The sequence below is a fragment of the Mobula hypostoma genome, chromosome 27, assembly GCF_963921235.1.
Source record: "Mobula hypostoma chromosome 27, sMobHyp1.1, whole genome shotgun sequence".
Taxonomy (NCBI): domain Eukaryota; kingdom Metazoa; phylum Chordata; class Chondrichthyes; order Myliobatiformes; family Myliobatidae; genus Mobula; species Mobula hypostoma.
In genome coordinates this window covers 630,492-1,207,207 of record NC_086123.1, presented here as the reverse complement: position 1 = coordinate 1,207,207, position 576,716 = coordinate 630,492, and the positions used below count along the sequence as shown (strand labels likewise).

The window sequence follows — 576,716 nt, the reverse complement described above, 5'->3', positions numbered from 1 at the left end:
TGTATAACAATACACTCAACTCAACTCGACTTGGGGTCAGGGAGCGTGGCAGCAACAGTTGTCTTGTCTCTCATACACATGAGGGGAGGGAAAAGTCAAAGTGAGTGGTAGTGGTAGATGTAAATGACACATTTCACTGTATGTTTTGATGTACATGTGATAAATAAAGCTAATCTAATCTAAAAATGGTAGGGGTAGATCTATGTCAAGTTAATCTGATGTGAAACTTAATTCTGTTTATTTCTCTCCAGCAGACGGATGCCACCTTACCAGATGACTACTTTGATCACTTTTGAGCACAGAACAGTAAAGCCCTTTGGCTCATCGTGCTGTGCTGACTCTTCAACTTACTTGAAGATCAGTCTAACCCTGCCCTCCCCCATAGATACGAGAAAATCTGCAAATTCTGGAATCCAGAGCAACACACCCAAAATGAGATAAAAAGAGATAAAGGTCTGGAGAAAGGGGAATCTGATAGGACAGGAGGGATGACCATGGAAGAAAGGGAAAGGGGGAAGAGCACCAGAGGGAGATGGTGGACAGGTCAGAAGAAAAGGTGTGAGAAGGAATCAGGAATGGGGAATGGTGAAGTTAAGAAGGGAAATAAGAACTGGCTGTCTACTCTATCTATGCTTCCCGTCATCTTATACATCAAAGTTTTAAGTTCAAAGTAAATTTATTATTAGTGTATACCATATAAACCTGAGATTCATTGTCTTGCAGGCACCCACAGAAAAATAAAGAAATACAATGGAACCCATCAAAAACCATGCATAACAAAGACAGAGTCCCTGAAAGTGCAGTCAGTTCAGTGCTGAGGTGAGAGAAGCCACCTACACTGGTCCAGGAGCCCGATAGTTGCCGGGCAACAACTGTTTCTGAATCTGGTGGTGAGGGAGCCAAGACTCCTGCACCTCCTGTCCGATGGTAGCGGCGAGAAGAGAGGGAGATGAGTCAAAGACAAGCAGGAGAGACGGGGTCAGGTGGAAGATCTTCTGTAGATGTACCGTGGAGAGCATTCTGACAGGATGCATCACTGTCAGGTGTGGTGGGGGGGGGGGGGGCTACTGCACAGGACCAAAAGAAGCTGCAGAGGGTCGTAAAGTTAGTAAGTTCCTTCTTGGGTACTAGCCTACAAAGTACCCAGGACATCTTCAGGAGCAGTGTCTCGTTAAGGCAGCGTCCATTATTAAAGACCTCCAGCACCCAGGGCATGCCCTTTTCTCACTGTTACCATCAAGTAGGAGATACAGAAGCCTGAAGGCACACATTCAGCGATTCAGGAACAGCTTCTTCCCCTCTGCCATCCGATTCCTAAATGAACTTTCAACCTGTGAACACTACATCACTTTTTTAATATATATAATTTCTGTTCTTTGCATGATTTTTGATCTATTCAATATACGTATACTGTAATTGATTAATTGATTGATTGATTTATTTTCACTGCATTGTACTGTCTATTGCATTGAACTGCTGCCGCCAAGTTAACAAATTTCATGACACATGCTGGTGATAATAAACCTGATTCTCATTCTGATCTTCACTGGCATGGAATGGTAGGGCTGAACACTGGTTTATTTTCTGCTCTCGGGCCTGTGGTCCACCCCAGCACTCTCTCTTCCTGCAATTCATCCACTTTGAGGTGGAATTGGTTTGTTATTGTCATCTGTACGGAGTACAGTGAAAAGCTTGTCTCGCAGACTGTCCATGCAGAGCAAATCAGTACAAGGCAAAACAATAACAGAACGTAGAATAATTTGTAACAGCTACAAAGACTGTAACAAGGTAAGATGAACTTGATTTGTTACAAGTACATCAAAGCATACGGTGAAAAGTGTTGCTTGCATCACCAGCCAACACAGGGGGACAGCCCACACATGCTGCCATGCTTCCGGTACCAACGTAGCGTGCCCACAATTTACTGCACGCCTTTGGAATGAGGGAGTAAACTGGAGCACCCACAGACCATGGAGTGAATGTACAGACTCCTTACAGACAGAGGTGAGAACTGAACCCCAGTCTCTGGTGCTGTAATGTGTTCTGCTAACCTCTATGCTATTGTGCCACCTACAATCATGTCAGTAGATTGTGAGGTCAAATGTCCATCTTATTGTACAGGTGAACTACTTAGTAATCTGTAACAACTGATCCTTGAGTCCTGTGGTACATACTTCCATATATTTTGCCCAAGGGAAGTGGGGAGAAGAGGGAATGTTTGGGTGTTGGAGTGGCAGACAGCAGGGTTCCACCGGCCCTCCTGTCACCAAGGACATATATACAGAAAGGTGCAGGAAAGGGCTAGTAACATAATGAAGAATCCCACTCACCCTGCTTACGGACTGCTTGTCCCACTCCCATCAGGGAGGAGGCTAGGTAGCATCCAGGCCAGGACGACCAGACTCAAAAACAGTTACTTTCCCCAAGCAGTAAGGACGATCAACACCTCCACCCATGAGCACACCTTCCCCCGCCATCGTTACTTTATCATTTCCTGTCAGAGTCACCTTATGTACAGCCACTCCCGTGCCTAGCGTCACTTCATTGGCATAAAATCAGTCTGTGCATATGCTATCTCATATATTTATATTTATTGTGTTCTTTATCTTATTGTTTTTTTGGGTGATGCATCATATCCAGAGTAACAATTATTTCATTCTCCTTTACACGTGTACTGAAAATTACATTAAACAATTTTGAATCTTGTGGGAACAAGATGGTATTTATTAGAATGTTTACAGTAAACAGCCTGCTTTACAGCAATCTTTGTACTTACATCGAAGGGGCTGTATTTAGTCAGAGTCCCTATAAATTGTACTTGTGACTAGGACTGTGCCAGGCCCCTCCAATCAGGGAAGGGTCAACAAGTGGAAGATAATTGATTCCAGTGACAGACCGCAACAAAGAACAGGGGTGGATTCATTCTGACTGAGAACAGTGGTGGTCCCTCATTTGGACCATCCAAATTTAAATTAGCAAAAGTGAAGGTAAGAACTGGGAACCTGAAGGGCAGCTTTTTCACCCAGAGGGGGGTGTGTGTATGGAATGAGCTGACAGTGGAAGTAGCTGAGGCAGGTACATTAACAACATTTACAAGATACTTGGACAGGTATGGGGATCGGAAAGCTTCAGACCAGAGGGATATGGGATGAGCTTAAATGGGAAACACAGGAGATTCTGCAGTTGCTGGAAATCTTCAACAACACATGCAGAGTTGGAGGAACACAGCAGGCCGGGTTGCATCTGTGGAGGTGAATAAACTGTCAACGTTTCAAGCTGAGACCCTTCATTGGAACTGGAAAGGAAGGGGCAGGAGCCAGAATAAAATGGAGAGGGGAGGGTAGAAGCACAAGCTGGCAGGTGAGTCCAAGTGAAGGAGAAGGTAGGAGGGTGGGGGGGGGGCAACGAAAGGGATTAATGTGAGAAGCTAGAAAATGGTAGAATCAGAATTGGGTTTATTATCACCGATATATGTCATGAAAATTGTTGTTTTGCAGCAAAAGGACAGTGCAAAACATAAACAATTGTAAGTTACAGTAAGAAATATATAGCAAGTAAATGAATAGTGTAAAAAGAAAGCAAAATAGTGAGATAATATTCATGGGTTCGTGGATCATTCAGAAATCTGATGATGGAGGGAAAGAAGCTAAGGGACGAAGAACGAATCTGATAGGAGAGGACAGTGGACCAGGGAATAAAGGGAAGGAGGTGGGGAACCGGGGGGGGGGTGATGGGTGGATCATGAGGGCAGGATAGGGGAAGAGACAGGGTGAGAGGGCCACCAGAATGTGGGAAAACAAAGGAGAAAAGGAAACAGAGGGCACAGACAGATTAGATAGGAATCTTGGTCAGCAGGGACCAGTTTCTTTGCTCTATTATCTATGACTCCAAGATGTTATTTCTATTGATTTGTTCGCATGTTACAACACAACTTCATTGTTACCTTGTGGCTGAATATCGTCGATTCCTGGAACCTATCAAGTCAGTCTTTTCTAACCATTATTGAGGGTACATTCATCTTTTGGAGCTGGGATTTCTCAGAATCTTGTAGCTCAGCTTATTAATGCTTTCACAATATGAGATGCTGCTGGAAGATAAACCTGAAAGGAAATTGCCTGTGGCACTGACAGCTCAGGAGATGAGCCTGAATATCTGACTGTGTTCTTATATATTCACCGCAGTGTCTTTTGTTGAGGTCTGCAGTCTGGTTGTTCACTGCATCTGTTCGTTATTTCTTGTTTCGCTCGTTTTTTGAATTTTCACCATTAATTAACAATAACAAAACTTTAATATCTTCATTATAATCCAACATATTTTAACTCTCATACCAGCAGCTCTTAACTTTTTGTTGAACCCTTGTCCATCCAGCATATGATTACTCAAACCATTTTAAATCTTATCCCCATTCTCTTTCTGACATGTCAGTCCACAGCCTCCTTTACTGCCATGATGAGGACACTGTTAGGTTGGAGGTGCAACACTTCATATTCCACCGAGATAGCCTCCAACCTGATAGCATGAACCTTTGGTAATTTCTTCCCACCCCCCCTTCTCCTTTCCATTCCCCACTTTGGCCCTTTACGTCTTCTTCTCACCTGCCTGTCACCTCCCCATGGTGCCCCTCTTGCTTATCTTTCTCCCATAGCTCACCCTCCTTTCCTATCAGATTCCTGCTTCATCAGCCCTTGGCCTTCTCCACCTATCACCTCTCAGCTTCTTACTTCTTCCCCCTCCCACACCCACCTCACTTAACCTTGTTTACCCTCCTTGCTACCCCCCCACTTTCTTACTCTGGCATCTTCCCCCTTCCTTTTCAGTCCTGATGAAGAGTCTTGGTCTGAAATGTTGACTGTTTACTCACTTCCAAAGATGCTACTTTACCTGCCGAGCTCCTCCAGCATTTTGTGTGTGTTGCATATGGTCACTCTTGGGAGATTTCTTTGAATATCTTTCTTGCAGTTTTTTAACAGAATTCTCTCTCCCCCTCTCTCTTTCTCTCTCTCTCCTTCTCTTTATCAATCTATCTATCCATCCATCTCTTTCTTACCCTTTCCTACCCTTTCTTGTTCTCCTTTCCTCTCACTCGCACTCTCTCTTTACCTCCTCCTGCACTCTCTATCTCTCTGTCTCTGACTCTCTCTTTCCTTCCCTTTCTTTGCTGCTCTTTTCCATACTCTTTTATTTCACAACATTCTTATGATTCCACAACCTACATACTCATTTTCCAGCACTTTACAACAGATGTTCTCAGTATTATTTTTTATTAATACTTTTTTTTTCATACTCTCACAGCTTGTTTGCTTTTGCAGGTTGGCTGTTTGTCAGTTTTTGTATATCGATCCTCATTGATTCTGTTATATTTCTTTGTTCTACCGTGAATGCCAACAAGTAAATGAATCTCAGAGTAGTTAGTGTATGGTGACATATATGTACTTTGATAATAAATTTACTTGAATTTTGTACTTTTTGTCCTAAGATTGCTTATTACGACATATACAACTGCATGCAGTTGTTGATCTAAAGCTTGGGAATAATATTAAAATAAAAAAAAACATAAAGCAGGCACTAGTCATAAGTCAAAAGGACAATCATTTCAATCCCATTTCCTCTTTTCTTATTTCCATGTACTCCTGAAACATATTTTATTTTCTCACATCTTTCAACTCCCATGTGATTCTTTGGCACATTGCTTGTCTGGATTTATCTGTGTGCAGTTTTTCATCGATTCCATTGTATTTCTCTGTTTTACTGTGAATGCCCACAAGAAAATGAAGCTCAGGGTCGTATATGGTAACAATATATTTAAGCTTAGTTTGAACTTTAAACTTTTATTACCCGCCTACAGTAAGAGGTAATTTTTACAGTGGCTAATTAAAAGGAGGAGGAGAAGATGGCGACGCGACGCAGCGCGCAGCGGCCTCTCCAGTGAATGAAATCTGTTATCTGTCAAGTAGGGTGCTGTGCACAATCCTGATTTGATGGAGACAGATGTGAGAGCACGGAGGAACATCTGGAGAAACTTCTGAAATGCCCGCTTCGCTGCTGCTGCTACTGTGTGATCCAGAATCTCCGGAGGAGAAGGCCCCGAGTCCTCGGCTTTGCTTGTTGCTCAGCGGCCGGGGTGGGGTCGAAGCGCTCGGCAGAGGATGGTGCTCATAGAGGCTGTATCGGAGGGGCTGGTTGGAGGCTCGAAGTTTTTGGATGGACTCAGAGTCAGCTGTGGTCAGGTGCTTCCAATGCATCGGCAGTTGTCGGCACCTGGAGGTTTATGGCAGGGAGAGTTTCTCCCTTTTGCCGCCTGCTATCGGGACTATCGGGAGTCGATCGGAACTTTGAGCCTTTTTATTTACCGTGCCCATGGTCTGCTCTTTATCAAATTATGGTATTGCTTTGCACTGCTGTAACTATATGTTATAATTATGTGATTTTGTCAGTGTTAGTCTTTGGTTTGTCCTGTTTTTTTTGTGATATCACTCTGGAAGTACATTGTATCGTTTCTTAATGCATGCATTTCTAAATGACAATAAACGAGGACTGAGTGTCCTCATAATCTAATCTAATTAACCTACCAGCATATCTTTGGGATGTGGGAGAAAACCAGAGTGCCCAGTGAATCCCACATGATGACAGGAAGCTCATGCAAATACACCGTGGACTATGCCAAAGGTCTGACAAATCCTGGGTTCCTGGAGCTGTACCACAACACCACACCATTGCTGCAGACTGCAACTAACACCACAAGACCTTTTAGGGCTTTATCTTTCAGCTCACTCTTCTAACTAACCTAAATCTCTCTGCAAGCTTTGAAAACCTACTTCATTATCCACAACACCACCTATCTTAGTATCATCTGCATACTTACTAATCCAATTTACCACCCCATCATCCAGATCATGAATATATATGACAAACAACATTGGACCCAGTACAGATCCCTGAGGCACACCACTAGACACCATCCTCCAATCTGACAAACAGTTATCCACCACTACTATCTGGCATCTCCCATCCAGCCACTATTGAATCCATTTTACTACTTCAATATTAATGCCTAATGATTGAACCTTCCTAACTAACCTTCCATGTGGAACCTTGTCAAAGGCCTTACTGAAGTCCACATAGACAACAGCCACCACTTTATCCTCGTCAACTTTCCTAGTAACCTCATCAAAAAATTCAATAAGATTTGTCAAACATGACCTTCCACGCACAAATCCATGTTGACTGTTCCTAATCAGACCCTGTCTATCCAGATAATTATATATACCATCTCTAAGAGTACTTTCCATCAATTTACCCACCACTGCCGTCAAGCTTACAGGCCGATAATTGCTAGGTTATTAAGTTAGTCTAACCTCAGTGACTGGGAAAATGTTGCTGTTATTAAGGTTGGGGTTTCGAGCTACTTGGAGACTAATCATAACATAAGTCAAAGGCAGCATGGTTTCTGTGAAGGGAAATCTTGCCTGACAAATCTGTTAGAGTTCTTGAGGAAATAACAAGCAGAGTGGACAAAGGAGAGGTGAAGGATGTTATCTACTTGAATTTTCAGAAGGCATTTGATAAAGTGCCACACATGATGCTGCTTAACAAGATAAAATCCCATGACATTACAGGAAAGATACTGGCATGGACAGGGGAATGGCTGATAGGCAGGATACAGTAAGTGGGAATAAAAGGGGCCTTTTCTGGTTTGTTGCCAGTGACTATTAGTGTTCCTCAGGGGTCAGTATTGGGACTGCTGCTTTTCACATTGTTTGTCAGTGATTTAGATAATGGAATTGATGGCTTTGTGGCAAAGTTTATGGATGATATGAAGGCAGGTGGAGGGGTGGATAGAGCTGAGGAAGCAATGCGATTGCCGTAGCACTCAGACAAATTGGAAGAATGAGCAAATAAGTGGCATGTGGAATACAGTGTTGGGAAATGTTTGATAATGCAATTTGGTAAAAGGAACATTTGTGTGGACTATTATCTAGATGGGGAGAAGGTTGAAACATCCGAGGTACAGAGGGACTTAGGCATCCTCGTGTAAGAATGTATTGCTGAGATTTTGTAAGGCATTGGTCAGACTGCACTTGGAGTATTGTGAGCAGATTTGGGCCTCTTATCTAAGAAAAGATGTGCTGGCATTTCCCCTTCTCGAGCCCTTTATTTTTTCACGAATCCCCCCTCCCTTCCTGGTTTCACCTGTCATCTTGTATTTGTTTCTCCCCCCCATCCCCCCTTCTTACTCTGACTTCTCATCTTTTTTCTCCAGTTCGGATGAAGAGACTCTGCCCAAAATGTTGACTGTTTACTCTTTTCCATAGATGCTGTCTGGCCTGTTGAGTTTCAACAGCATTTTGTGTGTGGTGCTTGGATTTCCAGCATCTGCAGATTCTCTCTTGTTTGTGAATATTGAAACCTAGATAGAGTTCATGTGAAGAGGATGTTTCCTGTAGTGGGGGTGTAGCATGGGGTGACTGAGGAGAACCCAAGTGCAGGACACCAGCACGTCGACTGAGTTAGGGATGCTGGCGGAGACGTGAACGTAGAACAGCAAACTGGAGGAACCTTGACAAGGAGACGGGATCTATAGGACTATCTTGAAACGAGAGCAGAACTTGGAACTAAACTTAGAACTAACGGTTCCAAGAGGACGAGAGAATGAAGTATCACACAAGAATAGACCAACAAACTGGCGACCTGTGTAGCAACGCCATCATACTTATTTCACAGTCTCTGATGCAAACCAGGTGTACCGTCATTAAATAAACTAGCAGCAATTGGAAATCTAATGGCCAGAATTAGGGCATAATCAGGGAGAAGGGAGCATTAAAGGGGAACAGCCAAATGGAACCATGACAGGGGGATTCTGGGACTAGAGGGTATAGCCTCAGAATAGAAGGATGTCCCTTTAGAACGGGGATGAAAAGGAATTTCTTTAGCCAGAGGGTGGTGAATCTGTGGAAGTCATTGCCATGGATGGCTGTGGAGGACAATTCATTGGGTGTAATTAAAGTGGAGGTTGATAGGTTCTTGATTAGTAAGGGTGTCAAAGGTTACAGGGTGAAGGCAGCAGAATCGGGTTGAGAGGGATAATAAATCAGCCATGGAGCAGACATGATGGGCCAGTGGCCTTATTCTGCTCCTATAGCTTACACAAGCGTGAAGCCACTGCAGCAGACTTAATGGTCAGAGTCCCCATTCCCTACTTAACCGTCAAGGAGTCAGTCGTCCCTGCTTCCCCACTCTCTAGAAGTGAGAATGAAACAGAGCAGAGGCTGAAAATGAAAGGAAATCTGTCCTTTATAAATGGCAGTGTTAAAACAAACAGCATTTCAATAAGTCTCTGTGTAAAGGAAAATGATGGTGATGTGACACATGCAGAATCAAGAAATATACCTTAGTTTTTTCAGAAATGACAGCCACGTGCAGTAAAGAGAGATTCCATTTCCTTTTCCCCTTTGAAACTTGCAGAGTTTTGAAAATGAAACAAAAACCATGTGTAACCATAAGGGTTGGAGAAAGATTACAAAATCTCTGGAGCCGACAATTTGCATATTCAGTGAAAATGTTGCCCACAGAACTCATTACAAGCTGCACAATGCTACATTCACATTGTAATCAATTATTCAGAATTTATTGCTGTAGCAGATGATTTTTGCATCTGTCAGTGGAATGATATGTTTTCAGTGAGAAGGTATGTCATAAAGTCGTTTTAATTTCGATGCTGTCTGCTTTATAGCAGTTTTGCAAACGGTTCTGCAGTGTGTTATAATTTGAGTTTAAGTGGCTCAGTGGGAAATGTTGAACTCCGCTGTGTTCAAGGGCTGCAAATCTCCTTCCCACTTGAGATCAGAAGCAAACTGATCAAACAGAACTGAGAGTGTGCGACATAGCCAGAGGTATTATTATTTTGGGTGAGCTAACATCAAGAGGTGCCCTAATCGCTCTCTCAGGTGAACTGAAAATGAGGTGCTTTTACTTTAGGAAGATTTACTCAATGAATAACAAGAGTCTGCAGATGCTGGAAAGGGCAACAGACAATCTGCTGGAGGAAATTTGAGGTCAAGCTGCTTCTGTGGGGGAGAAAGTAATTGTTGACAGTTCAGGTGGACACCCTGCATCAGGGCTGAGAGTGGAGAGGAGAGATGGTCAGGATAAGGAAGAGAAGGGGAGTGGTGAGAAGGGATAAACACAAAAGATTCGGCAGATGCTGAAAACCCAGAGTAGCATATACATTATGCTGGGGGAACTGAAAAGGTCAGGCAGCATTTATGGAAAGGAATAAACAGTCAATGCTCGGGCTGAGACCCATCATCAAGACTGGACGCCTTTTACCTTTTCTACCTATCACCTCCCTGCTTCTCATTTCTTCCCCCCTCCACCACCCTCCTACCTTCCCCCTCATCCAGTTTCACCTATCACACTCTAGCTTGCACTCTTTCCCCTCTCTCCACCTTCTCATTCTGCCTTCTTCCACCTTACTTTCCAGACCTGATGAAGGGTCTTGGCCCGAAACGTCGAATGTGCATTCCTTTCCGTAGATGCTGCCTGACCTGTTGAATTCCTCCAGCATTTTGTGTGTGTTACTCAAGTGAGCAAGGATTCTGAGGTGACTGATGTACTATCCACTCTCAGTGTTAACCTGAGAATATGCACCAGTGGGCTCAATGATAATTTCCATCCACTGTTGGAAAGGACTGTCCACGTGCCATCCAGGTAGATCATGCCATACATACATTAAGTGCTTCACGGTGGTCCAACAGAAAAAAAGATTATGGAATATGGTGTTACAGTTACAAAGAAAATGCAGTGCAGACAGACAAACAAAATGAAAAGGCCACGACAAAGTAGATTGAGAGATCAAGAATTCAATGTCATCAAACAAGAGATCTGTTCAGGACTCTTATAAAGCTGCGATAGAAGCTTTCCTTGAGCCTAGTGATACCCATGTTCTCAGTCTACCAGTCTTCCAGTTTCCCACTACTCTTGGCAAATTGGTATGTATGAGCTTGCAATCTGATGCATAGTTATCCAAAGCTGGTTCTGCATGCCCTTACTGTCCTTGCTTTTAACTGGAATATACTTCTGTTGAGCACTGTGAAAAATCTCTTTGGAAGTGTTCCGCTGTTCCTCTAATGAAATCCCTTGCTTGCATGAAGATTAGAGAGCAAACAGGATACACTGGGAATAATGAATACAATGAGCACAAAACAGCAGGATTGGTGCAAAGATTGCAGCGTCATTCTGAAGTAGAGCAAAAAGAAATGCTGAAACAACAATAATGGAATCACAGAGACGGGTAGAACTTCGAGCCTGAGAATGTAACAGCACCACCAGGAAAGGGATGTGGAAGAGATGATTGGTTCAGATGCCTGAAAGAGGTGATTAGTTCTATAAGTATGTAAATTGGTTTATTACTACCGCATGTACTGAGTTACAGTGAAAAACTTATCCTGCATACTGTTCATACAGATCGGATCAATACAATATTGAATTGAGTAGAACAAGGAAAAACAGTGACAGAATGCAGAATAAAGTGTTGCGAACAACATACACAAAATGCCGGAGGAACACAACAGGTCAGGCAGCTTCCATGGAGAAGAACAAACAGCTGGGCTGAGACCTTTCAGCAGGATTCTGTAATTCCAGCATCTGCTGAGTTGATTATGTTTATCAGTCGCAAAGAAAGTGCAGTGCAGGCAATAAGGTGCAAGGTAGATTGTGAGTTCAAGACTTTAAGAGTGCATAAAATGTGTAGATCTCTGTTTTATGAACTGCTCAGTACTCATATTCCTTATTACCTGATCTGTCAAAACCTGTTTCCTCGTCACTCCTCCTCCTAACTCTGAAGACTGTAATCCCTCTAGTCTACCTTCAGTTCTAAGGAAGAGACCCTGACCGGAAACATTGACTAGTTTCTATTTCCATAGATGCTGAGTTCTTCTGGCATTAATGTTCTCTTTTCAGCTTCCGGCATCTGCCATTTTATTTGTTTTCCAGTTTGAAATAACTCTGAAGACAGATTAATTCTACCTCATCCAGGGACCTCATTCGTCATTACTGCTGAGAGATCAAGAGTCCTGCTAAGCCCTGGGTTGGTACTGAGGATCAAAACTCAAAGATTGACTGGAAGTCCAGAAGTTGAGGCCTGATAGGCAAAGCCCTGAATCTGAAAGTCTCTGCAAGTCCTCTGGGGAAGTTGAAGGCCTAATGTTTGTGAATTCACCAGTCAGCTGAAGGCTAGAGGCCAAAGGAGATAGCCTGTTCTGTAGTTAGAGGACTGTACACGTTGTGGCTGAGTGGGGCGTGTTATGCTGTTGTTGCTTTGCTGCTTGGCACGTCCTGTTTCGTTGTGTTTTGTGTTCTGTCTTCTCCGGCTTAAGATGGCACTACCGCAGACGTGAGACAGCTTGCTGGTAGTTAGAAAGCAAAGGAATTTGATTAAAACCATTATTAATAACACGTTTTTTGCAGTAGATTGTGGTAAACACCAGCAATGAAGAAGGGAGCGAAAGCAAAGCAAATTCATGGGATGTGTGCTGCAAAATCAATGCATTTGGAGTTGGAGCCGTTCTGGCTGGAGTGAATGATTCAGAGGGGAGAAGATGGGCCAGAAGAGTTCCGATGCCCACCCAACTAAACCGGGTACAAGGGTGAATCGCTATAAACGCCAAGCCGAATTGGAGAGGTCGAGACCGGCTTCTTCAGCAGTGAAATCCAGATCCGAAGTAAATTGTTGGGTGGTGAGTTCAAGGCCCGGAGTGACTCACCGCAGCGAGGCCTGGGTCATAATACGGGTTCTAATCCGCTGTTTGGGCAATCTAAATGCCAGCCTGGAAGGGCAGGGTGTCAAGAGCTGGACGAGGTTGGATTGCTCTGGGTGCTGAGCCGACTTGGAGCGGTTGAGAATGTCTCCTTTGGTAGTGAAATCGAAGCCTGGAGCAACTCACTGGTGGTGGGGCTGGGTCCCAGTGTGAGGTTCAGGCAAGTTAAATGCTGGTCCAGATAGTCTGGAGGCTTCTCTCTCCGTGATGCTAAGGCTGTGAAACTGCCCCGGTTGCTGTGCTTCGCATCTATGAACTGGGTGGCGATTTGCCCCGCTAATATGATAAACTGAATACTGAGCCTTTGGGCCGACTCCGAGCTGCTCCAGGGATTTGGATCTAGGTCTCAATTTTGTTCGGAATGTTGTTGTTGTTTCTTGCTTCTACTGTTTATATGATTTGTTTTGTTTTTTTTCTCTTTCTCTGTGGGAACTTGGGTGGAGGGGGGGTTGGTCTTATATTCTTTCAGGTTCCTTGCTTTGTGATTGCCTGTAAGCAAACTGATCTCAAGCTTGTATAATTTATACAACTTTGTTGTTTGGCCAAGCATGGTGGGCAGTGGGACTTGCAGGCTTCCCCCATCACATGCTTGGGTTTGTTAGCTGATAACATAAATGACAGATTTCACTGTATGTTTCAATGTACATGCGATAAATAAATCGGAATCTGAATCTTCCGTTATTTTCAGTTTCTTCAGTTTGCACTGTTATTCTTCAAACCATTTTGTTGCTTTGAACTTTATTCTGTGAGATTCAAGTTTCTGGGTGTCAATGTCTCTGAAGATTTTTCCCAGGTCCAACATATTGATGCAATTGTGAAGAAGGCATGCTCATGGCTATACTTCTTTTGGAGTACACAGAGATTTTGTATCTCCATAGGACCATAAGATATAGGAGCAGAATTAGGCCATTTGGCCCTTCGCAACTGCTCCTCCATTTCATCATGGGTGCTCCAATTTTCCTCTCAGCCCCAATCTCCTGCCTTCTCCCCATAACCCTTCACACCTTGGTCAATCAAGAATCTATCAACCTTGGTTTTAAATATACATAAAGACTTGGTCTCCACAGCTGCCTGCGGTAAAGAATTCCGCAGATTCACCAATCTCTGGCTAAAGAAATTCCACCTAATCTCCATTCTAAAAGGACACCCCTCTATTCTGAGGCTGTGTCCTCTGGTCGTAGAGTCTCCCATCATAGGAAACATCCTCTCTACATTCACTCTATTGGGGCCTTTCTTTGATTTTATGCCCTCTCTTTGGCTTTTATGTTGGGATTGACTTCTCTTGTTAACCTGCAGTCTGTAATTTTTCCTTTAGAATGCTCTCTCTGCATTGGGATGTGTATATCTGATGCCTTTTGAATTGTTTCTAGAAACTCCAGCCGTTGCTGCTCTGCCATCGTCCCTACCAGTGTTCTTTTCCAATCAATGCTGGCCAACTCCTCTCTCATTCCCTTTACTCCACTGTAATACTGATACATCTGACTTTAGCTCCCCCTTCTCAAATTTCAGTGTGAATTCGATCATATTCTGATTACTTGCCTCAAAGGGTTCTTTTAACCTTAAGGTCTCTAATCAATACTGGTTCATTCCACAACACCCGATTCAGAATAGCCGATCCCCTGGTGGGCTAAACCATGAGCTGTTCTAAAAAGCCATCTCGTAGGCACTCTAGACATTTCCCCCTCCTGGAATTCAGCATCAACCATTTAGGTATGCATTTTCTGTCTCCTGTTGTAATTTGTAGGCCACATCCTTACTACTGTTTGGGGGTCTGTATACATCTCCCATCGGGGTCTTTTTACCCCTGCAGTTCCTTAGCTCTATCCGGAATGATTTAACACCTTCCAACCCTATGTCACCTCTTTCTAATGATTTGATTTCATTTTTTACCAACAGAGCAACACTACCCCCTCTGCCTTCCTGCCTGTCCTTTCAATACAATGTGCACCTTGGACATTAAGCTACAATCTTCTTTCAGCCTAGATTCAGTGATACCTACTGCATCATACGCACCAATCTGCAACTGTGCTACAAGTTCATCTACCTTATTCCATATACTGCGTGCATTCGAATATAACATCTTCAGTCCTGTATTCACCCTTTTTAATTTTGTCCGCTTTTACATTGCAACTCATCCTGTTGACTGCAATTCTGCTCTATCAAAGGCCTCTCATCACTAGACATTGCCTCCGTTTCTAAACCATCTGCCTCATCTTCAGCACTATCATCAGCTTTTCCTATGATACTTCTTGCGTTGAAATATACACAACTTAGGACACTAGTCACACCATGCTCAACCTTTTGATTCCTAACTTCGTCTGAGGTCTTACAAATCTCTGCCTCCATAACTTCTCTACTAAATATTCTGGCACCTGTAGTTTAAACCCCACCGTGCAGCATTAACAAACCTTCCCACTGGGATATTAGTCCCCCTCCAGTTCAAGTGCAAACTGTCCCTTCTGTACAGGTCCCTACTTCCCTGCAAGAGAGCCCAATAATCCAAAAGTCTTATGCCCTCCCTCCTACACCAACTCCTTAGCCACATATTAAACTGCATAATCTTCCTAGTTCTGGCCTCACTAGCACGTGGCATGGGTAGCAATCCTGAGATCACAACCCTGGAGGTCCTTTAACTGTCCTTTAACTTAGCACCTAACTTCCTGAACTTCCTATGCAGAACCTCGTCACTCATTGGTACCTACATGGACCTCAACAGCTGGCTATTCACCCTCCCTCGTCATCTCATTGGTACCTACATGGACCTCAACAGCTGGCTATTCACCCTCCCACTTAAGGCTGAGGGCTTGATCTGAGATATCCTGGACTCTGGCACCCGAGAGGCAACATACCATCTGGGAATCTCATTCTTGCCCACAGAACCTCCTGACCATTCCCCTAATGAATGAATCTTCCATCACCACAGTGTGATGTACACCAGATATATTCACTACATGGACATCCAAAGCATAGTAAATTTTAAAGTGTCCAAGTGAAGATGCTACTCCAAAATTAAGCCTATTATAGTGATTTTGAGTGCTTACGGTGAGAAACAATTTGGACTCTTTTTCCACCTCCATCTGTAGGTAGGTCTCAGCTAAGTCCCCTTTGCTAAAGTGTTTCCCTGCAGAAAAGTTTGCAAAGATATCCTCGATCCAGGGCAGAGGGCATTGGTCTACTTTGATTATTGAGTTAATGGTGACCTTAAAATCAGCACAGATCCTGACAGACCCATCCTTCTTGGCTACTGGGACCACTAGTGCTGCCCATGGGCTCCATTCAGCCTTGGAAAGAATTCCTTCTGCCTCCATGCAGTTTATCTCATGGGCTACTTTTTCCCGATGGCATTAGGAACCTGGTGGGTTTTGTAAACTTGGGTGTAGCACTTTCATTTAACACTGTATTACTCTTGATATGTTTGAGTTTTCCAATGCTATCCTTGAACACTACTATGACATCATCCAACAGCTTTCTTAATTTTCTTTCTGTTGACTCTATTGCAGGGGACGTGGTATGCAAATGGTAGATGGATCTCCAATCAAGTTGTAGTGGTCTCAGCCAATCACAATGCTGTTCCTTCTGTTTTTATCCTATACAAGCCTAATGTGGCTTGTTGGCTGTATTTCATTGTTATAAATGTCATTCCTAGTATAAGTTCCTGGTTGGATATCTGCAGGCTTCAGTTCAGTATCTTTGAAGTGCTGTTGAAACTAATTTTATGGAATGACTGAAACAGTTGAGCCAATGTCCAATTTCATTTTAATTAATTTGCTATAGACTTTTGGTGTAAGTCATATTGCTTGTCTCTTGTTTGTTGTTACATTGAAAACCTTAAAACTACATAGTCCTGTGTCACTCTCATCATTATCAGAGTTTTCATCAACAGGCTGCAGATCAGTGCTCTTTCTGAAACTGCAGCTTGATATTTTATCCTTTTCTCTTCCCTGTGCAGTCCATTTGTTTTCATCTGCCCAGCATGCTCTTTGTGTGTGTCCTACTTTGTTGCAGTTTCTGCAAGTTTCACCCTTAAACCTGCATTGGTCTGGTGAATGCGAGCCCCTGCCACAATAGTAACACAACTTGTTCAGCCAGGCTGGTTTGTGTTTAGACGCTGTAAATTTGTTCATGCTCACTTTGATTCCTGACCGCAACTCAGCTGCATCTCCGGCTTCTGCTTCCACTGATGAAGCAATTTCTGCTCTTTTTATTGGGAGTTTTGCTTCAGTTAGGAGCGTATTCTTGTAAGATCCCCAAACTAAATGAGACTGAAATTTGAGAAGGAGAAGCTAAAGTCAGATGTATCAGTATTACAGTGGAGTAAAGGGAATTACAGAGGCATGAGAGAGGAGCTGGCCAAAATTGATTGGAAAAGACACTGGCAGGGATGACAGCAGGGCAGCAATGGCTGGAATTTCTGGAAGCAATTCGGAAGGCACAGGATAGATATATCTCAAAAAAGAGAAGTTCCAGGCAACATAAAAACCAAAGAGAGGGCATATAATAGAGCAAAATCTACTGGGAAGTTGGAGGATTGGGAAACTTTTAAAAACCAACATAAGACAACTGAAAAAGTCAAAGAAGGTAAAGATGGAATACTAGGTAAGCTGGTCAATAATATTAAAGAGGGTAACAAAAGTTTCTTTAGATACATAAAGTGTAAAAGAGAGGTGAGAGTGGCTATTGGACTGCTGGAAAACAATGCTGGAGAGGTAATAACGAGGGGACAAGAAAATGGCGGACAAACTGAATAAGCATTTTGCATCAGTCTTCACTGTGGAAGGTACTAGCAAATATGGTGGAAGTTCCAGGTGTCAGGGGTCATGATGTGTGTGAAGTTCCCATTACTAGAGGGAACGTTCTTGGGGAACTGAAAGGTCTGAAGGTAGGTAAGTCACCTGGACCAGATGGTGTACACCCCAGTGTTCTGAAAGAAGGGCTGAAGAGATAGTGGAGGCATTAGGAATGATCTTTCAAGAACCACTAGGTTCTCAAATGGTTCTGGAAACAGGAAAATTGCAAATGTCACTCCACTTTTCAAGAAGTCAGAGATTCAGAAGAAGGGAAACTATAGGCCAGTTAGTCTGACCTCAGTGGTTGGGAAGCTGTTGGAATTGATTATTAAGGATGAGGTCTCAGGGTTGTAATAAAATGGGTTGTAGTCAGCATAATTTCCTCAAGGGAAAACCTTGCCTGACAAATCTGGGAATAAAGGGAGCCTTTTCTGGTTGGCTGCTGGTGACTAGTGGTATTCCACAGTTGTCTGTGTTGGGACAAATTATTTTTACATTATATGTCAATGATTTGGATGATGGAATTGATAGTTTTGTTGCAAAGTTTGCAGGCGATATGAAGATAGGTGGAAGGGCATGTAGTTTTGAGGTAGTAGAGAAACGACAGAAGGACTTCGACAGAAAAGGAGAATGGACAAAAAAATGGCAGATGGAATACAGTGTTGGGAAGTGTATGGTCATGCACTTTGGTAGAAGAAATGAAAGAGTAGACTATTTTCTAAATGGAGAGAAAATACAAAAAGCAGAGGTGTATAGGGATTTTGGGAGTCCTTGTACTGGATTCCCTAAAGGTTAATTTGCAGGTTGTGTCTGTGATGAAGAAGGCAAATGCAATGTAGGCATTCATTTAATGAGGACTAGAATATAAAAACAAGGATGTAATGTTGAGGCTTTATAAAGTACTGCTGAGGCCTCACTTGTATTGTGAGCAGTTTTGAGCCCCTTATCTCAGAAAAAATGTGCTGAAACTGGAGAAAGGTTGAAAGGAGGTTCACGAAAATTATTCCAATGGCCTGTCATATGAAGAGTGTTTGTTGGCTCTGGGCCTGTATTCAGTAGAATTCAGAAGAATGAGGGGTGACCTCACTGAAATCTATTGAATGGTGAAAGGCCTTGATAGGGTGTATGTGCAGAGTATGTTTCCTATGGTGGGAGAGTCTAAGACCAGAGGACACAGCCTCAGAATAGAAGGGCTTCCTTTTAGAATGGCAATGAGGAGGAATTTCTTTAGCCGGAGAATGGTGAATATCTGCCACAGAGTAGAGACCAAGTTCATGAGTATATTTAAGGAGCAAGCTGATGGTTTCCTGATTGGTCAGGGCATCAAAGGATATGATGAGAAGGCAGGTGTATGGGGTTGAGTGGGATCCGAGATCAGCCCTGATGGAATGGCGGAGCAGACTCGATGGGCTGAATGTCTAATTTTGCTCCCATGTCTTATGGTCTGAAGATCATTTCAGCTGACTTGGTTGGAGCAGTCAATCTTCTCAGTAAATTACACTCAGTAACACTGGCACTCGTTTCTTATTGGCTATTCCATTTACTTTAAAGTACTGCTCAATTCGTTCAGTATATAACATCTGTTGTGCAATCGAATGTGTCTAACTTTCCGATGTAGCCAGCTATTTCTGCTTTATTTTTAATTGTTATCAACCGGTTCTTAGTGTTTATGAACCCATGGATTTTGTCCACTTTCTGCCTCTTTTTTAACTTGACCATCTCACCCTTCCCTTCTGAAGAAACATGTGCTGCATTTTTTTTTACTCAAATGTCTCTCTCTCTCCTTCTGAAGGAAGGAAGAAACATGACTCCCTTTTTTAAAACTCTAATGATCGCTGCACTTCAACAGGTAGGTCGTCGTCTTGGATTTGTTTGAAAATACCTTGCTGCTATTGTTATATTTTGCAACTCCAGAAATTAATTGAAAGAAAAACACAGGAGCTGGGAAAAGGGTCTACTCTTAGCTTTACTTTTGTGATGTGCTCGCATACGCTGTGCGGGTGTAATGATTTTTACCATTCATGTACTTTTACATATAACCTGTAATGAATTATGTAAATAACAAGGAATGCTTAATCAAACAAAATTGTGACAACATTACTGAAAAGCTATACGCACAACAGTTCACAAGTCTTTCTTAAACCCCAGCTGTGGTGAGAGCCATCTGGCCACTGGGGGTCTCTTCGAGAGAGCTGCCATCACCCTGAGATTCGCAGGGAGCGTGGAAAACTAGAGTGGGGACTTGACTGAGGTAGGGAGCTCAGAAACTCAGTGGAAGGGTGAATAGGGTGAGCTGTTGCAGGAAGATGCAAGGAAATGGAATGCTGAAACATTGACGCTTCCCTTCTGCTCCACAGCTGAAGTTTTGGCCCGCCCTCCTGCAGCAGATCGTGTGTTGTTCCAGATTCCAGCATCTGCCATCTCTCGTGTCTCCATGGAAAAAGAGTGACCCTACAGGACCTGCAAGCATAGGTTGGGTAAAAGATTTAACAAATCTGCCTTTTATTTTGAAAAAAAAGAATTAATTTAAGATTTTGTTTGCAATTTCAATGGCAAGAAGCTATTAAAACTTAAACCACAATGGAGAAAAGTGAAGAATTCAATTAAATGAAGTCCAGGAAGGTGAGAATGTTTTAAAGAATTAATTTTTGACCTGCACAGAACTGTAGTCTGACCTCCACTGCAGGACCAGGGAAGCACTGCACAGTTAGATGTGTCAACATTCAGCTGAAGTGTTAAACCGAGGTTCCGTCTGTTCTCAAAAGTAGATGTGTAAGATCGCCTGGTGCTACGGTGAAGAACAGCAGATGAGCTGTGAGTGGAGCCTTGGCCAATATTTATTCCTCAATTAACATCGCTAAAACAGATTATCTGATCATTATCACATAGCTCTGTGTGTGAGTTTACTGTGCCAAAACTGCCTGCTGCATTTCCTGCATCACAGCAGAGGTTCTACTTAAAAATAATTTCTTTTCCTAATATTGAGAGAGGCAGGAGACTGCAGATGCTGGAATCTGTAGCGACAAAGAACCTGCTGGAGGAATGCGGTTTCAAGCAGCACGTGTGTGAGGGAAGGAAATGTTAACATTATGAGACAAAATTCTGCTTCTTTATTTCTGTTTCTAATCGCTTTATCTGTTAAACCTCAACCTCAGTGGTAGGCCAGACAGATAGATTTCCTTCCTAGTAGGAGGTTTGTAAATCAGATGATTTTTTAAATGACTACTTTAAAGAGATAAAGATCAAAGATAAGCTTTATTTGTCACATTGAAACATGAAAATATACAGTGTAATATGTAGTTTGCATCAGTCCAAGGTGTGCTGAGGGGAACTTGAGAGGGTTACCATGCTTCCAGCACTAACAGCATGCTAACAACTTCCCTGACCATCCCTAACCGGTAAATCTTTGGAACGTGGGAGGAAACCAGAGCACCTGGAGGAAGTCCACACAGTCACAGGAAGAATTTACAAGCTCCTTACAGAGAGCAGTGGGAATATATCTGCAGTCACTGGTTTCTGAAAAGTGTAACACTAGCCTCTACGCCACTGTATCACCCATACTTGCTGCTATCCTAGTTGTCATTCCTGGTAAGACCTTGGTGAGTTTCAGAAATTCAGCGTTTTGATTTAAATTCCTCAGCCGCCCTGGTGGAACTTGAACTCAGTATCCCTAGGTCAGGGGTCTGACAATCACAATACTTCACCAGCTGTAAAGAAACTTGGCATGTCTTAGAATCCTAGCCATTGATCTATGCTTCTATGAACAGCCCATGTGACCATATCATCCAGGATATATAGTCAAGTGCTCTCACTTCCCAGCACTTGGCTCATGTCCCACCAAAGGATCAAGGATCAATTTTATTTGAGGTGTATGTTTACATGTATTTGAAATTTGCTGTGGTGTGTTATGATATGCAACGTAAAACAGCAACGTTCTTAAAAAAAATCGGAGCCTTTGTACATGCAGGGAGTAGAGCTCTCTCACTGAAAGCAATTGATATCAGGTGAAGGATTAATTCAAAATTTAAGATTGAAATGGGAAATAGAAAACGTGTATGTGTTTCAGCTGATACTTGTTCACTTCAATGGATCGCCATGTGCCAGCTGATGGTTTAATGCAGGAACCCCAAACTTCAATTAACCAGGGGCATAAAGAGGTATTGATCTGGGCATGTGACAGTAGGTTTGATCTATCGTAAAGATGGCAACTTGAGGGGCTGAATGGCCTCTTTCTGCTTCAATGACTACTTGATCAGATGGTCCACCCTGGACGTGATGATATCACTGTGTCCCATCAATGTGTCATTGTGGACACAATAGCCTTTGTATCCAATATAGTGTTAGGTAAGGATATCATCTCATCGTCACCAAGAAATGACCTGTCGTCACCAAACACAAAGTGCTGGAGGTACTTAGCAGATCAGGTAGCATTTATGGAAGGGAATAAACAGTCAGTGTTTGAAAGATCCTGATGGTGCGTCTCAGTCTGAGACATCAACTGCTTATTTCCCTTCATAGATGCTGCCTGACCTGCTGTGCTCCTTTGGAATTTTATGCATGTTGATCAAAATTTTAAAGTTTAAAGTAAATTTATCATCAAAGTATGTATGTGTCACCATATACTTCTGAGATTCATTTTCTTGCAGGCATTCACAGTAGTACAAAGAAATACAATAGAATCAATGAAAAACTACACACAAATAATCAAAGTGCAAAAGAAGGCAAACTGTGCAAATAAAAAATTAATAATCATAGTTTTCACTATACCTATATTAACGTATTCTTTTGGCATAATATCTTGGTCTGAAAGTGATCTGGGAAATTTACAAGAAAGAACTGAAATGACAGATTTCAGATACGCATAGATTAACACTACCTAGGATATAAGGAAGAGTAATAACAGACATTAAAAATCTATACACCGGTCAGATAAAACTTCAAAGGATATATTTTCATCAACAGAAACAGGAATAAAAAACACTCCACGCAAGCATATGTGATTCTGATAAATATACTCCACCAAACTTAAGTGAGAGCACAACTCAGAAAAAATGAAGACATTATCATTACAGAAGAAAAAGTTAACCAAAGAGCATGACCATTCATGGAGGACATTCCCACAATCTGGGCAGACGAGATGTTGACATGGAAGCATTGAACACCTAGCTCAGAGTTGGAGACCTCTTCCCAGAAACAGAAGGGTTCCTTGTGGCAACACAGGATCAGGTGCTAAACAAAAAAAAATCAAAAAAACAAAATGAAAGACCAACAAATTCAAGATGATAAAGGTAGAAAATACCAAGAAAAAAAAACAAAAACCCAACACATTTCAGGATCCTGTTGCAGTTTAACACAATCTGATTACTTACAAAGGCACAATCAAGTGGCAAACATCATTCATCAAAATCTTGCTTTAAAATACAAACTGAAAAGAAATCACACTTTATTATAAATACAAGCCTGTGTCAGGATGCTGGAGAGGGGATCCAATCACAGACCCAGTACTGTGCACAGTGTGATACTAGTTGAGTAACAAATCCCGAGGTGCAAACAAAGTTGATGTCAAAGTTCAGGCAGAGATCAAAACACCCAGAGAGCTCCAAAAACCAGAATCGGGAAACAGGTAGAGTCGATATTCAGACGGACAGAGTACAGATACAAATGCTGGAAAGTCTCAGGAAAATTCACTGGCGCAATCTGGCAACAAATAGGTGAAAACGCAGGACTGAAATACACTGACAATAAACAGAGAGGCAGATGATAGGTGGAGAACAATGAGACACAAGTAGCAGCAAAACAGATAATAATGAGAAACAGGTGAGAGACGGAGTACTCAGTAATACAGGGGCTGGAGTAGAGCAGGAGTGGGGACAGGAGCACGTGGCAATACAAAACCAAAGACTGACAGCTGGGGGGGGGGGCGGGGAACACAGAAAAAGACAGAGTTCATCTGGAGGTACTGACAGCCTGATCCAGTTTTAGAGTGAGAATACCACAATCTATATTATGACCAATCAATTATTACAGATAGGATAATCCTTAATAACTGTCTGGATATAATAATGTTGGATAAATAAGTAAGAACAACCTGCTTAACAGATATAGCCATTCCAAACTCACATAACTTATAGAAATCAGTAAGTGAAAAATACCAGAAATATGCTGAATTAAAAGAGTAAATTGAAAGACTTTGGATCATCAGGGTATACATTGTCCTTTAGTAAAATCCATAATTGGTATCGTCCCAAAGGCACTACACAATAGCACTAAGCAATTAGGACTACACAGCAATATCTATGTAAATCTTCAGAAACCCACAATACTAAATACCACAAGAATAGTCCAAAAGTTCCTAGCTGTTGACAAATGTGTGTGCTTGGATATGACCATACCTCAGGTTTTACCAGCTTGAGCAGAGAAAAAATAAAAATATAGCAATAATAATGATAAAAAACAAACAAATTAATAAATAATACTGAGAGCATGAGTGGTAGAGTCCATGAAAGTGAATCCAGAGGTTGTGGAGTCAGTTTAGTGTTGGTGAGTGAAGTTATCCACACTGGTTCAGGATGGCTGAGGGGTAATAACTGTTCCTGAACCTGGTGGTGTGGGGCGTAAGGCTCCTATATCTTCTTCCCAATGGCAGCAGCAAGAAGAGAATATGGTCTGGATGGAGTGTGTCCTTGATAATTTATGTGGCATTCTTCTGGCAGTACTGTTTGGCATGGCTTTTCCTGTGATGGACTGGGCTGTATTCCAGCATCTGCAGAATCTCGTGCGTCTATTGCCACCAAAAGTGGTATTAGAATGAGTTTAATCACAGACAGAGGGCTTAGCAGAGGCACATAGCTTAAATGAAAGGGAACTGTCTAGGACTTAAATGTCAGGTACTAATATTATGCAGGTGGTCACATGCACAATACTGAAGGAAAGTATAACGGCTTCTCAAAACTACGGTATTTCACTCCCAATGTGCTCTAATGATGGGTCACAGCCAAATTGTTAACCCATCCTCTCTTTTGAAACCAGCAGCCTCTGGTAGATAATTACTAATTTACTTCCTTGTGTCATTGCCCTGAACAGTGTTGATTAAGTGCACGAAGATGTTCAGAATAGCTGGGACAGAACCGCTGAATTTCGCAGAACTAAGGGTTGCTTCTTTACTCTCTGTAATTTCGTTATTGTGTGTTGCCAGTTCAGGTCAAGCATCCCCAAGGACCAAGGATCAACTTTATTCACCATATACAGTCACAATAAAGCATTGTATTTCTCATGTATGTGAAGGATGTTAGTAATAAAGACAATTCAATTCAATTAAAAAGTTAATAAAGTTAGAGGTTAAAGGATGAAGATGGAATAAAACATGCATAAATAAATAAATGGCAGCATGTATTTACAATGTAAACAGCATTATAAAAGTGGTTTAAAGTGCCCACAGTGCAGAACAGTGACAGGGGTAATAGACTCTAGATTACTAGTGTTACGAGAATACACATAAAATTAAGATGTTTGCTGGCCTGGGCTAGCATCAGTGGCATCAGCAGTTGGTCTGCCACCTGCCCTCAGGGGAAGGAGAGATAAGGAACAATGGAGCAGCGTCTGGAGATGTGTAATGAAGGGATGTGGGAGAGAGAGCTGTCTGGAGCGGCTCCCCCCTTTGAACCCTGAACTGTTTGAAGTGATGGACAGGCGATACCCCAGCAGGGGGATAAAAAGGGACAGGTTCGCTAAGACAGACACACACGCCACCCGAGGTAATGAGACCCTGGAAGCGGTACGCTTCTCACGAGTGGGTGAGAAGTACCAGACAACGACCAGGGTGGAAAGGTACGATCAGCGGGAACCCGGTGTGTGTCCGCCCTTGCCTGGGTGCCGGGTTCACTGCAGAGGATCGACCGCATCTGGAGGAGGGGTCACAGTCGGTGACCTCAGGTGACATCACCAAGGACCCGCCCAAATGCTGTTTGTGAGCCATCCCGCTGGTCTGTGAGTGAAGCCGTTCTGAATGATGAGTTGTTCCTATTCTATCTCTCTCTTCCCCCACGTTGTCCACCGCCATGGCAACGATTACTGCGAACTGAACTACTAAACTGGACTGAACTTTGAGTCATTTTGAAATTGGTCATTTACCCCTAGACAACGATAGAGCTTGATTGATGCTGTTATCTTAATTCTGTGCACATGTGTGTTTATCATCACTGAACTGTTGCATTTATTATCCTTTCGATTACTGTGTTGCTTGTTTCTTTAATAAAACTTTCTTAGTTCTAGTACTCCAGACTCCAACTGAGTGATCCATTTCTGCTGGTTTGGCAACCCAGTTACGGGGTACGTAACACTACGTATATGAGCGACGGAGAATGAGAGGTGACCTGATAGAGGTGTATATGATGTTGAGAGGCATTGATTGTGTGGATGGTCAGAGGCTTTTTCCCAGGGCTGAAATGGCTAGCACGAAAGGGCACAGTTTTAAGGTGCTTGGAAGTAGGTACAGAGGAGATGTCAAGGGTAAGTTTTTTGTGCAAAGAGTGGTGAGTGCGTGGAATGGGCTGCCGGCGACGGTGGTGGAGGCAGATACGATAGGGTCTTTTAAGAGACTCCTGGATAGGTACATGGAGCTTAGAAAAATAGAGGGCTACGGTTAACCCTAGGTATTTTCTCAGGTAAGGACATGTTCGGTACAGCTTTGTGGGCCAAAGGACCTGTATTATGCTGTAGGATTTCTATGTTTCTAACTAAAAATGCAACAAAACCATGCAATCAAAAGTTCAAAAGTCAAATTTAATGTCAGAGAAATGTATACAATATACATCCTGAAATGCTTTTTCTTTGCAAACATCCACAAAAATAGAGAAGTGCCCCAAAGAATGAACAACAGTTAAACGTGAGAACCCCAAAGACGCCCCCCAGCCCAAGTGTGTGCTAAGCAATAGCAAAGACACAGACCAAAGTTACCCCAAAAGCTTTGCATTTTATCTGAAATTCAACAAACCACAGGTTCTCTCTCTCCTTGGCAAGGGAGAGGGTGGTGTCCCCCAATTTTACAGCAAGCGGGAGACATGACAACAAACTGCTGGCTTACGATCTTAAAAGTCTGCTTTGTCGCTTTTTTCGAGCTCTGTGTCCGAAGATCACAAAGGTCTCAAGTCTTCGGGCCCACAGCGAAAGATCCCTGATGATACATGAGTCCTCTGCCGTCTCCAGAGCCCCGAGATCTTAGGCTTCCGAACACGATTGAGACTCTCAGGCCAAACCCTTGGCATGTCGAATAACGGCCAGTCGTGAAACCCCGCAAAAAACCGAAGCCTGTGTGACTCCAGGTCAGGGTCTTCAAAAGAACCCTGGAAGGGACAAATAAATATATTAAAGGCAGAAATTGAGCTGTTTCCGAAGATGCAAGCAAAGGAGTGACCGTTAGGTGCCACCATCCCTCCGAATCTATAACATTCTGGGCACCATGGTAATGTAGTATTAGCATAATGCTGTAGCAGCCTGGGGGAGTCAAAGTTTGGAATTAAATTCTGCTGTCCCCTATAAGGAGTTTGTACATCCTCTCACAGTCCAAATATGTACTGATTACTAGGTTAATTGGTCATTGCAAACAGTCCTATGATTAACCTCGAGTTAAGTAGGTGGGTTGCTGGCCGAAAAGGTCTGTCCTGCACCGTATCTCTGAACACCTGTCCTGCACTGTAACTCTAAACACCTGTTCTGTACTGTAAATACCTGTCCTGCACTGTAACTCTAAACACCTGTCCTGCACTGTAACTCTAAACACCTGTTCTGTACTGTAAATACCTGTCCTGCACTGTAACTCTAAACACCTGTTCTGCACTGTAAACACCTGTCCTGCACTGCAAAGACCTGTCCTGCACTGTAACTCTGAACACCTGTTCTGCACTGTAAACACCTGTCCTACACGGTAACTCTAAATAAATAAATAATTCATGAAATTGATCCAGTTCTATTTAATGATTGTACTGATGTTATATTAGCTACCTGCACTAATTTAACTTGAACCAGTTATTAAATAAACACAACACTAGTCAGATACAGTTCTGAGCTAACACCAGTTATTTAGTAAAATTAGGGCAAGATTAATGAGCAAACTTACATGATGCCAGTAAATTTGAAAACCATTATACGTTTGTAGCTCTTATTAGTTAATAGACTGGAATAAACCAAATTAATGATTAAACTGATGTAATCTGAAAAGCTTTTGCACTGATAAACCTGAGTTAATTATAAAATTAATTGCTAATTAAAATTGTTAGTTATATAATGATAGGTAATTGTTAAACTATTATAACTTGTTAATTAATTGCCTGACAGAGCCCAAGTTAGGTGTTACACTGAGAAGATGCTAGAGGAACTCAGCAGGTCAGGCAACACCTCAAAGCTCAAAGTAATTTTATGCTACATACGAGGGGTCATTGATATGTTCGTGGCCTCAGGTAGAAGGAATCAATTTTAGAAAACCTAGCACATTTATTTTTCAACATTGTCCCCTCCTACATTTACACACTTAGTCCAGTGGTCGTGGAGTATACGGATCTTGGACCTCCAGAAAGTGCGATAAGTTCGTGGCCCAAGGTAGAAGGAGATGAGTTATACAGCTCTCGTTACTGCATATGAAGGTCAACTCTTTGAGCGATTATGCAGAAAGTTGAAGTTAATAACTCATCTCCTTCGGACACTTACTGGAGGTCCAAGATCCGTATGCTCCACGACCGCTAGACTATGTGTGTAATTGTAGGAGGGGACTATGTTGAAAAATAAACGTGCTAAGTTGTCTAAAATTGATTCCTTCTACCTTAGGCCACGAACTTATCAATCACCCCTCGTATCTACCACTTTGAGATTCATTTTCTTGCAGGCATTTGCAGTAAAAAAAAAGAAATGTGATAGACTTTATTAGAATCAGAATCCAGAATCCGGTTTATTATCACCGGCATATGTCGTGAATTTGTTAACTGAAACAATACATAAACAGACAGAGTCCCTTCTGTCCAAATGAAGGGACTTGACTCAAAATCTCATGTGTGCATTTCCCGAGATAAACTCTGCCTGATCCACCGAGTTCCTCCAGCATGAAGGGTCTCGGCCCGAAATGTCGACTGTTTATTCTTTGCCTGGCCTGCTGAGTTCCTTCAGCATTTTGTGTGTGTTCCTTGAGCATCTGTGTGCTAGTGTCCAGTTCCCAGTGTCCACGGTCTCCATAGGTGTTAAACTGATGCTGGCTCAGCTAATGAATGTACTGATTCAACCCTCGTTAATTATTCAACTAATGTAGTTCCAGTTCATCAATGTGCTGAAATTATCCAGGTTCCTTAACTTACTAAAGAAATGAACTCAAATAATTATTGAATTGATATAAAACTAGTAAATTATCCATGAACACTACCACATTATAAAGATTGCCCTTATTTCTCACATTTACATTGAAACATACAGTGAAGGCATCATTTTGTGTCACCAATCAACACCATGTGAGGATGTGCTGGGAGCAGCCTGCAAGTGCTGCCATGCTTTGGTGCTGACATTACATACCCGCAACTTATATCCCCAACCTGTCCATCTTTACAATGCCACTACAGACCCGCAACTTATATCCCCAACCTGTCCACCTTTACAATGCCACTACAGACCCGCAACTTATATCCCCAACCTGTCCACCTTTACAATGCCACTACAGACCCGCAACTTATATCCCCAACCTGTCCACCTTTACAATGCCACTACAGACCCGCAACTTATATCCCCAACCTGCCCACCTTTACAATGCCACTACAGACCCGCAACTTATATCCCCAACCTGCCCACCTTTACAATGCCACTACAGACCCGCAACTTATATCCCCAACCTGCCCACCTTTACAATGGCACTACAGACCCGCAACTTATATCCCCAACCTGCCCACCTTTACAATGTGGAAGAAAGCAGAGCAGCAGGAGGAAGCCCACACAGTTACGGGGAGAATGTACAAACTCCTTCCACCCAGCATCGGGAATTGAACTCCTGTCAGTAAAGCATTGCATTAACTGCTATGCTGCTGTACTGCGATAAGAGTTCACTACTGTTCTGGTGCAGTCCAAATTATCACTATATTAATGCAACATTGATTGATTACTGTTCTGATGTCATTCCCATTTAATTACTGTTAAGTTAAATATTCCATTGATATAGGTAGGCTAATGACTATTTCAGTGTAACCCCAGTTAATCACCACATCAATGTAAGCCCACAGAACATCTGAATGCCTTTCCTTTCCTTGCCATTTTGGCAACATGTCCAAACTTAATAGGTTGCAGCCTGCATTAAAATATCAAAAGAAAGTTAAATGAGCACATTAAACATTCGCGCACTAATATCTGTAATTTCTGCAGGATGAATACAGACATTGTGCCTGCCTTACGTTTATTCTGGGTCTCAATTCTTTATCCTGGCTCAGCATGCATCCTTGTGTGGGTGGACATGAAAGGTTACGTCCCATTTATACTGCAGGCTTCCAGGCAATTCTCATTTTGGAATTCTCTGAAGCTTTCATCACAAAATGTCAAGCAGTGACGGCAAGAAACTGCTTTGCATCCCAATAATGTTGTCTATCAAGAGCAATGGGCTTCTCCTGAAGACACCAGCAGGACTTCTTTATAAACAACTGTAGTGTACATTTACATTTTTACAAATTTGTGGTGGAAAAACTCATGTTTTAAAAAAAAATTAATCCTGATAATTTACTTTAACCTTCTGTCTATTTCAAAATCAACACGAAGTTTACTGTCCCATGCACAAGTGCATGTTTGCACAGGTGCAACAGAAAACTTGCTTGCAGGAGCATCATTGATAGAAGCAGTATAGTGTAAGTCATCATATAAGCAGTATTCATAAGAAAAGCATAAATTAAACACATTTTTACAAGAAACAACACAAAAAGAAAAAGCAAAGTCATTTTCATGCAAAATGGACCGCAGCTGTTTACAATATATATTAAGCTATCATTATGTGATCATGTTTGCTGTTGTGTGCTGGGGCAGCAGGCTGAGGGTAGCAGACACCAACAGAATCAACAAACTCATTCATAAGGCCAGTGATGTTGTAGGGATGGAACTGGACTCTCTCACGGTGGTGTCTAAAAAGAGGATGCTGTCTAAGTTGCATGCCATCTTGGTCAATGTCTCCCATCCACTACATAATGGACTGGTTGGGCACAGGAGTACATTCAGCCAGAGACTCCTTCCTCCGAGATGCAGCACACAGTGTCATAGGAAGTCATTCCTGCCTGTGGCCATCAAACTTTACAACTCCTCCCTTGGAGGGTCAGACACCCTGAGCCAATAGGCTGGTCCTGGATTTATTTCATAATTTACTGGCATAATTTACATATTACTATTTAACTATTTATGGTTCTATTACTATTTATTATTTATGGTGCAACTGTAACGAAAACCAATTTCCCCTGGGATCAATAAAGTATGACTATGACTATGGCTAATGATTTAGATGAGGGAATTAAAGTAATATTAGCAAATTTGCCATTGACACAAAGCTGGGTGGCAGTGTGAAATGTGAGGAGGATGTTATGAGAATGCAGGGTGACTTGGACAGGCTGGGTGAGTGGGGAGATGCATGGTAGATGCAGTTTAATGTGGATAAATGTGAGGTTATCCACTTTGGTGGTAAGAACGGAAAGGTAGATTATTATCTAAATGGAGTCCAGTTAGGAAAAGGGGAATCGCAACGAGATCTAGGTGTTCTTGTACATCAGTCACTGAAAGCAAGCATGCAAGTACAGCAGGCAGTGAAGAAAGCTAATGGCACGCTGGCCTTCATAACAAGGAGAATTGAGTATAAGAGCAAAGAGGTCCTTCTGCAGCTGTACAGGGCCCTGGTGAGACCATACCTGGAGTACTGTGTGCAGTTGTGGTCTCCAAATTTGAGGAAGGACATTCTTGCTATTGAGGGAGTGCAGCATAGGTTCACAAGGTTAATTCCCGGGATGGCGGGACTGTCATATGTTGAAAGATTGGAGCAACTGGGCTTGTATACTCTGGAATTTAGAAGGCTGAGAGGGGATCTTATTGAAACATATAAGATTATTAAGGGATTGGACACGCTGGAGGCAGGAAGCATATTCCCGCTGATGGGTGAGTCCAGAACCAGAGGTCACAGTTTAAGAATAAGGGGTAGGCCATTTAGAATGGAGTTGAGGAAAAACTTTTTCACACAGAGAGTGGTGGATATATGGAATGCTCTGCCCCAGAAGGCTGTGGAGGCCAAGTCTCTGGATGCTTTCAAGAAAGAGGTGGATAGAGCTCTCAAAGATAGCGGAATCAAAGGTTATGGGGATAAGGCAGGAACTGGATACTGATAGTGGATGATCAGCCATGATCACAGTGAATGGTGGTGCTGGCTCAAAGGGCCGAATGGCCTACTCCTGCACTTATTGTCTATTGTCTATTGGTTATAGTGTTGATAACTACTACTGATTACGTACTGTTGTTACTAGTGCTGTGATTACTAGTTGGTACAAGAACCAAATTTTGTTGCTCTTTTCAGTGGCATTCTACATATTAGCCAGATTCAGATTCAGGTTCAGCTTTAGATGTCATGGGGTCATAGAGAGGTACAACATGGAAACAAATCCTTCAGCCCACCAGATCTGCACTGAATGTCAAGCATATGTGTACACTAATCCAACACTTATCATTTTTATTCTCAATACAAGAGATTCTGCAGATGCTAGAAATCCACAGCCACAAACACAAAATGCTGGAGGAACTCAACAGGCCAGACAGGATCTATAGAGAAGAATAGACAGTTGATGTTTCAGGCCGAGACCCTTCATCAGGACTGGAAAGACTCCAACCTGATGCCATGAACACCGCTTTCTCTAACCTCTGATAATTTCTCCCCCTTCCCCTTCTCTCTTTTTCCATTCCAACTCAGGCTCCCCTTTTACCCTTTCTCTTCTCCTCACCTGCCCATCACCTCCCTCTGGTGCCCCACCTCCTTCCTTTTTCCTCATGGTTCACTCTCCTCTCCTATCAGATTCCTTCTTCTTCAGCCTGTTACCTCTTCCACCTATCACCTCCAACTGCTCACTTTATCCTCCCTTCCCCGCCCACCCACCCACCCTTCCCTTTACCAGGCTTCACCTATCACTTATCAGTTTTTACTCCTTCCCCTCCCTCCACCTTCCTATTCTGGTTTCTTCCCTTTTCTTTTCCAGTCCAGATGAAAGGTCTCGGGCCAGAACTTTGAACTGTGTATTCCACTCCATAGATGCTGCCTGATCTGCTGAGTTCCTCCAGCATCTTATGTGAGTTGCTCCAGTTTTATTTTTCCCACATTTGCAACAATTCCTCCCACCTAAATGCTGATTCATCACCACCTTTGATTTGGTCAATGGCAGTGGTGTCATCCGCACTGGAGCTGTGTTTAGCATCACCATCATAAGTATAACGTGAGCAGGACAGGGAGCTAAGCACACAGCCTTGTGGTGCATCTGTGAGGATAGAGATTGTGGAGGAGATGTTGTTGCCAATCTGAATAGTCTGTGGTCTGCAAGTGAGGAAATCAATGGTTCAATTGCACAAGGAGATATTGAGGCCAATACCTTGAAGCTTATTGATTAGTTTTCAGAGGATGATAGTACTGAATGTCGAGCTGTAGTCGATAAAGAGCATCCCGATGAGCATCTTTGCTGTCCAGATGTTCCAGGGTTGAGCGAAGAGCCAATGAGATGGCATCTGCTGTGGACCTGCTGTGCTGGTAGGCAAATTCGAATGGATCCAAGTCACTTATCAGGTGAGAGTTAATATATTTCATAACCAACCACTCAAAACAGTTCATCACTGTGGATGTGAGTGCTACGGGACAATAGTCATTGAGACAGATTACCATGTTCTTCTTATGCACCAGTATAATTGAAGCCTGCTTAACTTAGACTGCTGAAGCGTGAGGTTTAAGATCCCAGTGGACACTACAGGCAGTTGATCAGGACATGTCTTCACTACTTGGCCGGCTACCCCATTTGGGCTGGATGCTTTCCATGGGCTTACCCTCCTGAAAGTCTTTCATGTCGGCCTCAGGGACTGAAATCACTGGATCATCGAGGGCTGTGGGAGTTTGTGATGATTTCTCCATGTTTTGATGGTCAAAACATGACCATCATAGACGTCACCTGGAAGTGAAGCCCTGTTGTAAAACCTGTGTCACTCGGTTTCATTTTGTAAGAGATGATAGCATTCAAGCCTTGCCACAGTGTTAAGTATTCTTCACTGATTGAAGTTTAGGCCGGAATGGCCACTTCGTCTGCAAGGTGGCTTTCCAGAGATCGTACCAGACCTTTCTATAACTTTCTTGGTCATCAGACCTGAATGCCTCTGATCTGGCCCTCAGCGGATTGCGGATCTCAAGGTTCATCCAGGGCTTCTGGTTCAGATGACTCTGAATGATTTTGTGGGGACACACTCATCTACGACAGTTTTTATAAAGTCTGTGAAAACCACGGTGTATTCATTCAGATCCACAGATGAGTTCGTGAACATGGCCTCGTCTACTGCTTCCTCATAGCCATTCCTCTGCCACCTGTGACCACCTCTTTGTTGTTCTGATCTCTGGAGCCTTGCTCTTTAGTCTCTACCTGTATGCAGGTGGGAGGACAGGCAAGTGAGCCGATTTCCTGAAGAGCAGGCTGGGCATGGAATGACAAGAATTCCTCATCTTTGTAGAGCAGCTGTCTAGTTTGTTGGGACCAGTGGTACTACAGGTTATAAGCTGATGGTAATTGGGCAGAAATTCTTCAAACAAGCCTGACTAAAGTCCCCAACTATGATTTGAAATATGTGGGGGTGGACTGTTTCTTGTTTGGTAATGGTATCATGCAGTATCTCAAGTGGGGTGACGTGGTTGTGCGTTCATTTCCTGTTGCTGTCTGTAAGGAGCTTGTATGTTCTCTCTATGACCATGTGGGTTTCCTCCAGGTGTTCTGGTTTCTTCCCACAGACCAAAAACATACCGGTTGGTAGGTTAATTGGTCAATTTAAATTGTCTCATTATTAGAAGAGGGTTAAATCAGGGTTGCTAGGTGGTGTGGCTCGAAGGGCCGGAAGGGCCTGTATCTCAAAGAATAAATAAAAAGTGCCTGATTACAACCGGCCGACGGTGATGGTGATATGTAAACTATGGTCAGGATATCGGGGAAAACTGGCCGATGGTGACGGTGATATGTAAACTATGGTCAGGATATCGGGGAAAACCTGCCGATGGTGATGGTGATATGTAAACTATGGTCAGGATATCGGGGAAAACTTGCCGATGGTGATAGTGATATGTAAACTATGGTCAGGATATCGGGGAAAACCGGCCGATGGTGATGGTGATATGTAAACTATGGTCAGGATATTGGGGAAAACCGGCCGATGGTGATGGTGATATGTAAACTATGGTCAGGATATCGGGGAAAACCGGCCGATGGTGATGGTGATATGTAAACTATGGTCAGGATATCGGGGAAAACCGGCAGATGGTGATAGTGATATGTAAACTATGGTCAGGATATCGGGGAAAACCGGCCGATGGTGATGGTGATATGTAAACTATGGTCAGGATATTGGGGAAAACCGGCAGATGGTGATAGTGATATGTAAACTATGGTCAGGATATCGGGGAAAACCGGCCGATGGTGATGGTGATATGTAAACTATGGTCAGGATATCGGGGAAAACCGGCCGATGGTGATGGTGATATGTAAACTATGGTCAGGATATTGGGGAAAACTTGCCGATGGTGATAGTGATATGTAAACTATGGTCAGGATATCGGGGAAAACCTGCCGATGGTGATGGTGATATGTAAACTATGGTCAGGATATCGGGGAGAACTGTCAGTGAATAGAACAGTTGGCATTTGATTGTTAGGTGTTCAAGATTGGGGAAACAAAGTATGACAGAACCACCACAGAAAGTTTGTCATGAAACACATTTCTCCACCTTTTGTCTTTTCTATATCAGTACTTTGGTCCATCTTGTGTTTCTTCTGTGCTCCGGGGAATACGGTCCGAACCTATTCCCTATAATTCTGGCTCTCAAATCCTGGCAATATTCTTGTAAATTATGTCTGTAATTAGCATCTTGCTGCTAAATGGTTAAAGCTCCTCACCTTTGCAAAAGAGAAATGTAAATATTGGATTAGTAATTTGTCAAAAAAAGTGTGGAGCAGCAAATGCTTTTTTAATGGCTTTTAGTCAAGTCTGAATTTATGAGAAACAGTAAAGCATTTCTAATAGTTTAGCTGGACGCTGGAGACCCAATTTAACACTTGGCTGAGCTAAGCCATAATCCACCTTTCACATTTATTCTGAAATCTTTATTTAATATTTTTCTTTGTTTGAGATGTGAGGATCAACCTTTTCAAGTACAGAAATGCATTTTGTTTTCTTGTCCCTTTGTGGGAAAGAGCTAAGCGGGTTTAAGTGTTCCTTGTGGGCACCTTTGCTACAGACAGTGGATACAGACTTTGTGATTAATTAAGTCTGACTGCTCATCAAAGCATTCTGTTTGAAGTTGTGCCACTCAGTAAAAGTCAAGAAAAGAACAAACCACGGGCTTTTCACCAGCTCAGGATCTCGCAGGGATGTTTGCCTGTAGGGTGCAGGGTAGTGTAGCTGTTAGCATGAAGTTATTACAGAGCCAGTGACCTGGTTTCAATCCTGGACGGAGTTTATACGTTCTCCCTGTAGTTGTATGGTTTTCCTCGGGATGCTCCGGTTTCTCTCCCGCAATCCAAAGACAAATGGGTTAGTAAGATAAATGGTCACATGAGTGTAATTGGGTACTGCAGGTTTGTTGGGCCAGAAGGGTCTGTTACATCTCTAAATAAAAAAAAATATATTTGACATTGTAGGACAAGTGGTGGCCAGTTTTCACACAGCAAGATCCCATGGGGAACAATGGGATAATTACCAGAACATTTGTTTTGGGAAATACTTTGTAAAAATGCCAGCTTGTAAATTTTAAACAAAAACTAAAAATGCTGGAAACACTCAGCAGGTCAGGCAGCATCTGAAGAGAGAGACACTGAATGGCTTGGACCTAAAACATTAATTCCAATCTGCTAAACATTTTTGTTCTCACCTTAGACCGATACCCTCTTGTTCTACACACCCCCATTAAGGGATAAAGATATTTACAACACAACCTGTCTCTGCTCCTCATAGTTCGGTATATATCTGTCAGGTTACCCCTCAGCCCCTGCTCCAGGGAAAATAAACACAGCCTGTCCAATCTGCCCTTATAACTGACAAAGCCGTCCATTTAACACCCTGGTAATGCTAAATAGCTGTCTATGCCTTTAACAGAAAATGATGTTGTTATGCCTGTGCAGAGTAGAAAGAAGAGTTACCATGTTCTAGAAATAATGTTGAGTACTGGACGTATGGTGAGGGAAGATTTTCATGAGTAAGATATTGGTGCTGGATAGTGTGGTTGTATGAAGTCCCTTATTGGGCCAGTAGCATGAGCAAGGAGAACTTGTTTCAGGGTCTAGCCTATATGTGTTTGGAAGTTAAGCATGCGTGCCAAAGTGAGTACACCTCTTAGTTAAGATGAGATGCATTTATTTATATTTTTCAAGTGTGTTGGTTTTGTATATTTTGTTTTATTTTTCATACTACATATGTAACTAGTGTGTGGACTGAAATTAAGCTGAGACTGTAACAGCAGGAACTGTGTTTTTTAAATTCATTGTGTTGTTGTTATTTTGATACCCTCTTTCTCCATTAAAACATCTAAAACAGATAGAGGAATTAAAGATCTGGAGAAGTATTTGTTGTCCTGAGTGTGTATTTTTCTCCAGGCTACATTGATAAATTTTTGATTAGCAAGAGTGTCAAAGGTTATGGGAAGAAGGCTGGAGAATGGGTTTGAAACTGATAAAAAATCAGCCATGATGGAATGGAAGAACAGTCTCAATGGGCTGAATGGCCTAATTTGTCCACTGTTTATGGCCTTCTAGATTTATGGTCTTACGATACTTCCAAAAAGAGATTGCAGCCAGTAGAGACTTATCTGCTAATATATGATGTCGTATTAAAGCTTGAGGTAGGAAAACCAGCTGTTATCCTTTCAGGAAAAGGTTTGGAGACTTAGCAACAGTTATGGAAACATTTATCAAAATTGATCATAGTCAGTGATAGCTTGCATTGGAGATAAGAAATTAAATCAAGTTGAAAAAAATGAGATTTCAGTAAGAATGTCATGTCATCTGTGGGCGGAGAGCCAGAGGATATTGTACATCTTGATTTCTGAAAAGCATAAGATGATGTTCTTCTCAGTGTGGAAAGTATTAGGGGTAATGTTTTAAGATACCTCTTGTATAAAGAGATTGATCCTTGACTTCACAATCTGTCTTGACATGGCTTTGCACTTTAGTGTCTACCTACGTTGTACTTTCTCTGTAGCTGTAACACTACACCAAGCAAACACTTGATGTACTGTACGTGTGAGAAATAAAGCCAGTCTTCTGCTATACTCTGTATTCTGCCATTGCTTTTCCCTGGACTTACCTTGGTGTACAATGAGATGGAATGATCTCTATAGATGAATTGAATTGACTTTATTTCTTACATCCTTCACATACATGAGGAGCAACATTCTTTGTTACGTCTCCGTCTAATTGTGCAATGTGCAATCATAGTAATTTATAATAAATAGAACAGTCAATGTACTCAAATCAGCGTGAGTTAATCAGTCTGATGGCCTGGTGGAGGAAGCTGTCCCGGAGCCTGTTGGTCCTGGCTTTTATGCTGCGGCACCGTTACCCGGATGGCGGTAGCAGTTGGAATAGATCATGGTTGGGGTGACTTGGGTCCCCAGTGATCATTCAGGCCCTCTTTTCATTGTACATGCATTTATAAGCCAATTTTCTTGTAGTTTAACTTATTTTGTGCTGGCTTATATGTTTGTATAATCACCAGTTTGTCTGTAAATGTTCAGTGGATTTTCAGTAATTTGTAGTATAGCTGGTTCTGTAACTGAAGTTTTTTTTTCTGTAAGCACGCACCATGGCAGTGTAAACAAAGACTGTCTTTGCTGTCTCACGGGCTGTTCTTATCAGGGAGATACCCTTAACCATCCAGCTTGAATCAGCTTTCATTATAAAGAAAGACATTTTCTTTGTTAGTGAGTTGGTTACAGTCAGGGACGACTGTGGTGGGGAGGACATTAGGTACAGCATATTTAAAGTAGAAGTTGATAGGTTCTTGATTAGTAAGCACGTCAAAGGTTATGGAAAGAAGGCAGGAGAATGGGTGTGAGAGGGATAATATATTTGTCATGATGGAATGGCAGAGGAGACTCAATGGGTCAAATGGTCCAATTCTGCTCCTATGTCTTCTGGTCTTGTGAACACTGGGTGAGGCTGAATTTCGAGAACTTTGTACAGTTCTGATCACTTACCTACAGGAGATATTAATGAGTTTAAAGAGTGCAGACAAAATTTACAAGAATGTTGCCAAGACTTGAGGATCTGAGCTATAGTAAAATATTGAATAGGTTAGAATTTTATTCTAAGGAGTTTAGGAGAATGAGGGGAGTTATGATTAGATTATGAGATTATTGTCATTTAGAAATGCATACATGCATTAAGAAATGATACAATGTTCCTCCAGAGTGATATCACAGAAAACAGGACAAACCAAAGACTAACACTGACAGAACCACATAATTATAACGTATAGTTACAGCAGTGCAAAACAATACCATAATTTGATGAAGAACAGACCATGGGCACAGTTTTAAAAAAAAGTCTCAAAGTCCCGAGTCGATCGACTCCTGAGTCCCCAATAGCAGGCGGCAAAAGGGAGAAACTCCCTGCCATAAACCTCATCAACTTGCCGATGCCTTGGAAGCAGCCGACCACAGCCGACACTGAGTCAGTCCATCCGAAAACTTCGAGCCTCCGACCAGGCCCTCCGATACAGCCTCCCGAGCGCCATCTTCTGCCGAGCGCCTTCGACCTCTCCCCGGCCGCTGAAACAAGCAAAGCCGAGGATTCGGGGCCTTCAGCTCCGAGGATTCTGGTTACCACACAGTAGCAGCGGCAGCGAAGCGGGCATTTCAGAAGTTTCTCCAGATGTTCCTCCGCACTCTCACGTCTGTCTCCATCAAATCAGAATTGTGCACGGTCCCCTACTTGACAGATTACAGATATCATTCACCAGAGAGGCTGCGCGCGCTGTGTCGTGCCACCATCTTCTCCTCCTCCTGAGAGAGGTAAACAAAATTATGAGGGTTAAAGGGTAAATGCATGTAGGTGTTTTCCCACTGAGGCTGGGAGAGACTAGAACTGGAGGACATTGGTGAAATATTTAAGGGGAACATGAGGTGGAACCTTTATACTTAGAGGGTTTTGCAAGTGTGGAATGAGCTGCAGTGGAGGTGGTTGATGCAGGTTCAATTTCAACATTTGAGAGAGGTTTGGATAAGTATATGGATTGAGAGGAGTATTGAGGGCTATGGTCCAAGTGTGGGTAGATGTAGGCAGAAAATTAGGTAAGCATGAAAGGAACACACATCAAAGTTGCTGGTGAACGCAGCAGGCCAGGCAGCATCTCTAGGAAGAGGTACAGTCGACGTTTCGGTCCGAGACCCTTGATGTGTGTTGCTTGAATTTCCAGCATCTGCAGAATTCCTTGTGTGTAAGCATGAAAGGCCCTGTTTTTGTGCTGTAGTTCTGTTCTGAAGATTCTATGTTAAGTTTGAATCAGCCGCTGTTGCTCATGCTTTATTGCAAATGATTCAAAAAGGAGGAGGCTCTTTGGCCCAGCCCAGCCCAGCCCACCTATGGTGGCCAGTAAAAGGATGAAGCTATCTAATCTCACCTTCTAGTCCATAGTGTTGCAGGTCAAGTACACTTCCAGGTGGTTTTTAAATGTGGTGAGCATTTCTGACTCCACAGCTCTCTCTGGTGACAAGTTTCAGACCCCATTACCTGCCCTCTGGGCAATATTTCTCTCTCAACACCCTTTCAGTTTTTCTACTTTGATATAAGCAAGGTATTCAGCAGTCAGGCAGCTTCTGTGGTGACGGAGGTCAGTGTAAGTGACAGGTACACACCACCTGGGGTGCAGGTCCACAGCTCCCCGACAGTGGTAATACTTGTACATCAAAATGGCAAAGAAGGTGATGAACTTAAGAGATTCTACAGATGCTGGAAATCCAGAGCACCTCTCGATTCAAAATGTTGACTGTTTATTCCCCTCCATTATTGTCGCCTGACCTGCTGAGTTCCTCCAGCATCTTCAGTGTGTGTTGATAAAGAATGAGCATGGCATGCTTCCCTTCCTAGGTTGGAGGGTTGGGTATAAATTTGGCAAGTTATGTTGTAGTTGTATAAAACTTTGTTTCGGGCACTGTTAAGAGTATTGTATTACTGTGTTGTGCTGTTTTATGTTTTATGTCTTTAACTTCATGACTCAGAATCAGAATCAGAATCAGGTTTAATATCACTGGCATGTGTCATGAAGCTCGTTGCTTTGCAGCAGCACTGCATTGAAATACATAATAATAATAATAAAACTATAAATTACAACATATATATAAAATTAAATTATGTAAGAGCAAAATCAGAGTAAAAAAAAAGAAAGAGAAAAAATGGTGAGGTAGTGTATATGGGCTCATTGTCCATTCAGAAATCTGATGCCAGAGAGAAAGAAGCTGTTCCTGGAACATTGAGTGTGTGTCTTCAGGCTCCTGTACCTCTTTCTTGATAGTAGCAATGAGAAGAGGGCATGCCCTGGGTAGGGCGGTCCTTAACAATGGATGCTACATTTTTGAGGCATCATCTTTTAGAGGCGTCCTCGATGCTGGGGAGGTTAGAGCCCATGGTGGAGTTACTTAGTTTACAACTCTTTGCACCGACACTCGTTAATCTTCTTCTAGCACCTCCCTGTGAAGCCACAGGAGGCACAACACCTGCCATTTTATCTTTTCTCCTCCTGCTCTCCATAGACCCTATCACAATATTCAAGTGAAGCAACATTGGTCAGACCACATTTGGATTACTGTGAGCAGTTTTGGGCCCCATATCCTAGAAAGGCTGTACTAGCATTGGAGAGGGTCCAAGGAGATTTACAAGAATAATCTCAGGAATGAAGGATGGTTTGATAGTGCTGGCTCCGTACTCTCTGCAGTTTCGAAGAATGGGAGGGGAATCTCATTGAAACCTACGGAATATTGGAAGTCCTGGATAGAGTGGACGTGGAGAGGGTGTTTCCTATAGTGGGGGAGTCTAGGACCAGAGTGTACAATCTCAGAATAGAGGGATGTCCCTTTATAACAGAGATGAGGAGGAATATTTTAGGTGGAAAATCTTTAAAATTCATTGCCACAGATGTCTGTGGAGGCCAAGACATTGGGTATACATAAAGTGTAAATTGATAAGGGCTTCAAAGGTTATGGAGAAAAGGCACGAGAATGGGGTTGAAAGCGATATTAAATCAGCTGTGAATGGATGTTGGAGAATACTAGATGGGCTGAATGGCCTAATTCTGCTCCTGTCTTATGGTTTTACCAATTAAGACCACCATATTTTCAAGGAACAGTCTGTACATGATCTACATCACTCTATTCTCTGCTTGTTCATTTGCCGTCTAGATACCTCTTAGAAGTTGCAATTCTTCTTGCTGCCCTCCCCATTCCTGGCAGTACGTTCCATGCACCTGCCATTCTCTGTAAGAAGATGCCTCATACCCTTCTACCCACCTTCTTGCTCATCTTAAGTTTATGTCCACTTGTCACTTCCACCCCAGGCAAACGACTACCTACCTGAGATATGCCTCTCATCATTTTATACACTCGATGGTCCCTTACACCTGGCTTTATCCCACCTCTTCTCCTTCAATCTCACCCAACCGCATTCTTTGACAGTCCTTTGGCTTCATTCTATCTGTCATTACCATTGTTTCTGCATCTTAAAGTATTTTAACTCGATCTCCCCAAGGTTCTGAAAGAGACCTGAAACATTAGCCATCTCTCTCTAAAGAAGATGCTGGCTGATGAGATTAATTTCTGTTTCATTGCGGATGTTATCAGAGTTTATTATATATGTGACTGATTCACATGCTGCTAAAGCAAAGTTCAATATAACAGAATTGGTCTCACAAAGTCTCACATCGCCTATTATGTAACAGAGCAACCCAGACAAAATGCTGGCGCAATTCAGCAGGACAGGCAGTATTCTTGGAGAGAAATTAACAATCTGTGTATTGGGCTGAGAACATTCATCGGGATATGAAATGTCAATTGTTTACTCTTCTCCACAGATGCTGCCTGACCTGATAAGCTCCTCCAACATTTTGTGTGTGTTGCTTTGGATATACAGCATCTGCAGAACCTCTTATTTATGTAACAGTCCTTTACTCTGGATCCAGAGGAGGAGAAGATGGCGGCGCGACGGCAGCACGCGCAGCCTCTCCGGTGAATGATATCTGTAATCTGTCAAGTAGGGGACCGTGCACAATTCTCATTTGATGGAGACAGACGTGAGAGTATGGAGGAACATCTGGAAAACTTCTGGAATGCCTGCTTCGCTACCGCTGCTACTGTGTGGTAACTGGAATCTCCGGAGCTGAAGGCCCCGAATCCTCGGCTTTGCTTGTTTCAGCGGCCGGGGAGAGGTCGAAGGCGCTCGGCAGAGGATGGTGCTGGGGAAGCTGTATCGGAGGGACTGGTTGGAGGCTTGAAGTTTTTGGATGGACGGACTCAGTGTTGGCTGTGGTCGGCTGCTTCCAAGGCATCGGCAAGTTGACGGTGCCTGGAGGTTTACGGCAGGGAGTTTCTCCCTTTTGCCGCCTGCTATTGGGGACTCGGGAGTCAGTCGACTCGGGGACTTTGAGACTTTATTACCGTGCCCATGGTTTGCTCTTCATCAAATTATGAGATTGCTTTGCACTGCTGTAACTATATGTTATAATTATGTGGTTCTGTCAGTGTTAGTCTTTGGTTTGTCTTGTTTTCTGTGATATCACTCCGGAGAAACATTGTATCATTTCTTAATGCATGTATGCCTTTCTAAATGACAATAAAAGAGGACTGAGTGTTCTCATAATCTGATCTAATCTATTCATAAAGTATTAATGGTGTGAACTTTGAAGACACCAAAATCACTTTATGAACACGCAATCAATCCATGTATATAAGCTATCTTTTAAAATTAGATTTATTGTGTATTTTATGGCTGTATTCCTTATCTTATTTTTATTGTGCTGTATTGGATCCAGAGTAACTTCCTTCTCCTTTACACTTGTACTGGAAATCACATTAAACTATCTTGAATCAATAATCTGCACAATGACGATTAAATGGACTTGTTCCCCATCACATGAATCCAAACTGGCCAGTTAAGTGTACAATCTCAAAATGCTGGGGGATCTCAGCAGGTCAGGCCACATCTATGGAAAAGAGTAAACAGTTGATGTTTTGGGCTGAGACCCTTCATCAGGACTGGACAAAATAATGAGAAGTTAGAGCAAGAATGTGGGGGGGGGGAGGAAGAAGTACAAGGTGGTAGGTGATTGGTGAAACAGGGAGGGGGAGAGGTGAAGTAAAGAGCTGAGAAGCTGATAGGTGAAAGGGCTGGAGAAGGAGGAATCTGATAGGAGAGGGTGGAAGGCTATGGAAGAAAGGGAAGGGGGAGGAGCACCAGATGCGCAGGTAAGGAGATGAGGTGAGCGGCAGAAATGGGAAAGGCAGTGGTGAAGTGGGGGGCAATTACCGGAAGTTCGAAAAATCAATGTTCATGCCATCAGTTTGGAGGCTACCCAGAGGGAATATAATGTGTTCCTCCTCCAACCTGAGTGTGGCCTCATCACGACAGTAGAATAGGAATGGGAAGTAGAATTGAAGTGGGTGGCCAACGGGAGATCTCGCTTTTTCTAGTGGAACAAGTGCCATACCTACCCCTACACCTCCTCCCTCATTACTACTCAGGGCCCCAAACAGGACTTCCAGACGAGGCAACACTTCACCTGTCAGTCTGTTGGGGTCATCTACAGTATGTGGTGCTCCCAGTGTGGCCTCCTGTATATTGATGAGCCATGTGGTAAATTGGGAGACTGCTTTGCTGAGCGCCTACCGGAAAAACACAGAAGCAGTCTCCTGCCAATCTTCAATCCAAAGACCTATTTTGCATTATTGTTTAATCAGTCTTGGAAAATGTTGGTTCTTCAGAAACAAAAGGGGCCAATGTCATATTACATCTGCCCTGGGAATGGATGATTTAGCTGCTGAATTATTGGTGAAGATGTTGCAGAATTTAATTTGGTTCTAATTGCACCCACTGGAACTTCCTGCAACAAACCGGATTTAAACTGAGGATGTGCTGAGGGGAGTTGGGAGAGGAACTGGTTGAATGTCTTCTTCTGGAATGGCAGAATGGACAGAATTATCGCAAGTTGCAAAGACACCCAGATGTGTTGCAAAGTCATCACCCCAAAAGCTAATGTAAAATTCAAGTCAAAGTAAATTTATTATCAATGTGCGTTTATGTTACCACATACTACACTGAGATTCATTTTCTTACAAGCACTTACATGAAAAGTGCAGTAATGCAATAGCATTTATGAAAACTGTACATAAGCTAAGACTGTGAAACAATGTGCAGAAGAAGTCAAATTGTGTGATTAAAAAATTAGTAAGCTCGTCAGGAAGGCTGGTTCTGTTCTGGGGTGGAACTGGATCCCCTGATGGTTGTGACTGAGCGTAGGATGCTGCAGAAGCTACAGAGCATTATGGACAATCCCTCTCAATCACTCCATGACATACTGGGCAAACAGAGGAGCACCTTTAGTAACAGACTGATTCCACTAAGGTGCACTTCTGAACGACACAGGAGATCCTTTCTCCCAGTGGCTATAAGACTCTACAACTCCTTGATACACTGACAGGAACGTATCCTCACCGAAATGTCAGCCTGTTCCTTTGCTGGGCCCCTCCGTAATTTTACCTTCTTTCTTCTGACTTACTTAACTGCTGACTTACTTTTCGAAGATTTTCCTGTCCTTCACTTTCCTGCTTGAAACGTCCATCTTCTCCACAGTTGTGACAGAAAATATTGGTCACTTCCCTGGTCCAGGGACCCTGCTCAGTAGCAGCCCTCGCCTTGGTACTTCCCAGCAGTAGTGCAGTTTCCTATCAGCTTCGTCTGGCAGCACCAACTGATATCATCCAAAATACCTCTGCCCTCAGAGCTTTCCTGACATCTTGTGTGGCATCAGGGGTTGCTTTAGTAACAGAGGCTACTACCGAGGACTTTGTCCTGCTGATGGAGGCCTCCCGCTTCTCCATCATGTTTTCCTCCTCTCTCACTTCTCTGAGTAACTTGGTAAAAGATGGAGAAGGACGTATCTTGTGGGTCATTCGAATATGTAGAGCAATCATCTCATGTGACAGCACACCCTTTACAACTTGCTCCAACCTCAAACGTTTCTATCAGACAGCTGAATGCCTCCTTTGTGGCACAAACAGTGCAGCAGTTTCCCCAGCCTGAAAACGAAGGCAGACAACTTAGAACATAGAGCATAGAACATAGAACAGTACAGGCCCTTCGGCCCACAATGTTGTGCCGACCCTTAAACCCTGCCTCCCATATAACCCCCCCACCTTAAATTCCTCCATATACCTGTCCTGTAGTCTCTTAAATTTCACTAGTGTATCTGCCTCCACCACTGACTCAGGCAGTGCATTCCACGCACCAACCACTCTCTGAGTAAAAAACCTTCCTCTAATATCTCCCTTGAACTTCCCACCCCTTACCTTAAAGCCATGTCCTCTTGTATTGAGCAGTGGTGCCCTGGGGAAGAGGCGCTGGCTATCCACTCTATCTATTCCCCTTATTATCTTGTACACCTCTATCATGTCTCCTCTCATCCTCCTTCTCTCCAGAGAGTAAAGCCCTAGCTCCCTTAATCTCTGATCATAATGCATACTCTCTAAACCAGGCAGCATCCTGGTAAATCTTCTCCATTGAACTTCTCTCATTCCTCCTGGAATGTGTGCCTAAACTTCACCCTGAGATCAGCTGCATTTCCAGCAGTGCCGAAAGCATCTTCCAGAGCTTGCAGATAATTAGCTGACGTGGTTAATGGATTTCCTGCCTTGAGGAACCTCACGATATCAGGCGCCAGCCCCTTTAAACTCTCTACCACTCAGTCTTTTCATTTATCTGAGCCCTGCCATTCATCCAGTAACTAAGCTGTCTGCTCAGCCCAGGCGTCATGTTCACTTCCCCATCGGGTGTGGGTTTGACCCCTGAGAACTTTTCAGGCTCCGTACGTTTAGGGTGTGTACGACTTTGATCCTGCCAAACCCGTGAGGATGGGATGTTTTGCCCATCCAAACCCTGGTTTGTGTGAACGCTATGTGATTTATCGCCTCCCCCCGCCGCCCGCAATCGCCATTGGCAAGAAATAACGGATTGTACACTGTATACAATTATAAAGAGAATATATTTAAGAATGTTAAATTAGCCAAAGTTATTAAAGAAAAGAAAGGATTATTATTTTGTCCAGGTAACGGGAGATTGAGTGTTAACATGGTGCTTTTGAACAAGGAAATAGTTGAGAAAGTGCAGAAAATATTTTGAATTATTCCCAGCTTAATTTAAGCTCTCTTTAGTAAAAAGTTATAGTGTTGATCCAATCATCTGATTTTCATGGTTCCCCTGCTGATCCCGTGTATCCTGCTTCCCAAAGGACTCCATCTGTTCTCCCAAAGCCTCCCTTACCTTCTGGCTTTGTCATAGATCCTTCCTCCATTGATGAGAGGGATCAATCTGTTCCATTTTCCACAGGGATGGAAGAACAGCTGCAGAATAAACTGATGGATTTTGTGCTCCGAGTCTGTCATGAATCATTGACCGTCGTACGGAACAGAAACAGGACTTTTGCTCAACCGGTCCATGCTGCTCAAGATGCCCATCCTGCATTGTCCCTCTGCCAGTGCTTGACCCATAACCTTCTAAAGCTTTCCAATTTGTGTGTCTGTCCAACTGTCTTAATGTTTGTTTGTGTACCTGCCTCTGGCAACTCATTACACATATATACCACCCACATAAAAAGCTGCCCTCAAGCTCCAATGCACTTCCTGTCCAAGTATAAACTCAAGACATTCTGCAGATGCTCTAATCCTGAGTAACATACACATGATGCTGGAGGAACTCAGCAGGCCAGGCAGCATCTATGGAGAGGAATAAATAGTTGATATTTCTTCATGACCATTCATTGAGATTTCTTAGATCTTGTAACTATAACTACTTCTTCAACCCTTCCCTGGCAGCTCATACCAGAGAACCACTGCTCTCTGTGTGAAAAGTATATTTCTCGGATCTCTGCCCCTCACACTAAACCCATGCCCTCTAGTTCTGGGCTCCCCTGCCCCAGGAGAAGTGCTCTATCTACTTCACCTGTTTCTCTCAAAATTTTCAAACTTCCGTAAGGTCTCCCTCAGCCTTCTACACTCTGTAGGGTTTCACAAATAAAATGGTGGAGGCATTTTATGTTTAAAAAAACCCGTAGCAACTCATTTACTGAACATCAAAAACTGAACACAAAGCGTACTTAAAACCCTTTACGTAATTATGTCATCATGTTAGACCAGCCTTTTAAAGTGAAACCCCAACAGAATGTCGATGGTTGTGAATTATGTACATTTTTACCAATTACATTACCCTTCAGCTCCAATGAGAAGAAACCCAGTCAATCCAATCTCTCCCTATGAGTAAAATCTTCTAATCCAAGTAATATCCTGGTGAATTTCTTCTGTTCCTTCTCTACTGCTAGCACATCCTTCCTATAATGTGGCAACCAGAAACATATGTTTAGGATCCAAAAATTGTTTTGTACAGCTGCAACTCTTATATTCAATGTTTCAGCATATGATGGCCTTCTCCACTACTCCATCTGCCTGCTTCTACATTCTTTAGGATGCAAAAATACTCAAGGTTCAAAGTAAAATTATTATCAAAGCACAAGTACAGTACGTCATCTTACACTACCATGAAACTCATTTTCTTGCAGGCATTCACAGTAGAACAAAGAAATACAATAGAATCAATGAAAAACTGCACACAAAGACTGGCAAGCAACCAACATGGAAAAGAAGACAATCTGTGCAAATACAAAATTAATTAATTACTTAATTATACTAGGAATATGAGTTATAGAGTCATTGAACATGAGTGCATAGGCTGTGTTCAGTGCAGAGGTGAGTGAAGCTGGTTCAGGAGCCTGATGATGGTAGGGTAATAACTGTTTCTGAACCTGGTGCTGTGGGACCCAAGGCTCCTGTATTTCCTTCCTAATGGCAGAAGTGAGAAGAAGGCATGGCCCAATGTTGGGGTTCTTGGTGATGCTTTTTTTGTGGCAGTGCTTCTGGTAGAGGTGCTCAATGGAGGGGAAAGCTTTACCTGTGATAGACTGGGCTGTATTTATCACTTTTTGTAGACTTTTTGGTTCTTGGGCGTTGGTGTTTCCATGCACCAATCAGCATAATCAGCTGTTGTCATGGTGAATTTAGCAACAATGAGACAATGGCATAAATATTTGAAAGAATGGGGCAACAAGGAAAGAACCAAGAATGCTCTGAACGCATTCATAAACAATGAAGACAGTTTCAGGAGGAGCAATAATTTCTATTGACATATACCTCTAACTTAGCAAAGAACTTTGTACAACAGACACAGACACTTCAGACAATATCAGGGTTAATGATGAGAAGCTTGTTCAAAGAAATCCGCTTTAAGAGGCATCTTAAAGGGGCAGAGAGGGTTAGGGAGATGGAAAACTAGAGAAAGAGATCTCAAGGAATTAGCAATCAAAGCTAACTGTATGGCTAATATTAGCAGAGTGATTAATATACCAAATTAAATTTTATTCAAAGAAGAGAATTAAGCTTTGAAAAGGCTTGAGGTGTTCAGAATAAAAATGGGCACTGTAAATGGAGACCAAGTCATTGGGGATATCCAAAGTGGATGTTGGTCGGCTCTCGATTTGTAAGGGCATCAACGGTTATGGTGGGTAGGCAGGAGAACGGGGCTGAGGATGGTAATATATCAGCCATGATAAAATGGTGGTGCAGACTCGATGGATTGAATGGTCTAATTCTGTTCCTATTTCTTTTGTTCTTATTGTCTTATAGTCTGTTCTGGAGCAAACCAAGTCAATTTAAACAGAAAACAGAGCCTATTAAATGACCTGCAGAAAATAGACCATAGCAACTTCTCTTGAAAAAGCAGATTCAATCATGTTCCGTAGAGAAGGAAATCTGATTTTCTTATCCAGTCTCTCTGTGATTGCAGATGGAACTCAATGTGATTAATTCTGAACTACGCTCTGAAAATGAACAGGATGAGCCCGTCAGTTCGAGGATAACGAGGGTGGAACAATATACCCTCAGTGGTCAACTTTATTAGGCTCACCTGCACATTTGCTCATTAATGCAAGTATCTAATCAACGAATCATATGGCAGCAACTTAATGCATAGAAACATGCAGACGTGATTGAAAGGTTCAGTTTTTGTTCAGACCAAACATAATACTGGGGAAAAATGTGATCTCGGTGACTTTGACTGTGGCATGATGGTTGGTGCTAGACAGGGTTATTTGGGTATTTCAGAAACTTCTGATCTCCTGGGATTTTCACATACAACAGGTTCTACAGTCTACTGAGAATGGTGTGACAAATGCAAAGCATCCAGCAAGTGGCAGTTTTACGGGCAAAAACGCCTTGTAAATGAAGGAGGTCAGAGGAGAATGGCCAGGCTGATTCAAGCTGACAAGAAGGTGACAGTAACTCAGATAACCACAGATTACAACAGTATTGTGCAAAAGAGCAGCTCTGAATGCACTACGTGTCAAACCTTGAGGTGGATTGGCTACAGCAGCAGGAGACTACACACATACACTGAGGCCACTTTGTTAGGTACCTCCTGCATCTAATAAAGTGGCCACAGAGTGCATGATGCTAACATCCTCATCTTGTCAAATAATTTAAAAATATTTCTGGGAATCAGTATTCTCTCAGCATCCATGGAAAATGTAGAAGATATCTACTGCAGCTTTAGGATCAAGGTGGCTTTCAAAGTGCAGGAACTACTTGAAGAGTCATGAAGATCGACTGAACAGCGGACAGGATGAGGTAATCGAGGAAAACGCAAGAGACTGTAGACGTTGGAAATTGTACCAACGGACAATTTGCTGGGAGAACACAACACAAGATTGGAACAACTCAGCAGGTCAGGCAGCCTCTATGGAGGAAAATGAACAGTTGGCATTTCAAGTTGTGAGCCTTCATCTGGATTAAAACATGGGGGGGGGAGATTGTCTGCATGAAAACTTGGAGGGAAGGGTAGAGGCAAGAGGTGGTAGGTGATAGGCCAGCCCAGGTGAAGAGGAGGGATAGACAGATGGAAGAGTGGAAAGTGGAGATAACACCTGGAGTTGGTAGCTGAGAGGTGGAATTGATGGTGATGGAAACTGAGGAAGGTAGAGCATAGAGGGTGATGGGGAGGACAGAAGGGAACAGCGGGGATGGAGACTTAATTTGGAGTACAACTTGGGGGGGAATGTAAATTTAGTCTAAATTAATAAAAATAAAATCTGACTTAAAAAGAAGCCTGTTTTTAGGGCAGCAAGGTAGTGTGGTGGCTAGCATAATGGTTTACAGCACCAGCGTTTGGGGTTCAATTCCTGCTGCTATCTGTAAGCAGTTTGTACGTTCTCCCCATGAACAGGAGTTTTCCTCTGGGCACTCTGGTTTCCTGCCATATTCCAAAGACGAATAGGTTAGTAAGTCGTGGGTATGCCATACTGGTGCTGGAAGCGTGGTAACACTTGTGGACTGTATTGGTTACTGACGCAAATGACGCATCTCACTGCATGTTTTGATGTTTCCATGTACAGTACATGGGAGAAATTAAGCTGATCTAGGTTTTTTAAAAAATCACAAAGCTACTGGTTGTTGTAAAAAACCCAATTGGTTCACTGCAAGGAGAAAAATCTACCATCTTGACAGGGTTTGGCTCAGAATCAGTTCCATCAAATTAAAAAAAAATCAAACTTTTTGACTCTTCTAAGACGATGCATACACAGGAGTCGCAGCAGCTTCACGGACCAGCTCACCAGTATCTTCTCAGATGCTGATAAAATAAATGCAAGCAGGCTTTTACCACCGAGCTTGTGTGAGACCAGCACTAGGTGTCATCATTTAAGGGAGAAAGATGAAATATTTGAGGGGAACATGAGGGGGACTTCTTCACTCTGAGGGTGATGAGAGTGTGGAACGTGCTGCCAGCGTAAGTGACAGATGCAGTTGAACTGCAACATTTAAGGGAGGTTTGGATAAGGACAAGGATGGGAATGGTATGGAGGGCAGTCCAGGTGCTGTTCTTCTCTGGGACTCTCTGACTATGATTCTATCATCTCAGGGGCAGTCGGAACAGGAAATATATGCACCTCTTGTCGGTGGTTTGCACTTCCTGTGAACAAGTGAATGAACGAAAAAAAATAGCAGCTGGAGTCTGGCAGGATTTTTACAGTTCATCGATCTTCCTGGCAGCTTTGAAGGTGGGATCTTTATACAGATTGTTCCACTATAACTGTCAAAACTGATATCAGCTGCAAAAATCACAGTATACTCCAGCTGTCTGCAATGATCTTTGCAATTACAAATCTAGCTGCAACATAAACCCTTTTTCATGACTTTGATGATTTTATTAACAGGATTCAAGGCTAGAGCTTGTGCTAGCCCTGATCTGATTGCGATAATCTGGTGATCAGGATGTCGTGATTCTAAAGTATGTACCAAGAATAGGATTTTCTCAGATTAAACTTCAAAAAATTGATAATAAATTTATTATCAAAGTGCATATACTGTATATTACCATAAACTCTATTACCTTGAGATTCATTTTTTCTGGGTATTTACAGGAAAAATAATTAAGAATGTTACAGTTCAAATCAAGATGGCATTGAGCTGTGGCTCAAATATAGAGATAGAGGTCAGGTCTACACACTGAACTCTGCGTTCGACTCCAATATCATGGATGGGTAACAAAGGATATCTGCAGCCTAGGCCTCTGCTCTGTGCCCAGAAGAGAGAAGGATATTTCAGTCCATGCTGAAAGGCCAGCAATGGTGGGTCTTGGGATCAGATGACCATGTGGGTAGTAAAGATGAGGAGGCAGGGGGGCCAGTGACTCAGTGCAATCAGAGTTCAAGCATGGAGTTTGGGATCCTGTCATCAGCTAGTCTGAAGGTCAATGTGGAAAATGAAAGCCTGGATTTTGAAGGAAGGTCATTCATCAAAGCCCAGTGACCCAAGTATGGAGACTGGAGACTGAAGGCCCGGAGTCCAGTCCAGGAGTTGGAGGACTATCCTTTTGTGTGGCTGGATGGGAGGGTTTGCTGCTGCTGCTTTGTTGCTTGTAGTGTTCTGTGTTGTTCTGATGAGCACTGTGCATGTTATGTTGGTGCTGGAATGTGTGATTATACTTTCAGGCTGCCTCAGCACATTCTTGGGTGTGTTGGTTGTTGGCGCAAATTTTATTGTATGTTAATATGTGCATGTGATAAATCGGAATCTGAATTTAAGAAAATCTAAATATAAACAAATACTGACTAACAACCAAGGAGCAAGAGAAGACAAACTGTGCCAATAAAGATATACATGAATTGTAAAGAGTCCTTGAAATTGAATTGTAGGTCGTAGAATCAGTTCAGAGTTGGCTTGAGTGAAGCTATCCAAGCTGGTTCAGCCTTCTGTATCTCCTAAAAGATGATCTAGTAACAAAAGCGTAGTCCAAAGCTGCCTTGTTACCAGGCAGATATGAATACCAGGCATGTTTCACACTGTCTTAGGGTGATTAAAATTATCTATGCCGAATTGCTCCAAAACTCCTTGGGCGTACTCAAGCTCCACAGGCATATTGGTTCTCCATGGGAAACGCAGCAACTGATTTTCACACAGCAAGCTCCTGAAACCACTGACACCACAACTGAAAGTATATTCTACATTCCAAATATTGCTTGAGGAAAAATTCCCCTGCCCTATGAACATACAAATTAAGGAGAGGAGGCAACTCAAGCCCTCCACCGTTTCATAATCTTATGGCTGAGCTCATTGTAAACCTTTGGCCTTATTCCAATGTACAGCTAGTAACCATTCACTCCCTTTGCTTATGATGCATCGGCCAAACTATCTGATACACATTTTATTCCACATCCAAACTTCTACCTTTATATTTTATATAACTCTTTATTCTATATCGTTGTTGAATATTGGGTTTTGTTGCATGTCACTGTGAATTCTGAATATAAGTTAATGTATATGGCGAATAATGTTGATGCACATTTTGGACAGGGAGGACAGGTGATTTGAAAGGGCGGTTAAAGAAGCCATTGTCAAACTGGAAAACCCATCCCTGAACAGTGGGGACGGGGTATGAGACCACCTATCGGCTCCTTACAATGCAGTCCTAACCCAGTCTCTACCCCGGCGTGGATGGGAGGGAGGAACGGGGCGTGTTCTCTGCTGTTATTGCTTTGTCGCTTGGTATGTTTTGTTTTGTTGGGTTCTGTAATGTTCTGCTGAGCATTGTGGGTACGCTATGTTCGTGTTGGAGTGCCTGGCAACATTTGTGGGCTGCCCCCAGCACAGCCTTGAGTATGTTGGTTGTTAATGCAAGCAATACATTACACTACATGTTTCAATGTACATTTGATAAATAAATCTGAATTTGAATCTGCGACAAATGTGACAAATAAAACTAATCTTTTTTCATAATTTACAGTTTTTCCTTCAGAGTGCTAGATTTTGGGCAATCTTCCTTTCACTGCCATTGAAAGCCTTGAAAAGTGTAACAAATGGGCTTAGAATGATGTAGAATTTTAAATGCAAAAAGCAATAGATGAAGATATCACAACTGTACTAGTTTGGCACAAAATCTCATCTGTGGTGTACTGCAAGTAAAAATCTCCATTAACCTGATTTGTTTTGACTCTTACAGTAATTGCTGTGGTTCAATATTGTCACACCATTTTAGCATCAGTAATTGGTGCCTGTCAAGTAGCCACTGTGTTAAAACAGGATGCCAATCACATGGTTAAATATTGAGATACCCAACAAAGCCTGAAAGTCATCAGTGATAAAAGCTGTGCAAGTTGTACCACGTGAACGGTGCTTGTGAAGTCAACAATGGAAAGAAGAACAACAGAGAAGCTGAATAGTAGGATGTGAATTTATCTTCCTACAGTTCTAGTTAGGAGTCATTAAGAAGTAACATCTTTATACTGAAAAATTTCTGTCTGTTTCTCTAACTCATAACTAATGTTATGGATACATATGAATCCAACAGTAACATTTGTTTCACAATAATCCTGACTCAGACATCCCACCCTGCAAAAACTCATTTCAGGGAGGTAGCACCATCAATTTTCAGGAGACTCCTGGAACTTCCGGGAGAGGTGGGATGTCTACAATAGAGTAGCTCCTTAGCAGCTAGCCAGCTAGTTGAAATAACATTAGCTATGCTAATGAATGAATGACACCTGTTAAACTCACCTCAACATGTCTTTTACAGTCTTAACCCACCATGGGCAATAGAAGAGTTACTGTTGCAAACAGTGCAGTGAGCAACACTGTCATCATTTTTGACCCCTATTAGGCAGGGGTACACTTTAGGGTAGTCTGGGGTGAGGTACGTTTTATATTTTCTTTTCTTGGATCTCTCTCTCTCTCGCGCTGTCTCTCCCTCTCTTGCTCGCTCTCAAAAAAATTGATTTCTGGGATATTGTATATAATTTACAGGCATCAGGGAGCCACTATTAATATGTGGGAGACTCCCGGAACTTCTGGGAGAGGTGGGATGTCTGCTGACTGACATACCCAATAATAACATTAAACTTTCTGAGGAAGGGCCTCTGACCAAAATGACAACTCTTTACTCTTTTCCATAGATGCTGCATGACCTGTTGAGTTCCTCCAGCATTTTGTGTGCATTACTCTGGATTTCCAGCAACTGCAGAACCTCTTAAGCTTTCTGTTCCCTTGCTATTCTTTCCCCCTAGTTTCTGAACTTGGCAGAGACACACCAAGCAAGGCCGATCCTCATGCAGACAAAAGGCCTGCTCATGAATTCAGTGCCACGCTGCCAGAGGTGCTCTCTCTCGGCTGAACAACGAAACAGGGGCTCCGCCTGCTCTGTTAGGCAGACAAATGACATCCCATTAAACCATTGGGAAGAAGAGGGGAGGAGTTACTCCTGGCGTCCTGAACAACGGTTGCCTGTCAGTTGGCCACAAGAGATTATCAGGTCAGTACACTCCTCTGTGTGGGAGCTTCCTGTGCACAATTCACTACCATATCCTCTACCTTACAACTGCATTGACTTTCCATGCTGCAGGGGCTGTAAGTGCATTATAATTCTAAGACGACATGTGAAGAAGATAATTCCAAGAATTTTTTTCTTTTAAGATTGAACAAGTAAGGTTCTCTCTTCTCACTGCATAATTCAACATTTGTTTTATCATAATCAGGTAGATAATTATGCTAAGTTTCAATAAGGAATATAAAAAACTAAACAAGTAGTGCAAAAAGAGTGCAAGATAGTGAGGTAGTGTTCATGGTCCAGGGACCATCTAGAAATCTGATGGCGGAGTGGAGGAAGCTGTTACAAAAATATTGAGTGTGTGTGTCTTCAGGCTCCTCCCTGATAGTAATACTGAGACAAGGGCATGTTCTGGATAGTGAGGGCCCTTAACGATGGATGCCGCATTCTTGAGGCATTACCTTGAGAAGATGGTTTTGGTGGTGGAGAAGTTATTGCCCATGATGGAGCTGGCTGAGTTTTCAACCCTCTGCACCTTTTTCTAATTCTGTGCATTGCTCCCTCCATACCAGATGGTAATACAACCAGTCAGCATCTGTACATCTGTAGAAATTTGCTCTAGTCTTTGGTGACGTACCAAATCTTCTCAAATTCCTAATGAAATAGAGCCTTCTTTATAATTGCATCAATATGTTGGGTCCTGGATAGGTCTTCAGAGTTTTAGTTTTATCATTCACAGAATGTAGGTATCACTGACACGGCAATACTTTTTTAGTCTATCCCAAATGGAGCTAAACTAAGAAGGCAACAAAGTCAACTGCTGTGGTGCATCTGGATTCACATGTCCAAATGAGGATAGCAGATTTCCATCTCCAAGGCAGGTGAATGAACCAGGTAAGTTCTTGCAATAACTTGGCCTTTGTTTTAAATGCAGTTATTTATTTGAGTTTAAATTCCCCAGCTGACATTGCTGGGATTTGAACTCGTATCTCAAGATCAAAGTCCCAGGAATTTGAATGCTATTCCAGCAAATATTGAAGAAAGATTACAGTATTTTTTTAGAGTTTGGCTTTATTTGTCACATGAATTTGAAACACACGGTGAAATGTGTCAAATCAACTCAGCAAGGATTGCACTTGGCAGCCAGGCTTCCTATGCCCACAATTTACGAACCCGAGCCTGTCCATCTTTGGAACGAAGAAGGAAGCCAGACCACCTGGTGGAAAACCATGCTGTTGTGGGGAGAACGGACAAAATCCTTACAGACAGCAGTGGGGAGCAAACCCCAATCTTACACCTGCTGCTGTAAAGCATTGCATGAACTGCCACGATACCATGGCATATTCTGACATGACAGACGAGTGTTCTGAGGGTTCTCTGTTCTCTCTATTAACAGCCATTGTATTTCTGCAGAGGGTAACCAGTAAAGCAGGAGGAACGTCCATTCCATAAGACCATAAGAGCAGAATTAGGCTATTCAGCCCATCGAGTCTGCTCCACAACTAAAGCAGACTGTCACTCCAGGGACCAGGCGTATGCTTATCTGATAAATGGCCTTCTTTCTTAACCATCTCACTGCAGTGTGCTTTCAGAGACATGCAAGATTCGAAAACATTGTTAATGAAAGGACCATGAATAATGTAAACTCTGCAGATATGCCTCAGTGACTTTGCATCAGTTATACTTGTTTTTACTGTAATGATCTTTTATCAGTGTGTATTTTAATTTCGCATTTTGACAATTATTACTGTTCATTCCTAAGGTTTCTCCGCCAAATTTATAGTGGCATCTCTTTGAGTATATGTGAAATCTTTTTTAAAGATTGGTTCATGATATTCCCTAATGAAACATTGCAACACTGATAATTTTCAGTGTTTTCTAATTATTTGCTCTAATGCTGTGTATTTGATTTGTATTGCTTGAGATAAGCAATAAAATGTAAAGCTGTGAAGGTATAATCATCAGAGCTTTTTCCTGTTTTTATGTATTTTAGCTTTCGAATGCACTGACAGTTAATTTAATTTATAAATATATATACCTTGTTTTGTAATGAAAATTCATCAGCTTTGTGTGCTTTAGAGCAGCATTTCTTCTTACAACCTTTCTGTTGCCATGGCAATCAGGAACCAATCTGTCACTGTGAAACCCAAAAGGCAGTGAGTTTTAAACAAGGAGAGCAATTCCTTTTGGATCACCCTGATGTTATTATAAATATACATAATAAATATGTGATACTTTAATACACTGTATATTTTGCTGTGAAGTCAGAGAAATTAAAGGAACACACACCTGTCCTCATGAAGGAGTCAGCAGTGGAAAGGGTGAGCAGTTTCAAGTTCCAGGCTGTCAATATCTCTGAATATCCCAACATATTGAAAAAGGCAGACCATTAGTAGGCATTTGAGGAGATCTGGTATGTCCCATAGAGTCCAGTAAATTTCTACAGATATACCACGGAGAGCATTCGAACTGGTTGCGTCACCATCGGGCATGGAGGCATCACTGCACGGGATCAGAAAAAGATGCCGAGGGTTATAGGCTTGGCCAGCTCCATCACGGCCACAAACCTCCCCAGCATTAAGGACATGTTTAAAAGGCGATGTCTCAAAAAGGCATCCATCATTAAGGACCCTCACTGCCAAGGGCATGCCCTTTTCTCATTGCTACCTTCAGAGAGGAGGCACGGGAGCTGGAAGCCACACTTAACATTTTAGAAACAGGTTGTTCGCCTCCACTGTCAGATCTCTGAATGGACAATAAGCCCATGAACACTACATCACTATCTTTTCTCTCTCTTTGCAATACTTCCTTATTTTTAGAATACTTATTTCTTAATAGGATGCCATCCTTTCCCATGCCAGAAAGAGTGACATATTCTTAGCCATAGTGGAAAGCAGTCCCTACAAGGCACTATTGACTCCCTCTATAAACAAGATGTTTTGGTAAAAGACCATTGTTGAGTTAACTCACCTAAGTTCGGTGTAGCAAAGCCTGATGAGTGATGGTGACTGGTCATCGACTACATCATCCTGGATAAACACACAGCACTCATTTGGCCCAGAAACAGTCATTACAACAAATGCTGCAAGAATTGACTTATAAAAAAGTATAAATCTTGCATAGATCTGGCCAATGGCTTGAAGGTGATAGATATTAGAGTCTTAACATCACCCGATGGCTCCATAATACCAGTGGACCAGACTCCCACTGGTTTCTGGACAAGTCCACAGATGTTTTCTGCAGGAGTCATTCAGACTCTGCAAGGAATACCAGGAGTTTGAGTGTACATTGATGACATATACCTGCACCGCACAGCAGATACTCTGGGTAAGTATTTAACACGGGTTGAGACTGTCATTAAGAGATTGATGGATAGAGCCTATGTAAAAATCTCAACTCTGTCATACAGAGTAAATTTCCTAGGCATGAGTGGTTGAACCCTTGAATTTAGACAAGAAGTTGCTTGAGTAGGATATCTCAAGACACTAAAAGCCTTACTGTCAACCCTAGGCTTATTGAATTACACTAGAACTTTCGTACCTGACTATGTTCAATTGTCAAAACCATTACACGCCAGGTGTACGCTGAAAAATGCAAAGCCTTTTGCTTTGACCCTAAAATATTATGAAGCACCAGAGAAATTGATGAAGGCTGTTCAGTAAGTGATAGACCTCCAGACAAGAGACCTAACAAAATCTCTTGTACTGTGACTTTGTGTTTCTCCAAAAAACTACTGTATCCATCTGCTAAAAAAAATCATTGAAGCTGATCAAAGAAAAACATCAACCACCCCCTCACGTTGCAAAAGGGTGAAGAAACTGCAAGCCCCCATACACTATGCCTCAGATAATTTCACTCCAATAGAGCAGAAATTTTCTGCCTCAGAGTGATATCTTACTATGGCATTATATATGTCCGCTGTAAGGGATAAACTAATTATTATACAAATAGAGTTTGTGGCTTTGAAAAATTATAGTAAATTACCGATGAATGAACAGAAAGTTACCATAACTAGATATTGGGAATTGTAAATACTTATGCAAGACAACACCTTAAAGTTGGAGTTTGTTGCTGAGAGTTTTGACTTAAAGCCTTTACTCTTCATGGAAGATGCAGAACCATCTTCTCCATGAACTAAAATAGCATGATGTTCATTATAGCATTCTTCTCAAATATTGAATCAGTGATGAAAAACCAGAAAGATAGGTTCACTTTATTATAGGCAGGAGCAGGGATTATAAAAGGAAAAAATTGAACCAAATGAGTTGCAAACTCATCCTTTAGGGAATCATACAGCTCAACTTGTAGAGGCTAAAGCCCTAGAATTATATCTGAAACAAATAAATAAAACAGAACCTGTACTGACTCTAATTATGTTAGAAATGTGGTAGAAAGAGATCTTCCCATTTGTTCAACTACCAGACAGAGAACACACTGAGATAAACTGCTTCTACATTTGTTCACGTGGATGAACATTTATGAATTATTGTTGACTAGACCATTAGTACAAGTGTTAAATATTCTGGGACATACTGCAGGCTTCTTACATAGCTAAGGTAATAGATTAGATGATGAACAAGGAAAACAAGCTGATCTTACTACAGTAAGGGAGGCCAAGGTTTGGATAGTAACTAAGCAACAAATAATAGTGACCAAGTTCAAGGTTCCAGGTATATTTATTATGCAGCATACAGCTCTGAGAATGGCAACAGAGGATCAAACTCCCCTCATGTGCAAAAAACAAATCGTGTAAACAGCAACAAGCACATCAAATCCCCCAGCACAAAAAGTACAAATAAATCACGCAAACAGCTACAAGAAAAACAGAGAATATAAAAACATTAAAACTGAATGAGTCCAAGTGAACTACAGTCCAATCCATAAACTGCTGAGCCCGAATTCCGGTATCATCCTTCAATGCCATTGAGGGAGAGAGAGAGGCCATTCTTCAGGAGTAGCGAGGAAAAGACCGTCACTCACAAACACCTTCTCCGGCAGCAGCTAGTGAGAGGCTGATAGACGGCACTGAACACTCGCTCACCTTCCACACTCACCCTGATGTTTTAATCTTCCTTGACATTTTAATTGGTGAGAAATGGATTCGATCATGGGCTTGCACTCTATCTCTGTTTCTAGGCTTTGAGGCTGCTCGTCTCCAGGAATCTTCTCGGAGCCAGATCACTCACTTGATCTTCAAACTCTAACAGTACCAAATACACTTTTAAAGTAAAAAGGAAGTGTAAAAGAAGTGAAAGAAACTGTTTTGTGGACTATCTGGAAGATGTGCCTGAGCTAGTGTTGTTTGCTGGTGCCATCTTGATCTGGATGTTGTTTTAGGAATTCTCCTGGATACTATCCCAAAAGATTTCCAATGCAGTACAAATACAAAGCTGATAGTGAAGTAAGGTATGGGTATACCTCCTGAAAAAATAACAAGCAAATACCTCCTGCCCACAAGTGGGAAGCACTGATTCAAGAAGCCCAACAAAGATGCAGACACAATCATGGTGGCAGACAAGCTACTCATGCAAAATTTGCTGTGTTATACAAGCTGAGTGATTGTAAGCAATTCATTGCAAATTATAAAGAACGCCTGGGCCATAATAAAGGACCAGTCACAAGAACACCTCCTATAAGACAAACAAAACCTAATGCACCGATGCAGTTCTGGCATATTGATTATGTCGGCTCACTTCTGGCATCCCAATGCAACCCTAACAGGTATGTTCTTGTGTTTGTTGATGTTTGTATCCACAGCTTCTTGTAATGAGGATGCAACCGTCACAGCACTCCAAAACTCCATATTCCCATGTGCTGGCATCTCTGGCCGCACACATCCTGACCGAGGGTCTTCCTTCATTGGTAAAGGCCTTCAGGCCATGTGTGAACGAGCAGGCATACAAGTGTAGTACAGCACTCCATTCTACCCACAGCTGAATGGCATGGTGGGGTGAAGGAGTCACCTGAGTCAGATGCTTTCTTCCAGGATTTTAATGAGAAAACTTTGTGAAAAGATATTGCCTTTTCAAGGGCAAATAAAGAGTGATGGAGATGGATGTCTTTCTACCGTGTTTGCTCCACTTTAAAATTCAAATGAACCAGCACAGGAAATGATGTAAAAAACAGCTTACAAACAGGAAGTGGTTTGTACAGAACAAACTACATACAAACTGATCAGTGGCTCCAGTTGTCAAACTTAATTGCTGAAGCTAGAAGTCAAATGATCGTTTCATCAAATCTTTGGCGAAAGAAGGACAGTCTCAGAGAATGGTTTTGAAAGCAAACCTACTGCACAATCTTTAACCATACTTGTTTTGAAACTGTCATCCTTGATGACATAGTACTTGCTCATGGTAATGTCTGATGAGCAGACTGGTGACAAGGTTCTCACCCAAAATGATGATAGGTGAGGTACCTCTGAAGTGAGTTGTGTGCTTTCTTAGTACATCCTCCAACTTGCTGTAGCCTCTTAGAGCCAAGAAAAGGACTAAGGTAACTTTGGATTGGAAGAGGTTCTTGCTTTGTGATACACTGCAGTTCCTCGGCATGCACCTGTCTTTGAATAACAAGAAGGATTGCCTGTTTTAATTACTCTGCGCAGAGAAGTTGCTTACAAATGTACAAAAACTGCAAAGTTCACCTCCACCACCACTCTTCTCCGCCTTGTCATCACTCTAAATAACTTCTCCTTTGGCTCCTCCCACTTCCTTCAATCAAAAGGTGCAGCCACGGGCACTCGCATGGGTCCCAGCTTTGCCTACCTGTTTGTTGGCCACGTGGAACAGTCTATGTTCCAAGCTTACACTGGTGACCAACCCACACTTTTCCTACTCTGTATTGACGACTGCACAGGTGCTGCTTCCTGCATCCATGCTAAACTCATTGACTTCATTCACTTTGCCTCCAACTTTCACCCTGCCCTCAAATTTTCCTGGTCCATTTCTGACACCTCCCTTCACTTCCTTGATCTCTCTGTCTCTGTCTCTGGAGACAGCTTATTTACTGATGTCTATTACAAACCCACTGACTCTCACAGCTATCTGGACTACACCTCTTTCCACTCTGTTACTTGTAAAAACACCATTCCACACATCTTCCACCTTTCACTGAAGAAAATCCTCCTTGTCTCTGTTGTAAATGGATATCCCTCCATTCTGAGGCTGTGCATTCTGGTCCTAGACTCCTTCACTGTAGAAAACATACTCACCACATTCACTTTATCTAGGCCTTTCAACATTCTATAGGGTTCAATGAGAATCCCCCCTCATTCTTCTAAATTGAAGTGGGTATAACCCCATAGCCATCAAACGCTCCTCATACGATAACTCTTTCTTTCCCGAAATCATTCTTGTGAATCTTCCCTGAAACTTCTCCAATGTCAGCACATCCTTTCTTAGATATGGGCCACAAAACTACTTACAATGCTCCAAGTGAGGCCTCACCAGTGCCTTATAAAACCTTTGCATTATATCCTTGCTTTTATATTCTAGTCTTCTTGATTTGAATGCTAATATTGCATTTGCCTTCCTCACTACCTACTCAACCAACAAGTTAACCTTTCGGGAATCCTGCACCAAACTCCCAAGTCCCTTTGCACATTGAATTTTTGAGTTTCCTCCCTGTTTAGAAAACAGTCTGTGCTTTTGTTCCTTCTACCAAAGTACATGACCATATACTATTCCATCTGCTACTTCTATGCCCATTCTCCAAATCAGTCTACGTCCTTCTGCAGCATCCTTGCTTCCTCAACACTATCTGACCCTGCTGGTAGGTTCCAGAGAGCACAGCCTCAAAATGCAAGCGTATCATTTTAGAACAGAGATGAGAAGGAATCTCTTTAGCCACAGGATGCTATATCTATGGAATTTATTGCCTAGCCATAGACAGCTGTGGAGGCCAAATCATTGGGTATATTTAAATCAGAGATTGATAGGTTCTTGATTAGTAAGGGTGTCAAATGTCTTGGGGAGAGGGAAGGAGAATGGGGTTGACAGGGATAAGAAATCCCTGACATAAATTCATGACATAAAGCCGGCGCACACTCGATGAGCGGAATGGCCTAATTTTGCCCTATGCCTTTAACTACAAATTATTTCACTGGAAAAAGACCGCAAAGTCAAATAACATTCTTTTCTTTCATTTAGCTGCCTACTTTTTAGTCATTTTGGTATTACTTTACAGTTTAAGAATGGATTACTGATAATAATTGCCATAATAACAAGCTTTATCATATCTGCAGGAAGGCTTGGTGCTTTCATAAGACTCTCCAAGTACTTCTCTTGTAAAATGTCCAGCTACTCTTTGGTATAAAGGGTGATCACTGATAATGTTCTGAAATGTTAAATACAATTCTTCTATGACACATAGAATCTAAACTGTAAAGTACACTTGTATATTGAAAAAGGGTTGATGGAGATCTTTTAACATTGGTGGTTTGCAACTATTCTGTGTTATGTGTGTTTACTTGCTATTCTCTATGTGTTATATGTGCTGTGACTGTCGGTAATGTGTTTTGCAACTTGGCCCCAGAGGAATGTTGCTTCGTTTGTCTGTATTCATGTATGGTTGAATGATAATTAAAGTTGAACTTGATAATGAACCTGATTCTGATTCTGTGCCTTGTGACAGAGAGCAGCATAGAAACAGGTCCTTGAGTCCAACCTACGTGCCTATGTATTCTAGTCCCATTTGCCTGCAATTAGCCCATATCCCTCTAAACCTTTTCTAGCTATGTAGTTTATCTAAATGTTCTTGTAAAACTAATTCCTAATCTATAATGATAAAAGTAATACATTGCAGCAATAGTAACTGAATGCCATCCATTGCTACCATCCACCCATATGGGGATGCACCTGGATGACAGACTGGAGCGGAGCACCGACACCAACACCATATCAGCAGTGGTATAACAAAGGCCAGAGTCACCTCCACTTCCTGAGGAGACTTTGGTCCTTTGGAATATGGAGGCCTCTCCTTCACATTGTCATCAGTATGATCTTCTATACGGCAGTGTGCTGGGGCAACTTACAGCCCTCCTGTTAGACTTATTTTTAATTGTTTCTTACTCCTCTTCTAATATTTGTATATCGGTGCACTTATAATGCTACAGTGACACTGTAATTTCCTCTGGGATCAATAAGTATCTATCTATCTATAAGCAGCTTTAATGACTGAGGTGTATAAAATGATTACATTGGACAGGGGAAATAAAGTGACTGTAAAGTGTGTTAATTGCTTGAAAAGGGAACACTAGCAAAATTGCAGCTAGTCTATTCAGGGATGACATCAAGATGCACAAAGGATTTTTCAACTCAATCCTGTAAGATCTATTGGCTAGGGATCAAATGAAAATTACCAATCTGAGACTGATGGATTTTTATTAGGCAGTATTAGAAAGCCATCTGAACGTACAATGACAGTAAAGTATGAACTAATCAAATATCAGAAGAGATACACGTTGATAATATGGTTAAAAAGGCATACACAACACTAGCTTTCATTATCCCAGGCACAGAGGTGCAGGGAGTTGTGAATCATTTTCTAAGACATTAGTTACGCTATAAATAGAATATTATTTGAGGTTATGAGGGACACTTTATAGGAAGGATGTTTGTTCCCTGTGGAGAGGGCAGAGGAGTTCATCAGGATGTTCCCTGGGATCGAAACACTGGGTTGTTTTCCTTGAGCAGAGGAGACTGAGAATGAACTGACTGAGATATGCAAAATTATGAGGGGCAAAGGTAGAGCAGATATTGAGGAAAATGCTTCTCAGGTTGAAAGGCCTTTGCCCAAAATGCTGACTGTTCACTTTTCTCCAGAGACGCTTCCTGACCTGCGGAGTTTCTCTAGTATTTAATATGTGTTGCTTGAGGTGTCTGTGACGCAGTTTAAAGTAAGAGGTTAGAAGGTATATGAGGAAGAATTTTTTCACACCGAGGGCGGGTGAGATCTGGAAAGTGGATGAGCTATTGAACTATCACGGCAGAAGAGCCATGTATTGTGAAACAGTTTGGACGGGCACTCGATGACCCTGTAAGGCTTGAGGAGCTGAATGTTCTCCTCTGGTTTGCTTCCCAGAACCAACGATGGAAGCTTCAAGCTTCAGTATCACCCTTCAAGTCACCATCTATTATCACCCCTCGTTCTGCTGCAGGTGTAGCAACTCATCTCTACCAAAGCCCAGCGATATTGGGATCACTTTAACTCCTTTATACCTGTGATTTCATGGCTAAGTACAACTCCAATGCCATATTTATGTTTACTGATGACACCATTGCTGTTGGCCAAATCAAAGGTGGTGACAAATTGGCATAAAGGAGGGAGATTGAAAATCTGCCTAAATGGTGTCTTAAGACCATAAGAGTAGAATTAGGCCGTACACCTCATCAAGTCTGCTCTGCCATTCCATCATGGCTGAATTATCATCCCTCTCACCCCTCATTCCCTTGCCTTCTCCCGTAACCTTTGACACCCTGACCTATCAAGAACCTATTTGTCTTGCCTAACAACCTCTCACTGTTTAATTATAATTTTCATAATTTCTATTTTTTCTTTATTTTTCTGTAAATGCCTGCATGAAAATGAATCTCAAGATAGTATTTTGTGACACATATGTACTTTGATAATAAATTTACTTTGACTTCGCATTCCATACAGAATAGAATAATATAGCATGCAAATAGGACATTCAGCCCAACTGGCCCATGCTGACTACAGCATCCTCCCCACTTGTCCCTGTTGCTGTGTTCAGCCCAAAGGCATCCAAGTCCCTCCCCTCCACATACATGTGCTTTTGACTTTGAATCCATATTCCAATGGACTTTGCCTTTGGTTTTTCCAGTTGTGTGTTGTTTCTTATAAAATTTGACTATAATTTGTATTTAATATATGTTCTTTTTCTTGTGAACACTGCTAATGTGATGCTATATGCCCACGATGCTGCTGCAGGTAAGCTTTTCATAGACCATGAGGCATACGAGCTGTAGGTGGATCCCCCACCCCACCCCGTCACAACAATAAGAACCAAGGTTACTTCATTTGGTGGCAGCAGTACGGTGCAATACTTCTGAGGTCAAGAGTGGAATTGCCCCAAGGCAACAACTTTTCCACTTTAAAATCTCTTCTGCACAGGTTTCCTGTCATCGTCAGACGTGGCAATCAACCACGCTGTGCAATATGTAAAGGTGTTACTATAAGTCAGAATAAGAAATGTTAAAAAATAAATAAGTAATGCAAAATTCAAACAAAATAGTGAAACAGTGTTCATGGGTTCATAGACCATTCAGGAGTTGGATGGCAGAGGGAAGAAGTTGTTCCTAAAACTTAGAGTGTGTGCCTTCAGGGTCTCATACCTCCTTCCTGATGGTAGTAATGAGAAGAGGCCATGATCTGGATGATGAGGGTCCTTAATGATGGATGATGCCTTCCTGAGGCATCGCCTATTGAAGATATCCTCAATGGTGCAGGTGGTTGTACAGGTGATGGAGTTGCTTGAGTTTACAACCCTCTGCAGCTTTTTCTGATCCTGTGAACTTGTGCCTCCATACTAGACAGTGATGCAACCAGTCGGAATGCTCTCCAGAGTACATCTGTAGAAATTTGCTGTAGTCTTTTTGACATACCAAATCTCCCCAAACGTCTAATGGCATAGAGCTACTGGCACACGTTCTTCATAATTGCATCAACAATTTGGACCTGGGTAGATATTCAGAGGTGTTGACTCCCAGGAACTTGAAGCTGGTCACCCTTTCTACTGCTAATCCCTTGATAAAACTGGTGCGTGTTCTCCCAACCTTCCCTTCCTGAATCTACAATTAATTGCTTGGTCTTACTGACATTGAGGAGTAAATAATAACTCCATTTGAAAAATTCTTCATTGACTTAAAGCACTTAAGGGCATCTGAAATTGTAGAACATACAAACTCATTATAGACAGCAGCAGGAATTGAACCGGAATCTTACAACTGGAATTGTAAGGCATTGTACTTAACCGCTATGTTACTGTACCAACCTCTAAGTACTGCAGAGAGCTGTGCAGACTGTGTCATTGAATATATTAAACACTGTGATAGATAGAGATTTTGGACTAATAGGGTCTCAAGGATTATAAATAATAAATCAGAAGATTGTGTTGAGCAATTATGATCCTGATGAATCTCGGAAGTGCACTAAAGCCTCCTCTTACTTCCTTTTCTTATGCTTTCATGTTCTTATCAAATGAAATGTTTCCATCTGACAGAAAGTTTGAAATGTGCATGGGGTGGAGAGTTAACAGTTCTAATTCCTCAAATGTACCTGTAATGCCCTGGTTTATATTTTCACTGCTCTGCTGTAGGTATTTCATTTTAGCAGTTCTGTAAGAGTAGTCTGTTCTGCTTTCAGCATTTTTGGGTTTGACCTAAGGATAAGGGGCTGTGTTGTTCAACTTAGGAATGTTGTGCCAGCCAATCAGGATGGTGGAATTGGAAGAAGGTTCTAGAGAAGGCTGGGCGGAGAGGTTCTCATGATGGACACTGGTGTGGTCGAGCGGGAGATGGGAGAAGACAGGAGGGAAGATAGCTGAGGATGCAGTCCCTGTAGCACTAGCTGCTTTGTGCAGATGAATGGCTTCAAGGAGGAAGAACCAAGACTCCCATGGGGGAGTCTATTTGTTCAAGATAGATTTTGAGCAACTTTTGGAAGGTGGTGTGAGCTTTCACACTGACTGAAGGTCTAGTACGTCAGTTAAAGACAGCTTCAAGATGAGCTCAAACTTATGTGCATATTTGGACTGGGTTAACTGTAATGGGCCCTTTTAATTTCTTTTCTTTTTCCTACTAAATGTTCGATAAAGCTGACATTTGCAAATATCCTTTCTTTATAATTGAGTGCAGTGTACGATCTGTTATTTCTTGCCAATGGCTAATTGCGTGGGGCAGAATTTACACAGCATTCACACAGGTCGGGGTTCAGATGGTTGAGGCATCCCAGCTTCCTGGTTTTGGTGGGACCCAAGTCACACCGATCCTCGATGAATGGAGTTTGTCAAAGGTGGGTTTCTCACCGCTGAGTTCAGTGGCTATTAGCGAGGGGCAAATGAGCCGCATCTCTAGAGACGCCTGGTAAGGAGGGGTTTTGTACAACTCCATATTGGCTTCACAAATAGGGTATTTGAACAGAACTATGTTAAGTGAGCTTAACATGTGCACAAGCATATTGTCAAGATCAAAGTAAATCAAAGGTTCAAAGGTCGAATTTAATATCAGAGAAATGTATACAATATACGTCCTGAAGCCGATAATCAAAGCACTTATATCACCATGAGAATCATTTCCTTGCAGTCATTTACATGAAAATAAAGAAGTACAATAGAATTTGTGAAAAATTATACATAAACTAAGACTGACAATCAATGTGCAAAGGAAGAAAGACTGTGGAAATGAAAAAAAAATACTGAGAATATGATTTGTAGTGTCCTTGAAAGTGATTCCATAGGTTGTGATTCAGTATTCAGTGAAGTTACCTATGCTAGATCCGTTAGCGTAGGGTAATACCTGTGCCTGAACATGGTGGTGTGGGACCTAAGGCTCTTGCCCAATGGCAGTAGTGAGAAGACAGCATGGCCTGGATGACGGGGGCCTTTTTGATGAAGGATATCATTATCTTGTGGATGTGAGGTAAGATGCACAAAAAAACTTGCTTGCAACGGCATCGATATGAAAGCCATAGTTATATTGTATAAAGAACTAGCTGAACTACAGGCAAAAATACTGTAAACACTTCTAGTTGCTCAATCAGCAAAATGATAACCACAGATTTTTACACATTAGACCCATGCCAAGGACTGAAAATAATAGGGAGTTCTGGAAAGTGAGGTATTGGAGTTATTTCTAGCAGTAGGCATGATGAAAAGGACACATAAAAAAGAATTTTGATTAGGAAGTGTTTCAACTGAGCAAATAGACAAGGCCACTTCCCCCTGTTGAGGAGTCAGTGATTAGTGGACTTCAATTTAAATTTGTTAACAGAAGATTGAGCATAAAAGTGAGAAGAATTGCTTTTAATGCAGGGAGGCATAATGGAGCATGGATGCTTTGTCACAGTGAGTGCTACAGATGGCACAGTATCTTTTAAACAGACACTTCAAGAAATATTTGGAACAGAAGATTACTATTCATGCATAAGAGCAGGGTGGTTTTGTGTTTGCATACAAAATTATATGTGAAGCTTATAATTTTGCTTACAGTAATACCTTCACTTACTCGCCTCAGTACTGAACTGGCTCCACAGCCTGTGAATTCTGGAGCTCATGTATTATATTACTTGTTTACTTTTTTGTTATTTGCATGATTGGTGCTCTTTTGCAGATTGGACGTTTGTTGATCCCACTCAACCTCATACATCTGCCTTCTCACCATATCCTTTAATGCCCTGACCAAACAGGAAACAATCAACTTCTGTCTTAAATATACGCACAGACTTGGCCTCCACCACAGTCTGTGGCAGAGCATTCCACAGATTTACTACTCTCTGGCTAAAAAATTCTTCCTTACCTCTGTTCTAAAGTGTCTTCCCTCAGTTTTGAGGCTGTGTCCTCTAGTTCTGGACACCCCAACCAAAGGAAACATCCTCTCCACCTCCTCCCTTTCTAGTCCTTTCACCATTTCGATGAAATCCCTCCGCATTCTTCTAAATTCCAGTGAGTACAGTCCCAAAACTGCCAAACACTCCACATATGTTTTAAACCCTTCATTCCTGGAATCATCCTCATGAACCTCCTCTGGACTCTCTCCAATGACAACACATCCTTTGAGATATGGGGCGATATCTCAATACTCCAAGTGCAGCCTGACTAGTGTCTTATAAAGGCTCAGCATTATCTCCTTGTTTTATATTTTATTTCCCTTGAAATAAATGCCAACATTGCATTTGCCTTCTTTACCACAGACTCAACCTGTGACTTAACCTTCTGGGAGTCTTGCACGAGAAGAACCTCTCTACACTATTGTTCCTTTTACCAAAATGAATTATCATACATTTCCCAACACTATTCCATCTGCCACCTTTTTGCTCATTCTTCCAATTTGTCTAAATCCTGTTCCAACCTCTTTGCTCCCTCAGCAATACCTGCCCCTCACCTATCTTCGTATCATCCACAAAACAATCAATTCCATTATCTAAATCATTGACAAACAATGTGAAAAGTAGCGGTCCCAAAACTGACCCCTGAGGAACACCACTAGTCACCAGCAGCCAACCAGAAAGGACCTCTTTTATTCTGTTCTATGTCTAAGTTCTAATTCAGGCTAAGTCTGGCTTTTCTTCTCCATTGTAATAACACACCATGTTCAGTGTGATGAATTGCACTTATATAGCACCTTTGAAATATGCCAAGTCCTTTCACAGAAGAGTTAGCAAACTTCATTTAACATTAAGATAGATAAAGAGACTTTGAAACAGGTTTTCCAGTCAGATTAACAATGAAGGTAATGATGCTGAATGTTATTTATACCCACATGGTTGGAATCAGAGTTAAAATCAGGTTTATTATCTCTGACATATGTGATGAAATGTGTTGTTTTGCAGCAGCAGTACAGTGCAATACATAAAATGCTATAAATTATAATAATGATATATATATAAAAGAATAAGCAACTAGTGCAAAAAGAGAGCAAAAATAGTGAAATTGTGTTCATAGCTTCATAGACCATTCAGAAGTCTGACGGCAGAGGGGAAGAAACTATTCCTAAAGTATGGAGTGTGGGTCTTTGGGCCCTGTACCTCCTCCCTGTTTGTAGTAAGGAGAAGAGGGCATGTCCTGGGAAGTGGGGGGTCCTTCAGGGTGGATGCCGCCTTTTCTGAGGTCCTGTTAAATCTAAACATACAAAAAGTTCACTTTGGAAATAGATACACTGGCTGCTCCTGTACGGGGTAGTCTTTTCCATTGTTCATGTAGATCTTGTCCAAACATCCACTTTGTTCATTTTCCCACCTGATCACCATATCCTCCAATTCCCTCAGTGTCCAAAACTCTTATTATTAGATTAGATTATGAGGACACTCAGTCCTCGTTTATTGTCATTTAGAAATGCATGCATTAAAGAATGATACAATGTTCCTCCAGTATGATATCACAGAAACACAGGACAGACCAAGACTATTATCCCAGTCTTGAAGACACTCAGTGACTAAGGATCCACATTTCTGGTGACACATTAACCAACAAAGGAAATTGTTAAAAAAGGATTAAAGGTGAAAAGATTAAAGATTAGCATTATTTGTTACATGTAAATCAAAATATCGAAACACAGTGAAATATGTTATTTTTTGTCAACAACCAACAGAATCTTGTGTTGTGCTGGGGCAGCCTGCAAATATTGTCATGCTTCTGGCGTCAACATAGAATGACCCCAGCTTAGTAACCTGAAGCTGAACCTGAACCCATATCTCTTTGGTATTGGGAGGAAACCAGTCACCCAGAGAAAACCACAAGGTGACTGGGAAAATGAAGAAACTCCATACTGTGGTGGGAATTGAACTCTGATTGGTGTTTGGTGGCACTGTAAAACATTTGTAGTAACTGCTGCGCCACCCTTGTTGTAAAAGAGGCTGAGAATAGCGAGGTGGAGACATTCCGGAAGGGGATTTTTGAGCTTGGGACTTCAACTGCTGAAATCTTAGCTACCAGTGGTAGGTCAAAGGAAATCAGGTGTACACCTCAGGCCAGAATTGCAGCAGCTTTGAACTCTTCGTGGCTTGTAGGATAATGGAGGTTACAAAGCCGGACATGGAGGTCTCCATGAAGAAATTGGACATTAGATTGTCAAATATTATAGGACAAAAAGCATTTGGTGAAGGTGACCAGGATTTAGCAAACATGGACACAAGAAAACAGGAGCAGGAAAAGGCCACATGACCCCTCAAATCTCACCCTAGTGTCACACATTTCAATATGATGATAGCTGATATGCTCTAGGCTTCATTTTCTCTACTGTGCCAATGCTCCAATTTTTTGACCTCTGCTCTGCATATCTACAATGGTCCAGCGTCCACAACTCTCCATGGCAGAGGATAGCAGAGATTCACCACCTTCCGTAATAAGAAGTTCCTGCATACTTAACTACTTCTATGTTGTGTCTGCGTCTTATTGCTGGAGCTCTGAGGTCATCATCTACCTTGTTGGATGTTTCAATAAGATCACCCCTTATTCTTCTGAACTGTGAAGAATAATGGGCAGCAGAGTATTGGTATTGACATTGTTATTGGCTTATTATTGTCATTGGTATTGGTTTTCACATGTACCAACATACAGTGAAGAGCTTATCTTGCATATTGTTTACACAGATCAAATCATTACACAGTGCATTGAGCTAGAATAAGGTAAAACAATAACAATGCAGAATAATGTGTAAAAGCTACTGAAAAAATACAGTGCAGGTAAACAATGAAGTGCAAGGTCATAACCAAATAGGTTGTGAGGTGAAGAATCCATCTTATTGTACAAGAGGTCCATTCGAGAGTCTGATAACAGAGGGATAGAAGCTGTCCTTGAGCCTGTTGGCATGTACTTCCCAGTTTTTGTATCTTCTGCCCAATGGAAAAGGGAGAAGAGAGAATATCCAGGTGGGTTGGGTCTTTGATTATGTCGTAGAGAAGTACCATACAGAAACAGGCCCCTTGGCCAATGCTGAAATCACTTAAATTTCCTACTCCCATTGACCTGCACCGGGACTATAACCCTCCATATCCCTACTATCTAGGTACCTATCCAAGCTTCTCTTAAATGTTGAAATCAAGCTCGCATGGACAACTTGTGCTGACAGCTGATTTAACACTCTCACAACTATTTGAGTGGGGAAGTTTCCTTTGAACTTTTCACTTTTCACCCTTAACCCATGACTTCTTGTTGTAGTCCCACCCAACTTCAATGGATAAAGCCTGGTTGCAGCTGCCCTATCTATACCCCTCAAAAGTCTGTATACCTCTATCAAATCTCCTCTCAATCTTATACATTCTAAAGAATACAGTCCAAACCTATTCAATATTTCCTTATAACTCAGGTCCTCCAGACCTACAACATGCTTGTAAATTTTCTCTGCACTTTCAACCTTTTTTACATCTTTCCTGTAGGTAGGTGACCAACACCGCATACAATTAGGCCTCACGACATCTTATACAACTTCAACATGACATCTAATCTTCTGTACTCAATGCATTGATTAATGAAGGGCAAAGCTTTCTTTATGACCCTATCTACCTGTGATGCCACTTTCAACAAATTATGAACCTGTGTTCCCAGATCCCTTTGTTCTATCACACTTCTCAGTGCCCTACCATTCTCTGTGTAAGACCTACCCTGGTTGGTCCTACCAAAGTGCAAAACCTCGCACTTGTTTTCAATCTGCTGGTAGTGTTCTCCATTTTGTCTGAACTGAGCACTGCCATAACGTTTTCTCCAAATCATAAAGTCACGCCTCTTGCTGTCACGTCTAAAACAATGGAACCCCAGAACATTGAGCTGCCAGTTCTGCCCCTCCTGCAACCAAGTCTCACTACTGGCTACAACATCATAATTCCATGTGTTGATCCCTGCCCTGAGCTCATTTCTTGCATTGAAATGTACGTAGCTCAGGACACTAGTTGCACCATGCTCAATCTTTTGATTCCCGACTTTATCTGAGGACTTACCAACATCTGCCTGCACAGCCTCTCCACTATCTGTTCCGGCACTCTGGTTCCCATCCCCCTACAACTCTAGTTTAAACTCTACCGTGCAGCATTGACAAACCTTCCTGCTAGGATATTAGTCCCCCTCCTGTTCAGGTGCAAACCATCCCTTCGGTACAGGACCCGCTGTCCCTGGAAGAGAGCCCAATGATCCAAAAATATTATGCCCTCCCTCCTACACCAACTCCTTAGCCACGTATTAAACTGTATAATCTTCCTAGTTCTGGCCTCACTAGCATATGGCAGGGGTAGCAATCCTGAGATCACAACCCTGGCTGGTTTACTGAGGCAGTGAGAAGTCTAGACCGAATGCATAGCAAAGGGGTTGATTCCTGTGATGCACTGAGCTGTGTCCACAGCTCTGAGCAATTTCCAGCAGTCTGGTGCAGAGCAGTTGCCATATAATCCATTATGCACCCAGACAGAATGCTTTCTATGGTGCATCAATAAATTTATGGAAGTGTAAAGTAATATCTAGGTCAGGAAAGAATTGGAACAGTCTAATCTGAAGGTAGCAAGAGCAGGAGCAGAGATGGGCAACACACATGAAATACCGGAGGAACTTAGCAGGTCAGGCAGTATCTATAGAGAGGAATAAGCAGTCAATGTTTTGGCTGAGACCTTTCATCAGGAGCAGAACTGTGTTGGAGGGGTGGATCTAGTGCTGAAGTAAGGGTCAAATCAGGGTGAGATTGATTGACAACACTCTGGCCCAGCCTGAAACATTGGGCAGGGAAAGGGATGGGCTTAGCAATTTGCAAATGGGGATGGTCACCATGTCAACTATTAACCACCAGACAGATGTCTGCATAAAGACTGTGGACAGAGAAATATCATTGCAACTCCCAGGTTATGATGACATATTTGTGATTCAGCATGCAAAGTATATCAAAGCCTAATGAAGTTTTGACCCAACACAAGTCCAGCAGAGATGTAAATCATATTCTGTCTAAGTGCAGAGCTCACATCATGCTTTGTAATGCAAGATTTTACACTGACCTGAAATGCCTATTAGGTTAATCAAAGTAACACACATAAAAGTTGCTGGTGAACGCAGCAGGCCAGGCAGCATCTCTAGGAAGAGGTGCAGTCGACGTTTCAGGCCGAGACCCTTCGTCAGGACTAACTGAAGGAAGAGTGAGTAAGGGATTTGAAAGTTGGAGGAGGAGGGGGAGATCCAAAATGATAGGAGAAGACAGGAGGGGGAGGGATGGAGCCAAGAGCTGGACAGGTGATAGGCAAAAGGGATACGAGAGGATCATGGGACAGGAGGTCTGGGAAGAAAGACAAGGGGGGGGACCCAGAGGATGGGCAAGGGGTATATTCAAAGGGACAGAGGGAGAAAAAGGAGAGTGAGAGAAAGCATGTGTGTATAAAAATAAGTAACAGATGGGGTACGAGGGGGAGGTGGGGCATTAGTGGAAGTTAGAGAAGTCGATGTTCATGCCATCAGGTTGGAGGCTACCCAGACGGAATATAAAGTGTTGTTCCTCCAACCTGAGTGTGGCTTCATCTTTACAGTAGAGGAGGCCGTGGATAGACATGTCAGAATGGGAATGGGATGTGGAATTAAAATGTGTGGCCACTGGGAGATCCTGCTTTCTCTGGCGGACAGAGCGTAGATGTTCAGCAAAGCGGTCTCCCAGTCTGCGTCGGGTCTCGCCAATATATAAAAGGCCACATCGGGAGCACCGGATGCAGTATATCACCCCAGCCGACTCACAGGTGAAGTGTTGCCTCACCTGGAAGGACTGTTTGGGGCCCTGAATGGTGGTAAGGGAGGAAGTGTAAGGGCATGTGTAGCACTTGTTCCGCTTACACGGATAAGTGCCAGGAGGGAGATCAGTGGGGAGGGATGGGGGGGACAAATGGACAAGGGAGTTGCGTAGGGAGTGATCCCTGTGGAATGCAGAGAGAGGGGGGCAGGGAAAGATGTGCTTAGTGGTGGGATCCCGTTGGAGGTGGTTAATCAAAATTATTTCTTTCTGATAAGTCAACTGCCTTCTTTACATTGCAACTCATTGCCCCATTTTTCTTCACTTTTGAGGTTAATTGCTCCGATATTTCTCATTTCCTTTCCACAAATCTATTTACTTCTCATTGAGAATCTTCCACAAGACTATACTTATCTCAAACATCCTTATGTTTCAGAACGGCTCTAAAAATAAACTAGGAAATTATCAGCTGGAGAGCCTGACATCAGAAGTGGGAAAGTTTTTGAAAGGTATTCTAAGGGACCGGATATGTGAGTATTTGCATAGACAAAGACCGATTAGGGATAGTCAGCATGGTTTTGCATGTGGTAGGTCATGTCTAACCAACTTCATGGAATTTTTTGAGAAAGTTTCTGGGAAGGTTAATGAAGGTCAGTGGAGGTTGTCCACATGGATTTTAGCAAGGCATTTGAAAATGGGAGGTTAGTCAGGAAGGTTCTGTCACTTGGCATTTAAAATGAGATAGTAAATTGGATTAGATGTTGGCTGCTTGTGAGGAGCCAGAGAGTGGTGGTAGATGGTTTTCACTCCGATTGGAAGCCTGTGACTAGTGGAATACCGCAGGGACTGGTGCTGGGTCTGTTGTTGTTTGTCATCAATATCAATGGTTAACTGGATCAACATTTGTGGATGGCACCAAGATTGAGGGTGTAGTGGACAGTGAGGAATACTGTCAAAACTTGCAGTGGGATCTGGACCAGATGGAAAAATAGGCTGAAAAATGGCAGATGGAAATTAATACAGACAAGTGCGAGATGTTGTACTTTAGTAGGACTAACCAGGATAGATCTTATACAGTGACTGGTAGGGCACTGAGGAGTATGGTAGAACCAAGGGATCTGGGAATACAGGTCCATAATTCATTGAAAGTGATGGCACATGTAGATAGGGTCGTAAAGAAAGCTTTTGGCACATTGGCCTTCATTAATCAAAGTACTGAGTACAGGAGATGGGATGTTATGTTGAAGATGTATAAGATTTCGGTGAGGCCTAATTTGGAGTCTTGTGTACAGGTTTGGCCACCTACCTACAGGAAGGCTGTAAATAAGATTGAAAGAGTACAGAGTAAACTTACAAGAATGTTGCCAGTTCTGGAGGACCTGAATTATAAGGAAAGATTGAATAGATTAGGGCATTTTTCCTTGGAACATAGAAAAGAGAAGATTGGTACATACATGCATGGTAGGGGTATGGAGGGCTATGATCTGACTGCAGGTCAACGGGAGTCGGCATTTTAAATGGTTGGCACAGACTAGATGGACTGAAGGGCCTGTTCTGTGCCGTATTTTACTATCAGTATGACATTAATTGTTGTGAAAACCATTCCCACCGTCTCCTTCCTGTCTTCTGTCAAGCTGAATGAGACTCTTCTCAGTCTTAATATCCCAGCTGATTTATTGTGCTCTCCACTATTTTCTCCTCTCTTTCCTGCTTTCTCCTCTGCCTCAGCCCATTCATTGCTGAAAGCATCATTGCCAGCTCTCTGGCTTCTTGCAGGTTTCCTAACCTCCAAGAAAATTCAACTCAACCAAGCATCTGCTGCTCATTACCAACTACACATGACCAAACTGGCCTCTATTCTCTCCTACACTCCTCTTTGTTTGGCCCCAGTGCATCTTCTCTCTGCTGCTTCCTCCATCCCAACAAGATTCTTTTCAAATCTGTGTGCTCCCCACCATTGATATCCTTCTGCAACTATTTAGATCCCAATCATAAACACAAGCGATTCTTCAGATGTTGGAAATCCAGAACAATGCACAGAAAATGTTGGAGGAATTCATCAGGTCAGCTATTTATTGCCCTCCATAGATGCTGCCTGACCTGGTGAGTTCCTTGTGCATTTTGTGTGCGTTCATCTAGACCCCAATCTTTTGAGCTCCCCCACTAAACTGTTTATGTCTTAATTTTCCTTACCACATAGAACTGCCTACAGCAAAGGGATTTTAGGTTGACTTTGTATAAGATGTTGGTGGAATGTTATGTTCAAATTGTATAAGATGCTGGTGAGGCCAAATTTGAAGTATTGCATAAGTTCTGGTCACCTACCTACAGGAATGAAATCAATAAGATTGAAAGAATACAGAGAAAATTTACAAGGATGTTCCAAGGAGTTGAGTTCCTGAGTTATGGGGAAGGGTTGAATCGGATAAGTAATTCTCCCCACCCTTCCTCTATTCCACACTCTGACTTTAATCTCTTCTCACCTGCCTATCACTTCCCCCTGGGTCTCCTTCACCTTCCTTTTGCCTATGGTCCACTCTCCTGTCCTGTCAGATTCTTTCTTCTCCAGCCCTTCATCTTGTCCACCCACTTGCTTCAGTTATCACCTTCCAACAAACCTCCTTCCCCTCCCTGCAACTTTTCATTCTGGCATCTTTCCACTTCACTCTGTGTCCTGAAAGAGGGGTTTGGCCCCAAACGTTGACTGTTTATTCATTAACCCTAATGCTGCCTCACTTGTTGAGTTCCTCCAGCATTTTGTGTGTGTTGCTTTGGACTGCCAGAATCTGCAGACTTTTTTGTTGTTAGGTTAAGAATTTATTTCCTGGAGTGTAGGAGAATGTGGAGAGATTTGAAGGAGGTATACTAAATTATGAGTGGTATAGGTAGTGCAAATGCAAACAGTCGTTTAACACTGATGTTAGAACTGGAGGTAATAGGTTAAAGGTGAAAGGTGTATGGTAACATAATTGGGAGAAACGTACATAATTCACAACTACTGACATTGAGTTGGAGTTTTGCTTTAAGAAGCTTGTCTGACGTGATGACGTTGTTACATAAAGGTTTTTAGCACACTCCTGTTGTGTAGGTTTTGGAGTTCTGTTAAATATAAAACAACCCACTTTGTTTTATTTATATAAACTTAGGTTGGTGACCCCGCTGTTCAAGAATGATTCTGGAGTTATTGAACATGCTGGCCAATGCAATTGCTTTGGTAGGAACTTTAGAAAGTGCTGACCGCCTCACAGCTTCAACAGTGAAAGTGCATCGGGACATCAGAGGTCTGTGACAATATGGGTTCCAGCCGCCAGGTTCGTCTGCTGGATATTACGGACACCCTTTCAGGGCGATGCTTCCTGTGTGACATGAGTGCTCAGGTGAGTGTGCTGCCAGCTTTGCTGGTTGATGAGTAGGGGAAGAGTAATGAATCCTCGCTGGAGGCTGCAATCATCAGCAAAATCCAGACTTACGGGAAAGGACGGACGGGCGATGTTGCACATGGGGTGTTGTCCTGGCTAAGGTGGTTAGACCCCCGCTGAGTGCAGATTTCCCGTGTGCCCAAGGACTGTTAGTCGATCTTAAGAACTGCCAGCTTGAGGATGTCAAGGACTTCTGGTTGTTACCAGAAAGTTCCCCACAATGACTCTGCGTAGGACATGCATCACCACACGTGAGTTTACTCAACCTCTAGGTGAATTCCCAAACCTCGTCAAGCCCACATTCCCCACGACAGTCACACAACATGGGATTGAGCACCACGTTCTCACAAATAGCCCGCAAGTCCATGCCCGTGTGCTCAGACTGGACCCAGGAAGGGTGGCAACAGCGAAGGCTGAGTTTCCCAACATGAAAGATTTGGCATTGTACACTGGTCAAATAGCCCCTGGGCTTCACTTCTCCCCATGGTCCTTAAGTCTGATGGTTGTTGCCACTCATGTGGTAATTGCTGATGCCTTAATCCCTGATCGTTACCCAGTCCCACAGATCCAAGACTTCTCAGCTCATTTTGAGTTTCTGTGTTTAAATTCTGTTTAAACTGAAAAATGTAGCACAGACATTCCAACGGCTGATGGACTCTTTATTAAAAGACTTAAATTTTCTTTTTGTTTACCTGGATACTTGTCACCAGTGCATCTAAATCTGAACACGTACCTCAACTCCACATGAACCAACATGGGTTGATTATTAACCCTGCTAAAGGACAATTTGAGTTGTCAAATGTTGACTTTCTCAGCCATCACATCTCTGCAGTAAGTCCAAATGCCCTCCCATCCATCAAAGGTAGCCACTATTATGAATTTCCCACCACACCACACTACAAAAAAACGGCGCGAGTTTCTAGGCATGGTGAATTTTTATCACTGCTTCATTCCGCAAGTGGCTGAACTTATGCTCCCCCTGTATAGTGAGATTAATGGCAATACCCCTAATCAAGTGCGTGCTGGTCAGCAGATGTGACTAGGGCATTAGATTATACCAAAGAAGCTTTTTCTAATGCGATCGTACTGGTGCACCCACTCCCCAAAGCATCCATAGCTCCTATCACATGATGCATCAAAATGAACCCTTGGTTCTTCCTCTTCGCAATGAATGTTTCATTGCTAGAATGTTACTCCTAGTGTCCCTGCCAATATTCACCACTAAAACAGATGTCCTGATTATTATCACATTGCTGTTTGTGGATTGGCAGCTTGCCATGTGCAAATTAGCCGTTATGATTTCCAATACTCCAGTGACTAATAATTCTTTGGTGATACCTCCCTCCAGGATATGCTGCAATGGTGTGAAAATAGCCACATGAATGCAAGACTTAGCCTTTGTTGTGGGCATGCTACGATAGTGCCAGAGTTGTGGTGACACTTGTGCGTTGCCCCCCAGCACAATCCTTGCGAAGTTGATTTGACACAAACAGCACATTTCACTGTATGTTTCCATGTATGTGTGAGAAGTAAAGCTAATTAAAAAAGTCATTTATCTTTATAATCCTTTCACTAACTCTTCTCAGGTTGCTCCCTTTATCATTGCCCATTTTTGCCCAACTATGCCTCAGTGTAGTGACTCGGGATACCTTTACTCTAATGAAGCCATCGCTCCAAAGCAGGCTCATCTCCTTTTTGTCATACATTCTGAGTGTACTCAAACTGTCCAAGACCCAGACATAATTTCCAAAATGATTCATACACTTCAACTGCAATTTTAATCAAGTAAAGTACGGCCGTTGGGTTGAACACATATTAATGGGGGAATTAAATAAGGTCAACACTGTGAGTTTAATCTTCCATTTTCTAAAGTCAATAAGTTGGCTTGACTTCAGACAAGGCTTTTCAATTAACAACATAATGAGGACTATGACACTCAGTAATGTCTTCAGTCTGACAATGATGCTTGCCACTGACTTTGTGAAGAACATTTCACTTTCAATTGACTCCAACTTAAAGGCTGCATCACGATAATTGCCTTTAATTTAAAACTAAATAAAACTAATTAAAACAAATCCATCTTTTCTAATTTCTTTTGTCTGCCTATCCTCCAGTATAACCACCCAGTTCCACAGTGTTTATTTTATGTTCAAAGACAATGAGTGTTGTAACATGCGTGCCTGTGAGACTAGGTAAACTTGTGTACTTGTTCAAAGTTCAAAGAAAATTTATCACCAAAGTATATATACACCACGACATTCATTTTCTTGTGGGCATTCACAGTAGAATAGAGAATACAATAGAATCAGTGAAAATCTACACAGAAACAAAGAACGACAAACAACCAATGTGGAAAGAAGACATACTGTGCAAATCAAAAAAAAAGTAATAAATAATACAGAGAACATGAGTTGTGGGATTCTTGACAGTGAGACCACAGGTTGTGGAATCGGTTCAGAGTAGTGGTAAGTGAAATTATTCCTGCTGTTTCGGGAGTCTGCCGATTGAAGGGTGATGACTATTCCTGAACCGGGTGGTGTGGGACCTTCTTCCTCATGACTGCAGTGAGAAGACAACATAGCCTGGAGGGTCCTTAAAGGTGGATCCTGCTTTCTTGTGACAACTATTCAGATTAACTGAATAACTCCCTTCCACATGAACGTCAGTAAATCTCAATTACCATTCTTGGGACAGCAATTTTTGACTTTCATCATGTCTGTTTGTTTTGTAGCTTCATTTGTGTGAGTTCAGTCTTTTCCTGTGACAGCAATTCATTCTTTTAGACTCATCCCAATGCTTCCTGGTCAAATTTGAATTAATCGGAAATATCTTTTGAATATGTTCTTTCGTTTTGTTCTTTCTGAGTTAAGTAGTTGTGCTATTTATGGTTCTACCTATAAATGCACATTAGCTAGGTGGCTGGGTCTGTATAGAGCTATAATTTGGTTTATGCAGCATGGTGCAGCCCTGTGAGGGCATGTACAGGGGAGTTAGAGGAGCAGGACCATTCAGTTCTGCCTTTCAATGAGATCACGGCAGACCCAAACTTGGCCTGAGTTCCACTTTCCTCCCTGTTCCCCAGAAACCTCTTCATTATAATCCAAAACTCTATCTGCCTCAGCCTTGAATATATACAATAACTCAGACTTCAGGGATAAGGAATTCTAATGATACACAGCCTTCCTCCATGTCCCTCACCTAAATAGGTGACTCCTTATTCTGAAACTATGCCTCCTAGAACTCAATTCACCCTGCTGGGAAAAATCTTCTCAGCACCAACTTATCAATGGCCCTCAGAATCTTATATCTTTCAATAAGATAGCCTCTCATTCATTTAATCTTGAATAATTATAAATCAGAGGCAACAGGAAAGGGATCAGTAACTCACCTGGGTGTTTTTTATAGACAACCCAATAGTAACAGGGACATTGAGGAGCAGATAGGGAGACAGATTCTGGAAAGGTGTAATAATAGCAGGGTTGTTGTGGTGGGAGATTTTAATTTCCCAAATATTGATTGGCATTTCCCTAGAGCTAGGTGGGGTGGAGTTCGTTGGGTGTGTTCAGGAAGGTTTCCTGACACAGTAGATAGGCCTACAAGAGGAGAGGCTGTATTTGATCTGGTATTGGGAAATGAACCTGGTCAGTTGTCAGGTCTCTCAGTGGGAGAGCATTTTGGAGATCGTGATCACAATTCTATGTCCTTTACCATCGCACTGGAGAGGGATAGGAACAGATAAGTTAGGAAAGCATTTAATTGGAGTAAGGGGAAATATGAAGCAATCAGGCAGGAACTTGGAAGCATAAATTGGGAACAGATGTTCTCAGGGAAATGTACGGCAGAAATGTGGCAAATGTTCAGGCGATATTTTCATGGAGTTCTGCGTAGGCACGTTCCAGTGAAACAGAGAAAGGATGGTAGGGTACAGGAACCGTGGTGTACAAAGGCAGTTGAAAATCTAGTCAAGAAGAAAGAAAAACTTATGAAAGGTTCAAAAAACTATGTATTGATAGAGATCCAGAAAATTATAAGGCTAGCAGAAAGGAGCTTAAGAACGAAATTAGGAGAGCCAGAAGGGGCCATGAGAAGGCCTTGGCGAGCAGGATTAAAGAAAACCCCAAGGCATTCTACAAGTATGTGAAGAGCAAGAGGATAAAATATTAGAGAGTAGGACCAATCAAGTGTGACAGTGGAAAAGTGTGTATGGAACTGGAGGAGATAGCAGAGGTACTCAATGAATACTTTGCTTCAGTATTCACTACGGAAAAGGATCTTGGCGTTTGTAGGGATGACTTACAGCGGACTGAAAAGCTTGAGTGTGTAGACATTAAGAAAGAGGATGCGCTGGAGCTTTTGGAAAGCATCAAGTTGGATAAGTCTCCAGAACTGGATGAGATGTACCCCAGGCCACTGTGGGAGGTGAGGGAGGAGAATGCTGAGCCTCTGGCAATGATCTTTGCATCATCAATGGGGATGGGAGAGGTTCCGGAGGATTGGAGGGTTGCAGATGTTGTTCCCTTATTCAAGAAAGGGAGTAGAGATAGCCCAGGAAATTATAGACCAGTGAGTCTTACTTCAGTGGTTGGTAAGCTGATGGAAAAGATCTTGAGAGGCAGGATTTATGAACATTTGGAGAAGTATAATATGATTAGGAATAGTGAGCATGGCTTTGTGAAAGGCAGGTTGTGCCTTACGAGCCTGATTAAATTTTATGAGGATATGCCTAAACACATTGATGAAGGTAGAGCAGTAGATGTAGCGTATAAGTATTTCAGCAAGGTATTTGATAAGGTACCTCATGCAAGGCTTATTGATAAAGTAAGGAGGCATGGGATCCATAGGGACCTTGCTTTGTTGATCCAAAATTGGTTTGTCCACAGAAGGCAAAGAGTGGTTGTAGATGGGTCATATTCTGCATGGAGATCGGTGACCAGTGGTGTGCCTCAGGAATCTGTTTTGGGACCCTTACTCTTCATGATTTTTATAAATGACCTGGATGAGGAAGTGGAGGAATGGGTTAGTAAATTTGCTGATGACACAAAGGTTGAGGTTATTGTGGATAGTATGGAAGGTTGTCAGAGGTTACAGCAGGACATTGATAGGATGCAAAACTAGGCTGAGAAGTGGCAGATAGAGTTCAACCCAGATAAGTGTGAGGTGGTTCATTTTGGTAGGTCAAATATGATGGCGGAATATAGGATTAATGGTAAGATTCTTGGCAGTGTGGAGGGTCAGCGAGATCTTCGGGTCCGAGTCCACAGGACACTCAAAGCTGCTACGCAGGTTGACTCTGTGGTTAAGAAAGCATATGGTGCATTGGCCTTCATCAATCGTGAGATTGAGTTTAAGAGCCGAGAGGTAATGTTGCAGCTATAGAGGACCCTGGTCAGACCCCACTCGGAGTACTGTGCTCAGTTCTGGTCACCTCACTACAGGAAGGATGTGGAAGCCATAGAAAGGATGCAGAGGAGATTTACAAGGATGTTGCCTGGATTGGGGAGCATGCCTTATGAGAATAGGTTGAGTGAGCTCGGCCTTTTATCCTTGGAGCAGCAGAGGGTGAGAGGTGACCTGATAGAGGTGTGTAAGATGATGAGAGGCATTGATTGCGTGGATAGTCAGAGGCTTTTTCCCAGGGCTGAAATGGCAAGCACAAGAGGGCATAGTTTTAAGGTGCTTGGAAGTAGGTACAGAGGAGATGTCAGGGGTAAGTTTTTTACACAGAGAGTGGTGTGTGCGTGGAATGGGCTGCCGGCAATGGTGGTGGAGGCGGATACGATAGGGTCTTTTAAGAGACTCCTGGATAGGTACGTGGAGCTTAGAAAAATAGAGGACTATGGGTAACCCTAGGTAATTTCTAAAGTAAGTACATGTTCGGCACAGCATTGTGGGCCAAAGGGCCTGTATTGTGCTGTGGGTTTTCTATGTTCTGTGTTCTATATGTTCTAACAACCAAAGGTACCGGAAGAATTCAGCAGGTAAGACAGCAGGTGTGGAGGGATATGGACACTCGACATTTTGGGCCGAGATCCTTCATCAGGATTGGAAAGAAAGAGGATGGAGGGTCTCAACATGAAACATTGACTGTCCGTTTCTCTATGCAGATGTGATCTCACCCTTGTTGCTTCAGATTTTGGAACCAGAATCAGAATCAGGTTTATCATCATTGACATATCTCATGAAATTTATTGTTTTGTCGCAGCAGTCCAGTGCAAAACATCTACAAAAGTGTATGTTAAAAATAAGCAGTGGAAAAAGAGACCAAAAATAGTGAGGACATGTTCTTGGGTTCATTGTCAGTTTAGAAATCTGATGGCGAAGAGGAGGAAGTTGTTTCTAAAATGTTAAGTGTCTGCCTTTAGGATCCTGTACCACTGACCTGATAGTAGTAATGAGAAGAGGGTATGTCCTGGCTAGTGAGGGTCTTTAACAGAAACATAGAAATCTACAGCACAGTACAGGCTCTTCAGCACACAATGTTGTGCCAACCATGTAACCTACTCTAGAAATGCCCAGAATTTCCCTACCGCATAGCCCTTATTTTTTTAAAGCTCCATGTACTATCTAAGTGTATCTTAAAAGACCCTATTGTATCTGCCCCTACCACCTTCGCTGGCAATGCATTCTACACACCCACCACTCTCTGTGTAAAAAAACTTACCCCTGACATCTCCTCTGTACCTACTTCTAAACACCTTAAAACTGTGCCCCCCCATGTTAGCCATTTCAGTCTTGGGAAAAAGCCTCTGGCTATCCACACGATCAATGCCTCTCATCATCTTTTCCACCTCTATCAGGTCACCTTTCATCCTCTGACGCTACAAGGAGGAAAAGCCCAGTTCACGCACAAAATGCTAGAAGAACCCAATGGGTCAGGCAGCATCTATGGAGAGGAATAAAGAGTTGATGTTTTGGGCCGAGACCTTTCAAAGGGATTGGAAAGAAAGGGGAGGAACCCACACTAAGAAGGGTGGGAGAGGGAAAAGAGTACAAGCTGGAATGTGATAGATGAAGACAGGTGAGGGGGGAAGGTAGGTGGGTGTGGGAGGAGGAGTGAAGTGAGAAGCTGGGAGGTGATAGGTGGAAGAGGTAAAGGACTGAGGAAGAAGGAATCTGAAAGGAGAAGAGGGTAGGATGGGAAGGAGGAGGAGCACCAGGGGTGGGGTGATAGGCAGGTGAAGAGTAGAGAAGGGATAAGAGGGGAGCCAGGGTGTAGACGGGAAAATGAAAGAAGGGGAAGGGGTTGACATTACCGGAAGGTTGAGAAATTGATGTTCATGTCATCAGATTGGAGGCTATACAAAATAGTTACAGTATGTTCAAATTGGTTTCAGAAGACTGACCTGCAGGTAGTTATTTACCACCCCGAGACTCTTCAGTTTCCTTTTGAGATGCTATTACTGTCCATTTGTTTCAACACAGCTATTTACATGGATTAGAATTTTCATTTGCACAGAGGGATTGAAAAGCTTTGATAGATTCTAATCTTCCTGTTCTAATGGAAATCACACTGTGTGCAAATAAAATTAGCTATTCGATAAAAAGCATATTTCAGGTCCCAGCCTGTCTGAAATAACAAGGTTGCTTGTGTTCTGTTTTATTTATGTGGTTTTTCAATTACTTTCTGAGGCGTCAATCTGTTTACTGCAAAGGAGATTAAATCATCAGTGCTGTGCAAAAGATCTCAAGTCTCTATTTGCTTTGGGACCGTGGAGATTCGGGGTACTGAATGGGGCCATTCAGCCCATTGCACCTACACTCAATGGGCACTTTATTGGGTATACCTACACACCTGCTCGTTAGTGCAATTATCTAATTAGCTGATCATGTGGCAGCAATTCAATGCATAAAAGCATCCAGACATGATCAAGAGGTTCAGTTGCTGTTCATACCAAACATAAAAATGGGGAAGAAATGTGGTCGAAGTGACTTTGTTCCTGGAGTGATTGTTGGTGCTGGATGGGGTGGTTTGAGTATCTCAGAAACACTGATCTCCTGGGATTTTCATGCATAACGGTTTCTAGAGTTTACAAAGAATAGTTCAATAAACAAAACCATGCAGTGAAGCTGTTCACAGGCGGCTGTGGAGGTCAAGTCTTTATGTATATTTCAGGCAGAGATTGATAGATTCTTGACTGGTCAGGGCATGGAGGGATATCGGGAGAAGGCAGAAGACTGGGGCTGAGAGGAAAAATGGATCAGCCATGATGAAATGACAGAGCAGACTCGATGGACCAAATGGCCTAATTCTGCTCCCATATCTTATGGTCTTAGGTCCTCTAATTATTGAATTCTGCTAAAACAAATCCCATTTTAACTAGACCACTCATATTTCTGTACATTTTAATTAAATCCCTCATCAGATATCTTCAATCCAGAAATAACCTATCCTCATAGCAAAATTTGTAAACACTAGGTAACATCCTTGTTAATCACTTTTATACCCTCAAAACCAAGTTGAAAGAAGTTACAAGCATTAAAGAGAGTGGGAGTATAAAACCAGCAATGCTAATAGTAACTTACATTTATATAAACACAGGAAATTACAGAGGAGATGTCAGGCGGCAGTGGTGGAGACGGATATGATAGGGTCTTTTAAGAGACTCCTGGATAGGTACATGGAACTTAGAAAAATAGAGGGCTATGGGTAACCCTAGGTAGTTCTAAGGTAAGGACATGTTTGGCACAGCTTTGTGGGCTGAAGGGCCTATATTGTGCTGTAGGTTTTCTATGTTTCTATTCTGTAGATGCTAGAAATCCAGAGTAACACACAAAATGTTGGAGGAACTCAGCAGATCAGGAAGCATTTATGGAGGGGAATAAGCAGTTGTTTTGGACTAAAACCCTTTATCAGGCTTGATGTGGACTTCAGGAAGGGTAAGACAAGGAACATGAACCAATCCTCATAGAGGGATCAGAAGTGGAGAATGTGAACAATTTCAAATTCCTAGGTGTCAAGGTCTGTGAGGATCTAACCTGGTCCCAACATATCAATGCAGCTAGAAAGAAGGTAAGACATCGGCTATATTTCTTTCGGAGTTTGAAGTGATTTGGTTTGTTACTTAACACACTTGCGAACTTCTATAGATGTACCATGGAGAGCCTTCTGACAGGCTGCATCACTGTCTGGTATGGAGACGCGTGGCGCTACTGCACAGGACCGAAAGAAGCTATAGAAAGTTGTAAGATTAGTCAGCTCCTTCTTGGGAATTAGCCTCTGTAGTATCCAAGACATCTTCAAGTAGCGGTCCCTCAGGATGATGGTGTCCTTTATTAGGAACCCCCTCACCCAGACATGCCCTCTTCTCATTGTTATCGTCAGGAAGGAGGTACAGAAGCCTGAAGGCACACACTCAGTGATTCAGGAACAGCTTCTTCCCCTCTGCCATTCAATTCCTAAATGGACAATTGAACCCATCAACACTACATCACTTTTTAAAATTTATTTCTGCATTGCATTATTTTGAATCTAACTATTTAATATAGATTTATATGCTTACTGTAATTGATATAAATATTTTTTCTTTCTATATTACTATATATTGCATTATTCACAATGATAAAGGCCTTTAGAGGGGCAAACACTGCCAACCAAATGCTATCTGAGGGAGTGTCATGGAACACAGGGAGCATGAACACTAGTACGGTCAGGATGGACAGAATGGACAGCTCCTCCACTATAAACTCAAGGCATCATTTAGCTGCAGGGAAATACAGTAATATCATCTGCAGGCAGCCTCCACAAAACACCATGCTACTGGACTGAATCATTGCTGATACTGAGGACGGTGAGCTCAGGCAGATGCAAATACACTAATGGGAAATGAATGTCACCAGCGAATAAAATATGATACATCCAGTCTGATTTACCTTATACAGCTCTGTGTCTGCCATCCATCACCATAATTGGCTAAATGAAACACTGTGCCTATAAACCATCTATTGAATCCTGATCTCGCTGATTTTATTATGCTATCGAACCACAATACGCAAATGAATTTCGATTACTAATGAAAATTGCATTAGAAATTAGAGGCACAAAGGCAAGATGTGACATGCTGGGATAGATTAATCTTCTCATGAATTTATTGTGTAAATTTAAATATATCTATGTGTTGAAGGTTTAATTAATGACACATATGCTTAAAGTGATAAGACTAGCCTCACAAATGACCTCAGTTATGAATGAAACAGGGAATATTCAGGGCAATTAATATGCTGATTGATTCATGAATTTGTAAATTGCAACTCTTGAAGACAGCTTCTCTTCCTCTTATTGCAGGAACATTTAAACTGATTTGTTATTTATGCTTTGGTTCCCTGTAAATATAATTATAATGCATCTATTTTTTGTTAACAAATGTATTAAATGACCTTATTAGTATGTTGAATATTCTTATGCACATAGTCCAAACAAGATGTGAGTTGATTTTTTTTCACTGACAATTTTAAGATTCGCAGTGGAAATCAGATTGTGGCAAGGATCCCTCACTCCTGTGTCTTGCTGTTGCATTTTTATAGTCATAGTCATACTTTATTAATCCTGGGGGAAACTGGTTTTTGTTACAGTTGCTCCATAAATATTAAATAGTAATAGAACCATAAATAATTAAACAGTAATATGTAGATTATGCCAGTAAATTATGAAATAAGTCCAGGACCAGCCTATTGGCTCAGGATGTCTGACACTCCAAGGGAGGAGTTGTAAAGTTTGATGGTCACAGGCAGGAATGACTTCCTATGACACTCTGTGTTGCATCTCGGTGGAATGAATCTCTGACTGAATGTACTCCTGCGCCCAACCAGTACATTATGTAGTGGATGGGAGACATTGACCAAGATGGCATGCAACTTGGACAGCATCCTCTTTTCAGACACCACTGTGACAGAGAGTCCAGTTCCATCTCCACAACATCACTGGCCTTACGAATGAGTTTGTTTATTCTGTTGGTGTCTGCTACCCTCAGCCTGCTGCCCCAGCACACAACAGCAGGAACACACAAAGGAAGGCTTGACTGTGTTACGGGGATTTGCATCCCTCAGAAGTGGGTCTTTGTTGTGGCAGTAGGGGAAGCTGCAAACAGACACGTCAAAATGGCAATGGGAAGTTGAATTGGAATAGATGGCCACTGGGAGATCCTCAAATGAGGCCACTCTCAGGTTGGATGAGCAACACTTCAGATTCCATCTGGGTAGCGTCCAACAGAGTGGTGTTTTCTAACCTTTCTCTCTTTTTTTTCTATTTCTCAGTCAGATTATCTTCTCAATCCATTCTTCTTCACACCTGCCCATCCCCTCCCTCCAGTCACACCCCACCCTTCCCTTTCTTCTATGGTCCACTCTGCTGTCCTATTAGATTCTCCCTTCTTCAGCCATTTACCTCTTCCACCTATCACTTCCCAGCTTCTTAATTAATTTACCTTCCTCCTTGCCTGATTTCACCTACCACCTACATCTTGTATTCTTCCCCTTCCCCCATCTCTGCCCCCTTCCTTTCCATTACTAATGAAAGCTCTTGGTCTGAAACTTTCAACTGTTTGATTCTCTGTACTGTATAAATGTTGCTTGACCTGCTGAGTTCCTCCACCATTTGTATGTGTTGTTTAAGAGTTCTAGCATCTGCAGAAGCTCGTGTCAATTTACTTCCTGTTTCTGTGCGGATTCCATTAGTATGGATTTTATTCCATATCTCAGATTATTGGCTGGTACATAAAGGTGAATCCCTGTAACCCAGACCGCTGTCATATAGGAGTTGTTGCTTTTCTTTTTCCCAGGACATTGCAAAAGGAGTTATGAAGACAAGCCATTATTTTAATGTGAACAGCAAGTTCCCACCATCAAAATGATAATGTTCAGAAACTCTGTTCTAAAGATTTTGTCATAGGAGTTATTGATTGTGGCATCACAGAATGATTATAACACAGAAGAGGAACCATTTGGCATTTTGAGACGATTCTGGCTCTAAGCAGAACAATATCATCAGAATCAGGTTTATTATCACTGAAATTTGTTGTTTTGTGGAAGCAGTACAGTGCAATACATGACATATACTACAATTTACAATAAAAATATATATAGTGTATATACAGTACGAGGCTTTCCATTGGTTGGGGTTGACCAGGGATGTCTAAATGATGTGTCAGCCAGGGTAATACAATATAGAGAGCAAGCTTTTGCCCACTTAGCGGGCACCCCTCTCTACGTAGCTGATGAATCTAAAGGAATGGCAGAGACTGATACAATTTGGCACCAGTGGCATTGCAGGAGTTGCCAGTCGGCGTTGAACTCAATGTAGGCACCTTAGGGACTCTACCTCGGGGAATTTTCCTCAAGGCATACTCCTGAAGCCCTCCCCATGAGTGGGCATAGTCACAAGGCAGCAGAGGTTTGAGATCAGCGTTTTCTTTCTAGATGAACTGCCAGCCATGGCTTACAAGCCCCATCTACCCAGGGGGACTGGGTTAAGATGCTAGTAAGCTGTCTTTGCCCTTTTCCTGTTAGTAGAAACAGTTCCACTGTCCTTAGTAGCTAAGCCACATGTGGATGTCAGGAGCTGGACTTAGTTGCCAGAGGCTATTTGAGATGCACGTCATTGGGAGCATTTAATAGCTGGTGGGAGCCTATCTCAAAACCTTGGAGGAAAAGAGAGTGAAATGTAGTGTTCAGGCATTCATGGACCATTCAGAAATCCAGCGGTGGAGGAGAAGAAGCTGTTTCTAAAATGTTGAGTGTGTGTCTTCAAAGGCTGCTGTACTTTCTCCTTGATGATAGTAATGAGAAGAAGGCATGTTCTGGTGGTGAGTATCCTTAATGATGGATGCCACCTTTTCATCCTTTCCTAATAGATATAACTTTTTATATTAATGGCATTAGTCTTGACAATCTCATTTTCACTCTCTACTCCAAGTGATACATCCAAAGTGTGATTTATGTTTAATCTATTAGATTAGATTTGATTATGAGGACATTCAGCCCTCGTTTATTGTCATTTAGAAATGCATGCATGCATTAAGAAATGATACAATGTTCCTCCAGAGTGATATCACACAAAAAAAAATTCCACTTCTCCGACAATTCCTCCACAAATAAACCAGAGTGCCTGGTTTGGCATATTTTATAGCCTTGTTAACCTGTGTTGTGCACCTTTGTTCTTGACTGCGGTTAGGTTCCTGCTTTCCAAAACAATGTGTGACCTCCTTATTTTGCTTGCATTATCATTTATTTACATTAAAATAAATTGTCTAATTATATGCTCAATGTGATTAATGCAGTCAAACCCTGTGGCTCTGTTCCTAATCTGATTTTTCTTCCTTTATGTGCCTGTAGTATATGTTGCACACTTTATACTGCATTTTGCTGCTGTCTTCCTCTCGTACTACCTCAATGTACTGACGTGATGAAGCTATCTGCATGGATGACACACAAAACAAAGATTTTAATTGTAGCTCAGTACATGTGATAATAATAAAAAAACAATTTTCCACATCAGTTTCATTTCATGTTCCTTAATGTTTTGCTTTTTAGTTTCTCCCTTTTAGACAAGGTTGCTAATTTCTTTGCATTATTCTGTACACAGTGCATGTGGACAGGATATGTGAGCAAGACAATGCCCTGCCCTTGCCTCGTTTTCTTTCCTTCATGCCTTTGCTGATTATTTATTCATTACTGCTTAATTTGCTCTTGGCTTTCAGTGGAATATGTTTCCTGAACATCATTCTTTTTATTCATTAATGTTTTATCGAAGTATTTGCCTTTTAATTTCCCATGATATCTAACACAGCTCCTCGAAAGATATTACCATGATCTTTGTCATCCTTATCAATTATTATTTTAAAGGGGATTGTGTTATTGTCATATTATTTAGTTCAGAATCAGAATCGATTTATTACCACTGACTTCACTTCTACTTACCTTGCTGAAGGTAGCTTGCTTTACTTAGCTTGCAAAGATCTCAGCAAATTTCTACAGATGGACTGTGGAGAGCGTTCTAACTGGATGCATCCCTATCTGGTATGGAGAGGCCATTGCATAGGATCAGACGAAATTGAAGAAAGTTGCAACTCAACTAGTTCCATCATGGGCACTAGCCTCCCCAATATTGAGACATCTTCTAAATGTTATGCCTCAAAAAGGTGGCATCTATTGTTAAGGGCCCCATCACCCAGGATATGCCGTCTTCTCATTGCTATCATCAAGGAGGAGGCACAGGAGCATGAAGACACATACAGCACACACAAAATGCTGGAGGAACTCATCAGGCCAGGCAGCATTTCATGTGGGTCGCTTGGCTTTCCAGCATCTGCAGATTTCCTCTTGTTTGTGATGAAAACACATACTCAATGTTTAGGAACAGCTTCTTCCCCTGTGCCATCAGATTTCTGAATGGACAATGAATCCATGTACACTGCCTCACTAATTTTGTTTTGTTCTCCTTTTGCATTAATTATTTAATTTAATTTTATACGTTGTAATTTGTACTCTTTATTATTATGTATTGCAACGTACCGCTGCCACACAGCAACACGTTTCATTGTATATACCAGTGATTCTAAACCTGGTTCTGATTCTGAATCTGGTCCATTCTCTATGTATAGATCATCTCTTGTTGGGCTAAGAGTCATAGAGTACTACAGCAGAGAAACAGATCCTTTGGCCCATCTAGTCCATGCTGAGCTATTATTCTGCCTAGCCCAATTGACCTGCACCCAGACCACAGCTCTGCACACTGCTCCCATCCATGTACTTATCTAAACTTAAATGTTGCAATCAAATGCACATCCACCACTTCAGCTAGCAGCTTGTTCTACACTTGCACCACCCTCTGAATGAAGAAATCCCCCTAAGATTCATCTTAGATATTTCATCTTTCACCCTTAAGCTATGACTTTTTCTAGTCTCTCCCAACCTTTGTAGAAAAAGCCTGCTTGCATTAAATCTATACCCCTCATAATTTTGTACACGTCTATAAAATCTACCCTAATTTTCCTTTGCACTAGAGAAAAAAGTCCTGACATCGGAACCGTTTCTTCCCCTCTGCCAACCGATTCCTACATGGATATTAAACCCTATGCGTGCACAGCCCTCTGGTGAAAAATTATATCGTATCTGTTAAATAGGGGTCGTGGACAATTCTGATTTGATGGAGAATGGACGTGAAAGCACAGAGGAACATCTGGAGAAATTTCTGAAAAGCTCGTTTGCTGCTGTCGTTACTGCGTGGTTGGGAATCTTTCGGAGGGTAGGCCTCAAAATCCCCGGCTTTGCCTGCTGTTGGCGACAGAAGTTGAGGTGGAATCGTTTGGACAGAGATGGTGCTCAGTACTCGGTGTTGGAGAGCTGATCAGAGCTCGAAGTTTTCGGATGTCTCAGAATCGGACTGTGGTCAGCATGGCAGGGAGAGTTTTTCTTCCTTCTCCCATCTGCGTGAGATGTGGGACATTTGAGAGACTTTGAACTTTTTACTGTGCTCATAGACTTCTTCATCAGGTTATGGTATTGTTGCACTGTTGTAACTATGTGTTATAATTATGTGGTTTTGTCAGTTTTTTCAGTCTTGGTCTGTTCTGTTTTGTGATATCACACCAGAGGAAACATTGTATCATTTCTTAATGCATACATTACTAAATGACAATAAAAGAGGACTACGTGTCTTCATAATCTATAAATCCATGAACACTACCTCACATTTTTAATATATATTATTTCTGTTTTTGCATGATTTTTAATCTATTCAATATATATTAACTAATTGATTTACTTACTTATTTACATTTATTTATTTTTTTTCTCTTCTATGTTATATATTGCATTGTACTGCTGCAGCTAAGTTAACAACTTTGTTGACACATGCTGGTGATAATAAACCTGATTCTGATTCTTATGGTACACAAAACAGTAAACAGAGTACCTTTAAATTGTAAGAGACTGGGTAATGTTTACGTTCAGAGTGATCAGGATGTCATTGTATGTAAGACATTGAAATTCAACATGCTCGTACAGAAAGTGATTAGAAAACAAATGGTTTTATTTATTGGGAGATTATTTAAGTACAGAAATAAACGTTTGGTTATAGAGGTCCTTGATGAGACTGTACCTGGAATATTATGATCAATTTTGGTCTTATCTAAAGATGAGGAACATAGGTACAATTGACTGGTTCCAGGCGTGGTGGGTTGGCATATGAAGAGAGACTGAATGAACTGGGCCTGTATTTTCTTGAGTTTAGAAGAATAGAGATCAGATTGATAATTATAAAATTCTTATAGGACTCAGCAGGTTGGCTGCAGGAAAGATACTTCCTCTGGTTCAGGAGTCTAGAACCAAAAGTCACAGTCTCAAAATAAAGGGTAAGACTACGACAGGAAGAAATCTTTTCACTCAAAGGGAGATGAATAGATCACTTAAAACTAAGATAGGAAGAAGTTTCTTCATTAAGAGAGAGGTGAGTCTTTGGAATTCTCAAACTTGGAGGGTTGTGGAGCATTGAGTTCATTTAAAACAATAATCGATGAAGTTTTAGACATTAAGGGAATTGGAGGTATTAGTATAGTACAGGAAAATAAAGCGGAGGCAGAGGATCTGTCATGTGGTGGGGCAGGATTGAGGGGCTGAATGGCCTGCCACAGATCTAAAGCATTAACCACTCCTCTCCTTGCAAATCCTGCCCAACCTGCATTTTTTTTTACTGATAATTGCAGTATGTTGGAAATTTTAGAATGTCGAGCTGGAACAAGCTAATTAATGCAAGAGGCACATATATTCTTGGTTGAAAAAAATTAATAATCTGCTTTGCATCACTTGTTTAGCTTAAGTGCAGTTTCACAAACAAAATCAGCCTTATGCTGATATCTGAAGTTACACTTAAGGATGAAACTCATTAATATTTAATCACTTGTCACATTAATTATAACAACAAGGATTTGACTTGACAGGTAAATGAGTTGTTTGGCTTCGGTTTTGTGGTATTTATTGCGAAAAAGACAATTGCCAAAAGCAGGAAGAATAAATTGCCCAACCTGTGCAAGCAAACAGATGGAAAATTAGATACATGAATTAAATATTTTATGCCATGTTACCAAGTTTGAATAAAATAGGAAGATAGATCACTTCTTTGACAAGCTGCACTGAAGATATGTCGGTAAATGTTGCATCTTGTGAGTTCCTCAGCCAGCACAATGCTGAGTTCTTCTTCCGTAGCAACCATCACTGAGGCCACTTTAGCAAGAATTCCCCACCCTGCACTGTTGACCCATCTGTCTCCAAACCTCCTCCTCTTCCTGGGCACCCCGCTCTGGATCTTTTCATCTCTAACTACCGACAAGACATCAACTGGCTCAACTTCAGCATCCCTCTCTCCTCTTTGAACTTTACCACCTCCGAATGCACTGCCCTCCACTGTCTGCACCAATCCCAACCTTACCATCAAACGTGCAGACACAGGAGGTGCTGTTATAGTGTGGTAGATTGACCTCTACCTTGCTGAGGCCAGGTAATGACTCTCAGACACCTCATCTTACTTACCTCTTGAAAAGGACTCCACTCTGGACCATCAGAAAACTTTTCCCACACTATTACTAACCTCATCAATTCTGGAGAACTCCCATCCACTGCCACCAAATTCATAGTTCCCTTACCCAATACTGCTCGTTTCTACCTTCTACCCAGGATCTGCAGACTTGACTATCTGGGTAGGTCTATTGTCTCTGCCTGCTTCTGCCCCATTGAACTCATGTCCGCACACCTCAACTCTATTCTACTTTCCTTGGTTCAGCCCCTTCCCATCAACCTTCACAATACTTCACATGCTCTTGATCTCCTTGATAACTTTCAATTCCCTGGCCCTGACCACCTTGTTTTCACCATGGATACACTTCTATCCCCCATCAAAAAGACCTTAAAGATCTCCACTTCTTTCTCAACATGAGATCCAACCAGTTCCTCTCCAGCACCACCCTCCTCCGTCTAGCAGAACTGGTCCTCACCCTCAAAAATTACTCCTTCAGTTCCTCCCACTTTCTCTGAACTCATAGGTAGTCATGGGCACCCTTATGGGCCTCAGCTAAGCCTGCCTTTTTGCTGGCTACATAGAACAGTTCCAAGCCTTCCCTTGTAATGCTCCCCACCTCTTCCTGCACTACACGACGTCTATGTTGGCGCTGCTTCATGCACCCATGCTGAACACATCAATTTCATCAACTTTGCCTCCAACTTCCACCTTGCCATTTCTGACACCATTCTCTCTTCTCGATCTCTCTGTCTCCATGTCTGGAGACAAAATGTTTACTGACTTCTTTTATAAATCTAACTATTCCCACGGCTATCTTACTATACCTTTTCCAACCGTCCCCTGTAAAAATGCGATTCCCTTTTCTCAGTTCCTTTGCTTCTGCTCCATCTTTTCCTGGGAAAAGGCTTTCCTTTCCAGGACATCAGAGGTATGGTCCTTCTTCAAAGAATGAGTTCCCATCCTCCAACATTGATGCTGCCCCCCTCTGCATCACTTCCATTTCCCAGAAGTCCACCCTCACCCTATCTCCCTGCCGCCTTTACAGGGATAGAGTTCCTCTTGTCCTCAGCTAGGACTCCATGAGACTCTGCATTCAATACACCATTCTTCATAACTTCTGCCATCTTCAGTGGGATCCCATCGCCAAACACTTCTTTACCTCAAACACGCGGAAGTCTGCAGATGCTGGAAATCCAAAGCAGCGCTCACAAAACGCTGGAGGAACTCAGCTGGTCAGGCAGCATCTATGGGAAAGAATAATCAGTCGATGTTTCGAACGGAGACCATTCTTCAGGACTGAGAAGGAAGGGGCCAAGATAAGACCGCCCTCAGAGTGGAGGAGCAACACTTCATTTTCAATCTAGGTACCCTCCAATCTGATGGTATGAACATTGATTTTTACTTCCAGTAATTTTCCCTGTTCCCCTCCCTCTTCTATTCCCCACTCTGGCCTCTTACCTCCTCCTCACCTGCCTCTACCTCCTGCTGGTGCCTCTCCTTCTTCTCTTTTCTCATGGTCCACTCTCCTCTCCTATCAGATTCTTTCTTCTCCAGCCCTTTACCTTTCTACACACTTGACTTCACCTTCCAGCTAGTCCTCTTTTCCCTCCCCCATCTTTTCATTCTGACACCTTGCCCCATCTTTTCCAGTCCCGATGAAGGGTTTCAGCCTGAAACGTCAACTGTTTATTCTCCTCCATTGCTGTTGCCTGACCTGCTGAGTTCTCCAGCATTTTGTGTGTGTTGCAGTAAATGTTGCAGCATGATAACAGAATTAAAATGTACATTGAGTCATGTTCTTTGCAGTGCCAAAGGTAACTCCAACTCCAAAATTTGTAGCATATACAGTATACTTGTCAAATGAGCTTAGCACAGTTTCCTGGGGTCACAGGCAACAGACAGAACAGTATGAAGAAAGACAAACTTTGTACAGACAGCAGAAAGAATTATTTTGCCAGTTGGAATGCGTCAGTAGAAAGGGTAGAAAACATCAGGAAGCAACACTTCCATAATGTGCAACTTCTGCAACACACATGTGCTTGACACTGCCAATATCCAACAAGAGCTGAGAGAGGTAGGGATTAGCTTTATTTGCTACATATACATGGAAACGTACCGTGAAATGCATCCTTTGCGTTAATGACCTAGCACAGTCGGAGGATGTGCTGGGAGCAGCCTGCAAATGTTGTCACACTTCTGGCACCATTACAGCACAACTTACTAACCCTAACCAGTAAGACTTTGGAATGTGTCAGGAAACCAGAGCAGCCAGAGGAAACCCACATGGTCACAGGGAGAAAGTAAGTACAAACTCTTTACAGATAGTGGTGGAATTGAACCGGGGTCACTGGCACAATAAAATACCAACCGCCACGCTACCATACCACCCACCACGTGGTACAAGATGATTCTGAGGCCATATTTGGGATATTGCATTCAGTTTTACTCATCCTGCTGTTGGAAAGATGCCATTATGCTGGAAAGAACGCAAAGGTGATTCGTGAGGATAAGGACTTGATAGACTGAGTTCTGGAGCGAGGTTGAGCAAGTTGGGACTTTATTTATTGTGGTGTAGTGGAATGAGGGGTGACCTTACACAAGTGTACAAAGATGTAAGGGGAATGCACGGAGCCTTTTCACCAGGAGTGGGGAATCGGAAACTAGAGAGCACAGGTTTAAGGTGAGAGGGGAGAGATTTAATGAGAACCAGAGGGGCATCCTCTTGTCTGGATTAGCATAACAGAGAAATCATTTTTTTAAATTTTAGAGATATGGCATGGAACAGGAACTTGCAGCCCTCTGAGCTGTGTCACCCAGCAACCCGTTGATTTAACCCGCCTAATCACAGGATCATTTCCACTGACCAATTAACCTCCTAATAATTGGGAGTGGGGGTCTAATGGCTCTATATTTCAATCTTGTAGACCAGCACACTTTTCTCATTTCCTTTTTCTTAAAGGGGAACTGCACTTGCAACATGTATCTGCATTCTGGAGCCTGTCGATTTTAAGGATTGATTATTTTTTTAAAACATCTTAAAACAATGTTGCCTACTGAACTACCCATGGTTGTGACTGTGGATTTCAGCTGTAGTAGCCTTAAATAGGAATATTTGATGATTCTCTTTGGAGCTGCACGCTAACAGTCACCAGTTATCAGCACCATCTTTGAGACAGACCTGACATAACATGAAAGAGTGAAACAGGTAATGTTAAATTGCAGGGAAGGGAGTCAGAAGGGTGGATAGGATGAAGGGAATATCTGTGAGAGGATGAGGTGAGATTGAGATTGAGATTCACATCACTTTATTGTTACATTTAGCAGGGTGCAGTGAAATTCCTAACTCCTGTGATGCTCATAAAATAATAGTATGCATGTAATAATAAATACAATAATAATCTTACCATTCAAGAGTGAGGTCGAAGCTGGCCTTCAGCCTGGTTGTACATGCTCTCAGACTTCTGTAATTTTGCCTGGCGGGTGAGGGGTGAAGGGAGAATATCTGACTGAGGGGGTTCTTTCAGTGCCAGTGACCCAGGTTCAATCCTATATGGAGTTTGTATACTTTCCCTGTGACCACGTGGGTTTATTTGAGATGCTCTCACTTCCTCCCACACTCCAAAGATGTACAGTTTAGTAGGTAAATTGGTCACATGTGTGTAACTCGGTGGCACGGGCCGATTGGAACAGTGCTAATGCACTGTTACCATGTGTATCTCTAGATAATAATAGTTTATCAAAGCAGTGAGAAGTGTAGATGGAGTCCATGGAGGGGACACTAGTTATCAAGAGGTGACACTGGGCTTGCTCACCAGATTTGTGCTGTGTTAATTTTAGCTGTAAGTCCTCACAACTAGCAACTATCTTCTTGAGCTGGACAAAGGAGCAAGGGCCAAACCAGAAATGCCGGCACCTGTCCGGAAAGTGCACACAGTCAGGTGGAGAGTGAACTGTGTCAAGCTGCCAGCCAGACTTCTGCTTCTAGAGGAAAGGAAGAGTTGAAAGGAGGATGTAGAACAGGTACATGTTCAGCAGCACGATGACACATTAGGAAATTACTCTTACACTTCCTGCCTAACAGAAGCACCAAGCTGCAACTTTCTCCGAGAGAGCTTGGAAACAAACTTCAAACTTGATCTCAACATGGAACATACAATCGGTGGCCACTATATTAGGTACACCTGTTTGCCTGTTATTTAATGTAAATATCTAATCAGCCAATCATGCAGCGGCAACACATGCATAAAAGCATGCAGGCATGGTCAAGAGGTTCAGTTGTTGTGCAGACTAAACATCGGAACAGGGAAGAAATGTGGTCTAAGTCACTTTGACTGTGGAACGATTGTTGGTGCCAGACAGGGTGGTTTGAGTACCTCGGAAACTGCTGATCTCCTGGGACTTTCATGCACAGCAGTCTCTGGAGTTAACAAGAAATGGTGCAAGTAAAAATCATCCAGTGAGCTGCAGTTCTGTGGGCAAAAATGTCTTGTTAATGAGAGAGATCAGAGGACAAGTTCAAACTGACAGAAAGGTGACAATAACTAAAATAACCGCACATTGCAACAGTGGTGTGCAGAAGAGCTTCTGTGAACGAACAACATGTCAGATCTTGAAGTGGATGGACGACAGCAGCAGAAACCATGAACACACACTCAGTGATCACTTTACTAGGTACAGGAGGTACCTAACAAAATGGCCACTGGTGCAAAACATCCCAGCACTGGAACAGAGCCCCGTCCATGCCGAATGATTATAGCTAATCCTTCTCCTCCACATATGGTCATAGAGCACTACAGCATAGAAACAGACCCTTCGGGCCATCTAGCACATGCCAACTTGGTCTTTTGCCTAGTCCCATCTATCTACCTGCACCTTGACCATAGCCCTCATACCTCTCTCTTCAATGTACCTATCCAAACTTCCCTTAAATTTTTCAATTGAGCTGTCATCTATCACATCCACTGGCAGCTCGTTCCACACTCACACCTCCCTCTCCATTCTCTGCACATTCATGCACCTGTCTAAAAGTGCACCTTAAATGCCTCTATGCTATCTGCCTCTGCCAGCACCCCAGAGAACACATTCCAACCACCCACCCCGTTTTGAAAGAAAAACCAAGCTACCTTGCAAAAGGATTTAATCCACTGCTCCATTGGGACTGCATTATTCCATCAACACATTTTATTTTTTAATGTAACAGGAAGGAAAGGAAAGATTTGTACACTTTGTTATTACCTCCTGACCTCTCCCAGCAGCAGTGACATCCATTTGAAGTCTGGAAGCTTTATTGAAGATACATGTTTTTCTGTTGCCCTGACCTAGGACAGCATGTAACGTTTTCCATTGTATTTCCTTCATTGTCCCTCTTTAAATCATTGTGATATCCCACGAGGTTACTTCCACGTTCATCAAAGCATCAGTACTTAATGTTCTTTATCACTTTCCCAAGGATACAGAGTTCTTGCATTACAATCAGACGATAATGAATAATTAAATTCATGACTCTTTGCTGCCCCTGCTTGAGCTGTCATTCACTGGAATATGATGGTGTGCAGTCCACCGCACCCAAATGGACAATGTCAACATCAGCTGATTTATTCTGGCTTCTCCCTCCTCCTTTCTAAAGTGGAATGGAGGTACTACAACACAATAGGCCCTTCAGCCCTTCAATCCATGCCAGCCGAGGCTCCCATACAATCTAGTCCCGTGTGACTACTTTTACCCCATAACCTTCCAAAATGGTGACCAAAACTCAAGATTCAAGATTGTTTATGTAAAGGAAAACAAAATGGTTGTTACTCTAGATCTGATGCCACATTAAAACATAAGTATACAGAACACAATGAATATAAATGCATAATATTAGCTGATATGCATAGACTGATTGAGAAAACATACAGTGTCTGTAAAGACCGTGACTTTGACAGGAAATGAGAAAATAGAATTAGAGACTAGCGACTAGAGACTAGAACTTTAGGCTAGACGTAGAGTTCATGGGTTATGGTTAACAGGTGAAATATTTAAAGGGAACATGAGGGGGAAGTTCTTCACTCAAATTGTGATGTGAGTGTGGAATCAGCTGCCAGCAGAAGTAGTGGATTTAGGTTTGATTTCAACATTTAAGAAAAACTTGGGTATTAACATGGCTGGGAGGGTATGGACGGCCATGGTCCGGGTGTAGGATGATATGACTAAACAAAATAATAGCTGGGCATGGACTACATGGGCCAAAGGGCCTGTTTCTGTGTTGTAATGTTCTATTACTCCAGGAATCTAGTGGTGTGGTGCGGTGGGGGTGTGTGTTATGTGAGGTATGTTAAGGAGTGGAGGACTGAACACAATACTTAAATTTGGTTGAGATATTAAGATGGTGTACATTTTAAATATCATCCACTAATGCCCTCCATCTGTAGTGAGAACTGTGTTCTGTCTAATATCATTTTGATGCCCAATACACTCAAACGGATGTGTTTGTTGTAATTTAATTCTCAGAAACAGGAGGATGAATGAACTAAGTCTTTATCCCAAGATCTGGGAATCTGGAACTGGAGGGCATAGGTATAAGGTGAGAGAGGAAAAGTTTAATAGAACTTCAGGGACAGCTTTTTAGTCCATGAGCCAGTAGGGTTGGTCGGTACCATCTGAGGGGGATAATGCTCACAGTGATTTTTGGCAAGGTATACATCTCTAGAGTTAGAAAGTATGTGATAGCATTGCACCAGTGGTAGCTTTATTACTTCAAATAAGTCATCACTTTTTGTATATATTCCATATTAACATTAGTACAGCAGAAAATGTTACCCCACCCCCTAAAGGTAAAAAACCTCATTTGGAGAGATTTCTGGAGTTTTATCAATGTCATAATATTTTCCATATTGTTGTATCAAATCAAAACAATCTTAAGCTTTTTTCATAGCATATAGAATTACAGTACAATAATTCAAATGTGGGGTTCCACATACTTTGTTTTCCATACTTTCATAACCTCAGAGCCATACCCAGAATTGGTGTGGCAACATCTCTGAAAGTAACTTGATCCCCTTTCACTCTTTGGACCAGGTTCATTCCATCAACCACTGTAACAGAGTTTCCTGGGAGTTACTCTTCTACTGCTACATTTTTCTGCAAGGTTGTGGCTAAAGTAGCTTTATTTGTCTTTCTCAGCGATCCTTCTGGTGTGGACAGGGCCCAGGGCAATAGTCCAAGGGGCTGAGAAAGGATATCCTCCATACCTAGACTGCGGCCTTGTGCCATCACTATGATGCGTCCAAACAAAGACCTATCTGCTTTCAAGATGATCGCCCTCCCATTTGATTTCACTTCTCTCTTCTTACACATATCACTGAATGTTTTCAGCTTGTTGGTTTTCATCGGGTCATGGAATTTCTTTGCTGGTGGGGTTTCCTCCAGTCTCTCAACCCTGAAGGTTGCAAAGCATTGCTCACCAATCTCATATGCCTTCATCAGGTCGGAGGCAATGTCCTTGGGCGCTGCCTTTGCCGTAGAGATGCTAATGAGGTCCCGCTTCTCTGCAAATGGGTTGACCCATTCATGTATAAGGCTAACCACTGCTGAAATTGATTCCTCACCTTTCTGGATTCTTGACCGCTGTAGCTCTGCATGACAAAGCTCTGATTTGTTGCCTTGCACCATCTCCCTTAACTGTCCCAGGAATGCACTGTGGTGCTCAGCTGTTATGCAGTAATGCTTGATAGCTCCAGCATTCAGGCTGAACAGTGATGTGCCTCCAGGAGTCTGTGTGTCTCTGTTCACTGTGGCTTCAATAGCCTGGTCCACAGGGATCTGCCCAAAGGGGTTGTTACTTGGCAGCTGCACTGAGAATTGGCCTGTCTTGAAGGCCTCATACACAGAAGGATTCTTCTCTGGGAGGCTCATCATCTGAGCAAAGTAAGGGGACAGGTACCTTAGGGGACAGGTAATTCATCTTATCATAGGCAAAGCACCTTGGGATCATGGTTCTTAAAGCATGGAGGTGCAACTCCCAGTCCCCCTCACGAGAGGCGCACAGAAGCCCAAGTACTCCGTTCTCTACCATGTCAATGTATGATATCCAGAATGCGGATAACTCTCCATTGTTGTGATGGAGGTGTTCCAGAAAGTCTGTCCACAGGGTTATCAGCTCAGCTAAGAGTGGACTTTGCAGCAGTTTGTTCAACTTCTGTTGGTTCAAATCACTGGACATGTCGTTCACATGGGCCTAAGGATGATTTGATCATCCCATTCCTCTCTGGAACGTTGTCCTCGACCCATGGTGTGAACTCTGCCCATGCGAGTCTCATCAGTGCTTCATAGATGTTCTTGTTGACCCCGACAGCACGATTGTACTGTTTACCATCAGGGACTCCATTGATGGACCCCTCTGCGACAATCCCAGCCTCTATGCATACGTCCTTTAGACCAGCTTCCTGAAATCGCTTTCCTAGGATGGCTAAGGCCTTACATATGGTATGGAATGTCCCCATCCTGACCCTAACCCTAACACACAGAAAGCTACCATCGCTGCAATGCTTTCACATATTTTCTAGCACTAGGGGTGTATACCTTGCCAAAAATCACTATAAGAATTATTCCCCCAAGATGGTACCGGTGGCCCAAATTTGGGGTCCTGGCTCACGGACTATTTCTGCACAGCAGGTAGTATATACTGTACATGGAACAAACTGCCAGAGGAAGTAGTTGAGACAGGTCCAATAACAACATTTAAAAAGACATTTGGACAGGTACATGAACAGGAGAGGTTTAAAGTTTGATGGGCCAAATGCAGGCAAATAAGACTAGCATTTTGGTAGGCATGGATTAGTTGGGCTGAAAAGCCTGTTTCATTTTTGTATGGCTCAGTGATTCTATGTCAAATGGCTTCTTCAGGGTTATTGGTCTGGCGATTTGTTCAGACCTCCCCATTACCCTCCTATTAGTCCACAAGCTCTCACCTCAGTGCTGTGTCTCTGGGGAATCTTCACCATTAAAATCACAAACATCATTGTTCATCTCCTTCTCAACAATATTTGCCATTAGATGGAATTATTCATGGCTTTAGTGCTTTGTGTTGTCAGAATATGACTGACTTGATAACGCTCAGCCGTGGGTGATCCATGAATCATTAAATTAACCATAAATAACACGATGTTCATTATTTTCATGATGACAAGGGGGTTCTGTAGGTTTTATTATTAAGCAATACATCTCTGCCAGGTTTGTAATGTCCCTACTTTAATTCCTTCTCTTTACTTTATGCACTTGCTTAATGCAGCAATGCTGCTGATAGTGCTGGCTGTAAGGCCAGCTGATCAGATCTATGTGGACAGTCGCACTTCACAAGCTGTCCAGTCACAGTGGATCTGTGGGTTGGACAATTGTCCTGAGAAGGATCCCACTCAATGCCCTGAAAGCAGGCTGGTGAAATGTTGACGCAATGCTGCAGATACTGAAATCTGGAACACAGACAACTTTCTGGAGGAACTCAGCTGGTCAGGCAGCATCTCTGGAGGGAAATGGAACCCAACGATCCAACTTTCCGGGTCTCAACCCAAAACATCAGTTGTCCATTTGATGCTGCCTAACCTGCTGAGTTTCTACAGCATCTTGCTTGTGACTGACCAAAGGGTTCTTTTTTCAGTGTTAAAATGGATTTGAAATAACTTTGAGGTATCTGCAGAATTTCCTGTACAATCAACGATAAAACCATAATACATGGGAACGGAATTAGGCCATTTGCCCCATTGTGTTGGCTCTGCCATTCCATCATGGTTGATTTACTATCCCTCTCAATCCCGTTCTCTTGTCTTCTTCCCGTGACCTTTGATACCAATACTAATCAAGAACCTTTCAACTTCTGCTGTAAGTATACCCAATGACGGTTTTCACAGTCAACCATGGCAGTGAATTCCATAGATTTGCTACCCTCTGGCTAAAGAAATTCCTCGTCTTCTCTGTTAAGAAAGAACATGCTTGTATTCTGAGGCTGTGCCCTCTGGTCCTAGTCTCCCCCACTATAGGAAACTTCCTTTCCACCACCCACTCTACATAGGCCTTTCAATATTCAATAGATAGCAGGCACAGTAGACTTTGAGTAATGCCTCATGCTTTCCACAGGCAGTATGGAGAGGCCCTCTCGCTTCCAGCTGTAGTAAGAAGCTGCTTACTAAGATTGCGCAGTAGCGGATGTTTGAGAGAGGTACCAATCTATATTCAAGAATGACGGATGGTGGTTCCTCTTGATAGCTTACACTCTCTCATCACTCAGAAGTGAAAAAGTTTGGGTTGATGCTGGGGATATTTCACCCACAAATATTATGAAATTATTTACCTCAATGGGTCTTTAATCCATCTTGCTAACATCCAAGCTTTGTGCTGCTTAACTCTGTTCAGTAAGTTCTGGCAAGATGGCTGCGCGTATACACAGAGTGGCCTCTTGGGGGCCAACCAAAGGTGCTTTTTCTATTGATATATGTGTTTTTACTATGTTATTTTTTCCTCCTTTCTTGTTATTTTGAGTGTGTATGTATGTTTTTGCACCGTGGCTCCAGAGAAACTCAGCTGTATCCATGTATGGTTTGAATGACAATTAAACTTGATTTGATTTGATTCTCTCATGTTCTTGTCATCCTTTACCTCATCTGCCTCTTGGCTCCCCTCCAGAGACTTTCTATTTAAAGGCAAGCACTGAGGGAGTTGCAGTTGTGGATCTGATGTTGACCTATTGCTCATTTTCACCAGAGTGCCTACCGACTGTAACTCTGAAGCAAGGCAGGAGCACAAAACAACATGAAGGTTAAATCAAGGTTTGATCAATTCCACAGGAAATTGTTACCAGCGCACTTAATGTTTAAATTCCTCAGCACACTGTGATCAGGTCACCGACTAGCATGTTGGCTGTGAATCTCTATCTTTGCCATTCTAGTGGGATGGACTGTGTTCAGACAGAAATATCACAGGGATTGAGTTCAAGCTGGGCTGGTGAATGAAAGTTAAGATGCACGTCAGCTGTGATCTGACTGAACAGCAGAACAAGCTCAGGGGACTGAATGCCTTCTGTGATCGAACGTGCCAATACCACGGCACTGGGGTGCTCACATACTCTGTTATACCTTCCATTGCCATGTATGCTGCAAGGGGATGCGGCAATCACTCAGCCAGGAGTGCAGAATCGCAGTTACCATCCAATTTCCAACCCAGCATTGAGTCCATATCGAGAGTTCAGAATCCCACAGTTACATTTAATACCCAATGGTGATATGAGCAAAAGTACTTGTTTTCAAAGAGAGGGATATCTTTTTTTATTTAGCTAACAATTTATTATCTCTTTGTAGGAGGTTATTTTATGCACATATATTTAAGGCAGAGTGCCATATTATTGATTGTGAACAAAAAGTAGGGTGATAGGAAGTAGAATTAACCCCCTCCATCCCTAGGTGATGGGAAATAGAATTAACCCTCTACATCCCTGCATAATGGGAAGCCAAATTAACCCTCTCCATCCCTGGATGATGGGAAGTAGAAATAACTCTCTCCGTCCCTGGGTGATGGGAAATGGAATTAATCCTTTCCATCCATGATACTTATGTTAAGCTTGACAAGAAATATCTGAATGTTCCCAGCGAAAGGAAGTTATAGGGTGTAGAGGAAGAAGTGTTAAACATTGATTCTGTGTGAACGTAGCGGAGAAGATATGCTTTTGAGATTAGAGAGGTATCAATGTGTGGTGGCGAGTATATTGACTGGTATAGAAACACCAATGCTCTTGAACAGCAAATCATACAAAAAGTTGTGGATACAACCCAGTCCATAATGGGTAAAGCATTCCCAACCATTGAGTACATTTACATGGTGTGTTGTTGAAAGAAAGGAGCATCCACCCAGGTCATGCTTTCCTTTTGCTGCTGCCATCAGGAAGTATCAGAGCCACAGGACTCACAGCACCAGGTTCAGGAACAGATATTACTCCTCAGTAATTAAGCTCCTGAAACAGGAGCGATAACTTCACTTCGTTGAACTATTCCTACAACCTATGGAGTCACTTTCAAAGACTCCTCACTCATGTTCTCAATATTTATGCTTATTTATTTTATATTGTTATTTTTTTCTATTTGCATTTGCCCAGTTCCTTGTCTGCATTGTTGGTGCGGTCTTTCATTGATTCTTTTATGGTTATTGGATTTATTGATATACACACAAGACAATGAATCTCAGGGTTGTATATGGTGACATATATGTACTTCGATAATAAATTAAATTTGAACTTTGAATGTCAACCTACGACAACTTGCCTACCTCTGAAACAGGTCAACAACAGATGCGTTCCACTTGGCCCTACACTCATCTTTGGAATATCACGTATGATAGACCAATGTTTATTGACCACAACTCTGCTCTCAGTACTATAATTCCAAGTTAACCCAAATCCAAACTCCTAGACCTGGGACTAAAGCCTCCCTTTGCAAATGGATCCTTGACTGCCTAATCAACGGACGGCAGTCAGTAATGATTGATGAACACACTTCGTTAGCCTTGCAAGAAGCAACACCATCAGCTATCAAATGCCAGCTTTGCCACTGATGCCAACCAATGGGAACTAGTAAAATTAGAGGAATTTACGAATGTGAATGGATGAATTGACTTAGGTGGCATCTCCAATGGTCAAAAGTTGAAAGTAAATTTGTATTCGAAGTACATATATGTCACCATTTACTACCTTGAGATTTATTTTTCTTGCAGGCATTTACAGGGAAAAAGAAATCTCTAGAAATTTTACAAAAAAAAATATATAAGCAGACTGTGATGAGAATCCCTGACAAGAATGGCTTGGACCCTATTGCTGGAATATTTGAGACTAGGGTCGAGACATGGTTTCACACTGGCTCGAGAATCTGAGCACAAAACAAACACTAGACGAAATCATGAGTAGGCTTGCAATTGAGCACTGAACCTCAGTTCAGGTGCTCCATAAATGCTCAATCCTTGGGGCCCAAAACATGACTGCCAATTAGTGGGACTGTCTTGAATCTTTAAAGGGGCAGTGCCAGCTATCCATACTCCAGGGAGTCAGAGTGTCTAAATGGGTGCGTGTCATAACATAGACAAAGAATGACAAACAACCAACATTCAAAAGAAGACAAACTGTATGAATAAAATTAATACTGAGAACCTAAGTTGTAAAGAGTCCTTGAAAGTGAGTGTGAGGGTCATGAAGCAGTTCAGAGTAGTGCGATTGAAGTTATCTATCTTGGTTTGGAGGCCTGATGGTTGTAGGGTAATAAATGTTCCTGGTGGTGTGGGACCTAAGGCTCCTGTACCCCCTGCCCAATAGTGGCAGCAAGAAGCAGGCATAGTCCAGAGGGTATGGGTCTTTGATGATTGATGCTGCTTTCCTGTGGCAGTGCTCCATGTAAATAGAAATTCACTAAATCTAAAAACTCCTGTAGTTTTTCAGTAGTGCAGGGCAGTGGGAAATCCATTATAGTGGAGACGTTTGATGGGAGGGGTTTTGCACCTTCTGCGGTGATGCGATGGCTGAGAAAGTCAATGGCTAACAATCTGAATTGGCATTAGCGGGATTAATAATCAACTTGTGTCGTTTAAACACTCAAAAGGAGTGTGGAGATGTGATACATGTTTGGATTTGAATGCACTGGCGACAAATATGTCATCCAGGTAAACAAAAAGAAAATCTAAGTCTTTTAATACAGAATTCATCAGCTGTTGGAAAGTCTGTGTTGCATTATTCAGCCCAAACTGCACGCACAGAAACTCAAAGAGGCCAAACAGGGTTCTCAGAGCTGTTTTGGGAATGTCCTCCAAGCACACAGGCACCTGATGGTAGTCCCTAAGATCAGCTTTGTAAAAAACTAACTTTCCAGCTAAACATGACGAAAAGTCTTGGATGTGTGGGGCGGGGTAATGATCGGAGTTGGTGACCTCGTTAAGGCGTCGGTAATCCCCACGTTGGCAGCAACCTCCATCAGACTTAGGGACCATGTGGAGGGGCAAAGCCCTGGGGCCATTTACCGACATACAATGCCAAGTCTTTCCGTGTTGGCAAACTCAGCCATCATGCTTGCCAGGTTTTCTGGGTACATCCTACACGTGCGGGCATGGACTGGTGGGCCAGTTGCAGAAATGTGGTGCTCGACCCTATGTGTTGTGACTGTAGTGGAGAATGTGGGCTTGGTGAGGTCTGGGAATTCGCCCGGCGGTCGCGTAAGCTGACATGCGGTGGTGCGTGAGCTTGATAGGGTCGTTGTGGGGAGCTTATTGCGGGAGCAGAGTAAGGACCAAAGACCTTGACATCTACAAGCTGGCAGTTCTTATAATCGACTAACAGTCCTTGGGCACACAGGAAATCTGCTCCAAGTGGAGATCTAACTACTTTAACCATGACAAAGTCCCATGTGTAACATCACCCACTGAAACAGAGGTCGCCCGTCTTGTCTCATAAGTTCGGGATCTTGCTGCCGTTGGCGGCCTCTGGTGAGGTTTCGTCTCTCATTGCCTTCTGATTAATAAGTGATGCTGGCAGCATACTGACTTGAGCACCTGTGTCTCACAGGAAACGTCACACTGAAAGGGTGTCTGTAAGGAACAATAGATGACCCTGGCAGCTGGAACCCCTGGTGTTCACACACCTCGGATGTCCTGATGTGCTGATACTGTCAAAGCCGGCTCTTCTTAGCGTTCATACCAATGTGAGCTTGGTAAAAGCACAGGCCTGAAGTTGTCTGTTTTGAAGACCCGGGTGTCCGTATGATGGGGGCCTTGCTGTCCAGGCTTATTGAGACAGAGAAAGGAGGAGAAATGAGGTTCCTCTGCCAAGTTGAGTGTTGACTATCAGCCATTTTAGCAAGCTCCGTATAATCATTCACAGGTGCATTAGCAAGGGCTATGCAAACTGGATCAGGCATTTGCTGGATGAAGATTTCCTGAAAATAAAACAAGGATGGTGATTTCCCAGGAGACAGCATAAGGTTTATTTGCTCTGACGGCTTAGCATCCCCAAGGCCAGACAAGGAGAGCAACTGTTTGGCTTGCTCAGACTCCGATAGTCCCAAAGTCTGTAAAAGGTGAGTTTTCAGCCATCGGTATTTATTGTGTTCGAGTAGGTTCACCACTCTCGATGCTGTGGAACTGCTGAGTGACGCTACCACATAGTAAAATTTGGTGTCATCCGCAGTGATTTCGCGCAATGTGAATTGGACCTTGGCTTGTACAAACTAAACAATGGCATTTTGCTCCCAAAACTTCAGCAATTTCAAAGTGACTGTGTTGGCCGACATGTTCAATAATTCCTGAATTGTCCTAGAGCACTGTGGTCACCAATAAAACAGCATGACGTGTTTTATGTTTGAGAAAAATGGTAACCACTCATTTATCTTAGTCTGAGCACTGAACACAAAAGCGCAGTGAAAGAATTTCACATCATCACATCATCACATCAGACTGACCTATTAAAGTGAACCCTCAACTCAGTGTCGGTGGTTGTGAATTATGTTCAGTTCCACCAATTACGTTACCCTACAGTTCTCCTTCCCCTCCTCCCACCATGTTATCCTGGCACCTATTCCCTTCCTTTCCTGTCCTGAAGAAAGTTCTCAGCCCAAAGAAGAAGCTGTTTATTTATTTCCATCAGTGCTGCCTGACCTGCTGAGTTCCTCCAGCATCTTGTGTGTGTTGCTGAGCAGTTAAGCCTTTTTAGTGGTGGTAATTGAGAGAGACCAGAAGTAACTCTTCAAAGTATTGTTCCTCAAAACAGTAGAATTTCCTTCAAATAAGGGGCGGTTGTATTAAGAGGAGGCACAGTAGCTTGGTGGTTAGCGTAATCACTTACAGCACCATTGATCACTGATCGGGGTTCGATTCCTGACGCTGTCTATATGGAGTTTGTATATCCTGCCCTAACCTCATGAGTTTCCTCCGGATGCTCCAGTTTCCTCCTCTATTCCGAAGACATACAGATTAGGATTAATGAGTTGCAGACATGTTATTTTGGCTCCAAAACCATGGTGACACTTGTGGGCTGCCCCCAGAATATCACAAACAATGACACAAGCAATGCATTTCTCTGTATGTTTTGTTATTTCAAAGTACTTGTGACAAATATAGTTGATCTTTCAATTTAAAAAATGTTGCCATGGCATTGTTTCTAAATGATTCAATGTTACATCCAAAAGATAACATTTACAATGGTTCTCTCGGTGTTGCACTAGAGTACTGACTTAGATGAAGACAGACCTACAATCTTCCTGTCAGAATGTGTTGATTGCAAAAACACAATTAGCTCCATTGCAATGAAATGTGGTTTTAGAGATTGTAACTTCTGCCTAATTCTATAATTACCAAGAGAATGGTTAATATCCGTAATGGGATTCTTGAATGCTCATTATGAATGAAAGCTAGATGACATGTATGCAGCAACATTGAATCCTACCACTCTTGAGAAGCCAGCTGGTTAAGATGAACACAAATTCAGATCACCACACATCCATGACGCCAAAACTTCCTCAGAAAACTAAACTGCAAACGTCAAGTTCAATATGCACCATCATCATCATTATGCATCTTGTCGTATGATGTGGGCAATCATGGTCTTTCCATGACCATGATTGTTCTTGACAAGTTTTCTACAGAAGTGGTTTGCCATAATCATCTTCTGGGTAGTGTCTTTACAAGACAGGTGGCCCCAGCCATTATCAATACTCTTCAGGAATTAACTACCTGGCGTCAGTGTTCTTGTAACCAAGAATTGTGATTTGCACCAGCTGCTCATACAACCATCCACCACCTGCTTCTGTGGCTTCATGTGACCCTGATTGGGGGCTAAGCAGGTGCTACACCTTGTCTGAGAGTGACCTGCAGGCTAGTGTAGGGAAGGATCTTTTTACACCTCCTTTGGTAGAGACCTGTCTCAACCCAACCACCCCCAATGTGCAACAATCAAATTATATTGTGGATTGTGCACAATAACATATTTTTATGTATATATTTATTTATGTACTTATTTACTTGGACATATAACACAAAATAAGCCCTTCTGGCCCTTTGAGATACACTGCCCAGCAACTAGAAGGAATCCATTGAATATTCAATACTGGTGTCTGTTCCAAAAGCCAGATGCCCAAAATATACCCTGATGAATGGTCTCAGCTCGAAATGTCAACTGAGTATTCCTCTCCATAGAAGCTGCCTAACCTGCTGAGTTTCTCCACCATTTTGTGTGTGTTGCTTTGGATTTCCAGCATCTGCAGAATCTCTTGTGTTCATACACCTTTTGCTGAGGGATGGGTCCATGAATATACAATTAACCCGAAGGTTTAAGAGACAAAAGAGATCTTCTAGTATTGCTATAGGCAAGAGATAAAAGAGGACTGTTCTGAACCTTGCATTAAGTAGCAAGGATACATCTTTATCGACAGCAGGAACGTTCATCTGTTGTATTTCCCCATGTAGTTTCAACGAGACAGAGAATGTCCCACAGCCATATATTCAGTTTCATAGGTCACAGAATGTCAGTTGGAGGTTAAAATGAGTACGTTTTATTTTCTGAAGTCTGGTTCTCATTTTACTTATGCTATCTAAGACTGTTTACCCTCCAAATAATGATCCCAAACATTGGCAACTACTTCTTTCTATGACATGTGAACCTCTGGAGCGTGAGGAAGATTTATGACACAACTCAGCTGAAGGAACAGTCTCCTCAGAGTCCTGCTCTGTATTTACCTCTCAACCACAACACCAAAGTGCATTACAGGTTTCCCCCGCCATCTGAAGATAGAGCGTTCCTATGAAATGGTTCGTAAGCCGAAATGTCGTAAAGCAAAGAGGCAATTACTATTTATTTATATGGGAAAATTTTGTGAGCGTTCTCAGACCCAAAAATAACCTACCAAATCATGCCAAATAACACGTAAAAATACACAGCCTATATAAAGTAGAAATAATATATGTACAGTGTAGTATCACTTACCGGAATCAGGAAGACGGCGCCGAGCACGCTGATGATGGTGTGTTAGGCTGAGTCTGAGTTTGGGTGGTTCAGTGGCCCCCACCCTCCAGGCCGCTGAGCGATACACTGCCGCGAAGCATGCAGGGGTACAGCGGTAGCCGGAAGACATACAGCACATCTTTAAGAAAAAAGCCGAAATGAACATTTTGATTAGTTAGGTGCCGCCCGACACGTAATTGTCGGCCCAGATCAGTGCCGATTTCCGATTGCGTCGTCTCTAATCTGGGCCGACAATTAAGTGTCAGGCGGCACCTAATTAATTAGCATGTTTAGAACATAGAATAATACAGCACAGTACAGGCCCTTTGGCCCACAATGTTGTGCTGACCCTCAAACCCTGCCTCCCAAATAAGCCCCCACCTTAAATTCCTCCATATACCTGTCTAGTAGTCTCTTAAACTTCACTAGTGTATCTGCCTCCACTACTGACTCAGGCAGTGCATTCCACGCACCAACCACTCTCTGAATAAAAAACCTTCCTCTAATATCCCCCTTGAACTTCCCACCCCTTACCTTAAAGCCATGTCCTCTTGTATTGAGCAGCGGTGCCCTGGGGAAGAGGCGCTGGCTATCCACTCTATCTATTCCTCTTATTATCTTGTACACCTCCATCATGTCTCCTCTCATCCTCCTTCTCTCCAAAGAGTAAAGCCCTAGCTAATGTTTATTTCGGCTTTTTTCTTAAAGATGTATTGGGCTACTGTTGCATTCTCCGCGAATCGGTATCTGTTCACGGCCTGGGTGTTGGGGTGGTGGGACACTGGGGTGTCATCTCCTCGTCTGTTTCCATTAGAGCAGGCAGCTCATCTTCTCCTATGACTGCCCGCCTCAATGACGAAGGTCCAGGTTCGTCATCTGATGTGAAAGGCTTTCATAGAAACATAGAAACATAGAAAATAGGTGCAGGAGTAGGCCATTCGGCCCTTCGAGCCTGCACCGCCATTTATTATGATCATGGCTGATCATCCAACTCAGAACCCAGCCTTCCCTCCATACCCCCTGACCCCTGTAGCCACAAGGGCCATATCTAACTTCCTCTTAAACACAGCCAATGAACCGGCCTCAACAGTTTGCTGTGGCAGAGAATTCGACAGATTCACCACTCTCTGTGTGAAGAAGTTTTTCCTAATCTCGGTCCTAAAAGGCTTCCCCCTATCCTCAAACTGTGACCCCTCGTTCTGGACCTCCCCAACATCGGGAACAATCTTCCCGCATCTAGCCTGTCCAATCCCTTTAGGATCTTATACGTTTCAATCAGATCCCCCCTCAATCTTCTAAATTCCAACGAGTACAAGCCCAGTTCATCCAGTCTTTCTTCATATGAAAGACCTGCCATCCCAGGAATCAATCTGGTGAACCTTCTTTGTACTCCCTCTATGGCAAAGATGTCTTTCCTCAGATTAGGGGACCAAAACTGCACACAATACTCCAGGTGTGGTCTCACCAAGGCCTTGTACAACTGCAGTAGTACCTCCCTGCTCCTGTACTCGAATCCTCTCGCTATAAATGCCAGCATACCGTTCGCCTTTTTCACCGCCTGCTGTACCTGCATGCCCACTTTCAATGACTGGTGTATAATGACACCCAGGTCTCATTGCACCTCCCCTTTTCCTAATAGGCCACCATTCAGATAATAATCTGTTTTCCTATTTTTGCCACCAAAGTGGATAACTTCACATTTATCCACATTAAATTGCATCTGCCATGAGTTTGCCCACTCACCCAACTTATCCAAGTCACCCTGCATCCTCTTAGCATCCTCCTCACTGCTAACACTGCCACCCAGCTTCGTGTCATCCGCAAACTTGGAGATGCTGCATTTAATTCCCTCATCCAAGTCATTAATATATATTGTAAACAACTGGGGTCCCAGCACTGAGCCTTGCGGTACCCCACTAGTCACCGCCTGTCATTCTGAAAAGGTCCCGTTTATTCCCACTCTTTGCTTCCTGTCTGCTAACCAATTCTCCACCCACACCAATACCTTACCCCCAATACCGTGTGCTTTAAGTTTGCACACTAATCTCCTGTGTGGGACCTTGTCAAAAGCCTTTTGAAAATCCAAATATACCACATCCACTGGTTCTCCCCTATCCACTCTACTAGTTACATCCTCAAAAAATTCTATGAGATTCGTCAGACATGATTTTCCTTTCACAAATCCATGCTGACTTTGTCCGATCATTTCACCGCTTTCCAAATGTGCTGTTATCACATCCTTGATAACTGACTCCAGCAGTTTCCCCACCACCGACATTAGGCTAACCGGCCTATAATTCCCCGGTTTCTCTCTCCCTCCTTTTTTAAAAAGTGGGGTTACATTAGCCACCCTCCAATCCTCAGGAACTAGTCCAGAATTTAACGAGTTTTGAAAAATTATCACTAATGCATCCACTATTTCTTGGGCTACTTCCTTAAGCACTCTGGGATGCAGACCATCTGGCCCTGGGGATTTATCTGCCTTCAATCCCTTCAATTTACCTAACACCACTTCCCTACTAACATGTATTTCACTCAGTTCCTCCATCTCACTGGACCCTCTGTCCCTTACTATTTCTGGAAGATTATTTATGTCCTCCTTAGTGAAGACAGAACCAAAGTAATTATTCAATTGGTCTGCCATGTCCTTGCTCCCCATAATCAATTCACCTGTTTCTGTCTGCAGGGGACCTACATTTGTCTTTATCAGTCTTTTCCTTTTTACATATCTATAAAAGCTTTTACAGTCCGTTTTTATGTTCTCTGCCAGTTTTCTCTCATAATCTTTTTTCCCCTTCCTAATTAAGCCCTTTGTCCTCCTCTGCTGAACTCTGAATTTCTCCCAGTCCTCAGGTGAGCCACTTTCTCTGGCTAATTTGTATGCTACTTCTTTGGAATTGATACTATCCCTAATTTCTCTTGTCAGCCACGGGTGCACTACCTTCCTTGATTTATTCTTTTGCCAAACTGGGATGAACAATTGTTGTAGTTCATCCATGCAACCTTTAAATGCCTGCCATTGCATATCCACCGTCAATCCTTTAAGTGTCATTTGCCAGTCTATCTTAGCTAATTCATGACTCATACCTTCAAAGTTACCCCTCTTTAAGTTCAGAACCTTTGTTTCTGAATTAACTATGTCACTCTCCATGTTAATGAAGAATTCCACCATATTATGGTCACTCTTACCCAAGGGGCCTCTCACGACAAGATCGCTAATTAACCCTTCCTCATTGCTCAAAACCCAGTCCAGAATAGCCTGCTCTCTAGTCGGTTCCTCGACATGTTGGTTCAAAAAACCATCCCGCATACATTCCAAGAAATCCTCTTCCTCAGCACCTTTACCAATTTGGTTCACCCAGTCGACATGTAGATTGAAGTCACCCATTATAACTGCTGTTCCTTTATTGCACACATTTCTAATTTCCTGTTTAATACCATCTCCGACCTCACTACTACTGTTAGGTGGCCTGTACACAACTCCCACCAGCGTCTTCTGCCCCTTAGTGTTACGCAGCTCTACCCATATCGATTCCACATCTTCCCGGCTTATGTCCTTCCTTTCTATTGCGTTAATCTCTTTTTTAACCAGCAACGCCACCCCACCTCCCCTTCCTTCATGTCTATCCCTCCTGAATATTGAATATCCCTGAATGTTGAGCTCCCATCCCTGGTCACCCTGGAGCCATGTCTCTGTGATCCCAACTATATCATAATCATTAATAACAATCTGCACTTTCAATTCATCCACCTTATTACGAATGCTCCTTGCATTGACACATAAAGCCTTCAGGCGCTCTTTTACAACTCTCTTAGCCCTTTTTAATGCTTGCCCTGGATTTGTCGGCCTGCCACTTTTACTTTTCCCCTTTGTACTTTTTGCTTCTACGCTCACTTTACACCCCTCTGTCTCTCTGCACTGGTTCCCATCCCTCTGTTGTGAACTAACCTCCTCACACCTAGCCTCTTTAATTTGATTCCCACCCCCCAACCATTCTAGTTTAAAGTCACCTCAGTAGCCCACGCTAATCTCCCTGCCAGGATATTGGTCCCCCTAGGATTTAAGTGTAACCCGTCCTTTTTGTACAGGTCACGCCTGCACCAATAGAGGTCCCAATGATCCAAAAACTTGAATCCCTGCCCCCTGCTCCAATCCCTCAGCCACGCATTTATCCTCCACCTCATCGCATTCCTACTCTCACTGTCGCGTGGCACAGGCAGTAATCCCAAGATTACTACCTTTGCGGTCCTTTTTCTCAACTCCCTTCCTAGCTCCCTATATTCTTCTTTCAGGACCTCATCCCTTTTCCTACCTATGTCATTGGTACCTATATGTACCAGGACCTCTAGCTCCTCACCCTCCCACTTCAGGATATCTTGGACACGATCAGAAATATCCCGGACCCTGGCACCAGGGTTTCTTGACTGCTGAGCCTCGCGCATTTTTCTATCACACAGTTCTTTGTAAGGACTCAAACTATCCTGTAAATATCCCCTAAACTGACGTACCCTTTCAAAATTAAAGTCGTACTTTATCATTACTCATTCGGTTTCGATTGTTATCCTTTTTTCTTCCAATTGCATCAGCTCTTCATCTATCAGTTCTTCGTCATGGGATGACAAAACCTCTTCAACATCATCTTCATCAGCTTCCACAAGCCAATCTCACTTTGTCCTTACCGTTCACCACGATCGAAATGCTTAATTATGTCTAGTTTTACGCTAAGTGTAACACCCTTATGAGCTCTTTTAGGCTTTTCCGATACCATAGAACTCATCTTGCAAACGACTGCTCATAGGCACGAGTTAAAGCAATGCTGTTCCGAATCCGGGGGAGAGCGGCTGCTCAGGGCGCGCGCTGTCTTTTATCGCGCGCTGCTTTTTTTTCGTAACAGTGAAAACACCTTCTGAAAGTGAAAACAGGGTACTAATGTAGGTCTTTCGTAACAGTGAGGTTTCGTAAAGCGAACGTTCGAAAAGCGGATTATTCAGTGATTGTGAATGAGACAGTTATTCCGTTGAAGCTTGACACTGGAGCCTAGGTAAATCTGTAATCAGTGGATTCTCAAAATAAAGAGCAAGATTTACTCAGTGAAGTTAAAAGTGACCTTCAAGCACAAGGGGCAGCACCTAAAGGCACAGCTGCTGGTTATTGAAAAGCAAGTATGGTCAATATTAGGTCTGATTGCATGTGCTATCTCAACCCGCTAAAAAGAGCTTTCGTAGTTGCTTCACAGACCAAAGGTGACCAGTACACAAATGTCTTTGAGGGGCTTGAGTGCTTACCTGATGTAACTTAAGAAACTTATAACAGTATCCATGAGAGCTCCAGAGGGGTTATACAAAGAGAAGCACAAGACCGCCACCTTTCATAGACATGTGTACCAGCTACACTAACACGACAGTCGGGATGCCAGTGCTGAACAGAGTGATCATGGTGAAGAAGTCATCAGTCTTGCTTCCACATCATGCGGCTTTCAGTCGAAATCTATCTGCCATTGACTTCCAGTTGAAGACTGGAAATCAAATATATCTCCATGATCCTCTTTGAAGTTGAAATGGAAAAATAAAAAGGAAGATGGGGAGACCATGAAATCCCCAAGGTCAGAGCAACAGCACCAATTCAACGCAAACCAAGAGGAGGAGTTGCTGTCTATGATATGCAGCCAATAGAAAGAGCTCTGTGAATTGAGACAGACTCAGTTGGAAGTTATACAAAGACTCGCTGATCATATGGATGTATTTCAGGGCTCCATTATGAGGCATGTGAAATGAATTATGGTCACACAGCAAGACCAAGAACAGAAAGGAATAGATAAGATCTTGGCAGAAGGATGTGGAAAAAAAATGAACATGTAGATCAGAGTTCTCAAAAATACACTAATATTAACACAGCAAGAGAAAGCAAAACATCTGTGGAAACAAATAGCATACCAAAATAGATCATTAAACCACCTCAGAGATTGATTATTTGCTTTAAAGGGGGAAGATATGTTATTATGCGTGTACATAATAAAGAACTTCGGTCCCCACTGTGCAATGTGGGAGGTTCACCAGGAATCAGAGGTAGAGTGTGGAGCTAGAAGCCATGACTGTCTCTTGTTAATAAATTTGTTAACGTTTAAACCCGCACAAAGTTTGTCTTTTATCAAGAACAAACAAAACACTTACCATCCAGGACAAGTCCTCTTCTCATTTCCACCATCATGGAGGAGGTACAGGAGCTTGAACACACCCTCTCAACACTTTAGGATCAACTTTCTTCCTAAAACCATCAGATTTCAGAATGGAAAATGAACCAAAACCCTGAACACTACCTCACTATTTTTGCTTTCTTTATGCACTACTAATTTATTTAACATTTTAAATATATATTTCTTGTTGTAATTTATAGTATTTTTATGTATTGCACTGTACAAAACAACAATTTCATGACATATGACAGTGATGATGAACCTGATTCTGATTTTAAGCCTCACCTCGGGAAGTTGGATTATCCTTCAGTTATCCAGATACCACTGTGTTTCTCAGTCACTGCTATTATTTTATAATCTTCCTTGCGCACACACACACACAAACACACACACACACACACACACACACACACACACACACACACACTAAAAATGTTAAAGTCTCGACTGAAAATCATTACTTTCAAGGTCCTTTTGCTGAATTAGAACTAATCCATATGTCTCCCTTTAGGATTGGAAGCTCAAGGGCGCAAGGTATTAAAACTGTTTTTACCCACCACTAATCTTTGTTCAATAGGGTGGCCATGAAAGCAAAAGGAAAGAAATATAGACATTCAGCTTTTAACTACAAGGCATCATGATACAGCTTACTTTCAAATACCTAATTTTGGCTCAGAGCAGACAATCGTGCACTGAGGCTATTCAAGGTTATGGGGACCATTTGTGACATAATTTTATCTCTCTCACTTACCATTATCAACCTGGTCTGAGTGAGTTGCTATTGCTTCTCTAAATCCAGATGCCTTGTGGAAAATTTGAAGGTCCAATAATCAATTACCTCAGCCATTAATGCAGTCAGTGCCTATGTACCTGCAGCTCCATGAGTATCAGATACAGAGAGAGGCCATTCAGCCCATTGCTTCAGTGCTAGTGAAAGAAGAGCCACCAACATTATCCTGCTAGGCACACATCTTCTCTGAGGACCATTACCATGTTATGGCCAGAGGCTTGTGAATTCCTGAGTTTCCAAGTGGGGTGCTGTCTGCAGTTCAGCCGTCTGGTGCATAGCTCCTTGCAGGGTCACCCATAGTGGTAAGGTCAAGGGTTAGGTTCCATACAAAGACCACAACAGTGGAATTGGTGGAAGATGATGACATAATCAAGTTCAAAGTTTGAAGTATGATGCTACACAGATGTGAACTGCAGAGTCTCTGAAAGTGAGTTCATAACCATAAAGCTAGTCCAGTGCTGAGGTGAGCGAAGCCGGTCTAGGAGCCTGCTTAGATTAGATTAGATTATGACGGCTGCAGTGCAACAGTTACTCCCGAAACCTGGCAGCATGAACACAACAACTTGGTCGCAGTGAGAAGGGAGGGAGCTATAATGACAGGGAAGGCAGAGGGAGTCTGCAGGAGTGCACGACCCTCATTTGTCTTGCATTGCATGCCACTGGACCCTGACCCTGACCCTGACCCCGATCCTGTCAAGGACCTTGTGGTGGCTGCCTGTGATTCAGCCTCTCCACTTTAAGCAAAGTCACGCACAAGTATTCTCCATTAAGAGAATTCACCCTGCCTGGTTCCTCCCTCTCCTGTGGCAGAAGAACCCTCTGTTTGTGCTCCCCTCCACTGGGCCCTTGCAGTGGCTGCACCGAGCTTCAGTGTGAAATTTACAGGGAACACTGCCACAAGAAAGCAGCACCCACCATCCAGGCCATGCCCTTTCCTCACTGCTGTCATTGGGAGGGAGGAACAGGAGCCTTCGGTCCCACACCAGCAGGTCCAGGAACAGTTATTACCCTACAACTAGCAGGCTCTTGAACCAGTGTGGAAGAACACGAATCTTGTTAGTATATAGTAACACATGCATACTTTGGTAGTAAATCTGACTTCGACTCAGCACGTATTCCTGCAGCCTGGACTGTGCCAGTCAGCAGCATCGCAGGGTGCTGTCAAACCAGCAAGTTTCAGGCCGACCAAAGGGCGTCTTTCACTGAATTGGTGATCTTCCGGCAGCAAGATGTCTGTCTGTGCATCTGCATCTCTGGGAGCAGCCCATAGATCAGAGAGTCCTCATCACTTCGCTAAATTGTGACACAAGCCATAAGGCTGTAAGACATAGGAGCAGAATTAGGCCAATGGCTCATCAAATCTTCTCCACCATTCTATAATCGCTGATATTCCTCTTTACATCCACTCTGTCTAGGTCTTTCAATATTTGATAAGTTTCAATGAGATCCTCCCTCATTCTAAACTCCAGTGAGTGGAGACCCAGCACCATCAAACACTCCTCGTACCCTTTTATTCTTATAAACCTCCTCTGGATCCTCTCCAATGCCTGCACATCTTTCTTAGATAAGGGCCTCAAACTGCTCACCAAATTCCAAGTGTGGTCTGACCAAAGCCTCAGCATTACATCCTTGCTTTTATATTCTATTCTTTGCACCCGGCTCCACTAAAGCTTCCCCTAGGGCCCTTTCATTTTTCTCCGTACCTTCTTCGTAAACATACAGTCCGAAAAGAGGTGGGACTGGGATGTCCAGAAACCTAGAGTCTGTAACCAGGGAGGACCCAGACTTCCCACCTCAGCACTTATCCCATAGCTGTGGTTCCATTAAACTCACTTGACCAAACTGCCACCTACATATTATCAAAGGGTGTGAACTCATCTCTGCCAGTCCCTAGCCTCAGCCTCAGATACCAGTCCAGTGGCTTTGATACTGCCAGGGCGAGAGATGGTGCAGTGGAGAGAACTGCATAATGTAAGAGTGAATTGGATAACTGTTGGGAGTTGAGTAGGTAACAAAAATGTAATGGAATGAGAGCAAGGAATAGACTTGATGGGCCAAATGGCCTAATTCTGCTCCTATGTCTGATGTCTTATGGATTAATTTTGTCCTGTAAATGTGAGAGCTTTGATGGCAAATGGGTTAAATAAACTGTATTTTCAAAATAACTCCACAGTTACGCTTATAGACTGACGTCATCTCAGGCCTGTAGTCAGTGTAGTAAGGCTGTACAGCGGATCAATTATTGAAGCTGGTAAAATGGTTTATTATTGTCACATAATCCAAGGGACAGTGAAAAACTTTGCTTTGTATGCCATCCATGTAGATCATTTCATTGCATTGATAATTGAAGTAGTAAGAGCAACAGCAGAATGCAGAATAAAAGATATGTGAAGGGTCCTGAAATTTTGGCCGTTCCACTCCCTCCACAGATGCTGCCTGATCCGCTGAGTCCCTCCAGCAGTTTGTTTTTTGCTCCTGATTCCAGCCTCCACAGTCTCTTGTGTCAGCATTATGGGGATGCCTTCAACATTAATGCCTTAATCTGTATGAACAGTATGCAACTACTTTTTTCATTGTACTCGATACATGTGACAATAATAAACCAATTTAGGCAGTTTCTACAGTAGGTTACAAGGTCAGCACAACATTGTGGGCCGAAGGGCCTGTAATATGCTGCAGATTCCTATGTTCTATGTTCTGTGTTCAATTTACCAATGTTTGACACGTGGAATTATGACGTTATAGCGATTAGTGAAACTTGGCTACAGGAGGGGCAGGACTGGCAGCTTAATATTCCAGGGTTCCGATGTTTCAGATGTGATCGAGGCAGAGAAATGAAAGGTGGGGGAGTAGCATTGCTTGTTAGGGAAAATATTACAGCAGTGCTCAGGCAGGACAGATTAGAGGGCTTGTCTACTGAGTCCTTATGGGTGGAGCTGAGAAACAGGAAAGGTATGGCCACATTAGTGGGATTGTATTACAGACCACCCAATAGTCAACGAGACTTGGAAGAGCAAATCTGCAGAGAGATAGCAGGCAACTGCAGGAAACATAAAGTTGTGGTGGTAGGGGATTTTAATTTTCCATACATTGATTGGGACTCCCATACTGTTAGGGGTGTAGATGGTTCAGAGTTTGTAAAATGTGTTCAGGAAAGTTTTCTAAATCAATATATAGAGGGACCAACTAGAGGGGATGCAATATTGGATCTCCTGTTAGGAAACGAGTTAGGACAAGTGACGGAAGTCTGTGTAGGAAAGCACTTTGTTTCCAGTGATCATAACACCATTAGTTTCAATTTGACCATGGACAAGGATAGATCTGGTCCTAGGGTTGAGGTTCTGAACTGGAAGAAGGCCAAATTTGAAGAAATGAGAAAGGATCTAAAAAGCGTGGATTGGGACAGGTTGTTCTCTGGCAAAGATGTGATTGGTAGGTGGGAAGCCTTCAAAGGGGAAATTTAGAGAGTGCAGAGTTTGTATGTTCCTGTCAGGATTAAAGGCAAATTGAATGGGAATAAGGAACCGTGGTTCTCAAGGGATATTGCAACTCTGATAAAGAAGAAGAGGGAGTTGTATGAAATGTATAGGAAACAGGGAGTAAATCAGGTGCTTGAGGAGTATAAGAAGTGCAAGAAAATACTTAAGAAAGTAATCAGGAGGGCTAAAAGAAGACATGAGGTTGCCTTGGCAGTCAAAGTGAAGGATAATCCAAAGAACTTTTACAGGTATATTAAGAGCAAAAGGATTGTAAGGGATAAAATTGGTCCTCTTGAAGATCAGAGTGGTTGGCTATGTGCGGAACCAAAGGAAATGGGGGAGATCTTAAATAGTTTTTTTGCGTCTGTATTTACTAAGGAAACTGGCATGAAGTCTATGGAATTGAGGGAATCAAGTAGTGAGATCATGGAAACTGTACAGATTGAAAAGGAGGAGGTGCTTGCTGTCTTGAGGAAAATTAAAGTGGATAAATCCCCGGGACCTGACAGAGTGTTCCCTCGGACCTTGAAGGAGACTAGTGTTGAAATTGCGGGGGCAGAAATATTTAAAATGTCGCTATCTACGGGTGAAGTGCCGGAGGATTGGAGAGTGGCTCATGTTGTTCCGTTGTTTAAAAAAGGATCGAAAAGTAATCCGGGAAATTATAGGCCAGTGAGTTTAACGTCGGTAGTAGGTAAGTTATTGGAGGGAGTACTAAGAGACAGAATCTACAAGCATCTGGATAGACAGGGACTTATTATGGAGAGTCAACATGGCTTTGTGCGTGGTAGGTCATGTTTGACCAATCTATTGGAGTTTTTCGAGGAGGTTACCAGGAAAATGGATGAAGGGAAGGCAGTGGATATTGTCCACATGGATTTCAGTAAGGCCTTTGACAAGGTCCCGCATGGGAGGTTAGTTAGGAAAATTCAGTCGCTAGGTATACATGGAGAGGTGGTAAATTGGATTAGTCATTGGCTCAATGGAAGAAGCCAAAGAGTGGTAGTAGAGAATTGCTTCTCTGAGTGGAGGCCTGTGACTAGTGGTGTGCCACAGGGATCAGTGCTGGGTCCATTGTTATTTGTCATCTATATCAATGATCTGGATGATAATGTGGTAAATTGGATCAGCAAGTTTGCTGATGATACAAAGATTGGAGGTGTAGTAGACAGTGAGGAAGGTTTTCAGAGCCTGCAGAGGGACTTGGACCAGCTGGAAAAATGGGCTGAAAAATGGCAGATGGAGTTTAATACAGACAAGTGTGAGGTATTGTACGTTGGAAGGACAAACCAAGGTAGAACATACAGGGTTAATGGTAAGGCACTGAGGAGTGCAGTAGAACAGAGGGATCTGGGAATACAGATACAAAATTCCCTAAAAGTGGCGTCACAGGTAGATAGGGTCGTAAAGAGAGCTTTTGGTACATTGGCCTTTATTAATCCAAGTATTGAGTATAAGAGCTGGAATGTTATGATGAGGTTGTATAAGGCATTGGTGCGGCCGAATCTGGAGTATTGTGTTCAGTTTTGGTCACCAAATTACAGGAAGGATATAAATAAGGTTGAAAGAGCGCAGAGAAGGTTTACAAGGATGTTGCCGGGACTTGAGAAACTCAGTTACAGAGGAAGGTTGAATAGGTTAGGACTTTATTCCCTGGAGCGTAGAAGAATGAGGGGAGATTTGATAGAGGTATATAAAATTATGATGGGTATAGATAGAATGAATGCAAGCAGGCTTTTTCCACTGAGGCAAGGGGAGAAAAAAAACCAGAGGACATGGGTTAAGGGTGAGGGGGGAAAAATTTAAAGGGAACATTGGGGGGGCTTCTTCACACAGAGAGTGGTGGGAGTATGGAATGAGCTGCCAGACGAGGTGGTAAATGCGGGTTCTTTTTTAACATTTAAGAATAAATTGGACAGATACATGGATGGGAGGTGTATGGAGGGATATGGTCCGTGTGCAGGTCAGTGGGACTAGGCAGAAAATGGTTCGGCACAGCCAAGAAGGGTCAAAAGGCCTGTTTCTGTGCTGTAGTTTCTATGGTTTCTATGGTTTCTATGGTTTGCAACAGAACATGAAAGCTCTGTGCACAACTATAATCTATAGCAATAATCCCTCTTCTAGTAGTTCACATGACACTGTTACAGCGCCAGGGATTAGGGTTCAGTTCTGCTACTGAACTGGTTTCCTCTGGGTGCTCCAGTTTCCTCCCACATTGCAAAGAGCACAGGTTAGTAGATCTCATTGGTGTGGTCTCATTGAGCCAGAAGGGCCTGTCACGATGCTGTATCTCTAAATAAATAAATAAACACAGAGAGTTTAAACCCAGATACACAAGAGACCTTGAATCATGTAGTCACTGTCTTCTATAGTTATAGAACAGTTATTTCCCTAGAACCATTTATTTCTTGAAGTAACAGACACAACCCTGATCACTACAATTCAGAAACACCATGACCACTCCGATCACTTTGCAATTGAAACTGACAGAGCCTAAAAAGCAATGCTCCAGAGACTAAGACAACTAAGAGGTGGTCGCGGGAGGCAGGGGAATGATTTCTGGATTGCTTTGAGCTGGTGGACTGGGCCGTGTTCAAGCACTCATCTGAGGATCTGAATGACTACACCAAGGTTGTACCAGACTTTATTAAAACAGCTCTAGGTAAGTATGTCCCCACAAAATCATTCAGGGTCTTCCCCAATCAGAAGTCCTAGATGAACCATGAAATCCAGAATTTGCTAAGGACTAGACCAGAGGTCAAGAATGCCACTGGAGGTATGATCTCCAGAAAGCCACCTCATGGGCGAAGTAGAGTTTCCGAACTAGACTGGAATCAATGAGGGAAGCTCTACGGCTGTGGCAGGGTTTGAATGCCATAACCTCCCACAAAGTTAAATCAAGCGACACGGGGAACGGCACTGCTTCACTTCCAGATGAGCTCAATGCCTTCTATGCTCGCTTTGACCATCAGAAAATGGAGGAACCATCACTCACCCCACATCTCTTGATAATCCTTTGGCCTCAGTATCTGAAGATGACGTGCGGGCTGCCTTCAAGAGGGTGAATCGGAGGAAAGCATCCGGTCTGGATGGAGTACCTGGCTGAGTACTTGTACTGACCGACTTGCTGGTATTCACGGATATCTTCAATCTCTCGCTCTGGCAGCAAGTGGTGCCCACCTGCTTCGAGCAGGTTTCAATCATACTGGTGCCCAAGAAGAGCATGGCACTCTGCCTCACTGACTATCACTCGGTAGCACTTACATCCACTGTGATGAAGCGTTTTTTGAGAGGCTGGTAATGAACCATAACAGCTCCTGTCTGAGTGGCGACCTGGGTCTGCTCCATTTTGTCTACCGGAGCAACAGGGACAAAGCAGATGCCTTCTCACTGGCTCTTCACGCAGCCCTGGAACGTCAGGACAGGAAAGATGCATACATCAGGATGCCCTTTATTGATCACAACTCAGCATTTAATACCATCATCCCCTCAAAAAATCAGTAAACTTCAACACCCAGCCCTCAACACCCCCTTGTGCAATTGGATGCTAGATTTCCTCACTTTCTGATCCCAGTCAGTCTGGGTTGACAAAAACATCTCCTCCACAATCTCCATCAGCACAAGAGCACCACAGAAACGTGTTCTTAGCTCCCTGCTCTACTCACTTTACACCGATGACTGTGAGGCTAAGTACAGCTCCAACACCATCTACAAGTTTGCTGATGACACCATCATTATAGGCCATATCAAAGGTGGCGATGAATCAGCATACAGGAGGGAGGTTGAAAATTTGGCTGAGTGGTGCATTAGAACAACTTCTCATTCGGTGCCAGTGAGACTGAGGAACTGACTGTAGACTTCAGGAGAAGAAAACCAGAGGTCCATGAGCTAGTCCATTGGAGGGTCAATTCCTGGGTGTCACTATCTCAGAGGACCTGTCCTGGACCCATCATATAAATATAATTGTAAAGAAAGCATGATAGTGCCTCTAGATCTGTAGGAGTCTGTGGAGATTTGGCATGACATCAGAAACATTGACAAACTTCTATAGAACTGCAGTAGAAAGTGTATTGACCAGAAACATTATGGCCTGGCATGGGAACATCAATGCCTTTGAACAGAAAATCCTACAAAAGGTAATGGATTTGGACCAGTTTGCCACAAGCAAAGCCCTCCCAACTACTGGGCACATCTGTATGAAATACTGTCGTAGGAAAGATGTACTTCTGCCTGCAGTGTTGGATGAGACCTTCGGCCGCAGGAAGTCAAGTCTTGGTCTCCTGCACTGGGAAGAGTAGCAGAGAACACCCAAAATGGCACTCAAATGGTGACAGCCCATGTACCGACTGATGTAAGGTGTTGTGGGGGACCACTGCCACAGTCCCGCCAAAGGGCTTCGGCCTGAAACGTTGACTGTATTCCTCTCCATAGATGCAGCCTGGCCTACTAAGTTCCTCCAGCACTTTGTGTGTGTTGCTCGGATTTCCAGCATCTGCAGATTCTCTCTTGGTTGGGATTGGTGGCTGCTAACTTCACAGTCCTCCTAACACTGGACAGTCTTAGCAGTTTTCCTGACAGCTGCAGCCTCAGGCATTCATTTTGCAGGTGACCTATCTCCCCGCAGTAATAGCAGCAGCCTTGATTCCAACGCCAGGACCTTTCATCGGCGGACAGGCTAATGTAACTGGTCTGCACGGGCTTGACAGGGTCCCAAATGATATACAGGCTGGGCATGGTCTGAGATTGGGGGTGGGGTCGGGTGGGGTGGGGTGGAACTGTGATGGCTTAAGGCTAGGTCAGGCTAGCCTTCTTCAACTTCTTTATGTAGTCCCACTTACACTCAGCCAGACGATTATCGAGGCAGATGGACTGGTCAATCAGGATCTCTAAGGATGGTCTTGCCTTGGGAGAGCCAGCCAGAGAACTAGAGGTCCTGATCAACCAGTTCATCTACCTTGATAATCATCTGGCGGTGCATAAATAGGACTACATCAAAAAGTCGAAGAGGGCAATCCCGAGTCCGTCTTCAGCGCATCGCAGTTCCACCCACCAGATCCCAGATTGTGGCCTGCCCTTCTCCTGATCAGGACTCAATCAAACCCATGCAGGATGGTTACACAAGTCTCTCTGCCATTGCGAGGTCCCAGCATCGGAGTCAAGGCTGCTGCCGCTATCACTGCAGGAAGGCAGGTGACTTGCGGGCCGAATGCCCGAGGCTGCAGCTGTCGGGAGACCATCCTGCGTCAGGAGGGCTGCGACGATAGCAGTCACCACTCCCAACCCTATGGATTCTGGTGTATCTCCTGGGGTAAGAACTGAAGAGAGCTGAAGGATTTTGTGGACTCTGGGGCAGCTAGTAATTTCCTGAACTTGGGGACTGGCCACAGGCTCAACGTACCACTGCGAGAGTTGAGCCCGTCCATGCCTGCAACCGTCTTGGACAGCCGGTCCCGCAACAGATGAGGTTTGAGGATCCTGTGGAGGACATTAGTTTCTACATCATTGACACACCACTCATACCCCTGATCCTCAGACACCCTTGCCTGCCCCGGCATAACCCTTCCATGAACTGGAAGGAAGGGAAAATCATTGCTTGGTCCAGTCATTGTAAGAGGGTATGCTTACAGCATGGGGATCGGACCATAAGCCTCACCCGAGACCAACGACCAGCAAGGGGGCAAACTTCAGTGCAAGTTAACCTGAAGCTTCTGGAAAACTAGACCTGCCCTCAAAGACTGACAAATCAGTCTTGGCCAATGGGACTGTGTGAGTCCTGACCCTGCCTAGTTGGGGGCACGCTGGAACTGGAGAGGGAATCTATTGCTCAAGTAAAGACCCCTAAACACAGACCCCTGGAGCCTGATCCCGAGGGTGCAAGGACCATCTGTAACATCTCGTTGCCATCACCTGAGGATGAGGACGAGGATTTCAACTCTGATTCAACTGCTGGCTCAACAAAGGAGTCTAGTGAACCTCGGGAGGACTCTGAGGTCTGTCGAGTCATCCCACCAACTAAGAAGCCTCAGGAGTCGTCCTTGAGGGAATGTTCTGAGTGTTGCAAGTTCCTCAGAACATTCCTTCAAGGATGACTTCAGCAAGGGAAAGGCCTCGACTCTCGCTGCATCAACCCTACAACTGTTCTATTGACCTACTTGTCCTCCACGGGGTCGATTATATGCACTCTCAGACCTAGAGGGAAGCCCAGTGGAGAAGTATATAAAGGAGGCTCTTTCTGTGGGTTTCACTTGGCCCCCCAGCTCGCCAGCCACTGCAACCTTCTTCTTTATACAGAAGGAGGATGGGAGCCTGTGGCCAAGAATTGATTATAGAGGGTTGAGCTGCATAACGGTCAAAAATTGCTATCCCTTCCCACTCATGAACACTGCCTTTGAGATTCTCCAAGGGGCAAGAGTATTCACAAAGCTAGACTTACAGCGCATACGATCTAGTCTGCATAAAGGTGGACGATGAGCATTCAATACACTGATGGGGCACAATGAGTATCTGGCTTTGCCTTTCTGTCTGGTGGACACTCCAGCAGTTTTTCAGCCAATTACTCTGGGATACTCCTACAAGTACACCTTTGTCCACTTGGGGATGATATCCTAATCTTCTTGGAGTCCATAGGGGAGCACGTTGCTCATGTCAGACCAATGGATTTTATGTTAATCTAGAGAAGTCTGAATTTCACGTGACAACCATTTCGTTTTTGGCGTTCATCATCTCCAATGGCAATCTCATGATGGATTCTACCAAGATCCAAGCAGTCAGAGGTTGTCCACGGCCACCCAGTGGTGAACAAGTCCAATCATTCCTGGTATTTGCTGACCTTTACTGGATGTTCATCAGGAACTTCAGATCAGTGGCAGCTCTGCTGACGGCTCTAACTATGGCCTAGGCACAAAGCTCTAACTAACCATGGGCTCTTTTGTCGGGACTACCGAAGTGGAAGCTGCCTTTGCAAAGCTCAACCAACGATTCACATTAGCTCTCATCTTGGTTTCACTTAATCCAGTTCTTCCCTTCACCATTGAGGTGGACGCCTCAGATGTCGGTGAGGGTGCAGGGTTGTCTCAACAGCTATCTTCAGTCAGTAATCTGCACTTGTGTGCATTTTTCCCTGGGCTTCTATCGATGGCATTGGGAATCGGCTGCGACTTGCAGCGAAGCTGGCCTTGGAGGAATGGTGTTACAGGCTTAAGGGGGCCAAGAACCCTCTTATTGACTAGACAGACCACAAGAACCTGGCTTATATACAAGAGACTAAGAGACTGAATTCCCAGCAGGGCATGTGGTCTCTTACTTTTAACTATTTTCATTTTGTCCTCACCTTCCACCGGGGTCAAAGAACCAGAAACTCGACACCTTGTCTTGTCAGTTCGACGAACCCAAAAGAGGTGAGCAGCCTCCCACCATTTTTGCCCCAGACCAAGGTGATAGCCCCAATTGGGGAATTGACAAACTTGTTCACAAGGCCCAGGCAGGGCGTCTGTTTGTCCCAGGTTCTGGCAGGCCACAGGTACTCCAATGGGGACATTCACTGAGAATGACCGCTCCTCCGGGAATTGCCAGAACGCTCGAGTTCCTCAGAGAAGGTATTGGTGGCCTGGAATGGTGAAGGAAGTGTGACAGTTCATGTAGGCATACGAGGTGTGTGCTTGGAACAAGGAGCCCCATACCCAACCTCAAGGGTAACTGCACCCTTTACTGGTTCCAGTCGGACCATGGGTGTACATTTTCATGGACTTTGTCACAGGTCTTCAGCCATCCAAAGCAAAGACTGTCATTATGCTAATTGATGATCGGTTTTCGAAGGCCTGTAAGCTCATTGGTTGGATGAGCTACCACCTGAGGTGGAGACAGCTGGTATTATCTTTGACGAGGTCTTCAGGATCCATGGATTCTAGTTCTGCCTTCTAGATTTTGAATTCCTTTCCCCATGAAACAAACTTTGTGCTTTTGCCCTATCACTACCCCCCATAATTTTATATACCTCCTAAAAATCTTCTATACGCCAGTAAATGAATACTCAGCCTGCCCAGCTGCTCCCTGTAACCCAGGTCCTCGAATCCTAACAATATTCCCCTAAACGCAAACATGAGGAAATCTGCAGATGCTGGAAATTCAAGCAACACACATAAAAAATGCTAGTGAACGCAGCAGGCCAGGCAGCATCTCTAGGAAGAGGTACAGTCGACGTTTCGGGCCGAGACCCTTCGTCAGGACTAACTGAAAGAAGAGGCAGTAAGAGATTTGAAAGTGGGGGGGGGGGCGGAGATCAGAAATGATAGGAGAAGACAGGAGGTGGAGGGATGGAGCTAAGAGCTGGAAAGCTGATTGGCAAAAGGGATATGAGGCTGGAGAAGGGAGAGGATCATGGGACAGGAGGCCTAGGGAGAAAGAAAGGGGAGGGGAGCACAGAGGATGGGCATGGAGTTATAGTGAGAGGGACAGAGGGAGAAAAAGAGAGAGAAAAATTATAATAAGTAAATAAATAATTCTCTCCCTTCTCCAGCCTCGTATCCCTTTTGCCAATCAACTTTCCAGCTCTTAGCTCCATCCCTCCCCCTCTTGTCTTCTCCTGTCATTTCGGATCTCCCCCTCCCACTTTCAAATCTTTCTATCTCTTCTTTCAGTTAGTCCTGACGAAGGTTCTCGATCTGAAATGTTGACTGTACCTCTTCCAGACATCCCACCCTGCAAAAACTCATTTCAGGGAGGTAGCACCATCAATTTGCGGGAGACTCCGGGAACTTCCGGGAGAGGTGGGATGTCTGCAATAGAGTAGCTCCTTAGCAGCTAACCAGCTAGTTTAAATAACGTTAGCTATGCTAATGAACGAATGACACCTGTTAAACTCACCTCAACCTGTCTTTTACAGTCTTAACCCACCATGGGCAATAGAAAAGTCACAGTTGCAAACAGTGCAGCGAGCAACAGTGTCATTATTTTGACCCCTATTAGGCAGGGGTACACCTTAGTGTAGTCTGGGGTGATGAACGTTTTATATTTTCTTTTTTTGGAACACTGGCATGGCGCGCGCTCGCTCTCTTGCATGCTCTCTCTCTCTCTTTCACGGTCGCTCTCCCGCTTGCTCTCTCTGTCTCTCGTAGTTGATCTCGTGCTCGCTTCTCTGTCTCTCGTGGTCTCTCTCGCGCTCACTCTCTCTCACACTCTCTTGCTCTCTCTCTCTCTCTCGCTCTAAAAAAAATTGATTTCCGGGACATTGTATATAACTTGCGAGCTTCAGGGAGCCACTATTAATATGTGGGAGACTCCTGGAACTTCCGGGAGAGGTGGGATGTCTACTCTTCCTACAGATGCTGCCTGACCTGCTGCATTCACCAGCATCTTTTATGTGTGTTGCTTGAATATTCCCCTAGATCTTCTTTGCACTTTTTCCAGGTTAATGACATCCTTTCTACAACAGTGTGACAAAAATCCTTGGCAATCCAGCAAGCACAAACTCAGCAGCGTCCTGTGCAGCAGCAATGCAGTTCCAGAGTTCTACCTGTAGTAACGACAGTAGAAAAATAGAGGGCTGTGGGTCACCCTAGGTAAATTCTAAAGTAAGTCCATGTTCGGCACAACACTGTGGGCTGAAGGGGCTGTATTGTGCTGTAGGTTTTCTATGTTTCTATGTTTCTATAAATTCCTTTCTTCAGCAGACAGTAGTAAACAAGATGAATTTTAATAGTGATCCATTTGGTTCATGCTCAGACTTATTCAATTAATAATTATTTATTATCAACTAATTAATTGATTTTATTAACATAAACTGCTCTATAACTGAGTGAAGCACGACTTGAAATTTCCGTTGCTAGCAATGACGTTGCCAAGGGTTGCTGCAAGCTTTTTAACGTTGTTGTTGCTATAACCCAGGAGGTTCTGTATAACAATTACCTGGGACCTGAAAGAAAGACTAAAAGCCGATGCTTAACTGATGTATGTGATGGATTGAAAGGTAAAAAAAAAATCTATACTGTGGAACTGCACAAGCTGCTTTCATCAGTCAAAGTGAAGGGGAACTTGAACAGCAAACACAATGCTGGCTGCACAACACATCAGTGGAACTTGTTCTCCCAGAGCCTTGACAGGCATGGGCTGAGGCGCAGGAAATACGCCCAAGGTTTGAAAACTAATTTCTAGTCAGCATCTAAGTGATCGGTAAGCCAGAGAGTAGCAGGCAGCACGGGAGATCTTTATCAAGCCACATAGACATTAATCATCCTCTGGCAGGTGATAGCTATTTAAGGAACGTGGCTATACTTGCATTGCGGCCAAGTGTGCGGTGTGGGCGGGGAGGGGGGCGGTGACCGGGACATACTTCACCACAGAGAGTCTTTGGGAGCTAATTTCAGAACAGAGATGATGCCCTGTTGTGACAGCTGCTGCAAGTGCTTTTTAAACATGCTCACAGCCAACAAAAGCCAGATAACTGTATTAGCAGTGGAAGTATGGCAGGTAAGGCCTTGCCTTGTATTAACTGAAGATCTGACATGTACAGCAAGAGAATCAGATAAGAGTTAATTTCTCTCCTTAACATACAATATAGCACAATAAGGCCCTTCAGTCCACAATGTTGTGCCACACTTTCACCTGCTCTAAGATCAATCTTACCCTTTCCTCTACATTACTCTGCATTTTTATGTTGTCCATGAGCCTATCTGAGTCTCTTAAATGCCCCTAATGTATCTGCCTCTACCACCACCCCTGGCAATGCATACTATGCACCCACCTCTGACAGTTCCCCCAACACTTTCCTCCAATCATCTTAAAATAATACCCTCTCATACTAACATACATCAAAGTTGCTGGTGAACGCAGCAGGCCAAGCAGCATCTATAGGAAGAGGCGCAGTCGACGTTTCAGGCCGAGACCCTTCGTCAGGGTCTTGCTTGAATTTCCAGCATCTGCAGAATTCCTGTTGTTTGCGTTTGATGTATGTTGCTTGAATTTCCAGCATCTGCAGAATTCCTGTTGTTTACCCTCTCATATTAGCCATTTCTGCCCTGGGAAATGAAGCCTCTGGTTGTCTACTCTATCCATGCATCTTATCTTGCACAACCTCTTTCAACTCCTCACCCCCTCCTTCACTCCAAAGAGAAAAGCCCTAGCTTGCTCTTACTTATCTCATATGATGTCTTCTCTAATCCAGGCAGCATCCTGGTAAATCTCCTCTGCACCCTCTCTAAAGCTTGTACAGTCTTCCTATAATGAATCAATCAGAACTGAACACAATACTCCAAGCGGGGTCTAACCTGGGTTTTAGAGAGCTACAATGTTACCTCATGGCTTTTGAACTCAACCCCCTGACTAATGAAGGCCAACAAAAATGGAGTCCTTCCTCAACATACGCTGGAAATGCCTGGAGTTATCTGTTCATTGTTGAACTTTTCTCCTTCACTAAGACAGCAAGTTGTGAGTTCGAGTCCCACTTCACAGACCAGTTCAAAACCTTTGAGTTGAGGTAGGGGAGCTGATGGTGTTGCTGCTGTGAATGAGGAGGGGAGGCATCCCTTGCATCCTGCTTCCCAGTAAACACTGTAAACAAAAACAGCCTTAGGACACAGGGCACAGGACACAGCCAGGTGCAAACCAGTTGCTACATTTGACTACAGTGAACACAGACAAACACAGACATTCCGTCAAGCTGGAAGACTGGATTTGGTGGCTGTAGTCATCTTCTGCTGGGTTTGTCGGGAATATGTCCACATACCTTGATGGCAGGAAAGTAAGAAGCTGCAGAGAGTATTGCACTCAGCCCAACACAGCATGAGAACATTCTTCCCACCATAGTGATATCTACAGGAGGTGTTGCCCCAAGAAGGCAACGTCCATCGTCAAAGTTCTCCACCAGGGCCATGCCATCTTCTCACAGTTACCGTCGAGCAGGAGGTACAGAACACTGAAGTCCCACAGTGCCAGGTTCAGGAACAGCTTCTTCCTTCAAGCATCCAGCATCAAGGGGCACAACCTTAATCACTACAGTTTAGCATCATTATGACCACTTTGCACTAAAGTTGACGGGTTTTTAAACACGAGATTCTGTAGATGCTGAAGATCCAGAGTAACACATACAAAATGCTGGAGGACCTCAGCGGGTCAGGCAGCAGCTATTGAAATGAATAAACAATTGACATTTTCCTTCAGGACTGGAAGGGAAGGGGAAGGGTACCAGAATAAGAATATAGTGGGAGGAGAAAGAGCACAAGCTGGAGGTGACAGGTGAAGCCAGGTGCGTGACTGAGGAGGGATGAAGTGAGAAGCTGGGAGGTGATAGATAGAAATGATAAAGGGCTGGAGAAGAGGGAATCTGACAGGAGGGGAAAGTAGACCATAGGAGAAATGGAAGGAAGAGAAGTACCAGTGGGAGGTGATAGGCAGGTAATGAGAAAAGAAGATGTAAGGGGGGAGGCAGAGTAGGAAATTGAAGAGGGAAGGGAGAGGGGGAGAAATTACTGGAATGTGAAGAAATTGATGTTCATGCCATCAGGTTGGAGGCTACCCTGATGGAATATATGTTGTTGCTCCTCCAACCTGAGTGTGGCTTCACTGAGGCCATGGACTGACACGTCAGAAGGGGAACGGGCATAGGAATTAAAATGGTTGGCCACCAGGAAATCCTGCTTTTTGCGAATGGAGTGAAGATGCTCAACAAAGTGGTCAACCAATCTACATCTGGTCTCACCAAGTAGAGGAGGCCGCATCAGGAGCACCGGATACAGTATACGACCCCAAAAGTTCCCAGGTGAAATGCTGCCTCACCTAGAAGGACTGTTTGGAGGACAGAATGGAGGTGAGGGAGGAGCACTTCTTCTGCTCATAGGGATAAGTGCTAGGGAAGAGATTAGTGGGGAATGATGGTGGACAGGTATGGAAAGGACTCACAGAGGGAACAATCTCTGTGGAAAGCAGAGAGTGGGGGGGGGTTGAGGTAAAGATGTGTCTTGTGATAGGGTTCCATTGATGATGGCAAAAGTTGTTAATAAGTGGATACATTTTGGGTTTAATTGTTCTGCTCTTTCTTGTAAAAGTTGTGCTTATTTTCTGCTTACTTGATGTTTTTCTTGTGAATGCTGCTCGTAGAATGCTATGTGCCTGAGATGCTTTTCATTGCATCTGTGCATGTGACAATAAACTCGACTTTGAATTTGAGTTCTCTGTTCTTCTGCCTGAGCTGCAACAATCAGAATCGGTTGACTATCACTGACTTAGGTCATCAGATTTGTTGTTTTGCGGCAGCAGTACAGTGCAATGAACAAAAATACTATAAATTACAATAGGATGCATAGTTCCTATTTATTTCTATCAAATTAAATAAATAATGCTAAAGAAAGGGAAAAGAGCTAGGTAGTGCCTGATGAATTCATTGTCTGATGGCGTAGGGGAAGAAACGGTTTTTAAAATGTTGAGTACGTGTCTTCAGGCTCTTGAACCTCCTCTCCGATGAAAGGAGAGCATGTCTCGTGTGCTAGAACACCCACAGGGTCTGGGTTGGCCCAGGCAGTGCCGGGGGCACTGAGCAGACTTACCTGCTCGCAGTGAGTCGGAGAGACCAAATGGCGGCCACTCTTACTGTTCCTGCTCACTCTCTTGTCATTGCTGTTTCTGTCATCTGCTCCCACAGACTGTTTCTCTTTACTTCTGACTTACACACAGTCTGGATTACAAATAGTGAACACAGGACACAAAACAACGCACAGAAAATGCTGGAGGAACTCAACAGTTTAGGCAGCATCTCTAGAATGAATAGAAATTTGGGGAGGGGCGGAGAGAGGGTATGAAAATGCTTCAGGGTAGTGCATTTCACTGATGATGTTCCGATAAACGTGTAACAACTAAACCTAATCTTTTGTCTTAATTCTAATCTCTTAATTTTAACCATTCAATTCTCCATCTCCTGGTAAACTTCTCTCACTCTGTCCCTTTTCTCTCTGCTCCTAATCTACTTAGTTCACCTACCCTTCCCCCAGGCTTCCCTTCACCTTGTTTCTTTCCCCTCCACTTATTCCATCTGCCCATCACCCACATGCTCCTCCCCCAGTCCCATCTCCCCTCCCCACCTCCATTATTTGGTTCCATGCTCCACTTTTCTCTCCTATGAGATTCCATTATCTTTAGCCCTGTGTTACTTCCTCCTATCATCTCCCAACCGTTGTCACTATTTTGTGTCCTGACCCAAAATGTCAGCCATCCAGTTTCTGTCCGTAGATGCTGCCTGAGCCACTGAGCTCCAGCTGCACCTTGTCCGTAGTTATCAATCAAGTTGACTGGCAAGCAAATCCATTGTTAAAAAGAGCCATCAGGTTGCACGAAGCTCCTTAAGATGAGGCTCTGCCACTTTCTTCCTGTTTAGCCCTATTTATAACTTCTGTTCCACACTTGAATGAACTCTCCTTTGAAATGGCTTAAAATCTAATCAATTGCAATGTGGAGGACAACATCAACTCTTTTTAAAAATGCCAAGTATAATATTAGGCGTCTCTGTGTTGTACTCCAGTCTTAAATTGAGTCTATTAGAACCAAATTTCAAAATGAAGTGCAGTCCCATATTTTGTACTGAGTGTTGCTGATGGATGGTGAATTTCTGGATCAGAATCAGGTCAACATATACAATTGTTTTGCAGGAAGAGTTTGGTAATATATGAGTGAGTACTTATTCTAAAGGTACATGGTGGTAGGAATATAATTAATCACTTAGAGACCAGAGAAGTGCTATAAAACATGCATCTTGTAGATTTCACTCTCTCCAGCTACAGTGCCTGTCTCTGTATTTTTCATACATGTAATGTACTCAGAAAAAGTACGATTCCTTCCCCTTTTTGAAATTGCAATAATATATTCCTTATTTCTTATTTATAGATCTAGGCTCACTTTGAATTTCACAAAGAAATGAGTTGGACAAGCAATGTCAGGGGTATGTAAAAGAGCTACCTTTTCATCAGGATTGCAATTGAGATTTTATAATAGGCATTAGTCTTGAGACCATGGATTTGCACCTTGGAAGGTTTTCCAGGGCACAGGCCTGGGCAAGGTTGTATGGACGGCTGGCAATTGCCCATGCTGCAAGTCTCCCCTCTCCACGCCACCGATGTTGTCCAAGGGAAGGGCACTAGGGCTGATACAGCTTGGCACCGGTGTCGTCGCAGAGCACTGTGTGGTTAAGTGCCTTGCTCAAGGACACAACACACTGCCTCAGCTGAGGCTCGATCTAGCGACCTTCAGATCACTAGACAAACTCCTTAACCACTTGAGATTTTAAATGCAGAGCTTTGTGGTAGTTTTTCTGAATTGAGGAGCGACTAATTAGCAAAGGACAGTGCATAAAAAGAGCAACCTTTCAGTCAGGCCTGCCTTCAAGATTTAAAAAGCCAAGCTTTGCTGCAATTCTCTTTGAGTGGACGAGCAACATTAGGGGTGCTTATGAAAAACTACATTTTCATCAGTATGGTGACTGAGATTTTAAAGGCAGAGTTTCGCGACAGTTTCTCGGAGTCGAGCAGTGGCCAATCAGCAAGAGGGATTCATGAGAAAGGACCAATAAAAATAATGCAAGTGCAAGCCAAGCAGCCGTTCGTTTGGAGTGTGCCAGTCTTTAGAGTAGCTTTGGCTCAGCAGGCTTGGCTTGGGTGAGGTAAAGTATCACAAAAAGAGAAATAATGTATGAGATCATGAAAAGGCAACATAACTTCATTGGACATGTGATTAGGAAAGAGGAGTTAGAATGCACGGTAATTATGGGAAAGATTGAAGGGAAGAAAGCAAGAGGAAGGCAAAGACAAATGATGATGGAGACAGCAGCCAGAGAACTGGAAATGAATACCAATGAATTGATCCACTTGACCCAAAACAGGAGTGTGTGGGCCATGGCAGTCAAAGCTCAAACTGGGCACGGCACCTGATGATGATGATGATGACGTTACTTTTCATCTGTTTTATTTATTCATTCCTCGTCTGTTAGAGCGTAGTAGTTGAGTGAGAATGGCTCCAGGGGAAGTGTTTTGTACTCTGTGTGGGATGTGGAAAGTCTGGGGGCCTCCAGTGTCCCAGATAAACACATCTGCACCAGGTGCTCTGAGTTGCAGATGCTGAGAGAATGTATTAAGAAACTGGAGCTGCAGCTCGATGACCTTCAGCTCACATAAGAGAATGCCAAGGTGATAGACAGAAGCCACATGAAGGTAGTCACTCCTAAGTTGCAGAAGACAGATAACTGGGTGACTGTCAGGAGAAAGAAGGGAAATTGACAACTAGTGCAGAGTACATCTGTGACCATTCCCCTCAATAATAAGTATACAACTTTCGAAACCACTGAGGAGAGCAACCTATTGGGAGGAGCAACAGTGACTGGGTCTGGTGCTGTGGCTCAGAAGAGCAGAGAGGTGAAGAGGACTGTAGTGTTGATAGGAAATTCTTCGGTCAGAGGAACAGGGAAGAATTTCTGTGGGTGCGATAGAGGTACCCGGATGGTATGATGCCTCTCTGGTGCCAGGGTTAGGGATGTCTCTGATCAGACCACTTGCATTCTCAAGGACGAGGGTGAGCAGCTAGATGACTTGGTGCATATCGGTACTAATGATAAATAAATACATAAATAAAACTGAGAACAAGAGTTGTAGAGCCATCAAAGTCCAGTATTAAGGTCAGTGAAGATATGCACGTTGGATCAGGAGTCTGAATATCTGGAGACCCGGGATCCCTGCAATCTTCTGGCACAGAGCTCGTAAAAAGCGACGTAACGGACTTTTAACATCATAAACCAGCAAGTTGTTTGTTATGTCTCCCCGCTCACTGGGAAAACAGAGACGCTTCTTTCTCCCTTATTAGGGAGAGAGAGAGAACCTGCGGTATGTCCAGTAGCAGGTGAAATGCGAAGTCTTTGGGGTCACTGCAAGTCTGTGTCTTTGCTACTGCTTTGCTCACGTTTGAGCGCTCAGTAGCGGTACCTTGCTTGCTTGTTTTTGCCAGTGGGGGAGGGAAGATTGTTGCTTGCTGCTGCTTACACATGGGAGGGGAGCTGGGGGGGACTTTGGGGTTCTAACATTTAACTGTCGTTCATTCTTTGGGGCACCCCTCTGTTTTTGTGGATGGTTGCGAAGAAAAAGCATTTCAGGATGTATATTATATACATTTCTCTGACGTTGAATTGTACCTTTGGACCTTTGGTGATTGAAGGAGTAACTGAGTTAACAAGTGTGACCTTTCTTAAGTCAGGAACCTGATGCAACCCCAATAAGACTATAAGTCCATAAAATATAGGAGCAGAATTAGACCATTTGGCCCATTAAGTCTGCTCCACCATTTCATCATGGCTGAGCCATTTTTCCTCTCAGCCCCAATCTCCTGCCTTCTCCCAGTACTCCTTCATGTCCTGACCAATTAAGGATCTATCAATCTCTGCCTTAAATAGACATAAAGATTTGGCTTCCACAGCTGCCTGTGGCAAGGAATTCCACGGATTCACCACTCCCTGGCTAAAGCATTCCTCCTTATCTCCATTCTTAGACGCCCCCATATTCTGAGGCTGTGTCCTCTGGTCTGAGACTCTCCCACCACAGGAAACATCCTCTCCACATCCACTCTATCAAGGCCTTTCAGCATTCAATAGGTTTCAATGAGGTCACCCCTCATTCTTCTGAATTCCAGTGAATTCAGGCCCAGAGCCATCAAACGTACTTCATAGGACAAACTATTCAATCCTGGAATTATTTTTGTGAACCATCTTTGAATCCTCTCCAGTTTCATCACATCCATTCTAAAATAAGGAGCACATATCTGCTCACAATAGTCCAGTGCATTATAAAGTCTCGATATTACATCCTGGCTTTTATATTCTAGTCCTCTTGAATTGAAAGCTAACATCTGATTTGCCTTCCTCACCACAGACTCAACTGCAAATTATCCTTTAGGGAATCCTGCATAAGGACTGCCAAATCCCTTTGCATCTCAGATTTTTGAATTTTCTCTCCATTTAGAAAGTAGTCAACCCTTTTATTTCTTCAACCAAAGTGCATACCATACACTTCTGAACACTATATTCCATCTGGCACTTCTTTGCCAATTTTCTCCTAATCTGTCCAAGTTCTTCTGTGGCCTCTCTACTTCCTCAATACTATCTTTGCATCATCCGGAAACTTTGCAAGAAATCCTTCAATTCCATCATCCAAGTCATTGATGTATAATGTAAAAAGGATCAGTCCCAACACAGACCCCTGTGGAACACCACGAACACCACTAGTCTCTGCAGCCAGCCAGAAAAGGCTCCTTTTATTCCCACTCTTTGCTTCCTGCCAATCAGCCACTGGTTTATCCATGCTAGAATCTTTCCTGTAATACCATAGGCTCATAGCTTGTTAAGCACCCTCATCTGTGGCACCTTGTCAAAGGCCTTCTGAAAATCCTCAATCACTAAATGGCCTATAATTTCCTTTCATCTGCCACTCTCCTTTCTTGAAGAGTGATGTGACATTTACAATTCTCCAAACTTCCAGAACCATTCCAGATCTAGTGATTCTTGTGAGATCATTACTAATGCCTCCACAGTCTCTTCAGCCACCTCTTTCAGAACCCTGGAGTGTACACCATCTGGTCCAGGTGACATCTAATTTCAGACCCTTCCACGCCAAAATGCTGACTTTGAGATTCTCCAAGGGGCAAAGGTATTCACAAAGCTAGACTTGCTGAATGTGTACAGCCTGGTCCGCATAGAGGAGGGTGGCGAGTAGAACAATTCACAGATTACACTAAGGGTATAATTTCATGTCTAGTCATCCCAGATTTGGAAGGATTTGGAAACTTTAGCGAGGGTGCAAAGAATAGACACCAGGCCAGGATGCTGTATGGTTTGGAGAGCATGTCTTATGAGGCTGAGTGCGCAAGGGCTTTATTCCTCAGAGCGATGGAGGATGAGAGGCAGTTAGATAGAGGTGCAGCAATTATGAGAGAAATAGATAGACTAGACAGCCAGCACCTTTTTCCCAGTGCAATGATGGCCAATATCAGAGTCAGAGGACATCTATTTAAGATGAGTGGATATCAGAGCTAGGTTTTTTTTTTACACAGAGATTACCTAAAACACACTGCCAGGGATGGTGGTAGAGATTGTTATACCAGGGACATTTAAAATTCTCATAGTTTGGCACCAGGATGTAAGAAAGATGGAAGTCTAGGGGCTATGTAGGATGGAAGTGTTCAATTGATCGTGGAGTCAGCTTATGTTGGTTAGGACAACTTTGCGGGCCAAAGGCCTGTGCTGTGCTGTACTGTTCTGCATAGACATCCTTTATTGAAGGCAGAGAGTATCAACTATCAACAGTGCCTAGTACGACAATGTTTCAATAGTCATATCACATTAATAGAAACATAGAAACATAGAAACATAGAAAATAGGTGCAGGAGTAGGCCATTCGGCCCTTCGAGCCTGCACTGCCATTTATTATGATCATAGCTGATCATCCAACTCAGAACCCCGCCCCAGCCTTCCCTCCATACTCCCTGATCCCCGTAGCCACAAGGGCCATATCTAACTCCCTCTTAAATATAGCCAATGAACTGGCCTCAACTGTTTCCTGTGGCAGAGAATTCCACAGATTCACCACTCTCTGTGTGAAGAAGTTTTTCCTAATCTCAGTCCTAAAAGGCTTCCCCTTTATCCTCAAACTGTGACCCCCTTGTTCTGGACTTCCCCAACATCGGGAACAATCTTCCTGCATCTAGCCTGTCCAATCCCTTTTGGATTTTATACGTTTCAATCAGATCCCCCCTCAATCTTCTAAATTCCAATGAGTAGAAGCACAGTTCATCCAGTCTTTCTTCATTTGAAAGTCCTGCCATCCCAGGAATCAATCTGGTGAACCTTCGTTGTACTCCCTCTATGGCAAGGATGTCTTTCCTCAGATTAGGGGACCAAAACTGCACACAATACTCCAGGTGTGGTCTCACCAAGGCCTTGTACAACTGCAGTAGTACCTCCCTGCTCCTGTACTCAAATCCTCTCGCTATAAATGCCAGCATACCATTCGCCTTTTTCACCGCCTGCTGTACCTGCATGCCCACTTTCAATGACTGGTGTATAATGACACCCAGGTCTCGTTGCACCTCCCCTTTTCCTAATCGGCCACCATTCAGATAATAATCTGTTTTCCTATTTTTGCCACCAAAGTGGATAACTTCACACTTATCCACATTAAATTGCATCTGCCATGAATTTGCCCACTCACCCAACCTATCTAAGTCAGTCTGCATCCTCTTAGCATCCTCCTCACAGCTAACACTGCCACCCAGCTTCGTGTCATCCGCAAACTTAGAGATGCTGCATTTAATTCCCTCATCCAAGTCATTAATATTTATTGTAAACAACTGGGGTCCCAGCAATGAGCCTTGCGGTACCCCACTAGACACCGCCTGCCATTCTGAAAAGGTCCCGTTTATTCCCACTTTTTGCTTCCTGTCTGCTAACCAATTCTCCATCCACATCAATACCTTACCCCCAATACCGTGTGCTTTAAGTTTGCACACTAATCTCCTGTGTGGGATCTTGTCAAAAGCCTTTTGAAAATCCAAATATACCACATCCACTGGTTCTCCCCTATCCACTCTACTGGTTACATCCTCAAAAAATTCTATGAGATTCGTCAGACATGATTTTCCTTTCACAAATCCATGCTGACTTTGTCCGATGATTTCACCGCTTTCCAAATGTGCTGTTATCACATCTTTGATAACTGACTCCAGCAGTTTCCCCACCACCGATGTTAGGCTAACCGGTCTATAATTCCCCGGTTTCTCTCTCCCTCCTTTTTTAAAAAGTGGGGTTACATTAGCCACCCTCCAATCCTCAGGCTTTTAGAAGTGCAGTTATTATCTTATGTACTCTAATAAATAGGCAAAAAAGTAGACAAGATGGACCAGAGAGTGGTGAATCTGTGGAATTCTTTACCACAGGCAGCTGTTGAGGCCAAGTCCTTGTGTGTGTTTAAGGCTGAGGTTAATAGATTCTTGATTGATCAGGGCGTGAAGGGATATGGGAAGAAGGCAGGAGATTGGGGCTGAGAGGAAAATTGGACCAGCAATGTTGAAATGGCAGAGCAGACTTCATAAGCCAAATGACCTAATTCTGCTTCTATATCTTATGGTCTTACCTAAGAAAGTGGCCACTGAGGATTGCATATGTATACATATTTCAATTTGAATTGCCAATTGTAGATACTATACAACACAGGAATATTTTCTTAAATAATGCGAGCAATGTTTGCAATAGAGAATAACAGATTGCTTTTCATTAAAAAATTTAATTATTCATAAGTTATAACCATTGCGCTGCTAATATACTGTGAACCTGATATTAAATATGACAAGATTATACATGTTCAGATGAATCATAAATGGTGGAAGTGTCATTATTATATTTGCACCTTAATAGGAGGAGAGTGCTTCCAATTCTTTTTCTGTGATAGTTTACTGTAAACTATATTCTGTAACATCTTTGATTACACTCACTAGTAATCTCCCTAGAATATATTTGTCTGAAAGTGATTTATACACAATTTAATAACATTATAAATCACCATTAAAGAAAACAGGACTTAATGGGGTTCCTTTCTCCTCTTGTGTTCTCAGCATTCATTGTAAATATTGATTACTAAATGCATTGGCACCTACATACAAGACAATACCAGTCTCCACACTAAAGAAGATCTTTTATAGTGCAAATGTTGTGAGGAATTACCTATTATGTATAAATGAACTATCTTTCCAATCAAAACCCTTGAGGAAAAAACCCGAGAGAATGCAAACAAAGAGCTAACAGACCTTTATATGTGCAGTAATATACACATTGTCAAAGCTACCTGCAGGAACCAAAAGTCTGCCCAATGCACCAAGAGATTCTGTACCAACAATAAAGAACACAATAAAGAAAATGTGAATTCTGTTACATCTTCTATAACTGTGAAATATTAATATTGATGTTTAACAGCCAATAAAGAATTTTGGAGTGTTGTGATATCCAACATTCAGTAGGAATTACACCGATCTTTTCTATGGGAAACCCACACAGGTAGGAATAGTAGTGATTTTGACCTTGAGGTGAACGTCTCAGTTTTTTAAAGTAGTTCTTATTTTGGACCCAATTGAAGGGGCAGGAAGGAATGTTTTAAGTGCTTTGATATAAAACAAAACTGATAAAATTGTTCACTTTTTATTATTGTCACAATTCTGTGGCATAGTAAAAAAAAACTTTGCACGCCATTCAGACAGATTCCAAAAACTAAATTTGATTTCTGCTTAGATTGTGCAAAAGCGTGTAAGACAAAATTCTGTCAGCTGGGAATGTGTGGAATGTTTTGATAATGTTCAGTAGTCCTAGTACCCAGCCTTGAGGGTAGATAATGTTGAAAACATGTTTTCCTGCAAAACCTGATGACTCTGTCTTTAAGTTACATACGTAGGCTGAAGGTCAGAAGTAGATAAGAAGGTATAACCTGGTAAAATGGAAAAGTACTTTGGTTGTGTTTTTGAAAGGTATAAAAAGGAGCTACTTCTTTGGGTGAATCAGAATTTTACTTTAGGCTGGAATCAGGACCAGTGCTAAGGGGGCAGAGAGAATATGAAAGATTCTCCTTCCAAGAAGCCAGGCATCATCATTAAACATTTGATCTGATTACTTTACCACTGCTATCTTAGGCTGTTCATATGTTGGCCCTGTTGTCTTCCTATATAGGGAGGTGAGTAAACAAGTGTGTTTCTTTGCGGGATGTCCTGTGCTATGTGAATACCTCATTACCGTACATGGTGCCTTACTTTGCCTCGTGCTTCGACTCCTCTGTTCGGTATCTACTATAGAACCATCGAAACTACAGCACAGAAACAGGCCTTTTGGCCCTTCTTGGCTGTGCCGAACCATTTTCTGCCTAGTCCCACTGACCTGCACACGGACCATATCCCTCCATACACCTCCCATCCATGCATCTGTCCAATTTATTCTTAAATGTTAAAAAAGAACCCGCATTTACCACCTCGTCTGGCAGCTCATTCCATACTCCCACCACTCTCTGTGTGAAGAAGCCTCCCCTAATGTTGCCTTTAAACTTTTCCCCCCTCACCCTTAACCCATGTCCTCTGGTTTTTTTCTCCCCGTGCCTCAGTGGAAAAAGCCTGCTTGCATTCACTCTATCAATACCAGCTATGGCACACAACTGGAAACAGCTGTGATAGATCTTCTGGAGGCTGACAGAAAATTTGAAAGAACCCCTCAAAATTGTGAAAAATTTGATTGAGCAGCATTACACTGACAGAACAGTCAGGTAAAGGAGCAGACAATCTTAATAATGGACCATAATTAATAAAAAATTAAATCAAGGGTGTGGTCCATCATGCTCCTGTCCCAACGTGGACATCTTTATTTATTTAGAGGTAGAGTGTGGAACAGATCCTTCCAAACCAATGTGCTGCACTGCCCCACAACCCACTTATTTAACCCTGGCTTAATCACAGGACAATTTATAATGACCAATTTACCTACTAACTGGTACATCTTTAGACTGGGGGAAGGACCCAGAGCACCCGGAGGAAGCATACATGGTTCATGGAATGAATGTACACATTCCTTACAGAGGGTGCTGGAATTGAACTCTGACCTCTGGAACGCCCCAATGTGTAACAGCATTCCGCCGACCGCTATGTTACCGTGGCGACCACAACACCATACTCACAACGTTACACACGAATTATGGACTCACTTTCAAGTACTCTACAACTCATGTTCTCAGTATATTTATTTTATAATTGTTTCTTTTTGCATTTGTACAGCTTGTTAGATTTTGTGTGTAGGTTTTCATTGATTCAATTCTTTGTTCCCTGTGAATGCCACAAGAAAATTAATCTCAGTGTAGTATATGGTTCTATATATGTACTCTGATAATAAATTTACGTTGAAATTTTAATTTTGAACTTGAAATTAATGATTTGAAAGGGCATTCGATTAGTTTAGTAGTTCAGTGCTGTAACATTTCCACAACTCTACACATTCTACGACTCTGCAATGGTGATAACGAAGTTCTCCATCTCCTGCACACCCACACCACACAGCTCACGATGGGCAGTCCAGCTTGTGCTGCTGTCGATTGCTTCTGCAATGGCACCACAAAGAAGCAGGAGCAGCGTAAATAAGAAAGTGTTCTCCTTCGCTTTATTTCTACAATAGTACATGTCAGACAACACGTCAGAGCTGTAATGAGATGGGTGATTAGGAAAGGTCTTTGTGGGTCAGCACCGTTCTCCCTTGTTAATGGTAGCAACCAGTTCATCAGAACCAACACTCCTTCAAATGACAATGATTGATGGCACATCAAACTCACCAGGGCTGACCTAATTTCTTATTAAATTTGAAATTGCAGCAAATTGTACTTCAGAGAGCTGCCTGATTATGTATGCAAAAGAAGTTAAGCATACAGGAATGTATTGATGCTGAAGAAGGCGTCAGTGGTTAACAATGCAATTAATCTTTGACACAGAATATACCCTTGCAGGATAATTGGTTATATTATTTGCGATGGACACAATTACAAATGCCATGAACAGAGCTGATTACTACAGAATCTGGTTCTGTCTCTCATTTTATTACCTTTCAACCGTCAGGCTCCAGAACAAGTGTGAATAACTTCACTGACTTCAACACTGATCTGATCATTAACCACAACCTATGCACTCACTTTCTGGAACTCTACAACACATGCTCTCAGTATTATTTATTTATTATTTTTATTTTGGAAATCTACAGCACATTACAGGCCCTTTGGCCCACAATTTTTTCTCAGCTCAAGCTGGTAAAACCGGAGGTACACACACACTCATTTCTCAATTGCTAGGAACTTTCATACTATTTTTGTGATGTTTAGCATTGTGGCTTTCTGGAGTTATACACAAATATTACTGGGTAGGCCTAATTGTTAAATTTTATTGTGTAGTGATTTTATGATACCAGTTAATCACTAATGGGAAAATACATACCCTGTTCATGTTCCATAGTTTTTCAATTTCCTCTTTAAATTCACCATATTTCTGGTGTTTTTCACGTTGATTTCTGTATATTATGTGTGTTTTGAATGGCTATATTTATTAAGTAGCTTGTTCATTTTTGTTTATCCGGTTATACCATGTCCAGACAGTTATTATGGATTACCCTATGTGTAATAATAAATCGGTCATAACATAATTTGTAGGACTATGACTCTAAAACTGAATTAGGCATGTATTTATAGTACAGTATTATTATTATTTTGTTTGTACAATTCGTCTTCTTTAGAACATTGGTTGCTTGTAGTCTTTGTCTGTTTATGTATAGATTTTTCTATAGGTTCTATTGTATTTCTTAATTTTCCTGTAAATGCTTACAGGTAAATGAATTTCAAAGTAGTAATTGGTAACATTAGGTACTTTGATAATAAACTCAGCATGGAGGATAAACAGGGAAGTGAACTAGTCTTTGAAGATTGGGTATTTATAGTATTTTAGTGAGGGTACTTGCGGATATCAGACAGGGCTTAAGGTCTTTGTTTGAGTTGATGACTTTGTGGTCAACAAACCCAATACCATCACAACCCCAGTGAATATCCCATGCAACATCTTCAACACTGTCATGTTCTTCCCATAATGCAGGACCAGGACTGCAGGCACTACTTGAACTGTGGTCAGATCAATGTTTTATAAAGTTGGAGCACAACCTCCCTGCCCGTACCACATCAGATCAATTGTGCAAATGTGGCAATTGCGCATGCGATCGATCGATCACGTGGTGGAATGGTAGCATAGTGGTTAGTATAATGCTTTACTGTACCAGCAACCCAGGTTCAATCCCCACTGCTGTCTGCACTGTCTCTACAAGGAGCCTTTGACATAAGTGCCAAAAGCCCCTGAGATCTTCCCACAAGTGATCAGGAGTAGGATCCCTGCCATGCTTAGGGACGTATTGGCTAAGCTGATAAATCCATTGCTACCTTGGATTTACATTCAGCTAAGTCATGACAAACTAGGAATGGGGAATCAGTATGAAGGCAGATTTCACTGAAAATTACAAACTTACTTCAGGGTTCCTTTGTTCGGACGCTGGGAGAATGTTTCTCTCAGCTGGAAAGTCTACACCGGGGCACTCATTTAGAATAAGAGATTGAATTCAGAACTGAAATGAGGAAAAATATCTTTGCTCTGAACAGTAGAACTTCTTTACTGAAGACTGAAGGTTCAGTCAGAGTTTATTCAAAAACAGAGATTAAAAGATAAACACAAGTGATTCTGCAGATGCTGGAAACCTTGAGCAACGCACACAAAATTCTGGAGGAACTCAGCAAGTCAGGAGGCATCTATGGAGAGAAATAGACAGTCAACATTTCAGGCTGAAACTCTTTATCAGGAAGGGAGCAGAAGCCAGAGTAAGCAGGTGGGAGAGGGAGAAGAGTACAAGTTGGCAGGTGAGGGGGAAGGAGGGTGGGGGATGGGGGACAGGGTAAGAAGCTGGGAAGTGATAGGTGGAAGAGGTAAAGGGCTGAAGAAGAAGGAATCTGATAGGAGAGGACAGTGGACCATGGACGAAGATCAGAACATTTCAGGATATTGGAGATTCCAGAGAAGTGGGGCAGGAAAATTGGTAATTGGTTTATTATTGTTACATGTACTGACAGACAGTGAAAAAACTTTGTTTTGCATCCATCCATACAGATCATTTCATCACATCAGTACATCAAGATAGTATAAAAGGAAAACAATAAAATAATGCAGAATACAGTGTTACAGTGGCAGCGAACATACAGACAGACAATCGAGTGTGAAGTAGATTGAGAGATCAAGAGTCTTTATTGAACATGAGGTCCATTCAAAGTCTCATATGAGGTGTCGTAACAGTGGACTAGAAGCTTTGTTTGGGCCTGGTGTAGGTGTTTTTAAACCTTTGTACCTTCTGTCCGATGGAAGGTGAGAAGGGAGAATGTCTGGTGTGGGAGGGATCTTTGATTATGTTGGCAGCTTTTCCAAGGCAGCAAGAAGTGTAGACGGGTGTTTATGGAGGAGAGGCTGGTCTCTGATGTACTGGGCTACGTCCACAACTCATTGCAGTTTCTTGCAGTCTTGGGCAGAGTCAGTTGCCATACCAAGCCGTGATGCATCCGGATCAGATGCTTTCTGTGGTGCTTCTGATTTAAACCGGCGAAGGCTTGTAGTTGAAGATAAGCCACATTCCTGCTAAATGGTGGATCACGCTCAAAAGGTGAATTGGCTTCCTTGAGTGTTAGTTCTTAAGCTCTCATAGTCCTGTGACTGTGTTCATCCTTTGTCTGGGCTTCTGAAACTCAAAGCCCCTCGAACCCAAAAACATTAAGAGTATAAGACTATAAGACATAGGAGCAGAATTAGGCTATTTGGCCCGTTGGGTCTTTATAGCTAATTTGTTTTCCCGCTCAACCCTATTCTCCTGCCTTAACCCTGTAACCTTTGACACCTTTACTGAATAAGCACCTGTCAAATACCCAATGATGAATCTACAGCCGTTAATGAAAATGAATTCCACTGTCCTGCCAAAGAAACGCTTCCTCATCTCTCTCCTAAAGAGACATCCTTTTTTTTTTCTGTTCCCTTTGGTCCCAGACGCTCCCACTATCAGAAACTTCCCCTCCATGTTCAATCTATCTAGGCCTTACAAAATTCAATAGGTTTCATTATGATCCCTCCATTCTTCTTAACTCCAGTAAGTTTTGGCCCAGGGCCGTCAAACGCGCCTCATACATTAACCTTTTCATTTCTGGGATCATTTTCATAAACCACTTCTGAACCTTCTCCAATGCTAGCACATCTTTTTTAGATATGGGGCTGAAAACTGCTCACAGTACTCCAAAAATGGTCTGACCAATGCCTTACAAAATCTCAACACACTTTAAACACAATCTAAAACCTGAAGGAACATGACAGACTTTGGACTCAACAATGAGTTCAATGATTTTTGGACAGGCTGCCATTCCAGCTATTTGCATCATTTGTCCTTGTGTCTCCTTATTTTTCCTTTTGGGTATTGTTCTATTTCTCCGGCTTATCCTGACTGGTTGCATCCCGGCTTGATATGGTATTTCCGATGAAGAGGAATACAAGGGGTTGCAGAGAGTAGATGACACAACCAGGTCTATCATGGATATTGCCCTCCCCAACTGAGAGCGTCTATGGGAGGTGCAGCCTTGGAAAGATCCCCACCGTGCAGGCCATGCCCTCCTCTTACTGTAGGAGGTACAGAAAACTGAAGTCGCACAACACCAGGTTCAGAAACTGCTATTTTGCTACAGCCATCAGAAGCTAAGCCTGCCTCAGCAGCAGAACACTATGGACCACCTCTGCACTATCACGGACTTGTATCTCTTTTTTTGCAACAATATCTTGCTTTTTCACTGTCTATTATTTTCTCTCTCTTCACTGTCTTGTGTAATTTTATGGAACAGTATAGCCCAGCATGGGCACTTTGGCCCACAATGTTATGTCGACCTATCTGAATCTACTCCACAATCAACCTAACCCTTCCCTCCTGCACTGCTCCTACTGCTCCATTTTTTTCTTTCATGTGCCTAAGAATTGCTTAAATGTCCCCGATGTATTGCCTCTACCACCTGGCAGTGCATTCCAAGCATCCACCACTCTCTGTGTGAAAAACCTATGTTGATGCATAGTTTATATTCTCTGTACCTATGTGCCTGTGATGCAGCTGCAGCTAAGTTTCTCACTGTTCCTGTACCTCACCACACTTCTGCACACAGCAGGAAAATCATCTTGACTAGTCTGCGCCACCCTTTCTCAACCAGATCCACTGTCATCCAAAAACATAAGACCATAAGATATAGGAGCAGAATTAGACCATTTGGCCCATCATTTCTGCTCCACCATTTCACCATGGCTGATCCAGTTACCCTCTCAGCTCCAATCTCTTGCCTTCTCCCCGAATCCCTTCATGCCCTGACCAAACAAGAATCATCAACCTCTTCCTTAAATATACCTAATGACTTGTACTCTACAACCAGCTGTGACAACAAATTCCATGGTTTTACCACTCTTTGGCTAAAGAAATTCCTCATCTCAATTCTGAAATGATGCCCCTCTATTCTGAGGCCTAGACTCTCCCACCAGAGGAAACATCCTCTCTACATCCATGTTATCGAGGCCTTTAAACATGTGATAGATTTCAAATAGGTCAACTCCCCTCATTCTTTTGAATTCCAGTAAATATAGGCCCAGAACCATCAAATGCTCTTCAAATGACAAGTCATTCAATCCTGGAATCATTTTTGTGAACCTTCTCCGAACCGTCTCCAATGTCAGCACATCCTTTCTTAGATAAGTGGCCCAAAACTGCTCACAATACTCCAAGTGTGGCCTCACCAGTGCTTTATAATGCTTCAACATTGCACCTTGGCTTTTGTATTCTGGTCCTCTTGAAATAAGTGTTGACATTGTATTTGCCTTCCTCGCCACAGGCTCAACCTGCAAATTAACTTTTAGAGAATCCTGCAGAAGGGCTTCCAAGTCCCTTTGCTCCGCAGATTTTTTGAATTTTCTTTCCATTTAGAAGATAGTCCACACTTTTACTTCTTTTACCAAAGAGCATGATCATACAATTCCCAACACTATATTCCATCTGCCACTTTGCTCATTCTCCAAATCTGTTTAAGACATGTAGCCCCGCCACTTCCTCAAAGCTACCTGCCCCTCCACTATCTTCATATTGTCCGCAAACTTTGCAACAAAGTCATCAATTCCATCATCCAAGTCGTTGACATATAACATAAAAAGAATCGGTCCCAACACTGACCCTAGTCACCAGCAGCCATCTAGAAAAGGCTCCCTTTATTCCCACTCTTTGCCTCCCTCCAACCAGGCACTTCTATATCCATGCTAGTATCTTTCCTGTAATACCATGGGCTCTTAACTTGTTAAGTAGCCTCATGTCAAAGGCCTTCTGAAAATCTAACAAGAGGTTCTGTGGATGCTGGAAATCTTAGGGAAAACACAAAATGCTGGAGGAACTCTGCAGGTCAGGCAGCATCTATGGAGAGGAGTAAGCAGTTGGCATTTGGGGCTGATACTCGATAAGACCTGAGGTCACGATGGAGTGTCTCAGCCTGAATTGTTTACTGTTGACTCCTTTCCACAAATGTTGCCTGACCTGCTGAGTTCCTTTAGACTTTTCATGGTCATCCATGACTCTTGGCTTCTCCTGTTCTCCACATTATTACAACATCCCTGATCCCTTCCCACCCCTTCGTGTCACACCTTCTTCCACTTTTTTTTACCTGCAAACTTCAAACTTTATTTCTCTCCAATTTTGCCTCGAATTGATGATAGTCCTGAAACAGTAACTCCTGTATCTGTCTTTCCTGCTGCTGCCCGACCTGAAGGGCATCGTCAGTACTTCCCGTTTTATTTTTAACTTCCATCTTTCAATTTTGATTTTTTTCTACTATTATCATCTTTCTGACAGTTTCTATAAAATTGACAAAGCCTAGTAAAAATGTGATCCTGGAATTATGGAGATTCCTGCAGCTTAACACGTGAAGTGCTTACTCAATGCAATGCATTTTTGTTGCGGTGTATTTAAGCATCCTGCACCGCACCATAATTCACTCTCTAACACATCGGTGCTGACTCAGCTATGTCGGCTTTCTGCAGTGAAGCGATGTAGTGCGTTTTACACCCCGCGTTCCTGCTATTATTTACTGCTCCACAAAGTGGAAAAGGCATTCCGTTTTACTAGTCAGTAGCAAAAAAAATGTTCGAGTTATTCAAATTATAATCCAGGCATTAAAGTTGCAATCACTCAATAAACTCCTAGGATGGATCGATGAGTTGAATGTCATTGAACTGAAATTTATAAATGTTACTTTGTATATCATTCTATGTCACTTTACAATTAAATCTTTTTTCCTAACAAATTAATTTTTCAGGTTGTAGATGTTGCTGCAACTCTACCATTTATTGGCACTATTCCAATGTCCTCGAGAAGGTGACGGTGAGCTGCCTTTCTGAACCACTGCATCCTTACGGGCAAAGTGCTTCGACATTAACCGTTGAGGGGGAATTCCAAGCATTAGACCCAGTCACCATGAAAGTATATTTCTACGCCATATGGTGGGTAACTTCGAGGGAACCTGCGGGTGGTGATGTCCCCATTCTGAGATTTGTGTCTGGAAAGGAATTTGGATGGAGTTTTACAATTTTCATTCAATTTGGTTCCAAAATCCCTTTGTAAAAATTATTAACTTTGGCAAACATGCTATCTTTCAGCATGACTAAGGGACAGGATCTGGGCTTACACAGGAAAAAGCTTGGATTCCTTTTGTATTGAATTCTGCCTAATGTCAGCCACAAAAACACACAAGACTGATGAGAGAAAACAATTACGAAAAATAGAGAGAGAGAGGGCACTAGTTTTGCCATTCATAGGAACAAACATATTTATGTGTGTTGAATTTAATAATATTGTGGGAGCTTGTTGGTATGAAGGGGTGCTCATAACTTGGGGATGGCCAGTCCTAATAAATCATACAAAGAAATAACAAGGCTATTTATTCATAAACAAGACAAGATCTACAGACGCTGGAAATCCAAGCAACACACACACAAAATGCAGAAGGAACTCAGCAGGCCAGGCAGCATCTATGGAAAAGAGTACAGTCGATGTTTCGGGTTGAGAACCTTTGAAAGTTCAAGCATTCAGAGATGCTCTTCTGCACACCACTGTTGTAACAGATGGTTATTTGAGTTATAGTTGCCTTCCTGTCAGCTTGAACCAGTCTGGTCATTCTCCTCTGACCATTGAAACTGTTCAAGTTTAATTGTCATTCAACCATACACATGAATACAGCCGAATGGAACAGTGTTCCTCTGGGTAAGGTGCAAAACACAGGGACCAACAGTCACATACAGCACATGTAATTATCATAGCAGAAAAGGATGGTTACATCCTGAGTGTCAAGGCCTGTGGATTTATGGTGCATGGACGTTGTCTTGGAGCCAGGTTTCTGTAAGAACAGCTGACAGCTGTTCCTCATATCACGCAGTACAGACACAGACGAACGCAGTCCAGCTTGTCTCCTACTGAATGAGCACTGGAGGGCAAGTCCACCAGGAGGGCCAGCCTCTAACACAGCGTGCAGCCCAGCAGCCTACACTCAGCTCTGGGGTCTCCTTCCTGGGCAGCCACAGCAGACAAGCTCAAGGCCTGGTCCATGCCACAACTGAGGCCGCGCACCTAGCCACTGTTGGTCTTGCCAATGGACCAATTAGTTAGACTTGCAGAGTTCTATTTACCAACATTCAACAGGGTTTTGCAATCTCAACAAAAATGTCCAAGAGAATCATTCGCACTGTCTGTTGGAACCCGCACTGCCTCCATGCAGCAACACTGATGCCTTCTCCCCTCAGTGGCTGAAGCGCGTAGCAACCTGATTCACAGCAGATCAGCTCTACCACTATCCAGCAACTTGCTAGTAGGGTAAATCTGCTGTACTTGATGTTCTTAATATCCAGCAGCGTCTTGTGGTCGTAAAAAAGACATCAACGAAGAATGATTGTAGCTTTGGTTGGACCCAAAGAAGCTGCTGCGTTTGAACGTGCCACCATATGGAGAGGGAAACCTCCTGATTGCTTTCCTCTCCATATATCATTTAAAGTTCTTCTACCCACGTTCTAACTCCCACCATCTCTGTTTCACCCATTGTCACTGTCGTTGTTCACCAATACTGGCTTCCACTTAAATAAGATCTGGATCTTAAAATTCTCAATCTTGTTTCAAAAGCCTCTACTTTATCAGCCTTGTCTGTTTTGTAACTCTACAACACTCCAAATTCTCTATTCTCCTCCAATTTGGGGATCTTGGCCTTAATCAAATTCAGTTGCTCCACCATTAGCAGACGAGTTTTTAGTTGGCTGAATTCAACTCTCTGAATTCCCTCTCCAAACCTCTCCCACTCACACTCTGCGCTTACGATGATTCTTAAGCCATAGCTCTTTGCACCTGTCCTGCCATCTCAAAGTTCAAAGTCAAGAGTAAGTTTATTATCAAATTACGCATATGTCCTTATCTACTACCCTGAGATTCATTTTCTTACAGGCATTCAGAAAAGGACAAGGAAATGCAATGGAATTGATGAAAAACTACACTCTAGGATTGACAAACAACCAATGTGCGAAGAAGACAAACCGTGCAAATACAAAACAAACAAACAAATAAATAAATAAATATTGCTGGAATATGAATTGTAGAGTCTTCACATAACTCACATTTTATCTGATAAAATTCAGTCAAAACACCTTGCTTCATCATACGTATTCCAGAATTGATTTTTTTTTTGATAACCAAATGATTCCATTAGTTTGATCTTGCGAATATAAAGAGATTGCTATTTCTGACCATGCTCCTGTGCTTTTGTCCATAAATCTTCCTGGTTTTCCTCAAACAGATTCTGGCGTTTTAATTTAACTCTTATCTGACAAGGATTTCTTAAAGTTCTTGGAGAGGCAAATCACTGTTTTTTTTGAAGAGAATACGGTGGAGGAGACTTCTAGCCTTGTCATATGGGATGCCTTTAAAGCATATATTAGAGGACAAATCATTTCTTATACTGCAAGTGTTAAGGAAAAAGCTAATAAAGAGAGAATTAATTTAGCCCATCAACTGAAACAATTAGATGAAGAATATGCTTTGACTTCAGATCCTGTTGTATATAAAAGATGGGTTGAAATTAAAGCTAAATATGATTTTTTATTAACATACCTTATTGAAACTCAACTCCTAAAGGATAAAAGTCAATTTTATATTCATGGAGATAAAACAGGTAAATTATTGGCTAACCAAATTAAAACTTCTAGTGCTAAATGACAGATTAAAGAAATTTATAAAGCTAACTGTATTAGGGCAACTGATCATTTAGAAATAAATGATACTTTTACAGAATATTATTCCAGATTTTATAGTTCTGATCTTCTTAAAGATAATACTGTAATGGATAACTTTTTAGACCAAATAAATATCCTTACGCTTTCTGTTGCTAACCGAAAACAGTTGGATCAATGTATTTCTCACGAACAAATAGCTGAGGCTGTACGTTCGTTGCATTTAGGGAAAGCTCCAGGTCCTGACGGATTTTCTGGAGAATTTTATAAGACTTTTTCTTCTTTGCTCATACCCCATTTATGTTCAATTTTTTCAGACTCTTTTAAGTCAGGTAGGTTGCCGCAATCTTTTTAATAAGCTTATCCTTAAAAAAAATAAGAACCTAACTGGATGTTCTTCATATAGATCAGTTTCCTTACTTAATGTTGAGGCTAAAATTTTATCTAAAGTTCTGGCCCGTAGGATGGAAAATATCTTACTATCTAACACTTCTGACGATCAGACTGGTTTTATTAAAAATCGATATTCTCATTTTAATATTCGTCAATTATTAAATGTTATTTACAAACATTTGTATTCTCCTTCTTAGGAGATATTGGAGTGTGTGATATCCTTAGATGCTGAGAAAGCTTTTGATCGGGTTGAATGGCATTATTTATTTAAAATCTTAGAAAAATTTCATTTTGGCTCCAACTTTATTCAATTGGTTAAATTACTGAATTTATTCCCTTTTGCTCGGATTCTTACTAATTCTCAGAATTTTAAACCATTTAAACTTCAACGTGGAACCAGACAAGGTTGCCCTTTGAGTCCTTTGCTTTTTGACTTGGATTTAGAACCTTTAGCTATTGCTTTTCGAGAATCTATCGATATCACTAGTATTTTTCGGAAGGGTACTATCCACAAAGTTTCACTTTATGCGGATGATTTATTGCTTTACATTTCTAATGTTGAAACTTCATTACCTTCTGTGCTTTCTTTACTGTCTTGTTTTAGTCAGTTTTCTGGATGTAAACTGAACCTACACAAGAGCGAACTTTTCCCTTTGAATATTTTGCCATTAACTGATATTAACCATCCTTTTAAAATTGTAAGAAACCAATTCACTTATTTGGGTGTAACAATTACGAAGAATCATAAATTCTTACTTAAAGAAAATTTTCTTACTTTATTAAATTATATAAAAAGAACATTATCAAATTGGTCGCCCCTTTCGTTATCATTGATTGGCCAAATTAATTCTATTAAAATAAATGTTTTACCTAAATTTATATACCTCTTTCAGGCATTACCATTTTTATTCCTAAATCCTTCTTTGACTCTCTGGACTCTATTTATCCTCCTACATATGGAAAAATAAATGCCCTCAATTGAATAAAGTCCATCCCCAGGAAGTTAAAAAGAATGGACGTTTAGCTTTACCAAATTTTTGGTTTTATTACTGGGCAGCTAATATACGGAATTTCACGTTTTGGTTATACTATATTAACCATGAGGACTGTCCCGGGTGGGTTTCTTTAGAAGCTAACTCGGTTAATAAATTTTCTATTATCTCTTTATTGGGATCTTCACTTCCTTTATCCTTAAGTAAGATAACTGAAAATGTGGTAGTCAAACATACTTTAAGGATTTGGATACAATTTAGAGAACACTTTGGTTTATTGAGATTCTCCCTTTCTAGTCCCATTTTTTAGAATTATTTTTTAAGCCTTCTATGACTGATGTAGTCTTTAAACAATGGGAAAGATTGGGCATTACATGCTTCCAGGATCTGTTTGTAGGAGGAAGTCTTTCTTCGTTTTAACAATTGTCAACTAAATATAGTTTACCAAAAACCCCTTTTTTTCGGTACTTACAAATTCGAGATTTTCAGCGATCTCAATTATATGCACTTCCTAACAGACCTGATAAGAACATATTAGATGAAGTTCTTAATATGATACCATTCTATAATGATTCAATATCCAATATTTATGATATGTTGTTGGGAATGAGAAATGATTCTTTAGACAAGATTAAAAATCTTTGGGAACAAGATTTACAGACCTCAATTTCTGAAGAAACTTGGAATGAGATTTTTAAATTGGTTAATACTTCATTGCTATGTGCTCGTCATTCCCTCCTACAATTTAAAGTGGTTCATAGGGCTTATATGACCAAGGATAAGTTATGTCATTTTTATCTCCCCTCTGTGACAGGTGTAACAATGGAGAAGCTTCATTTATTCAGATGTTTTGGACGTGCCCAAGTCTTGGAAAATATTGGAAGGAAGTATTCCAAACTTTTTCTGTACTCTTTAAAGTAAATGTTAAGCCTAATCCTTTGACTGCCCTATTTGGTATTGTTGGAAGGAAAGATATCATTTTGAAGACATCCGATCTGCTCATTCTGGCTTTTATCTCTCTTACTTTTGGTGCTTTTGTTTAAATGGAAGGATGCTGTTCTGCCTAATCGTGCTCAGTGGTTACGGGATGTTATGGCATGCCTAAATTTAGAAAAGATTCGTTGTTTAATTTCTGAATCTAACCAAGATTTTCAAAATTTGTGGGGGCTGTTCTTAAATTATTTTCATAATCTTTGACTTCTTGTTAAAGTACAGAAGTTGGTTAATAGTATATTTTATTATTTGATAGGGTTTTTTCTTTCCCAAACAGCTTCGACTTTGGTAGTGGGTGTAGATCCTTTATTTTAATAAATTGTTTATATTCTAATATACAAATTAATCTAATCCATATGAATGTGGAGTAAGGAGTTCGTCAAAGTGATTCTATATACTGTATTTGGTATTATTATATTTTTTCTTTTGTTTTATAATATGTATCCTCTTGAACGCTATTCTTCTATATAGAAATCAATAAAAAATATTGGAAAAAGAAAGAAAACACCTTGCTTCAATCATAAATGAAAACCATTTTTACCGGATCCTGTTGTCACAGTGATAAAGGCATTGTTGTAGCATTAGTAATTTTTCCACACGTTTAAAAAGATTCATGCACTCTGTTAATTAGTTATGTTAAAAATAATCTTGATTTAATTTATAGTGATCCAAGTGAAGCTTTGAAAGGTTTGTACATGGTTTTCAACAGATCAATGTGATTAATAGTTGAAGCTTATCCCTGTTGAGTCAACATTATCTGTTTTGTGTCTGGTAAATTGCAAACCAGCAATGGGTTTACATGCAGTGCTTATCAGAGAAAATATCTTGTCTTGCAGACATGAAAGACTAAGCTTATAGTCACAGCAGTGAGTTGGGAAGGAGTGAGCAACACACACAAAATGCTGGAGGAACTCAGCAGGCCAGGCAGCATCTATGGAAAAGAGTACAGTCAGTGTTTCGGGCCAAGACCCTTCAGCAGGACTGGAAAGGAAGATGAGAAGTTCGAGCAAGGAGGTGGGAGGAAGAAGTACAAGGTGATAGGTGAAATTGGGAGGCGGGGTGAAGTAAAGAGCTGAGAAGCTGATAGATGAAAGAGATAAAGGGCTGGAGAAGGGGGAGTATGACAGGAGAGGGTAGATGACCATGGAAGCAAGGGTAGGAGGAGGAACACTAGAGGGAGGTGATGGGCAGGTAAGGAGATGAGGTGAGAGACAGAAACGGGAATGGGAATGGTGAAAGGGAGGGGCAATTACTGGAATTCGATAAATTGATGTTCATGCCATCAGATTGGAGGTTACCCAGACAGAAGTATTCTGTTATTGCTTTATCTTGTACTACCATGTAATAATCTGATCTGTATGAACAGTATGCAAGATAATCTGTTCACTGTCCACGTGACAATGATAAACCAATTCCAATTCTGCCATTTCCTTGGCAGAAGGACCAGTAAGCGGGTGACCAAAGGGTAACCTGACAGCAGTTTATACAATGATGATGGGCACAGATAGTGGTGATAGACATGGTCTTCCTCTCATGGTTGGGGTGTATAAAGCTGGAGGTATAGGCTTACAGTGAAAAGGAAAAGATTTAAAAGAGACTTGAGGGGAAGGTCTTCACACAGAGGTCTGTGGGTATACAAAATGAGCTGCCAGAGTAAGTGGCAGAGGAGGGTATAACTGCAATTCTTAAAAGACACTTGGGCAGTTTCATGGACTAGAAAGGGTTGAATATGGGCCAAATACAGGCAAATGGGAATAGATGAGATGGGTGTTTTGGTTGCCAGGATGGATTGACCGAGGGGCCTGTCAATATACTGCATAATTCTTTGATCTCTATGAGTCTATACTTTAATTTATCAGCAAGAATTAAGAGGAAGTTGAGAAACAAACTGATTCAGTTGTTGAGTGGACGGCTGACTGGTGGAAGCATTTTACAAAGTGCGCGGATGAGCTGGAATCTGCAAGTACACAGAGCAAGAATTAGGTTTCCAACATAAAAGGACCTGAAGGCACAAAGTTTCCATTCTTATGTAATGCCCTGGGATTCACATCTTACTGCTATGCTGTCGACATTTCATTTAGCGGCTCTGTAAGAGCAGTCTGTTTGGGTTACTGTTGAAGATACGGGATGATGTGAAATGTGTGCCATCCAATTAGTGGGAAGTATTCTGGGTGAGGGACAATAAGGTTGGTGGGCTTGTGTTCGGCAGGAGATGGAGAGAGAAGATGCTGGGGAGAACCAGACGTAGCATACAATCCGGTGGGAGACCCGTTCATTTGAGATGGATTGTGAGTGACGTTCAGAAGGCGGCGTGTGCTTTCACAGTGGCCAAGGGCCCAGCGTGTGAGTGAGACAGAAGTTCATGATGAGCTTCAACTTGTGCACATTTGACTGTTTAATTAGAATGGGCCTTTTTGTTTTTGTTATTTTTTTTTTTACTAACCCTTTAGTTAAGTTAAAATTCATAAATATAATTCCAGGGTAGAAAATTACAGAGCATCCACACAAACCGGGGTTTGGGGTGGAATGAGCCATCTCAATCTAACGAGTTTGGCAGAACTTGAGTGCGTCTTCCCTAGACTTACGCAGCCAAGGAAACAAGGGTGTTTCACTTATAAAAACATCAATGAATAAGGTGGGTTTCTACAACCTCCGTACAGCTTCATTATCTTGTCTACTGTTTTTAACTTTAAATGATAGTGAATTTACTAACACCTCAGTGCTATGGTGGAACCTGAGATGTTTCCAGACCTTACCATAGGTATCAAGGCTACTGGTTCAGTGTTTTAGTCAATGTACCGCCACATCCATGAGACAGAACATTGATCTTGTCTGACGTGGAACTTGTGTGGCACGGTAGCATACTGGTTAGTGCAGTGCTTTATAGCGCCAGTGATTGGAGTTCAATTCCCGCTGCTGTCTGTAAGGCATTTGTACCCATGACTGTGTGGGTTTCCTCCAGCTCACCTGGTTTCCTCCCACATACATTCCAAAGGTATACAGTACTGTGCAAAAGTCTTAGGTACATGTGTACGTAGCTAGACTTTTGCACAGCAATGCATTTCCTAAATGTTTACCAATATTAACAAAAAAACTTCAGACTCAGATATTGCTGTTTCACTGGGTAAATAAAGAGAGGATGGAGATGGATGTGCTTCAGATCAAATCAAAATTAACTCACCCAGGACATTAAACAAGAACAGTTTACAGTTCTGTGCAAAGGTCCTAGGCACCCTTGCATATATCTGTGCCTAAGACTTTTGGACACTATTAAATGTGTTAGGCTTCATAGCTGTGGGCATACGATGTCTGTTCCAAAAGCAGTGCGACTTGAGGGCTGTCCCCAGCACATCCTCAGACTGAGTGTCATTGATGTAAATGATTCATTTCTCAGGATGATCTGATGTAAATGTGACACATAAAGCAAATCATATGCACAAGTACATGTATGCACAGGTGCAATGAAAAGCATAACTTACAACAGCCTCACAGGCACAAGACATCAGATACACAACATTCAGAAGAAAAACAAATCAAATATCAATACGGCACAATTTTTACTTCACCCCACAGTAAGAACAAGAAGAAAATCCATTGTAGTGTGAAATGATCACAACCTGGCTAAATTGTAGTGATTATGGTATTGACGATTGGTTCCAAAGTTCATTGTAGTGCAAAAGTCTTTTTCTCTAACAATGAGGTTCAGCTCTTACGGACACAGTTTGGCAGAGTTGTCAAACCGGGTAAAGACGACCTGGGATATTTGGTTTCTACATCCCTGTGAATTTTTACTTTTTGCAACTTCATATTCAGTGCAGGACTGAAATCATCTTCCGTTCCTTATTTTTAATCAGTTTATATCACCTAAGGAAGTTTTAAATTTGCCAGGATTTCTGCTTTACTGTGGCTGAAGCCTTCGATGTTGTGGTTAACGATTTTCATGATTTTTGGTGGGCTGAGGGTTTATCCTTTTACCACCCACTGGTAAGGCCCCACAGAAACGTTGCCAGACGGGGCACTGCTTGACAGACGGAAGTGGTGCGCTCTCAACAGAGCGAGAGCGGGAGTTTGTAGGACGGGAGACAATATGGTGAAGTGGGGTTTAAAGACCAGCAAATCCTGTGAGTGTGGCGAAAGGGTGTAGAACATTGAACATGTTCTGCGCAAATGCCCACTCTCACCTGATTTAGCTGACACTGACAGCTCAACATCAACCAAACAACACTAGAGTGGCTGTCTGTCTGGTGTGACAAGCTATGAATGAACCTAAAGAAGTGAAGGGAACTAAAGGCACGGCTCAAAATGCTTTAAGTAACAAAGTTATGTAATCAGTATCCCTTCCTGACATGATGAATGAATCAATTTGTCCTCTCTATATCTGCACACTTCTATCTGGAATTTCTTTCTGAAGAGCAGAATAAATTTTCTGCTCTTTATGGATACTGAACATTTTGACGAATAAACTTTGCAGTCTCTGATCAGAACATCAATTCACCCTTCCCCTCAACACCTTGTATTTCTTCTCCTAAAAGGACATCTTAGGAATACAGGAAGGAGTTCACAGAATGTTGTGGATGCAGCCCGGTCCATCACAAGCAAACACCTGACCATCACTGAGCACATCTGCATGGAGCACGGCCTCAAGCAAGCAGCATCACCCAGGCCACGTTCCCTGTGTTACTTCCCTGTCACCCAGGCCACGTTCCCTGTGTTACTTCCCTGTCACCCAGGCCACGTTCCCTGTGTTACTTCCCTGTCACCCAGGCCACGTTCCCTGTGCTACTTCCCTGTCACCCAGGCCACGTTCCCTGTGCTACTTCCCTGTCACCCAGGCCACGTTCCCTGTGTTACTTCCCTGTCACCCAGGCCACGTTCCATGTGCTACTTCCCTGTCACCCAGGCCACGTTCCCTGTGCTGCTTCCCTGTCACCCAACCACGTTCCCTGCGCTACTTCCCTGTCACCCAGGCCACGTTCCCTGCGCTGCTTCCCTGTCACCCAGGCCACGTTTCCTGTGCTACTTCCCTGTCACCCAGGCCACGTTCCCTGTGCTACTTCTCTGTCACCCAGGCCACGTTCCCTGTGTTACTTCCCTGTCACCCAGGCCACGTTCCCTGTGCTACTTCCCTGTCACCCAGGCCACGTTCCCTGTGCTACTTCCCTGTCACCCAGGCCACGTTCCCTGTGTTACTTCCCTGTCACCCAGGCCACGTTCCCTGCGCTGCTTCCCTGTCACCCAGGCCACGTTCCCTGTGTTACTTCCCTGTCACCCAGGCCACGTTCCCTGCGCTGCTTCCCTGTCACCCAGGCCACGTTCCCTGTGCTACTTCCCTGTCACCCAGGCCACGTTCCCTGCGCTACTTCCCTGTCACCCAGGCCACGTTCCCTGCGCTGCTTCCCTGTCACCCAGGCCACGTTCCCTGTGCTACTTCCCTGTCACCCAGGCCACGTTCCCTGTGTTACTTCCCTGTCACCCAGGCCACATTCCCTGTGCTACTTCCCTGTCACCCAGGCCACGTTCCCTGCGCTGCTTCCCTGTCACCCAGGCCACGTTCCCTGTGCTACTTCCCTGTCACCCAGGCCACGTTCCCTGTGTTACTTCCCTGTCACCCAGGCCACGTTCCCTGTGCTACTTCCCTGTCACCTAGGCCACGTTCCCTGTGCTACTTCCCTGTCACCCAGGCCACGTTCCCTGTGCTACTTCCATGGGGCAGGAGGTACCAAAACCTTTGGTCCCACACTAGTGGGTTCAGGAACAGTTATTACTCTCCAATTCTCAGGCTCCTGAACCGGCGTGGACAACTTCACTCACCATTACTCTCAACTGCGTCTATGACCTGCAGACTACAACTCATGTCCTCAGTATGTGAACATTGGTTAGTTGTCAGTCCTTGTTTCCATATTTTTTTGAAAATTCTATTGTGTTTCTTTATTTCCCTGAAACACCTGCTTGAAAATTAATCTCAAGGTAGTATATTGTAACATATACACATTTTGATAATAAATTTGACTGTGACTTACAAAGGGAAGAATATTTAAAGGCCAGAGTGGACGTGAAGAGGATATTTTCTGTAGATGAGGAGGCTAGGACCAGAGGGCACAGGCTCAGAATAGAAGTACATCCCTTTAGAACAGAGATGAGGAGGAATATCTTTGGTCAGAAAGTGGTGAATCTGTAGAATTCATTACATCATATGGCTGTGGAGGCCAAGTCCTTGGGTATATTTAAAGTAGAGATTGGTAGGTTTGTGATTAGTTAGGGTGTTGAAGGTTACAATAAGGAGGATGAGAGGGATGTTGAACCAACCAAGATGGAATGGCGGAGTAGACTCGATGGGCTGAACGACTTAATTCTGCTCCAATGTCTTATGATCTAAGAATAGGATTTGTGTACATAGGAGCTCGATAATCATCTCAGATACAGTGGGGCAAAGGGCTTGCTCCTGTGAATATGATACTATGAATATGATTATGGCGATTTTTGGCAAATCCCTTCCAATTCACTCTGATCCACATTGCCAATTTTCTAACCTAGCCTGCATTCAACAAGTTAATATCCAACCCATTGCATGACCCAAGGCATTAAAACAACCAACTTTATGGGTTCATTAAAAACTCCTTAGGAAAATCTATTAACTTCATTTCCACCGGATCATGAAACTATATTTCAAAACACTAGAAAAACATCTTTCATGCCAAAAAAATTAAACCTGATCTACAAAGGTGAAGTGCTGCCATATTAGCAAGGCTTCTCCTGACATTAATGCTTAATGGGGCTGTGATTCTTGCTGCCAGGCATTCAGTAAATGATGCCCTGATATCGTCTGACAATTTGTAAGACACATTAAATTGTGATAATTTCATAGCTGTACACACATCACACATACAAAGAGAAATTGTTATGACTGACTGATGGTGTTTCTATGAGTAGTTATTTTCACCCACCCCGGGTTCTCAAGGCAATAAACCATAGGGACATTAACCTGAGATAAGCACCGAATAAAGTGCTTTGTTTTAAACATTACCGTAAGCGTGTTCATGACAGACTTTCTCTGCACCAATAGTTCATCACGTGCACTTACTAATAAATTAAGACGGTTTAGAACTGGAAAATAGGCCTTTTAGGCCATCAGTCCCAACCTGTGTGATGGATTGATTCATCTTACCCTTCATCCAATTTAATTGTTTTCACAACTGGATCTAAGTAACACCGGCCTCACTTACGCATTCAGTGGCAACTTTATATGATACCTCCTGTACCTGATAAAGTGGCTGATGAGTGTATATCCATGGTCTTCTCCTGCTGTAGCCCATCCACTTCATGGTTTGACATGTTGTCCATTCTGAGATGCTCTTCTGCACACTACTGTGGTACAGAGTGGTTATTTGAGTTACTGTCGCCTTCCTGTCAGCTTGACATAGCTTAGCCATTCTCCTCTGGACTCTCATTAACGAGGCATTTTTGCCCACAGAAGTGCTGCCCTCTAGATTTTTTCTGTTTTTTTCACTCCATTTTCCGTAAACTCTAGAGATTGTTGTGTGTAAAAATTCCAGGAGATCAGCAGTTTCTGAAGTATTCAAACCACCCTGTCTAGCTCCAATAATCATTCCACAGTCAAAGTCACTTAGATCGCATTTCTTCCCTATTCTGATGTTTGGTCTGAACAACAACTGAATCTTTTGACCATAACTGCATGCTTTTATGCATTGTTACATGTTTGGTTGATTAGATATTTGCTTTAACTATCAGGTGTAAATGTATACCTAATAAAGTGGCCACAGAGTTTTAATTCTCTTCCAATAGAGCCCTTTCCAGAGCCTTATTTGGATGGCAGGTAACATTAGACTTTCTTGTTAATTTCCACTTTCTCAGCACTCATGGTGCGGTTATTGATGACAAACTGAAAGGTTGGAAGTCTGCGATAAACCCAGAGAGTGATGGAGCAGCAGACAATATGCTGGAGGACATCAGCAGATCAGTCAGCATCCCTGGTGGAAAATTGAGAGTTGACATTTTGGGGAGAGATTCGTCACCAGCGCCGGAAAAAATAGAGGGTGAGTAGCTAGTATAAAAAGATGGGAAACTGTCAGATCCAGAGCTAGCAGGTGATGTTATGTTGAAGTTGTATAAGATGCTGCTGAGGCCGAACTTAGAGTACTGTGTGCAGTTCAGGAAATATATCAATAAGATTGAAAGAGTACAGAGAAAGTTTACAAGGACGTTGCTGGGAGTTCAGGACCTGAGTTATAGGGGAAAGTTGAATAAGATAGGTGTGCAAGTTAGATGAGAGGCATTGATCATGTGGATAGTCAGAGGCTTTTTCCCAGGGCTGAAATGGCTAGCACGAGAGGGCACAGTTTTAAGGTGCTTGGAAGTAGGTACAGAGGAGATGTCAGGGGTAAGTTTTTTGTGCAAAGAGTGGTGAGTGTGTGGAATGGGCTTCTGGTGACGGTGGTGGAGGCGGATACGATAGGGTCTTTTAAGAGACTCCTGGATAGGTACATGCAGCTTAGAAAAATAGAGGGCTATGGGTAACCCTGGGTAATTTCTCAGGTGAGGACATGTTCAGCACAGCTTTGTGGGCCAAAGGACCTGTATTATGCTGTATGTTTTCTAAGTTCCTAAGTTATCACTTTATTTTTGGAGCATAGGAGAATGAGAGGAGATTTGATAGAGGGATACAAAATTTGCAAAATTATTAAGGGTGTATATAACTGGGGTAGGGTGAGACTAGAAGTAGAAGTCATAGGTTAAAGGTGAAAGTGAAACTTTTAAAGAGAACCCAGGGAGGAACTTCTTCACAGGGTGGTGTGTGTGTGGAATGAATTGCCAGAGGAAGTGGAGGATGCGGTTTGATATCAACAGTTAAGAGAAGTTTGGATAAGTACATGGACGGAAAGTGAATGAAGGTCCAGCTGTGGGTCCATGGGAGTAGGCAGAATAACGGTGCAGCATGGACTAGATGAGCTGGAGTGCCTGTTTCAGTGTTATCGTGTTCTCTGACTCTGACTACATCTGATAGGTGAATCCAGGTGATGGAGGTGGTATTGATACGCAGGTAATGGAGTGGGAATAGTCAAAGTGATGTAAGAGGGCAGGAGGTGATTGGTGAAAGTGCCAAAGGGCTGATGAAGACGAAACCCAATAGGAAAGGACAGTGGGCCATGGAATAAAGGGAAGCATGTGGTGAAGGGAAGCAGATGGATGAATGTCTAGGTGATAGCCAGATAGAGAGTGCAAATTTTTTTTCAGGAAATACCAGCAAATGTCCAACAGGTCAGCAGTATCCGTAGAAAGAGAATCAGTTACTGTTTCAGGACTGTGATCCTTCGTCAACAACAGGAGAGACGGAAACAAATTAGTTTTGGGATAGCAATGAAGGTGGAGGAAAGGAATAGGAACTCCTCTGATAGGGTAAAACTGGATGAGGAGATGAGGAACAACACTTTATCTTCTGTCTCAGCACCCTGCAGCCTGCAGGAATCAAGACCAAATTGTTTAACTTCAGGTAACTCACTCTTTCTTTGTCTGCATCAGTGCTGGCCACTTCTTGCATCATCTTGGCTCCAATATTCTTTGCTTATTTTCTGCCTGGCTGGCTAGCTATGCATATCCCTCAGCCCTATCACTCAGGACACATTGCACAGATAAAGAATCTTAATTCTCACACTAGATTTCTTAGTCTTACCCTAGCAGAGATATTCCCTTTGTCCCACCCAACCCATCTACCATTTTCTTTTTCTACCTGAACTAACTCATTTTTCTCTCTCTCCCTGTACTGATGAAGGGTCCAGAACATGAATCATTAATTATTTCTCCCTCCATAGATGCTGCCTGACCTGCTGAGCATTCCAGCATGTCTATTTCAGATTTCCAGAATTTGCAGTATTTTTGTTTGTTTTCCAGTGACATTAACTATTGGATTGCTCTGTCAAACATGCACTGAAACAGTAGAATCAGAATTCTTATTTATTTTTACTTTTTTTCTTCCATATTATGAACTGCTGCTGCTAAGTTAATAAATTTCACGACACATGCCAGTGATAATAAACCTGGTTCTGATTCTAATTCTTTCCAGAGGTGTTATATGAGGGTCTTTGAATCTCTTTTCTCTATCCACTATGTGATTGTTCTCAGTCAGTTCTCCATAAGGTATTCTGTCACCTGACATGGCCCACCCTCCTGATCATCTAACAATATGTAAAAATATGCATTTCTCGTGTTTTATGCCCTTTTCCCTGTTCTAACTCAGAAGTTGCTCTCAGTCTAGAATATCCTCAATAAATAAACATCCACTGTCCTCAGAGATAGAGAATACCAAAGATTTACAACCTTCAGAGAGAAGAAATCTCTCTTCATCTCAGTCTGAGATGTCCATCCCCTTTTCCCGAGACTCTCCAGCCTGAGAAAACAGCCATCTAGCATCTATTTCCCTCAGAACCTTCAATGCTTTCATTCTTTAGATCTTAACTGACACCCAAGATCTTTACTGGTGCTGCTGGAATCAAAAGCTCATGCAGATGCTGAAATGGTGTAATAATCTATTGCAGTCAAAGGGAGTCCTGTTCTATTTTAAAACTTTTTGACAGGTTAGTTCAAAGTTCAAAGTAAATTTATTATCAAAGTACATACTCGTCTCTAGATACTGCCCTGAGATTTATTTTCGTGTAGACATTCACAGTGAATTCAAAGAAACACAATAGAATCATTGAAAAACTGCACACAAATAACGACAAAAATCAATATGCAAAAGACAACAAATTGTGAAAATTCAAGAAGAAAAACATAATAAAAAATAAAGGAATAATAAATATTGAGAACATTAGCTGTAGAGTCCTTGAAAGTGTGGTTAGTGATTATTAATACCCACAAAAGGAATATCAGTGGCCTCCAGGTAAAATGACACTTAGTTTTCTTCATAACTCCAGGATGCTTTTGTTCAGAGGAAATGGCAGCACCTGTGTATGTGAGTAAACTATAGAAGTGTATTATACTTTCAGCCTTGCACAGACAGTTCTCTTTTATAGGTCCAGCCCTTTATGATCCAAGGTCTTTCAAATTCCAGCCTTTGGGAGTGCTGCCTAGCAACCATCTGAAATAACTGTCAAAATCAGCGATTTCCTTCACTAACCATTTAATGTCTGGTGAGTCACAATTTTGTGAACACACCTTGCATATCGAAAAGCAAATTCAATACTGTCGATCAAGCACCCTCGGTGATCACTTTATTGGGTACGCCTGCTCACTAATGCAAGTATCTAATCAGCCAATGCACAAAAGCATACATACACGGTTAAGAGATTGTTCAGATCAAACATCAGAATGGGGAAGAAATGAAATCTAAGCGACTTTGACCTACTTGGTGTCAGACAAGGTGGTTTGAGTATCTCAGAAACTGCTGATCTTCTGAGATTTTCATGCACAACAGTCTCTAGAGTTTAAAGAGAGTGTGTGAGAAACAAGAAACAGTGAGTGCCACTTCTAATGGCAAAAATGCCTTGTTAATAAAGAGGTCAGAGGAGAATGGCCAGACTGGTTCAAACTGACAGAAAAGCAACAGTGACTCAAATAACCACACGTTACAACAGTGGTGTGTGGAATAGCATTTCTGAATGCGCAACACGTCAAACCTTGAAGTAGATGGGCTACAGCCCCAGAAGACCACAAGCAGGAGATAACAAATAAAGTGACCACTGATTGAATGTAATTATTGAAAGCTGGCCTGTCAAGAGTAGTTTCTAGCAAGATATTTCTCTTAGCTTCACGCTGTGTTGTTAAAAATACTGTGTACCGTGTACATTATTATGGCAAAGCAGACTCAATGTCCAAAGAGCAAAGCAAAATAAAATCAGAAAATATTTGAAATTTTTCTGAAGGAATAGAAATAAAGTTAAGGTTCCAATTCAACCTTTTATGAGATTCAGAATTAGGTTTAGTGTTACTGACATAAGTCATGAAATGTATTGCCTTTTGGCAGCATCAGAATGCAGTCAGAACAAATTACTATGTCACAATGAAAATAAATAAATTGTGCGTAAGAGGATTAGAAGGTGGAGTCCATGTTCCATTCAGAAATCTGATGACAGAGGAGAAGAAGCTGTTCCTAAAACATTGGGTGTGGGTGTTCTGGAAGCGGAAGTTAGCAGAACACACACCAGTCTTCGCTGAGGTGTCAGTGGTGGAGAGGGGGGAACAGCTTCAAGTTCTTAAGCATCAGTATCTTAGAGGATCTAACCTGGGCCCAATGGGTTGATGAAACACAAAAAAGGCACACCAGCAGTTCTACTTTGTTAGGAGTTTGAGGTGATTTGTTATGTCACCAATGACCCATACCTCCCCACCGAGGGTAGTAATGACAAAAGGTCATGACATAGATAGTGACTGTCCTTAATAGTGGAGCCTGTCTTCTTGAGGCAACACCCTTTGAAGATGTCCTTGGTGGAACTGGCTGTGTCTATAACCCTCTGTAGCCTCTGGCAGTCCTGTGCACTGGTGCCTCCATACCAGTCTGTGATGCAGCCAGTCAGAATGCTCTCCATTGTACATTGTGTAGACAGTTGTCAGAGTCACTGGTGACATGTGGAATCACCTCAAACTCCTAACAAAGTAGAGTTGCTGGTGTGCATTTTTTGTGATTGCAACACTGGATTGGGCTCAGGATCAGTCCTCTGAGATTACGATGCCCATGAACTTGAAGCTGCTCACCCTTTTCACACTGCCCCTCAATGAAAACTGGTTTGTGTTTCCTGACTTCTCATTCCTGAAGTCCATGAGGACATTCCTGGTCTTGCTGACATTGCATGTGAGATTGCTGTTGAGACACCACTTAACCACCCAATCTATCTCACTCCTGTAAGCTTTCTCATCGTCATTGAGGTTCTGACAACAACGATGGTATCACTGGCAAGTTTATAGATGGTGCTTGAGCTGTGCTTAGCCACAGATTCATGAATGCAGAGAGAGGTTGGCAAAGGTTTAAAACACATTCCAAAGATGTGCAGGTCGGGAAGTCGGTTGCATGGTAAATCGTAGATGAGTGGTAGAATCTGGGGGAAGTTGGTGCGAATGTGTGGAAAGTAAAAATGAGAGTAGTGTAAATGGGTGTTTGATATGCAGCCAGTGGGACGAACGGCCTCGCTCCTCGTTGTATCAGTCTGTGACCGTAAAGCAGCACAAAGTAAGATCTTTATTGGGGAGAAAGAGATTAAATGATAAGAAGTAAATGATAAGCAGCTAGAATAGTGACTGGTTTGAGTGGTGGTGGTGGGGGGGTGAGATTATAAATGAAAAATGCAGAAACTTTGCCTAAAATTTTTGATCTCAGTGGCTCTATCCAGAAGGCTGTTACACACCTGGTTAGAAAATGAGGTGCACTTCTTTAAGTTCACATTGAGCTTCATTGGAAATGTGCGTACTGATGATACGATCCCTCTGGGACAGTTGGGTGCACTGGTTTGAAAGGATTCAGGTACAGTTTGATGTGATGGTCTAATGGGACAGTTTGAGGCAACTATCTGATGAGATGTTTTAATTTTCTTTCAATATGGTAATTTTGATGTGTTGGTTTTCTGGGATAATTATCTCAGTTTTGTTGGCAGTACATCCAGTGATTAGGTGGACTTTTGTCTAGGTCTGTGAATTCTACTGTCCTTGACTTGTGTCTCTAGAGGGGGGCTTGAATGGTAGGGGATGAAAAGCCTGATGGGAAATAAACAGTTGTGTTCCCAGCTCACACACAAAGGTGTAGTTGCAAGGAAAGGGTCAAACAATTTACTTGTTCCTTACATTCACATGCAGCATTGGGCACGATACAGTGTGAAAAGAATTAAAGCAGCAAGAGAGAGACAAAGGAATATATTGATAGATAGAGAAGCTGAGTGTTTGACAGACCTGTCATACCGATGGGAACTGCGAAGATTCGCTCACCATAATAATAGTCGCAGTCATGCAATTTATAACCAAAAGTGTGGCTGGTGTTGTTTATTGAACAATTAACAGCATAGACGTTCAAGGAATAAATGCAGGTCGGTCCTCTGAGAACAAGGGGACAAAGAAAGAGGGAAAGAGCAATGTGGAGAGCTGGAGAGATCTGATCCATTTAATTTGAAATCAGTTATTTTCTGAAGTTCTTACTGTATCTAGTTCATTAGATTACACTTGATTTTTCTTATTGAGATACTGGAATCATCTAAGGCTTTCATCATTATAATGATTCTATCTTGCTTTAAGCCATTGGATTTTACTTAGAGCTTGAGATCATGTTGAGGATTATTTGTGCCAATGTGTTGTAAGTTGAAATTTAACCTTTGGCTAGTTGTTTTTTGGGGAAAAAGATACTTTTTCTTTGCATTTGGGGATGTGGTGATGACTGGATGGAAGTGATGACATGCAGTACTTACTGTATTGCTGAAATTGGATGCATTGGGAAATGGGTCCAGATATTTCCTTGTGGAATTCACCTTAAAGATCACAAGTCACGCATTGCACACTTCCTCCCTCACCAATATGAATTGTATCTTTTGAGTGTAATGTACAATCTTTACTGAACGATCACAGAAATGTCTCAGAGAACATTGTGCTGAGATCACAAATGAGATCTCAGAGTGCACTAAGGCATTGACAGCATCAGCCAGCTAATTCCTCTGGACTCATTCTATCTGAAACTTCACCATTAGTTGTTCAATTGTACATAGCAACATCTGCCTTTCTCATCATCTTCATGTAGGAAAGATGATAGTGAGATGGTGATTGTCCACATGCAGAACAGCACGTTTCCTTTCCCCATCCCTCATCTTCGTGACTGGCTCTTTTGCTGTGTCAAGCTTCAGTACTTATGTACCATGATGTGAGCTCTGCGTAGTTCTGCTTTTAACTTAAATGCAAGCTTCCATCCTGGAGTTTAATGAAACCATTCCTAGGCATGAGCTCACTAAAGTTCACACCAGACCACATTGAGGGATGAGCAGTGGAAAGGGGGAGCAGTTTCAAGCTCCAGGGTGTCAACATCTCTGAAGATCTATCCTGGGTCCAACATATTGATACAATTATAAAGAAGGCAAGGCAATAGTTATATTTCATTAGGAGTATGAGGAGACTTTTTACGTCACCAAAAACTTTTGCAAATTTCTACAGGTGTACTATGGAGAGCATTCTAGCTGGTTGCATCACTGTCTGGTATGGAGGAGCCACTGCACAGGATCGGAAAAAGCTGCAGAAGGTTGTAAACTCAGACAGCTCCATCATGGGCACTAGCCTCTCAAGCATCGAGGACATCTTCAAAAGGCGATGCCTCAAAAAGGTGGCATCCATCATTAAGGACCCCCATCATGCAGGACTTGCCCTCTCCTGATTGCCACCATCAAGGTGGTGATACAGGAAGCTGAAGACACGTTTCAGGATCAACTTCTGTCTCAACCATCAGATTTCTGAATGGTTCCTGCTAAAATGGCCACTGAGTGTGTGTGGAGATGCTGGATACAAAGATTAAAAAGGACTTTGAATTGTTTTAGGATGAAAGTATCATTAATTCCTTGCAGTTCAAAGGGTCAACACTCCAATAATTATCCATACGTATAATTTACTTGCAATTTCAGTGTTCAGAATACATTGCAACAGCTTTTGTTTAATTGGTGCTCGAACGCTTATTCAGAAATGGCAAATAGATATTGCAGAATTAGGGAGAAACAAAGATAAAGCTAAATAAACATTTGAATAAGTTTTCCTGCTGTTGGGTGTGGGTGGTTAGAAGAGATTGAAGAATCAATCAATGAATCAATACTGACAGAATAAAAAAGAGGTCGTAGCTGTGATGGATTTAGTATTGACTGGCAAATGTTTATAATGTCAATATTTCATAGTGCATCGTACAATTAATGTGCAATCAGTTATATAAGAGCATCAGAATACCAATTCTTTAATCACAATACCAGTTTGAGAGCTGTTGTCTTAATTCCCCATTATAGTATATCCCACAGGACCAGCTAGGTTTCTCTTGCACTAAGTTCCAATTACTTCAATAAATTGGAATTCCCAGAACAGATGCAAAAATATTTGTTTAAAAAATGGTTTGGGCAGCCTTGTTTTGCAAGAAGAGAGATATTGGAGTGAATTCTGAATTGCTCATTGCATGAGATAGCTCAGCTTGTTTTACCAATATGCTGGTCCATTGGTTCCAATAGCCAGGCGCAGAAACAATAACCTTTGACCCAGTGTACATGTAAACATAAGAAATAAAAGCAGGACTGACTCATGTTTAATATCATAGACATATGCCGTGAAATGTGTTATTTTGCAGAAGTACTGTGTAACACATAAGAACAAACTATAAGTTACAGTAAGTAATAAATTAAAAATTAGTGTGGGCACGTGGCCAAGTGGTTAAGTGGCCATTGGACTAGCGACCTGAAGGTCGTGAGTTCGAGCCCCAGCTGAGGGAACATGTGTTGTGTCCTTGAGTCACACATTGCTCTGCGACAACACTGGTGCCAAGCTGAATGGGTCCTAATGCGGCTGTATGGGTCCCTTGGGACCTTTTACCAGGAAAGTGGATGAAGGGAAGGCAGTGGATATTGTCTACATGGACTTCAGTAAGGCCTTTGACAAGGTCCCGCATGGGAGGTTAGTTAGGAAAATTCAGTTGCTAGGTATACATGGAGAGGTGGTAAATTGGATTAGTCATTGGCTCAATGGAAGAAGCCAAAGAGTGGTAGTAGAGAATTGCTTCTCTGAGTGGAGGCCTGTGACTAGTGGTGTGCCACAGGGATCAGTGCTGGGTCCATTGTTATTTGTCATCTATATCAATGATCTGGATGATAATGTGGTAAATTGGATCAGCAAAGTTGCTGATGATACAAAGATTGGAGGTGTAGTATACAGTGAGGAAGGTTTTCAGAGCCTGCAGAGGGACTTGGACCAGCTGGAAAAATGGGCTGAAAAATGGCAGATGGAGTTTAATACAGACAAGTATGAGGTATTGCACATTGGAAGGACAAACCAAGGTAGAACATACAGGGTTAATGGTAAGGCACTGAGGAGTGCAGTAGAACAGAGGGATCTGGGAATACAGATACAAAATTCCCTAAAAGTGTCGTCACAGGTAGATAGGGTCGTAAAGAGAGCTTTTGGTACATTGGCCTTTATTAATCAAAGTATTGAGTATAAGAGCTGGAATGTTATGATGAGGTTGTATAAGGCATTGGTGAGGCCGAATCTGGAGTATTGTGTTCAGTTTTGGTCACCAAATTACAGGAAGGATATAAATAAGGTTGAAAGAGTGCAGAGAAGGTTTACAAGAATGTTGCCGGGACTTGAGAAACTCAGTTACAGAGAAAGGTTGAATAGGTCAGGACTTTATTCCCTGGAGTGTAGAAGAATGAGGGGAGATTTGATAGAGGTATATAAAATTATGCTGGGTATAGATAGAGTGAATGCAAGCAGGCTTTTTCCACTGAGGCAAGGGGAGAAAAAAACCAGAGGACATGGGTTAAGGGTGAGGGGGGAAAAGTTTAAAGGGAACATTAGGGGGGGCTTCTTCACACAGAGAGTAAAGGGAGTATGGAATGAGCTGCTAGATGAGGTGGTGAATGCAGGTTCTTTTTTAACATTTAAGAATAAATTGGACAGATACATGGATGGGAGGTGTATGGAGGGATATGGTCCATGTGCAAGTCAGTTGGACTAGGCAGAAAATGGTTCGGCATAGCCAAGAAGGGCCAAAAGGCCTGTTTCTGTGCTGTAGTTTCTATGGTTTCTATGGTTTTCTATCAATCAAGCTCTTCCCTCCTACACAGCCCTCTATTTTTCTGTTATCCATGTGCCTGTATAGGAGTTTCTTAAATGTCTGTAATGTATCTGTTGTTGAACTTGCAGGTGTTGGGCTTCAGGGTTCTCTACCTTCTGCCCAATTGTAGCTGTGAGCAGATGTCATGGACCGGATAATAAAGATCTTTGATGATGGATATTTCCTTCTTGATGCAATACCTCATATGCACGTGGCCAAGTGATTAAGGCATTGGACTAGCGACCTGAAGGTCGTGAGTTTGAGCCCCAGCCGAGGGAACGTGTTGTGTCTTTGAGCAAGGTACTTCATCACTCATTGCTCTGCGACGACACCGGTGCCGAGCTGTATGGGTCCTAATGCCCTTCCCTTGGACAACATTGGTGTCATGGAGAGGGGAGACTTGCAGCATGGGCAACTGCTGGTCTTCCATACAACCTTGCCCAGGCCTGCACCCTGGAGAGTGAAGACTTTCCAGGTGCAGATCCATGGTCTCGCAAGACTAACAGATGCCTTTATTTATATGCACTAGGTACTGCCAGTGGTGGGGAGAGATGTGCCCGTGGTGTATCTGGCAGAGGCAACTATTTCTGCAACTTTCCATGTTCCTGTGCATTCATGTACTCGTCCATGATGCAGCCATTCAGGATACTTTTAACAGTAGATTTGTAGAAGTTTGCTAAAGTCTTCAGTGATATGCTGATCTCCATTAATCTGGCCCATACAGCATAAATAATGCTCTCTAATCTATCATCCACATCATAACCAATTTGCATTGCAAGCATGTGTTATAGCAGAGCTCCTTTCTCAGTGCCTGATCCTAAACAATCCTTGCATCAGTCTCTGCAATGTGCATTAGAGACTCCATATAGAAGCTGAGGCAAGTTGCCAGAGTGTTGCTCCCCTGCGGGACTGCTATAAGAGGGAAATTTCTGCCACTGGCCTTGTCCCTGAACTACGAGAGAATTGCTTGTCTTATGAGCTGACAAGTGGTGATCAGCACTTTGCTTTGGCATGGCGATCAATATGCCTCCCACTTGTCAATTAAGCAAGTCGAGTGGATCTATTTCCAGTTCATCGTTTCTGCCGTTGGCATGAAGAAACCAATCCAATTATCTGCCTCACAGAACTGGAGAGGGAACACAAAGGTTGGCAAACATCTCTTCAGTGTAGACAAGTACAGCAGAGAGTGGACCTGTTCTGAAAATGCTGCCAGACCTCTTTCTCCTCCTTTATTAATATTTCACACAGTAAGAAATGCCTCTTCAATTGCAAAGGGAGCTGTGTTCCAGCAGTTCAAACGTGGAAGTTAATCATTGTTTGATAACAACACTCCAGCTGACTCTCCATTCACCCTTTTCCGGAAGATTTAGAGCCACTGAGTCATACAAGAGCCGCACACCCACAGCTCCAATCTGCTGATTAAATTTGCTGACGACATTACACTGATTGGCCCAATCTCAAGTAATAATGAGGCAGCCTACAGAGAGGAAGTCATCACCCTGGCACAGGGCTGCCAAGAAAACAACCTCTCCCTCAATGTCGCAAAAACAAAGGAGCTGGTTGTGGACTACAGGAGGAATGGAGATGGGCTAACCCCTATTGACATCAATGGATCTGGGGTTGAGAGGGTGAACAGCTTTAAATTCCTCGGCATAAATATCACTGAGGATCCCACGTGGTCTTTACATCCCAGCTGTGTGGTGAAAAAGGCACAACGACGCCTCTTCCACTTCAGATGCTTGAAGAAGTTTGGTATGGGCCCCCAATCCTAAGAACTTTCTATAGGGGCATAATTGAGAGCATCCTGATTGGCTGCATCACTAATAGAAGTTGCTGGTGAACGCTGCAGGCCAGGCAGCTTGAAATTCCAGCATCTGCAGATTTCCTCGTGGCTACATCACTGTCCTGTATGGGAACTGCACTTCCCACAATCTCAGGACTCTGCAGAGAGTGGTGCTGCACTTCCCACAATCGCAGGACCCTGCAGAGAGAGGTGCTGCACTGCCCACAATCGCAGGACTCTGCAGAGAGAGGTGCTGCACTGCCCACAATCGCAGGACTCTGCAGAGAGTGGTGCTGCACTGCCCACAATCGCAGGACTCTGCAGAGAGTGGTGCTGCACTGCCCACAATCGCAGGACTCTGCAGAGAGAGGTGCTGCACTGCCCACAATCGCAGGACTCTGCAGAGAGAGGTGCTGCACTGCCCACAATCGCAGGACTCTGCAGAGAGTTTAGCTGCACTGCCCACAATCGCAGGACTCTGCAGAGAGTTTAGCTGCACTGCCCACAATCGCAGGACTCTGCAGAGAGTGGAGCGGCACTGCCCTCAATCGCAGGACTCTGCAGAGAGTGGTGCTGCACTGCCCACAATCGCAGGACTCTGCAGAGAGTGGAGCGGCACTGCCCACAATCGCAGGACTCTGCAGAGAGTGGTGCTGCACTGCCCACAATCGCAGAACTCTGCAGAGAGTTTAGCTGCACTGCCCACAATCGCAGGACTCTGCAGAGAGTGGTGCTGCACTGCCCACAATCGCAGGACTCTGCAGAGAGTGGTGCTGCACTGCCCACAATCGCAGGACTCTGCAGAGAGTGGTGCGGACATTTGCAGATGTGAACTTCCCACTATTCAGGAGGTTTACAAAGACAGGTGTGTAAAAAGGGCCTGAAGGATCATTGGGGACCTGAGTCACCTCAATCACAAACTGTTTCAGCTGCTACCATCTGGGAAATGGTACCGCAGCATAAAAGCCAGGACCAATAGGCTCCAGGACAGCTTCTTCCACCAGCCCATCAGACTGACACAACTGCTTTTCTATGTCATATTAACTATCCTGTTGTACATACTATTGATTATAAATTACTATAAATTGCACATTGCACATTTAGACAGATGTAACGTAGAGATTTTTACTCCTCATGTTTATGAAGGATGTAAGTAATAAAGTCAATTCAATTCAAATTTTCCATGCCAACCAAAATGTCCATTTCAGCTTGTCCTATTTGCTCATGCTTGACCCATATCACTCTAAACCTTTCCTATTGATGTATCTTTTTGTTTTCTTCCCACTTCCTTTTGAGTCCTAATGAAGGTTCTTGGCCCGAAACGTCAGCTATTTTATTTATAAAAAATGAAGTGTATTTTAGTGCAAAGTTGTCATCCAAGTCATAAAATTAATTTTTAAATTTTATTTTTAGGATTCAAAGGCCATGTTCACTACCCATCATTTGTTAACTTACTATGCCAGTTTAGAAAACATTTTGAGAGTTATTCTTAATGTTCAATGATTAGCATGCGCCGACATTGAATTAGAAGTCCGGATGTTGAGACCCATTGGCCAGAGCTGAGTCCAAGTCTGCTGGGTGGTTGAAGCCCGGTGTCTACAGGCCTGAGTCTGTGCTCGCTGGAGGCCAGTCCTGGGGTTAAAGTGCTGTGCATATGTGTGTGTGGGAAGGAGGAATGGGGATTGTTTTGCTGTTGTTTGTTGCTCGTTGTGTTCTATGTTGTTCTGCTGAGCTATGTTGGGGCCACAATATGTGACGACTGGGCTGTCCCCAGCATGTACTCAGGTCAGTACAAACAACACATTTCATGTTACATTTTGATGTAACCTTGACTAATACAGTAAACACGAATCTTGAATCTTCCTGACGAAGGGTCTTGGCCCGAAATGTCAACTGTACCTCTTCCTAGAGATGCTGCCTGGCCTGCTGCGTTCACCAGCAACTTCGAAGTGTGTTGCTTGAATTTCCAACATCTGCAGAGTTCCTCGTGTTTGGGTCTTGAATCTTCAATCTTGTTGGTGGTTGAGTCAATGCAGTTCAGAATAGGTAAAGGTGGCAAACTTCCTACCCTGAAAGGTTTTAGTGAAGCAAAGTGGCTTCTATGTCAAAACGACAGTTTTGAAGTCATATATGCAATCATTAAAGATTACTTTTTAAGATTTCTGCTCCAGAATTCTAAAATGAATTCCATAGTTGCTGTGGTGGGATTTGAACTCAGATCTCTGGATGATCACCAAACCTCTGGATAAGTGGCTCTTCTGAGTGACAGCAGGAAGCAATGGCAGCAGCTGTCAGGTCTGTATTCAAATGTCCGAAGCAGGCCTCAAACCCATCAACTTCTGAGCCAGGAACAAGAGTACCCCTCAGGAATCCAAAAGTCTTTATTGTGAAACAGAGATTGGCTCAATAAATGGTTTTTACATGGTTGCAGAGTGCTGTTAATGGCATTCTGCCCTAACAAAATGAAATGTAATGTAAATTGTTTGGTCAATGGGGAATTCTGAATAAATTACCTGTCAGATTATATAAGCATGGTATATGTCTGTCTGTATGTATACATATATTTGAATAAATTTGACTCTAATAGGGAATAATTTTTCTATCTGAAATTACCACTTCTTTCCACTGCTGGTTTTTGTCATCTTAAAGTGGTCCTAAAAGGCTTCATCTGAAGCCATATCTGAAATAGGATTATCCTGGAGATGAACTTCTGTTGCATAAAAATAATATTGCAGGCTCTTCTGGATTTATATAATAAGGACTATATAAATCAAATGTGGTTGAAGTGCTGCAAGGAGAGACAATTCATTGCTGAGTGTTCCTGACCCAGAAATTAGACTAATGATCAGAAGCACTGATTAGAAACTCCAGTTTGGGTTTAAGAGTTCAATCAATATCATAAAGAAAGCCCTTAATGAAACACAAATAAAAATTCCATATGCATCACCAGCAAATAAAAAAAATGTTAAAGAGACATTATGACATTATTGTATGCAGCTCTGGTCACCTAGTTAGAGGAAAGGTATCATCAAGATTGAAAGATACATAGAAAATTTACAAGGTTGTTGACATGACTTGAGGACCTGAGTTATTTGGGAAGATTGAATAGGTTAGGATTTTATTCTCTGGAATGTCGGAGAATGAGGAGAGATCTGATAGAGGTATAGAGAATTACAAGGGGTATAGAGAATTACAAGGCTTATAGATATGATAAATGCAAGCAGGAATTTTCCACTAAAGTTGGGTGAGGCAAGAACTAGAGGTCATAGGTTAAGGGTGAAAGGTGCAATGTTTTTTGGGAACATGAGGGAGATCTTCACTTAGAGGGTGGTGTGTGATGAATGAGGTGCCAGTGGAAGAGGTGGATGTGGATTCTATTTCCACATTTACGGGAAATTTGGATAAGCACGTAGACAATAACCTATCCCTCAATGTCAGCAAGATGAAGGAATTGGTTGTTGACTTCAGAAGGAGTAGTGGACCGCACATCCCAATTTACATCGGTGGTGCGCAAATGGAACAGGTCGAAAGCTTTAAGTTCCTCGGGGTCAATATCACAAATGAGCTGACTTGGTCCAACCAAGCAGAGTTCACTGCCAAGGAGGCCCACCAGCACCTTTACTTTCTGAGAAAACTAAAGAAATTTGGCCTGTCCGCTAAAACCCTCAATAGCGTTTATAGATGCACTGTAGAAAGCATTCTTCTAGGGCACATTACAACCTGGTATGGAAGTTGTCCTGCCCAAGACTGAAAGAAGCTGCAGAAGATCGTGAACACGGTGCAGCACATCACACAAACCAATCTTCCGTTCTTGGACTCACTTTACACCGCACGCTGCCAGAGCAGTGCTGCCAGGATAATCAAGGACACGACCCACCCAGCCAACACATTTTTCGTCCCTCTTCCCTCCAGGAGAAGGCTCAGGAGCTTGAAGACTTGTACGTCCAGATTTGGGAACAGCTTCTTTCCAAGTGTGATAAGACTGCTGAACGGATCCTGACCCGGATCTGGGCCGTACCCTCCAAATATCTGGACCTGCCTCTTGATTTTTTTTGCACTATCTTACTTTCCATTTTCTATTTATGATTCATAATTTAAATTTTTAATATTTACTATCGATTTGTGATCCAGGGAGCAGGAAGCACAGAATCAAATATCGCTGTGATGATTGTACATTCTAGTATCAATTGTTTGGCGACAATAAAGTATAAAGTATAAAGATAGGAGGGGTCCAAATGCAGATGGGACTAGGTTGACTAAATGGTCCAAGGGCCCTGTTTCTGGGCTGTAGTGCTCTATGATTCTATGACTCCAGGATAAATGAACTGAAGGCTTAGTCAAAGATGGAAAAGAGAAAGAGAGAGGGAACAAGGGATTAGAGATATTAGAGAGGGATTAACTTTATTTGTCACACGTATATTGAAGCATTGAAACATATAGTGAAATACAGTATTTGCGTCAATGACCAACGCAGTACAGGGATGTGCTGGGGAAATCCCTCAAATGTTGCCATACTTGCAGCACCCATAATGCATGGCCATAACTGACTAACCCTGACCTGTACATCTTTGGAATGTGTGAGGAAACAGGAGCACCTGGATGAAACTCACTCAGTCATGAGAAGAATGTACAAACAGTGGCAGGTATTGAATCCCAATCTTCTGATCAGTGGTGTTATGCTAACCATTACACTACTGTGCTGCTTGTCAAAATCAAGTCAAGTTGAGTTTATTGTCATGTGCACTAATGTAGTGGGGTACAAGTAGAGTGAAAACTCTGGCCTATAATTGACTTCAAACTCTCAACAATGTGATTGTCTCTTAAACTACTGTAATAAGTTAATGATAGATGGGTTAGGGTTAACCCTAACCCTAACTCTAATCAACACAGGCCTTAGAGTCACAAAGCAATACAGCATGGAATGATGCCCTTTGACCCAACTTGTCCCTGCCAACCAAGATGTTCACCAGAGCTGAATGAATAATGAACATCAGGACTTTTATCCAACATATGGGCAACCCGTTTCCTCTCACAGATACTGCTCAACCTGCAGAGTTCATTGCTTGATGCTCCACAATGAAAATCTTGCTTACAGCAGCATCGTAGGTATGCAGGCTCAGACAACAAAATGGAATATAGATTATTGCTAAATTGGTAAATTGATTTATTATTGCCACATGTACTGAGACACAGTGAAAACAATTTGTTTTGCATGCCATCCATAAAAAGTCATTTCATGTCAGGAGACGACACAAGGGAAGATAATGACAGAATGCAGAATGAAGTGTCACAGTTACAGAGAAAGTGCAGTGCGGGTAGATAATAAGATGCATGGGCAATAATGAGGTAGATTGTGAGGTCAAGATACATCTTATCATACAAGGGGACCTTTTAATGATTACACTGGATTTTGAAGGAAAGAAAAGGTTATGTGAATCAAGACATTGGTACAAAAAAACCAACACAATCAGAGAGGAATTCATGGTAGAGGTCATCCACATTTTACATTGCTGAGGTAGAATTAGTATTATGTTGGCTAGTTCAGGAATTTAATTGCTGTATGAAAGAAACTGTTCCCTAACCTACATCAAAGTTGCTGGTGAACGCAGCAGGCCAAGCAGCATCTATAGGAAGAGGCGCAGTCGACGTTTCAGGCCGAGACCCTTCATCAGGACTAACTGAAGGAAGAGTGAGTAAGGGATTTGAAGGCTGGAGGGGGAGGGGGAGATGCAAAATGATAGGAGAAGACAGGAGGGGGAGGGATAGAGCCGAGAGCTGGACAGGTGATAGGCAAAAGGGGATACGAGAGGATCATGGGACAGGAGGTCCGGGAAGAAAGACAAGGAGGGGGGAGTGACCCAGAGGATGGGCAAGAGGTATATTCAGAGGGACAGAGGGAGAAAAAGGAGAGTGAGAGAAAGAATGTGTGCATAAAAATGAGTAACAGATGGGGTACGAGGGGGAGGTGGGGCCTTAGCGGAAGTTAGAGAAGTCGATGTTCATGCCATCAGGTTGGAGGCTACCCAGACAGAATATAAGGTGTTGTTCCTCCAACCTGAGTGTGGCTTCATCTTTACAGTAGAGGAGGCCGTGGATAGACATGTCAGAATGGGAATGGGATGTGGAATTAAAATGTGTGGCCACTGGGAGATCCTGCTTTCTCTGGCGGACAGAGCGTAGATGTTCAGCAAAGCGGTCTCCCAGTCTGCGTCGGGTCTCACCAATATATAAAAGGCCACATCGGGAGCACCGGACGCAGTATATCACCCCAGTCGACTCACAGGTGAAGTGATGCCTCACCTGGAAGGACTGTTTGGGGCCCTGAATGGTGGTAAGGGAGGAAGTGTAAGGGCATGTGTAGCACTTGTTCCGCTTACACGGATAAGTGCCAGGAGGGAGATCAGTAGGGAGGGATGGGGAGGACAAATGGACAAGGGAGTTGTGTAGGGAGCGATCTTTCCCTCCCCCCCTCTCTCTGCATTCCGCAGGGATCGCTCCCTACACAACTCCCTTGTCCATTCGTCCCCCCCATCCCTCCCCACTGATCTCCCTCCTGGCACTTATCCGTGTAAGCGGAACAAGTGCTACACATGCCCTTACACTTCCTCCCTTACCACCATTCAGGGCCCCAAACAGTCCTTCCAGGTGAGGCATCACTTCACCTGTGAGTCGACTGGGGTGATATACTGCGTCCGGTGCTCCCGATGTGGCCTTTTATATATTGGTGAAACCCGACGCAGACTGGGAGACCGCTTTGCTGAACATCTACGCTCTGTCCGCCAGAGAAAGCAGGATCTCCCAGTGGCCACACATTTTAATTCCACATCCCATTCCCATTCTGACATGTCTATCCACGGCCTCCTCTACTGTAAAGATGAAGCCACACTCAGGTTGGAGGAACAACACCTTATATTCCGTCTGGGTAGCCTCCAACCTGATGGCATGAACATCGACTTCTCTAACTTCCGCTAAGGCCCCACCTCCCCCTCGTACCCCATCTGTTACTCATTTTTATGCACACATTCTTTTTCTCACTCTCCTTTTTCTCCCTCTGTCCCTCTGAATATACCTCTTGCCCATCCTCTGGGTCACCCCCCCTCCTTTTCTTTCTTCCCGGACCTCCTGTCCCATGATCCTCTCGTATCCCCTTTTGCCTATCACCTGTCCAGCTCTCGGCTCTATCCCTCCCCCTCCTGTCTTCTCCTATCATTTTGCATCTCCCCCTCCCCCTCCAGCTTTCAAATCCCTTACTCACTCTTCCTTCAGTTAGTCCTGACGAAAGGTCTCGGCCTGAAACGTCGACTGCGCCTCTTCCTATAGATGCTGCTTGGCCTGCTGCGTTCACCAGCAACTTTGATGTATGTTGCTTGAATTTCCAGCATCTGCAGAATTCCTGTTGTTCCCTAACCTGTTGTATGGGACTTCATGACCTGCACCTCCTGTCCAATGGCAGCACTGAGAAGAACTTCAAAGCCTTGGCAACTGAAGACTGGTACAGATGCAGTGGAAGAGATAAGGGATGTTTGAGAGGCTAGAATTGGAGAGGACAACTATCTCAGCAAGTTCTAGGGTAAAGGAAATAAACGGAGAGACAATGGAAGAGTATGAAAGCAAAACTTAGGTGATTGAATTTAAGTTGATGCTTAATCAGCAGCCAGTACAGATCAATAAACCCAAGAAGGGTGAGGGGAAAGCGCATGCATTATGTCATAGATAGCAAAATGTTGGATGGCAAGAGGGCAGAGGAGACCAAGGGTGAGGTGGGAGAGTCAGGTCCAGAGGTAACAAAAGTATAGGTGAGAGTTTCACTGTTAAGTTTGCTGAGAAGGTGTTGGAATCAGACTCTTAGAGTTGGAGAAAGGAGATTGGAACTAGATATGGTCCTGTTGCCTGAAACCAGCTTGGAGTCAAAATATGACACAAGATCACAAATGAACAGCTGCCCTGAAAGTCACCATCAAGAGGCTCTCACAGCAGGTATCTACGAATCTATTAGATCAAATAAATATCTAAGACAAACTCTCTCAGAAAGCTTGCGTCGTCACTGCCTGGTTTTAAGATTCAAGATTGAGGGCCGGCTGGTGGCGCAACGACATCGGCGCCGGACCCGGGAGCCGAGGTTCCCGGGTTCGAAACTAGTTGGGTCCACCCCCGAGCACGCTTTCCATCCGTGCTGGGTTGAGCGTCGAGAACGCAACTCCTCCTCGTAAAACAAAGAGAAAATACTGCAAAAGATGTCTGTGTGGGGAGTGGTGCGCCACACAGTCTCTCTCTCTCTCGCTCTGTGCCTTGGAAAAAGCCATGAAAAATTCATCATCACGCATGGATGCACGCATGGACACGCGGACGCACAAGCACAGTCGCGCACACACGCTCAGACTCGCATGCACGCAGGCACAGGCCAAAAAAAAAAATTCAAGATAGTTATCAGGTGTTCATTGAAACATTCCTGCTTGCATTTATCATTTGCGTTCACAACCAACACACCAGAGAGTGTACTGGTGGCAGCCGCAAGTGTCGTCACACATTCCAGCACCAAGATATTCGGTAGAGTAACACAGAACACCACAAGTAACAAAATAACAACAGCAAAACAAGCCTTGTTCCTCCCTCCCACTAATGCACATACACAATGCTCTAACCCCAGGGCAGACTGTCTTCTTTGACGTCCAGCCTCCAGTGGACTCAGATTCTGACTCGGATCGACAGACGTTAGACATAAGGCCATAAGACATAACAGCAGTATTAAGCTACTTGGCTCATTGACTCTGCTCTGCCATTCCATCATGGCTGACTTACTACCTCTCTCAACCCAGTTCTCCTTCCTTCTCCCTGTAACCTTTGACACCATTACTGATCAGGAAACCATCAACTTCCACTTTAAATGTACCCAATGGCTTGGTCCCCACAGATTCACCACCCTCGAGCTAAAGAAATTCCTCCTCATCTTTTTTCTAAAGGACATTCTTCTAAAGGGACATTGGGCCTTCGACTACCCCGTCAACTCTCAGTGATTCGCAGACTCAGGGCTCTGGCTTCATCATATTACCAAACCTTCTCGTACCTTGGGAAGGATACTGGATGATGTTTTTTTATGATAAGTGGATAACTGAGTAACTTCTATATGCTTCTGTAATAAACTGGACTACTACACTGACTGCTGCAGAGCTTAAGAAACCAGAATGCCAGTAAGCTCAACGAAACATGTTCCCTTCCGATCAATCCATTCATCCATCCGCCATTCTCTCAAGTCTCTTAATCCCCACTGTCACTGGGCTCATGCTTAAATGATGCTCAAATTCTCTTGTGTTAGAATGAAAGCCTTGAGGATTCGGCCATGGTCATCCTTTACAGTGGCTGCTATTCAGTAATTGTTGTCCATTCTAATATGTTTCACACTTATTTTATTGAAGAGACACCTCAACATTGAGCTGGTTCCACAATCTATAGACTCACTTTCAAGGACTTTACAACACATGTTCTCAGGTATTACAATTTACTATTCATTTATTATTATTATTTGCATTTTTTTGTATTTGCACAGATTGTCCTCTTTTGCACAATGGTTGTTTGACAGCCTTTGAGTGTAGTTTTTCATTGATTCTATTGAATGTCTTTGTTTTACTGTGAATGTCCACAAGAAAATGAATCTCAGGGTAGTATATGATGACCTCCCAGTCTTCCCCCTTACTTTCCAGTCATGATGAAGGGTCTCGACCCAAAACTGCGACTCTTTATTCCTTTCCGTAGATGCTGCTTGATCTGCTGTGGTGTTACCCTGGTCTTGAGGCACCTGCAGAATCTCTTCTGTTTACACTAAGTTAAATTCATCTTGATCTGGCCACTCACCTTTAGTTGGAAACCACAGGAAACAGAGATGCTGAAATCTGGAGCAACAAACAATCTGCTGGAGGAAACGCAATGGATCAGGCACCCTCTGTGGGGGGAGGGGGACAAGAACTAGTGTATGTACTTCGAACTTTAAACCTTAAGATGAGTGTAGCTGAAAAGTAGCTTTGACTATCAATGGTTATTTCAATGTGCATTGAAATGCTTTTATATTGCAATTTAGCCACTCACAGCATTGTGGTTTGTGATAATTTGTCACAGCTGTGATGTCGGAAGTACGGTGGCCAATTAACGGCCAGTAAGATCCACAAACCAGAAATAAGTTACTTGGCATAAAAACAGGGGGTAAACTGAGGATTTTATTTTCAAGTGACAGTGTATTGTGCTGTAGATTCCCTTCCCTAAAAGGATGTTGAAAACTTAATCTTACCTTTTAGAGGTAAATACTTGAAAGGGAGAAAAATTGTGGGACTATGAGGGGGGAGCAGGAAAATGGAGAGGCATATTGGTCGATTCCACACACAAGGACAGTGGGAGGCATGGTCTCCAACTGTGCTATTTGCAATAAGAAAGAGAAGGGTTGATGGAGAAAATAATGGAACATTGAACAGGTTAGTTCTGAAGGAAAGTGACTGATTTTCCCTCAGGGAAAACATCCCCCTAATATATGTTAATCATTATTCTTGTTTTCCGAGCAGCAGCACATTTGCACCCATTTCTTTAATCTCTGTAAAACTGGCAGATGTGTGATGGCACTGATGTGAAATGGAGAGTGTCTTTTCTCAGAAGTAGGCGTCATTAGGTCTTGATTCACTAATCACAGCTACAACAGTAATATTTATCCTGACTGGAGTATCCAAAACTGTGTGTTTCTCTGAAATAAAATACATGAGATGTTACGCAGTTTCGGAGGCATAACATTATTAAAATGCAACAGATTGAAAGTTACAAGGTTGGAAAATTTGAGAGTATAGACACAGGAGTAAACAGTGCTTGCAGGAGCTGAATGCATTAAACATTCAAATATAGCCCTCAGTTACACAGTGGCCATTTCAAGATGCATTAAAATGCTGAAATAAGGTTATTCTTATTGAGGAAAGGTATTGTGCGCAAGAAACTGTTTATACCCTGTAATGCATACTAAATCAGTCCAAAATGCCAGAAAACTATAGATGAGTTCAGTCTTAAGGCTACACACAAAATGCTAGAGGAACTCAGCGGGTCTAGCAGCATTTTTTTTAGGTTATGAGAACACTCAGTCCTCTTTTATTGTCAATGAGAAATGCACACATGCATTAAGAAATGATACAATGTTTCTCCGGAGTGATATCACAGAAAACAGGACAAACCAAAGACTAACACTGACAGAACCACATAATTATAACATATAACGTATGGGTCCTAGCTATGCCTGCCTTTTTGTTGGGTTTGTGGAACAATCTATGTTCCGTGCCTATTCTGGTATCTGTCCCCCACTTTTCCTTCGCTACATCGATGACTGCATTGGCGCTGCTTCCTGCACGCATGCAGAACTCGTTGACTTTATTAACTTTGCCTCCAACTTTCACCCTGCCCTCAAGTTTACCTGGTCCATTTCCGACACCTCCCTCCCCTTTCTAGATCTTTCTGTCTCTGTCTCTGGAGACAGCTTATCCACTGATGTCTACTATAAGCCTACTGACTCTCACAGCTATCTGGACTATTCCTCTTCTCACCCTGTCTCTTGCAAAAACGCCATCCCCTTCTCGCAATTCCTCCGTCTCCGCCGCATCTGCTCTCAGGATGAGGCTTTTCATTCTAGGACGAGGGAGATGTCTTCATTTTTTAAAGAAAGGGGCTTCCCTTCCTCCACTATCAACTCTGCTCTTAAACGCATCTCCCCCATTTCACGTACATCTGCTCTCACTCCATCCTCCCACCACCCCACTAGGAATAGGGTTCCCTTGGTCCTCACCTACCACCCCACCAGCCTCCGGGTCCAACATATTATTCTCCGTAACTTCCGCCACCTCCAATGGGATCCCACAACTAAGCATATCTTTCCCTCCACCCCCCTCTGCATTCCGCAGGGATCGCTCCCTACACAACTCCCTTGTCCATTCGTCCCCCCCATCCCTCCCCACTGATCTCCCTCCTGGCACTTATCCGTGTAAGCGGAACAAGTGCTACACAGGCCCTTACACTTCCTCCCTTACCACCATTCAGGGCTCCAGACAGTCCTTCCAGGTGAGGCATCACTTCACCTGTGAGTCGACTGGGGTGATATACTGCGTCCGGTGCTCCCGATGTGGCCTTTTATATATTGGTGAGACCCGACGCAGACTGGGAGACCACTTTGCTGAACATCTACGCTCTGTCCGCCAGAGAAAGCAGGATCTCCCAGTGGCCACACATTTTAATTCCACATCCCATTCCCATTCTGACATGTCTATCCACGGTCTCCTCTACTGTAAAGATGAAGCCACACTCAGGTTGGAGGAACAACACCTTATATTCCGTCTGGGTAGCCTCCAACCTGATGGCATGAACATCGACTTCTCTAACTTCCGCTAAGGCCCCACCTCCCCCTCGTACCCCATCTGTTACTCATTTTTATGCACACATTCTTTCTCTCACTCTCCTTTTTCTCCCTCTGTCCCTCTGAATATACCTCTTGCCCATCCTCTGGGTCACCCCCCCCTTGTCTTTCTTCCCGGACCTCCTGTCCCATGATCCTCTCGTATCCCCTTTTGCCTATCACCTGTCCAGCTCTCGGCTCTATCCCTCCCCCTCCTGTCTTCTCCTATCATTTTGCATCTCCCCCTCCCCCTCCAACTTTCAAATCCCTTACTCACTCTTCCTTCAGTTAGTCCTGACGAAAGGTCTCGGCCTGAAACGTCGACTGCGCCTCTTCCTATAGATGCTACTTGGCCTGCTGCGTTCACCAGCAACTTTGATGTATGTTGCTTGAAATTCCAGCATCTGCAGAATTCCTGTTGTTTTAATTATAACATATAGTTACAGCAGTGCAAAGCAATATCATAATTTGATGAAGAACAAACCATGAGCACGGTAGAAAAATTCTCAAAGTCCCCGAGTCCCGAATAGCAGGCGGCAAAGGGAGAAACTCCCTGCCATAAATCTCCAGGCACCGTCAACTTGCCAATGCCTTGGAAGCAGCCGACCACAGCCGACTCTGAGTCCGTCCGTCCGAAAACTTTGAGCCTCCGACCAGCCCCTCTGCTACAGCCTCCTGAACGCCATCCTCTGCTGAGCGCTTTCGATCTAGCCCCGGCCGCTGAAACAAGCAAAGCTGAGGATTCGGGGCTTTCTGCTCCAGAGATTCCAGTTACCAATTCCATTCAGGTTCAGATTTATGTCAAAGTTCAAAGTAATTTATTATTAAAGTACATTGTATGTCTCCATATACTACACTGAGGTTCACTTTCTTGTAGGCATTCATATTAGAACAAAAAAAACCCAGAAAAAACTGATGGACTACTGATAAAGACTGACAACCATTCTGCAAAGGGAGATGATCTGTCCAAATACAAAAATACATAATATTGAGAACATGAGTGCATAGGCTATGGAGTCAGATCAGTGTTGAGGAGAATGAAGTTATCCACACTGGTTCAGGAGCCCAATGGCTGAAGAGTAATACGTAACACGTACATTGAAACAGACAGTGAAATGCATCATTTGCATTAACAGCCAAGGGTGTGCTGGGGGCAGCCCACAAGTGTCGCCACATATTTTGGTACCAACAATAGTACGTATGCCCACAATGCCTGGCAGACCAAAACAGAACATAGCAAGCAACAAAGCACCAACGGATCAATCTCCGTTCCTCTCTCTCTTACCTTCCCTCCCTCCCACCTATGCACATGAACAGTATTCCAACTCCAACATTTATGGAGGGAATCAGGCATTTGCAGTCAAGGCCCCAATCTGGACTGAAAGGTAGAGGGCAGATTACAAGTGTCAAAAGGGGTGGACCAAGAGATGGCAAAAGGATCTAGGTGAGGAAGGGTGATAGGCAGAGGAGTGAAAATAGTGGCAGAGGCTGGCTGGTGATGGGTGGAGATGACTAACGACAGCGGGTGATGGAATCTGATTGGAGAGGGAGGTACAGCATGGAATCATGTGAGGAAGATGGGAACAGAGGAGCAGGGATTCAGTCATTAATTGCTAATAGTAATTTTAGAGCTTACTCTGTTCACATAGGATTCTATTTTTTATGAGAGTGTGAAATACTTGATCTGCTATTAGGGAATGAGACAAGACAGATAACAGAACTTTGCTTAGAGGGACACTCTGCATCTAGTAATCACAATTCCATTAGTTTCATAGTAAATGTGCAAAATGATAGGCCAATCTCTGATTGCTACAGTTGAAAGTACCCACCTGCTTCAAAAGGGCAACAAATATACCAATACCCAGTAAGAGCAGGGTGAGCACTCACAGTTATGGTGATAAAGTGCTCTGAGATGCTTGTTATGTCTAGAATTAATTCTGTCTCAGCAAGGACTTGGGCCCACTGCAATTTGCCTATTGCCACAGTAGGTCTAAGGTGGATGCAATCTCAATAGCTCTTCACCTGGCCTTGGATCACCTGGACTATACGAATACCTATGTCAGGATGCTGTTTATTGACTACAGCTCAGCAATTAACACAATCATTCCTACAGTTCTGATCAAAAAGCCACAGAACCTGGGCCTCTCTACCTCCCTCTGCAACTGGATCCTTGACTTCCTAACCGGAAGATCACTAACAATAAACACTGGCGTGCCTCAGGCATGTGTGCTTAGCCCACTGCTCTGCTCTCTGTACACCCATGACTGTGTAGCCAGACACAGCTCAAATGCCACCTATAAATTTGCTGATGATTCAATTATTGATGGCACAATCTCAGATGGTGACAAGAAGGTGTACAGGGGTGAGATATATCAGCTAGTTGGGTGCTGTCAATATTAGTAAGACCAAAGAACTGATGTGAACTACAGAAAGGGTAAATCAAGGGAACACACACCATCTTCATAGAGGGATCAGAAGTGGAAAGAGTGACCAATTTCAAGTTCCTTGGTGTCAGTATCTCAGAGGTTCTAACTTGGATCCAACACATTGATGCAGCTAAAAAGAAGGCACAAACAGCAGCTACATTTCATTAGGAGTTTGAGGATATTTGGCATGTCACCAAAAACACTCGCAAATTTCTACAGATGTACTGTGGAGAGCATTCTGACTGGGTGCATCACTGTCTGGTACGGGGGGGGGGCGCTATTGCACAGGATCGAAATAAGCTGCAGAGAGTCAGTTCCATCATTGGCACTAGTCTCCATAGTACCCAGGACATCTTCAAGAACTATGCCGCTAAAAGGCGGCGTTCATCATTAAGGACCCCCAGCACCCCGGTCATGCCTTGTTCTCATTGCTACCATTAGGAAGGAGGTAGAGAAGACTAAAAGAACACACTCAATGATTCAGGAACAGCTTCTCTCCCTCTGCCATCCAACTTCTGAATGGACACTCACTGTAATTCACTGTTTTGTCTATTATTATGTATTGCATGGTGCTGCTGCCGCAAAGGCAACTAATTTCACGGCATATGCTGGTGATATTCAACCAGATTCTGATTCTGTTTCTGTGTGGAAAACTTTGTCCCTCAGGGCTCCTTTTAAATCTTTTGCCTCACAATTTTAAGTCGATAATCTCTAGTTTTGGGAAGAAGACTGTGATCCTCTATCTTATCTGTGTATCTTGTGATTTTCTCAGACATCCACCTCTCCCGGGAGTTCTGGGAGCCTCCGGCATGTTGATAGCGGCTCCATGATGCCTGCAGATTATATACAATATCCCGGAAATCAATTTTTAGAGAGGGAAAGGGAGAGGGAAAAAAAGAAAGAAAGAAAATGAATGAATCCCACTTGATCTCTCTTTGTGCTAAGTAGACCTATCAGTTTTCTCTGTGGGCAGGCTTTACAGCCAACCTTTCTCTCTCTTTCATATTCCATCAGTTCAATTACTGCCGTCTGTAATGACGCTGAAATCATCTGGACAACTGTCGGTGATGAAGTACAAAAGCCTGGCGAAGAAATTCCCAAGGCTGGCGGTGACAACCTGACTATGCGAGGCTGTCCTATATGGGCGGGGTGCGTTGGTGTCTTAAAGGGGATTAGAGCGAGGTTTAAATTGGAGCGAAATTCCAAAATCGTCTGCTAAGACATCTTTAAAAACGCATTTGCAGCAAGCAAATTCTTTGTGGTTTTCTTTCCTGAAACACTTCCACTTACAGGTACACCGAAGCCCGCGATGGGCTGGGTTTAAGCGCAGCCGTTTTCAGAAGAAAAAAACGATTTTAATAAATACCTGGCCCCCACTGAGGTCTCATCATTAGGACAGCGAACTGTTTACCTGTGCTGTGCACATTATATGCATTTTGAATTACACTTTATTAAATAATATGGTAATATATTGTTTTATGTGTTGTGCGTGATATATGTATTGTGGCTACACCGTGGTCCGGACAGAGGTTGTTTTATTTGTGGACAATCAGCCAGATGACAATAAACTTGAACTTGAAGATACAGAACTTCTAAATCACTCATTTAAAATCCCCCATTTCAATGTAAAAAAGTAAATTCTGATCCTGACTATTGCAGGCAGTGTGTGTGTGTGTGTCAGACTACGGACGTATATGCGATCGGACGTTGTCCGAATGGACGTTAAGCAGCGCACACCTGCATTAAGGATACACCTTATGCTTTTATTTCTTTCAGGGACCACAACATATTAGGGAGGCTAAGCGCAGGGAAGGTTGCTCAAGTATTTCACTTCTTTTCAGCAGAAAACCAAAGTCTGACAGCGAAGGTCACTAGAGCTGAGGTGTACTTTACCTCTTTCATCGTTGAGCATGACCTGCCATTCCAGGTGTGTAAGCACACAGGTAAGCTATTCAGGAAAATGTTTCTGGATTCAGAAATAGCAAACAACTATGCCTGCTCATCAACCAAGACAGCAGCTATTGTGAACATGGCACATTAAGATAGAATTCAGAAGTCAGCTGTTTCACAAAACACTTGTGAATCTGATATCTTGCAAAATTAACAAATTCATTGACACGGACTGCTATGAGGTTGAGACCTCCCTGAAATGAGTTTTTGCAGGATGGGATGTCTGTCTGTTTTCTATAAGTCACCCCTTGACCACCTTCACTCCAGGGGAAAAATCACCAGTTTATCCTATCTCTAAACTCCAATCCTTTTTAAGTGGACATTGTTTTCCAAGTAACTTGTATTTGTTGGATACTTGGATGATGTAGTGTTGTCAAGATTTTTTTTCTCTATTTTATAGCTCAGAAGTGCTTAATTAGTTGTGAAGTACTTTTGAGAGCTGCAGTGATTGTGAAAGATGTTATAAGGGGCTGTTGCCTCTTTTGCATCATAAACATCACAACTTAAATGGAACAGATTTTCATGACAAGCTTGGGCCCACTTTATTTTGAAATTTGGTTGCAGCTTGTGAAAGTTGGAGTGTAATTTGATTTTGTATATCATGGATGACTTTTTATCATCACAAATTCTGCAATTCTAGATTTGCTTCAGAGGGGCAGAGACTATTAATGAGAGCTACTTAGGTCTGTAAATTACTTCCAGCAGGAATAATTTTTGTGAGTGACATTTTCTGATTGCAGTATGAATACCATACTATCTGAGACGCAATTTATGTTATTTTAATCTTTTCCGTCTAAGCAATTGTCCTGAATTTCAAAATAGGCTGAAGTTCTGTTCCCCTTTCATCAATATAGCCTTGAAAACATAAATCTAATCTGGTATGTACTAGTGTGGTAAAAAGGTAGATATCTTCAGCACTGCATTTAATTTGAGAAATGAAGGTGATTCATAATTTTATTCCATCTTTGCAAAGTTTCACTTAAGAATTTGGAAGTAAAATATAGTAACTACTGGCCTTCAGCTCAATCTAACATTATTTAAACTTTCATTAAGGCAATGCAATCAGTCAAGCCTTGTAATGAAAGGGGAAGGATTATCCTTTGGGAATAATTATCCACACACGCATTTTGCTTGCACTTCACATTCAGCATTGTTGTTTATTATTTATTTCTATTTGGAGACAACATGGTAACATGTCCTTCTAGTCCAATGAGCACATGAGATCGTAAGACTTAGGAACAGAATTAGTCCATTTGGCCCATTGAATCTGCTCTTCCATTCCACACGGCTGATTTATATATGCTTTCTCCCCACAACCTTTGTCGCCCTTATTAAGAACCTATCAACCTCCACTTTGTATATACCTAATGACTTGGCCTCCACAGCCACTTGTTGCTATGAATTCTTCAGATTCAGTGCATTCTGGCTAAAGAAATTCCTCCTCAGCTCTGTTTTATTCCTCCTCATCCTTCTATTCTGAGGCTGTGCCCTTTGGGTGCTAGACTTCCCTACCGTTGGAAAGATCCTATTTATCACCATCCATCTACCAACTCTAATCCTACATTCACCCCACTTTTGAAATCCTCCTCACATACTCATTAACTTTCCCAGTTCCTACTGTTCACACACACACAATAGGGCCAGAATTAGCCTGCTCGTCTTTCGGACGTGGAAGGAATCCGGAGCACTCAGGGAAAACCCACATGGTCACAAACTCAAATCTGACAGCACCCAGGGGTCAGGATTGAACCAGGGTTTCTGGCATGATAAGACAGTAGCTCTGCCAGCTGCACCACAGTGATACTCACTATGACTTGGAGTCAAGAGTCATGAGTTCAAACTCCACAACAGGGGCAAGGAGTTTCTTTTCTGGTAAAATGCTAGTTTTAATAACAGTTACCATGAAACTAATAGAATGTAACCAAAACTTCTTTGATTCAATAACATCCATTCAGAAAACACGCCTTTCTTTTTTTGCTTGAATTTCCAGCATTTGCAGAATTTCTGTTGTTTCCTTTCTTTTTTTCTTTTGTTTGATACAGCTGCTGGCAGTTAGCTCCACCTGCGAGTAGCTATTAGTAGTGTTATTACAGTGACAACAACATAGATTCAATTCCGCTGCTGCCTGTAAGCACATTTGCCCCATTACTGTGTGGGTTTCCTTTGGCTGCTCCAGTTTACTCCCATCTTCCAAACAGTTAGTTGGTGACACGAGTGTAATTGGCCAACATGGGCTGAGGCTTTATAAGCCATTGTTCAGACTGCACCTGGAGTATGGTGAACAGTTTTGGGCCCTTTCTCTAAGAAAGTATGTGCTGGCGTTGGGGAGGGTACAGAGGAGGTTCAAGAGAATAATCCTGGAAAAGAACGGGCTCATGCACGACGAGTATTTGATGGCTCTGGGCCTGTACTTGCAGGAGTTTGGAAGAATGTTGAAAGGTCTAGATAGAGTGGTCTAGAACAGGATGTTTCCTATTGTGGGGGAGTCTCAGACCAAAGGGCACAGCCTCAGAATAGAAGGACGTCCCTTTAGAAGAGAACAGAGATGATGAGGAGGTATTTCTTCAGTCAGAGGGTGATGAATCTGTGGAATTCATTGCCACAGATGACATGGATTCCCTGGACGGGAGGGTCATTTACATACTGTTTATTTCCATGTCTCAGTGACTTAACCGTTACTCTGCCACACCTGTCTTAGACTAAATGATAGGGCATTGCCAAATGAAAGATTCCCCCTCTTTTTATGGGACTAATGGAGTTACTGGGGTTACACCGACTCCGAGGGCTGTGTGAAGGAAATGAAGTCACTGGGGTGAAGATGTGTGAAACCCATTGAGCAAAACTGCAGTGTTCACTAGCAGAATCATAGAGACATCGAACATTACATCACAGAAACAGGCCCATCACCCTATCTAGTACACGCCAAACCATTTAAACTGCCTACACCCATCGAACTGCACTGGGATCATAGCCCTCCATAATCCTAACATCCATGCACATATCCAAACTGAAATGAAGCTCACATGTACGGCTTGTGTTGGCAGCTCATTCCACACTCTCACAACCCTCTGAGTGAAGAGGTTTCTCCTCATATTCCCCTTAAACTTTTAACCTTTCACACTTAACCTGTAAACTCTCGTTGTAGTCCCACCCAATCTCAGGGTAAATGCAAAGAGGCTTTTTCCACTATCTCTGCCCCTCATAATTCTGGATACCTCTATCAAATCTTCCCTCAATCTTCTCATTCCAAGGAAAAAACGTCCTAACCGATTCAATCTTTCCTAGTAACTCAGGTCCTCTAGATCCACCAACATCCTTTTAAATTTTCACTGTATCTTTCAATCTTATTTACTTCTTTCCTGTAGGTAGGTGACCAAAACTTCACATACTCCTTTTTTCCTCTAGTCCTGTCAAAGGCTTTCGGCCAGAAACATCAACTGTACTTTTTTCCATAGATGCTGCCTGGCCTGTTGAGTTCCTCCAGCATGTTGTGTGTGCCACACGAGGCTGGTTAACAAGCTACAAGCCCATGGCATTACAGGAAAGACTCTAGCATGATAAAGCTTTGGCTGAGTGGCAGGAGGCAAAGAGCGGGAATAAATGGAGACTTCTCTCTTTGGCTGCCAGTGACCAGTGGTGTTCCTCAGGGGTCTGTGTTGGGACCGATTCTTTTTACGTTACATGTCAATGATTTGGATGATGGAATTGATGGCTTTATTGCAAAGTTTGCAGACAATATGAAGATAGGTGGAGGGGCAGGTATTTCTGAGGAAGTAGAGAGGCTACAGAAGGACTCATAGATTAGGAGAATAGGCAAAGAAGTGGCAGATGGAATACAGTGTCAGGAAGTGTATCGTCATGCACTTTGGTAGAAGAAATGAAAGGGTAGACGATTTTCTAAATGGAGAGAAAATACAAAAACTGAGGTGCTAAGGGACTTGGGAGTCCTTGTGCAGGATTCCCTGAATGTTAATTTGCAGGTTGAGTCTGTGGTGAAGAAGGGAAATGAAATGTTAGCATTCATTTCAAGAGGACCAGAATATAAAAACAAGGATGGAATGTAGAAACTTTATAAAACACTGGTGAAACCTCACCTGGAGTATTGTGAACAGGTTTGTGACCAGGTTTGTGACCCTTATCTTGGAAAGGATGTGCTGAAGTTGGAGAGGGTTCAAAGGAGGCTCACGGAAATAATTCCAGAATTGAATGGCTTGTCATATGAAGAGCATTCGATGGCGGTGGGCCTGTATTCACTGGAATTTAGAAGAATGAGGGGAGACATCATTGAAGCCTATTAAATGGTGAATCTATAGATAGAGTGGATCTATGGTGTTTCTGTGTTGGGAGAGTCTAATGTCAGAGGACACAGCCTCATATAGAGTGGTGTCTTTTTAGAATGGAGATGAAGAGGAATTTCTTTAGCTAGAGGGTGGTGAATCTGTGGAATCCTTTGCCACAGGCAGCTGTGGAGACCAAGTCACTCCTGACTCTTCTAAATTCCAATCCTCTAAATTCCCACTAATTTTGCTCTGTTATATGCTCTTCTCTTTGGCTTTGACTTCTCTTATTAGCCACAGTTGTGTCATCTTGCCATTAGAGGCATTGATCGTGTGGATAGTCAGGGACATGCCTGTCCTAGTATGTGAAGTCTTCTCTGGCAGACTGAGCAGCTGATATCAAAGTTCAGATCCAATACCCAGGAAGGTGGTTTGGCAACGCCTTGTGCAGAGTGAAGGGTATGACAAGGCACAAAGGCAGTGATGGTCATCTACTGCAACCAAGGAAGGCCCTGTATTGTGACAATTATTTGTACCACTGGGCCTCAATTTCAAGGGAGAGAGAGTGGGTTTACCCCAGTGCAAAGGCTTTTCCAATTTAAAAAGTTTCCCACACAAGCCTCATGTTATTGTTGGATACAATGTACAACATTGTTGGATATTTTGTAACATTAGAAAATTAAAATGTTTAAGTTTGCTGAAGTGATGGGGTGATTAGTTAACAGGAGAAATCAAAGGTTCCTCAAGGCGATTTAGACAAGTTCAATCAGTTAGCAACTACAGCCCAATTGCAAAGTAATTTGACTGAGTTTGAAATTATCTACTTTGCTAAGAAAAAAACAAAGGCAGAGTATTAAAAAGATTAGAATTATTTGTCACATGTCCATTGAAACATTTAAATATACAGTGAAATGCATCGCATCTCTCAACGACAAATACACTCTGAGAATTGTGCTGGGGGGCAGCGCACACAATTGTGGTGCCAATATAGCATGCTGACTACTTACTGAGCCTAATCCTAACGGCACATCTTTGGACCAGAAGACATAGGAACAGAATTCGGCCATTCTGTCCATTGAGCCTGCTCTGCAAAGTGGGGGGAGGGTGGAGCACCCAGAGGAAACCCAAGTGCTCGCAAGGTAAATGTCCAAACTCATTATAGACAGTGACGGGAACTGAATCCCGGTCGATATCGCTGGCATTGTAAAACACTGCACTAACCTCTGTGCTACTGTGAATAGTGAATGGTGATAGATAGTGAAAAGCTAATAACAACAGGAATTCTGCAGATGCTGGAAATTCAAGCAACATACATCAAAGTTGCTGGTGAACGCAGCAGGCCAGGCAGCATCTATAGGAAGAGGTGCAGTCGACGTTTCAGGCCGAGACCCTTCGTCAGGACTAACTGAAGGAAGAGTGAGTAAGGGATTTGAAAGCTGGAGGGGGAGGGGGAGATCCAAAATGATAGGAGAAGACAGGAGGGGGAGGGATGGAGCCGAGAGCTGGACAGGTGATAGGCAGAAGGGGATACGAGAGGATCATGGGACAGGAGGTCCGGGAAGAAAGACGGGGGCGGGGGGTGACCCAGAAGATGGGCAAGAGGTATATTCAGAGGGACAGAGGGAGAAAAAGGAGAGTGAGAGAAAGAATGTGTGCATTAAAAAGAGTAACAGATGGGGTACGAGGGGGAGGTGGGGCCTAGCGGAAGTTAGAGAAGTCAATGTTCATGCCATCAGGTTGGAGGCTACCCAGACGGAATATAAGGTGTTGTTCCTCCAACCTGAGTGTGGCTTCATCTTTACAGTAGAGGAAGCCGTGGATAGACATGTCAGAATGGGAATGGGATGTGGAATTAAAATGTGTGGCCACTGGGAGATCCTGCTTTCTCTGGCGGACAGAGCGTAGATGTTCAGCAAAGCGGTCTCCCAGTCTGCGTCGGGTCTCACCAATATATAAAAGGCCACATCGGGAGCACCAGACGCAGTATATCACCCCAGTCGACTCACAGGTGAAGTGATGCCTCACCTGGAAGGACTGTTTGGGGCCCTGAATGGTGGTAAGGGAGGAAGTGTAAGGGCATGTGTAGCACTTGTTCCGCTTACACGGATAAGTGCCAGGAGGGAGATCAGTGGGGAGGGATGGGGGGGACGAATGGACAAGGGAGTTGTGTAGGGAGCGATCCCTGCGGAATGCAGAGAGAGGCGGGGAGGGAAAGATATGCTTAGTGGTGGGATCCCGTTGGAGGTGGCGGAAGTTACCTCTGTCCCTCTGAATATACCTCTTGCCCATCCTCTGGGTCACCCCCCCCCGTCTTTCTTCCCGGACCTCCTGTCCCATGATCCTCTCGTATCCCCTTCTGCCTATCACCTGTCCAGCTCTCGGCTCCATCCCTCCCCCTCCTGTCTTCTCCTATCATTTTGCATCTCCCCCTCCCCCTCCAGCTTTCAAATCCCTTACTCACTCTTCCTTCAGTTAGTCCTGACGAAGGGTCTCGGCCTGAAACGTCGACTGCGCCTCTTCCTATAGATGCTGCCTGGCCTGCTGCGTTCACCAGTGAAAAGCTAATGTTAAGTAAAGATAAGACCATAAGACAAAGGAGCAGAAGTCGGCCATTCAGCCCATCGAGTCTGCTCCAACATTTTATCATGAGCTGATCCATTCTCCCATTTAGTCCCACGCCCCCACCCTCTCACCATAACCTTTGATGCCCTGGCTACTCAGATACCTATCAATCTCTGCCTTAAATACACCCAATGACTTGGCCTCCACTGCTGCCCGTGGCAACAAATTCCATAGATTCACCACTCTTTGACTAAAAAAATTTCTTCGCATTTCTGTTCTGAATGGGCGCCCTTCAATCCTTAAGTCATTATCCCTCGTACTAGACTCCCCCATCATGGGAAACAACTTTGCCACATCCACTCTGTCCATGCCTTTCAACATTTCAAAGATCCCAGAAGGCAAAAATGCAAGGGGAAACAAACAGCTGGGAAGGTTATTACCTAGCATGGTCATGATGGGCCGAATGGACTTCATTATAAAACTGTACTTCCATGATTCTGCGATTCAGGAAAACACAGTGAGAAATTGGGGGTGACAGGTTAGCACAATGCTATTACAGTGACAGTGACCCTGGTTCAATTCTGGCACTGTCTATAAGGAGTTTGCATGCTCTCTCTGTGACTGTGTGAGTTTCCTCCGGGTGCTCTGTCTTCCACTCACATTGCGAAGACCTTCGGGTTAGGTTGGTGAATTGGTCACATGGGTGGGGGTTTGTCGGGCCAGAAGAGCCTGTTACCATATATCTCTCTAAACAAAAAATGTGCTGGAAGTCAGTGGAAACAATATGCTGTGATTCATCCAGACCCACTGTTTTAATTGAGTGATCCCATTCAGAAATTAAGCTTCTGATCCCCTGGCAGCAGGAAGAGGAATGGATGAAGTCAACAGCCCAGGATGATGAAACTGCTGTGTGTCTACAATATTAAAAAAGAGAAATTCTCAAGATTATGTGGAGGGCATTAGTTGTAGAAGGCTTCCTAATGTATGTGCAATCCTATTGAGATCAATAAGCACCTCTAAGTGATTAGCTAATTAGAGTAGCAACATAGTTGTTAAACGGAGATGAATAGTTTGATTACAAGGTGAGTGCAGCTGGGATCTCTGCTCAGGAAAGTATTCATCCAAATCGCATTAAATAATTCAGCAGATGAGTGGTCATTGACCATAAAATGAGAAAAATCAAACTATAGCAACAATTTTGACTACAACTGTTAACAATAAAACTTGCATGCTTCATCAGATTCATGGCTAGGATTCAGCAAATAAGTGATGACATTTGCCAATGAGAAAGAAACCTCTGCTCAAAGATCTACCAACCCCTGTTGTATGGGCATCCTCATTTCCAATGCTGGATAGGCCTTTGGTTAAGGGATTTCCAGGAAGCAACGAACAAGATGCTGGAGGAACTTGGATGGTCAGGCGGCATCTGTGGAGCAAAATGAACAGTTGATGCTTCCAGAAGAAGGGTCTTGATCCAAAATATTGACTGTCCATTCCCCTCAAACAGATCATCAATCTTTCTCCTGCATGTCTCCTTGTCACCATTTCAGATTGTACCGGTTACAGTGCTGGATCAGAGTGTAAAATTGTTATTTTTTCATAGATTAACTTTTCTGATCCTTGCTAATACTTTATTTTGTAATTTTTCAGTGAATTTTCCAGTGATTGTAGTATAGCTGCTTCTGCGTTTTTTGAGATACTTCTTAGTTATTCTGTTGCAAAGTTAATATGAAGACAGGTAGAAGGGCAGGTAGTTTTGAGGAAGTAGAGATGCTACAGAAGGACTTGGACAGATTAGGAGAATGGTTAAAGAAGTAGCAGATGGAATAATAGTGTCAGGAAGTATATGGTCATGCACTTTGGTAGAAGAATTAAAAACATAGACTATTTTCTAAATGGAGAGAAAATTAAAAAATTCATGGGTGCAAAAGGGAGTCCTTTTGCAGGATTCCCTAAAGTTAATTTGCAGGTTGAGTGGGTGATGAGGAAGGCAAATGCAATATTGGCATTCATTTTGAGGGGTCTAGAATATAAAAAGCACTGGTGAGGCACTTGGAGTATTGTGAGCAGTTTTGGGCCTCCTGTTTAAGACAGGACCTGCTGACATTAGAGAGGGTTCAGAAGGTTCACGAAAATGATTCTGGCTTGTCATAAAAGAAGTGTTTGATGGCTCTGGGTCTCTACACACTGGAACTCAGAAGAATGAGAGGTGACCTCATTGAAATCTACAGAATATTGAATGGCCTCATTAGAGTGGATGTGGAGAGAATGCTTTCTATGGTGGTGGTGTCTAAGAACAGAGGACACAGCCTTAGAATTGGGGGGTGTTCTTCTAGAAAGGGGATGAGGAGGAATTTCTTTAGCCAAAGACTGGTGAGTCTGTGGAATTCATTGTCACAGGTAGCTGTAGACACCTAGTCATTGGGAATACTTAAGGCAGAGGTTGATAGATTCTTGATTAGTCAAGGCATGAAGGGATGTGTGGAGAAGGCAGGAGATTGGGGCTTAGAGGGAAAATGGATCAGCCATGATGAATTGGTGAAGCAGATTTGATGGGCCAAATGGCCTAATTATGCTTCTACATCTTACGGTCTTATGGTCTAACACCTTCAGAGCATTTTACAACAAGAATAAATTTGTAAACAGCAAAAGTGACATGAAAAAGAAACTTCTCATGCAGGGTTGACTCATACCTGGAATCTACTCCCAAGGGTAATAATTGAAGAAGATTTCATTGTAATGCTTAAAAGGGATCTTGCTAAGTAGATGGATTAGATTACTTTTATTTTTACATCGAAACATCGAAACATACAATGACGTGCATTGTTTGCATCAATGATCAACACAGTCTGAGGATATGACAGAGACAGTTTGCAAGTGTCCCCCTGCTTCTGGCACCAACATAGCATGCCAAGTTCAGGCTCAAGTTGAATTATCATTCAACCATACATGAATACCCATGAATACAGCCAAATGAAACAGCATTACTCCGGCGCCAACTTGCAAAACACAGTACCCACAGTCATACACAGCACAAGGTACGTATAATATAGCAAGCAATCATAGCCACACACAAAAAATACATATATAGACAAGTTCCTGAGTGCCATGTCCTGTAAACTGGCGGTGAATGGGTGTTATTGGCAAGAACAAACAGTACTCAGCAGTCCGCAGACAAAGGTACACGCAGCCCAGCTTTGCATTCCACCAATCAAACACTGGCAGGAGGGGCCAGCATAGGCGCTACACTACACTACCTCCAGCTTCTCATCCGGACTGTTGCAACAGGTAAGATCAAGGCTTGAAGTCTCGTCCTCACTATAACTGAGACCCCACAGCCCCCAGCATTTGTCTCACCAATAAACAAGGGTAACAGAGTTGCAGCATTTGACAGTCCGACAGAGAAATGACCAAGACAATCACTCACTGTTAAACTGCACACCGTCTTCATGCACCAACTCCAATGCCTTCCTGTAGCAGGCAGTATCACAGTCCGCACCAAGTACAGCTCCTCCCCCAATAGGCAGCTCGCTGATTGGGTACATCTGCAAAACCTGAACCTAATTGTCTTGCAATTATAATAAAAAGACATTTATAAAAGATAAAAACACTTTGGTTGGGCCCCCGAGCAGCCACCACATCCGAACACACCACTGTCTTACCAGCCCACAACTTACTAACCGTAACGGTACGTCTTTGGAATGTGGGAGGAAACTGGACCACCTGGAGGAGAGAATGTACAAAGTCCTTACAGGGAGTGGTGGAATTGTAATAGCTAATGGCTCTGTTACCATCCCACCCATACATTAATGACATCAAATTGCAGGGTATGGAGAGAAGGCAGGAGGGTGTGGGACTAGTAGGATTGCTTTTATATAAAGTTGGTAAGAAGTCAGTGGGCCAATTTTCCATGATGTAAGCAATCTGGTTTAAGATGGTGCAGGTGAACCTCTGCGACTTCTGGCTGGTGACTAATGAAACAAGGATAGCAACTAAATACTTTGTTAACCACATTTTTTCTGACAAACAATCATCACAAGTAATAGTCTATAACTTCCCTTTGGACTTCGAGGCAATTTAATGTTGCAGAACCGAGGCAAGACGAGATGGAGGGCCTGTCACCAAGAGTGTGGAAGAGCAGGAAAGATTGGGCACGGACCGAGTCGAAGGCACGGGGTCCAGGCCCCAGAGCATATTGACACGACTGAACACAATGTTCAGATGGAGATTTACAGGCTGAAACGGGGCAGTGAAGTCTAGTGTATCCAAGTGGCAGAACTCACTGTTCTGATGGAGATTTACAGGCCGAATTGAGGCGAAGTCCAGCATATCCAAGCAGCAGAATTCGTTGTTCAGATGGGGATTTACAGGCCGAGACAAGGTGACGAAGTCAAGTAGATCCAAGTGGCAGAAATCATTCCGATGGAGAATTAAAGTGCCAGGCCAAATTGAAAAGGTCAGGGTGGTGAGGAGCCAGCCGGTTCAGATCACTGCTTGAAGTGGTAGATCCTAATATTCAAATGGAGAGTTAAGCACCAGGCCAGATTGAAAAGGTCAAGTTGTCGGGGCTCGAGGCGAGGTACAGGCTGATTAACATCGGTGCTCCGCGACATTTACTCGGCTCTGTGCTGAACTATGAGTTTCGGACTCTCTTTGTGGACTTCAGTTTAGAAATGACATTTGCTTGCAGTTACTGTTTGCATTCATTGCACGTTGGGTTTTTTTTATGGGTATTTTATTATCTTATTTTCTTACGGGCACGATTTTTTAAAATTCTCTGCACATTGGGTGTTAGACTGTCTCTTTTCATGCATATGGGGTTTGTCTTTGAGTTTCTTTATTTCGTGGCTGCCTGTTTGGAGACGAATCTCAAGGCTGTATAATGTTGTCAATCCACACTATCAGGTGTGGGTAAGCGTGCCCGACAAGGGTCACCAGTTGAAATAAAACAGATGGTAGGCCACAACAGCCCGTTAGTGCAAGGAGTTTTATATAGTGCCGGGCGAAAAAAGAGCAAAAGCTGCCAAAAGTTGTGAAGGAAAAAGTACTTAAAAAAATAAAAATGAAAACAAACATGTATGTACAAAAATTTACCAATATACAGAGGCTTTCTCCACGACACACTTTGTCTTTAACTTTCCAATACAACTATTCACCAACCGGTAAATCCAACCTCTATACCTCCCAGCAAAGTCAAACTAAGAGTTTAAATCTGCCTGCGTAGGGTGTAGTGCGCCTGCTCCCACTAACCCAGGCAATATATTAGACACCCCAAACTGTCCCTTGGGTCTTTTGGGGCCATTCTGCTGAGAACAAACCAATGTAATTGTGTGAGTGAAAGTAAGTGAAACTGTTTGGAATGCCTGTGTCTAGAAACCTTATCTTTATGAGTTACAAACTAGTAGAACATGTTAATGAAGAGATTGTTTTGATTAGCCAAGCTAGCAATTGTTTTACTGTTGGGGTGTGTAAATGGTGAACTGCAGAATGGGAGGGCAAAGTGTGTGAACTACTGGGGAAACTAGACCAGAGACAAAACGAGCGGGAGTGACTAACCAGGCAAAGGGGCAAGGTTAGTGGGAGAATTTCCACTGCCAAACTTTTCTCTCACAAATATATACATACTTGGATAATAAATGTCCTTTGAGCTTGAACTTTGATTCTATGATTCTGAATGTATGCAAAGATTGCCAAGTTCCTAATTTGCCTTAATTGTTTTGTGAAGGAAGGAGTAGTACAGGTCAGCCTTTGGAGGAGTATTAAATCATTGATAGCCACTATGGGAGGTTTGTTTTAAATCTACACACATTTAAATTATAAACTTGGCATAATCTGCATGATGTGACAACACCGATTCCATCCACAAGGAGGTAACCTTGGACACCAAAGAAAACAGAGAATATTGGAAATGGGCAGGAAATTAGACTTGAAGTCTTAGATCACAACAAATAGCAAAAATCACAACAAATATTATTAAAAAGCAAAGAATGCTTACCTTACTCCTGCATCTATTTGTTATTTTGTTTTGTTTGTGATGAGATATCTCCCCCGTTCAACATCACCAAATCTGTCAAGATACAGGTATCACCATATTGCAGTTTGTGAAAGCTTTCTGAGCACAGACTGATTGCCCTGTCCTGACATCTGAAACATGCAAGAGATTTTGCAGATGCTGAATATCCAGAGTAACACACAAAATGTTGGTGAAACCCGCAGGTCAGACAGCATCTATGGAGAGGAATAAAGAGTTAACGGTACAGGCTGAGACCCTTCGTCAGGACTCAGGACATGTTGATACCCTAAATGTTCATGATTAGCTTTATATCAGACTAAAAGACAGTTAACGAAGGTTCCTACATCTGATTTATACAGAAAATAGCTAGCTGAAGGGATGAGGAGAGGACTGTTAGAAACATAGAAACATTGAAAATACCCACGATGCTGTGCCGAACATGTCCCTACCTTAGAACTACCTAGGCTTTACCCATAGCCCTCTATTTTTCTAAGCTCTATGTAGCCATCCAGGAGTCTCTTAAAATATCCTATGGTTTCCGCCTCCACCACCACTGCTGGCAGCCCATTCCATGCACTCACCACTCTGCGTAAAAAACTTACCCCTGACATCTCCTCTGTACCTACTTCCAAGCACTTTAAAACTATGCCATCTCATGCTAGCCATTTCAGCCCTGGGAAAAAGCCTCTGACTATCCACACGATCAATGCCTCTCATTATCTTATACACTTCTATCAGGTCACCTCTCATCCTCCGTCGCTCTAAGGAGAAAAGGCCGAGTTCACTCAACCTATTCTCATAAGGCATGCTCCCCAATCCAGGCAACATCCTTGTAAATCTCCTCTGCACCCTTTCTATGGTTTCTACGTCCTTCCTGTAGTGAGGCAACCAGAACTGAGCACAGCACTCCAAGTGGGGTCTGAGCAGGGCCCTATATAGCTGCAACATTACCTCTCGGCTCTTAAACTCAATCCCACAATTGATGAAGGCCAATGCACCGTATGCCTTCTTAACCACAGAGTCAACCTGCTTGGCAGCTTTGAGTGTCCTATGGACTCGGACCCCAAGATCCCAGTGATCCTCCACACTGCCAAGAGTCTTACCATTAATACTATATTCTGCCATCATATTTGACCTACCAAAATGAACCACCTCACACTTATCTGGGTTGAACTCCATCTGCCCAGTTTTGCATCCTATCAATGTCCCATTGTAACCTCTGACAGCCCTCCACACTATTCACAACACCCCCAACCTTTGTGTCATCAGCAAATTTGGTACCCATCCGTCCACTTCCTCATCCAGGTCATTTATAAAAATCACAAAGAGCAGGGGTCCCAGAACAGATCCCTGAGGCACAATGTTAGCAATATTGCCACAGATCAGCCTATTGAGACTCAGACCAGCATATTCCACTCAGTGTAATTCTTGCTTCCTTCACTCGCCTCTGCTTGCATATTAGCATTGTATAGTGAGCAGCAATTGTCAACTGCTTACCTAGAGTTATTGTGTGCCTCGTTCTGTTTAAAGACAAACGCAAATTTATTATCAAAGTACGTATATGCTACCATTTACTATGCTGAGATTGATTTTCTTGCAGGTGTTCATAGTAGATGCAAAAAACACAATAGAATCAATGAAAAAACACACAGCAAAGACAAAGAACAAATGTGCAAACAGTGCAAATACAAAAAAGTTAAAAAAAGGAATAAATATTGAGAACATGAATTGCAGAGTCATTAAGAGTGAGTCAGATTGTTGGATCAGTTCAGTGTTGGAATGGATGAAGTTATCCTCTCTGGTTCAACAGCCTTACGGTTAAGGGGTAATAACTGTTCCTGATAACTGTTTGTATCATAGGTAAGTGAATCACAGGAGGATCTGGATCCATGGATTTCAGATAACTGGCAAAGGCCAAAGCATGGAGAAGGGAGAGATTGTCGTTACACAATGAATCAGCATCATCAGCAGTAGATCATCTGCAGAAGGAACTGAGCAGTTGATGTTCTTGGTCAACACCTTCATCTGGATTGTTGTGAATGGAATCTAATCCAAATCAGTGCAGGGGTAGTCGACTCACACTTTATGGGCACATCCCTCCCTACCACTGGTGGGAGGGATGTGCCGAACAATCTGTCAGAGGAGCTGCCTCAAGAAATTTCAAAGTTCAAAATAAATTTATTATCAAGGTACGCATGCTGAATATCACCATATACTATTCGGAGGTTCCTTTCCTGCAGGTGTTCACAGTAAACAGATAAATACAATATCTACACACAAAGGCCGACAAAACAACCAATGACAAAAGGCAGACTGTGCAAACACAAAAATAAATTAATAAATAATATCGTTGAATGCTTGCAAGAGAGTCTATAGGTTGTGGAATCAGTTCAATGTTGAGGTGATTGGTTATCCACACTTCTGTCATCAAAGGTCCCTGTGTCTGAGCCATGTCATCTCCTCGAAGCTGTCCTTGGGTAGCAGGTATAGAAACCTGAAATCCCACACCACCAGGTTCAAGGACGACTATTTCCTTTCAACATTTTGGTTCTTGAACCAACCTGCACAATCCTAATCACTACCTTGGCATAGCAACACTGTGAGCATTTTGAACTACAACACACTCTGTTCTTTCTTATATCATCAGCTGGAATCATTTATTGTGTCAAGTGCTTCCAATGACACCTCCTCTAGTGAATGCCTTCGAAAATTGGGGGACGGCTTCATCAAGCACTTCTGCTCCATCAGTCACAATGGATCTTCCCCGTGGCCAAACATTCTAACTTTGATTCCCATTCCCATTTCAACATATCAGTTCATGGCCTTCTCTTCTGCCAGGATGAGGCCATTCTCAGGGTGGAGAAGCAACACTTTATATTCTGGTCTGGGGAGCCTCCAACCTGAAGGCGTGAATATCGATTTCTCCTTCTGGTAAAAAAATGCAACCCCCCCCATCATTCCCCACTCTGACTTTTCACCTCTTCTCACCCACCTATTACTTCCCCATGAGTCCCCTCCTCCTTCTTTTTCTCCCCTGGTCTACTCTCCTCTCCTATCAGATTTCTTCTTCTCCAGCTCTTGACCTTTCCCACTCACCTGGCTACACCCATCACCTTCCAGCTAGCCTCCTTCCCCTACCCCTACCTTTTTATTCTGGTGTCTTTCCACTTTATTCTCAGTCCTGAAGAGGGGCCTTGGCCTTAGGTTTATTCATTTCCATAGATACTCTCTGAGCTGCTGAGTTCCTCCAGCATTTTGTGTGTGTTGCTCTGGATTTTCAGCATCTGCTGACCTTCTCTTGTTTATATAATTTATGTTTTTCTTGTGAATGTTGTGTTTCTGATGCTCTGTGCCAGTAATGTTGCTGCAAGTAATTTTCTCATTGCCAATATGCACGTACTGATGACAATATCTCGACTCTGACCTTCACTTTAATTTAACATACATTGTCCCAATAAATGACAGAAGTCTGCAGACAGCAACTGTTTAAAAAATTAAAAGAAATTGCAGGGCTTTGGGAAAGGAGAGGGCTAGAAAGAAAGTTCTTTCAAAGGGCTGGCACAGGCATGATGGGCCAATGGCCTACTTGACTGTATGAGTATATTTACATTGAACCAAAAGATTTAGAGCCAAAAGAATTGATGGTATTCACACTGCATTCAGGGTATGTAAAATTATCTCTCTATGTTGCTATGAAACAAAACCATTCTTCCTTAAGCTGGTAATACAGTCTTCAAATACCAAGAGACATAGCGATGTCGAAGGAGCGAACACACAGAGATTGTTTCTGTTTAGTGTTCAATACCTTTCCCTTGGCGGATGAACTAGCATTTGCAGACACTTTCAATGAATATACTAAGTAACAGGGCATGACTTCCAAAATCCTCAGTTTGCTTCCCAGGATGACTTTGGGCTAGAGGACCTTAAAAGCAATTCAAGGTATTGTTCGGAATCCAACTTAACTCGTAAAATAAACTGATGGAGTCCCCAATAGGCAGTAATACTGATTTTAACCCATGACTGACAGGGATAACAGAAAAGCTTAAATACAGACATTGACCTTGTTTTGGGAGAAGTAATAGCTACGTCCCTGGAAAATTGCTGATGATTAGGGGAAGACTGCAATAATTTCCCTTTATTGTGAGTGAATGGCACTCTGTTTCATGCGCATAGAGGAGTACACTATGGGAACCAGCAATTGAGCCCACAAAGTTACGCCAAATAATTAAACTAGGAATTAATAACTTACTAAGCTGATCCCTCTTCCTACACAATGTCCATAACCCTCCATTCTTTGCACATCCATGTGCCTATCTAAGAGACTGTTATATACCACTATCGTACTTGCCTCTGTCATCACCTCTGGCATTGCATTCCAGGTACCAACCACATTCTCTATAAACAACTCGCCCCTGCACATCTCCTCTGAATTTTCCCTGTCTTACTTTAAATGGATGCCCTCTACTATTAGGAATTTCAACTCTGCGAAAAAGATACCAGCTGTCTATTCTACCTGTACCCCTCTTCATCACATAAACTTCTATATAGTCTTCTCTCAACTTCGGCTCCTCCAGAGAAAATGACCCGCATTTGTCCAACCTCTCCTTATAGCACTTGCCCTCTAATCCTGGCAGCATCTTGGTGAACCTTTTCTGAATCCACTCCACATCCTGCAAAGAATGGTGTTATTCTAATGGATGTGAGCAAGTGATGGGTTGAGGATGTTTACACACCCAGTACCAAACCACAAACACACTGGTTTCAGAATCAAAATCAGATTCAGGCTTATTATCACTGACATATTTTCATGAAATTTGTTATTTTATGGCAGCAGCAAATGCAATACATGAAAAACTTTTAATATGGGTTACAATAAAAATATTTAATAATAGTACAGAATAGTAAGGTGGTGTTCACGGGTTCATGGACAATTTTGAAATCTGATGGTGGAGGGAAAGAAACTTTTCCTAAAATGTTGCATGTGCATCCTGAGACTCCTTTTCCTCATCCCTGATGGTAGAAATGAGAAGAGGGCATGACCTAGATGGTGAGGGTCACGAGTGTTGGAAACTGTCTTCCTGAGGCTTTGCCTTTTGAAGGTATTGTTGGATGCTGATGTTTTTGATCCAAAATTCTTTCAGAAGTCAAGAATGAGACGTAAAATTTGTTGCTCGTAATTGTTTTGTTAAGTGCTAAAAGAGTAAAGGAATTGGGGAGAAGCAAGAGAGACAGTGATGATGGGGAAGGAGAAAAACGAGAAGAAACTGAGCTACCCCCCCCCCCCAATGCTCTGACCTATTATATCAGTTTGCTAATTCCACTGAATTTCCATAGATAATAGATAACCAACCAGATAGCCCCTAATATGATGCCCGAGAAACTTCCAGAAAGAGACAGAACTGTAACCGTAAGAAACACATTGAAAATTGCATATATATACCTTGACCACTAGGAAACATACTAAACAATTTCTTATATATAGGTAATTATATGAAAATACACGCAGGCATAGGAAAGTTAAACTGCAAAGAAAATAATGATTATACAAACAACAGGATTCTTGGTCCTGACGAAGGGTCTCGGCCTGAAACGTCGACTGCGCCTCTTCCTAATGATTATACAATCTAATTCAACAACGTCCTCGATGATGGAGAGACTAGTGCCCATGATGGAGCTGGCTGAGTCAACAGCAGATTAATCCTGGACCCAACATACTGATGCAATCACAAAAAGTGCCCTCTTCATGCTTGCATTGAGATGTTGGGCCCAGGAACTTGAAGCTTGATGTGGGACAAGGGGAGAGACATTGAAAAGATTAGCTTAACTTGTCATATGTACATTGAACTATACACTGACATATGTCACCTACATCAAATCAAATCAGCAAGGATTTTGTTGAGCTGCTGCCAAGTATCACTGTGCTTTCAGCACTAACAGAGCATGCCCACAACTTAACCTAACCGTATATACTTGGAATGTGAGATGAATGTGGAACACATGGCGTGAACCCACGCAGTCATGGGGAGAACTGCTGTACATTTAATCTCTCAGAAAAATTTGAGTAATCCTGTGTGTGATACACACACAAGATTAAGCATTCTTGTTTATTTAAATAATTCATTATGGGCTACCATGTGATTATTGCATGTCTCATTTAAAGTAAACAGAACGCTAGACTCACATTTTGGACTCCTGTGTCTTCCTTTGAATTAGTTTAATGTTTTTAAGTTACAAAACATAACACTGGCGACAAGGTATTTTTAAAACAAACTTGAGATGGCCATCGACTTGCTGAAGTGCAGCAAGATGTTCAAAGTAAAAACAAATGCAGCCCACCATGTGGCATTAAAAAAAAACAGTGCCACATCATGTTCTTCAGAAGGGAAGACACAATTGAGTAAGAAAATGGAAGAATTCACAGGTTCGTAAAGAGTGAACACCAGGTGATAACAGTCATAAAAAAGAGTAGAAATAGTTGGCTACAGTGGAAAGATTGCATGTTTGATTCCACAAGAGATAACTGGTTCATGAATACTAAGCTAATTGAAGAGTATTTTGAAGCAAATGAAATAGCCAATAAGAAATGAGTACCTATTTTGCTGAGGGCATTGGGTTTAAAGGCATACAGATTACTTCAAAAATTGACTATTCCTACCAAACCAACAGAAATAAGCTTTGCTGATATTGCAAAATTAATACAGGAACACTTACAACTGAAAAAAACATTGTTGATTGCAAAATGCTTTAGGTTTCAAAAACGGAATCAAATGGATTTCAGCATACATGGCAGAACTGAAGAGATTGACTGAGAATTGTCAGTTCAGTGATGGGCTTAATGATGCACTGAGAGATTGTTTAGTTTGTGGAATCTTAAAAGAAAGCATTCAAAGCAACTCCTAACTGAAGCACAATTTATATTTGAATAATTTTCATCCCTCTTCCCTCTGGGAAAAAGTTCAGGAGCTTGAAGACTTATATGGCTAGATTTGTGAACAGCTTCTTTCCAACTGTGATAAGACTGCTGAACGGATCCTGGCCCGGATCTGGGCCGTACCCTCCAAATATCTGGACCTCCCTCTCGGTTTTTTTGCACTACCTTACTTCCCATTTTTCTATTTTATATTTATGATTTATAATTTAAATTTTAAATATTTACTGATTTTAACTATTTTTAATATTTAATATTTGTAATCCAGGGAGTGTGAAGTGCAGAATCAAATATCACTGTGATGATTGTACATTCTAGTACCAATTGTTTGGCGAAAAGAAAGTATAAAGTATTATTTATCAATGGAAACAGCAGACAGAAACACAACTGAGTTGCAGTTGGGAATGAAAGTGAGTGTGAACAAAATTGCTGCGCTGTGAGGATCACGGTGTTTGATTTCTCAAGCGTCTTCAATACCATACAGCCCTCATTGCTGGGGGAAGGCTCTGTTCAATGCAGGTTGGAACTTCCATTGTATATTGGATTATGGACTTCCTGAATGGCAGACCACAGTTTCTATGGCTTCAGAGCTGTGTGTCAGACATGGCTTTAAGCAGCAATGGGGCCCCACAGGAGACCGTATTGGCTCCCTTCCTGTTTACCCTGTATACCTTGGACTTTAGATACAACACTGAGTCATGCCATCTGCAGGAATTCTCTAATGACTCAGCAATAGTTGGGTGTATAAAGAGAGGACAGGAGGATGAATACAGGGCCCTGTTGGAGGACTTTGTCAAATGGTGCAAGCTGAATCATCTGCAGCTCAGCATCGGTCAGACAAAGTGGATGATGCTGGAATTTAGGAAGACTGAGCCTGCACTGCTTCCTATTACTATTGATGGTGAGGATGTGGATGTAGAGAGGACCTTCAAGTACCTGGATGACAGACTTGAGTGGAGTACCAACACAGAGACTGTGTATAGGAAGGGCCAGAGTCGCCTCTACTTCCTGAGGAGACTGAGATCCTTTGGCATATCCAGGCCTCTCCTTCACATATTCCACCAATCCATTGTTGCCGGTACAGTCTTTTACGCGGTAGTGTACTGAGGCAATGGCATCAACACAGGTGATGCCAATAGGCTCAATAAACTGATTAGAAAGGCTTTCTCTGCCATAGGAGTCAGACTGGACACTCTGGAGGCTGTGGTAGAACAAAAGACCCTAGAGAAAATCGTGGCATTTCTGGACACTATTTCTCATTCTCAGCATGCCACCATGGCTGAACAGAGGAGCACTTTTAATAATAGACCAAGACAACCACACTCCTCCAAAGAGCACTATATGAGGTCATTCTTACCCTTGGCCATTAGGCTATATAATGAGTCAACCTATGGCTAGGTAAGTGATGACCCCCTCCTGTTGGACTGTTTGAGGTAACTTTTTTTTCATTCTTTCTTACTTCTCTTCTAATATTTGTATATCTGTGCACATTTAATGTTACTGTGACACTGTGATTTCCTTTGAGATCAATAACGTATCTACCTATCTAGATGGAGAACAACCTGGCTGAAGAAATTGTGTTACTGCTGTGGCAGGGGGTCACATACACCAGAGCAATGCAGATTTAAAGGTGACACTTGTAGAAAATGCAGCAAATTAGGACACATACAAAGAGACAAAAATAAATGGACTGCACAGAGAAAAGAAAAAGATGAAATGTTGAGCTGCAGTTTCAAAAAGAGCATGCTGCTGAAAAATCTGATAACTATGAGAGTGACACAGGACTGTGTAGCCTTAAAATTTACAGTGTTAAAATTAACAATAGACAACCAACATGGCTTATGCCAGACACGAACAGCAAATTAATTAAAGCTCTACTGTTTCAGTTATTCCACAAAAAAAGTTTGAACAGCTTTTCAAAGATACTGAACTGAAGTCTGCAGATACTCAACCAAGAACTTTGCTGAAGAAAAGATAATTCCTATGGGAATGACATTTGTAACAGTAAAATACAACAACCAACAAGCCACATTGAGCTTGTATGTGGTAAAAACAGGAGGGCCAACATTGTGGAGATGTGATTGGCTGAGACAACTACCACATAATTGGAGATCCATCCTCTATTTGCATTTCATAACCCCTGCAATGAAGCCAACATAGCTAGGTACTGGATGATGCCACAACTGTCTCCATGCCAAGCACTATGAACCATTGCCATCAGAGGACAACAGCGCTTGTGCCAAGTTCTGTGCCTCTGGTTGGAGAGCACATTGGAAGGTCCACGCTGTTCAGAAGAATCACGAAGATGACAAAAGCAGGGGTCCAACTACAACAGTTTTTATAGGTAACATATCTGAAAAACGTTTCTGATATATTATTCAAGCAGTTACTGGCAAAACGTAGCTTGGTTTTAAGCTGGAAGTGAGTTCAAGAAGTTTCAGGAAAGCTGCAGGTATTTGGCTTTCGTGAGGGAAAAGAAGCAGAATCCACTTTACTGTATAAAGGTACAGTAATTGCATAAACTGTAAGTGAGAGACAAAACGCTGCTTGTTAACGTAAATGCTGAGATCAAAGCTCAGCTGGATGAATGGAAGGCCAAAAAGAAAAGATTCAATGGAGATATGAAAACAGGGAATGTTGTGCATGAGGAAACCAAGAGGCGAGATCAAATTCTAAAGGGGGCAAGGAAAGGGTTAATAAGAGAACACTCTAGTGAACTAAATGCACCTTCTCAAGATCAAGATGCCCTAACCAGAAGAAGAAAAAGGAGGGAGAGATGGAGAGAATGGATGTGAACAAGAAAGAGAAAGGCATGAAAGAGGGAAGGAGCATCAGAAGAAAAAGAATTTCAGAATGTATATTGTAAACATTTCTCTGGCATTAAATACACCTATTGAACCCATTGAAGAAAAAGAAAGGGATTGAGGTAGATCCAGAGAGAGAAAAGAAGAAAGATGTCCAGAGCTGTCACAAGTACTTTCTGCAGTCTCGTAGTCAACTCCTACAACCACCATGGGGTAGGCCTTAGAACCTGAGATTAATTTCTCAGCCACAAGATCATCTGCAAATAGAGTGTTTCCCCCTTGTCAGGAAAGGCATTATCCCACAAAAGTAAGAAAGCCTCCAAAGCAATTAAATTTTTAGGCCTGCATGGGACAATTTAAAATTTACTACGCTGTGGATGTTTCCATATAGTAGTTGCATCCGTGCACACACACACACACACACACACATATATATATATATATATGTGTGTGTACATATACATATATTTGTACATACACACACACACACATATATATATATGTGTGTGTGTACATATAGTTTGATTAAACATTCTTGTTTGTTGAAATAATTCATTACGGGTTATACGTATAAATACGTGAATTGTATATGTCACCACGATACCCTCATGGTACATGTGTGCCTCACTTAAAAAAAACACGAAGTCAGACTCACTTTTCAGACTCCTGTGTCTTCTTTTGAATTAGTTTAATGTTTTGAAGTTATAAAACATAATAATGACATACAAACTCCTTTCAGATAGCAGAGGGAATCAAACCTCAATCTAACAGCTGGCGCCGTAAAGTGATTGCACTAACCACTAGACTAATGTGTCACATGGTAACATTGTCAGTACTCCAGTTGGCATTTTTGGCGTTTTATTTATTTTAATGAACCGAGCCGACTTCAAGATTCAATATTCTAGATTGTTTTATGTCATTTCCTGTACACAGTTATAAAGGAGAATAAAATAGTTGTTACTCTGGGTCCAAAGCAGCACAAATAAAAACAGAAAAGAAACAAAGAACACAATAATAAAACAACCATAATAAATATAAATACATAAAATAGCTTATATACATAGATTAATCGTATGTCCATAAAGTGATGCTAGGCACAGGAGTGTCTGCACATAAGGTGACTCCTACAGGAAATGTTAAAGTAGTGATGGTGGGGGACGTGGAGGTGGGTTTGTCGGTGGAGGTGTTGATCAACCTTACTACTTGGAGAAAGTAACTATTTTCAAGTCTGATGGTCCTGCCATGTAGCCTCTTCCCTGGTGAGTGGGGCTAAGAGTCCATGAGCAGGGCGGGTGGGGTCCTTTCTGATGTTACTGGCCCTTTTTCAGCGGCTTTCTGTATATATGTCCATGACCTCCCTTTTAGGTTTCACCTTCTTGATCTGCTTCCTAGATTTCATGATGGCTGAACAGGTTTTTCAGGCACTGGGGAAGAGCCAGCAGCTGAAGAGAAGAAAGCACAGCCACATGCTGTGATAAGTACTGTCATACAATTACCGATAAGCAAGGAGAAATAGGAGTCCATCACTCTGATCTAAGTCCATTCCTACTCAGCCTCCCTTCCCAAATAAAGACCAGGAGTTCATGTCATCTCTCCACGGATGCTGCTTGATCTTGAGTACCCACTACCTTCTGTTGCTTTAGTGGCTCACATGTATGGAAAATCGGTACTGCGCAGAACAGAAGTTTTATCTAACATACTGCTGATGTCGATTCAACTCACACTGATGATCAAAACTTATCTATAACGAAAAATATTACAAACTTTGTGATTTGAAGCATCTAATCAAATTTGTGAATCTTGGGCAGAGATAAGATTCTGAAACAATGGTGAGCTCTCACAGTAACAACTTCACGCCTAATGTCAATAAAATTAAGGAGCTAATTAATGAATTCAGAGAGGCGAGGTTGGGAGACCACATGCTATTTCTCATTAGCACAAGTGATTCCAGTACTCTTCTATCAGATTCTTTCCTCTTCAACCCTTTACCTCTCCCACCTTTTACCTCCCAGCTTCTTACTTCATCCCCACTCATCTTTCCTCTCACCTGGTCTCACCTGTCACCTGCCACATTGTACTCCTTCCCCCTCCTGACCCCCCACCTTCTTGTTCTGGCTTCTTCCCCCGTCCTTTCCAGTCCTGATAAAGTGTTTCAACCCAAAACATCAGCTGTTTATTCCTCTCCATAACTGCTGCCTGACCTGCTGAGTTTGTCCAGCAACGTGTGTGTGTGTGTGTGTGTGTGTGTGTGTGTGTGTGTGTGTGTGTGTGTGTGTGTGTGTGTGTGTGTGTGTGTGTGTGTGTGTGTGTGTGTGTGTGTGTGTGTGTGTGTGTGTGTGTGTGTGTGTGTGTGTGTGTGTGTGTGTGTGTGTGTGTGTGTGTGTGTGTGTGTGTGTGTGTCTGTGTGTGTGTGTGTGTGTGTGTGTGTGTGTGTGTGTGTGTGTGTGTGTGTGTGTGTGTGTGTGTGTGTGTGTGTGTGTGTGTGTGTGTGTGTGTGTGTGTGTGTGTGTGTGTGTGTGTGTGTGTGTGTGTGTGTGTGTGTGTGTGTGTATGTACCATTTCTCATTGATGGGTCAGATGTGGAGAGAGTTAACAGTTTCAGATTCCTGGGTGTTAACATATCAAATAATCTGTCCTGGGCCAGCACATTTATGTTGTCATGAATATTGTACAACAACATCTTTACTTTCTTAGAAACTTAAGGAAATTTGGCACATCACCAAATTATCTATCTTCTCCAGATGCACACTTTAAAAGTATCCTGACTGGTTGCATCACGCCCTAGTGCAGTAAATACAATGCTCAAGAACACAAGAGGCAGTGGACACAACCTTGGCCAATATGAGCAGGCCTCCCCACAACTGACAGCATCTAGGGGAGGTGCTGTCACAACAAGACAGTACCTGTCATTAAGGATTGCCTCTATCCAGGTCATGCCCTCTCCTCACTACTTTCATTGGGCAAGAGGTACACAACCCTGAAGTCCCACACCACAGGTTCAGGAACAACTATTCTCCTATGACCATCAGGTTCTTGAACTAACCTGCACAACCCTGACCCTACTTCAGCAATGGAACACTATGGACAACCTCTTGAAACACTGTGGACTTGTCTTCAATTGTGCCTTTGCTTTTTCTTTCCAACTGAGGTCCTGTGTTTTCTCCCCACTCTGTGAGATAATTTTCTGTATAATTTATTTACAATTTTCTGTTCTGTGTGTAGCCCCCTGGCCAGCCTCAGGGTCGCTCGGCTCGCTGTCGTCCAGGGAAACAGCCCTCGGCCCCGGCAAACTGGGTAATTAGTTTGTGTGGATGCTGTGTGATGTACCCCACCCCGCCCAACTACAGACAATACACCAGATACGATTAAATGATTTACAGTTTATAGATATTACTGGAACTATATAATTAATAGAGAATAAAATATAAAAGGAACATAAAAGGCGCCCCACTTATCAAAGTTCAATCTCTTTGTGCACAAACAGTTGGAGCTCAGGACCCTTCTTTTTCACCCTGTGACCTCTCAGACCACCTTGACTGGCCGCCTGGGACCAAACAACGGTGGTCGACCAGACGCTCCACGCAAGTCCGTCTCCGTCTCCTCTCCTTGCCGAACGCCCCGCTCGGAGTGTGACCCCGTTAGCAGACTCACAGCACCTCGTCCATCCTCCATCTCTCTCTCCCGCCTTCTACCCAAAAAACCCCGTTCCCAGACATATGACACGGCATTATCCCCAGGAAAAACGATAGCATGAATACCCATTGGCTAATAGCACCCTGCTGTCTGTATTAACCCAAGCAAATGTCTAGCTGGAGACTCTCTCAGTATTTAACATAACAAAGAAGCATTCCCCAGTATAACATAACAAACAAGCCATTTTAATTAGCCTACGCGGTAATAGATGTAACCCCCTTACGTGTGTTTTGACTGAACCCATGTGGCAATTATGTTTCTACAAACAAGATTAGAGCTGTACCTGTACTTGAACACATGACAGTTAACTCAATTTCATTTCCCCACTGTCAATACTCCTGGTAATTCTAAGTTCATCATCAAAATTAATTACCAATAATTTACTGAAGGTCATATGTGTTGAGATGCCCTTTTTGTGTCAGTTTATTTCTGATACTCTGCCAGGCTAAATTTGTGATTTATTTTTGCACTAAGCAGTTGGATTTGATGCTCTTTTATTGTCTTCATCTCCAAAGCTTTGTTTATCGTGATGAATATTCCTTCTGCCCATCATCTCTTCTGTTAATTTACTCACACTTCCCGCAGTGTAGAAAACATTCTGAAATCAATCTTCTTGCCAGGTTCCTAATGGAGAATTTTGCATGGTCTTTATAGATCTCACTGTTCTTTGAAATATTCAGGAGTGTTAATAAAGAGATGCAAAAGCCATTTACTTTCATGACTTTGAGACAGATGAAATACTTTAAAAGTGCAATGGCTGTTCTGATTTAGTAAATGCAGAGACGTACTTATCTTAAGAGGAAAAGTTGAGTGAGCTATGACTTTTCTCTTTGGAGTGAAGGAGGGGCAACTTGATAGATGTGTATGAGGTTATGAGAGGCGTAGACAGAGTGGACAGCCAGTGCCTTTCTCTGAGGTTGGCAATAGCCAGTTCCAGAGGTCATCTATTACAGATGAGCAAGGGGAAGTTTAGGGGGAGATGCCAGAGATAGTTTTTTTCTGCACAGAGTGTGCTGGGTACCTGAAATGCACTGCTGGGCACAGTAGTACAGGCTGATACAACAGGGACATGAGACTGTTGGATAGTGTTAGACTAATGATTAATCAAACAATTGTAATTCTGGGATTGAATGGCTTGTCACATGAAGAGCATTTGATGGCTCTGGTCCTGTATTCGCTGGAATTCAGAAGAATGAGGGGTGACCTCACTGAAACCTATTGAATGTTGAAGGGCCTTGATAGACTGGATGTGCAGAAGATGTTTCCTATGGGTGGGGAAATCTAAGACCAGAGGAGACAGCCTTAGATGAGAGGGACGTCCTTTTTGAACAGAGATGAGGAGGAATTTCTTTATCCAGAGAGTGGTGAATCTAAGGAATTTGTTGCCACAGGTAACTGTGGAGGCCAAGTCATTGTGTGCATTTAGGGCAGTAGTTGATAGTTTCTTGATTAGTCAGGGTATGAAGGGATATGGGGAGAAGGCAGGAGATTGGGGCTGATCAGCCATGATGAAATGGCAGAGCAGACTAGATGGGCCAAATGGCCTAATTCTGCTTCTGTGCAAATGGTCTTATGGTCTATGTTTCAAGGACTGAGGGACACCAGTGTGAAACTATATGTACAAGATATGAAGGAGATAGGAGGAAAAACATGTTTTACATGGGGAACAGAATTTACTGCCTGGTGAAAGCAGAATCAGCTAGTTCCTTCAAAAGGGAATTGGAGAGATGCTTGAGGGAAAACAATTTGCAGGGCTGCAGGAAAAGAGAAGGAAATGGGATTGATAAAGTTATTCTCTTAGGAGCTGACATGGATTCAATGGACTGAGTGAAATCCTTTGGTGCGCCATAACAACTCAATTAAAATTCAATGCAATTCTAGTAGGTGGATATTTAGTTTTTTGAATGTCTGATCCTATCTGGCTAAATCTCTGTGATGCATTTGTTGCTTTGCTTCCCCCAGAACACTACCAAATAGATTTACAAGCCATGCAGGGATACCTGGATTATCAAGGGATTGAAACCGAATCTCTAGAATGGTACTTGGAGAAAAGTCCTGGAAAAAGAAATCTTATTGGAGCATGAAATTCCTCTCTATATGCCAATGCTGAATATTTGTGAGTATATGTGAGTATTTTACATTCAATTCCATTGAATTCCGAATCTGTGGGCAAAAACACCTTGTTAATGAGAGGTCGGAGGAGACTAATCATCCTGTTGTGCATCCCCTGTATCTTTAGTATTATCCTTCCATTAGCTAGCCCAAAAAAACAAGAATGCAGAATACATTCTTATAGTTATAGAGAGAGTGCTGCACAAATAGGCAAATAAACTGCGAGGTCTATAACAAGGTGGACTGAGAGATCAAGAGTTCATCTTTATTGTACAAGAATTCAATTTAAAAGTTTGGGTAGGGTCTTTGATTATGTTTGCTGCTTTTCTGATGCAGTGGGAAGTAAAGACAGAGTCCATGAGGGCAGGTTGTTTTCTCCAGTAGGCTGGGTTCTGCAATTTCTTGCAGTCGTGGGGAGAAGATTGGCAATGATATTTCACAAGTATCTGTGCAAGGACCCTGTTGCTCACAATTTATCTTCATGACTTAATCAAATTCTAAACTTTCAAAAACTTTCATTAAGTTTAGAAACAAATTCTAACCTCTAATTTACAGATAATGCCAAAGTGGGGAAGGTGGTCAGAAGGGAAGGTGGATCGAATCAGCTGCAACCTGGTCATCTCTGAGGCTGAGGTACACAGATGATTCCAATGGGTGGAGAGTCGCAAAGCAGTGGGACTGGACGGCATCCGAGGGAGAGTACTCAAGATGAGCAGCACAACTGGCAGGTGTGTTTACAGACATTTTTAATCTCTCCCTCTCCCAGTGTAGAGTGCTCTCCTGCTTCAAATTATCCACCATTATCCCTCTACTAAAAAAGACCAAGGTAACACGCCTGAACGACTGTCGTCCTGCTGCACTCACCTCAATGACAAGTGAATGTTTGAGAGGCTGCAGTTTATTTGTCTATTTGTGCAGCTGTCTATAACTGTGAGACTATATTCTGCATTCTGGTTTTTTTGTATACTACCTAATGTGCTTATGTTTGGAATCATCTGTCAATACATTTGATGTTAATAAGACAATTACCAAATACTGAGCTCTTAGTTGTACTCCTGAATTTCTCACACGAACCATTTAACAATCTATTTGCTACATCTCCCCAGCTCAGGATTGATCTGCCTTATTAACTAGTCTAATACTGGGTAACTTATCAAGGTTTTCATGAAAATCTATATGGATTTCCTCCATCACTATCATCTAATCTCTCTGCTTTCTCAGTAATTTCAACAAAGCTGTTTGAGGTAGATCTTGGGGAACAGGTCCATAGATCCCTCAGAGTTGCCACACAAGTTGATAAGGTAGCTCGGAAGGCAATGGTGTGTTTGCCTTAGTTGGGAGCTTGAGCTCAGGAGACACGAGGTAATGTTGCAGCTCTATAAAAGTCTGGTTAGACCTCATTTGGAATATTGGGTTCAGTTCTGAGCACCTTCTGATAGAAGGATGTGGTAGCTTTAAGGAAGATACAGATGAGATTTACCAGGATCCGGTGCTCCCGATGTGGCCTTTTATATATTGGCGAGACCCGACGTCCGGTGCTCCCGATGTGGCCTTTTATATATTGGCGAGACCCGACGCAGACTGGGAGACCGCTTTGCTAAACATCTACGCTCTCCGTCAGAGAAAGCAGGATCTCCCAGTGGCCACACATTTTAATTCCACATCCCATTCCCATTCTGACATGTCTATCCACGGCCTCCTCTACTGTAAAGATGAAGCCACACTCAGGTTGGAGGAACAACACCTTATATTCCGTCTGGGTAGCCTCCAACCTGATGGCATGAACATCGACTTCTCTAACTTCTGCTAAGGCCCCACCTCCCCCTCGTACCCCATCTGTTACTCATTTTTATGCACACATTCTTTCTCTCACTCTCCTTTTTCTCCCTCTGTCCCTCTGAATATACCTCTTGCCCATCCTCTGGGCCCCCCCCCTTGTCTTTCTTCCTGGACCTCCTGTCCCATGATCCTCTCATATCCCCTTTTGCCAATCACCTGTCCAGCTCTTGGCTCTATCCCTCCCCCTCCTGTCTTCTCCTATCATTTTTGATCTCCCCCTCCCCCTCCAACTTTCAAATCCCTTACTCACTCTTCCTTCAGTTAGTCCTGACGAAGGGTCTCGGCCTGAAACGTCGACTGCACCTCTTCCTACAGATGCTGCTTGGCCTGCTGCGTTCACCAGCAACTTTGATGTGTGTTGCTCGAATTTCCAGCATCTGCAGAATTCCTGTTGTTTAGATTTACCAGGATGCTGCCTGGATTAGAGAGGCAAACACAAGGAAACCTGCAGATGCTGGAATTTCAAGCAACACACCATAAAAGTTGCTGGTGAACGTAGCAAGCCAGGCAGCATCTACAGGAAGAGATACAGTTGACGTTTTGGGCCGAGACCCTTCGTCAGGACTAACTGAAAGAGGAGCTAGTAAGAGATTTGAAAGTGGGAGGGAGAGGGGGAGATCCAAAATGATAGAAGAAGACAGGAGGGGGAGGGATGGAGCCAAGAGCTGGACAGGTGATTGGCAAAAGGGATACGAGAGGATCATGGGACGGGAGGCCTAGGGAGAAAGAAAGGGGGAGGAGGAAGTCCTGGATGACCAGTGGAAGGAAATCCAACTGGAATTATCAAAGGGGAAATGGACAAGATCTGAAGGTAAAAGGTTACAGGCTGGAGGTCAAGATGAAAGGAAATTAGAGCAATTGAATAATACTTTCATGAGCCAGTACAGCAACAACAGGCCGAATGGCCTCAATCTGTGCTACCTTAACTAAGAATTTTCTCCCTGCTCCACTCGTCTACTCACTTTGAAGAAGAAAAATGTAACAAAACTACAAACATGGAACACTGTATTGATGTAATTGTGATTAAAATGTACTTTCTAGTCATTTGAGATCATATTTTTGAAGAACATTTTCACCAGTAACAATATGTATTGTAATTTGTTTCTGGGATTTGGAGAAAAGGTGTATTTTGTTCACACAAGGGAAGATTAATTAATGATCATCAGGATCTTGATTTCTGTCAAGAAAGGGAGTTTCATCACTTAATATTAACTGAGCGTAATGTTAATTGACACTTGATTAACTAATGTCTCTGATACCTGGAGAGCCGTCACATTAATTTGCAGGACAGATTTTCTAAGTACAATAGTACACATCGGGACCAGTACATTTTGGCCCAATTAAGTGGCTGCCACAGTTAGCCAAAATACTTATACTTTATACTTTATACTTTATTGTCGCCAAACAATTGGAATTAGAATGTACAATCATCACAGCGATATTTAGTCAAAAGGAAAATAAAAGATAAACTACTGTTAAACTGAGTAATAATTTATGTATTTAAATGAAATACATAACAAATTAGAACACTACTAATACCTCCACAGTACTATAAAATTGTATTAGTTCTTAATAGTCATTGACAGAGGTACTCATCTGCTGTATTCTTTTGATTGACTGTCAGTGGATAAAATCAATGCAGACACCTAGTGCAGGTAATGGACTGCCTTCATACAATATTTTAGACAATTGCATTCTCCAAATCTTCATTTTCATTGTAACATTCAAGATGATTGTTGATACCTTGGTAATTCCTCAATTGTTGAAGTAGTGAACATCTCCAAGTCTGAAAGTTTAAAATGCGGTGAGTGAAACAGTTCCGAATTGTCTGACTCCTTATTTCTCACCAAAGGCAACGGTGCACAATCTCAGCAGGCGATGAACTAATGAGCTAGTATTAGAAAGAAGAGCAGCGTCAAATAGTGTGCAGACTAGGTGCATGTGACTGCCACAGTATGTTCCACACAGTTGACATACAGTTATTACTTTTCTTTGGAACCCTGGAACTCACTACGGTTTACAATTTACAGAGGGGGTGGCTTGAGAAGGGAAAACTCCAGCTTTTAGAAAACTTGAAATTCACTTACAGGAATGGTCTATGACACAGAACCTGGCAGAAAATTATGAAGAACTGTCACAGTAAGTAGGTCAATTAAAAAATCTGAGGCTCTACAGTCAGTTATACAAGGAGTATCTGTTGATTCAGACTTGTTTTAATACTTGTTTAATACAATTAGGGAATCTATGGACCTGTAGATTTGTTAGTTAGTTAACTCCATGTTCAATCAAGATTAATGATCTTTTTGGTTACTGAATGGAAGTTCAACTTCGACCTTTCTATGAACATTAACGAGTAATTTTAGAAATCTCCCAGGTGGTGCATTATTGTAGAAAGTTTGTGAAAGTTGCAGAGTAACTGACATTTTTAAAAGCCTCACAGTATACTTAAAAATAATGCACTTGCTATGAAATAGTTGAAAATAATTCTTGCTTTAAAATGTTCAGATTGTTTAATTAATCTCTCTTCAACTATATTTGAAAAATGTACGTAGAACATAGAAACCTTCGGCTCATTACAGTCCCTTCAGCCCACAATGTTGTGCCGACCATGTAACCTACTCTAGAAACTAGTATAAAGTAAAAAGTAAATTTATTATCAAATATATCACCATATACAACTCTGAGGTTCATTTTCTTGCAGGCATTTGCAGTGGAACAAAGCAATACCATAGATTCAATGAAAATCCGCACGCTACAGAATGGACAAACAACTAATGTACAAAAGACAATAAACTGAAAATATGACAGAAAAAAAACCAATAAATATCAAGAACATGAGATGAAATGGGTTGTGGGAACAGGTCAGTGACGAAGCGAGTTGAGTGAAGTTATCCCCTCTGGTTTAGGAGCCTGAGAGGTAACAATTGTTCCTGATCCTGGTGTTGTGGGTCCTGAGGCTCCTGTACCTTCTTCCTGATGCCACAGTGAGAAGAGAACATAGCCTGAATGATGGGGGAAGCATTCAACATGGATGCTGTTTTCCTGCAATAGTGCTCGTGTAGACATGCTCAGTGGAGCGGAGGGCTTTACCCGTGATGGACTGGGCCGTGTCCATTGCTTCTTGTAGATATTTTCTGTTCAAGGGAATTGGTGTTTCCATAGCAGATCTTGATGCAACCAGTCAATCTTCTCCTTCTGGCTATCCATCCCATAGGATGATGATGGTTCCTTTCAGTCAGTTGGTGGGGTTTGACTCAAAGGAACAGCGTGTGCGTGAGTGGGTTTTAGGTGACTAGGGTGTTGCACAGGTCCAGACCCACCCTCTCGACATCCCTTCCCAGATCCAGTGGCATGGTGGGGTCCAAGACGGCTGGGGGAAGTTCTGTTGCAGTGAATGGCCAGACCAAGCTTCGATGCCCTTTCCGTGCTTCACGGCATGTGTTTGCCAGATGGCCTTTGACCCTACGAGAGGGCTCATCTGCCCTTTGACAGGTCTTGTTTTTCATCCTGCAGGGCGTCTAGCCACCCTCCTCACCAGGCAAGCCTGGTGGGGGAGCCGGTTTAGTTGCTGACCAACTGACCACGCGACAGATAGTACTGGGTTACATGGTACCAGTAACACTCAGACGAGTGACCTGACCAGTCAATATACCACATACCTCTAGAAGTTTGTCAAAGTGTTTAATGTCATGCCAAATCTTTGCAAGTTTCTACAGAAGTAGAGATTCCGTCATACTTTCTTCATAATGGCACTTATGTTTTGAGCCCAGGACAGAGCCTCTGAAATGATAACACTGAGGAATTTAAAGGTGGTCACCCTCTACGTCTCTGACGATTGGCTCATGGACCTCTGGTTTTCTCTTCCTGAGGTCTATAAAGAGCTCCTTGGTCTTACTGATATTGAGTGAGGAGCTCATCCAAGAGAATAACCAAGGCTAATAAGCATCTTAAGAAAAGGAAAAGTTGATGAGCTTCTCAAGCCTGTCCTGTTATTCAATTAGAGCAGGGCTAATTTGTATCTTGGTTTTGGTATTGGCTTATTATTGTCACAGTAGAGGCATTGGTGGGCTTTCTTGGCCATGACATCCAACATAGATTGGTTTTGACTCAGAAGACATAAGACATAAGACATAGGAACAGAATTAGGCCATTCAGCCCGTTGAGTCTGCTCCACAATTCTATCATGGCTCAGGGCTTGTCTCAGTGAACCAGCATGAGTTCTAAGTCACTTAATAAACATACTTCTTTCAATCTCATTGTTGGCATTTCCACTTGAAACAATGTCATCTTTGGAAAGAGCAATTTTCCAGCAGTTCATGCAGGTTAGTATCATCACTGTCTCAACTCCCTTATTTCCCTTTTATGCATCCAATTAAATCACTCAATCTTAAACATTTCAATGATATCAACACCTGCCTGTCCAAGTCCCTAGGACTTTGCTAATCTCTAGATTCATTAAGGAGAACTCTTGCTGTGAGTATTGAGGCTGAGTATGCAGGTTAAAAGGTTAATTCATGAGGACAGAGATGCAAAGATGCCTGCATCTTGGAGGTTCATGAGAATATTCTGGAGAAAAAGGGTTAACATATGAAGAGTGTTCGAAGGCTTGAACTCGCTGGAGTTTAGGAGAAAGAGAAGGGATCTCATTGAAACCTATCGAATATTGAAAGGCCTAGGTAGAGTGGACATGAAGAGAATCCAACATTGGATGCCTCTAGGACCAGAGGATACAACCTCAGAATATAAGGACAGAGATGAGGAGGAATATCTTTATCCAGACGATAGTGAATCTGTGGAATTCATTGTCATAGACAGCTTTGGAAGCCAAGTCATTGGGTGTATTTAAAGCAATGGTTGATAGCTTCTTAATTAGTAAAGTTGTCAAAGATTACAGGGAGAAGGCAGGAGAATGGGGTTGAGAGGGAAAATAAATTAGCCATGACTGAATCGCAGAGCAGACTCATTGGGCGGAATGGTTTAATTCTGCTCAAATGTCTTATGGTCTTATGTAAATATCTGTCCTCATGATTTAACTCCTTTAGTCTCATACCTGACCCTCAGTGCTACCATTTTTAAAGAGATATAGCATGGCAACAGGCCCTTGTGGCCTAACGAGCCCACGCTGCCCAATTACACCCATGAAACTAATTAACCTATCAACTTCTATGTCTTTTGGATGTGGGAGGAAGCTGAAGCACCCAGAGGACATCCACATGGTCATGGAGAGAACTTATGACCTCTACAGGCAGCACTGAAATTCAACCCGGGATGTTAGTGCTGTAATTGTGTTACGCCAACCACCACATTACCCTAGTTTATATAGATTCTTATTATTATATTGGTGTAGGCATACTCCACAGAAGTCATTTTGGAAATAAAATTGATTTAAAATTAACTTATTATGGGGAATAATGCTGTTCAACAGACCGTACATCTAATTCCCGGTGTCATATATTCTACCCTTATCTACGCTATTCAATGTTATTTTTCAATATAGAAAGGAAATTACATTTCCTTATTCCCAACATCTGTAATAAGTTGTGAGTGCTGTATGAACAAAGCCTAAAGAAATCCAATGAACTGGCTGTACTTGGAGGTACTGAGAAAGAGTTAAATGACAGTTTTCTAGAAATTTGATGGTGTCAATTTTTAGTGTACCTGAATATTACTGTACTTCATGCCAACACACTGCCATAGCAGAATCACAAAATTGTCAATAAGATATTGGAAATGATGGGGTGGTATTTTCTAGAAACAGGCTTCATGAAAGGAACCTTTAGATTCTCTACAGAATGTCATTTAGTTCTGCATAGTTCCCCACACTTTGCTGCACAGAAGTGAGAGAGATCTTTAAGGGCCCTTCAGCCCACAATGTTGTGCCGACCCTCAAACCCTGCCTCCCATATAAACCCCCACCTTAAATTCCTCCATATACCTGTCTAGTAGTCTCTTAAACTTCACTAGTGTATCTGCCTCCACCACTGACTCAGGCAGTGCATTCCACACACCAAACACTCTCTGAGTAATAAACCTTCCTCTAATATCCGCCTTGAACTTCTCACCCCTTTTCTTAAAACCATGTCCTCTTCTATTGAGCAGGGGTGCCCTGGGGAAGAGGCACTGGCTATCCACTCTATCTATTCCTCTTATTATCTTGTACACCTCTAACATGTCTCCTCTCATCCTTCTTCTCTCCAAAGAGTAAAGCCCTAGCTCCCTTAATCTCTGATCATAATGCATACTCTCTAAACCAGGCAGCATCCTGGTAAATCTCCTCTGTACCCTTTCCAATGCTTCCACATCCTTCCTATAGTGAGGTGATCAGAACTGGACACCGTACTCCAGGTGTGGCCTAACCAGAGTTTTATAGAGCTGCATCATTACATCGCGACTCTTAAAATCTATCCCTCGACTTATGAAAGCTAACACCCCATAAGCTTTCTTAACTACCCTATCCACCTGTGAGGAAACTTTCAGGGATCTGTGGACATGTACCCCCAGATCCCTCTGCTCCTCCACACTACCAAGTATCCTGCCATTTACTTTGTAATCTGCCTTGGAGTTTGTCCTTCCAAAGTGTACCACCTCACACTTCTCCGGGTTGAACTCCATCTGCCACTTCTCAGCCCACTTCTGCATCCTATCAATGTCTCTCTGCAATCTTTGATAATCCTCTACACTATCTACAACACCACCAACCTTTGTGTCGTCTACAAACTTGCCAACCTACCCTTTTACCCCGACATCCAGGTCGTTAATAAAAATCACGAAAAGTAGAGGTCCCAGAACAGATCCTTGTGGGACACCACTAGTCACAATCCTCCAATCTGAATGTACTCCCTCCACCACCACCCTCTGCCTTCTGCAGGCAAGCCAATTCTGAATCCACCTGGCCAAACTTCCCTGGATCCCATGCCTTCTGACTTTCTGAATAAACCTACCGTATGGAACCTTGTCAAATGCCTTACTAAAATCCATTTAGATCACATCCACTGCACTACCCTCATCTATATGCCTGGTCACCTCCTCAAAGAACTCTATCAGGCTTGTTAGACACAATCTGCCCTTCACAAAGCCATGCTGACTGTCCCTGATCAGACCATGATTCTCTAAATGTCCATAGATCCTATCTCTAAGAATCTTTTCCAACAGCTTTCCCACCACAGGCGTAAGGTTCACTGGTCTATAATTACCCGGACTATCCCTACTACCTTTCTTGAACAAGGGGACAACATTCGCCTCCCTCCAATCCTCTGGTACCATTCCTGTGGACAACGAGGACATAAAGATCCTAGCCAGAGGCTCGGCAATCTCTTCCCTCACCTCGTGGAGCAGCCTGGGGAATATTCCGTCAGGCCCCGGGGACTTATCCATCCTAATGTATTTTAACAACTCCAACACCTCCTCTCCCTTAATATCAACATGCTCCAGAACATCAACCTTACTGATATTGTCCTCACCATCATCAAGTTCCCTCTCATTGATGAATACCAAAGAGAAGTATTCATTGAGGACCTCGCTCACTTCCACAGCCTCCAGGCACATCTTCCCACCTTTATCTCTAATCGGTCCTACCTTCACTCCTGTCATCCTTTTTTACTTCACATAATTGAAGAATGCCTTGGGGTTTTCCTTTACCCTACTCGCCAAGGCCTTCTCATGCCCCCTTCTTGCTCTTCTCAGCCCATTCTTAAGCTCCTTTCTTGCTTCCCTATATTCCACAATAGACCCATCTGATCCTTGTTTCCTAAACCTCATGTATGCTGCCTTCTTCCACTTGACTAGATTTTCCACCTCACTTGTCACCCATGGTTCCTTCACCTTACCATTCTTTATCTTCCTCACCGGGACAAATTTATCCCTTACATCCCGCAAGAGATCTCTAAACATCGACCACGTGTCCATTCTACATTTCCCTGCAAAAACATCATCCCAATTCACACTCGCAAGTTCTAGCTTTATAGCCTCATAATTTGCCCTTCCCCAATTAAAAATTTTCCTGTCCTCTCTGATTCTATCCTTTTCCATGATAATGCTAAAGTCCAGGGAGCAGTGGTCACTGTCCCCCAGATGCTCACCCACTGAGAGATCTGTGACCTGACCCGGTTCATTACCTAGTACTAGATCTAGTATGGCATTCCCCCTAGTTGGCCTGTCCACATACTGTGACAGGAATCCATCCTGGACACACTTAACAAACTCTGCCCCATCTAAACCCTTGGAACGAATCAGGTGACAATCAATATTAGGGAAGTTAAAGTCACCCATGATAACAACCCTGTTATTTTTGCACCTTTCCAAAATCTGCCTCCCAATCTGCTCCTCTGTATCTCTGCTGCTACCAGGGGGCCTATAGAATACCCCCAGTGGAGTAACTGCTCCCTTCCTGTTCCTGACTTCCACCCATATTGACTCAAAAGAGGATCCTGCTACATTACCTACTATTTCTGTAGTTGTAATAGTATCCCTGACCAGTAATGCCAACCCTCCTCCCCTTTTTCCGCCCTCTCTATCCTTTTTAAAGCACTGAAATCCAGGAATATTGAGAATCCATTCCTGCCCTGGTGCCAGCCAAGTCTCTGTAATGGCCACTACATCATAATTCCATGTATGTATCCAAGCTCTCAGTTCATCACCTTTGTTCCTGATGCTTCTTGCATTGAGGTACACACATTTCAGCCCTTCTACCTTACTGTCTTTACACCGTTTATTCTGCTTCTCTTTCCTCAAAGCCTCTTTATATGTTAGATCTGGCTTTACTCCATGCACTTCTTTCACTGCTCTATCGCTCTGCATCCCATCCCCCTTGCAAATTAGTTTAAACCCTCCCGAACCATGCCAGTGAATCTACCTGCAAGGATATTTCTCCCCCTCGAGTTCAGGTGCAACCCATCCAATCTGTACAGGTCCCACAAACAACAGGAATTCTGCAGATGCTGGAAATTCAAGCAACACACATAAAAGTTGCTGGTGAACGCAGCAGGCCAGGCAGCACCTCTTCCTAGAGATGCTGCCTGGCCTGCTGCGTTCACCAGCAACTTTTATGTGTGTTGCTTGTACAGGTCCCACCTTCCCCAGAAGAGATCCCAATGATCCAAAAATCTAAAACCCTGCTTCCTGCACCAACTCCTCAGCCACGCATTCAACTGCCATCTCCTCCAATTCTTACCATCACTGTCACATAGCACTGGCAGCAATCCTGAGAACGCCACTCTTGAGGTCCTGCTCTTCAGCCTTCTGCCTAGTTCCCGAAACTCACACTTCAGGACCTCATCCCTCTTCCTGCCTATGTCGTTGGTCCCAACATGTATCACGACTTCTGGTTGCTTTCCCTCTCATACCAGGATGTCGTGCACCCAGTCAGAGACATCCTGGACCCTGGCACCCAGGAGGCAACAAACCATGCGGCTGTCCTTCTCACGTCCACAAAATCTCCTGTCTGCTCCCCTGACTATAGAGTCTGCAATGACGACAGTTCACCTCTTCTCCGTCCCACACTTCTGCACCACCGGGTCAGATTCAGTGCCGGAGTAGGCCATTTGGCCGCTCGAGCCAGCACCACCATTCACTGTGATCATGGCTGACCATCCACAATCAGTATCCAGTTCCTGCCTTATCCCCATAACCTTTGATTCCACTATCTTTAAGAGCTCTATCCATCTCTTTCCTGAAAGCATCCAGAGACTTGGCCTCCACAGCCTTCTGGGCCAGAGCATTCCATATATCCACCACTCTCTGAGTGAAAAAGTTTTTCCTCAACTCCATTCTAAATGGCTTACCCCTTATTCTTAAACTGTGGCCTCTGGTTTTGGCTCACCTATCAGCGGGAACATGCTTCCTGCCTGCAGCGTGTCCAATCCCTTAATAATCTTATATGTTTCAATAAGATCCCCTCTCAGCCTTCTAAATTCCAGAGTATACAAGCCCAGTTGCTCCAATCTTTCGACATATGACAGTCCCGCCATCCCGGGAATTAACCTCGTGAACCTATGCTGCACTCCCTCAATAGCAAGAATGTCCTTCCTCAAATTTGGAGACCAAAACTGCACACAGTATTCCAGGTGTGGTCTCACTAGGGCTCTGTACAGCTGCAGAAGGACCTCTTTGCTCTTATACTCAATTCCCCTTGTTATGAAGGCCAGCATGTCATTAGCTTTCTTCACTGCCTGCTGTACTTGCATGCTTACTTTCAGTGACTGATGTACAAGAACACCTAGATCTTATTGTACTCCCCCTTTTCCTAACTTGACTCCATTTAGATAATAATCTGTCCTCCTGTTCTTACCACCAAAATGGATAACCTCACATTTACCCACATTAAACTGCATCTGCCATGCATCTGCCCACTCACCCAGCCTGTCCAAGTCACCCTGCATTCTCATAACATCCTCTTCACATTTCACACTGCCACCCAGCTTTGTGTCATCGGCAAATTTGCTAATGTTACTTTTAATTCCCTCATCTAAATCATTAATATATATTGTAAACAGCTGCGGTCCCAGCACTGAACCCACTGGTCACCGCCTGCCATTCCGAAAGGGACCCGTTAATCGCTACTCTTTGTTTTCTGTCAGCCAGCCAATTTTCAATCCATGTCAGTACTCTGCCCCCAATACCATGTGCCCTAATTTTGCCCACTAATCTCCTATGTGGGACTTTATCAAAGGCTTTCTGAAAGTCCAGGTACACTATATCCACTGGCTCTCCCTCGTCCATTTTCATAGTTACATCCTCAAAAAATTCCAGAAGATTAGTCAAGCACAATTTCCCCTTCGTAAATCCATGCTGACTCGGACCGATCCTGTTACTGCTATCCAGATGTGTCATAATTTCATCTTTTATAATAGACTCCAGCATCTTTCCCACCACCGACGTCAGGCTAACCGGTCTATAATTCCCTGTTTTCTCTCTTCCTCCCTTCTTGAAGAGAGGGACAACATTAGCCACCCTCCGATCCACAGGAACTGATCCTGAATCTATAGAACATTGGAAAATGATTACCAATGTGTCCACGATTTCTGAAGCCACCTCCTTAAGTACCCTGGGATGCAGACCATCAGGTCCCGGGGACTTATCAGCCTTCAGACTCAACAGCCTATCCAACACCATTTCCTGCCTAATATAAATTTCCTTCAGTTCATCCATTACCCGAGGTCCATTACGCTAGGCAATGGTGGCTTCCACTACATGAGCCACGTGTGACCAGTCCATGATACAAGTCCGAGACAGCAGATCCTGACTGCAATCAAACCGATGCTCCTCAGGTCAGTCCCTTTGTGTTCCATCTACTTGGTGCTAATTCAACAGCCGCTAACATTCACCTCCCCAGATAAACTGAGACAAAGGAGATGGTGTGAAAACACCTCTCTCACCTCACAACCATTTCCATCCCAGGGTTGGAAGGTTCATCCTTCCACCCTTCAATTTGTTTTGAAGTTGATTTATTTATAAATTTAAAAGTTCTCATTTCTGTATGTCAATGGGAGTTCGTCATTCCAAGCAGTTCTGCATAAAGTTGTTTGGTCTGATTGCTAACCCGAAAGATTCTGGAAACCCAGAGCAACCCACACAAAATGCTAGAGGAACTCAACAGGTCAGACAGCATTCATGGAGAGGAATAAACCGTCTATGTTTTGCTCTGAGCTCCTTCTTCAGGAATGGAAAGGAAGGGGAAAGAAGAAGAAGGGGGAGGGGAAAGAGTACTAATAGGCAGGCGATGAGTTAAACCAGGTGAGGGGAAGGTAGGTGACCGAGGGAGGTGGGATGAAGTGTGAAGCTGAGGGACGATAGTTGGAAAAGGCAAAGGGCTGAAGAAGAAGGAATCTGATAGGAGAGGAGGCTGGACTACGAAAGAAAGGGAAGGAGCAGGGGCACCAGAGGGAGGTGATAATTTCTCCACCCTCTCCTTTCTCCCTTTTACCATTCTCCATTCTTTCTTCCCTCTTTCCTTTTCTCTTTTGCTCACCTATCACCTCCCTCTGGTGCCCCTCCTCCTTTCCTTTCCTTTCTCCAACAGTCCACTCTCCTCTCCTGTCAGATGCCTTCTTCTTCTGCTCCTTTACCTCTTCCACTTATTCCTTCCCAGCTTCTTACTACATCCACCCTCCCACAGCCACCCACATTCCCCCTTACCCTGGTCTCACCTTTCACCTGTCAGCATGTAACTCCTTCCCCTTGGGCTTGTCTGAAGAGTGTTCCCCTTGACCGGTTGTTGACTTGGAAACCTGCTGCCTTTAATACTCGGGCAGAGGTTCAACCTCCATTGGAACCTAGAGGTGTAGTCTTGTTTTAATCTGCTCTTTGTCGCATGTGTTAATGATTTGGAGGAGAATGTAGTTCGTACAACTAGCCTGTGGATGACACCAAAATTGATGAGTAGTAAAAGTGAAGGTTTTCTAAGGTTACAATGTGGGCCAAATAATGATAAATGGAACTTAATTGGGACAAGTGCAATGTGATAGATTCTGGGAAGTTAAACCAGAGCAGAACAGAGTGATGACGAAGCCCAGGGGAGAGTTGAAAAACACAGACTAACATGTGCAAGTAAAGAGTTCTCTGAAATTGGTGACCCAGGTAGACAGGGTGGTGAAGATGGTGTGGGCTTGATCCTGTGCTGTTATCTCTGTGACTCTTAAGTGCAAGCGGTCCTATTATTGTCTATTCGTAAGCTGGATTTACATTTGCTCTTTCATCTCCCAGAGGGACCGGCACGGAACAGGCGGAGTGGACCACTGCCAGTGATTCCCAGGGGAAGCGCTAGGGGCGGCTCCGTTCAGTGCTTGGGTCCAGGAGACCTGAGGAAGTGAGGACCATCTGTTTTCATGCTCTAAGACCCCATGTTGCTCACAATGTGGGTTTGGTTGGTGCTAAGAGGGATCCGCTACTGGAGACACACTGACAGGTGATGCCATGGTCTCCAACCATCCACAGCCGGGGAGAGTTCTCCTGAAGCCTCAGGATGCACCTCCCTCCACTGGGAATGTGTCCACAGATCTCCCGTGTTGTAGCATGTGAACTGCCAGGATCCCAGGTGCCAGCCTTTTCTGGACTCAATGCTGCAGCCCTGGGGCCCTTCATAAGCTGTGTCACCTGGGTGGGGTGCCATATTCAGAGCCAGTGGGCTTCTGGTCTAATGGATGTGGATGCATTCCCCTGGCATTTCTACAGGCTCGGAGAGTGAATGGATGTTATCCAGTTCCGGGCTCATGGCAGGGTTAATGTGGTGTTTCTCCAGACAGTCAGTATGTCTAGAGTTCAGGGTTCTGCAGGTATACTGAGACCCCCTCCTGTGTCTCTCCGTCTTGGTGACACCCTGCTTCCCATTGGTGCCTGAGTGACAGGGTGACATTCTTGCAAAACCTGCTGGGGTTGGACAATTCAACAGCTGGCTCCCCCAGCTTCACCGAGCTCCACCTTCACAATTGGGTGATCCACGTGGAGACAGTCTGGAATCACTTTTGGACTCAGGAGGAGTTACCAGGCCGAGCAAACTGCTTGCATCCCTGGAAATCACCTCGGTTGAATGGGGCAGAGGCTCCACCGTCTGTGGCTCTTTTCCAGCTCCTGGTGCTCGGGGTTGCCTGATCTCAAGGATACTACCAGTAGCTGCAGTGAGACCTTTTCCTGGCCTCACAAATCGTCCTCCTCATTCACCCTTGTGTTTTACTACTGCCGGGCTGACTCAGGAGCCCCAGGAGAATGCCAAATCAACTGATGTTTAAAGACGAGCCTCCTTTCTGCAGGGAGTCTCTTCATTCCATCATACTCCACACATTGCTGGACACTGTCCACCTAGACCCCAGGGTGGGGAGGGCAGAACCTGTAAGTGAACGGATTCTGGCTCCCAGGGTAAATTGATTCAAACGAGGGTTATTCCTGGATGCCATCACCAGACCAAAGCAGGAGCTGAGTGGTCAGGACATGGACCTAGACCTTCCACTTTCTGATTGATGTTTTAAGACTGAATGTCCATCAGATTTGAGAATCCTAGCCATATGGCGTTCATGGAGATTGCTCATTTTAATCATGTCTGCCCAGGACACTTTAAGCCTCTTTTCCCAGCTAGGCCCTTCTTCCTACTCATCCTCTGGGCTGCTTGGTTAATCACCAGCAGAGTGTGGAGAGTGCCTGGGGTGAAGATCAGCTCCCTTCAAAGCTGGTCTTTTGCTTATTGTTCCCTTGTAAGCTCCTCTTCATTCCTCAGGCAACGTGGCATTTCCCACCCATCTGGTTGCCCCCTTGGGTTTTGTGTGGAGTTGTTGGAACTGTTTGTTCCTCCTTCTGCCTTGTCTTTGGGTGTCATCAAGCTGAATTCTGGAGTGTGCTCACAGTTCCCCCAGCAGGGGGGCTGGAAAGGGAGGGGAAAAAGCACCATGGTGTGGTCCCCAAAGGAAGAGTATCCAAAGCACATCTCACATGGAGGTCAAGCCTGAAGGCATTTCCCCCAAACTATGCCGATGCTTCCCCTCACCCATCATCCTGTACACCAGTCACTGGGAGCTGATGTTTCATCCAGTCACTGCTGCCTCTGGAATTCTAAACCAATAAGCATATCCCACTGTAAATGAAGGCATCAGCTCTCAGCCAGTCTGCAACGGTCACCATTAGGAATGTCAGACAGGATGGGTTCTGCCGGGCTGCTGGTCATGGAATATGTCAGCTGAAATATTGTTTCGGTGATTACAGACCTTAACACTTAGGAGTTGAACTAGGCCATTCAGCCCACTGAGTCTGTTCCGCCATTCCATCATGGCTGATCCCAATCCCACTCAACCCCATAAACCTGCCTTCTCGCCACGTCCTTTGATGCCCTGAACAATCAGGAAACTATCAACCCGCTTTAAATATATCTACAGACTTGGCCTCCACCGCAGTCTGTGGCTTTGCATTCCACAGATTCACTACTCTTCACATCCACAGTATCTAGTCCTTTCAACATTCGGTAGGCTTCAATAAGATCCTCCCCGTATTCTTCTAAGTTCTAGTGAGTACAGGCCCAAAGCTGCCAGATGATCCTCATATGTTAACCCCTTTATTCCCACAAATCATCCTCTCGTGAACCTCCGCTGGACCCTCTCCAATGACAAAACAACCTTTCTGAGATATATGGACCAAAACTGTTGGCAATACTTCAAGTGCGGCCTGACTAGTGTCTTATAAAGCCTCAGCATTATCTCCTTGCTTTTATATTCTATTCCCCTTGAAATAAATGCCAACATTGGATTTGACTTCTTAACCACAGACTCAACCTGTAAATTAATCTTCTGGGAGTCTTGCACAAGGACTCTAAAGTCCCTCTGCACCTCTGATGTTTGAACCTTCTCCCCATTTAGATAATAGTCTGCACTATTGTTCCTTTTACCAAACTGCATTATCATACATTTTCCTAAACTGTGTTCAATCTGCCACTTCTTTGTCCATTCTTCTAATTTGTCTAAGTCCTGTTGCAATTGCATTGCTTCCTCAGCACTACCTACCCCTCCACTTATCTTCGTATCATCTGCAAACCTTGCCACAAAGTTATCAATTCCATTATCTATATCATTGACAAACAATGTGAAAAGTAGCAGTCCCAATACTGAGCCCTGAGGTACACTGTTTAGTCACTGTCAGCCAACCAGAAATGGCTCCTTTATTACCCCTTGCTGCCCCCCTGCCTTTTAGCCATTCCTCTGTCTGTGCCAGTATCTTTCCTGTAATGCCATAGGATTTTATCTTGATAAGAAGCCTCATGTGTGGCATCTTAGCAAATGCCTTTTGAAAATTAAAGTAGATTACATCCACTGCCTCTCCTTTGTTCACCCTGCTGGTTACTTCCTCGAAGAACTTTCACATATTTTGTCAGGCAAGATATCCTTTTACAGAAACCATGCTGACTTTGACTTATTTTATCATTAGTCTCCAAGTACCCTGAAACTTCATCCTTAATAATAGACTCCAACACTTTCCCAATCACTGAGGTTCGTCTAACAGGGCTATAATTTCCTTTCTTTTGCCTTCCTCCCTTCTTAAACAGTGGCGAGATATTTGCAATTTTCCAGTCCTCTGGTACCATGCCAGAATCAAGTGATTCTTGAAAAAGCATGACCAATGCATCCATTATCACTTCAACAATCTCTTTTAGGACTCTGGGACGTAGTCTCTCTGGTCCAGGTGACTTATCCACCTTAAGACCCATCAGTTTGCCTGGCACTTTTTCCTTCAAAATAGCCATGGAATTCACTCCTACTCCCTGACACTCATGGACCTCTGGTTCATTGCTAGTGCCTTCCACAGTGAAGACAGAATCAAAATACTCATTAAGTTCATCTGCCATTTCTTTGTCCCCCATTACTACCCCATCAGCATCATTTTCCAGTGGTCTATTAGCAACTCTCACTTCCAGTTTACTGTTTATATAACTGAAAAAAATTACTATTTTGCTTTATTTTATTGGCTAGTTTGCCCTCTTATTTCATCTTTTCCCTTATAGCTCTTTTAGTTGCCTTTTGTTAGATTTTAAATGTTTCCCAATCATCCAACTTTCCACTCACTTTTGCTACCTTATATGCCCTTTCCTTGGCTTTTATGCAGTCCTTAACTTCCCTTGTCAGCCATGCCATTTGAGAACATCTTCTTCTGTGGGGCATACCTATCCTGCGCCTTGTGAACCATTCCCAGAAACTTCAGCCACCTCTTGTTCTGCCATCATCTCCACCAGTATCCTCCTCTTTAGTACCTCTGTAATTCCCTTTATTCCATTGAAATACTGATACATGTGACTTCTTTTTCTCCCTCTCAAATTGCAGTATGAATTCAATCATATTATGATCACTGCCTCCTAAGGGTCCCTTAATGTTAAGCTCCCTAATAAGATCTGGGTTATTACACAACACCCAATCTAAGGCAGCCTTTCCCCTAGTAGGCTCAAACACAAGCTTGCTCTAAAAAGCCATCTCCTAGGCATTCAACAAATTCCTTCTCTTGTGATCTGACACCGACCTGATTTTCCTAATCTCCTTGCACATTGAAGTCCCCATTATGATTGTACATTACCCTTATTACATGCCTTTTCCAGCTCTCTTTGCAATCTCAACCCCACATCTTGGCTACTATTTGGAGGCCTATATATGATTCCCATAATGGTTTTTTTTACTCTTGCAGTTTCTTAACTCCACCCATGAAGATTCAACACTTTCTGACCCTATATCATCTCTTTCTAAAGGTGTAATTCCATCTCTTTCTAACAGGCCCACACCACCACCTCTGTCTTAGTGCCTGTCCTTTTGATACAAAGTATATCCTTTGATATTAATCCACAACCTAATAAATTAACTGTGCTTTTTGGAATAATTCCTCAAAATATTCATGGTATTTCTGTGGCTGACCAACATGTTATTGCATTTGTTACATTGATAGCTAGGAGGGCCATTTTGTTGAAGTGGAAGGATACATCGGCTCCCACTTTGTCACAATGGTTCTCTCAAGTGATGCTATGTCTTAGTTTGGAGAAAATTAGAAGTCGAACTTTTGAACCTTTATTTGATTTTGAGAAAAGATGGGGTTCATTTGCTCGTTATTATCATTTGAGCTAATTGATAGATTTTTTCCACGATCTAATTGTAAACTTTTTAGTATATTTTCTTTTCTTGCTGGCGGTTTGATGTTTATTTTTAGAAGCTTTTTGTATGATGCATGACTCCGGGGTTGTACACCTAATGGGTTCTTTTTTTTCTCACTTTTCTGCTTAGTAGGTTTTTTTTGTTATCACAATCTTTTTTTCAATCTTTAAGATAATGTCTTTTTTGAGACATTGTAAGTGTTGTTACTTCAATGTACTCGTGTTATTCTTTTTGTATAATATAACAATAAAAACATTTGAAAAGAAAGATATTAAATTCTAACTAAAGCCTTCTTTCAGCCATGACTCAGTGCTGCCCACAATGTCATATCGACTAATTAATTGTACTACAAGTTCATCCAACTTATTCCAAATGCTCTGCGCATTTAAGTGCCTTTAGTCCTGTGAGTCACTATGAGTTAAAGTGGAATTTACTATCTCTGGTGTATTTGCTGATTTGTACACATGGAGATAGGGGGTGGGGAGGGCTACACACACACACACACACACACACAGACCTACATACATAGACACACTCACACACACACATGCAGACCTACATACACACACACACACACACACACACACACACACACACACACACGCAGACCTATATACACAGGCACACATACACGCAGACCTACACACACAGATACACACACACACATGCAGACCTACATACACAGACCCACTTACTCAGATATGCATACACAGACCCACATATGCAGCTATACACACACATGCATGCAGATCTACATACAGACCCATATACACAGACATGCATACACATACACACACACACACACACACACATAATCACTAGTAATCACTGGGTATGGATACCTAGGGTAGAAATGACATGAAAATGATCTTTTTGCGGCAGCATGGTACATTAAAAGATGACAACAAACATAATTTAAACAATGTAAATTATACACAACATACACCTGCACAAAAATATACAACAAAATATTGGAATTGGTTTATTATTGGCATGTACCAAGATACAGTGAAAAGTTTGTCTTGCATATTGTTTATAGAGGACAAATTATTACACAGTGCATTGAGGTACAACAAGGTAAAACAATTACAAAGCAACTCACATAAAATGTTGGGGGAACACAGAAGGTCAGGCAGCAGCTATGGAAATGAATGAACTTGATGATTTGGGCTGAGATACGTCATCAGGACTAAAAACAATAACAATGCAGAATAAATTCTAAAAGCTGCAGAGAAAGTGCAGCCAATGATAAACTGCAAGATCATAATGAGGTAGATTGTGAGGCCACGTCCATCTTATCACAAAAGAGGTTCATTCGAGAGTAAATGATAGCAGCTGTCCTTGCGTCAGGTGGTATGAGCTTTCAGGCTTCTGTATCTCCTGCCCGATGGGAGCGCGGAGAAGCGACAATGTCTGTGGTGGGCGGGGTCTTTGATTATGCTGGTTGCTTTACTGAGGCAGTGAGAAGATAAAGAGAGTCCATAGAGGTGAGACTGGTTTTCATTTTGTGCTGAGAGCTGAGCTGTGAACACAACTCCCTACAGTTTCTTGTTGTCACATGCAGAGCAGTTGGCATACCAAGATGGTTTTGCACTCAAATAGAATGCTTTCTATGGTGCATCAATAAAATTTTGTAAGGGTGAAGACTGATAGAGAGAAAAATTGTCTAAGTTGGTGTTAGGGTTTATCAGGTCGGTTCAGGAACACAGTGAAGATGAGGAAGAAGCTGTTGTTAAACCTTGAGGTGTGTGTCTTCAGGCCTCTGTACCTCCTACCAGATGAGAGCATTGAGAAGAGGGCAGGGCCCAGTTGAGGGGGTCCTGGTATCAGACAGCATCTAAGGAGACCACATGGTCTTCCCTGATTGTCCTGACATTGGAAAGACCCCCAATCCCTGCTCCCTCCCATTCAGTCCTGGACCATTCCCAGTAGAGTGATTCCATGAGGCTCACTCCATTTCTCTCTTTCTGAATGCAGCCTGACAACATATTCTCCCTCTTACCTCCACATACTCCCTTTGATTCGTTTTATTTGAGAATTAATTTACAGTGACCAAAGTATTAATTTCGAGTGGCCGTGGTTTTGGGTGGGTGAGGAGACCAGTGCATCGATGGGAATCACAGAGATTACACAGACAGCTCCCGAGGTCTGGGTGCTCGGGAATGCACAGGTCCCTGGAACTGTGAGCCAGAAGTGCTAACTAATGCATGACTGTGTTGCTGCTAGTGTTCAATGATGATGCATTAAGCACACCCGGGATGGATATGTTTGCAACGCTACATGGTGAAGGAACCATCACTTAAATCAACCCGAGAGGATCCCAGAGGCAACAAGTAGAAAAATTAATACTTTTCATTTGAACCAATTTCATTTTTGAAAATGGAGACACTCATACATCTCCTCACAGCTGTGTTCAAAGTACTTACTTATTCCATGTCATTATTCCCATTTTCACAGTTCACTGTATATGCAGAATTTCAGTTATCCTCTGAACTCACTACACTTTAAAAGGATGCTACAATTGGCAACCAAAGGTGAATTCAGTCAGTGTGTACTGTTAAACTCATCTCTGAGATTGATGAGACTAACACTTCTATACAACAGTCTGTTTTAATTAGAATTGCACTGCATACATAGTTGTGTCGCATAGGTGCAGCTGCAATGGGAACCCTTCGTTCCAGCCTTTAATTCTAAATCTTCCCAGAGCCTCTCCCACCCCTGCTAACTACATAAACAGTGAGCCAGAAATTGGATTACCCCTGGCTGTGCAGTCGTCCAATTATTGTAAATGACAAACAGGAACAGAATTCTTTATTCCCTGCTATCATGAGGCTGAGTACTTACAAGGTAATGACTGACACTCGTATACTCCACGTTCTCACCCCAACCATGCTACAAGCTGGAGCCCATGTACGAGTCAGAGAGTCATAGAAAAATACATTACAGTAACAGGCCCTTTGGCTCATCTAGTTCAAGCAGAACCACTTAAATTCCCTACTCCCATCGGTCTGCACCGGGACCATAGGCCTCCATACCCCTACCATCCACATACCTAGCCAAACTTCTCTTAAACATTGAAATCAAGCTTGCGTGCACCACTTACGCTGGCAGCTCGTTCCACACTCTCACAACCCTCTAAGTGAAGAAGCTCCCCCACATGTTCTCTTTCAACTTTTCACCTTTCACCCTAAACCCATAAACTCTAGTTATAGTTCCACCCAACATCAGTGGAAAAAGCCTGCTTGCATTTACCCTATCTACACTCCTCATATTTTTGTATATCTCTATCAAATCTCCCCTATATCCTCTATGTTCCCAGGAATAAAATCCTAACCTATTCAATCTTTCCTTTTAACTCAGGTTCTTCAGTCCCAGCAACATCCTTGTAGATCTTTTCTAAACTCCTTCAATCTTATTTACATCTTTCCTGCACGCAGTTGACCAAAACTGCACATCCGTTAGTCTTGCGAGACCATGGATCTGCGCCCTGAAAGTTTTCACTCTCCAGGGCACAGGCCTGGGCAAGGTTGTATGGAAGATCAGCAGTTGCCCATGCTGCAAGTCTCCCCTCTCCACGACACTGATGTTGTCCAAGGGAAGGGCAAGGGCCGATACAGCTTGGCACTGGTGTCGTCGCAGAGCAATGTGTGGTTAAGTGCCTTGCTCAAGGACACAACACGCTGCCTCGGCTGGGGCTCGAACTCACGAGCTTCAGGTCACTAGTCAAATGCCTTAACCACTTGGCCACATGCCCACCACAAAATTGCACACAATACTCCAAATTAGCCCTCACCAATATCTTATACAACTTCAACATAACAGCCAGTCTCCTGTACTCAATACATTGATTTATGAAGGCCAATGTGCCAAAAGCTCTCTTTATGACCCTGTCTACATGTGCTACCACTTTCAATGAATTATGGACATGTCCTCCTCAGTACCCAACCATTCACTGGGTAAGACCTACCTTGACTGGTCCTACCAAAGTGCAACACATTGCACAGGTCTGTATTAAATTCCATCTGCCATGTTTCAGCGAATTTTTTCCAGCTGGTCCAGATCTCACTGCAAGCTCTGATAGTCTTCTTCGCTGACCACTACACTCCCATTCTGTCAGCTGCAAATTTGCTGATCCAGTGAACAACGTTATCATCTGGATCATTCATATAGATCATAAACAACAATGGACCCAGCACCACTCCCTGCGGCACTTCACTAGTTACATGCCTCCAGTCAGAGAGGCAACCATCTTCTACTACCCTATGGCTTCTCCCACAAAATCAATGTCCATCCAGTTTTCTGCCTCATCTTGAATGCCAAGTGACTGAACCTTTCTGACCAACCTCCCATGTGTCAAATGCCTTGCTAAGGTCCATGTAGACAACATACACTGCCTTGCCTTCAAATTTCCTGGTAACTTCTTTGAAATCTCTATACGATTTCTTAGGCATGACCTACCATACACAAAGCCATGCTGACTATCTCTAATCAATCCCTGTCTATCCAAATACTCATATATCCGGTCCCTTAGAATATCTTCCAATAACTTTCCCACCACTGATGTCAGGCTCACTGGCCAATAATTTCCTGGTTCATTCTTTCTTAAAGAGTGGAACAACATTAGCTGTCCTCCAATCCTCCACTATCTCGCCAGTTGCTAAAGATGGTTTAAATATATCTGCTCAGCACCTAAAAGTTCTGCATTTGCCTTCCACAGGGTCCAGAGGAACATCTTGTCAGGACCTGGGATTTATCCACCTGAATTTGCCTCAAGACAGAGAGCACCTTCTCCTTTGTAATCTGTGTAGACTCCATGAACACACACTACTTTGCCTCACTTTTAAAAACTCTGCATCCGTCTCCTGAGAAAATACCGATCTAAAAAATCTATTTAAGATCTCCCCCTTCTCTTGTGGCTTCACACTTAGATCTTCCAGATGATTGATTTTGTTTGTTGCAATCTGTTTGCTCACAACATATCTGTAGAAACTCTCAGGATACTCCGACGACACACCTTCTTTCAGTCCTGATTTCTTAAGTGTTCTCTTACATTTCCTATACTCCATAGTTACCTCATTTCTTCCTACCTGCCAATACCTACTTTGCAACTCCATTTTTTTTCTTAACCAAGGCCTCAATATCTCTTAAAAACCAAAGTTCCCTTAACCTGTTATTTTTTACCTTTCATTCTGGCAGGCACATACAGCTTTGTACTTTCAAAATTCCAGTTTTGAAGCCCTCTTACTACCAAGTACACTTTTGTCAGAAAACTGCCTACTCCAATCCAGATCCTTTCTGACACCATCAAAATCAGCCTTTCTCCAATATGGAATCTCAACCTATCTTTTTTCCATATTTACTTTGAAACTATTGGCGTTATGATCGCTAGATGTGAAGTGTTCCCCTACACAAACTTCTGTCACCCGCTATGACTCATTCCCTGATAGGAGATCTCGTTGGGACTTCTGTGAACTGATTAAGGAAACTTTCCTGAACCCATTTGACAAAATATATCCCATCTAGTCCTTTTACAGTGTGGGACTCCCAGTCAATATTTGGAAAGTTCAAAATAATCTACTGTAACCACCTTATGTTTCTTGCAACAGTCTGCCATCTCTCTACAAACTTATTCTTCTGAATCCGCAGATGGTTGTGTGGTCTAAAATATAGTCCCATTAGTGGAGCCATACCTTTCTTTCTCCTCATTTTCACTAATGAAGCCTCACTAGACAAGTTCTCCAGTCTGTCCTGACTGAACACTACCATGACATTTTCCCTGATTAGTTATGACACCACTCCCTCCCTAGTCCCACTTGCTCTGTTACACCACACTCAAACTTTTGATTCCTGACTTTCATAAACATGAGGAAAGTATGCTGATGCTGGAAATCCAAAGCAACAGACACAAAACGCTGGAGGAACTTAGCAGGTCAGGTAGTATCATTATTTATTTTTCCTTTATTTCTCATTGCATATGTAGAGCAGTGGGGGATGCCAGATAGGATACTGGAATGCTTCTCTGCGGGATGTGGGAAGGTAGGAAGACCTCCAGTTTCCTAGGTGACTATACCTGCAAGTAGTGCATCCAGCTGTAGCTTCGAACAGACTATGTTAAGGAGTGGGAGCCAGAAAAAGATGAACTACAGATCATTCTGGAGGCTGAGGTGTTGAGAGGCAGAAGATACAGGGAGGTATAGTACACCCAAGGTGTAGGATACAGGGAACAGGGTGACTGCCAGGAGGGGGAAAGGGGATTGGCAGCCAGTGCAGAGCACCCCTGAGGCCATTCACTTCAACAACAGGTATAATGTAATGCTTTGGATGTTGTTGAGGGAAATGACCTAACAGGGGAAAGCCACAGCGCAAACGTGAGTAAATCTGCAGATGCTGGAATTTCAAGCAACACACATAAAAGTTGCTGGTGAACATACAGTCGACATTTCGGGCCGAGACCCTTCATCAGGACTAACTGAAAGAAGAGCTAGTAAGAGATTTGAAAGTGGGAGGGGAAGGGGGAGATCCAAAATGATAGGAGAAAGCCACAGCGGTCAGGTCTCTGGCACTGAGTCTGGATCTGTGTCTCAGAATTTACATTGATGATTTGGAAGAGGGGACTGAGTGTAGTGTAGCAAAATTTGCTGATGACACTAAACTGAGTGGAAAAGCAAATTGTACAGAGGATGTGGAGAGTCTGCAGAGGGATATAGATAGGTTAAATGAGTGGGCCAAGGTCTGGCAGATGGAATACAATGTTGGTAAATGCGAGATCATCCACTTTGGAAGGAATAATAGAAGAGCAGATTATTATTTAAATGGTGAAAGATTGCGGCATGCTGTTGTGCAGAGGGACTTGGGAGTGCTTGTTCATGAATCGCAAAAAGTTGGCTTGCAGGTACAACAGGTTATTAAGAAGGCAAACGGAATGTTGACCTTCATTGCTAGAGGGATTGAATTCGAGAGCAGGGAGGTCATGCTGCAACTGGTGAGGCTGCACCTGGAGTACTGTGTGCAGTTCTGGTCTCCACACTTGAGGAAGGATATACTGTACTGGCTTTGGAGGCAGTGCAGAGGAGGTTGACCAGGTTGATTCCAGAGATGAAGGGGTTAACCTATGAGTAGAGATTGAGTCACCTGGGACTATACTCTCTGGAATTCAGAAGAATGAGAGGGAATCTTATAGAAGCATACAAAATTTTGAAAGGGATAGATACAGTAAGATAGAAGTAGGAAAGTTGTTTCCATTGGTAGGTGAGACTAGAACTAAGGGACATTGCCTCAGGATTCAGGGGAGAAGATTTAGGATGGAGATAGGCATAGGCTCGACTGAGGCCTGAGCAGGAGACAGGCTGGTCATGGTCCAAAGTAATGAGGTGAAACTGTGATGGGTTGAGGCTAGGCTCAGCTAGTTCTCTTCGGCCTCTTGATGTAGCTCTTCTTGTTGAGGTGGATGGACTGGTCGAAAAGGACCTCTAAATACCCTGATGGCTCTCCCAAGGCAATAGCATCCTTTAGTTCATCCTGGAGTCTATGGCAGTATAGAGTGGCCAAGGCTTCCATGTTCCAACCACTCTCTTGGGCCAAAGTCCGGAAATGGAAAGCATAGTCAGCCACTGACCAACCTCCCTAGTGCAGCTTCATTAGATGGTCTGAGGCTCTGTTTGCTTTGACAGGATGATAAACTACCTTTCTCATGGTGGCCATTAATTTTTCTAAATCCGTGCGAATCTTCATCCTTTGTTCCCAATGTGTGGTAGCCCGGGAAGCCCCTCCCTGTCAGGAGAATGATCATGAGGGCCACTTTTTCCCCACTGTGAAGGGAACTGGGGTGGCTGAAGTTCGAACAGAAATGGACATTGAATGAGGAAGCCACAGCAAGATCTCTGGGGCTGGAAAGTGTACTGACTCCGCAGAGTGACTGCCAGCCTCACCTAAGCATATTCAGCTTCCTCCTTGTACTCTGGAGGTATCTGATGGTACTCTGCAGCCTGCAGATCATTTACCTCCAGGTTCTGTCTGGAGATCCTCTAACTCTGACTGGGCCACAGTGGATGAAAGAATCTGAGACCTCACTGGATCCATGCTGGCTCAACCATACTGTAACAAGAGACCTTGACGAGGATGCTTAGGACTCTAGTGCTGGAGTTTCGAGGCTGGAATCGAGACACAAGGCTAGATTGAACCAAGAACTGAATATGTAACAAGATGCTAGGCAATAATCCAGGTAGAGTTTACAAATGAGCACCGAGGCTCTGTTTGGGTGAATTCGTGGCTCAAAACATGATTACTAATTAGCAGGATGGTCCTGAACACTTAAAGGAGTCATGCCAGCTATCCATACTCCGGAAAGTTAGGGCGTCTAAACCCCAGAATCTGGTGTGGTTGGTTGCATTTCATAACACTTTGGGCGTAGATCAGTACATGGATTTATGGCATTGCAGCCATTAGTGCAATTTGGTTGCAGGACTGCATGACTAGCAGCTCAATGTTTTGGGGTTCCGTAGTTTTATACATGATAGAGAGGGAGGTATTAAAGGGGGAGGAGTGGCATTAAGAGTCTGGGAATATTATACAGCAGAACTTAGTCAGAGCAGACTGGACAGCTCGTATAGACTGGGAGACCGCTTTGCTGAACATCTACGCTCTGTCCGCCAGAGAAAGCAGGATCTCCCAGTGGCCACACATTTTAATTCCACATCCCATTCCCATTCTGACATGTCTATCCACGGCCTCCTCTACTGTAAAGATGAAGCCACACTCAGGTTGGAGGAACAACACCTTATATTCCGTCTGGGTAGCCTCCAACCTGATGGCATGAACATTGACTTCTCTAACTTCCGCTAAGGCCCCACCTCCCCCTCGTACCCCATCTGTTACTCATTTTTATGCACACATTCTTTCTCTCACTCTCCTTTTTCTCCCTCTGTCCCTCTGAATATACCTCTTGCCCATCCTCTGGGTCACCCCCCCCCCTTGTCTTTCTTCCCGGACCTCCTGTCCCATGATCCTCTCGTATCCCCTTTTGCCTATCACCTGTCCAGCTCTTGGCTCTATCCCTCCCCCTCCTGTCTTCTCCTATCATTTTGCATCTCCCCCTCCCCCTCCAACTTTCAAATTCCTTACTCACTCTTCCTTCAGTTAGTCCTGACGAAGGGTCTCGGCCTGAAACGTCGACTGCACCTCTTCCTATAGATGCTGTTTGGCCTGCTGCGTTCACCAGCTACTTTGATGTATGTTGCTTGAATTTCCAGCATCTGCAGAATTCCTGTTGTTTGAGCTCGTATAGTGAGGCTTTATGGGTAGAACTGAGGAATAAGAAAGATATAACTACATTAATGGGATTATATTATAGAGAACCAACGGTCTGCATGATCTAGAGGAGTAAATTTGTGGAGAGATTGCAGATTGTTGGAAACATGAAGTTGTTATAGGAGATGATTTTAACTTTCCACATTTTGATTGGGACTCCCATACGGTAAAAGGGCCGAATGGGAAAGGATTTGTCAAACGTGTGCAGGAAAGCTTCCTTAATCAATACATAGAAATCCCAGTGAGGGAGTGTGCAATGCTTGATCTGCTATTTGGGAATGAGACAGGGCAGGTGACAGAAGTTCGTGTCGGGGAACACTTTGCATCTAGTGATCGTAATGCCATTCATTTCAAGGAAATTATGGAAAAAGAAAGGTCTAGTCCTCAGGTTGAGATTCTAAATTGGACAAAGGCCAACTTTCATGGAATCAGAAAGGATATGGCAAGTGTGGTTTGGGAGAGGTTGTTTTCTGGCAAAGGTTTCCTTGGTAATTGAATTGACTTTATTTCTTCCATCCTTCACATACGCGAGGAGTAAAAATCTTTACATTACATCTCGATCTGAATGTGCAATGTGCAAATTATAGTAATTTGTAATAAATAGTATGTACAATAAGATATACGACAGAACAGTCAATATAGCTTAGAAATACAATTGTATCAGCATGAATTAATCAGTCTGATTGCCTGGTGGAAGAAACTGTCCCGGAGCCTGTTGATCTTGGCTTTTATGCTGCGGTACCATTTCCCAGATGGTAGCAGCTGGAACGGTTTGTGGTTGGGGTGACTCAGTTCCTCAATGATCCTTCTGTCCTTTTTATGCATCTGTCACTGTAAGTGTCCTGAATAGTGGAAAGTTGACATCCACAGATGTGCGGGGCTGTCTGAACTGCTCTCTGCAGAGCCGAGATTGAGGGAAGGCAGTGATGCAGCCAGTCAGGATGCTCTCAATTGTGCCTCTGTAGTAAGTCCTCAGGATTTGGGGACTCATGCCGAACTTCTTCAACTGTCTGAGGTGAAAGAGACGCTGTTGTGCTTTTATCACAACACAGACCCAATGAGATTCTTGGTAATGTGTACACCGAGGAACTTGAAGCTGTTCACCCTCTCAATCCCAGATCCATTGATGTCAACAGTGGTGAGCCTGTCTCCGTTCCTCCTGTAGTCCACAACTAGCTCCTTTGTTTTGGTGACATTGAGGAAGAGATTGTTTTCTTGACACCAGTCAGAGTGATGACTTGTTCTCTGTAGGTGGCCTCGTTATTATTTGAGATAAGGCCAATCAATGTAGTATCATTTGCAGATTTAATTAGCAGATTGGAGCTGTGGGGGGGCGACACAAGTAAGTGGAAGGACTTCAAAGTGAAATTCTTAGAGTACAGAGTTTATATATTCTTGTCATAATAATTGTGAGGAGTTTGAAATGCACCCAATTATCGAACGGGAGGGTGAGAAGAAGAGACAACTTCACACAGATTCACGATTGAACATGAAAACAGCGGTGCTTTGTGGCAAGTTAGTGAACAGGAGTGTGAGAAGGGGTGACTTCACACAGATCCATGATTGAAGAGTAAAATAGCAGCATTTCACAGCAGTTATCTATGTTTGAATTGCGCCCAATCTCTGAATGAGAGCTTGAGAAGAAGAGGCGGCTTCACACACGTCCTTGATTGAAGATGAAAAAATCAGCGCTTCGCAGCACTTCTACTTCTCCTTCTCCTTCCTCCACAGTGGGCAGCCCTGTGGCTGTTCCCCTCAACGATAAGTATACCACTTTGGATACTGTTGAGGGGATCGACATACCAGGGGAACAGCCACGACTGGTTCTCTGGCGCTGTGGCTCAGAGGAGAAGACAGCTGAAGAGGACTGAAGTAGTGAAAGGAGATTCCGTAGTTAGAGGAACAGAGACGAGATTCCGTGGACAAGATAGAGGCATCCAGATGGTATGTTGCCTCCCTGGTGCCAGGGTCAGGGCTGTCTTGCATTGAATCCACGGCATTCCAAAGGGGGAAGATGAGCAGCCAGAAGTCTTGATACAAATTGGCACTAATGACATAGGTAGGAAAGGTGAGGAGGTCCTGAAGGGAGATTTTAGAGAGCGAAGTAGGCAGTTGAAAAGCAGGACCTCCAGGACAGTAATCTCTGGATTGCTGCTTGTGCCCTGTGCCAGTGAGCATAAGAATAGGATGATTTGGCAGGTGAATGTGTGGCTGAGGAACTGGCGCAGGGGGCAAGGGTTTAGATTTCTGGATCATTGGGATCTCTTCTGGGGAAGGTATGACTTGTACAAAAGGGATGGGTTACACCTGAATCTGAGGGAACCAATATCCTTGTGGGTAGGTTTGCTAGAGCTGTTTTGGGTTGTTTAAATTAATTTGGCAGAGGGATGGGAACTGGAGTGATAGGACTGAGGATGGAGCAGCTCCTTTGTTGTTTTAGTGTAGTGAGGCTGCTAGCAAGAACAGGCTGACGACAGGGCAAAATTGCAGTCAACAGGATGAGTCGCAATGTAAAATGGGACAAAATTGAAAAGGGGTGATAAATACAGGACTGAAGGTGTTATATTTGAATGTATGCAGTATACGGAATAAGGTAGATGAACTTGTAGCGTTAGAGATGAGCATGTATGACATTGTGGGCATCACTGAATCATGGCTGAAAGAAGATTATAGCTTAACATGCAAGGATACCCGTTGTATTGAAAGGACAGGCAGGTGGGCAGAGGGAGATGGGGTGGCTCAATTGGTAAAAAATGAAATCAAATCCTTAGAAAGAGGTGACATAGGATTGGAAGGTGTAGAACCTTATGGTTAGAGCTAAGAAACTACAAGGGTAAAAAGACCCTGATTGGAGTTATATACAGACCTCTAAACAGTAGCCAGGATGTGGGCTACAAATTACAATGGGAAATAAAAATGCATGCCAAAAGGGCAATATTACAATAGTCATGGGGGATTTCAATATGCATATAGATTGGGGAAATCAGGTTGGTCTTGGATCCCTAGATGGGAAATGTGTAGAAAGCCTACAGGATGTTTTTTTATAGTAGCTTGTGGTAGAGCCCACTAGGGGATGAGCTATTCTGGGTTGGGTGTTGTGCAATGAACTGGAATTGATTTGAGAACTTAAGGTAAAGGAACCCTGAGGGACCTGTAATCATTATATGATAGGATTCACCCTGCTATTTGACAGGGTGAAGCTAAAGTCAGATGTATCAGTATTGCAGGGGAGTAAAGAGAGTTACAAAGGCATGAGAGGGGAGCTGGCTAGAGTTGTTTGGAAGGGGACACTAGCAGGATGACAGCAGAGCAGTATTGGCTAGAGTTCCTGGCAGCAATTCAGAAGGTGTAGGATAGATACATCTCAAAGAAGAAATATTCTATCAGCAGAATGATGCAACTGTGGCTGACTGGAGAAGTCAAAGCCAATGAGAGGAAATATAATGGAACAAAAATTAGTGGGAAGTTAGAGGATTGGGAAGCTTTTAAAACGGAAGGCAATTGAAAAAGTCATAAAGAGGAAAAAGATGGAATACAAAGGTAAGCTAGCCAATAACATTAAAGAAGACACCAAAAATTTCTTCAGATATATAAAGAGTAAAAGTGAGGTGAGAGTAGATATCAGACTGCTGGAAAATGACACTGGAGAGGTAGAAATGGAGTACAAGGAAATGGCGGGATGAACTGAATAAGTGTTTTGCGTCAGTCTTCACTGTGGAAGACACTAGCAGTATGGTAGAAGTTCCAGGTGTCAGAAGAGATCCAGGTACATTTGTTTTCAACATCACTTCATGGGCCAGAGTGCTATCTCCACAATTAGGGCTTACTAACTGCAATACAAAATGAGGTTTGTCATTTCAGAGCCCAGCAGCAAGAAACTGAGAAGGACGCTGGTGTAGCGTCATTATAGCTCCAGTGACTCAGGTTCAATTCCGCTGCTGTCTGCAAAGAGTTTTCACAGTCTCCCTTTGACTGTGTGGGTTTCCTCTGGGTCCTCGCATTTTCTCTGTCACCTCAAAGATGTATGGGTTATGAGGTTAGTTGGTCACATGTTTTTTACGCAGAGAGTGGTGAGTGCGTGGAATAGGCTGCCGGCGACAGTGGTGGAGGCGGATACAATAGGGTCTTTTAAGAGACTCCTGGATAGGTACATGGAGCTTAGGAAAATAGAGGACTATGCGTCAGCCTAGGTAATTTCTAAGGTAAGGACATGTTCAGCACGGCTTTGTGGGCTGAAGGGCCTGTATTGTGCTGTAGGTTTTCTATGTTTCTATCTATAAAGAAACTTCTGAATTCACAAACTGTTCGAGGTGTTTTGCTATTTGTCGTTGACTGGCTAGGGTTTGGATGGAGCTGAAGAACGGTGCTGGGTTCCAGAAGGGGACACCTTGGACTTGGCACTGATCCATGATTGCTGTCAACATCACCCCGAACAGCCAAGGTCATCAGGAATCAGAAGGAGTCCTGTTATGGATGTATCCGAATGTGCCAGCCTCCGGAATTTAGATGCTCCAGTTCTCCAGGAGTGAAACCCTTTAAAAGTTCAGGCTTACTCTGCTAATTAATGGCTCATTTTAGCACCAGGATTTTGATATTTAAAGAGTGCCTGAACGCAGGTTCAGTGCTCAATAGTCAGTTCAACTTTGGTTCAGTCTACGATTGTGTTTAGGATTTCTGTCTTGTTTGAATTCTCATTTTAGCATCTAGTCAAGAATCTTGTTCTCATCCCAGTCTCAAAATTGTGTCTCATTTCTAGACTCGAATAATCCAGCACTTGGTTTCTTACCATTCTCGCCTAGGTCTCTTGTCACATAGAGCATTGGCTAATTGGCAGGAGGCAAAAAGTGAGAATAAAGGGAACCTGCTCTTGATGGCCACCAGTGACTAGTGGTCTTCCACAGGGGCCGATGTGGGACCAATTCTTTTTAAGCTATATGTCAGTTTTTTGGATGACAAAACAGATGGCTTTGTGGCCATGTTTGCAGACAATATGAAGATACGTGGAGGGGCAGGTAGAATTAAGGAAGCAGAGAGGCTACTGAAGGATTTAGACAGAGTTGGAGAATGAGCAAATAAGTGGCAGATAGAATACAGTGTCGGGAAGTGTATGGTCATGCACTTTGGTAGAAGGAATAAAAGTGTAGATTATTTTCTAAATGAAGAGAAAATTCAAAAATCTGGGTTGCAAAGGGACTTGGGAGTCCTCATGCAGGATTCCATAAAGGTTAATTTACAGGTTGGGTCAGTGGTGGGGAAGGCAAATGTATTAGCATTCATTTCAAGAGGACTGGAATATAAAAGCAAGGTTAAGACTCACTGCACAGGGCTTTTTCTGCCTTCTACTGAAGTCATTGGAGCCAATGTGGACCATGACCCTTGGCTGCTCACCCTCTCTCTTGAGAAAATTCTACAGCTTCTTTGAGACATCCTTGATCGAAGCACCTGGGAGGCAGCACACCTCCCAGTGCCTTTCTCGTGGCCATACAATCTCCTGTCCATCCTCCTGTCGAGTTTCCTATCAGTCTCGTTCTGTCTGACTTTTCGATTTCCTGTTGAGCCACAGAGCCGGCCACAGTGTTACTGGCTTGGCTGCTGCTGCTGCTGCTATGCCCTGATAGATCAACCCCGCCTCCTCACCCGGCATTTCAAAGGGATATACTTGTTACTGAGAGGAATGGCACAGGGAAACCTGCACTGACTGCTCATTCATCTAGCTTTTCTCGTGGCCAGCCATCTATAATTTGGAGCCTGCACTCTGGGTGTGATCACTTCAGTGAACATTTCATCCATGATGTTTTCAACCTCCTGGATGGTTCTGAGAATACCCAGCTGAAACTCCAGTTCCTTGACTTTGTCAGTCAGGAACTGAGGTTGGGTCTAATAACTGCAGATGTAGTCAACAAAGAGACTGTCGTGTACCCTGAAATCCCACATCTTGCAGGTGGAGCATTCTACCTCCTTACCTGCCTACAATGAATTAAGGACTAAGGAGTGACAAACAACAAAAAAAGCCTACATGTTCTTACCTGCGCCTTTTCTCTGAACTCTTTGTGTTTCACACTTACCTACAGTATGTCACTTTCTCAGCCTCTACTCTCTGAGCTTGTTATACCTTTGGCTCTAACATCTTCAGCTTAAGTGCTACAATCAAACATACGATTCCAAATGACTCAGCACACTTAGCCTCCATCTGTTCTCGCCAAAGCTTGTTGAGCCAAGGCTCCTACTCAAACCCTCAGCCTCTTCCACAATCGCTACTCCCACAATAGCCGCTCTGCTTATTCCTCAATGGTAGAGAAAAACAGCTTAAGCTTGAAATAGGAAGTGAAATACTCAGTGCATCCATTAATTAGTTTACTGCCAGTCCAACTTTTTAAAAGTCAGCAATTCAGAACATATTTGTGGTAAGAGAAAGTTAGTTGATATTTGTCAGAACTTTGTCTTCAATCTGAAACATCAACTCTGTGTCTCTTCCCACAGATGCTACATGATTTGCTGGGCATTTTGTTTATTTTAGATACCCCGCATCATGGGAATTCATTTTTTATTTTCATGTTCCTGTAATAATTTCACACCTTAACCATATCATAATTTTGAACATAAACAGCCGTTTTCATTGCTAACCACAATAATAATAGTTTAATGCCTACTTCATGTTCCACATCTGTAAGCAAGGAATCAGTAACCTACAAAATACTCTCTGAATTAAGATTCTCATTCTAATGAGCTCAATTTTTACATAAGACCTGAAGAATGTTTCACTAATTTACTTTTCTCTACACCAGTATAATCTCTGATAAACCAGGACAGATTTCACTGATTCTAACCAACACTCAACAATGAACTATCCAAGAGCACTTACAAATCCAGTGCAATGTAGAAAGCATCTTCAAAATCAAACACCTCTTCAATTTTGATTATAGAAAGCTTTCAGAGTGAAAATGAAAATCCAGTCATTAATGTTTCAGCATAAAAAGTAGGCTGTTTTTAAGTACTTACGGAACATGGTCCAATTTCTTTTAGAATTTCAATTTCTGTTGCAACATTAGAAGATACTATACATCCTGCAGGAAAAAGTTAAGAACTCGAAATGAAAAATGGTTCATGATGAACAAATGTTGCTTATGTGCAGGTTGTACAAGGGAAATTTAAACTGATTTTTGTAGCTGGATGGATGTGAATATCAGGCAAAATGCCAAGCTCAAAAGAAATTAGGGATCAGACAACTCATTGTAATAATATTCCTGGCATTGCAATAAGGATTAGCAGCCTTCTGATATCAGTGTGATATCAGAGCTGCCACAATGTCCAAGCAACTCAAGTTGCTCTTGGATTCTGGGATGATCATCAAGGTGGCATGAGGTCTGCATGAATTACACCTTCTCCAGAGCAATTATTCACCATCCATACCAGTACAACATTCTACACTGTAAAGAACAAAACAGGTGCTCATGGAAACACAATGTTTTAAGGCTGCATTCTTCAGCACCCAACTGCACAGATCAAAAATACCACTGCTGTAAATACTCTGATTAGGCAGCATACACAGAGAGGATTAGATCAATATTTCTTGCATTTTCTGATGAATAATTATTAACTCAAACAACAGCTTCATTCAGTTGCTGTGTGACTTGCTGTTGCCAGCATCTTTGGTCCTTCACTTCAAACTGCCTTCCTGAGCTCCTCCCAGGACTTTGTTTCCACGAATTCCTTGTAACCCAAACTGTTTGCAAATCAGAAATGCAGCAATAATGGAATTCGCACACAACAGATGATGCCTGCAGCCTCACAGCATCAAGCAACTACACCTCACTGACTTCCCAAATGTGTGTGCGTATGCTCGAGCTGTACATAATGTGAGGAAGACCTGTGTTTTGTTTTTATACAAATCAAATCAGCATAAATAAAAAACTTCAAATAAAATACCAAGTCACTTTGAAGACGACTTTACTGGCTGAACAGCAGGTTGAGACTCAGAGTAATTACAGGTACATAGTGAAAGGTGTTAACTGCTTCCTTTTCAAATGTTCTCAAAATCCACAGGTACTTACCTCATCTAACTTCATATGTACACACTACTAAGAACTACACATTTGCTGGGTCATGTATTGATAAATTTCTTTTGTAAACTACTCAATAAATGAGCAGGACTGTTTTTCCATCACAATGCATTTTCCACCTTTGCTACCATGACAACCTTACATGAATCATTTCTGTGCCATCTTCACAAACGTCTCCTTTTCATCACCAGCTTCATTCCTATCCTGTCTCTCACCCATGCTTTCTCTATGCACTTGACTATTCTAACCAAATGGTAGCCAAACCTCTCTAATTCTGCTCTTAAGTAAATTTGAAGTTAAGCAATATCTGCTCTAGTGGTGACTTGCACAAGGCCCAGGGTTTGCTGGCCTCCATCGGCTCTCGATTAAGCAATGTCTTCATTTTTCAATGTTCACCCATTATTTTAAACTCCTCTCAACTAAGAAACACCCTGAGAAAGCCATGTTGCTCCATATTTGACTCACAGTTGTTGAGTCATAGAACACTGCAGCACAGAAACAAACCTTCTAGTCTGTGCTGAACTGTTATTCTACCCATTCCCATCAACCCACACCTGGATCATAGCCCTCCATACCCATGTACTTATCCAAACTTCTCTTAACTCTTCCAATCACTTACCACTTCTGCTGGCAGTTTGCTCCATACTCACTCCACCTTCTGAGTGAGATGGTTCCCCCACATGTTTCTCTTAAATATCTCACCTTTCACCCTTAACCTATGACCACTAGTTCTAGTCTCTCTGCAGCCTCAGTGGCCTGCTTACATTAACCTTATCTATACCTCTCAATTTTGTATACCTCTATCAAGTCTCCACTCATTCTCCAATGGTCCAGGGTATAAAGTTCTGACCTACTAAATCTTCCCTGTAACTCAGATCCTCAAGTCCTAACAACAGGCTTATCGATTTTTCTCTGTATTCTTTCACTCTTATTGTCATCTTTCCTCTGGATAGGAGACCAGAACTGCACTCAATACTCCAAATTTGGCCTCACTAGCATCTTATACAACTTCAACATAATATCTCAACTCCAGTACTCATTACACTGATTTATGACGGCCAATTTGCCAAAAGCTCTCTTTATAGCCCCATCCACCAGTGACAGCGCTTTCAAGAATTTTAAGAACGCCTTGGACATCACCAACCGCTACCTCCTTTGTTAAGTCCCCAGGCTCTACCATCCCTTCCCAAAACTATTGAATGGCCCGTGGCCCTTTCCTCCGTTAAAACCTACTTCTTTGTACAAGCTTTAGGTCAAGAATTCCAAGTAGCACCATGTAAAGATCAGCATCAATCTTTGGATTAGTAAGACTCCTGTGAAGTGACTTAGAATTTTTCAGTTATGTTAAAAAGGTGCGACTTAAGCTGGAAGTTTTAGAGCAAAGTTCGAAGTTCAAAGTAAATTTATTATCAAAGTACATATATGTCACCATATTCAACCCTGAGATACAGTTTCTTGTGGGCATACTCAATAAATCCGATAACCATAATAGAATCAATGAAAGACCGCACCAACTGGGTGTACAACCAATGTGAAAATGACAACAAACTGTGCAAATACCAAAAGAAACAAACAATAATAATTAAAACATAAGCAATAGATATTGAGAACATGAGATGAAGGGTCCTTGAAAGTGAGTCCAGTACAGTGACGGGGCGAGTAAAGTTATCCCCTCTGGTTCAAGAGCCTGATGGTTGTGGAGAACTAACTGTTCCTGAACCTGGTGGTGTGAGTCCTGAGGTTCCTGCACCTTCTTCCTTGTAACAGCTGTGAAAAGAGAGCATGTCCTGGGTGGTGGGGGTTCTTGATGATGGAGACTGCTTTCCTGCGACAACGCTCCATGTATAGTAGATGTGCTGAGTGACGGGGAGGGCTTTACCCATGATGGACTGGTCCATATCCACTACTTTTTGTAGGATTTTCCATTCAAGGCATTGGCGCTTCCATACCAGGCTGTGATGCAGAAGGTCAAGATACTCTCCACCACACATCTATAGAAGTTTTACGAAGTTTTAGATGACATGACAAATCTTCGGAAACTGCTGAGAAAGTAGAGGCACTGCTATGCTTTGCTCATAATTGCACTTACTTGCTGGGCCCAGGACAGGTCCTCTGAAATGATAACACTGAAGAATTTAATTTTGTTGACCCTCTCCATCACTGATTCCCTGATGAGGACTGGCTCATGGACTTCTGTGAGTCAATAATCACTCCTTGGTCTTGCTGACATTGAGTGAGAGGTTGTTGTTGTGACATCACTCAGCCAGATTTTCAATCTCCCTCCTAAATGCTGATTCATCACCACCTCCTATGATTCAGTCTACGATAGTGGTGTCATCAGAAAACTTAAATATAGCATTGGAGCTTCATTTAGCCAGACGGTCATGTATAAAGCGAGTAGAGCAGGGGGGTAAGCACACAGCCTTGTGGTGCACTAGTGCTGATGGAGATTTTGGGAGGGATGTTGTCGCCAATCCAAACTGACTGAGGCCTGAAAATGAGGAAATCTAGGATCCAATTGCACAAGGAGGTATTGAGGCCAAGGTCTTGAAGCTGATTGATTAGTTTTGAGGGGATGATGGTATTGAATTCTGAGCTGTGGTTGATAAAGCACATCCTGATGTATACATCTTCACAAACCCAATTTCTGTTAAGCAAACCTTAGGAATAATAGAAAACTGAAGTTTCCTTCAGTGAATATGTTGGCAACACTTGTGGCTGCCCCAGCACATCCTCGGCACAAGTGACACACAATGTAAATATGACAAATAAAGCTAATAGAGAAATAACAAGAATATTTGACTAACCCAAGTTCAAACAAGCTTAGATAAAAATAACCTTCACAATCTGGAATGGAAGGAGTCCTGATGAAGAGTCTCAGCCTGAAACATCAACTGTTTATTCATCTCCATTGATGTTGCCCGACCTGCTGAGTTCTTTTTGTCTGGGTTACTCTGGATTTCCAACATCTGCAGAATCTCTAGTATTATTGATTGTACAGATCTGTGAACAAAATTCCTTTCATCATTGCTGGGACTTGAGGACCTGAGTTACAGGAAAGGTTGAATAGGTTAGGAATTTATTCCCCAGAGTGTAGAAGAATGAAGGGAAATTTGATAAAGGTATACAAAATTATGAGGGCCATAGATAGAGTAAATACAAGCAGGCTTTTTTCCACTGAGGTTGGGTGAGACTAAGGTGGGATTGTTAAGGTGAAATGTTTAAGGGGAACCTGAGGAGAAACTTCTTCACTCAGAGTGTGGTGAGACTGTGGAATGAGCTGCCAGCAGAAGTGGTGGATGTGAGTTTGATTTCAACATCTAAAGAAATTTGTACTGACATTTGAATAGAAGGGGTATGGAGGAATATGGTTTGGATGCAGGTCGATGGGACTAGGCAGAATAATAGTTCAGCATGGACTAACTAAGCCGAAGAATCTGGTTCTGTGCTATAAGGGACAATTGCTTTGCTAACTTCAAAATATCATTGGTTCTCAGCTTAAAGTTTCAAATGACTTTTAACACCTCTATTCTGAATGGTGATTGATCTTGCAAGTAAGGAATTCAAACATATACAATTTACCAAATGGTTAATATCCATAACTGATAAACCAATTCTGTATAAAAACAGCAGTTTTCTGTTCAGATGTCAGAATGGTGTGGATGACTGGGCCCATGCTGTTCTCCTTGTGTACAAGTAAAATAACAATATGTTTTGAGGCGTAAGAGTGTGTGTGTTCTGGGTTCAGTCATTTTAGTTATTTTATTATCGGAGATGACAGTTTTTTGAGGGTTCCACCTAGATGGCTAACCCTTGACTTTGTTATACGGGAGAAAGAAATTCATTTCTTGTAGCCAGCTAGTCCTAAACCTCAACATGCTCATATCTGAGGAAGGGTCTGAGTCTACTACTGGAACACAAATTTCCTCCTGTGTGGAATAGTCAAGGTATGCCAACACCTTAGTCGTCAATATAGGGAAGCTGCAGCGTTAGAACACTTGCTGTGATATGGGTTGTGTTCCACACAAGGTTGATGTGGTTGGGATCATGTCTATGATGTTCTCGTGGTCTGGGTCATGTCCCAAACAAAGTTGCCTTGGTCCAGGTTGGGTCCCTTACAAAGCACAGAAAAATTCGGTAAGTGAATGGGTTAAAAACAAAAGAGGAATTCTGACATGTATGTATCTGTGGGCGTGCATGCCCTGATTGTGTGTGCATGAATGGTATTGTGAAAGTCCCCTGTCCCAGCCTCTTAAGGACTCCAGTAGTGTGCATGTTTGTACATTATGGACCAGAAAGCATTAAGTATGTTGAGAAGTACATTGTATGGGAAGAATGAACTAAGTGAGTGTCTGCAGACATTGTTAGAGAACAAAAAGTGGGAGAAGACTGTAGGATGGCCTGTGATTGTTCAATGTAAATGTGAAATGCAAAAAAGGTTTGATGAATCCTGCAATAAAAAAGAAAGTGAGCAAAAGTTATAGAATGAAAAGATGCAGAAAGAACAGATAAAAGATAATAGTGTCTACCTCAATGTTTGAAAAGAAACAATTAGCACCAGAGTTTGAAGATGAACCAGATACTTTTCCCTGCTGACTCCTTAGCTAAGGCAGCAACAGCAGATCTTTACAGGCACGTAGCACTCCAGTGTGATCCAGTTGCCAATACTTCCCAAATTCTTATGATGAACTAATACAATTACAACTTTATGCATCAGAGGCTGAAAGGATTTTATAAACTACAGCACACTAGGTGCAAAACTATAAAGGGTTATGGATAAGTGAAAATGACAGATTCTTGACCATAGCAAAAAAAGTAGCAGCAAATGTATGATTTGCCAGAGACATAATCCCAAAAGAGACTGCTGGTACCGCCACCGCTGGGCCCTCTCTCTGGAGGTTATTTGTACCTAAATGTATGGGTCATGATGATGTACTTGTTATTTTATTTGTTATCCTTATGGGTCAAAGCTTATCCAACTCAGAGAAATGATGCCGTAGCTGTTGATAATTTTATTATGAGAATTTATTCCTAGGTTTGGGATCCCCAAGAAAGTCTCAAGTGATAACACTCCTCACTTTATGGGTAAAGTTATATGAGTTGGCGAAAGGCTTGTAGTGTAAGTGTAAATTCACCTGCCCTTACCGTCCCCAATCTTCCCGGGCAGCTGAAACACAGAACGGTGCCCTGAAATGCAAGTTAGCTAAATCTATTTATTACTTTATTTAACATTTATTCATCAATACTGCGCAGAATAGGCTCTTCCAGCCCTTCGATCTGCATTCCCCAGCAGCTCACGATAACCCTGATTTAATCCTAACCTAGGCACAGAGTGATGTACAATGTCCAATTATATTAACAGGTACACCTTTGGACAGTGGATAAAAACAAAAGTGCCCGGGGAAATCTCACACATTCCACAGGGAGGATGTATAGATTCCTTACAGATTATGATGGAATTGGACTTTGAACTCCGATGCTCTGTGTTATAGTAGTCTCACGCTATCTGCTGTGCTACTGTGGTGCCAGATTGTGCAACGAGACCAAGCTAAAGTGGGGAGGTGCTTTCACTTGCCCTCATGACAACGCGTTGCACTCCCAACTGCGTAACAGGCTTATCTCAGCATGGGATTGTTTAGGGCATCCAGAATTGTCAGTCAGCCCTCCCTTTTTAATTAAACAGATGGACATCCATGTTATGAGTGGAAGCATGTTGCATTATTGTACTGTATAGTGCTAATATAAGCTTTTAAAGGTTTCCAACAACAGGGGTTTGAAGCCCGAAAGATTGTGCTAGCTGCAGAGTGTCCGAACCTACCAGCCGGGAGATTGAGTGCTGGTGAGAGCTTACCAATGAAAGAACTGCCTGGAGATTCTCTAGGAAGGTCCATTCCAAGTGTTGCTGATCCCAAATATTGCTTTAAAGGTCCAAGGAAAGCTGATGTGGATACATGCCCTGCATGTCGAGCCAGCAGTGCCATGGACCAGGGGAAAGGTGACCTGAACAATGCTAATGATAACAGCAGATGGATTGAGCTCTTGATCTTTGCTGTTTGCTACTTTTTTCCACCTAAATGCGGAAGTATCACACAACACTAATACTCCTAACCCTTCTCTTCACCTTAGCTATGAAGATGCATCACAAACTAACTGGTCAGGTTGTTGGGTGTGCTCTAGACAGCCCTGACACATTGAGAAGGTGGCTTGTCAATGTGTTTATACCCCTGGATCGTAGTGAGTTTCATTCTGTGTTTTATTGTGATAACAAAATTAGAACTGTAAAGGGAGCACAGGACTGCACTGTCCATAGAAATGACTCTTGCCAATGAAACTGTTTTGAGGGATAGTATCAATCTATTTAGAATATACAAGTATAACCTCCCCTGCTCTGGAGCTTCTTCATAAAGATAAGGATGGAGTATGTTACTGTAACCATTAAGGGATGGGACAGTACATGCAATGTCTCTAGCCTCCAAATCCCATTAATGGTACTTACTGGGTACGTGGCCAACAGGTCTATCAGTGGCTACCAGGATACCCCTTGTAAAATATCAGCTTCGACCTGAACCAGAGCTACGGAGGGGTTGTTGTTATCTGGCCTATGTCGTACCATTGATGTACCACCTGTCCATTCTCTCCCTACATCCCATTGTGTGGGACTGCTGTCGAAGTCCATTGAGACTGAACGTTTCTGGATTGTAGTGTTCCTACTCTGGGAACCTGCCAGGCTGGCTCGTGAAAGATATTTTTATTGGTGATGACACAGGAATGCAAGAAACTGCACAGAATTAAGGACTCTGCCTTTACATCTGTCCCTACCATCAGTATCTAGAGGAGGTGTTGCTTCAGGAAGACAACATCCATTATCAAAGATCCCCACCATCCAGGCCATGCTATCTTCTCACAGCTACTATCAGGCAGGAGGTACAGCAGCCTGAAGTCCTATACCACCAAGGTCAAGAACAGTTACTTCCCTTCAGTTCTTAAGCCAACCTGCACAACCCTAATCATTGCCTCAGTATAACAACTCAGTGACTACTTCGATCAAAGTTGCTGGTGAACGCGGCAGGCCAGGCAGCATCTCTAGGAAGAGGTACAGTGGACGTTTTGGGCCAAGGCCCTTCTGTCCTGATGAAGGGTCTCGGCTGGAAATGTTGACTGTACCTCTTCCTAGAGATGCTGCCTGGCCTGCTGCGTTCACCAGTGACTTTGATGTGTGTTGCTTGAATTTCCAGCATTTGCAGAATTCCTCGTGTTTGCGTTTTAAAATGACTACTCTGATCACTTTGTATTATGATGGACTATTTTTGGTTCCAATTGTCTTCTTTCTTGCAAAGATTGTGTGTAATGTATGTTTAATTTGTGTTTCTCCTGTGAATGTTGCTTATTGATGCTATGTTCCTGTGGTGCTGTTGCAAGTAGGCTTTCTATTATACCTGCGCACACACGGATTTGTGCATAGGACAATAAGCTGAATTTGGACTTTGAATGCAAGCTCTATAAAATTAAATGTGCGTGTCTATGTCTGTGCACCCCAATTTATTGACCCACACCCTTGAGTCACAGTATTTATAAGAGAGATTGGGATTTCTCTGATTACCACATTCTTATCCAACACATTCCCAATTCCAGCATTATCAGCAAAATAACCTTGATGAACATCTTCAGAGAATCACCACTAGCAACAAACAGAGGAACTATTAGCCGTCTCCTTTCATTGGCAACACCTTCTATTCCTAAAGACTTTTTGTTCAAATTGGAAGTATCTCATTGGCTAGTCTTAACAGACACTCTGATTCTTCTTGTTGCACCACCTACCACCTGTTGTAACTAGAATTATTAATCATACAATCAGATTCATGCTTCTATTTGCTTTGATCTCTAATTTGTCAGGTGATGCTATTCCTCTTTCAGGTTGCCGTTGATAACAGTGGTGGAATGGTTCACTTCTGCACAGGAATTTTACTGGTGCACAAGACTGACATTGCACTATAAATCACACATCTGTGCATTGTTGTGCTTTTAAATGTGTCTTATGTCTATGGCATGGGGATGATTACTTATTAAAAAGGTCCTGAATTTTCCTGGGCCACCACACTAACCTCAAGCTGTGACTGGAATGAAACAGCATAGAGAAATCTGCAATGCTGATGCAATAAAATCCTACCCTCTTTGAGAAAATCCCATTTAATTGATGAAGGCAGTCTGGGCCGGGGTATAACCTCCAATATATTTTCGAGAGACAGTGAGGAACATAACCTGCCATCTCTGAGTGAATCCTTCCATTCATCACTGCGCTGTTTTTTACACCATCAACTTTATCACCTTCACCTCTAACTTCCAACACTCAAATTCTCATGGACCATCTCTGACACCTTCCTCCTTCTTCCTGATCTCTGACAGAAAGTACCTGATCAAAGTATCTTTTGGTGCTGTAGTGCTTTATGTCTCTATCTCAGAAAAGAAACTTTGAGATAGAGAGTTACTGTAACCTCATTGACTCCCATACTTCATTTCATTATATACCTTGTAAGGATGTCATTCTTTTCTCTCAGTTTCTCTATCTCTGCCAAATCTGCTGTCAGGATGGGATTTTCCATTCCAGGTCATCTGAAATGTCCTCTTTCATCAAGAAGAGTAGCTTCCCCTCTGCTGTGGTTGATTAAGTCATTCTCCCATCTCCTTCTGCTCTCATCCCATCTCTCATCAGATAGAACAGTTCTCCTGGTCTTCACCTGTCACCTCATGAACCTCTGTATCCAACACATCAACCTTTGAAATTTCCACCAGCTGCCACGAGATACCAACGTCAGCCACATGTTCTCCTCCCCACTCCTTTTAGTCTTCCAGTTTGCTTCACCGAGGACAAATCATTGCCCTCCTTCATGTCTTAGGGAACTTCCAAATGAGCTGGGGACAATAACTAACAGAAAAGATTGGCTATAATGGCAGCGGACTCAATACTCTTCTTTCATCTGATGCAAATTGGGGATTGAGGGCGGCATGATAGTGTAGTGTAGCTATTAGCATAACACTATTTCAGAACCAGTGACCCAGGTTCACTTCCTCCGCAGTCTGTAAGGAGATTGTACCAACAAGATACCTATTCAGTCAGGTAACATCTACAAAGATAAGCAGAATTAACACAAGAGATTCTGCAGATGCTGGAAATCCAGAGCCACACATACAAAATGCTGGTGTTCCTCCACCACGTTTTGTGTGTTACTAAGCAGTGTTAACATTTATGATTGAAGTTTTAAAAATTAACTTCATGGCGTGATGGATCATGAAAGTGAATATTATCACCCAGGATGCCTGCTACACTGGCTATTCCATTTCTCTCTTCTACCTTCTGGGAGAAGATACAGGAGCTAGAAAGCCCAGGTAACCAGACTCAAGAACAGTTTCTTCCCCACTGCAGTCTTCTGACCCAATCACCTCTTTCACATCCCCTTCCCAGTGGTACTGCCACGCACGTTCTTGAACCTGAATTTTTTGTCATCACCATTTTGGCATTTTTCTTTATATTACTTCAGTTTGCACTGCTATACTGTGAACCATCTCATTGCTTTGTGATCATCAGTGTACTTATTGTTCTATTTATCATTACCATGAGTAACTGTTTACTCTGTGAGTTTCACATGAGTGAGGAATTTCATTGCACTCTGGTGAATGTGATAACAAACTAATCTGAATCTGAATGTTTGCTATTCTAGTTCCAGGTACAGGGCTCTGTGCAAAACTGGACAGTTTCTGAAAAAGTTGTTTGTTAGGAATAGGGGAAAGATCAAGCAATTTTTGGGAAATCTAAATCCAATACACAGTTCGGCAGTGCTAAGCCATTTATTCTGCAAACCCAACTAAACTATAATACAATCTTTTCATTTATGATTCTCAAATGAATGTAATTAATCAGAGCATTTAACTAAAAAATTATAGCACAGCGGGAGTGCATTTTGTCCACTGTATCCTTTCAATTTATCTTCAGTTTTATATAGTTTTAATTTAATTACTCTCTGAAACCACTCATTTAGCTTCTCAAAGAAAATTGAATGGAAATGAATGCTTTATTGAATTAGCTAAGTCATTGACCCCAATCAAACAAGGGGGTTACCCTCCCCCTGTTTGAACCAAACTAGGCCGGAGAGCTTTTGTTTTCCTTTATCCTGATTTATTTCTTAAGAATCTTGCAGAAATGAACATTTAGTAATTACAATTCCCAGGATCCCTGTACCGATTTGAGAAATTTCCTCAGTGCTGTGTGTCATCCCCCACCCTCTCTCTCTCTCTCCCCCCTCCTTCCCTTCTCTCTCTCCCTCGTTCCCTCTCTCTCTATCGCTCTAGATATGGTTAATCACAGGCGAGGATTCATCACATCAATTTCTTTGTTTCCCAGTACTTTGGTTCACTCTCAGTGCTCCCAGGCCCTAAAATGTCTTGGTTCAAGAGAGCCCCATTCTTCCTCCACTGATCCACCCTTGGCAAACTGGATTGTAAACAACCCAACAAAGCTCCACAACAAAGAGTCTGCTTCATGCTTGTGAGGTAAGATCTGCTACTGTGTTCATAAAATACCGAAATTTCTTTCTGATACAAGTCACCACAGGTTATCAGATAACGAAGGAGAGAAATGGTTAACTGTGATCTGAAAAGAGTAGGAAACAGGCTGGTGATGTCTCGTCACATTAAATATGTTGATTGTCCCACTCAGCAGGTCTGAACTCTAAACAGCAGCCCAAAATCAATTCAGATTTTGAGGAAGATGTGAAAGAGCAAGGCAGTGACTATGTTCTCAACCACAGCAAGGTAGTTTTGCATCCTGATATCCACTGGCCAGCAACTTTGGTGTGATCCAGATGGGTGGGTGTTAGTTGAAATTAAGAAATACATGCTTTCTCTCAGTTTGCCCCTTCTCTTCCCCCCTCCTCCTTTGTACAAGGCAGGCCAGCTCTTGTTTGATTTCCCCCTCATATTCATTCCAACCAATCACAGGCTCCTCTTTTCTCTGCATCTCAGCCCCAGCTTTGACAGTCCAAGCACAGCACTAAAAGCAGTAGCAAAGGGCAAAGTCCAGCCCCTGCACACCACAAAGCCCACAAGCCACACTGATAGCTCCTTCCACGTTGTGGCAAACTCCAGGCAGCCATCGACTCCGGTAACACTTCACTTCCTAAAGTTTGCTTCCTAGCACAGTTACTGGCACCCCCAGCTGTATCCGGAGAACTTTACTCTAGAAGCTAGAAGCACCCAGAAAGCTAATAGCTGCAGAATAGTAAAAGAAGCCACCCAAAGGGTGGGAAGGAGTACTGGCTGGGGAAGGAGAGAACACAGCCATGTCCCAATAGCATTTACCAACAAAATCATCTGGGAGCGTAATCTTCAGGAACACCGGTTAGGTTTCTCAGTTTGAGGGCCACATCCACAGTCTTAACAAAAGAGTCAATCATTTTCCTCATCTCAGGAGTGTAGGGATCATATTCCAGTTTCCTGAGGCCGGAACGTTTGAAGTTCCCATCCTTTTGGCTCTCCACACAGAGCAGTCTGTCATCAGAGACACTGAGGCCCAGGATAGACATCATCTTCTTCAGCTGGTTAAACAGATCATGCTTCAGGTCTTCATAATGGACCACAAGGACTTCTTTGCCATACTTTAACCAGTCAAGAGTGTGGGATGCCCACCAGGGTGCGTAGTTCCTCACAAACTCAGGCCACTCTGTTGAACAAACAGAAACATCAGATATTAAATTTTCCAACACTTCAACAGGTGATGCCTAAAGAAGACAGTGTCCATCACTAAGGACCCCACCCAGGACATTCCCTCTTCTCATTGCTACCATCAGCGAGGAAGCAGAGAAACCTGAAGACACACGTTCAGTGCTTCTTCCCCTCTTCTATTCTATTTCTGAATGGACCATGAACCAATGAACACTACCTTACCCTATGCTCTATGTACTTATTTTTTATTTTATTGCGATACAGCACGTAATAGGCCCTTCCAGCCAATCGAGCTGCGCTGTCCAGCAATTCCCCGATTTAATCCTCGCCTAATCATAAAACAATTCACAGAGATCAATTAACTGACCGACCAGTATGTTTCTGGACTGTGGGAGGAAACCAGAGCGCCCGGAGGAAACCCACGCTGTCACTGGGAGAACGTGCAAACTCCTTGCAGGCAGAGGTGGCAATTGAACCCAGCTCAATGGTATTGTAAAGCATTGTGCTAACCATTATGCTACCATGCTGCTCCAATTTCAAAAATATTTCCTGTTGTAAATTATAGTAACCTTTTATGCATTGCACTGTACTACTCTGCAAAATAACAAATTTCATGACATACACTTAGTGGCCACTTTATTAGATACACCTGTATATCTGCTTGTTAATACAAATATCTTGTTCAGACTAAACATCACAATGGGGAAGAAGTGAATTTGAACGCGGAATGATTTATTGGTGCCAGACAGGGATGACAGCAGAGCAGAGATGGCTGAAGTTTCTTGGAACCATTCACAGGGCACAGGATAGACACGTCCTGTAGAAGAAGCTCTCAAATGGCAGGGGTCAACAACCGTGGCCGACAAGGGAAGTTAAGGACTCCCTAAAAGCCAAGGAAAGAGCATATAAGATAGCAAAAATGAGCTGGAAGTTGGATGATTGGGAAACTTTTAAAATCCAACAAAAGGCAAATAAAAAACACTATAAGAAGGAAAAAAATGAAAGAAGGGCAAACTAGCCAATAATAAAATGCAGGATACTAAAAGATTTTTCAATTATATAAACAGTAAAAGTGAGGTGAGAGTTGATATTGGACCACTGAGGTAGTAATGGGGGAACAAAGAAATGGCAGACGAACTTAATGGGTACTTTGCATCTGTCTTCACCATGGAAGACGCCAGCAGTTTGCCAGAGGTTCCTGTGTGTCAGGGAGCAGGAGTGAGTACTATTGCTATTACAGATGAAAAAGTGCTAGGCAAACTGAAAGGTCTTAAGGTGGATAAGTCGCCTGGACCAGATGGACAACATCCCAGAGTCCTGACAGAGGTTGCTGAAGTGATAACGGATGCATTGGTCATGATCTTTCAAGAATAACTTGATTCTGGTATGGTGCCAGAGGACTGGAGAATTGCAAATGTTACTCCACTCTTTAAGAAGGGAAATTATGGGCCAGTTAGCCTAACCTCAGTGGTTTGGAAGGTGTTGGAGTCTATTATTAAGGATGAGGTTTTGGGGTACTCGAAGACTAGTGATAAAATAAGTCAAAATCAGCATGGTTTCTGTAAAGGGAAATCTTGCCTGACAAATCCATTAGAGTTCTTCGAGGAAGTAACAAGCAGGGTGGAGAAAGGAGAGGCAGTGTCATTTACTTGCATTTGCAGAAGGCATTTGATAAGGTGCCACACATGAGGCTGCTTAACAAGATAAAATTCTATGGCATCACAGGAAAGATATTGACATGGATAGAGGAATGGCTGACGGGCAGGAGGCGGTGTGTGGCAATAAAAGGAGCCTTTTCTGGTTGGTAGCCGGTGACTAGCGGTGTCCTTCCCAGGTCAGTATTAAAACCGCTACTTTTCATATTGTTTATCAACGGTTGCGGATGATACGAAGATAGGTGAAGGGGTAGGTAGTTCTGAGAAAGCAATGCGATTGCAGGAGGAGATAGACAAATTGGAAGAATGGGCAAAAAAGAGGCAGATGGAATACAGTGTTGGGAAATGTACAATAATGCTCTTTGGTAAAAGGAACAATAGTGCAGGCTATTATCTAAATGGGGAGAAGGTTCAGACATCAGAGGTGCAGAGGGACTTTGGAGTCCTCATGCAAGACTCCCAGAAAGTTAATTTACAGGTGGAGTCTGTGGTTAAGAAGTCAAATCCAATGTTGGCATTTATTTCAAGGGGGATAGAATACAAGAGCAAGGAGATAATGCTGAGGACTCTAGTCAGACTACAGTTGGAGTATTGTCAACAGTTTTGGGCCCTATATCTCAGAGAGGATGAGTTGTTATTGGAGATAATCCAGAGGAGGTTCACAAGGATGATGCTGGGAATAAAGGGGTTAACATATGAGGAGCATTTGGTGGCTTTAGGCCCGTACTCACTGCAATTTAGAAGAATGCGGTGGGGGATCTCATTGAAGTCTACTGAAAGTTGAAAGGACTAGATAGGGTTGATGTGGAGAGGATGTTTCCTATGGTGGGAGTATCCAGAACTGGAGGGCACAGCCACAAAATTGAGAGGTGACCTTTTAGAACAGAGGTAAGTTGGAATTTTTTTTGCCAGAGAGTAGTGAGCCTGTGGAATGCTCTGCTACAAACTGTGGTGAAGACCAAGTCCGTGGGTATATGTAAGGCAGAAGTTGACAGTTTCCTGATCGGTCAGAGCATCAAAGGATATAGCGAGAAGGCAGGTGTATGGGGTAGATTGGAATCTGGGATTAGCCGTGATGGAATTGCAGAGCAGGCTCAATGGACTGTATGGCCTAATTCTGCTCCTAGGTCTTATGCTCTTATGGGGTGGTTTGAGAATCTCAGAAACTGCTGATCTCCTGGGATTTTTATGCACAACAGCTTCTAGAGTTTACAGGGAATGTTGCAAAAAAAAAATTAGCAAGCAGCTGTTCTGTGTGCAAAAAGAGAGAGGTCAGAGAAGAATGGCCAAGCTGACAAGAAGGCAAAAGTAACTCAAATAATGACTCATAACAACAGTGGTGGGCAGAAGAATATATCTCTGAATGCACGACATGTTGCACATTGATGGGTTACAGCAGCAGAAGACCACAAACATACAGAAATACACTCAATGGCCACAGAAGACACCTATTAAAGTGGCCACTGTGTGTATGTCAGTGATGATTCAGATTCAGAATGGATCCATCTGACTTTGTGGAGATTCCCTCTGACTGTTAGTCCAATCTCATCTTTATAAGTGTCCTTCTCCTTGAATAGAGGACATTTTCACTTCTGGTGTGTTGCAGTTCAATTTTAACATTGATAAATAATGTTAGTGGATCAGTCCAATTTTTCAACAGTCAACCGCACAATGGCTTGTTCACCCACAACAATGTTCTTAAATTGATATCCTTAGTTGTTTCTCTCTTTCTCCATTCCCCATTCTGGCTCAACTCTTACTCTTTCTCCTCTCCTCACTTGCTCCTCGCCATCTGGTGCTCCTCCTCCTTCCCTTTCTCCTATGTTCAACACTCCTCTCCTCCTGATTCCTTCTTCTTCAGTCCTTTACCTTTTCCACCCATCACCTCCCAGCTTCTCACTTCATTCCACTCTCCCCCACCTACCGACCTTCCCACTCACCTGTTCTGACCTATTACCTGCCGGTTTGTATTGCTTCTCCCCGCCTTCCCCCATGTTCTTATTCTGCCTTCCTCTCAATTACTTTCTAGAAGGATCTCAGCCTGAATCTCATTGACTGTTTATTCCTCTCCACGGATGCTGCCTGACCTGTTGAGTTTCTCCAGCATTTTGTGTGTATTACCCTTAATTACTGACCTATTTGCTAAGAGACACATGTCCTTCCTGTTCAGGTAACCTACCCTCACTCTTGCTTCAACCTTCCCAGCCTTTTTTTTCTTCTACAGCTCCTTGCCCCCTTACACCTCTGCAATCTAGAGTGACAAAACTGGCAAGTTGTCAAGTTACTAAACATATGGCCACACACTTGGCTAAATCCACGTGATTAATACACAGCAAGAAGAAATGCAGGTCAATTTCATGCTATCGAACCGTACACTGAATTCTGCAGTGAACAATCTCAAGCCCGGCTGTGAAAGGGGGAGGGTTGACCGTGGGGCTAGTAACTCCATCCGATAAAAACCCAAAGCTACAGAAACTCCGACAGAAGCTTCAAAGACATCCTGGAGAGGAAGGATCTTCAAAGATGAACTAAACCCAAGAACAACTTGAAAGTCTGGCTCAAGATAGAGGACCCCCAAATCCTAAGAACTTTCTACAGGGGCACATTTGAGAGCATCCTGACTGGCTGTATCACTGCCTGGTATGAGAACTGCATTTCTCTCAATCACAGGATTCTGCAGAGAGTGGTGCGAACAGCCCAGCGTATCTGTAGTTGTGAATTTCCCATGATTCAGGATATTTACAAAGACAGGTGTGAAAAATGGGCCCGAGTCACTCCAACCACAAACTGTTCCAGCTGCTACCCTCCGGGAAACGGCACCACAGCGTAAAAGCCAGGACCAATAGGTTCCGGGATAGCTTCTTCCAACAGGCCATCAGACTGATTAACTCATGCTAACACAACTGTATTTCTATGTGATATTGCCTATCCTGTTGAAAATACTATTGATTATAAATTACTATAAATTGCACATTGCACATTAAGACGGAAATGTAAGGTAAAGATTTTTACTCCATGTATGTGAAGGATGTAAGAAATAAAGTCAATCAATTCAATTCAATTCAGTTCAGAAGAACTAATGACAGCATTTGCTGTCCACCTATTTGGAAATCCCAATTGTTCGGTATTTGGTACACCACGCTGCACACACCTTCCACTCAGTGCTGCTTTTCAATTTACTCAGTTCACACAAATATTTGTATGATGCTGTGAAACATCTAAAAAGGTGAATTAAAATGTGTTGGCATATTAATAGAAATGACCATAAGATATAGGAGCATAGAGTTATGGAGAAGAACAGCACAGAAACAGGCCCTTCAGTCCATCTAGTCCATGCTGAAACCATTTAACCTGCTACTCCCATGGATCTGTGCCAGGACCAGGGCCCTCCATACTCCTACTATCCATATACCTACTCCAAACTTCTCTCAAACATTGAAATCGAGATTGCATGCACCACTTGTGTTTGCAATTCATTCCACACTCTCATGACCCTCTGAGTGAAGAAGTTTCCCCTCATGTACCCTTTAAACTTCTCACCTTTCACCCTTAACCTATGGTCTCTGGTTATAGTCCTACTCAACCTCAATGAAAAAAGCCTATTTATACCCTATCTATACACCTCATAATTTTGTATACCTCTATCAAATCTCCTCTTGATCTTCTACATTCTAAAGAATACATTCCCAACCTATTGAATTTTTCCTTATAACTCAAGTCCTCCAGACCAGGCAACAACCTTGTAAATTTTCTCTGTACTCTTTCAACTTTGTTGACAATTTTCCTGTAGGTAGGTGGCCAAACCTGCACACAATATTCCAAATTAGGTCTTAAGAATGCCTTATACAACTTCAACATAACATCTCATCTCCTGTACTCAATATATTGATTTATGAAGGCCAATGTGCCAGAAACTTTTTGTATGACCCTATCTACCTGTGACACCACTTTCAACAAATTATGGACCTGTATTGCTAGAGCCCATTGATTTACCACATGCCCAGTGCCCTACCATTCACCGAGTAAAACCTGCTCTGGTTGATCCTACCAAAGTGCAAAACCTCGCAGATGTCTGCATTAAATTTTATCTGCCATTTTCCAGCTGATGCAGATCCCTCTGCAAGCCATGATAACCTTCCTCACTGTCCACCACACTCCCCACCCTGGTGTCATCCACAAATTTGCTGATCCAGTTAACCACATTATCTTCCAGACGATTGATATAGATAACAAACAACAAAGGACCCAGCACCGATCCCTGCGGCCTACTGCTAGTTCCAGGCCTCCAGTCAGAGAGCAAAACCCTCTACTACCACTCTCTGGCTTCCCTCACAAAGCCAATGTCTAATTCAATTTACTATCTCATCCTGACTGCTGAGTGACTGAACATTCCTGACCAGCCTCCAATGCAAGATTTTGTCATTTGGGCCATTTGGCTTACCGAATCATTCTTATCAGGGCTGATAGATGATCCCTCACAACCCCATTCTCCTGTCTTCTCCCCGTAACATTTGATGCTCTGGTTAATCAAGAACCTATTAACCTCCAATGTACCCAATGACTTGGCCTCCACGGCCATCTGTGGCAATGAACTCCACACACACATTCACCATCCTCTGGCTAAAAAAATTCCTTCTCATCTCTTTTCTAAACGGACGGCCTTCTATTCAGAGGCTGTGCCTTTTGATCCGAGACTTTGCCCCCTCCCCTCTGCATCACACCCAAAACTCAGAAAATCTGCCAGTCTGTCACCATCAAAGCTCCAAATGTACTGGATTATCAGAGGTTATTGTAAAAGGGTTAAATTTGGGGGAAGAATAAAAAAAACTCACCTCATACTACAGAATATATTCTAGTGGTGACCAGAATTGATGCACATACTTCAGATCAAAGGACAAGGGGTAACACAGTAAGTCTGTGGCCTCTATGTTTATTAATGAACAGTTTGCATTTTTACAGCTATCCATTAGTTAACTTTGTCCATAAGTTGAAAAATGAACAAAAATTACTTGAACTGATAGCTAAACCTCTACAGTGTTGTAATGTATGGCACCAAAAACACATCAGACTGATAAGAAGGAACAATTTCATAAAGTGGAGAGAGCACGTGTGTCAGATTGTTGATTTTAATATGCTCGTTAATGCAAATATTTAATCAGCCACACACAGCAAACACTCAATACACAAATGCTTGCAGACATGGTCAAGAACTATGGGTATTGTTCAGACCAAACCAGAATGGGGAAGAAACATAATTCTAAGTGGTGTTGACCATAGAATGATTGTTGGTGCCAGATAGGGTGGTTTGAGTATCTCAGAAACCGCTGATCTGTGATTTTCACACAAAACAGCTGAAAGAGTTTACAGAGAATGGTGCGGAAGTCAGAATAAAAACATCCAGTGAGCTAAAGTTCTGTTGGCGAGAATGAGTTGTTAATGAGAGAGATCAAAGGAGAGTGGCCAGACTGGTTCAAGCTGACAGGAATGCAACAATAACTCAAATAACCAGGCATGACAACAGTGGTGTGTAGAAGAGCATCTCTGGATGCACAAAACATTGAACCTTGAAGTGGATGGGCTACAGGAGCAGAAGACCATGAACATACAGAAAGCAGGATCACCCAGTGGACCAGAGAAAGCAGGATCTCCCAATGGCCACACATTTTAATTCCACATCCCATTCCCATTCTGATATGTCTATCCACGGCCTCCTCTACTGTAAAGATAAAGCCACATTTAGGTTGGAGGAACAACAGCTTATATTCCGTCTGGGTAGCCTCCAACCTGATGGCATGAACATTGACTTCTCTAACTTCCGCTAATGCCCACCTCCCCCTCGTACCCCATCCGTTATTTATTTATATACACACATTCTTTCTCTCTCTCCTTTTTCTCCCTCTGTCCCTCTGACTATACCCCTTGCCCATCTTCTGGATTTTGTTCCCCCAACACCCCCTTTTCCTTCTTCCTGGGCCTCCTGTCCCATGATCCTCTCATATCCCTTTTGCCAATCACCCGTCCAGGTCTTGGCTCTATCCCTCCCCCTCCTGTCTTCTCCTATCATTTCAGATCTCCCCCTCCCCCTCCCACTTTCAAATCTCTTACTAGCTCTTCCTTCAGTTAGTCCTGGCGAAGGGTCTTGGCCCGAAACGTCGACTGTACCTCTTCCTAGAGATGCTGCCTGGCCTGCTGTGTTCACCAGCAACTTTGATGTGTGTAATATACATTTACAGACCACTTCTGTCAGGAACAGCAGCAACCTAATAAAGTGTTCACTGAGTATAAGTTGGGTGTTCATAATCCAGGGAAAGTCTGTATACGACCACAGAGAGAAACCAGTGACAGAATTACAAACCTAAAAGGGAGGAGAGGATGGTGGCGCGCCTGCGTGTGTGCAGCCCTCCGGTGAAAAATGATATTGTATCTGTTAAATAGGGGCCGTGGACAATTCTGATTTGATGGAGAATGGACATGAAAGCACAGAGGAACATCTGGAGAAATTTCTGAAACGCCCGTTCGCTGCTGTCGTTACTGTGTGGTCGGGAATCTTTCGGAGGGTAGGCCTCAAAATCCCCGGCCTTGCCTGCTTTTGGCGACCGAGAAGGAGGTCGAATCGTTTGGACAGAAATGGCGCTCAGTACTCGGTGTCGGAGAGCTGATCAGAGCTCGAAGTTTTCGGATGGCTCAGAGTCGGATTGTGGTCGGCATGGCAGGGAGAGTTTTTCTTCCTTCTCCCGTCTGCGTGAGATGTGGGACATTTGAGAGACTTTGAACTTTACTGTGCTCATGGACTTCTTCATCAAGTTATGGTATTGTGACACTGTTTGTAACTATATGTTATAATTATGTGGTTTTGTCAGTTTTTTCAGTCTTGGTTTGTCCTGTGTTTTGTGATATCACACCAGAGGAAATGTTGTATCATTTCTTAATGGATGCATAACTAAATGACAATAAAAGAGGACTACATGTCTTCATAATCTAAAAAATAACCATATCTTCTTTTCCAAACCAAAGTTGCCAGCAAACATTTATCAACGTGGTGCTGCAGCTGACTGACTCAGACCAGGCTGGGACAGAGGCCAGTGTTGCTTCCTGCTCCATGATCAGATGTACCAGAGCAGATGCCTGATTAAGCAGCAAACTTCCCACTGAATCATCCGAGGTAGAAGCTGTTTCATTACCAGATTCAGGGCAATTCACCTTGTGTAATCATAGCATATAAAGCTTAGCTTTACAATGGCCCTGAGGAGATCATAAAACTAATGCCATGGAACAGTGTGACAATTCTACAGACACTTCAGTCATGTCAAAGGGAACAGCTGGAGCTATAGGACAAGGCAGGGGTCTTAGTCAAGTCTGAAAGATTACTAGAGTATACGTACCAGAACATCCCTACCCTTGCAATAGAATTTCAAGAACAATTAAACTATGCTTAATGTTAATTAATTAATTCAGACCCATCAAATTAATAGTTTCCATCACAGCTTGGGACCTTCCAACACTTGATAGTTCTTTGAAAGGGAGAATATAACTGTAGCTTGAAGATCACTGCTGCACCTGGTGACCCTGTGATCTCTGTCTCGGAAGCCGATGTTAGGCCATCTTTAAAGAGGGTGAACCCTCGCAAGGCCGAAGGCCCCGACGGGGTACCTGGTAAGGCTCTGAAAACTTGTGCCAGCCAGCTGGTGGGAGTATTCAAGGACATTTTCAACCTCTCACTGATACGGGTAGAAGTTCCCACTCAAAAAGGCAACATTTAAACCACTGCCTAAGAAGAATAATGTGAGCTGCCTTAATGACTATCACTTGGTAGCACTCACATTGACAGTGATGAAGTGATTTGAGACGTTGGTCACAACTAGACTGAACTCTTGCCTCAGAAAGGACCTGGGCCCACTACAATCTGTCTATCGTCACAATAGGTCAACGGCAGACGCAATCTCAATGGCTCTTCACACTTGCTTAGACCACCTGGACAATACAAACACCCACATCAGGATGCTGTTCATCGACTACAGCTCAGCATTAAAAAAAATACCATCATTCCCACAATCCTGATTGAGAAGTTACAGAACCCGGGCCTCTGTACCTCCCTCTGCAATTGGATCCTCAACTTCCTAACCGGAAGACCACAATCTGTGCAGATTGGTGATAATATCTCCTTCTCCCTTAGTTCACCTCAGGAGTGTGTGCTTAGCCCACTGCTCTACTCTCTCTATACCCGTGACAGTGTGGCTAGGCATAGCTCAAATACCATCTATAAATTTGCTGATGATACAACCATTGTTGGTAGAATCTCAGGTGGAGACGAGAGGGCGTACGAGAGTGAGATATACCAACTAGTGGAGTGGTGTCGCAGCAACAACCTGGCACTCGACGTCAGTAAGACGAAAGAGCTGATTGTGGATTTCAGAAGGGTAAGATGAAGGAACACATACCAATCCTCATAGAGGGAACAGAAGTGGAGAGAGTGAACAGTTTCAAGTTCCTGGGTGTCAAGATCTCAGATGACCTAACCTGGTTCCAACATATTGATGCAGCTATAAAGAAGGCAAGACAGCGATTATACTTCATTAGGAGCTTGAAGAGATTTGGCATGTCGACAAAAACAGTCAAAAACTTCTATAGATGTACCGTGGTGAGCATTCTGACGGGCTGCATCACTGTCTGGTATGGAGGGGCTACTGCACAGGACTGAAAGAAGCTGCAGAGGGCTGTAAGGTTAGTCGACCATCTTGGGCACTAGCCTACGAAGTACCCAGGACGTCTTCAAGGAGCGGTGTCTTAGAAAGGCAGCATCCATTATTAAGGACCTCCAGCACCCAGGGCATGCCTTTTCTCACTGTTACCATCAGGTAGGAGGTACAGAAGCCTGAAGGCACACACTCAGCGATTCAGGAACAGCTTCTTCCCCTCTGCCATCCAATTCCTAAATGAACATAGAATCCGTGAACACTACCTCACTTTTTAAATATATACTAGTTCAGTTTTTGCATGATTTTTAATCTATTTAATATACATATACCGCAATTGATTGATAGAGTGATTTATTTATTTATTTATTTTTCTTCTATGTTCCATATTATGTATTGCATTGAACTGCTGCTGCTAAGTTAACAAATTTCACAACACATGCCAGTGACAATAAACCTGATTCTGATTCTGAGCCTGTTTCTTGGCAAGAATTCTGTCTGTTCCGTCTCTGCCTGGTATAAAGGTCCCAATGCACAGGATTAAAAGGGTTGTAGACTCCGCCAGCTCCCTCGACAAGCACAAGCCTTCCCACCATCAAGAACACTTTCAAAAAGCATTGCCTTAAGAAGGTGGCATTCATAATTAAGGAATCTCAACACTTACAACTTGCCCTCTTTTCACTACTACCATCAGGGAGGAAGTATTGAGGCCTGAAGATACGCACACAATGTTTTAGGAACAGCTTCCTCCCCATCGTCATCACAGTTTTGAATAGTTCATGAATACACCCTCAATAGTCCTCTTTTTCATTGTTTATTTATTTACCCTTATTGTAACTTATGATTTTTTATGTCTTGCATTGTGCTGTTGCCACAAATGACAAATTTCACAACATATGTTAGTGATAATAAACCTGATTCTGATTCTCATTCTGATTTTTGATTCTTATTCTTCTTTGGAGCATATATGATTGAAGTGGTGTAATACATCTCGAACACTGGAGCTTTACAATCAAGCCATCCTTTGGGGAGAAAATAGACCATTAGGTATTAGAGCAGAATTTATTCCATTGGGCCCATCGAGTCTGCTCCACCATTCCATAATGTCAGCTTATTATCTCCCTCAAACTCGGTTCTCCTGACTCCTCCCTGTAAGTTTTGACACCTTCATCAATCAAGAACCGATCAACCTCTGCTTTAAAGAGTTGTACTCCACAGACGCCCGTAACAATGAATTCTGCTGATTCACCACCCTCTGGATAAAGAAATTCCTTTTCATCTCTGTTGTAAAGGGACACCCTTCTATCCTGAGGCTGTGCACTCTGGTGCTAGACTCCTCCACGACAGGGAAGATCTCCTCATGTTCACTCTAGGCTTTTCAATATTAGATATGTTTCAATGAGAAACTCCCTTCATTCTTCTAAACTCCGGTGAATACAGGCTCAAAGCCATTGAGCACTCTTCATACATTAACAGAATTATTCTTGTGAATCTCCTCTGGAACTTTTCCAATGCCAGCACATCTTTTCTTGATAAGGGGCCCAGATAGACAGAGACGGAAATAGACGGAGTTTATCTTAGATAGACAGAGACGGAGGCGGAGTTAAGATGGCGCATAACGGCAACTCCTTTGCTTGCATCTTCGGAAACAGCTCTATTTCCATCTTCAATGTCTTTATTTTTCCCTTTCAGGGTTCTTTTGAAGGACCTGACCTGAAGTTACTCACTGACTTCGGTTCTTTGTGGGAATGGGACCCATTCTCGGTGTTTCAGGACTGACTGTTGTTTAGCACGCCAAGGGTTTGGCCTGAGAGTCCAGCTCGTATTTGGAAGCCTAAGATCTCGGGGCTCTGGAGATGGGCAGATCGAGGGTCGGTGTCATGGCAGGATTCCCGTGTGTGGTTGGAGGGGTTGGAAAATCTCCTGCTGTGTGATCTTTGTGCTCCTCAGGCACAGAGCTCGAGAAAAGCAACGTGACGGGCTTTTAACATCGTAAACCGGAGAGTTGTTTGCTATGTCTCCCCGCTCGCTGGGAAAATGGAGACACCTCCCTCTCCCTTATTATGGGGAGAGAGAAACTGTGGCATGTTGAATGCCGGTGTGAAACAGTCTTCGGAGTAGTGCTGAATTGGTTCCGTGTCTGTGGTCTGCAGCCATCGGGCTCCTGAGCAGCTGCAGACTGAACTGGCTCCGTGTCTGTGCACTCACTCTCAGAGACTCTGTTGTTCATGTTATTGTTAGCATGATCTTTGTTTCACACATTGGTGTTTGACGGGCTTTGTTGTTTGTGTGTTTTTTAAATGGATTCCATTGTGTTTAAAAACGCAAACAACAGGAATTCTGCAGATGCTGGAAATTCGAGCAACACACATAAAAATTGCTGGTGAACGCAGCAGGCCAGGCAGCATCTCTAGGAAGAGGTGCAGTCGACGTTTCAGGCTGAGACCTGACGAAGGGTCTCGGCCTGAAACGTCGACTGCACCTCTTCCTAGAGATGCTGCCTGTCCCGCTGCGTTCACCAGCAATTTTTATGTGTGTTGCTTCCATTGTGTTTCTTTGTTTTGTGGCTGCCTGGAAGAATATTGTTGTATATAGTATACGTACTTTGATAATTTGAACTTTGAAGTTTGAACCTCTGATATTTGAATTTGCTCCCAGTTTGAAAATAATCTATGCCTTTTTCCTTCCACCAACATGCACGACCATCCTCCATAATTTGTTGCCGAAGCTGAAGCCAGGGCTCACTACATATTGGGTGTGAGCAATGTTAACTTAGTGGATGTGATACCTCACCCACAGTCTGGGTGAAAGAAATGATCCCACTTGGATGAACTGCTTTGGTTCAACAGCAGATGTTCCCCTGTATTTGAGTAAATGAGTCTCATGCTCCTTACAAATTAAAATGCACCCTATTAACATCTTGAAATTAAGGAATTAAAATCCAAATCTAACCTTCTGTTAGACCTCAACAGCAAGGACAGGGAACTGGCACTGGAACTGAAATTAATCTCTCTGTCAACACCTCATTTACAATTTAACACATAAAACTATCAACAAGCTTAAAAAGCTTACTGTCTTGGATTCACTACAGTACTTTGAGTGAAGTACATTTTTATTGTCTCTGTATAGCAGATTCATTCACTGCTGCCACGTAACATTTAACTGCAAATATGAGCTTTGCTAGGTGCCCATTAACACTAAACCTGCACTTATATTCAGTGGCTACTTTATTGCCTACCCCCGTACCTTATGAAGTGGCCACTGAGTCCGTGTTTATGGACTTCTGCTGCTGTAGCCTATCTACTTCAATGTTTGATACGTTGTGCATTCAGAAATACTCTTCTGCACACCATTGTTGTAACGTGCAGTTATGTGAGTTACTGTTATCTTTGTGTCAGCTTGAACTAGTCCGGCCATTCTCTTCTGACTTTCCTCATTAACAAGGTGTTTTCACCCACAGAACTGCTGCTTTCTTCTTTCATCCTTACAAAGATCATCTGAAGACAAAACAATTCTTTCAGCATGCATAACTTTCAAAACACTTCTTCCTTCAGTTGTATGTTTTCTCTTCCTACTTCTTTGTAGAAGTGGTCCACAGTGGGGTGATCGATAAGTTCGTGGCCTAAGGTAGAAGGAGGTGAGTTATACAGCTCTCGTTACATGCTTGTGCAGTTCAACTCTTTGAGTGAAAATGCAGAAAGTTTGAAGTTAATAACTCATCTCCTTCTACCCTAGGCCACGAATTTATCAATCACCCCTGCTGTGGAGCACTTCTGGAGGTCCAAGACGCCGACTTCTACAAAGAAGGGATCCGTATGCTCCATGGCCTAAGTGTGGTAAATGTAAGAAAAATAAATGTGCTAGGTTTTCTAAAATTGACTCCTTCTACCTTAGGCCACAAATTTACCAATTACCCCTCATATACTCCCACTTGAAAGACACATTGCTAAAATCATTAGAACAGAGCATATTTTTATAATAAGACCATCAGGTTTGATGTTCTCCACCTCCAACGCTGTTCTTTGTAATCCATCTGAAATTATGTAGAGCTCACCCCATCCTCTCTTCCCCCCACCTACTCAACCTTCAGAAACCCAAAGCAAGAATAAAACTCTGGTTAGACTGCATCTGGAATATTTCTGGTTGCCTCTATGGGAAGATGTAATGGTTTTGGAGAGGGTGCAGAGGAGGTTTACCAGGATGGTGCATGGTTAAGAGGGAATGAGCTATAAGGAGAGGTGGTACAAACTGGGGTTGCTTTCTCCAAAGTGGCGGAAACTGAGAGGGGATCTGATGGAAGTTTATAAAATTAAGAGAGGCATAAATAGCGTAGACAATTGTATCTTTCTCTCGGAGTTGTAATATCTAATCCTCATGAGTATGTATTTAAACTGAGAGCAAGTAAGTTCAAAGGAGATGTGCAGGCAGATAGAGACAAGAATGTTCAGTGTTCAAAGTTTGAAAATAAATTTATTATCAAAGTATGTGCATATATCACCATATACTACCTTGAGATTCATTTTCTTGCAAGCAATTACAGGAAAATAAGGAAATACAATAGAATTTGTGAAAAACTATAAATAACAAAAACTGACGAACAACCAATGTGCAAAAGAAAACAAATCACGCAAATAATAAAAATATATGTAGAGAACGGACCTTTGTAGGCAGATGGGACCAGTTGGTTTGCTGTTTAATCAGTTTGGCACATTGCACACTAAGGAATCTGTTCCTGTGCTGTACCCTGGTTGTTCTAAGTATTCTTAATGATCTTAGTGAAGAAAACATCAAGAGCATCTACTCAGCTGTTTTATAGTTTGTTTCATCAAATGCATTTAGAAAAACACAACCAGTACTCCACCATTCAGTGTCTGATCTTTCATGCAGATTATATCATGACATTATGTGCAAGGTAACTTAGACTGTGAACAGCCGTAAACAAACAAAAATAATTTAATATGCTTCTGATTGTTGTGTATTTAATATTTAAGTAATGTTTGAGTAATCTTGTATATATATTGGTTGATTAAGCATTCTTATTAATTTCAATAATTAATTACAGGTTATATGTATCTATACATGAATTGCATATGTCATCACGCTACCATGTGATACGTGCGCACCTCACTTAAAGTAAACACGAAAGTAGACCCACTTTCCTGGGCTCCCATGTCTTCCTTGGAATTAGTTTAATGTTTTGAAGTTAGCAATCATAACATTGGTGACGAGGTATTTTTCAAACAAATCTGAGATGGCTTCCGACCTGCTGAGCGCAGCGAAATGTTCAAACTAAAAAAAAAGTGCAAAGCATGATCTTTGGAAGGGAGGATATGACTGAGTAGTTAAAATAAGGCAGAAAACAGGTTCCTAAAGAAAAAGGAAAGATTCATAGGTTCATAAAGAGTGAGTAATGGATAATAATAATCATAAGAAAAGCAGAAATGGCTGGCTACATTGGAAAGAGTAAAACATGTGATCACAGAAAAGATAACTGGATTTTATGTACGGAGTCAATTAAAGAATAACTTGAAGTAAATGAAATAGCCTATGAGAAATGAGTACCAACTTTGCTGAGTGCATTGGACTTAATGGCGTACAGTTTGCTTTGAAGTTTAACTGTTCCAACCAAACCTACAGGAATGAGCTTTGTTAATATTGTTAAAGTAATGCAGGATCATTTAGAACTTAAGCCATGGATGGCTGCAGAACGTTTCAGGTTTCATAAGCAGAATCAAAAGGCGGGAGGGGGGGTGTCTTTTTCAGTGTATGTGGCTGAATTGAAGAGACTGTCTGAGTATTGTCAGTTCAGTGATTAGCTTAATGATGCACTGAAAGATCAGTTAGTTTTTGGAATCTTACAATAAAGTATTCAAAAATGACTCCTAACTGAAGCACAACTTACATTTAAAAGAGCATCAAAATCACTGTATCAATGGAAACAGCAGTCAAAGATGCAATTGAGTTGCATTCAGGAATGAAAGTGGACATGAACAAAATTGCAGCATCTCAACAGAAAACAGCATGGCCAAACAAATTGCGCTACTGCTATGGCAGGGGCTCACATACACCAGCCAAATGCAGCTTTAAAGGTGAAACTTGCAGAAAATGCAACAAAGTAGAACACATTCAAAGAGCATGTTGGGAGACAAAAATTAAATGGACTGCACAGAGAAGAAATAAAAAGTCAAGTTGTAGTTTCAAAAAGAGCACTAATCTTCATGTTGTTGATGAGAAATTTGTGAATGATGAAAGTGACACAGGATTGTGTGGCATTCAGATTTACAGTTTGAAAATGAGCAAGGGACAAGCAACATGGTTTATGCCAGATTGAACGGCAAATTAATTAAAAGGGAACTGGACCCTGGTTCAGCTGTTTCAGTCATTCCACAGAATGAGTTTGAACAGCGGTTCAAAGATGCCTAACTGAAGCCTGCAGATATCCAACCAAGAACTTACACTGGACAAAAGATAACTCCTGTGAGAATGACATTCGTAACGGTGAAATACAGCAACCAACAAGCCACATTGGGCTTGTATGTGGTAAAAACAGAAGGATCAGCATTGTGGGGATGTGATTGACTGAGACAACTACAACTTGATTGAATATCCATCCGCCATTTGCATGCCACATTTTCTATAATAAAATCAATTGCAAGAGAATTGGGGAAGGTACTGGATGATGCACAGCTGTCTCTGTACTGAACCATTGTGCAAAAGAGGACAAACAAGAGTTGGTGCCAACCCCTGTGAGTCTGGTTGGAAAGCATATTAGACCAAGCAAGGAACATGCTGCTCAGGAGAATCGTGAAAGTGATGAAAACAATGGTCTGACTACAACAGTTTTGTAGGCAACATATCAGAGAAAACTTCTGATATACTAATCAGGCAGTTACTTGCAGATTTGGCTTGGTCTTAAGCAGGAAGAAAGTGCAAGGAGTTTCAGGACAGTTGCAAGCATTTGGCTTTTGTGAGCATAAAGGACCAGATTCTACTCTGCGTACATTAAGATTATTGCACGAACTTCACGTGGGAAACAAAAAGATGCTTGTAAAAGTAGATACAAAGACCAAAGCCCAGCTGGGTGAATGGAAGGCCAAAACGAAAGGAGTCAATTGAGATACAAAAACAGAAGATTCCTCAGATGATGTTGTGGACGAGGAAAACAAGACAGAGATCAGATGGTAAAAGGGACAATAGAAAGATTAATAAGAGAATACTCCAGTGAACTAAATGCACCTTCCCAAGACAAAGATACACAAACTAGAAGACGGAAAATGAAGAAGAAAGAAAGAAATAGTAATGTGGCTGCCACTGCCAGAACCACTTCCTGCAGTCTCAGAGTTCACTCCTACAACCTCCATGGAGGAGGCCCTAGAACCTGAGATTGTTTTCACAGCCACAAGCCTCACCTGCCAAGAATCCCAGACTGCCATGTCTTTCTTTGAATTAGTTTAATGTTTTGAAGTTACAGAACACAACACTGATCTGCCATAGTGTTTTAATATTGTTATAATGTAAGTGTTTTAAAAATTGAGGAAGTAAATTCAACATGGTGTCAGGTCATGAAGCAAAGCATGATGATCAGTTAAAATGGTTTTGAGGACAGAGAAAATGCTAAGCAGAATTATACTTGAAGCCTGCAGACCGTGAAAGTCAGGGCACTATGTTGCACCATGGTGTTACACCGGAAACTGACAGGTAGCTTGAGATAGAACAAGTTCAGCACGGTAGCGTTGTGGTTAGCGTAATGAAATTTACATCACCAATGATCTGTGTTCAACTCCCACCACTATCATAAGGATAGGGTTACGTTCTCCCGTGATTGCATGGGTTTCCTCCAGGTGCTCAGGTTTCCTCCCACATTCCAAAGACGTATGCATTGATTGGTTAATTGGTCATATGGGTACAACTGGGCAGCGTGGGCTCATGGGCAGAAGAGGCTGTTACCCTGTACTTCTAAATAAAAAAAAGGTGCATTACATCTAGAAAGAACGTGGGAACAATGCACTTGGAAGAAGTAAGTTAGGGGGCAGAACGCCGGTTAAGAGATACTGACGAAAGGGATGAAGCATCTAAAGGACACGCTACTGAAGCAAGTGGCATTTGTGTTGGGATGCCTGATAATCAGTGTCGGTCCCTGAGAAAGCAAATAGGATTTCTATCCGTACAAGTAGAAATCGGGCAAGTAATGTATTCAGCACCGATAAAATAACTCAGGAGAATGTCTGTTAGCATTAAGATCAAAGAAAACAAATGTAAAGAAATGTAGAATTCGAGGGAGAGAGAGAGACATAGAGAAAGGGAGGAAACAGAGAGCAAGAAAGAAGGAACAAGAGCAAGGGTTAGAAAGAGAGTGAGGAGGAAAGAACAAGAGAGAGAGATAGTAGTAAGAGAAATAGAGAGCAAGAGAGAAAGAAAAAGCATGTGAGAGATAAAGTGAGAGAGAGAAGGAAGAAAGAGGAAGCAAGAGCAAGATATAGAGAAAGAATGAAAGAAATAGGAGAATATCAGGGTAATATATGGTGACTTATATGTACTTTGACAATAAATTTACTTTGAACTTTGAACTGTGAAAGAGAGATGGGAGCAAGAGAGATAGAGAGCAAGAGAGAGAGAATGGAGTAAGAGAGATAGAAAATGAAGGGGAAAGCTTGAGAGAGAGAGCAATCAGAAGGAACAGTGTCTGCAGCTAACAGGACACAGCGGGGGCAATGAGCTTGTGTCTCCCTCAGTCCCTGAAGTTTCAAGGAGCAGACTATGACTATCTAATTATTTCTTCTCTGTATTGGATACATCTGAATGAATCTGCTGTGCTTACAACCAGTGCACATGTGCTCTTCTTGACATAAACAACTTGAGTTGATGTGAATTGCAACTTAAAAGTAAAAGAAAATGATGAATTGGGAAAAATTCTGCAAGTATTTCACCTCAATAAATATTTCATGAAATGAAACCACCAGTCTAGCCTTTTGAGTTTGTGTAACATCTCCAGCAAAATTATCCAATTAATCCAGTTTCCTGTTCCTTTCTTGTAGCCCTGTAGCTTTGTCCCCTTCAAGTATTTATCTGATTCTCTTATGGACAACAGTTTATTTAACTTTCACTTTGCTTTGGGCAGCACAGTAATTTGGAATATGTTTAAAAATAAAGTTTTGTTGTATCGCCTTTATTTTCCCAAAAAATTCAGCCAGGTTCAGGTAGGAAGTGTAACTGCTTAACATCAGAAGTAGAATCACACCATCACTGCTAAGTAATCAGGGCTCCCTTAAACCAAATGTCAACACCTGTGCGGTCATGTTGGGACACAGGCTGAGAGGACATTGAACAGACAGGTCCCACTCAGCTGAACCAAGCAGCCAGAGGTAGCACGGGAGCAGCAGAACTCCACACCTGCGATAGGGCAATGAGGCAAAACTTTGCAGAGAGGGGTTAGGAATCCATTGCTGGGGTTAGTGATAAAAACAGCATATTTCACAGCATATGTCAGTGATAATGAATCTGATTCTAATTCTGCTTTTCTGGTTGGTGCATGGCTCTGGAGAATTGGATTCAGCTCTTCACTAGAGAGAAATAAGACTCTGGTGGATGGGGAAGGGGAAAAGAGAGCTGGAAACATGGGAAGTGGAGTTTACACCCTCCCTCTTCCATCACAATTCAATCAAGTCACAGTGGACCCACTATGTATTTATTTGGAGACCCAATGCAGGACCGGCCCTTCTGCCCTAACAAGCAGTGCCTTCCAGCAATATTTAACACCAGCCTAATCACAGGACAATATACAATGACCAATGAACCTACAAGCTGGTACATCTTTGGACTGTGGGAGGGAACCCATGAAGTCAGGGGGAGAACATACAAACTCCTTACAGATAGCTGTGAACTCAGATGCCGTGAACTGTAATAGCATCACGCTAACCGCTATGCTACTGTGGCACCCCAGCGGCCCAGCGGCACGACTAGTAGACCTACCACCTCAGAACCACTTCTTACAATCTCAGATTCAACCCTTACAACCTGGAGGAGGCCCCAGAACCTGAGGTTGTTTCACAGTCACAAGTCTCACCTGCCAAGCAGAGTGATTCCTGTTATCAACCAAGACATTGTCCTACAAGAGTAAGAAATCCTCCATAGCAATTAAGTCATTAGGCCTGAATGAGACAATTTAAAATTTACTGTGCTGTGGACGTCTGTATATAGTAGCTGTATTATATAGAATACTTATCCCAAACTCCCATAACCTTTCGTATAGAGAAATGTATCTTGACAACTCTCCACAAAGGCTTGGCTCAAATTTTAAGTTGCTTTTTTTAAGGATTTCCCTCACCAGAGGAAGTGGTTCTTGCTAACTACCATATTACTTATGAGAAAATCTTTGCAAAATTGGCTTGTGAGGATAATGCCAAGTGTAGAATTTTGCCTCGGTGAATTGATAGTGAACTGCTAGACTCATCAGATGGAGGAACTCTGGTTCAGAGATCAGAGCAGCACCAAAGGGCAAACCAGACCTTCCTGTGACCAGGCTAAGAAGGAATGGGTGGACAATGTGGTATGGAAACCGCAGCTCTACAAAAGGTAGTTAAAATTGCCCAACGCATCACCAGCACCAGCCTAGCCGACATCAAGGACATGCATGTATAGAAAGGTTCTGGAAAAAAGGATCCGACCCTCCCTGTTTATTGATTATTCCACTCGGATCAGGGAAGAGGCTATGCAAAAATCAGTTACTTCCCCCAGGCTGCCAGGCTGATCAATACCTCCATTTCATTAACCCATCCCACTAACACACTACTCACTACAGCCCACTTCATGTACATACACTCTATGTATATTACCTGATCTTATGTCTATATGGCCACACTCACATGTACTTAAGACCATAAGGCATAGGAGCAGAATTAGGCCATTTGGCCCATCGAGTCTGTCCTATTTGATCATGGCGGGTTTATTACCCCTCTCAACCCCATTCTCCAGCTTCCTTCCCATAACCATTGATGCCCAGATTAATCAAGAACCTCGCCATAAACATACTTAATGACTTGGCCTATACAACCATCTGTGGCAATGAATTCCACATATTCACCAACCTCTTGCCACAGAAAATTTTCCTCATTTCGGCTTTAAGTGAATGTCCCTCTGTTCTGAGACCAGTCCCATTGGAATGGAGTCTGTGAGTGAGTTAACCCCCTCTGAGAAAAGACGAGTCTAATGAGCATATTTTAACAACCAATGTTCGGCATAAGAGAGTTACAATTTAAGGGACTCTTCAGCATAATTTATTTTGTTATATAAAATCAGCATCATTTAAAGCCATGACAAAACATAGATTGTTAAAATGGATAGCATCTAACTAATGTGGAAATGTTAATTTCATGTCAATATCTGCTTCAGCGTGTTTCTGCCACTGTGCATTCATCTCTGATATTTCTTGCTACCCTTATGTTTTCCATTCTTGTTATAAACCACACTAGTTATGGACTGGCTGAGTGGGTCAATCCTTATGAATAGATAGGATAGTAAAGAAGGCGAATGGTATGTGTGCCCTCATTGGTCAGGACAATGAATCAGAATACAGTCCAAACCTTATAACTCAGCTTCTCCAGACCTGGCAACATCCTTGTAAATTTTCTCTGCACTCTTCCAACCTCGTTGACATCTTTCCTGTGGGTAGGTGGCCAAAACTGCGCACAATACTCCAATTCAGGCCTCACCAACATCTCATACAACTTCAACAGAACCTCCGATCTCCTGTACTCAGTACTTTGAATATTTAAAGGCCAATGCGCAAAAAGCTTTCTTTACGACTCTATCTACCTGTAATGCCCTTTTTCAATGAATTGTGTGCCTGTATTCCCAGATCCCTTTGTTCTACCACACTCCTCAGTGCCCTATCATTCACTGTGTAAGGCCTACCTTGGTTGGTCCTACTGAAGTGCAAAACCTCACACTTGTCTGCGTTAAATTCCATCTGCAATTTTTTTAGCCCACCTATCCATCTGATGCAGATCCCTCTGCAAGCCATGATATCCTTCCTCACTGTAAACTACTCCCCCAATCTTGGTGTCATCTGCAAATTTGCAGTGCCTCAGTGGTCTAACTGATAAGTCAGCTCCATTTGTATCCTTGGTTCTTCTAGTTTTGATGTTTAGCCTCTCTCTGTTGCCATGGAATCAATGATCCAGTGAGCGCTGAAATGAATGCAAGGGTAACCAGTTTCACAAAGAAGGATATATTAAAGTAAGAGCCACAAAACATGTGAAGTGAGGAGAACCAAGAACTTTATTGAAACAGTTCCATTACGGATTCTTTGCTGGGGCATTATTGAACAGAGGATTGATGCTGAACCATTTATTTACTTAGAATCAGGTTCATTATCAATGGCATGTGTCAGGAAGTTTCTTGTTTTGCGGCAGCAGTACATTGCCATACATAATAGTAAAAAGAATAAATTACAATAAGAAGTAAAAAAAGAAAATTGAATTAAAGAAGTAGTGCAAAAAGAGAGGAAATTCAATACTTGTGGGTTCAATGTCCATTCAGAAATCTGGTGTGGAGGAGAAGAAGCTGGTCCTGAAATTTTGAGTGTGTGTCTTCAGGCTCCTGTACCTCCTCCATGATGGTAGCAATGAGAAGAGAGCACGTCCTGGATGATGGGGTCCCTTAATGATGGCTGACGCCATTTTTAGGCATCACCTATTTGTTAATTTATGCTGCAAAGACATACAGCACAGAATCAGGCCCTTCTGACCTCATGAGCCGACATCATCCAGTTACACCTTGTGACCTGTATGTCTTTGAAATGTGGAAGGAAACTGGAGGACCTAGAGGAAACCCACACGGTTACACGATTCCTTACAGTCAGTGGTGGCAATCGAACCCAGGTCGCTGCTGCTGTAAAGTGTTACGCTACCGCCATGCCAATATACTGCCTATTTATTAGACAAGCCTACCAAGATGGTGCCCAAGAGGATGGGGTGCATTCCAGGGAGAAGGTGATGAGGGGGTGAAGAGGGATGACAGAATTTCAAAGCTCAGACCTTGGCATTCAGTGATGAAGGGAGTGTATCAACTCAAGGTAGAAATAGAAGTGCATAGTACAGGAATGTTGTAGATCTGGAAGAGGTCACAGGGAAAGGAAGGGAGGCTTTGGCAACACATGGAAAAGTCTATACATCAAAGTGTTGCTTAAAGATAAAGTTAAAAATATTTTTTTTGTCACACATACATCAAATTATACAGTGAAAAGCAACATTTCCGTCGAAGAGCAACACAGTCCAAGGCTGTGCTGGGGGTCACAATGCTTCTGACACCTACATAGCATGCCCACAACTCACTAATGCTGATTAACTTGCTTAAAGGTGGAGATAGACAAGGAGCCTAAAGACTGGCAGAGATCAGTTGGGCTGATGGCCTGCATATTCCATGTGATTCCAATACAGAGGGAAGGAAACAGTGATAATGATTAACCAAGCAACAGTCTGTAGGACACCTACATCCATCCAATTTCCAAGCATTGTTATGGATGAACCTCTGTGCCCCCCCACCCCCTGTGCCAAAGATGGTAGAAAAATTCCCTTTTCTTGATTTGATTAATGTATTTCACCTCAGTTAATACTTACTTTAATTGTCTAATAAAATATTCTGTTTCTTTATTTATAGGGATCCTGAAAGTATAACTCAATGAATTACAGTTAATTTCTAACAAGCTTACAGCTCAATTGTGTATATCATTGAAAAAACCCTTGAGACTTGCTCTTGATCTGGCAGTGTTCCAGGGCATAATTTAATAATCTGATCCTAAGGCAAAGTAAAATCCTATTCAAGTCAACTCTGAGGCATTTAGGTGAATGTTAAAGTGATCGGGGTTACAGGAGTCCGGTGCTTTTCAGGTCCGGTGATTCTGGTCACTACCGAAAGGACGGATGTGACAGTTCCAGACAGGGTGCACCGGAGAGTTTCACAACCAAACTTGGAGCCCCCTCTTTGGCCTCTGTCTACACTTCTCGCTGCCTCAGTAAAACAGCCCGTATAATCAAAGACTGCACCCACCCCTGACATTTTCTCTTCTCCCTCTCCCTTCAGGCAAAAGATATAAAAGCCTAAAAGCACATACAGAATCGCCAGGCTCTAGGGCACCTGTTATGAGACTATTGAATGGACCTATTGTACAATAAGGTGGACTCTTAGCCTTACTTTCTATCTCATTATAATTTTGCACTTTTCAAATAGCTTTTACACTTTATTCTGCATTGTTATTGTTTTACCTTGTTCTAGCTCAATATGTTGTGTAATGATTAGATCTGGATAAGCAATATGCAAAACAGGATTTTCACTGTATCTTAGCACAAGTGACAATAGTATATCAATATCATTGTATTTATGAGGGGGAGACTGCCCAGGCCAAAGTTGTAGTGTTTGGTGCAAAGTAGACAGGTTAATTATGAGTCACTGGACATTATGAAAGGGAAGGTTTTATTTCCCATGGTAGAGAGATCAATAACAAGAGGTTATAGGGTGTAAGTTATTTGGTAGAGGGATTAGAGGAATTTTATCCAACGAGTTGTGAGGGCTTGGAAACCATACTGAAAAGGTGATGTGGGCAGAAGTCTTCACCACCTTTAAGAAGATTATTAACTATGGTTTTAGAGCAAGGAATTGAGATTGTTTGCAACAAACAAAATGCCGAGTCAAAGGACAGTTGATATTTCAAATTGAGACCACTATCTAGACTAGAGGAATTCAGATAATGGTCTCAACTGAAACATTGACTGTCTATTTCCTTCCATATATGCTGCCTGACCTGCTGAGTTTCTCCTGCACTTTGTTTGTTGCTCCAGATTTCTGTACTTGTAGTCTCTTGTGTATCCTAGTGGGATTGTTTGTGTGACATGGACACAAAGATCTTTTGTTTTGAATGATTCTATGATCTATTGACACCACAACACAGAAACTGGTGTCTGAGAAGCAGAACTGAGTGACTACATAGGAGTAAAAAGACACTGTTTAGTCTCTTGAATGACATGATCATTGCTGATCTATACTTAAACTCTGACTTTCTGCCTTGGATTCACAAACAGAACCAAAATCTTTTCTTGGCATTTTTCAAAATCTGTACAGGTCTGGTCACCACCCAGAGAATGGAGAAATAAGGGACTGTAGAGGTTTGAAATCTGGAGCAACACACAAGTTACCTGGAGGAATTCAACAGGTCTGGCAGCATCTATGGAGGGAAGTGGACAGTTGACTTTTTAGGTCAAGATCTTTCATCATAGCTGGCTTCTTATCCTTTTGGGAATACTAATTCCCTTTCTTTATGATCTGGCTCCTATTTTATCCTCCCCTCTTACTTCTGTATTCTCCAAAGAGTGAAAACAATATCTCTTCCTCAACCTTTTCAATCCTTTCCAGACCTGAACATAGATCACCTTGTCCTTGTCTCTAGTCAAGAGAAGAGAAAGGCTGGAAATAGCCTTTGGATTTTAGGTTACAATTTAATTTCCTATTATTTAGATAAAGTTCAAGGTTCAAAGTAAATTTATTATCAAAGTATGCATCTATCACCATCTACTACCATGAGTTTCATTCTCTTGCAGGCATTCACAGTAGAACAAAGAAATACAATGGAATGAGTGAAAATAACACAAAAAGACTGACAAACAACCTATGTGCAAAAGAAGACAAACTGTGCAAATACAAAAAGAGGAAAAATAAATAAATAATATTGAGAACATGAGCTGTAGAGCCCTTGAAAGTGAGTCCGTAGATCGTGTTCAATGATCAGATCAGTGTTGTGGTGAGTGAAGTTACCCATGATGCTTCAGTAACCTGATGTTCAACGGGTAATATCTGTTTCTGAATTTGGTGGCGTGGGACCTAAAGCTCCTGTACCTCTTTCTGATGAAAGCAGGGAGAAGAGAGCATGGTCTGGATAGTGAATTAACTAATACAACTAATAATCAGATTGCATTCATGTTTATATTGATTGGCAAGACAGATTTATGGAACCATAATGGATTAACAGTAGATAGAAAACTCTCTGCTGCAAAGTACAGAGAGAATTCATGCTTTTAATTTAAAGGCAAGTGTCAGCAGAATCTTTTAGCTGGCCAGAATTGATTTTGATCAGTGATATCTGGAAATGTACCACATCTCATAGGAACAGATAAGTTCACCTAATTACAGAAGGCCATGCCCAGTGGCTAACCTGGCTTTAGTACAGAGATGATCTTTTGTGCCTAGGGACCATCAACCTTGGCTAATGAGTGGAACCTTGACTAGTTTGAAACCAGGTAGCACCTGAGCCTTAGTGCCAACCAGACAGATATGGATGGTCTGTCCCAGCAACCAGGGATAACAGTTCAAGAGTTAGAACTAATTATAAAGAAAGACTCCTCTTGGAGCCATTTACTGGAAGTAACTTGCTTTTAAACAATATCAATTGACAGAACCAAGGGAAGTGAAGCAGCTGAATCATAAGTCAAAGTTAAAAGTCAACTCAAAGTACATTTATTATCAAAGTATGTACACAGAATACAATTCTGAGATTCAGCCTCCTGCAGGCAGCCACAAAACAAAGAAACACCATGTAACCTGTTCAAGAAAACATTTATCTTTCAACACACATGAAAAAATGAGGAAAAGCGAGTGAACACCCAATGTGTCCCCTGCTCTCATCTTCATCAGCTTCAGCCTTGCTCTGCACCATAATCGGAGGGAGTATGCAGCTTGGGACTACCTACTTGCTATGTAGCAAGAAGAGCTTGCAACAGGCAGAACTAAGTGATCTCAGAACCAATTTCTATCAATGCATTCTGTCTGGATGCAACTAAAGCAACTGCTCTGTAGAGAGTTGTGGACACAGCTCAGCATATGACAAAAAACAGTCTCCCTTCTGTGGACTCTGTCTATACTTCCTGTGCCATGGTAAAGCAGCCAGCATAATCAAAGACCTCACCCTTACCCAGTCATTCTCTCTTCTCCCCACCCATCAGGCAGAAGATAGAAAAGTCTGAAAGCAGATACCACCTGGCTCAAGAACAGCTTCTATCCCACTGTTATAAGACGACTGAATAGACCTCTTGTACGATGGACTCTTGACCTCACAATTTATCTTTTTACGATCTTGCACTTGTTTACCTGCACTGCTGTTTCTCTGTAGCTTTCACACTTTATTCTGCACGGTTACTATTTTATTTCAGTGACCTGTTGTATTGATCTGATCTCTATGAACAGTACGCAAGACAAGTTTTTCACTGTACCTCAGTACATGTGACAATAGCAAACCGATTCCAATTCCAATTGCAATTCCAACTCCAACCGGTGGATCAGATGAAACTCTGCTGTTCTATTGCAGTTAATCGTCAATGGTAGTGTAAGGCACATAGTTAAAAAGTGGGTGGAGGAGGCTCCTGGGATGTGTCCATTCCCAATGACCTGGGGCCTAGTTACTAGTGTTAAGCAAGGCTGAAGCTACACCCAACCAGAACGGCCAAAAAGATGACCCATCCTGACTCCCATCTGTGATCCTTACCAGCACAAATGTTCGTCTTGAGCCAATCCCATTCACTCCAGGTGTCAAGAAAAGCCGAGATCAGTTGATACAATTGGGGAGCAGTCAGCATTCCAGCTGTAGAATTGAGGACCTGCACTCCACAACTAGATGCCCTTCCAGCCAAACTACTCTAGTGCAGGATCTACATGGCATTGCTATGTATGGACTACTTCAGTAATATTCTAGGTGTACTATTTGATTGGACATTTTTGTTAGTTTAAATGGTTCACTACGGGTTATAGATAAGCGTTGGAAAGTGTATGGTCGTGCACTTTGGTAGAAGAAATAAATGGGCAGACTATTATTTAGATAGAGAGAGAATTCAAAATGCAGAGATGCAAAGGGACTTGGGAGTCCTTGTGCAAGGCACCCTAAAAGTTAACCTCCAGGTTGAGTCGGTGGTGATGAAGGCGAATGCAATGTTGGCATTCATTTCCAGAGGTATAGAATATAAGAGCAGGGATGTGATGTTGAGGCTCTATAAGGCACTGGTGAGACCAGACTTGGAGTATTGTGTGCAGTTTTGGGCTCCTTATTTTAGAAAGGATATACTGACATTGGAGAGGGTTCAGTGAAGATTCATGAGAATGATTCCAGGAATGAAAGGGTTACCATATGAGGAATGTCTGGCAGCTCTTGGGCTGAATTCCCTGGAGCTCAGGAGAATGGGGAGTGGGATCTCATAGAAACATTCCGAATGTTAAAAGGCCTGAGCAGATTATATATGACCAAGTTATTTTACATGGTAGGTGAGTCTAGGACAAGAGGGCATGACCTCAGGATTGAAGGATGCCCTTTTAGAACTGAGATGCAGAAAAATTACTTTAGTCAGAGGGTGGTAAATCTGTGGCATTTGTTGCCACGAGCGGCTGTGGAGGCCAAGTCAATGGGTGCATTTAGAGCAGAGACAGATAGGTTGTTGATTAGCCGAGGCTTTGAAGGGTATGGGGAGAAGGCAGGGGGGTGGAGATGACTGGAAGAATTGGATCAGTCATGATAGAATGGTGGAGCAGACTCGATGGCCGAATGGCCTACTTCTTCTCCTGTATCTTATGGTCTTAAGCTGTGTGAATGTTATACGTCATCATGCCACCACATCAAACATATGTGTGTCACTTAGAGTAAAAATGAAACTAAGAGATATTCTCCTGGGTTCCCGTCTTTTTCTTGCAACTAGCTTGATGTTTTGGAGTTATAAAACATATATCTACTTGACAATGTGGCAAATTACCTAGGTCTGCCATTTCCACAAAAAAGCAGATCAAAGCCATGCAGGCTTATTGAAACATTGAACCATACAATGAAATGTAACATTTGTGTCAATGACCAACAAAGTCTGAGGATGTCCTGGAGGCAGCCCACACATGCCATCAGGCTTCCAGCACCAAAATAGCATGCTCACTACTTACTAACCCGAACCTTAATCGTATATCCTTGGAATGTGGGAGGAAACCAGAGCACTTGGAGAAAACCAACGAGGTCATGAGAAGAATGTGCTAACTCCTTACAGACAGTGGCAGGAAATGAACCTTGACCTTCCCATTGCTGGCACTGCTACAGTAGCGTGCCGCCTCTAACTTAAATGTAGACTTAAGTATTCAACTGATATCGCCTGTGTCTATATTACATTGGTCTGGATTGACAACCCTGGCAAAGAGTGGGACAGCTGTAGATTTTTATGTTTCAAGCTCTAGAATTCATCAAAATATAGCACTCAAGTTATAATTATCAATTTCCTATGGTTTGAGGATGACTTCACTGAATGTAACTCAAGTTTCCTATGATAGCTTCAAGCATTTATTTCTTATTTTAAATCTCTTTATCTGGCAGAGTAGCTTAAAAATACCAGAAGATTAAGACACCATCTGTCCTTTTGAGTACTGTAACCACCATTCTGAGATACTTTAGGGAAGATGAATGGTTTATCAAAATGATGCATACCGTTCTGAGACAAAACCAACGTGCCAACATGGGAGGGAAACAGAAACCCCGAGTTGTGCATCTTTGAAGCTGTGATTAATTAACGTGAGATTGTTTTCAAAAGCTGTATGGGCACAAAACAGTGGATCTCTCCCCAGGTAGAGGCTACTTGGGAATTTAAAGCTAATCTTGACCTGGGAACAAGATAGTAAAACTATCTGGCACTTTTCCTGGTTTCCTTAAGTGCTAACAAATAGCCTCTTGTGTACGACTCCTTCAGTCAACACAGAACTTTGCCTGAAAATCATTCTCAAAGACCTTGGTGATCTTGCAGTGGGCACCTGATCGCAGGTCTGGTTAAAGTTTAAAGATTAGCTTTATTTGTCCCATGCACATGAAAACATCAAAACATAACATGAATTGTGTTATTTGCATCAACAACCAACAGGGTCTGGTGATGTGCAGGTCGCCATGCTTCCAGCACCAACATAGCATGCCCACAATTTATTAACCATAACTGATATGAGTTTGGAATATGGGAGGAAGCCAGCCTCTGGTCACAGCAAGAGCATACAAACTCCTTATCGACAGCAGCAGGAAGTTAAGATTTCAAGTTCGTTTGTCACATGTACATCGAAATGTACAGTGAAATGAGATGTATGCATTAACTTCATGTACAGACATGTCCGTGCTTAGCGTCACTCTCTGGACAAACGATCAATCAATCTATGTAAATAAGCTATCTTATATATTTATATTTATCGCTTTATTTATTATTGTGTTCTTTATGTTTTTGTGTTTCTTTTTGAGCTGCATCAGATCCAGAGTAACAATTATTTTGTCCCCCTTTATGCTAGTGTACTGGAAATTACATTGCACAATCTCGAACAACGCCACCCAGGATGTGCCGGGGGCAGCTTGCAAGTGTTGCTACACATCCGTGCACCAACACACCATGCCCACTATGCTCGGCAGAACAACACAGACCACAACAAGCAGCAAAAAAAGTCCTATTCCCGCTTCCCACCCACAAACATACACAGTCCCTTAACCGTGATTGCTCGTGCTGTATAGCATTATGCCAACTGCTAAGCTACAATGGAGGTCACTACAAAAGCATGCCCTCAAGTATTTCACATTTCCAAGCTGGGAAAAATATTCTGACCCTCAACTCTGTCATAATTTTATAAACTTCTATCAGGTCACTCCTCAATCTGTAATGGTCCAGCGGAGATGTACATACATTCTGATAGAGGTGTACAAGATGATAACAAGCATAGATAGAGTGGACATCTAGAGAATTTTTCCCAGAGCGGGAATGGCAAATATGAGGGGCCATAATTTTAAGTAGATTGGAGAAAAAATATGGGGGGTGGGATGTCAGAGTTAAGTTTTTTTTACACAGAGACTGCTGGACGTATAGAACACACTGCCAGGTGCGATAGAGGTGGTAAAGTATGGTAAAATAGTGACACTTAGGGACTGTTAGACAGGTATATGAATAAAATGAAGGGTTACGTGGATCGTAGAGTAAGTTAATGGGGTAGCACAACCTTGCAGGCTGAAGGGCCTGTACTATGCTGCATTGTTCCATGTTCTATATGTCCATAGACACCATTACACAAAACTGACGAGGAGTTCAAAGGACAATTGGTCCCAGAACAAAACTTCTCAGAAAACTGGGGTCCTATCGGAGGCCTATCCACTCAAAACAATGAAATCTAAAGATCTAAGGTCAATCTAATTAGATCATATGACACAGGAGCAAAATTAGGCCATTTGGCTCACTGAGTCTGCTCCACCGTTCCACCATGGCTAACTTATTATCCCTCTCAACACCATTCTCCTGCCATTTCCCCATAAACTTTGACGTCCTGACTCATCAAGAACCTATCGACTTTTGCTTTCTGTATCCCCAGTGACTTGGCTCCACAGCCATCTTTGGCAATGAATTCCACAGAATCACTACCACCTGGCCAAATCAAATCCTCCTCACCTCTGTTCTAAATGAACATCTCTCTATTCTGAGGCTGTGCCCTCTGGTCTTAGATTCCCCCCCTATAAGAAACATCCTCTCTACATCCACTCTGTCTTGGCCTTTCAATATTTGATAGGTTTCAATGAGATTCCCCCTTATTGTTGAGTACAGGCGCAGAGTTATCAAGTGCTCCTCACATGTTAACTCTTTCATTCCTGGAATCATTCTCATGAACCTCCTCTGGCCTCTCTCCAAGGCTAGCACATATTTTCTTAGCTAAGGGTTCCAAACTGCTCGCAATATTCCAAATGTAGTTTGACCAATGCCTTATAAAGTCTCAGCAGCATACCCTCACTTTTATATTCTAGTCCTTTCAAAATGAATGTTAACATTGCATTTGCCTTCAAATTCAAGTTCAATTGTCATTCAACCATTCATGAATATCCATAAATACAGCCAAACGAAGTGGCGTACTCCTGGACCAAGGTGCAAAACACAGTACCAACAGTCACACACAGCACAAAGCACACATGGCACTTTTAAGATAGCACGCGCACCGACTTCTGCAACACCTCCCTGATGCAGGCAGCAGCATGATCCACTTCAAATCCAGCTCCTTCAGTTTCTCCACCAATGAGCAACTCGCTGATATGGTAGACCTACGGCACTTTAAGTTATTAATGTCCAGCGAGGTCTTGCAATCGTATAAAACAGATTTTAAAAAGATACTAACACCTTTGGTTGACACCTTAGAAGCGGATGTGTCTGAGCACATCGCTACCTTACTGGAAGATCCTTACCACTGACTCAGCCTACAAGTTAACATTTAGGGGATCCTGCATGACTCTCCCAATTCCCTTTGGACATCTGATTTTTGAATTTTCTCCCCATTTAGAAAATAGTTTACACCTTTATTCCTTCTAGTAAAGTTCATGACCTGACACTTCCCTACACTACTGTATATTCCATCACCCACTTCTTTGCTCATTCTCCCAATGTGTCTAAAGCCAAAAGACCATAAGATAAAGGAACAGAATTAGGCCATTTGGCCCATAATGTCTGCTCCACCATTTCACCATGGCTGATCCAATTTTCCTCTCAGCCCCAATCTCCTGACTTCTCCTTGTATCCCTTCATGCCCTGACCAGTCAAGAATCTATCAGCTTCTGTCTTAAATATACATAAAGTCTTGGCCACCACAGCTGCCTGTGGCAAAGAATTCCACAGATTCCACACTCTTCAGCTAAAGAAATTCTTCCTCATCTCTATTCTGAATGGATGCCCTTCTATTCTGAACCTGTGTTCTCCGGTTTTAGACTCTCCCACAACAGGGAACATCATCTCCACATCCACTTTATCAAGTCCTTCCACCACTTGATAGGTTTCAGTGAGGTCACCCCCCATTCTTCTTAATTCTAGTGAACCTCCTTTGAACCCTCTCCAGTTTCAGCACATCCTTTCTAAGATACGGACCCAAACTGCTCACAGTACTCCAAGTGAGGCCTCACCAGTACTTTATAATGTCTCACATTATATCCTTGCTTTTATGTTCTGGTCCTCTTGAAATGAGTGCTGACATCACATTTGCCTTCCTCACAACAGACTTAACCTGCAAATTAACCTGGAGGGAACCCTGTACAAGGACTCCCAAGTCTTCTGCCAAAGTACATGAACATACACTTCCTGACACTGTATTCTATCTGCCAGTTTTTTGCCCTTTCTCCCGTCTGTCCAAGTCCCTCTGTAGCTCCTCTACTTCCTCAAAACAATCTGCCCCTCCACCTATCTTCATATTGTCTGCAAATTTTGCAAAAAAGCCATCAATTCCATCATCCAAATCATTGACATATAACGTAAAAAGAATCAGTCCCAACACAGACCCCTGCGGAACACCACTAGTCACTGCCAGCCAACCAGAGAAGGTTCCCTCTATTCCCTCTCTTTGCCTCCTGTCAGTCAGCCAGTCATCTATCTATACTAGAATCTTTCCGGTAATACCATGGGCTCTTGTTATGTTAAGCAGCTTCATGTGCAGCATCTTGTCAAAGGCCTTCTGAAAATGCAAGTAAACCACATTCACTGATTGTCCTTTGTCTATGCTGCTTGTTATTTCCACAAAAAATTCCAACAATTGTCAGGTAAGATTGCCCCTTAATAAGCCATTGATTACAAGAACTTTAGTTTTTCATCAGAAGCTTGAAGCCCACAATTCTGAGGAGAAGCAACAGCACGAGGCCATTGATAAGGTTGCAGAAACCTCAAGGAGAAAAGCATCATTCCCTGGTGTCACACTTCGAGTACGCTCCACAGAGACTCTCCTCTTGCTGCACTGCAGCATTTTAAGAGAGTACTGAGGGGCGCTGAATTCCAGCGCAGAGGTGATTTACGGCCGCCAGCCCAGGCTAAGAGTAAATGCACAAGCAGAGTGCAGATCGCAGCTGATTTGTTTCCCTGTAAACCATGTGGCTGACGCTCCTTTTATTTACATTCCCATCACAGCGTGCTACGCATAAACTACAGAGCAAAGCTGCCTACTCCCCCTTTAATGAAATCCAAAGGTCTCAGGTCTATTCAATAAGCCATCAATTACAAGTAGCATTGATTACTCACACAAGCAAATAATAATTCTGCTGTTTCCCTTAGCAGATGCCCCTCTGAAAACAAATGAATTAGATGGTGTTCTGATGAAGGAAATTGTTATCCTACGAATTTGCAACATTAACACCGATCTTTCTCCACATCTCCTGCCTGACCTGCTGAGTATTTGCAGCATTTTTTGATGTTTCAGCCTTCTCAATATTTCTTCTTATGCTCACCCTTCTTCCAGGAATCTACATTTTCAACCTCCTCTGCACTGTGAAATGGAATGGCAGATGCTGAAAATCTCAAACAAAATCAGGACCTGCTGAAAACACTCAGCAGGTCAGGCAGCCCCAGTGGAGAGTAGAGTGAACTGGAATTAGCACTTCCAGTCAAAAGTCCTTGAAGGCACTTTAAGTTTTAGAGAGGTTGGGGAAATGATGGATAAAAATATGCATGATAGGATGAAGCCTAGGTTGTGTGGAGATAAGATGTACAATCTAGCTGATTAATTAACTAAAATGGTTGAACACATGCATTCTACACAGACAGCACCAAGGGTCAGGATCAAACCTGGGGTTTTTAGACTCACAAGTGAAGTGTTGCCTCACCTGGAAGGACTGTTTGGGGCCCTGAATGGTGGCAAGAGAGGAGGTGTAGGGACTGTGTTCCTCCAGTGTGTTGTGAGTGTTGCTTTGATCCCAGCATCCGCAGAGTATTTTGTGTCAAACCTGGGGTTGTGAGGCAGCAGCTCTACTCTTTGTGTCAGTGCTGACTTCTGTTCCAGCTTCTGCAGGTGTGCACGTAAGAGAACCAATCCCCATCACTTCTACTCCTTATCTCACTTCAATTACGAGGGTGGCACGAGGGTTTTCATATCATTGGCTGTGTGAGAAGGTGAGGCTTCAGAAGGGTGATTCAACAGGTCTAGTTGGGTGTGGATGTGTATGATTACTGATGTCATGATATAGGGTGGGCAAGGAGAGAGAGGGGGAGGGGCAGAGAGGAAGAGGAAGAGACTGACAGAGAGAAGGTGAGAGGAGAGAGAGATGGCATGAGAGAGAGAGATGGAGTGAGAGTGAGAGAGTGAGGGAGTGAGGGAGTGAGTGAGTGAGAGAGACAGAGAAAAATAGAGAGAGACAGACAGAAAGAAGAAAAAAAGGATGGCACATAGCACTGAGGCAACTTCTTAAATCAGTACAGGGATCCTGGGAACTGCAGCTATTAAATGTTCATTTCTGAAAGATTCTTAAGAAATAAATCAGGTCAAAGGAAAACAAAAGTTCTCTGGCCTAGTTTGGTTCAAACAAGGGGAGGATAACTCTCCATGTTTTCCTCCATCACTTGGCTATGGGAACAACGTTAATTGTTATGAGCTCTTTACAACACCTAGAAAGCTCTTGGAATTGACAGTTGTATTTTCATCAGCACTCTATCCTTCAGAAAACAATTATAATGAGTTGCTTTTGTCTCCATTCCCTTCCTGTGAAATGAGTGTTCTGAGGAAACTGGTAGATGGAATACAATACTGGTAAATGTGAGGTCATCCACTGGAAGGAAAAATGGAACAGCAGATTATGGTTTAACCAGAAATGGTTAAAGATTGCAGCACGCTGCTGTGTAGAGGGACTTGGGAGTGCTTGTGCATGAATCACAAAAGGTTGGTTTGCGGGTGCAGCAGGCTGTCAAGAAGGCAAATGGGATGTTGGCCTTCACTGCTGGAGGGATTGAATTTAAGAGCAGGGAGTTTGTGTTGCAACTGTACAGGGCACTGGTGAGGCCACATCTGGAGCACTGTGTGCAGTTCTGGTCTCCTCACTTGAAGGATATACTGGCTTTTGAGGTGGTGCAGAGGAGATTCACTAGGTTGATTCTAGAGATGAGGGGGTTAGACTATGAGGAGAGATTGAGTTGCCTGGGACTGTAATTGCTGGAATTCAGAAGAATGAAAGGAGATCTTATAGAAATACATAAAATTATGAAAGGGATAGATAAGATAGAGGAAGGAAAGTTGTTTTCACTGATAGGTGAGACAAGAACTAGGGGACATAGCCTCAAGATTCGGGGGGAATAGACATAGGATGTAGATGAGGAGGAACTGCTTTTCCCAGAAGGTGGTAAATCTGTGGAATTCTCTACCAATGAAGAAGTGGAGGCTACCTCAGTAAATATATTTAAGACAAGGTTGGATAGAACTTTGCATAGTTGGGGAATTAAGGTTTATGAGGAAAAAGGAGGGAGGTGGAGATGAGTCACTGGCCAGATGAGCCATGATCTTATTAAATGGCGGAGCAGGCTCGATGGGCCGGGTGGCCGACTCCTGCTCCTATTTCTTATGTTCTGATGCCATGAGCAAAGCCTTTGGGCGGAGGGGGGAAAGGGAAGGATCTGGCTTGAAACTAACCAGTTCAAAAGGGAGGGGGGAATGAGTCAGAATGAGAATCTATATTATTATCACAACATATGCTTGTTGTTTTGTGGCAGCAGTACAGGGAAAGACATAAAAATTAATATAAATATATAATTTAAAAATATACACATAAATAGTGCTAAAGAGGAATAGCAGGATAGTGTTCATGGGTTCAAGGACTGTTCAGAAATCTGATGGTGGAGGGGAAGAAGCTGTTTCTAAAACATTCAGCCTGGTCTTTAACGCTCCTGTACCTTCACCCTGATGGTCGTAATAAGAAGAAGGCATGTCCTGAATGGTGAGGGTCCATAATAATGAATGCCAACTTCCTGAAGTTGAGGATGAGCGTTGATGGTTCTGGATCTGTACTCACTGGTGTTTAAGGATGGAAGGGGAGGAATCTCACTGGAACCTACCAAAGATTCAAATGCCTAAATAGAGTGGATGTAGAGAGATTGTCTCCCATAGTGGGGAAGTCTAGGACTAAAGGGCACAGCCTCAGAATAGAAAGACGCCCCTTTAGAACAGAGGTGAGGAGCAATTTCTTTAGCCAGAGGGTGATGAGTCTGTGGAATTCATTTTTGTAGAGGCCAAGTCATTGCGTATATTAAAAGCAGAGTTTTCAGGTTCTTAAAATTAATTAATTTAAATAAATTAAAATTCAGTGTTTAGATTTCAGGTTTTATGTTAATAAGACATCAAAGGTTACAGGGAGAAAACAGGAGAATGGGGTTGAGAGGGAAGATAAATCAGCCGTGATTGACTGGCAGAGCAGATTCGATGGACCAAATAGTCCAATACTGCTATTATGTCTTATGGTCTTATGATAAGTTGCTCAAATGTACTTGTTCCAAATAGAAACAGAGGCAATGGAGCGAACCCTGATGGCCGGGCATTTCATTGTCACAGTGGCATTTGCATCAGTTGTTCAATGTGCCCCATGTTGTTAATTTGGAAAGATAGAAGAGAGTTCTACAAACAAGGTCACTGACAAGTTCTCTAATCATCCATTGCTGTTTGCGGGAGCTTGCACAAATCACTTGCTGTGTTCCTTAGATAATACAATGATTACACCTTAAATGAATTTCCCTCTCTAGAAAGTATGTTGTTGCAGGAGCAAATCACTCTTGTTTTTACATTTTGTGCATAGAAACTGAAAAACAATTTGTCCTATTTCAGTTACATTTGTGTTGGGATAAACCACTTGGGCAGTTATTTAAAACAAGCTTTCTGATAACTGTTCCATTCTTTCAAGTGGCCTTGAGGAGAAATAATTTTGTCATCATTATGTGGCGGCTAGTGGTGTCCTGTAATGCACTAAACTGGCCGTTTTACTTGGGTTTCATGCAGGAAAGTGGTAAAAGGCCAACCATGATCTTACTGAATGGTGAAACAGACACAAGGGGCTGAAAGTTCTACTTTGTATCTTTTCCTCATGTGTATGTACTTTCTGTAACAGTTTCAGAAATATTTACCTCATGGAATTTGTTATCGCAGAATCTGATCAATGAACATAATAGGTATAGTAAACTCGTTGGATTAAGTTGGGGGAGAAGAATTGTCTCCCTCCACAGATGCTACTTGACCCGTTGAGCTCCTTCAGCAGTTTGTTTTTCGCTCCATATTCAATCATCTGAAGTTTCTTGTGTCTCCAAGTAAACTGTTTATTTTAGAAGGGAAATGACACCTGGCTGCAAAAATAACTCAAAATAACTCAGAACCCTTTCCATTCTACATTCAGTGCTCATTTCCTGTATAGAGTGCTGAGATGTGTCTCTCTGCAGACATTTATACCCTCGTACTTTATCTCCAATTCACAAACCTGAACTTCCCCCAAACTCTGCTGTCTGCATTATAACTCACACTATCTTCCATTCACACATTACCCAATTCCATTTCTGACAGTTGGCTGCATTAACAAGTTTGAACTCCATGTTCTGGGAGATGATAATTGTATGTTCCTCTGTGCTATATAGTTTGAAAAATATTTAAAATAAGGTACCATTGTCCCTATTGTCACTTGGCCATTTGGAGAGAGCGTTAAGGGGAAAATGGAATCTGTCACCAGGTACAACGGCAGAGGGCTTCAATTTTCCACTACTCAAATGTCTCCACACCAAACTGGAGCGGTCTATTCAGAGTGCTGTTGATGGCAGGGAGTCACATTGTTACAGAAAGAAATCAACTGCTGTTCACTCCAGAGAAGTGAACAAAATAGACAAGGTGAACCATGAGGCACAAGAGATTCTGAAGATACTGGAACTCTTGAGCAACACACTCAAATTGGTGGAGAAACTCAGCAGGTCAGGCAGCATCTATGGAGGGAAATAATTGGTGTTTCAGACAGAAACCGTTCTTCAGGACTGGAAAGGTAAGCAGTGGCTGAAGAAGGCAATATCCATCACTGAGGACCCTCATCTGCTATCACGGAGGAGGTAAAAGAGCCTGAAGACACATACTCAACAATTCAGCAACAGTTTCTTTCCCTCTACTATCGAGTTTCTGAACGGTTCATGAACCTATGAACACTAACTCATTATTCCTTTCTGTACATTACTTAATTTATAATAATTTTATGCTTTTGTACTGTACTGCTGCTGCAAAACAAGTTTCACGCCATATAAATCAGTGACAATAGTTCTGATTCTTGGCCCATCCATGTAATGATATGCTCAGGAAGTGCATCAGTAATTTGCTCCCTAAGACGTTTGACATATCCCCATTAACCTTTATGATTTTTTTACAGATGAACCATTGAAAGCATCCTATTCAGATGTATCACGGCTAGGTAAGGCAACTGCTCTGCCTGTGACTACAAGGAACTGCAGAGTTGTGTACACAACACAGTCCAGCATAAATATCAGCCTCCCCTCCATGGACTCTGTCTATGAAGCAGCCAAAATTAATCAAGAATCCTTCCAACCCAGGTCATTCTCTCTTCATAACCCTCCCATCAAAAGGTAGACAGCATGTCCCACCAAACTCAATGACAACTTCTATCCCATTGCTATAAAACTCTTAAACAGATCCTTATACAATAAATTGAATTCTTGACCTCTGAATCAACCTCAGCACGGCTCTTGCACTTAATTTGTAAACCTGCATTGTACATGTAACACTATATTCTGCATTCTGTTTGGTGCATGTTCTCAACTTCCCTTGGCCTCACCCAGTAACTGAACCCTTTGTCTTCAATCAAGTGAGAGGCAACACCCTACAACCTACCTTTCCCCCTCCAGTGGGCCTCAGAGGCAAAGCCAATATGGCCTCCGTATTTGCGGTTAAATTCAGCCATTAGTGCTTTGTAAGGATTCCGGATGAGAAGGATTGCGGCATCGAATGATTCAATTTCCTTCTTGCCACTCTCATGCGTCTTTATACAAATCAGCCGCCCACTTTTCCAGTGGTCCCGCTCTCCCTTGAAGCCTGAGGGAAAAGATTAAAGGAGAGAACAGGCGTCACTATCTGTAGCTAATCCTGGTGAGCACCGAGCAGTTCTGGGTTGAAATAAGCCACCCTCTGGAAAAAGGAAACTCTTCTCACCTACCCATCACTTCTCTCTGGTCCCTCCTCCTTCCCTTTCTCCTACAGTTCACTGTCCTCTCCTATCATCTTCAATCTTCTTCAGCCCTTTATCTCTTCCACCTATCACCTGTCAGCTTCTCACTTCATTCCTCCCTCCCCCACCCAACTTCCTTCCCCCTCACCTGGTCTCACATATCATCTGCTAGTTTTTACTCCTTCATATGGTGAACAGGTAGTTTTAGCCATGTTATACAGGATATGCGGAATTAGTCTATTGCTCACCTTCCACGATCATAGGATCTTCTATATCCACCTAAGAGAGAGAGAGAGCCGTATCTCCTCCAGAGATTGTGCACCTCTCAGCACTGCCTTGGCAATTAAATCTAGGTTGTTAAATTCAAGTTACTAGTCCTTCCTAGCGCGTCGCACCAGACGGTCAGCCATTTTTGTCTGGCGCGTAGTGTCAGGATTGGTCTCCTGTTGGATTAACCGGGTCACAATATGAACGTTCCTGACTTGACCCTTGTTTTTTACGAGGCCCAGTGGCTAGCTCAACGCCCAACCCGGCACGGATAGAAAGTGTGCTCGGGGGGTGGCCCGACTTGGATTCAAACTCAGGGGCCTTCGCTTCGAAGTCCGGCGCTGATGCCACTGCGCCACCACCCCACCAAGTTACTTGTTAAGTGCACTATCTTTAGATTTGGATGTGAGAGATAGACTGATAACCTCTCCGTATAAAGGGAACACTATGATATTAAAAAAATATATCAATTTTCATATGAGATATTACACCAAACAAAGTCTAGACACAAGGGATTCTGCTGATGCTGAAAATCGAGAGCAACCCCACAAAATGCTGGAAGAACTCAGCAGGTCAGGCAGCATCCGTGGAGGGGAACAAAGGGTTGACGTACTGGGCCAAGAACCTTCATCAGGATTCATGACAAAGGGTTTCATCCCAAAATGTCAACTGGTTGTTCCTTTCCAGAGGTGCTGCCTGAATAGCTGAATTCCTACAGCATTTTGTATGTGTGGAATTACGGTATAATATCCATGTCCAGGACAAGGAAGATCTCAAGAGATACACTCAGTGGCCACTTTATTAGAAACACCTGTATACCTGCTCATTAATGCAATATCTAATCATCCAATCATGTGACAGCAACTCAATGCATCAAAGCATGCAGACATGGTCAAGAGGTTCAGTTGTTGTTCAGACCAAATATCAAAATGCAGAAGACATGTGATCTAAATGATTTTGACTGTGGAATGCTTGCTTCTGCCAAATGGGGTGGTTTGAATATCTCAGAAACCGTTGATCTCCTGAGATTTTCACATACACACCAGTCTCTAGATAACAGTGGCGTGGCGAAGAGCATCTCAAATGCTCAACACGTTGAACCTTGAAATGGATCACCTACAGCAGCACGAGACCATCAACATACACTCAGTGGCCACTTTGTTAGGCAGAGGAGGCCACGAAGTGTATGCTAAGGTGCTGCACAATTATTTCTTCTTTCATCTCAGCAGTCTTATCTTGGTTGCAATCCAGGGAAAAGAAATGAAAGGCAATAATAAAGCTCATTTTCTTTCAAGTTATGGAGATTACTGATGGGAAATTGCTTTTGATGTACAGTTTACAGGACAGAGAAAACCACGCCTCATTATTTATGCAGCGAAATTCTCTTTAATTGCATTCCAGCAGCTCGCTGACTTTCAAATAGTCCACTCAAAACAGACCAAACTTACATAATGTGTAACTGACATTGTAACACAAGCTGATCTATTCACAATCTTGTTACAATATGAAGCCTTTAGTCTTTCCCTCTTACACAAGACTCAAGTCACATTGCTCTGCATCTTTGTGAGGAACTTGTCAGTAACTTCTGACTGCTATCCTACACTTATAACTTTGCCAGGACTGAGCTACAGCATGTCAACAAAGCAGTTAACACAACGCTTTACAGTGCCAACTGAAAGATCTGGTCCCAATTTATCAACGCAGTTATAAAGAAGGCAACACAGCGCTATACTTCATTAGGAGTTTGAAGGGATTTTGTATGTCAACAAATACACTCAAAAACTTCTATGGATGTACCGTGGAGAGCATTCTGACAGGCTGCATCACTGTCTGGTATGGGGCGGGGATGGGGAGGCTACTGCACAGGACCGAAAGAAGTTGCAGAGGGTCGTAAATTACAAAGCCTACAAAGTACCCAGGACATTTTCAACGAGTGGGGTCTCAGAAAGGCAGCGTCCATTATTAAGCTCCTCCAGCACCCAGGGCATGCCCTTTTCTCACTGTTAACATCAGGTAGAAGGTACAGAAGCCTGAAGGCACACACTCAGCGATTCAGGAACAGCTTCTTCCCCTCTGCCATCGGATTCCTAAATGGATATTGAACCCTTGGACACTACCTCACTTTTTAAATATATATTATTTCTGTTTTTGCATGATTTTTAATCTATTCAATATACATATACTGTAATTGATTGATTTAATTATTTATTACTATTATTATTATTTTATTTTTTTCTTTTATATTTTGTATTGCATTGACTGCTGCTGCTAAGTTAACAAATTTCACGACACATGCCGGTGATAATAAACCTGATTCTGATTCAGTTCTTGCCATCGTCTATAAGGAGCGTGTATGTTCTCCCTGTGACTTCATGGGCTTCCTCCCACATTCCAAGAATTTACAGTTAGTGCTAGTGAGTTGTAGGCATATTATGTTGATGCAGGAAGTGGGGCAACACTTATGGGCTATCCAGCAAATTCCTTGCTGTATTGGTTTGATACCAATGGTGCATTTCACTCTATGTTTTGATGTAATTGACAAAAAAAGCTAATCTTATAATCTTAAATTATCTATTTTTCTATACGGAGAGGTTGGGCAGGCTAGCACTTCCTTGTAATGTTGTAGACTGAGAGGCGATCTTATAGAGGTATATAAAATCATATTGCATTGATACAGTGGAAGCAAAGACCTCTTGTCAGGGTTGGGGAATCAAAAGCTAGAGTGTATAGGAGACATTTCTTGTCGATCTCGCCGAGGAAGATGGAAATCGTCAAGGCGAGTGTGGAAGGCGTTAAGTGCCATCTTCCAGCCTATCGCTTGCTGTTGCTGGAGGAAGGTGTCTGTGTGTGATGGTCTCTCTCTCCCTCTTCCGCACTGCTCCCGAAGGGAGGTCTCTGTGTTCGAATGGTCTCTCTCTCTCGATGCTGTCAGAGGATGATACTGAAGTTCTGGGTTTTGGGGAAGGTTTAATCATGGGGGTTAGTAGATTGGAATATGTTTCTGGTTACTCCTTTATTTGTCGGTATTTTGGTTGATTTTGAATCAGGGCAGTCTGTAGATAATGAACTCTGAGCTGAACTGAATAAGCCTGGACTCTTTCCATTTTGTGTTTTATATTAAACCATAGAACCATCCATAAAACTGTGCATTACAGCACAGAAACAGGCCTTTTGGCCCTTCTTGGCTGTGCTGAACCATTTTTCTGCCTATTCCCACTGACCTGCACCTGGACCATATCCCTCCATACACCTCTCATCCATGTACCTGTCCAAGTTTTCTTAAAGGTTAAAAGTGAGCCCGCATTTACCACTTCATCTGGTAGCTCATTCCACACTCCCACCACTCTCTGTGTGAAGAAGCCCCCCCAATGTTCTGTGTTTTTCGCTCTTATTTTTGTTGCCATTTGCACGATTTGTTTTTGCACGTGGGGGTGAGTTATATCTCTTTTTGAACAGGTTCCATGGTTTTCTTTGCTTTGTGATTGTCCATGGGGAAGATGAATCTCAGGGTTGTATACTGCATTGGCACTTTGCTAATACATGTACCTTGAATCTTAACGTGTGAGAGACTAGATTTAAAAGGGACCTGAGGGACAACTTCATCAAGCAGAAGATGTTGCGTTTATAGACTAAGCTGTCAGAGTAAGTGGCTAAGACACATACGATGACAATATTTAAAAGATATGTGAACATGTATATAGATAGGAAAGGTTTAGAGTGACCTGGGCCATATTTAGGCAAATGGGATTGACTTAGTGGGAATCTTAGCCAGCATGGACCAGACAGGATGAAGAGCCTCTTTCCGTGCTGTGTTCCTCCACAGCAATGAGCTCTTACTTTGGTAGGATAACTGAGAGTTGAAATGACAAGGAGAAATTTAATAATGAAAAGTTTGTCTTTAAAAAGAATCCTTATCTGCAGTCACTGGTTGAAGGAGCAAGACCCACAATAGGAAGCAGTAATAAATAGTGGAGGGAGGAGAAAAAAATGATAAAAAGAATCAACCAGGCAGTCTGCAGTGGCAGACTCTGCTTGAACAGTAGCTAAAGAGGCATTACAATAATCCACACTCAGTGGTCACTTTATGCAAATATCTAAACAGCCAAGCCTGTGGCAGCATCTCGGTGCATGAAAACACACAGCCAGGGTTGCAAACTGAAAGAGGTCAGAAAAGAACCAGTCTGATTCAAGCTGACACGAAGGCAACAGCAACACAAATAACCATACATTGCGACAGATGTGTGCAGAAAAGCATCTCTGAAAGCACTGCACGTTGAACTTTGAGGTGGATGGGCTACAGCAGCGGTAGACTACACTGGGTTCCACTCCTGCGCCTAATAAGGTGGGCACTAAATGTATGCATGATTTTGGAGCATCAGCGTGCACCATCCATATCGAGAAATGAATGGTACATTTGCCTAGCACCTATCACAATACTCCAAAACCTACAGCGAATGAAGCCTTTCTAAAGTGCATTCTCAGCCCTGTCATAGAAAACGTGCACTCATTGCAGGCGTGCAAGATCTTTCAGAATTAGGAAACCAAACATGAGCAGGACATTTCATCTTTTTAAGTTCTACAATGTTTTTGCGAACATCCAGAACTTGAACAATGGCCTGAGAAAAGTCAGGTTGCTCATTAATGCGATGGATCAGATTTGATCTGCCCTCCTACACACTGCTCCACTTACTAAATGTCCTGAGGGAAATTTATGCAAAGAGTTCTTGCTGATTCTGAAAGGTATTGAAACAAACTCCAAAGAATCGATTTGGGTCATGACACCCATTACTTAATGTCAGCTTGTTAATAAGAAACTCAGCATTATGTTGTCTCCTTTGATCAGTCTGTCTTTACCTCAAGTAGCTTTAACCCTATCTCTAACCAGAGTAGATAAATTCACTAACCTCCTCACTGAACTGATTCCACAACCTATGGACTCACTTTCAAGAAGTCTACAACTCAGGTTCTCAGTATTATTAATATACTATTTATTATTATTATTATTATTATTACTATTATTATTATTCACTCTTCTTAATTCCAAGTACAGGCCCTGAACCATCAAACGTTTCTCATACATTCACAAACAAGAGAAAATCTGCAGATGCTGGAAATCTGAGAAAACACACACAAAATGCTGGAGAAACTCAGTTTCGAAACGTTGCCTGGACTCTTTTCCTAGATGCTGCCTGGCCTGCTGAGTTCCTCCAGCATTTTGTCTGTGTTCCTCATACATTAATCCTTTCAGTCCTGGGATCATTTTTGTGAACCTCCTCTGGACTCTGTCCAATATCAACACATATGCGGTTCTTTCAAGAGGCTTTTAGATAGACACATGAAAACACGAGGAGGGATATGGATCAGGTAAGGCAGAGGACGTTAGATTTAATACATCAAAGGCATGATTAGCTGAAGGCCTGTTCCTATGAAGTATTGTTCCAACTATGTGGTATAAATTGGGTTACCCCTTATACTGATAGTATGAACCTTGGTCATAGATTCCTTCAGCTGGGGAAACATCTTCTCAGCATCAATCTATCAAGCTCCCTTAGAATCGAGATTGTTTCCATAACATAAGGTTTAGAGAAGATTTGGTATGCCACCAAAGACTAGCAAATTTCTACAGAAGGATGGCGTTCTGACTGGTCACAACACGATCTGGTGTTGGGGTGCCATTGCACAGGATTGGGATGCACCGTGGAGAGCGTTTTGACTGGTCACAACACGATCTGGTGTTGGGGTGCCAATGCACAGGATTGGGAAAAGCTGCAGAAGGTTGTAAACTCAGCCAGTTCCACATTGGACATGAGCCTCCCTACCGTCGAGGGCTTCTTCCTCTAAAAACTGGCATCCTATCTCCCAGGAAATGCTCTCTTCTCATTACTTCCATCAGGGAGGAGGTACAGGAGTCTGAAGACACACACTCAGTGTTTTAGGAACAGCATCTCCCCTCCACCCTCAGATTTCTGAATGAACACTGAACCCATGAACACTGTATCACCTTTTGATCTCTTTTTGTACAACTTACTAATTTTTGTTATTTTCTTTTTGTAATTTATGGTAATTTTTTGTCTTGCAGTGTACTGCTGCTGCAAAACAACAAATTGCATGACCTATGTTAATGATAATAAACCTGATTCCAAATGTTGTGAGTTTAAGCCCCCAGCAGAGAATTGAGCATCTCACCTGGGATGCCCTTTGGGTGAGGTTTTAAGTTGAGATCTCATCTGTCCTCTGAGACAGATGGCACAACTGGAGAAGCTGTTGTCTTGCAGCTCCAGCAACTCCGCCGCTGTCTGTTTGGTGTGAGCTGTGTTCTCCCTGTGAGGACATGCGTTTCCCTGGATACTCCAGTTCATCCGACATGCTGAAGCTGTGCAGTGTGGTAGATGAATTGACTACTTTGTACTCTGTAAGAGGGATGTGAATGTGGGGATAAGGGGTTACAGGAAAAAGTAGTGGAGGATTAAGATTGCTCTGAGAGCTGGCATGGACTCAGTGGGCTGAATGGCCTCCTTCTCTGACTTAAGGAAACAGATATATAATATAAACTATGGACTTAATGATCACAAGGAACCTCTTCGTTTGGTTCCTATTGTTAGTGTCCTGACAACTTCTATCCATCAACTCCTTCCCCAAAGACTAGATTACTGATTAGTTTAGATTATGAGAACACTCAGTCCTCATTTTTTTGTCATTTAGAAATGCATGTATGCATTAAGAAATGATACAATGTTCCTCCAGAGTGATATCACAGAAAAACAGGACAAACCAAAGACTAACACTGACAGAACCACATAATTATAACATATAGTTACAGCAGTGCAAAGCAGTACCATAATTTGATAAAGAACAGACCATGGGCACGGTAAAAAAAAGTCTCAAGTCCCGATTTGCTCCCGAGTCCCTGATAGCAGGCGGCAAAAGGGAGAAACTCCCTGCCATAAACCTCCAGGCACCGACAACTGCCGATGCCTTGGAAGCAGCCGACCACAGCTGACTCTGAGTCCGACCATTCGAAAACTTCGAGCCTCCAACCAGCCCCTCCGATACAGCCTCCCAAGCACCATCCTCTGCCGAGCGCCTCCAACCTCGCCCCGGCCACTGAAACAAGCAAAGCCGAGGATTTGGGGCCTTGTGCTCCGGAGATTCCAGATCACACAGTAGCAGCGGCAGTGAAGCGGGCATTTCAGAAGTTTCTCCAGATGTTCCTCCGTACTCTCATGTCTGTCTCCATCAAATCGGGATTGTGCATGGTCCCCTACTTGACAGATTACAGATATCATTCACCGGAGAGGCCACTGCGCGCTGCGTCGCGCCGCCATCTTCTCCTCCTCCTGATATTTCTCTATCTTCAAATGCTCAATTTATGAATGTTTCCTGTAACATTATTAATAATTTGGGGTACATATCTTTGATTTAGAATTCTACTCTTTGATATTGTAAATCACACAACACACTTAACGAATACACAGGACCAAAGCTCCTGTGACACTTTTCAAAGGACTCTCTCAACTGAACTCAAGCTCAACAAAAACACTCTGCAGGATTGCAAGCCTTTTGCAGCTGGAAGCATTGCTATTTAGCTCATGAAAAGTCTTGGCCTGAAATGTCATTTGTTTATTTCTCTCCACAGATGCTGCCTCATCTGCTGAGATCCCCTGGCATTTTGTGTTCCTGGCTCTGGATTTGCAGCATCTGCAGAATCTCTCATGTTTGTGCATTGCTCTACCTGAGCATTACTGCAATACCTCGAGCAGGACCTGACTGTGCACTGATTGAGTTTGATTTTTCCTGCAGTCCCTCCCTGGTTACAAATGCTGATCTTGTGGGCAGTCTGTTCACATAAATGAGCTTACAAAAATATTACTAAACTTAAAACAAGAGTATTGCAAAAACAACTTGTTCTCATGTTACATACCCACAATATCAAGCATCAACGCATCTTAAGAACACAGGCTACACACATCAAAGTTGCTGGTGAACGCAGCAGGCCAAGCAGCATCTATAGGAAGAGGCGCAGTCGACGTTTCGGCCTGAAACGTTGACTGCGCCTCTTCCTATAGATGCTGCTTGGCCTGCTGCGTTCACCAGCAACTTTGATGTGTGTTGCTTGAATTTCCAGCATCTGCAGAATTCCTGTTGTTTAAGAACACAGGCTGCTGGTTTCACCATGGGAGGCTACTTAAGATTTTTGCTTTGGACATTGAAAATCTATCACTTCTTTTGATGGTTGCTCAATGTAACATGCACTGATACTTCCTGGCCATCAAAACCAGCCACCGACTGTGGGGGACACCCAGATCTTGGGGCACTACAGTAGCTAATGATTAGCACAATGCTTGCATCATAGGAGCTTGGAGCCCAATTTTGGTGCTGTCTGTAAGGAGTTTGTACGTTCTCCCCATGATGGCATGGGTTTCCTCCTAGTGTTCCAGATTCCTCTCACAATCCAAAGATGTACCAGTTAGTTGGTTAATTGGTCATTGTAAATCATCTTGTGATTAGGCTAGTGTTAAATAGGTGGGTTGCTGGGCGGCACGGCTCACTGGGCCCGAAGGGTCTGTTCTTCTTTGCATCTCTAAATAAATAAATAAATCTTGTATCATTGTAACTAGGCAGGGGAAAACAATAAATAAATATTCATGTTAATTGGCCCTCATTACAATAGTGTTGAGGTTTGTGTGCATTTTTTGAAAAATTGGCTTATAGATACCTGTAAAACTGGAACCCATTCATGACTTGGAGTCGGCCTGTACACAACATCAACTTACTTTTATATATCACCTCACTAAGCTGGAGAGGCACAAAGTGCCTCACACTCTTAACGGTTTTTGAGACTGATGGGCAAAAGTATGAGCAAAGAGGTAGGTAGGTGTTAAGGAATAAGCAGAGATCCAGAAGCCATTTCAGGATTCGAGATTGCTTAATCTCATTTCCAGTACACAAGTGTAAAGGAGAATGAAATAATTGTTACTCTAGATCTGACTTACCAGCAGAAACCATTGCCACCCAATAAACCATCAAGAATAAACAGATGATTTAGAGAACCTCAAACTTTCTAGCAGCACTGATAAAAAGAGCTCTACACTGCAACTAATCGCATATTACTGAAATTTGTTTAAGAAAGCTTTCTGTCAGTGTAGCACGGAGTTCTTGCATGTCTAATTTCGTTGCTTCTGTAAAGTGAAAAATTCCGTGGCTAAAAGTGATAATGAGAGGATAAATTCTAGCAGTATTAGCAATTATCTTCAAGCAGTAGGCTGCTTTAGAGTTATTAAACATATAAGCTGCTGAATTTTTATTAACATCCTTCAACAATAAATTGTCAGAACACACTATTCATCATCCTGTCTGTTGATTCTCTAGTTTCTCACTGAAGACTAGGATTGCAGACTAAAAAGGTACAAATGTTGGCTGTTAACTATGTCACACCCCATGGCTATGTCACAGCCAACAATCAAATGTGTCATAAGATTTTAATGTCCCTGAATTTTCACAGCATCCAAAGAATATTCAAAACTATTATTTGGAAGGGCTCTTGTCACTCAGGTAAGGGAGTAGCATGATATTGGACTCTGCTGTTAAAAACAAAGGAGCTGGTTGTGAACTACAGGAGGAATGGTGACAGGCTAGCCCCTATTGATATAAATGGATCTGGGGTAGAGAGGGTGAACAGCGTTAAGTTCCTTGGAATAAACATCACCAAGGATCTCATGTAGCCCACTGTGTGGTGAAAAAGGCACAACAGGCCTCTTTCACCTCAGACGATTGAAGAAATTTGGCGTGGGCCACCAGATCCTAAGAACTTTCTATAAGTGCACAATTGAGAGCATCCTGACTGGCTGCATCACTGCCTGGTATGAGAACTGTACTTCCCTCAATCGCAGGACTCTGCAGAGGGTGGTCAGACAGCCCAGTGCATCTGCAGATCAGCGCCGGACTCCGGAGCAAAGGTTCCCAAGTTCAAATCCAGGTCGGGCCACCTCCGAGCATGTTTTCCATCCATGCCGGGTTGAGTGTCGAGCTAGTCACTTGGCCTCGTAAAAAATACAAGGGTCGAATCAGGAATGTTCATATTGTGACCCGATTAATCCTGACACCACGTGCCAGACAAGAATGGCCGAATGTCTGGTCCAACACGCTTAAAAAAAAATCTGTAGATGTGAACTTCCCACTTTTTGGGACACTTACAAAGACAGGTGTGTAAAAAGGGTCCGAAGAATGATTGGGGACCCAAGTCACCCCAACCACAAACTGCTCCAGTTGCTACCATCCAGGAAATGGTATCATAGCATAAAAGCCAGGACCAACAGGCTCTGGGATAGCTTCTTCCACCAGGCCATCAGATTGATAAACTCATGCTGACGCAACTATATTTCTATGTTATATTGACTATCCTGTTGTAAATACTATTTATTATAAATGACTATAAATTGCACATTTAGATGGAGATGTAACGTAAAGATTTTTACTCCTCATGTGTATGAAGGATGTAAGTAATAAAATCAATTCAGTTCAATTCAATCTAATTCAGAACTGAAAGGTCTCGATCCGAAAAGTCGACTGTCCATTTCTTTCCATAAATTCTGAATGATCCACTGGGGTTCTCTTCCAATGCTGTCAATGTTGCTCCAGATTCTAGCATTAGCAGACTCCACGAATGGTAGATATTGTGAAGACAGAGTCATAGAGATTACACACCCAAATGAGCCCTTCAACTCACAGGTCTATGCCAATGCCTATCTGGCATGGTAGTGTAACACCATTACAGCACCAGCAATCACCAATACGGATTCAATTCCCGCTGCTGCCTGTGAAGAGTTTGCACGTTCCCCCTGTGTTCCGGCATCCTCCTACATTCCAAAGACTGACAGTTAGGTAAATGAGTTGAGGGCAAGCTATATTGCCCCTGAAAGCATGGCAACACTTCCTCAAGACAAACCTCACCGATTTGATCTGACACAAACATTGCATTTCACTGTACATTTCAATGTACATGTAACAAATAAAGCTAATCTTTACTTGCTGGCACTAGGATTGTAATCTACTATGCCACGCATCTTTAAGTGTCTCCAAGCGAGATTGGAACAGAAAGCCATGGGCACCAGCTGGAACTCACTGGTAATCTCTGGCAGCTTTGTGTGGAGATAATTTCCAGGTAAATGTCCATAAGATCATAAGATATAGGAGCAGGATTAGGCCACTTGGCTCATTGAGTCTGCTCCACTATTTCATCATGGCTGTACAATTTCCCTCTCAGCCTCAATCTCCTGTCCTCTTCTCAGATCCCTTCATGCCCTGAATAATCAAGTATATATCAAACTCTCCCTTAAATATACCCAATGGCTTGGTCTCCCCAGCTGCCTGTGGCAACAAATTCCACAGATTTACCACTCTCTGGCTAAACAAGTTCTTTCTCATCTCCGTTCTAATTGGACGTCCCTTTGTCATTCAGACTGGGATCCTTGTGAAACCACAGAAGACCTAAATATTTGGCCACTCTTCACCAGTGTTTTCCAGTGGCCCAAAAAAGACAGAACACAATCTTACAGCAATTCCCCTGCAATACCACTGTAAATCTGCTTGTTCATTGAATCAGAAAATTGTTTGGCACAGAAGGAAACCTTTTCACCCACCTCATTTATACTGACCATGATGGTCATCTACACTAACCCCATTGCCCAAATCAGTGCCTTTCCTATCCATGTACCTGTCTAAATGCCTTTTAAATGTTGTATATTGTAAATGTCTCCATTGCCTTCTTTGGTGGCTTATTCCACAACCCTCTGTAAAACTTCCTCTTTGGGTCTCTTTTAAACTTCTACTGTCTCAACTTAAGTCTGTGCCTCTAGTTCTGGACTCTTCCACCCTAGGAAAAGGTCTATTTACCTTGTCTCTCTCCTCATAATTTTATAAATCTCCATGTTCACTCATCATCCTTCTCAAGTGAAGTCGAGTTTGTCATTTGCAGAAGTATGGCCGGGTATAGGTACAATGAAAATTTTGCTTACCCCAGCATTGCTAGCTCATAATTTCAGACAACACACTTTCCAGTGAGAATAAACCCAGTCTATTCCAATCTCTCATTGTAACCACAGCCCCCTTCCCAAGCAACATTCTTATGAAGCTTCTCTGCACTGTCTCTATTGTTGGCTGTACAGTGATGAAAAACAATTCCTTTCGTTTCAGTGCAGAGGAAAGTTCCTGAGTAACGCAGGTAATCATTAGATAGAACATAGTACATAGAATAAAGAACACTACAGCACAGTACAGGTCCTTCAGCCCACAATGTTATGCCCATCTTTCAACCAACTCTGAGATCAATTTAACCTTTCCCTCCTAAAGAGCTCACCACTTCTCTGTCACCTGTACGCCTAAGTTCCAGTGCAAGATGGCACTGGTGAAACACAGTGAGTATGTGCGTGTAGCAAACAAAGCAAAGAAAACTACTAACTAATTGATTGCTCACACTTTTTGCCGGTAAATGATCACTGCAATCGAGAGTCTGTAACTTCCCTTTCGCAGCTGAACTTCTGAACCGCGTATACGATCTAGCATTTTTGTGGTGAACTGAAGTTTCGAAGGTGCAGGATGGTTGCAGTGTGGTGTTTAGGGGTTGAATTTAGGGAATAAGCCAATGTTTGGCCATTGCTGAAGTGGACTTCAAAGCAATTTGATGCTGCAGAACCAAGTTGAGGTGGCAGGGCCTGGACTAATGAGTGATGGATCAGCTGCTGTGATGACTAGCTTCATGGCTATGGACTAACTTTCATGAACTTCAGCTGTTTGCTGCCTTTAGTTGTTTACATGCTTTGTTCTCTTCTCCACACACTGGGTGTTTGATGGTCTTTTTAAAATGAGTTCTGTTGCGTTTCTTTGTTTTGTGGCTGCCTGTAAGGACATGAATCTCAAGTATGTACATAGTATACATAGTTTGAAAGTAAATGTATACTTTTACTTTGACTATGACTTTCAGAGTTCCCTAAATACCCCTAATGCCTCTATCACTACCTCTGTATGACTTTTCCATGCTCTCACCACTCTCTGTATAAAGAACTTACCGTTGATATCCCCCCAATACTTTCCTCCACTGACCTTAAAATTATGACCACTTCTCCCTGGGAAATAGTCTCTGGCTATCCAGTCAATTAATGCCTCTTATCTTCTTGTACACCTCTATCAAGACACCTCTCATCTTCTTTCACTTCAATGAGAAAATCTCAATCTTACTCAACCTATCAGATAAGAGATAATTTATATTTTTTCAGAAGATTGCTTCAATAGCTTTAAGTGCTTTTATGCTTTTACATTATAATAATTATTAAAATGCTTTAATGGTTTCACTGATTTTTAATAGTTTTTTGTTGTCAGAGACATTGAATATTATTGATACATTTGGCAGCTAGCTAACCCTTAGAGCAACTGCCAAATCTTTTCTGGTGATTTCATGATCTAGCCAATTAGGATAAGGCTGGCTATGGATAGCTATCTAATTACGACAGATCTTCAAAAGATATGACTGAATTTCCCTTCAAGAAATATAAGTGGTTCAGCTCCATCACTGTGTTGCAATCACTCAGTGATAAATTAATAGTACAGGGACTCTTCAGGTTATTGAAACCCAATTCAGCAAAACCCAACCCAATGCAAATTCTCCCGTAAATTTTTAAAGAACTGCTCAGGATAGTAATAATAATCATATAATGCTTTGTGATATATTTCAACAACTAAATCAGAATCAGGTTTAATATTAGTGGCATGTGTTGTGAAATTTGTCAACTTAGCAGCAGCAGTACAATCCAACACATGATAGTATAGAAAAAAAGTAAATCAATTACAGTAAATATATATATTAAATGGTTAAATTAAAAATAGTGCAAAAACAGAAATAATATTTTAAAAAGTGAGGTAGAGTTCATGGGTTCAATGTCTATTTAGGACTTGGATGGCAAAGGACGCAATACAGTACATATTCCATTAGTTTAATTATGAATGTGTTGGAGAGAATATTTTGATGAAAGAATTATTGAAGTGTATGCAGGGAGATACAAAATGGGTAACAACAGTAAACAGATTATTTCTGGTCGATGGAGAAATAAGCTGATAGAGAGTTCCCAGGTAGAAATCCCTTTCATAACTTGGGAACCGATTGTAGTTAGAACATGGAACTGATTATGATGTGGGAAAAATTGTACATTTTCAGAAGTGCTTTTTAGGATACCTGCTCAAATTCATTTTCATATTACTGAAGTACATAATCGGCCATCTCCTAACATAACTGGGCAAATAATTTAAAACAAAATCATGAAATTAAAAGAAAATTTTCTTAAAATATTTAAGAATGGTTACATATTGTTTTTTGATCAGTTTTCATGCTGTCTGCGTGGTGAAGATGTTCCCACAATGTTGCTAGGGAGGGAGCTTCAAATTTTAGATCCACAACAAAACAACAGTGGTATTTTTTCGAGTCAGGTTACGCTTGTGTTTTGGTCATTAATTTGTAAATGTTCTTTGTTAAAATAAGATTTCATTTACCTGCCAGTTTTTAAACATCCCTCAAAGTATTTGGAAACCACTTCAAGTTACTTGCAGAGAAGAGGCACTGATCTTGTGATAGCAAACATAATTTACTGTGAAATATGAGACCTACATTGATACTATTGGTTGAGAAGTGAACTTTGGTCAGGAGGGAATTCCTGGATCTTTACCAAGTGGTAATTTTCCCACTCTGTCCCTATAATGAATTTTGACTAGCTTTGGAGAGTCACAGAGGAATCTCATCCAGCTTTTTTAACACCTTGGTCATATGTTTTATTCTCTGTTATGTTCCCTCTTTCTGGATTGGGGGTGGGGGAGTGGGGAGGGAAAGACATAGAAACATAGAAAACCTGCAGCACAATACAGGCCCTTCGGCCCACAATACTGTGCCAAACATATGCTTACTTTAGAGATTACCTAGGGCTGCCCATAGCCAGACATCCCAGCTCTCCTGGAAGTTTCGGGAGTCTCCCGCAAATTAATAGTGGCTCCCTGCTGCCTGCAAATTATATACAATGTCCTGGAAATTGATATTTTTGAGAGCGAGCGTGAGAGAACGCGCGAGAGAGAGCGAGAGAGCAAGAGCAAGAAAGCAAGCGCGAGAGAACGAGCGAGAGAGCAAGAAAGCAAGCGCGAGACAGTGAGAGAGACAGTGCGAGAGCGCGCGCGAAAGCAAGCGCGAGAGAGGGTGAGAGCGAGAAAGCAAGCGCGAGAAAGAGCGAGAGCAAGCGCGAGCGAGAGAGAGAGAGCGAGAAAGCAAGCGTGAGAGAGAGCGAGAGCAAGCGCGAGCGAGAGAGAGAGAGCGAGAAAGCAAGCGTGAGAGAGAGCGAGAGCAAGAGTGAGAGAGTTCCAAAGGACACTCGCCATCTGGGACATACACTTTTCTCTTTGCTACCATTAGGGAGGAGGGACAGCAGCTTGAAGACCCACACTCAATACTGGAGGAACAGCCTCACTCCCTCCACCATCAGATTTCTGAACACTACATCATTTTCACCATTTATTTAGGGGGGAGGGATTACAGCGATGCGTGTGGACTTCTGCTGCCGCGGCCTACCCACCTCAAGGTTCGACATGTTGTGCATTTCAGCAATTCTGAGGTGGTCAGACAACCCTGTCTGGCAGTCCATGGTCAAAATCACTTTGACAATATTTCTTCCATATTCTGATGTTTGGTCTGAATAACAACTGAACCTCTTGACCATGCCTGCATGCTTTTTATGAACCGCTGCCATATGATGGACTGATTAGATATTTGCATTAACAAGCAGGTGTACAGGTCATTGAGTATATGTCTGTGATAGATAATAAACCTGAGTCTGAAATGCTGAAGTGACAATAGCAGAATAATTTAGTGAAGTAGAATTAAGAATCCAAATTTGTGGCAGCAACATCGGGAAGGAGATGTGAATGTAGTGATTGGTTTAGGCATGTGACCAGGGCAGGTTTACTATACCAACATACATCAAAGTTGCTGGTGAACGCAGCAGGCCAAGCAGCACCTATAGGAAGAGGTGCAGTCGACGTTTCAGGCCGAGACCCTTCGTCAGTCCTGACGAAGGGTCTCGGCCTGAAACGTCGACTGCACCTCTTCCTATAGATGCTGCTTGGCCTGCTGCGTTCACCAGCAACTTTGATGTATGTTGCTTGAATTTCCAGCATCTGCAGAATTCCTGTTGTTTACTATACCAACCTGCCTTTGTTTGCTTGTCAGTATCTGACGTAAATTATTAGCACAATAATCATAAACTTTATTTTAGACAAGGGTTTGAAACACAACTATGGCATAGAGACAGGAGATGAGAATTGACTGCTTATAAGTTGATGGAAAGACTTACACTACTATCACTTCACTTAAGAACTTTTTTCCCATCTCCTGAAGAACTAGTCCAGTCCCTGCCTTAATTATTAATAGAGGCGAGCTGAAAAGAGCCCTTTGTGTTTGCATGATCAGATAGCTCCATAAATAACCACGGACAACTTGACAGGTAATAAACCACAATCACTTAACCCGTAAATTATCACCATCTGCATTGAAATAAATGAATTATGGATGAGCTGGCTGTTATATAACACATACTTTAACTGAAACTGCATGGCGCTGTCTAGCCACTGACAAAAACTAATAAAATTAATTTTTAATAAAAGATGTGGTTTTGAAGTGTCCCAGTTTTTGGAATTATTTTAAGTGAATGTGAATTTTCAAGAATCGCCCCATGGAGCAGTGACTCCATTCATTTCACGGGAGAGGCACTGCTGTTTCAGACAAAATATTAGGTCATTTGTATTTATGTAATTAAATAGATTTTCTTAAATTATTTAGTAGCAAAGAGAGCATAAGAACTAGGAGGAAGAATAGGCCATTCAGCCCTTCTAGCATACCCTATCATTTATCAAGATCCTGACTGATTTACCAAAGTGACATTTTGTTGTCATGTCCCCATATATCCAGCTTCTTTCTGGCCAAAAAGCTTTTTGTTCACTGTTGTTAATGACCAAGCCCCCACAAATCTCTGGCGTAGAGAATTCCGAAGTCCTTTGCCCGATGCAAAAAGACATCAGAATCTGAATCAGATTTATTACCACCAGCATGTGACATGAAATTTGTTAGTTTAGCAGCAGCAGTTCAATACAATATATAATCTAGCAGAGAGAAAAAAATAATAAACGAGTAAATCAATTACGTATATTGAATAAATTTTAAAACCGCGCAAAAACAGAAATACTGTATATTAAAAAAAATGTGAAGTAGTGTCCAAAGATTCAATGTCCATTTAGGAATCGGATAGCAGAGGGGAAGGAGCTGTTCCTGAATCACTGAGTGCGTGCCTTCAGGCTTCTGTATTTCCTACCTGATGGTAACAGTGGCTGCTGGAGGTCCTTAATAATTGACGCTGCCTTTCTGAGACACCACTCCCTAAAGATGTCCTGGGTACTTTGTGGGCTAGTATCCAAGATGGAGCTGACAAGATTTACAACCTTCTGCAGCTTCTTTCAGTCCTGTGCAGTAGCCCCTCCATATCAGACAGTGATGCAGCCTGTCAGAATGCTCTCCATGGTACAACTATAGAAGTTTTTGAGTGTATTTGTAACATGCCAAATCTCCTTAAACTCCTAATAAGTATAGCCGCTGTCTTGCCTTCTTTATAACTACATCGATATGTTGGGACCAGGTTAGATCCTCAGAACTTGAAGCTGCTCACTCTCTCTACTTCTGATCCCTCTGTGAAGATTGGTATGTGTTTCATCATCTTATCCTTCCTGAAGTCCACAATCAGCTCTTTTGTCTTACTCCTGTTTCAGAATCAAATGGACCTCTCTCATTCTTTGACTTTGATCCTTGGCTTCCCAAATCAGACAGAGGGTTCACCAACCCTGTCTCCAGCCTGATGAACCCAACAGTATTTCTTAATATTTCAATAAGATTCCCTCTCATCCCTCAAACTCAAGATCTAAACTGACTCAAGGGCAGGTCTACTATTCTAGGAACCAGTCCCTAATCTTTGCTACAACTTTTTAATGATATGTGCAAAATATCTGTGTGAGGGCAGAACTGTACCAGATGTGTTTTCCTTGAGGGCCCATATAATTGCAACAAAATATCCCATCTCCTGGGAATAAATGGAACTCAAACACCATCCTTGTGATAGCCCACCAGTCACAGTCCTGTGGGCAGAGAATTGCAAAGGTTCCTTCACCTGCTGCATTATGACACTTCTCCCTGTGCAGCATAGGTGTAAAATGGCACCCCATATTAATGTTTTTTAATTGATTTTTAGGCTTGTAAGAGTGGTTTTGGGGACATAGAAGGGAGTTACAGCTCATTTTAGGGTTTTTGCTGTTGTTGCTTGTTGTGCTCTGTGTTGTTCTGCTGAGCATTGCGGGCCTGCTATATTTATGCAGGAATGTGTGGCGACGCTTGTGGGCTGTCCACAGCAAACTCTGGGGTCTGTTGGTGGTTAATGCAAATAACATGTTTCAATGTACACACGACAAATAAACTTGGATCTTGAATGTTCTTGGACTCAGATGGACCTCCTCTATTTTAAGGCTGTGATCCCAGTGCCAGAATCACAAGTAGTTACATCTGCCAAGATGGGTAAGATATAAATACCTGGCAGGCAGGGGCAAAGTAAAGTGGGACTAGGCTCTATTTTGTTGGGAGATTGAGGAGAATTGGCATATCACCAAAGAATCCTACAAATTTCTATAGACGTATGGGGGGAGATCATTCTAATCACATCACTGCCTGATATGGAGATGCCAATGCGTGCACAGGATTGCAAGTGGCTGCAGACAGCTGTAGACTCAGGCAGCTCTATCACGGGCACAACCCCCTCTGCCATCAAGGGCATCTTCAAGGGACAGTGCCTCAAGAAAGTGACATCCATCACTCACCGGGAACATATCCTGTTCTATTACTACCATCAGGGAGGAGATATAGGAGCCTGAATACACAGATTCAATGATTCTGGACCAGCCTCTTCCTTTTTCCATAGTCAGATTTCTGAATGGTCCATGGACCCATGAAATATCCCTCATTATTCTTTCTTTTGCATTTTTTTTTGCAATTTTAGTCATTTTCGAACTAGAGCTGGTAGGTTAAGGGTGAAAGCTGAAAATTTTAAGGAGAAATTGGCAGATTGATTTCAATGTTTAAGAGAAGTTTCAATAAATACATGTATGGAAGGCTCTGGTCCAGGTGTGGGTCAATGGGAGTAGGCAAAACATCAGTTTGGCGCAGATGGGCCAAAAGTCCAAAAGGCCTGGTCCTGTGCTGTTCTGCTCTGTAAATCAATTACTCTATGATATTGCACTGTAAAGCTGCTGCAAAACAAATTTTGTGTCAGAATAGAATCAGGTATATTATCACCGGCATACTGTATGTCATCATGTACAGTATGTCAGTGACAATAATTCTGATTCTGAAAGACTTCTGAATTCTAATTACGGAAGTCTATTCTTTAGAAGACTAGAAGTCTAAAGGTATCTAGGTTTTATCACATCACTCCCAGGGAAGAACATTGGGACTCCATGGAAGCCGGTAATATACAAGGATGCTTTGGCACTGTCAATGAATATTAAACAATGCTAATTTTGCTTTCACCACCTTCTTGTTTTCATTCTGTATTCAGGCTGTCTCTAAATCCAGCCGATTATTCTTGCCTTGTTTATCTATAAACCGGCTTTCAGGATCTCTTCTCTTGGCAAACACTGAGCAATGAATTCTGAATATATTGTTGCCTGTGTTAAGGGTCTGGAACCCTGTTCTTGTATATACACACAAAGTACTGGCATCACCAGCAATGCTGGTATTTGTTATTATCTATGCTGAATTACCTGAGATAAGGAGAAGTAAGTTATATTAGTGGTCTGGAGTCACATAGGTCCAACCAAGGTATGGTGGTAGTTCTCTTCCCTGTAGGACATCAGAAAACTGGATGGATTTTTATGACAATTTGGTAATTGGTACTTGCAGTTTTATAAACAAAAAAATGCATTTTTATTTAGTCATTTCAATTTAAATTCCCCAAATGCCATTTGAACTCAGATCGCCAGAATTTTTTTAAAAGTTGAAGTCTGTCCCGAGCCTTGTGGCCACGCAATAGTCCAGAATGCTGGCTGTTAATCCAGCAACTTCTCTACTGCACCAGTACACCTGGAGTATTGTGTACATAGTCGCAGAGTCATAGAGCACCAGTACACAGAAACAGGCCCTTCAGCCCATCTAATATATGCCACATTGCTATTTTGCTTAGTCTGACTGACCTGCACCTGGACCGTAGCCCTCCATACTCCACACATCCATGTATTTATCCTTAAATGTTGAAATCAATTCTACATTCACCAGATCAGATGGTGAGTAAACCGCACCCTCTGACTGACAAAGTTCCCCTTCAGGCTCCCCTTAAATATTTCACCTTTCACCCTTAACCCATGACCTCTCATAGTAGTCTCGACCTGCCTCTCGGTTTTTTTGCTCTAACTTACTTTTCATTTTTCTATTTTCTACTTATGATTTATAATTTAATTTTTTAATATTTACTATCGATTTGTAATCCAAGGAGCAGGAAGTGCAGAATCAAATATTGCATGAGGGATTCGCATCAGGGCACCAGGAATCTGCATCAATTGTTTGGCGACAATAAAGTATAATGTATGTATGTAGTGGCACGGCAGTGACCATGACCAAACAATGATTTTGCTTTAAGCTTCTTCTTCATCAGGACTCAGAATCCTATCTGGAGATACTTATTGGGCCTTGAACCCAAGTTCTAATTCTATCTCAGAAGGAGCACCTCTGGTGCACCTGTATGTTTGCAAGGATCCTACCTTTGTTGTAGAGGGAGCCATCGAAGTAATAGCTGCCCGTGTAGTAGCCTGTGGTGAGTTCCATCAGGTGACGGCCCCACGTGTTCCCCGCTCCCGGGAAGCTGGCCAAGGCCACAAGGCGTTTCGAGCGTATGGGCAGAAACCGCCGATCCATGCAACGGTTATCTGTAAGAACAATGACACATTAAACAAAGAATTAAATATCACAGCAGGTCCTTTGAGTCTGTTCCTTACAGTAAGATCACGATTAATGCTACACAAGAAATAAGGATCTCAACAAGTGATGACTACATGTGGCGGGGCTGGGGGGAGGGGTAGCGAGAAGGGATTATTTTCAAGAGAGAGGTACTGATGGAGGGTCCCAACCCAAGGTGTTAGTAATTCCTTTCTCTCTATAGATGCTGCTACTGGTTTGATTTTTTTTTAAATTCCAGATTCAAGCGCCTCCATTTCTAATGTTAAACCTTACCAAAATCCTGTCTGATCCAAATTCCTTAATTCATCTACCTACTCATGAACATACCCAACCACTGATCACCCACAGCTCTTTGGAAGAATCATTTATAATAGTCTTGATTGAAGTGGTTTCTCCTCAGACCCAAGTAGCTGAAGTTTTATCTTCAATCTGCACCTTCTGGCCCAGACTCCCCAGCCAGAGTAGCACTGTCTTGTCAATCCCATTCAGTTGAATAAGTTTACCTTTTACAACACACACTTATTGTTTGAAAAGCAACCTACTCATTACATATTGAATAAGTAAATTGCCTCTAAGTTTTGTACGCTTCAACAACTTCTGTGCTAAAACAATACTTCTTTGGCTGTAGAGAACATTGAAGCTTTCCAGGTTTGTGAAAGGTGCTATAGAAAGGTATATCTTTCTATCTTTTTACCATTTCTCAACATATGTGTGACCAAGTTATCAATGATAGTTTCAGGGAAGCTCAATGTAACTAACATGGTAGAGACACATGGATGGAAGAATAGTGGAGGGCTATGTAGGAGGGAAGGATTAGCTTGGCTTGGAGTAGGTTAGAAAGTCAGCATAACATCTTGGGCTGAAGGGCCTGTACTGTTGAAAAACTGGTTGCAATATTGTCTGCTAAGGTAATATGAATGCGAGGAATGCAAGAAGCTCCAGAGAGTAGGGGAATCAGCCCAATGCATCACAGGATTATCCCTCCCCACTACTGAAAATACCTACATTGAGGGAGAGCCCCAAGTAGCCAACAATATCATTAAAGATCCCCACCTTCTGGTCGTGACATCTTATCACAGCTACCACTGAACAGGAGCTACCACCAGGTCCAAGAACAACTACTTTCCTTCAACCAACTTACTGAACCAACCTGCACAATTCTAATCACCAGCTCATTATAACAACACTATGACCAGTGCAATACAATGGACATCCATTTTTGTTCTAATTGAGTTCCTTTAGCATAATTTTGTCTAATTAATGTGTTTCTTGAGAATATTGTGTCTCTAATGCTACTCCAAGTAAGTTTTCAATGCAGCTGTTAAACGTACTTGCGTATACAACAATAAACTTGCCTTTGATTTTGAATCCTACCTTGCACTTGTGTTTGATAAACGACATAGTAGTCTTCATTCCCGCAGTGCTCGTATTCTTCACTGGCGCATTTCTGGGCGCACAGGTGTTCGTCCTCTGGATCATGCAGTGTGAAGTGCATGGTAGGAAAACCGCAGTGACACGTTTCACCACCAAGCACAGCCAGGGTATACTCCTGCAGAGAGAGCGGCTTCAGTACAAAATAAACCCTTATTTACAGAAAAAATAAAACTTCTTCATATAAACACATCACTGTAGATTGAATCCTGAAACTTAGAACAGTACAGCACAAGAACAGGCCTTTTTCTCCTTTATGCTGTGCTGAACTAGTTAACTTCAGAACTTCAGAAAGCTGACAGGACCTGATTCAAGTCAAATCAAGTCGCCTTTTATTGTCATTTCCACCATAACTGCTGGTACATTACACAGTAAAAATGAAACAATGTTTTTCAGGACCATGGTGCTACGTGAACAATATAAAAACTACACAGAACTACTTAAAACAACACAAAACTACACTAGACTACAGACCTACCCAGGACTGCATAAGGTGCACAAAACAGTGCAGGCATTACAATAAATAATAAACAAGACAATAGGCACAGTAGAGGGCAGTAGGTTGGTGTCAGTCCAGGCGCTGGGCATTGAGGAGTCTGATGGCCTGGGGGAAGAAACTGTTACATAGTCTGGTCATGAGAGGCTGAATGCTTCGGTCCCTTTTGACAGATGGCGGGAGGGAGAAGAGTTTGTATGAGGGGTGCATAGGGTCCTTCATAATGCTGTTTGCTTTACAGATGCAGATTGTGGTGTAAATTACTAAGTAAATTAGTAATTAAAAGCTTAACAAAGCTAATCCCTTCTGCCTACACAGTAGCCGTATCCTTCAATACTTTATACATTCATGTGCCCATCTAAGAGGCTCCAAAATGCCTATCCTGTTTGCTTGCACCAGCACCACTAACAGTGCATTCCAGGCACCCGACATTCTCTGCAATAAAAACTTGCTCTGCATATCTCTTTTGAACTTACCCCCTTCTCACTTTATATGTATGCCCTCTAATATGAGACAATTTGACCATGGGATTAAAAAGGTACAGGCTATTCTATGCCTCTCAAGATCTAACAGGCCTCCCCTCAGTCTCTGCAGCCCAGAGAAAACAACTGAAGTCTATCCAAACTCACCTTGCAGCTGATGTCCTCTAATCCAGGCAGAATCCTGGTGAACATCCTCTGCACCCTCTCCAAAATCTCCATACCCTTCCTCGAATTTGTGCTGCAGTACTGTAATGGTTAAGTTCCTTAACCATTAATCCAGGCACAGAAATTCAATGTTCATCAGGCCCACAGAAGAGTTTCAATACGAGTAATCAAATAAGCCCAAATAATAGATCTATTACTAATAGTGGCAAACTTGAATCTTAAAAAGCAAGGCACTTCTGATTCATTAAAGACCTTCACAGGAGGAAATCTGTCACCCTTATCCAATTTAGCTTATGTGTGACTCCAATCTCCTAAATGCTTCCACAATGATTTCACAATACATTCAGACATATAGATGTACGACCACAAAAAAGGTTTATTGACAAGACAACACACTAATTGCAGACTGGAAGACAGGCTACTTATGACACTGTTACATTGATTGAGAAGCAAACATCCCAATTAGGTCACAATGCAATGACATACACATGCACGGAGAGAATAGTATGTTTCACACTGAAAGGTACATCACAGAAACAGAAGTAAATGCCCATATGTTCATATCCTGTTAATAAATGTAAGTTTTACAGCTTCCTCATCCAAGAAGAAATTCTCAAACATTTCTGTTGTCTCCCTTGGATTTTATGTGATACCCCTTATTCCAAGCCGCCTTCTATCTCTGAAAAGTAGAAGTCAAAGGTCACCTCATTGCAGGAATGATGCGGAGGCTTTGGAGAGTTTTACCAGACGTTGCCTGGATTAGAGTTCATTTGCTATAAGAAGAGGTTGGATAAGCCTGGGTTTTGTCCTCTGGAGTTGCAGAGATTATGGGGAAACCTGATACAGGTTTATAAGATTATGAGAGGCATAGATAGAATGGACGGGCAGTATCTTGACCTCAGGATCAAAATGTCTAATACTAGAAGGTATGCATTTAAGGTGAGATGGTTCAATTCAAAGGAGATGTGTGGGACAAAAATTTTATCAGAGAAAATTGCAAATGTCACTCCATTCTTCAAGAAGGGAGAGAGGCAGAAGAAGGTAAAGTATAGGCCAGTTAGTCTGACCTCAGTGGTTGGAAAGATGTTGGAGTCGATTATTAAGGATGAGATCTCAGGGTACTTGAAGGCAAATGATAAAATATGTTGTAGTCAGTATGGGTTCCTCAACAGAAAATTTTGCCTGACAAACATGTTGTAATTCTTTGAAGAAAAAGCAAGCAGGATAGACAAAGCAGAATAAGTGATGTTGTGTACTTGGATTTTCAGAAGGCCTTTGACAAGATGCCACACATGAAGCTGCTTAACATGTTATGAGCCCATGGTGTTACAGGAAAGATTCTAGCATGGAGAATGCAGTGGCTGATTGGCAGGAAGCAAAGAGTGGGAATAAAGGGAGCCTTTTTCTGGAAGTCTACCAGTGACTAGTGGTGTTCCACAGGGGTCTGTGTTGGGGCCACGTCTTTCCAATATTTTTATTATTAATTTTACATACAAAAGTACAGAGTACAAGAAAAATATATATCAATACATTATACTAAATCACATATAAAGACTCCTTACCCTATATTCATACAGATTAATTAATTTGTAATATTGAAATATGGTAATTTTATTATATAAAAAAATCTAACCCACTACCAAGACCGAAGCTAGTTAGTAAAGAAAAAAAGGGGAAAAAAATATTAGCCACCATCTGTGCTTTAACAGCAAATCAAAGGTTTTGAAAATAATTCAAAAAAGGTCCCCATGTGTAGCACTTGTTCCATCCCCCCCATCCCTCCTCACTGATCTCCCTCCTGGCACTTATCCGTGTAAGTGGAACAAGTGTTACACATGCCCTTACACTTCCTCCCTTACCACCATTCAGGGCCCCAAACAGTCCTTCCAGGTGAGGCAACACTTCACCTGTGAGTCGACTGGGGTGATATACTGCGTCCGGTGCTCCCGATGTGGCCTTTTATATATTGGCGAGACCCGACGCAGACTGGGAGACCGCTTTGCTGAACACCTACGCTCTGTGTGCCAGAGAAAGCAGGATCTCCCAGTGGCCACACATTTTAATTCCACATCTTATTCCCATTCTGACATGTCTATCCACGGCCTCCTCTACTGTAAAGATGAAGCCACACTCAGGTTGGAGGAACAACACCTTATATTCCGTCTGGGTAGCCTCCAACCTGATGGCGTGAACATCGACTTCTCTAACTTCCACTAATGCCCCACCTCCCCCTCGTACCCCATCTGTTACTTATTTTTATACACACATTCTTTCTCTCACTCTCCTTTTTCTCCCTCTGTCCCTCTGAATATACCCCTTGCCCATCCTCTGGGTGCCCCCCACCCTTGTCTTTCGCCCCGGACCTCCTGTCCCATGATCCTCTCGTATCCCTTTTGCCTATCACCTGTCCAGCTCTTGGCTCCATCCCTCCCCCTCCTGTCTTCTCCTATCATGTTGGATCTCCCCCTCCCCCTCCAACTTTCAAATCCCTTACTCACTCTTCCTTCGGTTGGTCCTGACGAAGGGTCTCGGCCTGAAATGTCGACTGCACCTCTTCCTAGAGATGCTGCCTGGCCTGTTGCGTTCACCAGCAACTTTGATGTGTAATACCTAATCTACCCCATTCTTTAAAAGCCACATCAATCATAGAGGGTTTAAAAAAATAATTAGAAAAAATGGGACTTGAAAGAGAAAATTTCAATAAGCCAATGTATTTTCGGAATTGTATCTAAATTCTCATAGTGTGTTGAACTACCAGATTATAAGTTAACTTACTCAGAGAAAAAGAAGTGAGAAACCAAGAAGAGAAATAATAGAAAAATTATTAACAGAGTTAGCTTCTAAAAAAACCCACATCGGGCAATCCTCACGATTAATGTAATATAACCAAAATGTAAGATTTCTTATATTGACTGCCCAATAAGAAAATCTAAAGTTTGGTAAGGCTAATCCTCCATTCTTTTTATCTTTCTGAAGATGAATTTTATTTAATCTAGAACGCTTATTCGTCCATATATAAGAAAATTATAATAGAGTCAAGAGAATCAAAGAAAGATTTAGGAATAAAAACAGGCAATGCCTGAAAAAGATATATAAATTTAGGTAATATATTCATTTTAACAGAGTCAATTCGGCCAATCAGTGATAACAAAAGAGGCGACCAATTTGATAGTATCCTTTTTACGTGATTCAATAGGGTATGAAAAAGGGCCACTTCTTTTCACATTATATGTCCATGACTTGGATGATAGAATTGATGGTTTTGGGCAAAGTTTGCAGAAAATATGAAGATAGGTGGAGGGGCAGGTAGTTTTGTGAAAGTGGAGAGGCTGCAGAAGGACTTGGACAGATTAGGAGAATAAGCAAAGAAGTGGCAGATGGAATACAGTGTCAGGAAATGTATGGTCATGTACTTTGGTAGAAGAAATGAAAGGGTAGTCTATTTTCTAAATGGAGAGAATATACAAAAAACTGAGGCACAAATGGACTTGGGAGTCCTTGTGCAGGATTCCTTAAAGGTAGATTTTGAGTCTGTGGTGAGGAAGGCAAATGTAATGTTAGCAGTCATTTCAAGAGGATTAAAATATAAAAGCAAGGATGTAATGTTGAGATTTTTGATAGCACTGGTGAAGCCTTACTTGGAGTATTGTGAGCAGGTTTGGGCACCTTCTCTTAGGAAAGACATTCTGAAACTGGAGAGAATTCAAAGGAGATTCACTAAAATGCTTCCAGGATTGAATGGCTTGTCATGTTTGATGGCTCTGGACCTGTATTCACTTGAATTTAGAAGAATGAGGGGTGTCCACATTGAAACCTATTGAATGGTGAACACCTTGGTAGAGAGGATGTGGAGAGGATGTTTGCTATAATGAGAGTGTGTAAGTCCAGAGGACACAGCCTCAGGACACAACATCCTTTAATAATAGAGACGAGGGGGAATTTCTTTAGCCAGAGAATGCTGAATCTGGAATTCATTGCCAAAGGCAGCTGTGGAGGACAAGTCTTTATGTATATTTAAGGCAGAGGTTGATAGATCCTTGATTGGTCAGGGCATGAAGGGATGCAGGGGAATGCAGGAGATTGGAGCTGAGGGAAAAAATGGATCAGTTATGACAAAATGGTGGAGGAGACTCGAAAGGCCAAATGGCCTAATTCTTCTCCTCTTTCTTATGGTCTTTTGGTCTTAACATGGGGAGAATAAAATAAATTGTGTAGGATTACTGTATGTATTGTGTTTGTTACTCAGGATTGGTGTAAAGATGAGTTTTTGATGATTGGTGCAGTCTCAGTGGACAGAAGGATTTGCTTCTGTTCTGTATCATTATGACTATGAAACAGCAACTACACTTCAAGAGTCTCAGAATATCCTGGGATCACCCACAGCCTTGCCTAAGTCGACATACTTATTTCTCTTTCAACAAGACAGATTCAATTCATCTCAACAGGAGGGTGTTTCCCATACAATACCACAAGTACTATATCTAAACGTAATATTTCAGAAAGCAATGCAAAAATCAATAGACTTTAAAAGCTGCACGGACAGATGAAACATGCCAACTTGATTTCAAATTTAGGAAGCACTAATACATTGGTACATTAGTTGTGCTGCCCGTATCCGATTACTGGCTTAGCAAGTAGGATGAATCATCGCTCAGTGGCTGAGCACATCTCCAATTAAGGACAGAGTAATAGAATGGCTAAGGTAGCAGACAAGTATCAAGAGACTTGTATTGTTAGGTTCAAGTCCTGTCAAGGCAGGAGAAGAATCAAAACTCAAGCAATTAAATAACAATTGCCCAGAGCAATCAAATGCTCTACACTTGAGAAAAAACTGACTTAATTTTTCATAAATTCTAGGTTCCAGGTTGCAAGTTCAGAAACAGTTATTACCTTTCAACCAACAGGCTCCTGACCCATTGTGGATAACTTCACTCACCTCAACACAGAACTGATCCCACAACTTATGGACTCACTTTTACCCTGTCTATGCCTCTCATCATTTTATAAGCTTCTATTAGGTCTCCCCTAGGCATCTGACACTCCTGAAAGAAACAATCCACGTTCATCCAACCTCTTCTTATGCCTTCTGATCAGAGGAACGACAGCAATGTCGAGAGTTTCGATGCCAAATCTTTCAGTGGATATCTACTCCAGTGTAGATGAATGTTTTACGAGTTACCTTCTCTGTGCAGTAGTCCACACACTTATCCACGGACATATTCGGCAAGATGGTGCTGGTAGGCAGGGCGAGTGAAACACTGTCTGGTCTTTTAAAACATCCTCGGAACAAGGCACTCCCATCTGCAACCGGATATCAAAGGTGAAGGGAAAACAGCATGAATATTATACACTCTTTTACTTCTTCCGAATATTATTCACTCTTTTATTTCTTCGTGTTATAACTATGTGCTTAATGGTGAATACTCTACAAAGCTTGAAGGGAAAAAAACTTTATGCTAGCACATATAATTGTGAGCACTAAACAGACAGTGCAGAGTGTTGTAGACAAAGCTTAGTCCCATGAAAACCATTCTTCCTCCTCCACTTCTAAAACAGCCAACATCATCAAAGGCCTAACTCACCCAAGCCATTCTCTCTTCTGCCTGCTTCATTGGGCTGAAGGTTCAAAGGCTTGAAAACACACATCGCCAGATTCAAGGACACTAGGCACCTCTCTACTGTTATCAGACTATTGAACTGGGACAGTCAGCATGGCTTTGTGAAGGACAGATCGTGTCTAACAAGCCTGATAGAGTTCTTTGAGGAGGTGACCAGGGATATAGATGAGGGTAGTGCAGTGGATGTGATCTATATGGATTTTAGTAAGGCATTTGACAAGGTTCCACACAGTAGGCTTATTCAGAAAGTTAGAAGGCATGGGATCCAGGGGAGTTTGGCCAGGTGGATTCAGAATTGGCTTGCCTGCAGAAGGCAGAGGGTGGTGGTGGAGGGAGTACATTCAGATTGGAGGATTGTGACTAGTCGTGTCCCACAAGGATCTGTTCTGGGACCTCTACTTTTCGTGATTTTTATTAACGACCTGGATGTCGGGGTAAAAGGTTGGGTTGGCAAGTTTGCAGACGACACAAAGGTTGGTGGTGTTGTAGATAGTGTAGAGGATTGTCAAAGATTGCAGAGAGACATTGATAGGATGCAGAAGTCAGCTGAGAAGTGGCAGATGGAGTTCAACCCAGAGAAGTGTGAGGTGGTACACTTTGGAAGGACAAACTCCAAGGCAGAGTACAAAGTAAATGGCAGGATACTTGGTGGTGTGGAGGAGCAGAGGATCTCGGGGTACATGTCCACAGATCCCTGAAAGTTGCCTCACAGGTGGATAGGGTAGTTAAGAAAGCTTATGGGGTGTTAGCTTTCATAAGTCGAGGGATAGAGTTTAAGAGTCACGATGTAATGATGCAGCTCTATAAAACTCTGGTTAGGCCACACTTGGAGTATTGTGTCCAGTTCTGGTCACCTCACTATAGGAAGGATGTGGAAGCATTGGAAAGGGTACAGGGGAGATTTACCAGGATGCTGTCTGGTTTAGAGAGTATGGATTATGATCAGACATTAAGGGAGCTAGGGCTTTACTCTTTGGAGAGAAGGAGGATGAGAGGAGACATGATAGAGGTGTACAAGATAATAAGAGGAATAGATAGAGTGGATAGCCAGCGCCTCTTCCCCAGGGCACCACTGCTCAATACAAGAGGACATGGCTTTAAGGTAAGGGGTGGGAAGTTCAAGGGAGATATTAGAGGAAAGTTTTTTACTCAGAGAGTGGTTGGTGCGTGGAATGCACTGCCTGAGTCAGTGGTGGAGGCAGATACACTAGTGAAGTTTAAGAGACTACTAGACAGGTATATGGTGGAATCTAAGGTAGGGGCTTATATGGGAGGCAGGGTTTGAGGGTCGGCACAACATTGTGGGCCGAAGGGCCTGTACTGTGCTGTACTATTCTATGTTCTATGAACTGACTTCTTGTGTGATAAAGGTGAACTCTTGACCTCATAATCCACCTCATCATGGCCCTTCCACCTTATTGTCTGTCTGTACTACACTTTCTCTGAAGCTGTTATACTGTGTTTTGCAGTGTTATTATTTTTCCCTGTTTATTGTGTAATGAATTGATCTGTATGAATGGTATTCAAGACAAGCTTTCCACTGTATCTCAGTGCACGTGACAATAATAAACCAATTCCAATTCAGTGAATCTGACAGCAGAATCAACAGACAATGAATGTTGAGGGCCCCTTGTGGTCACAGAGATGACTAAATTGAGGATGCATTAGAAAATCATGGAGCAAATGCTTCCTGTTTACCCAACCCTGGAGAAATGATCTCAAGAGTCAGGAGATGTGGGGATGACTGTGCAGGGATCCCGGAAGCAGATGTCGATGAGATTCCACATGGTGGGTCTTGAAGCAAGATAAACATTCTGGGATTGTTAATGCTCCTGCCAGCTATCCTGAGGTGAGAGGAAGGTGAGAAACCAGCCAGCAAATTGGCAGCAACACACTAAAAATACTGGAGGAATTCAGCAGAACTGCAGAATCTCTTGTGTTTAGCAAATTAGCAGAACATTTTTATGCATGGAAATAACTATGTCTTCATCTTTTGGTTAGATTATTATAGTCATAGTATTGTAAGCCCTAAACAAGACCCTTCAGCCCATCAGGTCAGGAAGCTATTCTTCCATGCCTTGCCTATTCAAGCGCCTGTCGAAATGCCTCATCAACATAGTAATTGTATCTGATTCTACCACCTTTTCTAGCGTTACATTCCAGATATCAACTACCCTCTGTGTAAAAAATGCTCCCCTTAATTTGTGTGCTGTTTTTGGAAGCTTGCTGTGTATCCACACTTCTTATAGTACAACAGTGCAAGACACAGGTACACAATTGGAAGAGGCCGAATTTCACATTTCCAGCAATCTAGGTTCAACCCTGACCTTTGATGCTGTAGATGTGGAGACTGCTTGTTCTCACAGTGGTCATGTGGGCATCTTCAGCACCCACCCATGTAGCAATGACGTGTAGGTTGGAGCATGTCAATTGTCCACTGCAAATTGCTTGTAGTGTGCAGGCAAGTAATAGAATCTGGGGGTAGTTGACGTTAATGTGGGGAGAATAAAATGGGTTGGGTAGATTAGTGCAAAAGTGAATAGCACAGACCCAATGAGTTGAACAGCATCTGCTCACTTTAACCTGATGCCCTCTTGTTTTTAGAGGGAGGCCTTCAACTATCTGCCCCTTCTGTGCCTCTCATAACCTTTTATTCTTCTGTCAGGTCACCCCTCAGCCTCTTTTTGTCCAAGGAAAACAAACACAACCTCTCCAAATATAGCTGTGAATTTTGTAGTTTAATATAATAGGTGGCAAGCCAGAACCATGAGTTGAATGTAAGCACAAATAAAGTTATTGGGGCTAATTGAACTTTGGTATATTTTAAGCAAATTAAGTATTAGTGAGTAACACATACAAAATGCTGGAGGAACTCAGCAAGTCGGGCAGCCTCTATGGAGGGGAAAAATAGTTGATATTTTTAACTGAGATCTTTCATCAAGTTTCAGCTGAAAACATTGACTGTTTATCCCTTTCCATAGATGCTGCCCAACCTGCTGAGATCCTCCAGCATTTTGTGTGTTTCTCTGGATTACCAGCACCTACAGAATCTCTTGTGCTTATTAAGTATTAATGAAGATGAAGTTGTATGAAACCGTAAAATGTTTATTTATTTGCCTTGCTATTTTGCCATGCTCTCGAGGCAGGGGGGTCAACATGCAAGACCAGCATTTAATGTTCTTGTAGAGAACAGGGAGCTGCCTTCAGAGAATCATATCAGGAGGCCACTCTGCCTATTGAGTACATGCTGGCCATCAGATGTCAGAGGAGGTCACTAAACCTATTGGGACAATGCTGTCCATCTTTAGGATAATCCAATCTGTCCTATTCACCATTCTTTCCCTATAGCTCTTATATTCCTTCTTCAATTCCCTTTCAAAAGGCCCGGAAAGGCTCTGGTGCCACTGCCCCTGCATCGGTGTACTGCAGCCAATCACCCTGTACAAGGAAATCTTGTTTCACTCCTCGCCTTCGCCACTGCTTGTGTCTTTGGACCTTTACTTTGAGCCTGTATCCCTCAGTCCTTGAAGCATGCACCAACAAGAACAATCAGTGTACAAGTAGGGCCCATGGCCTCGCAAGCCTGCCCTGCCCTGCTCTGCTCAGCCCTGCTCGGAGCTCCCTTTTGGAAAGCACTATGGGACTATTGAAACAAAAATTTCAAGCCATTTTAAAAGTTCACTCTCCAGGCAGTTAATCTCTTTGACCATTCTAAATAGACCCCTCCCCCTCCCCCCCTTTATCTATTACCTCAGTCACTGCACTTTGAATTACTTTTTATAATGCGGTTTACACTGTAAATACATTCTGGTATTTATATATTTATGCACTTTTATTTGATTCCTTTAACTTGCAACTTTATTTTTATATAATTCTCTATTTTTTTAATCATTGTTGTTTTAGTCGCATGTTGTATCAACACACCACAGCAAATTCCAAACACATGTAAATGTATCTAATGAATAAAGTCAATCCTTGATACAATTATGGCTGCCCTGCCCCAGGCTTCAACTTCTCTTTCTATACGAGGGCAGCCCTCAATTCCCTGATCATTCAAAACGTCCACAATCTCTGGGGAAGAGGGTTGCGGAGCCTGTGAGAAGAAATTCCTCTACAGAATATCTCAGATTGAATTGACTCACCCTTATCTTGTAAAACTATGTGTCTTCATTCAAGATTCGCCCATCACTGGAAACATGCAACTTTATCTTGTGCCCTCACAAAATTATATACATTTCTATAAAATCAACTCTTTCTGTTCAGCTCCAAGGAATTCAAAACTTGTCAAATATGTGGGTGGAGCATTGACTGATCAGCACAGAAGTGAGAATGGGAAATATGGGATCCTATTCTGGCTGGCTGCCGGTTACCAGTGCTGTTCCACAGGGGTGGGTGTTGGGACCGCTGCTTTTTACGATGTGTGTCAATAATTTGGACTATGGAATGAATGGATTTGCAGCTAAATTTAACGATGATACGAAGATAAGTGGAGGAGCAGGTAGTGTTGAGGAAACAGAGAGCCTGCAGAGAGACATAAATAGTTTAGGTGAATGGGCAAAGAAGTGGCAAATGAAATACAATGTTGGAAAAAGTATGGTCATGCACTTTGGTGGAAGAAATAAACGGGCTGACTATTATTTAGATGGGGAGAGAATTCAAAATGCAGACATGTAAAGGGACTTGGGAGTCCTTGTGCAGGATACCCTAAAGGTTAACCTCCAGGTGGTAAAGAAGGCAAATGCAATGTTGGCATTCATTTCTAGAGGTATAGCACACAAGAGCAGGGATGTGATGTTGATGCTCTATAACGCGCACGTGAGACCACACTTGGAGTATTGTGTGCAGTTTTGGGTTCCTTATTTTAGAACGGATATACTAAGGGTTCAGAGAAGATTCACGAGAATGATTCCAGGAATGAGAGGGTTACCTTATGAGGAACTTCTGGTACTTCTTGGGCTGTATTCCCTGGAGTTCAGGAGAATGAGGGGGGATATCATAGAAACATTCCGAATGTTAAAAGGCCTGAACAGATTAGATATGGCAAAGTTATTTCCCATGGTAGGGGAGTCTAGGACAAGAGGGCACGACTTCAGGATTGAAGAACGTCCATTTAGAACAGAGATGCGGAGAAATTATTTTAGTCAGAGGGTGGTAAATCTGTGGAATTTGTTGCCACGAGCAGCTGTGGAGGCCAAATCAGTGGGTGCATTTAAGGCAGAGATAGATAGGTTGTTGATTAGCCAGTGCGTCAAATGATATGGGGAGAAGGCAGGGGAGTGGGGATGACTGGAAGAATTGGATCAGGCCATGATTGATTGGTGGAGCAGACTCGATGGGCTGAATAGCCTACTTTTGCTCTATATCTTATGGTCTTATATCAAGAGACTAGAATCAAATCTCTTTAGGCTAAACTTCCAGTGCAGTACTAAGGGTATACTGCATTGTCCTTTAATATTGCATTCATATAAGATGCCAGACCAACAGCCAGTCGCTTGCTGAGTTGGGTGTGAGCACCTCTATATGCCATACAGTTTCAGTATCGAAGTCATAAGCTGCATGTATCAGATTGGCCCCAGCAGTAGGAGGACTTCTACAGATTGAAAGATTGATGTCAGGAGGGAATGTCATACACCGAAAGATAAGTTAACTAAAAGATAAGTCAACACGACCATATGACATAGGAGTAGAATTAGGCCATTTGGCACATCGAGACTGCTCCACCATTCAATTATGGTTCCCCTTTTTTTCCTCTCAACCCCATTCTATTGCCTTTTCCCCATAACTTTGATGCCCTTACTAATCAAGAACCTATCAACCTTCACTTTAAATATAATTAATAACTTGGCTTCCACAGCTGTCTGTGGCAATGAATTCCACAGATTCACCACCCTCTGGCTAAAGAAATTTCATCTCATCTACATTCTAAAGGGATATTCTTCTATTCTGATTCTGTACCCTCTGGTCCTTGACCTGTCCACCATTTGAAACATCCTCTGCATGTCCACTCTATCTAGACCTTTCAACATTTGACAGATTTCAATGAGATCCCCCCTCATTCTTTTAAGCTCCTGTGAGTACAGGAGTGGCATAGTAGGTAGCAGCTCGTACAATGCTATTGCATTGCTCGCAACCTGGGTTCAATTCCGGCCCCTGTCTGTAAAGGGTTTTTATATTTTCCCTGTGTGTTTCCTCCAGGGGCTCCAGTTTCCTCCAACATTCCAAAGACATATGTGCTAGTAGAGTAACGGTCAAATGGGTGTCATTGGGTGGCTTGGACTCGTTGGGTTGGAAGGACCTGTTACTGTGTTGTATCTCTAAGTAAATAAATACAGGCTCAGAGCCATCAAACATGCTTCATTCATTAACCCTTTCATTCATGGGATCATTCTCATAAACCTCCTCCGGATTCTCTCCAATGCCAGCACATCCTCTCTGAGATAAGGGGCCCAAAACTGCTCACAATACTTCAAGTGTGGTCTCACCAACGCCTTATAAACCACACAATACTTCCAGTATGTGAGACTCAGGCTCTGCTAAGTAATTATGACAAATGCTGAACTGTGGCAATAGTGAAATAAAAACCAGATACATTAAGTATGTGTAAAATTATAGACACAAGAGAACCTGCAGATGCTGGAACCCCAGAGAAACCTACACACACAAGGCTGGAGAAACTCTACAGATCAGGCACATCCACGAAGGGGAATGAACAGCTGACATTGCGAGCCAAGACCTTTCTTCAGGAAAAATTATAAAAAGATTTTCTTCTTTAATTTTAACTAGAGGGTTATTACTCTTTCATTCTGTACAACTGTAAATGAAGTTGAATCTAAACTGCTTGGAAACTGATGAAACGGCAGACAAAACACCGAGTGGAGTGACAGTTTTCCATTTTGTGTTAATGATTTCAATGATCAGCATCCTCCTTCAACTCCAATTTTACTGGCTTCCCTCACTCTGCTATGAAGCGTTAAATCAGTTTCTTTTCATTGCAGTTTCACATACTGCTAATGAAATCACTGGCTGTTAAACGTGTAACATTCGCAGAATGCAATCTCATCAGCAGGAATGAATAAAGAAACACAACAGCATGCACCTGTACTAATGCTGCTTTAACACTTTATAAGCAGATAATGAGCCACTTAACCCAGATTAATGATAAGAGGTTCCATCCCCGCACACTGCGGTATGCTTGACGTGCAGGCTGCGAATCGTTCCCACTATTTCCTGTACTCAAATTTCAGATCAATTTTGTTACTGGACCCTACTTCAAACTCAAACCCCTCCAAACACCATCTTACCCCCTCCCTTCCAAATCTAACACAATTCTTATCGCACACAAAATACTGGAGAAACTCAGCTGATCAGACAGCATTAGTCTCATTGAAGGGTCTTGGCCTGAAATATCGACTGTTCTTTTCCTCCATAGAGGTTTGTTGACCTGCTGAGTTCCTCCTGTATTCTTTTGTGCGTTACTTTGTATTTCCAGCATCTGCGAAATCTCCTGTGTCTACAGTGCTAAATAATAACAATATATGCTCAGTGGCCACTTCATGAGATACCTCCTAATAAAGTGGCCACTGGGTGGATGTTCGTGGTCTTCTGCAGTGGTAGCCCATCCACTTAAAGGTTCAATGTGCTGAGCATTCAGAGAAGCCCTTCTGCAAACCACAGTTGTAACGCATGGGTATGCGAGTTACTGGCACCTTCCCGTCAGCTTGAACCAGTCTGGTTATTCTCCTCTGACCTCTCTCATTAACAAGGTGTTTTCGCCCGCAGAACTGCCACTCACTGGATTTTTTTTTTTGTTTTTCACATGATTCTTTGTAAATTCCAGAGACTGTTGTAGATGTTCTGTGAAAATCCTAGGAGATCAGCAGCTTCTGAGATAGTAAAATAAACCATCTGGCACCAATAATCATTCCATAGTCAAAATTACTCAGATCACATTACTTCCCCATTCTGATGATTGGTTTGAACAACAACTGAACCTCTTGGCCATGTCTGCCTGCTTTTATGCGTTAAGTTGCTGCCATATGATTGGCTGATTATTAATGAGGAGGTGTACAGGTGTACCTAATAAAGTGCCTACTGAGTGTAGAGTCACAGAATCACGCTCCATGGAAACGAGACCTTTGGCCCACTCAGTCCGTTTTGCACTCTACAATATCAAATTACCAATTTACCAATAGTGAACAAGAAGTCTGTTTTGCATCATCCTCCAAGATTTATCTCACCAACAGAATAAAAACTGTAGAGACGTAAAGGGTCTTTTCCCTGGGACTTACTCCTCAACAGAATGGGGGAGTGAAAAAGCGACTGAGGTGGCGTACCAGCATCTGATAACATGCGAAGCAGGGGTGTGGAAGAGTGACAGCCATTGTTCGATACGTGTCTGTATCACCAGTTTTTGCACAGATGCACAGTAGAGAGCATCCTGACATGCCGCATCAACGACTGCTGTGGAAGTTGCACGGCAACAGACAGAGGGGCTTGGAAACAAGAGATCCCCAGCACAGCCTAGCTACCATCAAGGACATACATACAGAGAGGGGACAGAAAAATGCCAGCAATGTCATGAAAGATCCTACCCACTTTGCTCACCTCATCAGGGAAGAGCTACGATTTATCCACGTCAGGACCACAAGACTCAAAAACAGTTACTTTCCCCAAGCAGTAAGGCTGATCAACACCTCCACCCAGTAACCCACCCCTCCACGCCCTCCCCCACCATCACTACTTTATTATTTCCTGACAAAGGCACCTTGTGTACAGACACTCCTAGCCTAGTATCAATTTCCGGATAGTCAATCAATGTATATAAACTATCTTAAGTCTTTATGTTTATTGTGTTTTAGTTCTGTTATTGTGTTCTTTATCTTACTGTGTTTTTTTGTGCTGCATCAGATCCAGAGTAACAATTATTTTGTTCTCCTTTACACTTTCTGTATGTGCTGGTAGAGAATCCATTGAATGCATTGAATTGTTGAATCTTAAATCTTCTACCAGGTTTTATCTCTTCAACAGAGATGGAAATTTTTAGAGATATAGAGAGTCTCATCTGCAGGATTGACTCCTAAAGGATCGGGGCGGAAAAGAGCAACAGGAGAGGAGTAACAACATCTGATTATGCAAGAGGTGGGAATATGGAGGAGTGGCAGCCATTGGCTGATGCATGTCCGAATCTCCATCAAAAAAAAAATACCCCTTTAAAGTCTTTAGCAGCTGTTGCCCATGTTACTGGACTGTTTCCTCTATTCCTGTGAGGCATTCTGAAGTAATATTCTGTACATTAATTGAAGGAGCTGATCATGTCATTCTAGTGAGTCAGTGAATAAATGCTAATATACGCCTCAGAGGAGAAGCAAATTACAGAAAATGATGCATTAAATAACAATCATTACAATCTACTTTAACTAAGGTATTCAAAATTAAATTACATTTCACTTAGTCAGTGTCATGCAAACAAATTAACACGTGTGCTACTCCACACAGAGATTTATTTGAGGCTAGTATTGCTTGATTGAATTCTTAGAAAATTACAAAGTAGTCAAAATACTTTTGATGCATTTGCTTTTTGTTTTATTGTGTGGTTTCTGCTCTGGTGTCAGTCCTGTCCCAGTGGGTCAGACCTTTGCTCTGTTGAGGAGATGTGTATCTTTCTCCGGAGACCTGGGAGAGCAAATGCCCGGACTGACTAGGAGATGCACTTACTGAATGAGCAGCCAGTGTTCTGGATCATTGGCTCCGAGGCACGAGTTTGAATCCCAGCAAGGCAGCTGGGGACTTCAATTCAACTCATTAAATAAATCCCACATTAAAGTGTAACTTAGTAACAGTGACAGTAAAACTACTGGACTGTTGGAAAAACCCATTTGGTTCTCAAATGGCTTCTGCTTTGCACTCAGTTACTCTTACCAATCATAAAAAGTAGCTGTATGAGCAGTTGAATCACTAAGACATTTCAGGTTATGGACCAAATGCTGGTCTGTGGGATTAGTATAGATAAGTACCTGAAAGTCAGTGTGAACTTCGCTCAACTTCACTTGCCCCATTATTGAAATGTTCCCACAAACCATGGACTCACATTCAAGGACTCTTCATCTCATGTTCTCGATATTTATTGCTTATTTATTTATTATTATTGTTATTTATTTTTGTATTTGCACAGCTTGTTTTTTTTTTACACATTGGTTGAACTCCCAAGCTGGTGTTCTCTTTCAATGATTCTATTATGGATATTGCTCTATCATGGATTTATTGAATATGCCCTCAAGAAAACATATCTCAGGGTTGTATATAGTGATATATATGTACTCTGGTAATATAATTATTTTGAACCTTGAGCATGGTGGGCCGAGGGGCTTATTTCCCTGTTCTATAACTCTCTGTGACTAATTGGATGTCAGGGATAACTTATCAGCTCTTTATTGAGATATTGAGTGTGGCTGTAGTTCTTATAATGCTTAGAATCTCCAGGATTGAGCTATCATCTATTTATTTATTTAGATATACAGCACAGAACAGGCCCTTCCAGCCCAATGAGCCTTGCTGCCCAGTGACCCATGTACCTATTTAACCCCAGTCAAATCACAGGACAATTTACACTTTACAATTAACATCTTCGGACTGTGGGAAGAAACTGGAGTACCTGGAGGACCTGCAATTCATGGGGAGAACGCACAAACTCCTTACAGACAGTGCTGGAATTGAATTCCAAATTCCGGAACGCTCCGAGCTATAATAGTGCTGCACTAACTGCTGCATCCTGTGGCGTCCCACTTCATGGAAGTGAGCTACCACTTCAGTAAAGGCAAACAACTTAGTCTAGAGTCAACTGCACCATGTGGAAGATGTAATTAAACAAATTTAATTAGTCTTCTGTTGAAATCTTCAAAGATGAGTAATGCACAGACCAATAAGGGGAATTAATTTATCAACAATTCTAATTAAAGAAAAGTCACCAGTGTGACCTATAAATCAACTCCAGCGAAAGTGTGCAGACAAATCCATTGCCCAGGAGGAGGATGTCTTTAATGGGAAGCCGAGACAGGCAAGAGATTGCTGATATATGGCAAGTTGTTTCCCTGGTGGAATGACACTTCACTGAACAAATATAATTGTTGTCAAGAAAGAACTTAACACAGAAAACCCTTCTAGTTTTCCTTTTGTAATTTTATCAAGGCAGTGGAAATAAATTATAAGCTGTACTTGTTTTGCATTCAGCTGACAGAGCTGACAGAAAGGATCCTCAGTTGGTTCTGGAGAGATTTTTCAAAGTCTTCACAACACCACAACAGTCTGCATTTACATAGAGACTAAACTATTTTAAGGTGCTTCACTGGAACATTATAAACAACCAGAAAAAAATTGACCAGGTCAAGTAAAGAGATAACCCAGATGGCACAACCTTGGCCGAAAAGGTGCATTTTTGTAAATACACCCACTTACTTACAGATATTACACTGCTAGTGTTTAGGGCAGAAATGCAAGTCCCCACCTCTGGCAGTGTTTAGGGCTTCCATAAGACCATAAGATATAGGAGCAGAATTAGGCCATTTGGCCCGTCAAGTCAGCTCCGCCATTCCATCATGGCTGATCTATTTTTCCTCTCAGCCTCAGTCTCCTGCCTTCTCCCTGTGTCTCAATCAGGAACATATCAACTTCTGCCTTAAATATATATAAAAAGTTGGCCCCCAAAGTTGCCTGTGGCAATGAATTCCACAGATACACCGCTCCATGGCTAAAGAATTTCCTCCACATCTCTGTTCTAAAAGGGCGCTCCTCTATTCTGAGGCTGCATCCTCTGGTCTTAGGCTCTCTCACCATCCTCTCCACATTCATTCGATTAAGGCCTTTCAGCATTCGATAGGATTCAATGAGGTCACCCTTTATTCCTCTGAATTCCAGTAAATACAGACACAGAGCAATCAGACACTTCATATGACAAGCCATTCAATCCTGGAATCATTTTCGTAAACCTCCCTTGAACTCTCTCCAGTTTTAGCACATCCTTTCTAAGACAAGGGGCCCAAAATTCCTCTCAATACTCCAACTAAGGCCGCACCAGTGCTTTATAAAGTTTCAACATTACATCCTTGCTTTTATATTCTAGTCTTCTTGAAATGGATGCTAACATTACATTTGCCTTCCTCACCACTGACTCATCCTGCAAATTAACATTTAGGGAACCCTGCACAAGTACTCCCAAATCTCTTTGCGCTTCAGTTTTTTGTATTTTCTCTCCATAGTCCATGTTTTGATTTCTTCTAGCAAAATTCATGACCATACACTTCCTAACACTGTATTCCATCTGCCATTTCTTTGCCTATTCTCCTAATCTGTCAAAGTCTTTCTGTAGCCTCTCTACTTCCTCAAAACTACCTGCTCCTCCATCTATCTTCATATCACCTGCAAACTTTGCAACAAAGCCATCAATTTCATTATCCAAATCATTGATGTATGATGTAAAAAGAATTGCTCCCAACACAGACCCCAGTGGAACACCAGTAGTCACTGTCAGCCAGCCAGAAAAGGCTCCCTTTATTTCCACTTTTTGCCTCCTGCCAATCAGCCACTGCTTTATCTATGCTAGAATCTTTCTTGTAATAATTCCTTGTCAAAGGCCTTTTGAAAATCCAAATACACAACATACACCAATTCTCCCTTGTCTATCTACTTGTTTTATTCTCAAAGAATTCCAACAGATTTGTTGGGCAAGATTTTCACTTTTGGAAACCATGCTGACTATGGCCTATTTAATCATGTGACTCCAAATACCCTGAGACCTCATCCTTAATAACTGACTGCAACATCTTTCCAACCACTGAGGACTGACTGACTGGCCTATACTTTACTTTCTTCCACCTCTCTCCCTTCTTGAAGAGTGGAGAGACATTTGCAATTTTCCAGTCTTCCGGAACCACTCCAGAATCTAGTGATTCTTGAAAGATCATTAGTATTGCCTCCACAATCTCTTCAGCCACCCTTTTCAGAACCCTGGTGTGTACACTGTCTGGTCCAGGTGACTTATCTACCTTCAGACCTTTCAGTTTCCCAAGAGCCTTCTCTCTAGTAATGGCAACCTCACACACTTCATGACCCCTGACACCTGGAACTTCCACCATACTGATGGTGTCTCCCTGGTGTGGTGGTGAGTGGATGGGGGAGGGCCGACATGTGTGAAATGGAAGAGATGCAGGTGAGGGCAGAGTTGATGGTGGAGGAAGGAAAGCCCCTTTCCTTGAAGAAGGAGGAAGTCTCAGTAGTTCTGGAATGAAAAGTCTCATTCTGAGAGCAGATGCAGTGGAGACAGAGGAACTGTGATAAGGAGATGGCATTTTTACAATTAAACAAGTGGAACAAGTGCCCTGACACCTCCTACCTCACTACCATTCATGTCCACAAATAGTCCTTCCAGGTGAGGTGACTCTTCACCTGGGAGTCTGTTGGGCTCACCTCCTGCGTCCTATGCTTCCAGTGTGACCTCCTGTATACCCGACGTAGATTGAAAGACTGCTTCGCCGAGCACATGTCAGAAAAAGCGGGATCTCCCAGTGGACACCAACTTCACTTCCACTTCCCATTCCCTTTCCAACATGTCAGTCCATAGCCTCCTCTATTGCTACAATGAGGTCACACTCAGGTTGGAGGAGCAACGCTTTATATTCTGCCTGAGTAGCCTCCAATCTGAAGGCGTGGATATCGATTTCTCAAACTTTTGGTAATGCCCCCCTCTTTCTCCTTCACCATTTTCCATTCCCGTTTTCCTCTCCCTCCTTTTCTCCTTACCTGCCCATCACCTCCCTTTGGTACTCCTCCTCCTTCCCTTTCTTCCACGGTCTTCCACCCTCTCCCGCCGGATTCCCTCTTCTCCAGCCCTTTATCCCTTTCACCAATCAACTTCCCACTCTTTAATTCATCCTTCCCCCTCTCCATGCTTCAGCAATCACCTTACCACCTTGTATTTCTTCTGCCTCCCCCTCCCCCACCTTCTTGCTCTGATTTTTCCTCTTTCTTCCCAGTCCTGATGAAGGGTCTTAGCCCAAAACATCAGCTGTTTACTTTTTCCACAGTTGTGGGCTTGCTTTGTTAGCACTACATGGCGGCACTTGTAGGTTGCCCCCAGCACATCCTTGGACAGTGCTGACCGTTGACACTATTGACGCATTTCACTGTATGTTTCTGTGTTTCGGTATACATGTGATAAATAAAGGTCACCTTTGAAATTTTAAATGAGAGCTTCAGCAGTTCAGAGAACAGAGGATATCAGTTGTCGTGGTCTTGCTATGAGTTCTGTACATGGGAAGGTGATAATATCCACGTTTAAAGACAATTAAGTAACAACATCAGAAAATGAATTTGAAGTATTGATACACTTCAAGTGGAACAAAGGGCAGAGTTTTTAAACTAGCTCCTCTTTCCCCAGGTTCCAGTGTGTCAAAGAAGATCTTTGAAGTATACATCTGGAAACAAACTATTTCCTGAAACCATCAATTCAACTCTGCAGTCTCTCATTCTTCCACACCTTGAATAAAAAGCTGGGAAATACACCCAGCAGCCACCTTGTTAGGTACACCTGTACACCTATACACCTGCTTGTTAATGCAAATATCTAATCAGCAATCACACGGCAGAAACTCAGTATATGAAAGCATGTAGACATGGGATGGTCAAGAGGTTCAGTTCTTGCTCAGACAGAACATCAGAATGAGAGAATGGGGAAGAAATGTGATCTAAGTGACTTTGACCATGGAATGATCGTTGGTGCCAGTCAGGGTGGTTTGAGAATCTCAGAAGCTACTGATCTCCTGGGATTTTTACACACAACAGTCTCTAGAGTTTACAGATAATTTTTTTTTCACCAAAAAAAAAAATCAGTGTGTGGCTGTTCTATGGGCGAGAACAGCTTGTTAATGAGAGAGGTCAGAGGAGAATGGTCTGACTGGTTCAAACTGATAGGAAGGTGACAGTAACTCAAATAACCATGCATTTCAGCAGTGCTGTGCAGAAAAGCATCTATGAACACACAGCACATCAAACCCCGAAATGGACGGGCTACATCAACAGAAGACTACGAATATATACTCTGTGGCCACTTTATTCAATATGCGAGGTACCTGATAAAGTGGCCTCTGAATAGAGGTGAATTCATTAAGTACAAAATGTAATAGGCAGCATTGAATGTTCCTGAAGAAATTCAGTAACAAGCTGATTTTGCACAATCATTTTTCATTTGTTACGCATCTATTCAAAAGAGGTTCCCAGTTAACTTAAAAGCTTCATTCCCTTTAAAGTGTGCAGGCACTCTGTCCTTTCTCTTTAAAATGATGCAGGCACTCTGACTTATCTACACAGAAGGAATGACAGAATAAATTATGGACACAAACGACCTTGGTGCCATCATTGGCTGTACTTGGATTGCAATTATTCTAAAAGGGATTGTGCTGCATTTTTGCCACATTTTCTCCACAAACTTTACAATGACAGGTGTTAGTTTCAGCAATAAAAACAGAAAGTTGTAAATATTCAGCATTTATAGAGAGATATAAACAGAGGTAATATTTCAGGTCAATGATCCTATAGAGAAGCTGGGAAGAGCTATAGAGTTGAAGAGAGATATAAAGTTTCAGAGAAAGGGAGCTGGGGCAGACATATTATCACTAGGTTGTGGAATCAGTTCAGTTTAGAGGTGAGTGTAGTTATCCACAACTTTTCAGGAACCTGATGGTTGTAGGGTAATAACTATTCCCGAATCTGATGGTGTGGTACCAAAGGCTCATCTGAGCGTTGAACAGCCAGACTCTTATTCTGAGAAAGTACAGCCATGTATCATTTTAAATACTCTCTCAAGGAGACTGAGGATGTTTCAAATTCATTTTTCAGGTACTGGGCCTAATAATGGATACAAATGGATAATATATCAAATTTTATAATATTTCTTTCATCACAGGCTACACAGAAATGGAATATAGGAAAGATATCATTAGTTCTTAATTACCTTTTACATAAGTGCAATGATTATGGAATTTGTAATTAGGGATTTTGACTTTGCATACTGCCCATCAGTAGCTGGGAGGCATACGAACAATGTCAGCTCAGTAAAGACCTCTGATCCATTTGGGCCTGTCTTTGTAAAGCCCATCAGTTGTGCCTTGGTGGATAATATTCTTACCGCTGATACTGAAGGCTGTGGAGTCAAATACTGGGACGGCACGGAAGTGTAGAGGTTAGCATAACGATTTCCAATGCCAGAGGAATCTGTAAGGAGTTTAATATGCTCTGTCTGTGACTCTGGGTGCTCCGGTTTCCTCCCACATTCCAAATCTGTATGGTTAGGGTTACGCAGGCTATGATGGTGCCAGAAGTGTAGCAACTCTTGCTGGCTGCCCAGCACAATCTTCGCTGATTTGATTTGATGCAAACAATGCAAAAGACATACAGGTTAGTTGGTCACTTTGGTGAATTTCAGCGGGAAGGGCTTGTTGTTTGGCCAGAAGGGTTTGTGTATCTCTAAATAAAAAAAATACTCCAGGTATTGAGTATGAACATCTAGGCTGATGCATTGAAGCCTTCCTGCATCGTTTGACATTAATGAAATATTGAACTGAGCCCTGCTCTCTGAGATGTGTGTGATACCCTGAACAGAAAAGGAGTCCCTGATGTCCTGAAGAACAGCAAGCCCACATTCCAGATTACTGAAAAAAAAAACATACTGCATTACCTACTAACTATCCAGTTGCAGAGTGTGGGGGCACAAACTGGCTGTTGTGTGCCCAAGATTACCACAGTGACAGTGAAGCAATTCATAGGATGTTGAGTAATTTGGCATGTCTTCGAAAATCAATGAAGGGTGCTACCAAAATGTAGAAGTTTCATTTTAATTCCTCTAGTAATTATTCATCGTCACATTGAAACGGGCTTTATTCAAATACAAAAGCTTGAAAGCACGTACCAAGGAGAGTTTCTACCCTGCTGTTATAAGACTAATTAACAGCTGCCTAATACAATAAGTTGGACTCCTGGCCTCAAAACATAGCTCATCACACAAATACTACAAGTGTGATCTCAACAACATCCTTGTACAATTCAAATTCAAAATTAAAGTTTTGTTAGCAAAAAGCATATATGTCACCATATGCTGTGGTGAGATTCATTTTCTTGCAAGCATTTACATGATATAAAGAAATATAATAGAATTTATGAAAAACTATACTTAAATAAAGACTGACAACCAATCAATTTGCAAAAGTAGTCAAACTGTGCAAGTAAAAAATAAATAATACTGAGAACATGAATTGTGGAGCCCTCACAATGAATCGATAGTTGTGGGGTCAGGTCAGCATCGAGGTGTGTGAAGTAATCCACGCTAGTTTAGGAGTCTGATGGTTGAGGGTTAATAACTGTTCCCGAACCTGGTGGAGTGGGACCTAAATCTCCAGTATCTCCTGCCTGAGGGTGGTAGTGCGAAGTGTGCACGGCCTAGGTAGTGGGGTTCTTGATGATGAAGCTGCTTTCTTGTAGCAGTGCTTCATGTAAATGTACTCACTGATGGGGAAGGGCTTTGTGATGGACTCGGCTGTATCCATAACATTTTGTAGACTGTTCCATTCCAGGGCACTCATGTTTCCATACCAGGCCGTGATGTAACCAGACAGAATACTCTCCATTGTGCACCTATAGAAGTTTTAGATGACATGCCAAATCTACACATACAAGGGAGAGGTACACTAAGAAAGTAGAGGTGCTGGTGTGCCTTTATAATGAAACCTACGTGCGGATCCCAGGACAGATCCTGCAATATGGTAGCAACAAGGAATTTAAAGTTACTGATCCTCCCCATCTCCGATCACCTAATGAGGACTAGTACTTGGACCTCCGGCTTCCTGCTCTTTGGTTTTGTTGATGTTGAGTGAGAACTTGTTGTTATTATAACAATGTTTCTCTATTCTAAACTCCAACCCTTTTACAATAAAGACCAATATACTGTCTTCACTCTGCATTACTCACTGCACCTGCCTGGCAACCCTTTCATTTGATTTATGCAAAATAACACTTAGATCTCTCTATACTTCACTCATTTACAATCTAGCTCCATTAAGATGATACCTTTTTTTGATTCTTCTTAGCAAGATCCTCATGCTTTCTCACATTAAGCTCCATTTACCAAGATTTCACCCAAACGATCTCTATTCTGGAGTCACAAGAGACTGCAGACACTGGAACCCGGAGCAGGACAATGAGCTGGTGGAGGAACTCAGTAGGTCAGGCAGCATCTGTGGAGGTAACTGAAGGGTCCAGGTGAAAGGTGTTGACCTGAAATGTCAACGATCTATCTCCCTCCACTGATGTTACCTGAACCACTAAGTTCCTCCAGCATCTTGCATTTTGCTATTTATATTCCATTGTAGTCATGATATCTTTCTCACAACATGATCTTCTACCTATGTCTGTACCATTGACAGATTTGCCTATCTTATATTCAGCCTATTCTTTCAGGCCCGGTATGCACAGGATCACAAGAGGCTGCAGAGGGTTAAAGACACATTCAGCTCCATCATGGGCATTATCATCCCCACCACGGAGGATATTTTCTAAAGGTGATGCTTCAGGAAGGTAGCAGTCATCATGAAGGACACTCACCACCCGAGACATGCCCTCTTCTCATTACTTCCATCAGGAAAGAGGTGTAGGAACCTGAAGACACACACTCAGTGCCATTGGAACAGTTTCTTCCCTTCTGCCATCAGAATTCTGCACAGTCCATGAACCCATTGACACTACTTCACTGTTCCTCTTTCACACTATTTGTTTATTTATTGATTGATTGATTGAAACTTACAGTAATTTTTTATACCTAGGACTGTACTGCTGCCAAAAAACAACAAATTTCTCAAAATATGTCAGGGATAATAACTCTGATATTCTGATAAATGGGAAATATTTGAGCGACCCTTGGGCAAACCACTAATTATGTCTTTCTACTCTAGAAAATACCAATTTATTTCAACTCTCAGTCTTCTATGAGATAACCATTCTTTAATCCACACTAATGTCACCCAATACTGATAGCAACAATTGAATGGATGATTTTTCCAGCTGCACAGGCAAATGAAAACAGTACAGTACAGGACCAGGCCCTTCAGCCCATGATATCTGTGCTAACCATGATAACAAATGATGTTCTCTACTATATCAGGTCTTTATCTCTCTATTCCCTGCCAGTTCATCTGCTCATCTAAATGCTTTTTGAACATTCCTATCGTATCTGCAGTCACACCTCTCCTGGCAGTGTGTTCCAGGATTTTAAAAAAAAGTCTGTCTCATAAAACTCCTCTAAACTTTCCTACACTCATCTTAAACCCTAATTCCGCCCTCGGATAAAGGCTCTGTCTATTCACCTCATCTAATCCTCTCATAATTTTACGTTCTTCATTCAGAGCACCCGTAAAGCTGCTGCACAGAAAAAAAGTTCCAACTTTCTTCATCTTTACCTTGTAGCTAATACTCTTTAATCACAGCAGCATCGAATTCAATCACTTCTGCACCCTCTACATCTTTCCTATAATGTAGCAGCCAGAACTGCGTACAATACTCCAAATGTGGCCCAACCAGAGTTTATACAGCTGCAATGTGACTTGTTAATGCCACATACTCAGAATGAAGACGGCCACTTGTGGGTACGGTATCATGAACAGTTGAGGCATGAGGTTGCATTCAATGGAGCTGGATGAGACTGATCAAAGTCCTAGAAAGATTTATAAAACAAGAGAGAAATAAAGAAACATAGAAAACCTGCAGCACAATACAGGTCCTTTGGCCCACAATGCTGTGCCGAACATGTACTTACTTTAGAAATTACCTCAGATTACACATAGCCCTCTATTTTTCTAAGCTCCATGTACCTATCAAAGACCCTATTGTATGAGCTTCCACCACTGTCACCGGCAGCCCATTCCATTCATTCACCACTCTGTGTAAAAACTTACCCGACATCTCCTCTGTACCTGCTTCCTCTCTACCCCGTCTTGAACAAGGGAAAAACATCTGTAACTCTCCAATCCTCCAGAACCTCTCCCGTCCCCACTGATGATGCAAAGATCATTGCCAGAGGCTCAGCAATCTCCTTCCTCACCTCCTGTGCGATATCTCATTCGGTCCCGGTGACTTATCCAGCTTGATGCTTTCCTAAAGCTCCAGCACATCCTCTTTCTTAATGTCTGTATGCTCAAGCTTTTCAGTCCACTGTAAGTCATCTGTACAATCACCAAGATCCTTTTCAGGAGTGAATACTGAAGCAAAGTATTCATTAATTACCTCTGCTATCTCCTCCAGTTCCATACACACTTTTTCACTGTCACACATCTTATCTTCTTGTTCTTCACATACTTGTAGAATGCCTTGGGGTTTTCCATAGTCCTGCTCAGCAAGGCCTTCTCGTGGCCCCTTCTGCCTCTCCTAATTTCATTCTTAAGCTCCTTCCTGCTAGCCTTATAATTTACTAGATCTCCATCATTACCGAGTTGTTTGAACCTTTCATAAGCTTTTCTTTTCTTCTTGACTAAATTTTCAACTGCCTTTGTACACCACGGTTCCTGTACCCTACCATTCTTTCCCTGTCTTATTAGAACGTATCTCTGCAGAACTCCATGCAAATATCTCCTGAGCATTTGCCACATTTCTGCTGTACATTTCCCTGAGAACATCTGTTCCCAATTTATGCTTCCAAGTTCCTGCCTGATAGTTTCATCTTTCCCCTTACTACAATTTAACACTTTCCTAACTTGTTTGTTCCTATACCTCTCTAATGCCATGGTAAAGGAGATAGAATTATGATCACTGTCTCCAAAATGCTCTCCCACTGAGAGACCTGACACCTGACTAGGTTCATTTCCCAATACCAGATCAAGTACAGCCTCTCCTCTTGTAGGCTTATCTACATATAGTGTCAGGAAACCTTCCTGAACACACCTAAGAAACTCCACCCCATCTAAACACCTCGCTCAGTAAATTAAAATCCCCCATCACTACAACCATGTTATTACTGCACCATTCCAGAATCTGTCTCCCTATCTGCTCCTCGATGTCCCTGTTACTATTGGGTGATCTATAAAAAACATCAGTAGTTATTGATCCCTTCCTGTTTCTAACTTCCACCCACAGAGACTCAGAATACAATCCGTCCACTACTTCCTCCTTTTCTGCAGCTGTGCCCCCACCTCTCAGATCAGCAGTGCCATGCCCTGCCTCTTTTGCCTCCCTCCCTGTCCTTTCTGAAACATCTAAAGCCTGGCACTCTAAGTAGCCATTCCTGCCCCTGAGCCATCCAAGTCTCTGTAACAACCACAACATCATAGCTCCAAGTACTGATCCATGCTCTAAGCTCATACGCTTTGTTCATGATCTGGATTTTGGCTTTGATGTGGTGACATCACAAAAGATAGTCTGGGTAAATATCTGTAAATGAGAAAGCTGTGTGTCTGAATATGGTGATGGGCAAACTGCAGATGCAACAAAGTATTGAAGTATTGTGAACAATTTTTGGTTCCTTATCTAAGAAAGATTGGGTTGGCGTTGGAGAGGGTCTAGAGGAGGTTCGCGAAAATGATCCTGCAAAAGAAGGGGTTAATATATGAGGAGCATTTGATGGCTCTGGCTCTGTATTCACCAGAATTTAGATGAATGAGGGAGTGATCTCATTGAAACCTATCAAATTTTGAAAAGCCTGGATAGAGTGGATGTGGAGAGGATGTTTCCTATATTAGTGGAGTTTCAGGACCAGGGGACATAGCTTCAGAGTGGAAGGACATCCCTTTAAAACAGAGATGAGAAGGATTTTCTTAAGCCTGTGGGTAGTAAATCTGTGAAACCCATTGCCACAGATGGCTGTGGAGGCTAAATGATTCGGTATATTTCAACCAGAGTTTGATAGTTTCTTGGTTAGTAAGGGAGTCAAAGGTTACCGGGGAAAGACAGGAGAATGCAGTTGAGGGAGATAATAAATTAGCCATGACAGAATGGTAGAGCAGGTTCAATGGCAAATGTGTAATTCTGGTCCTACTGTGTATCCTTTGGTCTTAAGGTCTAGTGCTTTGATGAGGAGAATTTCTTTGAAACTCAACTGAAGGTCAGTTGAAACAATGATGTATGAAGTATGTGGTTTAATTTGAATGAAAATGGAATTAAGACTACAGAGATCAATTTCTGGTATAAATCTTTCCCAAATTAAAAAAAAGACATTGCCTATGTACAATATTAATCTATGCCCATTCTATTTGCTTGATACGTAAATGCAATTAAACAGAACATTCCGCATTTCCCCTATTAACATCCAGTACATCAAGAATAAACAACCAAGAGTGAACATGTACAGCCATGGCGTATCAGCTAGTAGTTAACCCCATAACAGAAACAGTAACATCGGACTAATAACACTGAGGGGAAAGTGGAACTGAATGATAATTCGTTAATGAATGTAAGAGTAATTAAAAAATAATTATGAAAGAGCGCAAGATTATCATTAGGAAAGTAACTGTAATTATTGTCATTAAATTATGTATGGATTTTTTGGATAACTCTTTCAAGTCTCCAGGCTAAGTTCATCAGCACATTTGATCTTCAAGAATACATAATACTGTATAAATGATTTAAGCTAGCTGTTTCTGCACCATGAATGCAGATGGGACTTCACCTGTCAGTAAACCATAATGCAATTGTTTCCATTCATAATGAAAGATTTAGCATAAATTGACATTTAATTAAATTTCTAGTGTTTCAAAATAACTTTTAATTTTTCAGTGGCTTAATGAGACTTTCATACTCAGATCAATTAAAAGAAAATTCAAAATATGAGCAGGAGGAGGCCACTTGGCCCCTCAGGTCACTGTAGCAACTTCAACAAGTTAATGGCTGATCTCATCAAACATCATTTCCTGCCCGATTCCCAATTACCTTAATTCCCTGATATCCCTATATCTGTCTCAGAATGAAAAAAATGACCACTTGCTGAGATAGACAATTTCAAAGATTCATGAGTCTCTGTATGACGAACTTTCTCCTCATTTAATTTTCAAACAACTTTACTTAGAGATCGATTTTGAGGGTGGAAATTGAAGTCATGAGTGGTGTCAGCTTAGGTCTGTGCTTGAGTCAATGAAAAGAGGGTATAACTGGGCCACGTGTGAGGGCCTACAGCCACATCGTTGATCCATTGGAAATTAGAGGAATTCAAAGGAAAGTTGCGAAGCCTGAGAACAAGTTCAAATAGATGCAGGAGAGGGAAACTGATTGGATGTACGTACCAGAAAAAATGGAATGTCCTACAATCTTCCTGATGTACAGTATATGGACTGGACATTGGATATCTATGTTGAAGATGAGTTGGTGGTGACCAGTAAAAAGAGAGAGAGAGAGAGAGAGAGAGAGAGAGAGTGTGTGTGTGTGTGTGTGTGTCTGAAACTACTGGAATCTGGCAGTGACAGCTTCTAAATAAAGTGACCAGTGGAGGCCAGACCTATTCACTGTGAGAATCTGTGGTGATTTTAAGGTTATCATCAACAACCCAGTACTGAAAGCAGATCAATACCCTCTGCCCAGGATAGAGGATACTTTGGTAAACCTTTCTGGATGTTGTCGTTTGAAGTTAAATTGGACAGCTATATGGACAGGAAAGGAATGGAGGGTTATGGGCTGAGTGCAGGTCGGTGGGACTAGGTGAGAGTAAGAGTTCGGCATGGACGAGAAGGGCCGAGATGGCCTGTTTCCGTGCTGTAATTGTTATATGGTTATATGGAGGAAAACACTTTGGCAATGTGGTCTTAGCTGAGGCCTACCAGCTGATAGAAATGGAAGAAGAGTCCAAAGTGTTCCTCACCATCAACTCTCGCAAAAGGTTTTATTGCTAGAATAGACTTTTTTTTGGAGTAGCATCTGCACCTGTACTGCACTCTGATAGAAAGCTGTGGACCAGGTGCTACCAGGCTGCCCAGGCACTCAGTGTTACCTGGATGACATCATTGTTACCGATAAGGATGATAAGGACATCTCCAAAATCTCAAGACAGTGTTGAAAAGATTAGAAGATTATAGACACAGAGCAAGTGTGAATTCTTTAAATCAAGCATAGCTTACTGTGGTCACACTATTGATACACAAGCCTGCTGAGAAAGTTCAAGCAGTGGTGGATGCCCCAAGGACAAAAGATGTGTCATAGTTGAAGTTTTTTTAGGATTTGTCGACTATTATAACAGCTAAACCTGGCTGATGTTATCCACTCCCTGAACTCATTACTGCAGAAGAAATGGCAATGGACAAAGCAGTGTGAAGTGGCTTTCAAAAGAGTAAAGGAAATGGTGACATCAGACACTATACTCACATATTACGATCCACATCATCCAGTGAAACTTGCCTGTTACACCTCACCGTATGGTATAGGTGCAGTCATGTCACATGTAATGAGTGATGGCAGTGAACACCCCATAGGCTTTGCATCACGTTCCTTACTAATGCAGAGAAAAATTATGCACAGATTGACAGAGAGACCTTGAGTCTGGTTTGGGGTGTAAAACATTTTAACCAATACTTGTATGGGAGAGAGTTTACCCTCGTTACTGATCATCAACCAATAGTGTCTATCTTCAATCCTCAGAAGTGTGTTTCACTGACAGCAGCAGTGTGAACGGGGAGATGGGTTCTGTTTCTTGGAGACAACAATTAAAAGACTGAATTCAAGAGGACAAGTAATCATGGAAATGCCTTGTTTACCCATGGAAAAGGAAATAGTGGAAAAATGTACAAAAAAGACACAACTCTTGACATATTCTCCCTAACACAAATCAAAAATCTCTCTATTATGGCAGAGATGATCCAAAGGGAAACATGAAAAGACCTCACCCAAAATGGCTGGAATGTGCAGCAGAAACTCCAGCACTGAGATGAACTTGCCCTTGACAGAGGTTACCTTATTCAGGGATTGAGAGTTGTAGTACCATCCAAGCTGAGAGCTAAAATGTTGCAGGAGCTGTATGCTCGTCATCTAGGAGTGGTTAAAATTTTCATTTTCGAGTTGGCTCGAAGCTTTGTCTGGCGGCCCAGGAGAGATCAGCAGATTAAGCAGCTTGCTATGCACCGTGCAGGATGCCAACATGCCCAGAAGATGCCAAGAGCAGTGCCTCTCCAAACCTGGGAATGGCCTGCATTACCCTGGCAGAGGATTCATGCGGATTTTGGTGGACGAGCCATGGGCACAAATCTTTGATCGTAGCTAATGTAGCTACAAGTTTTCCCAATAGCCTCCACCACAGCCTCGCACACTGTTGATGTGTTGAGAAAATTTTTCTCAAGGACTGGTATTCTAGAACACTTAGTCAGTGAGAATGAACCACAGTTTGTGGCAGAACAGTTTCAGTCATTCCTAAGAAGTGAATGGAATAAGACATACTGCATTACATCTGCACTGTACCATCCAGTCACAAATGGCTTGGCAGAAAGGTTTGTCCAGAGTGTGAAGAACACACTGTGAGCAATGTCAACAGAACACACTACACTGACACGGAATCAGTAGCTTGCCAATTTCCTCCTTGCATATCACAATGCAGCACACTCCATTCAACCAACAAATCACCAGCAATGTTGTTCCAGGGCCATCCCTTGCATTCGCACTTGGGTCGCCTCAGACCCAATCTCAGAGGAGTATGCAGGACGAACAGCTGAGACAAAATGAAAGCTCACCAAACAAGGAGGATCAATGTTTCACTCACAGACAAGCAGTTCTGGTGAGAGACTACAGAGGTGATCAAAAGTGGGTATTCGGAAAGATTAAGGACAGAACTGCATCAGAATGGAAATTGCATCAGATATCATCTAGAGGCAACCTATCAATCAGTTGATGAGAGCGGAGTGAATTGCTAGAGTGGAGAGGGGCAGACCTACTTCCTGCAATCTGAAAGTCATCTCCTACGGCCATCTCAGAGGAGGCCCCAGAGCCTGAGATTGTTTCACAGCCACAAGTCTCACCTGCTAAACAGAGTGATTCCCCTTATCAGGAAAGACAATATCTCAAGAATAAGAAATCCTCCACGGCGATTAAATATTTAAGCCTGAATGTGACAATTTAGAATTTACTATGCTATGGATGTCTGTATGTGGTAGTTGTATAATATAATATACAGTGTATATAGTTGAGATGCATTCTTCATTGCACTGGAGTTTAGAACTAAGCAGTGAGGAGTGTTGTGTATTTATTATTTCAATAATATTTGAGTAATTTAGTAAATACATAGTTTGATTAAGTATTCTCTGTTGTTTATATAAATCATAATGGTTACATGTAAAACTACGGGAATTGCAAATATCTGCACGCTACCGTATGATACGTGTGTGCCTTAAAGAAAAACACAAAGTTAGACTTGCATTTCAGACTTCTGTGTTCTCCTTTGAATTAGTTTAATGCTTTGAAGTTACAAAACATGCCAATTAGGATGTCATAACTTTCTTCTTTATTGATCGCAGTGCCTGAGGTTGGACTTAAACAATTGCCAGTTGACTGTGCTTGTTAGTCCATAATGAAAATGGCAGAAGCAAACCAGATGAAAAAGAAGTGTAGACAGTACAGTGTGGACTATCTGAAATATAGATTCATACCAGCACCAAGCAACTGACAGCAGCCAGAGTGTCTGCTGTCTGAAGTCTTTTCAGAACAGTCAATGATACAGTCCAGGTTCCTTGAACATTTGAAGAGAATACACTCTAATTAAGCAAACAAGAACTTGGTTTATTTTCAGTCACTTTGTGAAAACTTTCAGAAATGGAAAACACTTCAAAACATGTTTTGCTTAGAATTCACAACAAGACAGTGAGGATTTGTGTGCTTCATATGGCATTTCATTACTCATTGCTAAATATGGAAAGCCCCATATGTCATGTTTTGTAACTTCAAAACATTAAACTAATTAAAAGGAAGACACAGGAGTTTGAGATGTGAGCCTAAATTCATTTTTTTTTTTACTTAAAGCAAGGCACACACATATCATGTAGTAGCGGGATTACATATGTAATTCATGAAATTTGATATATAATCCATAATGAATTATTTAAACAAAGAAGAATACTTAATCAAATAACATATATAATATATACAAGATTAATCAAATATTACTGAAATATTAAATACACAACTCTACTCCCTGCTTAGTGATAAATTCCAACACGATATAGTATGCATCTCAACTATACACACAATCTACTATATAATACAACTACTACACAGACATCCATAGCATAATAATTTTTCAGATAGTCCCATTCAGGCCTAGTGATTTAATTTCTGTGGAGGATCTCTTACTCTTGTGGGATAATGTCTTTCCTGACAAGGGAGGTCACTCTGCTTGGCAGGTGAGACTTGTGGCTGTGAAACAATCTCGGGTTCTGGGGCCTCCTCCGTGGTGGTTGCAAGAGTTGACTCGGAGACAGCAGGAAGTGGTTCTGACAGGTCTGTACACCTTTCTACTCCTTTTCTCGGCTTTTCTCTCTCTGATCTACTTCAATCCCATTCTTTTTCTTTCTCATGTTCCTTCTCCCTTTCACACCTTTCTCTTTCTCGCTCATATACTTTCTCTCTACCTTGTTCCTCTTTTTTCTGATTCTAGTTTGTGTGTCTTGATCTTGGGAAGGTCCATTTAGTTCAATGGATGATTCTCCTATTAGTCCTTCTATTACTTCCTTTACAATCTGATCTCTCCTCTTGGCTTTCTCATCTACAACATCACCCGATGAATCCTCTGTTTTCATATCCCCATTGACTCCATTCTTTTTGGCCTTCCATTCTTCCAGCTGGGCATTGGTCTTTACATCTGCTTTTACAGGCAGCTTTTTGTCTCCCACTTGAAGTTCATGCAATAATCTTAATGCACAAACAGTAAATTCTGGTTCTTTATATTCAAAAAAGCCAAATGCTTACAACTTTCCCAAAGTTCATTGAACTATCTTCCAGCTTAAAACCAAGCCACATTTCAGAGGTAACTGCCTGATTATCATATCAGAAACTTTCTTAGATACGTTACTTACAAAAGCTGTTGTAGTCAAACCACTGCTTTTGTCACTTTCATGATTCCTCTGAGCAGCATGGTCCTTCCTTGGTCCAATATGCTTTCCAATTGGAGGCACAGAAGCCGGCACCAATACCTGTTTGTCCTCTGTTGGGCAACGGTTCATGGTGTAGAGCATGGAGACAGCTGCGGCATCATCCAGTAGCCTTCTTAATTCAATTTCAGTTGGATTTATTGCAGGGGATGTGGCATGCGAATAGTGGATGGATCTTCATTCCAGTTGTAGTTGTTTCAGCCACGTACGTCCCCACAAAGCTGGCCCTCCTGCTTTGACCACATACAAGCCCAATGTGGCTTGTTGGTTGCTGTATTTTGCCTTTACAAAAGTCATTCTCACAGGAGTTATCCTTTTTCCAGAGTAAGTTCTTAGCTGGATATCTGCAGACTTCAGTTTATTATCTTTGAAATGCCATTCAAGCTCATTGTGTAGAATGACTAAGACAGCTAAGCCAGAGTCCAATGCCATTTTAATTAATTAACTGTTCACTTCTGATGTAAGCCATATTGCCTGTCTATTGTTCATTTTCACAATTTAAATCTCAAGACTACACAGTCCTGTGTCACTCTCATCATTATCAGATTTTTTATCGACATCATGCAGATTCATGCTCTTATTGAAACTACTGCTTGACTTTTTATCTTTTTCTCTCCCCTGTGCAGTCCATTTATTTTTGTCTGCCTGACATAATTTTTGTATGTGTCCTACTTTGTTGCATTTTTTGCATGTTTCACACTTAACCTGGCATTGGTCTGATGTATGTGAGCCCCTGCCACAACTGTATTACCATTTGTTCTGCTAAACCGCCTTCTGTTTAAAAGTTGCAATTTTGTTCATGCTCATTTTTATTTCTCACTGCAACCCAATTGAATCTCTGTGTGTGGTTTCCATTGAAACAGCGATTTCGACTGCTCTTACAAACGTAAGTTGTGTTTCAGTTAGGTGCGGTTTTTGAATGCTTTCTTTTGAGGATGATTGGGCAGGGTAGAGAAGGTGCTGATCTCCTACAGTAGACTTTCCTAAACTTTTTTGGTTACAACCCCTTGGCTCCCCCACCACATCCTCAGTGTCCCCCTCTTCCTTTCCAGCTATTACATTAAAAAAAAGCTATTAAGAATTTTGATTTCTGGTGCACAGTGAAAGAAAATATTAACTGCAAATTCAAAACAGTGACAAATAATTGTAAAAGTTATTCAAATCTATTTAGAGCTACAAATAAAATGATTTCCTTATTTAATGACAGTGGTAGAGCATACAGTGATGCTAGAAAGCTTGTGAACCCTATAAAATTTCTGTGTAGATATGACCTAAAATGTGATCAAATCTTTACACAATTCTTAAAACTAGATAGAGAGATCTAATTAAATAAGTAACACAAAAACATTATATTTGTTCATTTATTGATTGAGAAAAATTATCCAATATTACATATATTTGCTGGAAAAATTATGCGAACATCTGGGGTAATGCCTTCTACAAAAGCTATTTGGAGTCCGATGTTCCAATCAATGAGATAAGATGTAGAGGTGCCCTGCTCTATAAAAGGACACACAAAGTCAGGTTACTGACAGAGTCTGATCCTTTCATGGAAGATCTGTTTATGCGCATTAGGGTTCAATCAAAACAACTTTCAGGGCACCTCAGAAGAAGAGTTGTAGAGATGCATGAAGCTGGAAAAGGCTACAAAGGCAATTCTAAAGACCTGAGTGCTCATCAGTCCACAGTGAGAAAAATCGTCTACAAATGGAGGAGACTCATTTCTGTTGCTACTCTCCCTAGGAGTGTGCATCCTGCAAAGATCACAACAAGAACACAAAGGGTAACAGCAAAAGACCTGCAGAAATCCCTAGACCTTGCTAAAGTCTCTATTCGTGTGTCACTACAGAAAAAGCACTGAACGACAATGGTGTTCCCGGAAGGACACCTCAGAGGAAACCGCTGCTCTCCAAAAAAAAAACCATTGCTGCGTGTCTCAAGTTTGCAAAGGACTATCTGGATGTTTTACAATGCTTTTGGGACAATGTTCTGTGGACAGATGAGACAAAAGTTGAACTTTTTGGCAGAAATGCACATTGCTATCCTTGGAGAAAATTGGCACTGTGCACCAACACCAAAACCTCATCCCAACTGTGAAGCATGATGGAATGTGAAGCTTTGCTGACCCAGGGCTGGATAGCTTGCAACCATAGAGGGAATAATGAATTCGAAATTGTATCAAGACATTTTACAGGAGAATGTCAGCGTAGCAGGCCATCACCTGAAACTTAATAGAAGATGGATAATTGAACAAGACAATGATCCGAAAGACAAGAGTAAATCAACAACAGAATGGTTTAAAAAGAAGAATGTTCATGTTTTGGAATGGCTGAGTCAAATCTTGACCTTAATCCTATAGAAATGTAGTGGAAGGACCTGAAGCAAGCAGTTCAAGCAAAGCAGCCCACCAACATCCCAGAGCTGAAGCAGTTTTGTAAGGAGGAATGGCCTAGCTGACGTGCAGGACTGATCAACATTTACCGGAAACATTTGGTTGGAGTTATTGCTGTACAAGGGGTTTACCAGTTACCGAAAGCAAAGGTTCACATACTTTTTTTCAACAAATAAATGTAATATTGAGAAAAATGCTCCGGGGACTTCCGGTAGCGCTCATGGAGTGAAGTCACGTTCTTGACTCGCTCCATTACCTCTGAGTTTTTCTTCTTATGATCAGCTATATTTTAATTAACCATTAAGGCATCAACTTTTACAATACTTTGAAATAAATTGGGCTGTCCGATAATTGGATGCGTTTAAGGCCTGCTATGTCTAAGAATGGAAAAAACGGGAAGGATGGCAAACCTCCGGTTAAACCGAAAGGTACTGATTTCCCTCCGACTGAACCACTGGTGACTTTGAAAGCTATATCGGAGCTAATTCAAAGGGAAATTTCAACCTCTGTTACGGAGCTGATTGTGCGGAAATTTCAACTAGTTTCCAGAAAGTTGCCGATTCAATCGAGAAGATACAGATATCTATTACGGAACATCGGTCGGCTATATCTGATCTTCAAAAATCCACGCAACAATGTGAGCTCAAGATGGAGAAAATCGAAGAAACAATTAATGTAATGAAGAAGAAACTCGACTTTCCGACCTTTAAAAACTCTGACTTAGAATCTAGAATGCGACGGCAGAATCTTCGAATGATTGGGGTGCATGAAGCTGTTGAATCCAATAACCCTATGAAGTATTTTTCTCAACTTTTAAAAGATGCATTTCCTACTGTATTTCCTGACCAACCACCGTTATTGGATCGTGTTCACAGAGTTCCATCATACTCGCCTAGGTCAGATAAACCTAGACATGTCATTTTACGTTTTCATTACTTTCAAGACAAGGAGAACCTGTTTCGATTTGTTCGATCTAAAGGTTTCATTGATTTTTTGGATCTTAAGTTCCGATTCGTGGAGGATTTCAGTAAACCAATCCGGGATCAACGGGTTCGTTACAGATCTGTGATGTCGGAACTCTACAAGATGGATTTAAAACCAGCGTTGCTTTATCCTGCACGTTTAAGGATTCGCACGTTGGATGGAGCCCTCCGTTTTTTTGAATCTCCATCGGATGCCCAGAGTTATCTGGATCAATTTTCACTTTCAACATCTTAATCGTAATATTTTAACTATCTCAGTTGATCGGAGGTTGTGAATTTGTCGGTCTTAATTTTTTTTTGCCCTATTTGGGCAGAAAAGTTTATTTTTGATTACTTAATATGGTTGCTAAACTTTCTTTTTAACTGCGTCATTTCTTTCTTTTTCCCAGGGGATTCTGGGTGGTTACTTCCTTATCGTCATTTTACGTATTTCCTTTGTGGCCTTAAATTTTGTAGTTTTTTTTAAATCTATTTTGTTTTGTAGGTTTTTATAACTAGTTTATGTTAATAATCTCATTTTTTTTTTGTTGTTTTGTTTACTCATGGGTCTGGGGTTTATTGTGGTTTTTTTAATATTTTCTGGCTTTTATTCTGTTATGTGTTTATTTTAATTGAGTTATCTTTTTTTATTCTTTTACTGTTTTATAATCAGCTGATCTTTTTTATATTTACACTTTTTTTTAGGAAGCGTATACCGGAAGTCATGGGGGTAGTTTTAGTGCTTGCTTCTTTCGGGCTGGTCTGCGTTAGATTTAGCCTTGGGGTCATGGGGTGGTGGGAGGGGCTTCACGTTTTAGTTTCTTTCTTCTTGGGCTATATATATTATTGAAGTATTGGTTGCGTTCTTCTTCTCGGTATCTCTTGTATGTTCTGTTCCCTTTCCGGGTTCGTGGGTCGAGCCTATCGTCAATCCTCCTTGTTGCGGGTTGACTTTAGGGTTTATGGAGTCTATTATTAATTTTGTCTCCTGGAATACTAATGGTCTTAATCATCCTATTAAAAGGAAAAAAGTTTTTAAAGTGTTCCGGAGACTTAAAGCACAAATTTTATTTTTACAAGAGACCCATGTGCGGAGGGGGGACAGACTACGTTTTTTTAAATTCTGGAAGGAACAACAGTTTCATTCGAACTCCAATGCTAAGATTCGAGGCGTCTCTATTTTTATAGACTCCTCAGTTACTTTTATACAACATGATATTATTTCTAATCCGAATGGTAGGTTTTTATTGGTTAGTGGTTTACTATTTAATAAAAAAAGTAGTTTTGGTTAATGTTTATGCTCCTAATATGGACTGTCCGGAATTTTATAAATCATTATTCAATCAGTTCCCGAATTTAAATGAGTTTTCATTGATCTGGGGCGGAGATCTTAATACCTGTTTGTCTCCAGCTTTGGACCGTTCGGCTCCTCTACGGACCTTAGCTAATAAATCTGCAACTTTGATTAATTCATTCCTTTCTGATTCTGGGTCGACGGACATTTGGTGTTTTTTGCATCCTCAGGAAAAAGATTTTTCTTTTTTTTCACATGTTCATCATTCCTATTCAAGAATTGATTATTTCTTTATTGATTATCGTCTTATTTCCTCAGTGATTAAATGTGATTATGACTCTATAACCATTTCGGATCATGCTCCACTTAAGCTTTCTATTAAAATTCTGGCCAATATACAAAATAATAGACAATGGCGTTTTAATTCGCTGTTGCTTCAGGACTTGGACTTTGTTAACTTTATGAATGAACAGATTGATCTTTTTTTTTACAATGAACTATACAGAGGATATTTCTGTCAACATTCTTTGGGACACTTTTAAAGCTTATATTCGTGGTCAGATTATCTCGTATTCTGCTGCTTTGAGGAAGAAGCTGAAGCAGGAGGAGTTGGTAACTGTGGACAGGATTAAGGAAATTGATAAGAAATATGTTACAGCTCCTTCTGAGGAGTTATATAAACAAAGAACTGAACTTCAAATGGAACACAGTTTATTACTCTCGTCCTCGATTGTAAACCAATTAAAGAAAACAAGAAGTGAATTTTATGTACACAGTGACAAAATTGGCAAACTGTTGGCTAATCAATTGAAGTCTAATTATGCTAAATCTCAAATTAATCAGATTTATAACCAAAATGATTGACTGATACTTGATCATGTGGGGATTAATCAAACCTTCTGTGATTTTTACTCTTCCTTATATCAATCAGAGTCTCCTCGAGATTCTAAATATATGAATGATTTCTTAGATAATTTAGACTTCCCTGAGATTTCACAGGATATGTCTTCTATGTTAGATACTCCCATTACCATGGATGAGATTAAGAATGTTATTTTCTCTATGAATTTGGGGAAAGCTCCTGGCCCTAATGAGTTTACCGTAGAATTTTATAAATGTTTTGCTCCTTCATTAATCCCTTGGCTCTGTAGGGTTTTTGAGGCTTCATTGAAACTTGGTAAACTTCCTGAATCTTTCAATAGAGCGTCAATTTCTCTAATATTAAAGAAGGATAAAGATCCTGCTCAATGTGCATCTTATAGACCAATATCTTTATTAAATGTTGATTCTAAAGTTTTTTCTAAGTTATTAGCAAATAGATTAGAAAAAGTACTTCCTTCTATTATTTCGGAAGACCAAACGGGTTTTATTAAAGGTCGTTACTCTTTTTATAATATTCGCACACTGTTAAATATCGTTTATACTCCCTCACAAAATGTTCCTGAGTGTGTTATCTCTTTAGATGCTGAGAAAGCTTTTGATAGAGTAGAATGGCCTTATTTATTTAAGGTGCTTGAAATGTTTAATTTTAGCTCGAAATTTATATCCTGGATTAAACTGTTATATCATTCTCCTGTGGCCTCGGTCCGTACTAACTCTTTAAGTTCACCTTTTTTCCCTCTTTTTCGAGGTACTCGACAAGGTTGTCCTCTTAGTCCCTTATTATTTGATATTGCATTAGAACCTCTTGCAATTGCCATTCGAGAATCTCCAAATATTACTGGGATAACTCGGGGCTTAAAGTCCCATAAATTATCACTCTATGCTGATGATTTACTTTTATATATTTCTAATCCTCAAAAATCCATCCCAGCTGTTTTAGAGCTATTTGAACAATTTGGTCTTTTTTCAGGTTATAAATTAAATCTTAGTAAGAGTGAACTCTTTCCGATTAATAAACAACTTCCCTTATATTATAAATTTCCATTTAAATTGATTAATAATTATTTTTCATATCTTGGGATTAAAATTACTTGTAAATACAAAGATTTATTTAAGACTAACTTTTTACCATTAATAGACCATATTATTCAACTTTCATCTAAATGGTTTCCTTTATATTTAACTTTCATTGGTTGTATTAATGCAGTTAGGATGTTTTTTTTTGCCAAAATTTTTATATATATTTCAGGCATTACCAATCTTTGTTCCAAAATCTTTTTTTGACAAAGTTGACTCTAAAATTTCTTCATTTATTTGGCAGAATAAAAACCCGAGACTGGGTAAAATACATTTACAGAAAGCTACGAGAGATGGAGGCTTAGCATTACCTAACTTTAGATTTTATTATTGGGCAATTAATATTCGACATATGAAATTCTGGTTACTTGACCAGGATATACTATCCATTCCTAAATGGGTAGCATTGGAATTACAATCTGTTCAGGGTTATACACTTGGCTCTATTTTAGGTTCCTCTCTTCCTTTTGATTTGAAACGCCTTAAACAGGTGTCTAACCCGATAGTTAAATATACCTTACGTATTTGGTTTCAATTCAGAAAATTTTTTGATCTTAATCAATTTGGGTTAGCGATTCCTATTTTAGGTAACATATTTTTTCCTCCCTCTTTTACGGATCGTGCTTTTCAAATTTGGAAGACTAAGGGTATTTCACGGTTTTTGGATTTATTTTTAGATGGTTCCCTTATGTCTTTTGAACAATTATCTAATAAATATAACTTATCAAGAATACATTTTTTTAGATATCTACAAGTTAGAAATTTCCTAAGTACTATACTTTCTTCCTTTCCAATGCTTCCTCCTACATACATTTTAGATACTATAATCAACCTTAATCCATGTCAGAAAGGTGCATCGGCTATGATTTATAATATTATTATGAAACTTAGGAAAGCTCCATTTGATAAGATTAGGGTAGATTGGGAACAGGAATTGGGGTTTACCATTTCCGTGGATGACTGGGGGCAGATTTTACAATTAGTCAATACTTCCTCTATCTGTGCTAAACATTCCCTAATTCAATTTAAAGTTGTTCATAGAGCACATATGTCCAAAGATAAGTTAGCGCGCTTTTATTCTCATATTAATCCTTTTTGTGATAGATGTCCGGGGCAGATACCCTCTTTAACTCATATGTTTTGGTCTTGCCCTACTTTGGAAATTTTTTGGAGAGACATTTTTAATATTATCTCCAAGGTATTGAATATAGATATCTCTCCTCACCCTATTACTGCTATCTTTGGACTACCTAAAATTTCCAGTAATCTTTCCCCTTCAGCCCGTAGAATGATTGCATTTCTTACTTTAATGGCGAAAAGATGTATCTTACAACATTGGAAAGAGCTTAATGCTCCAACCACCTTTTTTTGGTTTTCTCAGACGATTTTATGCTTGAATCTGGAGAAAATTAGAAGCAATCTTTATGACTCCTCATTTAAATTTGAACAGACTTGGAGATCTTTTATTCAATATTTTCATTTAATGTAATATATACCCTTCTTGTTTTTTTTCACTGTTTTTAATGGAGGTCGGGATTGAGGACGTGATTTTAAGTTTAACTCTGTTTGGTTTTAAGTTAGCCCATTGCTTTGCTTTGCTTTTAGTTAGTTGCACGGTGGGTTTTTTTTTCCTTTCTCTATTGATATATATATAAAATTAGTATACTATTAAGTTACCTTGGTATGTTATGTTTAAATTACATTGTTTGTAGTATTTTTTTTGTATTAATATCTTCTGTAATTTTATTATATTCTAACAGTGTATTAGTGTCTATATGGCTTACCTTTTTGTATACTTATTCAATAAAAAGATTTAAAAAGAAAGAAAGAAAAAAATGCTCCAATAAATAAATGAACAAGTATAATGTTTTTGTGTTTTTTATTTAATTGGGTTCTCTTTATCTAGTTTTAGGACTCAAGTGAAAACCTGATCACATTTTAAGTAATATTTATACAGAAATAGAGTAAACTCTACAGGGTTCACAAACTTTCTAGCAGCACTGTACATTAGTAGTCCAAATATTCACTGCTTCATTAATTTTTCACCTTTCCATGAGATGGCTGGGCTTGCTACAGTGATATCAGCTTCTCAACATCAGGCTGAACGTCATTCAGGAGATGCAGATCTCCACATTCAGTAATTTGCAATCTGTTTCCTTGCTTTGAAAGAAGCTGGGTGGCCGCACTGAAACTGCACTCCACTAAACATGACGTTAGAAAGGCAATAAAGAACACCTTGACCTTATTCTACAGTGCAGGATAGCGTTCAGAGATTTCTTTCTGCAACCAAAAGTCTTATATGACTTTTTACAGTTCGAAGTCACTTTGTAGCGAGACCAGCTTTTCCTCCATCTTTCCTGTTAACTCCTCTTTACAGGTGTTTGGGAATGATGGTGCCCCATTTGTTGCACAAGAAAGAATGTTGATAAGCGGAATGTCCTTCTCTTTAAAAAAATTGCTCAACAAACCAAAATATTAATTACCCCTTTGTATCTCTTTCTAGTCCCCTTGCAAGTAACATCTCTTGAACCATACTTTTATCTTTTATAAAGCCAAGATAACCAAGAAGCAAAGAATCATTGCCTGGCAAATCTGACTACTCCAACAGCAGTGCAAATTCTGTTGCCCTAAGTATGTTGCACAATGTGTCTTCCACATTCTCAGACATTTCATTTGTTCATCTTTGAAAAGAGTTGTCACTGAGTGGAAATGCTTTAATTATTTGTTCTGGTGACTTACACAAACTGTACTCAGAACTTCCCTTCCTACCGGCAGAAGCAGTTCTTCTTCAATTATTATGTGATGTTGTGTATTTAATATTTCAGTAAGAGATTGTGTGTGTGTGTGTGTGTGTGTGTGTGTGTGTGTATGTGTGTGTGTGCGCGCAGTCTGATTTAGCATTCTTGCTCATTTAAATAATTCATTGCAGGTTATATGTAAAAACATGCAAATTGCATATGTCATCACACTACCATGTGATAGGTGTGCGCCTCGCTTAAAGAACAAAGTTAGACTCATTTATGACTCTTGTGTCTTCCACTGAATTAGTGAGTCATCCTCACCCTTCTCCACCACTTGATCCCAAATCAGACTGATGGAGGTCAGTAGGAACACAGAGTCCAGACTGACTCTCTGCAGGACCATCCAACTTATCCCAATTTCCACATTTCTAGTATCCATCAAGTTCCTTTTATTCTCACTAGTACTGATTCTGTCTCCAATAGCCCTTACTTCTAACAGTTCTTATCACTTTTTCCAAAAATCTTTTCCTCTTCGGTGCTTGAGAGATGAATCACCCATGGAGCACTGCCGTAAGAAAGCAGCATCCGTCATCAAGACCTCCAGCATTCAGGCCATGCTCTCGGCTCACTACTACCGTTAGGCAGGAGGTAAAGGAACCTTAGGTTCAGGAACAGGTATTACCCTACAATGATCGTTCCTGGACTGGTGTAGATAACTTCAGTCACCACAGCCCTGAACAGATTACATAACCTTCAGGCTCACTTTCAAGGACTCTACAACTCATATTCTCAGTATTTGATAGTTTTTTTAAATTTGTTCAATGTATCTCTTGCAAATTGGTTGCTTGTCAATCTTTATATATATATATTTTTTTATAAAATGTATTGTATTTCTTTATTTTCCTGTATTTCAAATAGACCTGTATATGGTAACATACATGTAATTTGATAATAAACTGATATTGACTTTGAAATATTGAGGCAAATGTGTTTGAGTGTCAGTTTTATTTTTGCTTGTGTAGTTCTTTCCTTTATTTTCTGGTACTTGGGTTTAGTTGGAGAAAAATCTGGCTGTGAACTGCTATTTTGTTTGATTGAAAATTTTAAAAAACTGCAAATGGCAGGAAGCTGAAATGATACTCATCAGATCAGGCAGTAGCTGTGCAGAGGAGAAATTGAAACCTGTGTTGAAGTGTCTTCATCAGAATTGAGAAAGAGGAAGTCTGGATAGGACACAGGGGATATTTCAAAGTTCAAAGTACATTTTATTGTCAAAGTATATATAAATTATACACCTTGAGAATTGCCTGCTAATTATTTGAATAGAGTGAGATGTTGGCTCATCTTAGAGGGAAGACCTTCGATCTGAAACATTAACACTGCTTCTCTTTCTACAGATGCTGCCTGACCTGTTGAGTGTTTCCAGAATATTTTTTTTCCTACTGAGTACAATGCAGGTACAATTTTTCCATTAAAGATTGATGGATTTTGGCTAGAGTAAAACAGCACTCCTTTTCTTCCAATGGTTTTTGAGTTTGTAGTTTGAAAGAACACTAACTACATTATTCTTTTGCACTACTAACTTATATTTTTTATATTTCTCATTGTAACTTACAGTATTTTTATGTATTACACAGTACTGCTGTACAAATGGAAACAAATTTAATAATAAACCTGATTCTATTTCTGAGCAAATGGCAAAACATAGTCCATGTGAATTGAAATTTTGTAAACAGCAGCAAAAAGAAATCAAGGCCAAAACTACTGCAAAGTCTTCCAATAATTATTGATTCACTAACAACTGGGGCTTGTTTATGCAATTCGAATTTTACACATCAAATATTCTCAATCACGCCATTTCCTAAATCTTTAGACAAGATTGGCCCAATCAGCTCCAATCCACTCAAAGACAAGTGATGTCACTTTGCATAGCCTTTGATTGAGAAGTTGGTGTACTGTATATCTAAACTATGTGGGAGAATGTTTCACACTGCAGTGCTATAGAGGGAAATGCACTGAGCGATTGTTACTGGGCTTACATCGTCTGGCAGATTCGTGGGTCAGCTCCAGTCGGTAGACAGACAGCCGGTTTGGGCCTCCGCAAGTGCTGCTCTTTTCCCCCTTGCATTCCATGCTGCATTCGGAGTCACTGGTGTTCTGGGCCTGGATCTTGTGCCCACAGTAACATTCAGCTCCAAACTCCAGGCCAGCATACTGATAACCCCTGGAGATACAAATAAGAGAGGCTGTTAACAGGGTGACACTGCGGCACAGCAAATCGAGCTGCAACCCCACAGCTCCAGCTGAGCTGGATACAGTCCCTAGCTCAGTTACTGTATGTATGGAGTTTGCACATTCTCCAAATGATGGTCTGGGTTTTGAGAGAGGTAGCTTGGTAGCATAGTGGCTAGGGTAAGGCTTTACAACAGCAGTGATCGGCGTCCAATTCCCACCACTGCCTATAAAAAGTTTGTATTTTCTCCACATGAGGTGTGGTGCTCCAGCTTCCTCCCACATTCTAAAGACGTATGGAATAGGGTTAGTAAATTGTGGCAACCATCATCAAGAGGTCTAGTTGATGTTCAGACCAAACATCAGAATGGTGAAGAAATGTGGTCTAAATAATTTTCACTATGGAATGATTGGGTGCCAGATGGGGCAGTTTGAGTATCTCAGAAAGTGCTGATCTCCTGCGATTTTCACACACAACAATCTCTAGAATTTACAAAGAATGGTGTGAAAAACAAAAAAAAACATCCAGTGCGCGACAGTTCAGTGGTGAAAACTTGAGAGAGGCCAGAGGAGAATGGCCAGATTGGTTCAAGCTGACAGGACAGTGACAGTAACTCAAATACAACAGTGATGTGCAGAAGAGCATTCCTGAACACACAACACGTCAAACCTTGAAGCTGATGGGCTACAGCAGAAGAAGAGCACAAACATACACTCAGTGGGCACTTTATTAGGTACAGGTGATACAGTATCTAGAAAAATTGACCACTGTGTACTGTACAAATCCTTATTACATTGTGAGCATGAATGAAAAAGAGAATGATAGATGGAATTCCATGACCTTACCTTTCAGCACAGTTGTCCTGGCAACGAAATATGGTCATCTTTCTGTAGTCAAAGAATGCTGTTCCCCTTAGTGCCCTCTGCTTGGTGGTGTCGAGATAACAGCCAATATATCTTGCTAGGATGGAGAGAGGAAGAGAAAGTAAATAAGTTTCACACAACAGCAATAAATAAAACCTGGAGATATAGTGTGGTGATTCACCATAAGGCCATACAACATTGGAGCTGAATTAGGCCATTTAGCCCATTGAGACTGCTTGGCCATCCCTCATCATTGACTTTACTATCCTCTCCAGCCTATTCTCCTGCCTTCTCCCCATGACCTTTGATGCCCTGAGTAATCAAGAACCTATCAACCTCTGCTTTAAATATGCCCAATTACTTGGCCTCCACAGTTGTCTATGGCAATCAACTCTATAGATTCACCACCCCGTGGTTAAAGAAATTCCTCTTCATCTCTGTTCTAAATGACATCTCTCTATTCTGAGGCTGTGCTGTCTGTTTCTTGATTCTCCCACAATAGTAAACACTCTCTTCATATCCACTCTATCTAGGCCTTTCAATATTCGATAGATTTTAATGAGATTCTCCCCACCCCCACACAACATGAGATATGCCCTGGGGCAAGAAAAATTCCCATTGCTACTTTCTAATAAAAATTCTCCTGTTTCACAACAGCCCTAGTGCCTTGATACCGTAACGGTTAGCATGTTGTTATTATGAGGAAATCTGCAGATGCTGGAATTTCAAGCAACACACATAAAAGTTGCTGGTGAACACAGCAGGCCAGGTAGCATCTATTGGAAGAGGTACAGTCGACGTTTTGGGCCAAGATCCTTCGTCAGGACTAAATGAAAGAAGAGCTAGTAAGAGATTTGAAAGTAGGAGGGGGAGGGGGAGATCCGAAATGATAGGAGAAGACAGGAGGGGGAGGGATGGAGCCAAGAGCTGGACAGTTGATTGGCAAAAGGGATTTGAGAGGATTATGGGACAGGAGGCCTAGGGAGAAAGAAAAGGGGGAGGGGGAAAGACCCAGAGGATGGGCAAGGGGTATAGTGAGAGGGACAGAGGGAGAAAAGCAGAGAGAGAAAGAATGTGTGTATATAAATAAATAATGGATGGGGTACGAGGGGGAGTTGGGGCATTAGCGGAAGTTTGAGAAGTCAATGTTCATGTCATCAGGTTGGAGGCTACCCAGATGGAATATAAGGTGTTGTTCCTCCAACTTGAGTGTGGCTTCATCTTTACAGTAGAGGAGGCCGTGGATAGACATGTCAGAATGGGAGTGGGATGTAGAATTAAAATATGTGGCCACTGGGAGATCCTGCTTTAGCCACCTCCAACGGGATCCCACCACGAAGCACATCTTTCCCTCCCCCCCCCCGCTTTCCGCAGGGATCGCTCCCTACGCGACTCCCTTGTCCATTCGTCCCTCCCATCCCTCCCCACTGATCTCCCTCCTGGCACTTATCCTTGTAAGCGGAACAAGTGCTACACATGCCCTTACACTTCCTCCCTTACCACCATTCAGGGCCCCAAACAGTCCTTCCAGGTGAGACGACGCTTCACCTGTGAGTCGGCTGGGATGATATACTGCGTCCAGTGCTCCCAATGTGGCCTTCTATATATTGGCGAGACCCGACGCAGACTGGGAGATCGTTTTGCTGAACACCTACGCTCTGTCTGCCAGAGAAAGCAGGATCTCCCAGTGGCCACACATTTTAATTCCACATCCCATTCCCATTCTGACATGTCTATCCACGGCCTCCTCTACTGTCAAGATGAAGCCACACTCAGGTTGGAGGAACAACACCTTATATTCCGTCTGGGTAGCCTCCAACCTGATGGCATGAACATTGACTTCTCTAACTTCCGCTAATGCCCCACCTCCCCCTCGTACCCCATCCGTTATTTATTTATATACACATATTCTTTCTCTCTCTCTCCTTTTTCTCCCTCTGTCCCTCTCACTATACCCCTTGCCCATCCTCTGGGTTTTTCCCCCCCTCCCCCTTTTCTTTCTCCCTCGGCCTCCCATCCCATGATCCTCTCATATCCCTTTTTCTGGCTGTCCAGCTCTTGGCTCCATCCCTCCCCATCCTGTCTTCTCCTATCATTTCGGATCTCCCCCTCCCTCTCCCACCTTCAAATCTCTTACTAGCTCTTCCTTCAGTTAGTCCTGACGAAGGCTCTCGGCCCAAATCGTTGACTGTACCTCTTCCAATAGATGCTGCCTGGTCTGCTGTGTTCACCAGCAACTTCTATGTGTGTTGCTTGATGCTATAGTCCGGGGTGTCGGAGTTCGGAATTCAATTCCAGTGTTGTCTGCAAGGAGTCTCTATGCCCTCCCTATGGAATGCGTGGGTTTCTTTTGGGTGCTCCGGTTTCCTCCCACAGTCCAAAGACGTACCAGTTAGTAATCTAATTGATCATTGTAAATTGTCCTGTGATTAGACGAGGGTAAAATCGAGAGTTGCTGGGTGGCGTGGCTCGAAGGGCCAGTTGGGCCTATTTTGCGCTGGTGCCTGTTAGGTTCCATGGTCTCTCGTTCTCCAAAGCAGTCCAAAGCAGTCCTGAAGTCTCCAAGCCTGGATGTCCAAGACTCCACTGAGAGAGTATTGTCGGGGAAGGTGAGGAAGGTAATGGGCCAGAGATTCTGCTGACTGAGCTCACTGGTTCCCTATCCTTGGACCACATTACCTCTTTGGTGTGACCCAGGTCTGGTCTTCTGTTGGAAGGCCAGACTTCAGCTGATTGGTCAGGCCAGCGAGGGGATGAAAGCTGACAGGAGTTAGGAGGGAATACAGAGGTGACATTACAATCAGACCAGCCAAAGTCTTGTTGAACATTGGAGCTGTCTACTGGGCTTGTGTACTGACTCCTGCTCTGACTTCATACATTTGAACGTTCTTGTCCTAAATGTCAATGGCACTATATGTCTTAGAGGTACAGTGCATGGAAATGGGCCCTTCAGCCCAACTGGTCCATGCTAACCCATTTGCCTGGGTTTGGCTCAGATCGTCTTAAAACCTTTCCTATTGATGTACCTGTCCATGAACTTTTAAAAATATTATTAATGTACCTGCCTCAACCACTTCCTCGGGCAGCTTATTCCATATACAGACCACTCTCTGGATAAGAAAAAAGAAGCTGCTCTACAAGTTCCTTGAAATATCTCTCCTTGCATGACAAATTTATGCTCTCTAGTCCTTGATTCCCCAATTCTGGGAAAAAAAATAAATCTGAGTATCTGAGTGCCTTCATCCTATTTACACTCCTCTTGAGTTTATACATCTTTGTAAGATCACAACTCATTGTCTATACTCCAGTGAATAAAATCCTAGCCTGCTCAAACTTACTCAGTCCCTTGAGTCCTGGCACTGTTCTTGTAAATAATTTCTGCACTCTTCCCAGCTTAATGGTGTCTTCCCTATAGTAGGTTAATCAAAATTCCACACAATATTCCAAATACAGCCTCACATCCCAACCTCAATACTCATTACTCTGACTGATCAAGGGCAGTGTGCCAAAAGCCTTCTTCACCATCTTGTCTACTCATGATACCTATTTCAGAAAAGATTATCCTTCCAATATTGAAGCAAGGCAACTTAGATAAGACGTGCAATGTTTGCTGATTCTCGTAATAATCCCAATCAGAAGGAAGAAAATAGAAATCAGTGCAGAACTATTACAAACCAATCTGTGGAAAATGTTATTCCTTCTTGCCAGTACAGTTAGTTCCTATTCCCCCTCATCACCAGTTCCCTTCCTCGCTTCTAAGTTTGAGAATTCAAACTACTATAGTGCAAAGCATCCAACACCGCACTCTACAAAGGACCACGGTAGTGAGCTTAGTTAGGGTGGACAAACAGAATCTTTTCCCCAGGATAGAAATGTTAAATAGTCATAGAATAATGTAGCACAGAAACAGCCCCTGTGGTCTAACTGGTCCATGCTGACTACAGCATCCTCCCTGCTAGTCCTAGTGGCCTGCGTTCAGCCTATCACCCTCCGAGCATCTCCCCTCTGTACTAATCCAAATGCCCTTTAAAGGTGGAAATGGTATCAGCTTATATCACTTCCTCTGGCAGCAAAGAACATGCATTTAAGGTGAGGGGGCAAAGTTTAAAGGAAATGTGAGTGGTAAGTACTTTTTTTAAAAACACAGGGAGTGGTAGATGCCTGGAACAGGCTGCCAGGGCTGGTGATGGAAGCAGAAGACGTAGGTCCAATATAATCAGGCTCAGGAGCTGTTATTAACCTACATCCATCAGCCTCCTGAACCCGTGTGGGTAACTTCACTCACAACACTCAACTGATTCCACAACCTATAAACTCACTTGCAAGGATTTTACAACTCCTGTCTCGGTATTATTTATTTTATTTGCATATTTTTTTCTGTTTTGCACATTGGTTATTGTCGGAATTTGTACAATGTTTTGTAAATTCTACTCCTTGATTTATCTATAAATGTAAATCTACCTACCTTGAATCTCAAGGTTGTATGTAGGTAACATGTACTGTAGGTTCTTTGATAATAAAGTTGACTTTGACTTTGAGCTGGTTAGACTCTCTCCTGTTGCAGATAGCCATTGTTTGGCATTTTTGTGGTTGAAAACAATTTGTAAGCTGGATATTTACTTCAGAATCAGAATCAGGTTTAATATCACTAGCACATGTGAGATTTTTTTTGTTATGCAGCAGCAGAACATTGCAATACATAGTAATAAAACTATTATAGTAAGTATATATACTGTATACTCTGTATTTAAAAAGTTAATTTAAATAAGTAGTGCAACAAAACAAAGAAAGTAGTAAGGTAGCATTCATCCATTCAGAAATCTGATGGCCAAAGGGGAAGAGGCTGTTCCTGAACTGTTGAGCGTGTGCCTTCAGGTTCCTGTACCTCCTCCCTGGTAGCATCAATGAGAAGAGGACATGTCCTGGGTGATGGGGATGCGGTCTTTCTGGGGCATCGTTCCTTAAAGACATTCTGGATGCTGGGGAGGCTAGTGCCTTAATGGAACTGGCTGTGTTTGCAACTTTATGCAGCTTATTTCAATCCTGTGCAGTTGCCCCTTCATATCAGATGGTAATACAGCCAGTTGGAATGATCTCCACAGTGCATGAGTAGAAATTTGCAAATGTCTTTGGTGACATATGAAATCTCCTCAAACTATGAATGCAATATAACCACTGTTGTGCCTTCTTTGTAACTGCATCAATATGTTGGACCCAGGATAGATCCTCAGTGATGTTGATGTTGATGCTGAGGATCAGGAACTTGAAACTGCTCACACTTTCCACTCCTGATCCCTCCATGAGGACTGGTGTGTGTTCCCATGCTGTACCCATTCTGAAGTTCACGATCGATTCTTTGGTCTTACTGATGTTGAATGCAAGGCAGTTGCTATAACATGACTCAACCAGCTGATCTATCTCACTCCTGTATGCCTTCTCGTCACCATCTGAAATTCTGCCAAAAATAGTTGTATTATCAGCAAATTTATAGATGGCATTTGAGCTGTTCCTAGCCACACAGTCATGGGTGTAGAGAGAGTAGAGCAGTGGGCTAAGCATACATCCTTGAGGTGAAGCAGCATTGATTGTCAGCGAGGTGGAAATATTACTTCTGATCTGCACAGACTGTAGTCTTCCTGCAAAGAGGTCAAGGATCCAGTTGCAAAGGGAAGTACAGAGGCCCAGATTTTGAAGTTCTTTTGATCAGAACTGTAGGAATGATTGTGTTAAACACGAGCAGTAATCAATAAACAGCAACCTGATGTAAGTATTAGTATAATCTAGGTGATCCAAGGCCACGTGAAGAGCCAATGAGATCACATCTGCTGTAGTCCTATTGTGGCGAAAGGCAAATTGCAGAAGGTCCACATCCTTGCTATGGCAGGAATTGACTCTAGTCATAATCAACCTCTCAAAGCACTTCAGCACCATAGATGCAAGTGGTACTGGACATAGTCATTTAGACAGCTCACCCTGCTCTTCTTGGACACTGGTATAATTGTTGCCCTTTTGAAGCAGGTGGGAACTTCCAACTGTAGCAGTGAAAGATTGCAAGTACATTCATTTTGTATTCTGCGAAATATCTTGTGGAGATCTATGGAACTATCACTATTATTAAAACACAACAGAAAACAAAAGGGTAGACAATAATAAATGGTTTGGAAGCTAACCCAGAATATTGCAACACCCTTAAGGAGAGCTGGTAGTAGATAAGACAGCCAGAGGATAAAGATCCCAGAAGACAAATCTCTTCTTTTTGTTTAGTCTCCCAAAATATGTCATTTCCTTGCAAATTGTTCTAGAAATCCTATGAAATTCAGGGGCTTCAAAGGTAACTAAAGGAGAAAAAGACAGTACATCAATATTTTAAAAGGATTGTGCTGTTAAAACAGATTGAATTGGTCCTGGATTTTGGGGCTGTATATTCAGATCCTAATGGATGGTAAAGTAAGTTTCACTGAATGCCAGGGAATCCCTCAGTAAATATTAAACATAGGAAACTGAAATTCCTTCAAAAGGTACTAATAATTACAGCAAGTACTCTTGTGTCACACAATGACCTATTTATCAGAAACCCTTGCATAAACAAGCTCATGTTAATTTGGTTTTAATGTTAACTTCATGGGGCTGTGTATTGTGAGGCTGGAGGGCATCTTATTCATAAATTAAAGATTAAATTTGTAAAATTTGCTGATAAATGGAGAAGATTAGCTGATAAAACACTCATTCAAACATACTGACAGGCTGGATTTTTTTTAAATTTCCTTTTTAATCACTGAGAAGATTAGATCAAATTCCTGGCCATGTTGAACAACTGAAGGTGGCATTATTGGGCTTGCCAGCCCCTTGGGCTCCAGGTAGAAAAGGATTGAAGAGTTTTACAGCTTCCAGCTAATGGTTGAAAATGACTAATGCAAAATTCCTGGTCAGTTCTGGTTTCTTTAGTTAATGACAGATATGCTCACCTCAGAGGGAATGGAGAATGAAGGCCCCAAACTCTCTCTTAATAGGGTCTGGCAAGATAGACATTGAGTGCCTCTCTTGCCAGAGTCACAGACTCATAGAGTTATAAAGCACAATAACACAGAAATGGGCCCTTCAGCCATTTTAGTCTAGCCAATCTGTTACTCTGCATATTCTCACCTAAAGAAAAGCTCCAGTACGTTCAGAACTGGCCCCAGCCACGGACACGTCGACCCAATCGGGATCATAGCCCTCAATATCCCTCAACCAAATACTTAGGGTATAGTTTTAGCATAAAGTGTGAGTCTTTTTTCATTGAGAAGTTTGGGAATCTTTAGCATTCTCCATATTCCATGTTCTATGTGGAGGAAAGAAATTTTGAAACAGGACTTAAGCAGAAGAGATTCTGCAAATGCTGGAAATCCAGAGCAGCACACACAAAATGCTGGAGGAACTCAGCAGGTCAGGCAGCGTCTATGGGAATGAATGAACAGTCAACATTATGGGCCAAGACCCATCACTGAGACTGGAAAGGAAGGGGAAAGATGCCAGAATAAGAAGGTGGGGTGAGTGGAAGGGGTACAAGCTAGAAGGGGGGGGGGTGTTGAAGTAAGAAGCTGGGAGGTGATTTGTAGAAAATGTGAATGACTGGAGAAGAATGAATCTGACAAGAGAGGAGAGGAGACATGGAAGAAGTGAAAGAAGGAGAGGCACCAGGGGGAGGTGATAGTCTAGTTAGGGGATGGGGTAAGAGGGAGGGCCAGAGCTACACGCAGCAATTCCAAACCCCCGCCTGTATAAAAGGAAGTTCTACTACAAGTGCAAAACAATCCCCAAGCTCAGACACATAATCTTCAAACATTCCAATAGAGCAGTCAAAGCCATTCCCATCATACGACCACTTTATGTTAACATCTTGCCAAAGAATACTGAAAAGATGCCAATTTGGATTTTATTTCCTTCAGGGAGTTTGAAACTAGAACTCTGGAATGAAAGGTTAACAAATGACTTACAATATGCATCCTTGACACAAGTGGTATCTATCAAATACGAATAAAATTCTCCCATCCAAACAGCTTTCTTTCATTTTTAACTCTCACACCTTTAAAGTGTTGTTTCACATGTTCTTCTTCCACATTCCAGAGAATAGAACATAGATCAGTACAACCCAGTGTGATCTTGAGCCAACCTTTTAACTTGCTCCCAGCTCAATCAAACCCTTCCCTCCCACAGAGTACTCCATTTTTCCCTCCGTGTGCCCATCTAAGAGCCCCCTAAATGTCCCGAATGAATTCAGTACATTTCCTTGTCCTGGGGTTCACCACTCCCTCTGTTAATTAGAACATAGAAGAGTGCAGCACAGCACAGGGCCTTTGACCCATAATCTTTCAAACTATGGCAAGATCAATTTGACTCTTCCCTTCCATATAGTTCTTCACTTTCCTTTCTTTCATGTGTCTAAGAGTCTCTTAAATCTCCTCAATATATCTGCCTCTACCACCACCTCTGGCAGTGTGTTCCACACACTTACCACTCTGAGTAAAAAATCTACCTCTGACATCCCCCCCACCATACTTTCCTTCAATCGCCTTAAAATGATACCCTTTCATATGAGCCATTTCCACCCTGATGTCCACTCTATCTATGCCTCTTATCATTTTATAGAATTCTATCAAGTCACCTCTCATCCTCCTTTGCTCAGAAGAGGAAAGGACCAGTTTCTTAGTGTTTCCCTGTTAATTCATTTCAAAATCCTAAACCTCTTAACTAAGTCACCACTTAAGAGCATACATGTGTAGTCTAGGTAATCTCACCCAGGAGCTGTGGTGAGCGCATCTGAATCTGTTTTGCCCCCCTATGACTGATAACTCCTCGGAAGATGTAGGAGTGTCCTGTGTGCAAAGTGTCCAATGGGGTCCAACCGGGTTCAATGAGTTGGGCCGAAAGATTTCTACATCTTCCCTTTGTATGTTCTGCTCTTCCAGTTATAAAGGGTAGTATTCCATGATCTTTTTAATAACTTGTTAAAGTTAAATATTAACTTTATTCCTATAATACATGAAGGAAATACAATCAGTATACATCTTTTCCCTCCATGTTTATTAAATGTCAGAGTAATACCGAGAACATAGAACAGTCCAGACCCTTTGCCCATGATGGCGCACCGACCTTATAACCAACTCCAAGGTCGATTCAACTGTTCCCTATCACATAGCCCTCCTTTTTCCTTTCATTCATGTGTCTAGCTATGAGTCTTTTAAATGTCCCAATGTGTCTGCCTTTACCACCAAACCTGGCAGTGCATTTCATGAACTTACTGATCTCTGTGTAAAAATCCTACCTCTGACATCTACCCTATACTTTGCTCCAATCACCTTAATATCATGTCCTCTTGTATCAGACAAATCAGCCCTGGGACAAAGATGCTAACTTTCCACTCTATCAATGTTTTTTTATCATCTAAAGCATGATTGCTTGTTTGTACCTCTGGGGCACACATGCAGGGCACAACAAGAGATGTAATGCATAGCCAGTCATAAACACAAGACATTCTGCAGATGCAGGAAATCCAAAGTAACACATAAAATACTGGAGGAGCCCAGCAGGTCAGGCAGCATCTATGGAAAGGAGTAAACAGTTGATGATTTGGGCTGAGTCCCTTCATTAGGACATCAGGAGTAGGAGCCGAGTTAGAATACCATAAGGTTGGGGGAGATATGTCACTTTTCTCTACTTGAAACATTGACTGTTTATCCCTCTCTATTGACCTGCTGAGTTCCTCCAACACTTTGTGTGTTATTTTTGAACTATACAGCCAAGGAAAACTTCCCAATAGTATCATGTCACCTCTTGGCCTCCTACACTCCAGGGAAAAGGAGACACAGCCTTTCCAATTTCTCTGTATAACTCATGCACTCCAAATTAGTGAACATACTTGTGAATCCTTACTGCACCTCAAAGCTTAACGACCTCATCCTTGTAGTGTGGCAACCGGAAATGTAGACGGTCTTCCACATGTGGTGTACTCGGCATGTCATACAACTGTAACAAGCCTCTCAACTCTTGTACACAGTGCTACACCTGATGAAGTCAAGGATGCCATTCGTCTTCTTCAGAACCAGAATCAGGTTCACTATCACTGGCATATTTTGTGAAACTTGTTGTTCTGCGGCAGAGGTACATTGCGATACATAATAATAACTATAAATTACAATAAACAATAAATGTAGAAAAAGAAAATTAAATTAATTAAGTAGTGCAAAAAGAGAGGGAAAATACTGAGATAGTGTTCATGGCTTCATTGTCCATTCAGAAATCTGAAGGCCATAAGACCACAAGACATAGGAGCAGAATTAGGCCATCTGGCCCATCAAGTCTGCTCCGCCATTAAATCATGGCTGATCCTTCTTTTCTATCTCTTCCTCAACCCCAGGTCCTAGACTTCTTCCAATAACCTTTGATGCCATGTCCAATCAAGAACCTATCAATCTCTGCCTTTAATACATCCAGTGACCTGGCCTTCACAGCTGCATGTGGCAAGTTCTACAAACTCACCACCCTTTGGTTAAAGAAATTTCCCCACATCTCCGTTTTTAAAGGGCACCCCTGTATCCTGAGGCTGTGCCCTCTTGTCCTAAGGTGGAGAGGAAATGTTGAGTGTGTGTCTTCAGACTCCAGTACCTCCTCCTTGATGGCAAAAATGAGAAGAGGGCATGTCCTGGGTGATGAGGGTCCTTAATGATGGATGCCGTATTTTTGATGCATCACCTTTTGAAGGTGTCCTGGAGGCTAAGGAGGCTAGTATCCATGATGGTACTCACTGAGTTTACAACTTTCTACAGTTTTTTCTGATCTTGTCCTACACCAAATCCTTAGATGTGTGTTAAACTGTATGATCCTCCTATTTTTGACTTCACTAACACATGGCATGGGTAGCAATCCTGAGATCAAAACCATGGAGGCCTCGTCCTTTAACTTAGCATCTAACGCCCTGAGCACACTTTGTAGAATCCCTCGTCCTAACTATGTCATTGGTATCTATGTGGACCGTGAACTCTGGCTGCTCACCCTCCCACTTGATCCAAGATGTCATGGACCCTGGCACCCAGGAGGCACCATACCACCTGGGAATCTAGTTCTCATCCACAGAACCTCCTTTCTGTCCCCCTAACAAACTAATCCCCTACCACAGCCTCTCCTCCCCCTTCTCTTCTGAACCACAGACCAAACTTAGTGCCAGTGACTTTCCTTCCCCCCCAGCAGTATCCAAAGAGGTATACCTCTTGTTGAAGGGTTGGCCAAGGGGGTACTCTACATTGGTTGTTTAACCCCTTTTACCCTCTTGAATGTCACCCAGTTTCCTGTGTCCTTGGATGTAGCTACTTCTCTATGTATCCTGCCCATCTACTCTCTCGGCCACCCACATGATCTGGAGTTCATCCAGTTTCAGTTCCAACTCCTGAACACGGTGTGTTAGAAGCTGCAGCTGGATGCACTTCTTGCAGGTGAAGTTATCAGGGACACTGGAGATCTCCCTGCCTTCCCACATCCCATAAGAGGAGTTTTCAACTATCCTGCCTGGCATCCCTACTACTCTAACTGTGCAATGACAAAAAATGAAACAATAAATAAACTGAAAAAAAAATCTGCCCACAGCTTTTCACCTTCTCACATTCAAGCTCTCTTTGCTAAACCATTGAAGAGCTAAAGCCTCAGATCTCCACTCTAACACTGTCCGCTCCAACAGAGGCCACTCCGCTTGCCCCACCTTATTTTTATTTGCCCTTGCTAATGAATCCCGATCTCTGATTGGCCACGTTCAAATGCTGAAACTCTTGTGAATGGCTGCTTTTTAATGCACACTTGCCGACCTATGTAAATCACCTCTTCTCTCACTCATGATCGCTCATTGTCTGCTGTTTAAACACCAAAACTCTCTCAAGAGGCTGTTTTTTAATGTACACTCGCTAAACTGTGAGAATCACCTCTTTTCTCAGTCCCAGTCTCTGATGGGCCATCGTTCAAATGTCATTTGATAATCTCTTATCTCATCATGAAGGGATGATATTTGGGGACTCTAGTCTGAAGCTATGCTTTGCAGCACCACCAGATCCTGTCTCACATACTAAAAGGCCCATTCCTTAGAGAGATGAGGCAGTTACGCTTTGTATTTCGATTGACCCTTCATTCATCAGATTTAATTGTGCCAGTTCAGCTGGACTCATTCTCATTCCAGATGGCTATTACAACAACTTTGCAAACGCTATCTGAATTTCCCCATGGACGAACCTCAACTTTCCACTGCTATAAAGGCACTGAGCACAACACAAAGCAAAATTTAAAGAGATACCATAATAGTGCACAGAAAAATAATGTAGAAAAGCAATAAAATAGAATTGTTAAAATTTCTCTTCAGAACTAATGCTCCTGAAACCTGTCGTGGAAGGGAGTACATATGAAATCCCAACATAAAGTTCCCAAGCTCTCCAATTTCAAAGGATTCTTCACAACCTTTCAAAGATTTAACCTTGGCAATGAAGACACCAATGAAATGAACCATCAGTGCATTCAGGTGGAAATGTGTGGAAAGGGATTCAGTAGGTTTCAATTGGTAAGGGCTGGCTTTTGTTAGTGTTGCTGTTACAGTACAAACATTTCCTTCATTGGGTTTTGTTTTTGGTGATGTTATTGAGCCCTTCAATAGTACTGGAGTTTAATATTTCAATACGGTTCCAGAAGCTTGGCTTTGCTTCAGACATTAAGAAACAAATTGCTAAAGTTTTAATATGTATATTGTTGCAGCGGTGTGGAAATGGAGGATTACACGGAGAAAAGTCAAGTTGAATTGGATCAACTGTGATTTCATTAAATGGTGGAGTAGGCTACTTGTGCTGCTCATTCTTATTTTCATAAGTTCATGAGGGAGTAAAATGAAAGAGCAGCCTCTCTATGATTATTCCCCATTTATCCCCTCCACCTTCACTTTTTCCATTTCCCAATCTGGTGGCCTTCTCTTCTTCTCTCCTCCCCTTTCTTCATCACCTCGCTCTTACTCCCCCCCTCCTCCTCCTCGTTCTTCCATGGCCCACTTTCTCACCAGATTTCTTCTTCTTCAGCCCTTTACCTCTTCCATCTATCACTCCCCTCCCTACCCACCAAGTCTCACCTATCATCTGCCAGTTTGCAATCCTTCCCTTTCCCCATCTTCTTATGCTGACTTCTGCCCTCTTCATTTCCCGTCCTGATGAAGAGGCTCAGCCCAGAATATTGACTGTCTGTTCCCATCATACATGCTGCCTGACCTGCTGAGTTTCTCCAACATTTTATGTGTGTCGCTTGAGTAAGCTCGTTGGGTGTTTAGTGTAATGGGAAAATTGTGACAGGTGATTCCAGCGAGAATTAGATGCAATCAAGTGTAATCATAATTACCTGGCTTGTGGGAGCTGTTTACGAAGCCTCAAAATACTCAGCCACATCACTGATGTGAACATACATGGCACTTGGTGTTGGACTAGGCTTTTTGGACCACACGCCAAGCTATGGAAAATCCATAAGCTCCCCACTAGCAATTTCCACGTTAACCATGAGAGGTCAATTTTGTGCCAAATCATCCCTCATTACTGTCAGCAACCTTTTAATCTATTGAAGACTCATCAAACTGACTGCCCGGGAACTTGCCCTACTGACTTCAGGATTTAAGATTGATTACTGTCATTCCTCAGCAAAGGAGAATGAAATGATTGTCACTCCAGAACAAATGCAGCTAATTAAAAACAATAAGCATAAAGGACACAATAAAAACACACTAAATATAAATCTAATTAAATCCAATGAAACAATATGCCATTTACAATTTGATGACACAAAGGTTGGGGTGTTGTGGACAGTGTGGAGGGCTGTCAGAGGTTACAGCGGGACATTGATAGGATGCAAAACTGGGCTGAGAAGTGGCAGGTGGAGTTCAACCCAGATGACTGTGAGGTGGTTCATTCTGGTAGGTCAAATATGATGACAGAATGTAGTATTAATGCTAAGACTGTTGGCATTGTGGAGGATCAGAGGGATCTTGGGGTCCAAGTCCATAGGACACTCAAAGTTGCTGCGCAGGTTGACTCTGTGGTTAAGGAGGAATATGGTGCATTGGCCTTCATCAACCGTGGGAGCCTAGAGGTAATGTTGCAGCTATATAGGACTCTGGTCAGGCCCCACTTGGAGTACTGTGCTCAGTTCTGGTCACCTCACTACAGGAAGGATGTGGAAGCCATAGAAAGGGTGCAGAGGAGATTTACAAGGATGTTGCCTGGATTGGGGAGCATGCCTTATGAGAATAGGTTGAGTGAACTTGGCCTTTTCTCCTTGGAGTGACGGAGGATGACAGGTGACCTGATAGGGGTGTATAAGATGATGAGGGGATTTAATTGTGTTGATAGTCAAAGGCTTTTTCCCAGGGCTGAAATGGTTAACATGAGAGGGCACAATTTTAAGGTGCTTGGAAGTAGGTACAGAGGAGATGTCAGGGGTAAGTTTTTTACACAGAGAGTGGTGAGTGTGTGGAATGGGATGCCAGTGATGGTGGTGGAGGTGAATAGGATAGGGTCTTTTAAGAGACTCCTGGGTAGATACATGGAACTTAGAAAAATAGATGGCTATGGGTAACCTTAGGTAATTTCTAAGTAAGTACATGTTCAGCACAGCATTGTGGGCCGAAGGGCCTGTATTGTGCTGTAGCTTTTCTATGTTCTATGTTTTAATGTACAATTAACTGTTGACATTTATTCCTCTCCATTGATACTGTTTGAATTGCTGAGTTCCTCCAGCATTTTGTATGTGCTACTCCAGATTTCCAGCATCTGCAGAATCTCTTGGTGTTTATGCACAGGTAACTAATATACAGTGCATAGACTAATTGTATGTGATACCAGGTGATCAGTATGTAGTGGTGGTAGGGTGGTTAGTGAGTGGAGGTGTTGATCAGTCTAACAGCTTGAGGAAGTAACTGTTTTTGAATCTAAAGTAAAGATAAGGACAATTTTTAAAGTTAACTCTCTGCATTATCATTCTAACCTCAGCTAATCTCTGATTTAACAATCCATAAACAGAAAAGCTGGTTACATTATAACCTCTAAATGAAGGATGGATGATGTGCCTCACTTTGTAATGGTGTCCAACATCTTAATACCTACTGAAGACTGATAAACCATCATCCTGAGCCAGTGTGAATAACTTCCCTCACCACAACTCCAAACTGATTCTCCAACCTTCAGACTCACTTTCAAGGACTCTGTGACTCATGTTATCATTCTTATTTCTTATTCGAACATTTTTTTCTATGTTGATTGTTGTCAGTCTTTATTTATGTATAGTTCTTTTGTAAATGTTATTGTATTCCTTTATCTTCTTGTAAATGTCTGCAAGAACATTAATCTCAAGATAGTATGTATATTAACATTGATTATAAAACTTTGAAAATTCTTCAGACGCACAGTGGAAACCTTTCAGACTGGTTGCATCACTTCCTGGTATCGGAACTCCAATGCACAGTGATACAAGATGCTACAGGCAGTACTGGACTCAGCCAGTTCCATTCCAAGTACAGCTCTCCCCAAACTGAGGACATCTACAAGAGGTAAGGTCTCAGGAAGGCAGTATCCATCTTTAAGAAGCCACAACCCAGGAGATGCCCATTTCTCATTGCTGACATCATGCAGGACATACAGGAGACTGGGCTAAGGAATGGTCTGTCTCTCTCCTGTTCATACCACCTATTCTTTGTGGGGAGAAATGATAATGGTTTCTTTTCGCTCTTTATTGGGATTTAATCTCTATAGAAGTACCTGGATTGTGGAGAACTCTGGATAATTGCTATGATGCATAGGTATTCAAATCACTGCTCTATTTACATGACAATGCTAATAACCAGCTTTACCCAGTGAGAGAGACCCTCAAAACAACAAATTGCCATTTATGCATAACTTTTTTCATGTACCCTGATAACAGCAGTCAGTGACTTTGACCCTTTGGTACACTGAATCATACCAGCAGTATATAAAGTATTCTATTCTGATCTTTAATATTTATTTTGCATGATTATTATTAATCATTTTTTCCTCAAGAAAAAGCATCACGATCAGCACCTCGCTTAATGAACTGTGAATTTGCATGAGAATAATAATGTGTCCTAGTGGACTTAGCGAGTGTTCATTTCCCCCAATAACAAGGAACACACTGCTACTTCTATTGAATAGCTCTCAGTGTATTTCCTGAGCTATCTTTCTCTTGCTTTGGCTCTGCCAGTGAATGATTTATTACTCCATAGCCCTGTTCTTTGTTAAAGCTCTCCTCGGTGTTTATTTGTCTGATTTCAAATCGCATGTCGCACTGTTCCCTGGAGCGTATGAGAATGAGGGGAGATTTGATAGAGGTATACAAAATTCTAAGAGGTATCGATAGAGTTAATGCAAGCAGGCTTTTTCCAGTGAGGTTAGGTGAGACTAGAACTAGAGGTCACAGGTTAAGGATGAAAGGTGAAATATTTCAGGGAAAGATGAGGGGGAATCTCTTCACTCAGAGGGTAGTGTGAATGTGGAATGAGATGCCAGTGGAAGAGGTGGATGCTGGTTTGATTTCAACATTTAAGAGATATTTGGATAAGTACATGGATGGGAGCAATAAAGAGGGCTGTGGTCCAGATGCAATTCAATGGTATCAGACAGAATAACAGCTTGTCATGGACTAGGTGGGCCAAGGGCCTGCTTCTAGGACTATATTCCAATATAACCCAGCTGGAATTTTAGTTACAACAAGTGACACTTCCTTCTCTCATTAATAGCCTGCTGAAGACATCTTTATCTGGAGCTGCTCTTACATTGAGAAATCCATGGTGATGCATGGAAGGGGCAACCTAACCATGATTCCAGAGTTCAAACTTCTAAGGATAGCTTGTTTCTGGCAGCTGGAGGAAATACTCCCTGGAATTGTAATCCATTTCAAATTTGGTTCAGAGTGGTATGTGATGCAGGAAGACAGAAACACACAAGTAACTATTCACCATAAGATATAGGAGCAGACCTAGGCCATTGGCCCATCGGGTCTGCTCTGTTATTTGACCATGGCTAATTTATTTTCCCTCTCAACCTCATGCTCCTTGTAAACTTTGACAACTTTACTAATCCAGAGCCTATTAACCTCCACTTTAAATATACCCAACGACTTGGCTTCTATAGCCATCTGTGACAATGAATTCCACAGATTCACCACACTCTGGCTAAAGAAATCCCTCCTCATTTATGTTCTAAACTGATATCCTATTCTGAGACTGTGCCCTCTGGACCCAGATTCTCCCAGAATTTGGAAAGATTCTTTAAATGTCAACTCTATCTAGACCTTAATCTAATCTTAATATTTGTAGGTTTGAATGAGTTCAGACCTCATTCTTCTAATCTGTAGCAAGTACAGGACCAGAGCCATCAAATGCTCCTCATACACTTTCATTCTTGGGACCATTTATGTCATCTCCTCTCCAATGTAGCACCTAACACCTTCTTTTCAAAACTAACACCTTCTTTTCAATCACTTTAGATTAGATATGGGGCCCAAAACTGCTATGATGCTCCAAGTGTGGTCTGACCAATGCCTAATAAAGCCTCAGCATTGCTCCTTGCTTTTAGATTGTAGTCCTCTCAAAATGAATGCTAACATTGCATCTGCCTTCCTTACCACTTACTCAACTTGCAAGTTAACCTTAAGGGAATCCTCCATGAGAGCTCCCAAATTCCTTTGCACCTTCAATTTGTGAATTTGCTTTCTGTCTTGAAAATAGTCTATGCCTTTATTTCTTTTACAGAAGTGCATGACCATACACTATATTCCATCTGCTACTTCTTCGCCCATTCTATTCATCTGTCTAAGTCCTTCTTCAATTTCCCTGTTTCTGTCATCCACAAATTTGGGCACAAAGTCAGCAATGTCATCATCCAGATCATTAACATTTTGCTGAGTGTATTAATTAAATACTCCAGGAAGCCTAAAACTAACACCTTCTTTTCAATCACTTTAGATTAGATTATGAGGACACTCAATCCTCGTTTATTGTCATCTAGAAATGAATTAAGAAATGATACAATGTTCCTCCAGAGTGATATCACAAAAAAAACAGGACAAACCAAAGACTAACACTGACAAGACCGTATAATTATAACATATAGTTACGGCAGTGCAAAGCAATACCATAATTTGATAAAGAGCAGACCAGGGGCACGGTAAAAAAAAAAGTCTCAAAGTTCCAATCGACTCCCGATAATTCCCGCTAGCAGGTGGCAGAAGGGAGAAACTCAGACATCCCACCCTGCAAAAACTCATTTCAGGGAGGTAGCACCCCCGCCCCCCCCCGCAACCCCATATCCCCCTCCCCCTGGTCGACCTCCAAGGGTGTATGTAATACTTTGTGTAGTGATTTTGTCTAATCTATAAGCCAAATTGGGTATATGCAAAAAATGTGACATTAAAATATGTACTTATATTATATTATCATGTTTATTCTATTACAACTGTAAGCAAGTCTACAGGGAGTTTGGCCTCATCACATAGGACATCAATAGAGTAGCTCCTTAGCAGCTAGCCAGCTAGTTTAAATAACGTTAGCTACGCTAATGAATGAATGACACCTCAACATGTCTTTTACATTTTAACCCGCCATGGGCAATAGAAAAGTCACTGTTGCAAACAGTGCAGCGAGCAACACTGTCATTATTTTTGAGGTCGACTGTAAAGCCCGCCCACAGAGAGAACTGATAGGTCTACTTAGCACGAAGAGAGACCAGTCAGGATGCTCCCTCTCGCTGTCCCTTTCCCTCTCAAAAAAATCGATTTCCGGGATATTGTATATAATTTCTGGGTATCAGGCAGCCACTATCAATATGCGGGACACTCCTGGAACTTCTGGGAGAGGTGGGATGTCTGGAAACTCTCCCTGCCATAAACCTTCAGGCACCAACAACTGTCGATGCATTGGAAACACCCGACCACAGCCGACTCTGAGTCCGTCTGAAAACTTCGAGCCTCCAACCCCATCCCGGCCGCCAAGCAACAAGCAAAGCCGAGGATTCGGGGCCTTCCCCTCCAGAGATTCTGGATCACACAGTAACAGCAGCAGCGAAAAAGGCATTTCAGAAGTTTCTCCAGATGTTCCTCCATTCTCTCACATCTGTCTCCATCAAATCAGGGTTGTGCACAGCACCCTACTTGACAGATTACAGATATAATTCACCGGAGAGGCCGCGCAAGCTGCGTCGCGCCGCCATCTTCCTCTTAAATGATGCAGTGGAAGAATTTAGCTCATTACAAGAAATTCACACAGAGAAATGCTCACGGAAAATGCTGTAAAACATTGCAAGTCAGGTGCAGTTATAGACGAAGAAAAACAGTTGACTTTTCAAATATGGGACACCTCATGAGAACTTCTGATGAATGGACCTATTTGCAAAATGTTAATTGTTTCTCCTTGGAGAAGGAGGAGAAGATGGCAGCGCGATACAGTGCGCGCGGCCGCTCCGAAATGATATTGTATCTGTAAGTAGGTACCGTGCACAATCCTGATTTGATGGAGACAGCCGTGAGAAGCACAGAGGAACATCTGGAGAAACTTCTGAAATACCCGCTTCACTGCCACTGTTACTGTGCGATCGAGAATCTCCGGAGGGGAAGGCCCCAAATCCTCGGCTTTGCCTATTGCCTGTTGCCAGGGCCAGGGTCGAAGCGCTTGGCAGAGATGGTGCTCGGTGCTCGGTGTCAGAGGGCCGGTTGGAGGCTCGAAGTTTTTGGATGGACTCAAGAGATGGCTGTGGTCGGGTACTTCCAGGGTGCTGCATCGGCAAGTTTGCGGCGTTGGAGGTTCCTGGCAGGAAGAGAGTTTCTCTTCTTTCTACCGTCTGTGTGAGATGTGGGACTTTCGAGAGACTTTGAGACTTTTTTTTTTACTGTGCCCATGGTCTGTTCTTTATCAAATTATGGTATTGCTTTGCATTGTTGTAACTATATGTTATAATTATGTGGTTTTTGTCAGTTTTTTTAGTTTGTGTTGTGGTGTGTTTCTGTGATATTATTCTGGAGGAACATTGTATCATTTTTTAATGCATGCATTACAAAATGACAATAAAAGAGGACTGCGTGTCCTCATAATCTAATCTAATCCATAGAGTGACAGGAGATTGCATACTAGTGAAATCCTATCAACAAAAGAATTGCTTTGAGCTTGGACTTCAAGTACTGTTAACCACATATACTGCTCTGAAGGTCCAGGGGAAATAGACTTGAGTCCATGCATTGTACATTATCAGAATCAGAATCACATTCATCATCTCTGGCATATGTTGTGAAATTTGTTAATTTAGCTGCAGCAGTTCAATGCAATACATAATACAGAAGAAAGAAATAATAATAATAAATAAGTAAATCTATTACAGTATACATATTGAATATATTAAAAATCATACAAAAACTGAAATATATATTAAAAAAGTGAGGTAGTGTTCACGGGTTCCTTGTCCATTTAGGAATCAGATGGCAGAGGGGAAGAAGCTGTTCCTGAATCCAGTGGTGCCTCAGACCAGGGAACCAGTAACCAGAAAAACGCTGATGATAGGACTGACTAGGTGAACCATTTGATTATTACTGCTAGCAACCTTCAGTGATCATTATATGTTATACATTTTGGACAGTTTGTGCATATGATTTCAAATAAATACAAAACCATCTCATGACAATAACAGTCCTAACACTTTTCTTTGTCTTCGTTATGAATATGCCTTGTGTACTAACCAGTAGAACTGTTAGATTTGGTTCAGAGGGCCCAAACATTCTGGAGGTGGGTTGTCATTGCAACCAATATCTTTGAATTTGCATTGGGTTCTGTTTTTCAGTTTGATAACAAGACTAGAGCTGTGAGACGAGCAGGGGACTGCACTGCCCAGAAATGACTACTACCTTGAGTTCATTTTCTTGTAGGCATTTACAGGAAAATAAAAAGTACAATAGAATTTATGAAAGGGAGGGAACGTCGACTCAGACCTGCGTTGGGCATTTTCATGCCTTACAAGGCGCAGATTGGAAAAATTTATGAAAAATTATCCAAAAACAAAGACTGACAAACATTCAATGTGCAAAAGAAGACAAATTGTACAAATAGAAAATAAATAATTTTGAGAATACGAGTTGTGGATTTGTGAGCTGCAGAGTCGTTGAAAGTGAGTCATGGGATAGTGGTTATGGGATCAATCCAGAGTTGAACTAATTTCTTTAGTCTTTCTTTTCTTTTTTTTATTCTCATACTTTAAATGATTTTGCCTGCTTTCATTTTTGGCAACTGGACAACTTTCCAAATGCAACTTTCAATTCATAAGCAGTGTGCGGACTGATTGCTGAATTCTAAAATGGGGCTAGCCAAAACTTCAGACAACTGTGACTACATTTCTTGTAGCCCAAGAAATAGTGGATGCATTAGTGATAATTTTTCAAAACTCGTTAGATTCTGGGCTAGTTCCTGAGGATTGGAGGGTGGCTAATGTAACCCCACTTTTTAAAAAAGGAGGGAGAGAGAAACCGGGGAATTATAGACCGGTTAGCCTAACGTCGGTGGTGGGGAAACTGCTGGAGTCAGTTATCAAGGATGTGATAACAGCACATTTGGAAGGCGGTGAAATGATCGGACAAAGTCAGCATGGATTTGTGAAAGGAAAATCATGTCTGACGAATCTCATAGAATTTTTTGAGGATGTAACTAATAGAGTGGATAGGGGAGAACCAGTGGATGTGGTATATTTGGATCTTCAAAAGGCTTTTGACAAGGTCCCACACAGGAGATTAGTGTGCAAACTTAAAGCACACGGTATTGGGGGTAAGGTATTGATGTGGATGGAGAATTGGTTAGCAGACAGGAAGCAAAGAGTGGGAATAAATGGGACCTTTTCAGAATGGCAGGCGGTGACTAGTGGGGTACCGCAAGGCTCAGTGCTGGGACCCCAGTTGTTTACAATATATATTAATGACTTGGATGAGGGAATTAAATGCAGCATCTCCAAGTTTGCGGATGACACGAAGCTGGGTGGCAGTGTTAGCAGTGAGGAGGATGCTAAGAGGATGCAGGGTGACTTGGATAGGTTAGGTGAGTGGGCAAATTCATGGCAGATGCAATTTAATGTGGATAAATGTGAAGTTATCCACTTTGGTGGCAAAAATAGGAAAACAGATTATTATCTGAATGGTGGCCGATTAGGAAAAGGGGAGGTGCAACGAGACCTGGGTGTCATTATACACCAGTCATTGAAAGTGGGCATGCAGGTACAGCAGGCAGTGAAAAAGGCGAATGGTATGCTGGCATTTATAGCAAGAGGATTCGAGTACAGGAGCAGGGAGGTACTACTGCAGTTGTACAAGGCCTTGGTGAGACCACACCTGGAGTATTGTGTGCAGTTTTGGTCCCCTAATCTGAGGAAAGACATCTTTGCCATAGAGGGAGTACAAAGAAGGTTCACCAGATTGATTCCTGGGATGGCAGGACTTTCATATGAAGAAAGACTGGATGAACTGGGCTTGTACTCGTTGGAATTTAGAAGATTGAGGGGGGATCTGATTGAAACGTATAAGATCCTAAAGGGATTGGACAGGCTAGATGCAGGAAGATTGTTCCCGATGTTGGGGAAGTCCAGAACGAGGAGCCACCGTTTGAGGATAGAGGGGAAGCCTTTTAGGACCGAGATTAGGAAAAACTTCTTCACACAGAGAGTGGTGAATCTGTGGAATTCTCTGCCACAGGAAACAGTTGAGGCCAGTTCATTGGCTATATTTAAGAGGGAGTTAGATATGACCCTTGTGGCTACGGGGGTCAGGGGGTATGGAGGGAAGGCTGGGGCGGGGTTCTGAGTTGGATGATCAGCCATGATCATAATAAATGGCGGTGCAGGCTCGAAGGGCCGAATGGCCTACTCCTGCACCTATTTTCTATGTTTCTATGTTTCATTTGCACTCACTTGAATTGAAGATTCAATGGAATATTTAAATATTTTGTTTTGAATAGTTCAACCGCCACCCAGGATATGCCCTCTTCACATTGCTACCGTTAGGGATGAGGTACAGGAGGCTGAAGACAGACATTTAACATTTTACAAACAGCTTCTTCCCCTCTATTATCAGACTCCTGAATGGGCAAAGAACCCTTGAGCATACCTCATTATTTTGTTGTTCTCTCTTGCAGTGCTTCTTTACTTTTTAACTATATTTCTTATTATAATTTATATTATAATTTATTTACTGTGCTGATGCTGCAAAAAAACAAATTTTATGACATGTGTTAGTGGTAATATAGCTAATTCTGATTCCAAAGACCTAGGCATCAGGCCCAAGGACATCACTTACTGCCAATCCCTCAATGCCCTTGAACTGAGAAATACACCAGGACATTTCAGTGGGTATTTAAGAGTCACAAATGGAACAAAGATTTCATCCCTTGAAGGGCATTTAAGCCAGACTGATTTTTACAAAACAAGAGATTCTGCAGATACTGGAATACCAGAGCAACACACACAAGATACAGAAGGAACTCAGCAGGTCGGGAAACTTCTATGGTGGGGTGTAAACAGTTGATGCTTCATGGTGAGCACTTCATCAGCACTGCAAAGTAAGGCGGCGGAAACGAGAACAAGAAGGTGGGGGAAGGGGAAGGAGTACAATCTGGCAAGTGTTACATGCCTCAAAGAGATCTGTTTTTTTTGTGAAAATGATGTAATGGTCTTTTGGAGGTCACCTGATGTAATGTTCCCGCCGATGTGAGGTCACGTGATGACACGTGCACCGCGGGTATGTAAAGGGGAGGCCCCAGATGATGCAGTTAGTTTTTAGTTTTTAAATTTCCAGGTAGAACGTACTGTGTCTCTGTTTCTGTTGCGCATTTGTTTTTATGACGCAGTTTCATTATTTAAACGGTTGTTACATTCTGTTGCAAGATACAATATTACTGGACTGGAAATTTTTGGTTAGATGTGCTGATTTACCTTATTCCAGCAGTATAAGGGAGAGTGAAGACTTAATCGAAGTACAGGACCCAAAGGATTGAGAGGAGTCGGTATTGTTCGGCAGTTTAACAAAGGATCGACCTTATTGAGTCTTCGTTGAAGGAGTAGCGACCTGCATCGATGATAACTCTTGCCAAAAGGGAAAAGAGTTCATGCAAAGGTTTGCTGTCTAGAAACTAAGGTCAGTTGTTTTAAACTGTTTATTTACTGCATCGTGAATCCTTTGGACAGAACCAGCAGGAAAGTCGCATCTATGAAGAAATCCTTCTCCAGAGAAGTCTCTCCCAATTGAACGTATAAATCTGTTGGACTTTCTAAATTACCATTTTAAGAACTATATCTGACTTTATCGCTTTAAGAACTGTTTTCACATTTAACGCTTTAAGAACCAGTGCCGAGTGACGATTTGTTGAACGGCTGCATAACGGTTAACTTCCGGTTAAAGTTTTCTTTTTTTTAATCGTTTATCCGTGGTTAATAAATGTTTTGTTGTTTTTATATAACCTGTCTTGATTGATATTCATTGTTGCCAGTTACGTAACACAAGTGAAAGATGAAACCAGGTGAGGAGGAAGATAGGTGGGTGGTGGCCACCTATCACCTCCCATATTGTCACATTATTCCCCCCACTCAGACCCACCCAACACCTGTCAGCCTGCACACTATTTTACAAAAAATGGCCGATGGAGTTTATTCCAAGCAAGTATGAGGTGTCAAACTTTGGGAGGTTAAATGTAAGTGGGATGTAGACAGTTAATGGGGGGTTCTTTATCAACATTTTTCCACAGAAGGAACTTGGAGACCAAGTCCGTAACTCCCTGAGAATGACAACATAAGGATGATGAGTAGTATTGATGGCTTGTCTTCATCAGTTAGGCCATTGAGTATAAAACTCATACAGGCATGTTGCAGCTGTGTGGAACTTTGGTTAGGTTACACCTACAGTATTGCATGGATTTCTGTCACACTCTTACAGGAAGGACATAGAAGTATTGGAGATCATGTAAAAGAGGTTTACCAGGCTGTTGCCTGGATTCAAGTATATCAGTAGAGATTGGACAAACTTGGATTATATTCCCTAGAGCACTGTAGACTAAGGAGAGAATTGATAAAGATTTATAAAATTATGGATGGTACAGATAGGTGAGACAGTCGGACTCTTATTGAGAAAGATAGCAAAACCTTAGCTAAATTTATCTTTTTAATTAACGTCAGTCACCCTATTCAGATCAATTCCCCAGTGTTCCTTTTACAAGGAGGCTGAGGTGTGACGTTGTAGACATATATAAAATTATATGGGGCATTAATAGGGCAGAAAGTCAAAGTATTTTTTTGCAGGAAAGGAGAGACTAAAACTGAAAAGGAAGAGATTTAAACGGGACTTTGGCACAACTTTTTCATACAGAAGGTGGTTGGTATATGAACGAGTTGCCAGAGGAAGTGTAGAAGTGGATACAGTTGCAATATTTGAAAGACACTGGCAAGTACATGGATAAGAAAGCTTCAAATGGATACGGGCCAAATGCAAGTAAGTGAGGTTCAAGTAGATGGGCATCTTAGTCCCTCAAATCCTGACAATATTCTTGTAAAATCTTCTATCCTCTTTCCAGTTTAACATTTTACACAGAGGGTGGTGCAAGCTAAATGAGCTGCCAGCAGAAGTAGTTGAAGCAGGAACAATAACAATATTAAAAGACAGTTGGACAGGTACATTCATAGGAAAAGTTCGGAAGGTTATGGGCCAAATGTGGGCAAATGGGACTAGCTTGAATGGGAGTCTTGGCTGGCATGGATTGAAGGGCTGAAGGGCCTATTTCTATGTTGTAATACCTCCATTCCACTTAACAGTTTAGAAAGGAGGAGGGAGAAGCCAGAATAAATCAGCTGATGTTGACATTGTCCATTTGGGTGCGGTGGACTGCACACCATCATATTCCAGTGAATGACAGCTCAAGCAGGGGCAGCAAAGAGTCATGAATTTAATTATTCATTATTGTCTGATTGTAATGTAAGAACTCTGTATCCTTGGGAAAGTGATAAAGAACATTAAGTACTGATGCTTTGATGAACGTGGAAGTAACCTCGTGGGATATCACAATGATTTAAAGAGGGACAATGAAGGAAATATAATGGAAAGCATTACATGCTGTCCTAGGTCAGGGCAACAGAAAAACATGTATCTTCAATAAAGCTTCCAGACTTCAAATGGATGTCACTGCTGCTGGGAGAGGTCAGGAGGTAATAACAAAGTGTTCAAATCTTTCCTTTTCATAGACCCTTCCGGTTACATTAAAAAATAAAATGTGCTGCGTATTTGGTTTCAATTCAGAAAATTTTTTGATCTTAATCAATTCGGGTTGGCGATTCCTATTTTAGGTAACATATTTTTTCCTCCCTCTTTTACGGATCACGCTTTTCAAACTTGGAAGACTAAGGGTATTTTACGGTTTTTAGATTTATTTTTAGATGGTTCCCTTATGTCTTTTGAACAATTATCTAATAAATATAACTTATCAAGAATACATTTTTTTAGATATTTACAAGTTAGAAATTTCCTAAGTACTATACTTTCTTCCTTTCCAATGCTTCCTCCTACATATATTTTAGATTCGATAATTAACCTTAATCCATGTCAGAAAGGTGCATCGGCTATGATTTATAATATTATTATGAAACTTAGGAAAGCTCCATTTGATAAGATTAGGGTAGATTGGGAACAGGAATTGGGGCTTACCATTTCTGTGGATGATTGGGGGCAGATTTTACAATTAGTTAATACTTCCTCTATTTGTGCTAAACATTCCCTAATTCAATTTAAAGTTGTTCATAGAGCACATATGTCCAAAGATAAGTTAGCGCGTTTTTACTCGCATATTAATCCTTTTTGTGATAGATGTCCGGGGCAGATACCCTCTTTAACTCATATGTTTTGGTCTTACCCTACTTTGGAAACTTTTTGGAGAGACATTTTTAATATTATTTCTAAGGTATTAAATATAGATATCTCTCCTCACCCTATTACTGCTATCTTTGGACTACCTAAAATTTCTAGTAATCTTTCCCCTTCAGCCCGTAGAATGATTGCATTTCTTACTTTAATGGCGAAAAGATGTATTTTACAACATTGGAAAGAGCTTAATGCTCCAACTACCTTTTTTTGGTTCTCTCAGACGATATTATGTTTGAATCTGGAGAAAATTAGAAGTAACCTTTATGATTCTTCATTTAAATTTGAACAGACTTGGGGATCTTTTATTCGATATTTTCATTTAATGTAATATATACCCTTCTTGTTTTTTTTCACTGTTTTTAATGGAGGTCGGGATTGAGGACGTGATTTTAAGTTTAACTCTATTTGGTTTCAAGTTAGCCCATTGCTTTGCTTTGCTTTTAGTTAGTTGCACGGTGGGTTTTTTTTTGGGGTTTTTTTTTTCTTTTTTTCTATTGATATATATATAAAATTTAGTATACTATTATGTTATCTTGGTTTCTTATGTTTAAATTACATTGTTTGTAGTATTTTTTTTGGTATTGATACCTTCTGTAATTTTATTATATTTTAACATTGTATTAATGTTTATATGGCTTACCTTTTTGTATACTTATTCAATAAAAAGATTTAAAAAGAAAAAATAAAATGTGCTGATGGAATAATGCAGTCCCAATGGAGCAGTGGATTAAATCCTTTTAAAACGGGGTGGGTAGTTGGAATGTGTTCTCTGGGGTGCTGGCAGAGGCAGATAGCATAGAGGCATTTAAGGTGCACTTTTAGTCAGGTGCATGAATGTGCAGAGAATGGAGAGGGAGGTGTGAGTGTGGAACGAGCTGCCAGTGGACGTGATAGATGACAGCTCAATTGAAAAATTTAAGGGAAGTTTGGATAGATACATTGAAGAGAGAGGTATGAGGGCTATGGTCCAGGTGCAGGTAGATGGGACTAGGCAGAAGACCATGTTGACATGGGCTAGATGGCCCAAAGGGTCTGTTTCTATTCTGTAGTGCTCTATGACTATGTGAAGGCAGAAGGAATTAGATGTCATTAGCTTAATTACTTTGCATGGACAGGGCTTTGTTCCAGTGCTGTGATGTTTTACACTCAGTGGTCACTTTATTAGGAACATCCTGTACCTAATAAAGTGGCCAGTGAGTGTAGATTCATGGTTTCTGCTGTGTAGCCCATTCACTTCAAGATTCAGTGTGATGCACATTCAGCGATGCGGTTCTGCACACCACTGCTGTGTTGCCCTCCTATCAGCTTGAACCAGTCCGGTTATTCTCTTCTGACCACACTCATTATTAACAAGGCGTGAGTGTGGATTAGATAAGTCAGCAGCGAGAGATAAAAGAGGCTGCAGATGCAAGAATCTGGAGCAACTAACAATCTGCTGGAGAGTCTCAGTGGGTCGAGCAGCCTCTGTGGAGGGAAATGGATAGTTAATGTTTACATCGAGGACCTTCATTCGGACGGAGAGTGGAATGGTATCCAGAACGCTAAACTTGCTTGTATATTTCAAAGCACATACCATCAAAGTCAGCACGCTTTCTGAAAAGGAACACGTTGTCTGACAAATCTGTGAGAGTTCTTCGAGGAAGTAACAAGCAGGGTGGACAAAGGAGAGGCAGTGGATGTCATTTACTTGGAGTTTTAAAAGGCGTTTAATAAGGTGCAACACGTGAGGCTGCTTAACAGGATAAAATCCTATGGCATTACAGGAAAGATACTGGCGTGGACAGAGGGATGGCTGACAGGCAGGAGGCAGCGAACGGGAATAAAAGGGGCCTTTTCTGGTTGGCTGCCAGTGACTAGTGGTGTTCCTCAGGGGTCAGTATTGGGAGCACTACCCTTCACATTGTTTGTCAGTGATTTGGATAATGGAATTGATGGCTTTGTGGGTAAGTTTGCGGATGATATGAAGATAGATGGAGAGGTAGGTAGAGCAGAGGAAGCAATGTGATTGCAGCAGGACTTAGACAAATTGGAAGAATGAGCAAAAAAGTGGCAGATGGAATACAATGTTGGGAAATGCATGATAATGCATTTTGGTAAAAGGAACAATAGAGCAGACTATTATATAAATGGGAAGAAAGTTCAAACATCGGAGTACAGAGGGATTTAGGAGTCCTTGTGTAAGATTCCCAGAAGATTAATTCATAGGTTGAGTTTGTGGTAAAGAAGGCAAATCCAATGTTGGCATTTATTTCAAGGGGAATAAAAAATAAAAGTAAGGAGATAATGCTGAGCCTTTAAACGATATTAATCAGGCTGCACTTGGAGAATCGTCAATAGTTTTGGGCCCCATATCTCAGAAAGGATGTGTTGTCATTGGAGAGAGTCCAGAGGAGGTTCACAAGGATGATTTCTGTAATGAAGGGATTAACATATGTGGAGCATTTGGCAGGTTTGGGCTTGTACTGACCGGAATTTAGAAGATTGTGGGGGTATCTCCCAGAACTAGAGGCACAGCCTCAAAATTGAGAGGTGACCCTTTAGAACAGAGGTAAGGAGGAATTTTTTTTAGCCAGAGAGTAGTAAATCTGTGGAATGCTCTGCCACAGACTGTGGTGGAGGCCAAGTCTGTGCGTGCATTTAAGGTAGAAGTTGATTGTTTCCTGATCGGTCAGGGCATCAAAGGATATGGCGAGAAGGCAGGTGTTTGGGGTTGAATGGGATTGGGATCAGCCAAGATGTAGTGGTGGAGTGGGATTGATGGGCTGAATGGCCTAGTTCTTCTCCTACATCTCATGATCTTACCAGGCTCATGGAGAGTTTCTATATTGCTATAACAAGTCTATTGAATGGTCACTTTTTAACGATAAAGTGGACTCTTCACAATTTATCTCATTGTGGCTTTGCACCTTACTGTCTGACTGCACTGCACTTTTTCTGAAACCATAACAGTGTATTCTGTTACTGCTTTTCCCTTGCACTACCTTAGTGCACTGATGTGAATAAATGAAAACAGTTTAACTGTGGTACATGTGACAATAATAAACCAAATTACCAATTTATCAATTTACTTCAGTGCCTAGTCCAGGCTGTACTAATGGAATACATTACTGTTAGAGATGTAGTCTTTTGCATGAGACATTAAATCGGGCAGGACATATCTGGTGAACATGAAAGATTCCAAACACGAGGAAATCTGCAGAATCTGGAATTTCAAGCAACACACACAAAAAATGCAGGTGAATGCAGCAGGGCCCTCCCCCTCCCACTTTCAAATCTCTTACTATCTCTTCTTTCAGTTAGTCCTGACGAAGGGTCTCGGCCTGAAACATCAGCTGTACCTCTTCCTAGAGATGCTGCCTGGCCTGCTGTTTTCACCAGCATTTTTAATGAAAGATTCCATATCGTTTTGGAGCTAAACATGTGAGTTCCCTTTGGTGAACTGTTCAGTATTTATCTGCCCACCAAGACCACTAGAATGTTCAATCACAAACAACAGAAAATCTGCAGATGGTGTTAGTCCTGATGAAGGGTCTCGGCCTGAAACATCAACTGTACACTTTTCCATAGACACTCCCTGGCCTGCCGAGGCCCTCCAGCACTTCGTGTGTGTTGCCATTAGAATATTATTTGATTTCACATATACACCAAGGGCAATTTAAAGTGGTGGACTGGAAAGGCATCAGTAAGGACCCTCACCTCCCAGACTATGGCCTCTTCTCATTGTCACCATCAATGAGGAGGTACAAGCTCCTCCCCTCCGCCAAGACATTTCTGAAGGGACAATGAACTCATGTTCATGATCTCAGTATTTTTTCCTCTCTTTTTGCTTTTTTTTGTTTTATATTCAGAATACTTCTTGTAATTTAGTTTTTATTATTACATATTGCAATGTACTGCTACAGTAAAACAGCAAATTTTATGACATATGCCAATGATATTAAACCCAATTCTGGTACAAGAGTTAGCAGAGACTGGGGAGGCTGCTGTTTACAGCTGGATAATGAAGAGGAAGAGTCATCTTCCCAGGGATTACAGCAGCATAATCCACAAAAACCTTGTGGGACAACCAGTCCTGCTTCAAATTTAGTAAAATGTCATCAAATGTTGCACTTCACATAATCTCTCACAAGTTTATTTTTGTAAGCAGCAGGCATCAAGATAATCTTGCTATTGCTTAATAAGATTCATTTAAATAAAACAATGGCAATTAATTGCAATTAATTGTAATATTGCTTTTGTGCTTGACGTTTCCTAAATTCAGAAGCTACTGCTGAAGAAATTAGATTTTGGTGGTCATGCAATGTGAATCTACTCAGGAGTCTGCAAGAAAAGTTTGATATAATGCTGTCATTCCTCCCAGAGTACTCCTAAATCAGGGGTTTCCAACCATTTTTATGCCATGGACCAATACCATTAAGCAAGGGGTCTGTGAACCCCGGGATGGGAAGTCCATGTTAGAGACACAAGAAACTGCAGATGCTGGAATCAGGACCATCAAACAATCTGCTGGAGGAACTCAATGGGTCGAGCAACATCTGCGGAAGGGAAATTAGATAGTCAATGTTTTAGGTTGAGGCTCTTCATTAGAATGATGTTGGCATTTCAGGCAAAGTCCTTAACTCAGGATCCATGATGTTATCTTTCCATTATATAGTGTCCAGAACTGTACATGCAACCTCATCAGGGGCATTTAATCCACCAGCCTTTGGAGGTCATGCACTACGTAACGAAAACTATAATTATAGAATGGGTATATAATGGGGCACGATGTAATGAAAAAAAGGTTACATAGTCTCCTCCTTGATGGAAGTGGGATAAACTGTTCATAAGCAGGGTGGGTGGAATTCTTCATGATGTTACTAGCCATTTTGCAGCACCTTTCTGCATATGTCTTTGATAGTGGGAAGGATTTTGATTGGTTCCTAATCTCCAGGAGGGAGTGAAGCTCAATGTATTTTATGACTGCATAACAACATTATAGACCAGTCTAATCCTATTCTAAGAACGTAAACAGGAGGAAATGGCCATTCAACCCCTTAAATTTGTTCTATCTTCAGTAAGATCATGATTGAATGTTTCACTCAACTCCACTTTCTCACACAATAACCCTGGATTCAATTAGTGTCCAAAGATCCTTCAGTCTCAATATCAACGGGCCTAACATCATAGGTTCTCAACTCTCTAAATAAATTTCTCTTCATCAAGCCTTCTAAGAAATGCAGTAGACAAGGGAGGTTCTGCAGATGATGGAAATCTTGAGCATTGCACACAAAATGCGAGAGGAACTCAGCAAGCCAGGCAGCATCTATGGAGGGAAACGAACAGTCAATGTTTTGGGCTGAGACCCCTCATCTGGAAAGGAAGGGGAAAGAAACCAAAATAAGATGGTAGGGGAAGGGGAGGAGGACAAACTGGCGGGTGATAGGTGAGTTCAAGAAAGGGGAGAAGGTAGGTTGGTTGAGAGCGTGGGAATGAAAGAAAATGATGCAAGAAGCTAAGAAGTGATAGGTGGAAGAGGTGACCGGCTGAAGAAGGAGGAATCTGACAGGAGAGGACAGTAGAACATGGAATGAAGGGAAGGAATTGGGAAAGCAGAAGGAGGTGATGGGCAGGTTGTAAGGGTAGGGGAGTGGAGCAGGAAGGGTGTAAGTGCCAGCAGGATGAGGGAAAACAAAGGGGTGGGGGAGAACAGAGGGGAGTGATAACTAGAAATTAGAAAAAAATATGCTTATGCCTTTAGATTAAGAAATTTAGATGTTGTAATGAAAGGACCTTTGGCTCTAAACTCCAGAGAGTTACACAAACACGAGGAAATCTGCAGATGCTGGAAATTCAAGCAACACACACAAAATGCTGGTGAACGCAGCAGGCCAGGCAGCATCTCTAGGAAGAGGTACAGTCGACGTTTCAGGCCGAGACCCTTCGTCAGGACTAACTGACAAAAGAGCTAGTAAGAGATTTGAAAGTGGGAGGGGGAGGGGGAGATCCAAAATTATAGGAGAAGACAGGAGGGGGAGGGATGGAGCTAAGAGCTGGACAGGTGATAGGCAAAAGGGGATACGAGGCTGGAGAAGGGAGAGGATCATGGGACGGGAGGAGAGGAGCACCAGAGGAAGATGGAGAGCAGGCAAGGAGTTATAGTGAGAGGGAGAAAAAAAGAGAGAGGGAAAGAAAGGGAAAATAAATAAATAAATAATAATAAATAAATAAGGGATAGGGTAAGAAGGGGAGGAGGGGCATTAACAGAAGTTAGAGAAGTCAATGTTCATGCCATCAGGTTGGAGGCTACCCAGATGGAATATTCCAGTGCTCCCGGTGCTGCTTTCTACATGTTGGCGAGACCAGACGCAGACTGGGAGAGCATTTCATTGAACACCTATGCTCTGTCTGCCAGAGAAAGTAGGATCTCCCAGTGGCCACACATTTTAATTCCACATCCCATTCCGATATGTCTATCCATGGCCTCCTCTACTGTAAAGCTGAAGCCACACTCAGGTTGGAGGAACAACACCTTATATTCCGTCTGGGTAGCCTCCAACCTGATGGCATGAACAGTGACTTCTCAAACTTCCGCTAATGCCCCACCTCCCCCTCGTACCCCAGCCCTTATTTATTTATTTATTTATTTATTTTCCCTTTCTTTCTCTCGCTCTTTTTTCTCCCTCTCACTATAACTCCTTGCCTGCTCTCCATCTTCCTGATGCTCCTCTCCTCCCGTCCCATGATCCTCTCCCTTCTCCAGCCTCGTATCCCTTTTGCCAATCAACTTTCCAGCTCTTAGCTCCATCTCTCCCCCTCCTGTCTTCTCCTATCATTTTGGATCTCCCCCTCCCACTTTCAAATCTCTTACTATCTCTTCTTTCAGTTAGTCCTGACAAAGGGTCTCGGCCCGAAACGTCGACTGTACCTCTTCCTATAGATGTTGCCTGGCCTGCTGTGTTCCACCAGCATTTTGTGTGCATTCCAGAGAGTTACACCTAGTTTCCTTACTCCCAACCGAGACACAAAAACTCCAAAAAGTCATCGGAGAACAGTCAGGAAGGAGACCAAAAGCTGACTGATGTCAGACTCTGTTAGAACAACGGAGCCGGATGCTCTACCCTGCCTTAGAACTGGCCATATGCTGAATTCCATCCCATGCTCTTCAGTGTTCTCAATAAAAGGAGAATTCTCAGGGCTTTGCAGTTTAGAATTGGTAAACTGATTAGCCACTGTGAATTGCCCTGAGTGGAAGGACCTGAAGAAATTCAAGTTCAAGTTTATTTTCATGGACTTACATACCCAGGGTATGGATGCCATGAGGCAGCAGTGCTGTCTATTATAAACATGACAAGTGTTAAGTTAATAAAACTAATAAATTATAAGTAACACACTTATCATAAACATAATAATCATAAACATAATGACATTCTTGCAAGTTGAAAGACAGAAAAACAAATATAATCCAAATAGTGTTAAAGGGTAATTGAGGGGAATGTAGGGAGAATAAAATAGGCTTAGTGTAAATGGGGCCAGTTGGTTAGTGTAGGTTCGATGAGTGGAACAGCCTGTGTTTGTGCTATGTTAATCTAAAAACATTTATTGTTTGCATTCTAATTCATTCCAGAGTCTTTAGTTTCCTCTACCACAGAGACTTCACTGGAGCTGTTTCAGTGTTTCACTGACTAATGTACCCCCTGGAAGCAGAAAGATTTTGCTTCAGTCCCAACTAGAAACACAATTTTATCCCTGCAAACCAAGTGAAAGCGTCAAACAGATGCAATTAGCACAATGATTATATTAGAAGACAATGGGATGACTAATCTAATAACGCATTACACGGAAAAACTACATCTCACCAGACAGCTGTATCGTCAGTCAGTTGATTTGGAAATGTCAGATCACACTATTTGCTAAAAAAAAATTATAGATGCAAGTTTCTCACTGGGTATAATTACAGAAATTGCAACTCAGAACTCAACCATTTGGTCTAGCTTGTCTCAACCAGAGTTTATTCCTTGCATGGATCTCAGTCTGATTTATCATCTTCTGTCTCGCAACGTCTCTTTCCAACCCCTTTTCTCTTAAATACTCATCTAGTTTCCTTTGGAAAGTTCCTAACTGTGCATCAACTACTTCACATGGTAGTGAATATCACATTCTAAACACTCTCTTTGTATCTATTGGAATGAATGATTAATGTAGAAGATGATGAGTGTGTGGAATGAGCTGCCAGCTAAGTGGTGGATATGGGTTTGGTTTCATCATTTGAGAGAAATTTGGATAATTATGTGGATGGGAGGTGTATGGAAGGCTATGGTTCAGCTCTGGGTTGATGGGACGATGCAGAATAATAGTTTGGTGTTGACTAGCTGGGCCAAAAGGGCTAAAAGCACTATGCTGTGGTGTTCCATGACTCTATGACTATGTGTCTTTGGCACAAACAGGAATGTTATTTTACTGAGATGAGTGAGTTGTTAAAGCTGATTGAGGGGTCTGGGGAAGCAATAAAGGCATACAAGTTGAGATATCCTTAACCTTCATCTCTGTAAACAGCAGGAATTGGCCACTGTTCATTAAATTGATAGCTCTAAATTGGGGAAGCAAATTATTTCTCTGCAGGAAGTATCGAAGGACCTGTCTCTGTTCAGGATGGGGGAGACATTTTTTTAAGATGGTTGTTAGGCGGCCAATCAAGCTAGTTGCTCAGAATTAGAATCAGGTGAAATTTGTTGTTCTATGGCATCAGTACAATGTTACACATAAAGAAAAATAAATTACAATATGAAATTTAATATGCGTATATATACAATAAATATAATAATAAAAAAAAGTGGCCCTTCCATACCAAAAGGTGATGCAAACATTTAGTACTTCCGGTAAGACGGCAGTCCGTTCAGAAACAGCAGTTTCTCGGAGGCCAACCAAAAGTTTTTGTCTTGCTAAAATATCTTACTTACAATGCTGGATATTAAAAACATCAGATACTGTGGGTCTACTCCGTCAGCGGCTGCTTGTTGACGGAGGAGCTGGATTTGGTCCGAACCATATTACCGCCTACTACAGGAAGCACTCGGAGTCAGTACATACACGAAGGTGGTGTGCAGTCTACCTGTGAGCAATTGCCTTGGATGTTTCTCTTGTGATCACAAGACCCTGTTTGACACTGATGCTGTAAAATATTGCATGTCTGTTTCCTTTACTGGTGAGACAGCAGTGGGGCAGCTGTGTTTCCTCGGCTGTTGGACTGGGCCTCAAGCAGCGCATTTGCCTGTCTCCCCGGTCAGGAGGGGAGATGCCTGAGGCAGTGTAGGGTGGCATCCATGATAGGTTCAGGACTGGTCCCTTCTGTCAGTACCGCCCTCCAGTGTTCGGTCAGTGGAATGACAAGCTGAATTGTGTGCGTACGTTTGTCTGCGAAATATCGAGAACTGCTTGTTCTTGCCAATAACACCCATGTACTATCAATTTACAGGACATGCAATGCACTCAGGGATTTGGATCATACATTTTTATTTTTGTGTGACTGTATGTTTACTTGCTATCTTACATGTACTGTGTATGACTGTTGGTACCTGTACTGTGTTTTACAATTTGGGCCTGGAGGAATGTTGTTTTGTTTGACTTGAGTGGTAATTAAACTTGAACTTGAACTAAATGCCCTCCATGGTACATCAGCAGACATTTGCTGGAATCTCCATTTGAACCTGAGCTTCATGAGCATTGTTGGAGCTATTCTAGGCAAGTGGAGAGCGTACCATCATCACTGTCCTGAATTCTATCTTGTACAGTATGTAGTCGAAACACTCTTGTGAGTCAGGAGATGTCACTTGCCACAAAATATTCAACTTTTGAAGTGCCATGAGTAGTCACAGTTAAATAGCTGATCTGATTAATTTTCTTGAGATAGTTGACACCCAGGGGAGGCAGTAGAGGTCCAGGAACCTGGGTTCAATCCTGGCCTCGAGTGGTGTCAATGTGGAGCTTGCATGTCCTCCCTGACTCCATATGGGTTTCTTCCAAGAGTTCCATCTTCCTCGCATATCCTAAAGACGCGAGTTAATTGGTTAATTGTCCACTGTAAATTGCTGCTAGCGTGTAGGTGAGTGTAGATTCAGGGATGTGTGGAGAATAGGTAGCAGGGAAAGCGATTGCTCTGTGTGCATTTCTGATCACGGCTTTACAGGAAAGATGTGGAAGGGTGCAGACCAGGTTTAAAGGATGTTGCATGGATTAAAGAGTGTGAGCTTTAAGGAGAAGTTGGATAAATTAGTGTTGTATTCTCTAGAGCAGCAGTGGCTGAGGGAAATGACTAGAAGCTTATAAAATGAGGAGAGGCATAAATAAACAGTCAGAATCCTTTTACAGGGTAGAACTCTCAAGACTAATCTGGACTTCATTTGGCCCACATGAAGGGTCTTGGCCTGAAGTGTAGACTGTCCATTTTCCTTTATAGATACTACCTGACCTGTTGAGTTCCTTGGGTGCTTTACGCGTTGAACCCACAATGTTGCCACGTACACTGGAAGATTCACTGAACCAGTCACTGAGCCCCTTATCCAAGCAAGGATGTACTGGCATTGAAAAGAGTCCAGAGGAGGTTCATTTGAATGATCCTGGGAATGGAAGGGTTAATGAATGAGGAGCATTTAATGGCTCTGGGCCAATACTCACTGGATTTTCTAAGTATAAGGGGGGATCTCATTGAAACCTCTTGATTATTGAAAGGCCTGAGTAGAGTGGTCATGGAGAGGATGGTTCCTATAGTGGTGGAGTCCAGGATTAGTGGGCACAGCCTCAAAATAGAGTAATGTACCTTTAGAACAGAAATGAGGAGGAATTTCTTTAGCCAGAGGGTCATGAATCTGTGGAATACATTGCCACAGATAGCTGTGGAGGCCAAGTCATTGAGTATATTTAAAGTGGAGTTTGATTGGCTCTTGATTAGTATGGGTGTCAAAGGTTATGGGGATAAGGCAGGGGAATGGGGTTGAGAGGGATAATAAATCAGCCATAATGGAATAGCAGACCAGACTCGATTGGCCAAATGGCCTAATTCTGCTCCTATATCTTATGGTCTAGAAAAAGTCCTTAGGATAGGAAGTAGTGAGTGCTTTTAGGACAGGATTCAAGAGCAGGTCAGCTGCATATAATGTAGAGTGACACAAAATCAGGAAGAAATCTGCAAAGCACAGCTGGACCAGTGAAGGAGAGCAGGTATCAAAATACATCAGAAATAAAGCAGACAAATGGAGCAAGCAGAGGAGCTGAAGTGAAGATTTCAGCTTATCCATTCCACAGGAACAAATATGACCTTACAGGTCACCATATCGTTTGTCTCTGGAATCTGAACCTCCCTGTGCAAGTGGCAACATTGTATGACACCCTATGTTAGTGAGGGCAGCTGAGGCTGAAACTCTCACAACCGGGGTGATTCCCTTACCCAGAAATATATGAGAATATTAATGACTGAATCTAGCATTAAGCTAGACCGTATCCTATTCTAACCAAGCCTTGACAGAGAAGCTGAAATCCAAAGCATTAAATGGATCAGGAGACAACAGGTCAGAGAGCACAGGAGTGAAGGTGGAACTGAACTCAATGCATAAGAACCATGAGAAACAGAAGGAACTGGCTATTCGGTCCTCTGTCATACTATAAAATCATGGTCATTGTGATCTTGTCCTTGGCTTTACTTTCCTGTTTTACAGGATTTTACCTTAAGTGTAAGATCTTTCAGCCATGTGACACTGTAATGAGTGGCTGATTGAACCAACATCAATGGGTACAGGAGAAAATACATAACCACAATCCCAGAAATTGAACCAAGGCTCAGTGAAATATGTAGCTTTTTATAGCTTTAGAAAGGGTGCAGAGGAGACTTACAAGGATGCTACCTGGAGTTGAGAGCGTGTTAAGCGAACTAGGGCTTTTCTCTTTGGAACAAAGGAGGATGAGAGGTGACTTGAGAGAGGTGTACAAGATGAGAAGAGAGATAGATCTAGTGGATAGCCAGAGACTTATTTCCCAGGGAGGAAATGGCAAATATGAGTGGGCATAATTTTAAGGTGATTGAAGGAAAGTATGTGGGTGGGGGGATGTCTGAGGTAAGTTTTCTTAATACATGAGAGTAGTGGGAGCGGAGAACGCCCTGTCAGGAGTGGCGGTAGAAGCATTAGGGATATTTAAGAAACTTGAAGATAGGCACATGGATGATAAAAAAGGGATATGCAGGAGGGAAGGGTCAGATTGATTTTAGTGTAGGTTAAGAGGTTGGCACAACATTATGGGCCTAAGGGCCTGTACTATGCTGTAGTATTTTATGTTCTATGTCTATGTGAAATACTGAGAGAGACAGAGAAGTGCTTTTGATTTGCTTAATTTTTGATCACCCATAGTGATGATATTGTTGTAAAGGCTCCAAAAATCATTAAGTGTTGAAAACAATGCTTGCAGGAAGATCACTATTTTCACAAACTGTGGTAATAAAGAGTGAACAGGTGCTGGGAAGCTTTAAAATTCTTTATCTCCCATCTGGTATGTTAGGATTGCCAATGTGTAATTGCCTCAAAACTGTTTTTCCATTTGAAGTTTCATTGAAGTTAAAAGTTTAAGACTGACCACCTGGAATGTATCTCAGAAATAATGTTAGAAATGTTGTAATATTAAAGGTTGTATCAGACAGGTGACACAAATAGCAGGTGGGAGGGGGGAAAGTCATCAGGCAAGGAGGGACAAATGCAAAGTCTCAGATCAAAGCAGTAAGAATTACTATCATCCTTCAACAACCCCTCCTGTCTTAGTCTACCAATCATTCCTTACTTCTGTTTCAAAGATTAGCTTTATTTGTCACATGCACATTGAAACATACATTAAAATGTGTCAAGCAACACACATAAAAGTTGCTGGTGAACACAGCAGGCCAGGCAGCATCTCTAGGAAGAGGTACAGTCGACGCTTTAGGCCAAGACCCTTCATCAGGAAATGTGTCGTGTGCTTCAATGACCAACCCAATGACCCTTGCAAATGACACCAACAAGGATGTGCTGGGGGCAGCCCACAAAACTTACTAACCCTAACCCCTTCCACTCTGGAATGCAAAAGAAAACTGGGGCACCCAGAGGAAACCCATGTGGGAATGGGGAGAATGAACAGGCAGCAGCAAGAATTGAACCTTGATCACTGGCACTGTACAGTGTTGTGCTAACCGATATGGTAGTGTATTCCCCTTCGGCAAATTTCCCCTTCCCCTTCCCCTTCCCCTCTCCACTACCAGTCCCAATGTTGAGTTTCAACCCATAATGTTGACAGTTCCTTTTACTTATCAGATGCTGCTTGACTTGCTGTGTTCCTCCAGCAGGCTATGTGCTGCAGTAAGAATGCCCTGGTCAGACCATTTTCAAATTATTACCAGGTTCCTAACAATAAGTTACAGCTATTTTCAGAAGATATCTGGCTTTTAGTTTCCTTCTTTCTGTCTCTGTTCCTTCATTTGGATCGGAGACTACATCTGCAACCTTGCAATCGAAGGGGACCCAGGGATTCCTAGCACTGACTGATCAGTTTGGATGGACTTGAAGAAACCATAAATGAAAGTGGCTTCCAGTGACTAGAGAAACTGCATTATTGATGTGATATGCAGTCAAAGGAGAGGTTGCGGATCAAAGACATTTTTATAAAGTTAGGCAGCAATGAAGGAAAACAACCCAAGTGAAAGATTTAAAAAAGATCAAATATCAGGGTTATGAAAACAACCTGTGTATTAGCCATCTACCACTTCTTGATGAAAGACCCAGTTCCTTAAGCCTATCCTCTTGGCCAAGAGCCTTTTGGTTGAGAATTATTTTGCTGTCTTTCTTCTGTAAGACCCGAAGTCGAGACATAGAATAAGCATTAGGCCATTTGGCCCATTGACAATGACTGCTCCGTCATTTTTTCCCTCCTACCTTCTCCCCATAATGCTTAAATCCCTTACCAGTAAAAAACCTGTCAATCTCTGCCTTATATACACCCAATGACCTAGTCTCCACAGCCCTCTAAGCCAACAGATTGACCACCACTTGTTGAAGAAATACCTTCTCATCTCTATTCTACAGGTAAATCGCCTGATATCAAGCAAATTTCCTAATCCTCAAGCACTTGTTATCAAGAGGTGGTTGTGTGTATTCACAGGAGATGAAGATGATATAAAACTCCCAGAGTAATCGTTCTAAACAGATCTATGGCTCATCTAATATTTCAATATCAGCATCATGATAATAACTTGATTATTCTTGCATTCCCATTTGTGTGAGTAAACAACGCATAAACCAGCTATTGACTTTCCAACATCTTGCTTTGGATCACCATAACACATGGGAGTAGAACTAACGTATTTGGCTTATTGTGTCTGCTCAGGCATTCGATCATAGCTGATTTATTCTGACTTAAATCAAAGGATAAATTTAAACATTCATAATATTGCTTTGATTATTCATGGACCAAATCTAAGTCTATTTTCTGGAAATCTCAATACCCGGCAGAGCTACTTGCAACAAGTTTGACTTGCGCATCTCTGTGTTTCCATCCAGAATAACCTTGCCACTCTTCTTTGTGGGTAGTTGCTGGACTAAGAGCTGGCAGGAATGTGGTGGCTAAAAAGCCTCCTTTGATGCTGTTACAATTTTCTGATTCTTTTAATCAGATCCAAGCGAACTGGTGATAAATACGAAGAGAAGGGAATCGCAGCTTGATTCGAGCCTGAGTAAAAGGGTTTGGAAAAATTAAGAGCTTCACCATGGAACAAATTGAAGCACAAAGCAAATTTCATTTGTCATTAGTGTTCATCACAGACTTTGCTTATTTATTTATTCATTTCCCCTGATCATTTCTCTGTTTCTTTCTTTACTGTTTTGGTGACATCCCAGCCAAGAATAAAAATCCTGCAAATGCTTGAAGACAGGGCATCAAGCTTTATATTGGAAGGCTGGAAAGAAAATGCATTGGAAATGTTGGATCTGGACATAAGGTTCTTTGGAAGTCACGAATGAGGTGTAAATCTCATGGCTACAGCCGGTTTATTAGATATTCATCATAGCACAGGTCAGATTGGGTCAGCCTGGGACGACAAGCAAGGCAGGTGAAGAAGTAACAAAGAAGCAGATTTTATTTATTGAGGCCCTCCATTGGATGTGGTTGACCATGAGTGTTGTGTCCTAGTTGCCTACTTGATATGCAAGCCAATATGCAAACCAGGACAGTACGATATGGAGAGCAAGCCATTGCCCACTCAGCAGGCTCCCCCTCTCCACGCAACTGATGGATCCAAAGGAATGCAGAGACTGAAATAGCTTGGTACCAACACCGGTGGTGTTGCAGGAGTTGCCAGTCAATGTTGTGCTCAATGTAGGACAGCCTTAGGCACTCCCAGCTTTGGAGTTTTCCTCTGAGTTTACTCCTGAAGCATTCCCCATTAGTGGGTATAACTACAAGGCAGCAGTATTTCAGATCAGAGTTTCCTTCTCCTAGATGAGCTGCCAACCCTGCTAATGAACTCCATCTGCCTGAAGCAACTGGTTTTAAGGTGCTAATGACCAGCTTTTGCCCCTTCTCCTGTCAGTAGAAACAGTTCCACCAGGCTTAGTAGCTAAGCCACACATGAAGGCCAGGAGCTGGACTTGGTTGTCAGAGGCTATTTGAGATGCACACCATTGGGAGCATTTAATAGGAAGTGGGAAGTTATCACACTATCATTATAGGGAAGTATAGTTAAATTATACTATTCAGATGGCTTTATAGTTTGACATCAGGCTAGCCAGGTGAAGTTTGCGATGTTCTCTTTAAATTCACTATGGCCCTGGTTTCCGCAATTCCTTTCAACTCATCAGGTTCTCTGGATGAGGAGCCCTGAACACTGAACAGTACGGCCCTTTGGGCCACAATGCCGAATTAAACATAGTCTCTTCTGCCTGTACATATTGTTGTTTGATATGCTCTCTTTTGTTGTGTTCTGTGGAACATTGTGGGTCGTGCTATATTCACGCTGGAATGTGTGTGATACTGTGGGCTGTCCCCAGTATATCCTCGGGCATGTTGGTTGTTAATGCAAGTGACACATTTTATTTTATGTTTTGATCCACAATTAAATAAATCTGTATCTGAATCTGAATATCCCTTCATTCTCTAGTTTTAATGCGATTATCTAACAGCCTCTGAAACATCACTATTGCATCTGATTCTACCACTAGCCCTGGCAGCATGTCGCAGCTACCAACCATTCTCTGTGTAAAAAAACTTGCCTCAGACATCTCCTTTAAACTTTCCCCATCTCATGCCCTATCTCAAGACAGCTCAACCCAGGGAAAATGATACCTGGGCTCTACTCTATCAATGCTTCGCATAATTTTATAAACTTTAATCAGGTCTCCATTCAGCTTCCAGAGAAAACAACCCAAGGTTGCCCATCCTCTCCCTATAGCTCACTTTCTGGTAGCATCCTGCCATACCTCTTCTGGACCATTTCCAAAACTTACACATCCTTTCTGTAATTAAGTGACCAGAATTGGACATATTAGTGATGACAGAGTAATATATTGAAAAGATAGTGTACTATAAATTATCAAAAAGAAGATCTAATAGTTTAAGAAACCTACCAATCAGGTACCGATAGGATCCCAATTGAACTGGATTATTGGGGCTTTACTGTACAGAAATCATTTTTAAAATTTATTTACCTAATTAGTATTTATTGATTTCCAAAGCTATGCTTCAACCTGATGCAATGTAATGTCCTGTGCGAGATGACATCCATCTCACCATCCCATGGGTTTCTGGTCTTGAGTCATCAGCTATTTAAAGAAAATTAAACAATGCAGGTGATTGAGAGATGATCTGAAGTAGCGAAATGATATGCGCTCTAATAACACTTAACACCTGTATGTCTAAAATGTTCCTTTCATACAAGCTGCAGACTTTATTAAGTCAAAAGATCACAAGGGCACAAAAAGAGGCCATTTTGCCAATTATGTCCATGTCAGCCAACAATAGGCACTGGGAATCAAACCCACTTCTCAGCACTCTGTCATGAGCCCTGTGGCTTCCCATAGAGCTTCTAGGGTTTTGGAGCATCTGTATTTACTAATCAATATCTTAACTAGAATTGTTAAGCCCTTGTGGTTTCAGTTTAATCTTGTCAAGTTAAATGTAGCTGGCATGTTCCCCACATTTTATAATTATTTAATGAGATCTCCCATTCACAATGGTGGGGTCATTGTGTCAGAGAGGATGAATGACTTTGTTGTATTTTTCTCTTGATTTTCCGAGGCTCTGATTCTGACATTTAACCTCTTGCTTCTGTCTCTTTCTGGGGATCCTGCCGTTCTTCTGCACGTGGGTCCAGTCCTTCATGAATGCACCATGACAGAATAACCCCACTGATATGGATCCATCAGAGGTTCTAAGATTCTCCAGCCTATGTTGAAGACTTTTTCTGAGGTTCTCCCAATCAATTGTGGTTTGTAAGGTCTCCTATGTTATGCTTTTTCCCCCAAGTTATATGCTAGGTTTCTGAGTCAAATGCCCTGTCTCTGAGCTATATGATTTTGTTATGCTTCCAAGTGAAATGCTATGTTTCCAAGTTACATGCTATGAATTGAGCTTCAAGTCTGCCTTGTGGTTTATTTCAGATGGCTGCAAGAGCTCCAGCTCTGCTCCGGATTTTCTAGCCCTGCGCCAAATGATCTGCTTGGGAACATCAGAGCTGCTCTGGATTTCCCAGAACTGCCTCAAAATCCAGGTCTGCCTTGTAATTTTCAGACCTGTCTTGAGAACTCCCTTGAACTCCAGGCCTGCCTTGTGTTTTTTCGTACCGGCCTTGGTAACTCCGGATCTGTCTGGAGTTTCTCGTGCTGCCTCAAGTTCAAGGTCTGCTTTGTGTTTTTCAGACCGGTCTCAAGTGCTCCTGGGGGCTTGGAGAGGTGGGGGAGGAAGGCACTGCCATGAGCCCTGGGGCCTACCATACAGGGTTGAGCTCCTGAGGTTTTTGAGCACATATATTTACTGATCAGTATCTTAACTAGAATTGTTAAGCCCTTGTGTTTTTGGTTTAATCTTGTTAAGTTAAATGTAGCAGGCATAGGTTTTCTGCATCCTATGATTATTTAAAGATGTCACATTCAGAGCCTTGGTGGGCTCATTGTGTCAGAGAGGATGAATTACCTCGTGTTGTCACTCAGTCACTCCCCTGAGGCTCTGATTTCAACGTTTAGCCTCTTGTTTCCGTCTCTTCCTGAGGACTGTGCCATTTCTCCGCACCTGGGCCTAGTCCTTTGTGAGCTCACCACGACTCACTCAGCTGGCAGCTTCGTGGGTTGAAGCAATCCAAGAGCTCAAACAGGTAATGATTCAATACGAGGAAGGGTCATGCCTCCTACACATTTTCAGGCCGTGATTTCCCACCACCCTCCAGATGTGACTAACTTTCCTCCAGCCCTTCTCATTCCTTTCCAATTGCCTGAAGAACTTGTCTCCTAATTATTGATGGTTGTTACATACACCTGTTAGGGTGCATTCTCCAGTTACCTTATAAGGTAACTGTAGCCTTCAGCCAGGAGCAGATGTCAGCAGGTGGTTCCCAACCTCCACAGAGTGTTTCGACCCTTAACCACGACACTCTCCAGTTGGTGGGCTGGCAGTGGTGGCCAAATCACTGCCCGTCTGCTCCTGGCTTCCAGCTCCCCTCCTCTCGCCTACTCCAAATCCAACAAGAAGCTTGTTCTGCCTCTTCCCCCATCCTATGAGCTGCTTATTTTTTGCTCCTTTTGTCCAGGCCCAGATCTGACAACAACCACCATGCTGATTTGGCTGGGAAACCTCTGCAGCTGATCTCCACAGGGAACAACCATGCCTGCCATCCCTTGTCTTTACACTCCTGCACTAAGGGCTGGTACTTTAAGGCCTTTCTCTCGTGGACCTCTTCCCATCCCTCCTCCCACAGCACAGTCAACTCAACCTGAATTATTTTCTTGTCTTCCATTGACCACAGTACAATGTCCGGGTGTACGGTTGTGTGCACCACATCCGGGAACTGCAGCCTCCTTCCCACATCAACCCTCATCTCCCAGGACCTGGCCGTTAGCAGCAGATTGGGCTTTGGTTGTTTGGTTACAAAAGGCCTGGCTCCCTCTTTGATGAAGGTGATGGCCTTCCTCAAATCTGTGCCAGCCGTCCTCTTCTTGCATCTCTCCCGCTCTAGTGTGTCAGCAAGAGCCAGAAACAACTTATCATGGCGCCACCTATACCGTCCTTGAGTTAGAGCTGTTTTACACCCGGACAGTATATGAGCCAGTGTCCCCTTTTGACCACAGAGCTTACAGTTTGGGTCCTTTCTCATCCCCCATGTGTACAGATGTAATGGTGAAGGAAGGGTGTCATACACAGATTGCATGAGGAAGGAAATACGGAAGGGCTCCAGTCTCCATAACTCTGCCCATGAGATCTTGCGCTTAGGCAGATCCCATTTTGTCCAGGCACCCTGGGACCCTTGTTCCACTGCCCTTGAAATCCGCTTCTCTTCCTCACGGATCCGTACTTCTGCCTGCATCATGTCTCACCTGTTCCTTATGTTTGCGTTTCCCCACTTCTGGAAGTGAACGGAGCTGAGGCCTTGCCGCCTGACGCAGGGGTTGCCGATGATATCTTGCAGCTTCAGAGAACACACTGCCTCCTCCACAGCTGCGTTGGCTGCCCATTTGCGCCCAGATCTGGTTGTAATGCCTGCTTGCAGATAGATCAGCCCGTACATGGAAGTAGTAATAAGTAAACAGAATACAGACTATCGTGTAGCAGCAGCAGCAGAGAAAATGCAGTTGGGAAATCAAGAGTAATAAGCTAGAGAGAGAATGACTGAATTGTGTGGGGTATTTGATTATGCTGTCTGCTTTACTGAGGCAGTGAGAAGTACAGATATAGTCAATGGCTGGTTTGTGTGATGGACTGGGCCGTGGTCACAACTCCCTGCAATTTCTTGCAGTCAATGTTAAAATAATAAGATTAATTTAAAAAAACCCATTTGCATAAAGCAATTTATTTACTGCAGTAAAAGTAGCTGAAAGTGATCCATCAGAAGATAAAGTCATAGATAGCACCCAAACTCAGGATTTAACCAGGAACACTGGGGCTTTGAGTCAGCAGGATTGGCAACATCTGCTCAATGACCTCATCAGCATAGGTACACTGCTTAGTCCCTGACTCTATTCGGCTAAACACAGCTCCAATGCCATGTTTAAGATTGCTGATGTAGGCTGAATCAATGACAGTGACAAATCAGAATACAAGAGGAAGATTGAAAATCTGACGCAACAACAACTACTCACGCAATGTCAACGAGACCAGGGAGCTGACTATTGACTTCAGGAGGGTGAAACTGAATGTCCATGAGCCAGTTCTCATTGGAGGATCAGAAGTGGAGAGGGTCACCAGCTTTAAATTCCTCTGTGTTATAATTTCAGAGGACCTATCCTGGGCCCCAGCAATGGAAGTGCAATTACAAAGAAAGGATGGCAGTGCCTCCACTTCCTTAGAAGTTTGTGAAAGTTTGGCAAAACATCTACAACTTTGACAAGCTCCTGTAGATGTGTGGTGGAGAGTACCTTGACTAGTTGCATCATGACCTGGTATGGAAACACCAATACCTTTGAATGGAAAATCCTACAGAAAGTATAAGACAGGGACCAATCCATCACAGTTAATCCCCTCCCCACCATTGAGTACATCTAAAAGAATACTATTGTAGGAAAACAACATCCAACATCAGGGACCACTAACACCCAGGCCATGATCTCAACTCACTCCTGCCATCAGGCAGAAGGTACTGAAGTCTCAGGACTCACACCACCAGGTTGAGGAACAGTTATTACTCTTCAACCACATGGCTCCTGAACCAATGGGGATAACCACACTCAACTTCATTTGCCCCATCACCGAACTATTTCCAAAATCTATAGACTCACTTTCAGGGACTCTTCATCTTGTGTTCTTGATATTTATTGCTTATTTATTTATTATTATTATTAATATTAATTTTTTCTCTTATTTGCACAGTTTGTTTTTTGCACATTGGTTCTTTGCCCATCTTGTTAGGTATGGTCTTTCATTGATTCTATACTACTTGGATTTACAGAGTATGTCTGCAAGAAAATGAACCTCAGAGTCGAATATGGTGACATAAATATACATTGACAATAAATTCAATAGAATGAAGTAAAATGTAGTTCAGCTTTATACAGTACATTTTGGATTATCTAAACTTCTGGCTGCCTCAGTAAAGCAGCCAGCATAATCAAGACCCCACCCACGCTGAGCATTTTCTCTTCTCCTCTCTCCAGTTGGCTGGAAGATACAAAAGCTTGAAAGCACCTACCTTCAGGCTCCAGGACAGCTTCGATCTCACTGTTACCGATCCTTGAATGGACATCTTGTGTGATAAGATAAACTTTTGGCCTCACAATTTACTTTGTCGTGATTTTTTCACTATCATTTAACTGCACTGCACTTTTTCAGTGGCTTTTACACTTTTTGCTGCATAACTTTATTCTAGCTTAATGCACTGTTTAATGATTTGATCTGCATGTACAGCATGCAAGACAACCTTTTCAATGTTCCTTGATACATGTGACAATAATCAGCCAATACCAATACATACAAGTGAACATTTAGGAGACCAGCCTATTGGTTTTGTCAGCAGCAAGCATCTTCTCCATGTGGGAACTCACTTCATAGTCGCACTTCCACTTGCTTATTGCTTATGTTACAAACAGCTCTCAGGAGCAGCACCCTATTGTAACCTAGGGAAACCCCTTATGTCCAATCCCAATGGAATCTTTCAATTCCAGACCCATTCATAACTTTCTCAAACTTCTCTGTTTTCTCCAATCTTACATCTCACTTTGGAATCTTCTTTAAAAATTTCAGCTGTTTAAGTAAAGAATCTGAGTGTTAAGTGCCAGCGCAGTCGGGAAAGATCTGCTCCCCTTGACGCAGACCTGCCTGATGAATTATGCAAACTAACAATCTTCAGTCTATTCCCCACTGGCAACCTGAAGATGCAAATCTTTCAGCACCTGTGCCTGGATCTACATTCTGCAAGATTTTGGACACAGACAGCCAGCTGATTCAGTGGCTGGCTGCTGGCAGAATGATCAGAGCCTGAACACAATCCACCAAACGCTCAATTTCCAGCCTCTAATTATACCTTCATTGCACCACACCAAGCCTTGCTTGGAGGAATGGATTCTGCAGGAGGTTCAAAATGAACCGGAATGTTCCTTTACCGAGTTGCACTTAGAAGATTAATATCCCACTCTCCAAGACTTTCCTAATGATTTATCTAAGAGCTGGCAAGAACTCAAATAATGGTGAACACAAACTGCTGATACAGCCAAATAAATTTTAAGTGGAAAGAAACCAATCACGAACAAGATAAAATCTGCAGATGCTGTAAATCCAAGCAACACACACAAAATGCTGGAGGAACTCAGCAGGCCAGGCAGCATCAATGGAATAGAGTAAACAGTTGATGTTTGGGGCCAAGACCCTTCAGCAGTACTGGAGAATGAAAAGATGGGGAGTCAATTAGAGGGTGGAGGGTGAGGGGGAGGGGAGGGAGAAGCACAAGGTGATAGGTGAAACCTGGAGTGGGACGGGGAAGGGTAAAGTAAAGAGCTGGGAAGTTGATTGGTGAGAGAGGTACAGGCCTGGAGAAGGGGGAATCTAACAAGAGAGAACCATGGAAGAAAGAAAAGGGGGAGGAGCACCAGATGGAGGTGATGGACAGGCAAGGAGATAAGGTAAGAGAGGGAAAGGGGGATGGGGAATGGTAAAGGGGGTGGGGATGCATTACCAGAAGTTTGAGAAATCAATGTTAATGCCAACAGGTTGGAGGCTACCCAAATGGAGTACAAGGTGTTGCTCCTCCGACATGCCTGAGTGTAGTCTCATTGCAACAGTAGATGCAGCCATGGATTGACATGTCAGAATGGGAAGTAGAATTAAAATGGTTGCAAGTGGAACACGTGCTACACCTGCCTCTACACCTCCTCCCTCACTAACATTCAGGGCCCTAAACAGTCCTTTCAGGTGAGGTGATACTTCATCTATGAGTCTATTGGGGTCATCTACTGTATCAGGTGCACCCGCTGTGGCCTCCTGTATATCAGTGAGACCTGGCATAGATTAGGAGACTGCTTCACCAAGCACTTACACTCCATCCACCAAAAAAAGCAAGATCTCCCAGTGGCCATCCATTTTAATTTTTATACCCATACTGACAAGTCAATCCATGGTCCCTCTACTGTTCTGATGAAGCCACATTCAGGTTGGAGGAGCAACACCTTATATTCTGTCTCCAACCTGATGGCAAGAACATTGATTCCTTGAGCTTCTGGTAATAGATTCTCTTCCCTTCACCATTCCCATTCCCCTTTCTGTCTCTCACCTCATCTCCTTGCCTGGCCATCACCTCCCTCTGGTACTCCTCCCCCCTTTCTTTCTTCCATGGCCTTCAGCCCTCTCCTATCAGATTACCCTTTCCAGCCCTGCATCTCTTTCATGAATCACTCCCCAACTTCCCAGCTCTTTACTTCCCTCTCTGTCCTCTCTGCCTCCATGCTTCACCTATCACCTTGTTTCTCCCTCCACCCACCTTCTAACTCTGACTCACCTTTTTCCTTCCAGTCCTGCTAAAGAGTCTTGGCCTGAAACATCAACCACACTCTATTCCATAGAAGTTGCCTGGCCTGCTGAGTTCCTCCAGATTTTTGTGTGTGTTACTTAAAACAGAAAGATGCATTTTTAGAGAGTCTGAATTATTGAAATGTTACTCAGCTACTGCTCTGACCAATACACTCTGCATTTTTATTACATTCGTTTATTTAAATGATATTTTGAATGGCGTGTTGTGTATTTTTTATTCAAAATATATTTAAACAAATAAAATAAAAGGATCTTCTCCCAAAATGTAAACTGTTTATTCATTTCCATTCATGCCACCTGACTTGCCGAGCTCCTCCTGCAGTTTTGCCTGTGTTGCTCTGTGTTCCTGCAGCTGTAGAATCTCTTGTGGTTGTAAAAATTATTTTTTCTTGTTGTTACGGTGACTGGGAGGATAGCCTTGCGAGCCATAAACTAGATGGTTTGAAATGCCCTGAAGCTGTTAGTTTCCATATAATTATACAAATGTATTCCACAGTAGAATCTCCAGGTCCAAGTCCACGTCCAAGTACAGTGAGGTACAGATGTATGGAAAGATTTACTTGCAGCAGTATCACAGGCATGCAAGTTCAGACAACATGCAGAAAATGATTATACACAAGTTGTACCACAACAGCAAAGAGAAAAAGACGATGTGCAAAACAAGACATTAGAATCACAGAGGCATAGTTATACTGAATAGAAACAGCCTCTTTGACCCAACTGGTCCACGCTGACAAAAATGCCCCATCCATGTTAAGTCTTATTCATCAGCATTTGGCCAATAACCTTCTAAGCTTTTGTTATCCACATCTTTTAAATGTTGTTATGGTATCTGCCCCAACCCTCAGGTTTACACTGCAATCATCTGGCTGTCGAACCAACATGGATAACCTTACTCACTTCAGCACTGAACTGACTCCTTAACCTACAGACTCACTTTCAAGGACTCTACAACTCATGATCTCAGTATAATTTATTTACCTTATTTTAATTATTTGCATGATTTGTCTTCTGCCATGGTTGTTTGTCAGTCTTTGTAAACTTCTAGGTTTTTTTTCATAAATGCGATTGTATTTCTTTATTTTCCTATAAATGTCTGCAGTGAAATGAATCTCAAGGTAGTGTATGATGACATATACATATTTCGGTAATAAATTTACTTTGAACTTTTTGAACCACTTCTTCTCACAGGTAGCACCCTTTGTGTAAAAAGCTTGCACCCCTGGTTCCTATTAAATCTTTCCCTCTCATTGAAACCTTCAGCTTCTGATTCCCCAGCCTTGGGGAAAAGACAGGGTGAATGTACCCTGTCTGTGTACCCTAAAGATTTTATACCCCTCTGTAAGTTCTGCCCTCAGTCCCCTACACTCTAAAGAATAGAATCCTAGCCTATCTGACCTCTCCCTATAACTCAGTCCCTCAAGTCTTGCTACAATCTTGAACAGTGACTATAAAAAGTATTCACCACCCCGTCCCCACCTTGGAAGTTTTCATGTTTTATTGTTCTACAGCATTTAATTTGGCTTTTTTGACACTGATCAACAGAAAAAATTCTTTTGTGTCAAAGTGAAAACAAATTTCTACAAATTGGTCTAAATTTACTACAATGATTAAACACAAAATATTTGATTGAGTAATTACTCACCCCCTTCAAGTCGATATTTAGTAGATGCACCTTTGGCAGCGATTACAGCCTTGAGTCTGTGTGGATATGTCTTTATCAGCTTTGCACATCTGGACACTACAATTTTTTTCCCCATCCTTCTTTACAAAATTGCTCAAGCTCAGTCAGATTGCATAAGGATCGTGAGTGAACAGCCCTTCTCAAGTTCAGCCACAAATTCTCAATTGGATTGAGGTCTGGACTCCGACTTGGTCTCTGCAGGACATTAACTTTGTTGTTCTTGAGCCATTCCAGTGTAGCTTTGGCTTTATGCTTGGGATCATCAGCTTACTGGGAAAACAAATCTTCTCCCAAGTTGCAATTCTCTTGCAGACTGCATCAGGTTTTACTTCAGGATTTCCCTATATTTAGCTGCATTTATTTTACCCTCTACCTTCACAAGCCTTCCAGGGCCTGTTGCAGTGAAGCATCTTCACAGCATGATGCAGCCACCACCATGCTTCATGCTAGAGAAGGTGAGCAATGTTTAGCTTACACCAAATATAGTGCTTAGCCTGATGGCCAAAAATTTTCGTTTCATCAGACCATGAAACTTTCTTCCAGCTAACTTCAGAGTCTCCCACATGGCTTCTGGCAAATGGTAGCGGAGATTTCATGTGAGTTTTTTTTTTAATAGTGGCCTTCCCTTTGCTACTCTCCCATAAAGCTGTGACTGGGTGAAATACTTGGGCAACAGTTATTGTATGTGCAGTCTCTCCCATCTCAGCCACTAAAGCTTGTAACTCCTCCAGATATGTCATGGGTCTCTTGGTGGCCTCCCTCACTAGTCCCCTTCTTGCATAGTCACTTACTTTTTGAAGATGGCCTGCTCTAGGCAGATTCACAGCTGTGTCATATTCTTTCAGTTTCTTGATGATTGACTTAACTGTACTCCAAGGAATATTTAGTGACTTGGAGATTTTCTTGTGTCTATCTCCTGACTTGTGCTTTTCAATAATCTGTTTGTGGAGTTGCTTGGAGTGTTCTTTTGTCGTTATGTCAGGATACTGACTCACCAGCAGTTAGACCTTCCAGGTACTGGTGTATCTTTACTGGAATCAAATGAAACACCTTGACTGCACACAGGTGATCCCCATTTAACTAATTACATGACCTCTAAAACCTGTAAAGTGCTCCTAGTGGCATGCATCTCTAACAGCCTCAGACAACCAAATACAATTCTTAGCCTTCATATGTAGCTTAGCTACTAGACCCGGTAGAACTGTTCCTACTGACAAGAGAAGGGGCAAAGGTGGACCACTGGAACCTCAAAACCGGTTGCTTCGGGCAGGTGGGGCTCGTCAGCCTTGGATGGCAGCCCGCCTAGGAGAAGAAAATCTGATTTTAAACCTCCGCTACCTTGTGGCCATACCCACCCATGGGAAAGGCTTCGGGAGTAATCCCCGAGGAAGAAATCCAGAGCTGGGGTCCCTAGGGCAGTTTGATGTTGTTTACAGCTTCACTCTGGCAACCTCTGCAATGACACTGGTGCCAAACTGTATCGGTGTTTGCCCTTCCCTTGGAGAACATCAGTGACATGGAGAGGCGGAACCCACTGCATGGGCAACAGCCAGCTCTTCAAATCTTCCCGCCCAGGCTGGCATCCAGGAGAGGACACAGTCCACCAGAGGCACAAACCCATGATTCCCTGGGATTGATGGCTGCCTACTATTAAGGGGGTGAATACTTATGCAATCAATTATTTTGTGTTTTATATTTGTAATTAATTTAGATCTCTGTACAGATCTGTTTTCACTTTGACACAGGAGGTTTCCTTTCTGTTAGTCAGTATCAAAAAAGCCAAATGAAGTCCACTGTGATTCAATGTGGTAAAACTATAAAACATTAAAACTTTCACTGTGGGGTGAATATTTTCTTTAGGCACTGTAAATCTTTCCTGCACTCTTTTCAGTTTAATAAGATTGAAACATTAGTGCAAAAAAAAGTGAGAAACAATAATATTTGTACAGTTGAAAAGCAGAAGATGATTCCTTCTGTTTTTAAATTCCTGCCTGTAATATATTCATTAATTGGACAGATGGAAGATCCAGGGGTGGAGATGTTTAAGATAATTAAAGAAGCTATGAGACTGTGGTGCTTAGAGAGCAGTTAGATTTCTGGAATGGTAAAATAGAGACATGTACTAACAATCCAGAGACTTGAGTCCAAACCCATAGTGACAGCTGTGGAATTTAAGTTCAGTTATCCTTCTGGAACTTTTCCTTGTAAGCTATCATTAGTAATGATGGATGCAAAAGTAACATGTTGTTGTAAAAACTCAGCTGATTACTCACTAATGTCCCCCAAGAAAGAAAATCTGCAGTCCTTGCCCAGTTTGGCCTGCATATAACTCCACATCTAATAATGCAGTTGATTCTTAAATGGGGAGTAACACACACACACACAATGCTGAAGGAACTCAGTAGGTCAGGCAACATCTATGAAGAGGAACAAACAGTTGACGTTTCAGGCTGAGACCTTTCATCAGGACAGTTGAAGGATCTTGGCCTGAAATGTCGACTGTTAACAAACTAGGAATTATGGCATTCAGACCCAACAAAATTGATATAGGGTCAAGCACATCAGTGACTTGAGTATAAAACACCAGGCTGACACTGACAGTTCAGTGCAGAGAGAAGTACAATAAGTATTTTCTACTGTCTAAATCCATGTAGGCTGGGAAGTTCTCTCGTTTAAAAAAGGATCTAGAGCTTTCCCAGCATATATGACAAATAAACTCTTCTTGGGCTTCCAGCTGGGTCCAAGTATTGATTTTAACTAACGTTTCGATGACAAACTCTGCCATCAATGCGTCAATTAAAATTGATACCTGTATCTGACTGGAAGCCCCAGAAGAGTTTATTCTCTCCTGTGTCCTGACTAATATTCATCCTTCAATCCATATCAACAAAACAGGTTATCTGTTAATTGTCTTGTGTGCTCCATTTCTAATGTTACAATGGTCTTTGCAGATGAAATACAATATGAAAAACGTCCAGCTGTATATTTTAATATACAAATCAAATTCAAGATGCCTTTAAGATAAATTGTGTGTGATGGATAATGCCAATGGGTAAAGTCCTTGTCACACAGGTCTTAGAAATGAGCATTTGGCTCTGGGACATCCTGGCATGTGAAAAGTGATAGATGCTTCTTTTCTTTTATTGCGTCCACTTTCTTATCTCCACATATGACAGAACAATCATTACCTCTGCCTCAAGTCTGTCTCTGGACCCTGCACCACCTGCCTTCCCCTCCCTCCAACTATCTAATCAACTTCTCAAGCTTGGAGTCACCTTACTTCTGTCCTGGAATCCTATAGCAGGGAAATTGGCCCTATGGCTTAAGAAGTCTGTGATGACCATCAAGTCCTACAATAATCAAACTTTTATTCTTCCCACATTGATTCCCCACACACTCAGGGCAACTTACAGTGGCCAATTAATCTACTGACCTGCATGGTTTTAGAATGTGGGAGGAAAATGGAACACCTAGCGAGAAACCCATGCAGTCTGCAGGGAGAATGTGAAAACTCCACATGGATAGCTCCCAAGTTCAGGAACAAACCCAATGTATTGGAGCATAGAGGAAGTAGCTCTACAAACTGCACAACACATTATCTGATCTGGCCTTGTCTGGTTCTTGTATTGTCTCATGCTTTTTAACCTTGGTCCTGGACTCTATTTTTCAATAGAAACATGCTCTCAGTAGCCACATTATTAGGTAGCTCCTGTAACTAATAAAGTAGCCACTGAGTGTATGTTTATGGTGTTCTGCTGCTGCAGTCATCCACTTCAATGTTCGATATCTTCTGCACCCCGTAGTTGTAATGCATTGTGATTTGAACTGTCAGATTGAACCACTCTGGCCATTCTCCTCTGAAGTCTCTCAACTACAAGGCATTTTCACCCACAGAACGGCCATTCACTGAATGTCACTCCATTTTCTGCACCATTCTCTGTAGACTCTGTAGAATGTTTGTGACAATTCCAGGCGATCAGCAGTTTCTGAGATACTCAAACCACCCCGACTGACACCAGCAATCATTCCACAGTCAAAATCACTTAGATCACATTTCTTCCCCATAGTGATGTTTGGTCTGAATCTTTTGACAGAGCCTGCATTTTTTTTTTGCATTGAGTTGCTGCCACATGATTGGCTGATTAGATATTTGCATTAACGAGCAGGTGTACTGGTGCACTGACTGTATATCGTATAACGATGTAAAAAGTCTAACTGATAACCTGAATTTGGACCGGGGGAAAATCATTAATAATAAAATGGCACCCAGTGATGTTGCTTGGCCCAGTGACTCAGCCTTCACTTTCCTGTTGCCTAGTGTGAGCACATTGTCCCATGATGTGAAGCTGTGACAAATGAATCCGCTCACTCCAAACAATAAGAACTGATCTCATTTAGATACAAGACTGAGAGGTGGCTTTAAGGGGAAGATTCTGTGAAGAGGTTTTATTCCTGAGTGGGTGAATCTAAAACCAAGGGAAATGTCTCAGGATAAGGGGATGTAAGACAATGAGCAGCAATTTCTTTTCAGAGGCTGTGAATCTTTGGAATTCTCTACCCCAGGGAACCATGATTTTGGATTCATTAAATAGTTCAAGGCTGTTGGGTTTTTGAACTACAGGATGGCCAAAGTTTATTAAAAATAGGAGAAGATGGAAATGAAATTTTGGTCAACTCATAAACTGAAAGCTGATTTTATTGTTGTATATACAAGTACATGTATGCACAGATGCAATAGAAAACTTATTGCAGAAACATCACAGGCACATAGCATTAAAGATAAAACATTCACAAGAAAAACATAGATTAACATGAAATGTACAAGAAAGAACTCAATCAGAACAAAAGAAAAGTCCATTTTAGTGCAAAGTGATCAAAATGGTCATGGTGTTGCTAAACTGTAGTGATTAGTGTTGTGCCAATTGATTCAAGGACTGAATGGTTGAAGTGAAGAAGCTGTACCTGAACCTGATGGTATGAAACATCAGACTTCTGTACCTCATACCTGATGGTATGGAACATCAGACTTCTGTACCTCCTGCCTGATGGTATGAAACATCAGACTTCTGTACCTCCTGCCTGATGGTATGAAACATCAGACTTCTGTACCTCCTGCCTGATGGTATGAAACATCCACCTTCTGTTCCTCCTGCCTGATGGATTGGAATATCAGACTTCTGTACCTCATGCCTGATGGTATGGAACATCAAACTTCTGTACCTCCTGCCTGATGGTATGAAACATCAGACTTCTGTACCTCCTGCCTGATGGTATGTAACATCAGACTTCTGTACCTCCTGCCTGATGGTATGAAACATCAGACTTCTGTACCTCCTGCCTGATGGCATGGAACATCAGACTTCTGTACCTCCTGCCTGATGGTATGAAACATCAGACTTCTGTACCTCCTGCCTGATGGCATGGAACATCAGACTTCTGTACCTCCTGCCTGATGGTATGAAACATCAGACTTCTGTACCTGAACCTGATGGCATGGAACATCAGACTTCTGTACCTCCTGCCTGATGGTATGAAACATCAGACTTCTGTACCTCCTGCCTGATGGTATGAAACATCAGACTTCTGTACCTCATGCCTGATGGTATGGAACATCAGACTTCTGTACCTCATGCCTGATGGTATGAAACATCAGACTTCTGTACCTCATGCCTGATGGTATGGAACATCAGATTCTGTACCTCCTGCCTGATGGTATGAAACATCAGACTTCTGTACCTCCTGCCTGATGGTATGAAACATCAGACTCTGTACCTCCTGCCTGATGGTATGAAACATCAGACTTCTGTATCTGAACCTGATGGCATGGAACATCAGACTTCTGTACCTCATGCCTGATGGTATGAAACATCAGACTTCTGTACCTCATGCCTGATGGTATGAAACATCAGACTTCTGTACCTCCTGCCTGATGGCATGGAACATCAGACTTCTGTACCTCCTGCCTGATGGTATGAAACATCAGACTTCTGTACCTGAACCTGATGGCATGGAACATCAGACTTCTGTACCTTCTGCCTGATGGTATGAAACATCAGACTTCTGTACCTCATGCCTGATGGTATGAAACATCAGACTTCTGTACCTGAATCTGATGGCAAGGAACATCAGATTCTGTACCTCATGCCTGATGGTATGAAACATCAGACTTCTGTACCTCCTGCCTGATGGTATGAAACATCAGACTTCTGTACCTGAACCTGATGGCATGGAACATCAGACTTCTGTACCTCCTGCCTGATGGTATGAAACATCAGACTTCTGTACCTCCTGCCTGATGGCATGAAACATCAGACTTCTGTACCTCATGCCTGATGGTATGGAACATCAGACTTCTGTACCTCATGCCTGATGGTATGAAACATCAGTCTTCTGTACCTCATGCCTAATGGTAGGGAACATCAGATTCTGTACCTCATGCCTGATGGTATGGAACATCAGACTTCTGTACCTCATGCCTGATGGTATGAAACATCAGACTTCTGTACCTCCTGCCTGATGGTATGAAACATCAGACTCTGTACCTCCTGCCTGATGGTATGAAACATCAGACTTCTGTATCTGAACCTGATGGCATGGAACATCAGACTTCTGTACCTCCTGCCTGATGGTATGAAATATCAGACTTCTGTACCTGAACCTGATGGCATGGAACATCAGACTTCTGTACCTCCTGCCTGATGGTATGAAACATCAGACTTCTGTACCTCCTGCCTGATGGCATGAAACATCAGACTTCTGTACCTCATGCCTGATGGTATGAAACATCAGACTTCTGTACCTCATGCCTGATGGTATGAAACATCAGACTTCTGTACCTCATGCCTGATGGTATGGAACATCAGATTCTGTACCTCATGCCTGATGGTATGAAACATCAGACTTCTGTACCTCCTGCCTGATGGTATGAAACATCAGACTTCTGTACCTCCTGCCTGATGGTATGAAACATCAGACTTCTGTACCTCCTGCCTGATGGCATGGAACATCAGACTTCTGTACCTCCTGCCTGATGGTATGAAACATCAGACTTCTGTACCTCCTGCCTGATGGCATGAAACATCAGACTTCTGTACCTCATGCCTGATGGTATGGAACATCAGACTTCTGTACCTCATGCGTGATGGTATGAAACATCAGTCTTCTGTACCTCATGCCTGATGGTATGGAACATCAGATTCTGTACCTCATGCCTGATGGTATGAAACATCAGACTTCTGTACCTCCTGCCTGATGGTATGAAACATCAGACTTCTGTACCTCCTGCCTGATGGTATGAAACATCAGACTCTGTACCTCCTGCCTGATGGTATGAAACATCAGACTTCTGTATCTGAACCTGATGGCATGGAACATCAGACTTCTGTACCTCCTGCCTGATGGTATGAAACATCAGACTTCTGTACCTGAACCTGATGGCATGGAACATCAGACTTCTGTACCTCCTGCCTGATGGTATGAAACATCAGAGTTCTGTACCTCCTGCCTGATGGCATGAAACATCAGACTTCTGTACCTCATGCCTGATGGTATGGAACATCAGACTTCTGTACCTCATGCCTGATGGTATGGAACATCAGACTTCTGTACCTCCTGCCTGATGGTATGAAACATCAGACTTCTGTACCTGAACCTGATTGCATGGAACATCAGACTTTTGTACCTCCTGCCTGATGGTATGAAACATCAGACTTCTGTACCTGAACCTGATGGCATGGAACATCAGACTTCTGTACCTCATGTCTGATGGTATGGAACATCAGACTTCTGTACCTGAACCTGATGGCATGGAACATCAGACTTCTGTACCTCCTGCCTGATGGTATGAAACATCAGACTTCTGTACCTCATGCCTGATGGTATGGAACATCAGACTTCTGTACCTCATGCCTGATGGTATGGAACATCAGACTTCTGTACCTGAACCTGATGGTATGAAACATCCACCTTCTGTATCTCCTGCCTGATGGATTGGAATATCAGACTTCTGTACCTGAACCTGATGGTATGGAACATCAGACTTCTGTACCTCCTGCCTGATGGATTGGAACATCAGACTTCTGTACCTCCCGCCTGATGGTATGGAACATCAGACGTCTGTACCTGAACCTGATGGTATGAAACATCCACCTTCTGTATCTCCTGCCTGATGGATTGGAATATCAGACTTCTGTACCTGAACGTGATGGTATGAAACATCAGACTTCTGTATCTCCTGCCTGATGGATTGGAATATCAGACTTCTGTACCTGAACCTGATGGCATGGAACATCAGACTTCTGTACCTCCTGCCTGATGGTATGAAACATCAGACTTCTGTACCTCCTGCCTGATGGCATGAAACATCAGACTTCTGTACCTCATGCCTGATGGTATGGAACATCAGACTTCTGTACCTCATGCCTGATGGTATGGAACATCAGACTTCTGTACCTCCTGCCTGATGGTATGAAACATCAGACTTCTGTACCTGAACCTGATTGCATGGAACATCAGACTTTTGTACCTCCTGCCTGATGGTATGAAACATCAGACTTCTGTACCTCATGCCTGATGGTATGGAACATCAGACTTCTGTACCTCATGTCTGATGGTATGGAACATCAGACTTCTGTACCTGAACCTGATGGCATGGAACATCAGACTTCTGTACCTCCTGCCTGATGGTATGAAACATCAGACTTCTGTACCTGAACCTGATGGCATGGAACATCAGACTTCTGTACCTCCTGCCTGATGGTATGAAACATCAGACTTCTGTACCTCATGCCTGATGGTATGGAACATCAGACTTCTGTACCTCCTGCCTGATGGTATGAAACATCAGACTTCTGTACCTCCTGCCTGATGGCATGAAACATCAGACTTCTGTACCTCATGCCTGATGGTATGGAACATCAGACTTCTGTACCTCATGCCTGATGGTATGAAACATCAGTCTTCTGTACCTCATGCCTAATGGTATGGAACATCAGATTCTGTACCTCATGCCTGATGGTATGAAACATCAGACTTCTGTACCTCCTGCCTGATGGTATGAAACATCAGACTTCTGTACCTCCTGCCTGATGGTATGAAACATCAGACTCTGTACCTCCTGCCTGATGGTATGAAACATCAGACTTCTGTATCTGAACCTGATGGCATGGAACATCAGACTTCTGTACCTCCTGCCTGATGGTATGAAACATCAGACTTCTGTACCTGAACCTGATGGCATGGAACATCAGACTTCTGTACCTCCTGCCTGATGGTATGAAACATCAGACTTCTGTACCTCCTGCCTGATGGCATGAAACATCAGACTTCTGTACCTCATGCCTGATGGTATGAAACATCAGACTTCTGTACCTCATGCCTGATGGTATGAAACATCAGACTTCTGTACCTCATGCCTGATGGTATGGAACATCAGATTATGTACCTCATGCCTGATGGTATGAAACATCAGACTTCTGTACCTCCTGCCTGATGGTATGAAACATCAGACTTCTGTACCTCCTGCCTGATGGTATGAAACATCAGACTTCTGTACCTCCTGCCTGATGGCATGGAACATCAGACTTCTGTACCTCCTGCCTGATGGTATGAAACATCAGACTCTGTACCTCCTGCCTGATGGTATGAAACATCAGACTTCTGTATCTGAACCTGATGGCATGGAACATCAGACTTCTGTACCTCCTGCCTGATGGTATGAAACATCAGACTTCTGTACCTGAACCTGATGGCATGGAACATCAGACTTCTGTACCTCCTGCCTGATGGCATGAAACATCAGACTTCTGTACCTCATGCCTGATGGTATGGAACATCAGACTTCTGTACCTCATGCCTGATGGTATGGAACATCAGACTTCTGTACCTGAACCTGATGGTATGAAACATCCACCTTCTGTATCTCCTGCCTGATGGATTGGAATATCAGACTTCTGTACCTGAACCTGATGGTATGGAACATCAGACTTCTGTACCTCCTGCCTGATGGATTGGAACATCAGACTTCTGTACCTCCCGCCTGATGGTATGGAACATCAGACGTCTGTACCTGAACCTGATGGTATGAAACATCCACCTTCTGTATCTCCTGCCTGATGGATTGGAATATCAGACTTCTGTACCTGAACGTGATGGTATGAAACATCAGACTTCTGTATCTCCTGCCTGATGGATTGGAATATCAGACTTCTGTACCTGAACCTGATGGTATGAAACATCAGACTTCTGTACCTCCTGTCTGATGGTATGGAACATCAGACTTCTGTACCTCATGCCTGATGGTATGGAACATCAGATTCTGTACCTCATGCCTGATGGTATGAAACATCAGACTTCTGTACCTCCTGCCTGATGGTATGAAACATCAGACTTCTGTACCTCCTGCCTGATGGTATGAAACATCAGACTTCTGTACCTCCTGCCTGATGGCATGGAACATCAGACTTCTGTACCTCCTGCCTGATGGTATGAAACATCAGACTCTGTACCTCCTGCCTGATGGTATGAAACATCAGACTTCTGTATCTGAACCTGATGGCATGGAACATCAGACTTCTGTACCTCCTGCCTGATGGTATGAAACATCAGACTTCTGTACCTGAACCTGATGGCATGGAACATCAGACTTCTGTACCTCCTGCCTGATGGCATGAAACATCAGACTTCTGTACCTCATGCCTGATGGTATGGAACATCAGACTTCTGTACCTCATGCCTGATGGTATGGAACATCAGACTTCTGTACCTCCTGCCTGATGGTATGAAACATCAGACTTCTGTACCTGAACCTGATGGCATGGAACATCAGACTTCTGTACCTCATGTCTGATGGTATGGAACATCAGACTTCTGTACCTGAACCTGATGGCATGGAACATCAGACTTCTGTACCTCCTGCCTGATGGTATGAAACATCAGACTTCTGTACCTGAACCTGATGGCATGGAACATCAGACTTCTGTACCTCCTGCCTGATGGTATGAAACATCAGACTTCTGTACCTCATGCCTGATGGTATGGAACATCAGACTTCTGTACCTCATGCCTGATGGTATGGAACATCAGACTTCTGTACCTGAACCTGATGGTATGAAACATCCACCTTCTGTATCTCCTGCCTGATGGATTGGAATATCAGACTTCTGTACCTGAACCTGATGGTATGGAACATCAGACTTCTGTACCTCCTGCCTGATGGATTGGAACATCAGACTTCTGTACCTCCCGCCTGATGGTATGGAACATCAGACGTCTGTACCTGAACCTGATGGTATGAAACATCCACCTTCTGTATCTCCTGCCTGATGGATTGGAATATCAGACTTCTGTACCTGAACGTGATGGTATGAAACATCAGACTTCTGTATCTCCTGCCTGATGGATTGGAATATCAGACTTCTGTACCTGAACCTGATGGTATGAAACATCAGACTTCTGTACCTCCTGTCTGATGGTATGGAACATCAGACTTCTGTACCTCATGCCTGATGGTATGGAACATCAGACTTCTGTACCTCCTGCCTGATGGTATGGGATATCAAACTTTTGTACCTGAACCTGATGGATGGGAACATCAGACTTCTGTACCTGAACTGGATTGTATGGAACATCAGACTTCCGTACCTCCTGCCTGATGGTATGGAACATCAGACTTCTGTACCTCATGCCTGATGGTATGGAACATCAGACTTCTGTACCTCCTGCCTGATGGTATGGGATATCAAACTTTTGTACCTGAACCTGATGGATGGGAACATCAGACTTCTGTACCTGAACTGGATTGTATGGAACATCAGACTTCCGTACCTCCTTGCCTGATGGAATGGAACATCAGACTGTTGTACCTTCTGCTTGGTGGTATGGAATATGAGACTTCCGTACTGCCTGCCTGATGGTGTGGAACACCAGACTTCTGTACCTCCTGCCAGATGGTAGCTTTGAGAAGATGATGGGGATCTTTGATGGATTTTGCCTTCTCAAAATGCATGTGGACAGGTACTTGGACAGGAAAGCATAGAGGGTTACGGGCCTTTTACGGGCAAATAGGATTGGTGTAAACAGAAACCAGGGTTGGCCTCCTTCTGTGTTGTCTGAATCTATGATCCTCAATGATTTTAGAAATAACCCTATTAAATAGCGAGCAGGCTCAGGGAGCTGTTTGGCCTATTCCCTCTACACTTCTCCAGATTTATTTTCCTATGACAGACTTCCCACTCCTCTGGCAAGATTTCACTCTTCAAGTATTTATAGAATTCCATTTCCATGGCTTCCATTGAGCTTCTATCAGCTACTGTATTCCAAATGCTAACCACATGTCGTGTAACAATACTTTCCCTCATGCCCCCTCCTGTCCTTTTTGCCAATTACTTTAAATCTCCCCCCAGCTATTGAAACTCCATCCACTGGAAACAGTTTCTTTTCTAATATTTAAACACTGCAGATGTGCGCTTTGTCTCTACACTGAACTTCACCACTGCAAGATTAATAACCCAGGATTGGAAATGAATTAGGTATCAGTTGACAAGCTGGCAGACCCACCATATAAAGTCTCCGTAATTCTCTGTTGTCAGGTATTAACAAGGATCACTGTGAAGGCAGTTAATTTGTCAGAGTGCACACTGATGGGCTGTATACTAAATTTCAGCTTCCACAAGCAATCAACACAGCCATAGATCACACTGTTCAGTCTCACACAGGCACAGGTTCCTTTAAACATATTCCGAAGTTTCATTACCGATGCTATGTTCAGTGTAGTGTCCTGACCTAATCTTTTTCTCATTCTTCAAGTCCCTGAAAATCTCTGCTAAATGGATTATCACAAGGTGGATGAATGTCAATGCTTGAGATTTCAAATCCCATGAGCCTTCCGTTTCCCATGGATAGTCTGCTACAAGAAGATACTCAGGATTAGCGCCCTTAAACCAACTCTGTTAAGTTGCCTTAACATTTCATATCATGATTTTCAGTTGTGATGTGTGTTTCTATGCAAGGCTAATAAACGTATGTTTGGTCTGAGTTTGCATTAAAGGCTTTATGTGCTTTTATGCTTTTGTATTATAATAATTATTAAAATACTTTTGTGATTTCATTGACATGTAATAGGTTTTAGATGTCAGAGACATTGAATATTATTGATACATTTGACAGCCAGCTAAGCCTCTGAGTGACTGCCAAATCTTTTCTGATTGTTTCTTGATCCAGCCAAGCAGGCTGAAGTTGGCTGTGGAGACCCATCTCATTATGACAGATCCTCAAAAGATTAGGCTGTATTTCCCTTTGTGTTTGCTGGCAAGTATTGATGGCTCAGTTATATCATTGTGTTGCAGTCACTCAGTGATTAATCCAGTAATTAATAGTACAGGGGCTCTTCAGGTTATGAAAAATCTGATTTACCAAAACTAACCATGCAAATTCTTCCATAGATTTTTAAAGAAATTTTCAAGGGAGTAATAATAATCATAGCATTCACAGTTACTAATTTGAAAAATACACCCTGTGGCCACTTTATTAGGTACAGGATGTACCTAATAAAGTGGCCACTGAGTGTACATTATATTTAACAATTGAATATAATATACACTCAGTGGCCACTTCATTAGGTACATCCTGTACCTAATAAAGTGGCCACAGGGTGTATTTTTCAGATTAGTAACTGTGAATGCTTGTACTTTTAGACATATCAATCTCATTTATTGAAAGAAATATCCACCAATCTTTTATTGTCTTTACAGCCCATTTTTCCAGCTGGTCCAGATCCCACTGCAAGCCATGATAATCTTCCTCACTGGTAATTTCTGCACTTGCCTTCCACAGGGTCCGAGGGAACACCTTGTCAGGCCTCAAGACAGCAAACAAATCCTCCTCTATAATCTGTATAGAGTCAATGAAGTTGATGCCAATTTGCCTCACTCCTATAGACTTTCTATCTGTCTTCTGAGTAAATACAGATGCAAAACAAATGCATTTAAGATCTCCCCCATCTCTTCTAGCTCCACAGAGGTCCATCCTGATCTTCCAGAGGACCAATTTTGTCGCTTGCAATCTTTTTGCTCTTAACATATCAGTAGAATCCCTTAGGATTTTCCTTCACCTTGTACACTAAGGCAGCTTCATGCCTCCTTTTAGCCCTCCTGATTTCTTCCTTAAATGTTCTCTTGCATTTCTTATACTCAGTAAGCACCTCATTTGTTCCTACCTGCCTATACCTGTAATGCATCTTTTTTTCTTAACCAGAGCCTCAATATCTCTTGTAAACCAAGGTTTCCTACACCTGTTATCTTTACCTTTTATTCTGACAGGCACAAACAAATTTCACTTTTGAAAGTGTCCCACTTACTAAGTACACCTTTGCCAGGAAACAGCCTGCCCCTATCCACACTTGCCGGATCTTTTCTCATACCATCAAAATTGGCCTTTCCCCAATTTAGAACCAGACTGTCTTTTTGCATATTTGCCTTGAAACTAATGGCATTGTGATCACTAGATGCAAGGTGTTCACCTGAACAAATTACTGTCAATGCACACAGAATGCAACGGAAAACAACAGAACTCTGGAATATTGAGCTGCCAGTCCTGCCCCTCCTGTAACCACATCTCACTAACGACTACTATATCATAATTCCAGGTGTTGATCCACGATCTGAGCTCATCTGCCTTTCCTATGATATGCCTTGTGCTGAAATATGCAGCTCAGAACACTAGCTGCACCATGCTCTACCTCCTGCTCAACATTATCCATCGTCTCATGCTGGGTTTGGGTTGTTGGAGGCAGGGTAGTGAAGGTCCATGGCTTAGCATTGGACCCCAGCCTCATGTGAGACTGAATCAATGAGTTTGGAGCTAACCATTCCAGTATATATTGTACAGATGATGTAGCACACAACGGGTCAGGGTGATCTTGGTTCTAAATTACGGGTGAGGTTGAATAAATTCCCACTTTTTGCCAGGAAAGTTGTTTCAAATGGTGTGCAGTGCTGCAGAGAGAAAGACTGAGAACAGGGCTGGAGCAGGAACAGGACCTCACTTGACTCCAGCCTGCACCTGTGCACGTGGACTCAGTCTGATTATCATGGCTACCACGGCAGACTGGCAAGGTAATGAATTATTGAGGATAACCGATGTTGACAAGGGACTCCGTAACTGCTCACAATTAAGTGAGACCATAAACACAATCCTTATCATAGTTCTTGAACTCACCACATGGTGAAGGTCATGTCTCGGAATGGACAAAAACTGTATTTGTCCCAACAGAGTAGAACCCTTGAGATAGTTTTCCTTGTAGCAGATGACTGAGAGACCCTTCAATATTTATCACAAATGAACTTATTTTCTTAAACATTGTTTTCATAAAAATATTTAAAGATCAGTCTATTTGTCACATGCACATAGAAACTCCTTATCCTTTCCACTGCTGGCCTGGAAAGCGGTAAGTGTGTGGAAAGCCCAGGTGTGGTTGTAGAGGTAGATACATTAAGGGCAATTAAGAAACTCTTAGATAGGCATATGGATGATAGAAAAATGGAGGGCTATGTAGGAGCGAAGGGTTAGATTGATCTTAGAGTAGATTAAAATCTCGGCACAACATTGTGGGTTGAAGGGAACAGTACTGTGCTGTACTATATTCTGTTACTGCTGAACCTAGACAGATTTTACGCCGAATAAATAGATGAAAATCCCATTCAACACCAACCTTCTTCACCTGAAACCTGCCAGAAGCAAAGCACGGTAAACTGCATGGATAGAAATCAGAGAGAATACCGAAGACGTCTGTCCAACTGTCTGACAGCTCAGTGCCTGGTTTGATCATAAGCTTTTCCTTTCCAACCATTTGTTATGCTTGAATCCAGCAACAAAGCTGCTGGCCAAGCCATGAGGTAACAGGGTAAATCCACCACCACCGCTCTGATTAGGTGATCCTGGTGCTGTAAGTGCCTGTGATCGACTTTCTGTTGTCCTTGAGAAATCCACCACCACCACCGCTCTGATTGGGTGATCCTGGTGCTGTAAGTGACTGTGATCGACTTTCTGTTGTCCTCGAGAAATCCACCGCCACCACCGCTCTGATTGGGTGATCCCGGTGCTGTAAGTGACTGTGATCGACTTTCTGTTGTCCTCGAGAAATCCACCGCCACCACTGCTCTGATTGGGTGATCCCGGTGCTGTAAGTGACTGTGATCGACTTTCTGTTGTCCTCGAGAAATTCACCGCCACCACCGCTCTGATTGGGTGATCCCAGTGCTGTAAGTGACTGTGATCGACCTTCCATTGTCCTGGAGAAATTGCTCCACTTGTATTGAGGAAGTCGCTGCAATTTCTTATCTCTATTCTTTAAATTAGACTCAGTTTTCTGAATAAACTGGAGCCATAGAACATAGAAACAGGCCCTTCGGCCCTTCTTATCCATGCTGAACAATCATTCTGCTTTGTCCCATTGACTTGCATCTGGACCATAGCCCTCCATATCCCTCCCATCATGTACCTATCCAAATTTTTCTTAAATGTTGAAATCAAACCCACATCCACCAGTTCCACTGGCAGCTTGTTCCATACCCTCACCCTCTAGGAGTGAAGATGTTCACCCTCATATTCCACTAAAACTGATTTTGTTTGGAGCACAGTTTATTTTCAGGGGAATGAGTCTTTCCCCCCGTGATATCTCTGCCTCACAGGTTGAAGCAGTGGTGACGATAACAATTTTTTATTTTTATATCTAAATATAAATTCTTCAAATTGCCTTGGCGAGATTTGAACCTATTGTACCATGACTCCAGGGACATGAACATTATTCACCTGCATCTTGTATATTTTTGGTATCTTCATTGCGTAAGGTTTATATTTTAGTAATCGAGTCTGATTTTCTAAAGCCTGCCTCTGCATTATTAATACTTGCTCCAGTGTCACAGGGTCTGAGCGGAAGCATCCTATTAATCAAAGGAATGACTACTCAAGCTTTCTCACATTGAAAAATGTTACGAGTAATGATCTGCTGCTTGAATGTACCTTTCACCGCCCATCAGTGCCTGATCCTTATTTTATAAAGAAACTGCAAGTCAAATGTGAAAAAAAGAGAAATCAAAGACTTTCCTTCATTTAGCACCTTACAAAATGTATTATATTTCCAAAAATATATCTTATTCATAAACTGTATTGTGGTACTCTAGGGGACAGTGCATTGTCTTTCAACACTGTACCAAGCCTATCATGACGTTCAAGATCAAAAAACAAGCTGTGGGACGAATTCAGTGGTAAGTGGCATTTGTGAAGGCAGAGGGGATGATGGGCAGTACTCCAGGTTAAGAAACTGCATGAGAACTGAGGTTATTAAAATTTAGCTTTATTTCTCACATGCACATCAAGATATGCACAATTTGAGGATGTGCTGTGAGCAGCCTGCAAGAGTTTCCATGCTTCTGACACCAACACAGCCTGCCCACTACTTACCACAGGAGCACCTGGAAGAAACCCACATGGTGATAGGGAGAAAGTACAAACTCCTCACAGAGAGACATTGGGCTCTTATTTTAATTTGATATCATTAGGAAACAAGGTGGAGGTCCTACCTGGAAGTGGATATAAAAAAACTGGCAGATAATAAGTGACAAACATCCTAAAAGGACTTATGGCTACTGTAGCGAGCCTGGGTGGGAACATAGTTGGAAAGCAGCAGAGATCACAGACAGGGAGCAGTGAGAGAGGGTTCCTGGGGACTCATCACCTTTCACCTGCCAGCTTGTACTCAATCCCCTAACTCCAACTTCTTATTCTGGCGTCTGCCCCCTTCCTTTCCCGTCCTAATGAAGGGTCACAGATCAAAAGGTCAAACTGTTTATTTCTTGTCATTGATACTGCCTGACCTGCTGAATTCCTCCAGGATTTCTGTGTGTGCTGTTGAGAGGTCAAGTGTTTTTCTTTATCAGAGCAAAAGTTCATTTGAGGGTCTTATGAGCCCGGTGTCAGCAAGGTGGTACCCGTGACCAATCGCAACATCTTACAGACAGCTTGCAAATCTACTGGAAACTCTTCTTCTGCTAAATGTACTTCTTCTTCTGAACGGCAATCAATTGCAGCCCGTGAGTTCGATTTTAAGAATGCATTTTTGTGCCGACTGCACAATCTGGTGCTTCAGCAATCTCCCGGGGGAATTCGGCGTGGATGAGATTCTGTGTCGATTCCTAATAGTGGAACACGAACCCATGGTCAGCTCCATTACTCTCCGCTGATTAAGGTGTCAAGCAAGATTAAAATCGTCGAGGATCAGAACAGAAAACAAGCAAGCATCCTGCGCCATCTGCCTACGTTTGATCGGTTCCTCTTGCTCCTGCCAGTGGGAAGAAGGTGCAGGAGACTCGGTTCCCATGTCACTGGGTTCGGGAGCAGTCATTGCCTGCAATCTTCGGGCTTCTGGACAGACTCACTGCAGTGCTGAACGTGCTCTGCAGTTGTGGACTCGCTTTGGGGACTCTGCAGTTCATGCTCCTTGTGCCTTTTGTTCACTCTTTTTTAACTATTTGCACGATTTGACTGAGGTGCTTCAGTGCTGAACTAACTCTGTACCAGCACAATGGAAAGCACTCACTTTTGGACACTCTGGTTAATATTATTTGTTTATTTTTTATTATTTGCATGATTAGTCCTTTTATCTCGCATTGGATGTATGATGGTCTTGTTGTGTGGGGTTTTTCTTTGAATGTGTTCTATTGTGTTTGTTTTGTGGCTGCCTGCAAGAAGATGAATCTCGGTTGTGTGCTGCATACATGCAACACACACAAAATGCTGGTGGACGCAACAGGCCAGGCAGCATCTATAGGAAGAAGTACAGTCGACATTTCGGGCCGAGACCCTTCGTCAGGACTCTCGTGTTTTCGTTTTTAGATGCTATATACATACTTTGATAATATGTGTATGTTCAACCTTGAACTTGTGTGGACTACAGTAAGATGCTGCAAACTGGAATTGAAATTCTAGTGTTTAAAATACCTCCACTTGGCAATAACCTGTTTTGGATCATTTTTTTTTGTCCACAGAAACTCTCAAATCACACAATCTCTCACTTTATTCAAAACAAATAACCCTCAGCTCAAACTAATCACACCTTCCCTGAACTGCTGATTCTATGGCAAAGAAATCGAACACTGCACACTTGTGAGGATAGAGATCTGGTGCCTCCCCACACTGGTGTGGGGGCAGGACTGCTGGAGCCAGGCTGGCTCAGTCAGTCCCTGAGCTACTAGCCCCAGAAGAAATCAAGGAAAGATTAATTGATCCTGTTAGTAACAGCTGATTAAAATTCCAGCCAATTAATCAATTGTAATTAATTAATTTACATAGCCCCGACTGCTACATTTTTTGTCATAACTTCTTTAATATCACAATTCCAAGTTGTGCTCAAGACTGAGTAGATCTGATGCAGTCAAATTAGAATCGTGACATAGTCCATTAGTCACAGAATTAAGTGATACACAAGAACTAGCCCTTTGGTCCACCTAGTTCGCATTGACCACCAAGGACCCATCTGCACTAATTCCATTCTATTTTCCCAATATTCCCACCAGCTTCCCCATCTCCCAATTCTCTCTTCTCCTCTCCCCCACCGGGCAGAAGAGACAGAAACCTGAAAGCTCATACCACCAGGATAAAGGACAATTTCTACCCACTATTCTCTGAATCTTGAACAGACCTCTTGGACTCTGAGCCTCATGATCTACCTTGTTATGAACTTGCACTTTACCGTTTACCTGCACTGCACTTTCCCGGTAGCTTTTACATTTTTATTTATTTAGAGAGACAGCACAGAGCAGGCCTCCCCACCGAATGAGCCGTGCCACCTACCAGCCACCTATTTAACTCTAGCCTAATCACAGGACAATTTACAATGACCGATTAACCTACTAACCACACCTTTGGACTGTGGGGGGAAACTGGAGCACCAAGGGGAAACACAAGCTTTCACTGACAGGAATGTATAAACTCTTTACAGATGATGTCAGAATTGAACACCGAACTCCAGTGCCCTGAGCTGCAGTATCACCGCGTTAACCACTACACTACCGTGGTGCCCTTACACTGCATCATTATTGTTTTACCTTGTTCTACCTCAATGCACTGTGCAACAAGTCGATCTGTACGAATGGTATGTTTTTCACTGTATCTCAGTCCACGTGACACTAATAAACCAATACCAGGATCAATAGTGTGACCTCACAATCTACCTCATTATGATTGTTTCCCTGCACTGTAATTTCTCTGTAGTTGTTACTCTTTATTCTACATTGTAATTGGTTTACCTTATTATACCTTAATGCACTGTGTAATGATCTGATCTGTATGAACAAGCTTTTTGCTGTATCTTGGACATGTGACACTAATAAACCAAAACCAATTCCAATTCCAATTCTGCCGCTCACCTATGCCTGGGGCAATTCACAGTTGCCAACTAATGCACCAGTTGCTCGTTCATGGTGCGTGGGAAGAAAGCAGAGCACCCAGAGGAAACCCATAAGCACACAAGGAGATCATACAAACTACACACAGACAGTGGTAGGAAACATGATAGGATTAGACCACTGGAACTCTGCAGCAACAGCCCCACATACCATCTGGGCAATCCATTAGAGGTGCAAAGACTGCCAGCTGAGCTTCTGCTTAACATAGCTGCGAGTTTCTGTTGAAATGGAGGAAGGGTTTATGATTATTTCCAGAAGCACAGGCCTTGTTGGATATGATTTCATGATCAAACATTCTACGTGAAAAGACTGCAGAAATAAGTCAAGGTCAATTAGCATAGTAACAGTCTGGTGAGATGGGTTACCATTCCAGGAGTGATTATATTTCTGATTAAAGTTGTTGAACAGCCTCAGATAATGATATCAGGTACTGTAACAACTCCCCTGCTTCCACTCCTGGAAAAGACCTGTACTTCTATCGTGCCTTTATAACTCCAAAACATCGTCAAAAGCTTTGCATCCATTGAGACTCTCTCTTTTTTGAGGATTACTTGCTGCTACAATGTAGGAAAATTAATCTTAGATCACATTATTAGAATGGAGTTACACCACAGGCATTGATTTGGATAAGTTTTCAACAGATTAAGGATCATGAATCAACTTTATTCACCATTTACATTTACGTGTATTGGGTATTTGCTGTGGTGTGTTTGTCAGGCTTCAACATGCAACAAAAAACACCAATATTTCAACAATTATAAAGAATTACATAAAAAATAAAGTTAGAGGTTAAGATATGTGTATTGAAGGAGCAGCCAGAGGAAATGCTGAGGCAAGTACAACATTTAAGATGCACTCGGATAGGTACATGGATAGGAAAAGTTTAGAGGGTTTTAGGCCAAACATGGGTAAATGGGACAAGCTCAGATGGGAAGTTTAGTCAACATAGACCTGAAGTGCTAAAGGGTCTTTTTCCACAAAGTATGACTTTATAATTTCAGCAGTGTGTTGAGCATCTGGTTCCCCAGTAGAGTTAAAGGAATTCAATAGCTGTTTCCCAGCTGTGAAGTGTTGGGTCATCGATGCCTCATGTCCCATATACGTTCAACAAAGTGGGGGGCTTTTGTTTAACTTGATCCTATCCTGAGCTGGTTAATACAGAGAATGAGGTCACAACAGGAGTACCCAGTTTCAAAACACACACTCACACTCTCTCTCTCTCTCTCAAACTGATTAACCCAACCTCTCTATCCGCATATTAGATGTAAAGGAGTAGGATGTGTTAACTTGTCTGATCCCGGGATCAAACATACAAACATCCAAAAAAAGTTTAGAGGAAATAAAGTGAGGAAATAAAGTAAGAAATGGCAGTGATTTTAGTGTTTGCTTAATGACAAACAGTTTACAATTGTTGCATTAACACTTCCCCAATGTTAGCAAAGTAACAGCATTAAATAAAGCTGGAAAATTAGCAGCGATGGAGTAAATGGAAGAAGATAATTTAATAGCTATCATTTACTTTAATTGGTAAGGAAAGAGGATGCAATATAAATTCAACACACCATGACACTATAAATGAGAAGCAGCAACAACTCACTTAACTTCATAGCTTTCATGTAAAGACAGTGTTGTACTAGAAAGTAGCTCCAGTGAAATGTCTACTTAATACCTTCATCCATTTTACTTTACATGGTTTTGCAAAAAGCTACAAAAGCCATGAATAAATTGCCTTACTTAGAAAAGGTGGGAACCAGTATGTGCAAATAACTACTCAAAAGTTTAATGGAAGGCCTATCACCAAACTAATATTGCTTATTAATGTGGCAGATAGTGATGAAGACAACATATAACAAAGGGAAGCAAGGCGTGTGTAATTAACCAGTTCACTGGCAATCACAGTGAGGACCTTACATCAGAACATCACACTATAAATGTCCTTCCATCATCGTGACTTTCTCTGTCTCATACAGCCCTGTTTCTCAAAGAAAGCCTTCTAGGTTCCTGAATTCCCATGATAATACCATCACCATTTCAACTCTGCACTCCCCTTTCTAGACCTGTCTTCTTCTAAAAGGTACTCCCAAGATACTAGCTCTGCGATCAAATATTTAGTCTACATATTTTCCCTTGTTGGATGGAGATATGAAGACAGGAAATTAAATAACAAGTAATGAGAACCAACAACAGCTAAGCTAATGAAACCCAGGTAAGGGGACACCCTCAGATGGTCATCTTGGTCAGAATGGATGAGTTGAGCCAAAGGACCTGTTTTCCAAGTTATATGAAGCTGCAGAGAATCATGGTCTCAGCTCAATATTTCATGGGAACTCTCTCCTCACCAACAGCAGAATCTACATGAAGAATTATCGGGCAGGAGGCATAGAAGCCTAAAATCCCACCCAAGAACAGCTATTTCCCTTCACTATGTGATTGCTTGAATCAAACTGCACAATCTTTATCACTACCTCAGTATAGAAACACTACCATTTCCTCTACAATTGACATTTTTCTGTTGTATTTGCGTTTTTTCTTGTAAAACCTGTGTTCTGTGTATAATTTATTTTTGTTTTTCTTATGAATGATAATTATCTGATGCTGCTGCAAGTGTTTTTCATTGCACCTGTTTGTACATGTGCTTGTGCATATGACTCAACATTGACTTTAACTTTATGACTCCAATGTTTTACTGTAATGACGTTGCTGCAAACTCAAAACAAGTAAATGCTCTTGTTATACTCCTCCTTGTCCCTCAGCTAACTCAAGCTTTCCTCATAACACATGCTCTCTAATCCAGGCATCAACCTGGTAAATCTCCTCTGCACCCTCTCTAAAGCTTCCACATCTTTCCAATACTGAGGCAAGCAGAAGTGGACACAATACTCTGCCTGAATACAATACTCAAACAGAATACATGATACTCTAACTGTAATTCTATAGAGCTGCAACATTACCTCATGGTTCTTGAACTCAATCCTTGACAAATAAAGACCAACGCACCATACATCTTCTTAGCCACCCAATCATCTGGATGTGCCACCTCTCCCAGCTCCACGTCCTGTCTATATCCTATTGTGACCTACAACTACCTCCTACACCTCTGCTTTCATCACCACCTTCTTGAGGGCACTAATGTCTGGGGAATAAATGCAGGACTTTTTCTCAACCCCAACCCCTCTGCCAAAAAAAACCCATCTGCGTTGTTGTCCCTGTAATCTAACACTGTTTGCCAAGGTAGTGTTCAAAATACAGCCTTCTCCTTTCCCCCTCCCGCCACCCTCTTTATAGGGCCTCTGCCCCTTCCCTCTTCAGTCCTGATGAAGGGTTCCAGCCCGAAACGTTGACTGATCGTTTTCACGGATGCTGCCCAACCTGCTGAGTTCCTCCAGCATGTTGTGAGCGTTGCAGTGTTCAAAATAGTCCCTTTGAAGAAAGGCAGCTCTGATGGATTGAATTCCCTTTGCACAAATGATTGACGGACTGGTCTTGCAACAGGATCTCTGGCAAAATGAGCTTGTCATGCTGTTTCTCAATAGAAGTGTCAGCTGGGGACACAGAACCACACCATAATTGATTAACCTCACTGTAACAAATAGTACAGGAACTGAGATGCTATCAGATGATACAATATGGCAGTTGACTCAGATCACAAGCTTTCCACATACGTTTATGGACTGAAAGCTGCCATCACACACTTCCTCAGGGGCTCCCAGGCACCGCTGGTGGCTGTCAACCCTTGAGACATTGCTGTGGATACATTTCATCAATAAAAACCCTTCTGGTGACTTGTGCAGGTTTGGAGTGGCTTACAGAAGGCTGTTGTTATAATTTACATTGCGGAACAGGTAAAATAGGAAGTTTGCCAATTTTGTGGTAGCTTTCAGATTGTGTATACAAAGAAAATATTTTGTTGGCGTGTAGTCACTGCAGTACTATAGGAATCACACCAGACAGAGAGCTCCAACAAATAAGACTATAATAAATGCCAGATACATAAGTCTGTTTCAAGTGGAAGCAAGTTATTTTTGATCCAGAGGGACTATATAAGAAGTCAGGCACTTAGAATCATAACGTTGTATTGAATTGAAAAAAGACACTTCTGCCCATTCTTGTCCATTGCAAGCGAGGTGTATATTTAAGCTAATCCCATTTCCTAGCACATATTCCTCTAAGATATCCATATACCTGTCCACATATTCCTTCTATGTATATTACTGTGCAAAAGTCTTGGGAACACACATACATATATATAGTAAGGGTGCCAAAGACTTTTGCACAGTTCTGTACAGGAGGAAATAAGAGTACTTAGCTCTGTATTAGCTCGGTAGTATTAAGTGTTATTTGGTAACTGGGAAGACAATGTACAGTTCTGTGCAAAAGTCTTTGCTACCATAGCTATATGTATGTGGCTAAGACTTTTAGACAGTTCTGTACCTAATATATCTACCTGAATCACTTCCTCTGGCAGCTGGCTCCATATATCTGCCACCCGCTGTGTCAAAATGTTGTGCTTATTAAACCATTCAACTCTAAACTTAAAACTATGTAAGTGATCTTGCTCCCAGGGTTGGGGAATCGAAAACCAGAGAACATACAAAGTAGGCTAGCACTCCAGTGAGAGGGACAGTGGGAATGTTACATTGTGACTGTTTCTTCATTTCAGATGAGTTCTACAACAAGGCAGTATTTTCTCCCTTGGTCCTGGGATCGATGCCGAGGATTGAGGCCTGAGACTCAATTGGAAGTTGAGGAATGACGGCTGGAGCACCTGAGCTTGTGAATCTCTGTGAGTCCACCAGGGAGGTCAAAAACCAATGTCTGCAAGCCCGAGTTCGAGTCCGCAGGAAGCTGGAGGCTGTAAGCTGCAGGCCAAAGATGGCCTTTCCTGAGATGGGAGGACTCTGTGCATGAGTGTGTGAGTGGGAGAGAGGAACAGAGCTTGTTTTTCTGTTGTTGTTTTGTTGCTTGGAATATTCTGTTTTGTTGTGTTCTGTATTGTTCAGCCAAGCATTTTGTAACAAAATTTGCAGGCTGCCCCTAGTTTATTGTTTGTTAACACAAATGACACATTCACAGGATGTTTAATATTCACCTGATAAATAAACTTGAATTTTGAATCAAGGATGAATGTAGGAGATCTCATGGAACCAGCAAAGGATTTATCAAAGGATCCAGTCTTTGCTTAATCCACACACAGGCAATAACCTCCCCACCCTTGAGTACATACACAAGGAGAACTGACTCAAGAGATCAGCATCCATCATCAAGGACTGACTGCCACCATACAGGCTATGCTCACTTCTTGCTACTGCAATCGGGAAGGAGGTACAGGAGCCTTAGGTCCTACACCACCGTGTCAGGAAATGTCATTAGCCTTCAACCACTAGGCTTCTGAACCAGCCAGGATAACTTCACTCACCTCTAAACTGAACTAATTCCACAGCCTGTGGACTCACTCTCAAGGATTCTACAACTTATATTCTTAGTATTATTTATTTATTTATTATTCTTTATTTTTTAGTTTGCACATTCTGCCTTCTTTTGCACATTGGTTGTCAGTCTGTGCATAATTTTTCATTGATTCTATTGTATATCTTGGTTTTACTGTGAATGTCTGCAAGAAATGAATCTCAAGGTTGTTGGTGAGAACTTGTTGCTTAGAAGCAGATGGCTATGCTTCCACTGTGATATTAAACCAGTAGCTGTAATTAATTAGCTGCAAGATGCACCAAATTTGTGAAAGACACTAAATAAATGCCAACTTGACCTTCTGGTTGTTGGTTGTGGTCAAACCTTTATTTATATTGTGAAAGATAAACTTCAATAGCCTCCACTCAAAACTTAGTGAACTATGAGATAGTTCAGTCGGATTATTCTGAAGAAAAATAAGCGATCTCTGAATTTGACAAAATAATGGATTATAATTGGCCTTGACCTTCACGGGGACATTAGTCTTCGGGACATGGTGATGAGCTGCATACTACATTAAATGTCTCATTAAACTCTACATGAAAAAGCCTGGAGCCAAAATCCACTCCACTGTTTATGGCTGAACTATTAGTGAGAAACTTGGGAAGAGAATTGGAAGAAACTAAAATGAGTTTTTCCAATTAATTATTTAGTAATTTTAGAAAATTGAACATGCCATTCAGCCAAAAATATACAAAATGCTGGAGGAAGTCAACAAGTCAGACAGCATCCATGGAGAGGGAAAAAGAGTAGACATTTCGGGCTGAAACCCTTCAATAGGAATTTTAGCCACTCAGAATATGCCATTCTGTCACTGGGCCTATCTTGCCATTCAGAATTCTTTTCATCAAAACACCCCGACCCTTTGTACACATGCCGGCTGTAGGTGGGGGTCTGATGAAGGGTCTTAGTCCAAAACATCAACTGTTTATTCCCCTCAATAGATGCTGCCAGACTCGCTCAGTTCCTCCAGCATCTTGTGTGTGTTGCTCAAGGCTTCCAGCATCTGCAGAATCTTATGTATTTGTAAAAACAAATACAATATACTCGCCTTTTGCTGCTGATGATAAGGGTGCATGTTTGGGAATATTTAAGCAACGTTAACTTCTGAAACAGTCCTGTAAAATGAGCTGTATGTACAGAGAACTGTGACTATTGGTGAGTACGACACTAATTCATATAATTCCCTGCATTTTCCCCTCCTGTAAGCAAGCAGCCTTAAGTTCAGAAGCCACCAGCAGCCTTATTTTCTTGCTGTCAAATCTTCTGTCATTTCCATTAATAAGTCCCACTCTAGAACAGTGGCCACTCCTTTCACCAGTCTGAATGGCAGGTTGCCTGCCGAGAGACAGCGCTCTGCTTTGGAACTGTCTTTTTCATAGCTTGGCAGGTCCATTTCCTGCTGTCGCCCAGGATGATACCTTGCCTTTCAGAACCACTGCAATGTCTTGTCCTGATGACTCATGTCCTCATGTTGTGTAATGACTCTCATCTTCTACCGATGGTGGTGATGAATGTGTCAGACATTCCTGGTACTGAGGATATTTGTTTTTCTTTCCTCAACTATACAGTCACAAAATCAAGGATAAAGTAAGATTATTTGTTAAAATAATATTAAGAGATCAATTGTTTAAGTTGATGCAATTTTATCAATTACAATCTTAAAATAGTTAAAGCTTTATACTGATCATTCTACAGGAGTTATTAGACAATGGGGATGGGACTGAAGATCCAGTGTTGCACAAATAGATGACAGAAAATTGTTTTCCTTTGTGTAAGACAAAGGAGAGTTAGGAGCAGAATAAGGTAATTTGGCCCATCGAGCCTGCTCTGCCATTTCAGCATAAGACCATAAGACATAGGAGCAGAATTAGGCCATTTGGCCCATCTAGTCTGCTCTGCCACTCAATCATAGCTGATTCTATTTTCCCCTCCTCAGCCCCACTCCCCAGCCTTCTCCCCATAACTTCTGATGCTGTGGACAAACAAGAACCTTTCAAACTCCGCCTTAAATACACCCACCAACCTGGCCTCCACAGCTGTCTGTGGTAACAAATTCCACACATTCACCACTCTCTGACTCAAGAAATTTTTCCGCATCTCTGTTTTAAATGGATGCCCCTCTATCCTGAGACTGTGCCCTCTTGTGCTGGACTCCCCCACCATGGGAAACATCCTTTCCACATCTATCTGTCAAGGCCTTTCGACATTCGAATGGATTCAATGAGATCACCCCATCATCCTTCTAAATTCCAGTGAGTACAGGCCCAGACCCATTAAATGTTCATCACAGGTTAAACCTTTCATTCCCATGATTATCCTTGTGAACCTCTCAGAATCCTCTCCAATGCCAACATACCTTTTCGTGGATAAGAAGCCCAAAACTGTTCACAATACTCAAGGTGAGGCCTCACCAGTGCCTTATACAGCCTCAGCATCACAACCCTGCTCTTATATTCTAGACCTCTTGACCTACTAACATTGCTTTTGCCTCCTTCACCACTGATTCAACCTGCAAGTTAAACTTTAGGGTGTTCTGCACAAAGACTCCCAAGTCCCTTTGCATCTCAGATTTTTAGATTTTCTCCTTGTTTAGAAAATAGTCTGCACATTTATTTCTACTACCAAAGTGGATGTCCATGCATTTTCCAATATTTTATTTAATTTGCCACTCTCCTAATCTGTCTAACTCCTTCTGCAGCCTACATGTTTCCTCAAAACTAACTGCCCCTCCACCAATCTTCGTATCATCTGCAAACTTAGCAACAAAGTCATCTATTCCGTCATCTAATTCATTGATATACAGCATAAAAAGAAGCTGTCCCAACCCCTGCAGAACACCATTAGTCACGGGCAGCCAACCAGAAAAGGATCCTTTTATTCCCACTTGCTGTCTCCTACCAATTAGCCAATGCTTTAAAAATGCCAATAGCTTTCCTATTATACCATTCTCACCACACTACTATGCCCAAATAGACCAGGAATGGTCAACTGAGAACAAAAGGCCCAAGCCTGATCTCATCTAAGCCTGATGAGCCAAAGCCACTCCGGACACTGACCTACTCACAATGGTGGAGTGACGGATAATCTGGAGAACTAATGATTCTGTGCTTTCAATGTGCAGATTTCTGTGTGAATAATAGATGGATGAGTCTATAATCATTCTGTTCGCTTGCCTCTATTCATTCTCAAGAGAAAGTGTAAAAATGTCCCTGACTCAACTTAAAGACATCCCAAAGCACTTTATAACCAGTGACATACTTTGGAAAGCTAGAAATAATGAGATAGCCTACAGAGATGAGGTGGAAGGGCTCAAGGTTTGGTGCCAGGCAGGTAACCTTTTCCTTAATGTCAACAAGACAAAGGAATGGTATCAACTTCAGAACTTGCACCACTCTCGACCTCCCCTCCCCCCTTTTAAATTGGTGGACAGCAGTGGAAACTGCAAGCAGCTTCAAACGCCGAGGAGTGCACATCACACACAAACTCTCATGGCCCCAGAACACATCCTGCACAGTCAAGAAAGTTCACCAATACCTCTACTTTCTGAGGAGGCTGAAGAGAGCTGGACTTTGCACATCTATACTCACAATCTCCTACAGATGCGCAGTGGAAAGCACCTAACAATCTGTATCACTGTTTGATATGGAAACTGCACTGTGGAGGACAGGAAGTCTCTACAACGGGTCGAGCCACTATCAAAGTTGAAAGATCATAGTATATATACATACATTATACAACCTTGAGATTTGTCTCCTTACAAGCAGCCATAAAACAAAGAAACCCCAAAAGAACCCAGCTCACAAAGGACCATCAACCACCCAATGTGCAGAGAAAGAGAGAAAAAACCGATAGAAGTAAGCAAATAGCACTCAGAACTGAAGCTTTACGAAAGACACAAAGCCAAGCATCACAGCAGCTGCACCAGGCCACAGCCTCAGCTCAACTCAGGGCTGAGCAAACGTTGCTGAGTATTGAGCAGAACCAGCCCATCTCTTGGCTCTGGTCCCAACACCCTGACCTTTTCAATCTGATGCCACACTTAAATCACCCAAACATCAGGTTGTTTTTCGCTCTCGGACAGCTCTGGGGCCTGGAATGTGCCGCCACAATTTGGCCTGTACTTGATCTTTCCAAGTCAGCCCGGCACGTAAATCAATCAGACATCGGGACTTTCTCTGCTCCCACCTTCGCCTCCACTTGCCACTGCTATGCCTCGCCTTCGCCTCTTTCTTTGCCTCTGCCGCCACTCGGCTGTTCACCTCTCTATTGTTAGCATTGAATGCTATTAATAACACTTTATTGGCAAAGTGTTTTGTAGTTTTCTTTGTTTTATATTTTGCTGCCAATAAGTAGTCACTGGGCATTACCAATGCCATCTTAAACTGAACATATATACAGAACAGTGCTGGAAAACGACCAGTAACATCATGAAGGATCCCACAAATCCTCTTCATGGACTGTTTGTCTTACTCTCATGAAGAGGATTTGTGGGAGGAGGCTATGTAGCATCCATGCCAGGACCAAAAATTAGTTACTTTCCCCAAGCTGTAAGGATGATCAACACCTTCACCCACACCTTCCACCACTAGACTCATAGATTTATAGTTATATAACACTACAGGACAGAAACAGACCCTTCAGCTCATCCAATCTATGCTGAACCATTAATCTGCCTCGTCCGATCGATCTGTACCTGGACCATAGCCCTCCATATCTTTCCCATCCATGTACCTATCCAAATTTCATTTGAATGTTGAAATCGACCCCTGTCCACCACTAGTGCTGGCAGCTCATACCACACTGAGAGAAGAAGTTTCCCCTCATGTTCCCCTTAAACATTTCACCAATCACCCTGAACCCATGACCTCTAGTTGTAGGGTCACTTAATTATTTTATTATTTTCCATCAGTCACCTTATGTACAGCCTCGCGTCACTTTATGGACATACAATCTATGTATATAGTTATCTTACGTATTTATATTTATTGTCTTTATTATTATTATTATTATTATTATTGTGTTCTTTATCTTTGTATCTTCTTCCGTGCTACTTCAAATCCAGAAATTCAATTATTTCGTTCTCTTTACACTTGTGTATGGGAAAAGGCACTAAACAATCTTAAAGTGAAGGAAAAGATAAAAGTCAATTTGTATTCTGCAAGCTCCCAAAAATGGAAATATGAACATAATTAAGTAGCATACACAAAGTGCTGAAGGAACCTAGCAGTTCAGGCAGCATCTATGGGAATGAATAAGCAGTTGACGTTTTGTGCTGACACCCTTCATCTGGACTGGAAAGGAAGGTGGAAAATGCCGGAATAAGAAGGCGGGGGTGGCGGGAGGGGAAGGAGGAAAAGCTAGAAGGTGATAGGTGAAGCCAAGTGGGTGGGGGAGGGGGGATGAAGTAAGAAGTTGGAAGGTGATAGGTGGAAAAGGTAAAGGGACAGAGAAGAAGGAATCTGATAGGAAAGAAAAGTGGTCCATGGGAGAAAGGGAAGGAGGAGGGGCACCAGAGGGGAGTGATTGTCAGGTGAGGAGAAGAGGTAAGAAACCAGCATGGAGAATTGAAGAAGAGGGAAGGGGGAGGGGGAAATTTGCCAAGTTGGAGAAATCAATGTTCATGCTATCAGGTTAATGACTAAGTAATCCATCATTAGTTATTATCATTCCCTTCCCTTCAATGTTCAATACTGGCTATCCCTCCTCTATCTTTCAATCCAGATGAAGGGTCTCAATTTAAAATACAACCTCCCTCCACAGATGCTGCCTGACCCACTGAGTTCTTCCAGCATCATGTGTGTCCCCCAAGATTCTAGCATCTTATAGTCTCTTGTGTTTCTACCTGTAATGAAGAGAGTTGAGAGATAAATATTGGACATAGTGTTCTCATTTAGCAACCCAAATAACAAGTTGCGCTCCCACTCCCATATTCCTAGACTGGTGATTCCTGACGATCTGGTTTCGGTTTAGCAACTTGATGGAAATTTGACACTCCCCAGTACTGGTGCATCCCACAGCACTGGAATGAGGACTCCTGGCAAATCAGGGATGTGACTGTCACCAAAGAAAGTAATCAAGTGGAATAGTTGAAGATTTGCCAAGAAAATTCAAAGCCCAAGTAAATATATTTACAAAGTACATATATGTCTCCATACACTACCTTGAGATTCATTTCTTGAAGGCATTTACCAAAAAATAAAGAAATACAATTGAATTTACAAAAAATATGCATACATAAAGACTGACAATCAATGTGCTAAAGAAGACAAACTATGCAAATAAATAAGAAAATAAATAAATAATTCCCAAAACATGGATTGTAGAGATCTTGAAAGTGAGTCTGTAATTAGTGGTTAAGACTAGGAACTTGAGCATAATCGTATCACTTAGCCGATCTGATGCTGGATAGATAGGGGAATTCCGTGAGACAATAAGGACACTGCCACAACATGTCACGCTTACAGACAAACAATCTACAGAAATAATGAACAGCTATGCCACAAATTACTGAAAATCCACTGAACGTTGTCAGAAAAAATGTGATTATAGGCAATCCACATGCAAATTACAAGAAAAATTACAACTTAGACCTTAATGCACTAGCTGATCTAATTAGGTTGAGTAGCATGTGTAGCCTGGCTCTTTTAAGCACTTCTACCTTTAACCAAAAAGGTTGTGCTCATTTTAAAGCCATATGCTGCAACCTTTGTCTCAGGCATTTGCCCAAAGTTACTAGAATGTGTAACCTTAACACAGGGCCCTTAAAATTGCTCTGTGTCATTTTTCCTATCAGTGGCACAGCACTATGGCTCAACCCAAAATAACTAATGACAGTCAGATAAAGAACAAAAACTTCTGATGTGCAGTTTTCAGAGCAGCACAGTTGAGTCTCCCTGTGTAATCCAGTGCTGAAACTGATATTGTTGGTCCAGCAAGTTCTCACAGCTGCCAGCATGTAGCCGAGCAGGTGCAGTGTCAGCAGTCAGCTCTCACAGGACACACTGCAAAGCAAAACAGTTCCTGGGGAGTGAGTGTTGCTGACGAATGAATGAACTTAAAGATTAACGTCCTGATAAAGGGTCTTGGCCTGAAAAGTTGACTGTTTATTCCTTTCTATATATACTGCCTGATGACCTCTAGCATTTTGTGTGTGTGACTCTGGATTTCCAGCATATGTAGAATTGGTTGTGTTTAAAGTTTAAAGATTAGCTTTATTTGTCACATGTACTATACGTTGAAACATACAGTTAAATGCATCTTTCTGCATCAAGTTGCAACCCTGTCTGAGGGTGGTGCTGGGGGAAGCCCGCAAGTGTTGCTACCCCTCTGGAGCTGACATAGCGTGCCCACACTCAATAAACCTAACCGTACATCTTTGGATTGTGGGAAGAAACCAGAGCACCCAGAGGAAACCTGTGCAGCCATGGAGATAACATACAAACTCCTCATAGACAGGGGTGGGAGTCAAACCTGATCAATAATTAGTAAAGCAATTGTGTTAACAGCTTTGTTGAGTTAGCACTGGATGGGTGCCGTAATAACTAAAGAAGAATGGGAGAAGGCTCCTGGAGAGCCACGGAAACCAGAATAGGGTGGCTCGGAACGGCACCATAGAAAAATGATGGTAAGTGGAAGGGCATGGGAGAGACTGTCAAGAGGCAAGAACAGATCATTTTGGCAGGAGATTTAGCAGGGTCATGAATAAAGTTTGTGAGGGTTGCTTATCTGGGGAAAGCTGCAATATAAGGAAATGTCTGTGTCCACTATGGCTGCCCTGTAGGTGGTAGATAAAGTGGATGAAATCTTCTTGAGGGTGGTTGTGGTGGCTTCTCTGCTGTAACAAGCTGTGAGATGAGGCAGGGATTAGAGGCCTGGAGTGATCCTGGGATACAGTCACTGTAACCCTGGCTTTCATGTCCAAAGGTGTGTTTATGGTCTTAGATCACAGATGTGTGTTGGGACAAACACAGTTTGACTGTAGTCCCTTTAAATAGCACAGTTCCAGAGAAATAGAGTTAATTATCCACCTGTTCTTTGAGGATAGGAAAAGGGTTGTCTGTCAGAACAGCGTGGCTGAAAATATCACTGCAACTGAGTTTTACATCCAGCACCACGTCTGACATCATTTGGGGAGGCTTCACACCAAACGACTGTGAACAAAAGCAACCCTGACAGGGATGGCCAAAACCTATCTCCATCCTGATCAGCATCTCTTCCTGAGAGCGTAAACAAGGCCCGTCAGGACATAGTCATGTCAGTTTTAGAAACAGGTCATTTCCCTGAAGGTTAATTGTATCAGGCACATCACATGTGGCCTGAAACAGAAGATGCAACATGCAGATTTACCCTGGCTCACAATAATTATTTTCCATTCGTCTGTTGGGAATATTCAATAGGTTCAACAGGTACAATTAATGTCAGAGAAATGTATACAATATACATCCTGAAATTCCTTTTCTTTGCAAACATCCGTGAAAACAAAGGAGTGCCCCAAAGAATGAGTGACAGTTAAATGTTAGAACCCCAAAGCCCCTCCCATACATAAGCAGCAGCAAAGCAATGAGCACCCCCTCCCTCACCAGCAAAAAAGCATCAGCACCCCCCACCAAGCAATCAAGCGTGCAGCAAAGCATCAATAAAGACACAGACTTGCAGTACCCCAAAGACGACACATTCACCCAGTATTCTCTCTCTCCCTGATAAGGAAAAAACAGGTGTCCCCGTTTCCAAGTTCTAATTCAAATTATCATGATAAGTTGAGTTACTTTTCAGAGAGGAGTTGAATCATTTAATTTCTTTCAAACCCTGTGCAGTACCTTTCAAACTCCACTTTAAATATACCCAATGACTTGGCCTCCATGGCCGCCTGTGGCAATGAATTCCACAGATTCAGCACGTACTGGTTAAAGAAATATCTTCTCATCTTTCCTAAATCTTCTCATCTTCTCTTCTGCAGCTGTTCCTTCAGGTATTAGACTCTTCCATTATTGGAAACATCCTCTGCACATCAAATCTATTGAGGTCTTTCACTATTGGGTAGGTTTCAATGAGATCCCCACTCATTATTCTAAACTCCAGTAGTACAGACCCAGAGCAATCAAATGCATCTCATATGGGGATCATTCTCATAAAGGTCTTCATAACGAGAAGGACTTTAATGGAATTTGATGTATTCAAGTGTGAGGTGTTGCACTTTGGGAGGACAAACCAGGGTAGGACTTTCACAGCGAGTGGCAGGGCATGGGTGAGTGCAGTAGCACACAGGGATCTGGGAACACAGTTGCAAAATTCACTGATAGTGGTGTCACATGTAGATAGGGTTGTAAAGAAAACTTCCGGTACATTGGCCTACATAAAGGAAAGCATTGAGTACAGGAGTTGGTATATTATGTTGAGGTTGTATGTGAGGTCTAATTTGGAGTGCAGTTGTGCATTCTGTGCAGTTTTGGTCACCTACCTGCAGGAAAGATAGAATGAGTACAGAGAAAATTGACAAGGATGTTGCCAGGACTTGAGAACCTGAGTTATAGGGAAACCTTGAATAGGCTAGGACTATATTCCCTAGAGTGTAAGAGGAGGTTTAACAGAATTATGAGGAGTATAGATAGGTCAAAGGCAAGCAGACTTTTTCCACTGAGGTTGGGTGAGTGGAGGAGTAGAGATCATAGGTTAAGATGAAAGGTGAAATGTTTAAGAGGAACATGAGGGGGGGATTTCTTCAGTCAGAGAGCGTGGAATGAGCTGCCAACACAAGTGGTGGGTGACACTCAGAGCATGCTGGAGGAACTCAGCAGGTTGGGCAGCATCAGTGGAAACGATGAGTTGATGTTTCGGGCCGGAAACCTTCGTCAGGACTGAACAAAGAAGGAGGGGGAAGGATTTGAAGAATGCTTGTCCTGACGAAGAGTTCCGGCCCGAACCGTCAACTCATCTTTTCCACTGATGCTGCCCGACCTGCTGAGTTCCTCCAGCGTGTTGTGAGTGTTGCTTTGATCCCAGCATCTGCAGATTATTTTGTGTTTACAAGTGGTGGGTAAGTGTTTGATTTCAACATTTAAGAGACATTTGGATAGGTACATGGATGGGAGGGGTATGGTTGGCTATGATCTGGGTGCAGTTCGATGGGACTAGGGAGATTAATGGTTCAGCACAGATGGGCCAAAGGACCTGTTTCTGAGTTGTGGTGTTCTATGATACTATGACTGTAAAGTCTAAAATGGCCTTTTGTCTTCTATAAAATAAATATATAATTAATGAACAAGCTTCTAAAAAATTAATAAGATAAAAGCCAGAAAATAGGGAATCAAAATGCAAGAGTAAGATAAAACTAGCAGAACATTGTGTTTAACAGAACGAAAAGACACATTAATATTGATGAATTAAATGCCTTGTTTCCATGATGTAAGTTCATGCAGCATCACAGCTGTCATCAGTAATATGACATAGTTAGTTAGGTAGAGGACTGATAAAATACGTTTGGCCTGTCCTGTGGTATCCAATGAATATCTTATCTTTCAGCTGCTGCAAAGCAGTTCAAGATCATGTTCTTTCTCTGGAGAGGGGGTTAAATTTGTAAATAAAAAAAGGATAAACATTTAAAGGAAAAAGAATTTACAGAGCTATGGGAATGAGCAGGGAGAGTATAAAATACAGTGGATTCTGGTTAATTGGGACACATCAGGTCCAATACATTTTGGCCCAAACAAGCATTTGCCTCAATTAGCCAAAGTTTCATGGAAACAGTTAAAAAGGTATAAAAAAAGACAATACCATTTAACTGGGTAACAAATCATGTACTTAAATGAAATACAGAGCAAATTAGAACATTACCAATACTACTACAGTACTATAAAACTGTGTATTAGCTCCTAATAGTTACCAACGGAGAAATTCACATGGAATATGCTACCATGTATGGGGAGATGGAGCATCTCTGGTGAAGGGGCTTTTTGTGTCTACTCTGAATACTGAGAAACTTATTCTGATGCAAGATCTGGGGCGAATTAGTCAGTGAGAGAAACTATCCCTCCAAAAATTAAATGCAAACATGTGCATCCGATTCTACCTCCTGCCAAAGTGGAAATGATAAACATATGGTTTTTGCACTTGAGCTACTTTCCTTAGCTAAACACTCCTCTCCTTTTGAGGCCATCAGTGAAATAACCATCTTTGATGGCCAACTATTCTTCTTGAAGGGTTGTCACCCGTCATGGTGGAGGGGCCTGTGGGGTCAAAGGGAGTTTCCAAACAAAAAGTGTTCCAACCGAGACTTCAATGATGGAGCTGACAGACGATGATGACATATCACAATGGCAGTGAGGGAGAAGGAAGGCTGTGGTAGTGAGGGAGGAGGAAGGCTGTGGTAGTGAGGGGGAGGAAGGCTGTGGTAGTGAGGGAGGAGGAAGGCTGTGGCAATGCTGGAGGAGGAAGGCTGTGGTAGTGAGGGAGGAGGAAGGCTGTGGTAGTGAGGGGGAGGAAGGCTGTGGTAGTGAGGGAGGAGGAAAGCTGTGGCAGTGCGGGAGGAGGAAGGCTGTGGTAGTGAGGGAGGAGGAAGGCTGTGGTAGTGAGGGAGGAGGAAGGCTGTGGTAGTGAGGGGGAGGAAGGCTGTGGTAGTGAGGGAGAAGGAAGGCTGTGGTAGTGAGGGAGGAGGAAGGCTGTGGTAGTGAGGGAGGAGGAAGGCTGTGGCAGTGAGGGAGAAGGAAGGCTGTGGTAGTGAGGGAGGAGGAAGGCTGTGGTAGTGAAGGAGGGGGAAGGCTGTGGTAGTGAAGGGGGGAAGGCTGTGGTAGTGAGGGAGGGGAAAGGCTGTGGTAGTGAAGGAGGGGGAAGGCTGTGGCAGTGAGGGAGGGGGAAGGCTGTGGCAGTGAGGGAGGGGGAAGGCTGTGGCAGTGAAGGAGGGGGAAGGCTGTGGTAGTGAGGGAGGAGGAAGGCTGTGGTAGTGACGGAGGAGGAAGACTGTGGTAGGGAGGGAGGAGGAAGGCTGTGGTAATGAGGGGTCCCCAGCCATCTTGCATTCCATGCCACTGGACCCTGATCCCAATCTGTCAAGGACCTACGGTGGCTCCCTGTGCATCAGCCTCCCCATTTTAAACAAAGACACACATAGCTATTTTCCATTAAGGGAATACACCCCAACATCCTGGATATGTGGATCCTGGATTGGCCTCTATAGCCACCTGAAGATGTACCAACAGAGAACCCCTTACGTTTATATCACACTGAGCTTGAGTGATCAAACTACTACTACATGTCAGAATATCAGTGGTAAAACCTATGGGCTACTGATGGGAACATGGGGAGAATAAAATGAAATTAATAACTGACTGTGCAAAGGAGTGTTTCAAGTGTCACTGGTTAATCTATTCTGTACCCTGATCCGAATGGTAGATTTTTATTGGTTAGTGGTTTACTATTTAATAAAAAAAGTAGTTTTGGTTAATGTTTATGCTCCTAATATGGATTGTCCGGAATTTTATAAATCATTGTTTGATCAGTTTCCGAATTTGAACGAGTTTTCATTGATTTGGGGCGGAGATCTTAATACCTGTTTATCTCCAGCTTTGGACCGTTCGGCTCCTTTACGGACTTTACCTAATAAATCTGCAAATTTGATTAATTTTTTCCTTTCTGATTCTGGGTCGACGGACATTTGGCGTTTTCTGCATCCTCAGGAAAAAGATTTTTCCTTTTTTTCACATGTTCATCATTCCTATTCAAGAATTGATTATTTTTTCATTGATTCTCGTCTCATTCCTTCAGTGATTAAATGTGATTATGATTCTATAACCATTTCGGATCATGCTCCACTTAAGCTTTCTATTAAAATTATGGCCAATATACCAAACAATAGACAATGGCGTTTTAATTCGCTGTTGCTTCAGGACTCGGACTTTGTTAATTTTATGAATGAACAGATTGAGCTTTTTTTTACAATTAACCATACAGAAGATATTTCGGTTAACACTCTTTGGGACACTTTTAAAGCCTATATTCGGGGTCAGATTATTTCGTATTCCGTTGCTTTGAGGAAGAAACAGAAGCAGGAGGAGATGGCAATTGTGGACAAGATTAAAGAAATTGATAAGAAATATGTTATGGCTCCTTCTGAGGAGCTATACAAACAAAGAACTGAACTTCAAATGGAACACAGTTTACTACTCTCGTCCTCGATTGTAAACCAATTAAAGAAAACAAGAAGTGATTTTTATGTTCACAGTGATAAAATTGGCAAGCTGCTGGCTAATCAATTGAAATCTAATTATGTTAAATCTCAAATCAATCAGATTTATAACCAAAATGATCGATTGATATTGGATCATGTGGGGATTAATCAAACCTTTTGTGATTTTTATTCTTCTTTATATCAATCAGAGTCTCCTCGAGATTCTAAATATATGAATGATTTTTTAGATAAGTTAGACTTCCCTCAGATTTCACAGGATATGTCTTCTTTATTAGATACTTCCATTACAATGGATGAGATTAAGAATGTTATTTTTTCTATGAATCTGGGGAAAGCTCCTGGCCCTGATGGGTTTACCGTTGAATTTTATAAATGTTTTGCTTCTTTATTGATTCCTTGGCTCTATAAGGTTTTTGAGGCTTCTTTGAAACTTGGTAAACTTCCGGAATCTTTTAATAGAGCATCAATTTCTTTAATACTAAAGAAGGATAAAGACCCTGCTCAATGTGCATCTTATAGACCAATATCTTTATTAAATGTTGATTCTAAAGTTTTTTCTAAGTTATTAGCAAATAGACTAGAAAAAGTACTTCCTTCTATTATTTCGGAAGACCAAACGGGTTTTATTAAAGGTCGTTACTCTTTTTATAATATTCGTACATTGTTAAATATCGTTTATACTCCCTCACAAAATGTTCCTGAGTGTGTTATTTCTTTAGATGCCGAGAAAGCTTTTGATAGAGTAGAATGGCCTTATTTATTTAAGGTGCTTGAAATGTTTAATTTTAGCTTGAAATTTATATCCTGGATTAAACTGTTATATCACTCCCCTGTAGCCTCGGTTCGTACTAACTCCTTAAACTCACCTTTTTTTCCTCTCTTTCGTGGTACTCGACAAGGCTGTCCTCTTAGTCCCCTATTATTTGATATTGCATTAGAACCTCTTGCAATTGCTATTCGAGAATCTTCAAATATTACTGGGATAACTCGGGGATTAAAGTCCCATAAATTATCACTCTATGCTGATGATTTACTTTTATATATTTCTAATCCTGAGAGATCCATTCCTGCTGTTTTAGAGTTATTAGCACAATTTGGTCTTTTCTCAGGTTATAAATTAAATCTTAGTAAGAGTGAACTTTTTCCGATTAATAAACATCTTCCCTTATATTATAAATTTCCATTTAAATTGATTAATAATTACTTTTCATATCTTGGGATTAAAATTACTTGTAAACATAAAGATTTATTTAAGACTAACTTTTTACCATTAATAGACCATATTACTCAACTTTCATCTAAATGGTTTCCCTTATATTTAACTTTGATTGGTCGTATTAATGCAGTTAAGATGTTTTTTTTGCCAAAATTTTTATATGTGTTTCAGGCATTACCAATTTTCGTTCCTAAATCTTTTTTTGATAAAGTTGACTCTAAAATTTCTTCATTTATTTGGCAGAATAAGAATCCGAGACTGGGTAAAATACATTTACAGAAAGCTAAGAGAGATGGAGGTTTAGCATTACCTAACTTTAGATTTTATTATTGGGCTATTAATATTCGACATATGAAATTTTGGTTACTTGACCGGGACATACTATCTATTCCTAAATGGGTAGCATTGGAATTACAATCTGTTCAGGGTTATACACTTGGTTCTATTTTAGGTTCCAGATCCATGGTCTCACAAGACTAATGGATGCCTTAACCTTACAATATTTAATTTATGCACTTTACTTTGCTTATTTATGTGTAATTCATCTATAGATTTTAATCTTATTTTCCTAAGTTATTGTCTGTTATATGTGTGTTACGTGTGTCAAGTGCTTTACACCTTGGTCTGGAGAAACATTGTCTTGTTTGAAGGTATACATGTATATAATTAAATTCAAAGGTTTCAAAGGTACATTTAATGTCGGAGAAATGTATAAAATATACATCCTGAAATGCATTTTCTTCTTAACCATTCACAGAAACAGAGGAGTGCCCTCAAAGAATGAGTGACAGTTAAATGTCAGAACCCCAGCTCCCCTCCCTCCCGCACATAGTGGCAGCAAGCAACCATTCCCCCTCCCCCACCGGCAAAAAAGCATTGGTACCGCCACCAAGCGCTTGAGTGTGAGCAAAGCAACAGCAAAGACACAGACTTGCAGTACCCCAAAGGCTACTTGTTTACCCAGTATTCAACATACCACAGACTTTCTCTCCCCCTAATAGGGGAGAAAGAGATGTCTCCATTTTAGAGCAAGAGGGGAGACAATAAACTTCACCTGGCTTGATGGTAAGCATGAATTCGATGGGCAGAAGATCAGTTCCCATGCTGCATGAGTTTATGACTGCGTTTGTATTCAATAAATGAGAACAAGAAAAAACTTTCCGTGAAAGGAACATTTTAAAGTGCAGGAAAGTAATTACACAGACCTTCCTTAGACAGACCAAACAATTTCCTTCAGTGATATTAATTATATCTAAATATTGGTCAGGTCACTCCTCTTTGAACTAAAGCCTTGGTATCAATTACATTTGCTTCAGTCTAACGGCATGTCTGACACATAGTGTCTTTGATAAAGCAACACTCCTTTCCTTTCCTTTGTCAATCTTTGTATTAATTTTTAAAAAGTACATATATACGAGATGAGAATTATCTCAAATATCTATATCAATAACAATACATATAAAAGGTAAAATAAACATTATCAGGATCATACATAGTATTAATCTAATAATATATAATAAAACATAAGATAATCAATTCTCCTCTTGTCATTTCATAAACAGAAAAAAAGATAAAGAAACTTCTATAATTTTATATATATATAAAGAACCCCACTATTCTCTATAAACAAAAACAAAAGGTAAAAAAAAAGAAAAGGAAAAAAAGAGGACTGGGCAGCCTATACTGAGAGTAAAAGCAAGAAGAAAGAGAAACTTTCTGATCAAATCCAAAGTTTTGAGAAAGTAACTGGAAGAGCAATAAATCAAGTCATATGAAAATGTTGAATAAAAGGTCGCCAGGTTTCTTCAAATTTGAAGGATGTATCAAATGTCCGGCTTTTTATTTTCTCTAAACTTAGACAGGACATAATGGAGGAAAGCCAATAAAAAAACAGTAGGTGGATTAGAATCCTTCCATTTAAACAAAATGGCTCTCCTAGCCAATAAAGTTGTAAAAGCTATCATCCGTTGAGCGGAAACAGGAATATATCCTGCTTCCGGTGGAATGATCCCAAAAATTGCTGTAAATAAATTCGGTTGTAGGTCCAAATTCAAAACTTTTAATAAAATTTTAAAGACATCTTTCCAAAAATTATCTACCTCAATACAAGACCAAAACATATGAGTTAAAGTAGCCACCTCAATATTACATCTGTCGCAAATAGGATTAATATTGGGAAAAATACGGGCTAATTTATCCTTTGACATATGTGCCCAATGTACTACCTTGAACTGTATCGAGGAATGACGGGTACAAATAGATGAAGCAACACTCCTGTTACTATACCAGAATATCATCCTTGATTATTTGCTCAGGTTCTCTGTAGTATATGTGCAGTGGCAAATAATTAAATGCAGAAAACTATATGTATATATTAGTACTTGAAAAATAGAACAATGTGAGTGGAACCCAGTGTGGTCATCTGCTGATGTAGTCCATCCACTTGAAGACTCAATGTTTTGTGTGTTCAGAGATGCTCTGAACTACTGTACACTACTGTTGTAACACGTATTCATGGCCAGGGCATGAAGGGATACAGGGAGAAGGTAGAAGATTGGGGCTGCCAGGAAAATTGATGAAATGGCGGAAAAGACATGATAGGCCAAATTCTGCTCCTATATCTTGTATAATAGTTTTATTTGTGTTACTGTCATCTTCCTGTCAGCTTGAGCCAGTCTGGCCATTTTCCTCTGACAACTCTCATTAACATGGCATTTTTGCCTGCAGAACAGCCACTCATTTTTTTTCAACACACATCAAAGTTGCTGGTGAACGCAGCAGGCCAGGCAGCATTTGTAGGAAGAGGTGCAGTCGACGTTTCAGGCAAGACCCTTCGTCAGGACTAAGTTAGTCCTGACGAAGGGTCTCGCCTGAAACGTCGACTGCACCTCTTCCTACAGATGCTGCCTGGCCTGCTGCGTTCACCAGCAACTTTGATGTGTGTTGCTTGAATTTCCAGCATCTGCAGAATTCCTGTTGTTGTGTACTCATTTTTTTTTTATTTTTTGCACCATTCTTGGTGAACTCTAGAGACTGTTGTGTTCCACAAGCATGGTGGTTCTGTCCCAGATCTGCTCACCAGACCTGGAACATCTAGCCATCAAGTGGCCTCCATTTAACCTGCCTCCAAAGTTTTCTGCCATTATGTTGGTCGCGGTGTACATTCCACCTGCGACGTAATCAATAGGCAGGAAACAATGATGAAACACTCTGATGCTTTCCCCATCATTATGGGGGAATTTTAACAAGACCAGCTTAAAAAAACTTTGAATAATTATCACCAACATATCACTTGTGGAACCAGAGGAGCTAACACACTGGACTCTACACTACCATCAAGAACACTTACCATGCCATCCCCTACCCACACTTTGGAAAGTCTGATCACCTGGATATAGGCAGAGACTGAGGACTGCAGCACCAGTTGGGAGGACCAAGAAGGTATGGACAAGAGAGGCACAGGAATGTTTTATAGGAATGCTTTGAGTCAGTGGACTGGACAGCATTCAGGGATATATCTTTGGGTCTGACACCACAGTTGTCACTGATTTCATTAAAATCTATATGGGAGAGTGTGTGTCTATGAGAATATATCGTACATACTGTACCTGAATCAAAAGTCATGGACCAACCAGGAGATTTGTAGTCTGCTGAGGGCTCGATCTATGGCATCCAAGTCTGGTGATCAAGAACTACAAAAAAAGGCCAGGTACAACTTATGGAGGGCTATCATTTGGTAGCACTCACACCTACAGTGATGAAATGCTTTGAGAGATGGCTAGAGCCAACTCTTGCCTAAGCAGGGACCTGGACACACTGCAATTGACCTATTGTCTCAGTAGGTCTAGAGCAGATGCAATCTTACTGGCTCTTCATGCGGTCTTGGATCACCTGGACAACACTAATAGTTACATCAGGCTGCTGTTTATTGACTACAGCTCACTGTTTAACACAAACATTCCTACAGTTCTGATTAAAAAGCTTTAAAACCTGGGCCTCTGTACCTCCCTCTGCAACTGGATCCTTGACTTCTTCACCAGAAGACCACAAGCTGCTCTGATTGGAAATAGCATCTCTGTCTCACTGATAATCAACATTGGCACATCTCAAGGATGTGTGCTTAGGCCACTTCTTCACTCTCTCTACCCCCATGACTTTGTAGCTAGGTATAGCTCAAATGCCATCTAAAAATTTGCTGACCACATAACTGTATTTGGCAGAATTTCAGATGGTGACAAGAAGGCTTGCAGGAGCGAGATAGATCAGCTGGTTGAATGACGTCACAGCAACAACCTTGCACTCAACATCAGTAAGACCAAAGAACTGATTGTGGACTTCAGAAAGAGCAAGATGATGAAAACACACACCCGTCCCCTTTGAGGGATCAGAAGTGGAAAAGTTGAGCAACTTTAAGTTCCTGGGAGTCAATATCTGTTGAGGATCTATCCAGGGCCTAACACATCGATGCAATTACAAAGAAGGCACCACAGCAGTTATTCTTTGAGGAGATTTGGTATGTCACCAAAGACACTCACAGATGTACTGTGACGAGCATCCTAATTGGGTGCGTCACTGTCTGGTATGGGGGGAGGGCAGGGGACAGGATCAAAATAAACTTCAGAAGATTGTAAACTCAGTCAGCTCCATCATGGGCCCTAGCCTCCATTGTATCCAGGACATCTTCAAGGAGCGATGCCTCAAAAAGGCAGCATCCATCATTAAGAACCCCCATCACTCAGGACATGCCCTCTTCTCATTACTAGCATTAGGGGGGAGGAGGTACAGGATCCAGAACACACACTCTCAATGATTCATGAATAGCTTCTTCCCCTCTGCTATCAGATTTCTGAATGGACATTGAATCCATATATGCAGTGTGCGTGTATATATATAAATAAAATAAGTACCCTGGTTTAAGGCCATGCTTTATTTTATTAATGCAGTTACGTTGTTGGGTATTTTAATTTTGTAGATCTCAAATGCTAATCTATGTAAAAAGTATTTCTTTAATTATATTATAAAATCAAGTATTTTTTATTTTTATTTAAAATTAAAAAAAAATCAGTTCTTTAAGTCAGGCTAGTTGAATGAGCCAATAAAATTTGCCTTGTTAACATTTTCGCCAAGAAGATGCCCGGGAGAAGAACTGGTAGCTACTTTGTTTCAATAGAAAGCGCGGGATCGATGGAGTTTCAAGGAGCAGGATAAAATATGGAGAATGGAAATGGACAATGAAAATAGTGGAAGAACACGGTGAAACGCTCGCAGACCCCAATTTGGAAGGACAGATACACATATCAGAAAATCTTCATGCAGACTATGGTTTCACAGTTAATATGCAGTTAACCTTCAGCCCGCCAGCTAGCACACAACGTTGGAGAAAGTTTGAAGCCTTTTTCCTGGGTGGTTGTATGAATATTTATTCATGTTTCGCTTGGACTGGTTTTTCAGCACAAAACTATTTCGGTACCATGAGTTAATGAAATGAAGGAAACTGGATTGGTTACACAACACTGAGCTCCAGCAATTGCCTGCACACTATAGACTGTTAGAAATGTGATAGACCCTTTTATTTATTTTGTTGTTATTGTTTAAATTATTTTTAATACAATTTCTCTCTAAGTTTATACTGGTGTGAGCTAAATTATAAACAGTAAATTTGCATGGGTGAGTCAGTAGTCATACAGGTAATTTGTCTTATTCTCCCCTAGAAGAAACATTCAAACTTCTATCTTTTGTATTTACCCAAATGATATCCATCTTAGACCTATTTACTTACTGGAAATGACCCTTTCTTGTTATTCTTCATGCATTGTAGGGTTAGTTGCTGTTAGTTTGCATTCACAGTAATGGCTTACTCATTATGAGGTTACAGTGAGAGGGTTACATATTTACTCCTTACTGTAATTTACAGTTTTTATTATGTACTGTAGCTGCAAAACAACACATTTCACAACTTATACCAACGATATAAAATATGATTCGTGAAAATCTCAAGAGATCAGCAGTTTCTGAAATATTCAAACCACTCCATCTGGCACCAACAATCCTTCCATGGCCAAAGTTACATAGATCACATTTCTTCCCTATTCTGATGTTTGGTCTGAACGACAATTGAATCTCTTCACCATGCCTGCATGCTTTCATTTTTAGGTTGCCTCCATATGATTCGCTAATTAGATATTTGCATTAACAACGGGTGTGGAAGTGTACCTAATAAAGTGGTCACTGATTGTTTGTGTATAGTGGCAAGTAATTAAATACAGAAAACTAGATGTATATATTAATACTTGAAAAGTGGAACAGCAATGGGACCATCTCCTAATCTAAAACAAAATTGTAATGAACACTTTATCAGTCAGTAGAAGTATTAGAAGTTACTCTATAATAAGTTCTTTGGGCACAGAGCTCGGAAAAAGCAACACAACAGACTCAACACCGTAAATCAGCAAGTTGTTTTGTTATGTCTCCCCTCTCGCTGTGAAACGGAGACATCTTTTATTCCTTTATTAGGGAGAGAGAGACCCTGTGGTATGCAGAATACTGGGTGAACAAGTAGTCTTTGGGGTACTGAAAGATTGTGTCTTTATTGATGCTTTGCTGCATGCTTGAGTGCTCGGTGAGAGATGCCACTGCTTTTTGCCGGTGGGGGAGGGAGGTGGTGTCGTTGCTTTGCTGCTGTTTATGCGTGGGGGGGGGGAACTGGGGGGGCTTTGGGGTTCTAACATTTAACTGTCATTCATTCTTTGGGGCACCTCTCTGTTTTCAAGGATGTTTGCAAAGAAAAAGGATTTCAGGATGTATATTGTATACATTTCTCTGATATTGAATGTACCTATTGAAACCTATTAATAAATGTAAGTACTTATTGATATCATTAATCCCTGAAGGTACATTGTCAAGCAAGTGCCATCATCTCCCATTACCTGATTATTTTAAATTTTCAGGATCTGGTATGGAAATATCACCACTTATTGCCCATTGCTAAATTACCATTGACAGGTCCTGCTTCCAAGGGCTTCTGAGAGTCAACCCTCAATTCTTGATGGTTCTGGAATCATGTATCAAGAGATGCATAAGGGTGACCGATTTCCTCACTGTGACGATAAGGAGCCAGGGACAACTTTATAAGGATCTGGTAGTTTTGTGGTCATTTATTTTATTTCTTAACATCTGATTATTAACAGAAATTAAATGTCACTGTTGCTGTGGGGGATTTGAACTCAGTTCTGTGTCCAGAGGTCTAGTCATTTAACTATGGAGCCATTACTGTATGTGAACATGAGTTTACATCATAGAACTAATCTCATTTGCCCACATTAATGTTGTTGTCAATGTTTTGCCTACTTAAATAGCTGGATTATATGCCTTTTAAAGACTCAGATTTATTTGTCGCATGTACATTGAAATGTGTCATTTGCACTAACAGCCAGTACACTGAGGGATATGCTGGGGGCAACTCACAAGTGGTGCCATGCTTCCAGTGCCAACATAGCATGTCCACAATGTTCAATGGAACAAATCAAACAACAGAACAAAACAAGCCCCTTTCGCACTAGAACACATTAAATACATAATGATTGCATCTGATTCCACCATCACCTCTGGCACTGCACTCATAGAGTCGTAGAAAGGCACAGCACAGAAACAGGCCCTTTGGCCTATCTAGTCTGTGCTGAACCATTTAAACTGCCTACTCCCATCTACTTGCACCAGGACCATAGCCCTCCATAGCCCTACCATACATGTACCATCCAAGCTTCTCTTAAACTTTGAAATCAAGCTCGTATGCACCCTGTATCAACACTCTGTGTAAAACAAAATACTCCTCAGATTCCTTTTTAAAAATCCTTCCTTCCATGTTAAATATTTGCCCTCTTGCTTTTGTTTCTGACTATCTAGCCTATTTCTTTCATAATCTTATACACTTCTAGTACATATATTGAAAATATATGAAAAAGCATCATCGTTGCAAGTATATAAATGCAAGCTGACAAGTTATCAATTAATTTCAATCACTACAAGAAATTGTGATGGATTCAGTCAGCTCCTGGCACAAAGCAGATAATTGGAAATTTTGTAGTAAATAAAATTCTGCAGAACAACTTGACAATGGGCTGCAGCATATTCTATATGAAACGTTTACATTTCAATTGAGTCCCAATCTGCTTCTACAGAAACATTTATTGCATTTGAAGCAGATAGTTATCGACCCGAGAAAGTCCAAAGCAGCTAGGTTTATGTTAGAGAACTGGTCTGACAAAGGCTGATAAAAGATAGCTAGCGATCAATATATCTGGAAAGCACTATTAAACGCTATGTCACCTGCTCAGTGAGTGAGGTGGTGCTGAGTTCATCAGTCAGAAAGGAGTGTAATTATTTCATATTTCTGATCCTGGTAAAGCAGTCAACAAATCAATAGTAATCACTTAGTGGATCTGTTACGTCCTTCTGTGCTGAGAAGGGAGACACGGAGATGTTCCTGCCTTCATTATTTGTTGAAGAGACTGTAAGTAACTGCATGATGACAGTAAGAGGCAGGTGGGATTTTCCTCTGCTAGGAAAAATCAGCAGGGAGCTTTGCACTTCTACATTAGCACAGCCGCAAGACCAGATCATCACCTTTAGGCTGGTTCATTTCCACCGCTGTCTGTGAGGAGTTTGCATGCTTTCCCTGTGACCCTGTGGAGTTCCTCCAGGTGCTCTGGTTTCCTCCCATGTTCCATAAACATAAAAGTTAGCAGATTAAGTGGTCGCATGGGTGTAATTGGGCAGTGTGAGTTCATTGGGCCGGAAGGGTTGTATCTCAAAATAAGATAAAATAAAATCTACACAGAGAGCACAGAGGTCAGGATTGAACTCAAGTCACTGAAGTTGTGAGGCAGTGGCTCTACCTGCTGTCACCATGTGGTGTTGAAGAGGTAGAAGATGCCTGTGCATGAACCCACTAGAGTGAGGTTGTACTCGCATATCTGTCACTGCATGGTCTCCACAGGATGAGATCTTCACCAGAGGCAAGGAGGCTCCAGACAGGTCAGGCTTTGTTACAGAGAACAAATACATGTGCATGCATGCACACACATCAAACCACAAACACACACATCACGTACACGAGGATTTGTTACGAGAACCCTGCAAGGCAAAATTGACAAGTATAAAGTGAGTACAATTTAGAAAGATGTCAATTGCTGCAAAGTATATTCATACATCCTGAAACCATGAAGGGTGCTACAGAAATTCAGGCTTTGCCTTTCCGAAGATTTTATTAACAATTCATTCAGAATGCCACATTACTTAATCAGTGTTTGTGGGGATGGAGGAGGAGAGAGGGAGGGAGAATAAGGGAAAGTAGGGAAAGAAAGAAAGGAAGAAAGAGTCACAGACAGACACAGGGAAGGAGAGGAGTGGAGAAAGAGAGAGGGGAAGGGGAGAGAGGCAGGAAAAAAGAGAGGGGGAGAGACAGGGAAAGAAGGAGATTAGATAAAGAGAGGTAGAGACAAAGAAAGAGAGGGGAAGAGATAAAAAGAGAGAAGGAAGGAGAAACAGATACCAAGTTAGAGACAGAGGAAAAGAGAGAACAGGGTTTGATAGAGATTGCCACAGGGTCCCCAAGCCTCACACACGGTAAATGTGTGACCACTGGCCAAAAGGTTCCATCTTTAACGATGCAGGAAAGATCCTGCAGGACACCAGTTCATGTGTGGTACTGTCCATCATCACCATCATTATGAAAGCCTCAAATACACTTGGATATTTGCCTTTGGTGATTAGCCCACAGTCAATGGAGAGTTTGCTGCCCAGGGTGAGCCATTAACACTGGTACACTCTGCTCAGTCTGGTTTGACTCATGCACCTCACAGACAAACAGCATCTGCAGATTGCCCAGCAGAAAGCTTCCCCGGGGCAGCATCCTCATGCAGGGACACGCACAGGAAATGATGACGGGAAGAGTACAGTCACATCCTGCCCTCCTCTCAAGCACTCAGTAAACTGCGCAACTGCAGTATGAAGGGAAACTTCAAATGGGGGCAATAATTGCAAACCACCCGGCTTTCAAACACTGTTTCTACACTAGTGCATCAAAACTTTTCAAAGCCTTGATGACAGATCTCACTGCCTCTCCGTGCATTCTGCTGCCTTGTTGAACAATGTATTTCGATTTCCCTAAATACCATAGCAACATAATTGGTATTGACGTTGGCGTCTGCATCAACACTCATGACTCTGGCTATACCGTTGCTGATTGCAAAGCTGTCATGATAGTCATGGTAACAGAAAAGCCTACAGAAAGTGATGGATACAGCCAAGCCCTTCCCTCCACTGAGCACATTCACAAGGAGCACTGCCTCAGGAAAGCAACACCCATCATTAAGGACTCTACCATCCAGCCCATGCTGAGTTTTTCTCACTACCATCAGGAAGCAGATACAAAAGCCTTCAGTCCCACACCACCAGGTTCAGGAACTGACTGTCAAGGACTCCACAACTCATGTTCTTAGTATTATTTATTTACTTATTTGTATTTGCAGATTGGTCATCTGTCAGTCCTTGTGGGTAGTTTTTCATTGATTTAATTTTATTTCTTGTTTCTACTGAGAATACCTGCAAGAAAATGGATCTCAGTGTAGTAGTATATCTCCATCTGGTACAAAAGCAGCAAAGCATCGGACTGGAAGTCCCTACGAAAGGACTGTTAGAACAGCCAAGAGGACCATAGACGTCTCCCTCCCACCTTTCGGGGACATTTATCAGGAGCGTTGTGTGTGCAGGATTTCACCTATCCATCTAGTATCCTCTTTAATATTCTACCATCAGGTTTCTGAACTCCCTGTTGCATCACATTCAAAGTGTCACCAAATAATTTGTGGTGTACCCTACAATATTTTATTTATACACTTTACTTTGTTTATCTATGTTTAATTCATTTGTAGATTTAATTCTTCCTCTCCTTCACGTTCTACCAGTCTGCTGTAGCCAGTACAATCTGCTATGCGGTGGTACGCTGGGGCAATGACATCAACACGGGTGAGATGCCAACAGGCTCAATAAATTGATTAGGAAGGTTGGCTCCATTATAAGAGTCAGGAGGCTCTGGTACAACAAGGGACCCAATGGAAAATCCTGGCAATTCTGGACAATGTTTCTCACTCTCTGCATGTCAACTTGGCTGAACAGAGGAACACTTTTAGTAATTGGCTAAGACAACTACACTGTTCCAAAGCGTGCTATACGAGGTTACTCTTACCCTTAGCCATTAGACTCGATAATAAGTCAACCTATAGCCAGGGAAGTGATGACCCCCTCCTGCTAGACTGTTTGAAGTAACTTATTTTTTATTATTTCTTGCTTCTCTTCTAATATTTGTACATCTGTGCACTTGTAATGTTATGGTGACACTGTAATTTCCTTTGTAATTGATAAAGTATCTACCTATCTAAGTTACTGTGTGTGATATATGTATTATATGTACTACTGTGCTTTACACCCTGGTCCGGAGAAATGTTGCCTCATTTGAGAGTATGCATGTACTGTATATAGTTAAGTGCCAATAAACTTGACTTGACTTATCTATTTAATTTATTTATTTATTGAGATACAATGCAGAACAGGTCCTTTCAGCCCTCTGAGCGCACAGCCCAGCAACCCTTAACTTAACCCCGACCTAATCACGAGGCAGTTTATAATGACCAATTGACCTAGCAAGTGGTACATCTTTGGACTGTGGGAGGAAACCGTAGTACCTGGAGCAAACCCGGGTGACTAAATGCTGGAATCAGCTCAACAGCCTGATGCTGGATTGGAGATTCCCAGCTATAAGAAGAGGCAGGACAAACTTTGGTTGCTTTCACTGGAGCACTTGAAGTTGAGGACGACCTTTTAGAAATTTATAAAGTTATAAGATACAAAGAGACAAGGGTTGAGTTGATAATCAAAGACTCTTTCTCGGGGTGAAAATGTCAACAATCAGAGGGTGTGGCTTTAAGCTGAACAGTGCAGCATTCTAAAGAAAATTACATGACAAAGTTTTTTTTTACAGAGAGAGTGGTGGGTGCTTGGAACGTGCTGCCGTGGGAGGTGGTGTTTACATTGAAGAGCTACTTCGATTGACACACGAACAGTCATTCCTGCCTGTGGCCAACAAACTTTACAACTCCTCCCTTGGAGGGTCAGACACCCTGAGCCAATAGGCTGGTCCTGCACTTACTTCCTGGCATAATTTACATATTACTATTTAACTATTTATGGTTTTATTACTATTAATTATTTATGGTGCAACTGTAACGAAAACCAATTTCCCCTGGGATCAATAAAGTATGACTACTATGACTGCTCCTACTATAAGACAGGGGACAGATCATTAACCATCAATGATCAACTTTATTTGGCACATACATTTACATATATTAGGAACTTGCAGTGGTGTGTTGACACAACATGCAAAAAAGCAACATTCAAAAAGTAATGGAATTAAATTTAAATAAACAATAAATTTAGAGATTAAAGTACAGTACAGACAAGGAACAAAATGTGCATAAATACCTGCATGTATTTACGATGTAAACAGCATTATAAAAAGTGGTTTAAACTGTTTACAGTGCAGTGTTCGGGGCAGGGGGTATGGTTATATGTAAATGAGGATGCAGGTAGCTAACTAGAACAGTTGATCAGATTAACTACCTAGGGGAAGACACTTAAAATGGTGTGATTTTTTTTTCCTGTTTTAACAGCCTTAATGTACTTTCCAGAAGGGAGCTTTTAGAAAAAGTGGTTTGCTGAATGGGTGGTGTGCAGGCAGATGGGGTTAGTTTCAATTGGAATCAGGGCTGGCACAGATATCATGGGCTGAAGAGACTGTTCCTGTGTGATATTGTACAATGCTCAATGTCTTCACTTCTCCATTCACACTCAACAGCCATTTTCTCATCCATGTTAATCTTCTCTGTCTATTTCCAGTGCAGAGCAAACAAAAAACTCAGAATAGTTTTTCAAAAATGACAGGCGGTAAGCAACAGGAATTATATTAAGATATTTAAAATAAAACTCTGAAAAACTTGGTAATCTAAAAACATATGCAAACGTATTATGGAAATAAGTTGTTCACTTATTGTTCACTTATTATTCACTTATAAGTTGTTCACCGATATTAAGACCTCTACAGAACTAACTTTCAAACTATTGTCATTCAGAATGAATTCTCTACCTGAACACTTACTGAAACTGGAAAAAGACTGGTTGATGGTGAGAAAGGTCCTTCCTGTCAGTTCCTATAGGACTGGTCGAAATATTGGCCGCACTCCATATTTCCTGTTTGACTGTGCTGGAAACAAGAATGTTGCTCATCTTCTTGGATATGCTTTTGCCGAGAAGGTATGGGTTAGAGATGTCAACATAGCACCAAAGACTCTAGCAAATGTCTACAATTATACCATGGAGACATTCCAACTGGTTGCATCACCGTCTGGTATGGAGGGGCCACCACATAGAATCAGAAAAAGCTGAAGATAGCTGTAGACACTGCCACTCCATCATGTGTACTCGTCTCCTCACCAGTGTGGACACCTTCAAAAAGCAATGCCCAAGGAAGTCAGCATCCATCATTAAGGAACCCCATCACATAGGGCATCCCTTTTTGAATTGCTAGCATCAGAGCGGAGGTATAGGAGCCTGAAGACACACACTGAATGTTTTAGAAAGAACTTCCCCTCCACCATCAGATATCTGAATGGACAATGAACCTTTAAAAACCACACACACACACACACACACACACACACATAGTATATGCTCGCTTGCCACTACTAGGCTGCTCCTGTACCTAATAAACTGGCCAAAGAGTACATGTTTGTGGTCTTCTGCTGTTGTGGTCTTCAAGGTCTGATGAGCTGTGTGTTCAGAGATGATCTTCTGCACACTTCTGTTGTAACATGCAGTTCTCTGAGTTTCTGTTGCCTTCCTGTTAGCTTGAACCAGTCTGGGCACTCTCCTCTGACCTCTCATTAACAAGGCATTTTCACCTACAGAACTGTACTGTGGAGAGCATTCTGACAGGCTGCATCAGTGTCTGGTATGGAGGGGCTACTGCACAGGACCAAAAGAAGCTGCAGTAGGTTGTAAATCTAGTCAGCTCCATCTTGGGTACTAGCCTGCAAAGCACCCAGGACACCTTCAGGGAGCAGTGTCTCAGAAAGGCAGCGTCCATTATTAAGGACCTCCAGCACCCAGGGCAGGCACTTTTCTCACTGTTACCATCAGGTAGGAGGTACAGAAGCCTGAAGGCCCACACTCAGTGATTCAGGAACAGCTTCTTCCCCTCTGCCATCTGATTCCTAAATGGACTTTGAAGCTTTAGACACTACCTCACTTTTTTTTTAATATACAGTATTTCTGTTTTTGCACATTTTTAATAATCTATTCAATATACGTAATTGATTTACTTGTTTATTTATTATGTTTTATTTTATTTATCATTATTATTTTTTTCTCTCTCTCTCTCTGCTAGATTATGTGCTGCATTGAACTGCTGCTGCTAAGTTAACAGATTTCACGTCACCTGCCGGTGATAATAAACCTGATTCTGATTCTGATTCTGCTGCTAACTGGATGTTCGCACCATTCTCTGTAAACTTTAGAGAATGTTGTGCGTGAAAATCTCAGGAGGTGAGCAGTTTCTGAGATACTCAAACCATCCTGTATGGTACCAACAATCATACCTCAGTCATAGTCACTTAGATCATGTTTCTTTCCCATTCTGATGCTTGGTTTGAACAACAACTTAACCACTTGACTATGCCTACTTTTATGCATGGACTTGCTGCCATATGATTGTCTGATTAAATATTTGCATTAACGAGTGGGTGTTTAGGTGTACCTAATATATTATCAAGGACACACCTTAATTAATATCAACTGCTGTAGAGAACCTGTCAATGTGGTGAAAGATGTCCAAAACTCACTAGTGTCCCCAAGCAAGGCTTTGACTGTTACCAAATACAGTGAATTCTGGTTAATTGGGACACATTGGGTCCAGTACAATTAAGCAGCTGTCCCAGTTTCCTAAGTTTCATGGAACTAGTTAAAAGAGGTATAAAAATACAAACTATCATTTAACTGAGTAACAAATTATGTATTTAAATGAAATACAGAATAAATTAGAACACTACCAATGTTATTACAGTACTATAAAACTGTGCATTAGATCCTAATAGTTATTGATAGAGGAATTCATTCAGTCTATGCTGTCATGTTCTTTTGATTGACTGTAAATGAACAAAACCGCACAGATAATGGACTGCCTTCATAAAATGCTTTTGATTATTGCATCCTCCAAATCTTCATTTTCATTGTAACATTCAAAATGACTGGTGATACCTTCAAATTCTTCATAGTTCCTAACTTGTTGAAGTAGGGAAATCATCTCATTTTCACTCCTAACTGTTTCTAGCATCTCCAAGTTTGAATGCTCGAAACCACAGTGAGCAAAACAATCTGAATTGTCTTACTGTTTATTCCTCACCAACAGTGACAAAAGTCGATGCTCTCTGAAAACAAATACACGAAACTGATGCTATTTAATAACTGTTCGCTTGAAGCATAGTGTAGCATCTAACGGCCAGACAAGTGCATGTGGCTGATGCTAGATAGAAACTGTTCTGTAACAGCCTCCTGTCCTAATCAAATGGCAGAGTGTCCAAAATTAACAAAGGGAATCCCAGCTATTTTCTCGATTATTTTTGTTCTTTAAGAGTTGTCCCGTATAAGCAGCTACCCTGATTAACCGATGGCCGATTTAACCGAAATCTACCATTCTGCAAACTTGCCCAAGTGCTAAGGTTTGTACCGAAGCTGTGTGCAGCCTCTGCAAGTGCCTTAAGGCTAAATGCTAATGTTCAGTGCACATTGATATTAGAATCTGTGCAACTCCATGAACTTGAGGATTAATAATAGCTGAGGCTGTGCCAATGTTAAATAATAGGAATAAAATGACATAATGAAAATATTAACAATTGTTCTGAATTTGAATTTTTTAAATAAATACAACATATATTGAATTTAAAATAACACACCTCACTTTTCCCTTTAGAGAGACTAACAAGACTTGCTATTTATAGTGCACATATATTTCCTATCACAACAGTTCTGGACTCATAAAAAAATGAGTTTGAAATTCTAGGGGAGCAAGACTTTTAATTAATCTAATTAACAGACATAACCTATTAAGCTGCTCAACCATTATGGCTTCCTAGATTTTGAAAAGTAGGCTTTGTGTTGTTTGAGCTGAAAATATAGCGTGCTTCACACAAATTATTACACTGCCCTCTTGTTAGTCCTCCTGTCTAACATGTATTGAACCAGCAGTGAGGAGAGGGATTTCACCATCAGTCTGTATAGCATGTTTCAATGCAACCAATAACGTATGAAGGAACTTGCTCAGACTAAAGCTGGACAGATTTTAAAGATTAGAATAAGAACAAACATATTTCGACTTGGATGTTCAAATAGAGACACATTGATTTCTGAGCTGTCACAGGACTGAAGAATGGAAAGTTGTCAGTGGAATGCAGGAATAAATAAATGCTGAGCATTTGACTTCATTACATCTGAAATTAGAGCACATTTAGGAAGACATGGTTCAGCATACCCACCATAGTAAACATACATCCATTACCAGACATTCTTCCTTTTCCCCTCTGCAATCAGGCAGAAGATATAAAAGTCTGAAAGCACATAGCACCAAGCTCAAGGACAACTTCTATCAGAACCTTGAATGGATTTCTGGTATAATGAAATGGACCCGCGACCTCAGAATCTACCTTGTTCAGATCTTGCATTTTACCTTCAAGCTGCACTGCACTTTGTCTGTTGCTATTACACCTCTTTCTGCATAGAATTCTACCTCAATGCTTTGTGTAATCAATAAACCAGTCTGAACAGTATGAAAGACAAACTTTTCACAAGGTTTACTATTGTCACATGTACCTATCTCAGTAACTTACTAATACCCTACGAATACAATAACTTACCAAACCACTACCAAGAAGCTACGAACAACAATGCCAATGAACTGCCAAAAGCGAAAACGGTGAGCTACAAATACCAATACCAAAACCGGTGCACCATGATTGCAAGTACATCCCATCTGCAAAATAAGCTGCACAATGTTCTTTCACAGCTGCTGCCAAAACACCAATGCATTCCACTTGGAAGGAGAAAGTTAGTGATTTACTTCATGGTTTTATATTTATGCACATTCCATGAAGCCACTGGTATCCTGCAACATCGACGGGGGTGGGGGCTTGAAGTCTCTTCCCCTCACACCCTACTGAAGATCAACAGAAGGAGGCACAATAAATTTCTTAGATGGTGGAAATCTTGAGCATCAGATAAAAAATGCTGGAGGAACTCAGCAAGTCAGGTTGCATCTATGGAACGGAATAAACCAAAGTTTTAGGCCAAGACCATAGATATAGGAGTGGGTATTGGTTATCCAGCCTATCAAGTCTATTCTGCATCATGGTGGATTTTTAATCCTTCTCAACTCCATTCTCCTGCCTTCTCCACACATCCTTTGATGCCCTTACTAATCAAGAACCTATCAACCTCTGTTTTAAATGTAGCCAATGAATGTCCTCCACAAATGTCTGTGGCAATGAATTCCATAGGGTCACCACTGTCTGGCTACAGAAATTTCTCCTAATTTTTGTCTCTGACGAAGTATTTGTATTCTGAGACCACGTCCTCTCCACTATTGGAAAAATCCTTTCCAAGTCCAATCTATCGAGGCATTGCAGAAAGAATGCAGGTTGTTTAGGGAAATCAGATTGGTGCGAGATCCCAAGAGTAGGAAATTTTAAAATGCCTACAAGATGACTTTTTAGAGCAGCTCTTGGTAGAGTCCACTGGGGGATCAGCTATTCTGGATTGGGTGTAGTACAATGAAACAGAATCGATTACACAGCTTAAGGTAAACAAACTCTGAGGAGGCACTAGAATTCACCCTGCAATTTGAGAAAGAGAAGTTAAGGTTAGATGTATCAGTATTACAGTGGAGTAAGGCAAATTACAGTGGCATAGGAGAGAAGCTGGCCAAAGCTGATTGGAAGGGAATGTTAACAGGTATGATGGTGGACCTTTGGGAGAAATTCGGATGGTACAGGATAGCTACATCCCAAAAAAAAACAAGACATATTCTAAAGGCAGGATGATGCAACCATGGCTGACAAGAGAAGACAAAGTCAACATAAAAACCAGTGAGAGGGCATATAACTGAGCAAGAATTAGTGGGAAATTAGAGGATTGAGAAACTTTTAAAAACCAACAGAAGGCAACTAAAAGAATCATAAAGGAAAAGATGGAATACAAAGGTAAACTAACTGATAATATTAAAGCGGATACCAAAATTTTCTTTAGATATATAAATTATGAAAGAGGCTAGAGTAGGTATAGACTGCTGAAAAATGATGCTGGAGAGGTAGTTATAGCGGACAAACTGAAAGAGTATTTTGCACAGCTCTTCACTGTGGAAGACATAAGCAGTATGCTGGAAGTTTGAGAGTGTCAGAGGGCAGTGGTGTGTGAAGCTGCCATTACTAGGTAGGTGCTTGGGAAACTGAAAGGTCTGAAGATAGATACATCACTTGGACCTAATGGTGTACACCTCAGGGTTCTTTGTTCTTTTTGTTCTTTTTAAATCTTTTTATTGAGTAAGTATACAAAAAAGGTAAGCCATATAAACATTAATACAATGTTAAAGTATAATAAAATTCCAAAAGATATCAATACCAAAAAGAAATTACTACAAACAATGTAATTTAAACATAAGAAACCAAGATAACATAATAGTATACTAAATTTTATATATATCAATGGAAAAAAAAAGAAAAAAAACCCCCCAAAAAAAAACCCACCGTGCAGCTAACTAAAAGCAAAGCAAAGCAATGGGCTAACTTGAAACCAAACAGAGTTAAACTTAAAATCACGTCCTCAATCCCGACCTCCATTAAAAACAGTGAAAAAAAACAAGAAGGGTAAATATTACATTAAATGAAAATATCGAATAAAAGGTCCCCAAATCTGTTCAAATTTAAATGAAGAATCGTAAAGGTTACTTCTAATTTTCTCCAAATTCAAACATAAAATCGTCTGAGAAAACCAAAAAAAAGGTAGTTGGAGCATTAAGCTCTTTCCAATGTTGTAAAATACATCTTTTCGCCATTAAAGTAAGAAATGCAATCATTCTACGGGCTGAAGGGGAAAGATTACTAGAAATTTTAGGTAGTCCAAAGATAGCAGTAATAGGGTGAGGAGAGATATCTATATTTAATACCTTAGAAATAATATTGAAAATATCTCTCCAAAAAGTTTCCAAAGCAGGGCAAGACCAAAACATATGAGTTAAAGAGGCTATCTGCCCCGAACATCTATCACAGAAAGGATTAATATGCGAGTAAAAACGCGCTAGCTTATCTTTGGACATATGTGCTCTATGAACCACTTTAAATTGAATTAGGGAATGTTTAGCACAAATAGAGGAAGTATTAACTAATTGTAAAATCTGCCCCCAATCATCCACAGAAATGGTAAGCCCCAATTCCTGTTCCTAATCTACCCTAATCTTATCAAATGGAGCTTTCCTAAGTTTCATAATAATATTATAAATCATAGCCGATGCACCTTTCTGACATGGATTAAGGTTAATTATCGAATCTAAAATATATGTAGGAGGAAGCATTGGAAAGGAAGAAAGTATAGTACTTAGGAAATTTCTAACTTGTAAATATCTAAAAAAATGTATTCTTGATAAGTTATATTTATTAGATAATTGTTCAAAAGACATAAGGGAACCATCTAAAAATAAATCCAAAAACCGTAAAATACCCTTAGTCTTCCAAGTTTGAAAAGCGCGATCCGTAAAAGAGGGAGGAAAAAATATGTTACCTAAAATAGGAATCGCTAACCCGAATTGATTAAGATCAAAAAATTTTCTGAATTGAAACCAAATGCGCAAAGCATATTTAACTATCGGGTTAGAGACCTGCTTAAGACGTTTCGAATCAAAAGGGAGAGAGGAGCCTAAAATAGAACCAAGTGTATAACCCTGAACCGATTGTAATTCCAATGCTACCCATTTAGGAATAGATAGTATGTCCTGGTCAAGTAACCAAAATTTCATATGTCGAATATTAATAGCCCAATAATAGAATCTGAAGTTAGGTAATGCTAAACCTCCATCTCTCTTAGCTTTCTGTAAATGTATTTTACCCAGTCTCGGATTCTTATTCTGCCAAATAAATGAAGAAATTTTAGAGTCAACTTTATCAAAAAAAGATTTTGGAACGAAAATTGGTAATGCCTGAAACACATATAAAAATTTTGGCAAAAAAAACATCTTAACCGCATTAATACGACCAATCAAAGTTAAATATAAAGGAAACCATTTAGATGAAAGTTGAGTAATATGGTCTATTAATGGTAAAAAGTTAGTCTTAAATAAATCTTTGTATTTACAAGTAATTTTAATCCCAAGATATGAAAAGTAATTATTAATCAATTTAAATGGAAATTTATAATATAAGGGAAGATGTTTATTAATCGGAAAAAGTTCACTCTTACTAAGATTTAATTTATAACCTGAGAAAAGACCAAATTGTGCTAATAACTCTAAAACAGCAGGAATGGATCTCTCAGGATTAGAAATATATAAAAGTAAATCATCAGCATAGAGTGATAATTTATGGGACTTTAATCCCCGAGTTATCCCAGTAATATTTGAAGATTCTCGAATAGCAATTGCAAGAGGTTCTAATGCAATATCAAATAATAGGGGACTAAGAGGACAGCCTTGTCGAGTACCACGAAAGAGAGGAAAAAAAGGTGAGTTTAAAGAGTTAGTACGAACCGAGGCTACAGGGGAGTGATATAACAGTTTAATCCAGGATATAAATCTCAAGCTAAAATTAAACATTTCAAGCACCTTAAATAAATAAGGCCATTCTACTCTATCAAAAGCTTTCTCGGCATCTAAAGAAATAACACACTCAGGAACATTTTGTGAGGGAGTATAAACGATATTTAACAATGTACGAATATTATAAAAAGAGTAACGACCTTTAATAAAACCTGTTTGGTCCTCCGAAATAATAGAAGGAAGTACTTTTTCTAGTCTATTTGCTAATAACTTAGAAAAAACTTTAGAATCAACATTTAATAAAGATATTGGTCTATAAGATGCACATTGAGCAGGGTCTTTATCCTTCTTTAGTATTAGAGAAATTGATGCTCTATTAAAAGATTCAGGAAGTTTACCAAGTTTCAAAGAAGCCTCAAAAACCCTACCGAGCCAAGGAATCAATAAAGAAGCAAAACATTTATAAAATTCAACGGTAAACCCATCAGGGCCAGGAGCTTTCCCCAGATTCATAGAAAAAATAACATTCTTAATCTCATCCATTGTAATGGAAGTATCTAATAAGGAAGACATATCCTGTGAAATCTGAGGGAAGTCTAACTTATCTAAAAAATCATTCATATATTTAGAATCTCGAGGAGACTCTGATTGATATAAAGAAGAATAAAAATCACAAAAGGTTTGATTAATCCCCACATGATCCAGTATCAATCGATCATTTTGGTTATAAATCTGATTGATTTGAGATTTAACATAATTAGATTTCAATTGATTAGCCAGCAGCTTGCCAATTTTGTCACTGTGAACATAAAAGTCACTTCTTGTTTTCTTTAATTGGTTTACAATCGAGGACGAGAGTAGTAAACTGTGTTCCATTTGAAGTTCAGTTCTTTGTTTATATAACTCCTCAGAAGGAGCCATAACATATTTCTTATCAATTTCTTTAATCTTGTCCACAATTACCATCTCCTCCTGCTTCTGTTTCTTCCTCAAAGCAACAGAATACGAAATAATCTGACCCCGAATATAGGCTTTAAAAGTGTCCCAAAGAGTGTTAACCGAAATATCTTCTGTATGGTTAATTGTAAAAAAAAGCTCAATCTGTTCATTCATAAAATTAACAAAGTCCGAGTCCTGAAGCAACAGCGAATTAAAACGCCATTGTCTATTATTCGGTATATTGGCCATAATTTTAATAGAAAGCTTAAGTGGAGCATGATCCGAAATGGTTATAGAATCATAATCACATTTAATCAATGAAGGAATAAGACGAGAATCAATGAAAAAATAATCAATTCTTGAATAGGAATGATGAACATGTGAAAAGAAGGAAAAATCTTTTTCCTGAGGATGCAGAAAACGCCAAATGTCCGTCCACCCAGAATCAGAAAGGAAAAAATTAATCAGATTTGCAGATTTATTAGGTAAAGTCTGTAAAGGAGCCGAACGGTCCAAAGCTGGAGACAAACAGGTATTAAGATCTCCGCCCCAGATCAATGAAAACTCGTTCAAATTCGGAAACTGATCGAACAATGATTTATAAAATTCCGGACAATCCATATTAGGAGCATAAACATTAACCAAAACTACTTTTTTATTAAATAGTAAACCACTAACCAATAAAAATCTACCATTCGGATCAGAAATAATATCCTGTTGTATAAAAGTAACTGAGGAATCTATAAAAATAGAGACGCCTCGAATCTTAGCGTTGGAGTTCGAATGAAATTGTTGTCCCTTCCAGAATTTGAAAAAACGTAGTCTGTCCCCCCTCCGTACATGGGTCTCTTGTAAAAATAAAATTTGTGCTTTAAGTCTCCGGAACACTTTAAAAACTTTTTTCCTTTTAATAGGATGATTAAGACCATTAGTATTCCAGGAGACAAAATTAATAATAGACTCCATAAATCCTAAAGCCAACCCACAACAAGGAGGATTGACGATAGGCGCGACCCACAAACCCGGAGAGGAAACAGAACATACAAAAGATACCGGGAAAAAGGACGCAACCAGTACTTCAATAATGTATATAGCCCAAAGAGAAACAAACTAAAACGTGAAGCCCCTCCCACCACCCCCCACCCCAAGACCCCAAGGCAAAATCTAAAGCAGACCCGCCAGAAAGAAGCAAGCGCTAAAACTACCCCCGTGACTTCCGGTATACGCTCCCTAAAAAAAAAGGTATAAATATGAAAAAGGATCAGCTAATTGTAAAACAGTAAAAAAGTAAATAAAAAGGTAGCTCAATTAAAATACACACAGAACAGAACAAAAGCCGGAAAATATATATTAAAAAAAACCCACAATAAACCTCAAACCCATGAATAGACACAGCAACAAGAAACAATAAGATTATTGACATAAAGTGGTTATAAAAAGCAAAACAGAATAAAATTTAAAAAAAACTACAAAATTTAAGGCCACACAGGAAATACGTAAGATGACAAAAGGGAAGTAACCACCCAGAATCCCCTGGGAAAAGAAAGAAATGACGCAGTTAAAAAGAAAGTTTAGCAACCATATTAAGAAATCAAAAGTAAACTTTTCTGCCCAAATAGGGCACGAAAAAGTTAAAACCAACCAATTCACAGCCTCCGATCAACGGAGATAATTAAAAAAAAGCAATTAAGATGTTGAAGATGAAAGTTGATCCAGATAACTCTGGGCATCCGATGGAGAATCAAAAAAACGAAGGGCTCCATCTGACATGCGAATCCTTAGACGTGCAGGGTACAGCAGCGCTGGTCTTAAATCCATCTTATAGAATTCCGACATCACGGATCTGTAACGAACCCGTTGGTCCCAGATTGGTTTACTGAAATCTTCCACGAATCGGAACCTAAGATCCGAAAAATCAATGAAACCTTTAGATCGAGCGAATCGAAACAGTCTCTCCTTGTCTTGAAAATAATGAAAACGTAAAATAACATGCCTAGGTCTATCTGACCTAGACGAATATGATGGGATTCTGTGAACACGATCCAGAAGCGGTGGTTGGTCAGGAAATACAGTAGGGAATGCATCTTTTAAAAGTTGAGAAAAATATTTCATGGGATTGTTGGATTCCACGGCTTCCCTCACCCCAATCATTCGTAAATTCTGCCGTCGCATTCTAGATTCCAAGTCAGAGTTTTTAAAAGTCAAAAAGTCAAGTTTCTTCTTCATTACATTAATTGTTTCTTCGATTTTCCCCATCTTAAGCTCACTTTGTTGCGCGAATTTTTGAAGATCAGATATAGCTGACTGATGTTCCGCAATACATGTTTGCATCTTATCAATTAAATCGGCAATTTTCTGGAAATTAGTTGAGATTTCCGTATGAATCAGGTCTTTAACAGAGCCTGCAATTTCCGTACGAATCATCTCCCTAACAGAGGTTGAAATTTCCCTCTGAATTAACTCCGATATCGCTTTCAAAGTCACCGGTGATTCAGTCGGGGGGAGATCCGTAGCTTTCGGTTTAACCGGAGGTTTACCATCCTTGCCGTTTTTCCCGTTCTTAGACATAGCAGATCTAAGTTCCATCCAATTATCGGAGAGTTCAGTTTAATTCAAAGTATTGTAAGAATTGATGCCTTAATGGTTAATTAAAGTATAGCTGACCATAGAGAAAAAAAACTCAGAGGTAATGGAGCGAGTCAAGAACGCGACTTCACTCCATGAGCGCTACCGGAAGTCTCCTCAGGGTTCTGAAAGAGCTGGCTGAAGAGGTTGTGGGGGCATTGGTAATGACCTTTCAGAACAGTGTATTCTGCATGGTTCCAGAGGACTGGAAAATTGCAAATGTCACTCTTCAAGAAGGGAGAGAGGCTGAAAAGGAAAATTATAGACCAGTTAGCCTGACCTCAGTGCTTGGAAAGATGTTGCAGTTGATTGTTAAGGATGAGGTTTCAGGGTACTTGGGGGCATATGATAAAATAGGCCAAAGTCAGCATGGTTTCCTTAAGGGAAATCTTGCCTGACAAATCTGTTGGAATTCTTTGAAGAAATAATGAGCAGAATAGATAAAGGAGAATAAGTGAATGTAATATACTTTGATTTTCAAAAGGCCTTTGACAAGTTGCCACACATGAGGTTGCTTAACAAGTTAAGAGCCAATGGTATTACAGGAAAGATACTAGCATGGATTGAGAAATGGCTGATTTGTAGGAGACAAAGAGTAGGAATCAAGGGAGCCTTTTCTGGTTGGTTGCTGTGACTAGCCTCTTTTTACATTATATATCAATGATTTGGATAAAGGTCACCAGGTTTGTGGAAGATATGAAGATAGGTGGAAGGGCAGATAAGCCTGAGGAAGCAGCGAGGCCGCAGAGTTACTTAGACAGATTAGGTGAATGGGCAAAGAAGTGGCAGATGGAATACAGTGTCGGGCAGTGTGTGGTCATGCATTTTGGTAGAAGAAATAAAAGCATAGACTATCATCTAGATGGAGAGAAAATTTAAAACTCTGAGGTGCGAAGGGACTTGGGAGTCCTCATGCACAATTCCCTAAAGTTTAATTTGCAGGTTGAGTTGGTGGTGAGGAAGGCAAATGCAATGTTAGTATTTATTTCAACAGGATTAGAATATAAAAGCAAGGATTTAATGTTAAGGCTTTATAATGTGCTGGTGAGGACTCACTTGGAGTATTGTGAGCAGTCTTGGGCCCCTTAAACAAGAAAGGATGTGTTGACATTGGAGAGGGTTCAAAGGAGGTTCATGAAAATTATTCTGGGATTGAAAGACATATCATATGAGAAGTGTTTGATTGCTTTGGGCCTGTATTCACTGAAATTCAGAAGAATGGCAGGGGGAATCTCATTGAAACCTATCGAATGTTGAAAGGCCTTAATACAGTGGATGTGGAGAGGATGTTTCCTATGATGGGACAATCTAACACCAAAGGACATAGCCTCAGAATAGAGGGACAATCATTTAGAATAGAGATGAGGAGGAATTTCTTTAGCCAGAGAATGGCAAATCTATGGAATTCATTGCCTCAGGAGGCTGTGGAGGCCAAGTGTTTTGGGTATATTTAAGGCAGAGGTTGATATATTCTTGATTAGTCAAGGCGTGAAGGGATATGGGGAGAAGGCAGGAGATTGGGGCTGAGAGGGAAAATGGAACAGCCATGATGAAATGGCAGAGCAGACTCAATGGGTCAAATGGCCTAATTCTGATCCTATATCTTATGGTCTTATGGCCTTGTAATATTCGATAGGTTTCAATGAGATCCCTACCTCATCCTTCAGGGCTTTCTCAGGATTGGGAGCAGAAGACATTGGATATAAGTAAAGAATGGCATGTTTGAAAGAACTCATGAATGCCAGTGGCTGGCAAATCAAAATATGCTGCTAAATGAAACACTGAGGCAACACAATTCCAGGAAGCCAATGCGATACGAAGACAAGCAGAACTCACACTGGCTTAATATAGAACCACACTCAAAATGTTATATATTTAGTTGTGAGGAGACAATAATTAATTTACAGTTGTTCGTACTTCCCATGAATCAAAGCATATTAGTTCAGACAAATAATTATTAATCTTACTACATTTCAAGCACTGCAATGCCACCTAGCCATTATTACGATATTAAGCTAGGTTTTATTTTTGATTCAGTTCGTGGTAATTTACCCCTATTGATATTGTTTGGAAAATTTGGTATGTTGATTATTAAGAAAGAACTTTTAAAAAGGTGAATGCACCAATTTTCACAATCTGTCTTAAACTGCAACTGCGTTCAGTGGCCGTTTTATTTGGTACATCTGTACACCAGCTTGATAATGCAAATATCTCATCAGCCAGTCATGTGACAGCAAGACAATGAATGGAAGTATGCAGGCATGGTCAAGAGGTTCATCTATTGTTCGAACCAATTATCAGAATGGGGAACAAATGTGATCTATGTGACTTTGCATGTGAAATGATTGTTGGTGCCAGATGGGATGGTTTGAGTATCTCAGAAACTGCTGATCTCCTGGAGTTTTCATGCAGAACAGTCTCTAGAGTTCCAGGGAATGGTGTGAATAACAAAAAAACCCTGTGAGTGGCAGTTTTGCGGGCAAAAGTACCTTGTTAATGAGAGAGATCAGTGAAGAATGGTCTGACTGGTACAAGCTGACAGGAAGGTGACAGTAACTCAGATAACCACATGTTACAATAGTGGTGTGCAGAAGAGCATCTCTGAACACGCAATATGTGTCGAAACTTGAAGTGGATGGGCTACAGTAGCAGAAAACCATGAACATACACTTAGTAGTCACTCAGTTAGGTACAGGAGGTCGCCAGTAAAGTGGCCATTAAGTGCATATTGGTTTGACTGTGGTACAATGCTGCAGTTGCATAGCTCCAGTTAGAAGGTTCAATGCTGAACTCTGATGCTCCCTGTGAGGAGTTTTCACATTCTAACTGTGACTGCACACACTTCCTTGGGGTGCTCCTGTTAACTCCCATCTGCCTAGGACATGCTGCTTGCTAGGTTAACTGGCTTCTCTAAACTGCCACTCGTGTTGGTGCACGTTTGGAGAATTAGGGAAATCCGCCACAGATAGGTGAGGATCAAAATGTGTGGTAGGTAGTCAACTGTTGCAATGGGCTTTAGGGTCTGCTTCTCTGCGGTAGAGCCTGCGACTGCAGAGAGATATATTTCCCTTTTGCAGGTCACCTCCTACGGCTGGATGAAATAAGGAGTTTTGCACCCTGAGGCTTGTGCACCCCTGAGCCCACCAGCTCAATAGCGAATAGAATGAATGCATGCAGGTTTTTTTCCCCTCAGGTTGGGCGAGACTACAAATGGTTTGGGGTAAACAGTAAAGTATTTGAGGAGAATCTGAGGGGGAGGTTATTCCCTATGTATTGCTCTGTATTGCTGCTGCAAAACAACATACTGTATTTCACAACATACGTTCCTAAAAGTAAACCTCATTCTAATTCTGCAAATGCTTCACGCAGAGGGTGTGTGGCTGTAAAACCAGCTGCCAGTGGAAATGTGGGTTCAATTGTAAAAATTAACAGAAGTTTAGAGAGGCACGTGGATGAGAGGGATATGGAGGGCTCTGATCCCATTCTCAGTGGTCCCAGGAGACCAAAAATCAGGGTGCCAGAATTCTTACTCCTTATTCAACTTCAATCACAATCTATAACTACATTTTCAAGTACATGCTGAAGGCTTCCTTGAAGAAATGAAACATTCCCTGATGACTCTTGGGAATCCCTGGACCATAACTTTTCTCTTTGCGGGTTGTGAAAGCATTGAGAGTCTCAACTAGCTTTGTTTCCTCACTGAGCACAAAATATAGGCCAATGTATTGTTTGAGGTTGGTGAATTGAACTAAGGCTTAATCAGAATAGAGAACGTAGAATGTTACGGCAACATACAGGCCCTTTGATCCGCAGTATTGTGCCAACCTTTTAACCTGTTCTATGATGCATCTAACCCTTCTCTCCTGCTGTACATAGCCCTCCATTAGCAGGGAGATGCTGAAAAGAATTGTACAGAACCAGTCATGGAAGCTCTCCTGAAGAGATGTTTGCATGAATAAAACTTAGATTCCTTTATACACAGTTTCTCCAGAGGCTGCAGAATATGTTTCAGATTGTGACAGTATGAAGACAAAAATCACCTTCAAAATAAAATTACCTTTGCAAAGCTTCATTCCTGACAAAAGAATACCAAAACTGCTCTTGAAATTAATAATGAAATATTGTCATAGATATAGAACATAGAGCACTGAACGGTACAGCACAGTATGTTGAGCAATCAATCTAACCTTTCCCGCCCACATAGACCTTCACTTTTCTTTCATCTGTGTGCCTCCCTAAGACACTTTTAAATGCCCCTAATTTATCTGCCTCTACCACCACTGCTGGCAGCAAGTTCCTTGCACTTATCACTCTTTGTGTAAAAATAACCATATCTGACATACCCCCCATATTTTATTCTAAATAGATTTAAAAATATGTCCTCTTGCATTAGCTATTGCTACCCTGGGGAATAAAAAATGCAGGTTGTCCACTCTATGTATGTCTTTTATCAGTTTTATATCTCTATTAAGTTGCCTTCTTTATCTTTGCATGAATCCATCCAGATTTCTGAACTGTCGTGACCCGTGGACCCTACATCACTATTCCTCTTTTGCACTTTTGTTTCATATCACTTTTTATTCTAAATCATAGAAATTTTTATGTTTTGCACTGTACTGCTGCCACAAGACAACACATTTTGTGACATATGTCAGCGGCAATAAACACGATTCTGATTTGATAGCCAAGCGATCAGACATACCTGAAAGCAGCTGAGAAGGTCAGCCAGTGCAGTCTCCATTAGACACCCAGATCCTGATGTCAATTTGATGGCTAAACTCTGTTCATGGCCATACAACCGATGGACTTCGCTCATCGGCCCTCTTTCACTTTTTTAACAACCATATAACAATTACAGCATGGAAACAGGCCATCTCCGCCCTTCTAGTCTGCACCGAACTCCTACTCTCACCTAGTCCCACCGACCTGCACTCGGCCCATAACCCTCCATTCCTTTCCTGTCCATATAGCTATCCAATTTAACTTTAAACGACAACATTGAACCTGCCTCAACCACTTCTGCTGGAAGCTCGTTCCATACAGCCACCACTCTCTGAGTTCCCCCTCATGTTACCCCTAAACTTTTGCCCTTTAACTCTCAACTCATGTCCTCTTGTTTGAATCTCCCCCACTCTCAATGGAAAAAGCCTATCCATGTCAACTCTATCTATCCCCCTCATAATTTTAAACACCTCTATCAAGGCTCCCCTCAACCTTCTATGCTCCAGAGACTAAAGACCTAACTTGTTCAACCTTTCTCTCTAACTTAGGAGATGAAACCCAGGCAACATTTTAGTAAACCTCCTCTGTACTGTCTCAATTTTATTGACATCTTTCCTATAATACAGGAAGCACTTTTTTCCAGCAGCTTTAGTTGGCCTGTGGGATTGTACTGCTCAATGAACATTATGTGTCTCTATCAGAGGACAAGATGTGTGGGAAGCAATTCATAAACATGAGAAATTCTACAGATGCTGGAAATCCAAAGCAACACACACAAAATGCTGGAGGAACTCAGCAGGTCAGGCAACATCTAAGAAAATGAATGAACAGTACCTTTTGAAGTATCTTGTCCCAAAATGTCGACTGCTTATTCACCTCCATAGATGCTGTCTGACTTGCTAAGTTCCTCCAGCATTTTGTGTGTGTGAGTGTAGGGCTGGGGTGGTGGGGCTGCATGTGACACTAGGATTGTCAAACTTCACTTTGAGTTTCTGAGACAGATCGTAAGGTAAAAAAGGTATAAACAAGAAGTGTCAAAGACTACAAGGAAAGGTGTCTTTGGCAAATGATTGATTAAATGGAAAATGACGCTGGAGAAGTAGTACTGGTGGATAATGAAATGGTGGACAAGCTTAATAAGTATTTTGCATCAGTTTTCACTGTTGAAGACACTAGCAGAATGCCAGAAATGTGAGAGTCAGGAGGCAGAAGCGATTGTTATTGTTTTTATGAAGGAGAAGGTGCTGGAGAAGCTGAAAAGGTAGATATGTCACCTGGACAAAACGGACTACACACCAGGGTTCTGAAAGTGGTAGCTGAAGATATTGTGGAGGCATTAGTGTTGATCTTTCAAGAATCATCAGATTGTGGAAGAATTCTAGAGGACTGAAACATTGCAAATGTCACTCAATCCTTTAAGAAAGAAGGGACAAGCATGAGGAAATCTGCAGATGGGTCGGCCTGAAACGTTGACCGTACTTCTTCCTAGAGATGCTGCCTGGCCTGCTGCGTTCACCAGCAACTTTGATTGCAAGAAAGGAGGGACATAGGATGCACATGGCTCAGGAGTGTTTACAGACATTTTTAATCTCTCCCTCTCCCAGTGTAGTGTGCCCTCCTGCTTCAAAACATCCACCATTGTCTCTGTATCTAAAAAACCAAGGCAACATGTCTGAATGACTGGCGTCCTGTCACACTCACCTCAATAAGAAGTAAATGCTTTGAGAGGCTGGTCAAGGACTACATCTGCAGCTTGCTACCACCCAGACTGGACCCCCTACGATTCGTCTACTGACACAATCAACTGATAGATGACACAATATCCACAGCTGTACACACTGTCGTCACACATCTGGAGAAGAAGGATGCTTATGTGAGAATGCTGTTCTTGGACTACAGTTTAGCATTCAATACCATAATTCCCTCCAGGCTTGACAAGAAGCTCAGAGACCTCGGCCTTCACCCTGCCTTGTGCAGCTGGATCCTGGACTTCCTGTCAGATCGCCAGCAGATGGTAAGAGTGGGCTCCCTTACCTCTGCACTTATGACCCTCAACACAGATACCCCTCAGGGCTGTGCCCTAAGCCCCCTCCTTTACTCTCTATATACCTGTGACTGTGTCACCTGGTTGTGGACTACAGGAGGAATGGAGACAGGCTAACCCCTACTGATATCAATGTACCTGGGGTTGAGAGGGTAAACAGCTTTAAGTTCCTTGGGATAAACATCACTGAGGATTTCACATGGTCTGCACACACCAGCTCTGTGGTGAGAAAGGCACAACAGCGCCTCTTTCACCTCAGGCGATTGAAGAAGTTTGGTAATGGGTCCCCAAATCCTAAGGACTTTCTACCGGGGCACAATTGAGAGCATCCTGACTGGCTGCATCACTGCCTGGTATGGGAACTGGACCTCCCTCAATCGCAGGACTCTGCAGAGAGTGGTGCAGACAGCCCAGCGTACCTATAGATGTGAACTTCTCACTATTCTGAACATTTACAAAGACAGGTGTGTAAAGAGGGCCCGAAGGATCACTGGGGACCTGAATCATCCCAATCACAAACTGTTCCAGCTGCTACCATCCGGGAAACAGTACCGCAGCATAAAAGCCAGGACCAACAAGCTCTGGAACAGCTTCTTCCACCAGCCCATCAGACTGATTAATTCATGCTGATATTAATGCTATTTTGACTGTCCTGTTGTACATACTATTTATGACAAATTACTATAAATTGTACATTGCACATTTAAACAGAGACATAACATAAAGAATTTTACTCCTCGTGTACGTGAAGGAAGTAAGTAATGAAGTCAATTCAAATAAATTATAGGCCAATTAGTCTGACTTCAGTGGTTGGAAAGACGTTAGAGACCATAATTAAGAATGAGGTTTCGGGGTTCTTGAAGGCACATAACAAAATATGCCAATGTCAGCATAGTTCCCTTAAGGGGAAATTTTACCTGACAAATCTATTGGAAGTATTTAAGAAAATTATAAGCAGGATAGGAAAGGAGAGTCAGTGGATGTTGTTTATTTGGATTTCAGAAGTCTTTTGTCAAGGTGCTGCACATGAGGCTGATTAACAGGATAAGAGCCCTTGGTATTATAGGAAAGATACTAGCATGGATAGGAGATTGGCTGACTGGCAGGAAGTAAAGTGTTTGAATAAAGAGGGCCTTTCCTGGTTGGGTGCTAGTGCTAGAGAGGACAGTGTTGGGACCACTTCTTTTCACGTTATATGTCAATGATTTGGATGAAGGCCTCCAGGTTTGTGGACAATATGAAGATAGGAGGAAGGGCAGGTATTGTTGAGGAAGCAGGGTGTCTTCAGAAGGACTTAAACAGATTGGGAGAATGGGGTAAGAAGTGGCAGATGGAGTATAGGGCAGAGAAGTGCATGGTCATGCACTTGGTAGAGGGAATAAAGGCTTAGACTATTTTCTAAATGGGGAGAAAATTCAAAAATCAGAGGTGAAAAGGAACTTGGGAGTACTCGTGCAGGATTCTCTAAAGGTTTACTTGCAAGTTGAGCTGGTGGTAAGGAAGGCAAATGCACTGTCAGCATTCATTTCAAGAGGACTAGTATATAAAAGCAAAGATGTAATGACTTGATCAGACCACATTTGGAATATTGTGAGTAGATTTAGGTCCCTTATCTAAGAACAGATGTGCTGGTTGAAGAGGGTTAAGAGGAGGTTCATGAGCATGATCCCAGGAATGAAAGGGTTAACATATGAGGAGCACTTGATGGCTCTGGGCCTGTACTTGCTGGAGTTTAGAAGAATGGGTGTGCAATCTCATTGAAACCAATTAAATATTGATAGAGTGGATATAGAGAGGAGGTTTCCTATAGTGGGGGAGTCCAGACACAGCCTCAGAAAAGGGGAACATACATCTAGAACAGAGATGAGGAAAAATTTATTTAGCCAAAGGGTGATGAATCTGTGAAATTCATTTCCACAGACGGCTGTACAAGCCAAACAATTGGGTATATTTTAGTTGGAAGTTGTTAAGTTCTTGTTTAATCAGGGCATCAAAGGTTATGGGAGAAGGCAGGAGAGTGGGGTTGAGAGGGATAATAAATCAGCCGTGATAGAATGGAGGAGCAGACACGATGAATCAAGTGGCCTCATTCTGTTCTATGTCTTATGACCTTATTAACATTTTGATAGGTAGAACAATTTCTGTTCTTTAAATAAAGCTTTTTTTCTCTGTCAGCTACTGACGACATGGATGTTTTGAAGTTCTCCCTCAGCATTTCTCTTGCATGCTAATTACCACTAATTATTTTTGTTAAAAACTGCCAGAATATCTTCACAGGCATATACCTTCTTGATGTATTTTGCTGGCGTAGTGCTGTACATCTGGAAAAGATTATTGAGTGAATAAGAGTAGAATTAGCTTCTGCAGCAAGTCAGTGAGGTCACTGCAGTGATGCAGAGAATGGTTTCAGACAATGTGATGCCTATCAACATCTGGCCAATGTTCCTTCAGCAACTTGTCTCAACAAAAAAATTGCAGATAATGAAAATCTAAAATGGAAACATAAATTGCTGGAAAAGCTCAGCAGGTCAGACTGTATCTGTGGGAAGAAAAACAGTTACAGCTCAGGTGCTTATCAGAAATGAATGAGAAAAAATTAAGTGCATGATGGTATCCAAGAAGGAGGGTGAGTAGTGTGGCGGGGTGGGGTGGGGGCCATTGGGGGGGGGGTTAGGAATGAGGAACAGATGGAAAAGTCTGAATGGAGGAAGTGAAATATATTTTTAAAAACTATAGATGCTGGAAGCACTCAGCTGGACGGGCAGCATCTGTGGGCAGGGAATATGAGTCAAGGTGTAGGGTCAAAGACACTTTGTGATAAAAGACAATAGACAATAGGTGCAGAAGTAGACCATTCGGCCCTTCGAGCCTGCACCACCATTCTGAGATCATGGCTGATCATCTACTATCAATACCCGGTTCTTGCCTTGTCCCCATAACCCTTGATTCCCCTATCCATAAGATACCTATCTAGCTCCTTCTTGAAAGCATCCAGAGAATAGGCCTCCACTGCCTTCTGAGGCAGCGCGTTCCACACCTCCACAACTCTTTGGGAGAAGAAGTTCCTCCTCAACTCTGTCCTAAATGACCTACTCCTTGTTCTAAAACCATGCCCTCTGGTACTGGACTCTCCCAGCATCTGGAACATATTTCCTGCCTCTATCTTGTCCAATCACTTAATAATCTTATATGTCTCAATCAGATCCCCCCTCAATCTCCTTAATTTCAGCGCGTACAAGCCCAGTCTCTCTAACCTCTCTGCATAAGACCGTCCGGACATCCCAGGAATTAACCTAGTGAACTTACGCTGCACCTCCTCCACAGCCAGGATGTCCTTCCTTAACCCTGGAGACCAAAACTGCACACAATACTCCAGGTGTGGTCTCACCAGGGCCCTGTACAAATGCAAAAGGATTTCCTTGCTCTTGTACTCAATTCCCTTTGTAATAAAGGCCAACATTCCATTATCCTTCTTCACTGCCTGCTGCACTTGCTCATTCACCTTCAGAGACTGATGAACAAGTACTCCTAGATCTCTTTGTATTTCTCCCTTACCTAACTCCACACCGTTCAGATAATAATCTGCCTTCCTGCTCTTGCTCCCAAAGTGAACAACCTCACACTTATTCACATTAAACGCCATCTGCCAAGTTTCTGCCCACTCACCCAGCCTATCCAAGTCACCTTGAATTCTCCTAACTTCCTCATCACATGTCACACTGCCACCCGGTTTAGTATCATCAGCAAACTTGCTGATGTTATTCACAATGCCTTCCTCTAAATCATTGACGTAAATCATAAACAGCTGAGGTCCCAATACTGAGCCCTGTGGCACCCCACTAGTCACCACCTGCTATTCCGAGAAACACCCATTCACTACTACCCTTTGCTTTCTATCTGCCAACCAGTTTTCTATCCATGTCAATATCCTCCCTCCAATGCCATGAGCTCTGATTTTACCCACCAATCTCCTATGTAGTACCTTATTGAATGCCTTCTGAAAGTCAAGGTACACCACATCCACTGGATCTCCCGCGTCTATCTTCCTGGTTACATCCTCAAAAAACTCCAATAGATTAGTCAAGTATGATTTGCCCTTGGTAAATCCATGCTGGCTCGGCCCAATCCTATCACTGCTATCAAGATATGCCGCTATTTCATCTTTAATAATGGACTCTAGCATCTTCCCCACTACTGATGTTAGGCTAACAGGGCGATAGTACTCTGTTTTCTCCCTCCCTCCTTTCTTAAAAAGTGGGATAACATTAGCCATTTGCCAATCCTCAGGAACTGATCCTGAATCTAAGGAACATTGGAAAATGATCACCAATGCATCCGCAATTTCCAGAGCCACCTCCTTTAGTACCCTAGGATGCAGACCATCTGGACCTGGGGATTTGTTAGCCTTCAGTCCCATCAGTCTACTCATCACCGTTTCCTTCCTAATGTCAATCTGTTTCAGTTCCTCTGTTACCCTATGTCCTTGGCCCATCCATACATCCGAGAGATTGCTTGTGTCTTCCCTAGTGAAGACAGATCCAAAGTACTTATTAAATTTGTCTGCCATTTCTCTGTTTCCCATAACAATTTCTCCCAATTCATTCTTCAAGGGCCCAACATTGTTCTTAACTATCTTCCTTCTCTTCACATACCTAAAAAAACGTTTGCTATCCTCCTTTATATTCCTAGCTAGCTTGCGTTCATACGTCATCTTTTCTCCCCGTATTGCCTTTTTAGTTAAGTTCTGTTCCTTCTTAAAAATTTCCCAATCATCCATCTTCCCACTCACCTTAGCTCTGTTATACTCTTTTTTTAATGCTATGCTATCTCTGACTTCCTTTGTCAACCACTGTGGCCACTTTCCCCCCTTTGAATCCTTCCTCCTTCGGGGGATGAACTGATTTTGCACCTTGTGCATTATTCCCAAGAATACCTGCCATTGCTGTTCCACTGTTTTTTCTGCTAGGATATCCGACCGGGCAACTTTGGCCAGCTCCTCCCTCATGGCTCCATAGTCTCCTTTGTTCAACTGCAATACTGACACTTCTGATCTGCCCTTATCCCTCTCAACTGGTGAAATGATATCCTGTAAATGATGTGCTGTGTTGCTGCTGCCGCAAATAGTGAATTTTCATTACACTTATATCCTGTGCAATTATGTTTATGACAACATTGAACTTTAATTTGATAGTGTTATTGTTATCCCCTGGAAAAATTCAGCTGCAGCAGAACGTTTGTTCCTTTTGCTTGTAGCTTTCTTGTCACAATAAGATGCAGAAGACAAACAATCAAGAATCTCTGACCACAGCACCACCAGAGTAGCCAGAGACACAGCCGGTAAAACTAAACGCAATAAATTTAGGATTTCAAACCTTGTTATTTATTTATTTATTGAAATACAGGGCAAACTAGGCCCTTTTGGCCCTCCAACCTGTGCTGTCAGCAACCCCCGATTTAACCTAATCATGGGACAATTCACAAGGACCCATTAACCTACAGACCGGTATGTCTTTGGACTGTGGGAGGGAACTGACAGTTATAGGGAGTCCATACAAACAGCAGCAGGATTTGAACCCGGGTGAATGGTACAGTAGAGCATTGTGCTAACCACTGCACTACCTTGTCGTGTGTTTACATACACAAACTAAACGCTTGACAAAAAGCATAAATGCAATCCAACAGGCTCTAGTTGGAAATTTAATGGAATCGCATGCTGTTTTCTCAAAGCGAAATTTGATTATGGTTCAAACTAAAACCCTTGCTAACTCTGGAGATTACAGAAAGTCACGGTAGTATAGCGGTTAGCGTAACAGCGATCTTGCGATTGTAATTGAGATTCATTTCCCTCCAATGTCCGTAATGGGGGTGGCATGGTAGGATAGAGGTTAGCATCATGCTATTACAGTGCTAGTTACTTGGGTTCAATCAATCAATTCTTCTGCTGTCTGTATGGATTTTTTATGTTCTCCCTATGATTTCTTCCGGGTGCTCCAGTTTCCTCCCACATTCCAAACACACAGTTTAGTAGGTTAGTTGGTCCCATGGGTGAAACCGGTTAGGGCAGGCTCATTAGTCTGGAGGAACCCAATAGAGATACATACTGTATCTCTACATAAAATAAATAAATTCCTAAATAAAGTCACTTCAAAAGACTGTGCACATAGATTCAAAAGAGAACGCACTGCATTTCTGCTGGAGGAGAAATGATCAAGAATTTAATGGACAGATGGGTCAGTGGGGATTGTTATTTGTGGTGACCTGTTTTGTATCCATTAGTTTATTATTAGGTCACTCATGTAATGCAATATAAATTCATTAAAATGAGTCGTCACAAGCAAGTAATTTTAACTGCAGGATTACCATAAACTGTAACAGTGATATTATAGCCATTTATAATTCAACTCAGAAATCAAAATGGATCCAGATGAATGCAAGAGAGGTCCAAAACAATGCAGCTGAGTCACAAACCAAATACAGTGTACAGACAGGAAAGTTCGCACCCTGGGGTTATGTTGCACTGATAATCCAGCTTTGGTAGGCAGACAATAGTTAAACAAAGGTTTTAAAAGGATCTGGAGTTTGCCACCATGTACAAAGGTAGAGAGGAATTAAATAGATGTATTCAAAAGGGAAGGTATTCACATCCGTGATGGAGATTATTGTGAATGGTTGGATGTGGAGGGCTGGGAGCTGCAACAGAAACAGGCAAGTGGACTCTAATTAACGTAACACACAAAAAACTGGAGGAACACAGCAAGTCAGGCAGATTCTACGGAGAAAAATGGACCGTTGACATTTTGGGTAAAAGTCCTACATCTGAACTGAAAGAGTAGAGGACAGATTGCCTGTATGAGGAGATGAGGGGAAGGACTGGAGCAAAAGTTGGCAAGTGATAGGTGGATCCAGGTGAGGAAGGGGTGACAGGCAGGTAGAGCAGGAGAGAGTGGGAATTGTGCCAGAGGCTGAGAGGTGACGGGTCAAGGCAGCAAAGGGCTGCAGATGGTGGGATCTGATTGGAGGAGAAGGTGGATCATGGAACAATGTGCCAGTTTCTTTATTTCATTCTCCATCTTCCTCTCCTATCAGATTCCACCATCCGCAGCGTCTTATCACCTCCAAATAACATCTTGCAACCTCCGTCACTATTCCCACTCTATTAATTTAAAAAAATATATTTCTTATTGTAATTTATAGCTTGTTTTTATTTTTATGTATTCCAATATATTGCTGCCATAAAACAACAAATTTCACGAAATAAGCCAGTGATATTAAACCTGAATCCAATTCTTCCACCAGCCTGTCACCCCATCCAAATCTGGTGCCACCTATTGCCTGTCCATTCTTGCTCCAGTCCTTTCTCTTTATACTGGCCATATTCCCTCTACTCTTTCATTGATCCTCCATTTCTTTCTGCAGACATTGCTTGACCTGCTGAGTACCTCTGGCATTATGTTTTAATTCCTCAGCAAGTTTGTGAGAGGATGAGATCGGTTTGCTATCACCCTCCACACATTCTACTCTTATGAAGGAAAGGAGAGGTGCAAGACCAACTGCTCCTGATGAAGGATATCACCCACCTCTGTTCTCCTCCTGATCCCTTGACATTTTCCCCTTTAGTGCCCGACTCCAGCTGCCGACGTGCTCCCCAGACTTCAGCTTGTCCAGAGCGTCTTGCGAGACTGGTTTCAGCCACGGAGGTCCGTATCTCCTGGGCAGGGCTGGGGGCTCCTCTGGCCACTGCTTCTTTTCCGATGCCTCCTTGTGTGACCTCCCAAAAGGCAGGAAGGAGAACTGCTGCAGGCCACGAGTGGCACCAAGGGCTGTGTGAGCTGCTCCCTCTCCGTGGGGTGAGGCCTTCCCAGTAATGGTGCTGTCCTCCACAAAGCCCGAGTGCAGGAACACCAGACTCCCAGCCATGAGGTAAACCATGATAAAGGTGAAGAAACGCAAAGGCTTCCTGCGGAAACAACGATGTATCTTGATTGCTAATCTGGCCATTCCCAATACATAACCTTCCTTGAGTGCGTTGTAACTTCAGGACAGTGAATACAAAAATATAGATATTTCAGAGGAGCATTTCAAGCAAAAAAAACATACAAAATATTTTGTAATCCAGAGGCAGAGGAGTCACACAATTGGCCCGTTGCTCTGCAACTATCTTCTTCCAACTTTGTGCTTCATCTGTTTTGTGCCTCCATTCAGTATAAGGAGAGAGTCACCAAATGAGCTTCACAAATCTCCCGGCCAATCACTTACAATGTAGTCATCATCATTGTCAAATTCAGGGAGTTAATAGTGCCCTGCCATCAGTAAGGGGCAGATCTGACCCAAAGCCTTCCTCCACTAAACCTGCCTCCACTGTCCTTCCCCCAGCCCCGCCAACAGTCCACCAGTTGACCAAATTTCTATCTACTGAGATAGTGTCTGGTTGAGCAGGTTGTAATGTTATATTCTACTCAGGGGATGTCTTAGCAGAGTATTTTTTATAGATTTTCCCTGTTTAAATTCTTTGGAAGCCCTGAGGGAGACTCATGACAAAGAATGCTTATCTGGAAAATCAAGAGTGTGGAGATGGCTTAAAAGTGGATGAAACGTTTCTCAATTTCCCTTTGAATCTCACACGCAGCATTCTTGCGGGCATCTTCTCTTTCCTGTGGTGCTTATCCACCTAGACACTGCTTCCCACCCATCACCCCCCAAAAAATTCCCTCCCATCGCCACACACCCTTCCTTTCATACAAATGAAGCTTGTTTAGATCACAGGGGAGGTAGACTCAGGGGTAAGACACAGCAAATCCAAGGCACTTCCTCTTCATCAGCTTGTTGCTCATTCCGTCAGCTGGCAAAGGATCAGCCTCTGCAAGAGAACAGAACAATGGTATTGGCATTGGTTCATTATTGTAACATGTAATGAGATGCAGAGAAAAGCATAAGATCCAAACACACCACATTTAAAACAGAATGCAGAACATAGTGCAGCAGCAACAGAGAAAGTAGATAAACAAAGTGCAGGGGCTATCACAAGGTTGACTGGGAGATCAAGAATTCATCTTTTTGATTATGAGAAGTCCATTTAAGAGTCTGATAACAGCGGGATAGAAATCATTATTCAACCTAGTGGCAAGTGCTTTCAGAGTTTTGTATCTTCTGCCCGATGAAAGGGGGGAAACAGAGATTGTCTGAGGTTGGAGAAGTTTTTGATTTTATTGGCTGCTTTCCTGAGGCAATGGGAAGTGTGGAAGGAGTGAAAGGAGAGGAGATTGATATAGGTGATGGACTAATCTGTGCTCACAACTCTCTGCAGTTCCTTGTGAACTTGGGGAGTGCAGTTGCTGGGCACAGAAATAAAAAAGAATGCAGTGACTGGTGCAGAGACAGAGGGGGTGAGGAATAGAAGGAAGGAGAGAGAGAGAGAGTGGGGAATAGGGGGCAAAGGGAGAGGAGGGGAGAGTGGGGGAGAAGAGGGGTAGAGGGAAGAGGGGATAGGAGAGAGGAAAAGAGGGAGGGAGGGAGAGGGAAATGGGTAGAGGGGAGAGGGGTGGGGGAGACGGGAAGAAGAAGAAAGAAAGAAAAGGGAGAGGGAGATAGAAAGCGAGGGAAAAGCAAGGAAATATGGCGATTTTGAGCTAACACAAAATGTTGAAGGAACTCAGCAGGTCAGGCAGCATGGAGGGGAATATTTTGGGTTGACATTATTGGGTTAAGCTCCTTCATCAGAAATAGAAAGGAAAGGGGCAGAAGCCAGTATAAGTTAGGGAGAGGATAAGGAGCACAAGCTGGAGATAGGTGAGTCCAGATGACGGGGAAGGAGGGTGGCTGGGGGAAAGAAGATCAAGTAAGAAGCCTCTCACCTGCCTGCCTGCCTGTCATCTCCCCTCCTTATTCCCTTTCTTCCTTGATCCACTGTCCTCTCCTATTATATTTCTCCTCCTTCAGCCTTTTATCTCTTCCACCTATAACCTCCAGCACCTTACTTCACTCCACCTCCCCATCAGCTGGTCTCACCGATCACCTGCCAGTTTATATTCTTTCTTCTCCCCCCACCACCCACACTTCTTATTCTGGCTAGTATCCACTTTCCTTTCCAGCCTAGATGAAGGCTTTTGGCCAGTAGTGATGACTGTTCATTTCCCTCTGTTGATACTGCCTGACTTGATGATCTCCTCCAGCATTTTTGTGTGTGTTGCTCAATATTTCAAGCACCTGCTGAATCTCATGTGCTTGTGAATTATGGCAATTGTCAATTTATAACTTTACAAGGAAATCACCTTTATTGATCAAGGGATGCATTTTCCACTTGTTGACAAATTTGTAAAATGTCAGCAATTCCAATAAAATTACTGTCATCATGCTGTATTTGACTGAGAATATACAACAGTAGCAGGAACAAACCACACAATCCCTTGGGTCTATTCTCCTCTTCAGTGAGATCCTGACGGATTCGGTGCCTTAAGTTCTTCACCCTGCTCAATTCCTCAAGTGTACAAAAACCTTTCTCCATATGGTACATATTCCCTGGAAGTCAAGCTGGATTGCCTTCGTTTGCAGCTGACTCGTCAAAAGATGAGGAACTTGTCATTGCAGAAATATGGCTTCAGGATGACAGTCCATGCACTGTTAATCTTTGGGCCAAGCAAGTTAGGGACTTATTCTAATATTACTTTGTGACTGTATAGGTTATTGCATTGTAATTATATGTACTGTGTGCTGTCTGTGAGTGAATGTACTGTACTGTCATTTGCCTGAGGAATGCTGCTTCATTAGGCTATATGCATCTATATGGTTGAATGACAATTAAAGCTGAAGTTAAACTTGAACTTAATTCAGTGATCTGCCAGCATTGCTCTCTGAGGTAGAAATTCCAAAGGTTCATGACCTTCAGAGAGAAGAAATTCCTGCAACACACACAAAATGTTGAAGGAATTCAGCAGGCCAGGTAGCATCTATAGAAAAGAGTACAGTTGATGTTTCAGGCCGAGACTCTTCAGCAGTACTGGGAAAGGAATTCCTCTTCACTTTCTTACCAAATGAGTGACTGCTACCTTTTAAAACTGCATCTCTGTTGTAGAGTCCCCAACAAGGAGAAAGGACTCCTTGACCTCTACTCTATCAATCCCATACTTTAAACTTCACAGTAAGGACAAACCTATCTTATATATTAATGACTTGGATGAGGGAATTGAATGCAGCATCTCCAAGTTTGCGGATGACACGAAGCTGGGTGGCAGTGTTAGCTGTGAGGAGGATGCTAAGAGGATGCAGTGTGACTTGGATAGGTTGGGTGAGTGGGCAAATTCATGGCAGATGCAATTTAATGTGGATAAATGTGAAGTTATCCACTTTGGTGGCAAAAATAGGAAAACAGATTATTATCTGAATGGTGGCCGATTAGGAAAAGGGGAGGTGCAACGAGACCTGGGTGTCATTATACACCAGTCATTGAAAGTGGGCATGCAGGTACAGCAGGCAGTGAAAAAGGCGAACGGTATGCTGGCATTTATAGCGAGAGGATTCGAGTACAGGAGCAGGGAGGTACTACTGCAGTTGTACAAGGCCTTGGTGAGACCACACCTGGAGTATTGTGTGCAGTTTTGGTCCCCTAATCTGAGGAAAGACATCCTTGCCATAGAGGGAGTACAAAGAAGGTTCACCAGATTGATTCCTGGGATGGCAGGACTTTCATATGAAGAAAGACTGGATGAACTGGGCTTGTACTCGTTGGAATTTAGAAGATTGAGGGGGGATCTAATTGAAACGTATAAAATCCTAATGGGATTGGACAGGCTAGATGCAGGAAGATTGTTCCCGATGTTGGGGAAGTCCAGAACGAGGGGCCACAGTTTGAGGATAGAGGGGAAGCCTTTTAGGACCGAGATTAGGAAAAACTTCTTCACACAGAGAGTGGTGAATCTGTGGAATTCTCTGCCACAGGAAACAGTTGAGGCCAGTTCATTGGCTATATTTAAGAGGGAGTTAGATATGGCCCTTGTGGCTACGGGGGTAAGGGGGTATGGAGGGAAGGCTGGGGTGGGGTTCTGAGTTGGATGATCAGCCATGATCATAATAAATGGCGGTGCAGGCTCGAAGGGCCGAATGGCCTACTCCTGCACCTATTTTCTATGTTTCTATGTTTCTATGTTTCATTTTAAAATAACCCTTTCATCCAAGAATGAAGCTGGTAAACTCTCATTCCCATTCAGCAAGTGCAAGAGTATCTTTGTTTAGATGTAGAGTACAAATCTGTATGCAGCGCCTCTCACCAACAACTGCAGAAGTGTTTCCCTGCTTGAGTGAAGACATTTCTCCCTATGAGTGTACTTTCAATCTGAAATGTTTATTTCTTGTGCTACTTTTATAGAAAACAGCTGATCCAGTCATCTCTTTTCTTCTTGTTTGTTTGAAGTTTCTACTGTATAGACTTTACAGTGGCTCTACTTCATAAGGAGTCTGAGGAAACGTGGTGTGTCAGCAAAGACTGTTGTAAATTTCTGCAGATTTATGGTGGCTGGAGCAGTCTGACTGGTTGTATCTCAACCTGATGTGGAGCTTCCAATGCATTGGAGCACAAGAGGCCGCAGATGGTTGTAGACTCAGCCAGCTCTATCCCTCCTCATCATCAAGGGCATATTCAAGAGATGATGCCTTGAGAAGGCAGCATCCATCACTAAGACCCTCACCATCAGCGACATGCCTCCTCTTGTTACTACCATCAGAGGGAGGTCAGGATGTTGAAAACCTTTTCTTAGTACTTTAGGAACAGCTTATTTGCACATGCCATCAGATTTCTGAACATTGCATGAACCCATTAATAATATCTCATTATTCTTTTTTTTATAAATAGCTAACGTAACAGAAAGAATTAGTGAGGTAGTGTTATTGAGGCCATTATCAAAGGGCAATACCTCAAGAAAATGGCATCAATCATTAAGGTCCCTCACCATCTAAGACAGGCCCACTCCTCATAAATACCATGTGGGAGGAAGTACAGGAGTCTGAAGACCCACACTCAATGATGCAGGAACAGCTTCTACCCCTCTACAATCTGATTTCTGAACGGTCCATGAACCTAATAACGCTGCCTTTTTATTCCTTATTGTTTGCACTATCTATTTTTTTTAATGTCTTTGCAGTGCACTCCTGCCACAAAGCCACAACTTTCACATCTTTTAAGTCCTTGATAACAAAACCTGATTCTGCGGTCCTTGCAGAAGAAGTGTTGCTCTGCCGCACTTATAGCTTATAAAGAAATAAATGCAGAAGGGCAATGCTATAAGCCATATTCAGCAGTCTTTGTAACATTGACCCATGCCTCTTTGAGGCAGATATTGAATGTAGTTTCATTACCGCATTCACTAACCTGGATTGCTACCAGAAAAACACAGGCCCAAATTAGATTATCTCTGCAAATCAACACCACAAGGAAACTCTTGCTGTGCAGGTCTCTTAAAAAAAAGTCTTCCCCTGGACTTCTCACATAGTCCCTCATGCTGAAATATTTTCAACATGTTTCTGCATTTCACTTTGGTTCAACTGTCTTTTTGCATTACATATTTTTCATATATATATGTGTGTGTGTGTGTGTGTGTGTGTGTGTGTGTGTGTGTGTGTATATATATATATATATACACATACACACACACACACACACTCACTCAGTGGCCACTTTATTAGGTACACCTGCACTGTGATGGATACTCAGTTCTTGGTTTTCTGTTAACCTTGCTTTCTAAACTTAGCTGCCACTTGAATGATTACAAATACTTATAAGTTAACTTCCAACCAACAGTTTGTTTAACTTATGTTCATAAATGAAGTCAGTCTTCAGTTCTTAAAATGTAAATGGAAACCAGTAATCAGCTTGAACTTAAAAGCACAGCTTTGCAAACAAGCTCTCTATTTTGCAGACACTCTGTGTAGAAGCAGATGCTAGTCACTGCATCTGCTTTATTACTGATCAACATTTTGGTTGTTTCAAACAGACAAGCTGATTCTTGAATTGCTTAGTTCAACGAAGCTTGAGAACTGATGGATAATATCATTCAGCATATTAATAACTAATGTGTTTGTTATTGAGAGTTTTATGTACTCAGGAGAAGTTAGCTTTACAGCATTAACTCTGAATTGTGAAAAATTAAGCTAAGCTACAGTAAGCTAAGATCTATGTCTCCAAAAAATGCTTTTAGATCATTTGTGTTAAAAGAATATGAGGAAATATCATATGCTTGTGAAGTCATACAAGTGGATGAAAAGGGTATAAATGTAAAGAGAAGGTCAAGCTTGTTAGGAATGAAGTAAAGAAAATAAAGAAGAAGCCCTGAAAAAAAACAACGGTTGAATCTATTCCTCCAGCTTCAGTTTTTTTTTGCAATGGATGACAAATTCGACTGCATCTTTGTATGTCTTTTGAGTTTATAGGAATTCTACCTATGTTTTGGAAAACTTTTGTGTTCAGGAATCTTTTGTCCCCATGTTTCAGAAATGCTTTATGCTTTTATGCTTTGTGCTTTGTGCTTTGGAAATGATTTGTAATTTGGAAATGTTTTATAATGCTTCCAAGTACAAGATAACGATTCAATTATAGAAATAAGATAGAAATCCTTTGTGAGAATTGGGAAATGCCCAAGATAGAAATTCTATGTGAGTTTTAAATGTGTTTTTAGACTGTTGCTTAGATGTAAGCATATAAATACTGCAATGTGTTTTAAACTTTCGGCGGCAGGAGAGAGGGCAGCGCGCCACGCGTGCGCAGCCTTCCGGTGAAAAATGATATCGTATCCATTAAACAGGGGCCGTGGACAATTCTGATTTGATGAAGACAGACGTGAAAGGACAGAGGAACATCTGGAGAAATTTCTGAAAAGCCCGTTCGCTGCTGTCGTTACTGCGCGAACGTGAATCTTCCGGAGGGAAGGCCTCAAAATCCCTGGCTTTGCCTGCTGTTGGCGACCGAGATTGAGGTCGAATCGCTCGGATAGAGATGGTGCTCGGTATTCGGTGTTGGAGAGCTGATCGGAGGCTCAAAGTTTTCGGATGACTCAGTGACAGATTGTGGTTGGGCATGACAGGGAGAGTTTTTCTTCCTTCTCCCGTCTGCGTGAGATGTGGGACATTTGAGAGACTTTGAACTTTTTATTGTGCTCATGGACTGTTCTTCATCAAGTTACGGTATTGTTGCACTGTTGTAACTATATGTCATAATTATGTGGTTTTGTTAGTTTTTTCAGTCTTGGTCTGTCCTGTGTTTTGTGATATCACACCGGAGGAAATACTGTATCATTTCTTAATGCATGCATTACTAAATGACAATAAAAGAGGACTGCGTGTCTTCATAATCTAAAAAAAAACAACTACTTTGTTAGCTGGAAGTATCTTCTCTTTGGTAGGGAGAGGGGACCCGCCCTTGAATAGTGAGTATTCGCAGCTAAACTCACCGTGAAGAATAAGCAGGGAAGTAAATGAACCTTTGAAGTTTGGGTAGTTACTGTAGTGAGAGTACTTATGGCTATTTATATCCAATAGGGTTTAGAGTCTTTGCTTGAGGTTAGAACTTCACAGTCAGCAAAACCAGTGTCATCACAGTACACCTGCTCGTCAATGCAAATATCTAATCAGCCAATCATGTGGCAGCATCTCAAGGCTTAAAAACATGCAGACATGGTCAAGATGTTCAATTTATATTCAAACTAAATATCACAATAGGGAAGAATTGTGATCTAAGTGACTTTAACTGTCGAATGATTATTAGTGTCAGACAGGGTGGTTTGAGTATCTCAGAAATTGCTGATCTTTTGGGATTTTCATGTACAACAGTGTCTAGAATTTACAGAGAATTGTGTAAAGAACAAAAAAAACAACATTGAGTGAGCAGCAGTTATGTGGGAAAAATGCTTCATCACTGAGAGCTCAGAGGAGAATGGCCAGTCGGGTTCAAAATGACAGGAAGGTGACATTAACTCAAACAATTATGCATCATAACAGTGGTGTGCAGAAGAACTTCTCTGAATGCATAACACATTGGACCTTAAAGCGGATTGGTTACTGCAGTAGAAGATCACATTGTGTTCCAGTCCTGTACCTAATAAAATGGCCACTGAGTGTATATCTCTTATAGTAATTTATGGTATTTTTATATATTGTACTGTCCTGCTGCCTCAGAACAACAAATTTCACGACATATGTCAATGATAATAAACCCGATTCTGATTCTGAACAAGGTATGATATTTCCCAAGACATAAATAAGAAAGAGATCTTCTGATTAAAGCTATATCTCTTTCCAAAATCTCTTCCTTTCACCCGATGAAAGAAACTGAGGACTCAAGTTGTGTTTTATTTAACCTTCAGTATGGCTTTCTGAAAATAACTGTCTGCTTGTTTAAGACAATTTTTTTATTTACCCTTGTCCAAATGTTGGATTTCATTCATGTTAGTATCTCATAGCAGGAATTGTACCTTGGAGAGTTCCTTTGTATTTGCAAAGAACAAATGGGTGTGATTACCTTAGCCATTCACGTGGCCAACCTGTTCCATTATTCAATTGGACGTGTCTCTCTCTAACCCTAATGCACCTGCCTTGGATCAGTGATGCTAATGCCCTCAACAGCAAAAATCTATCATGGGGCAAAACAAGTGCAGAAGCTGAAAATCTGAAATAAACATGGAACTACTCATCAGATCAGTCAGCATCTGTGAAGAGAGAAACAAAGTTATATATATACATACACATACACTGGCTTTGAGTTAACTTCTAGCATTGTCTTCCAATGGCCCATTGAGACCTTGATGAAGGTCCTTAGTGTTTTGTTGACTTTGTACAGAGACAGGCATCCCAGGATCCATGTGTGGGGCACTGAGTGGTATGTTTCTAGGCTGTGCTTAGGTTGCTTTGTCTGATCTTGGAGTCTCACATGACTGCTTTGTCCACCAGTAGTTGGTGACTGGAGCTTCTGGTGCTATTATTAATCTCCCTCTGGGCAGGATTCAGGAATTTACACACATGTTCCTTCAGCTTGGTGGCGATGATGTCTGAGAGGAGCTTCTATATTGTTGACAGGCAGATTATAGGCCGATAGTTTGATGGTGTTGCTCCTTTGTGAGGACCCTTCATTGTGAGTACTGCCTTTCCTTGAGTTAGCCAGTCAGGGTGGGAGTGTGCTTCAAGTAGCGGGTTCATTGGAGCCGTTCCTTCAGCCCGTTGGCGTGGATTATGTCAGGCCCTGGTGATGTCCAGTTCTTCATACTTGCTCCCTGTTGCTGGGCATCTACTGCTGTGATGGTGACTGGTTCTGTCTCTGGGAGGTTGCAGAGGCTTGCTTGTAGGTCTTTCAGCCATTGGTCAGTTGCGTTATGTGATGCTTCTTTCTCCCGTATACTCTTCCAGCACTCTTCAGAAGCTGTTTTGGTTGGTTCAGGTACTGGCATGTTGTTGCTCTGGAACTGTGTGAATTCCTTTCCTGGTTCTTTGGAGAAGAGTGCATTTATTCATCAATAGCACAAGTGACCATCAGATGTGGAATATGCCAGGGTGGTGCACTGTGCCCACTGCTGTTCTGCATAGGGTTGAACCCCCTCAGCCAGATCATCTCGAAGAGTGGATATGGGTACAGGTTCAAGAGTGAAGTGACCATCAGCCACTTCATGCACGTGGATGACAACAAGCTGTATGCCAGAAATGAAAGAGACATTGGCTCAGTGATCCACCTGACAAGAGTGCACAGCAGAGACATCAGGATGTCATTTGGACTGGAAAAGTGTAGTGAGAAGAAGCAAACTCATCGAGACTGATGGAGTCGAGCTACCTGAAGCTATATACCAGATGTTCAGGACAGCTACAAATACCTGGGGATCCTGCAGGCACATTAGATTAGATTAGAATAGATTATGATAACACTCAGTCCTTTTTTATTGTAATTTAGAAATGCATACATGCATTAAGAAATGAGACAATGTTTCTCCGGAGTGATATCACAGAAAACAGGACAGACCAAAGACTAACACTGACAGAACCACATAATTATAACATATAGTTACAGCAGTGCAAAACAATACCATAATTTGATGAAGAACAGACCATGGGAACAGTAAAAAAATAGTCTCAAAGTCCCCGAGTCGATCGATAGCAAGCGGCAAAAGGGAGAAACTCCCTGCCATAAACCTCCAGGCACCGCCAACTTGCCGATACCTTAGAAGCAGCCGGCCACGGCTGACACTAAGTCCATCCGTCCAAAAAACTTCGAGCTACCGACCAGCCTCTCTGATACAGCCTCCCGAGCACCATCCTCTGCTGAGCGCCTTTGACCTCTCCTCGGCCGCTGAAACACGCAAAGCTGAGGATCTCGAGGCCTTCAGCTCTGGAGATTCCGCTTACCACACAGTAGCAGCAGCAGCGAAGCGGGCATTTCAGAAGTTTTCCAGATATTCCTCCGTGCTCTCACGTCTGTCTCCATCAAATCAGAATTGTGCACGATCCCCTGCTTGACAAATAACAGATATCATCACCGAAGTGGTCGCGCACGCTGCTGTCGCGCCGCCATCTTCTCCCTCCTTCTAGATTGAAGCTATGGTGAGGACACAAGGAAGGCTGCAACATCGAAGTACCTCCAAAGAGGGAGACAGGTCCGAAAGAGCCAGCTGAATGGGAAGAACAAGATTAGAGCCATCAATACATTCACCCTTCCTGTCATCAGATACCCTAGCTGCAATAGTGTGCTGGCCTAGGAATGAACTGCAAGCTGCTAACATCGAGACCTGGAAACTACTAACAATACATGGGGGTTCCATCCAAAGTCCAAAGTTGACCAACTGTACACCTGCTGGAATAAAGGAGGATGGGGACTTCAAAGTATCAAGGCCACAGACCTGGAAGAATTGCAAAACATCCATACGTATGTCAGGAAGATGACCCCCAATGACGACCTCCTAGGAGAATATCTCAGACACCAGGCAGGGCATATGGAAATAGAAGTTGGTGAAGTGGAACCAGAGGACCAGAGACCATGGCAACGCAAGCCACCGCAGGATGTACCATGGCCAGATATCAGAGGTAGCTGACATAAGAAAGTCCTACCAATGGTTGGAAATGGTCGGGCAGGGGGACAGCATAGTGGCAGCACTCATGGCTGTACAAGAACAGGTGCTGAGTACAAGGGCGGTAGAAGCAGGGGTCTGTCACACCAGACCACACCTAACCCAAGATGCAGACTATGCATGGAATCTGCTGAAACCATCCGGCACTTAGCAGCACCCGAGAATGTAGTGGTGAATGTCTGAGCTAAGATCCTGTGGGACTTCCAAATACAGACTGATAAGTAGGTACTGGCCAACCAGCCGGAAATGGTAATACTCAGCAAGGAACAGAAGAAAGCAATAGTCATAGATGTGGCAATCCTGAATGACAGTAACATCAGGAGGAAAGAATATAAGAACCTGGAGAAATAACAGGGCTTGAAAGAGCAGATAGAAAGGATGTGGAAGAAAAATAGCCAGAGTAATCCTAGTGGTGATAGGAGCACTTGGGGCTGTGACATCTGGACTGGGAGAGTGACTCCAACAAATCCTGGGAACAACATCTGAGATCTCGGTCCAGAAGAGTGCATTACCAGAAACAGCAAGGATACTGCACTGAATACTCAAGCTCCAGGCATCTGGTAGAGGACCCGAGATATTGCGGGAAGAACACATACATACCACCCATAAAGGGTGAGACAAATTTTTACATATATATATATATATTATTGTAACATATACCAGAAAAAACACCGATTATGATTGGAAGTGCCCATGTAGGATACAGAGAAAGCGTGGGCACAGAGCAGGGTTACAAGTGCATTTAAGGAAATGGAGTTTTAAACTCCCTATACCGACTATCTTGCTGGCAAGCGTGCAGTCTCTGGTGAATAAAATCGATGATCTCAGAGCTAGGGTGCTGAATCAGTGGGACATTAGGACAGCCTGTGTCCTTTGTTTCACAGAATCCTGGTTAACCCCTTCCGTACCGGATGCAGTGATTCGATTTACTATACACCAGGATAGATCTATAGAGTCTCTCAAAAGCAAAGGTGGAGGAGTATGCCTCATGATCAACTCTTCTTGGTGCACAAATATATCGGTGCTGTCCCAATTCTGTTCACCAGACCTGGAATATCTAGCAGTTAAGTGCTGTCCTTTTTACCTACCATGGGAGTTCTCCGGGGTCATTTTAGTAGCAGTATACATTCCACCTCAGGCCAAAGTCAAGCAGCTTTAGATGATCTGAGCCATGGGATCAACATGCATGAAACAGCGCACCCTAATGTCTTCACCATCGTTTTGGGAGATTTTAACCAGGCCAGTCTGAAAGAATCACTAAGCAATTACCATCAACAGATCACTTGCAATACCAGAGGAAACAACACACTGGACCATTGTTACACCACCATCAAGAATGCCTACTGTGCTAGTTCACACCCTAACTTCAGGAAGTTTGATCACCTGGCTGTACTTCTACTCCCTGAGTATAGGCAGAGACTGAAGACTGCAGCACCAGTACTGAGGACCAAGAAGGTGTGGACAAGGGAAGCACAGGAGCGTCTACTGGACTCCTTTGAATCAGTGACTGGATTGTATTCAGGGATTCATCTTCGAACCTAGATGAGTATGCTGCATTTGTTACCAACTTCATTAAAGCCTGTGTGGATGAGTGTGTGCCTACAAAGACTTACTGTACATTCCCAAACCAAAAGCTGTGGATGAACCAGGAGGTACATCGTCTGCTGAAGACTAGATCTGTGGCATTCAAGTCTGGCAACCCAGGCCTGTACCAGAAAACCAGGTATGATTTGCGGAGGGCTATTTCAAGGGTGAAGAGACAATTTCGAATGAGGTTGGAGGCAACATTGGATGCATGACAACTCTGGCAGGGTTTGCAAGATGTTACTTCCTACAAAGCGAAACCCAATAGCATGAATGGCAGCGATGCTTCACTACCAGATGAACTCAACGCCTTCTATGCCTGCTTTGAAAGGGAGAATATAACTACAGCTGTGAAGATCCCTGCTGCACCTAATGACCCTGTGATCTCTGTCTCAGAGGCCGATGTTAGGTTGTCTTTAAAGAGAGTGAACCCTCGCAAGGTGGAAGGTCCAGATAGAGTACATGGTAAGGCTCTGAAAGTCTGTGCCAGGCAACTAGTGGGAGTATTCAAGGACATTTTCAACCTTTCACTGCTATGGGTGGAAGTTCCCACTTGGTTCAAAAAGGCAACAATTATACCAGTGCCCAAGAAGAATAATGCGAGCTGTCTTAATGATTATCACCTGGGAGCACTCATATCTACAGTGATGAAATGCTTTGAGAGGTTGGTAATGACTAGACTGAACTCCTGCTTCAGCAAGGACGTGGACCCATTGCAATTTGCCTATTGCCACAGAGGTCAATGGCAGACACAATCTCAATGGCTCTCCAGATGGCTTTAGACCACCTGGACAACACAAGCACCTATGTCAGGATGCTGTTCATCGACTATAGCTCAGCATTTAATACCATCATTCCCACAATCCTGATTGAGAAGTTGCAGAACCTGGGCCTCTGTACCTCCCTCTGCAATTGGATCCTTGACTTCCTAACTGGAAGACCACAATCTGTGTGGATTGGTGATAACATATCCTCCTCGCTGACGAACAACACTGGCGCACCTCAGGGGTGTGTACTTGGGGTGCCCACTGCTCTACTCTCTATATACACATGACTGTGTAGCTAGGCATAGCTCAAATACCATCTGTAAATTTGCTGATGATACAACCATTGTTGGTAGAATCTCAGGTGGAGACGAGAGGGCGTACGGGAGTGAGATATGCCAACTAGTGGAGTGGTGCCACAGCAACAACCTGGCACTCAATGTCAGTAAGACAAAAGAGCTGATTGTGGACTTCAGGAAGGGTAAGATGAAGGAACACATACCAATCCTCAAATCTCAGCTCAGAAAATGGGATATTTCTGTTCAGCTGAATTTAGAATTCAAATTGAAAATATCAGCAGTATGATATTATCTGATTGCTATAAATACATCACAATCATATTTTAAAGAAAATGATCTGATATTCTTGAAAGTCTGAAAAAATGCTGATGCTGTAAATCCAAAAAATAAGCAGAAAATGCCAAAAACACTCAGCATTCGTGAAACAGGACACTATGAACATTTTAGATTGAAGACCCTTTATCACATCCTAGGAGATTTGGTCTGTACACAACTCCAGACACACCAGTGTGGTTGAAATCATAACTAAGTGCTTCCTGATGCAATTAGGAACAGGCAGTAAATCTCTGCATTTCCAGTAACTTTCCTGAATGAATTAGCCCACTTCCAGTCCAATGTTTTATTCTTCAGAGTCTCATCTCAATAGTCTGCAGTATTCCATATGGGTTCAGATGAGATATTTATATAGCAGTCATTTACTCTCTCCCTCCTTTTATCACATTGAGATGAGAGTCCATTAGCCTCTTTAATTGCATCATATTATTGTGGGCTAGTCTTTAATGGTTGTTAAACCTGGATCCTTTAAATCTTCTTGCTGCTCCACACATTCTAGCACCTAGTTATTTTGGAAAAAATTTTGATCTATTTTCCTGTGCCTAATGAGAATGCCTCCCACATCTCACACTCGCTTAATGTTCCTTGCTCACTTATCTGGTCCCTAGGGTGTAAATGCTTAGTTTTTAACCATTAAAATTTGCAAGGCTTATCTGGGGAACAAAAAAATGCTTTTGTTTTCAATAATAAATCTCTGTGGCAGCAATACACAATTTACCTTCTTGTTCATTTTGAATATGTGGCTTTTATCACCAACATCGCTCATCTATGGGAGCTGCTAATCAGTGTTGTTGCCAACTAACAGGACTCTGAAAACTCACGCTCATTTCTCAATCACACTTTATGTACTTCTGCACAAGGTGAACAGCATGGCTCCTGTCACCACACCATTCTGAAGTCTGAACAGACAAATGCCATTTTTGTACAGAATTCACTAGCAGTTACGGATATTGACCGTCTAGTAAATTATGCATGTTTGAACTCCTTATTTGAAAGATCATTCGCCATTCATAATACAAATGTTAAAAGTCAATAGAAAGTACAAGCTAACAATCGATGGCATTTTGATGTTAGTAAGGTAATTGTCTGCTCGTTGCTGAGTGTGCCCCTTACATCCTTTGATAATAATCTTTATTTCATCCCCGTAAGCCAAAAAGCTCTGGTTCGTTTCTGTAAAAAGGGAAACTATGCTCTTTAAAGACTTTTCTTGCCTTGGTTGCCTGTACTCTATCTGCAATCTATCTTGCCTAGACTTTACTTAACCCCTGTTATGCCGCAACTTCCACAAATGGAGTGTTGGAAATGATGAAGGCTGGAGGTTTGCAATGGTAAGTGGAAAATGGAAAACAAGGACAATGGGCTGTTGCAAATCTACAAAAACGTTGTTAAATTTGAAGACTTTCTTGAAGTATTCTGTTCACCTCTGGTTACCTCATTATAGAAAGGATGTGGAAGATTTAGAGAGGGTGCAGAAGAGATTTATCAGGATGCTGTCTTGGATTAGAGAACATGTCTTACGAAGAAAGATTGAGCAAGCTAGGGCTTTTTTTTCCTTTGGAGTGAGGGATGAGGGGTGACTTGATGGAGGTGTAAAAGATTATGGAGGACATAGACAGAATGGGCAGCCACCACCTTTTTCTCAGGGCAGCAATGGCAAATACCAGAGGACATCCTTTTAAGGTGAGTGGAGGAAAGATTAGGGGAGATGTCATTTTACATTTTTTTACACAGAGAGTGGTGGGTACATGGAATGCACTGCAGGCTATGGTGGTAGAGGCTGATACAAAAGGGACATATAAGAGACTCTTTGGCATATGGAAGATTAAGTGTTATGGGCTGTGCATAAGGGGAAGGTTAGATTAATTACAGAGTAGGTTTTATGTTGGTCAACACAACATCATGGGTCAAAGAGCCCATGTTGTGCAATACTTTTCAATGATCTAAGAAATAATCAATTTAAATCATGTCAAAAGACCAGTCTGCAACTGCTATTATTTACAATTTTGATTTGTGTATTATTTTTTAAAAAAATTGATGCATTCCACATTTTTATCACGTAATACCAAAAAACCTATACGCTCAAACTGAACTGAAGTATTGAAAAATTTAAACACCTACATCTTCACAACCTTCTGCTATCAGCTCGTTTGTGTTGAGCCATTGAATAAACATTCAAAGATCTGTCGATTGTTATTAGATTGAGAGGGTGCAATTCCAAGATTTCAATCATTCCCATTTTGGATTTGGACACTAAAGGATTCTGGGACTTTGGGACTGAACAGGACAATAAACTTAAGCTGGCACAACTTGACTATGTTATCATTAAACATTTTGGTTCAAGGTTTGCTGGGCCAGCCAGTTTAATACTTTAACTATAGCTGTGAGACTGTATCGCACATTCTGTTACTTGTGTTACCTCCATGTACTTTAGTTTGTAATGATCTGTATGGGTAGCACGCAAAACAAAGCTTTTCACTGTATCTCAGTACATGTGACAATAGTAAAGCAATTATCAATTATGTGTTAAAATTCAGTATGTTATACAATGGACACAATTTCATCAACTATGTACAGAATTATAAGTCTTTGAGTTTGAGTGGGGGATGTATTTACAGAATGTGGGCATCATGGTCAAGACTATGATTGACTGCCTATCCCCGGAGAATTTGGCAGTGGGCTGCCTTCTTGAATCTGAGCGTTGAAATTATTGACATCCCACTATGCAATCGGGGAAAGGGCTCCAGGATTTGACACCAGTGACGTTGAAAGAGTGGTGATATATTTCTATATCAGAGCAGAGTTTCAGGGAAGGGCTTGAACCAAGAGTTACTCCAGTGTGAATGATGTATGGCCTGTTTCAGCTCCTTTCGTAATTTATGAAAAACTAGAGAAAAATTCCATTAATACTAATGTACATTTGGTTCTGAATCACACATAAGGAAGTTCAGTGAAGTGGAAGGTTTTTGCATAACAGCCAGCTCCAAGCAAAATCCTGCAGCCAAACTGCCACTCATTTTAATTTGTCAGGTAGGACTGAAAGGATGCATACACTGCTCAACATTTATCACCTAGTGGTGTTAGTGTGTGGCCGGGGAAGGTAGTTGCCAGTGTACAGAGATCAGCAAATCTTTCCCCGTAGGCTTACAGGGTGGATGAAGGAACAGGCTGTGTAGACCACACGGATTCCAGTCAGAAGCTACCTAGTAAAGTGGTCACTGAGCATATATTGAGATAGCACAAAATGAAAAAAAATATGATGCAGAATATAGTATTAGAGAGAAAGTGCAGGCAGAGATCAGAATTTCCAAATAACTTTCAGAATGCTGTATCTTTTTCTTTCTTGTTCTCATAAAAAATCATCAGCCCAAAATGTAAACTCTCGCAACAGGTAAGAAACAACCTACTGGGGGAACTCAAACAGGCCATGTAGCATCTGGGAAGCAGCTGTCAATATTTCGAACTGAGGCACTGATGACATGACAATGGTGGGGCTCATCATCAACAATGATGAGATGGCCCACAGACAGGAGGTGAAAGAGCTCTAAGCCTGGTGTTAGGAAAATAACTTCTTCCTCAACGTCAAAATGACAAAGGAGATGGTTAGTGACTTCAGGATAACTTGTACCATTCACATCCCTTTTTACACTGGTGGCACTGTGGAAATTGTGAGCAGTTTCAAACTCCTGGGAATGCACATCTTATAAGCTCGTAAGGTCCCAGAACACATCCTACACAATCAAGAAATCTCACCAATGGCTCTGTCTTCTGAGGAAGCTGAAGGGAGCTAGACTATGCACATCCATACTCACAACCCTCTACAGATGCACAGCAGAGAGCATCCTAACATGTGCATCACTGCATAGTATGGAAACTGCACTATGGTGGACAGGAGGACCCTACAACAGGTAACCTAAACTGCCCATCCCATCACCAGCACCAGCCTATTTGCCATTGTTATGTTCTGTAACTTCAATGCATTAAACTAATTTAAAGGAAGACATGGCAGTCTGAAATAGGAGGCTATCTTCGTGTTTACTTTAAGCGAGGCATGCACCTATCATGTAGAGCACGATGACATATGCAATTAACATGATTTTATGTATAGCCCGTAATTAATTATTTAAACCAACAAGGATGCTTAATCAAACAATATATATGTAAGATCACTCAAATATTATTGAAATATTAAATACACAACACTCCTCCCTGATTAGCTCTCAACACCAACTCAATAGAGAATGCATCTCAACAATATACACAGTATGCTATATAAGACAACTCCTATATACAGACATCTACAGCATAGCAAATTTTAAATTGTCCTATTCAGGCCTAAAGATTTAATCACTGTGGAGGATTTCTTATTCTTGTGAGATAATGTCTTTCCTGACAGGTGAGATTATTCTCATTGGCCAGTGAGACTTGTGGCTGTGAAAGCAAACTCAGATTCTTGGGCCTCTTCTGTGGTGACTGTAAAAGTTGACTTTGAGATTGCGGGAAGTAGTTTTGACAGCTCTGGACATCTTTCTTCTTCCATTTCCTTCTTCTAGTTTCTGCATCTTGATCTTGGGACAGTGCATTCAGTTCACTAGAGTATTCCCTTATTAATCCTTCTAAGGCTCCCTTTATAATCTAATCTCTCCTCTTGGTTTCCTTATCCACAATATCATCTGATAAATCCTCGGTTTTCGTATCTTCACTGACTCCTTCCTTTTTGGCCGTCCATTCATCCAGCTGGGATTTGGTCTTGGCATTTATTTATATAAGCAGCTTTTTGCCTCCCACTTGAAATTCATGCAATTAACTTAATGCACACAGAGAAGATTCTGGTTCTTTATACTCACAAAAGCTGAATGCTTGCATTTTTTGTGAAGCTCCTTGAACTTGAACTTCCAGCTTAAAACCAAGCCACATTTTGCAAGTAAATGCCTGATTAGCATATCAGAAGCTTTCTAATATATGTTGCCTATAAAAACTATTGTAGTTGGACTACAGCCTTCATCATGTTCAATATTCCTCTGAGCAACATGGTCTTTCCTTGGTCCAATATGCTTTCCAACCAGGGGCATAGAGGTTGGCACTAGTACCTTTTTGTCTCCTGTTGGGCAATGATTCATGGTGCTTGGCATGGACACAGTTGTGACATCATCCAGTACCTTTCTTAATTCACTTCTAGTTGGCTTCGTTGTAGGGACTATGGCATGCAAGTGGCGGATGGATCTCCAATCAAGTTGTAGTTGTCTCAGCCACTCACATCCCCACAATGCTGGTCCTCCTGTTTTTAAAACATACAAGTTTAATGGGGCTTGTTGGTTGTTGTATTTCACTGTTGAATCACTCAGGTTTACTGCCTGAGAAGAAAGAGGGAGCAGCGGGTCACAGCAGCGTAATAGAGCTTTGACCAGCGACCAATCTGAACATCAGAAGTGTGGTAAACCACGTATATAGGTTGTAACTGGGTTACCTGTCTGGAAACGCCCCTCTGCTGACTGCTCCTGTGGCTCCTCCCACAGAACCCTGAATAAAGGCGATTGTGTCACTGCTCCTCCCTCAGTCCAGGACAGATATTCAGCATGGACATTGCTTCATTTACTCTTAATAAAAGCCTTTCAGTATTTACTCTACTTCCGGTCTTTTGGAGCAATTGATAGTGCACCAGGAAGTTTGAGAGGAATCGATTTTGCTCAGGTCCAATGCCCAAATGGAAAGAGGGAGCAGCTTTGATGAGGTTTAACGGGCATTTGAGACTGATTAGCAAGAGCGAATTAAAGGAAAGCAGGGGCAAGTGCAGCGGCCATCAACGCGGCGGCCAATCATCTGAGTGGACAGAGTCAGTGATCTTGAGGCTTTAGCTCTTTGATGCTTCAGGGAAGAGAGGCTTCAGTCAGAGAAAGCAAAGAAAAGAAAAGCTCTAGGTTAGGTTTTCCTTTCTTTCTTTATATCTGTTCAGCTAGGACAGTGGAGATGTCAGGCAGGATAGTGGAATGTTCCTTGTGGTATGAGGGAAGGCAGGGAGACCTCCAGGGTCCTTGACAAATACAACTGAGAAGGTGCATCCAGCTGCAGCTTCTAACAATCCATGTTGAGTTGGAGCTGGAACTGGATGAACTCTGGATCATTCAGGAGGCAGAAGGGGATAGGTAGGATATATAGAGAGGTAGTTACACCCAAGGTGCAGGACACAGGAAACTGGGTGATATTCAGGATGGGGAAAGGGGTTAAGGGGCCAATGCAGAGTACCCCAGTAGCCATCCCACTCAGCAACAGGTGTGTCACTTTGGACACTGTCGGGGGGTGAGGTGGGTTGACCTAACAGAGGAAAGTCACAGTGGTCAGATCTCTGGCACTGGCTGCTTGACTCAGAAGGGAAGGGGAGGGGGTGGAGAAGAGGCACGCTGTGGTGAGTAGGGATGCATTAGTCAGGGGAACGGAGTGGAGGTTCTGAGGGCAAGAACGAAATTCCCGGATGGTATGTTGCCTCTCGGATGCCTGGGACATCTCAGATCGAGTTCTCAGCATTCTTACATGGAACGGTGAACAGCCAGAGGTCATGGGCCATGTAGGCAGCAAGAAAATGGGTAGAATGAGTGACAATGTTCTGTATAGAGAGTTCAGGGAGTTAGGTGCTAAGTTAAAGGGCAGGATCTCCATGACTGTGATCTCAGGACGGTGACCCATGCCACTTGCGAATGAGGCCAGAACTACATCGATTATACAGTTTAATAAGTGTCTAAAGAGTAGGTGTAGGAGGGAAGGCATAAGATTTTTGGATCATTGGTCTCTCTTCCAGTGAAGGTGGGACCTGTACAGAAGGGAAGGTTTGCACCTGAATTGGAGGTAGACTAATATCCCAGCAGGAAGGTTTATTAATGCTACATGGTGAGGTTTAAACTAGAGATGCAGGGGGATGGGAACAAGAGTCCCAGAACAGTTAGTGGAGAGGTTGTGGAGGCAGATGTTGGTAAGACTTCAGATAAGAACTAAGATCAAAAGGTTGAGCATGGTGCAATTATTGTATATTTAAGCTGGAAGTTGATTGTTTGCTGATTGGTCAGGGCATCAAAGGATATGGTGAGAAGGCAGGTGTATGGGCTAGACTGGGATGGCAGAGCAGACTTGATGGGTTAAATGGCCTAGTTCTGCTCCTATGTCTTATAGTGTCCTGAATCACAAATATTTCAGCACAGGAAGTATTGCAGGAAAGGCGTATGGGTTCAGGGCATGGATCTACACCTCGAATTATGACGCTGTAGGCATTAGTGAGACTTGTTTTCAAGAATGGCAGGACTGGCATCTCTGTATTCCAGGGTTCTATTGTTTTCGAGGTGACAGAGCGGGAGGGGGGGGTCAGAGAAAATGTAATGGCAGTGCTCAGTCTGGACAGACTGGAGAACTCAGCTTGTGAGGCATTATGGGTGGAACTAAAGAATAAGAAAGGTATGACCACATGAATAAGACCATAAGATATAGGAGCAGGATTAGGCCATTTGGCCCTTTGAGTCTGATCCACCATTTCATCATGGTTGATCCAATTTTCCTTTCAGCCCCAATCTGCTGCCTTCTCTCCATATCCCTTTATGCCCTAACCAATCAAGAATCTATCACCCTCTACCTTAAATATACATAAAGGCTTCGTCTCTGCAACTGCTTGTGGCAAAGAATTCCACAGATTCTGCACTCTCCTCCTCATCTCCATCCTAAAAGGATGTCCCTCTATTGTGAGGTTGTGTCCTCTGGTCTTAGACTCTCCCACCCTAGGAAACATCTTCTCCAGAACCACACGATCAAGGCCTTTCAGTATTCAATAGGTTTTAATGATGTCACCACTCAGTCTTCTAAATTCTAGTGAACACAGTGCCAAAGCCATCAAACGCTCTTCATATGACAAAGCATTTAAAACTGGAATCATTTTCATGAATCTCCTTTGAACCTTTCAGTTTCAGCACATGTTTTCTCAGATAAGGGGCCCAAAACTGCTCATGATACTCCAAGTGAGGCCTTACCAGTGCTTTATAAAGGTCTCAACATTTCATTCTTGCTTTTATATTCTAATCTTCTTGAAATGAATGCGAACATTACATTTGCCTTCCTCACCCCAGTCTGAACCTATAAATTAAGCTTTAGGGAATCCTGTACAAGGACTCCTAAGTCCCTTTGCAGCTCAATTTTTTGTATTTTCTCTCCGTTTAGAAAATAGTCAACTCTTTCATTTCTTATACCAAAGTGCATGACCATACACTTCCCAATGCTGAGTTCCATCTGCCACTACTTTCCCCATTCTCCGGTACTAAGTCCTTTTGTTGCCTCTCTACTTCCTCAAAACTACATGCCCCTCCACCTATCTTCTGCAAACTTTGAAAGAAAGCCATCAAATCCAGCATCCAAATCATTGACATATAACATAAAAAGAATCAGTCCCAACACAGACCTCTGTGGAACGCCACTAGTCACCAGCAACCAATCAGAAAAGGCTCCCTTCATTTCCACTCTTTGCCTCCTGCCAATCAACCACTGCTTTATCCATGCTAGAATCTTTCCTGTAATATCATGGGCTCGTAGCTTGTTAAGCAGCCTCACATGTGGCACCTTGTAAAACGCCTTCTGAAACTCCAAGTACACAACATCAAGTGATTCTCTTTTGTCTATCATGCTTGTTATATCTTCAAAGAATTCCAACAGATTTGTCAGGCAATATTTTCCCTTGAGGAACTATGCTGACTATAGCCTTATTGGCTAGCTTAATTTCACATTTCATCTCATTCTTAATGACATTTTTGTTGCTGTCTGTTGGTTTTTAAAGGCTTCCCAATCTTCTAACTTCCCATTAACGTTTGCTCTATTATACCCACTGTCTTTTGCTTTTACTTTGGCTTTAAGTTCTCTTGTCATCCATGGTTGTGCCATCTTTCGTTTAGAATACTTCTTCCTCTTTGGGATGTATATATCCTGTGCCTTCCAAATTGCTTCCAAAAATTTCAGCCGTTGCTGCTGTGCCATCATCCCTGCCAGTGTTCTTTACCAATCAATTCTGGCCAGCTCCTCTCTCATGCCTTTGTAATTCCCTTTACTCCATTGTAATACTGATACACCTGACTTCAGCTACTCCTCAACTTTCCGGGTGAATTTGATCATATTATCATAATTTTCCCCTAAGGGTTCTTTTACCTTAAGCTCTCTAATGAATTCTGATTCATTGCACCCAATCCAGAATAGCTGATCCCTTGTGGGATCAACCATGAACTGCCCTAAAAAGCCATCCTGAAGGCACTCTAGAATTTCCCTTCCTGGAATGCAGAATCAGCCTGATTTTCCCAATCTATCTGCATATTGAATCCCCCGTGATTATTGCAACATTGACTTTTTGGCATACATTTTCTATCTCCCATTGTAATTTGTAGGCCAGTTCCTTACTACTGTTTATTCTTGCAGTTCGTTCGCTCTATCCACAATGATTCAACACCTATCGACCATCTTTCTAATGCTTTGATTTCAGTTCTTACCAACAGAGCAACACCATTTCCTCTACCTTCCTCCCTGTCCTTTCAATACAAAGTGTATCCTTGGACATAAAGCTCCCTGCTATAAGCTTCTTTCAGCCATGATTCAGTGATGCCTGCACCATCATACCTGCCAATCTGCAACTATGCTGCAAGTTCATCTACCTTATTCCATATATGGTGCACATTCAAATACAACATCTTCAGTCCTGTGTTCACCCTTTTCAATGTTGTCTGCCTTTTATGTTGCAACTCATCCTGTTGACTGCAATATTGCCCCATTAACTGCCTCTCCTCACTACATATTCCATCTGTTTGTAAACCAGCTACCTCATCTTCAGCTCTATTATCTGCCTTCCCTATGATACTTCTTGCATTGATATAGACACAGCTCAGGACACTAGTCGCACCATGCTCAACCTTTTGATTTCTAACTTTGTCTGAGGTTTACGAATCTCTGCCTCCACAACCTCTCCACTAACTGTTCACGTCGCAGATAGTTGCAAGCAGCATGAGGTTGCTATAATCGGTAATTTTAACTTTCCACATATTGACTGGGAATTCCATACTCTAAAAGGACTAGATAAGATAAAGTTTGTCAAATGTGTTCAGGAGAGTTTCTTTCATCGGTACATAGAAGTCACAATGAGACAGTGTACGATACTGGATCTGCTGTTGGGGAATGTGACAAGACAAGTGACACAAGTTTGTGTGGGGAACACTTAGCATCCAGTGACCACAATGTCATTGCTTTCAAAGTAAATATACAAAAAAAAGCAGGTCTGGTGTGTGGGTTGAGATTCTAAATTGGAGAAAGGCTAACATTAAAAACACAAACACAAGGAAAACTACAGATGCTTGAAATTCACACACAAAATGCTGGTGGAACGCAGGAGGCCGGGCAGCATCTCTAGGAAGAGGTACAGTCGACGATTTGGGCCGAGACCCTTCGTCAGGACTAATTGAAAGAAGAGATAGTAAGAGATTTGAAAGTGGGAGGGGGGAAGGGGGAGATCCGAAATGATAGGAGAGGACAGGAGGGGGAGGGATGGAGCCAAGAGCTGGAAAGCTGATTGGAAAAAGGGATACAAGGCTGGAGAAGGGAAAGGATCATGGCCTAGGGAGAAAGAAAGGGGGAGGGGAGCACCAGAGGAAGATGGAGAGCAGACAAGGAGTTATTGTGAGAGGGACAGTGAGAGAAAAAAGAGAGAGAAAAAAAGATTAAATAAATAAAGGGATGGGGTAAGAACAGGAGGAGGGGCATTAATGGAAGTTAGCGAAGTCAACGTTCATGCCATCAGCTTGGAGGATACCTAGACGGAATATAAGATGTCGTTCCTTTAACCTGAGTGTGGCTTCATCTTGACAGTAGAGGAGGCCGTGGATAGACATATCAGAATGGGAATGGGACCTGGAATTAAAATGTGTGGCCACAGATCAAGAACATATACAGAAAGGTGCAAAAAAAAAAGAACATATACAGAACATATACGTATCAAGAACATATACAGAACATATACATATCAAGAACATATATAGCTATGTCTGTACTGTAAGTTCAACCTAATATGCCCGTATCTCAAACAATAATGAGGCAGCCTACAAGAGGAAGTCATCGCCCTGACACAGTGGTGTCAGGAAAACAACCTCTTCCTGAATGTCACAAAAACAAAGGAGGAATGAAGACAGGCTAGGCCTATAGACATCTATGGATCAGGGGTTGAGAAGGGTGAACAGCTTTAAGTTCCTTGGCATATACATCACCAAAGATCTCACATGGTCTGTACATACCAGCTGTGTGGTGACAAGGGCACTACAGTGCCTCTTTCACTTCAAATGGTTGAAGAAGTTTGAAATGGCCCTCCAAGTTCTAAGAGCTTTTGATAGGGGCACAACTGAGAGCATCTTGACTGGCTGCATCTCTGCCTAGTATGCGAACTGTACTCCCCTCAATCGCAGGACTCTGCAGAGAGTGGTGCAGACAGCCCAGCACATCTGTAGATGTGAACTTCCCACTATTCAGGACATTTACAAAGACAGGTGTGTTTAAAGGGCCCGAAGATTCACTGGGGACCTGAGTCACCCCAACCACAAACTGTTCCAGCTTCTACCATCTGGGAAACGGTACCGCAGCATAAAAGTCAGGACCAACAGGTTCCGGGACAGCTTCTTCCACCAGGCCATCAGACTGATTAATTCATGCTGGTGCAACTGTATTTCTTTGTTATATTGACTATCCAGTTGTACATAATGTTTATTATAAGTTACTATAATTGCACATTGTACATTTGAACAGAGATGTAACGTAAAGATTTTCACTCCTCATGTATATGAGGGATGTAAGTAATAAAGTCAAGTCAATTCAATCCAGTGGAAACATTCAGTAACGAATGGAGTGGCCCTGTGATGCAAGGTGTAGAGAGCCACTGCAGTGTGCTCGCTCTCTCTGTGACTGTGTGGGGTTTCAGATTCTTCCCATAATCCAGACATGCCTGGGTTGCTGAGTTAATTTACCGCTGTAAAATGTCTTGAGTTTGTGGGTGAGTGGTAGAAACTTAGGGGAGGTTGATAAAAGAAAAGGTGGAATTAATATCGGGTTAATGTGAATCCATAGTTGCTGGTTGGTACAGACCCGATGGTTGGAAGGGCCATTTTTCCTGCTGTATCCTTCTTTGATCAATGGCCTGAATGGCCTACTTCTTCTCCTATGCTTTATGACTTTATGACTCCATCTCCAAGTCTAGTTGTCAGGAATAACAAAAATAGTATAAGAGAAACTTGAAAGCAAATAACTGTGTAAAAAGCAAAATTCCTTCTTCTTAAATAAATAGATGGACAGAGAGTTTGATTCTTTTTCTGATGGACAGGAAACCAATACCAGGAAGACATCACTGTAGTCTAAAATACTCTGTATGCATAATGTATCCTTCAGAAATTGCTTCAGAATTTTTTGCACAGTCAGATATCTGGACACAAAAAGGCAAAAATAAAATCAATTGTTATGAGGATCATTACTCAAGCACGAGACATCAAAATCTGTTAAGAGCTTGGAAAAGATTTTGGCATATATAATCAATTAGACATTTTTTCAAGGTCATTGCTTAATTGAAATGTAAGATGCTGAGGAGAATTTGTGATTGAATGTGTTTGAATAATTTGAATAAATGCAATGATTGTGAGGATGGATGGATTCGGAACCATCATTGCTACTTGGTTGGGACTGCTGATTTATTTTTGAAGTCAGGAGGTAATTGCTCAGACTACATTCCCCAAAACCCCATAACCAAACACCATGGCCATGCTCCTCCTCACTATTCAACAAGAAGGAGAAACACCCATAGTTTCGTTTGAATGGTGCCTTTAACATTATTAGTCAAGCTGTTAATAATTCAGTGGAAGAGCTTTAAGTTAATTGGTAGAAGGTTTAGTGAGGAAGTAAGAAAACAAAATTGATCATACTCAGTAGTGTTCAAGGTGTGGAACTCCTCAAGAGGGTAATGAATACAAAAGCCTCATCATATTTAAAACGTATATAGGTGAGTACTTGAATAGTGTGAACTGTAGGTCTTCAGACTGAGAATATAGAGTATTTTATTGGCCAGTATGTGCCACAATTTTCCATGATTGTGAGAAAACATTCCAACAAGTTTCAAGGATGCACTTGGGTCCTGATGAAGGGTCTTGGCCCGAAACTCTAGCTCTTTATTTCTCTCCATAGATGCTGCCTGCCGAGTTCCTCCAGCATATTCTGTTTTTACTCTTGGTTTCTAGCATCTGCAGAATCTTTTGTGTTTTGGCTTACAAATGCTGGCTTTGATATCTCAAAAATATGATAGGTCTTTGGATCATGGTGTGGAGAAGGTATTTCATGGAACGAATTACTCTGCATTAGGTGGTGTTGAAGTAAATTGGGACAAAGGAATCTAGATGAATACAGCTTTAAGATCATTGAAGATGCTCATCCACTTGATCACTACATCATTTTCCGCCTTAAGCATTTACTTCTGCTATCACCTCTGCACCATAATTGCAATGTGCAATTCACAAAGCCTATGTCAAGAGAACGCATACCTGTCCTTATCAGAGGTTCAGTAGTGAAAAAGGTGAGAAGCTTCAAATTTCTGACTGTTGACATCTTGGAAGATCCATCCTGGACCCAGCATATTGATGCAATTACAAAGAAGGCATGTCTGCAGTCATATTTCATTAGGAGTTTGAGGAGATTTGGTATATCACCAAAGACTCTATCAGGTTTCTACAGATTTACAAGAGTGATCATCCTGACTGGTTGCATCACTTTCTGGCATGGAGGCACCAATGCACAGGGTCAGACAAAACTGCAGAGGGGTGTCATCTCAGCCAGCTCCATCTTGGGCACTAGCCTCCACATCATTGAGGATATCTTCAATACGTGATACCTCAGAAAAGCAGCATCCATCATTAAGGACCCTCGCCATCCAGGGAATGCCTCTTCTTACTACTGCAATCAGAAATGGGGTACAGGAGTCTGAAGGCACACACTCAATGTTTTAGAAAAAAACTTCTTCCTACTCACATTTCTGAATGGACCATGAACCCATGAACACTACCTCACTTTTTACTCTCTTTTCACACCAATTTCTTATTATAACTGTGGCTGCAAAACCGCAAATTTCACTATAGATAGTAAAACAGCGATAATAAATCTGATTTAGACTGACTCTGATTTTAAATCTGCATCTGATAACCCTGTGATCTCTGTCTCGGAGGCCAACATCAGAACATCTTTCAAGAGGGTGAACCCTTGCAAAGTGTCAGGCCCTGATGGTGTACCTGGTTGGGGTTGAAAACCTGTGCCAAGCAACTGATAAGAGTGTTCAAGAACATCTTCAATCTCTCACTGCTGCAGTTGGAGGTTGTCATCTGCTTCAAAAGCGTGACAATCATACTAGTGTCCAAGAAGAACAAGGTGAACTTCCTCAAAGACTATCATCCAGGTGCATTCACCTCTACTGAGATGAAATGCTTTGAGAGGTTAGTCATAGCCAGAATCGACTCTTCCCTAAGCAAGGACTTGTAGCCACTGCAATTTGCCTATCACCATAATATGTCTACATCATATGCAATCTCACTGGCTGTCCACTCGGTCTTGGTTCACCTGCACAGTAGTAATACCTACTGTATGCAAGGCTGCTGTTTATTGACTATAGCTCAGCGTTTACCACAATCATAATCTCAGTTCTAATCAACAAGCTCCAAAACAGCTGTAGCTCCCTTTGCAATTGGATCCTTGACTTCTCACCGGTAGACAGTAGTTCATGCAGATCGGAAATATCATCTCCTCTTCACTGACAATCAACACTAGCACACCTCAAGGATGTATGCTTAGCCCACTGCTCTACTCTCTCTACGCCCATGATTGTGTCGCTAGGCACAGCTCAAACACCATCTATAAATATGCTGATGACACAACTATTGCTGGCAGAATTTCAGATGGTGATGAAGAGGTGCACTGGAGTGAGATCAGCTGACTGAGTGGTGTTGCAACAACCACCTTGCCCTCAACATCGGTAAGAACAAGGAATTGATTGTAGATTTCTACAGGGGAACACACACAAATCCTCATCGCGGGATCAACAGTGGAAAGCATGAGCAGGTTCAAGTTTGTGGCGTTAAGATCTCTGAAGATATATCCTGGGTCCAACATATTGATGCAATTACAAAGAAAACACGACAGTGGCTATATTTCATTAGGAGCTTCAGGAGACTTGGTATGTCACCAAAGAAGCTTTCAAATTTCTACAGGCATACTGTGGAGAGCATTCTAATTGGTTGCATGACTGTCTGGTATGGAGGGGCCTCTACACAGGATTGGAAAAAATTGCAGAAAGTTGCAAACTCAGCCAGTTTTGTTATGAGTGAAGACATCTTCGAAAAGCAATGCTTCAAAAAGGCAGCATTATCATTAAGAACCCCCATCACCCAGTACATTCCCTCTTCTTGTCATTACCACCGAGGAGGAGGTACTGGAATTTGAAGACACACAATCAATATTTCAGGAACAACTTTTTCTCCTTTGCCGTCAGATTTCTAAATGGACAATGATCCCATGAACACTACCACATTTTTTCTCTCTTTTTGCACTATTTAATTAATTTAATTTTTATATATATTTCTTATTGTAATTTATAGTTTTAAAAAATTATGTATTGCAATGTATTGCTGCCACAAAATGACAAATTTCACAGCATATGCCAGTGATATTAAACCTAATCCCATTCTGTTTCTGAACTAACCAAGCCATGTTTACTAGCCCTCTCCAAATGTAGAACATAGAACAAAGCACAGCACCAGGGCTTTGGTCCACAATACGTTGCCGAATTATTTATACTATCAATTAAACTCTTATGTAAACCAGACACTCCTGCTTACACAGAAAGTCCATATGCCTCCATTTTCTGTACATTCATGCACTTATCTAAGAACTTCTTAAAGTTCTCTAAAGTATCTGCTTCCACTACCAAACCTGTGAGGACTACTTTCAACAAGGCTTAACCATACACGATTTTGTTTGCTTAAACAAACATTATTTTAAAATTCAGCCTACTAGAAATTTCTGAACAAAATAGTGCACCATTGTCCTTATTTAATAGGTGGAAACCTGCTCTTCTGATACAATATAAGCACAAGAGATCCTACTAAAGATGGAAAGGTTGAGAGACACACACAAATTGTTGCAGGAACTCAGCAGGTCAGGCAGCATCTATGGAGGGAACTAAGCAGTAGGTTCTAAGCCCAAAACAATGACTCTCTATTTCCTTGAGCATTTTGTGTGTATAGCTACTGACACATTACCAAGTATCTACTGGAGCTACTGGTTAAGAATAACAATCTAATGGTGATCTCACTTAATCTGCTGGAATTGGACCCATAAGCTATGATCACCCAAGGTCAACAATAATAAAGCAGTGGAAGTGTTCTCATTTCACTAGCAGCAGAGTGAAAGGAAGAGGAATTGTAACCTTAAAACCGATGGAAAATCCAATAAATTCTACAATGAATAAGCAAATTGTTCTGACAAGTGATTCAGTGACTGCCGTTAAAAACTACCCTTCAGGTAAAACTTTCTGAGGTCTTACCATGTTTTCACTAATATAGAGGGTAGGTGGGACAGCCTATGAAGATTGGTAAATTGGTTTATTGTTTTCACATATACTGAGGTAAAATTAATAGCTTGTTTTGTATGCCATCCATACAGATCAATTAATTGCAATAGTACATTGAAGTTGAACAAGGTAAAATAACAACAGAGTGTAAAATGAAGTAAAGTGCAGGTAGACAGTAAGGTACAATGTCATAACAAGGTAGATTGTGAGATCAAGAGTAGAGAGGAGAAGATGGCGACGCGACGCAGCTTGCAGCGGCCACTGTGGTGAACGATATCTGTTATTTGTCAGGTAGGGTTCCGTGCACAATCCTGATCTGATGGAGACAGACGTGAGAGCATGGAGGAACATCTGGTGAAACTTCTGAAATGCCTGTTTTGCTGCCGCTGCTACTGTGTGATCCAGAATCTCCGGAGGGGAAGGCCCCAAGTCCTTGGCTTTGCTTGTTGCTCGGCGGCCGAGGTGGGGTCGAAGCGCTCAGCAGAGATGGTGCTCGGTTCTTGGTGTCAGAGGGCTGGTCGGAGGCTCGAAGTTTTCGGATGGACTCAGAGTCGGCTGTGGTCGGGTACTCCAATGCTTCGGCAAGTTTGCGGCGCTTCCGTCTGCGTGAGATGATGGGGCTATCGGGACTTGAGACTTTTTTTTTACCGTGCTCATGGTCTGCTCTTTATCAAATTATGGTATTGCTTTGCACTGTTGTAACTATATCTTATAATTACGCGGTTTTGTCAGTTGGTCTTGGTTTGTCCTGTGTTTCTGTGATATCTTTCTGGAGGAACATTGCATCATTTTTTAATTCATGCATTTATAAATGACAATAAACGAGGACTGAGTGTCCTCATAATCTAATCTAATCTAATCTTGTTGAACTAGGAACTGTTTCATCACTAAATCCACATCAGCCACTCCTCTCTACAGCCCCTTAGCACTCTTCATTCCCCCATGAATCTTCACTTTACTGAGACATTACGTTTTTTAGGATTGCTTTTAAATTTATTGAGTTTTTCGTGCTTATTCTGTTTTTTTATGCTCCAATGGATCAAGCGCAACAATCATTTCACCCTCCTTTCCACTCATATACTAAGGAATGTACTAATTTACAGGTTGAGACTGTGATAAAGAAGGCAAATGCAATGTTGGCATTTATTTCAAGGGAAATAGAATATAAAAGCAAAGAGATAATGCTGAGTCTTTATAAGACATTCATTAGGCTGCACTTGAAATATTATCAACAGTTTTGGGCCTCATATCTCAGAAAGGATGTGTTGTCATTGGAGAGAGTCCAGAGGAGGTTCACAAAGATGATTTGGGGAATGGAGGGGTTAACATATGAGGAGCATTTGGCATCTTTGGGCCTGTACTCACTAGAATTTAGAAGAATGCGTGGGGATCTCATTGAAACCCACCAACTGCTGAAAGGACTAGATAGGGTGGATATGGAGAGGATGTTTCCTAGGGTAGGGGTATACAGAACTAGAGAGCACAGCCTCAAAATTGAGGGGTGACTCTTTAGAACAGCGGTAAGGGGAAATTTTTTTAGCCAGAGAGTAGCAAGTCTGTAGAATGATCTGTCACAGTTTGTGGAGGCCAAGTCCGTGTGTATATTTAAGGTGGAAGTTGTTAGTTTCCTGATCGGTCAGGGCATATGATAAGAAGGCAGGTGTATGGGGTTGAGTGGGATCTGGGATCAGCCATGATGGAATGGTGGTGCAGACTTGATGGGCTGAATGGCCAAATTCTCCTCCTATGTCTTATGGTCTTACCTTGAATCCTGAATCTCGAATACTGATAACAGTGGGATAGAAGCTGTCCTTGGGCCTGGTGGTATGTGTTTCAAGCTTTTTCATAAGCACAAAATAATTTGCAGATGCTGGGGTCAAAGCAACACTCACAACACACTGGAGGAACTTAGCAGGTCGGGCAGCATCCATGGAAAAGATGGGTCGACGTTTCAGGCCGGAACCCTTGAGGGGTGTCAGAATGTCAGGGGTGGGTGAGTCTTCATTACTTCATCACCAGTTGATTAACACTCTATCTCCACACTTCACACTCCTGCACTATAGCTGCAGAGTGTCCCACGGGCACAGTAGACTCAGCAACTCACCAAACCTTCCTTGACAGCACTGCCAAAATACGTGAGGGACAATAGCAGCAAGTTATAGGAAGACCATCAGCTCAAAGTTACACACCACCATAAATTGTCCATTCTTTTACTGCCAATTAATTAAACCTTGGTACTCTCTATCCAACAGTCGATGGACCAACAATAACCAGTGGGAATGCTGCAGCACAAGAAAATAACTTACCACCATCTTCTGAAGGACAGTTAGGGTGGGCAATGAATCTTGCCAATTATGTTCACATCCGGTAGATGAACTTAAAGGATGTAGCATGCCATTCCACACTGGTCAACTGGTTGGATAGTCTCAGTTGCTTGCTCTTTGATTTACTGCCAAAGAAAAAGTCTTTCGGTTGGTCACAGGCCTAAAAAGTTCCACTGCTCCTGACTCTTGACTAACATTGGGTGCAAGGTGAAATGGTGGCAAGTTCCAGCGAAGTTCTATGTGATGACATTGAATGCCCTTCCTTGTGGTCTTCCTGCTCATGACCTTTCAGTGAAAATAACAGGATCCAATGTGCGGGGGTGAGAGCCTTGGCATACCTCATTTCGTGCTTCCTCCTAGGCCCTGGTTTTGCTCTATTCTCAGTGTTCTCGCTGCTAGTTTCATGCTTAGATCTTCACTGGCCAGTGAGAGCAGGTACTCCCAGCAATGAAGTAATCACAGGCAGCAAGTGTAAAACAACTGTGCACTGTTCTTAAATCTGCCTGACAGCTGCAAACATCACCTTGCGATATAAACACCACTGTTTCCATGCCAACAGGACTGAGCTCTGGGATTTGAGAAGCAGGCTACCCAAATTGCTGCAACATCATCTTCCAGCTAAGAGATCTGATTAAACTGCGTCATTGAGCAATGAGTGTGTGGAACGAGCACACGAGCTTGCAGTTCTGTAGTCGCGCCAGGATGTCCTACAGCACTTGAGAACCAGTGAAGTAATCGGTGCATGGTGCAGGTCAGACTGTGGAGAAAGGCTGATAGATACTCAGCAGGACCCCAGGAACTTTAATGCAATGATGAGCAGATAATGAGAGGGCACTCAAAAGTTTTACAAAACTTAAATTGTTTTCTACCGCCCCCCCCCCGCCCCACCTCCAATCCATTCTTTCATTTGAAGGATTGAATGGGCAACGGGACTAGATAGCTTATTATTGATTGCAATGAATGGCAGTGCCAGTTCATGGCATCAATACCTATCCTGTTACTAATGATCTATTCCACCTGTGTAGACTTAATCTGTAAAGAAGATGTAAGGGTGACAAATTCCACTTTATACCCTCATAGAGGTCTCCTCCTTGGAATTCGTCTACACTTCTTGCTACCTCAGTAAAGCAGCCAACATGATTAAATGCCACACCCACCCCATGTCTCCCCACTTCCACTGGGCAGAAGATACAAAAACTTGGAAGCTCGTACAACCAAACTCAAGGACAGCTTCTGTGCTATTGTTATAAGACAATTGAATTGTTCCCTAATAAGGTAAGTTCAAAGTTCAAAGTAATTATAATATCAAAGTATGAATACGTCACCATATAGTACATTGAAATTCACTTTCTTGCAGCATTCACAGTAGATGCAAAGAAACAGCATAGAATTAATGAAATATGGACAAACAACCAATGTGCAAAGGAAAACAAACTGTGCTAATACAGATAATAATAATAATACATAAATAAATAATAATTAATATTGAGAACATGAGTTGTAGTTTTTGAAAGTGAGTCCATAGGTGGTGGAATCAGTTGAGTGTTGAGTTGAGTGAAGTTATCCATACTGGTTCAGGTGCCTGAAATTTGAAGGGTAATAATATTCCTGAACCTGGTGGTGGGAACCTTTGTCCTATGGCTCACCATTCCTCCTATAGATTCCTTCTTCTTCAGCCCTGTCCTCTTCCAGCTCCCAGCTCCTTACTTCACCTCACTCCCCCACCTACCCACTTTCCTCCTCAGCTGGATTAACCTATCACCTGCCAACCTGAATGCCTTTTCCACCCCCAACTTCCTTTCCAGCCCTGATGAAGGCACTCAACCCATAAGTTGACTGTTTATTCATCGTGATAGATGCTGCTTGTCCGGCTAAGTTCCTGAAATATTTTGAGTGCATTTCTCAAGATTCTGGCTTCTGCAGAATCTCTTGTGTTTTTGCTATAGTTTTACTTTTTCTACCTCAATCCACTGAGTATGCAAGACACCGTATCTCAGTATGTGTGACAACAATAAACAAAATCCAATTCCAAAATTACAACGTTAACATTGACTTTGAGAAAACTAGATATGGGGGAAGTTCCCTTCTCACTAAAGCCTTTTAGCCTTTTGAGTACAAACATCAAGCTCCCCATTCCCAAAATGGCTGCTCTGCTTATAGCACACTTCTTGCAGGCCTTTACCAAGTACCTAATAAACCATGATATCTCAAGCTGCTGTGAAGTTCCAAAAGGGCCCTGTCATGTTTTAATTCCTGCACTTGTTACAGGTGCGTTTATAGAGATTTAGCAAGAGAATGACTGGATCATGGAACTTGGAATCACATACAGTTGCGGTGAACCATACTGTTGCCTTTAAGAAGAAGCTTGTGCCAGGAGACGTGGATGAAAGCAACATGCAAAGTTGCTGCACTGCCGAAACAAACAGCATCTTAACAGCAAATAGAGCCACTTCCTCACGGCGTGAGAGAGCAGTATTTAATCCTGGCCTTGAGTACCATCTGTGTGGAGTCTACACGTTCACCCTACGACTGTGCAGCATTCCTCTGGGTGCTCTGCTTTTCTTCCACATCCCAAAAACATAATTGAGATTATAAAATGATGATGGCTGTAGAAGGGATAGACAGCAGGAAATGTTTTCCCATATTGGTGCTGCATAAAACTGGAGGATATAGATCGAGGGTTAAGATCTGGTGGGGACCATTTTTACCCATTCAGGAATGCACTGCTGGAGACAATGGTGGGAGCAGAGTCACTGATGGCATTTAAGATGAAACCTCAAAATGATGCCAGCGATCGTCAGCGATGTTCTGTGGCTTGTAGACAATTGTTTCCTGTGTTCTGTTAAACATACCCTTTTGAGTTTCTCTCACTGCACTCTGCATCATGTAATATTCTTCTGAGCAATGTAGTTTTAAATAAACTTCACGATCTTCATGATTGACTTAAGGACTTGGTGGACCAGGCAGGCACAGCACCTTTGGAGGGCCGAAGGTTCTTCACCATGGCTGAAAGTGAGGCAAGAGGGTGGGATTACAAGCTAGGCTGAAATGTAGAGGGATGAAGCCACCTCCACCCAGCATCTTGTTGGAAATATGCAGTCGATGGAGAACAAGACTGTTGTATCAGAGAGAAATGAGAACCTCTTCTCTTGATCGAAACATGGCTTTCTCCAGGCAATCTAGATACAGAGATCAGACCAGTAGGCTTCTTGATTTACAGAATGGACCAAATTGCTGATTCAGAAAAGGCAGAAGATGAGGAGCGTGTTTTATGATAAACCCCTGGTGGTGCTCTGATATGGCAGTTTTGTCAAACTCGTGTTCCCTGGACTTGGAACACTTAACGATCAAATGCTGTCCATTCTATTTACCTAGGGAGCTCCCCTCCATAATCCTGACTGCAGTTTACATACCTCCAGCAGCCGACTATAATCAAGTGGTTGCGATACTTTGTGATGCCATCTCCAAACAAGAAATAATACATCCCGATGCATTTCAAATCATAGTCGGAGACTTCAACCAGGCTTATCTGAAGGAAACCCTGCCCAATTACCATCAGTTTATAACCTGTAACACCAGAGGTCCCAACATACTAGACCACTGTTACGCTAAAATAAGGACTGCCTACTGTTCCATGCCCAGTCTGCATTTTAGGGTAACAAAGAGGTGGTTGCGGGAGGCAGAGGAATGGCTATGGAATTGCTTCAAGTCCATGGACTGTGCCATGTTCAAGGACTCATCTAGGGATCCAAGTGAATACACAGACTTTATTAAAACAGCTGTAGACAAGGGTGTCCCCACAAAATCATTCAGAAGCCCTGGATGAACCATGAGATCCTAAATCTGCTGAGAGCCAGATCAGAGGCAATCATCTCTGTTGATCAAGAAAGTTACAAGAGGTCCAGATACGATCTCCAGAAAGCCATCTCATGGGCAAAGTGGAAATTCGGGACCAAAACTGAATCAATGAAGGATGCTCAGCAGTTGTGTTAGGGCTTGAATATTACCACCTCTTATAAAGTTAAATCAAGCGACATAGAAGACAGCAGGGCTTCCCTTCCAGATGAGCTTAATGCCATCTATGCTCGCTTTGACAGACAAAACATGGAAGAACCATCACAAACTCCCACATCCCCTGATGACTCTATGATTTCAGTCTCTGAAGGTAACATGCTAGTGAACCCGCGAAAAGCATCCAGCCAGATAAGGGACCTAGCCACGTACTTAAGACCTGTGCTGATCAACTGGCTAGTTGTTCACTAAGATTTTTAACCTCTCACTTCAGCAGTATATGGTACCCAGCCACTTCAAGCAGGCTTCAATTATACCAGTGCCCAAACAGAGCATGGTGACCTCCCTCAATGACTACCACCCAGTAGCTCTTATATCCACAGTGATGAAGTGTCTTGCGAAGTTTGTGATGAAACATGTCAACTCCTGCCTGAGAAGTGACTTAGGTCCACAACAATTTGCCTATCAGATCAACAGGTCCACAGCAGAGGCCATCTCATTGGATCCTCTCTCAACCCTGGAACATCTGGACAGCAAAAATGCATGCATCAGGATGCTCCTTATCGACTACTACCATCATCCCCTCAAAACTAATGAATAAGCTCCAAGACCTTGATGTTAATATATCCTTGTGCAATTATATCCTTGATTTCCTCACTTACAGACCCAGATCAGATCTTAAACTATCGCAGCAACTACCCAAATACACACAAAAAGAGCTGCATCAAAACTTTTTTCCGAAGAGCAGAGACGAGCTGCAGGACGGTGGAGCTAAAGGAAAAAGAGGAGAAACACCTCTTCAAAGTATTTGCATAAAACTGATACCCACGGAACGTCATATGAAGATGCCTATGAGGCCAACAACGCACCAGCCAAGAAGCGACCAAACAGATTGTCCTTCCATACATTTGACATATCTCAGAAATGATAGCCTGACTACTCCAAGAACATAGAGTTTTGGTCGCACATAAATCACAGCAACATTGAGGAGAGTACTCTGCAGACCTAAAGAATGAACCAAGCTATTGGGCAAGAACAATGCGGTCTACAAAATCTGATGCAGAGACTGCAGCCAATATTACGTTGGCCAGACTGGGAGAAAACTATCCACAAGGAGCCAAGAACTTCAAATGTCTGTCAAATGGCATGACCAACTCTCCCTATTCTTTACCCATGAAGATCAAGAGGAGCACAAATTCGACTGGACATTATTGAAAGTCATGGCGCAAACAAATACATGGCATGCAAGGAAATTCTTAGAAGCATTGTTTTCCACAAACAATTCTGTAAGTAGACATGTAGACCTTGATCTTATTTATGAGCCAATGTGGGCAAAATTACAAACCACAATGCATGATGTTCACCACATAATCTATCAGCGATGAGACTTCCTCCCTGCATCACAAATGAGTTTCTGTATTGAAGATCAATCAGTTGATTGATAAGTATGTAACTGCCAAGCATTTGGAGGACACCACAATTAACAGTGCACTGATTACCTCTCTTCATATGGTGACAAAACATTTCCAAGTAAAAGATTGGAGAACAACTCAACCCAGTCAGATCCCAGTCAGTTCAGATTAGCAACAACGTCTCCTTCACAGTCTCCAAGGCTGTGTGCTTAGTCCCCTGCACTACTCACTTATGATTGTGTTACTCAGCACATCTCCAATACCATATTCACGTTTGCTGATGACACCACTATCACAGGCTGAATCAAAGGTGGTGATGATTCAGCATATAGAAGGGAGATTGAAAACCTGGCTGGGTGGTGTCATAACAACAACCTCTCACCCAATGTCAGCAAGACCAAGAAACTGATTATAGACTTCAGGTGAAGAAAACCAGAGGTCCAGGAACCAGTCCTCATCAGAGGATCAGGGGTGCAGAGTGATAGCAACTTTAAATTCCTGGATGTTATTATTGTGGAGAACCAGTCCTGGGCCCACCATGTAAGTGCAATTACAAAGAAAGCCAGGCATTGCCTCTACTTCCTCAGGAATTTGTGGAGGTTCGGAATAACATCTAAAATTTTGCCAAACTTCATGAGATGTTATATTGACTTTCTGCATCACAGCATGTTATGGATACCACAACGTCCTTGAATGGAAAATCCTACAAAAAGTAGTGGATATGGCCCAATCCATCATGGGTAAATCCCTCCCCACCATTTAGCACCATTGTACATGGAGTGTTGCAGGAAAGCAGCATCCATCATCAAGAACCCCCACCAACTAGGACATGCTCTCTTCCAACTGGTATTAGGAGGAAGAAGGTACAGGAGCCTCAGGACTCACACCACCAGGTTCAGGAACAGTTACTACTCCATATCCATCAGGCATCTTGAACCAGAGGGGATAACTTTACTCGCCCCATCACCGAACTGGACTCACTTTCAAGGACTCTTCATCCCGTGTTCTCAATATCTTTTGCTTATTTATCATTATTTCTTTCTTTTTGATTTTGTACAGCTTGCTGTCATTTGTGCATTGGTTGAACACCCAACTGGTGCGGTCTTTCGTTGATTCTATTATAGTTATTGGATTTATTGAGTATGCCCACAAGAAAATGAATCTCAGGGTTGTATGTGGTGACATTTATGTACTTTTATAATAAAAAGTTTACTTTAAACTTTGAACTCTGTACTTTAAAACACCTGGGCATAGAATTTTATGCCAAGGGCTCAGAGATGGGATCTATTAGATGCCCACTGGCTAGAATGGACATGGTGGACCTAGTGGCCTGGGACAGGGACTGGAGGTTGGAGGCGTTATATTTATGAGTCTAAGAGGACGACAGTCTAGGGCTAAGGACTGGAAGTCAGATGTGGCCTCTCCTGGGTCTGGTGGACTGACTGTGTGTGCGTGTTAGTGAGTGGGTGGTTGGGAGAGTGGGAAAGGGATCTGGTTTGCTTTTGCTGTTATTGTTGTTGCTCGTAATGTTCTTCTGAATATCGTGAACATTCTATATTGGCACTGGAATGCGTGGCAACGCTTGTGAACTGTCCCCATCACATACTCAGATTGTATTGGCTCTTAACATAAACAAAACATTTGTTTTGATGTATGTGTGTTCAATAAATCTGAATCTAAATCTGTTTCCATGCTGTACACTTCAGTCACTCATAGACACTACCAGCCCGATGCAATAATTCCCCCCTGCCCCCCACACACCCCCCACAGGGTCCATCAATCATTGTGATCATTTCAATTGCAACATCCTTTAATCTTCAACATTCATACAACTGCAGCCTCCAAGAAAGAAAGAGAAAGAAAAAAAATTATCAGACGAGCAAAATGACCTTCAGTATTTCAGTGTTTGGTGCTCAGAAAGAGTGCTTCTTTCATTGCAGCCAGTCAGATGCTTGGAAAAGAACTGTGGAAAACTTAATGCAATCATTGGCTTGAATGCATTCATGCAACTACTGTGAGAGTGGGGGCAATGGGGTGGTGGTTATACCACTGAACTGGAAGGCTGGAAAGAATGCAAAGATTTACAAGAATGTTATCATGACTCAGGGCCTGAGTTAGAGGGAGAGGTTGGACAGGCTAGGAATTTATTTCTTGGCGTGTAGGAGACTGAGAGGTGACCATACAGAGATGCACAAAGTCATGAGGGAGCATAGATAGGGAGAATACACGCAGTCTATTTTTTCCCCAGGGATGGAAAACCAAAAACTAGGGGGCACTGGTTTGAGGTGAGAGGGGCCAAAAACTACAGTGCACTAGTTCAAGGTGAGGGAGGAATAGAGTGGATTTGGTGAGGATGTGTCCAATGGTGAGAGAGTCTAGGACCATAGAGCACAGCCTCAGAGTACAAGGACATACCTTTAAGAACCGAGATGAGGACGATCTTATTTTTTAACCAAAGGAAATCTATTGCCACTGACACCTTTGGAGGCCAAATAATTGGGTGTAATTAAAGCAGAGGTTGAGAGGTTCTTGATTCACATGGACATCAAACATTATGGGGAAAAGGCAGGAGAATGGGGTTAAGAGGAAAAATAAACCAGCTATTGAATGGTAATGCAGTCTCAATGGGCTCAATAGTTTAATATCCCTCCCATTTCTTGTGTGAAAGATTTAAAAGGGTGCAAGGCACAACTTCTTCACACAGAAGCTGGTGGGTATATGGAGCAGATGTCAGAGGTAATATTTAAGGCAGATCACAATATTTAAGGCAATAGCAATAGTTTAAAAATATTTAGTAAGTACAAGAATAGAAAAGGTTAAGAGAGATATGTGCCAAATGTGAGCAGATGGGATTAACATAGCTGGGCCCCTTGGTCAGCATGGCCTAGCTGGGACAAATGGCCTTTTTTCCATGCTGTATTACCCAATGACTCTACAACTGGTAAATGGATTTCTGCATCATTGATACAGATACTTAAGAGTGAATCCCAACAGGAGTTCTAAAACAGCAGAGATTCTGAAGATGCCGGAAATCCAGAGTGACGTCTACAAAATGCTGGAGGAGCTCAGCCCAAAACATTGGCTCTTTATTCCTTTTCTTTGATGCTGCCTATCCTCCTGAGTTTGGCCAGCATTTAGTATGTGCTACCCCGGAGCTCTAAAGCCAAGTAATTAATTAACCAGAATTATAGAGAAACACAGAACCAAAACAGACTGTGCTGAGGATATACAACTCTTGTCACTAACCTCATTTTAATCCCATTTTTTACATTTTCGCCCTCTGTCCCCATTAATTCCCCCCAGATTTTGCCACTCATTGACACACTAGTGACAATACAGTGGCAAATTCACCAACCATCTTGCTTATCTTTGGGACGTAGGAGGAAAGCAACGTGGTCATGGAATGAATGTGCAGACTCTTAACAGACAGCACTCTGTTACATTAACAAGGAGATCTGTGGTTTTTTTCGTGAGAATGAAGTAATGGTTTTTGGGAGGTCACCTGATGTAATTTTCCTGCTGATGTGAGGTCACGTGATGACATGTGCACCACAGGTATATAAGGGAAGACCTCAGATGACACAGTTAGTTCAGTTAGTTTTTTAGTTTTTAGTTTTCCAGCTGGAACCTTAATGTGTCTCCGTTTCTATTGCGTATTTGTTTTTACGACGCAGTTTCTGAATGCGCGAAGTGTCAGAAATAAGGCGGATGAGCTTGAAGCTCAGGTGCGAATGGGTAACTATGATGTTGTTGGGATAACGGAGACATGGCTGCAGGGGGATCAGACCTGGGAATTGAATGTACAAGGGTATATGTGCTATCAAAGGGTCAGAAAGGTGGACAGAGGGGGTGGGGTGGCCCTGTTGGTGAGGAATGAGATTCAGTCCCTTGCAAGGGGGACATAGAATCAGGAAAAGTAGAGTCAATGTGGATAGAACCGAGGAACAGTAAGGGCAAAAAGACCCTAATAGGTGTTATCTACAGGCCCCCAAACAGTAGCATGGATATTGGGTGCAAGTTGAATAGGGAGTTAACAATGGCATGTGGCAAAGGAAATGTCGCAGTAGTTATGGGGGATTTCAACATGCAGGTGAACTGGGAAAATCAGGTTGGTACTGGACCCCAGGATAGGGAGTTTGTAGAGTGCCTACGGGATGCATTTTTGGAGCAGCTTGTACAAGAGCCGACCAGGGATAAGGCTATTCTGGATTTAATGTTGTGCAATGACCAGGATTTGATAAGTGATCTTGAAGTAAAGGAGCCATTAGGAGGTAGTGAGCATAATATGATAAGTTTTCATCTGCAAGTTGAGAGGGATAAGGGCAGATCAGAAGTGTCAGTATTGCAGTTGAACAAAGGAGACTATGGAGCCATGAGGGAGGAGCTGGCCAAAGTTGCCTGGTCGGATATCCTAGCAGAAAAGACAGTGGAACAGCAATGGCAGGTATTCTTGGGAATAATGCACAAGGTGCAAAATCAGTTCATCCCCCGGAGAAGGAAGGATTCAAAGGGGGGGAAAGTGGCCATAGTGGTTGACAAAGGAAGTCAGAGATAGCATAGCATTAAAAAAGTATAACAGAGCTAAGGTGAGTGGGAAGACGGATGATTGGGAAATTTTTAAGGAGCAACAGAACTAAACTAAAAAGGCTATACGGGGAGAAAAAATGAGGTATAAACGCAAGCTAGCTAGGAATATAAAGGGGGATAACAGAAGTTTTTTTTAGGTATGTGAAGAGAAGGAAGATAGTTAAGAACAATGTTGGGCCCTTGAAGAATGAATTGGGAGAAATTGTTATGAGAAACAGAGAAATGGCAGACGAATTTAATAAGTACTTTGGATCTGTCTTCACTAGGGAAGACACAAGCAATCTCCCAGATGTATGGATAGGCCAAGGACATAGGGTAACAGAGGAACTGAAACAGATTGACATTAGGAAGGAAATGGTGATGAGTAGACTGATGGGACTGAAGGCTAACAAATCCCCAGGTCCAGATGGTCTGCATCCTAGGGTACTAAAGGAGGTGGCTCTGGAAATTGTGGATGCATTGGTGATCATTTTCCAATGTTCCTTAGATTCAGGATCAGTTCCTGAGGATTGGCGAATGGCTAATGCTATCCCACTTTTTAAGAAAGGAGGGAGGGAGAAAACAGAGAACTATCACCCTGTTAGCCTAACACAGGAGTGGGGAAGATGCTAGAGTCCATTATTAAAGATGAAATAGCGGCATATCTTGATAGCAGTGATAGGATTGGGCCGAGCCAGCATGGATTTACCAAGGGCAAATCATGCTTGACTAATCTATTGGAGTTTTTTGAGAATGTAACCAGGAAGATAGACACAGGAGATCCAGTGGATGTGGTGTACCTTGACTTTCAGAAGGCATTCGATAAGGTACCACATAGGAGATTGGTGGGTAAAATCAGAGCTCATGGCATTGGGGGGAGGATATTGACATGGATAGAAAACTGGTTGGCAGATAGAAAGCAAAGGGTAGCAGTGAATGGGTGTTTCTCAGAATGGCAGGTGGTGACCAGTGGGGTGCCACAGGGCTTGGTATTGGGACCACAGCTGTTTATGATTTACGTCAATGATTTAGAGGAAGGTATTGTGAATAACATCAGCAAGTTTGCTGATGATACTAAGCTGGGTGGCAGTGTGACATGTGATGAGGATGTTAGGAGAATTCAAGGTGACTTGGATAGGCTGGTGAGTGGGCAGAAACTTGGCAGATGGCGTTTAATGTGAATAAGTGTGAGGTTATTCACTTTGGGAGCAAAAACAGGAAGGCAGATTATTATCTGAACCGTGTGGAGTTAGGTAAGGGAGAAATACAAAGAGATCTAGGAGTACTTGTTCATCAGTCTCTGAAGGTTAATGAGCAAGTGCAGCAGGCAGTGAAGAAGGCTAATGGAATGTTGGTCTTTATTACAAAGGGAATTGAGTACAAGAGCAAGGAAATCCTTTTGCATTTGTACAGGGCCCTGGTGAGACCACACCTGGAGTATTGTGTGCAGTTTTGGTCTCCAAGGTTAAGGAAGGACATCCTGGCTGTGGAAGAGGTGCAGCGTAGGTTCACTAGGTTAATTCCTGGGATGTCCGGACCGTCTTACGCAGAGAGGTTAGAGAAACTGGGCTTGTGCACGCTGGAATTAAGGAGATTGAGGGGGGATCTGATTGAGACATATAAGATTATTAAGTGATTGGACAAGATAGAGGCAGGAAATATGGTCCAGATGCTGGGAGAGTCCAGTACCAGAGGGCATAGTTTAAGAATAAGGAGTAGGTCATTTAGGACAGAGTTGAGGAGGAACTTCTTCTCCCAGAGAGTTGTGGAGGTGTGGAACGCGCTGCCTCAGAAGGCAGTGGAGGCCAATTCTCTGGATGCTTTCAAGAAGGAGCTAGATAGGTATCTTATGGATAGGGGAATCAAGGGTTATGGGGATAAGGCAGGAACCGGGTATTGATAGTAGATGATCAGCCATGATCTCAGAATGGCGGTGCAGGCTCGAAGGGCCGAATGGTCTACTTCTGCACCTATTGTCTATTGTCTATAGTTTCATTTTAAAAACTGAGTGTAATGTTCTGTTGCAAGGTACAATAGTGCTGGACTGGAAATTTTTGTTAGATGTGTTGATGTACCTTATTCCAGCAGTTGTACAGGAGAGTGAAGACTTTATCAAAGTACAGGACCCGAAGGATTGAGAGGAGCCGGTATTGTTCGGCAGTTTAACAAAGGATCGACCTTATTGAGTCTTCGTTGAAGGAGTAGCGACCTGCATCGAAGATAACTCTTGCTAAAAGAGAAAAGAGTTCCTGCAAGGTGCTCCCTAGAACTTAAGGTCAGTTGTTTTAAACTGTTTATTTCCTGCATCGTGAATCCTTTGGCCAGAACCAACAGGAAAGTCGCGTCTATGAAGAAATCCTTCTCCAGAGAAGTCTCTCCCAATTGAACGTATTAATCTGTTGGACTTTCGAATTTACCATTTTAAGAACTATATCTGACTTTCCCGCTTTAAGAACTGTTTTCGCATTTAACGCTTTAAGAACCAATGCCGAGTGACGATTTGTTGAATGGCTGCATAGCGGTTAACTTCCGGTTAAGGTTTTCGTTTTTTTTTATTGTTTTCCGTGTTTAATAAATGTTTGGTTGTTTTTATATAACCTGTCTCGATTAATATTCATTGTTGCCGGTTACGTAACAACCCAAAGTCTGGATTGAACCCAAGTCTCTGGGTTGTATCACTATTCTAACCCTGTGTGGAATGGACTCAGTATTGACCTCAGAACTATATCTTGTGCTTCTGCTTCTATCCTAATGTTATAAGACTATTGAACGGTCCCCGAGTACGATAAGGTGGACTCATAACCTCACAACTTGTCTCGTTATGCCCTTGGTTATAACTTTGCACCATATTGTCTGCCTGCAGTGCACTTTCCCTCTAACTGTAACACTTTATTCATTTTCCTTTGTACTATCTCATGCACTGTTGTGATTAAATGATCTTCATGGATGGTATGCAAAACAAAGATATTCACGGTTTTTCAGAATACAAAAATAATATTTAAACAACCCCGTTTAATTACAGCAACATTGAAAGTTAACGGAGGGAGATGGCTCACCGTTGTTTTCACTGGGTTTTGATATTGTGATATCTGCTTGGTGGTGTTTTATAGGCAGGGAAGAACAATGAAAAAAATTTAAAACACGCAATGGTGCAGATGCCAGTAATCTTCAGCAACACACAGAAAATGCTGAAGGAACTCAGTAGTTCAGGCAGCATCAAAGGAATAAACAGTTGACATTTCAGGTTGACACCTTTCATCAGGACTGGAAAGGAAGGGGGAAGAATTCAGAATAAGAAGGTGGAGGTAGGAGAAGGACTACAAACTGGCAGATGAGAGGTGAGACCAGGTGAGGGAGAAGATGGGTGGGTGGTGGAGAGGGGAAGAAGTAAGAAACTGGGAGGTATAAGCAGAAGAAATAAAGGGATGAAGATGATGGAAACTGAGAGAGAGGTCAGAGGATCATGGAAGGAAAGGGGCAATAGAGGGAGGTGATGGGCAGTTGAGGAAAAAAGGTAAGAGGGGACCCAGAATGGGGAATGGGAAAAGAAAGAAGGGGAGGAGAGAGAAAATACCAAAAGTTAGGGAAATAGATGTTGAGATTTCAAGCGGGAGTGAAGTCACTACTTGCTCTGGAGGAACTGCCACAGAGAAGATGTAATTGGTCTCAGGAGGCCACAGTTGAGTGGGAGAATTGACTGCGTCCCCCTTCGATGTGTTGCGGAAATGTAGCCCTTAAAGGCATGAGTTCTTGTCTATTTTAATACACAGAACGTAGAACATAGAATAGTACAGAACATTACAGGCCCTATGGCCGACAATGTTGTGCCGACCCTCAAACCCTGCCTCCCATATAACCCCCCACCTTAAATTCCTCCATATACCTGTCTAGTAGTGTCTTAAACTTCACTAGTGTATCTGCCTCCACCACTGACTCAGGCAGTGCATTCCACGCACCAACCACTCTCTGAGTAAAAAACCTTCCTCTAACATCCCCCTTGAACTTCCCACCCCTTACTTTAAAGCCATGTCCTCTTGTATTGAGCAGTGGTGCCCTGGGGGAGAGGCGCTGGCTATCCACTCTATCTATTCCTCTTATTGTCTTGTACACCTCTATCATGTCTCCTCTCATCCCCCTTCTCTCCAAAGAGTAAAGCCCTAGCTCCCTTAATCTCTGATCATAATGCATACTTTCTAAACCAGGCAGGATCCTGGTAAATCTCCTCTGTACTCTTTCCAATGCTTCCTTCCTATAGTGAGGCAACCAGAACTGGACACAGTACTCCAATTGTGGCCTAACCAGAGTTTTATAGAGCTGCATCATTACATCGCGACTCTTAAACTCTATCCCTTGACTTATAAAAGCTAACAGCCCATAAGCTTTCTTAACTACCCTATCCACCTGTGAGGCAACTTTCAGGAATCTGTGGACATGTACCCCCAGATCCCTCTGCTCCTCCACACTACCAAGTATCCTGCCATTTACTTTGTACTCTGCCTTGGAGTTTGTCCTTCCAAAGTGTACCACCTCACACTTCCCCGGGTTGAACTCCATCTGCCACTTCTCAGCCCACTTCTGCATCTTATCAATGTCTCTCTGCAATCTTCAACAAACCTCTACACGATCTACAACACCACCAACTTTTGTGTCATCTGCAAACTTGCCAACCCACCCCTCTACCCCCACATCCAGGTCGTTAATAAAAATCATGAAAAGTAGACGTCCCAGAACAGATCCTTGTGGGACACCACTAGTCACAATCCGCACTGCCATGTTTACCTAGGTCCTCCTCATTCATCCCTGTCAAGATAGGATTATCGCCCACTAGTGCCATGCTACCTGAATGCACACACCATCACCTGGATGCCAATGAGTGTGTTAAATGGGGGATTGTGTGTGCTTGTGTAGAACCTGCTCACCAATGGAAGGTGGTTGCAAAGGTCTACAGAGCTTTACTAAGAGGGACCAATGCTAATTAGGATCTTGCTGTGCTGAAGGAAGGAGGAGCAGAATTCCTGCAATGTTTTTTGACCTCAGGATCACAACTCAGGCACCTTGCTCAAGGATACCTTCAAAAGGAAATGCCTCAGGAGGGCTACATCCATCATCGAGAACATTCACCATCCAGGACATGCCCCCTTCTCATTGCTACTGTCAGGGAGGAGGAATAGAAGACTGAAGACACCCATTCAATGTTTTAAAAACAACTTCTTCCCCTCTGCGGTCAGGTTTCTGAATGAACCATGAGAACTACCTCACTTTTTGCACTAGTTATTTATTTTTTATATGTTTATTATTGCAACTTGTAGTGACCTTTTAAGTATTGTACTGTATGGCAGCTGTAGAACAACAAATTTCATGACATACAATATGTCAGAGATAATAAACGGATTCTGAAATCAATAGCACACTCATCACCAGTGAAGAAATATTTCTAGATGTCCCTCACTCTTCTACAGTCTTATCAATTTCAGATTTCCATTTAAGAAGTGTCCTGAACAATCAGCTTCTGACAAGTTATTAATAAAAGAATTTGTCTGATCAAGCCAGTCATCTACACATCTACAAGGTGGCTGAATCACATGCATGCTGAGCTGTTCGTGAGGATTAAAGGACTACAGATGATGAGAATCTATAAAAGAAAAATACAAAAAGTGCTTAACATCTGCTGTGTGGAGAAAGATTAACATTTCAGTTAATGTCCTCCCACCTAGAACTGGATCATTGGACAGGTGTCTGTCTTGGAAGTTGGAACGGGATGAGGAAGATATTTGCTTGGAAATGTCAGAACACACAGACTTTAAAATGGTCATTCTTTCGGAAAGTATTTATTAACTTCACTTTGTTTAAACGGTACTTTGCTGATTTTTTACGGAAGAGCTGGATTTACACGTCTCAATCCTACGTCATCACGTGACGTCCCCCAAAATGGTCATTTTTACTTCTAAATCCTTCAATGTCTTTGCTTATTCCAAAATTGCAAACTGCTGTAACACAGTGCACATCAAATTCTAGCCTCTCATGGATTCCTGAATTTAAAGGAGAAATATTTAAATCATCCTTAGTGACAGGTGAGGTGCTGGAGGATTGGAGGATAGCTAATGTTGTTCCACTGTTTAAGAAAGGTTCTAAGAATAAACCAGGAAATTATAGGTCAGTGAGCCTGATAGTGGGAAAGTTATTGGAAGGCACTCTAAGAGGATGGGGATATGAATATTTGGATAGACAGGGATTAATTAGTGATGGTCATTATGGCTTTGTGTGTAGTAGGTCATATTTAACCTATCCTAAAGAGTTTTACAAGGATGTTAGCAGGAAAGTTGATAAAGGCAAGGCAATTGACGTTGCCTTATTGGACTTCAGCAAGGTATTTGACAAGGACCCTCATGGAAGGTTGGTCAAGAAAGTTCAGCTACTTGGCATTCACGATGAGGTAGTAAATTGGATTAGACATTGGCTTTGCGGTTGAAGCCAGAGAGTGGTAGTAGATGTTTGTCTCACTGACTGGAGGCCTGTGACTAGTGGAGTGCCACAGGGATCAGTGCTGGGTCCATTGTTCTTTGTCATCTGTATCAACGATCTGGATGATAATGTGGTTAACTGAATCAGCAAATTTGAGGATGATACCAAGATTGTGGGTATGGTAGAGAGCAGGGAAGACTATCAAAGCTTGCAGCGGGATATAGATCAGCTGGAAGAATGGGCTGAAAATGGCAGATGGAATTTATTGCAGACAACTGTGAGGTGTTGCACTTCGGGAGGACCAACCAGGGTAGGTCTTACACTCACCTGTAGGGCACCAAGGCGTGTGGTACAACAAAGGGATTTGGGAATACAGGTCAATAATTCATTGAAAGTGGCATCACAGGTAGATAGGATTGTAAACAAAGCTTCTGGCACATTGGCCTTCATAGATCAAAGTATCGAGTACTGGAGATGGAATGTTATGTGAAAGTTGTATGAGATGTTAGTGTGGCCTAATTTAGAATATTGTGTGTAGTTTTGGTCACCTACCTACAGGAAAAATGTAAATAAGATTGAATGAATACAGAGGAAACCCACATGGTCACAAGGAAAAAATGCAAATTCCATCCAGACAGTGCTGGCGGTCAGCGTTGAGCCTGGCCTGCTGGAGCTGGGTACTGATTTGTAACAGGGGACACTCAAATGAGATTTCACCCAAATGAGATTTCTTAAATTTGGCCAGGCAGGGGATTATCACCCCCTATATTAAGCCGCGAGGCAAAGCGATTGTTACAGGTGCTCACACCGAGGGATGGGATAAACATTGAACCTTTATTGTTCATGCCAAGGGACTAAGGGTAAGGAATTGCCGAAGGGTTTCGGCCTGAAAAGTCGACTGTACTTATTTTTTTCCATAGATGCTGTCTGGCCTTCTGAGTACTCCAGCATTTTGAGTGTGTTGCTTGGATTTCCAGCATCTACAAATTTTCTCTTGTAAGGAATTGACTGTGGACTTCAGGAGGGGCGTCAGAAGAACAAGCACCAGTCTTCATTGAGGGGTCAGCGGTGAAAAGGGTGAGCAGCTTCAAATTCCTGCCCATCAGCATTTCGGAGGATCGACCTTTGGCTGAGCACATTGAAACAATCCCGAAGAAGGCACATAGAACCATAGAACCACAGAACCATAGAAACTACAGCACAGAAACAGGCCTTTTGGCCCTTCTTGGCTGTGCCGAACCATTTTCTGCCTAGTCCCACTGACCTGCACATGGGCCATATCCCTCCATACACCTCCCATCCATGTATCTGTCCAATTTATTCTCAAACGTTAAAAAAGAACCCGTATTTACCAAACAACAGGAATTCTGCAGATGCTGGAAATTCAAGCAACACACATAAAAGTTGCTGGTGAACGCAGCAGGCCAGGCAGCATCTGTAGGAAAAGGTGCAGTCGACGTTTCAGGCCGAGACCCTTCGTCAAGTCCTGACGAAGGGTCTCGGCCTGAAACGTCGACTGCACCTTTTCCTACAGATGCTGCCTGGCCTGCTGCGTTCACCAGCAACTTTTATGTGTGTTGCCCGTATTTACCACCTCGTCTGGCAGCTCATTCCATACTCCCACCACTCTCTGTGTGAAGAAGCCTCCCCTAATGTTCCCTTTAAACTTTTCCCCCCTCACCCTTAACCCATGTTCTCTGGTTTTTTTCTCCCCTTGCCTCAGTGGAAAAAGCCTGCTTGCATTCACTCTATCAATACCCATCATTATTTTATATACCTCTATCAAATCTCCCCTCATTCTTCTTCGCTCCAGGGAATAAAGTTCGAACCTATTCAGCCTTTCTCTGTAACTGAGTTTCTCAAGTCCCGGCAACATCCTTGTAAACCTTCTCTGCACTCTTTCAACCTTATTTATATCCTTCCTGTAATTTGGTGACCAAAACTGAACACAATACTCCAGATTCAGCCTCACCAATGCCTTATACAACCTCATCATAACATTCCAGCTCTTAAACTCAATACTTTGATTAATAAAGGCCAACGTACCAAAAGCTCTCTTTACGACCCTATCTACCTGTGACGCCACTTTTAGGGAATTTTGTATCTGTATTCCCAGATCCCTCTGTTCCACTGCACTCCTCAGTGCCTTACCATTAACCCTGTATGTTCTACCTTGGTTTGTCCTTCCAACATGCAGTACCTCACACTTGTCTGTATTAAACTCCATCTGCTATTTTTCAGCCCATTTTTCCAGCTGGTCCAAGTCCCTCTGCAGGCTCTGAAAACCTTCCTCACTGTCTACTACACCTCCAATCTTTGTATCATCAGCAAATTTGCTGATCCAATTTACCATATTATCATCCAGATCATTGATATAGATGACAAATAACAATGGACCCAGCACTGATCCCTGTGGCACACCACTAGTCACAGGCCTCCACTTGGAGAAGCAATTCTCTACTACCACTCTTTGGCTTCTTCCATTGAGCCAATGTCTAATCCAATTTACCTCCTCTCCATGTATACCTAGCGACTGAATCTTCCTAACTAATCTCCCATGCGGGACCTTGTCAAAGGCCTAACTGAAGTCCATGTAGACAATATCCACTGCCTTCCCTTCATCCACTTTCCTGGTAACCTCCTTGAAAAACTCCAATAGATTGGTCAAACATGACCTATCACGCACAAAGCCATGTTGACTCTCCTAGTAAGTCCCTGTCTATCCAAATGCTTGTAGATTCTGTCTCTTAGTACTCCCTCCAATAACTTATCTACTACCGACGTTAAACTTACTGGCCTATAATTTCCCGGATTACTTTTCGATCCTTTTTTAAACAACGGAACAACATGAGCCACTCTCCAATCCTCCGGCACCTCACCCGTAGACAGCGACATTTTAAACATTTCTGCCAGGGTCCCTGTAATTTCAACACTAGTCTCCTTCAAGGTCTGAGGGAACACCCTGTCAGGTCCCCGGGATTTATTCACTTTAATTTTCCTCAAGACAGCAAGGACCTCCTCCTTTTCAATCTGTACAGTTTCCATGATCTCACTACCTATTTACCTTAATTCCATAGACTTCATACCAGTTTCCTTAGTAAATACAGATGAAAAAAACCTATTTAAGATCTCCCCCATTTCGTTTGGTTCCACACGTAGCCGACCACTCTGATCTTCAAGAGGACCAATTTTATCCCTTATAATCCTTTTGCTCTTAATATACCTGTAAAAGCTCTTTGGATTATCCTTCACTTTGACTGTCAAGGCAACCTCATGTCTTCTTTTAGCCCTCCTGATTTCTTTATTAAGTATTTTCTTGCACTTCTTATACTCCTCAAGGACCTTATTTACTCCCTGCTTCCTATACATGTCAACAACTCCCTCTTCTTCTTTATCAGAGTTGCAATATCCCTTGAGAACCAAGGTTCCTTATTTCTATTCACTTTGCCTTTAATCCTGACAGGAACATACAAATTCTGCACTCTCAAAATTTCTCCTTTGAAGGCTTCCCACCTACCGATCACATCCTTGCCAGAGAACAACCTGTCCCAATCTACGCTTTTTAGATCCTTTCTCATTTCTTCAAATTTGGCCTTCTTCCAGTTCAGAACCTCAACCCTAGGACCAGATCTATCCTTGTCCATGATCAAGTTGAAACTAATGGTGTTATGGTCACTGGAACCAAAGTGCTCCCCTACACAGACTTCTGTCACTTGTCCTAACTTGTTTCCTAACAGGAGATCCAATATTGCATCCCCTCTAGTTAGTCCCTCTATATATTGATTTAGAAAACTTTCCTGAACACATTTTACAAACTCTAAACCATGTAGACCCCTAACAATATGGGAAACCCAATCAATATATGGAAAATTAAAATCCCCTACCACCACTTCAGTGGCTCTACTTCACTAGGAGTTTGAGGAGATTTGGAATGTCAAAAGGATTTGCAAAGTTTTACAGGTATATGGTGGAGAGCATTCCGACAGGTTGCATCAGTGCCTGGTATGGAGATTCCAATGGGTATGATTACAAGAGGCTGCAAAGGGTTATAGACTCAGCTAGTTCTATCATCGGCAAACATCTCCCGAGCATGAAGGACTTCCAGAGGTGGTACAAGAGTATGAAGACACACACTCAAATATTTAGGAGCATCTTCTTCCCCTCCACTATCAGATTACTGAACTGTCCATGAACAGATGAATACTACCTCATTATTCAGCTTTGGCAATATATATTGTATTTGTTTTTGTAACTTAGGACAATTTTTATCATTTGTTTTCTTCTTCTGTCACAAAATAGCAAATTTCAAGACACCTCTGTCCATCTATCACCATCTAGCTCCTGTCTCACCACCTCTTCTCTCTCCTCATCTACCTGTCATCTCCCTCCTGTGCCTCTCCTCCTTCCCTTTCCCCAAAGGTCCATTCTCCCCAGTGGTCCCTTTCCCCAATGGTCCATTCTTCCCAATGGTCCATTCTTCCCGGTGGTCCCTTTCCCCGATGGACCATTCTCCCTGACGGTCCATTCACCCCGATGGTCCATTCTCCCCAGTGGTCCCTTTCCCCGATGGACCATTCACCCCGACGGTCCATTCTCCCTGATGGTCCATTCACCCCGACGGTCCATGCTCCCCGATGGTCCATTCACCCTGACGGTCCATTCTCCCCGATGGCCCATTCTCCTCTCCTATCTGATTCCTTCTTCTTGAGCCATTTACTTCTTCCACTTATCACCTCTCAGCTTCTCATTTCATCCCCTTTCCCTACTCACGTACCTTCCTCACACCTATCACCTTCCCATTTGTACTCCTTCCCCACCCCCACCTTGTTCTGGCTTTTTCCCCCGCCTTTTCCAGTCCTGATGAAGGGTCTTGGCCTGAAAGGTTGACTCTTTATTTCTCTCCGTAGATGCTGCCTGACCTGTTGATTACTCCAGCATTTTGAATGTGTTAATCCGGATTTCCAGCATCTGCAGAATCTCTTGTGTTTAGGTCTAAAACTAACCCTATTCTCTTCATTTGCCCTTTTTTTAAAGCTAAATTCTTCAAAGCGTGCTGCATTATAGACAGCAAGTGCTTATGCACAGCAAGACCCAGTGAATCACATAAAATTTTAATGGACTGCATTTATAGTCAATTAACTGCAAAGCAGCCAGGCAATGCACCCCTTGAACACATCAACTCTAATAAACCTTTCACTCTAATTTAAGACATAAACTGCAGTGTGGCAGGGACACCACTCCTGTGGTGTCGGCAACTGTCAGAAGGTGCTGGGCAATTTTTCTTCTGAATGCAGCAAACTGTTTCATATTCCCATAGCAGTCGTTAAAAAAATAAAAGATTTACAGCACATAAGTTGGCCATTATTCTCCTTAGTCTGCAGAAGATTGATGCGTGCAAACAGGAAAATATGCTCAATCTATGCTTTGTAATCCCTGTACAGTGACTGGTACCAATTGAACAAGTTATGAAGAGGACGAGAGTTGTATCTCTTGATAACCGGCATTACCATTGCCTCAATGCCCGAAAGTATGTGCTGTTAAGCCGTCAAGAAATTCTTATTGCCATGGAGACGTGTGTTTTATAATAACTCTCTTCTACCACAGATAACTAGAGGTGTTAATTACCAAGGAAAGTGAGTGGGTTCGTGCTCTTAGACAGGAAATCCACAGCATGTCGATCAGAACTATAGAACTAATAAAAGTAATTGCGTGTGGCTGGATTGCACATTTGAAAATTGTTCAGTAAAAGCATAGGCTACAAATGTCTGTTCCAGGTTAGGATTCAATGGGAGTCCCTGATAAAGGAGATGGGCTGTAAATCAATTCACCTTGGGTGTGCACCTGCATCCTTATTCATCATCAAAAACAGTCAAATGTCAAGTTTATTATCATATGCACAAGTGTGCACGTGCATAGAGTACATGCAATAAGGGACTCGCAACAGACAAGCTGCATCATACAAGTCTATAAGACCTTAAGATACAGGAGCAGAATTAGACTATTTGGCCCATCGAATCTGCTCCTCCATTTCATCATGACTGATTATTTTTTCCTCTCAGCCTCAATCTCCTGCTTTCCCCCGTACCCCTTCCTGCCCTGACAAAACAAGAATCTAGCAACCTCTGCCTTAAATATACATAAACAGTTGGCCTCCACAGCTGCCTGTGGCAATGAATTCCATAGATACTCCATTCTTTGGCTAAAGAAATTCCTCCTCGTCTCTGTTCTAAAAGGACATCCCTCTAGCAAGGCTTTTCACCATTTGATAGGTTTCAATTAGGTCACCCCTCATTCTTTTCAATTGTGAATACAGACCTAGAATCATCAAACACTCTTCATATGACAATCCTGGAATCATTTTCATGAAACTCCTTTAGAACCCTTTCCAATTTTAGCACATCCTTTCTAAGATAAGGTGCCAAAACTGCTCACAATACTCCAGGTGAGGCCTCACCAGTTCTTTAGAAAGTCTCGATGTTACATCCTTACTTTTATATTCTAGTCCTCTTGAAATGAATGCTAACATCACATTTGCTGTCCTCATCACAGACTCAACCTGCAAACTAACATTTAGGGAAGCCTGCACAAGGACTCCCAAGTCTCCTTGCACCTCAGTTTTTTGTATATTTTCTCCAGTTAGAAAATAGTCAACCTTTTCATTTCCTCTACTAAAGTGCATGACCATACACTCCCCAACACTGTATTCCATCTGTGACTTCTTTGCCCATTCTCCTAATATGTCTAAATTCTTCAGTAGCCTCTCTACTTCCTCAAAACTACCTGCCCTCCACCAATCTTTGTATCATCTGCAAACTAAGCAAAAAAGCCATCAATTCCATCATCTAAATAATTTAAGTATAAAGTAAAAAGCATTGGTCCCAACACAGACCCCTATGGAATTCCACTAGTCACCGGCAGCCAACCAGAAAAGACTCCCTTTATCCCACTCTGTGCCTCCTGTCAATCTGTCACTGCTTTCTAGCATGGATAAAGCAGTAATACCATGGGCTTGTAGATTGTTAAGCAGTCACAGACCTTGTCAAACGCCTTCTGAAACTCCAAGTACACAACATCAACCAATTCTCCTTTGTCTATCCTGCTTATTATTTCTTCAAAGAATTCCAACAGATTTGTCAGGCAAGGTTTTCCTTTGAGGAAACCATGCAGACTACAACAATTTTATCATGTGCCTCCAAGTATCCCAAAACCATATCCTTAACAATCAACTCCACCACCTTCCCAACCATTGATGTCAGACTAATTGGCCTATAATTTTCTTTCTTCTGCCTCTCTCTCTTCTTGGAGAGTAGAGTGACCTTTGCTATTTTCCAGCCTTCCAGAACCATTCCAGAATCTTGTGATTCTTGAAAGATCATTAATAATACCTCCACAATCTCTTTAGCTACCCCTTTTAGAACCCTGGGATGTACATCATCTGGTCCAGGTGACTTATCTAATTTCGGACCTTTTAGTTTCCCAAGGACCTTCTCTCTAGTTATGGTAACTTCACACACTTCATGACCCCTGACATCTGGAACTTCTGGCCACTGCTAGCATTTTCCACAGTGAAGACTGACACAAACTACTTATTCAGTTCATCTGCCATTTTCTTGTCCATTAATATCTGTCCAGGACTGTTTTTCAGTGGTCTGATATCTACTCTCACCTCTCTTTTACACCTTTTGTATCTGAAGAAACGTTTGGCATCCTCTTTAATATTATTGGCTAACTTACTTTTGTTTTCCATCTTTACCTTTTGATGCAAACAACAGGAATTCTGCAGATGCTGGAAATTCAAGCAACATACATCAAAGTTGCTGGTGAACGCAGCAGGCCAAGCAGCATCTATAGGAAGAGGCGCAGTCGACGTTTCAGGCCGAGACCCTTCGTCAGGACTTCGAAGGGTCTCGGCCTGAAACGTCGACTGCGCCTCTTCCTATAGATGCTGCTTTACCTTTTGATGACCTTTTTAGTTGCCTTCTGTTGTTTTTTAAAAGTTTCCCAATCCCCTCACTGTCAGTAATTTTTCTTCTATTATATGCCCTCCCAATTGCTTTTATCTTGGCTTTAACTTATCTTGTTAGCCTCAGTTGTGTCATCTTTCCTTTAGAATACTCCTTCCCCTTTGTAATGTATATATCTGGTGCCTCCCAAATTGCTTACAGAAATTCCACATTGTGCAGTTCTGCCGTCATCCCTGCCAGTGTTCTTCTCCAATTATTCTGGCCAACTCCTCTTTCACGCCTCTGTAATTACTCCACTGTGTAGTACTGATACATCACACTTTAGCTTCTCCCTCTCAAATTTCAGGGTGAATTCAATCATATTATGGTCATTCCCCTTAGGGCTCTTTTACCTTGAGCTCTCTAATCAACTTTGGTTCATTGCATAACACCCAATCCAGAATAGCTGATCTCAAAGTGGGCTCAAGCACGAGCTGCTCTAAAAAGCCATCTCATATGCATTCTAGAAATACCCCCCTTTTGGAATCCAGCACCAACCTGATACTGAAATCCTGCATTTTTTATCTCCCATTGTAACTTGTAGACCAAATCCTTACTACTGTTTGGGGGTCTGTATATAACCCCGATCTGTGTCTTTATACCTTTGCAGTACCTCAGCTCTATACACAATGATTCAACACCTTCCAATCCTCTATCATCTCTTTCTAATGATTTGATTTCATTTATTACCAACAGAATGCCCCTTCTGCCTTCCTGCCTGTCCTTTTGATACAATGTGTATCCTTTGACATAAAGTCTGCCATCTATAATCTTCGTTCAGCCATGATTCTGTGATGTCTACAACATCATACATGCCAACTTATAACTGCTACAAGTTCATCTACCTTATTCCGTATACTGTGTACATTCAAATATAACACCTTCCATCCTATATTCACCTTTTTCAATTTTGTCCTCATTTTACATTGCAACTCATCCCGTTGACTGCAATTTTGCCCTATCATCAGCCTTTCCTTGCTCGCAGTCTTACTACACATTGACTGTTAGTAAACCAATAAACCCATCTTCAGCACTATCACTCTGGTTCCCATCCCGCTGACAGATTAGTTTAAACCCACCCAAACAACTCTAGCTAACCTGCCCGCAAGGATATTGGACCCCCTCAGGTTCAGGTTTAACTCGCCCCTTTTGTATAGGTCGTGTCTTCCCCAGAGGAGATCCCAATGATCCATAAATCTGAACCCATGCCCCCTGCACCAGTTTCTCAGCCACATATTCAGCTGCCAAATCATCCTATTATTCCCCCCACTGGCACATGACACTGTAGCAACTCATAAGAAAAACATAAGTTAATCAAATTATACAAATATTATTTGAGATAGCACATTTTTAACACAGCGCAAAGGTGATTGTAGAAAAAAGTGGTTATAGTTTTGCTCTACTGAGGTAGTGATTAAGATTGTGCAGGTTGGTTCAAGAACCAAATGGTTGAAGGGAAGTAGATGTCCCTGAACCTGTTTGTGTGGGACTTTAGGCTTCTGTACCTCCTGCCTGAT

At 42.2% G+C, this 576,716-nt stretch overlaps 1 protein-coding gene and 1 long non-coding RNA gene across 2 annotated transcripts; both read right to left on the bottom strand.

Annotated features, from left to right (window-relative positions):
- Positions 1-191,107: 191,107 nt before the first annotated feature.
- Positions 191,108-208,759, bottom strand: LOC134338537 (uncharacterized). The gene is made up of 5 exons (XR_010016250.1): positions 208,695-208,759; positions 206,585-206,693; positions 205,167-205,266; positions 194,330-194,467; positions 191,108-191,550 (listed from the first exon to the last, which is right to left on the bottom strand). It is a non-coding gene; the product is annotated as an uncharacterized LOC134338537 (long non-coding RNA).
- Positions 208,760-273,946: 65,187 nt separating this feature from the next.
- LOC134338486 (sialate:O-sulfotransferase 2-like) lies at positions 273,947-517,712 on the bottom strand. Its single transcript, XM_063034331.1, has 8 exons — positions 517,292-517,712; positions 385,772-385,886; positions 384,733-384,917; positions 344,771-344,892; positions 338,392-338,566; positions 336,822-336,986; positions 315,347-315,547; positions 273,947-275,335 (listed from the first exon to the last, which is right to left on the bottom strand). The coding sequence occupies exons 1-8, from the start codon at positions 517,710-517,712 to the stop codon at positions 274,983-274,985; spliced, it is 1,737 nt and encodes a 578-aa protein (XP_062890401.1). The 3' UTR covers positions 273,947-274,982.
- Between the last annotated feature and the right edge of the window lie 59,004 nt (positions 517,713-576,716).

Excerpts from the sequence above, each read along its gene's own strand:
- LOC134338486 (XM_063034331.1), bottom strand. The coding sequence starts at position 517,712 with ATGGCCAGATTAGCAATCAAGATACATCGTTGTTTCCGCAGGAAGCCT. Across the intron at positions 338,567-344,770 it reads TGGACTACTGCACAGAGAAG|GAGTATACCCTGGCTGTGCT; the intron begins GTAACTCGTAAA and ends CTCTCTCTGCAG. Across the intron at positions 275,336-315,346 it reads GGCCCACTGGAGGGGGAAAG|AGTGGCCTGAGTTTGTGAGG; the intron begins GTAGGTTGTAGG and ends TTTGTTCAACAG.